This window comes from Dermacentor andersoni, chromosome 3 (assembly GCF_023375885.2).
Source record: "Dermacentor andersoni chromosome 3, qqDerAnde1_hic_scaffold, whole genome shotgun sequence".
Classification (NCBI taxonomy): domain Eukaryota; kingdom Metazoa; phylum Arthropoda; class Arachnida; order Ixodida; family Ixodidae; genus Dermacentor; species Dermacentor andersoni.
Genome location: NC_092816.1, coordinates 7,590,358 through 8,029,286, shown reverse-complemented (window position 1 = coordinate 8,029,286; position 438,929 = coordinate 7,590,358). Strand labels below are relative to the sequence as shown.

General features: G+C 45.5%; 7 protein-coding genes and 1 pseudogene across 23 annotated transcripts; 4 read left to right on the top strand and 4 right to left on the bottom strand.

The window, feature by feature from the left end:
* Window positions 1-408: 408 nt before the first annotated feature.
* On the bottom strand, window positions 409-39,353 carry LOC126520610 (cytidine deaminase-like). 5 transcript variants are annotated; one of them, XM_050169406.3, is made up of 6 exons: window positions 38,548-38,659; window positions 37,831-38,013; window positions 37,643-37,765; window positions 5,489-5,600; window positions 4,865-4,919; window positions 409-644 (listed from the first exon to the last, which is right to left on the bottom strand). In XM_050169406.3, exons 1-6 carry the CDS (start codon window positions 38,570-38,572, stop codon window positions 531-533), a joined length of 612 nt encoding a protein of 203 aa, XP_050025363.2. In that variant the 5' UTR covers window positions 38,573-38,659; the 3' UTR covers window positions 409-530. The 5 variants fall into 5 exon arrangements, with proteins under 5 accessions (XP_050025363.2, XP_072143157.1, XP_050025364.1 ...); XM_072287056.1 differs by lacking the exon at window positions 38,548-38,659 and adding an exon at window positions 38,107-38,423 and having other exon boundaries at window positions 37,831-38,028; XM_050169407.2 differs by lacking the exons at window positions 37,831-38,013; window positions 38,548-38,659 and adding an exon at window positions 39,174-39,353.
* LOC129382149 (uncharacterized) lies at window positions 38,870-55,469 on the top strand. Of its 7 annotated transcripts, none has more exons than XM_072287051.1 (3): window positions 40,190-40,604; window positions 45,061-45,200; window positions 45,433-55,469. In XM_072287051.1, exon 3 carries the CDS (start codon window positions 52,569-52,571, stop codon window positions 53,757-53,759), a length of 1,191 nt encoding a protein of 396 aa, XP_072143152.1. In that variant the 5' UTR covers window positions 40,190-40,604; window positions 45,061-45,200; window positions 45,433-52,568; the 3' UTR covers window positions 53,760-55,469. The 7 variants fall into 7 exon arrangements, with proteins under 7 accessions (XP_072143155.1, XP_072143152.1, XP_072143150.1 ...); XM_072287049.1 differs by having other exon boundaries at window positions 40,190-45,200; window positions 45,433-45,718; window positions 47,408-55,469; XM_072287048.1 differs by having other exon boundaries at window positions 40,190-45,200; window positions 45,433-45,718; window positions 47,272-55,469.
* Window positions 55,470-56,764: 1,295 nt separating this feature from the next.
* On the bottom strand, window positions 56,765-75,422 carry Icmt (isoprenylcysteine carboxylmethyltransferase ste14). 2 transcript variants are annotated; one of them, XM_055065645.2, is made up of 4 exons: window positions 75,312-75,422; window positions 71,767-72,028; window positions 67,234-67,451; window positions 56,765-58,550 (listed from the first exon to the last, which is right to left on the bottom strand). In XM_055065645.2, the coding sequence occupies exons 1-4, from the start codon at window positions 75,405-75,407 to the stop codon at window positions 58,368-58,370; spliced, it is 759 nt and encodes a 252-aa protein (XP_054921620.1). In that variant the 5' UTR covers window positions 75,408-75,422; the 3' UTR covers window positions 56,765-58,367. The 2 variants fall into 2 exon arrangements, with proteins under 2 accessions (XP_054921620.1, XP_050025361.1); XM_050169404.3 differs by lacking the exon at window positions 75,312-75,422 and adding an exon at window positions 73,695-73,920.
* Ack-like (activated Cdc42 kinase-like) lies at window positions 74,151-271,748 on the top strand. The gene is made up of 17 exons (XM_050169392.3): window positions 74,151-74,377; window positions 127,634-127,925; window positions 184,425-184,631; window positions 191,714-191,863; window positions 192,419-192,610; window positions 196,826-196,923; window positions 197,039-197,165; window positions 197,532-197,681; window positions 209,477-209,601; window positions 214,770-214,983; window positions 238,200-238,308; window positions 238,837-238,938; window positions 239,385-239,593; window positions 240,181-241,244; window positions 241,962-242,126; window positions 249,195-249,264; window positions 266,609-271,748. The coding sequence occupies exons 2-17, from the start codon at window positions 127,641-127,643 to the stop codon at window positions 266,837-266,839; spliced, it is 3,498 nt and encodes a 1,165-aa protein (XP_050025349.1). The 5' UTR covers window positions 74,151-74,377; window positions 127,634-127,640; the 3' UTR covers window positions 266,840-271,748.
* On the top strand, window positions 186,938-188,894 carry LOC140216260 (uncharacterized; annotated as a pseudogene).
* A 24,268-nt stretch (window positions 271,749-296,016) lies between the features above and the next one.
* On the bottom strand, window positions 296,017-319,219 carry Septin1 (Septin 1). Its single transcript, XM_050169403.3, has 9 exons — window positions 319,079-319,219; window positions 318,656-318,761; window positions 318,490-318,576; window positions 318,096-318,219; window positions 317,729-317,981; window positions 316,567-316,668; window positions 299,334-299,479; window positions 299,114-299,224; window positions 296,017-296,526 (listed from the first exon to the last, which is right to left on the bottom strand). The coding sequence occupies exons 1-9, from the start codon at window positions 319,097-319,099 to the stop codon at window positions 296,376-296,378; spliced, it is 1,101 nt and encodes a 366-aa protein (XP_050025360.1). The 5' UTR covers window positions 319,100-319,219; the 3' UTR covers window positions 296,017-296,375.
* Window positions 319,220-319,240: 21 nt separating this feature from the next.
* On the top strand, window positions 319,241-371,006 carry LOC126520601 (uncharacterized). 4 transcript variants are annotated; one of them, XM_055065650.2, is made up of 11 exons: window positions 319,241-319,395; window positions 319,505-319,649; window positions 319,716-319,898; window positions 320,017-320,115; window positions 330,183-330,286; window positions 330,384-330,462; window positions 330,532-332,451; window positions 333,085-333,158; window positions 334,129-334,324; window positions 336,092-336,217; window positions 370,253-371,006. In XM_055065650.2, exons 1-10 carry the CDS (start codon window positions 319,241-319,243, stop codon window positions 336,206-336,208), a joined length of 3,072 nt encoding a protein of 1,023 aa, XP_054921625.1. In that variant the 3' UTR covers window positions 336,209-336,217; window positions 370,253-371,006. The 4 variants fall into 4 exon arrangements, with proteins under 4 accessions (XP_054921625.1, XP_054921624.1, XP_054921623.1 ...); XM_055065649.2 differs by lacking the exon at window positions 370,253-371,006 and adding an exon at window positions 338,705-340,005; XM_055065648.1 differs by lacking the exon at window positions 370,253-371,006 and having other exon boundaries at window positions 336,092-336,375.
* A 13,864-nt stretch (window positions 371,007-384,870) lies between these two features.
* On the bottom strand, window positions 384,871-424,965 carry PhKgamma (phosphorylase kinase gamma). Of its 3 annotated transcripts, none has more exons than XM_050169401.3 (15): window positions 424,777-424,965; window positions 424,120-424,238; window positions 423,474-423,646; window positions 421,347-421,401; window positions 415,230-415,295; window positions 410,583-410,655; window positions 403,358-403,448; window positions 402,518-402,608; window positions 402,348-402,377; window positions 399,245-399,368; window positions 390,630-390,710; window positions 389,948-389,977; window positions 386,682-386,726; window positions 386,332-386,448; window positions 384,871-386,069 (listed from the first exon to the last, which is right to left on the bottom strand). In XM_050169401.3, the coding sequence occupies exons 2-15, from the start codon at window positions 424,221-424,223 to the stop codon at window positions 385,932-385,934; spliced, it is 1,218 nt and encodes a 405-aa protein (XP_050025358.1). In that variant the 5' UTR covers window positions 424,224-424,238; window positions 424,777-424,965; the 3' UTR covers window positions 384,871-385,931. The 3 variants fall into 3 exon arrangements, with proteins under 3 accessions (XP_050025358.1, XP_050025356.1, XP_050025359.1); XM_050169399.3 differs by having other exon boundaries at window positions 424,120-424,242; window positions 424,777-424,964; XM_050169402.3 differs by lacking the exon at window positions 389,948-389,977 and having other exon boundaries at window positions 424,120-424,242; window positions 424,777-424,964.
* Window positions 424,966-438,929: the final 13,964 nt, after the last annotated feature.

The window sequence follows — 438,929 nt, the reverse complement described above, 5'->3', positions numbered from 1 at the left end:
TGTTTAGACGTTTCTTTCGGCATCTTGTTTAATTTGACCCGCCGGATAATTCGATCAGTCTGGTCGGTCCCGTCAGGGTGGAATTAATGGAAGTTGACTGTACATGGAAGCAAGTGCATTCCAATGTGGAGTTACCCTTTTGTAAGTTCCTTTTGCAAGTTTGATATTTGCTCACTACTCTGTGATATATGCGCACACACACACACACAAAATTTAATGCAGTCATGCCTGCAACATGAGAAACACGATGTTGCGTGATGCAAAGTCGTCCAAGTTGCCAGCCTGTCTGCTTTAACAATATTCAGTGCAGCATAAAATGAGCTGCACAGGAGTAAAGCTAACATTTTCCTCCTGTGCAATGAGGAATACTTTCTTTAAAGAATCACAGATTTTAAAATATGCACATACTTGTCAGGAAAAACAGTGAAGGCAGGTGACTTTTAATTTCATGACAGTTTACACCTGAGCAGCAGTTTCAGATGACTTGATTGTTTTAAATCCATGAAAAGTGCACTGCCATTGGAACGATGTCACTTTGGAGGCAAGTCCGAAGCTCCAAATGACAACGGTAGCAGTTCATCGGCTCTTTTTGACGAAACCCTCCCATCAGCAGCAGCAGAGTGCACAACAATGTTTTTGCCGAACTGTCACAGAGAACAGAAAAGGAAAATTAGCAGCATGTACAAGTAGAGACATGGCAAAAGAAAGTTAACTGCTTGATGCACCCAAATGTCACACTTTTGTATTTGATTTGATTTATTTCAGTTTTCAAGCGCATGAGCTTGGTAAACCAAGGGAGAGGAGGATAAAGGGGGTTATAAACACCTGGCGTACGCCCACCCTCCCATCATAAACAAGCATTGGCGACAATTTACGACAAAAGATACAGCAGCAGTAGGTACCGAATTTACTCGATTGTAACAAGAGTTTTTTTCATGATTTTCATTTATTGAACTCGACCCTCGTGTTACGTTCAAATAATGGCAAAATTTACTATTTTAAACAAGTACTCTAAAATCCACGGATTTGAATGTTGTGTCGGCAACCTGCAGCTTTACATCTCGACTCCAGCCACAGATAAGTCAACCGAAGTCAAAACTTTTTTGTTAGAATCGATGGTATTTTTATTATGCTTGTGACTGGTGTTACATTACCTTTCGGCAATGTTCATTTGCAATGTTATGGCGACGCAGCTCGTTCGGTATGATGGGTGCATCGAGAGACGAGTAAGTTGGATGGCCGAGGAGCTGGGAAACTCCACTGCGGTTCGGCGTCAATGAGTTGACGATTCTCAGATGAGAGCCCTTTTGTAAATGCTTGGCCGGTCGGAAAGGCCATGCAGTGACCTGTTACTGTCCCCAAATGAAATGGTTTTGCAGTCTTTTAAGAAGTACTTAATCTGAACCGAGCTCAACAGCACGGATGACTTGATTCTCGGGCAATTACTTTCGGAAATAGTTTGGCTTTAGCTAGACTTCGGCATCGAACACCTTAAAGTGTACGGCCGACAGCGCTCTTGGCACTGATAATGATCTTGGCACAGTGCCAGAACCACTTGTCAGGACGCTTGCGGTGCTGTGGCACGCGAATTTTCGCTAATTCTCCTAATGTGGTCGCCCGAGAATACCACCCAACGAAAGATCCGTCTCCTTCTCAGACGACGATGACAAGTGAAAACTACTTTCCGCATTGATTCCTTGTGTAAAGGTACCATTTCTCTTTCTGTTCATCTCACGTTAAATTCGCAGTTTTTTCTATTTTCTGGACTGAAAAGGACACTTGTCTTACAATTGTGTTTGTGTTACATTCGAGTAAATTCGGTAACTAAACAAACAGCATAGCAAAAGTACAACAGTGCAATCAATGTAAAACGCAATGACAATAACACAACATTTATTATTAACTAACAGTTTACGGACACCTATAGCAACATTTGACATATTCTGCAATGATAATTCTCATACTTCCGGGCATACAACAATGTGTGATGTATTAGGTATATGTTAGCCTTTTAGGGATGTGTGAATGTCAAATATCACCAAATTGAGGCGAATAGCAAGTGTTCAAACAATTCGATTCACGAATAAAATCTTTATTTCATTTTTCTAATGTTCGATATATTCAGTGTAGAGACCCGTGCAGCAGCACAGGTCGCGTGTGCCGTTGAGCACCTCATGCTCGATGCCGCCCAAGCTAAAATTTCACTCCATTTTTGGTGCAAAAGGGGCACCGAGGGCGCCGGGCACAGCCAGCCCACTGTGGGCTTTCCCCGATGTCGGCCTGAAGCGGGGATCCCACACAGCGCCCAAATGCCGCAATTCACATAACAGCATCGTATTGGCCAGTGCCACCTCTGTCGGTACAAGGTTTGTCCAGGTCGACAACGGGAACGGCAGCGAAAGCATCGCGTGTTTCATAAAGTGCGAAAATCAGGCTGATTAGCCAGCGATAGGCATGCAGATTGCATTGTATACGCGGCTTCGGACTTGACGCCGTTTCAACAGCCGTCAATCTAACCCGCATGAGTGGTTTTCAGCCTGTTACCACATCGGCCCACGGCAAATTTTCATCACTGCTACAACTTAGGCCACACTGCCTAGACCATTAGGCCTAATCGCTGCCAACGCAGCAGCCGCCTGACACTCGGAAAGCCGACAAACCGCCTCGCAGTTGAAAGCAAATCCACGAGATGGCTATTCACGGCCGCCATATTTGAGAACGCACAAAACAGTGGTCACGTTATTAGAGAGTTTTAGTTTAGGGGACACAAGCGGCTTGTGTACGCAAGAACTAGGGGCGATAGTACTGCGCATGAGCAGACCACTATGCCTACTTGTGTCCTTGGGTTGCTGGGGTGGCCAAAAACATTGCTGCCCCTAGGACGTCACGTTACCCACGTGACTCTCACTGTGTACGAGAACTTACGAAAAGCGAGACCAACCGAGACAAGCCGCACATCCCTCCACACAGACATAGAACATGGCTGCACCGGTGAGAACATGTGCATGTGTGCATTTCACGGCCGACATAGTAAAGAAGCTGGCTGCAGAGCACACCGGCATGCTGTCGCCGCAACGGCGGCATGTCAAATTTTGCAGGAGACTCTAAATAAACAAAACACAGACCTCAACGAATTATGCTGCGCGAGACGCCCAACTACAGTTTACCAAACGTATGTTTGGATTGCTTCGGCTCAGCCTCAGTCGTAACTTAGGCGCGTAGATAATCTTGTAAATCTCTTGCCTAGTATCGACAGACATCATTTTTATACGTATTAACTGCTTTTAATGAAAGTAGCTTAATGTACTTCATATGCTTGATTTCAAATTTTGAATAATGATAATGTAGCAACGATCAGACGCTAATGGCGCTGCGAGCGCATGCAACCTCAGTGCGGCTTGCGTTTGGGGCCGCTAACATATAACATGTTTCTGCTTGCATATGCAAACGCACCCAAGCGCTAGAGGTCCCAATGCCTTGCGTCCCCTAAACTAAAACTCTCTATTGACGTTCGTAGACACACATGACATTTGAGGGCTCGCAACATTCTGCGAACGCACGCAAGCTCGCATCTACACCTGCCATACTCGCAAGAAATGGCGCTTTGCATGCACAAGGAACACACAACAGTGCACGCAGTTACTGGGCTCGCTCATAGACGCCTTGGCAGACACCACTTCGTACTTTGTTACTGACAGTGTTTCAGAATGGTTCGATATCTATAAACGTAATTGTTATAGTTTAGAGCTGTTATATCAGCACAAAAAGGAAAGAAAATTCACTCTCTTGCATGATATAAATCTGCTTCACTGAGAGTCGATTGCACAACGTCATAGCTGCGTATCCAGGTGCGCGATCCTGCGTTGAGCGTTGGCCTCGGTGTAACTGGCAAAACGAACGAGTGGAGTGCAGCAAAGGTTGAAAGACCATAGAAAAGCCGGTGATAGCGAACAGAGGCCGAAGAGGAAAGTGGAGGAGGAAGGTTCAGTGGAAGCACAAGGAGCAAAGCGGAATGCCACACGAGACGTGTTCCACCACCCAGGGATGAAAAAAGAGCGAACACAAAGTGCAGCGGAGGATGAAAGAATGATAGCGAAGACAGCACGAGAAAGAAAGCGGAGGAGGGAGTGTTGGGAGGCTAGTTCGTAAGACATAATTTGGGAACTTAAACTGCGCTTTAATCGGTCATTATGTTCTCATTGCTCTTTCTTGCATGCAATAGGAGAAAGTGATAATATTGCCATCATGCTTGCCCTTGCAAAGAGAAGTTTGTGAAGAGGCTTCTACTACCTGAGTGAGATTACAGGGAATGAAGCAGGCACACTGGAGAATTGGAGTGTTTGTCCCAGGGGAGTTCAGTTTTTTAGTCAAATTGGTGATTTGGGCAAGTTGCTTATGCATTTCCATATGCATTATGCATGGTTTTTGTCTTGCGCTAGAAGACGTGGACAAAGATGGACTATAGGACACACGAAGCGCTTCATCTTCGTACCCCCTTTCTCTGTTCGCGTCTTCTAGTGCAAGAAGCATTTAAAAATGTGTAAGGTTTTCAGGCATTTTAAGCTCAAGTGGGTTTCAGAGACAAAGGAAATGGGCAGGGTGTCAGGTGAAGAACGAGAGGGAATGATTTAGTTGGCTGAGTAATTATAGTGGTCTTAAACATGTTCCTGGATCGACTGGACTCGAACAGAGAATTGGGAAGACCTGTGCAGTATGTTCTTCTTACACTGCTTTGCCACCTTACCTGAGCTGCTTCACAGTGCTGAGCGAGTTGGTGGAGGTGTAAACAATGTCAGCATTGGTCAAAGCACTGACAGATTTTATAGTAAAAGGATCACATATGTATGGCATCAGTGACACTCACCTCTATAATGAACTGTCGGCATGCTCCACAAGGCATTGTAAGATCATTCATGTTCCTAAATGAAAGACATCACTGAGCACACACCAAGATTTTGACACACATGAAAGTTTTCCTAGTTGCACATTGTGTTTAGCAACTTCTGCGATCGTTCAGCCATTACACATGCCATTAAATCTGCTCGCCACCCTTAGCATACAAAAATGTTTTTCTCTAACTAGATCTGCTATATTATTTGCTATAAATTCAGTTTTTATTGAAGTTGCACTAACTTCAAATAATATATATATTTTTGCATTTATTTGAACAAATGGCAGACAATAATCACAAAAATTTATCAGCCAATGCCCCTACCAACATTTCAGTGTAGCGGTGTTGATGAGCAAGCATTTCAACTGCCACTAGTAAATGTTGCAAGCTGCTCACATTAAGCACATTCAAGAAAAATATGCATGAATAACAGCCCTGCTGCTTAAAACTTAACCCTGCAAATTTTTATAACTCTCCTGGACTTTTGACTGCTTTTCATACAAAGCAATTGAAGCTATTCTCACAAGAACCACTTGCAGTTGGGAGAAAAAATGAGAGGTTTTGTGCAATCAAGCAAAAGAATGAAGAAGCACTTACGATGCAACAGCTATTGCTTTGAAGGTCCTGTGACCTTCTGACACTGCTTTTACTAGCGCTGTTCTTTCTGCACATATAGTCAGCCCATAGCTTGCGTTCTCCACATTGCATCCTGCACCAAGCAAGAAAAACAGCCTACAAATTTCTGTAAGGCTACTCGGAGCCCTATAAAACATCAACAGTGCCATATGAAAGTGCACGTCGTTGTGTTGGATCCGCTGGCATGTGGGTGCGCTGTTGATCGGGATGTGCAATTTGTCCCTTCTCTGGGTCGCACTGGACTACTAAAACAGCAGTTCATTTGCAGAAGACTGGAGCCATGGCCTACTAATCGCTATATCACAGCAAATATAGGATCTTTCATGGAGCACATCTAAATAGAGCATACTTATTGTTGCCTTTTCTAAATGCCACTGCAGCTGAACATTCTACACAACTTTGGCAAAAGCACAAACGCATACTTAGAATGACAAGTTGAATGACTAATCCTACTTATTGAAACAAATTCGGTCTTGCTGTGTTCTGTTTCTTGTTGAAATTCTTTGGTTTCAATGATTGTCTATCTTTAAACCTAAAATTTTCAAAAAAATCATGTATATGTGACGGCTGTGACAAAAAAGGATGTTCCACATCTGCCGTCAAGGCCGTGAGGTGTGGCACTTGGCTAACACTCCCAGGTTTAGTTCTAGTAGATAAAACATAAATACCCTAGAAAGTGGATGGAAAAAGGGCGTCGCGGTAGCTTAATTGGTAAGAGTATCGCACGCGTAATGCGAGGACGTGTGTTTGTACCCCACCTACGGCCATTTGTTCTGTTGCGATAACAGTTATATGGACAGCCCAGGTGCATTTCCACCATCAGCGTCGCCATGAAGTTGCATATAAAGTCCAAGGGCGATAAAGTCGTCACCGCACGCCATATGCTCAATGTGTGAGTGAAAGTGTGCAAGGGTGAGCCGGCAATCGCGGCTCAATCTATCACGCCGCCTTCCGTCGCATGCAAGGCTTCGAGGGAGGATAGAGAAGGGTGCGCATTCTACTCCGGGCGGCCCGGGCGGCTGCGCGCCTCCGGCCAGGCCATTGTGTCTTGGACACCATCTGCGACGGGCACAGACTCCGTGCTGCGCTGTGTTTTCGCGAATTAGTTCGGGTTGATGGGAGCGGCTCCGCGAAGGTCAATTCACTCACTGCTGCTGCCACATTTCCTCACTGCAGCGTTTTGACAGCGAGTTTCCGCGGTCATCGAGTGAGATGTGTTCATGTTGGCTTGTGTGCGCGACACCATGCTTGTTAATTTAGTTAGTATGCCTATGTTTACAAGTTTATACAGCCGATAAATCTGTTCTTACTTCTTATAGCTAGCTGTCCACTAATTTGCTATCGCAATCGATGCTTCGCATTTCGGGTGAAACTGCGACTTTTGTTTCATCCACTTTTATTTCATTAATCATTTCTTTAATTCAGTTAATAAGTACATGTAATTTCTCATATACTATTTATCGTGTCTGTTGGCTTCTTACAATATGACACAAAAATCTGGCCTTTGAATTCCTTTCTTCTCGTTCATTATATATATATATATATATACACACACACACACACACACACACACACACACACACACTGCACGACTGGCCATTCAAGGCAAGTTGCGTGTATTCACGGGCTTTCACGCTCGCAGTGATGGAAGTGTTGCGCCAAACTGCACCGTGAAGGAAATCCTGCTACATGCTGCACAAAATTGTCGTTAATTGCAGGTATTCCGCCAGGCCTGCGCCGACCTGCACTTGCTTCGAATTGGGAATAGATATATTGCGCGCGCGAGAAGGCACCATGCATCAAGCCACCGTTATTCACGACTCGCTCTCGCACGCTTTCCATCACAGCTACAGCATACAGACCTAACCACGTTTGCAATCAATGTATTCTGTAGTATTCCAGGCCCTATAGCGCCATCGCGTAGGGTTCTGCCCACATTCGCCGGCTCCGCTTGCGCTTTTTTTTAGGGGGGGGGGGGGGGGGGGGGGTGCCAAAGCCACGATTTGATTATGAGGCATGCAGTAGTGTGGAACTCCATATTAATTTTGACTACCTGAGCTTCTTTTATGTGCACCTAATGCACATTCTTGCATTTTGCCCCCATCGAAATACGGCCAAACGAGTCAGTATGGGCCTATGTCACTGACCACCGCAATGACGACGGCGCCTACTACCTGGCCGCAGCTTGTCATAGCGCTCTTATTTCTGACAACACGATTAACGTGGGCTTAAATGATCTGGTTTGGTCAGTGCGAATAGCAAACGAAACAAAATACTTGCAAGCCACCCGAGACGCCTCACTGATCGGTGTTTGCTTTCCGTCTGCGAGACGAAATGCTGTCGGATTGTTGCTGGCGATAACGCCAGTGATTTAGTACCAGGTGCTGCTTTACAAAACAATCGTGCATTTGATCTTATGTTGTTCTATTAAGTACTACTCCACGCGAAAAACAAACTGTACATAGCAGATTTCTATATATGGCGCCGTGAGCGGCAATAGAAGCGATCGCCTTGGCTGGGTGATATGGGACCGGTGACGTGTACTGACCCTATATGGCAATGCCAGTTGTGTATAGGCCCACGCAATATGTACATTTTAATTTGATAACATACACACTGCAATTCACGTAGCTGTGACCGTGCTGCATCTACACTGCAGATGGCTCAATTCCTTGAGATGAAAATAAATTTATAAGATCCTTAATTGAAATGCAGAATTAACTGTGAATTAAGATTAAGCCTGTGCTTATCTTCATCTTATATAACAAGAATAAAATGGAACAGCAAGTTGAACAAAAATACTTGCATCTTGGTATAACACATATTGAATGCAATGTTTAAGAAAGTACTAACTTATACAGAGCTTCCTCTTTGCACCAGTTAGTAGGTTAGTGCTCTAAAGCATTCTTTTCTTGCTCCAAACAGCTACTTTTCCTGCTCCGAAATCATATATTTCTGCTCCAAACTGCGATTTTTTCCGCTCCGAAGGCTGCTTCCATCACTGTGCTTGAAAAAACACTTATATAGCACGTATTGAGCAACAGAAAGCTGTATCAGGAGTTTTTCATGTTGCTCTCAATTTTCTCATAATTATATTTTAGAAGTTAATTAAGAGTGGTTATGTAATTAGGTGGAATGCAATGTATTCACTGATAATTGTGATACTCCCTAATGTGAAATTTGGGCGCAGCTGTGACCGTGTTTTCATTTGGCGCGAACAATCTGTCTCGTGCAGCACGCTGCAAACGAGTGCCGTGTGGCACGACTGCCACGCTAATCAGGAGAACACGAGGCAGCATGGATGACACGTGGGCGCAATTCGGAGCAGTCGCCACAGACAGACCTCCGCTCATCCAGCACTTTGTTTTGACATGCTCGTCACATGCCTTACCGATGGCGTAATCTGTGAACAAACCATGGAGGAAGAAAAAAACTAGGAGGGAGCGTCACGTGATTCTACTAGCCTTGGCAAGCCAACCTCCTCTGAAGCCGCCCCTCCCACTCGCAGGGGCCTTGTGTGCAGTGCTGTTTAGGTAGGAATAGGCCCATATTGTTGCCGGACCATTCGTGTTTATTTGGCACGTGGCACGTTCTTCGCTTCAAATGCGCTGCCTTGAAATGTGGAGAAAGACTGCAGAGTCAGAGCCATGGCAGCATAATTTTCAAAGCATCACTTGCGCTTACCACTGCAGTTAGTTGGCACTCTCACCTTGAACATAGTCCTGAGTATGCCAGCCCGAGCATGGTCTATTGTTTCATCAAATCAGCTGTTGTGTACCTGAAACTCCGGTGCATATTTTCTTGCTAATTTTTGTTCCACTGCTGAGCACCTATATAGGATGAGACAAGATCTTTCGCAAGGTAGCTATTTGTCGCACGTTTGCTTAGTAAAAGGTTGTGTTGTGCATCTTTCGTTGTGAAATAAATAGCATTACCCCGCACTCTAAACACCAAAGTCGTCGCCTTTCCTTGAGATTTATGTGCTCTATTTTGTAAGATTGTGTTAGTGCGACATCGTTACGCTGTTGAGATGTTCCTATTGAGTTCTCACCGGTCTGTTGAGACGCAGAAGGCATTGAGCAGAACGACAGCATCGACTGGGATCGTCTGTCATAACAGTGTGCCTCAAATAGGGTCGGGGTACCCGGCTCGCCATTCTATCATTGGGCACAAGATGGGACAATTTTTTTTCACTTGGAAAAGCAGTCGCTGTGGACCCTGGACACTCGGTTCAGGGCCTGCACATAGTTGCAGGGGCAAAATACAGGATATTGTTTCTCAGAAGATGGCCCCAAACACGACGAATCGCTGTGGGAAGGGCAGCTTGGTTGCCTTCACATGTTTGCAGGGCGAAAGGTTTCCTCGCTTCCCTGAAACCAGCCCGAAACGTGACCAGTCATCCTTTATGTGGTAGTAGCAGGTTGTTGGGCATAATGCCGACGCCTTCGTTCACTACTGCATTGGCACCTGTCTGCTGCTTGCTTAAGCGGCGAGCCACATGGTGGTTCAGTGCTTTACCTGACTGACATAACACAGACTCGACCGCTTCTCACACTTGAATTCCTTCATTCAACCTCAGCATGCGTTCGTCACGCGGACTATGTGCGCATATTCCAAAACCCCCGCAGCAGATGCTACCAAAACGAGCTGACTAAAGCTACCGCTTGCCTGTCACACGAGGGCCTATTTCCCATCATCCCATTCCTCTAAATTTTTTATGAGCAGGCTTCAATCGTCGCTGCTAAAAGCCGTCTTCGCCGTCTTGGCAGGATAAAGAGGTGCATGAGTTTGTTGGCTCATATTGACTTGGAACTGCGTAAAGAAAAAGGGAAAGTGCTGATAGATGGGAACCATTTCTGTGTGTAACTTTTGTCCTTGCATACTCTTTGTTCACAAATGAAGTGCAGGTTCCACTGTGATGTTTTCACTTGAGAGCCAGCGGCACCACTTTGTCATAAAGGCATAGTACTAGTTTCACTACATAAAGAAATGCCAGCGATATGACGTAACGACGAGAATAGCTGAGATGCTCCTTGTTGATCGCGCACGTTTCTACACGACGCTCGAGTCATTCAGGTGAATATGTCACGCGCCTTGCGTTCGGTGATCACGGTACTAAGAAAATTAAATTATGAAGCTGCAAAAGCTGGACACATGGCAGTCGACTAGGTACACGCAGGTACACACGTACGCACTTCGAGAACTGCAAATGCATCCGAGTTGTTGAATCGGCAGCTACATAGTGCTGCACACATGCAAGCGCATCACCTTTGGCGTGTACTGGTGAAATAACGAATCTGATGAATGCAATAGAAATAACTCGCAAAGCAGGTTGATCTGTGCAAGCCGCGACAGTATTGCTGCCTACGAGTAGAATGCATGGCTGTGGATGACATAACTCTGGTATGTATATAAACGTCGTGTACATTACGTATACATTAGTGGCGAGACAAAGAATTCTGATTTTTGTGCTAGTACTCGACACTGAAAGAAATTTGTCCACCAAACTAGCCTCAAAAGCCTTCTACTGGAAGCAGGCAGCCCACCCGAAACCACAAAAGCACACAGTTATGCACCGGAAAAGCACAAAAAACATCTGCTTCCGCCAGTTTCATAGCGTTTCATCATCGCTCCTAGCACAGCAAACAATAATCAAGCCTTAACTCTTTCCCTACCACAGGGAAAATAGGTGTTTTTCATAGGTTACGAGAGATTTTCTTTTTTCAGAAGGAACTACAGCACTTTTCACACATAATGTTTCATTAACGAGATATATGCCGTAAAACAGACATAAATCGCCAGAATCAAGATTAATGAGAAGAAAAAAGGTTAACCGAGGGGCCCGATTTTTATTAGTCATAAGAAGCCAACAAACACTGACACCAAGGACAACATAGGGTAAATTACTTGTGCTTAATAAATGGAATAAAGAAACAATAAATTAATGGAAATGAAAGTGGATGAAAAAACAACTTGCCGCAGGTGGGGAACAAGTGGATGGGGAAATGGCGCCGCGGTAGCTTAATTGGTAGAGCATCACACACAAAATGCGAAGGTTGTGGTATCGTTCCCCACCTGCAGCAAGTTGTCTTTTTCATCCACTTTCACTTCCATTACTTTATCATTTCTTTATTTCATTTATTAAGCACAAGTAATTTCCCCGACGTTTTCCTCGGTGTCAGTGTTTGTTGGCTTCTTACGATATCACAGAATCAAGATTGTGGGCTAAAATTGAACAAAGTTTGTAAAGATACACTTGTATCTACTAAGAAAAATATGTAGCAAAAACTGTGAAACATACAAAATGTCTGATTGTCTAATAGGCACTATGTCCAAAAAATAATTTTTCATTGAACAGGTATTCCACTAGAAAAATTTAACGGCAAGCAATAAAGTTGAGCGTGCCAGGCTGCGACCATGAATGTTCCTGGCTGGTTTGCGTCGTCGCTCTCAGAGTCAAAAGTCTGATGAATAGGCATCATCCCGAAATTCTGCTGCTCGATCCATTGATAAAATCAGCCACAGACGCCGCAGAATCGCGACATCTGCGGTCTTTCGAAGCATGTACACTGCTCGGAGGCAGCCATTCTTGCTTTCTGCTTTTACGATCATGAAATCTTTGGGCGCATTCAAGATTTACCATCTGGCGTGAAAAAAATCGAACTACTTAGAAAACAAAAATGTTGTTCTCTTCCTTCACGTCCAATGGCACAGTGTGTCTGTCCGTGAGCCACAGAGAGGCTGTGCGAGGAGGAATGTTGCTACCTTCTAGTTTTATTCAGGGACCTCTCCTTCTCCGAGCCTTCTCGCAGCTCACTCTTTCTCTCGCTCGCCCTGGCAGTTTGGTCATTCGCTCGGAAGCTGCCCATATATTTACATGAGGTGAGACAATAAAATTGTTGTTGGGTGTTTGCGCATGAATATTTACCTTATTTAAGGCTTCATTACTGTGTGCTAGTGCTAGGAGCGATGATGGGCCTCTATGAAACTGGTAGAAGCAGATGTTTTTTGTACTTTTTCGGCAAGTAACTGCACGCTTGTTTTGTGACTTCTGGTTGGCTACCTGCTTCCAGTTAGAAGGCCTTTTAGGCTAGTTTGGTGGACAATTCCTTTCAGTGTCGAGTACTAGCACAAAAATCAGAATTCTTTCTCTCAACAATATATGCAATGTACATTTATATACATGCCAGAGCATTGTTTGAGTGTTACGTCGTCCACGGCCATGCATTGTACTCGTAGGCAAAAACACTGTCGTGGCTTGCACAAATCAACCCGCCTACCGAGTTATTTCTGTTGCATTGATCAGATTCTTTATTTGGCTTTCTAAAGACGCTTGCCCAGCGTGAAAGAGCTGCGATGAAAGTTTTGCTGGTACACGTCAAAGGCGATGTGCTTGCGTGTGTGCAGTACTATGTAGCTGACGATTCAACAACTCGGATGCATTTGTGCTTCTCGAAGTGCGTACGTGTGTACATCATCTTAGTATCACAATGACCAAACGCAAGGTGGGTGACATATTCACCTGAATAACGCAAGCGTCATGTAGAAACATGTGCAATCAACGCAGAGCATCTCAGCTATTCTCGTCGTTTTGTCATGTCGATGGCATCTCTTTATGCAGTGAAACTGGTACCACGCCTTTATGACAAAGTAGTGCCGCTGGCTCTCAAGCGCAAACATCACAGTGGTACCTGTACTTCATTTGCGAAGAAAGCGTATGCAAGGACGAAAGTTACACACAGAAATGGTTTCCATCAATGAGCACTTTCCCCCTTTTCTTTACACAGTCCCTAGTTAACATGGGCCAACAAACTTGTGCACCACTTTATCCTGCCAAGACGGCGAAGTGGAGAAAGCCTACTCACAATAGTCAGAATCACTTGCACTGGTAGTGAACAGCTTGTCCTGACAAAGCTACACACTCTCAGTACTACAACAATAACACATGTTACGTTTCTAGCATGATATATGACAGAACACAGCCTATGCACTCTATAGCTTCATACAACTGTTGACGATAGCACAATCAGGAAAGCAAATCTGAACGAGCACCAAGAACAGCACCCGTGCCTAAGATTACCCATGCCTCGCCGCGGAAACTTATGATGATGATTATGATGATGATGATGACAATCTATGCGGCTTTCCCCTTTGTATCGAGTGATCAACGAGAGTTCGGACCTGGCACTCATTAGAAGAATCTGGTAAAAAAAATAAGAGTACATAAAAACACAAAACTAACAGGCAAAGAAAAAAAGACACCACCACTTAGCGAGGAGAAAAAAAAAATAATATGTAAAAAGAAGGGGAGGAAGGGGGGGCACAAACGGCTGGTCTTATGTTGACTTCACTCAACAGGCTCACTGCCCCTTGTGGGTTTCACTGGTGCGCCACCAAAATTCTAGTCTCCTCTTAGTCACTTCTACCGCTTCCCGCTGCAGGTCGTGGCGACTCCGAGGCTAGCAAGGCTTGTCGCTACTGGGGGCAGAATCCTAGGACACTCCGTAACAATATGTCTTATTGTTTCTTCGGAGTTGTTACACGGGGGCAGGTTGAATCAAGGCTCGCCGTCAATTTGGAGCGCAGTGACCATGTTCGGAGGACTACACTTCAGTCAACAAGGCCGCTTCCTCTAGAGTTGTCATATATGGACTCCTTCTCTATGGTCATCTTTTGGGCACAGTAGACGGACATTGCCGTTCCTTCAGTTGCCAAATATGGACTCCTCCTCTATGGTCATTTTTGGGCACAGTAGATGGACATTGTCATTTCCCTTAGTGCTTCATCTTGCCAGAGTTCCTTGCTCGACTTCAGCTACCTGCTTCCTTAGTTTCTGCCGCTGGGTTGGCTGGAGCGAATTTGAAGGCCAACTGTCATGGTGACGAGCACGCTGAGACGCGGAAAAGAAGAAAAAATAGAGAAAAGAGCGTGAAAAATATGACGGCGCTCAACCAATTGGGAGACGCAGACCTTCTCCCCTGTCTTCTCGCATGCTCCTCACAGCAGTGGCGGCAGCAAGATAAAAGCATGTTGCTACTTTTTAGTTTTATTCAGGGACCTTATTCAAAACTAAGGCCTCTAGATAAAATAATTGAAGTTATTAAAAACTCCAGCCCGTTAGCCTTCTATAGCACGCGGCACGCACAGGGCACCATGCAGACAAAGCTGAAATGAGAAAGTCCACTTTGCCTCGCTGCATGCGAATACTTACTCAAATAAGGTCAGTAAATAAAAAACAGATTGCCCTGTCATTGCATTGCGTTTTATATGGCTGTGAGCCACTTTTTAAAGATTGTGCCATACTGTCAAACTATATCATGATGAGCGCGCACGACTAATAATTTCTCTCTTACACATCCAGAAGAGCAGTGATCTCTCCCTCAATTTCCCTCCATCCGAAGAAAAATTAATTCCTGTCGGAGTGATTATATTCTTTTTACTTCCATGCAAGCTCTTTTCACGTGTTTTCTGGTTTTTCTTGCAAAGTGGCATGCCTATATGCTGTTTGAAAGACTAAACATTTGGTTGTTTGTTGGCGCTGTTGTCTGTCCCTTTTCCTTGCCCTATTATTTTCCGCTCAAGCCATAGAAGATATATGCTGCATGCGCAAGCGTTTGAGAGATTTTTCTTTCTGTGCGCAGTGGATGATGGACAACACCAGCGGTGACATACTTCGTCGCCTCGCTGTCTGCAAGTTGCGCGCCGAGCAGTGGTTAAGAGAGCGAGCGCAACAAACCGAGTGAAACATTCACCAGTTATATTGAAGAGGTTCTAGACCTCCGCAAATGTGTGGATGCTTATACTACTCCAGCAAGTGAGGGTGTGGATTCCTGCGGCTAACCTATACTGGGGTCTATATATCGTGTAGTTTTGCCCGAACCTGCGTGGTCATTTATTCTGCAAGAACTCCACGACTGCAATCCTTGCTCACACAATGTTTTGGCATCCCGGGTGGGACCATGATAAGCTGATACGAAGCTGCCCACAATGTATACAATGACTGTGCAGGACAGGTTCTGTCAAATTGGCCGAAAACAAACGCTGGTCTCACCTGCGCGTCGACTTTGCAGGCCCTGTTGAGGGATCGACACACCATATTGGTGGTAGGTGTGACGTGGAAATGAAATGGACGGATGCCCTTAAGACAGCGAGGGCATATAGACTACAGATGAGGTAGTACTGCGTAGGACCTTTACACATTTCGGCCTGCCTCACACAGCCATGCCCGACAATGGCCACAATTTGCCAGTTCAGTTACTGAGCGATTCTTCAAATATAACCAGGTGTGTCACGTTATCTCGGCTCCATATTAACTTCAATCAAACAGGTCGACGGAGGGTGCAGTATGCACTGCGGCGAGTAAAGTTTCCCGAGTCATAGTTCTTAAAGGAATTTAGCATTTCCAAATTCTCATTACGTTACAGGGCAACCTCGACCCGAGATGGCCAGTCGCCTGCAGCGATGTGGCTTGGTTTTCAGCCAAGAAACCATCTAAGTGTACATTTTCCAAAGCAAAAGTCGGCACATATGTGATCCCCATGGTGAGCGTGCCCCTGGCGCCTATGCCACAGCTGTTCCCACTGGGAAGCATTTTTACAATTGCTGGTAGGTACAGCGGGACGTGGTGTTTCTCGAAGCGCTCAATGTTTCTGAGCGGGCGCTAGTAAGAGCGGATGCGAGAGAGAGAAAATCTGGGGCCCCTTGCTCCTTGAATGTGTGACTCTGCCTAGGCACTATGGTGCAGAAGTTTCTTTGAGCATATTGCATGCATTTGTCCCTAGGCGTGTCGTCATTACAGAGTGGGGTCGAGTTTGTTTACCCTAGGACGTTTCTTCTTTCCTCCATGGGGAAAGTACATATGTCCGCTATAGGGAGATTAGTAAGAGGCGATTGGAAGGTTGGTGGAAGAAAAGCAGGGAAACAACAAACAACGGAGAGGTACAAAAACAAAGTTCACAATAGGGGTTCATAAACATTGGTTATGGGAATTAATCGTGTTTTTCTTTTCTTTTTTAACATAGCTAGGACATTAGGCAATAAGATAACAAGAGCTTGGTGGCACAACCCACCACCCCGTTCCAAAGGGGACGCTCATGACATCCATCTATCCATCGCGGCCCGTGCAATAGGTCGCGTTTCTACCAGAAAGCCCGCCTTCGTGCATAGCGTTCGCCATGAGCATTTCCCGATAAACATAACAGTTACATATGCTACAGTTGCCGGGAAGCTCGAGAAGGAGTCGGGGATCTTTGAATGCTTTTTTGAGACCGAATCAAATAGTGCTCTAAGTGAGTAGAATCGAATTTAATAGTTTGCAAATAATCTACAGCCTTGTCATCAATAATTTCCATATCCTGGGATTCACTACAGTGGAGTTCCTGTCATTACACTGCACGTTATACTCCATGCACAGCACTTATAGGGGCACCACTGAAAGCCGCCTAGCAACAGCCATTAGAACTGCAGGCGCGCCTCATGCCAAAGATGCCTGCATCCACTGCAGGCATGACTGAAGTGTGTGCGTGCGATTTGCCACCTGTGCGCGTCCCAGGCAGTACTCCTGCGGTGTCAGTGTGCGCAGGGAAATCGCACTGCAAATAGTGGACTTGTGTCCGACTTTACAGCTGTCTGGGATGACATTGTCACCTTACGTGCCAAGTGTTTGCCGCAGATGAGTATCCACAAGCTTGCCTATGAAGGGGAGCTCATCGCCAGTATGCCGCTTTCATTATAACGCCCTGGGGGCTAATGGCTTCATTTGTTGGCCCGTGAACCAACACTCTTTATGAACACGCTTGCTATGTTTACATGCCGTGTATTTTTAATAGCAGGTTGAGGGAGCGCCGTCGTGCCTGTGAATTCATGGTTTGTACAGGCGCGGCCACGTGAGAAGCCAGCGACGGTAAAGCTTGCAACCAGGACGATGAGATTGAGATGAGAAAAATAGCACATATAGGACTCCGGCAATAATTAAGGGTTGATTGTTTTTATGCTTGCGTCTTACCACTGTCTGCACAGCATGGATTTCACATGTTCCATCGTTAAACAAGCAGAGCGTTTCAATGATTTCATGGGATCATTCGAAAGAGATATCAGAAGACACCATAGCTGAAAATTTGCCTCCCTAGGTCAGTCAAGAACATATTCCTTTTATATCTTATGTTGTATTTTAGTGTCACCATTATGTTTACTAGAGTCACCCTAGCACCGAAATGCAAAATGAAGCTGCATGCTGTAACGCCTGTTGTAGTGCCCTGGAGTCTGAATAGCCAAGGCAGTGCTTTTTAATTAGTTAAAAGAGTATGTTCACACAATATTGTCACGTACCAGTTTGTGCCGCTGGGGACACAATGACGTTAGGAGGTGAAGAGGAGGTTGAAGTGTCTCAAAGATCGGTAGATGGTGTTACCCTGGCAACTGAGCTACAACCTTGTAACAGTATATATTGTAAATATATGTTGTAAAAATATATTGGACCGCGAGAAGACGGCCTTCATCATGCCGGATGGCTTATATCAGTTCAAAGTCATGCCCTTTGGCCTATGCAATGCTCGTGCGACATTTGAACGTATGATGCACTCTCTTCTGCGAGGCTACAAATGGACCAACTGTATTTGTTACCTTGACGACGTTATTGTTTTTTTCTCCCACGTTCGGCGGCCACTTTACCCGACTCGCTTCAATTCTTGCAGTCTTCCGAAAAGCCGGCCTCACTGAACCACACGAAGTGTCAATTCGGCCGCCATCAGATTACCGTGTTAGGACACCTCGTTGACACATCCGGTGTCCAACCAGATCCGGAAAATGTACGCGCTGTACACAGTTTCCCGGTACCACGTTCTGCTTCGGACGTGCACTGCTGCGTCGGCCTGTGTTCTTACTTTCGCCGTTTCGTCAAAAAATTTGCCGACGTTGCTTGGCCTTCGACAGATTTTCTAAAGAAGAGCACCCCATTCTCATGATGCCCGGAGCAGGCTCACGCGTTCGCCGCTCTCATCAGGTTTCTGACCACCCCTCCCATACTTGCCCACTTTGATCCATCTGCACCGACCGAAGTCCACACTGACGCAAGCGGCCACGGCATCAGCGCTGTTCTCGCCCAACAACAGAATGGTACAGAGTGCATGATAGCATACGCCAGCCACCTGCTGTAACCTGCCGAGATAAATTTCTACATCACCAAGCGGGAGTGCTTGGCTTTAGTTTGGGCTGTTGCCAAGTTCCGGCCATATTTGTACGGCCACATGTTTTCGGTCATCACAGACCATCACGCACTCTGCTGGCTGTCTTCCCTTCAGCACCCGACTTGACGGCTTAGTCACTGGGCTTTGCGGCTCCAGGAATTTTCATTTAGTGTCCATTACAAGACTGGACACCTCCACAAGGGCGCTGACTGCCTTTCTCGTCACCCCATGGATACTTCCTGCTGCGCATGATCCGGTGACCTGCGTGATGGCTTTGAGTGACATGACCGACATGCGGGCTGAACAACGCAACGCATCCTTACAGTCAATCATCACCGGAGTGCGATCTGGCAGCACCGATGGCACATGCTGCACGACGGCATCCTCTACCGACTCAATATCAACCCTGACGGCCCTGAGTTGCTCCTTGTCGTTCCTCGTCATCTGCGATCCGTCGTTCTCGAACAACTACACAATGCACCGACGGGGGGATACCTTGGTGTTTTGTGTACATACGACTGCATACGACGCTGGTTCTTGTGGCCGGGTCTCTACCGCTCTGTGCGTAGATATGTCACAACTTGCGAATTGTGTCAGCACAGGAAGAAACCTCCCCTGGCACCTGTCGGACGACTCCATCCAATTGACGTTCCCTCTGAACCGTTCTTTCGCTTAGGCCTTGACCTGCTTGGCCCTTTTCCGACAACGACTAGAGGGAATAAGTGGATCGCCGTCGCTACTAATTATGCGACACGCTACGCGATAACAAAGGCGTTGCCAACTAGTTGCGCAACAGACGTCGCCGATTTTCTCCTCCACAACGTCATTCTCCACCACAGTGCATAACAGTTACTTACAGACTGCAGCTGCGCATTCTTATCTTGAGTTGTTGATGACCTCTTCCGCTCTTGTGCCACTGAGCACAAGCTGTCCACCGCCCAGCACCCACAAACAAATGGTGTTACAGAATGTCTCAACTGAACAATCACAGAGATGCTGTCAATGTGCGTCTCCAATGATCCCCGTGACTCAGACGACACGCCAGCTTATGCGACGTTCACGTATAACTCATCCCAACATGACACCCCAGGATATTCACCTTTTTATCTTTTGTATGGTCATGACCCCACATTGCCGTTTGAGACCATCCTCCCTTCTGTGCCGCGTGTTGCAACTGAGTAAGCTAGTGAAGTCATCGATCGCGCTCACATGGCACGTCAAATCACCCGATCTCGTTTATTAGCCTTGCAGCATATACAAAAAGAGCGTTGCGACCGTTGCAATCGCAACTTTAAGTTCACGCCAGGTGCTCCTCTGGTCACCATGTCGTTGGGCTGGCCTCTTCCAGAAGCTTCTCTCTCGCTACACAGGGCCTTATGAAGTCCTACGCCAAGTTAACAACATAAATTACGAGATTTTGCCGCTACACTTTGATGCATCCTCAAGTCAGATGCCTGTTGACGTTGTGCACGTTTCGCGGCTGAAGCCATACTTTGCTCGCAATTCTTCGCCTACCATGCGCCGAGACGGCGCTTCGCCACCCGGGGGTCCTGTTACGGAAGGATGAAAGAAGAGAGAGGACGAAGAAGATCGGAGACGCTAGCAGCTGCATGTTGGTGGTCAGCCATTTTAACTACTCTGACTCAGCGTGTATATATATTGTAAATATAGTCTTTCTGTGCTCGCAACATCCCCATAACAGTATATTTTCTCCCCGTAACATTTTGGTGGAGGTGCAGGGTAATTTCGTCACAAGCTGGCCCTGGATCTTCGCAGCGGGCGTCACATAGGTTCCGCTGTTATGGCCACTGACGCTGTCTCCACCGCTCAGACACCAGCGGAAGTAGTGCTAACCCAGGTACATCACCTGGGAATCTTCATCGGCACTGGCAAGGTCGACGCCGAAGACTGATGTCGTATGATTGCGTTGGTAAGCACAAGTGGGATGCCACACTTTTGTTGGCCAACGTGATCTTTTACTTGGGACGAACCGCGAAGGTATGGTTCGAGAGGCATGAAGCCGACATTAGAAGCTGGGACTCCTGCTAGGAAAAGCTATGCGATCTTTTCGGAAGACCTGCGCGACATCAAATGGAGGCCAAGCAAGAGCTAGCGTCTCATGCCCAGACATCAACCGAATCGTACGTCGCATATATTCAAGACATTCTGGCTCTCTGCTGTAAAGCGGACACGGACATGCTGGAGGCCGATAAGGTTGGACACATCTTGAAGGGCATTGCGGACGATGCGTTCAACCTCCTGCTTTGCAGGAACTGCTCAACGTTTGAGTCCATCATAAAGGAATGCCGGAATTTTGAGAAAGCGAAGAGCAAATGCATTGTACAATGCTTCAACCGACTTCCAAATACAGCTGCCACTTCCTCCTGCAACGACCCTCCAGTGTCACATCCGTCTACAATGCCAAGCTTGACACAGGTCATCCGTCACGAACTTGAGGCTATGGCTCCAAGTTCTCACTGCCCCCATATGCATGACAACATGACCATCTCGCTCATTCAAGCTGTTGTCCACCAAGAAATTGCAAACATAGACATCCAGTCTGCCATCCGCCCACATCCCGCCCTTACCGCTCCTGTCATTGGTTCTGCTGCACCTCCACAGTCGTTCCCGAATCAATATTGGAACCCCTCTGAGTGGCGAACACCGGATGACAGGCCAATTTGCTTTGCTTGCTCACGGGTCGGTCACATCTCCCGCCACTGCCGTGGTAACCGCTGGTACTCCTCACCTCGACCATATGCTGATCGCCACTTCGACCGAGACCCTCAGGCCTCTGTCGCTCCTCTCTGAACCATATCATGCCGCCCTTCCACCTCGGGGACATGCCACTAGCCGCTCGCCCTAGCCGCAACGCCGTCAGTCTCGTCTGCCTACACCTCGACGTCCCTCGTCCCCGTCCTATGCAGGCTGCTTCTCAGGAAACTAAGCAATGCAGCCCCCGGAGGTGCGGCTGCACTGACAACTCGGACTGCAAAATCTCTGCTGACCCCTACTGCTCGACCAAACCTTGTTGAAATTTTTGTTGATGATGTACCCGTTCAAGCCCTCATCGATACTGGTGCTCAGGTGTCGGTTATGCGATCAGATCTTTGTAGCCGTCTCCGTAAAGTCCCGACACCTGCCGAGTTGCCTGCCGTGATGTGAATATGCGCTGCACATGTTACCATTGCCGGCCATCCAGTATTAGTCCTGTTCACTGTACTGGCCAACTGTCCCCACAAAGTGATTCTTGGAATCGACTTTCTGACTGCCCCTTCAGCACTTATTGACTGTGCAACCGGCACCCTTCGCCTTGAACTGCCCCATTACTTTGCCGACCCGACTGATGACTACAAGTCCAGACTTTGTTCTACTGAATTTATTCGACTGCAACCTGATGCTGCGACTTATGTGCTCATGTCGCCTTCTCCACCACTTCGAGATGGTCCCTATGTGCTGTCCCCACTTTGTGACGTCCTCCTGGCCCGTCAAATAGCACTAACAAGCTCAGTTGTAACTCTTGTCAACAATCAAGTGTGGCTTCCTCTTTCGAACTTTGGTTCGTGTCTGCAAGTGCTTTCTAAGGGTGTATCTCTCGCTGTGCTGTCCCTTTTGGAAGACTGTGGAGTAGTTGCTCTTACGCCCGAACTGCAATTTGACACTGCCGCAGCTTCTGCCCCTCCTACTTCACGCAACGACAAATTCACACCAATGATAGCTACTGATTTACGACCTGCTTACGCCAACGCCCTTCGCCGCATTCTGATGTCCTATGAAGACATCTTTGATTTTGGCAGTCGCCCGCTAAGTCAAACCCATGTCTTCACCCATGTCTTAACCCATCCAATCCACACTACTGGTGACGCTCCTCCTATACACCGGTGGCCCTACCGTGTGTCTGCGGCTGAACGCCAGGTGATCTAAACGGAGGTGGACAAAATGCTCTCCAAGGATATTATCGAGCCTTCCTGCAGTCCGTGGGCGTCACTTGTCATTTTGGTTAAAAAGAAGGACAATACCTGTAGATTTTGTATCGATTGCCGTCATCTCCATAAGATTACCAAAAAGGATGTGTATCCACTTCCGCATATTGATGATGCGCTCGAAAGCTCACACGATGCCAATTATTTTTCGTCGATTGATTTGCCCTCTGGTCACTGGCAAATGGCAGTGAATGAACAAGATCACGAAAAGACCGCCTTCATCACCCCAGATGGCCTCTACCAATTTAAAGTGATGCCTTTTGGACTGTGCAATGCCCCTGCTACCTTCGAGCGCATGATTGACACTCTTCTGCGCGGATTCAAATGGCCCGCATGCCTCTGTTACCTTGATGACATCATTATTTTTTCACCGATGTTTGAGAGCCACCTCCACCGACTCTCAGCTATCTTTGCTTTTTGCCGACGAGCTGGCCTACAAATCAATTCTGCAAAGTGCCATTTGGTCACTTGGTTGACGCTGCTGGCATCCAGCCTAATCCTGATAAAGTTCGTGCCGTTGGTGAGTTTCCACTTCCGCATTCTTCTACCGATGTCCGAAGTTTCCTAGGGCTGTGTTCCTATTTTGGGCAATTTATCCAGAACTTTGCCAAAATCGCTCGTCCTTTCACAGAACTCCTCAATAATGTCACTACTTTTCATTGGGGACCCGACCGGGCTGCAGCAATTTCAAACGCTTATCATTCGCCTTATCAATCCACCCGTTTTGGGTCATTTTGATCTGCATGCCTACACAGAAGTTCGCACTGATGCCAGCGGCCATGGCATTGGCGCTATCTTGTACCAACGACAGCGAGACACCAATCGCGTGTGCTAGCCATCTTCTTTCAGCACCAGAGCGCAACTACTCCATAACTGAACATGAATACTTGGCCCTTGTTTGGTCCATTGCTAGGTTCTGCCCTTACCTGTTTGGTCGGCATTTCACTGTCGTGACAGGTCATCATGCCTTATGCTGGCTATCCTCACTCAGAGACCCAACAGGCCATCTTGGCCGCTGGGCTTTACGCCTGCAAGAGTACACCTTTTCCTTGTCCTACAAATCTGGGCAGCTACATAAGGATGCCGACTGCCTCTCCCGCTATCCTGTCGACCCTCCCGATGGCACCGAAACCGATACAGATACCTGCGTTTTGTCTATCTCAGACTTCTCACGTATCGCCAATGAGTAGCGTCGTGACCCATATTCGCGATCCATCATCGAACACCTTACTTCGGAGCAACAAGACGTTTCCCTCTATATGTTTGTTCTCCAGGAAGGGACCTTATACCGACGCAATATGAATCCACATGCTGCTGAACTGCTTCTCGTCATTCCCCAGCATCTGCATTCGACAATTCTCTCTGTTACACGATGTGCCCACCGCTGGTCATTTGGGTGTCTCCCGTACATACGACTGTGGGCACAGGCAATTTTTCGGGCCTGGGCTATATCGCTCTGTTCGAAGTTACGTCGCTGCCTGCGAACTTTGCCAACGCCGCAAGAAGCCTCCGTTGTCTCCTGCTGGGCACCTTCAGCCTATAGATATCCCCAGTGAGCTATTTTACCGTGTCGTCTTGGACCTCCTTGGCCCATTTCCAACTTCATCCTCAGGCAACAAGTGGGTGGCCGTTGTGCCATAATGCTGGCCTTGCTTACGAGCTGTGCAACAGATGTAGCCGATTTCCTCCTTCATGAAGTGATCCTACATCATGGTGCCCCATGTCAGCTACTCACTGATAGAGGCCGCTGTTTTCTTTCTAAGGTTGTCGACGACTTTCTTTGCTCTTGCTCCACGTCCCACAAGTTCATGACGGCTTATCTCCCACAGACAAACGGACATACCGAGCGTCTCAACCATACACTCACGGACATGCTCTCCATGTATGTGTCTGATGATCACCAGGATTGGTACTGCACCTTACCATTCGTGACATTTGTGTACCATTTGTCGCGTCACTATATTACTGGTATTCTCCGTTCTGTCTACTATATGGCCGTGACCCGCTCCTGCCTCTTGGCTCGTTGCTCCCTTCCGATGCCGCCACTACCCACATTCTATGCTCACGACACCATTGTTTTTTTCGCGGCCACAGCACGTCGCATTGCCCGTGACCATCTGCTGGTGTCTCAGACTATCCACAAGCACCGTTACGGCAGTTGTCATCGGGACGCTCATTTCAGCCCTGGGTCACTTGTCCTGCTTTGGTTACCCTCCCGTCGCGTTGGCCTTTGCGAAAAACTGCTGCCACGATACGTCAGGCCATACCGAGTTCTTCGCCAAGTCACTAGCCTCACATATAAGATATCACCTGGGACTTCGGCGTCTTCTACCCCACCAAGAATGTGCACGTTTCGGGACTAAAGCGCTATAGCTCACACACTGATTTGCCACCCTAAGAAGCATTGAGATGATGCTTCTGCCGCCGGAGGTTAATATCACGTACGAGTTTGTGCCACTATGGACACAGGGACGTTGGGAGGTGAAGAGGAGATTGAAGTATCTCGAAGATCGGTAGATGGTGTTATCCTGGCCACTGAGCTACAGCCTTGTAACTGTATATACTGTAAATACATATATTTTCTCCCTGTAACAATATTAACAGTCTGAAAGCAAATGCAAAGCATGACATTAAATCATTCTTGTAAACCACGTGCTACATTGAAATCATTTTCAAAACAGAGACAACTACAGGGAAGCAACATGAACATATATTGATCCATTTCTTGCAAAAGAGAAAGAGAACAAGCACTCGCTACCACCACTAGCAAGAAAAAAAAAAGAGACATGAAGGTTTCTGGGGCCCTATAACGTAAAACTATTCCAATATGTTTTTATTCCAATCTCCCGGCGTCAGATTTGTGTAACCGCCAACGCAAGCATCGGGCGTTCACCCGCAGGGTTGTCTAACAGACCAATCAAATGCTCTCCTCATTCATAGGAGGTCACTTTCGTTTGCTTGAAAAAGGAATAACATTGCCTACACTGAGCGGCTTGTCTTATCTAACTGGCTGACAAGAGACAAGGAGCACGCTCAAGTGGAGAGGGATTCGATGGGGCTGAGTCACTGCACTGAAAATCGATAACCGGATGAAGAGGGTGGTGCCAGCGTCTGCGATTAGCCCGCTTTCCCTTACTTAGCCTGTGGTGGCTGTTCGAAAATGGAGGCGGCATGCAACGAAAGCTTAAGAATGATGCTAAAACGGATCCTCAGCAAAGAAGGATTGGCAGAATGAGGTCGTAAACGTGCCGAAAATGCTCGAAAACATTACACGGCCACGCAAAATGTTTTATTATACGCAAATAAACCCTTGCTCCCCGGCATGTGCGAGTAGCCAGTGCCTGAGCGATCGGCGGCAGCCATCTTTTATTCCTTTCGGAACGGGGCAGCCTGCGGCCATTCAGAAGAAAGCTCAGTTTTGTTCAGCATATTAATGCATCTTTAACGCGTACACGTCACTTTGACGCGGTGGGTTTTTGCAGTTTTGCGACGTCGCGTGAAAACCCGAAAACTCTTGACCAATAGCCGAAGGCTAATGGCGAAAAGGCGCCGAATCAGAAATAACTTTTTATTTTGTTCGGTCAAATCATGCATAATCACTGTGTACACGTCATGTAGTATGGGGAGCTATTGCGGTTTTCATGACGACGCGTGGCAGACAGGTGAAGTGGGGGTGGTCCAAAAACATTTTTGACCAATCGCGGAGGGCTGAGTGTGGAATTGGAATAGAAAAGTTTGGAACAGTTTTACATTATAGCGCCCCTGAATTCACCACAACGCATGCCACAGCTGGGGTAAAATGAATATGCATTAGTAGCAGACAGAGATTCGAAGTTCAGGCGTTTCCCATTACCGCAAAGTGATATAAAGAGGCATTCAAAACGAGATTGAATGCCCTGTCAAAAGCCTTTAATGCTCACAGACGCCAGGTTGTACAGTCAACATGCAAATAGCTGAGGCGAGTGTACGCCGATCGTTACACGCCGCAGGCCGCATTTAGGTGCAGTCGATAAGTAGAGCAACAGTGGATTCCGTGCAATGCATGGGTGATTGCGCGACTTTTTTTTTTTTTTTTTTTTTTTTTTTTTTGAAGGCGCCGTCACTTGCTTTTTAACGCGGAGCCCTTTAATTGTTCAAAGCTTCTAAACACTGTGAGCGCTTCACAGCTTCGTTCCGCATTCTCTGGCTTAGCTTTTCGCATCTTTTCTTTTTTTTTTAAAGGGGGGCATCGCGTCTCATCAGTAACAACTTAGGCGATCAAGTTTAAACTGACCCACCGTGGTTGCTTAGTCGGGCTGCTAAGCACGAGGTCGCGGGATCGAATCCCGGCCACGGCGGCCGCATTTCGATGGAGGCGAAATGAGAAACCACCCGTGTACTTAGATTTAGGTGCACGTTAAAGAACCCCAGGTAGTCCAAATCTCCGGAGCCCCCCACGACGGCGTACCTCATAATCAGATCGTGATTTCGGCACGCGAAACACCATAATCTAATAATCGAAGTTTAAACATGGGAGCGCTCACTAAAGGCGCAGCGACATAAAGCAAAAAATAAAAACACGGCGATTGTTCAAAACCTGCAGTAAACGCTTATCTTCGTCGAACAGCCGCGATCCACCGCCGCCGCCGGTCTTGCTCGAAAAGTAGCGCCGGAAACTAAGTGTGTGCCTGACGAATTTTTGTACATGTTAAAGCACCCAACTACGCAACAGTTATTTCAAGACATTGCTGGAGGCTTATAGAAGCGTTAAATCACGATCAAGAATGCAAACATAACAGCACGCGCATAGGCGCTGACGGGAACAGCAGTTGGTTCTTTATTCTATGGGGAACAGTGCTCGCCCAGCTACCCGAGCCTGTCTACGCCTCGCAGCCTTGGCGACAAGCGGCGATATGCTTTATGAACATATATATGAACATCACAAAAGCATTAGGGAGCGGCTCGCTCGCAAACGCGGGCCTTCGGGCCATAACGCGCTCACGCATTATCGTATAAAATTTATAAAGGTAACGCTGTAGGCCGATTTGTGCACATTCGCTGCCAAACCAGGAATGCGTGTCGTCTGCGGCGATGGCAGAGCGAAGAAAAAAAAGTATCTTTTTTTTTTCTTTAGTTCGAGTGGTCGTGGCAGATGAAGCCACAATTGTATGAAGTTTCTAGTAATGAAAGATATTCGGATTTTGTCTTATGAGAGGACACGAATGTTGAATCTATAAATAGTACCATGCAATATCCACAGCCGATGTGCCGTGTATAAACATTTTATTGCGACTGATATCGTACGTGTCTAGCCAGAAAAGTCTGGCTGGGCGACACAGCGTGCTCGGTATGTCCGCGAGCGTGGGATGAAAAAATATCGCATTTTCACTTCAATTCATGGCTGATCGCGTACAACTGACGACATATGAAGTATCCGAAAGTGTTTAAAATATTCGAATGGTGACTGTTCGATTCGACGACCTAGCTAATCGAAGAGCGACTATTCGACTCGAGAACCGAATGGGACCATATTCGATTCGTTATTCGAAAGTTTTGAAAATTCGCACACATAGTATGTCCCAATGTTCGTGCACCGAGAAGGGAGCGCACACGGCGGCACGTTGATGTGTAATACATCCTTGAGACGTGCTATATAGGATATCCGAAATTGGACGTCCGGTGAATGTCCGATTTGTTTCCGAAATAGGTCATTCACCGGACGTATTTCGGATACCGTCCCAAGGATGTATTACACATGGTCAATGTGCCCGCGGTGTGCTCCCTCTGGCTACGCCAGTTCCTGTGACCAATCAAAACTGCTCAGATGGCGAATTCGACAATTTCCAGTACACGTGGTCCAGTACGCACGTACCACCCCGGGTCTCAATGTGAAATAGCGTTCTCGAAAGGAATGGGACGAGATAAGCCCGAAATGGTGTACATTTTTTTTTAGAAGAGTCAAAAGGCACTGCTTTTTTTGGGGGGGGCAATATTTTTTTTTTTTCCAGGTTCGACTATTTCTTGCTGCGAACCACGGGTATTAAAAGGCAGGCAACAATCGCAGAAGAAAAATACTAGCTTGGTGGCATAAGCCACTACCTTGCTTCAAAGGGTACAACGATTTCTACTGAACCGTTTGCTAGAAGTTAGAATTTATAAGTTAGAAGTTAGCGATCGTGGTTACAGAGGCCGTGGTCAAAATATATTGACGCGTGTATTCTATGCAGAAGACAACGACGATGGGGGCATTAACGGACTCCGTCTAGTAGGTGGCTGAGATTGGGCGAGGACGAAGAAGACGTGCCTCTGTTCCGTTTATTTTTGAACAGGTTGTCCTGTTATTCTTGAAGAACGTCTCCCTGTTTTCTGTCCGCGTTGTACGCGTGCGTCTATTTGTCGTACAAAAATCCCTCACGTGACCTGATCCTAGGTGCCTAGGGACAGCATCGTTTAGGGATTTTTGAGAAGGCGCGATGCTGGCGCCGAGCGACGCCGTGGCGTGTTCGTCCTCGGCGTGATCGTTCTCTAGACCGCGCGTTGTTCAACATTGCTCATGTAATCGTGCGTGCGTTGCTTGGGTAACACTGAACTTAGTGTCACACATTACTTCCCCCCTCTCCTTTGGCTTCTGGATTGGATTGGCGCGGCTTGCTACGTGCTTGCGCGCGCTTTTCCGAGCGCAGATTGATGTGCGCCTGGTTTCTGCACTAGGTATTTACACCATCACTTTTCCGAGCGCAGATTGGTGTGCGTCTGGTTTTTGCACTAGGCTCTTAAACGATCACTTGTCGCTGCTTTCCTTTTCTCTGGTTTGATTCGGCGCGGCTAGGTGCAGGCGCGCATATTTGGTGTGCGCCTGCTTTCTTGCGCTGGTCTTTGAACACATCGCTCGCTGCTCGCGCTTATATGTAAGAAAACGCTGCGCCGCTGGCGTACCGTGTACGTAAGCGAGCAGCAATGCCGGGAAACATTCATACAAAAGCAAAGGGTCAGAACACTGCGCTTTGTTTTTCATTACTTTGTCATGTACCTTCACACTGGGTAGCGCCGAGCGATCGCTTCTAACAAACGCAGAAATGAGTCTTTGCAGCGCGTGTGGCCATTAATTGACTACCCAACACAGCCATGTGAGGTGCGACTCCAGGCGGAGAGGAGGTGGCGCTTCACTTTCTGCATGCCAATAACTTTCCATTTTTTGCGTGTGAACGCCCGTGATCGGGTCCACAAATTTCATGCTGTCTGGTTTAGTTTCCCATTGCAGATTGAGGCTCACTCCGTTAGCATCCACTAAGTTCGGGATGCAGTTGAATGCGGCCCATTCATCACTGTGGATGGTGGTCCCCGGTTCAACGTTGGCTGCAATAATGGGGCCTAGCGTCGCCGCGTCTCGCCTGTCGACCTTGAATAGTCGGAACTGCCCGGTGGTCACGCAGGTCATGCCGAATACCGATGGTCCAAGGTCTGCAATGCCGCCGTGATTTTGCCGGCTCGGCGGAACCTTGTCACCCGTCATCAGGCGGCCCCGATTGTGTTTTCGCTTGCCGCGAAGGAGGCATTCATCAATTTCCGCAATCCTTCGGGGCCACCGAGTGGGTGTCGCGCCAGCAGCTCGTCCCGCACGACTTCACGAGCTATCACGGGCGTTCACACGCAAAAACTAGCAAGTTAATAAACTGAAGCGCCACCTCCTCCGCCGGCTGCAGGGTAACTGCACCGCTGCTGGAGTCGCACCTCACATGGCTGTGGTGGGAGTCAATTAATGGCCACACGCGCTGCAAAGACTCATTTCTGCGTTTTTAGAAGCGATCGCTCGGTGCTACTCAGTGGTAAGGTACATGACAAAGTAATGGAAAACAAGGCGCAGTTTTCTGGCGCGCTTACGTACACGGTACGCCCGCGGCGCAGCACTTCCTTATATATAAGCGCGAGCAGCGAGCGATGTGTTCGAAGACCAGCGCAAAAAAAAAGCAGGCGCACACCAAGTATGTGCGCCTGCACCAAGCCGCACCGAATCAAGCCAGAGAAAAGGAAAGCAGCGACAAGCGATCGTAAAAAAGCGCAGTGCACAAACCAGACGCACACCAATCTGCGCTCGAAAAAGCGACTGTATAAAAGCCTAGTGCAGAAACCAGGCGCACATCAATCTGCGCTCAGAAAAGCGCGCGTAAGCGCGTAGCGAGCCGCGCCAATCCAATCCAGAAGCCAGAGGAGGGGGGGGCAGTAATGTGTGACACTAAGTTCAGTGTTACCCGTTGCTTGTGTGTTGGTTGTAGGTTCTGTGTTACTTGGCGGAAAGCCGTGAGTAGTGGCGGTGCGGCAATGCGGCTTTGGCCTCGATGAGCTCTGACACTACAGAATCTGCGTTGTGTGACCCGTGCTTTCTTGAGAACCCGGCGGTGGTGACAATTGAAATATCGAAGTGGCCTAGCGCCTCGGCAGCGAAGTTCTGCGAACCGCGATGTGGCGTCGCCGTGTCCGACTTTGCTGAACGGACATCGAGGGATGTGCTGCTCGCTGCAAGTCATGTAAATGCAACTGCGTCGACCTCCCACTGTTCAGCGCTGAATGTGTGTTTGGTGTGCTGTGCTTGAAACGAGTGGTGCAGCCGTGCAGCGGGGGTGGCGGAGGAGCAGAGTGGTTTAGGGCTTGCGCGTTCACAGACATGTGCTCCCGTCTTGGTCTCATTAGCGGCTGTCGCGGGATTGTGGTGCGCTAGCTCCTTGCCTAGTATGAAGTTTACGACGCTAACACACAGCATGTTCACGTTTTTCCGCGTTATATGTCATTTGCATGACGGCCGAGTTGAAAACGAGACATATAGTGTTCTTTGCGTTTGTGTGTTGTAAATTACGTTCTATTGTGGAAGTTCTGGGAGTCTTATTACGCAAGGAGTGCGAACGTAAACACAAACACATATGTGTGTCTGAAATTTTGAATTACCCATAATACCCTTTACGACTGATAAGTGGGCTACACGGCCTGTGTGAATCAGCTACCGTATGTTGCGACGCTCTTTCGTGTGGTAGAATGATGCATGGTGCGCGTTTATTTCTGTACTTTGTAAAAACCATTTGTTTATTCACTCAATACAAATGTACGGCTTCTTCGCCGCGGTACAGCTTAGTTGCGCGGTGAAGCATACTAAAAGTGGGAGGGGGCTGCTATCAGCCAGCATAGTATGTCCACTTAGGCGACCTGAGAGGTGCGGGTGCGCGAGTGTATAATTAAAGAACTCTTATTATGTCCAGTGATAGTGCAGATCATTAACTGTAGCACCAAAGTAGTGGACCACTACCAGAACAAAGGCATGTAGTATGCCCATCTCAATTCTTGTGCTTATGCCAGTCTTCTTTTTTACAGCAATAGCTGCTATGGGCTAACTCCCCTGGTTGTTCCGATGTCTACTGGTGTTGTCACTGGAATTCCCGAATTTCTTGCTAGAATATTGCAAATAAAGTTCTCATTGTGCTGCGAGGATTCAAACATACGATCAAAAGAGTGGCAGTCCACAATTCTACATTTCAGCCACTCTGCTGAAGGTACAATCGTGGTGAATACTGATACCGGAGAGCGTGATCTAGCCAACAGGTGCCTAGATTGGCTAACACCTGCTCAATGTCTGCGTACTGTATATAGAGCTCTTACACATCACCTTCCCACTTGTGAAGGCAGTCCTATGTTAAGTTTTCTTCTTGCATGTGATGATAATGATTGGGTGCATCTGCTTCATTAATCTTCTTCTAGTGCTTGGCTTCTCAGATTTACTGGATGGAGCTGTTGGTGTCTTGTTTTCCTCAAGCAAAGCGTGAGACATAGCAATGCGTAGCCCAAATATAGATTTGAGAAAACCAAAACGAATTCAGCAGTAAGAAGCTAAAGGGTTGTTTTGGTGTAGATCAGTGGCTAAGTCCGGGTATGAAAGAGGAGTAAGAAAAGCCAAGTCTTTCCACTTCAACACTGAGGCACAACTGCCACAAATAAATAGGACTCTTACTTATTTTACTTTTTTAAGGAGATTACCGACTTGCATTGACAAGTGTTCACTTCAGCAAACACTGCATGAAGTAAGCTTCCTGTGCATATTTCACCAGCTACTGCATCATTGTTTCACATTATGAGTGAAACTGCAATTTTCTTTATGCCAGAACTTGCCCAATTTTGTGTTTTGCAGTGGGATGTTAGCAGTGCTAATAAGGCACCTAAATACTCATGAACAGTAATACAGAGAAAAAGAAGTAAGAACGCAGTGGCTTTTTGTGCGTAGACTATGCATACACCTGGTGCTCTTATGGTCATTTTTTCCCTATCCGCTCAGCCATTCTAAACAAGAAAAGTTTATACACAATTAGTTTATACACAGACGACAACTAAACCACAGGTATCGTTGGTAAGCAAAGTATATTTATTCGGTGACATTTTCTGCAGCCCTGCTATTGAGCTTTCCTTCCTTCCTTTTCAGCTGTGCAGGTTCATTAAGAAGTGATGATACAGTTTGACAATTTTAATCATTGAAAGACTTGGCGAAACCTTTTTCGGGTTGTTTTTTCTTGGTTTCAGACTCTGCGCATTGCATTTTAAGGCATGTTTTCTGTGTTTGTTGCTTTTTCTTTATGGGTAGGGCATGTCAACATTTTTTACACCATTTCAAGTATGTGGTGCCATAGACTGTTCTTAGATGAAGTCTTGCCCTTTCATTCTGTACAATATGATGTCGGTTTTTTTGTGTCCAAGGCCGTTTTACAGCGCGATTGTAGCGTTTTGCTAAGTTTTGCCTCTATCACCTAAGCTTGAGAGATTGCTACCCACTGGTGGTGGCATGACACATGTCACGTTTCTTTTTCAATAAAAGGAAGTCTGTCACTTATCCTGTGCACTGGTTGCCTTTTGTCTCTTTGAATTGCAATTTGTTGCCTATATTTGCTCTTTTGTTGCATTTCAGATTAGGAATGGCTATTATAATTGACATTTAACCATATTGCACACAATGTGGATGATATGTAATTGCAATATATGGCCACCATAAATATCATAGAAGTAAATAATTCAAGAATAGTGCCTTTGCATGGTGGTGCAGCCATGAATTGTGGCTATAAGGTACCAGCGCTGCAGATAGCACTGCTTGTGCAGAAATAGTGCAGCTCTACTACTTTCAAACATCATTGTTTTTATCTGCATTTGTATAGCTCCAGTTTCTGTGAACAACACATATCTGGTGGAAGGGTGGCTTGCACCTGCAGTTGGGTCCAATGAATAGCCAAATTTCTGCCCGTTTTCATGTTATTACCATATTAGTAAAGGCAGTCGTTCTTATAGTAGCCTGGTTGCCCAGTGTAAAAGCCGCTGCAGGGTGTCAGGATCTCATACACATCTTCAGCTTTGCAGGGGACACAGCATCTGGCACATAGTTTGTCACAGGCCATGTATTCGGGGCAAGTTGAGTTCACTCACTAGCAAAGGGAGAACCAAGCTTGTCGGATATGAAGTAAACGGCCTGTATACTCAGTGGCCTTCATTTCGTGTGACATATGTGGTTATAGCGACCCTTGTTTTAAGTATTTCTTGTCTAGCAGCGGTCGTTTGCTTTTTGAAACACTCAGGATAGCTTTCAGCAAGCTGGACAGGAATAACACTGAAAAACCAGCAGATGTTAATTGTCGCACTTATCATGCGAAGCTTCATACAGTATGATGAGGACGTAAATAAATGAGGGTGTTCCTCAAGGCCTTGTAGCACATGCTACACGAGTTTGGAGCAACATGATGTATAGCACTTTTTTGATCGCATGCTATAGGTTAAGCAGGTGTGGCCATGGTTGAAGTACAGTGCAAGGTCAAGAAAACGGATATCTATGAGCAGCACCCTGGTAAGGAGACTCTGGGAAAACTAGTGGGAAGCCTGTTGAACATCTGATTGACTCACTTGCTGGCTCCACCAGGCAAAGTATGATAAAGAGAAGGAAGTCATCAACACATCAGAAGGTTTTTACATATAAACAATGTGCTAAGGTCATAACATGACAACAAGTCTTAGTGCGCAGGCTATGCACGACCAACTACATATTGTAACTAACAAGGATGGAGTGGACAAAAAAAGAACAGCGGCTCCATTAATTTAGTTTCACTGGTATCGACAGCGTTTTGTAAGCGTACATTGCCATACTCCCCAATGCCTTCTTGGGTGACATCAGCAAAGACCAGCTTGAGGCAAGGGGTAATAGACATCTTTACAAGCTAAAAATGCATGAATGCATGGACAGCACATTGTGTCCAAAAAGTAGGCACTTCACAGGGGCACTGGAGAAGGAACAGGTTATTAACAGTGGGCAAAGACAAGCTACTAAACACCCAACACTGTTGCCATGTAACGACCTCCGAAACAATCCCTCTTAAAGAGGAAATCATCTTTGTGTATCCATAAAGAGGGCAGATGGGCAAAGCCCCTTCAGTAATGCTGCCAGCTTCAAAAGTCTATTTTGCACATCCTGAATGCTTCCTTCTTAAGACTTTGCTGGGTGCAAGCATTCTACTGTCCAAAAGCTGTCATTGAGAGCACTGTTGGTTTGGTGGCAATAAAGTTCAATAGCAATTGCAACAAACCTCCCTTCCAAATTTGCCTGGATGCTCACGGTGCTTATGAAGCAGCACCATGAGGCAAGCAAGGTGAATGGATGCCTCCAAGCCCTTGTTCGTTTATCACACTGTTCTGTTAGTAACAACCATGAGACTTGAAACCAACAAGCTCAAGCTCAGCACTCGCATGGTTACTGCGGAGGATTCATAAACAGCACAAAACAGAAAACTCAAGGGAAAGGATAAAGCACCATTTAACACTTAGTATTGCTACAGCACACCCCCTTCTTTTATTTTGTCTGGTCGTGCTACATCTTTTTACTATATATAGGCATGAACTTAGGTGATGTTCCCAATCAGTGTCCAATATTTATATACACTATCTGCTGGTTCAATGGTGTTCTAAACACTGCAATGGAAGCTTCAAGTAGAAAAGGTGCCTGGAAGAAAAAAAAAAGCTGTGCTGCAACCATCTTGGCAACATCTTGTCCCCTTAATAAAAGTTGTGCTTTCATATCAACTTGAGCCCTCCAGTTTAGAGTAAAGTACCAGTGCGCTTATGAACAATGAATCAATTCTCAAAGAGCATGTGCAGTCCAGCCAAAAGCAGGGGCAAGAATCTGCAATGTGCTCCTGCATTGAAGGTGAATAACACGTGCCATAATGGCAAATGTGCTTTAGTAAGCTTCATTGCAATATTAATTTGTAATGTACAAAGAATTGTCCATGAAGCTTACCACAAGCACAGATGCACTTGCAAATTATGTCATAATTGAAAGTAACGAGCACAGTGTAAACCTATGTGCCCTTTCCACTCTTAGTATGCTTTACTGCACAATGCTTATTTACACCCCTGCATTGCGGTGTAGCAAGCTACAAAAGAACGGTTGCATAATTAGGCTTTTTACGATTATCTTTCTCGCAATACACTATTATTTCGCGGTGAAGCCTAAGCAATGTACTGCAGTGAAGCATACTAAAAGTGAAAAGGGGCCACTTTCACTGGACATAATAAGACTTCTTTAATTATACACTCGCGCACCCGCCGCCTCTCAGGTCACCTAAGTGGACATACTATGCTGGCTGATAGCGGCCCCCTCCCACTTTTAGTATGCTTCACCGCGTAACTAAAATGTACTGCGGCGATGAAGCCGTACATTTGTATTGAGTGAATAAAAAAGTGGTTTTTACAACAGTAAGAAACGCGCACCATGCATCAGTCTACCACACGGAAGAGCGTCGCAATATACGGTAGCTGATTCACACAGGCCGTGTAGCCCACTTATCAGTCGTAAGGGGTATTATGGGTAATTCAAAATTTCAGACACACATATGTGTTTATGTTTAAGTTCGCACTCATTGCGTAATAAGACTCCCAGAACTTCCACAATAGAACGTAATTTACAACACACAAACGCAAAGAACACTATATGTCTCGTTTTCAACTCGGCCGTCATGCAAATGACATATAACGCGGAAAAACGTGAACATGCTGTGTGTTAGCGTCGTAAACTTCATACTAGGCAAGGAGCTAGCGCACCACAATCCCGCGACAGCCGCTAATGAGACCAAGACGGGAGCACATGTCTGTGAACGCGCAAACCCTAAACCACTCTGCTCCTCCGCCACCCCCGCTGCACGGCTGCATCAATCGTTTCAAGCACAGCACACCAAACACACATTCGGTGCTGAACAGTGGGCGGTCGACGCAGTTGCATTTACATGACTTGCAGCGAGCAGCACATGCCTCGATGTCCGTTCAGCAAAGTCGGACACGGCGACGCCACATCGCGGTTCGCAGAACTTCGCTGCCGAGGCGCTAGGCCACTTCGATATTTCAATTGACACCACCGCCGGGTTCTCAAGAAAGCACGGGTCACACAACGCAGATTCTGTAGTGCCAGAGCTCATCGAGGCCAAAGCCGCATTGCCGCACCGCCACTATTCACGGCTTTCCGCCAAGTACACAGAACCTACAACCAACACACAAGCAACGCACGCACGATTACATGAGCAACGTTGAACAACGCGCGGTCCAGAGAACGATCACGCCGAGGACGAACACGCTCGGCGCCAGCATCGCGCCTTCTTAAAAATCCCTAAATGATACTGTCCCTAGGCACCTAGGATCAGGTCACGTGAGGGATTTTTGTACGACAAATAGACGCACGCGCGTTGTACCGCGACAATATATATATATATATATATATATATATATATATATATATATATATATATATATATATATATATATATATATATATATATATATATAGGTCACGAAACACAAACAGGAAACTTATGAGTATGAAGGTCAGTGGTATAATAAACGCCAGCTTGTGAAGTTTAAACGTAGCTTGCTACGAAAGTTCACTGTGTACAGAGAGGGACAACGCTCACCTGTAAAAATTGTCCCATCTTCACATAGGAGGGCCGCGCCAACACGAACCTTGCTATAGTTGCAGTAAGCTCTGGCTCGCATGTCCTGGGCAAGTTTCACAAGTTTCTGCGTTTCCTGATCAGCTGAAAATACGAACAAACAGCGGTATGAAGTTTTATAAAGCCGCAACAGCGGAAAATGTCCGTACCCATGTGTAGTTTATAGAGACGCGATGCCGCGGGGCTCGCGCGACGTCCACGAATGACAGAATTGCAAACGGCTACAATTGCTTTGTCCTTGTCATCGTCAACTGTGCTCGCCCGAGGATGGCATTGGTGGTCTGATGCTTTCGTTTCTCTCTCTCTCATCCTGTTAAAGGCGGCTGCAGCAGCTGCGCGGTAAAGCGCTATTTACAAAAAAAAAAAAATGAAAAGGATAACGTACACTTGTGAAGCGCTCAGCAAAATTCTTTGTCGCTGCGCACCTCACTTACTGCTCCCGGCGAGTCACACATATTGAAAACTTTGCACTCACTGGCTCCAAGTCATTTGAGAAGTTTGCGATTAATATGGGTACCTGGGCACAAAGGCATATATTTATGAATAAGGTGGCACAGACAGCTTGGCCAAGGCTTCTATCAACGGCCCAGTGCTTCCCCTTCTTCCAACGAGGGATCACGTCCGCCAGGTTCAGAAGATACATCCTTTTAACATCACAATCAAACCTTAAATCATCCCTGGAACTACACCACTTACAATTCCCTTGGAGCAGGAAGTTTTGCAAAACAAGACAAACGGAAGTTGCATTATAACGAGACTACGTTGTCGAGTCCCACCTCTAAATTTTTACATGCACCGATCTGGTCTGGCAATATCCCCATTGTGTCATTTTTGCAATGCATTAGAGACGATTGAACACTACTTACTGGAATGCCGGCGTTTCTCCTCCATGAGGAAAATGACATTAGAAATTACAGTGCGACTGCTTGGCCTGCCATTGAACACCCCGGTACTACCGTCTTTCGGAGCGTCTGTGCTTGGGCACTCACACAGGAATGTGTGCTTTGCCTTAGAAAAATTTATTATTCAATCAAACCGATTTCATTGATGACCGTATTATTCTTTTCATTCCTCCTCTATTGCCTCATTTATATATTATAGATAATAATTTTTTCCTCTTCATAGCATGACAGTCTACTGAACCCTTTCGATTTTTCCTCGCCTAAATTCATGTAACAAAATTATAGATTTTTACCTCCATTTTCTGAACACATAAGCAAAGTCTGCCCGACTCTTTGCCAATCCCCGCGAGTGGGTAAGCGCCAAACTCATCAAGGACATCATCATCATCAATCCCCTATGCCTACAGTGGGCATGTAACTCTATGGGGCATGTGTCACATATAGTTTCGAGAAGTGAAGCCTGACAAACAGTTTCGCCCGGTTTTAGCAGTACTGCTAAAACCGTTGTTTCTGACATGTGCAACAATTAACGCTGACAGCTTTTTCCGAAAAAGCTTTGCAAATGAACAAGTCAATGTCAATCATCTTACCGGTACGTAGCCCCATAATATTGTGCCGCTGGTAGTTTTGACACAAGCAGCTGTATCGATCCCGCGATCCCGCTTTCACTACCATGCACGAAGTCGTCTCCCTTATCTCCACTTCCGGCACACGTTGGCTATCTTGATCGCCGTGCAACCCTGCACCGCGGCTCGCGTATCCACAGGCGCCGGCTCTCTGGACGCGACGCGCACTGCGGTGCGAGCGAGTCGCATCACAAGATTTGTTTTCCTATTTTTTTATTCCTAAAGCTATGATTGTTTAACATGAGCAATGATGTGGCACAAATTTAAATAACATTAGCGATTGCTCTTGTGGCTCTACGGAATACCGGGCTCGCTGTGCATTTTATTTTCGCTTAGGAACACATCTTGCAGACGGTAAATTGTTTTCTAGACTCCTTCAAAGTGGATGGAACGTCTGAAAGTATTTTTCTTTTTTGTATTCAGAAAAGTTCTTAACGTACCTTTTTCTCTTTTTTTTTTTTTTTCTGGGAGCGGTGATTCCACAAAGTTTGAAAACTAACCTATGTTGCAGCACAAAATGCTGAGACGTACGACACAGGAGAATGTGCCTATCAGTGCTTTTTGAAATTGACATGAAATATGCATCCAAATTTGCTCAAGGAACTAGGGCAAATAAAATTCAAACCTCATGTTCCAGGAGACTGTACGTACCCATTGGATAACATGGGTAACAGACAACAAATGCACACTCGTTGCAGCACCTGCATTACGCGGGGCTGCATTCATATATTTGATGTTCCTTTAATCAGATTTTTTTTTTACACAGCATATGCTTTGTTAACGGCTACAATGGTTCCCTTTACGTTGATTCTTTTTCTACACTACATATACTTTGCAATTAATGGCTACAATTGTTCTCTTTGTCCTGGAAGTTCAGGCATGCCAAGAAGCTCAATTCTTTCTTGGGCTACTCCATTTTCTCATTTACATAATCGGTTTGCCCAATCATAATTGTTTCGTTACGTCTCGTATAGTGGACGATAGAACACTGGACTTTTGTTAACGGAGGTTAACTGGGTTTATTAAGCATGGAGTACACAGGAATGGGTGTGGTTACATGGAGGTACAAAGAGTGGATCGAGTGTTTTGACATGGGGCGGCGGCCGACCAGCAGGAGAGGAGCGGGAGAGCCAGACGGAACTTGATATGTCGTCAGCTCAGAGTACATGGAGGAGGAGGGCTGCGCAACGGTGGGAGCGGAGGCGGCGGAGGTTTCAGAAGGGGCGCGTGGCCAGCACGTGCAGGATAGTGGCGCCATCTCTTGAGCCTTCTTGTAACATCCTTCCTTTTTTGGTGATAACCTTTCAATCGAGGACAAAATCCTCGAAACTCTTTGGAAGTGTTGTGTTTCTTTGAGGTCTGATGGCGGTGCGGTTTGCCTGATTTGTCGCGCTGGTATCCTCTTCTGGTTGCATTGTAGTGTCGGGCTGTTCATGTTGGCTTTTATCGACAGTCGCGGACGGTCTTGGTGTGATAAATACTCGGTTTCTTCGCAGCACGCTTTCACCAACTTGAACTTCATACGACCCTTCATCAATTATTCTAGTTATTGTCCCTTTGACCCATGTCCTGCCTTTCAGTGGTCGAACTGTGACACTTTGACCTAGGCTCGGCAAATCCTTGGCTTGTCTGTTGTAGTACAACGTTGCTTTTTGCCTTTTCGACTTTCTTTTCTCACTCGCGTCGACTGCTTTAGGTTGCAGTAGCTCCGATGGTGTTGGCAAAGTCGTTCTAGTGCGGCGACTCATGAGTAATTGCACAGGACTAGCGTTGAGACCTTGCGGCGGAGTGTTTCTGTAATCAATAAACGCCAGTTGTGGATTTGAGTGGCTGTCTTCTGCTTTCTTGAGCAGCATTTTTGCCGTTTTTACGGCTGATTCAGCCCTTCCATTGGAACGCGGGTATCCTGGGCTTGACGTTTTATGTTCGAAGTTCCAGCTTTTCGAGAAGTTGTCGAATTCCTCTCTAGTGAATTGTGGTCCGTTGTTGCTTATCAGGATTCTTGGTATTCCATGTCTTGCAAAGTGAGACTTTAGTTTGAGTATTACTTGATTGGAGGTCATTGATTTCAGTTGGTCCACATCCCAAAAGTCGCTGTAGTAATCCACTGTGATCAAGAAGTTATTTCCGTTCAATTCGAAAACGTTGCATCCAACTCGCTCCCATGGATAGCTTGGTTCTGGGTGAGGATAGAGAGTTTCTCGTTGCTGGGAGTGTGTGTGCTTTTGACACACTTCGCACCCTGCGATGAGGTCTTTTAATTCTGCTTTCATTCCTGGCCAAAAGACACATTCACGAGCGCATCTTAGACAGCTCTCAATCCCAAGATGTGATGAGTGAAGCATTGCTTTGATCTCACCTCTCAGAGAAATTGGTACAATTAGACATAATCCCTTGAATATGAGGTTGTCTTCAACTGTAAGCTCATCCTTGTATGTGACATACATGCGCGTGTCTTGGGGTAGTTGACGCTTATCTTGTGGCCAACCTGACAAGATGATGGCTTTCAACCTTTGCAGTGATTCTCTCTCAGTCGCAGACCGAATCTTTTCCACGGTTTCTTTTCTCACAGGAAGGTAGTGCAAGACGATGTTTTCAAGTTCTTGTTCATTGCTTTCGTTGGGAAGGAACGCACATGACATTGTATCAGCCAAATGTAATTCTTTGCCGGGTCTGTGCTTGATGACAATGTTGTATCTTTGCGTCTGAAGAATCATGCCTTGTAGTCGTCTTGGAACTTGATCCAATCGTTTCTTCAGGATCGCTTGTATAGTGGCTTGTGATCGCTGATGATCTTTGTTTCTCTTCCGAATGTGTACTGGTGGAACTTGTTTAGTGCGATGACGATAGCCAACATTTCCTTTTCAATTTGTGCATAGCGGATTTCTGTCGGTGTAAGTGCTCTGCTGGCGAACGAGATTGGCTGCCCGTCTTGAAGAAGAGCTGCTCCGAGTCCAAGATCGCTTGCATCACACTGAATTTCTAACTGCTTTTGTGAGTCGAAGTAGGCCAGAATTCGAGCTCTTTTCGCAGCGTCTTTTGCCTTTTGAATTGCTTCTTCTTGCGGTTTTGCCCAGTGCCATGGTGTATCCTTGACAGTGAGTTTTCTCAATGGCTCTAATACACGCGAAATTTTCGGCAAGAATCTGGAGAGATAGTTGATCATTCCGCAGAAGCGTTGTATTCCTTGGACGTCGACTGGCTTTGGCATTTGTTCAATTGCCTTGACTTTATTTGGATCAACTTTTAGTCCTTCTTTCGTCAGCACGTGTCCCAGGAAGACAGTTGATGAGGCTCTGAGCTGAGTTTTTTGTTTGTTGAGACGAATTCCAATTTGTCGGCATTTCTGGAGTAGACTCTCTAATTTCTTGTCAGGATCTTGGACAGCATCTTTTTAATTTTCGCCCACTCCATAGACAAGAATGTCGTCTGCAACACAGAGAACTCCGCTAAGTCCTTCAAGTGCCACTTGAAGTCTTTTCTGAAAAATTTCGCTGCTTACCGCGAGTCCAAACGGCAGGCGGAGCCATCGATAGCGACCTTTTGGTCTTTGAAATGTGGTCATAAAGCTTGACTCATTATCAAGAGAACGTTGCCAGGAGCCTTCTCGCAAGTCTAATTTTGAGAAAATTTTTGCTTTGGCAAGATCGGGTAGCACATCATCATCGTTGGCTCTGCTACACTTTTAATGATACCTCTTTTTTCCAGGCTTGCCAATGTTTGTTCTAATTGCGGTTTGATGCTGACAGGCACTCGGCAACTTATCGCTTTCGGAAGCGTATCTGGCTTAGTCACCAAGTGTACTTTTCCCGGGAGTGTTCCTAGAGTGTCACCAAAAACATCTGGGTATTTTTCCACTATATGTGACGAGTAAAATTTTCTTCTGGAATTTCGTCGATTCCAGCCACAAGGTTATAGTCTATGGTTATCAGACCCATTTTCTCAGCTGTCGATCTTCCGATGAGAGGAGTGAAGTCATCTTTAACCACTATGAATTCCACAGAATGTCTCTGTCCGTTTGAGGTTGTAACATCTAGTTGCGCCTTGCCTGAACGCCTTGCCTGAACGTGAACTTTGCTTCCATTCCACGTTCGCAGTGTTGTTGTGCACGGTTGTATTTGCTGTTGCATGACGTGTCTAGCCGGGATGATGTCAACAGCTGCATCGCTGTCCGCTTGAAACATTACTTGTGTTCCGTTCACTCTCAGAAACGTGTGAACTGAGCTTAGTTTGTGGCTTTGAACTGCCAGTATGTTTTCATCCTCGCTATCTACTCCCAGGCCAGCAATTACCTTGCTGCTTTTACAAACTGCCGCGAAGTGATTTCGTTTTTTGCACTTGCTGCATGTTTGTTTCCAAGCTGGGCATGTTTCTCTTTTGCGCTCGTGGCTATCACCGCAATACCTGCATTTTGGTACGTTAGGTTGTTGTGGTTTTCCTTTCGCGCTTTTCGAGTTGGCATTGGTGCGATGGACGAATTTCTTCACTGCGTGCACTGCCTCGCTGCTTGATGGAGTACCCTCTTTAAATGCCTTCATTTGAATTTTCGTTGCTTCGTGTGCTGCACACATCTTTTGAACCTTCTCTAGGGTCGGATCTTCTAACTTGAGAATGTCTGCACGGGCTTTTTCGTCATAGATACCACAGACGATCTGATCGCGGAGCATTTTTCTCTTTCGTTTCCGAATCCACAATCGCGCGCTTTGAGCTTCAAATCTGTTACGAAGCTGTCGAACTGCTCTTCCTCCCGTTGGATGCGAGTTCGGGAGACGTATCGCGAGTACAGCTCGTTGTGCTTCGGTAAGAAATGCGTGTCGAGGAGGCTGATGACGTGTGTAGTTAAATTCTGAGTTTGGTCTTTCCTCAGTCGGTCCCCCGAAGTCCAAAGTGTTGTGGACATCAAGCAGTGAAGAACCACCGACGGTCAAAAGAAGTGCTACTTGCCGATCAGATGGTGCTCTCGCTGTGTTATTTCTTTGAGGTACAACGTGAAGCTCTGCTTGAAGGTTCGCCATTGTTTCGCAGCGTTTCCTCTGGAGTCGATCGAATTCGCAGGTGCAGGAATTTTCTCCATTCCTGATTGGCTGACGTTATAACTAGTTCACTTCTGACACCATGTTTACGTCTCGTATAGTGGACGATAGAACACTGGACTTTTGTTAATGGAGGTTAACTGGGTTTATTAGGCATGGGGTACACAGGAATGGGTGTGGTTACATGGAGGTACAGAAAGTAGAGTGTTTTGAGACGGGGCGGCGGCCTACCAGCAGGAGAGGAGCGCAAGAGCCAGACGGAACTAACTGAACTTCAGTTCGATTCGCCTGCACCACTGCGAACCAGTTCACGGTGGTTCACGAGAAGTTCAGAAACTGTGCAGCTCGATTCCGGAAGTGCAGGCCCAGCGAAACACTCGAAACGAATGCAAAGGTGCAGACGCGGTTTAGGCGTTATGCTGTGTCAGACTAATGTATTACACGGAGTGCGTAAGTTTGAGAGGTCCTGAACTGCAGGTATGATCGGTTTCTGGGGCGTAAATACACACCACAGTTTCGTAGATACATCAGACGTGCGTAAGCGGGGTTTTAACGGTGCTCGCGCCCGTGTGCTGCGCCGTCTGCTGCGTCGCTGCTTCGCACCTGTATGCCTGCACCAAGTCGGCACCGACAGTGGAGCGGGTGCAGCAAAATCATGAACCAGCCTTGCACCTTTGCTGCACCTTTTGAAACGAACGTCGTGGTTCTGCGGGCGCCATTGCTGCACCGCTGAAACGAATGGCATGGTGCAGCACCTCGCGAACTGGTTCAAGTGGTGCAGGCGAATCGAATGTACCCTTGATATGTCGTCTGCTCAGAGATCAAGGAAGAGGAGGGCTGCCGCGACGGTGGGAGCAGAGGTTTCAGAAGGGACGCGTGGCCAGCACGTGCAGGATGGTGGCGCCATCTCTTGAGCCTTCTTGTAACAATAACCACTCTCCAATTCGACTCTTCACAGGTGACTGCGTAGTTCGTAGCCCAATTTTTTCCAGCAGTTGAGATATTATTCTAGATTGTCCTTAGGAAGATCACTAGTTGGTATATAACGCATGAAAAATAAGACTTAAGTGTTTGTGAGTGTACTAAGAATATTCTTAAACTTTTTCCCAATGCATGTCACTTAGACACCTCAAAGTCTACATCAGGTCTAACTGCACACTTTTGTATATACATGTGATGTTCCAATGAAGAAGAAGACTGAAGAGACAAGAACAGGAAGAGGAAGAAGAGAACGAAGTGGTCAAGATGGATCCCTGTAAATAAATGAGTGTATTTTAACACGTACTTTATATTTGGCGCAGCCAACCATGTGGCTTGAAGTAACGTTGGTAAGAACAGATGGGCAGGCGACTGTGAGGACCTACCGGCTTTATGGCGAAGACCAAGTGCTTCTTCAGGAATCAGCAACTTCATCGGAACTGCTTCACGTCATCACTGAGAAGTGTCAACTGAGCGAAGCGGCCCTCGTTGAGGAAGGTGCGGTACGAATCGATGCTTCTGTGTTTGAATTTGAGATTATGTTTCTGGGATATTCAGGGATAGATTCCAAGAACGAGACTGAGCACACTAATAACGCCTTCTTACAAGCGTTGTTGCAGCAGCAGACCACGTAGTATGAGCAACAGCGACTGATTCTCGAAGCAGTTTGCGACTTAATAAGAGCACAGAAACCATACTGAGAACAGATTAAGCCTAACAGTTTCGATAGGGCGTACAATGCCATCAACTTGTGGCTCAGATTTTATGAATATGCATGTGCGTAAAACCACTGGACATTATTGGACTACAAAGTGTGTAACATGCGCCATTTTTTACCTGGCAATGCCAGAAAATGGTGGGACATGCGAATCGCAAGCCAATGCCGTGATTCGTGGCACAAATGGAAGGACAGTTTTCTTTCCGCCTTTGAGCGAAATCTGGTTGACAGATGGGACGATGTAATAGCTTTCAGACAAAGAAAAGGGACAGTCATGTATTATTTTTTCGTGACGAGACATTTACTCTACATTGCCGACCGTAGTCTACCGGACTCTGCAATCCTTCCGCTGATAATTCAAGGCATGACTAATGAATTGCAAAGAGAGGTTCGTGTACACCGTACAACCTCCACGGATGACTTACTTGCTTGCCTTAATTGTGTGTCCAGCGATTGTCTGATTGATGGTCCCATCAAAAGGCATAGTACTCTACCACTGAGCATTGACGCACATGGTGAAACGGTAGAATACTTTAATACCGAGTCTGACCATTGTGAAACGATGGAAAAGGTATACCTTTTGAAATCAAATCCTTTATTTGTTAAAAATGATGGTAAATGGAAAAAGTGTGGACTCCCTGGTTGATAGCGGAGCATCCGTAAGCCTGGTAAATCAGGAAGTTGTCCAACCCAGCAAGGTGTATGAAGGAAGAATAGTTAGTGTTCAAAGCTATGATGAAAAAACTAGAAGGTTGCAACATTGGACAGAAGTAGAATTGGATTTGGTGGACATCATGTGAAAGTAGATGCCCTTGTCATGCCGGCTGTTGACTTTGTGTTTATTTTATGTAGACCTTATATGTAGCGATTGAAGATGAATATTTCTTGGAGAGACGAAGTGACCACTGACAGATCATTTACGCCTAATTTGTGTGGAATTGACAATTCACATCAAAGAGTTAGAAATGCTGATGAGATACTGACAAATTTTCCCGAACTTACTTGTGTTGAGACGTACCCGCTAGCAGCACATGTACTCGAGGTACCTTTTAAGCTTCGTGACGTCACAGTAGTGCGTAATAAGTCGTACAGTCTCTCCCACGAGAAAAAAAATCTGGCTAAAGGCCGAATTCCAGCAAATGCTGAATGCCAGTATTGTAAGGCTTTCAACATCCACCTTCGCGTCACCAATCACCATAGTACTAGAAGACGGTGGCTCATTTCACCGTTGCACAGATTACCAGCAGATAAATGACCAGACTGATTTGTTTCCTTTTTCCGTGCCACCGCGTATGCGTCGCTGCTCCCTCGGTACTCCGCCGCGTCCACGTAGATGGCGCCTTCTTCTCTGGCGTGGAGGTCCACGAGAGCCCTGGCCCTCGCCAACCTCCGCTCCTTGTTGTGCTCGGGGTTCACGTTCCTCGGGATCGGGCAGACCCTGAGCTTTCTGTTGATGCTATCCGGTATAGGTACGTCTTTCTGCTGCTCGCCTTCCCTCGGCTCGAGGCCAAGGTGGTACGCGGTGGTGGCTGTCGGGGCATCGACGGGTGCAACGAAGACCGCGGCGAGCGTCCGGACTCGAGAGGCGCACCGGGCGGAGGAGGTGGCCATCGCTTTGGCCATCTCCGACCCCGGATGCACTACAGTGTTGTGTGACTCTAGAACGGCAGTGAAGAACTACGCCAAGGGTAGGGTATGTAGCGAGGCTGCGCGCATACTGCGCAAGGCCGAAGACATCGGACGCACAAGCGCTGTGGTGATCAAGTGGTTTCCGGCCCACATAGGCAGTGACGTGTCGGAACGCGGGAACGTGGGAACGTGAACCACAACGAGACGGCCAACTCGGCCGCGCGAGGACTAACCAACCGTGCAGCTGCAAGCACGGCCGACTCGGAGTGTTGGTCGCGGTGCAGTGCCGAGGACAAGATGACCACCTTCAACGAAATAGGGAAGTGGTACAGACTTAACAGACAGACTATGCCGCCACCTCACCCGGGGCTTACTCGGAAGGAGGCAGTGTTATACAGGCAATTACAGACGGGGTCCCTGCTCACCCCGGTGCTAGCTAAACACGTGTGTCCGAGCGTGTACGCGAGTGACGTGTGTAGACTGTGCGCTAAGGAGAGAGCCACCGCGGCTCACATCCTTTGGGACTGTAGTATAAATCCACGAGAAGCCAGCGAGAAAACGACGATCCCGCCGCAGCTAGAGGCTGCAACGAGGAGATATGACCAAGATGCACAACTCAAGGCCGTCCAGCAGCTCTCGGCAGCTCTAGAGAGGCAGCGACCTCGCGAAACCGAGAAGAAGGGGGGCAGCACCCCGAGGAAAGGGGCGGCGGCCCTCTCGGATCCGCGGAAGTAGCGAGGAACCAAGACCTCGAGGAGCACAATGCACGAGATTGACGTAGTGACCGCGTCGCGGTAAAAGCTTGTCCTCCCTGCGTGGAGGGAGCCTAACCGACTCTGCAGGCATTTTCGCTAAAGTTGTTCTCTCTCTCTCTTTTTCCGTGCCCCGAATAGACGAGATCATCAATGAAACTGGAGAATCAAATTTTTTCTCTCGGATCTACCTCGGTAAAGGATACTGGCAGGTGCCAGTACAAAAGGATTGCAAGCAGTACACTGCTTTTGTAACACCTTTCGATGCGTATGAGTACAACCAGTTACCATTCGGTTGGAAGAATTCTTGAACTTGGTTTCAGAAAATGACGAATGGGATTCTTGACGAGTTCCTGGAAATGTTTTGTAACATATACATTGACGACCTCATCATATACTCACATACAAGAGAAGAACATGAAAAACACCTTTCGTGCGTGTTAGAAGCCCTGAGCAAGTCGTGTTGAAAAGAAAAGAAAGTGCAGCGATTCGGAAAGCTCAGCTTCATCGCGTGAGAGTGTTTTTGAGACAAAGTGCATTGTGCTGAAACATTTAAATGAGAAAATTCCAATATGCAGTGAAGCCCAACTTTGTTGCAGTTTAAGAATTTTTTTTTTCTAGTAGGCTTTGCCATTATGACAAGCCTTTTGCTTGGTATTGCTGTATATAATCAACAGAATCATTTGAAACAACAACAAAAAGGAACTCAATCTATTTGGCAAATTTTATCATTTTTCTTACCATCCTTAAATGGTTAAGTATGTTAGTTTGATTGCACTTTCTTCAGAGAGTGATACCTCGCCAAGTTTTCCAGAAGAAATGAACACCCAGCAAGACAAACTGCAATGCTGCTGACTAAGTTTATAACCTTGTTCATGCTTAGGTGAACACTTATGCAATGTACAGAGCAAATCAGTTCAGATAGAGAATTTGTGTAGTGCGTATGACCTACATATAAGAAATAAAATTTCCATACAGTCAAAACGTTAAAGCACTGCATTTTGAAGAAGTGCTTCAATCTCCTTTTCAAAAGATCATTTTCTTTTTTTACGTCTTTCCTGCAACTGCTCAGTTTGCGGAATGAGTCATTTATATTGCACTACTTAAAGGTAAGCAGCTTGAATAGAAATGTATCTGGCTGGGCGAGAAATATTAGAAGCGAAAACGGCGCCAGCCAAGGTTCAAAGGTTCCATATGTTTCGGGACCAGCTCAGTCCCTTCTTCAGGGGGTGACGAAGTGGCTGAAGAAACAACGTCCGTTAGACTCCTGTATTCTTTTTGTTGCGATTCCTCCTCTCCATAGCATCGCAAAGCCTGTGTGCGTACGTAGGGGGAAGCATTCCCAATGACCGATTGATGGCGCTACGAGTATTTTGAATGCACCATGACTCAACAAGCAAGAGCCTCCTTATTGGGTTGGGTTCGGTGTCGGTCACAAAGGTGCTGTTGAAATCAAGTGCATGATCGTGCTTTTCACAGTGTTTAGCGAGAGTGCTGCACTGGGCTACGAGTTTCCGTATGTAGATCTTGTGCTGGTGGATTCTGTCATAAATGTTATTGGTTCCACCGATGCAAGTGGCGGAGCACTTAGAGCACAATGCTTTGTAAACAATCCCCTGGCATTTTCCAAGGACGGACGGTTCTCCAGCCGTGGGAGCAACTGGGCAAGCGTTGATACTGGCTTGTGCGCAACCTTGACGCCTTCTTTCGGCAGCACCCTCGAAAGGCGTTCGCTAGTTTTGGGAACATATGGAATGCCGATGCAACAGGTTTTCTTCGTTTCCTTTGTCGCTGGCAAAAGGAAGAGCGAAAGGGGCGGACGACCCTGCCAGTGCCAAACCCAGTGGATGAAGCCTTTGGTGTAGCCATTTCTCCTTAGTTCTGCAGTTACGGGGCTTTCTTTTTTCTTCCGGTCCTCTGATGTTCAGATCGTTTTTTCATGGAAGCGTTGAAACCACCAATGCTTTGTGGGCTGCACAATGGTTGGAATTGAACTTCAAAGAGACTTGTACATAATGAATTACATGTAATTATATATGATCAACCACATTTATGGGTAAACTTGTAATTTAATAATTACTTCGTTTACTCTGTAATGCTCACTGTAATTCAATTACTTTTCTGAGTAATCAATTCCATGTAATCAGTTGAACTTTTGATGAAACGAGCTTCGACAGGCAACGCAGCTTTGAGCACTTAAATTTGGTGGGAACAACAGGGCACAAAGGGATGAAAACATGTACATAGGTTACCCCCTTCCCACAATCAGCATCTTGCACCTACGACTGAGTCACCCGAACATGGCAGGCTTACATTTGCACACTTCTCTTGAAAGTTCGACGTGTTATGATAAATTTATCTCCCTCTCTCCTGAAAGCACTTTCAGGCAGTTAGAACTGCTGCTCAATTCTACACTTCGCACAGTCCACGACTCCTCTTGATTTATAGAAAAGTTTTTGGCGGTACAGCTCATATGTGTCTATTGGTTTGACACTATGTGACCCATATACACCTATTTCTCGAATTGCAACACAGGAACGGTATTTCTAGGGCTGAATAATATTGAACATTACAATGAGTTACAGATTCAGTTGATTTTCAAGAAATGTGAACATTTTCTGTCATCCGTTACAATTAGTATTTCAGCCTAAAGGGCTAATGAGTGAAGGGCATTAAGAGGTCCACGAGATGTTGGCAATCAAATTAAAATAGCATTTCAATGGCCACTTGGGACATTCATGATCATCTAATACAATTTTTTCATTTTTCACTGGCCATGTTGGGAGCATTGTGCTTCACAGACAGCCTAATAGACTCGAGCATCGCAGCATTGAGTAACCACAATCTATTGAGCAAGGCGTTTCTACACTACCACACAACCGTTCCCTCCAGCACACACATTGAGAGTTTTCAGTGTCTGTGCAGATGTCCTCCCAAGAAAATGAGGGAAACTTACTGAATAAAATTTTTATAAATAATTCTTTGCAAAGATAAACAATGTGTGAAAGGCTGCAGAGAACACATTGATAGGGCCAGGCTAGCTCGTTCCTTTTGTTGCATTCCTGCTATGGTAATAAAATTAGGGAGGAAAGTACCATTAAAATAATTGATTACATCTTTTAAAGAAGTAATTGTAATCTGTTACTCTTTTTGTGTAAGGTGTACAAGTTTGACTGCAAATACTGGCAGGTGTGCATCAGCTTTCTATGCACAGAAGAAGTCATCCACTCATCATGTCACTGAACCAAAACATCCAGGAAGGACAAGGTGTCATCTTCCCAATCCATGGTGAACTGGATCACCTAGGGCATGGAGTTGAGATGGGCGAGGAAGCTGTCCACTTCTTCATGATGTAAAAGCAATCTTCAACATACCTGACAAATACCTTCGGCTTGTGAACAAAAGATGACAGCGCTGTCCCTTTGATATGCTCCATTGTGAGGTTCGCTGCACCTATCGCAGTTCCACTGGCTTGCTTGTATAACTCGCCCTTGGAGCTGAAGTAGTTTCCATTTAGATATAACACTACCAATCGGCAGTCTGTCGACTTCTTAACCTTGGCTAGAGCAGTTCTCGCTTCTAATATTTGGGTCATAGTGGTTTCCACACTTCTTTCTCGTGTAAAAAATCTCTGCACATCAGAGAAGACCAGGAGAAAAGAAGAAAGCACCATAGCTGCAGCGCTAAGGTGTCATCTGTTGGGTCTGGCATCGACAGGGTCGACCGCCCCTTCCCCTGCAGAATCCCCCTTTTGCTCGCGACAAAGTCAATTGGTTGCCTTGGCATTCCACATGTTTCTGAAATTAGAGAGTAGCTTTCAAGGGTGCTGGCAAAAGAAGGCATGAAGGTTGTGCACAAGCAAGCGTCAACTCTGACCCAGTTGCTACCGTGGCTGAAGGACCGTATATATCCAAGAGTAAATGCCAGGGGATTGTTTACAAAGTGTCACATTTTAACTGCCCCGCTACTTACATTGGTGAAACCAAGAGCTTTTCTGACAGAATCATATTATTACGATATTACCGGTAGATACCCGAGAGACGAGCCGCCGTGAGAACGACGACGAAGTGGGTCGGTGCCCTTGGCGCGAGTGAATGTCGGCCTGGCGCTCTGGCTCCAGTCTAGTGTAAATAGTCTGTAAATAGCCTCTTTTGTCTGTGTCTTTCTACACGTAACATTCTGGTGGAGGTCAGCGATCCCCGTCCTCGCTACGGAACTCCGGAGTGGTCGGTACGTCGAGCTTGTCACCATGCCTCCCGGTGACGAGCCCGCCTCTGCAACGGCTTCGGCTGGTCCGACTGCTCCCGTTGTCACGGTTGCCCAACATCGTGACCCTGGTGTGTTCTCTGGCCTGGAGGGACAGGACGTTGACGAATGGCTCAAGCTATATCAACATGCCAGCGCTAATAACAGGTGGGACCCAACCATTACGCTCGCCAATGTCATCTTTTATCTTGGCGGCACGCCACGCGTGTGGTACCAGACGCATGACGAAGAGATCAGCAGTTGGGACTCTTTCAAAGAAAAGCTACGGGCACTGTTCGGCGACCCCACTGGCCGCAAGGTTGCCGCGAGAAAGGCTCTTGCGTCTCGCGTTCAGACATCTACAGAGCCGTACGTTTCCTACATCTTCGACGTCTTGGCTCTATCCCGCAAAGCTGACGATGCTATGTCTGAATCAGATAAAGTGTCACATGTCCTAAAAGGCATCGCCGACGACGCTTTCAATTTGCTTGTTTTCGGCAATGTCACGACAACTGACGCCATCATTAAAGAATGCCGTCGCCTTGAACAAGCCAAGAGCCGTCGTATCACACACCACATCACGCGGCTACCCAACACCGCTGCTACGTCGACATGTGAGGGTCGATCGCGTCAGGCCACCACCTGTGACAAAGTCACCCGTATTGTTCGCCGCGAGCTTGAGGCCGCCTGTTCGCCAGCTTTCTCCACGACGCCTCCAGATCTGCCAGCAACCACGATTGCCATGATTCAGGCCGTAGTCCGACAAGAATTTGAGAACATGGGTCTGAACTCCATGTGTTCAACATCTCAACCCAGTGTTCCCCAGTTCTCCACTGGCCCTCCTCGTCCCCGACAGTCCTTTTCCGCCACATCTCGCCGCAACCGTCCGATTGGCGTACCCCTGATGACAGACCAATCTGCTTTCACTGCTGTCGCATCGGCCACGTCGCTCGTCACTGCCACAACCGATGGCCTCCGCCTCCTCGGACATACGCCGCCACTTACCACTTACTCCTGCACCTTTGGACCTTCTGTTCCCTATGCCACCCGCCGTGAACCCACTGCCGCTGATGCTCCTGCTCCGAACCTTCGCTACAGCTGCTCGCCCTCACCTCGACGCCGTCAGTCCCGTTCGCCCCAACCCCGCCACTTCTCTTCGCCGCCTATCACCTCCCGGGCCCAGCCAGAAAACTAGGCACTGCAGCTTCTGGAGGTGAAGCTGCGTTGTTGACACTGCCCTCAAATCCTCTGCTCACGTTAAACACGAACCAAAACCTTCTTGACGTTGACGTTGATGGATATCCTGTCACGGCACTCATCGACACAGGGGCACATCTTTCTATTATGAGTGCTGCCTTCCGACGACGACTGAACAAGCTCCTCACCCCAGCGTCGGCACGCGTTGTCCGCGTTGCGGATGGCGGTACTGTGCCTATCATCGGCATGTGTACGGCACGTGTTAGCATCGCCGGCCGCCACACTCCTGTCCTCTTCACCGTGATTGCTCATTGCCCCCACGACCTCATTCTCGGCCTCGATTTTCTCTCCGCGCATTCTGCTCTTATTGACTGCTCTGCCAGTACCCTTCGCCTTGAGTTACCGATTCTTGCAGAACCTTCTGACGCACCCCAGTGCCGCCTATGCCCCACTGGCTTTATTTGCCTGCCGCTAAAATCAATAGCCTTCCCCACCAGTCCCTGATGGCGAGTACCTCGTCACTCCTCTGCGCGACATTCCACTACAGTATGACGTTACCGTGCCTCACAGTATACTTAGTATTACTGCGAACCGCACTTTCATGCCTATCTTTAACTTTGGATTGGCGAAGCAAATTCTACCACAAGGTATTTGCCTTGCCAACGTTGATTGTCTCGACGACCATCACGTGCCAAATTTATCAACCGATCCTTGTTGCGAGCTTAGCAGGCCTCTCTTGCCAGCCTCGGCCGCCGATCCCAAGATACAGAAAATGGTTGCGACGGACCTGTCTTCTGCGCATGCTGAAGACCTTTATCGAGTATTATCGGCCTACAGAGATATTTTCGACTTCGACGATCGCCCTTTAGGCCAGACGCTCGCGGTCAAGCATCGGATTCTTACTGGCGACGCTACTCCTATTCACCGACGACCGTACCGAGTTTCTGCGTCGGAACGCCAAGTTATTCAAAGCGAAGTGAACAAAATGCTAGACAAAAACATCATTGAACCTTCTTCGAGTCCCTGGGCGTCACCTGTAGTGTTGGTTAAGAAGAAGGATGGCACGTGGCGCTTCTGTGTAGACTACCGTCATCTGAACAACATTACTAAGAAGGACGTCTACCCGCGCCCACGTATAGATGACGCCCTTGACTGCCTCCACGGTTCCAGCTATTTCTCTTCTATTGATCTTCGTTCTGGATCCAGGCAGATTGCTGTTGACGATAATGACAAGAATGACATATGGGAAGTTGAAGTCCAGGGCGGAGCTCTCACTGAGCACTGCGAGAAGCATGACCATGCAATTGATTTCGACGGCACCTCTCTGACCGACAACGAGACCTACCCGGGCAGAAGACCGTTGCTTAAGTCGTGGCACATTAAAAGTACTCACAGAAAATTAAATCAGTTGTTGGGGAGACTCCTTTCTGTGTGTGCCCATACTTGTCACGATGCTACGGAGAGGAGCAATCACAACACAAAGAACACAGGAGTTTAAAGGACGCTGTTTCTTCGGCCGCTTCAGTCACAACCCTGAAGAAGAGACCGAGCTGGTGCCGAAAAGCCGAGAACTTTTTAACCTTGGCTGAAGCATTTTTCACTTCTAATCTTATGCTACTGTATTGAAGAAAAAAGCACTTCGGAACTGGGAAAAAAAGGAAGGAAAGCCGACTGACCTGCCACAATTTCCAACAAAAAGTACACCATGCTACTTTGACATACTGTGTCCTCTGAATAATATTTGATTGCCATAACATGTGCTGCTTATGTGATCTTTGCTCTGCCACAAATGAGTACTCACCATTGTGATTAATGTGATTATGCTTTTTTAATACCATAAAGCAATTCTTCATGCTGACATCTGGTAGAGGGATTCAAATATAACTACCGGTACAAAGCCTCACCCTAAGACCTTTATTCCTGTGCTTACAGGAACAGTTTAAAAACTACTTGCGCTTTTATAAGATGTTTTAGTAGTTTTTGCATGTCCTCCATATCTTTGCAAAGCTTCTTCCAGATCTGACTTGCTGCTTTTATAGCCAATCATTTAATTCTCGCAATGCAATTAGCTTTCATCATTTGTTGTTCGTAGACCCTTTTCCTAATTTACAAGTGCACTTCCCTGCACAACTGCCCAACTAATGGGAGCACCAGTCATGTTTCAAACAGAGTGCTAGCTGCCCATGCTGAGACTTCTCTATTGCATGGTTTCATCACAAGAGCTACTACCACAATTTTTCATGCCGCAAAACAAGCAAACTTGGCTTGTATCTGATGGCTGGAAAAGTATCTGCCACGATTAGCTTGGGAAACTTCTTTTTGGGAAAACTAGCATTACGATTTTGATTTACGTTCGTTACTCTACATCTTTGTAACTTCTGCATATGCTACACACTCTGCTGCTTCAACATTCCTTCCCACTCTTCTTGGTTATCTCACAGCAATCGTTGCAAACAAGCCTCTGCATTGGCAATTAGTAAGAATTAAAATTTCCTATAACGCTCCCAATTGACATGACACATTCATACTAATTTGCCCTCCATACTCCACTGAATTTTGTCTTGATCTGTATTTTAGTTACCTTGCACTGGGCACAAATATCTGCTCTGAAAAAATTCTTTTCTCTGGACATTTATGACTTATTCTATTACTCTTAAGCTGCAGCTTTGCTGTTATAAAAAAGAATAAATAAAGAAAAGAAAAAGAAAGAAACACAAAGAAGAGTTGCTAACATGTATAATAGTCCCTCTGCCAAGACATCATAGTCTGTGGAAGGTGAAAAGCTGCACGAAAATGCGTATCAAGCAGGGGTCTCAAGGTGACCCTCTCATATAAAGACTGTCTTTTCTATGGCAAAGGAGACAGTTTTCGCTTCTAATGCACAGTCACTACAGCAGCACAGAAAGAAGCGATAAAGAAGTGATTCCATTAAGCTGACTAAACGACACAAGTGAGAATTCCTTATCAAACGAACTGTACGAGGTCATGAAAAAGAAGACATGGTTCTTTTCAACTGTATAATTATCGCGACTTGACACAGCTTAACAACATGGGGAGAAAAGTGCATGCCTGAGATTCCTCATGTCTGATGTGCAAGCAAGAACACCAGATAGGTTTGGTTTATACACTTTTGCAGTACTATCACTGTACAAGGGGTGCAATCTCATCTGGTCAAAGGCTTATGCTCTCAATGCATATGATGCTGACCCATCTGCTGAATGCTTCAGAGGTAGCAAATAAAAAGTGCACAAGACATACATGGGAGCTTGCAATTCTGCACAGTAAAAATTCCTGTGCTCCTGTGAACACCTTCTGGTACTTATAGTACACGTAAAATCACACACATTCCTAAGTACTTTGACACTCGTTTCCACTTAGAAGTGCTTCAACAGCAGCTAGTTTGCATGACATTACTTTATGGTGTATGGTCATTTCGTCTTTTAGGTTAGTGTTCCTGTGTGTACCACTTTTGCAGTGCAAGCACAACCATATAACATAAGGTCACGTTTCTACTACATCATTCCAAGGTTAGTAATATGGATCAGTTCAGATTCTGGTGTTCTTTTCTTGGTGATATAGCAGTGCTCAGTGTGTCAAAATGGAATAGAAACTAAAATGAAAAATGACAAAAAAAATTTTTTTGACCGGAATGAAAACATAACGAAGTGTTACCATTTTATTTCGAAGTGAAACCGAAATATTTTTTATCGGTTTTCAGTTCAACGGGAAAGTCAGGAATCTGGAACAACCGACATCAGCCAACGTCAGCATTAGCGCGTATCTGAGGCAAGGATAACACGAGCGATAGCCGGTCGAGCGCTTCACTAATCTAAGCCTGCCGCTCGATGCACTAGCAGAGTGGCATTGTAGCAAAACCCAGGGCATGCGTGCTGAAGAGCTCATCGTGTTGTTTTCTATGGTTACAACGCTTTGTTATCGAAGCTTTAACCTTCACCTAGGTTCCTTTTATTGGAACAGGGGTCACGCATTTCGGCGAGTATACTCAATGGTGTACTACTTCTGACAATGATAAAAATGATAACAATGATAAAAACATAGTATTATTTGTTCTCACTAATTGAATTATGATTTCTGAGATCATGCTCAGTGCCTTGACTCATGGCACTGAACATGATCTCAGAATTCGTAATTCAATTTGTGAGAACAATAAATACTATGTTTTTATCATGGCTGTGCTTAGAAAATCTTTGCATGCCAACAAAAACCATTATGAACCATTACAAATCATTCTTTTTTTTCCGTTCTGGACCAGCACTTGTATGGAACTTTTTTCAGTGGAACGAAACTAAAACCAGAACAAGAAACATTTCGTTTCGACACCCTGGTAGTGTTGCAGAGCAGAAAACTAACATAGCTGAAAATGCACCTCCTGAAAAAAAAAAAAGAAATTACAAAGAAAAAATAAATAGAAGAAAATTGAGAATGGGCAATGTGCACTGACCAATGGAACCAGCTATAGGAATCTCAAATAGAAATAGGCCTCAACAGAGAAGTGTCCCCCCCCAAAATAAGAGAACACTTTCACCCGCACATGGCACCATGTTCACACACCACGGACAGGCACCATCACAAACGGTCCCCGACTTCACACTTCAGCACGAAACCCATGGATGAAGGGCAGGCCTGTGCAAGTCCGCTTCTGGTATTGCACATAATCTTCACCAAAGAAGGTCAGAAGGGTGATCTCTTCTTCCTCAACCCTCGTCCTAAAGAACTTCCATGATGCAAGAGTATAGGCCACAGTGCAGACTGGGTTGACCAGGACAACCTAAAAACACGGAAGTAGCAGTTGCAACAGCCTGTTCATCCAGTCAAACATCAAACATTAATAGGCCTCACACGTGCGTGGTGTTGCCAGTTCAACATTATCCAAACAATGCAGAAGACAGGAGAAAAGAAGGTAGAAATAGCATGTTGTTCATACCTCAGTGCCTGTGCTGCACTGCTCATTTCGTCGGGTCTTAAAAAAATATAATTCGTGTTGCTGCAGCATTCATATGGGACGGATTACCAGCGAAGCTGTTTAGGCTGCATACATGGGCTGCACACATTACAAAATCATAATTTATTTTTAAGATGGCACCGCACTGTGCCGACACAAGCACCGCTGCGGTCACCGAACCTCCCATGCATATGCGGCAGCCGTGCCGGCATTTCCAATGCGCATGACGTTATAACTAAAGTGCAGGCTACATGCACAGGCGCCGTCGCCACACTCTTTCCCCCTCTCATTATTCGTCAAACAGGATTTAAAACAAAAAAAAAGTACATGAAGGCCAACTTGCTACACTAAGCGCACTTTCTAATATATATATATATATATATATATATTGCTACGGTGAAGTGAAGGAAGAAGTTGAATTGGACTAGAGGAAGACGAAGTCTGGCAGTTGCCTGAACGCCATATACACCATTTGTAAATATACGTTATTTTACACTCGTGGGCCTGCTTTCTTCCCGCAACAGTATATATATATATATATATATAGAGAGAGAGAAGGAGAGAGAGAGATTTTTTCTCTTCATCATCATCATCAGCCTGGTTACGCCCACTGCAGGGCAAAGGCCTCTCCCATACTTCTCCAACAACCCCGGTCATGTACTAATTCTGGCCATGTCGTCCCTGCAAACTTCTTAATCTCATCCGCCCACCTAACTTTCTGCCGCCCCCTGCTACGCTTCCCTTCCCTTGGAATCCAGTCCGTAACCCTTAATGACCATCGGTTATCTTCCCTCCTCATTACATGTCCTGCCCATGCCCATTTCTTTTTCTTGATTTCAACTAAGATGTCATTAACTCGCGTTTGTTCCCTCACCCAATCTGCTCTTTTCTTATCCCTTAACGTTACACCCATCATTCTTCTTTCCATAGCTCGTTGCGTCGTCCTCAATTTGAGTAGAACCCTTTTCGTAAGCCTCCAGGTTTCTGCCCCGTAGGTGAGTACTGGTAAGACACAGCTATTATACACTTTTCTCTTGAGGGATAATGGCAACCTGCTGTTCATGATCTGAGAATGCCTGCCAAACGCACCCCAGCCCATTCTTATTCTTCTGATTATTTCCGTCTCATGATCCGGATCTGCCGTCACTTCCTGCCCTAAGTAGATGTATTCCCTTACCACTTCCAGTGCCTCGCTACCTACTGTAAATTGCTGTTCTCTTCCGAGACTGTTAAACATTAGTTTTCTGCAGATTAATTTTTAGACCCACTCTTCTGTTTTGCCTCTCCAGGTCAGTGAGCATGCTTTGCAATTGGTCCCCTGAGTTACTAAGCAAGGCAATATGATCAGCGAATCGCAAGTTACTAAGGTACTCTCCATTAACTTTTATCCCCAATTCTTCCCAATCCAGGTCTCTGAATACCTCCTGTAAACACGCTGTGAATAGCATTATTGGAGAGATCGTATCTCCCTGGCTTAGCAGTATTCCTGTAAGGTCTAAATACCAAAATGACACATGCACGCAATTGACTTTTTTTCAGCTGATGCCGTCCGGTGTTGCTTCGTACGGGAACTACTGCTGCTTACCTGGTGCCACAACGTTGGATGAACGCACAAGAAGCCCGGAACGAGCATTTATGCACAGCGAACATTTCCTCATTTACGAGGCATTTTGCGTCTACTTTATGAAATCTCACACGACACAGATTCGATAGAGGCTTGTAGGGATCGTTCGCAATAATTTAATTAAATAAACACTTCCGCACTAAGACCGCAGCAGGAGAAGAAAAACGTGCCGAGCAGCGCAGCCGTCGTATAGCGCGCACCCAAAACCGGTGCGCTACAGCCAATGCGGCCAGTGGGCTGCACAGAGTTTCCTACACATTATTGTACGAAGCTGTATGGCTCGCTCTTGTTGAATGTCTTTCTCTGTGCTGTCACGGCGCAGTTGCAGAAAGTCGCTCCCATGGCGTCGTCCAGTGCGGCTGCGTCGCGAGAAAAGCGTCCCGCTCGAAACTATGCTGCACTCGCACTTTAATTTAGCGACGAGGACCCGAGTTATGATTCCGAAGATGACAGCAAAGCAGATTCAAGCCCTGCCGGCGACGATGTTTCGAGTAAGCATGGGACGTCCGCAGCTGTTCACCGGCGAGCTTCGTTTACGGCCTTGGGCAGTCTCCTTCCTATAGTGCACGCTCATGTGCCGATCTTATTGCACGGCCTGAGAGATTATCTTCGTGGTGCATACTCCGCTTGGTTATGACGTGCTCGGATCGGCAAAGTATATCTCGGGCCAGAACTACGGATCAACGCAAGACAGTTTACAACTGTGCGGGATTTCTTTCTACTGTTCTCTGCAGAGGTGATAAAGACAATCTGCAAAATGCAGACATATATGCTTGGATGCATAATCTTGTAGTCGACCAGCTACGCTGACAGCGATCTGTCCTGGAAGAGGTGCATGATTCTAGACGAACTAGTCAAGTATTGACTAGTTCAAGTGGCGTCCCCTTTCTTATGGATTAGGATTATGTTAGCGTTCTTCCAAGATTCCGGTACGCTCGAGGTCATGAGGCATTGCGTATACAGGGCGGCCAGTTCCTCTAGAACAATCTGCCCACCATCCTTCAACAAATCTGCTGTTACCTGATCCTCCCCAGCTGCCTTCCCCCTTTGCATATCTCCCAAGGCTTTCTTTACTTCTTCCGGCGTTACCTGTGGGATTTCGAATTCCTCTAGACTATTTTCTCTTCTATTATCGTTGTGGGTGCCACTGGTACTGTATAAATCTCTATAGAACTCCTCAGCCACTTGAACTATCTCATCCATATTAGTAATGATATTGCCGGCTTTGTCTCTTAACACACATCTGATTCTTGCCAATTCCTAGTTTCTTCTTCACTGCTTTTAGGCTTCCTCCGTTCCTGAGAGCATGTTCAATTCTATCCATATTATACTTCCTTATGTCAGCTGTCTTACGCTTGTTGATTAAGTTCGAAAGTTCTGCCAGTTCTATTCTAGCTGTAGGGTTAGAGGCTTTCATACATTGGCGTTTCTTGATCAGATCTTTTGTCTCTTGCAATAGTTTACTGGCATCCTGCCTAACGGAGTTACCACCGACTTCCATTGCACACTCCTTAATGATGCACAATGACGAATTTATCTGGATGTATTTGGACCCAAGATATTAAACTTATTTTTGGAAAGTGGCAGAATGCTTGAAGCTTGCTTCACCTCCGCCAAGGATCGGCCAGATATTGCACTATCTCTGAGATCAGCCCACACATTCCTGCCCAGGCGTTGCGATACGGATGTAAGCTGGCCAGGGTACCCCCCTGGGAATGCATTCTCGGTATTGCACTATCTCCAGGATTGATGCACACATTCCTGTTGCTTATACGGACATAAGCCGGCCAGGGTACCCTGGGAACGCATGCGAGGGATGCATACAGGGGCTAGGGGTAAAGAGCTCTGCTGTAAAAAAAATCTCAGTGACTTTCGACAGCGACACAATTAATTACCATTGAAGAAATGTAGCAACAGGCCATATTGCCACCACTGAGACACATCATATATGAGGCATGAAAGCAGCCAGGTTCCTTTCTCATGCTTCCCTATGAACATGCTAGGCGATCTAGTGGCACCACTGAAAAACCTATGCATGGCTTCCGAAATGCATGGTGCAGCTGTGTTGTGCTGCTTTACTTAAGGAACTTGCGTGATGTGGATTCAATTTCGCCCAGCCCCATAAGCATTTACATAAGCTTACGTAAAATTCTGTAAGCTCCTAGAAGTTGGCATACACACATTCACACTGCAATGTGAGTGAATCTCCCAAAGGATGCTAATCGCATCAAAAATTAAATGATAGGGTTTAACGTGCCAAAAGCGACACATGGGCTATGAAAGACGGCGTAGCAGGGTCTCCTGATTAATTTCAGCCACCTGGGGTTCTTTAACATGCACCTAATTGTAAGCGCTATTGCTTGGCACCCCTGCCTGCCATGGCCAGAAATTTAAACCAGCCAGCTGGTGCCCGGCATAGCCACAGAGCCACCACGGTTGGTGTTGTGTTGCATAATGAAGACAAACATCATAGTGCTGGCAAAAACCATGATGCTAACATTCCGCACCACTGCACTTAGCTATTCAACAGACCTCATTTGTGGCAAAGTTGCCTGCAGAATGAAATTCAATATTATCCTTAATGCCTCAATGGTGTTACCTCATTCTCTTTACAACTTTGCTGACTTGAACAAAAGAAAAAGAAAAATACAATGGGGAATCTGTCAAGGTACTTTATGACAACCTAAGAATTGAGTACAAGCTGTGCCTGCAAAACTGCACTGCACTGCACTGGCACTCTGTGGCTCTAAGCTGCTAGACCTGCTAGTTCCCGGGAGACACCAATAATGAAATAAATTTGCCTTCACCATGACATAACGAACATGGGCTAACATAGTGGGCTGGCTCATCTATACAGATTCGCTCAGTTGGCCAATGGTGTGCTTGTCAATGCATTGTTAAGTTGTCAATGATTATAGGCATGCCCTGTGCCTGTAACTATGGCAACGAAGTGAAACTCGTACCAAAGTCATTCCACTGTCATCCCTATGGAATCTGCATTGCTGGTCTCAAGTGCAATACTAACTACGAAGAGGGTGGCAAAAAGAAAAAAAAAATCACTACTGAACTTGCGCTAGCCATAAACTATGTGGCCAAATATTTAAGCATAGTACACACAAGTTTCCAAGCTGAAAATAAAATAAAAACTATTGACTGATTGACTGAATAAGCAAGGATGCAGGGCACATGCAGTGTCGTTATGATCTGATGTTCTATCAACCAAGCACTCAACGGTAAAATATAGCTAATATTATGCAAACAAACTTGTAAAGGCGGCACAGCGAACAGTAAAAGCATGTTAACTTTTCAAAAAGTGATAAAATAAAGCTATGATTAAGTTGCACAAACCTTCCTTTTAAGTACTTTTACTGTGTCAACAATCAGAAATGCTCCGCCCTTTTTTTCTGTCTGAATCTTTGTTCTTTAGCTTTAGTAAGATTAGATGAATATGGTTGTAGTCATGGATAAAATTGAGGAATAGTCTACGTGGTCAATTTTTGTGTGTGTGTACCTGCGTGCGCGTACGTGTGTGTGTGTGTTAAGCTAATTTTTTTTTGTGCAGCAGAAGCTAGAAGTGTGGCATGTCTCACAGCAAACAAGAAGCACGTTAAACATTCTGCTCATATTTTTTTTCCGTCTATAGTTCCCGCGATCGGACATCATCATGGCAAAGCATAAGGGATGTACTTTCAATTAATTGCCTTCGGTAACACTTTCACCTAAAATATTTCATGCGATGCATTGTATGTATTATCAACATTCACATATAGCGAAACCCCACTGATATGATTTTGAGGGGATGTCAGAAAAGAATGCATGATCTGGGTAAATGTAACGCCCAATAACACTTGTGGCTGAACTATTGATTAGACAAAAAGATACTCTCACACACCTTTATTTGAAGTTGAATCGGACGGCAACAAATTATTGACAACCCACTCAGTAGAAGTCATTATTGCAGCCCGGCGGTTAGGCTGAACATTAAACCCATTTTTTAGAGCGGTCATACCTGTGAATCACACTAAATGAAGTTTTATCATAAGAAGCCAACAAACACTGACACTGAGGACAATGTAGGGGAAATTACTTGTGCTTAATAAATGAAATAAAGAAATGATAAATTAATGGAAATGAAAGTGGATGAAAAAACAACTTGCCGCAGGTGGGGAACGATCCCACAACGTTTGCATTTCGCGTGCGATGCTCTACCGATTGAGCTACCGCGGCACCGTTTCCCCATTCACTTTCTTGGGTACTTATGTTTCCTAGTAAAGTCGAAGCCGACTATATCGAACCCGTTTACATCGAATTATTCTATATATCGAACGATTTCTGGTCACGGTATAGTTACAATGAGTATATATAGCAAAAATTACGCTTACATTGAACAAATATTGCAGTGACTCCCGATATATCGAACGTCAAGCGGCGGAAAAGTGCCCCAAGAAGTTGGCTTTCCCTCACAGTAGCGGGGAAACCCAGGCGGCGCGGCTTCATCCAACCGCTCTCCCTACCGTGACCGCGCTGCCTCGGGCTGTTTGGGCGAGCCGTCGACACTCCCCCTGTTGCGCATAGTGAAGTCTATCATCCTCCCTCTTTCTCTATCATCTTTCACTTCCCACTCCCTTTCCCCTGACGACGCTTCGCCGTGCTCCCTCACGGGTTGCAGAATCAAGCGTCCTTCCTTTCTTTGTTGTTGAATCCAATCGACACTCCCCAGCAAAAAATGATCCTGGCCCGCCTACAGCGCTTGTTCAGACAGCCAATCAGAGGCTCTTGTGCGCTCTTCGTGCAAGATGGCGAAAGTGGAAGTTGTCGGGCTGCTTCTCTGGTTTATCGTGTTTGCGCCTTGTGGGCCTTCTCCCGCAGTGTTGCCGTGATGAAGCGGCAGAATTCGCCTTTCGTCGTGAAGATCGAAATCATAAATCGCGTCGAACGCGATGTCCCCGCAGCGTGCAAGATTTCGAGGAGCACTCGGCACGATTAGGGCTAAAGTGGCCAGACTCGCAACCCGGTGCCCATGGCGCCCGACGCGTACGCACGGCCGTGTACGAGGCATTCTTCATACGTGCCGGTTTCCGCGTGCTCGGTGATGACTGTAAATTGTGATGAATGCGACGAAGCCGTTGCCGGTGTTGCCGAAGTCAAAATTTCCGGGACATTCGAATCAACGGTGGACGAGTTTTTGAGTGCAGATGATGGTGTCGCAACCACGGTAGAGCCCGGAAACGAAGACTACATTGCCGACATCGCACTGAGCACAAATGAAAGTAGTCACGTTGAGGAAAGCAACTACGGTCCTTTGCCCACATCCTCCGAAGTGATTGGTGCACTCGCATTAGTCCGGTGCTTCTGCGCGAATGCGGAAGGTTGCGGCCTCAGCTGCTCCGACTCCTTAGACAACGTGGGGAAGTGCGTGCGTCGCAGGCAGCGAAATTGCCCAAGCAGAAGAAAATGCAGGACTAATTTATGCGAAACTAAGCTAGTTTCCTCAATAAAGTGATTTTATAAATGGTATGTGCCTTTATGACATCCAATTATTTAGCAGGCTTATATCGAATTATGCTCTATATCGAACTGATAGGCGTTTTTTTGCGAGTTCGATATAGCCGGGTTTGACTGTAGAACCATGGAAGTGTTAGCCAGCGCAACCACTAACAGGCCTTGGCGGCAAATGTGGAATATCCTTTCTGCCGCAGGCGTCACGAGAACGCGATCTTTGTGGGTGATGGCAACCGGTCAATAAACCCACATATGCTGCCTGAAGGCACCAATGTTGGATTCGAGGCCGTTGTTATGTAATAAACGAGAAGAAAGGGTGTTAACCGAGGGGCCCGATTTTTATTAGTCGTATGATAAGAAGCCAACAAACACTGACACCAAAGACAACATAGGGAAAATTACTTGTGCTTAGGTTGTGGGATCGTTCCCCACCTGCAGCAAGTTGTTTTTTCGTCCACTTTCATTTCCATTAATTTATCGTTTATTTCATTTACTAAGCACAAGTAATTTCCCCTATGTTGTCCTTGGTGTCAGTGTTTGCTGGCTTCTTGTGATACAACTAATAAAAATCAGGCCCCTCGGTTAACGCCCTTTCTTCTCGTTTACTACATGAATTTTGTAATTTCCACATGGTGCTTGGGTAGAATCTTCTATAACAGCCTCTTTTCAAGTACTTGTAGCACTTTTTCAGTTTCTACACAGCATTGCATATTGAAGTTCACGACATAGTATCCGTGAAATTAGGTGTGAGGTGTCCATCTCCTCTCGGCTCTGGCCCTTATGAGCCATGTTGAAATTGTCAACAAGCAACAATTTGAGCATGACAATAGGGATCCTTCTTCACTGCACAGTAGGTTCTGTGAAGGGATTGTTTTCCGTGGCAACATGCAGCGGTGAGTGCACTTGTCACTGATGGTCGATGCTGTGTCAATGGTGCACCATAGCAAGTTTTGGACGTAACAATCATGCAATCAAACTAAATGGAACCTGTGCTTCTGAACATAACAGCAGGAAAAAAGTAACAAACAGGAACATATGATGCTGTATGTGATAGAATTACTGCTTTCCATCCTGTAAATGCACAACATAATTGGAAAGCTTGCCTCTCCAGGATCCATTAAATCTCTCTCCAATACGAAAACAGTGCTAGTCAGACGCGTGTGCATAAGAAAGATTGTTTTGCCATGTCTCCCTCAACTCGTTCATCCAAGTAATGCATGTGAAAGTAAAGCGATCAATCACAAACGTGGCTCCAGTTTCATATCTTGCATGCAGCAATGCAATGCACACCAGGCAACACACTTCTCAAAATCAAACTTGTATCGAAACAGCCTCAGTGTCAATGCATTTGCAAAAACAGATATCACAAGGAAAGGGGAGTACCTGGGTGCCGATGGACCACAGGAACCAGCCGACATAGGATGGGTGCCGACAGAGGGCATACACGCCATGGGTGACCAGCACGTGCCCTTGCTCTCGGTGGTTCTGTATGATGTGGTTGAAGTTGGTGCCTGCTGTCAGCATGGCTGCTTTACGCAATCCTTCACCGAGCACGCACATCGCAAGGCCCATGTAGCTGACCCACCATATCTGCTTCATGCCTAGAACAAAGCAATGAAAAATGGGAACACATGTAACAAATTAGGGACAAAGTGCCAAAACTCGGGAACAAATTTCGCCTCACCATAATACAATGGTTTAACAAGATTAAATGGCTACTGCATAAGAGTTGAAGCTTCTGAGGATGATCTTCCAGCTGTTCTCTACTACTTAAATTATTGGAATTGAACACTTACAGGCCTTCTTTATAACGAAAAAAAGGAAAAAGAGCGATAGCCATAAGATTGCATGTCTGAGGAAGGAGATGCACAATTTTGCCTCAACATTTGTGGCATTTCGTAGAATATTTGCATGACTTGATAAAATAGCTAATTTTGTCATACATGTTGCTGAACTGTTTAAAGGCACCAAATTTTGAGTTTTTATATTTTTATCCTTTAAGCTATGATCAAATAATTTGGTATTGTCCATATATTCCTAGTCTATGTGCTTACTGTGTTTCAGTATGGGGCAATATATATTTTTCACATTTGTTCTTTCTGCAATAGCTATGCAAAGCCAAGTAACTCTACTCATCACAGTGTGTTTCATTCCTTTGCTACAACTCGCTGCATGCACCAGTGATTTCTTCCTTAACACCAGCTGTTTATTCTAAAAATGTTGGTTGTCATCTGCAAACTAATTCACCATATGCACATGTAGAAGGTGTTACCTTTTGCTACCTCCACAACACTAATGTTACCAGATTCTCTCAGCTACAAAATATTCTCCAGAAGGTACCCCATAACTACTGAAAGTTTACTAGTTTGTTTGCTGGCACAGCAGAGTGGAATCCCATACTTCATGAAATTAAGTAATAAAGGAATGCCAAGATATCACAATATTACATATGCTTTCCTCTGCAAAGTATATATTGGTAGGGGCCTTCTAAAGGCAAGAGGGGGGGGTAAGGCGGGTAGGCAGAGCAACGACCCAGGTTGGGTTAGTGGCAAGGGTGTAGAATTGAAAAGAAAGGTGTCTGTTCAATGTTGGTGGAGGAATGTGCGGTAGCGCCATGTCAGCCGGTTGGCGTGTCACCGGGTGACACAAGGCCGGTGAACAGCACACCTTTCTTTTCAATTCTACAACCTCCTAACACACCCCCGGTCATTGCCATGCCCACCCGCATTATCCTCTCTTCCCTTTAGAAGGAGCCACTTATATATACTGTGCCGAGGAAAGCATATGTGATATGTTGGCATTCCTTTATTACTTAATTTCATGAAGTAAGGGATTCCAATGTGCCACGCCAGCAAACACAGCCATGCATTTTTTTATAGAAGGTGCCTGGACGACAGGGTTTTCTCGCCCATCCGCCTTACTCCCTCCCCTTTAGAAGAACCCTACCTATATATACTGCGCCGAGGAAAGCATATGTCACTTTGAGAGAGCCAAGTCCACTTGTCAAAACGTTGGCAAGTGGACTTTGTTCCTTGTTTTGCTCATCATCTTGAATTTCCATCTCCTGCCTTCTCAGTGTTTTTCCAACATATCACATAGAGCTTTTTAAAGATTCATTACTTAGTTTACATGACTCCCTATAATTAGTCTTTTCTCTGAGAGAGAGAGAGACAGAATAAACATTTTTATTTGGTGAATGCAGCTTTGGAGAGGCGTCCTCATTCCAGAATGCCTTGAGCTCGGGCTGTGTCCTGGGCTCTTGCAATCAGCCGTTGCTTATCCTCGAGGTCGGAGCTGGCCAAGGCTCTCTCCCAAAGCTCGTTAGTGGGGTAAGGGTTCGGAGGATTTAATGCTGCCGCTCTGCAACCAGCTACTATGTGCCTGAGGGACCTGGGCTCTGCGCAGAAGCAGCATTGCAGAGAGAATTGTGTAGGGGTTATGAGGTGATTTCTGGTTGGGTGGGGGAATGTATTAACCTGTAGAGCTCGGAGGAATCGCTCCTGCTCTCTAGGTAGTGACTTGTGTGGGGGTGCACATGTTCTGCGGGTTAGCTTGTAGTGTTGTGTGATGTCTTGGTACGAGATTAAAGGGTGCATGCTCTCGGGTTCAGATTCCTCGGCGTCGGATCGGTGGGTCAGATCTCGAGCCAAGTCGTTGGCGACCTCGTTGCCAGGAATGCCGTGATGAGCTGGCGCCCAGATGATCACGACTGATCTCGTTGGCGGCTTTTGATTGATGATCTGGAGTGTAGTGGTATGAATTCTGCCGCTAGCAAAGTTGCAGCACGCCTGTTGGGAGTCGGTCACTATGACTTCAGCCTCTGTTTGGAAGAGCGCGAGGGCTATGGCCGCTTCCTTGGCTTGGAGGGGATTGTTTCGTGTGAGCGAAATGCTGCTCCGATGTTCTTTGTTGACTATGGTGGCTGTTGTGGCTGTGCGTCTGGGATAAGAACCCACGTCCGTGTAGGCTGTAGAGGGTAAAGTCCCGTATCGCTTGTGTATGGCCAGGGCCCGGGCCTCCCTTCGCTCTGCGTGGTGCACTGGGTGCATGTTGCGAGGTAGAGGACGTACGGTGATGTTGCTCCGGATGGCATGGGGTAAGCTCAGTCTGAGGCGGCGGATGGCTCAGAGGGGCAGAGAGCCCCAGGCGTAAGAGAATGGACCTCCCCGCTTTTGTAACCGCCAGCCTTGTTCGCTGAGTAGATAAATGTGCCTCGATCAGCTCCTCGACCGTGTTGTGCACGCCTAATCGTAGTAGGCCTTCTGTGGGCGTACTGATTGGCAGGCCCATTGCCTGCTTATATGTCTTTCTGGTCATTGCGTTGATTTTCTTGAGTTCTGTCGCGTTGAGTAGTGCGTATGGAATAGCGTAAGTTATTCTAGACACAATGAAGGCTTGGACAAGCCGAAGCGTGTCCGCCTCCCCCATGCCTCTTGTCTTGGTTGTTATTCGCCGGATCATGTGGGTAACTTGGGCTGTTGTATTTTTAAGCTTGTGAATTAATATTGTATTGGTGCGATCCAAGTGGACAGCCATTTCCAATATCCTTACACTCTGAGATGGAACGATGGTGTGTCCCTCCAGTTGTATGTTGATAGTGGGCGAGTCGGATGCGTGCTTCTTTCGTGGTGGGAGCAGGAGTAGCTCCAACTTTTATGGTTTTGCAATAGTTTCTTTCTAGTTTAGTTCCGTAGTTTAGGTTTCAGTCTGTCTTCAGTCTGTAGTCGTTTTAGTGCAATTGTTTTGTAATCGTTTGTGTTGTAACGTGTGCACACGATGAATCAATTTTGTTCATGTAACATGTCCTGTTCCATTTTCATTAACCCTGCAAGGCACTTTGCATACAATTGTGTACACCAAGATAGTGCATTAACAACAAAAGCATTGATGAAAGTAATGATATTTAAAATGTGTTGTGTACATTTTGAAACACTTCTGATTGGAATAGTGCTTCAAGTTTGAATAAAAAGTGTGAAATGTTTTATTAAAGTGAGTAGGAAAGTAGATAATTGGGTGGTGTTGCTCAGTGTCAGAATGCCCGTATGTAGCAGGTTCACTTGTTTCATCGTTTTTCACAATGTTTAGAACCAGGCATTATTTTTAAGTGGCTCGATAGGTGCTTTTCAAGTTTCCTGGACATGAAACAGTTAATGCTATTATATTTGAGGTTCCTGTAGCAAGCTTTCGCATGGAGTCCACATTTTGTAAAGTTGACAAAACTCACTAAAGAACTGAAAATTCGTCATATATTCTGTAGCTGTATGCTCTTGATTCTGAAGATGCAAGAAATGTGGTGAAAGTAAGTTTTCAATCAACAGAATTAATCAGTGCCTGAAAGGATTAAGCAGCTTGCATTTTCTATTTCAGTACAGTGGGCACAGCATGAAGCAGACAAGACACATGCAGCACTGCCTGTCTTGTCTACTTCACGCTGTCATCTAACAAGCCCAACTTTCTGCACTTCTATTTCAGTGTTACTTTATCGTTTATCGTTTTTTATAGCGCTCGCTATAGTCTCTAGGCTTAGAATAACTTATACGTGCAGTGCACATGTTAACCACTATTGGCTGCATTTGATCAAATGTTTCCCTATGTGAAACTGCCACCTACAGGGGCATGTAGTTACGATGTGGTAGCAATCCAGACAGCTGTGACTAATGCACTGAAGAGCATCTTGTATGAAGCTTTCTCTGCTTGCTGCCATGGCACTAGAAACAGAAGCAGCTGTGCATAGGTAGCCAAAGGAACTACTTTGACAAAAACCTAGTCATTAGTTTGTAAGCTCGATAAATTACTCTTTACAAGTTCAGCCCTGATAGCATGCATGTTTTTTTTTTTTTTTTTTGTACGGGGAGGCTACTTATGATGGCTAGGGCATTAGTCTCAATGTGTTCGACAAAGGTTACATGGACTTACCAGGAGCAATGTATCTCTCAATGAGAAACTCCAACCAGCTGCATGCTGCTGCTACACCATATTCCCGACTATGGTTGAGCAGAAATGAGTCGAGAGTCAGTGACTTGGGATTCGTGACTGCTGTTACAAAGTACTCAGAGAAGTGGAAGCCGCTAAGCAGTGACAGGTACCAGCCAAATACCCGCCACGAGTCAGATCCATGGACACTAGTGAGGATTCCAAGCCCCGTCCCTGTGCCAAGCAATGCAGCTCTCCAAACAACCTTCAAGAAAAGAGAACAGCCCAGCATCAGAGTAAATTACCAAGAAAGTCGCTAACCTTAGCGAGTTTCTTGGTCATCGTTATTCATCATGCTTTTTTAGAGTCTTGCACGCTAACGATTGTGTTTGCAAAGAAACACATCACTATGCACCGCGGAAAGGTCTGAAATTTCAATGCGAACGCCATTTTCCCTTTCCCTTGTGGTGACTGCGCTCCATGCCGGATGGTGACGTACTGGTGTCCTGCACCTACGTATTGGTGTCCGCAATGTGACGTCGCACGTGGTGACACGCGACTTCAATTATTCAAGGCAACATCTGTTATTCATGTGATCTGTTGCTTGAATTGACGAATGGAAGTTTAGAGAAATAATAAAACACACAAACAGAATGTCTGCATGTTTTCTGTTTTACTTCGCACCGAAGCAAGAGAGATGTGCTTCCGCTTCGTCTGCTTGTTCCCATGGTCATGCAGTCACATGTGCAGATACCAAAACTATGCCATTTTCTACCGCGTTCCAGGGTGTGATCATGGTCTGCAATCTGCTTGTTCTGCCTCAGTATTCATGTAGCACTTAATTATACCACTAGTCATGTGCCCTTGTGCACAGCGCGCTAAATCGTGCGCTGTGGGAAACGAGACCATCACAACAGCCTGCGTGCAACACCATCAGCGGAAGCGCGCAGCGTCGAAAAAAAAAAAAAAGAAGCAAGGAGAAAAAAAATGAATGCGGGGCCCATGACGTATGTGTCACGCGATCCTCGAGGTCCGGTATGGGAGAACACAGGGAAGGAATTTCGCTTGCGGAGGCTAGACGATACTTAGCGACATTTGCGAGTCAGTGCAGATTCAAATTTACGTTGAAAGCAATTCCTACATGGTCATTTTCAAGCAAGTGTGGCTACTATCTTGCTATCTGGGGTTCTACGCACCAAAACCACAACACGATTATGAGGCACGCCGTAGTGGGGGATTCCGGATTAATTTTAGCCACCCGGGGTTCTTTAACGTGCACCCAATGCAAGGTACACGGGCGTTTCTGCATTTCGCTCCTGTCGAAATGCGGCCGCTGCTACCGGGATTCGATGGCACACTTTCGGGCTTAGCAGCGCAATGTCGTTCGGAAATTTCAAAGAACTTCCACGACGACGCAACTGTCCCTGCGACGTGGTCTGCTCCAGTGAGAGTGATGCTATGTTATGCACTTCAAGCAGTGACTGGCTGCTTTTTTTTTTTTTTTTTTTTTTTGAGCTCGAATCGTTCAGCAGAATTTAGCCAAGCATCAACTCTCGTAGTACTTCATGTGCTGTTAGAACATAATTAAATTAAATTGTAGGGGGCTAAGAGGGACGCCGTTGTGGGGGCTCCGCATCAACTTTCACTACCTGGGCACGTGCACCGAAATTTGCGCGGCACACGAGTGCTTTTACATTCCGCCCCCACCGAAATGCGGCTGCCGCTAATCGAACCCAGCGGTGGGTGCTGTCGGAGAAAGCGACAGCAACACACGTGAGACCTCGCAGGCAGAAGAAACCTCGTCGATATTGGGGCTGACTGGTTGCTGCATCAGTGCAATACACATTCGTACAGTGCCATTATCTTTCAGGCGCAACCGAGTGAAAGAATATTGATCCGAAAATGAGTGCGCAAGCGTCCATCCAGCATACCTTGTACGCATTTCCACGGGGTTTGTAAAATATGTACAGGACACCGTGAATACACGTGGAGTACACCGTTGCGAGCAACAGCCAGTAATCTTCGACAACATAGTAGAGCAGCTGACCTAAGGCACCAATAAGGGAGATGAGCACAACACTCGCCGCTAAACAGAAGCAGTAAAGGCTGATCCTCCCATTCGTGCTAAGCGCCATGATTGATGCGTTGCGGCCGCCAACCGCGTCTCCTGCTGCACGCTGGTTCATGAGCAGAAACTTTGAGAAAACCTAGTTAATGTGGTATAAATTAAACCAAAAAGCGTAATATAAGCATGTGTTAAACATGAATGAGATGCAATAACTTATTGCATGAAAAAAGCCGAAAGCGAAACTGCCTTAGCGTTCAGACAAAAAAGTAGGTTTGGCCACACTGAGGGCACGTCATAGGCGGAAATCAGCCGACGCAACTTCCTACATTTGGCATGGAGCAATTGCATGGAGCTTGTGCTTGGTGGCGGGTACTTGCGCTTAAGTTTTGTTTGTTTTTTTCATCGTTGTGGATGTTGTGCGTACGCATACAAAGAGTGCTTAGCGGCATGACTCACAGTTAGGAGCCCTCTTGGCGACACTTTGCACGTTGCTGCGCCCTTCCTGGGTGTCCTATATGGATATTAGCCCGGCGTGACACTTCGAAAGTAAGTTCTACCAAACTTTTTGGAGTCCGTCTGCCTTTCCGTTTGCTGTCCGTTGGCGCTTGTGTGTCTTGGTCCCACAGATAAAGCCCCTTCGCCGCGACTGCTGTGGTTTAGTTATAGTTTGACGCTCTCGCAACCTAATAAGAGCAATACTGAAATATTCATCTCTGCGCTTTCTTTGTTTTGTTACTCATTCGCGTTTGCCGTGGCATGCGCCTTTGCGATACTGAAGGCAGTTCTGCGAGTTTGCGGAGTATATGAGACAGATCCGCGAGCTGTGTGACCAGTTTGGCTTCTAAACAAGAACTAATTGCAGCGTCTGTTTGACCGGTACTCGCTCCTGTCGAAGTATTTTTTTGCTTGGCCGAGTAAACAAATGAGTCGCAGTGCACTGTTCTCGTACCACATTATCGCCGGACGCGTCGAAAAGCGCATATCTTCGCCCTCCTCCGCATTTTTGACCGTTCATAACCGTCAGTTCTACGTTTGAAGCAGTGTAGCGATGTTTTCTAGCCGCAGAAACTTCCGCCAAATACAGCAAGGTTTTCTTCGTAAATGACCAAAGCAGCGAGGCCGTCAATTTCTCCGGAATAATAGCAGCAACAAAGGTACGTGCAAAAAAAAAAAAAAAAAAAAGACACTGACATGTTGCACGCGAGTGGTGCTTTTCAAACTAGTTTGTGCGAACTACACCTCGCCAAGAGTGGTCACGCGGTTCTTGATTTTGCCCGAGCAGTTTGCTAACTTCGTGGGCAGATGCGGGGCGGTGGCCGCTGAAGTGTTGTGCCGTCACTCGACGCCTCATCCTCATCGCGTCGCGGGGCCTATGCTGTAGAGCCGAACACCATCCGATCAGAGGGGCGGGGGGGGGGGGGGGGGGGGGGAAGGCGCCCGCGCCTTGTGTCCCGTGATTTCGCCTGTCGTGTCGTCTTACCGCACTTTCCGGTGCGCAGCGGGCAGGGGCCGCTGTTTCACTTCGTTTCACACGAAACCATCGCCTGGACTCGGTGACCGAGTGTAGCTTTACCATTGTGTCGGAGCGCGGAATTTCGCCGTTCTTCGCCACAGGTGTGGAAGTAAGCGCAGATGGTGTGGCATTCGCCTTTTATGAAGCAGTGCACGTCTCTTCCATTACAGAGCCAACGCGCGAAAAACCCGTACGGAAAAACATTATTTTCTGGCTTATGGCGTGCGTCAAGGAATCTTACATCGTCAGCTGTTTCACCTATGTTATCTAGAAAAACATTTTATATATATATATATATATATATATATATATATATATATATATATATATATATATATATATATATATATATTCTATTGTAAGCCTTTCATCAAATACTTAATCTCGATTATAATCGCTCGTGTCGATTTCAATGCGAGACATGAATTCAGTAAACGCTACATCTTAAAATTACATAATTGTTTGAAATAGGCTTTGGAATGAACTCCAGTAAGGTGTCATTTTAAAAACAAACATTTTCCTGATCACTGCCAGAACTGTAGATGTGTTGCAGTTGCATTCGTAGTTAATACTGAGCTGGACTGTTGAAAGATGCAGTCACAGATTCAAAAAGAGCACTAATCGAATACGCCGCGTATTTTCAAGGCGTATTTCTCGAAAGTGGTGCAAGGCGCGAGATTGCTGGCGAACGATGGGCATGCTTTGCGTGCTGCACGGTTTCAGCTTTGCATTACGACATGCCCCTGAATTGTTGCTTAAAAACCTAATCAGGGAACTTTAGTTAACTACGTGCTTGATGAGTGGAATTGTTCGCGCACGTAATGTCCACCTAGCGTAAAACGAGCAGCATTCGCACAACTGCGCATGTACTCCTGTATGTGAGTGGCGATTTTTTCGTCCGTGGTAAATGTAATTAAAGGGTTACTTTGTGAGCCGTTAGCGTTGCCTGCTCCAGAAAGAATGAATTATGTTGAGACACGTATCATTCACGCCTATTTCGCACGTGATTGAAAACGGCTCGGCTGTAGGAGCTCCTGAAGTCTGCAGTTCTCCGCAAGTCAAAAAACAGAAAGCAGACTTCGGCAACCTTGATGAATAAGACCGATTTCCGGCGAATCATGTGCACCTTAAAGAGCCCCACGTGGTGTCAGAATTGATCCTCAGTCTCCCCACTACGGCGTGCCTTATGATTATTACAGTGCAGCTCCTGCGTTGAGCGTCGTCGGCGTAACCGAGCGAACGCTCACAGCGAGGCTTGTAGAAACAGTCGGAACTGGTTTTGGCGAGGTTTTCCGAATCTGACCGCTGTGATGTGTGCGGTCACTTGCAGAACAGGAAGGACTGGGCCAGAAAGTGATGTCTTTGCCAGTGAACGGGCAGTGTCATTAAAAAACAAACCTTTATGACCGGGTACACAAAACAAATGAACACGTTGCACATGGGCAGGAACTAGCAAGTGAAAAATTTAAGATGGGCGAATCACTACTAGCGCTAAGGGAAAAGCACACAGATAGTGAATACCAGCTGTTGTAATCGTTTGGTCTAATTTACGTCAAGTTAGAACTACTGCTATAAACACCGCCAGAAAAATAGGCACAAAATCAGGCAGCCTTAAAGGGACATTAAAGTACTAAGTCAAGCTAAAGTGATAGATTAGTACATGAGAATCTCTAAGGCTTCAATATTATCGCGAACAGGGCCTTAATAATCGAGAAACTGAGGTAAATGCAGGACATGATTCATGCAGGACAGGATTCAAGCACTTGCCAGATGACGAAAGCACTCCTCAGTTAAATTCTGTCACTAGTACTCAACTAATTGTTGCAAAAAACATCATTGTATTGTAAGACAAAATAAAATGCTACTTATTCAGTTCTATTTCATTTTTAGAAGAAAGAACTATTTGGAATTACACTTTACAAAGACGCGGGTGGTCGAAAGGTTTCGTTTTCGCTCGACTTCGCGCCGCCCATGCTTTCGCGTACCAGCAGTTATCGCGTAGTGCTGCGCTGGGTTTGCTGGCACGCGAAACTCGTACAAACTGCATGTAGCAGACAATTCAACTTCCGCGTGATGTTGCGGGATGCCCGAACGGTCTACGCCACTTGACCAAAAAAAAGCAGGTGCAGCGGCGAATCCGCCTCTCTGTCGTGGCTCGGTGCCGCCGTCTGTCTGGCGCCGTTTTACTCACCGACGGCAGCAAAGGGTGGTGATGGCGTATGCAACGTCACCACTTCCCGGTTGGGTGGCGGGAGATTTGAATGTCAGAAAAAGGTATTCGGACCCTTCAGATGCAATTATCTCGTAAACCAAGTCCATTCTTGGCAAAAGGTTCATACTGAACCTTTTTCATGCTCCCAAGAGTGTTTTCTTGTAAACAATTCCTCACTTCTAAGTTAACTTTTTCCCTTCTGTGGTATTGTTTCCACTTGCGTGTATGCATCATTCACGACGACACCTTGAGTTAATCGTGCATTACAACCAGTAGGATTGTAATAACGATCTTGGGTGCGGGGTGTAAGGTCGTTGTGAATGTTCGGCTTGGTGAAGCTCATTTGTGCATTCTTTTTCTTTGCTTAAGTGCGTGCTTGCTCGACTTCTCTGGGGTCCACTCTGTTTTTGTGTATGCTTTGCATTGTGATGTGCTGTTGGCTCGCAACCGGGCCGCTTCCAGAGAGCGCCTGCTTTGGGAAGGCGGTGGCCGGACGCTGTTCGGCGGAAAAGGGAGCGGCAGGGGTTCTCGCGCACTGGTTCTGGCGAGCGCCATAAATCGCGCAGCGAGCTGCTGTAGCGGCATCTGGAGAAGGGAGTAATTGGGGAGTGTTGGGTCGGGCCAAGGCGGCGCGGGCGGCTCGGGTGGTCCGAGCGGCGGCCGCCGCCGGTGCCAGTTACGCAGCCCGGACACATGGTCCCGCGGCTGGGGGTGAGAATGTGCGCGGCTGAGCGGGCAGTGTGAGCTGAGGCCTGAGAGTCGACGGACCGTTCTCGTCAGGTGCCCGATCGGAGCGACGGACTGCTCCGAGGCCTTGCTCAGCCGCATTCGTAAATGTGAACCCGTTTTCCTTGTTTGCTATATGCTCATTGTAACCGTTACTATGGGCCTGTAAATAAATCAGTTCGAATTATTGACATCCAGCGTCGTTAGTCCCGGGATACCGAAGCAGAGAGCAGGGCATCGACTCGGGAAGAGCCGAGAGCGAACAAAAACCACGAAGACGGAAGAACCCGGCGGAGGAAGGAAGAAACACTTTACTGAAAGCCTAAGCACAAACGTAGCGCCTCTCGTTTTAACTAGCGGCCGAAGCTTGTATGATGGAACACCTGAGAATAAAACACAGCCAAAATCTAAAACCGCATGAACGTACATTTTATATACCATCAAGAGGGATTTTCTTCGCATTCCTGTTCTTCGACTGCTCAACTTGCGCAAAATGCCCATTGTACGAGCTCCTTTTGTCGCAGTATATACAATATGCGGCCGCCAGTTAAGATTTCCGTTATAGATAACTCCAAGGTACTTGAGCGACTCTACTTATGGGATATCTTAGAGATGATATTTAAGCGATATGTTGTCAGGATTGGGGCTCAATGCCGTCGTCCAACTTATCCACGCTGAGGACATTGATGAAGGGAAGGACTGCTTCTCATCGAGAACGAGGAATACGGGTTTATTTACTGTATTTACATGCAGTTCATCAGTCTAGCATGACTGCGAGAGAAAGTACGTCAGTCTAACACGACTGCTTGAGAGAGTGTCTCAGTCCAACATGACTGCTTAAGAAAAGTGTATCGAGCATCCGCACAACAGCCGTTTATAAACACTCGCCCCTCCCCCGATTCCAAGGTGGAGGAAACGTTCGTCCAGTCATCGTAAACACTCCGCGGGACGGTTTACACACACACACACGCGCACGCACACACACGCACACACACACAGGTTCTCGGCCCGAAACTGACATCACACGAATTTTGTAGAACTCGGAGCGGACCGTCGCAGTGCGCCCGGGTAGCCATTGTCTTGCGTCTTGGTCGGCGCGTGGGAAGAGCTCTCCGACGACGTTCCCGCGGCAACTCCCCCACTCATAGATTAGGTCCGCTTTGGTGGGTTCGGTAACATTAGTTGGCCCGCCGAACTCATTTAGTCACAACGGCGACGAGGCTAGAGCGTAACGGTGGCGGTTTCAGAACAAAGCCTGCTTCGTCAAACGCATCCTAGCTGAAGCGACAGTGTGGAGGACGCGCGTATTGTTCCCGACACAAAGTCGACTTAGTCACGCCGTGGCTAGAGGTTGGCGGCGGCGCTCCAGGAAAGTTGCTGCCACTGTCGCAACTGGCCGACAAAACTTGTACTGCAGCTGGCCGTTCTTAGCAATGTATATACAGGGTCTTTAACGGGAAAAACAAGGATAGCACACTTATCAGCATTCAGGCTTAAGTGTAAGCTATCCAGCCAGCGTTCTAGTTCCCTTAGATACGACTGCAGAATTGGCTCAAGGGAAAAAATGGTCACTAGCCATAGCAAGAAAGGTAATGTTGACAACATAAACATAGGTACTGACACCTCGGTGAACGGTGATTCTGCTCAGTAAATTTATTAAACAATACTGGTATAAGTACCGATCCCTGAGGCACACCTCTTGTTTGCTTGTGTTTACTAGAAGAATAGCCGCTTCGAAAACAATAGAATTCCCATTCTACTGACGGCGGCTACCGACAGCGGGGTCAGCTCTGGGATCAAGAGGCGCCTGCTCGGGTAAAGACCGCTGTCGACAAGCATCCTCTCACCTCGGTTTTTTCAGTGAAACCAAAGTGCGGAAGTGAGTGTGTGAACCCTCCCGCTCAAAGGCGGGTCGACCACGATGACTTTGGACGCTCCCATTGGTCAGAAGGTTGAACGGCCGTTTCCCCTCACCTAGAGGTCTAGGAAGGACAGTGTTTTTAAGCAGCCGTTGTGGGCTGTTCACTGTGCTGGTCAGTGAGCAGGGCGGCTGAATTAGCCGAGGAGTACGCAACGCGTAGAAAGCTGAACGCCGAGGACGGAAATTGGCACGGTCGAAATGGACCGTGGAAACCATTTCCGTTCAAAAAGGGTTCGCAGACTAGACGACCGGAGCCTGTAGACGTGGAGGAAAAGTCCTCAGAAAAGAACGAGAAGTCGAACGGGGAAACCGGGCAAAAAGAGCATAAAAGAAAATTCGAATCTTTTAGACCGATCCGCTGCAGTGCCAGAAACTCGGACATATCGCTGTAAACTGTGGGAAGCCTAGCGTAGTTTTCTCGTTCGTGGATGAAAAAGACGAGAATATGGAACTTTTAAGCCCATATCTTCACGACCTGCAAGTTAACGGCAAACCATGCCGCCAGTGATAGTGCTGCCACTATGGACATTGTTTGTACATCCGTCTTACGTGACGGTAGGTGACTTCACGGGTGAAGTATCATGGATCAAACAGGTTGTAGAAGAACACAGCGTGTGTCTCCCCGTGGACAAAGTCAAAATCAGTGGACCGTTCGGGGAGCTCATGACCGAGGCTGCAGTTTCCAAATTTTTGTCGGTGCAGTACCCTTACATTTTTTCGAATCGGTCGGATCAGTTACTGCGTGACAACGGGCTTAAACTGTGAGAGAACGTAGTACAGGCGTTGAAGCGAGACCAAGCTCGTAAAATCGCGTCGATTTCGGCTGAAAATGCTAAAGCTACTCCAGCGGAAGTAGCAAAAGAGGTAACTTCAGTAACCGAATGCGAACTAGGCTTGAGGGACGAAAAAAACTGTTGAGAAAACCCTGTCAGCTGACCAGCTCAATGAGAGCGTATCACTAGGGTGTCAAAGTTCACGCCTGAAGGAAGGGCCAGCTGACGCACTCGCAAGCGACACAGGGTCGCTACTATCGCCGGCCTCAAAGAACTCTGATCAGCTCTTACGTGTGGACAGAGAGTCACTGGTAGCCGAGCAAAAGAATGATGACAGCTTAGCTAAATTGCATCACACAGCTAAAGAAGGTATTGCTAGGTGCAACATGATGATACAAGAGAGAGGAGGATTGTTGTATCGGCACTACACAGACAAAAAGGGTAGGATTCTAGATCAGTTAGTGGTACCTACTAAGTACAGGGAGGACCTTTTGAGTCTCTGTCATGGGAATGGGTAGTCTGGCCCCCTAGGCATAAACAAATGAAAGGAAAGATTGCTTATGGAATACTGCTGGCCTGGCTGTTTCAGAGACGTAGAAAACTTTGTAGGATCATGCGACGCCTGCCAGCGCTCGGGTAAACCAGGAGAAACCTGGAAAGCTCCACTAAAAGTAGTGCCCTTAATTTTAGAACCTATCAGACGACTTGATAGATACGGTAGGGCCTCTACCAAAGACAAAGTCGGGTTACAAGTACTTGTTCACCATTGCTGTGTCCGGCTACAGAGTTTCCGGAAGCAATCCCTCTGAAAGAGCTCAGCTCTATCGAACTAGTAGACGCGCTTTTGACAGTATTCGCACGAGTTGGGTTTCCAGCCGAAATTCAGGCGGGTCAAGGGTCAGTATTCACCAGCTCACTAACTTTCATATTCTTACAAAAGTGGGGGGGTAAAGTTGATACACAGTTCCGTCTATCACCCTCAGTCAAATAGTGTAGAGAGGTGGCATTCAGTGCTTAAGCGAGTTTTGAGGGCGCTATGTTACGAGCACAAGGAGGACTGGAAGGATTGTCTTCCGGCCACTTTACTTTGCGAACGGTTCCTCATGAGGCTACAGGGTTCTCGCCAGCAGAACTAGTGTATGGGAGGACACTCCGTTCTCCACTGAGAATGTTAAGAGAGATGTGGGAGGAAAGAGGAGAGATTCCAACAGTGGTAGAATACGTGCTAAATCTGCTGGAACGGCTAAGCGCAACCCAAGAACTAGTCGGAAAGAACATGGGAGTACCTCAAAAGAACGCCAAGTTCTATTACGACAAGAATGCGAGGCTTCGTACGTTTAACGCCGGAGACCAGGTAATGATCCTCAAACCTTCAAGAAAGAACAAGCTTGAAGTTCACTGGGAAGGACCCGCTAAAGTGTTGCGCAAACTTTCAGATACTAACTATGCTCTGAAAATGCCCGGTCGCAGAAAGGAGGTGGGGATATACCACTGCAATTTGATGAAGCCATACTTTATCTAACTTACTTTAACTTTACCATCAACGAGCAGGATGACACTAGCACCGAGTTTAATGAGTACAAAGGGACTTTCAACTCTGAAATAAGCCTGGAAGAAGTGGTAAAACATTCGATAAGCTCGCACGCTCTCAGACCCGAGCAGCTAGATGAGCTAAGAGGGCTGTTAGGGGAATTTCTCGGCAGATTCAGCGATCAGCCAGGTAAAACCGAACTAATAACGCATGAAATAGAGCTGACATCAAGCGAACCCGTAAGGTTAAAGCCTTACAGGGTGTCTCCACGACAGAGAGGAATTATGGAGGCAGAGATACAGCGCATGCTAGAGTTGGGAGTTATTGAGCTCGCTGAGAGTGACTACACGTCACAGCTAATACTTGTAGAAACCCCTAATAAGGACCCTCGTCCGTGTGTTGACTACAGGAAGTTAAATGCCATCACTAGGGATCAGCTGTACGATACCTAACATTGAGGAACGAATCGAACGAATTAGCGCTGATAAATACATTTCAACTATAGATCTCGTGCGGGGATACTGGCAAGTTTCCCTTTCAGAAAGTGCCAGCCGCTATGCCTTATTATCTCGCCTGTAGGCACTTTTCGCCCTCTCGCACTCAGCTTCGGGCTGAAGAACGCGCCGTTTAGCTTCTCTAAGTTAGTGGATATTGTCCTAAAAGACTTGCAGGAGTTCGCCTTGCCATATCTTTATGATGTAGCAATTTTTTTCGGACAGCTGGGAACAACACGTATCGCACCTCAAACAGGCGTTCTCACGGTTGAGGGAAGCCGGCTTGACGATGAAGGCGGAAAAGTGTAGATTTGGCTGTTCGCAGGTTACTTATCTTGGCCATGTTGTCGGCCAGGGCACGAGACGGCCGGCCGAGCTGAAAATAGCTACGATTGGAGATTTTTCACAGCCGCGCACGAAAACAAACATTCGTTCATTTTTGGGTCTTGTGGGGTACTATCAAAGGTGCATTCCGAGTTACTCAATAGCAAGTCCTTTAACGGACGCCCCCCGCAAGGGAGCACCGAATAGCGTGCACTGGGATAAGGACAAAGAGAACGCTTCCCAAGGTTTGAAAACGCTATTGGTTTCTTGTCCTGTGCTTCACGCCCCGGTCTACACAAAGGAATTCATAGTTGAGTGCGACGCAAGCGACAGGGGTATGGGCGTGGTACTTAGGTCGGCGACGATAATAAGGAACATCCTATCCTCTATGCCAGCCGTACTGTTAGAGAGGAAGCCTACAGCGCTTCAGAGAAGGAATGTGCTTGTTTAGTTTGTGCAGCCCAGAAGTTGTGTTACTTGTACGGAGCGAGGTTCATCTTCGAGACCGACCACTGTCCTCTGACGTGGCTCAATACAATGTCACACAGAAATGGCCGCTTGCTCCGATGGAGCCTCACTCTCCAAGAGTACAACTTCTCCATAAGATATAAGAAGGGAAAGTTGCATAGCAATGCGGATGGTTTGAGCAGGATAATTTAAATTCTGCGTTTAAGGATCCCGCTTAAATTTTGTTGTTGTGATTGTTAATATTGTTAAGCCAATAAAATCCCCTCTCATTTAGCAGGACTCCATCCATGATTGTTCAATTCGTCAGCACGAAATTCCTCCAAAAATTGGCGTAGCGAAATGCAGAATTTTTTTTGTTTCTTCTTTTTTTAATTGCGACAGCGTGCCTTCTGGCATAAAGAAATATTTAAACATGTAGATACACTCCGGATTCGCGGAGGAAGTCCAGCAATGTCCGGTGGTGGGGCCCCAAGATCCAACTTTCTACATCTGGCGGTCGACCTGGGGGTGGTCCACATCGAAGCAGGTGTTTCTGGCGGAGGGCATGTAGAGAAGGGCAAGTCCAGAGGAGGTGCCCAGTGTCCACCTCGCAGACAGGAGCGGGACAGAAGGGGCAGGAATCGCTGATGGAGGCACGGTACTGTGCCGACCACGACCAGGTTATCGCAGGGGTGAGGGCGACACGGAGGCGTAAACTTCGTAACAAGACCTCTTCCCAGCGCGCTAGGCCGCCAGGGAGGTCGGTGCCACACGGTGGGAGAAGTGCTCGCGTGGCGCGCCGAAGGTGTTCTTTTTCTGCGAGGAGCCTTGTCTCCATAGAGGTGGGGGCCAGTTGAAGTGGATGCGAAGGTTTGTTATGGCTCGCTGCATCCACTAAGGCTTGTGTGGGATGCGCATTGCGACGTATCCATTGTACACGTACTGTAACGGAAAATTTCCCCACTGTGTCCTGAATGTCCTGTGCCAAAACGTCGGAATTCAGAACACGCCGCAGAGAACGGATGGCAGCTGAGGAATCGGTGAAGATATCAATGTGTCTACTAGACGGCGGAAGCAGCGGACAGAGGATGGATATTGCTTCTCGGATTGCCAAGAGCTCCGCCTGCGTCGACGGCCAGGCAGGGGAGCAAGCATACGAGCAGGTTACGATTTCTTACAATACTTCAGGACAAGCGATAGCCGTGGTGACGTGATCACTCACACTAGCGTCGACATACGCTGCATGTCTGCACTCGTAGCTGATGAGCTATTTGCTATTATACTCGACTCTCTAAGGTGGCCAATGGATCGTGTATGTATGCGAGTCAGAGGTCGATTGTCCGTAACTTGCTGATAAAGCCATGGTGGTCGTGGCGAGCAGGAATCGCAGGGCATCACTGAACCGTCTGCCATATACTTCTCAAGAGCTGCAGCTTCAGGGATAGTATGGCACTTTGCGGAACGAGCTTGGCGACGCTGGTGGACCAGTTCGTCTAGCGTATTTAATTGCGCTTCGGCCTGGAGTGCGTGGATGGGCCTAATTTGTGGGAGGCCCGTAATAACCCGCATTGCTGCTCGATTGATAGATTCCAAGCGGTCCCACTCTGCTCGTGTCATGTGGTGAAACTGGGCTTGGTATATCAATTTTGGCTGTAGCACAGTACGTATGAGGAGGTGAGCAATGGTGGTTGTGGCACCACCTGAGTTTTGAGAAATCCTACGGATGAGGTGCAGCATTTGGTATGTCTTCTGACGTGCTGTGCGAATCCAGGGGCCGGCGGAGCCGGAATCGTACAAGTCCAGGCCGAGGACTCGGAGTGAGTTGACGATTGGAATTCTGTTTCCGTGCAAGAGAAGGACGATAGGGGTGGTGTTAAACGCACGGCGGCCGCGCGCATTCGCGACCGTAAGCAGAGCCGTCTTTTGAGGCGACAACGTGAGTCCCAGAAAAGAGCACCATTGATCTGTAATTGTAAGAGCGAGCTGCAACCTTGTGGCTTGAATTTGGAGAGACGGGTGGACAGTCCAGACTGTGATGTCATCCGCATAAATGAGTGCGTGCAGGTCAGCAGTGTCGCCCAATCGCCATGCCAAGGGTAGGAGGCTAATGTTGAAAAGTATGGGGGCCAGCCCTGACCCTTGCGGTACACCGCGATGTGGCCGAAAGGATCCCACATTCTCCTTGTTGATGCGTATGGCGAATTCACGAGATGTAAGAAAGGTGTGAATAAACTTGCATATGTGGGCGGGTAAGTGGATCCAGCGTAGCACTTCAACGAGGGCAGCGTGGCTAACGTGGTCGTATGCTTTGTGCACATCCATGCCGAGCACGGACCTCACTCGGGTCGATCGGCCACCAATCAAAACCATAGAGGACAAGTGACCTAGGCCGTCTTCTGCTCTAAGGTGGGGGCGGAAGCCAACTTGCGACGGATGATACCAGTGATGTACGTCTAGCCACCACTGGAGACGGTTAGCCACCGTGCGTTCCAACAATTTCCATAATGTACACATAAGAGAAATTGGTCGAAGATTTGATATGTTGTCATGAGGTTTGCGGGGCTTTGGGATGGCGATTATAGCTGCTTGCAGCCAGTGCTCCGGTACTTCTCCTGACAGCCATGCAGCGTTTAACGAGCTAACATCTTTCAAGGTGGCTCCTTATAGGTTTTTAAACGCCTCATAGGTGAGACGCCGTCAGGACTCGGGGCAGTCTTCAATTTGGCTTGGTCTATTGCAGCGAGAAATTCAGCCACCGTGAACGGAGACTGCATCCCAGCGATAGCGTGAGCTGATGGGAGTGCCCCTGCACTCGGCGTAAGCGTAAATGGGGCGGAGACCACAGGTGGCTGCGTATCATAACCGGGAAATAATGCCTGCGCTATGTCAAATGCAAAGGCGTCTGCGGTTTTGCCAGACGCGAGGCACGCGCTCGAACCCGGGTCAGGAGAGCGTCCACCAACTTCCATTGCTCGGAACGTTCTCCAAATTGAGGCGGCGCTGGTGGTTGGACCTAGCGAAGAACGCCAGGCCAACCAGCGTTGACGTGAGAGGCGGCGTTCGTGGCGTCTAGCTGCAGCTGTCAGCTGACGGATGCGGAGTTGAGCCTCCACGGAATCTGGGTGTCGGCTGGCATGAACCTCTGCTTGGCGACGCTGTGCCCGAAGCCGTAGGAGTCGAAGATCTGGCGCCGGACGAGATTCCTCGACCCATGACGTTAAAGTGGCTGTTTTGACCGCCGATTGTAACATTGGGATGGGGTCGCATAGAGGGGCAAGAGCGTCCCTTGATAACGAAGCACGAAACGTGTCCCATTCGATCACCCTACATTGGCGACGGATGCGGTTGGTTTTCTTAGGGGCTAAGCCGAGCCGAATGGGATGGTGATCACTCCCCCAGCAGTCCGGTTCCCGATGCCAGGTAACTGTCTGATGGCCTAACCACCAGGCCAGGTCCGGTGAATACGGTGGCATTCGTGGGTGGGTGCAACGTCGTGTAGGCATGGATACGTCATTAATCAGATTAAAGTTGTTCTGGGTGAGAGTATCAAGGATGAGACGTCCACGTTCACTAGACACATAGTACCCCCACTCACGGTGAGGAGCATTGAAATCACCGACGATGAGAATAGGACAGCCAGGATCATGCCGACGAAGCCAGGCGATCCACCCTAGACGAAGACGGGGCGCCTGTCCCGAGTGTGAACGCACATAACACGACACAAGCACAACAGCACACTGAGAGAGTTGCACCTTTACAGCCACGACCTCTTGCCACGCAGTGCACCATGTCACCATAGGTATAGCCGTCTGAACGAGGGAGGTACGAACATATATAGCTGCTTTGCCTGGTTTATCACCTGACAGGCACGCACGGCGATCTGGGATGGAAGGTGTTGCGTAGCTAGTAAACCCCGAGATTCGAGGAAGAGAGTTCTGCTCCGGCAGGAGGAACGCCCAAGCTCGAAGTGAGCCCAAGCGTATGCGTTCTCGGAGCTCGCCAACCTTGTTAGCGAGACCCCGACAGTTCCATTGAATTACATATGAAGGCGGGTTGGAGGCCATTGTGGCAGCCATCATAATAAGTGCTCCGCAAGAGTGGCAGTTAGGGCCTGTAACTGTTGCACAACATAACGCAGAAGCGATGCCGGGTCGGAGGCGAGTTTAGGCGCAGGTTCACGCATAGACGCAATACCTGACGCCGGCACTGGTGAATGACATTTATGAGGCGTTTGTGCCGCCGATGACCTATTTGTTGTCGACGAAGTGTTCGCAGTGACAAGGCGGTTGCGGCGAGAATTGAGTTTGGATAGTTCCGTTTGCAATTTTTCGATGTTGCGATCGATGTCACCCAATTCCTTTTGAAGTTCCTCCTGGGCCGTTGTAGACGCACGATACCTGTGACGAGTCCGGCTAGTAACATCGCTGTAAGTTGCCTGAGGAGTAGTACCCCCTTAGATGATGAAGGGTCGTCTTCCTCGATGGCTTCATCCTCTTCTGTTAGCAAAGCGAAGCGGTTGGGAGACACCAACAGGTCCTGGGTTTGTGGAGTAGGGCGAAAAGTGCGGACGCCGCGTTTACTTTTCTGAGCCTTACGTTTCGTTGGGCAAGCGCGATCCGTTATTGAATGGTCATTGGATTTGCATAGACCACATCGGAATGCTTGGGAGGTGATTGGCTCATTTTTCTGCACCGGAGCCGGGTTAGGGCACGATGCACGCATGTGGCCTTGTTGTAGGCACTGGTAACAGTATACTACGCTTGGGCGGTGTCAACGAGGTCGAAGGACGTACCCATTGCAGATAAACCGTTTGGGTGGGGTAGCGGGTCCTGAAACTGTTACCAGGCATGTGCGACCACGTCCTAGGTAGCGGGCTAGCAGCACATGATGAGTGTCAGAAAGTATCACGTAGAGTTTTCGGCGGTTCGTCGGGATCGACCCCTGTTACCACGTAGCGAGAGGTGTCCGTGCCAGAGAGCAGGTATGCTTGAACAGGCAAGACGCGTCCACTGGGAAGGGTGATTGCTGTCAATGTGCACAGGGCACACACTTTCTCTAAGGACGGCACCCACACCGACACCGTGTTGGAGGCCCGGTGATATGTGTAGCCTGAGAAGCCCGTCGCGGTGACGCAAGAAGCGAGCGTTTTCTGAAGGGTCGTCGTAGGGATGTCTTCTATGTTGTAGCCTTCCTTTGGCCGGATGGGAACTTTGTACGATGCAGGGGGGCTGTTAGACGGGGTTCCGGGAGATCGTCTGGATTCAGCAGACACGGACGCTTCTGGGCAGTAGCAACTGACAAGGCAAGCACTGGAGACGCGCCCGGTGATGCAGCGTTGCACAGAGACGCCTGTGTTCGCGGGTCCCCTACCTCGTCTTCCATCGACTCTTCGTTGATGGCGGTAACCGACTCAGCAGCAGGAGTAGTCGCCATGATCTCCACAGCCAACTGCTGCCGCAGCTGCTCTTTCTTGCGCGGCGTTATTGCGCCTTGGCGGGATCGCTGTTCACGCGATGAGGCGGCTAAGCCTAAAGCACTCTGACTCACTTTAGGCGACGCTGTCTTGCCCCCAGGAGTATCCCAGGGGCCGTCGATGGCTCGGCTCGGTGCCACACGTGGACTGGCTACGAGGAGCGTCCAGATGTGGCGGAATTTCACAGTTCCAAAGGGAAAAAAGCTTCAAAAGCCGGAGCTGCAGGAACACACGTCCGACGAAATCAAGCGCTTGCAGCGCCCCCCTTTTTGTTTCTGCACTTATGTGTTTTTTGAAGCACAGCGGGTCTAAAGTGAGATCCAAGATACGTCATCTCGGCGCAGAACCGTGTTGTGGGGTTCGTTTTGCAGTTGCCTGTCCTTGTTGGATGTTTTGGGGCGGTGTCATTTCACAACTAGTCTCTGCAAGCCAAGGCAACCCCCCCCCCCCCCCCTTGCCACCAGCCATTCTCTTCCTGCCCAGCGGTTATCAGCACTGGTCAGTCTAGATATTCCGGGCCATTGAGTAGCTGTTACGTTCGACCTGCGGGGGCTTGCAATCTTCGGGGAAGCGACCGTCGAACTCTGCCCGGCCCGCTGCGATGACTCGCTTTGTGAAAACAAGAATGCGCCTCGTCAACAACCCGTTGGCGCGGGCATGTCTATCGCGGTGCCTCGATTTGTTAGGACGACAATACGCCGCGTCCCCAAGCGAGAGGCGCCGGCATATCTAGACGCAGTCGGCGGACCAAGTATTGTTAGTGGATTCGCCGTCACCGTCACGGTTTTTTTTTTTTTTTTTGGAGCGGGGGGGGGCGGCAACTTTGGAGCGGGGGAACTCCTGGAAGGAGGTGTTTTGCGGCGCCGTCTCATGGGTCTCAAGTCGTCAGTCAATGGACAGACGCGGCTTGCTTGCTTGCTTGCTTGAAAGCTTTTATTCGAAACAGGAAGAGAGGTAGGGCCCTTATGGGGCTCCGCAATGGGTGGAGTCTCTATTCCGGGACCCCATTGGTACGAGCCGCCAGCTTAGCCCTCTGGACCAAGGCCTTTTGGGCCTGAAGGTCCGAGCAACCGAGCAGCGTCGCCTCCCACTCCTCTCGGGTTGGGTTAGGGTTGAGGGGAAGAGCTGGGTTTAGCTGACAAGCCCAAACCATGTGGTAGGTGTCAGCCACCTCCCCACAGTATTGGCACTTGCCAGTGAAGGAACAATCGAAATGTTTCAAGATTGCCGGGCACAATAAAGTGTTAGTGAAAAGTCGAATCAAGATCCGTTCATTAGCCTTGCCAAGCCCTTTTGCGGGAGTTGGGTATTGGCGATGCCTATCTTTGTAAAAGGTCGTGATATCTTTGAATGTTACAAGATAAATGCCTTCGGATTCCAGGTACTCACGGTCTAACTGGGGCGCCCGGTATATGAGTGCTCGGGCCGCCGTGTTCGCGGCTTCATTCCCTGCTAGGCCCTGGTGGCTCGGAGTCCAGACCAGACAATGGGGGGTAGGATCTACTCCCCCGTTGCTGTAGTTCTCCAATATTCGTTCCGCTGGTGGGGTGATCCAACCAGCTTCATAATTTCGACAAGCCCCGCGTGAGTCGGTTATGATATATTGAGACCGGGGGTCAGAGGCAGCCAGGGCAACAGCTACTTCTTCTGCATGTGTTGAGCCCGAGGCTTTGAAAGTGAGCCCATCTACTTGCTTTTCCTCGTGAATGACCGCTGCCGTATACCACCCCCCGCGGCATGGACCGGCCACATCCACGTAGAAGACTCCGCGTTTGTTGCCATAGTGGCGTTGCAAGGCGTCCGCCCTCGCCTGGCGACGACCACTGTGGTCTTCCCTATCCATTTTTGTGGGGAGGGGTCGAACTCTGATGGCGCGTCTCCAGGGTTCGGGTACTCGGATCCGCTCCTGAATGTGAAGGGTGTGTTTCAAGTGGAGCCGGTCCAACAAATGCCGTCCCGAGTTTGTCTGAGATAGACGTGTGTACTGGCTGGTAAGGTGGGCTTCCTTGAGCTCCTGAAAGGTGTTCACTACTCCCAAAGCGAGAAGTCTCGCGTTCGAAGCTGTGACAGGGAGGTCAAGGGCCCTCTTCATCACTTTGCGGAGGATGACTTCGAGTTTGGCTTCATCATGTTTCCGCAGATAGAGATACGGGACCGAATATAGAATTCGGCTTGTTACGAACGCATGAGCTAGCCGCACAGCGTCCCTGCTTCGTAATCCCCCTCTCTTGTTGGACACACGCCGGACCATTCGGCCCACTTGGTCCCCAACCTTGCGGAGCTTTGCTAGTGTTGTGTCGACTCTTCTTTGATTGTGGATAAAGAGTCCGAGAATTCGGAGCTCCTTGGTTTCGTGTATGGGACCACCAGCCAAAAAGAGATGTATTTGTGTAGTGTCCTTAGGTGTTGGTCTAAGGTGCACAAATTCTGATTTGTTTGGTGCACACTGAAGTCCACAGCGCTCTGCGTAGCGATCCACTACGTGGGCGGCTGCTTGCAGGTTTTCCTCTATGTGCCCTATGTTTCCCTCTGTGGCCCAGATGGTGATATCGTCGGCGTACAGCGCATACCGCACGCCTTCAATACCGTTTAGCTGGGCCGGGAGATGCATCATCGCAAGGTTAAAGAGCAGCGGGGAAAGCACAGCGCCTTGTGGCGTCCCCCTATATCCATTTCGTAGGGTCCATATTCCGTGTCTTGGATTTTGACGAGTGCGGCTCGATCCGTAAAGAAATCCTTGATATAATTAAATGTGTTTTTGCCACAGTGGGTCTCACGGAGGTGTGCTAAGATAGTGCTGTGTTTAACGTTGTCGAAAGCTCCCTTTAGATCTAAGGCCAGGACAACTTTGTCGTTGTGAGGGTGCTCCGTTGGCTGTAATATGTCGTGATTGAGTTGCAATAATATGTCCTGTGCCGACTTGTGTGGGCGGAAGCCGAACATGGTGTCTGCAAAAGTGTTATGCTTTTCCAAATATTCTGAGAGCCTATCTCGCACCATCGTCTCCATTAGTTTGCCCACACACGATGTGAGCGAGATAGGTCTCAGGTTGTCCGTATTAATTTCCTTTCCTGCTTTAGGAATGAAGGTGACAAGGGATGTTTTCCAATCGAGGGGTATGGGAGTCTCCCCTTTCCATATGGCATTAATGTAGTCAAGAAGGGCTTCATACGCGCGATCCGGGAGGTTGGCCAGCAGCTTGACTGTGACCTTGTCCCGACCGGGCGCAGTGCCTCTCTTCATTTTGGCTAAGGCTGCCTTGAGGTCGTAGAGTTCGAACGACTGATCCATCTCTGGATTATCTCGGCCTGCATAGAGATATTCCTGACCCCGAGGGTCCTGTTTGGTGCAGAGATACTTGTCCCTTAAGGTTTCTGCCAGTTGTGTTGTTGTGCCCTGGAAATTGTGTAAAACACGTTGTAAGTGTTTCTGTGTTTCTCCTCGAGATTGAGCGGGATCAATCAAGCTGCGGAAGAGCTTCCATGTATTCTTCCCTGACATCTGTCTGGCTGCCGTGTTGCAGCGATCAACCCAGTTGGAATCAGCTAATTGAGAGGCATACTCGGCAGCCCGCTGGGTCAGGTCTGTTATACGTCTTTTCAGTCTTTTGTTGTGTTTCTGTCGTTTCCATCTTTTCGTGAGACTGCGGCGAGCTTCCCAGAGATGGAGTAAATGATTATCCACCGCTGGACAGTCCTCCGCAATCTGTATGCTTTTCACATGTTTCTTGAGTGTTGCCATAAGATTTTGAGCCCACGAGCTGTACCCTTCCTCGAGAAGACTGGCCTGCGGCAGGGACTTACGGAAAGCAGTCCAGTCCGGCAATTTCGCTTGAGTCATGTGCCTTTTTAGGGGCCGGGTATGAATTAAAGTGTTAATGATGCAGTGATCGCTTCCTAGCGTGTCTTCGGTGTTGTACCACTCAACGTGTTGTATATGTTTGGAAAGCGTGAGATCGGGACAAGTGTCCCGAGTCACGGAGTTTCCAACACGTGTTGGTTGTGCTGGGTCGGTCTGAAGGGTTATGCCTAGCGTGGAGATGAGCTCCGCTAGCTTCCTACCGCGCATCTCCTCCTTCTTGTAACCCCACACCTTACTGGGAGCATTGAAGTCGCCCAAAATAAGTAAGGGGTCCCGACCAGCTATCTTCAGTGCCCGGGTGAAGATGTCTGCAAAAGTGATACGTTTTAGCTTGGGCGGACAATATATGTTAAGGATGTGTACCTGTGGGTCAGAGCGTCGCAGAGGTAACACTGTGACCATGGTGTATGAATAAGTTGTCTGTAGGTCGAGGTCTACCTCTTGTGCGGTGTACGCTTTGTGTACAAGGATGCAAGTAGATGGATCTCGCTGAAATGCATTGTACCCTGAAATTTTAGCTGAGGCCCCTGGTTCCTGTAGAGCCACGATGGCTGCTAGCGGTTGCAATGTTTCTAAGTAGAGACGAAAATGAGCGCGTTTAGTCCGATTCTTGAAGCCCCTACAATTCCACTGTACGATTGACAGTGGTTCCTGTCTTGATTTAGCTTGCCTTTTTCTATATCCCTGCGCCATGATTAGCATTAGTAGACTCTGGCTGGCTATGAATAACCGTGCCGGCACTCTGTATGGTATCCAGTGAATCAGCAAATTCTTCATGTTCCTCGTCCTCCGTTACGCGGAGGAATTTGTTCGGACGCCCGGCCTCTCTAATGGGACCGGTGCGGCGGAAGAGTCTTGGGTTAGTTTGGATCCATGTTTTGATGTTTTGAGTCACCTGTTGCGTGACCATTGTGGCTATTTGCTGTGTTTGCAGTTGAATGGCAGACTGGACTGGCTCACTGATTAGATTTGGGAGTTGAGCCACTTGCCCCGTTAAGGCCTTCATTTGCTGCTCCAGGGCGGTAACCCGGACTTCTAGGTTGTTAGTAGGCGACGCGCTTGCCGACTTTACGGCGCTGCCCGAGCACACCGGTGCCGAACCCCCCTCGTCATCCATGGGTCCTCCCGGAATCGGACTGTTCGTCCTGGCATTTTCCAGTGCATGAATTTTGCTAGCTAGCTGAGCGTTTTGTCTCCTGAGAGCTTCTAGCTCTTTCCGCATCTCGAGTTCCATTGGGGAAGATTGGGAGGGGGGAGAGGAGGAATGAGAGGCGACTCCCGCCCAGTTGCTCACCTGTTTTGAAGAGTTACCAAGAGGGGGAAAATCCCCTGCTTTGAAGGAAGGCGGCTTCGGCCCGGTCTCGGATTGTACAGCATTTTGCGTCTTCTGCTCCTTCTGTCCCAGTGGTGCTTGTCCGGACTTGCCTGTCTTCTTTTGTTGTGGTGGTTCTTGTAGTCGCCCCCGTTGCTGCCGCGTTGATGGCGTTGCCGCTCCTCTTGCTGGGGTCGTTGATCCCGGCCGCTTAAGTTTCCGGAATTTTGCTACACACTCTGCGGATCCAGTGAGGTGGGCTCCTCCGCAGATAATGCAGGATGGCGCGCACTCGTGTTCTGCAAGTCCGTCCGTTGTGGAGCCGGCTTGTTTGCCACAGAAGCCGCATCTTCCTTCCTCTGGGTGGGGGCAGTTATGCACCCAGTGGCCCACCGTGCCGCATCTGTAGCACGCGGGTATGGTCTTCTTATACTCCCTCACCGGAACGCATTCATAATTATATTGTATGTAACGGGGGAGTCTTCGGCCTTCAAAGGTTACCACCGCCACGTTAGTAGTTCCCAATTTTCGGACAAAGGCGATCTCGCCCTCCCTCCAGTAGAGCTTGGGCTTGAGAGAGGCGGAGGTTTCATCCTCCCGGACGTTGATCACCCCCTTGCATACCTCTCCATTCAGCTTGAGATGACCGCGGAAGGAATAGGAGCGTTCCCCTACCTGCAGGTCGAAATCTTTGATCAGCTTGTCAGCTATCGGTGTTGTCTGGGTTCCGCACACGATAACGTTCTGTTCCCATACGGGCCACACATTGAGATCCCCGGCGGCTACTTCACCCACGTATTGGGCCACCGCCGATCCCACGTCACCATGCTTGAAGGCCATTTTCAGGTCCAGGGTGTCTCGGGGCTTCAACACCACGATTAGGTCCTCGGAACGGAGTCTGGGCGTCTGTTTCGGGCGCCAGTTGCGAGCCGTCTTCATTTGCAGCAGTGGCGCAGCGCGAGCGCCGTCCGTATTCCCGGCGCGGAGGGAATTCCCCGCCGCCGTTGACGTCGGCGACGCCGCGCCAACGCAGCTTTTGGTAGCCATGTTCGCTTGTTGCTTGCGTTGCCGCAGGCGTACAAGTGCTTGAAGACACTCACTTTCGGTGGGCAGGATGTCCTCATCTCGGGGTTTGTGCTCGATTGCGGTCCAATTCATGGATGTCGGGTCGTACCCGGTGATCTTCTGCATCGCCATGTCCGGAGAACCTCCGACGCCGGCTGCGCCGAGCTAAGCCCTCGTTAGGGTCAGCTCAACCGCGGCATGATGCGATCTTCAGATTGGCGTAAGAGCGTTGAAAATCGGTCCACCTGCCTCAGGTCGGTGTCTGCAGGATCCTTGCGATGTTCGGCGTCGGAGAAGACCAAGATTTCTGGTGTGCCGTGTGTTGACCCGCGGTTCCAGTCTAAAATCGACGGAGCCGATGCGTCGCACGTCCGACCTCACGGAACGCCTCCGAGCGTCCCCCAGACGCGGCGGCCACTGTCTGCGGGGTCAACTCTGCGACCAAGAGGCGCCTGCTCAGGGCAAGACCCGTGCCTGCGAAAGCCCTCTCACCTTAGTGTGGTCAGTGAAACCTGTGCGGAAGTGAGTGTGTAAACCCTCCCCCTCAAAGGCGGGTCGGCTTCGATGAATTTGGACGCTCCGAATTGGTCGACGGTTGAACGGCCGTTTTCCCTCACTTAGGGATCTAGGGAAGACAGTGTTTATAAGCAGCCGTGGCGCGGCTGCTGAGTGTGCATTCTTTTTCAGTCATGCTAGACTGATGAACTGTAACGTTCTCACGTAGATATTTTAAATAATTCCCATATTCCTCGTTCTCGATGAGAACAAGTCTCTCCCTTCCAGAACGTCCTCAGCGTAAATGAGTTGGACGGCGGCATGGGCCAGCTACCATTTATTCCCTGCCCGACCCCAACCCTTACACCCTTAGTTAACGACCTTGGAAGACTAGGCCAGCGCTCTGGGCGAACATTTACTCAACATCATTCCTTAAGTATACACAAGTAGCTGACCCTGAATCACTGGATCGTAAATCCTGACCGAATGAACTCTATGACTGTCCTTTTTAATATTGCCGAGCTGGAGAGCGGCCTTGAGCGTATGTAGGAGCTCTGCACTGGCAGTTGACAGAATCGTGTATGACAGGATTAAAAACCTCTCCACATTGACACACTGGTGACACTCCTTGCAGTTTTCAACTCTGTCTCGGCTGCCGGATGCCTTCCATTGTCATGGAAGGAAGCTATTGCTTTCCAGCCTTGAAGCTGAGTAAGGACTTCCTCGGTGGCAAGTTACCGCCCGTTGGCTCTCACACGTTGCCTTTGTAAGCTTTTTGAAAAACTGATTTATCGTCGGCTTATAAATTTCCTTGGAACTGAATATATGCTTGATCCCTATCAGTGTGGCTTCAGAGAACGGCGGTCCAATACTGGTCATCTTGTGTGCATTGAAGGATATATCCGTGAGGTATTTGTACGTAAACAGTTTTCCTTATTGATATTCCTCGATTTTGGGGAGGCGTACGACACAACGTGGCTTTGCAAAATCTTGCGAGATTTGTCGGGAATAGGCATCCGTGGAAATATGCTTAACATAATAGAAAGCTATTTTTCTAATCGTGCCTTCCGCATGAAAATCGGCACTGTATTGTTGCGACCATTTATACGGGAAACTGGTGTACCCCAAGGAGGCGTGCTCAGCTGCACGCTCTTTATCGTGAAGATGAACACGCTTAGTGCTCCATTACCATCAGCTTTTCTCGCAATTCATGTGCTGCATTTACCCCAACTTCGAAGTTGAGGTAAATGCAGGACATGAATTGCGGCTCACCCGGGACATTCAAGTACTAGCCCTATGTCCAAGGCACTCCTCATTTTATTTCTGTCACTAATACTCCTCTCATAATAGAAAGATAATTGCATTGCATTTTAAGACGGAAGAAAGCGCTACTTATCTAGTTCTATTCGATGTTTGGAAAAAAGTTTGGAAAACGCTTAAAGGAGCACCGACACAAAAAATATCGATCTGATTTTTTCTGGTTTAATAAGTAGCTGATGACCCAGTAATCACGACACGAAACCTCATTTACTTCAGAGCGCGACAGGTAATTATTTGAAGGCTTGTTTGTAGCGAGCAGTCCAAGTTAAGGTTTCTGAGAGCAATGAGATGGGCCAGCAGAGAAGGAATGTAAACGCAGCTGGGCACGTGATCGCAAAAACCTCTGACGTATGCTCTGACGCGCGCGAGCTTCGAGTTGCTAGTTCGTTGGCTACGCCTGCACGTGCTTTGCGATGTCCTCGCCACCATCTTCGTCCAGATGTGACGATTTCCTGCCGGCGGGAGCCGCTGTGTTAGACGTAGCCAATCACTTTCGATTCGACCTACTGGAAAGCAGCGACTCGGATATTGCGGCAGGCGACAGTGAGGACGAACCTCAAGACCCTCGCATCGGCCACGTCCAATGGTGAGACACGACAAATCGGCGTCGAACGACAAACTCCCGCTTAATTCTGCAGTTGCAGTGACACGGAGAGCGTTCCACTACAAGCAACAACTGAGAAGGGCACATGCAAGCAGCATGGCAGCCAACGAAAATTCGTGACGTAGCGTTTTCTCGGTTGTTTACAATTCTTCCTTGATGTCGACATCACGAGGTGCCGCGTTTTGCGGTTGGCTGCGCGGAAGTACTTTAAAATTGATTTTAAATATGTTCTAAGCTATATTCGCCGTTGATATTTTGCAGGCGACGTGTGTATGCCCACATAAATCTACCTCACGCGTTATCTCCACTTGAAAATTGTGTCAGTACTCCTTCAAGCTTTGCCTTTAAGAGTCCAACGCGAGACATTCAAAGATCCCAGACTGCTTCTCACGCTTCCCGGCAATTGCAGCTTATGTAACCGTAAGGTTTACCGGGAAACGCTGGCTGCGAACGCTATGCACGAAGGCGAGCTTTCTGGTAGAAACGCGTCCGCTGGCACTGGCCGCAATGCGGCGGAGGCGAGCGCCATCTGGAGGTGTTGTAAGGAACCGGGTGCGCCTCTGTGGCCTTTGAGATTTTACAAACGCTGGAGAACGGGGTTGTGTTTGTTTCCGCGTAACATAAGTATGTTTTCTCGTGTGTTCAAACTACAGTCCGACACTATCATGTCTGTAGGTTGTGTGTAAGTCGTGCTTTACGATTTTTCTGACGTATTTTATTTAAACTCAATTAGTTCAGTAACTTCTTTGCGCTACACGGGGGGTCTGCGTGGTTGGCAATGATTTTTGCTGAAACGAGGTCGACGCGGGACGCCGCCGCCGGATATTCTGCGACGCGTTGACACAGTGACGTTACCCTTGACAACGACGCGGGCGGTCGAAAGGTTTAGTCTTTTGCTAGACTATGCGCCGCCCGCGTCTTCGCGTTTCAGTGGTTTCGTTATCGCGTAGTGCGGGGCTGGTTCTGCTGGCATCGCGAAACTTCCACAAAATAAGTACCAGAGATTTCACGTCCATGGGATGTCGCGGCATGCCTGAACAGTCCGTGCCACTTGACCAAAAGCAGCTGCAGCGGCGAATCCAATGCTCTCTCTTGGTTCGGTTTCTCCATAGCCGCGTGCTTGCGTTTTGGGCAAAAACCGTTGCGCCGTCTGTCGGGGGCGGTTTTATTCACAGACGGCTGCAAAGGTCAGCTCATGTAACGTCAGCGCTCTTCCGCTCGGGGGTGGGTGATTTGAATTACGCTAAAGGTATGCGGTCCCTCCAGACACGGTTTTCTCTTAAACGAAGTTTGCACGGAACAAGCTGTGCGAGGTTTCTGGAAAGGTATTTTAACAGTATTAGTTTACTTAGAATTTGCCTTCAGTGCCCATTTAAAAGGATTAGAAAAGACGATCCGCGTACATTTTGCGGGGCAAACTAAAATCTGTCGCAATTGATGGGGGCAAAAACACGTCCTGGGTTAACAAAGGACTCGTAGGGCTAATGTATTTTAGTTGCCAAAGCCAATGTTCTGCACTTCATGATTCACGAGCAGGTCTTCTGTGAGAAATACGTAGGCATGTCCTGTTTTCTGAAATCTGTTGTTTCAGCTGCTAATCTTATTAGGTCGAATGGGCTCAATCACCGCCAGTTTCGTACATGTCAATAAACGGCAGAATCTGAGTTAGTAGACGTGATGTACTATGCGGCAGTTCTATGGCTGAGCTTTGGAAAAGCTTTGTCTCGTTTCTTTAACCTTACAGAAAAAGATTGTTTCTTGCGAATTCAGAGTCGTCTCGAGCCAACGCCTCCTAGATAGTGCAAGGCCAGTGGACTTGGATCTATGACGTCATGTTGCCTTGCCCGACTGCCATATAATGTAATGGGGATGCTCCCGAGTAAGCAGCGGTGATTTTGACGTCACCGCTTTCGTCACGCCGGGCTTGACAGTGGAAATTTCAATCCAAGTAGTATGACGTCATAAAGCAGTGCACAGGCCTGCTATCTTGTAGGCGGCACGTGCTCGAGCCATTGCCGTCCAGTTAGGTGTGGCTTTGAAAATCGGCCTTTGTAGAGGCGCCACTATCGCCTCCATAGCCGGCGAAGATGGCTCGAGGACAGTTGGCAAGGTATCAAGTGTACCTGGTAGCGAAGCGTCCATAGAAGCCCATACGTTCAAAACGTGGCGGTCCATTGGCGGTTCATGGCGCTATGGTCCCAGAAAACGTGAAGAATGCAAACATTATACTAATCCACAAAAAGGGAGACGTTAAAGAATCGAAAAATTATAGGCCCATTAGCTTACTCCCGGTATTATATAAAATATTCACCAAAATGATCTCGAATAGAATAAGTGCAATACTGGACTTTAGTCAACCAAGGGAACAGGCTGGCTTCAGGAAGGGATTGGGGGCGAGCTCCACCACTGGAAGAGCTAGCGCCACCGTCAGCGTGACGTGGCATGAGGGATCACGTGGACACAGCGGCCGCGTCGGCTGCTTCGGAAGCGCCGAAGCGAGCCGAAAACAAAAGTTGAAAGTCCCACCTGCGCCGCGGTTCTGATTAAGTTGTGAGGCTTTACCGCCTTGGGTGTCTGCTTGACAACATTTGAAAGTACTATAATAGGTAGTGGCTGCCTTTGGAGGCGTGCAGCATGGTAGGCTCCTGCTCGGTGCCGCAATGCCGGACGTACGCAACGGAGCCCGGTGTCAGCCTTATTCACACGTAGCCGCAGGGCAAGGAGCTGCGTGAAGCTTGGCTAGCGAAACTTAGAACCGGCAGACTGCCATCGGCTACAACTCGGGTATGCAGCAAGCACAGACGCGAGGAACATTTCTGCTACTGCGCCGGGACTGCGCGATCTTCGGCAAGTAGCAGAAAACGCGCACTGAGACGCTCGCCGGCGCCCGCTGCCCGGCTAATTTCATGGCGATTTGGTCTATGAACTTGTTGATGCTAGATACTGGCAAGTTCACTGGAACGGAAAGGAAGCGGTAAGCCGCACATTAAGAAAAGGCATGGCATATGGTCATGTTTGTGTTATGAATTAGTGTACTGGATTACGAAAAACAAGCAGAGGGAAATCGCACGCTGAAAAGACCGATAAACATACAGTGCGACGCAACTTGATAAATAATATTGAAATGTCCGAGAATTTAGAAGGCAAAAAAAGATTGAATCGTCGCGACGGCACATCACAGTCGCCGTAGCTTGGCGTCGAAGTCTCAATAACGGAATTATTTTTGAACAGTTCTGATAGCGTCCACGCAACAATGGTTGCTAGTGTACTGTCAAATACTCATATGCTGCGGCCTAAAGCTCACGGCACGGTGCGAAAACGCGCTCACGGCGAAAGCAAAACATTGTGCGCGGACATGCATGCAGACGCGCAGTCGGTCGCTGCGAACCCGTGCGATCGCTGGATTGAGGCTCCATTCTGTTATGCCCCATTTGGTTATACAGACAGCCCACTATAAGAACATATTTCACATAGTTTACTCTCAGTGCTTGGCTACCTTTCACGCAAGAAGCCGGTTCGGGAAACTCCATCGCGGCGACCGCGCGCATTAGCGTTCACTGTACGTATTTGATAAAGAGATAGCATCTGTAAATGATTCTGTGCTTTCAGTTTGCCCAAGATTATTATATCGACAGTAAAAACTTCCCTCCTTTATAGAGTACCTACATTAATGTTCAGGAGGGCTGCCGCGTGGTGCTTTTATTGAGCGTCGTAAGCGAAACCTATGAGGAGGCGCTACCGACAGATGGCGACTCCGCAACTCCTCGCCGCCAATACTCTACAGTGGATCACATCCATGTCATTAATCAGGTAATCGAGAAATCCACAGAGTACAATAAACCTCTCTATATGGCTTTCATAGATTGCGAAAAGTCATTTATTCAGTAGAGATACCAGCAGTCATAGATGCATTACGTAATCAAGGAGTACAGACCGCTTACATAAATACATTGAAAAATATCTAGAGAGATTCTACAGCCACCTTAATTCTACTCAAGATAAGTAGGAATATGCCTATAAAGAAAGGGGTCGGACAAGGAGACACACAATCTCTCCAATGCTATTCACTGCTTGCTTGGAAGAAGTATTGAAGCTCTTAAACTGGGCATGCTTAGGAGTAAGGATCGACGGCGGATATCTCAGCAACCTTCGGTTTGCTGCCATTTCTGCACTCTTTCTTGCCGAAAACAAGATTGGAACCATCTGCTCCCATCCATTGCGTGCATAGAAGATTCTGTGGCCTTGAAAGGCGCGATGAAAAATTTTCTGCATTTGTACCTTGAACACGTTAGCCTATCTTTGTACTTAGTTTTTTTAAATGTTTTTTTTAAAGCCCTGCACTATGTGCTTTCTGTATGTGCGTGCTTTGTTTTCCTTTTTTTTTTTTCCTGATGTCATCCGCAACTTTAGATTCTGTCGTTGTTCAACCATGCAACCACCCCCGCTGTAACGTCCCAAAGGCCCTGGGGGTAAATAAATAAATAATTATCCGTGACTCCCCTCAGAAGCATTGCAGAAACTGCAGCGCTTCCCTTTCTTTTAACGTGCGAGGCCAGAGGGGACGCAGATAGAACTGCAGAGAGAAGAGAAGAAGAGGCAGTTGCCATACAAGAGAGGGGGGAGGTGACATGAGAAGCCAAGGAAAGCGGTTGCGGGGACACAGGATAAGCTTAAGTTCAAGGTACGGCACAGTACGTTGCTTCTATTTCTGAAAAATAAACCCATGCAAATATGTCAATCGGGCAACTTATGCAGGGCACGCAGAAGCAGAGCCGCATTAATTAAAGCGCACCGCAGGGTCCAGGAAGCACTACGGAAGCGGTCGACCGCCAAATCAACACTTCTGTGCCCGCCGTGTTAGCTTTGCAGCTGTGGCATTGCTAGAGGTCGTGGATTTGATCCCAACCGCGGCAGCCGCAGTTCGACGGGGGCGAAATAGAAAACGCACGTGCATTTAGATTTTGGGTCACGTTAAAGAACATCACGGTGTCAAAAATACTCCGAAGTCCGCCACTACGGCTTGCCTCATAATCCGATTGCGATTTATCCACGTACAGCCCCATAATCCAATTCAAATTTATACTTCTGCCACAATGTGTCATGTGTGGCAATGACAACGCTCAACCCTCTCGGAGGTTATGAAATATGGCGCACAAGGACGCCTCAAGCAAACACCTCTCCCTGTGTGTTCTGTGTACTACGCAGACAAACAGCAGTGGTGCTCGCAAGGTGACGTTTTAACATCAACCCGCCACCCTCGTGTTAGCCTAAACGTTGAAGAAATGAAGCTTTAGCCGTCAACATCACCGCTAATTATCGTCAGCCAAAGCATCCAGCTCGGCGCTTATATCGATTCACACATTTTTCCACCAAGGGAAGCCCGGACAATGAAGCGCGGTTTTCTAGCGCGCCGGCCGCGACTGCTCCCACCGCGCGAGCAGCGCGTTGCTCCCCGGGTCCGTCGAGCCGCTCTTGGCGCACTCGCGGCGCCGAGCCCTTCGCAACTATTTCGGGGCACCAGGAGCCCTCGTTGCCAGAGCCCGCCTGCGCTGCTGGGGTCCCGGGTGCGGAGGGTCCCTCGACAGGGGCCCGCGCTTCCTGTCGCCCGCCAAGCAACCACGGCTGTTGCAGCGCCGATAGGCGACGGGTGCCGCGACTTGGAAAACAATGAAGAACCGCGCAAGCAACAGCGATGGAACGGACAACGGTGGTAGGCCCAACGTTACACAGACGGTGTGATTTTAGGGAGCAAATTGGCAAAGCTGAGATATGTTGAGAATAAGAGCGAGAACGGGGTTCGGAGGATGCGCGGTGCAGATAACTGGATAAAATAATGGGTGTCGATGAAAGGAAAACTGAGCTCACAACAGCAATCCAGAAATTTACCTTCGTCCTCAAGTGGTCATAAACTACGTTGATGACGATCTCCTTTTTGTTTTTGACCGATCGTACTTTTCACTTCTGCACCGCATGACGTCGACCGCGACGCCTCACTCCGTCGATACTCTGGAGTTGTGCGCGATGTCAATAACGTCGTTCGCAGGTGCACCATTCCCGTTATCACATTCTTAAAGGGGTCCTCAGCTAACCCTCGGGCTTGTTAAAAAAAAAAGTCCGCGGATAGCATACGCTGCTCTGAAGATCTCAGCCAAATTTTGCTGCCGTGCTCGGCGCCAGAAGCTGGCAAGCGGAGCGCGAAGTCGTCTTTTCTTTTTGTTTTTCAAACATTCACTTTTTGACAGAAACCTTCTCTTCACTATTTATTTCGTCATATAGCAGTACGACTGTTATTGGGCAATAGCTGACATCAATCAAGAAGTGTGTTTGCATCTGTGCGCTTATTCCTACTGTTACTCTGTATACTTATTGACGCAGTTTATACACGGGTGAGGATCTGCTTTCGAATTTCGATAATTACGTACTTCCGGAAGAAACACTATCGTCTGCTAGCGCTCGGCCGCCTGCGTAGGAATTTGGCCACCCTGCTTGTCGTAGACGTCGGGTCTCGCTAATTTCGACTACTTTTGAACACTCGACTATGTAGCGTCGAACCACGCGAAATTTAAGGTCAGACCACACGCCTGCTTGCCGGCGCGCGCTCACTGATAGCAGCTCCTGGTCAGACACCTTGGCAGACTTCGCTTCATATTGAGCTACGCTATAAAATCTGTCAATTGTATGTGGCTACTATCCGTCGGTTAAGCAGGACAAAGGCGGTCCGCGCTACGTAGCACGGCCAGACTGGGGCATACGAGAGAGCGCGCGCACTCAAGCCGTGTCCTATCAAAAGCAAACCCTGCGCATATGCACTACAGTTGCACCTGGGTGCGGTCTGCTGCATAGCGTAGATACCGCTGGCTGAGCGCACTGCAGCTCGCTGAGGACAACCGCATTTGGCGTGTCGTAGGCGTAGGAGTTGGAGGACAATCTCACCGCTGGCTACCAGTTGTAGGATTTGGGGTCGGGCATGTAATAAGTGAGCCGAAAGTGGACGTGGAAGCCGAAAGTGGACGTGGAGGAGCCCGAATGGTGAGACTAGAAATGAAATCGACTTTATACTCTGCGCGAACCCTGGCATCATACAAGATGTAGACGTGCTCGGCAAGGTGCGCTGCAGTGACCATAGGATGGTAAGAACTCGAATTAGCCTTGACTTGAGGAGGGAACGGAAGAAACTGGTACATAAGAAACCAATCAATGAGTTAGCGGTAAGAGGGAAACTAGAGGAATTCCGGATCAAGCTACAGAACAGGTATTCGGCTTTAACCCAGGAAGAGGACCATAGTGTTGAAGCAATGAACGACAATCTTATGGGCATCATTAAGGAGTGCGCAATAGAAGTCGGTGGTAACGCCGTTAAACAGGAAACCAGTAAGCTATCGCAGGAGACGAAAGATCTGATCAAGAAACGCCAATGTATGAAAGCCTCTAACCCTACAGCTAGAATAGAACTGGCAGAACTTTCTAAGTTGATCAACAAGCGTAAGACAGCGGACATAAGGAACTATAATATGGATAGAATTGAACAGGCTCTCAGGAACGGAGGAAGCCTAAAAGCAGTAAAGAAGAAACTAGGAATAGGCAAGAATCAGATGTGTGCGTTAAGAGACAAAGCCGGCAATATCGTTACTAATATGGATGAGATAGTTCAAGTGGCTGAAGAGTTTTATAGAGATTTATACAGTACCAGTAACACCCACGACGATAAGGTGAGAGAGAATAGTCTAGAGGAACTTGAAATCCCACAAGTAACACCGGAAGAGGTAAAGAACGCCTTGGGAGCTATGCAAAGGGGGAAGGCAGCTGGGGAGGATCAGGTAACAGCAGATTTGTTGAAGGATGGTGGGAACACTGTCCTAGAAAGGTTGGCCGCCCTATATACACAATGCCTCATGACCTCGAACGTACCGGAATCTTGGAAGAACGCTAAGATAATCCTAATCCATAAGAAAGGGGACGCCAAAGACTTGAAAAATTATAGACCGATCAGCTTACTGTCCGTTGCCTACAAAGTATTTACTAAGGTAATCGCAGATAGAATCACGAATACCTTAGACTTCTGTCAACCAAAGGACCAGGCAGGATTCCGTAAAGGCTACTCAACAATAGACCATATTCACACTATCAATCAGGTGATAGAGAAATGTGCGGAATATAACCAACCCTTATATATAGCCTTCATTGATTACGAAAAAGCATTTGATTCAGTCGAAACCTCGGCAGTCATGGAGGCACTACGGAATCAGGGTGTAGATGAGCCATATGTAAAGATACTGGAAGCTATCTATAGCGGTTCCACAGCCACCGTAATCCTCCACAAAGAAAGCAACAAAATCCCAATAAAGAAAGGCGTCAGACAGGGAGATACGATATCTCCAATGCTATTCACAGCATGTTTACAGGAGGTATTCAGAGACCTGGAGTGGGAAGAATTGGGGATAAAAGTTGATGGAGAATACCTTAGCAACTTGCGATTCGCTGATGATATTGCCTTGCTTAGTAACTCAGGAGACCAATTGCAATGCATGCTCACTGACCTGGAGAGGCAAAGCAGAAGGGTGGGTCTGAAAATTAATCTACAGAAAACTAAAGTAATGTTTAACAGTCTCGGGAGAGAACAGCAGTTTACGATAGGTAGCGAGGCACTGGAAGTGGTAAGGGAATACATCTACTTAGGGCAGGTAGTGACCACGGATCCGGATCATGAGACTGAAATAACCAGAAGAATAAGAATAGGCTGGGGTGCGTTTGGCAGGCATTCTCAAATCATGAACAGCAGGTTGCCACTATCCCTCAAGAGGAAAGTGTATAACAGCTGTGTCTTACCAGTACTCACCTACGGGGCAGAAACCTGGAGGCTTACGAAAAGGGTTCTGCTGAAATTGAGGACGACGCAACGAGCCATGGAAAGAAGAATGATAGGTGTAACGTTAAGGGATAAGAAAAGAGCAGATTGGGTGAGGGAACAAACGCGGGTAAATGACATCTTAGTTGAAATCAAGAAAAAGAAATGGGCATGGGCCGGACATGTAATGAGGAGGGAAGATAACCGATGGTCATTAAGGGTTACGGACTGGATTCCAAGGGAAGGGAAGCGTAGTAGGGGGCGGCAGAAAGTTAGGTGGGCGGATGACATTAAGACGTTTGCAGGGACAACATGGCCACAATTCGTGCATGACCGGGGTAGTTGGAGAAGTATGGGAGAGGCCTTTGCCCTGCAGTGGGTGTAACTAGGATGATGATGATGATGATGATGATGTAATAAGTGGTAGTTGGCCCATGCCGTCGTCCAACTCACCCACGCTTGGGACGTGGTTGTATAGGGAGGAACTCGCTCTCATCGAGAACTAGGAGTACGGGATTTATTTACAATATTTACATTACGACAGGAGATACATTTCAACAGTCTAGCATGACTCCCAAATGGAGAACGAAAGACGAAGCACCGAGCACACCGCACTCTGCTTAAAAACCCTCTGTCCTCCCTAGATCCCTAGGTGAGGGAAAACTGCCGTCCAACCTTCGTCCAATCGGACCATCCGCAGTCGTTGGAGGCGTAGTCAACCCGCCTTTGAGGGAGAGGGTTCACACACTCACATCTGCACTTTGGTTTCACAGAACCCACCGAGTGGAGCGGGTCCTCGTAGACAGATTGTCACGCTTGACCCCAGCGGGCGCCTCTTGATTCCAGAGCTGACTTCTCAGGTAGCCGCCGTGACTGTCAGTCGACTGTGACGAATTCTGGGGCCCGTGAAACCGCACCGCAAGACACCCTTTTCCAGGACTTCTCTTGCTGCAAGTAGACCGTGTAGGCGACAGTGAATCAACTAACAATACTCGATCCGCCGAACGTGGCTAGCCTTGTTGGCGTCGCTGGGCTGTCCGAGGAGGCGCATTGTTGGCTTCCCAAAGCTACTCGTCGCAGCGGGCCGGGTAGTTGTCGGTTCTCCGAAGATCGGCACCCCCGCAGGTCGATCGAAACAGCTGCAGTGGACTGGGAAAGGTTTGCAGTTCAGTACCCCTGCAGGCCGATCGTAACAGCTGTATACGTGGGCATCCAAAATCAAATTTGAACTGCGTGCCACTGTGACGTTATGTAGACGGAGCGTTGAGGGCAGGGCCCGCTTAGCCGTAGCCTTCGCAGTGCAAGGCATTGAAGAAGGAGCGCGAGTACCTAAATGGGATCTTTGATTGCCGATAACTCCGCTTCTGCTGAACGCATTGAAGTACTTTTTGAGAAAAGGCATTTCTGAAATCGTCTATTTTAACCTGAGATGCCTTTCTCGACTTCGGTAAAAAGTGGTTCAGGGCTCCTTTAATTCTGTTATCCATATATGGGTCCAGATATACTATTATCCAGATATGGTCCCATGTTGAATTGACAAATGGTCCGGACAGATATGCGCCCGTCATCTGCATACATCATCTGTGTTCAGTGAGCCTCACTTCCTTAACACCTTTGTCATTAGTAAAGACAGGCGCTATACGCTCGGCCACGTTCATGAAGCATCCAAGTGTGCTACAGCCAGACATATGTCCAGGTCCGGTTCTCTTAAAAACGGAAATTCATAGTCGGCGTGTATTTATACCCACTGCGGGACGAAGGCCTCTCCCTGCGACCTCCTTTGTACTTACCTCTCTGTCTTGGGCCAGCAGATTCCAAGTTGTGCCTGCAAATTTTCTGATTTCTTCAAACCACCTAATTCCCTGTCGTCCTCCACTGCGCTTCCCTTCCCTTGGCACCCATTCTTTCACTCTGACAGACCACTGGCTCCTCTACGCATTGCATGGTCTGCCCAGCTCCGTCCCCTCCCACTCTTAATGTCAACTAGAATATCGGCTATCCCCGTTCACTCTCTAATGAAGAAACGATGAAGCTGCAGCTCTGTAACTCGGCAATAAATCGCAATTATGTCAACTACACCTAATAATACATCTAAAGCGCGGACAGAAATGTATTATATACACCACTCTGATATATACCACTAATTTGTGAGTAGGACTTCTTGCGAAACCTTTGTAAACATTGTAACGATTCTGTGTAAGCTGTAAATTAATTGATCAAATTTGCCCGCATTTGGTGCTGTAATGTGTGCAGTTTAAAGAGCTGCTATATCTTTTTCTTTTTTTCTTTTTGTAGAGGTACACATTTATAAGCTCCGTGCTTCAATTTATTGACGCTTTTAAATTTGTGGGGAAATTTTGTTAAAAATTTCAGGCCCCAGCTGAATAGAAATTTCGATTCCTAGGTCACTAGAATTTAACTTTTTCTCTCAAATGCAACAAGCTTCAAGTTGCGCCAGGGATTGTCTCGTAAAAGTACTTCTGCCTTTTGAATTTAGGGCAATAGGGCAATCTGAGTTGGCCCGAGTTGAAGCTTTTATTGCGATAGCACATGTCTGGACACTCCAGGGCCATTTCTGCCGCCAGCGTCGCCGTGAGGTTCCTCTTAAGTCCAAGAGCGATAAAGTCGTCGCCGCGCTCTGTATGTGCGGGTGAGCGGGCGATCGTCCCTCGGTCTCGCGCACGCAACGGCGGAAAGCGGGGAGGAAGCGCGCAGCCTTCCGTCGCGCGCAAGGCTTCGGGAGGAGGGTAGGGAGGGCGGCCCACTAGCACTTGTCGCGGGCCGCCTGGGCGGCCACGCGCGCTGTGCCCGGTCGCGTCCCGGTCGCTGTATCTTGAAAGCCATCTGCGATTGTCTAGAGTGCGCGCTGCGCTGTGTTTTCGCGACGTATACTTCGCGTTGATGCGAGCGGCTACACGAACGTCAATTTGCTCGCTGCTGCCGCCGCGTTTCCTCAGTGCAGCGTTTTAACAGCGAGTTTCTGCGGTCATCAAGTGACGTGTTCATGTTGGCTTGTGTGCGCATGACACCATGCTTGTTAAGTTGGTCATAATGCCTATGTTTACGGCCGATAAAGCTACTATCCTTACTTCGTGTAGCTGTCCACTCATTTGCTATCGCAATCGATGCTTCGCCTTTCGGGGGAAACTGCGACATTTTCTTTTTTTCTTAAAGTCTCGTTTGTGCTTCTCTGATTGTTGCAATAGCGGCAGGCAGCGTTGTTTCCGCGGTTGAGACACCATTCCGCTTAGCGGTTCCACTCGAGAGGTTACTGACATTCACAGCTCCTGGCCTGACACTTTGGTACGTATAAAGGCCGCCCACCATATACGAACTGAGGAGCATCGTTAAACAGCATATGATTTCATACCAGGGGACGCGATGAATTCCTGCCCCTCTTCATGCTATAGCACGCTTGCACACAAATCTGTTGCACCTGGAGCAGGCCACCGCGACGCCACATTTGTGACTCCATTAAAACATATATCTGACTTAACCCAGCAGGCTATTTCCTATCTACAGTCAGAAAGCGACTCGGTCCTGGTGAGACTTCAGCTTAATGTATATAGTCAGGTTAGTCTGTGTGAGTCGCAGCGGGCCTCTAGCCCATGATTACGTGTCAGAAGGATTCGGAAATGTGATCTTTTCTAGGATTACCAGTAGTTCTAAAGATCGTCCATAGTTCTCGCGTGTCGTGGGGAGTCAGGAACCCATATTTGCACTAGTTGAGTTCAATGGAGCAAAGGTCATAGGAGTCTGGGGTTTTAAATGCGATAGCGTTCAAGAGGACACTCGACGATCTTCGCGGTTGGTAACGCCTCAAAGCACGCGGCGGGAGAAGTATAGCCTGCCCGAACAGTGGAAGAGTCACGTGTCTAAGAGGTGCAACAGGCTGCCCCCCCCCCCTTTTTTTTTTCTTTTTGACTAATTTGAGCTCAAGATGCCGCCAGGATATCACCTTCGATACTCGGCGAGGGTCGATGGACTGTTGTCAGGAGATAACGGATTATGGTGTGTGCAGTGTGGCTGGCTAATGGGATACGTGGAGACTTAGAAAACGCCTAGAGGCGCGCCTGGGCCGCCTATTCACTGCCGCACTCTAAAGGAAAGTTTGCACCCTTTGGGGTGTATATCTGCCACACAACAGTAATCATGATCAGCCTTGGTTGCGTTTCCTTTCTTGAAAACGCCTCGCGCGCTACTTTCCTGTCGGCAATGCTATGCCATGCGGATAACGCGCATGTCGTTCGTTACTGGGAAGTACTGGGCTCGCAGCGTTAAAGAAAGGAAATGCGGACAAACCAGATAACGTTTATTGTCGTGTGGCAAGATACGACTCAAAGGGTGTAAACTTTTCTTAGAGTCCGGTGGTATTCCGAGCCTTATTCCGGAGGGCCGCCCGGTTTTTCGTTCCGACTGCTGCCCTGGCATGCAGAGGTTTTGATGCAGGAGCATTACTTGGCTCATTGTCCGATTCCGCCGTCATCAGAAAGCCGTGGCCGTGACGACGGACAAGATGCAACGCGCTTCAGGTAGCTGTCGGACGACGACTACGACATCCTCCTGGAGTATGGAGTGGCCTACGAACCCGGCGATGTGCTGTCAACACCGTGGCGCCGCTCGGAAAAGTACTGCCATCACTCGGCAAAGTGGTGTCATCGAGAAAGAACACTCAACCCAATGTGCGTGAAACACCCAGCGGTGGAACAGCTGCGCCGAAACTGCTTTAGCGTAAAATTGCGCCGAGGCTGCGCCAAAGCATGTATACGAGTGAAACCCTTCTTCCGTCAATGCTTCGCAGCTAGCAAAACTGAAATCAAAATCAACAGCACGTTATCAGCATCATCATAGAAGGAAGCAGCCGCCCGTCCATAGTTTCTCACTATGTAGTGGCCTGCCACATTCGACCTCATTCGTTAATTCCATTATTAACTATGCACCACGTGCGACTCTGATCGCCGCGGTTCTATTGCAAAGCCCCTCTATCACCCATAAACATCGAAAAAGCTTAACTTTAATCCTAAGAATGTGACATATCCTAGGCACATGTTTGACAAGCGAAGCAGTTTATTTTGTGCTTTGAATATACATGACATAGCGGGCGAGAGAAAAGCTGGTCGTTAGCAAGATTGTTCAATACTCAGATTCCGAAGTCACAGATTTGGCGTTGCCTTGTTCTTCACTTTCACTAGTAAAACTTTCAATGTAACAGACAAAAACGCCCACAAAATTCTGATGATGCAAGCCTAGTTGCTATAGAAGGAATGTTTTATATCCAAGGGGTACTTTCTGCATCCCGACATTTACACGTTGTCCCATGTAACACAGTACCCGCAGTGGCCAGGGGCGTAGCCAAGGGGGGGTGGGAGGGTGCTTATGGTGCTTCAGCCCCCCCCCCCCCCTCCAAATTTTTTCGTGCTGTGATACACCGCCAACCAAACAACCCACGGCGCCGGAAATCATTCGGAATTTTCTCTAGAATGTATTTTTCGCGCCCGAAAAAACATTTCGGCGCGAAGATTGTGAACTCGGGCTGGATTTCGTGGCGACGCCCTTGCACCTGGAGTCACATAACGCAAAGATCCCCATCCGAGCACAATGTTCCAAGGGCGCTTTCATGGCGACCGGGCCCGCCGCGGCATCTCGCAGAGGCCGCAGAATCTACGGAGCGCATGGATTTCAATTAAGAAACTTTAGAGGTATAAAGATCACATAATGTTTCGATGCGAACGGTGCATTGGCATTTCCGTGCTTTACATTTTCATTTCCGGATCTTTGTGGGTTTATTGTTCTTATTAACATTTGATGCCAAAGTTGCATTTCGTTTTCTAAAGTCGTACATCGGACCATACAACGAAACAAGCCACATAAATACACTATCAGACAAGTTGGCAAAGCACGCAGCGAGGTCCGATGAGACGAAGCGTTGTGATGGTTCATTCATATTTTCCATCGAGTCACAGAAAACAATATCAACATCTTTTTCACCTGCGCCAAAGCATACATGCATGTCAAGACACTAAAGCCAGCAAAGGTAACTGCGTTCTTATTTATTTTTTCTACTTTGAATTTTATTCGCGAGCACACATTGAGCCTCTCCAATGTTTTGTTCTCGCTACCCGCGGGCTACCCTAGCCAGCCAGAGGTCATGCGTTGTCCTGACAACCGCGCGGCGCACTGCGGTGCGCGTTCGTTTTTCTCCGGCCGAGCGGATTTTGGCCTCGGAGAGTTTTGGACGCTTTCTGGTTAGCAGGTGAGAAAAAGAAGCAATGGTCGCTCGCCGTCACCATTGTGGGGGCTCGACAGATTGCAACGCGTTCGCTTGAGGGCATCACCATCGTTTCTATGTTATCGCAACGTCTACGGAAAGTCTTATCTCGCCAGTGTAGGATAACGAGCAGCATGCATGTGGTTCTCTGTGGACCAAGCGTCTCACGTTTTCTTGGATATTCCTTAGGTAGCTACATTAGGTGCCCCAAGCAGGCATTCGATTGTGGCCAAGATGCTTTCCTTTGCGAAAGATGATTTCCTTCGCAAGAAAGAGGCAGAGAGCTTCAGTCATAATGAGGTTCGCTCCAACGTTCTGTCTTTCATGGCAGCTAATCCACACGCTAGCACGCGCAGCGTGAGTACACAGCTCGGTGTGTCCAACTGCCTCGATGATTTTGAAAACAGCTGGACTGCACCCTTATCACCTGCAGTTGCATCAGTGCCTGGAGTCAAGGGATCTTCAAAAGAGACTCAACTTTGCGAATTGGATCTTGATTCGGGAGGAGCAGGATTCTGACTTTCTCACCAACGCATCCGGACTGACAAGATGAACTTTTCCTGAAATTGCCAAGTAAATATCCACAACGCACACTATAGAAGTGAGCAAAATCCTTGTGGCTAGGAATATCCCGCCACCAATATCAGTGGTCTTCTAACGTTTGGTGCGGAATATATGACAACACAGTCATTGGCCCAATGTTTTTAACGTCACTCTGACCGGCAAGAGGTGAGTTCTTCAAAGGGCAGGTTGAAGACTTCTGCTGCAACATGCCACTAGCCCAGCTTGACGCAATGTGGTGTCAGCACGACGGGGCCAGTCAAGCACGACAGTCAAGCACACGAGCAAGCCTTTCCCAGGGCAATGGATAGGGAGATGCTGTGGCCGGCAATGTCATCCGACCTCAACCCTCTGGACTTTTTCTTCTGGCGCTATATTAAGGATCACGTATACACGACCGAAACGACAACTCCAGAAGCCTTACAGGAGAAGATAATTCAAGTCTGCCACAGCATTTAACCGACGGTGCTCAAGGTAGTGACAGCAAGCGTTCTCAGAAGGTCCCAATGTTGCATCCCCGCAGAAGGTGACCTCTTCGAGCGCTTGCTGTGAAAGCGCATGAAAAATAAACGTAAATTCAGTGAAAGACTGCGTCTGGTGATTAATGATACTCTTCTACCACCATGCATTTCAGCCTTCTGAAAACTGAGTTATTTTTTTATTTAGGGATGTTCAATTTGCTTACAGCTATCGCGAAATGACGGACCTGTTGCTTCCGGCAGCACAAGCGATAACCGCTGCGTCTGCTTATCGCTATAACGAACTTTTGCGAGGGGAGCACATCGCTGGCGTAAACGGCACAGCCGACGCCTACGTGGTTGCCCTGTCGCCTTTGAAGTGGTAGCGCGCCTATGGCTGTTTGTGCGATGAACGTTGGGGAGCAGCGCAATCACGACGCGCAAGCGGGCATGTCACTAGTATTGTAATTCGCGTTCATCATGAGTAAGCTGAAATACACTAATACCTAATATATATATATATATATATATATACACACAGAAAGACAGAAACTGTTTATTCGGACGCTTTGCAAACCGCTCTGCAATTTTCTAAATTGATATTTTTGCCTAACTTCGTTACTTCAGAAGGTGGTTTATTAATCTTGACTAAAAATCTAATTAAGCAAAATACAAAATATAGCGTGACACACTACGTACAAAAGTGAGCAACACGCACTTGGTCGCGTCGTTTTAGAGTACATCGGCATTTTTTAAAACTCTGGCTAAAGTTGGCCGAAACACCTTGCATACAGTCACTTTTGCTTAGATACGTAGATTTATTGGTTACTTGTACGCATGTTTAAATATCTTGTTGCGATGTTTTGTGGATACATGCAATGAACTTTGTTTCAAGAGACACTTTTATTTTTTGCTTTTTAACAATCTTTATCTTGGAATTTGTGTATTCCATTGTACTTGGAATTTCTAATGTATATTTTGCAGAACTGCTGCTTTTTATGTGATCTCTGTTGCGACTACGATTTCGGTGCAATTACAATACGCAACCGGTGACAGCTGCTACTGCGCAGTACATTGGAACGAAGGACAGCGTCACTGAAAATTTTCCCTGGCCGTTGCATATGTACAAAAATGTAAACAAGGCTTTCGAATGACAAAGTATCATTAACATATTTGTCCTCAACTTGTTCATTTCACGGCCTTTACATTTATCATATCAGCGGCATGCACTGCTTTGCTGGTTTCGCACTGATGTAGGTCTAAAGTTCGCGTGGTATTTTATTTCTTAATAAATAGACAAACAACATGCAAGCATTGATATTAGTTATTTATGGCACAATTTTTAGGACATATTAAATACACATTTCACTTGTCTTGACAGGGCGTAGCGTTCAAGAATTTGTTTGCAGCATCTCTGGCAATTGCAGTGCAGTTATTACTCATGTATTTGATCCCTCGACAAATTCTGTGAGGAGGCCAAGCTCCAACGTGAGCCGAACGAAATTTCTGGCCACGCCACTGGCAGTGACGTTTCGTGACTCCAGCGAGCGAGAGGCCGCGCTCGAAAGTAGAATATGAAATAAGAATAGATGGCTGAATAGGCAGCGATTCGTCTCCTGATGTCTACATGCGAGGCATCAGGAGACGAATAGCTATCGATGTCATGCTGACTGACGAACCTGATTAGGCAGATGGATGCCGTTCGCGAATCGTCCGAACAAGTTTTTTTTTTTTTTTTTTTTTTGACAGCACCCTGTCATTGTAGCAACTTCGCTGCACTGAGAAGCACCGCACACTAATCTTGACGCTCCCGGCAACAAGAAGAATGGCCGTCCAAAGTGCACTAAGCAACGCACCAACACGACATATCCAACACTGGCAGAAGCCGCAGAGGCTCGCGACGACAGTGGCGCGGCGGGCGGCAGTGCAGACGCCGCCGGGAAGTGTGCTTGCCCTCAAAAGGATGATTTTTGCCCATCCGACCATTGTGGGCGCGAGCGGCGCGTTCAGTCGGACGCGCAATCTGCTCCCCACGGGGAACGACGGCCGTAGCGAGCTTCGCGGTGTGCAGCAGCGTCCTTTCCCGACCGCGCTTGCATGGTCTCGCGTAAACCCGACTCCGCGACATATCGACCAGTGAATATGATGAGCACACGTGCGTTGGACCGTGCGCCTAAAGTGCTTGCTGTTGCGCCAGGACCGAAAAGCGAGATGGCTGTTCCACCACTGACAGGGGTGGGACAACTGCGCCATTTTGATACAAACGCAAATTCCTGCGCCATACGCAGAAAATTGCCCGGAATCGCGCCACGCTGCGCCAGAACGGCGTGTGTGCTCCGGCAGTGGCGGCGAAGCGGATTCGTTCTCCGGAAAACGTTCCGCGCAGCTGGCGACTGCGTCTCCCGCAGTTTCTCGTAATTTTCGGGCTCGTGCGTCGCCGTTGCTGCTGTGGGGCCGAGCGGCGCTCCCCGGCCGAGGCGCAAAACAACGAAAGTTAGGTTAGGCTGAGGGCACTGCGAGCGAACTAGTGCTAGTCACGGATGTAGTTGGCGTGAGCCGCCGCCTGGTTTACAGGGTTCATCCACACTGGGGAGGCGCGCGCTGCAGCGGGTCGAGCGTCTCTGATCCCGGTGTAGCACGAATCTATTCCAGTCCGTTTTCGTTGTGCCCATGTGGGCGAGGTCTGAGGCAGTTTGACCGATCAGGAAGGGCTAATGGCGGATTTGGAATAGTTCCACGTAATACCAGCCCAGGGTCGATGGCGGCTCTCTGGGTCTGCGATGATATATGCGGCAACGCAGAAATGTTACCGCGTCGGTTGGACCGCATAATCCGCAATTGTCATGAGCGTGGGCGCGGGAATATAGAGTTCTATCGTAGTGCCACCGACGTTTTCGGCTTTACAGGGAAGCATGCTCCGTGCCTCCACTCGTCCCACTCTTCCACATTCCTTTTCCCTTCACTTATGAATCTGCAGCCAATCTCACAGGCACTACTCTTCTCGTCGGCTTTTGGCGAAAATCCGCTCGATGCTGCCTTATTCTTTCGCTCTGTACTACCTACAGAATTCTCAGACAGCCGTTGTCTCTGTGCCATTAACTGATCACAATACTGTATCTCTTTGATCAGTGCTGCCTTCTCTCTCTCGTACTTTTGCTTACGTTCGTGATACTCGCGTTCGCGTTCATTCTCGCGTTCTTGATGCTCACGCCAAAGAAGTTCTTGAAGCTCACGCTTCTGTTCATTCTCGCGCTCTTCACGCTTACGCTTACTCTTACTTTCGCGACGCTCACGCACACTTTCACGACGCTCACGCTCCCGTGGTTCTTGTATCACCTCCCAAGCAATCTTAATGCTTTCATCATCGTTGCCACTATCGTTAATCGCCTTTATGATAGCTGGCGTTTTCATCCGTTCGTCCGCCTCAACTCCCAAATCGTCGCACACCAACAACAAGTCTAACCTCGCCAACGTTCTAAGATCCATGGCAGCTGCCCCGACAGGTGGTTAGAACTGTTTTCCTTAATTTATTTGTGCAAATACACAATGCAACAAACTCCCGATTCCCAGAACTATCAAAATGAACACACAACATTTGAGTCTGGCGAATCAAAAGGAAGAAAACCACGCGCTCACTTACGGTTGCAGCACCCTGCCATCCGGTTCATTTGTCCGCTGTTCCCGGTTCCTCCGGACTCCCTGGGTCGAAGGCTCGCTTTTCTTCGGCACTCCCAGTTTCTTCGGACCTCTTTCGACGAAGGCTCTCTCTTCTTCGCTCTTCCCGGTTCCTTAGGATCTCTCTCGACGAAGGTTGATCCGTAGCGCTGCCACCAGCTGATGCATTCGGAGGCGATCTCACCGCTGCCAACCAGTTGTAGTGGTTGGGGACGGACTTCGGGATGAAAACAAAACTTGGGAGGTTTATTTTACATTATATAGAGAGAGGTGAGAGTCAAGTAACAGTCGTACAGTCATTACGGGCCGGCAGCAACTCGGACGCTGCGGCCCGCGGCAAGAAGTTCGAGAGAGGTGAATCAGGGAATCAGGGAAAGCTCTGGTCTCTCTGGAATGCTTCTTTTAAACCCTTCGAAGACTGGAAGTCGCGTCATGTTCGGCCAATGGGAGGGCCCGCTCCGATGACGCCACCATCGGCCAATGGTAGGCACCCATGCGGTGATGTCACACACCCGGCGGCTCCCCGCGGTCTTGCCTTGCTGTGGTGCAATGCTCTCTTCAAAGGCGGCCGGTGAGGCGCTGCCAGGCCTTCCCGGTACATCACAGCCGTCTTGTTGTCACGGTGCATTACAGCCGTCTTGCTCCGGGACCCAATTTACTTGCAACAATGTCGGGCTATCCCTTCGCTTTTCTGGAAGAGTCAAGCGGTGAATAGCTACCGCGGGGCACACGAAGTGGGGGCCGCCAACTTGTTTGCACCTGTCGTGCCTCAGGAATGTGTCATCCATGCTTCTGCATTCCTTACGTAGCAGTGGCGCGATTCGATGCGGTCTGGGGAACTCGAAGTAGGCTCAGGAAACAGCCCCATATCTAACGATACCGTCAAGAGGGATTTTCTTCGCATTCCTGTTCGATTGCTCAGCTTGCGCAAAATGCCCATTGTACGAGCTCCTTTTGTCGCAATATATACAATATGCGGCCGCCAGTTAAGATTTCCGTTAGAGATAACTCCAAGGTACTTGAGCGACTCTGCTTGCGGGATATCTACGAGATGATAGTTAAGCGATATGTATACTGGTTTTTTAACGGGAAAAACAAGGATGGCACACTTATCAGCATTCAGGTTTAAGTGTAAGCTATCCAGCCAGCGTTCTAGTTCCCTTAGATACGACTGCAGAATTGGGTAAAGGGAGTAAATGTCACTAGCCATAGCAAGAAAGGCAATGTTGTCAGCATAAACATAGGTACTGACACCTCGGTGAACGGTGATTCTGCTCAGTAAATTTATCAAACAATACTGGTAAAAGTACCGATCCCTGAGGCACACCTCTTGCTTGCTTGGGTTTACAGAAGAATAGCCGCTCCGAAAACAATACAATTCCCTTTCTTTTAAATGTACCCATGCTACAATATAGGCTGTAAAGCAATGGCCCTGTAACCTATTTGTTAAAATTGTATGTTCAGTGCTGTCATAGGCTCTACATATATCTAAGCTAACTAAAGCCGCATATTGTTTTTTCTGTCTGGCGATGTTAATGCGACTTTCAAGGTCTACATGCGCGTGCTATATTTAATAGCCAATTCTAAACCCAATTCGACAAGGATTCAACAATTGATTTTCGTCAATAAACTCTATTATATGCCCGGGAAGCACTCTTTCAATAAGTTTCATTATGTTTGATGACAACGCAATTGGTCTGATGTTGTCGATATACCCTGCCCCTTGCTTTTTATGTAACGGAATAATTTTGGCGATCTTCTATTCTTGGGGAATCCGTGCATTACTAATAGAGTAGTTTAGTAACTTCAGAAGCTCACTTGGAGCTTCTTTGAAGAAAATCTTTAACATTGCATTTGTTATTCCGTCCGGGCCAGGCGCTGTAGTTGGCAACCTTAACATGACCTGTGCTACTTCCGAATAGGATATCTTTTTGTAGTCCGAGAATGCAGGATTAAAGACAGAAGTTCGAAGGCGCGTTGTGAACCGGCTCTCCAATCCTTTAGCCAATAGGTCTAAAAACTCCTGCATTTCCTGTGAGGTATTGACGATTGAGTCAACATTAGCGCTCATTAGGAGTCTGTTTCTAAAACGAAGGTAATTAAATAAATGACGTTTGTTTTTGAATTTACGTAGATAAGTTCCGTTATCGCTAAGCGAACGTCTTCTTCTCCCCTCTCTTACCTTCTCCCCTTCTTCTCCCCGTGACCCACTCCTGCTGGCGGCACATACCCCATTCATACAATAATTTCACGCTTGTAACAGTATATAGACCTTTTTATCGGGCGAGGAGGATATATGGCTTGGGCTCTCTGGCTTGGGCGATCCGGCGCGGCGCTGCTTGAAAGTATTGCTGTCGCGTGCTGCGGAACCATTTCCAGATGTTTTAGATGGTACTTTGTGAAATTTACGCCATGTCCGTTCATATAAGGTCGTCAGGGAAGCCTTTTGGTGTATAGGTAACTACAGTAGGCGGAAATATCTTTTGGGGGCGCAAAAATGTGACGCGCTTTATCAGTCGCGGTGTTTGTATGTGTTGTGAACTATTTTGCTTATATCGGTTTTAATTCACCAAAGAAAACCAGTGTCTCTGTATTAGCAGCATGAAATGGTAAGTCTGCTCACTATCTGATCGCTTGGCGTAGGGAGTAAAACATAAAGCATAAGAGCGCATGCTCGTTCACGGCCAACCTAAGGCAACCACGAAACATAAGTGGCATGCGCTATCAAATATTTGTTATGCACCGGCATCGTTCTCGCGCATTTAAAGTCTAGTAGGCTTCAGATTACCATATGTCTACGCTAGCCTTTCCTGCATGAGGCCGATGGCGCTGCTCAACACAGCGATCACTGCGGTTGGTGAACCAGCACGATACAAATGTAAGCTGTGCGCTTCGGCATTGCCTTTTGGGCATGTATACAGCCATAATATATGAGAGGGATCGCATAAAAAGAATGCGATGCCTATTTTTGAGGACAAAAGTTCCGTAATACGTGTGAGTGCGTCGTAGAGAACGGAACGAACACAACCGAAAAAAAATTCGGTTATCATCCTTTTTCTCGGAAAAGCAAGAGAAAACAGGCTAATGCCGCAATACGACCTCGCATAGTCACGCCGCACAACGTCTATAAATATATAACCGCTGATGCCGTATGCTTGGACCATGCGGTATATAGAAGAAATATATCTGTAATCCGGCACCTACCACACTCGCGCAGTTCGTAAACAGTCCATTTGCTTGACAAGCTTAATTCAGACTGTAAGGTATGCTGTTATTACTTGCCAAAACTATTTTATTCAGGGGCGGAAACCTCATCCATCGAACCAAGTAGTCACGCAATGTAACCTGCAGCGAACAGTTCGAACGCTTGTCAAAGTATAACATCACAGCTCCGGCCTATCGTAGCAGAACGGTACCCATGCTGTTACAATCGTCGCGTATGTTTCATGGCTCCTAAACCGCAGCTCAGAAACAGAGGGCAATACTGCAATAAGGTGACATCAGTGATTGGGACATTCATAAATACACAATTGATATCTGAGGCTGATTGTATATAGGCTCAAATATGCGCTCACACATCGCGCTGCGTGTTCCGTCCACCTCAACGCCAGCAGAAATTCCGGCCATGACGCCTTAAACCACTTCAGCACGTCTCACAGAACCGTTTACGCACGTCATACTAAACAGACCGCACGACCGCGAAAACAAACGCCAGAACCTACCGCCGAGCGTATACCTGCCATGCAAAAGACCGCTTTCACCCAAGCCAGTATGGCGCTGCTCATAGGCGGCGCCACTGTGTTCACAATATGGCGGCGCCTACGAAAAAACGGTGTGTGTGAGGGCAAATCAGAAAGTCCTTGCCCCTATTCTTATTAGCCAAAATAAGGTACATACGGGTAATTACAAATATACGTATTATTATACGCACCTTGCACTATTTTTCCATATAGTTCCCACACTGGGTGAGACATTACTATTGCACGTGAATCGCTGTCCGGCGAGGAACTTCTTCAGCGGACCGTAAACGGGGAAATCAATAGTGGCGAGGTCCGGATTGTATGGTGGGTGGTCCAGACTCTCTCATAGAAATGATCAGAGCTTGTGGGCAGTTCTGCTTGCCACACTTCGTTGCTCGTATGCCGTGGACGTGTAATGCACAACCGCCATCTTCAACTTACAGCAGCGCCATGTTTCGGAGCTGCGGCAGATAAGGCCGGGCTGGACAAGAAAGGTACACCGCTGGGAATGGATGTGTTGACTTCGCATTTAAATTCTTAATTTGGCTAAAAAGAAATAGGGGCAAATACTTTCTGATTCGCCATCGTGTATATATTGTCACGTGGTGGTGACGTTAAGAACACAGTAGCAATACTGTGAAAGGCAAAACTAGATTTTATTGTGCGAACCTGTGCCCACAAAACAGGCTACACTTATAGCACAACGAAAGCAGCGAACACAGTCGGCGATCGTCGGAGATCTCATCAGCGGGTCAAGCGCGTCGGCTTTTATAGAGCAGTCATCGAATGTTCCAGACTAATCGTTGGGACCCGCATGCCTTCTACAAAGTTCTACACAATTCGCGTCAAGCGATGAAATGAGATAACGCGAGGTTCGGCGACAACAGACAGCCGGGTAGAAGCATCGATAACTTTCCAGAAACGTCGGATACATGCAGGCGGTCCCCCGCTGTGCGATTACAGTTGTTAAGCGGCGAAACGTGGTCGCCCGATAAAGATAAGTACACGTGTCAATATATATATATAAAGGACATAAGGAAGTATAATGAATAAAGGGAAAATCAGACATCCACCCGTTTGTAGCAATCGCTACAAAGGAAACCCATACGGGTTCCTCGAAAGAGAAGCCTCATAGTTGAAGAAAAATTCGTCCTGGTCCGGGTGCTAGCCGCCTGGTTATCTCAGATGGTAGAGCGGCTGCCCCGGAAAGGCGGTGGTCCCGGCTTCGAGTCCCGGACCAGGACAAATTTTTCTTCAACTATGAGGCTTCTCTTTCAAAGAACCCGTATGTGTTTCCTTTGTAGCGATTGCTACAAACGGGTGGATGGCTGATTTTCCCTTTATTCATTACTTCTCTCCACCTTGCGGGTTTCCGCAGAACTACTACGTCAAACCTTGCCTTTGCTTCGTGTTGTCGACAAATTCGACTTCGCCCTGCCATCTGCTAGCCGCCTGGTTATCTCAGATGGTAGAGCGGCTGCCCCGAAAAGCGGTGGTCCCGGGTTCGAGTCCCGGGCCAGGACGAATTTTTCTTCAACTATGAGGCTTCTCTTTCGAGGAACCCGTAGGGGTTTCCTTTGTAGCGATTGCTACAAACGGGTGGATGTCTGATTTTCTCTTTATTCATTACTTCTCTCCACCTTGCGGGTTTCCGCAGAACTACTACGTCAAGGAAGGAAGTATAATATCGATAGAATTGAACATGCTCTCAGGAACAGAGGAAGCCTAAAATCAGTGAAGAAGAAACTAGGAATTGGCAAGAATCAGATGTATGCGTTAAGAGACAAAGACGGCAATATCATTACTAATATGGATGAGATAGGTCATGTGGCTGAGGAGTTCTATAGAGATCTATACAGAACCAGTGACACCCACGACGATAATGGAAGAGAGAATAGTCTATAGGAATTTGACATCCCACAAGTAACGCCGGAAGAAGTAACGAAAGCCTTGGGAGATATGCAAAGGGGGAAGGCAGCTGGGGAGGATCAGGTAACAGCAGATTTGTTGAAAGATGGTGGGTAGATTGTTCTAGAGAAACTGGCCGCTCTGTATACGCAATGCCCCATGACTTCGAGCGTACCGGAATCTTGGAAAAACGCTAATATAATCCTAATCCATAAGAAGGGGGACGCCAAAGACTTGAAAAATTATAGACCGATTAGCTTACTGTCCGTTGCCTACAAAGTATTTACTAAGGTAATTGCAAATAGAATTAGGATCACCTTAGACTTACGTCAACCAAAGTACAGGCAGAATTCCGTAAAGGCTACTCAACAATGGACCATATTCACACTATCAATAAGGTGATAGAAAAATGTGCGGAATATAACCAACCTTTATATATAGCTTTCATTGATTAGGAGCAAGCGTTTGATTCAGTCGAAGCCTCAGCAGTCATGGAGGCATTGCGGAATCAGGGTGTAGATGAGCCGTATGTAAAAATACTGAAAGATATCTATAGCGGCTCCACAGCCACCGTAGTCCTCCATAAAGAAAGCAACAAAATCCCAATAAAGAAAGGCGTCAGGCAGGGAGATGCGATCTCTCCAATGCTATTCACAGCGTGTTTACAGGAGGTATTGAGAGACCTGGATTGGGAAGAATTGGGGATAAGAGTTAATGGAGAATACCTTAGTAACTTGAGATTCGCTGATGATATTGCCTTGCTTAGTAACTCAGGTGACCAACTGCAATGCATGCTTACTGACCTGGAGAGGCAAAGCCGAATGGTGGGTCTAAAAATTAACCTGCAGAAAACTAAAGTAATGTTTAACAGTCTCGGAAGGGAACAGCAGTTTACGATAGGTAGCGAGGCACTGGAAGTGGTAAGAGAATACATCTACTTAGGACAGGTAGTGACTGCTGATCCAGATCATGAGAGTGAAATAATCAGAAGAATAAGAATGGGCTGGGGTGCGTTTGGCAGGCATTCGCAGATCATGAATAGCAGGTTGCCATTATCCCTCAAGAGAAAAGTGTATAACAGCTGTGTCTTACCAGTACTCACGTACGGGGCAGAAACCTGGAGGCTTGCGAAAAGGGTTCTACTTAAATTGAGGACGACGCAACGAGCTATGGAAAGAAGAATGATAGGTGTAACGTTAAAAGATAAGCAAAGAGCAGATTGGGTGAGGGAACAAACGCGAGTTAATGATATCTTAGTTGAAATCAATAAAAAGAAATGGCCATGGGCAGGAGACGTAATGAGGAGGAAAGATAACCCATGGTCATTAAGAGTTACGGAATGGATTCCAAGGGGAGGGAAGCGTAGCAGAGGGCGAAAGAAAGTTAGGTGGGCGGATGAGATTAAGAAGTTTGCAGAAACAACATGGCCACAATTAGCACATGACCGTGTTAGTTGGGGAAGTATGGTAGAGGCCTTTGCCCTGCAGTGGGCGCAAGCAGGCTGAAGATATATATATATATATATATATATATATATATATATATATATATATATATATATATATATATATATATATATATATATACTTTCGAATATCACTTATTTTCTCCTTGTTGATTAGTTCTGGCAGTTAGCGAATTTTATCTGATATCTTCAGTTCGACACTTTCATTCTTTGTCGATTCTGATTAGGTCCTTTGTTACTTGGGAGAGCTTACCTACTGGTTGCCTTAGGGCCTTACCTCCCACTTCAATTGCTGCTTCTGAAGCCAGCCTAGTTATTGTTTCACTCATTGCCTCTATGTCATCTTCATCTCCCTGTTCTAAGGCTGCAAATTTATTTGAAAGTGCCAACCTGAATTGGTCTGCTTTTACCCTTACTGCGTCTAGGTTGGCCTATTTCTTCTTGACCAATTTATCCTTTCTTTCTTCAAATATATGTGCATCCTAGCCCTCATTAACCTATGATGACTGCACTTTACCCTACCTAACACTTCTACATCCTGCACTATGCTGGGATCCGCAGTATGAAATTTCGTTTCTTGTTTCACCATTAGGGCTTTTGCAGGTCCACTTTTTGTTCCAACGCTTCCCAAAGAAGGTGTTCATTATTCGCAGCTTATTCCTTTCCGCGAATTCTACCAACATCTCTCCTCGAGTGTTCCTGGAGTCCATGCCGTAGTCGCCAATTGCTTGTTCACCAGCCTGCTTTTTCCTCACTTTTGCATTGAAGTCGCCCATGACTACAGTATACCGAGTTCGCACTTCTCGCATCGCTAACTGAACATCTTCAAAAAACTGTTCTATTTCTTCATCATGGCGACTGGAGGTTGAAGAATAGGTTTGTACTACCTTTATTATATACCTCCTATTTAGCTTTATTACTACTGCTACCCTCTCATTAATGCTGTAGAATTGGTCAATGTTGCCTCCTATGTCCTTATCGATTAGGAATCCTACTCTGACCTGCTTCTTATCTGGTAGTCATCTATAGCAGAGGGCGTGGCCATTTGTCAGTACTGTATAAGCCTCACCAGTTCTTCTAACCTCACTAAGGCCAATGATATCCCAAACATTGCCTGACAGTTTTCCTCAAAGAGCCCTGCTATGCTAGCTTCACTTGAGAGGGTTCGGGTGTTAAACGTTGCAAGTGTCAGTTATATTCAATTATATTCTAATTGATAACTGAGTTTCTTCTTTTCTCTTTGAGGTTTGATTTCATACTTTCCGTGCCCATTCAATTACGCAGGGCCGTGCGGGTACCACCGAAGAGGGCGCTAGGCGTCTAAACACATTTCTGGCCATGCGTTTGTTTGGTATTATTAGCAGCAGCATCGCACCTAGTCATCACAGCATGATAATGATTATGGCTTACACTTCGGCTTTTCGAGATGAATGTTAGTAGCAGATCGTTATATTCTATGATACTGAAAGTGGGAACATATTGTTGTGATTGGGGGTTCTATCCCATCGCTCGTGATCCGTTGTCAAGATTGGAGTCGGACATGAATTAGAAGGTAGCTGGCCCATGCCGTCGTCCAACTTATCCACGCTGAGGACGTTGATGAAGGGAAGGACTGCTTCTCATCGAGAACGAGGAATATGGGTTTATTTGCAGTATTTATATCAGTCTAACATGACTGCTTGAGAAAGTACATCAGTCTAACATGACTGCTTGAGAGAGAGTGTCCTGAGCAGCCGCACAACAGCGGTTTATAAACACTCGGTCCTCCCCCGACACCCAGGTGACGGAAACGGCCGTCCAAGCACCGTAGGCGAGTTGACCAGGCACCGTAGGGGCATTTATTCCCCGAGCTGCAGCGCGCCCGCCGACTGCCCATTGTCTGGCGTCTTGGCCGGCGCATGGGAAGGGGTCTCAGTAGACGTTCCCGCGGGCTCAGTAACAGTAGTTGGTCCGCCGAGCCCGTTTAATCACAATGGCGATTTCGTCAAACTCGGCTCCAGCGACGGAGAGTCGAGGACATACGTATTGTTGTTCACACGCAGTCGACTTAGTCACGCCGTGGCTAGAGGTTTGCGGCGACGCTCCAGGAAAGTTGCCGCCGCTGTCGCAACTGGCCGGCAAGACTTGCACTGCAGCTGGCCGTTCTTAACAATACACGGGAAGTGTGTGCAAATGAGTCTCGATGCTCCTATAGCATCCTTGGGCCACTTTACAACTTATTGTAGATTTCATTCAATGTTTTTTTTTTTTCAGAATTCACTTGGAAGCGATAACTCAAAATATTCATTCTGGATATGAAGTCCGGCGAATGTGGAACTGTACAGAAGTGGTTTACACATTCTTGCCATCCGCTTTCGAGAAATGTGACACTAAATTGGTCTAGATCTATGTATTGTTACAAACGGCGAAAAGCAACTCCTTAAAGTGTGTTTCGATTTGTTTGTGTGTTTGTGTGTGTGTGTGTGTGTGTGCGTGCGTGCGTGCGCAGCAGCACGGCAATGTACTACACGCAGTTCCATCTTCATCTCTGCGTTTAAGCAATGAAATACAAATTTTACCATAGCAAACTTGAGGAAATGGTTACTTCTTCCACGTGCTTGGAGATGTGGCTTTTGGCATCTAACCGTGGCAATTAAACTTAAGAAAAAATGTATTTCCAGGTTCTTAACATACCAGTATACAATAAAAAGCTGCTTGAAGGGCGATTATGTCCCATAGCTGTATTTGGGTCTCGGGAGCTAGTGAAGTCCCCCTGCGCACAAATTCGTGGGTGTCGCTCTTCACTGCCGTGCCCCTTTATTTCTACACCAGGGGCGGCATGCCGTTCCCGTCGGCGGCGTCCACCTTCAGCCTGGGCTCATCCTGCTCGTCGTCGGGGGGCCCACCGGGCGGTCCCAGCCTGTACGAATTCTTGCTCGAGGCTGAGCTCTCCTCGTACTACGACGCGCTACGCAACGACCTCAAGGTGTCCTCGGTGGGACAACTCAAGTATGTCGAGGAGGACGACCTTTCGCACCTGGGAATGAGCCGGCCCGAGCAGAGGCGCCTGCGAAAGTACTTCCACAAGTACTTCCCCCAGACCTACCTGCGAAAAATCAAGCAGGTGAGCTTTGCTCGGCGCTTAACTATAGAACTATGGTGGCTAGAGCATAATATAACTGTCGAGTGGTGCGTCGTATATGTTCATGCGAACAGCTGCTTATTCCTTAGAGCCTGGAACTGTCAGCCATGGCAACGGGGAACGACTATAGTTATTTCGGTTTTGGGCAAAATATTATTTATTTGAAGACGGTGTCAGCCTTCGAGAGTTATACCGCTTTTACGTGTCGGGTATGTGTGCTTCTAGCCTCTTTCGTGGGCTGATCCTAAGGTAGTGGTGTCTAAAAATGTGGGCCCATGCCGAAGGTAGTACAGTCTAAAGCCGCTCCCATGGGTACGTGCTGTCTGTAAAAATGCAGACTGATCCCGAAGTAAATGCAAAAAATGTGCTTAGTTCCCGTGGGTGTGTGCACCCTCAAAAAATTCACCTAGGATTACGTACTCCCTAACGCGAAATTTGAGCGTTACGTGTTTTCATCTCGCGATATATTGGCTCCATGACGCGGACAATCTGTCCCGTGCGGCACGGTGCAAACGGAGCGAAGTGTGCCGCGACTGCCTCGCTAAGATCACGAGAGGCTGCGCGTGGGCGTGCGCGCGATTCACAGCAGCCGCCGCCGCAAACAGACGTCCGCTAATGCATGCAGCGCTTTGTTTTCTTATACAGGGTGTCCCGACTGTCATGATATAAGATTTAAAAATATGCAAATGCCACGTAGCTGGGCAGAACCAAAGTAATGTTGTTTGCCGTCGCTTGGAAATGCTCAGAAAAGTTATTGCATTCTGCTTAATTACACAATTAGTCTTAATTAGTTAATTAGCTGCTAAAATATTCTAATTAGATTAAAAGTGTCGATGAGAAAATTGTAGAGCAACATGAAAAACTCCAGATGCAGCTGTATGTTGCTCAGTACGTGCCACATAGAAGTTTTTTCCAAGCGTGAAAGGAGCCCGCAAATGCACGCAATATTGCCACGCAACTGGCCGCTCTAAGCACTCGAGCCGACATACAATCAAGCCAAGGAAAGCATAGCACAAATTAGCCAAGTGGAACGTGAAAGCAGTATGTAAAAGGGAAATGAAAGTGTTTGCGGCTGGTGGAAGCCGCATTACGCGCGCGATTCCCCCCCCCCCTCCCCGTTCACTTTCTCGGGCTTCGAGCATGTATACAAGTGTGGGTGCTAGCTATAGCGCCGTTTACGGCCGTGGCGGCGGATGTGGGACATCCTTTCAGTCACGTGACTTTGTTATGCGTTAACTTAGGGGCGTCCGTTCACCCCCCTCCCCATTTGTTATGTTTCCATTTGAAAACAAAAAGAATGGTTATATTCCGCTATGTAGCGTTTTCCTTTCTTTTTTGCTTCATTGTCACTGGCGTGTTTCACAAGTTAATGCAACAGAGCGAGAAAGGACAGCGGGTGCAAGAAGCGCAAGACTGATGCTATACGAAAGTAATTACTGAGTTTTGTTGCTCGAGAGTCGATAACACATAGGCACGAATTCACGGAGAGCACGGAAAGAAGCATCATCACCACTGCACTGCAAGCGCTCAACCCGACTAGACGACTGCCAAACTCTGTCCGCATTGGGCATTTGTGTTTCAGCGCGTCAATCTCCATGCGCGCGAAAGTTTCCTGCCAACGATTTGCATGCGGTGGTGCCCGGGAACATCCCGTGCAGCGTGCGTATACGACTAATAATAGGCACTTTTAGTTGGACGCCCGCTGCAGCTCTGCATACGTAGGAAACCGGCGACAGTGCGCATGTGCAGTACCCAGGAGCACGCGTGGTCTCTTGCGTGCGCCCGCAGCTTTTCTAAAGATGTCTATCGTCCGCAGCGGGCTTTGCGGGAAGTTCTCGCGTGCCCACGAGAGCGCATTTTTCGATATGGCTCTTGCTGAAGATATGACTCCGGCTTGTGGTTTGACTTCGTGGCGGCTGATATTGCCTAGGCAGTTTCAGGAGCTGGCATATGGACGACCGCACGCCAAGTTTCATCCTAGACGCCAGCGCTCGTTTCTCCCCTGGCGGAACGATTTCATCTCCAACGGGTGTATGGGCCTCTTGCATTGCCCAGGGGACGCTGCGAAAATGGTGCTAAAAAGCGCCCTCTGTCCTCAACTGGGTAGTACCAAGCTCGGCCGTCTGCTTCGGAAAGCACGTTTACAATATGGACCCGCCACTTTCGGTTTTGTTGTACCGCGGCTTGCAGCGAATATCGGCCGCCGAAGATTTTTTTCAGGGGTGGCACGCTGCGTAACGGCGATAACTAATGCAACGCCGAATACGTGTACGCCGTTCAAGAAATAAGCGGCGAAGTTTTAACGCGGTGTCAATCGCAAGTGAAGCGAGTTGCGTACGAAGTTGAACTTTAGGCGCACAAACGCGAGGAAATGCTTGCTATAAATGAATTCACAGCAGCGATAAGCCGGCATCATGTGTACGGAACTGCTCGAGCGCACGATCGTACGCGCCGCGACGGCAGCGGTCTTTCGACATGCCGTGAGACGGCGGGCCTCCTGCAATCTTTGTTGACTGCATGCCGCTACACAAGTATGCCTGCTGCACTGTAGTAGCGGCCATCTGTCCCTTTAGCAATTGATAAATAACTGATGCAATGCTATGAGCTCGCAGTAACGTACGTGCGAATCACGCGAGCTCGTGCGCTGCTCGCTTGATGTAGCTTTTAATGACAGCGCTCGAATATCGATGTGCTGCAATCAATACTACCTTGCTGCGCTGCCTCAACGTGCTGGCTTGAGGTCAAGGATAAGCACATTTAACTCTCTAACCTGTGCTGCTCGTAGTGGGGTAGTGAATTGTCACCGAATCAGCCCGAGCATTTGTGCTCATTTGCACGCACCACTTAGCACGGGTCGAATTGTTAGTTGTCACTGTGGCCGGGTCTCGAATCGTGAATCACCAGCCATGCCTGCTATATGTCGGTCTGCCGTCGGGACTGTGGTTGCAAAAGACCGAATTTTCGAACGCAGATAAGCAAGCTTCAAGACAGGCGAAGCAGTCAGCATGGCGCGAAGTTTCGCTTACCCAGCGCCCATCGCCCCAGCCGCTGGCCCAGCGTGCCATCACCATTTCGAGAACAGAACAAAGGCAGAGAGCTTTGCGCTTGGAGCGAAACCAAAACTGCTAAAGAATACCTGTGGACTAATTCGCCAATCAACAGAATTCCAATCCGTAGCCTGTATTTCCCATCATTCCCATGATAGTTGAATGATCCCAGCACCAGATTTCCCTCTAGTTATAATAATACGAAACTCTGGTATCTAGTATCGGTGGAGGCGCTCGCCGCATGCTTTATTGATGGTGTCATCGGTGAACAGACGCCGGCGCGCTACTCTGGCGCCATCTCGTAGCGGTTGTCGTCACAGAGCCCGTCTTGCGCGGCACTATACAATTCCTTTCATGCTTTCACCATACCACCTCCTTCGCGTTCCGCCTTATTGTTCCGCTACACCCTCCTTCTCCGCTTTCCACCTCGCGCTCTCTTTGCTATCAGCGCCTTTCACCCTCCGCTGAGCTCCGCGTTCGCTCTTTCATCCTTCGCTGTGCCCGTTCGCTTGGTTACGCCGAGGGACGACGCCGAAGGCCGTCGACGCTAAACGCAGGAACGGGCGCCTAATAGATGCGCTCGAAAGTATGCCGACCCGGCGTCGTGGCGTTGTGGATTTGGCGTTGCGTTGCGTTGCTAAGGCCGAGGTCGCAGGATCAAATTCCGGCATCGGCGGCCGCAATTCGATGGGGCCAAAGGCAAAAAACGCTCGTGTCCCGGGCATTTAGTGCAAGTTAACGACCTCTACGTTTATGAAATTGATCCGGAGCACCGCACTACGGCGTACCTCATAATCATGTGGTGGTTTTGGCACGTAAAACCCCAGATTTTTTTTTTTCAAATATGCAACTGCCATGTAGCTGGACACAGAACCAAGGTATTGTTTGCCGTAGCTTGGAGCAGGTCGGATTATTTTTTTATGTCGCCTAAGTACATAATTAGTTATTAATTAACCAACTTCTCAAATATTGTAACCACACCAGAATTGTCAATGAGAAAATTGTAGACCATCCTGTAAAATTGCCGATCCAGCTTTCTGTTGCTCAATACGTAGCGAGCATAAGTTTTTTGCAAGCCTGAGTAAACCTGCGAAAAAATTTTGAGAAATGCATCTTAATTTGAAGCCAATACTTGACATGATCTAAACGACGCCTGTTGCGAACGCGCCAAAGTAAACGTACTGAGCGTCCTGGGCAGGTCCACGCCAGGCGTCATGTAGATTAAGTCAAGCAGGGGCTTCGAATTAAGATGTATCTCTAAATATACGGGAGTTAAGCTTAGCCTTTAAGAGTGGAACGCGGTAGTATTCGAAAATCCCCGATTGCTTCTTATGCTTATGCTCGAAGGAGAGCACAAAGCGATCCCGGAGGTGGTCCACAGCCGCGCCACAAGAATCACATCTGTTACTCTGTCGCACGTTTAATATTTCAATCTGAGAAGATATAACATAAAAGGCGTACTCCGTCGGTGTTTTATTTCTTGACATTTGTTTGTATTCTGTCATTCTCATAATTCGGAAGAGTAACTTTGTCAAGAATGTAAGACAAGGTATAAGTAACTTGAGTGATAGAATGGTGCGGCGGTATAACCCGCATATACCGCGTGTCATATGGCGAGGCGTGACATATACTTATTCCTAAATGTATGCGGAAAGTTTCGCTCGTGGACAAATCCGCCGACGCCGGAATTTCTGTGACACGGGGCACGGTATCGCGCTAATACGGAAAGTGCCACATATTTCACGTGCTTTCTTTCGGGCTTGGAATGTTACACATCTGTCCATCTTGACCCCGAGTGGCGCTGGCTAACACTCCCAGGGATGCATCTATAACCACTGCCGCCGAATAAAAGCACACGCACTGTGTCCTTTTATCCAACGGCCGTGCTTCTATAGACATATCACCACTGCGCCCAAAACAGTGGCCGGATTGATGGCCGTCGCAGTGTCACAATTCGTAATGCAACGGACGCGTGGGTTCGCCTCCCACAAGTTATCTTTCTGTCCACTTTCATTCTCTTCATTATCTAATACATTTGAATTTCAACCGCAGCTAATTAGGTTTCGGCTTTCCTTGGTTTCATTGCCTGTTGGCTTTATACTGCCTTCCTGTCGTAATAAACGTGACAACCGTCGTTATTGTAGATGGAGAAACTAGTGCCCTGCTGAAAAATACACAAGTTGTCCGCCGTTTTGGTCCGGCAGTAGTGTATATCGATTGTTAATGTGGCTTCCTGTTCGTTTTCAGACATGCCTGTCTTCCGCGTAGTCGGAGCTTCAGTATCAACTGTCACTGGAGCTTGGCGACCTGCAGCATTTGAGCGATTCTGAGTAGTTTCACTTTTACAGTATTGATGCGACAATCTGCGTTTCATGTTTGTACCCAACAGAACCACCGAGACTATTCAAAGCACCGCATTTGCACGGTTCTACCGCGTCCCGCATTGTAACGCGTAGTTATTTTACCGCCCAAATATAAAAATAAAAATACTTGTTGCCAATTCTACCGCGCACGTTAGGTAACCAAACCTGAGTCGACGCGTAACGTGTTAAAATCTTACGGAACATACAAGAGCACACAGACATGCACTCAGCTGAATCTTGGAGATGTGATCGGCCGTTCACCCCGCGACAACATCCGGCCACGGCTAGCGCGATTGAGAAGGACGGGCCGACGGCCTCGTCAAAATGGTTCTCAAAACGGATGATTTATGGCCAGCATGGGCGTACCTCGGTCAGGAATAGAGCGTACTGGAATACGGTTGAGTGGGACGAGCGGCGAGGGCGGCGCGTGCTTTGCGGTGAGGCGCGCGAGGACGAAAAATACTGTGGTGGCGCTGCGATAGAAGTGCATTGGGCCGCATCAGGGTCGCGCCGTTGGAAACTGCTGGCGATTCTGCTCGGCGGGGTCGTTCGTGCTGCTCCGCGCGCTGCTGTTTACGAGCAGACCGCCCAAATGGCGTTCGTAATTGGATATGAGATGTATTTATGCCTTAGGAACAGATGCCTTTCGTTCTCTTCTTTATTTCATTCTATTGGATTTTAATGCTGCTCGGTGACTGCGCGTGCATTGTGGCCGCAGTACGTGTCGGCTTTCATTCTGCTATGTGATTGTACGTACGCGGTTCCCTTTGGAGAGCAAGTATTTTTCTTGTTCTTCAAGCAGTATGTATCCCTCGTGTGTATTAGCGCATATAGTTTTTCAATAGGTCTTGCGAAGCGCAGCCGGAAAAGAACATATGTAAACGTCCTGCTTGCCGCTTCAAACAAATAAAACATGTCGGCCCCATCCAGCGCCCTGTACTCAGATTTACGGGAAGTACTCTGATAGAAAAAAGAAGAGGAAAAAAGAACTGCAGTGCGACATACCATTCATGTTTCCGTCCTCCTCGCGTAACAAAACGCGGAGTAATTGGCGCGGTATCTTTTTTTTTTTTTATTGCGGACGCCACTCGGGTGCCGAAAACAGTTTTAGGTAGCGATTACGTGTGCTAATCTTCGGCCCGTAAGTCGTGTGAAATTTTATGTCCAATCCGTGCTTAACAACAACAACAAAACTCGGTGCCCCTCCACTCTGTGAAGAAGGATGACCAGCGAAGCTGTGTATGTGAGCCCCTTAATGGCGAACTGCACCTCCGCCGCCGGTCGGCCCGGTATTGTACTATCTTCGGGATCGGCCCACGTATGGGGAGTGCTTAACGCCTGCGTCACCTCCGCTGCGGGTAGGCCTGTCATTGCACTATCTTCGGGATTTTTTCTACACGCGGACGCGATAGTAGAGAAGGTAGCGCTTAACAGCTTCGCTGTTAAGTGGATATGGCGTTGCGCTGCTAAACTCGAGCTCACGGGTCCAAACCAGGTCGCGGAATTCGATTCGTATATCTGTTTAGGTGCATGTTAAAGAACCCAGGCGGTGAGAAATTAACAGGGTGCCTCATAAGCATATCGCCAGACGTAAGACGCTAGAATTTGTTCTATTAAAGAAGAACAAGAAAAAAAAAAGGTAGCTACATCATTCGGCTTTTTTCTAAGGGTGTAAACGAAAGAAATTATTCTCAAGTATGATTACTGAGAAAAACGTGTTACGCTTATATTATCTTTCATACCTTCAATGGAATGCCGTTCCCGACTGTGCGTCCGCTCAGCTAAGCAGCTCCTGCAATATAAGCGGCTGCTTTCAGTTATCCGGTGCACTATCATAAGAACAATACTGAAACTCGCCGTGGTTGCTCAGTGGCTATGGTGTTGGGCTGCTGAGCACGAGGTCGCGGGATCGAATCCCGGCCACGGCGGCCGCATTTCGATGGGGGCGAAATGCGAAAACACCCGTGTACTTAGATTTAGGTGCACGTTAAAGAACCCCAGGTGGTCAAAATTTCCGGAGTCCTCCACTACGGCGTGCCTCATAATCAGAAAGTGGTTTTGGCACGTAAAACCCCATAATTTAAAAAGAACAATACTGAAGCATTTAAAGGAGCGGCATGCCTCACATACACGTAAACATATTTGTTGATCTGCCGTGTTCATTGAAGAAGATCGCCAGACAAGCCACAGAGATTACTTTCGTAAAGACTTCCCGATCTCTCCGATTGAGTCTGAGTATACATAGGCAATATCTTGTCCCTAACACTGTTGTTCATATTAACGTCCAATAATTGCCTTGATTCGTTTTCTTGGAAAGTCTATTGGTTCACCTGGGGCTGGTGCAGCTTTTAAAAGAAACACGCTTATTCCGGACGGGAGTTCACTTTTTCAGTCAATGTATTTACAATATTTTATAATTTTTCTCTTGCATATATGTCGTGGAGATATATGTCTATGTACTCTTAGATTTACCTACAAGTACACTGGTAATTTGCATCTCTTCGCGCCGCGCAGTTAATGAACCTAGTTTATTTCACTATAATGCTGTTTTCTTTGATCATTGTCCCTGATCATTATTCCACCAACAAGAAGCGTGTGTCAAATGACACGACATCAATAACATTTTCTTACGTAGCTTGATGTTGCAGATAGGCGGCCTCTGTGGCAAAAATTACGTGTCACATTTAGAAAACAATGTTAAAAACAGCAGTTGGCCTGGCTAAAACTACAGTTGGTAGCGGCCGACAAGAATCGCGGGCGCACCAATGCAAGTAAAACCATACAAAATTTTACTGCACGCGCTTTTTGCAAGAAAAACTGGGCGTCCGCCAGCGTCCGCGCAACGAACGCGCGCTCGCTAGCAGACGACGCACTACACAATGACAGCAAAATTGAAGACGTCGTGTTGTATAAGACATGCCTGAAATATAGGTGGCAAAAATTTGTTAATGAAAATTTGCAGTGGCAACAAAGCACTATTATAGGATCGTGCGCGCGCAATCGGTCTCAAAGCCCGCAGCGAAATGGCGTTGAATATGCCGCGAAGCGCGTCCACCCCTGTCCAGTTCGCTCGCAGCGCCCTCGCAAAATGTTTCCACATGCGGTGCCACAGCGAGAGAGCGCCGTTCGGCGCACTTGACCTTAGTCTAGTACACTCTAGTGAGGAAGGGCAGGAAGGGTAGGAAGGGTTTGGGCAATTAGCAAGGATACGGCCCATTACCTGTAAGCCGCCCAAATTGGCACGTCCACGCCGGAAACGGAGACGAAGTCAGTGTACGATCCCCCTTCCCCTGTTGGTGCCCAGTGATGTACGTGTTTCCGACAAAGCTCCCTTTGAGGGAAAGGGCAACAGGCCTCCGGATTGGTGGGACCTGATGTCATCTGTCTCTCGAAGCCGGATTGGGGGAGGTGACTGAACTATGACCACGCAGGGCATGAAAAGAGCAACGGACTTCGGGAGTGATCGGCTGCTGCTACTTGAATTTTGAATTTTTCTGTACTATTTCGATTTTTTTGTAAATGTGTAATATAAACTTGTAAAACCTCCTGGATATCGGGTCCAGCCCCACATTCCCTTACTCCTCCACGAGCAAAGTACATTCGACATCTTCGGGCCCCCAGTCGCAACACTGGATGGCAGCGCTTAGATAGTCTGCGAAGCGCTTCGAGTTCGGCGTGGTGAGTGCACGACATTTTCTCCTTGAGAGTTGCCAGGCTTAATGTGGTTCTTCCTGGTAACAAGGGTGTAGGAAGCCTTTTTCAAAGATACCTTGCTTCTACACTTAATTCCTTGAGAAACTTGCCGGCAAATGAAAGGTAGCCATCGATTGGAGGAAGTTGTGCAGAATGGACCTAAACGCGATATGCGGGGAATTCGGGATTGATTGTGGGAAGCAGCTAAAGAAGGCGGAGGTCATCGATGCGATAGAGGCAAGCGGCAGAGATGACGAGGAGATCGTGGAGGCTTGGGAGGATAATCAGAGACAGAGAAAGCGAGAGCAGTATGAACGCGAACGTGAAAAAGAAGCCGAAATAAAGCGGGACAGAAAACTCGAAAGGGAAGAGTATGAGCGAAGGCGACAACACGGAATACGGATAGAGGAAATTCACAAGGAACGCAAACACGAGCGAGAAGCCGACATAAGGCGGGACAGAGAACGCGAAAAGAAAATAGAGGAAATTGACAGGGAAATACAGCATCTCAGGGCACTGGAGGCACGGTCTAGGCTGCACGTATTCGAGGACGGCGAAAACAAAATTTTATTGAATTTTACGAGAATGCGTGGAGGTACAGCTGGACCGTGGCTTTTGGTCGGTAGTAGTGTTGGGGGTACTTCGCTGTGGCGTGTCCTGTTGCTTAGCTCGCCTTTCTGATGGCGACTTCAAGAGGTACGATCTGGCTAAACAGGCATTGTTGCGCCATTTCGGTATTTCTGTGGAGAGCGAAAAACAGGATCAAGGGGACCGGTGCAAAATTTGTCCTTTCGAAGCGACTGAGGTTGCGCCAGTAAACGGAAGAGCACGAAAAGTGCGAGGTGGCGAAATCTTTAGAGATGGAGCACGTCGAGAGCGAGGCCGTTGCCAGTCTACAGAGAGAGGCCATTCCGGAAGGCGTCCCTTGCGAGGACTAGGCTTGTTCCAGTAGCCTGAGAAGGTTACGGAGGCGCTAGAGACCTTCCTCGTATCAGAGCAGATGGGCGGCTTTCCGGAATCCTCTTGGTTAGACCAGGATACGGTGGCGGCCGAGCCAAGACCGGACGCGACAGAACGGAGTGGAGATTGCTCAGAGCTGCAGCATTGGTGACTGCATGCGCAATGCAGTCGTACACCGAAACTGAGCTAGCGGCCATCTCAGAGAGGCTTATTCCAGCAACCCTATGAGGGTCAGTGTCACTCAAGTGCCTCAGCACTTGAGTCACTCTCTTTCATGGCCGAGAATAAAGAGCGAAGAAGCGACAGTGGCGATTCCGAAAGGCGTTCCTTGCGGTGAGGAGGCTTGTTTCAGTAGTCCAAACAGTGTAAAGGAGGCGCTGAAAACCTTCCTCGTACCACCGCACTTCAGCGACGTTCCGGAATCTCCAAATGGAGAGTATACCAGGGTGGCCAAACGGCAGGAACCCGACGCTTGGGGTTTTCAGGGACACATTCGATGACCACCTTGCAAGGCAAATTTTTTTTCATACTGCACAGGGTCAAAAGAGCTAAGTTTTCGGCGCATCAAAAACTCGTAGAAGACGCCACATTGCCGCGCGTGAGACAGAGGAACAGGCCGTCGCGCAGAGCCGAAAAAGGTTTATTGTGGCGATTCAGGAAACGGAGGCATCTCGTGTCACGATCCACCCGGGTTCGTGAACGAGGGAGGGCTTGAGGCACCCTCTGTTAGACAGACGCTCCGCAGCGTGGTGGTGATGAACGATGACTGACCGCCGAACAGCTGTGCTCGCCGGTGTTTATTGGTGCGGTGACCAATATTGCCTACGGAGCCTGACAGATCACCAAGCCTGGCGGGCGAACGAAGATTTTACCTGAGGGGGCGTCGCATGCTTGTTACCCCCTTATCCCCAGTTCGTTTGTGAACTAAAAGAAACAAACATCCAAGTTCAAAGCATAAGGCTCTGCCGCCGTCCCAGCCAAGTTGACGGTGCCTGCTACACTGGCGAGTAACGGTCCGGTGGCCTCCGCCGTCGAGTACTCTGCCCGGGCCCGGTGTTGACGGGCCGGGTGTGGCAACGCCGGGTGCGGCCTGAGTCAGCCTCACTCCGTTCGGGGGGTACGCAGTGGTCGGCCTTGTGAGTGGTGCCGGACTTGACACCGGCCCAACGGCCGCCGCACCACTGGCAACGCTTGCCGCCTCCGAGGTGGGGGATACTCCGCTGGAAGAGACTGGTGTTGCCACTAGTCCTCCTGCTGGCTGGAACTCTGAAGTGGCAGTCGAGGGTGCTGGCCAGGTCCCGAGGCGAGGCCTTACATGGTCGGCGTGTCTGTGCCACGTGACCCCGTCTGACATGCGGATGAGCAGCGATGAGGCGCTGGCAGGAGACACCACCTGTCCGGCGGACCAGGGTGGGCCAGGACGGAAGTTCTTGGCGAAAACTGGAGCTCCCCACTCCGGCAAAGGCCCGGGATGGCACCCTCGGTCAGCAGCCAGCTTCTGCTTCAGCTGCTTCAGGAGCACTGTGAATCGGAGGTCCGGATGCAAGACGTCCAAGGGTGTCTTGACCATCCAACCCAGCAGGAGCTCACAGGGGGCACGGCCAGTGACATCGTGGGACGTGGTTCGGTACCGAAACAGTATCCGGGGCAATCTGCGTCCGGAAATCCCCAGTCTGTCTCTTCTTGAGCTTGTCCTTGATGGTTTGTACCACCCGCTCGGCTGCACAGCTTGAAGCAGGGTGGTACGGCGAAACCATCATCCGGCGGATTCCGTTTTTCGTCAGCCAGGCCAGGTACCCTGTGCTGGCGAAAGCAGGACCATTGTCGGACACGATGACGTCCGGTGACCTCTAGGCGGCGAAGACCTGTCGTAGCCTTGCAATGCTCGCGCCTGCTGATGTAGTGGTGACAGGTGGAACCTCTACCCACTTCGAAAAGGCGTCCACCACTACCAGGTAGTAATGACCCTGAAGGATCCCCCAAGATGCACATGCATGCGGGACCAGGGTCTCTGTGGGAACGGCCAGGGGGTGATTACCACATGACGTGACGCCCACTGCAGGGCAAAGGCCTCTCCCATACTTCTCCAACAACCCCGGTCATGTACTAACTGTGGCCATGTCGTCCCTGCAAATTTCTTAATCTCATCCGCCCACCTAACTTTCTGCCGCCCCCTGCTACGCTTCCCTTCCCTTGGAATCCAGTCCGTAACCCTTAATGACCATCGGTTATCTTCCCTCCTCATTACATGTCCAGCCCATGCCCATTTCTTTTCCTTAATTTCAACTAAGATGTCATTAACTCGCGTTTGTTCCCTCACCCAATCTGCTCTTTTCTTATCCCTTAACGTTACACCCATCATTCTTCTTTCCATAGCTCGTTGCGTCGTCCTCAATTTGAGTAGAACCCTTTTCGTAAGCCTCCAGGTTTCTGCCCCGTAGGTGAGTACTGGTAAGACACAGCTATTATACACTTTTCTCTTGAGGGATAATGGCAACCTGCTGTTCATAATCTGAGAATGCCTGCCAAACGCACCCCAGCCCATTCTTATTCTTCTGATTATTTCCGTCTCATGATCCGGATCTGCCGTCACTACCTGCCCTAAGTAGATGTATCCCCTTACCACTTCCAGTGCCTCGCTACCTACTGTAAGTTGCTGTTCTCTTCCGAGACTGTTAAACATTAGTTTCCTGCAGATTAATTTTTAGACCCACTCTTCTGCTTTGCCTCTCCAGGTCAGTGAGCATGCTTTGCAATTGGTCCCCTGAGTTTACTAAGCAAGGCAATATGATCAGCGAATCGCAAGTTACTAAGGTATTCTCCATTAACTTTTATCCCCAATTTTTCCCAATCCCGGTCTCTGAATATCTCCTGTAAACACGCTGTAGGTAAACACGTTGTGGGATCACCACCCTGGAACCCCACAGTAGGCAGCCCTGCTGCAAGCTCAGCTCGGCGGCCTTGTGTCTATAGGCCTGCTGAACCAATTCCTCCCCACGAGACACCGCCTTGACCACCTGAGACAGGACTGGGTCCCGGCTTGCGATACCGCAGATCTGGAGAGCACCGCCGGGTACGCGTGCTCCAGCATGAACACTTCAGCAGGTTCTGGAACAGCATCAGACACCTCTAGCAGGGGCAGGCGGCTCAGGGCATCAGCAGGTCCCAGGTCCTTTCCCGGACGGTAAATCAGCTGGTAACTGTAAAATGCAAGCTTCAAGGCCCAGCGTACCACCCGAGGTGAAGCCTGCACGGGAACTGCCTTGTCAGGCCCCAGCAGTCCTAACAGCGGATTGTGGTACGTGACTGCCTCGAACTTCCGGCCCCACAGATACTGGTGGAAGCGTTCGACACCGAACGTGAGGGCCAGGCCTTCCTTGTCCAGCTGGCTGTAGCGTTGCTCTGCAGCATGGAGCCGACGAGAAGCAAACGACACAGGGCGTTCGTGGCCATTTTTGTCCCGGTGCACCAGGACGGCTCCCACGCCGTACGGCGACGCATCTATGGTCGGGACGACAGGCTTGGCACGATCGAAGTGTACTAGCTCTGGAACATTGGTGATTAGCTCCTTCCTGCGCTGGAAGGCCCGGTCCTGCTCCTTCTTCCAGACCCATTGCTGACCATCTCGAAGCAGAAGATGGAGCGGCTGTAGATGCTCCGACAGGTTCGGCAGGAAACTCCTGCAGAAGTTGATGAGGCCGAGGTAGCTCTGAAGCCCCCTTGTTATGGCGCTTAGGCGGCTTGAGCACAGCATCAACTTTGCGTGGGGCCGGGGCTAGGCCAGCCTGGGAAATGACATGTCCCAAGTACTCAACACTTGGGGCCAGGAAAATGCACTTTTCCAGCTTGAGCTTGAGACCGGCGTCCTGCAGTCGTGCTAAAACGTTGTGCAGGTTCTGCAGCTGGTCCCCGTCGTCGCTGCCAGTAACCAGGATGTCATCCAAGTACACCGTCACGTGCCTCATACCCCTGAAAAGGTTGTCCATCTCCCTCTGAAATATGGCTGGGGCTGAGGCCACGCCAAACGGTAAACGCGTGTACTGGAAGAGCCCCAAAGTTGTCGATATTGTGACATACTTCAGAGAGGCATCCTGGAGCACCAGCTGCTGGTAAGCATCTCTGAGGTCGAGCTTGGTAAACTTCTTTCCACCAGACAACGCTGACCAGAGATCTTCGTTCCGAGGCAGCGGGTACTTCTCGAAGGTAGCGACGGGTTGATGGTAACCTTGAAATCCCTGCAGATCCTGAGGCTGTCGTCTCGCTCGAGGACTGGTAGGATGGGAGCGGCCCATTCAGACGACTTGACGGGCACCAGGACGCCCTCTCGCTGTAACCGTTGCAGCTCCTGGGCGACCCCGTCCTTCAGGGCTAGTGGCAGTGGGCGAGGCTTGAAAAAACGTGGCCGTGCTGCCTCAGGTGCATAGATGCCAGCCGTCACGCCGTCAAATGTACCCGACCCCTTGCCGGAACAAGGACTTGAACTCGGTCAGGAGGCTGGGGACGTCTTTTACCACATGCAGGCTGGCTTCCTGATACTCTGACAGACGAACACCCAGTGCATGAATCCAGCAGCCGACGCTGCTAGGCCGAAAGAATATCAAGAGTAACCTCTTGGTTAAGTAAAGGGGAAGGGTGGCCTCCCTGTCGCCAAAGCGAACGCTGACCTGGGCCTGGACCTGGGAGAGCTGCCCGGAGTAGCTGCGCAGCATCACGCCCGAAGCCTCGACGGACACGCCGGGGAAGGTACGCTTGAACAGTTTCCCGGCCCAACCGACGCGCTGGCCCCTGTGTCCAGCACCATGGAAATTGAGTGCCCGCAGATTTCGACGGTCAGCATGTACGGCGGCACAGACGACGGTACAATGCCTGTGTACCACATGTCAAAAATCGGCGGGTCCTCCGCCACAACGAGGAACCTGGCCACGGAAGAACTCGAGCCTGCTGCCGCTTGCCCCTGCCGCGTATTCTGACCGCGGGCTGACCGCGGGCGTACATCCTGGGCTTGAAAGAAGTTGCTGCTACTGCTTTCCGCTGTTCGTCCTCCCCCTTCGGCATACCCGTGCCAGGTGCCCAGTTTTCCCGCACGCGAAGCATTGTGCTTGAGAGAACTGGCACTGAGAAGGGGAGTGGGTACCACCACAGCGACCGCAGTTACCGCCTTTTGTCGCCAACTTGTTGACCGCCGCTTCCGCCGACGGTGAGCCAGTCGCACGGGCAATGTCGCCGGTGTCCTTGATGGCAGTTTCCATTGGCAGCTCAGCCTTCACGGCGTCGTCCAGCGAGGGGTCGGGAAGCTCCTGGAGTCGCGTCTGCATGGCGGTGTTGTTGATGCTGCAGACGAAACGTTCGCGGAGCAGCGAATCCAGTTGGTCCCCGAAAACGCAGGCACTCGTTAACTCTCGTAGAGCAGCGACGAACTGCCCAAGGGTCTCCTTCCCGGCGGCGCCGGTTGTTGAAGCGGAAACGCTCCATTAGTGTAGACGGTGCTGGGTTGAACTGCGAGCAGTATGGCGAGCAGCTCAGCGTCTTAACATGCGGCATGGCTGGCTTGAGAAGGTCGGGCAGGAGACTGAAGACGCGGGTCCCGCAGCTGGCCAGGAAAATGGCCCGCTGTTTGGTCTCGGGTGCGTCGTTTGCCCGGAAGAACACGTGGACTTGTTCCTCGTAAACTGGCCAGGCGGACCCATCTCCCTCGAACGGACCGAGCCTTCCGTACAGCGGCATGGCGGCAGCAATGGGGGGCGGTGTTTAGCCGCTCGCGGAGGCGTTGAACGATCCGTGGGTACTCATCGCCAGTGTCATGATCCGCCCGGGTTCGTGAACGAGGGAGGGCTGGAGGCACCCTCCGTTAGACAGACGCTCCGCAGCGTGGTGGTGATGAACGATGACTTACCGCCGAGCAGCTCTGCTCGGCGGTGTTTATTGGTGAGGTGATCAATGTTGCCTACCGAGCATGACAGACCACCAAGCCTGGCGGGCCAACGAAGATTATGCCCGAGGGGGCGTCACATGCTTGTTACGACAGGAGAGAGCGCATCTCTGCGATTAAGGGTGCGGCTGTAATGTTTAACTTGGCTAAGACATGCGATTCGGAACCGGGTCAGTTGAACAGTCACTGAGGTGGAATGCACCACGAGAGTGAGGGCGAAGGGAGAATTGTTTTCTTTCCGCGTTTACGGCCTCCCACTCAGGGACGAGACAGCAAGCCGCGAGCACACGGAGTGGCAGGACGGCAGATGACAATGTAGGTATGGCACCCCTTGTGCTCAGCGTGGCCCAGAGGTTGTCAGTCGGCGACCCAATCGAGCACGCATTAAGAGTAATTGTAGAATTTGGCCCATCCATAAGTTTTTGTTTTGTTGTTCTTTTTGTAATTATTGCGCAATGCATTTTGTTAGTTATTAGGAACGCATTACTTTTCATTTGAATAGTTTCGCGTTAGCCTAGAATTTCATCGTATTAGCAGAGTCTTTCCATTTTTTTTCTGGTCACGAAACTGCCGCCTCAGTTTCATATAGAGCCAACGCCCGTCGCTAGAGGCGCAACCGTGCGTGAGAGGGCATGCGAACGCCGCTACCGCTGTGGTTGTGTGTGGGGCAGCCTCTCTCAACTTCCTCAACCGTCGCTTTAGTTTCACGTAACTATTTTTAACATTGAATATGCTTAAATTACTGCCTGAGTGCGTCTTCTGCCATGATATGAGCGCCGGGACGAAAAAAAAAAAGCCGCTCATAACATGGAGCTTGCGGCTGTCTCAGACCCAAAAAAAAAAAAAAATTACCAAAACCGCGATACGATTATGAAGCACGCCGTAGTGGGGGACTCGGGATTAATTTTGACCACCTGGGATCCTTTAAAGTGCACCTAAATTTAAATAAACGTAAATAAATGTCTGAATGAGATTTAGGTAGGATTAATGCAACACAAACTTCGCTACTAAGTGTCTTTAAATGCACCTAAAGGTCTGCAAAGCGATGCCATTTCTGAATGAGATTTAGGTAGGAGTAATGCAAGGCAAACTTCGCTACTAAATGTCTTTAAAATGCACCTAAAGTTAAATAAACTGGTGTTTTGCATTTCGCCCCCGTCGAAATGCGTCCGCTGTACACGGCCGGCTGGTCTCGGTTCACATTTCTACATCATTGTGTTCGCCACCAAAGTGTTCGCCTCAACACTTTGGTGGGCTCCGCTTTTTAATATTTGCCTGAGATTAAACACAGCGCATTCGCAACAAAGCGCCAGTGGTCCCACTTATCACCAGATGCAAGCATATGGGCTGTTGCACCCCCGCTTACCAGTAAGTAAGCGCCAACGTTGCGCATAGCGCGAGATTGTTCGCCGAGCACAGCTGTTCACTTTCTGTTAAACTGTGGCAGAAAAGGACTCTGACTGTGGGCAGTATCTTATAATTAAGGAGATCAAAAGAATGAAATTGTTATTGCAAAGGGCTGCTACCGTAGAATACTTAATGACAAAGAAAAGGAAATTGAGCTGCTCTGTGCGCTTAAGATTTCTCTGTAAAGCGATGCCATTTCTGAATGAGATTTAGGTAGGATTAATGCAAGACAAACTTCGCTACTAAATGTCTTCGGTGCGGCTTTTAGCAACAGATTGAGGCGAACGTGAAGTGTTAGGACCTGCGCAGTTGAAACTAGCTGTATTATTATTAGGCAATTGCCTTAGCAAACAGTCGTTTAGAAGCGTCAGTGAGCCCAGAACTTATTCACGCTGCTCGTGGTTTCGACGCAGCAACGACGAGACTAGGTATTTTGGTTCTTAATGCGCAACTATTTACAATATGTTAAAAACTTTATAATTCGATTAAGAAAAGAAATAGAACGTGTTGGTGCAAAAACAACATACAAGCACGATCATTTATTTAATTATCATGTAAAATAAGCGGAGAGAAATACAGACAGCACAGAGGCGTCCGGTCACGAATGGTCCGCCATTCACAATGCAAGAAGTTTGTTGAAAGCATGACACTGCTATAATAAGCATAAAGAAATAACATCAAACGTGAGAGATATACATTGGGGGGCAGGAAACAAACACCAGCAAACGAATGGCAATAAATACAGAATGCATAATCCATTGTTTCTATAAACAAGAAAGTGTAAAGCATAAGCATTTCATAACACATGGCAAAACAACTCTCAAACGAACACAAGTAGCCACATCACAAATACAGCATTTTTTTTTTTTAATGGCTTGTTAGAGATACCACCATTCTACTTCTTCAGCTGTTACTTGCAACACGTGTTCGGCATCGTTGTCCCACCCCGCCACTTCAACTAAACAGCCCAACACTCGAAAAATAGCGCAGCACTTGCACAGAACGCGCCCGATCACTCAGCTCGCCTCGCACTGCGCACGCGTTTCGGTACCCGAATGATGCCCTCTGTGGCACAGTGGCGCTGCGTCGCGGCACCTTTGGGCAGCATATGAACCCCTCCCATAGCGTGACGGCGGAGTTTCGTGACCAGAAAAACATGGAAGGACTCTGGTATTAGACACTAGAGACTTTTAGCGTGTCCGGTATTCGGGCAAGCGCGGGCGGTTTTCCGGTTTAGCGGGGGCGTCAACGTGAGCGGCCAGATTGGTGGCGCCAGCTGGTGGCGCAATGCTCAACCACACAAACACAGAGCTAATTACTCTATTCTGCTTAGCTGCTGGCGTAAATTTTCGACAGTGGCGTAATCGTGTTCACAATTACGCCGCTGCCAAAAATTTGCACGAGTGGCGAAGCAGGATATGGTGAGTTACTGTAGTTTTAGCCATGCGTTTGTCTGGTTGAGCTCTACAACACCAGGCGGCTTCACCGCTCACGTTTACGCCCCGACCATCCGGTAATCCGCCCAAACCGCTCCCATTTACCGGAATAGCGTACAAGCTAAAGGTCTCTACTGTTAGAATAGCGTTTACAACCGAGCGTAAACGCATTACGTACGTAAAGAAATAGAGTCGTCCTCAATGCACATGCTTGGAACGTTATTGGTCTTCTACGGTTCGCGTGCGCTATGATAACATACGTTATTTAGCGAGTTTAAGTTCATGACGTTACGGACGCTAAGAGAGAGAGAGAGAGATAGCAAAGAGAGGAAAGGCAGGGAGGTCAACCAGACGCGCGTCCGGTTTGCTACCCTACACTGGGGGAAGGGAAAGGGGGAACAGAAAGAAAGAAAGCGGGATAGAGGGAACACTGTCTGTGCACGCAGCAAAGTGCTTGGAAATCAGTCATGTCAAAGCAAGTGCTCCGTCCATACGTTAGGCTGCCGTCAATCTTGGTGGTTCATAGCTGGTGATGCACGTTGAAGTTACCAGTGAAGACCAAGGATCCGGTGGGCGTCAGCAGTACGTTGCAGTACGTGGCAGTATATTTTTAAGCTAAACCCCAGCCGTTCTGACTTCAGTGCGAGTATAATGATGCGGGTGAGCCATGATGCTTACTCAAGGGTTGCAAGTAATGAATTGAGACCCTACGGACGCTAAGAAATAGCGTTGTCGAACATGGCGGCACCCATGGCTCCCGCTTCAACGTGAATTCTCGTGATGGCTACGCTCTCACTCACATTGATCGCCACCAACCATTGTAATGAGCTTTCACTTTCTCTAAACTCACCCGAAAGGTTAGTTATGAGCGCATAGCGCATCCATTTTCTGAGATCGTTCGGCAATTCTGACGCCCGTAGGCCTGACTAGACGCGTCCACATAGCAAAAGCATGATTACAGTGTACTAGAACGCTTTGTTATGGGGGGCTCACTGGCCTATCATTTCAATGCTCGCCACTGGCGCGGCCGATGTCGCCTGCCAGTGCGCCTGCTAGAGGCGCTGCAGCAGCTTCCTTTCGGTTAGGTAAAGGGGAAAAAGAATTCACTCGTATGGACCGTTGACCATTACATCAGTAATATACAGGCTAGCAATGCAGGTAATCAAATTAAAGCTGCAACCATGGGCAGAGAATAATAGTATTTTGGGAGAACTTCAGAATGGCTTCAGAATAGGTAGGCATTTGGATGATAACGTATTTGTTCTTACTCAGTGTATTGAAATATCAGGTGTAGAAAGCAGACCGTTGTACGTGGCCTATTTAGACATTACAGGAGCGCATGACAACGTAAACCGCAACATTTTGTGGGATATTCTGGAAGGGTAAGGCTTAGGTGACGATTGTCTACACCTTTTGAGAGGTTTACCTAGAAAACACCGTTTGCGTTGAATGGGAAGGGATGAGGAGCGAGGAGAAAGTTGATATCAACAAGGGACTGAGACAGGGGTACCCTTTATCCCCACTGCTGTTTATGGTGTTCATGGTGAGGATGGAGAGGGCAATAGAAGGAAGTAATATCGGGTTTAATCTTTCGTGCAAACAGGCGAGTACAGTAGTAGAGCAACAGCTGCCAGGTTTATTTTATGCAGATGACATTGTGTGGCTAGCTAACAAGCAAAGTGATCTGCAATGTCTGGCTAATATCTGTGGACAGGAAGACGAGAATTTAGGTTTGAAATTTAGTGTTAGAAAATCAGGTGTTATGGTATAAAATGAAAACAGTGAACAGACAGTGACAATACAGGGCCAGGAAATACCTCGGGTAAAATAATATAAATACCTTGGTATATGGATAAACGAAGGCAATAGATATATGGAAACACAGGACAAAAACAATAACAGTAAAGGGGAAGAGAAATGCAACCATAATGAAGCACAGAGTGCCATGAAGATACAACAAGTACGAGTTGCTTCGAGGTATGTGGAAAGGTGTAATGGTTCCAGGACTTGCTTTTGGAAATGCGGTTGTTTGCTTGAAATAAGGGCTTCAATCAGGCAACCAAAGTTGGTTGATGGTTGGTTTGGTTGATGGCAACCAAAGGCCAGCGGGACGCTTCGCGTTGGGTGTTCACGGGAAGCTGTGCAGGGTGATATGGGCTGGACTAGTATTGAAGTGAGGGAAGCTCACAGTAAAATTGATTATGAAGAACGACTGAGGAATATGGAAGAAAATGAATGGGCTGGGAGAGTGTAGAGGTATTTGTACAGGAAAGAATAATTGATTCACAGTGGAGGAAAAGAACTTCGAAGCTTACCAGCAAGTATGTGGCCTGTAGGGTGAGCAACACATCTACAAAGAACGTCAAGCGGAAAGTCAGAGAGGCCGAAATAATCTAAAAAAGAACCTGCCATGAGTAACTAATTATAGGGCCCCTGAAACGGATCGGACAAATTTTGTAGACGCGTAGGGTACAACTTAAGTAGAACATTCGCACCACAATTTAAGTGAAGCGTTACGTATAATCGAGCGACAAGCGATTACAAGTTACCCTACTCCCTAGCCATGCTTTTCCTCCTCAACTCGTTCGCCGAGCCATCGGGGCTAAGCTCCGCCTTCACTGGTTCTGCGTCACGATGCGACGTCACATCGTCCACTTCCGGCTGTTTTGGAGCCCGCCCCCGCCCGCGCGACACCTCTCCGCTAGCCGCTTGGCGGTCGATCACAAGCGAGAGCTATCGAAACAGCGTGCGTTGCGAGCATTCTGTCGCAGCGCCGAACGTGTCCGGTATTCCGTTAACCACACACTAGCGGAACGTTTCGACTGAACGGAACTTTAGGAACATTAGCGTAGACGTACAGTACGTGAGCTGCCTGATTGGTCTCCACAGTCCAGCCACCCGTTGGCTCAGAACTTAACCAGCCAAAGAAAGAGCTAATATTGCTCTAACCATTAAAACATTTTAAACATTTACAAAAACAACGTGTTAACAATTACACTCCTGCAAAAAGTTTACACCAGCAGCAAAGAAGAATACATTTTCTTACTGCTACTGTGTCTGGTTGAGCTCTATGCCACCAAGTGGCTGCACCGTGCAGACCATTCACATTTGCGCTTCTGTTCATCCCTTGAAACGACATGCAAGGGGACACGGCCACGCCCTGTCCCCTTTGCGCTTGCGTTTGCCCTAATACCGGACTTGCAACACGCTATTGCGTTAGTATTCTTCCGGTGTAAAGTGACGGCCACAATCGCGCAAATTCTGGCGCCGATCGGATAGCGGCAGTCCGATGCGCTGCAGCCAGTCCGCTCGTCTACTGGCTTGCAGAGGGACACGATGTCGCAGCTTGACATATTGCCAGTTGCTACGTTTGCAGTACACAACGCAACAAAGTTGAATCATAGCGCTCGCGAAAAGACAGACCGACACTGACGGCGGAGCTCTCGTCAAAGATGCAGCACGTTGTAACACAAGCAGACGACACTTGCTGTGTGCCGGAAATGCTTAAGTGTACTGAAAATTTTTTTCTTGTGCATTCCCTTTATGTGACTTTCCTTTTATGAAAACAATTTAACTAACATTTCAACTATTACAAACATCATTTGTTTACCATAAAGTTGGAAAAATTATCGATCACGCGCCCTGGTCAGCAAATCGGTTAGCTCGTCCCACTGACGTCATATGGGTAATTTGCGTCATATGGGTAGGGGTGGCTTAAAATTCCGCCGCGCAGTGTGCTACGATCGGCAGCGATGTGAATCTTTAACACCTTATAATAAATTACACGATTTACGCAGAGCACTTAGATGCGTCAATTAATGATCAGAAGGACCTACTCTAACTACTCAGTACGTTTGTAGAAAATCGTCAAAATCGTTTCAGGGTCCCTTTAAAGGCTGTTTCACATGCTGCGACTGCAACGACGAAAATCGGTGCTGTCGCACGCGTCGCAATGCGATTTTTAGAGGGCTCATTTCACATGATTGCGATTTTAACAATGCGACTGGTGCGACGCCCAGGGTTGCTGACTGCCAGGTTTCGTGGCACATGCTGCATAATTCTTTTATTGTAGTGAATAAAATGTTGAAACCATAATATTATTGACTTCTCTTGATAAGAAGCAAATAATATGTACGTTTACTAATTTAGAAACGTTAGTTAAGATTTGTCTTGGAATGCGCGACGGCGGTTTCTGTAGTTCAGTGCGACATCGTGCACGTAAACAGCTGTTCGCAGGTGGTTCAGCGCTGTGTGTTGTCTTATCTACCTTCTATGACCGTTTCGTTCTGCCTGCGCTACAACAATCTAAAAGATGACCTATCGACAAGTTCATATAGCTACCCTCACCGCTTATGCAGTATTCGGAATTCGGCTGCCACGAAGTTCTCGTGTCAGCCCAACAAGATCCTCGCGCTACCCGTGCTCGGCGTCAGCTCCTGGAGAAATGATGCGTGTATATTGCCCGTAATTGCGCTTATGTGGTGCCTGATTCTAGCCATATTCTTGCGCCAAAAGCAACAAGAAGCACCAACCCGAAAGCCCGCGTGTGCCCCTGAACGAAGCCTCAAATGATCTGTGTGATTACTGGACGTGGAATGAAAATTGTGTTGTGAAATTCAACCTTAGCGCTAGCCTGGTTCATCCATCGCCGTGCTTGCGCTGCGAATATATATATGGGAGCCCTCTCTAAACATTTCTAAAGGCGCAAAAGCCGACGCATCAAATGTTTCGAGCAGTTACCGTCACTTTTGTAGAAACCTGTACGTTGTAACACAGCATTATAAAAGACACACTTCTCGTCCACTTTGTGTCTCGCGCTGGTAGTATACTCGGAACTTCTAACAAGAAGACCATATCAATACGCGCTATTCTCATGCAGGATCCTAGGCCGACGGTAGGCGCACTTGCCGTAGAATTTTTCGGCTTTCTGCTCAGCCTCGCACGCCGCTCACGGTTAGCCTGTCTTGTGGAAATAAATATTATTATTATATTATTAATGTTATAAAACATTATAGTTCCTTCGCAGTAATTTATAGCAATCATCCAGATTTCTTAAGCTAGTCATGCATTTAACATGTATTAGATCAACATTGTTAAGACATGCTTATGGGAGTCATTTCAAACTAGGTTGCTCAGCCAGAGAAAGTACAAATGCAAGTCTCAATGTTTATTCCAATTTAATATTCCTAAACAGATTATAGTGGCAGAATTTTATGCCTGCTTGCACTTCTTGCAGTTCAGTGTTCAGAGCTGGAAAAACTGATTCCTTTTCTTGCTGTCGAAAGGCTGATTCAATGTCGATAGCAAGCTATAATTATTCATTTCGAGAGTGTTAAGCAATTACTATATCTCTAAGCTTATCAATGCGTTTTTGTTCCACGAACACAATTAAGTTTTCTCTCTCCCTCTCATTGACAGCCATGGAATGAAACTGTTCACTTTCATAAGTATCAGGATGCAAACATTCTAGAGTTTGTCCTGAGCATTTGTCGGCACCCTATAGTGTGCATGTTTGTATCAAGTTCTGGTGTTACAATCGCAGTGATCTACACATATTGTTATATTGCAACAAACAAATTTATTTAACTTTGTTTTCAAATCTGCAATGTGGCCATGCAGTAACGACCACATTAATAAGCAAAAAAAAAAACTGCAGATGCAGTGTACGTGTTGGAATCTATGCGAAGTGAAGTTTTTGTCAAGTGGTCAATTAAATGCTGTTAAAGTAACTGCAATATATACAATTTGTCTTATTTTCAACATCCAACATGTAATCTTTTGCAAGGTTTGCTTGTGCACCGCATAGGTCACAACCTTAATGTCATGTAATCTTTATGCATTACACTGTTCACAAACCATACCGAAATGCAAACGGCAGTTAAAGTACATGCACGCTGCAAGACATCAACACAGTGACGTTTGTTGAGCAAGGAATGGTGTGAGGTGTATGCAGATGAATGAATCACGTGCTTATGTACTTATTTATTTATATACCTCGCAGGCTGCAAGGTTGGAGTATTATGCAAGGGGGAATAAAAAAGTTGTTACAAAAGGAAGAAGGGCACAACATTAAGACAAAAAACAGCAATAAGAGCAGTACCAATACATTGCACCAACTAGCCCAAAGTGTTTTACTGGCACAACATTATACAATACTTAACAATCAATAACAGAAAAAGTTACTGCCCATGCACCCTGTACAGACGGTAAACCAGCGAAGCTGAAATGTGCGGCCCCGGTGTTTATCACTGGGTTAATTCCAATGGTTTATTCAGGTCTTTCTATATTATTGGTTATGTCTGTGTTTCTTAATGAGGTTATGCACATGTTTGGCTTGGGTTTATCACATTGTTTATTTGGAATGCCACACATTGCACTTTGCAAGATCACCATCATGGAAAGTGCAATGAGTGGTTCATTGTATTAATCCAGCGGGCCCATCAAAGTCTTTCTGAATTATGTTACGCACTTGCGTTTTGTAATGCGTTAATCATAATGTTTATGACTCACTTATGCACTGTAGTTACCAAGTGACACACCGGGGCTGCACATTTAATTTAATTAAATACAGGGACACATTTTCGAACCTATTGGGAAGTCGAAGAGAGACTGCTGCTAGAGAAAAACGACGTCACTATCGGTCTAGCCAATGGCCCACCACACCTTTGCTGCGAGATAATGACATCATGATCTTGTCTTAACCCCATCCCCCTCTGTGTCCCTTCCCTGCAATAATACGCAGATAAATGTATGTTTGAAATGCATAAGCATTTCTATGTCTACCCAACATGAAATTTCTCTGTCCATCATGCAAGGCGAATGCAATGGCTCACACCCCCTTAAACAATGGCTCATACCCCTACAGTAGGGTTTTTGGGATCGGACCACGAGTGTTTCGCCTAGGCATATACAGCTTCACTGTAAAAAGAATGAACACCTTTCTGCTAGAGACGAAGACCATCATGAGGTATATAAACAAATGAAAGTTTATTGAACATGCCGAGTAAATGCTGGTTGACAAGCAATAAATTGAATTTACACAAAAAGCAGAAGCAAGATCTGATGTGTGTCCATACTGATCCCAACAGGAAACGCATCCATCTCTGAAAGTGTACCAGCGGCCATGCTGACAAAAGATTCTCCCAGTGTCTTTGCATCTACAGCTTCCATGATTTCTCTGGGCAGCCGATCTCCACAGAATGCTAGCTTCTTCCTTTACAATGCACTCTCCACATCTGAGCGTGCATTGTAGAGGAAGAAGCTAGCATTCTGTGCAGATCGGCTGCCTAGAGAAATTACGGAAGCTGTAGATCTAAAAATGCTGGGTTAATCTTGTCAGCACGGCCTCCGTTAGAAATGGATGCATTTCCTGTCAGGAAACGCACATGAATTTTTGCTTCTCCTTTTTGTGTATGTTCAGTCTATTGCTTGTCAGCGAGCATTTACTCGGTGTGTACATTAAACTTTTGGTTGTTAGATCATCTCGGTTTTCTTGTTCGTCCTATGTGTTCTCTGGTGCCATTTGCAGCCAGGCTATTCATATTTTTTTTAGACTGCAACAAGTCACTTTAATGGCCCTCATGCTACCTTATAAAATCTTTTATTTGGCCAATGTAGCAAGACTGTACAGTGTGAAGCAGTAAGAACAGGGTACGTTAACTTCTAATTAAAAGGTTTATTGTGAAAATGCAGTGATCTATAAAGGTTACCACAAAGTAGTACAGCAATAAAACCTGATAAAGACTAGTGCTTGATGAAACCAAACATAAAAGCAGGAAAGGGAGAAAATACATATAGATATACAAGTCCAGGGAAAAAAAAACATTGTGATCACCAAGTGTGCATGTGGCTACCTTCCAGGAAACTCATTTTTTTCCCAATGGCATGGAACTGGAAGAATGTGCTTGCATCAGCAAGCTGTCAGTCTGTCTATTGGAATAACAACAGTGTTTCTTGAAAGGTGCTGGCATGCAGGATTGGCAATTGTAATGATTTTTTCCTGCACTTGGAATTTTTCTCTATTTTCTTTCTGTAGCATTTTTATTTATGTTTGGCTGCATCAAGCACCAATCTTTATCTATCCTTCAAAAATGTATTTCTTTTTCTGGGGAAATCTGTTGCGCTTTAGTTAATAATGAATACACACAAACTCGTCTAGTTTTCAGTTATTATGTTGGGCTTATAAGCCCGCTTGTGTCCTGGAATATCTGCATGGCTATGTATCCTGTAATTTAATTTCTGGCCATGTGCTTGCAAGTCGCGTGTCATTCTCCTGATTTTCCTGACAACCTTGTATGATGTGCAGGCCCAGACAGTTTCTGGTGAATCCATACAGGGTGTAATCTGCACTACAAGTGCTGCTTTGAATGCTTTCATTTCAGTTTTTATAGGTGTAGGATGACCTGGAGTGGTACTCACTTATATGGGGTTTAGTTTTATGTAGTGTCATACTACTGTTACACTGCTATTGCCAGATCAGTGTACTATATGTGCCTTATGTTTGCTTGCATCTTCATGATTAGCAACCTCCTCTGTGTGTTTGGCAGTTGCATATAGTCTCCTGGCCTAATTTTTTGCCCCCATATTTCACAATATGGGCCTGTTGTGTTTCAAGTTCAGGTACTCCCGAGGTTGTGTTTCTGAAGGGAGGGGTAGTCATCTTTGCATCTCATATGCTAGTTGGCATAGTATGTTGGGACGAGGTTCTGAGCTCTTGAGGCAAAGAATTTTGCTGCAGGCTGCAACTCTACTCTGTCTAGGTACTTGTTCGTCAGCTCTTTCTCATAGAGGTCTTCAAGCATGGTAAAGTTGGAAAGACCTATTATTACTACCTGATGCCTGTATTCAATCAGTTGTCTTTTTTTGTGTGCTGCTGGTAATTCATACCGTACTATACCTTGGACACAAGCACAGCATCTGTGATTTTCCATAGTATCCACTCGTACACCCCCATTATTTCGAGATTATTCTTTTCACCGGGTGTGGAAGTTGCGTCCAGGCATTGCATAATTGTTTCACCCACGTGCTGGCTCTGCCGTCATGGGCTTACACTAGCTGAGGATTTGTAGATGTTGACTTGCAGGCATATTTGTCCAGCTATGTGGATCACAATGTGTAATCTGGGGCAGTTCTTGATTCTAGTCTTTTTTTTTTTCCGCCGTCGATATGAGCTGACTTATCAGAAAGCGAGAGGCCAGACTGGCCAAGAAAGTCTGCAGTGTTGTTGAGGGCTTGTTGCATCATTCTTGATTTCTGTATAAGATAGCTTTCCCACAGACTGTAATACACCATAGGCTGTAGTGTTTCTTGTAGTATGCCCGCGTTGTTGGTGTGTGTGGGCCAAATGTACCTCCAACTCTCACCTGGAATTTTCTGTCTTTCAGAAATTTACTGTTTAAGTGCTCTACCAGAAATGTTTTTGCTCATCGTTCTTCTTATTAGAGTAGCATGAGGTACTGCTGTTAAAAGCCTCTTCACTCTCTTCATTCCTTCATAAGCGGTATTACACAATGTTCTGCAATAAAGTTTCTGCTGCTTATGGCCCACTCATATCTGCCAGAAGGGACAACTCTTGAAAAAGGTTTTCTTTGTGCTATGTGTGCGACGTAGCATGAGCATTCATGCCTTGACATTTATACATCTGTAGAACCAGCTTCCTACTTGCTATACCTGATCATGCTTATTTGTGCAGTGCTGTTGAACAATACATATCCAATACATATCCAATATCAATATCAATATCCAATACATATCCAATACATGTTGAACAATACATTGATCCAATGAATATTTACACACTAGAATTATCACGAAAGATGGTTGTTTTACAATTCTGCCCTTTGCTTTCTATTGGTGCATAAGCATGCCCCCCTATGCAATAGTATTTTGAAGTGTAAGGGTTCAGTGAAAGGTGAACTAAATCTAAGTGCAAGAGCTTTTTTTTTTTCACCTATGACTCCCATCAAAATGCGACTTCCATGGCTGGCAAATCAACCCCTCGCCTTGTGCTAGCAGCAGAATGCTATAGCCACAGTGGCAGGTGAACAAATTGAAGAACGATATGTCTGTCTATAATTTTTTTTCTTGCCTGTATGTAAGTAAAGTTTGGAATAAGTTTGTCACTGCAAACAAGCCCAGTTTGTGGTCTTTTATTGAATAAACCGCATATTGTGTATAGTTGAAATGCAGAAATTTCTAAAATCCTCGGGTGATATATGTTCTTGCAAGTAGCATGGTATTTCATTACTTATATAGATAGTAATCGCAACGGATATCGTTACATGGGTTTACACACTAATATATGTGATCACAAACTTATTAGAAACTTACTAGAAACATGTAAGGCATGAATGTTTCTGCACACTTGATCAGCTGTGAACGTGCAAGAACTGCTTCTACTGGCTGACTTCACTGCACAGTTTTGATTTACTTTTCTTCAGCGTGTCGTTTTATACTGTTTTATCCCCACAAGAACAGGCTGTTTGCCTGGTTTTCGCATTGTTGCACGAGTTCTACATGATTGTGCAGGAGGGTACGTTGTCACTGTGCCACTATAGCAAGCAATTTACTTAATCTACTAGCTGTACAGTTAATTACGTTGCTGAGCAAGTGTTCATACAGATGCAGTAAGGATACAAAGTCCGCAACATAGTCAATGTTTATTGGTTTCTGTGCAAGGAAAAAAAATTCTCCAGAGAAGAGGTGCAACTTAACGCGCATGTAATATTTTATTCAAGCCACGGACTTAATGCTATCGTAGCAAATTCATTACGACAGCTTACACTTTTGCTCTGTCAAATTTAATAAGAGGCAAGATAAGCTTTCAAGATGCATCGGGAAATTCATGCTTGAAAACCGACAAGAAAATGCAACTGAAGGGTACCGCGTTCAGCGCAACGTTGAAACTTCGGGTACTTTGCTGTCTTATCATTTGCCCTTGCCGAGGTTGAAATAATTCAAGCTGCTCCGTAAGCGCGATTTTTGCATGCTACTCAACAAAAGAAAATTGTGACGACCTCGTCGTCTGCTGGGGATCGAACACCTCCTAGCACTGACAACTCACAAAGGCGTACGAAGCAAACGTGAAAATGCACTTTATTTGCTGCGTACCGTGTCGACAAATGTACATATATGGGAGAATCGAATATGCGGTACAAGTTTTTGTATTCTCCCTTCGCGTACGTACCGAATTCGACAATCCACGTCTCCGCGCATTGCACTTGTAGTGCCAGACGCCATTTTCCAAAACAAACCGGCGAAATAACTCCGTTGACAGCTCTCCGCGCAATTTCGACGGAAAATCGCAGCGATCGGTGCGACGGTGCGACCAACCGGTTGGTCGCAGCCGAAAATCGGGGGGTCGGCACTGCGACTGCGATTTTCATCGCAAACAACGGAAATCGCACTTCCGGTGCGACGAAAATCGCATCATGTGAAACAGGCTTAAGAGGAAAAAACGAAATCAGGAAAGAAGGAATTGAAGATAACGCAAAGGGAAGCTCGTTACTTTTCGAAGCGAGATCGGGATGCCTTAGAACACGCACCTATAAAGTGAGAAATAAGAAGGAAGAAACATGTGCTTGCTGCGGTAAAGCTAGGGAAACAATGGAGCAGGTTTTATTATAATGTGAACACATCTGCCCGGCGGTCGATTTAGGTACCACTGGCCTCCTTGAAACCCTTGGGTTCAGCGAGAACAAGGGGAAAGTAAACATGTCCACAAGAGCGATTAGTAAGAGGTGATTGGAAGATTGGCAGAAGTAGGGAAACGACAAAAAACGGAGACGTACAAAAGCACAGTTCGCAATAGGGGATCAGACAATTTGGTTATGGGAATTCGTCGTTTCTTTTCTCAGTTTCCTTCTTTTCCTTATTTAAACTAGGTAGGGCGTTAGGCAGTATAATAGCAAGAGCTTGGTGGTGCAACCCATCGCCCCGTTCCAAAGTGGTCGCTCACAACATCCATCCATCCATCCTTCCTGAACTCGCCAGGTCCGCCCGCCAGTTTGTCTCGCGTGCGTGTGGTTCTTTGTGCTATGTTGCAGTGGCGGTCGGATGTTTGCGACTTCGTTGCTTGCTGCCGGCTTCTGTTCCCTGTAGCGTCTGTCTCTGCGTGTCACCCACATTACAGACTTGTGTCCCAGGTAGGCGAAAATGCCTTACCGTAGCCGCAATTGGAAGACGCCATCCCGACAGTTCTCCCAAACCTGCCTAACCTCTTCCCATGACCACGACCTGCACATAGAGAAGAACTATTCGCGGTTAACATATTATGTCGCTGGATACGTCGCACGAAAATGTGTGTTAAAAACCAAGTGTGACGTTTGCAAGCACTTTGACAATTCCAGCCAGTGAGGAGTGCTCAGAAGCCACAGATTTCACGCGGCGCAGGGATAAGGGAGTGAGTTTGTGTCCATGTGGGGCACTGTTTCGCTTTGTTGAAGCACTGGATAATTTTTCACGGAATGCTTTAGCAAAAGCAAGCCGCACTTTGAAAGCATCGTGGATGTACTGAGTTTGGCAAAGGCCAAGTGCACGAACACGATTGGTTGTAGCGAACGCGGGGTTGAACTAACAACGAAGGTGGTCAGTTTCTACCTGACTACTCGGCTGCACTTCGTGAAAGAAGAACGCAGAGAAGTGAGGCAACAAGGAGACAATGAAACTCCTCAAGATGAGTAGGTGCGCGTAAGCTAAATATGCAACATGGGGGCGGGGGGAATGTCGTTTGAAATGCTGCTTGGCCTCTGGAAGCTGGTCTGCGATGTTTTTGCAAGATGCGCCTGACCAATGTGTTGCATTTATTACTGTTGTAATGAAGCAGACGCGCCCCTGTGTATGTGCCGACTGACGAGAAAGATGAAGGACCGTGCCTTGATCGCGAGTGAGCCCCGTGCTACGGACAGCCCTAGCTTGCAGTGCCTTTACCTAGCTTTCCACAACGTTGTGAACGACAATACAGCTCGTCGCATTTGGTGGAGGTTGCTGAGATCCTTCGCCTCGTCCTAGAGCTGCGCACTCGAACCCGGCCTACAAGATCGCCCTGCACTATGCCTGATGCCGCCACCTCGTTGCCTGCACCACCAGCTGCCACTGTCATCTGTGCTGGCGTCCCTCGTCAACGCGACCCACCCATCTTCAGTGGGACCGCCGAACACGACGTTGAAGACTGGCTGTCATCGTACGAACGTGTAATTGCCCATAACAAATGGGATGACCAGTCTAAGCTAACCCACGTGCCTTTCTACCTCGCCGACGTAGCCAAACTTTGGTTCAACCACGAATCCGACTTTACAAGCTGGTCCGCGTTTAAAACTCTTTTTGCCGAAGTGTTTGATCGCCCAGCTGTGCGTAAGCTACGCGCTGAACAGCGCCTGCGCCAGCGCGCACAGCAGCCTGGAAAGACATTCCCCAGCTACATCGAGGATGTTCTCGATTTGTGCAAGCGGGTAAATCCCAGCATGTCCGAGGATGACAAGATCAAACATATCCTCAAGGGTATCGAGGACGGCGCATTCCAGATGTTGCTGGCCAAAAGCCCAACTAGCGTATTCGTCCTCATTAACCTCTGCCAGCGCTTTGACGAGCTGCGCCGCCAACGTTCCATCGCCCGCCAGAACATTCAGAACGCCGATTCCGTCTCGAGCATCGCGCTTTCTCCCGACATGAACAACTCGACCCTCTCACAGCATATCAAAGATTTTATTCGTGAAGAGGTGGCCAGGCAGCTCGATCTCGCTTCTGCCTCACAGCGACGCATCTACGGCAGCTTTGCCTCCAATGCTGCAGCACGCCATCCGGACTCAGATATCCGAAGCGCTTCCTGCAGCTCTTACCACCCCCCACCCCCCCCCCCCCCCCGCACCCAATCATGAGTGTGCCGCTGTCCCATACCGACTTTGCCACTCACCCTACGTCGCTCCCGCTCAGTTATGCAGCCGTGGTTGCACGGCCACCTGCGCCGATTGCTTCCTTTTCATCGCCCGTGCATCCGGCTTCATTTCCAGTTGCCCGACCGTCACCACAGTTTTTTCGTCCCACCGAGACGTGGCGCACTATAGACAACCGGCCTATCTGCTTCGCGTGCGGCATTGCTGGCCATGTGGCGCGCTTTTGTCGCCGACGCGCCCCAACTACGCCTACCACCTTTGACACGCCCAGCTACGTGCCACAATACGCCGCCACGCCTCCATTTTCACCGCGACGTCTTGATACTGATCGCCGGACAGAAACTCGGCGTACCCCATCCCCTCGTCGCCGTTCGATTTCACCCCTGTGTCCTCGAGCTCCCACTGAAGGGGGAAACTGATTGGTGCAGTTCCCGAGGCAAGAACTGCAAATACATCGACGTTTTCAAGACCTCATTCATCGCCGCAAAATGTTATTACCGTATTCGTAGAGGGAGTACCCGCAGTGGCACTAGTCGATACCGGAGCAGCCGTTTCCGTCATTCACGAAAACCTTTGTCGCAAATTACGAAAAGTGACTACAGCTCCCTCTGGCCTGGTGCTCGCCACTGCCAGCGCGCAGCGAATTCACCCTTCAGCTATATGCACGGCCCGTGTCGTCATAAACGACGTTCTGTACACAATCGAGTGTTTCGTGCTACCATCGTACTCTCACGAACTCATCCTTGGTTGGGATTTCCTGTCACGTCATCATGCTATCATTGGCTGTTCGCGTGCAGAAGTGTCGCTTTTACCACTATGTGAATCACTGCTGACCAGCTCTCATCACTTTGCCGACAAACTAATTGTTGATGACGACACAACCATACCCGCTTAGTCGTCGATGGCTGTTGTCCTGTCGTCTGGTGCCGCATCTGACGCCACTGTAGTGTTCACGCCGTTCGATTTGTTTGCTCAGCGCAAAGGCATTGTTCTTCCGTTTGCCGTGCTTACTATAACATCTGGGTCAACTGTGATTCTGGTCACCCACTACTACCAGTACCCGATCAGCCTACTGCGTGGAGAGATCGTAGGATACTTCCAGGCGGTCGACTACGTTGACGATCTCGATGTTCCTACCAACTCCCTCCGTCACGTTGACGCCATCGCTTCGGTCTCAGACTTATCACCTTCAGTGGGTTTTGACAACGCCATCAACCCTGCTCTTTCCCCATCTCATCGCCGCCAACTTCTCACTCTCCTTCACAAGTTTCTCTCTTCTTTCGACTGTCATCAGACGTCATTGGGCCGTGCCACCGGTGTTTCTCACACCATCGACACCGGTTCCCACTCCCACTTGCGACAGCGCCCGTATCGTGTCTCCGCTGAAGAGCGCCGAATCATCACAGAGCAAGTGGACGATATGCTCAAAAGTAGAGTCATCCTTCCCTCTCAAAGTCCTTGGTCTTCATATGTCGTATTGGTAAGAAAAAAAGATGGCTCCATTCGCTTTTGTGTAGACTACAGACGCCTAAACAAGATAACGAGAAAAGACGTTTATTCACTGCCTCGGATCGATGACGTTCTCGACTGTTTACAAGGCGCAGAATATTTAAGTTCCTTGGATCTGCCCTCTGGGTACTGGCAAGTTCCTATGGCCGAACCTGACAGTCCGAAAACCGCATTCGTTACACCCGATGGCCTCTACGAGTTTAACTTCATGCCATTCGGGCTGTGTAACGCGCCTGCTACTTTTGAGCGTATGATCGACACTATCCTTCGCGGCCGCAAATGGAAGACCTGTTTATGTTACCTCGACGACATCGTCGTCTTCTCAACCGATTTTCCGACACACCTCGCTCGCCTGCATGAGATTCTGACCTGTCTCGCATCTGCCGGCCTACAGCTTAACCTCAAAAAGTGTCGTTTTGCTGCGAGCAAGCTAACCATCTTGGGTCACGTTATCTCAAAAGACGGCGTCCTCCCGGACCCAGACAAGCTCCGCGCCGTTGCAGACTTCCCAAAGCCCACGTCTATCAGAACCCTGAGAAGTTTTATTGGCTTATGTTCCTGTTTTCGTCGCTTCGTATGCAGTTTCGCATCCATCATGGCGCCCTTGACAAGTTTACTTTCCGCCAGTAACGGCATAGCAGCGTGGTCACCTGATTGTGATGCAGCATTTCAGCAGCTGCGCCACTTGTTGACCTCACCACCGATTCTTCGCCGCTTCGATCCTGATGCTCCCACGGAAGTTCATACTGACGCCAGCGGAGTTGGCCTTGGCGCGGTCTTAGCGGAACGGAAAGCTGGCTATGATGAATACGTCGTCGCTTATGCGAGCCGTATTCTAAAGAAAGCAGAATCACTCCGTCACAGAAAAGGAGTGCCTAGCGATCATCTGGGCACTAAGCAAGTTTCGCCCATACCTTTACGGCCGTTCTTTCGCCGTAGTTATTGACCACCATGCCCTTTGTTGGCTTTCTTCCTTGAAAGACCCGTCGGGACGCTTGGGACGTTGGGCGCTTCGCTTGCAAGAGTACGACATCCGCGTCATGTACCGCTCCGGTCGCAAGCATTCCGACGCCGACGCGCTCTCTCGCTCCCCACTGACGCCCGATATGGCGTCTTTGTCACCTTCCTCGTCCACACTGTCACCGTTGGTCATCAATGACATGCTCACAGAGCAGCGCAAGTACCCAACACTTGTAATGTTACTTGACTACCTTGCCGCTCCGTCTGACGCCCCTTCGACACGAGCACTGCGTCGCCAAGCAACCCACTTTTCCGTGCGGGACAACATTCTATATCGCCGCAACTACATGCCCGACGGTCGCAAATAGCTCCTTGTTATACCTCGTCATATGCGCTCTGACATCCGCGCGTCTTTTCACGCTGATCCCCTAAGCGCTCATGCCGGCGTCCTCAAAACTTACACACGGTTGCGTCAGCGCTATTATTGGCGAGGCATGTACAACTTTGTGCAAAAGTACATTCAGTCTTATACTACATGCCAACAAGGCAAGACACCTACCCAGCGTTTAACAGGACCGTTGCAGCCGCTACCGTGCCCATCTCGTCCGTTCGACCGCGTCGGCATCGACCTCTACGGTCCGCTTCCATGTAGCGGGTGTGGAAATCGGCGGATTATTGTGGGCGTAGACCACCTTACTCGCTACGCTGAGACCTGCAGCTCTGCCAGCAGCGACCGCCCGTGACGCTGGTTTCTTCATCCTTCGCAATTTTGTTCTTCGCCACGGTGCACCCCGAGAACTACTGAGTGATAGAGGCAGTGTTTTCCTGTCGGAGGGCGTCCAAGCCCTCCCCGCGGAGTGCAGGATAATTCACCGCAAATCGACAGCGTACCATCCCCAAACCAACGGTTTGACCGAGCGGTTCAATCGCGCTCTTGGCGATACGTTGCGCATGTACATTTCATCCGATCACTCCAACTGGGACACCGTACTCCGTTTTGTTACGTTCGCATACAACACCGCGACGCAAGCGACCACCGGCTTCTCCCCCTTTTTCCTTGTGTCTGGCCGTGAGCCTTCATGCCCATTGGACACCATACTGCCGTACCAACCTGATGCTACAGAGTATACTCCGCTTTCCGAAGTCGCCAAATATGCTGAAGATTGCCGTCAGCTGGCACGTGCCCTGACTGGTGAGACACAAGCATGTCAAAAGACAAGACATGACCATGCTCATCGACCACCGCACAACTTTGCTCCTGGTTCGCTTGTGTGGCTTTGGATACCAGCCCACGTTCCTGGCATTTCTTCTAAACTCCTGGCGCGTTATCACGCGCCGTACCGTATCATCGAGGCCACTTCACCGGTCAGCTACATTGTCGAGCCGCTCACAGTGTCACCAGACCTGCGTCGTCGTGGCCGAGAGACAGTACATGTCAACCGCCTGAAACCCTATTACGACCCACTCATCTTCTCCGCGCCCCGAGGCACCAGGATGGCTATGCTTCAATCCCGGGGCATTGTAATGAAGCCCCTGTGTATGTGCCGACTGACGAGAAAGACGAAGGACCGTGCCTTGATCGCGAGTGAGCCCCGTGCTACGGACAGCCCTTGCAGTGCCTTTACCTAGCGTTCCACAACGTTGTGAATGACAATACACCTCGTCGCACTGTAAACAAAGTTTATATACATGCTCTGAAAAATGCTTCTTTGTTTTGGCGAATTTGCTCATGCTTTGTATTGTAAGGAAATCGTCCTTAAAGGCGAGTATGCAAGAGTGCCGTAGACAAACCGTTTGAGTTTCTCACTATGCGCCTCGTGCACCTATAGATGCGCCACTGAAAGCCACCTAGCGGACGCTTCCAACAGTACACGCGGGAGCAGTAGCAGACCACAACCCTCTGCAGCAAGGGTGGCTGAAGTTCGCGGCTGCGATTTCTCCTTTGTTAGAGTGCCAGGCTGCTGCTTCTGCGGTGACAGCTGTAGGGAAGATGCTGACCTCTGTTTGAGCGGGTATGAACACGATGTTACCGGTGTTTGGAACAACATGGTCCACATACGTGCATGGTGTGTCCCGCAGACAAACGCCATGACCCCATTTACATGACGTGGAGCTCATGTTCACTAGCCGATAAATTTTGTTGAGTGATGCGATCTCTCGATGCTTTTTTTTATTCTACCCTTGCCGCAATGCTGCTCCTGTACCTGAATAATAAGCACCCAGCTGTCGTTAGTGTAGACTTATATCAAACAAATCCGCACGGTGCAATCTCTGCATATGTCGTTGTGATTTTTCTGCCGATGAATACATGTGACATCGCCGAATAAGTGCAGTCAAAGTCGCCTCAAGAAGAGTAATTGCCAATTTATTGATGGAAACGCGTACACTAGCCAACGAAGTCACCAAACACACGGGTTAATAAAACCGCGTGTTAGTGCTGTACCGCCGATGCAATTCTGCTGCATACGCCGATGAACTACCGTTCCCGCTGCAGTTTGTGCAATTTTAAATTCCCCAAGGGAGCTGCTTGGAAACGCACAATTAAAGCTGTAGACTAACTTTTCAGTACTTTTTATATTACTAGAGAGAGGTGCCACATGATATACTTAAAGGCACAGCAGTGCCAGTCAAAGTGGATGAGCGCTGGTGGTAAGGCCCGGTTCAGTCGTCTGCAGCATAAGTATAAGAAAGAATTCAGTTGAGTACAAAACTCACATGCAAGAAGGGACTACGTTGTGAAACAAACAAATCACTCAGCGTGTTAAGTTTGTTCAGGAAGCATCGACGTGTGATGACTTCCCAAACGGGACGCGAACTTTGCAGCGAGAAATGAAGCAAAAATACCATATGCAGCAGCTATTAGCAATTCTCGCCCTGAACTACCTATTTTCTAAACACATTTCCAAAAACGCAAACAATATCTAAGATGCCCTCGGGCGAAAAGAATAAAGCTGTTTAAAAAGCACTTCCTTGGTATCATTCCGATAAGACACAGCATGATTTATACCCTTTACAAACAAGGCAGGGTGAAACTTCGCAGCTCAAAAAAATCGACAAGAGTTATGCATGGAGCAACTAGCAACAGTTAAACATGTGCGAAGCCACGCATAAAATAGATGTAAAAACATGAAGTGCGCGATAGCTGGTGCGAGGATTTACCGCGCCACATGAAACCAACAATTTCAGTTCTTGCAAACTTCAGTAGCTTTAACGTACAACGCAATGCGCTCGTGCACTCGTGCTGCCTAGCTAGCGCAACGCGGTAAAGAAGCGGAAAACAATATAAGCGGCAAACAACATTCCGAACTTTAGCGAAATGCCTTTAAACCTCATGCTGCACTGCAGACGAACTTCGTTACTCACGTGTCTAACTATATGTGATCGAGTGAAAAAAAAAAAAAAAAAACACCGACGAGACAAAGGAAAGGATGGATGGATGGATAGATGAAAAACTTTATTAGGGTCCTTTACAAAGGACCCTAATAGGGTCCTTTGTAAGGAAAGGATGGGAACAAGAAATTTCCCTTCGAAGCGACGATCCATTTTTGCTACCGTTGCTCCCGCTGATGAGGCTTTGCCAGGAATGATAAGAACCGTATCGCCGGCACGTTTTCACCGGTATTTGAGCCCCCCACCCTGCAACAATTCTTCGACATTCCCTGAAGCTTTGGCCACCCCACACGTGCGAATGGTGTTGCCTATCTTGCTCTGAAAATGTGAATAAGACAGAGAAGCACGATCAACGACACAACAAACTATGGCGCGCGCCAGGCTCCTCTCCCGCGTGTTCTGCGCATGGCCGCCACCAGTGGCGCGTCCGTCGGCGTGCACGGCGTGTATAATATTGTGAGAAACGCTATGTTATAACTAGAGAGAAAAGTGGCGCTGCGATCGTTCAGCCATCTTGGGAATGATAGTACAGGCTACGGATTGACATTCTGTTGACTGGCGAACTAGTCTATAAGTATTTCTTGATAGTTTTGGTTTCGCTACAAGCGCAATTGCTATAACCTGCAGTGGGACAGTGCAACGCAAAGCTCTCTCCTTTTGTTCTGTTGCTCGAAGTGGCGATAGCGCGCTGGGCCAGTGGCTGGGACGCGTTCTGTGCCGCGTTGTGGGGTCGCAGCCCGGACGAGAAAGCGATGGCATCGTAAACGCTGAAAGGACATGTTTTGACCGTTTGGACCTTGGTTTGTAGCGGTACCTGCTTTATGAAACTTCAGAATAGGAAAAAGAAGGCACCACTGATACAAGACATAGACAGTTGTACTTCTAGTGGCTTGACAATCAAATTTTATTGAGGGCTTCATTATGCATTGTTCGTTGATGTGCTCATTGAAATGTGTGTTTTAGGACTTTGAGAACACAAAGTTACTTGTGGTAGGAAAGGTTGCTGCTTGCTGGCTGTAGTCTAGTGTCGCAAAATGTGTAAGAGCAAAGCCACGCCATGACGCTTCGGAAGCGGTGCGTCAATATAAAATAAGATGAAGCATACTCGTAGGAGGCCACAAGCGTCCTAGCTAGCACTGCAGCAGATGTGCTTAAAAGTACTTGAAGACTTTCAGCAATCGTGACAGCCGACGCAGCCTTTCGAAAGAGCGAGAGAGTTCGCAAGTGCCTGTCGTCTGCGACTCGCGTTTGTAGCGAGCAGGCGTCGTAGCAGACGACACATAGCATTCCTCTCCAGGGCGCAACACTTTCTCACAGTGCAACATTTTTATTTCCATAAATACTTGAAGAGTATTTTTATATAAGTACATGTACGCTTCTTATTGCTGTTGTAAAAATAAATATTTTTTGGCGTTGAATTGAGAACAGAATCGCACAAGATTGCAAACCCTGGTGTACGCTGTTGATAAACCATATAACCATGCTTCGATCTCAAACTCATACAAAGTTTATGTAACGTGTTGTACATTATATATTTCAGAAATAAAATTATATTTTATGCGATAATATTTAAGTATAGCATCGTGTACTGCGCCGCAAGCAAATGCCGCTAGCATAAAGATTGAAGTCAATCCGAAGCCTGTACTTCCCATCATTCCCATGTAGATTGAGGCAACGCTCATGAGAACTCCCGTAGACACTAGCGGCACATTTCCCTCTAGGGTATTTATTTATAAACTCTATGACTACAAAGCCTTCTAGTACACTGAGGAGGATTATCAAATCAAATCAAATCAAACATGTTTATTTTGCAGGAAGAATACAAAATTTCCCTGCAGGAGGCAAAGACTAAAGGCGAGAAAGCCTGACGAGGTCTTGGCCCCCTGATGAACAAGACAGTCTACAGCAGTTGACACGACTCAATATACGATTCATTAAGTACAATGCATCTGCTTCTCTACATCGGATCACATACGTATTTGTTTATACATGTATATGCAACACGCTCTACAATACATTATACATTTAAAAAAGATACATTGAAATGGAATCTAACAATTTTGTTTAAATTTTCGCAATTTCCAGCAAAAAAAAAGTAAAAAAAAATTCATCTCAACATATACAAAACATAATTTGACAACATTTATGGATCGACTATGAGGTTAGTAGTCAGAAGGACTGATCTATAATTGCGCTTGAGCTTCTTGGCTTGTAATGTAAGGTCAATATTCGATTCATTGAGGTTTAATAATTGCACTGCTTTATATTCAATGGCCTGTTTGCCATAGTTCGTGCGTATTTTTTTTAGTTTTTCGGCTAGAGCTTCTGAACTCATATTTCGTGGATACAGTTCTTGGGAAGGCATCCTGTAATTTGTGTTTATGTATGTGTTGCATCAACTTTAGATTATATATTTTTTTTGCGGATGGGATTTCATGTTTGAGAAAAAGTGGTTCAGTGGCTAGGTCCTTGGCATGACCTTTATATTTTTCCAGAATACGAAGCACGCGCTTCTGCAGGATTATTAACCTATCATAATTCGTTTTAGTTGTTGTTCCCCACACCAGCATTCCGTATAGTAGTTTCGAGTAAAATAACGTATAGTAGAGTGATTTAGTTAACCACGAAGGGAGAAGGGAAGCAATTTTACTGAGACATCCTACAGAGCGAGCCAGATCAGTTAAGAGATGTTGCACGTGTGGTGTCCATGACAGGTGTTCATGGAACCAGACTCCTAGGAATTTCTGTGTGTTTACTTGTTTGATGCGTTGGTCATTATAATAAATTATTACATTGCCGCGGATGTGCTTGTTAATAGGCCTGAACATAACAAATTTAGTTTTTTGTGTGTTTAGTTTTAGTTTATTTTTTGTTAGCCAACCTGAAAGTTTAGTGAGGTATAGATTTGCTGAAGCTTCTACTTCATGAATAGTAGATCCTGTGAAGAACAGGCTAGTGTCGTCAGCAAACATTGTAATTTCCGGTGTATATTGAACATCCTTAATATCATAGATATATAGAAGGAAAAGCATGGGACCTAATATAGATCCCTGTGGAACTCCTTTTATTACGCTTAAGTACTGGGACTCTACATTTTCTATGCCAACAAATTGATATCTTGATGATAAATAGCTTTTAAACAAGTCCAGGACAACACAACGAATTCCATAGCGGCCTAATTTCAGCAATAGGATATGATGGTCAACTGAATCGAAAGCTTTACGCAGATCAAGGAAGACACCCAAAGTGAACATCTTATTTTCAATATTTTCTATTATGTGGTTTTTTACACTTATTAGAGCCTCTTCCGTCGTTTTGTTTTTTCGAAAACCATGTTGATATGGCGATAATAGGCTGTGTTTGTCGAGATATTTCGTAAGACGGTTGTTTACGCATTTTTCATATATTTTCGAGAAGACTGGTAGCATGGATATCGGTCGATAATTTGTTAATTCAGAAGTAATGCCGCCTTTATGGATTGGAGTAACTTTCGCCACTTTAAGTTTTGTTGGGAAAGTTCCCTCCAGAAACGAAAAATTTATAAGATATGCTTATACCGGGCTAAGTATAGATGCAACAGCCTTAACTGGAGCCACTCTTACGTCATCGTAACCACTTGAAATGTTGGTCCTTAGTTCTGCTATGTATCTGCGGACTTCTTCTGGTGATACCTCGTTCAACACGAGAGAATTCACCTGGTTACCTAGTTCAATTTCATATTGCATTGTATCCTCATCGCTAACAGCCACATTCACGAAGTAATGATTAATTGCATTCGCAAGCTCCCTGCCTTCTAAAATAATATCATTAACTTTTATTTCTTTGGGTGTATTGCATGACACTGTTCTTCCAGTTTAAGAATTAACTTGCTTCCATACTTTTGCAGGATCTGACTTTATGCGCGAGAACATTACTTCATAATAGGCTATTTTTGCTTTTCTAGTGTCACTGTTTAACCTGTTGCGAAATTGTTTGAACTCTCGCAATACTGTAATATCTCTGGTAGCTAGAAATCTGTGAAAAAGTGCGTTCTTTTGCTTGATTCTTTTTAAAAGGTCACTATTTATCCATGGCTTTCGATTTTTACCCTTTCTTATTTTGAACTGTTGTAGCGGAAAAGCAGTGTTGTAACATTGAACGAATATTTCTAAAAAAGTGTCATATGCTTTATCTGGATTTTCTTGCACATACACACGTGACCAGTCAGCTCGTTTAATTAATTCGCTAAACTTAAGAAGAGTTTTGTCATTAATACTTCTATATCATGGGAGATTTGGACGTTTTTCTTTAATGAATAAGTTTTGTGTACAAATATAAATAGGTAGGTGATCACTAAGGCCTGAGCACAATATGCCTGCGTTGTAATCGTTTTTGTTTACGCTTGTTATACAGACATCGATAGATGAGCTGTTGTGAGTAACACGAGTAGGCTCTAAAATAGCATTTTCACATCCATAGGATGCTATAAGGTTTATCAGATCAAGCGCATACAAATCTTGACTCATCATATTAATGTTCACATCACCCATGATGAAATATGGTTTTTTTATGTCATTGAAACAATGCATAAGTTGTTCTAAATGGCTTAGAAAACGGCGCTTGTATCCAGTTGGGGGTCTGTATACTACAGTAAGCAGAAACGAGTTCGTTTCTATTGCTAGACATTCTGTCACCACTACTCATAGAAAGACCATCAAGTACTTGAAAGGAATATTGCTGCTTCATGTATATAGCTAACCCTCCGCCTCTTCCAGCGTGATCCAATCGCACTGCAGAATAATTGGGGAATTCAGGAGACGTGTCAATATTACACAGCCATGTCTCTGTGAACGGTATTGCATCAGGGTCAGCATGAAGAGAACGCAAAAATATATCAAATTCTTCCTTCTTAAGACTTCTTATATTTTGATGTATTAAGGTAAAACCAGATCTAGAACAAGCATCACTACTCATCCGTGCTGTTTTTTCCATTGACAAAGAAAAATAATTTTTGTCCATTTTGTCCTCTTTTTTCACTTGATGAGATCTAAGTCAGCAGTACTTGTTATGCGGATTACATCTGAAGTTTCATCTTTGCGAGCCAGAATTTTTCCTCCACTCGTCCATACATATTTCCATGTTGCGGATTTCTTTTTTGCTATGGCTGCACCAAGGAGCTGCTTGTTCTGTCGTGTCAGGTGCTCGTTAACATAGATAGCACTTTTTGTGCCCTTGTGGCCTAGGTCAGTCGAAACCATCTTCTGTTTCTTTGATTTCGCGAGTAGCGCATTACGTTTTGTGCGTGAAATGAGGCGGACAACAATGTTTCGTTCATTCTTTTTTACCGTGGATACCCTGTGGCAGATGTCAATATCACTATCACAGATTGGCTCGCCTACGAGCTCACCTATCTTTTTAACCACGACAGTTGAGTCAAGCTCCTCGGGTGCACCTTTTATTTCAAGATTGTTACTTCTTTGATATTGCTCAAGTTCTTCAATTTTCTTTTCAAGCCGTTGGTTCTCGGTCTTTAGTTTTTCGTTCTGGGAAACTAGTGTTTTTATTTCGGCTCTGAGTGCCTTACTGTCGGTTCCTATTTCTTTCACATCATCACATGTATCACTGCAGAATTTTAAGCTTTCTTTCAGCAACCTTATCTCAGCACGTATTTTCCGTTGAAAATCAGATATTAGTGTCGAAACATCTTTCTTGTCACCCTTACTCATGGCAAGAAACTTCAGGCAACAAGTTTCAAAGTAAAGTCAAGTCAGTTGTCCGGCAGCAGTGTAAGAAAGCAAGGAAAGTAGCACGGGGATATGTTTTGCTTACCTGCAAAGGATTGCAGATGTACTTTTAGTCGCCCACTCGCTTCGTACACTGCTGCCGGACTGCACAGGAGACCAGAATTCCAGCGCTTATAAAGCCAGCTGTGGATCAGCAGCCAGCCTTAGACACTCCCGTAGACACTAGCGGCACATTTCCCTCTAGGGTATTTATTTATAAACTCTATGACTACAAAGCCTTCTAGTACACTGAGGAGGATTATGGTAGCAACTTCTAGCCACCCATGGAGGAAGGAAACTGAGGAGAGGCCCTACCCCCTCCGCGCACTAGGAGAAAAGTGTGGAGGAAATGACGTGGTAGGTTCTCCAGTGTTTTGCTGTTTTTTTTTTATTTCTTTGCTGTCGTGGCCCCGCCTTTCCGGCCACAATGGAGGCTTCGTTATTGTTCTGTGCGATCACACGTGTTGCTCCGTAGGTTTCGTACCGTGGCAAAGGCGCCGTGCGGGCAGGTTTGCGTTGGTCTCCGTGTTTTGTTGCGCTGCGTTATCTGGACCGTGCTCTACCGGATGTTGCTGTGGCCAGGTGGGACAGGAGGAACTAAAGTTCATGAAATTAACCCGCATGCAACGCTGTACGCAATGTACCGCGCCACGGCAATGGCAACGGACGAAGGAATATTCGCGGGAAATTTTGCCCTCGTTCGCGGAATCATGCTAACGTGCTAACGATTGTTTAGTATTGCTGCGGGGCGCGCGGGTCCGAGCAGCACGGGTGCGCGCAGCGCGGCGTGGTTTCGCGAGAAATGTAGAGAGGAGAGCTTGCCCGATAGGCGGAGCAACGCCATGTTCACTTTAGCTTCACAAAGAGTGACGTCAGGGCTTCTCCTGAGTTTCCTTCCTCCGTGTAGCCACCACGACCTACTGAACTCCAGACCTGCACAGATCTCCCTCCTCCAGCACGCCTGGTCTAGTTCGCCCCTTTTGCCGCTAGGGAAAGAACATACGAGCAGAGTGGCGCTAGTTATGACCTGTTCGCTGTCGTCTGCTTTTGCGATCTGTTCAGCGCTTGTCTTGCCATTTCGGCAGGCACAAAGCGCTTGTATTGGCGGTAAATGACTAAATTCACAAATATACAAAAAAAAAGACATATTTGCGAATGCTTTGCGTTTGAATAGTGAAACTAGAAGAGGAGGAGCGGTGCAAGAAATGTAAACAACTAGCATAGGTAGCCGCTGCAATGCTAGATCGACGGCATAAATTTCCCTTTCCTAGCCTCCTTAAGAGACTGGAAAAATTGTTTTGAAAGATTCATAATAATCTAGCTTTTTTTAGTTGATTACAGACAGCCTAATGTCGTAGATGACACTAGGATTTACTGCTGTGCGCCGTAGTGAAAGGCAGATGATCTGGTAAAGGTATAGTAAAAGTATTCACGAGTAGGTCCTCCGCCCGATATGTGCTGATCGATTCTGTATCAAGGGAAGGTGAGCATATCTTGTTTATAATATCGTTGGATGTCTAGCTCAGTAGAAAGCTTGCAAAAAATTAAGCGATCCCAGTGCTTTAAAACGTGCGCTGCACTGCAGGCCTTAAAAATCGTGTCACGGAACTGTTTTCAAACTGTAAAGCTAGCTTTTCTTCGTGGTACGGCGGCAGCATAACGGTGGTGCTTAAGATACGTACGCAGTGAAGCTGTGTACGTAATTCACTTTTTGAACTCGCGACGCATTCACAGACAACTTTTAAGAGTTAAAATGAGTGGTAATCGTTCTGTCGTCGAACATTACGGTGGCTTCAAGTTTCTAAAGAGCGCAGACGCGAATTTTACAACGTGTACAATGAAACTGATCTGTACGTTGCGAACTCTATACACAATGTGATTTATAATAATCTGCTTGAAAAAGGCAATAGGAGCGGCTATTTAACGCTATTTTAGAGAGCAGCGGACTACACGCTCCGACATTTTTTAGGTTCGGGCAGTCAACTTTTGGAGCCAAGTGACCGATCAAAGCCTTGACATCACTGTCACTGTGTTAGCAAAAATCATCAACTAGAGAAGCAGGTCGTCACAACACAACAGTTGCCGTACTAATTACAACGCCGCATAGCCGCCCACCGCGTAGCAGACGAACAGGTTATAAAAGCGCCACCTACGGCCGTCGGTTGAACGAAAGTGGGCGCAAGCTGCTCCCATAGAAGCCGGATATCTGTGCAGGTCTGGAGTTCCAGTAGGTCGTGGTAGCCACCATAGCAGGATGGTTGGATCGTCTTGGCTTGGATACGTTTGGCACGAGGCACCAAACGGCGCCCTGTTTTATAACGTCTTTACGTTTGCGTTTCCGCACGGTAAACTAAAAGACTTTAAAGGACGCGCACAGTAACGTCCCGAAAAGGTGATTACGTTTAACGTACGTAAGGCGACAAACGATATTCTAAAACTGTCTATTGTTTTGTGTACGAGCCTGTTATGTGGATTAAAGTGCGAAGCAGGTTTGGCGACAGTGGTGACTCGTAGTTGCAGCGAAATTGTAGATAAGCATTGCAATTGGATGTTTGTAAAGACAAAGCGTTGGTGGGTAATTCTATGCTTATAGGGTAGGTGCGCGTTAAGAAAACATTTTTTTTACAGATTTCTTTACGCGCACATAGCGTGTAGCTTTCTTTATGTTTTAAATGCGACTCTACGAATTAATTTAGTTTAGAGTAAAGCGGTCAGCAGAGCCCAGTACGTTCGCATTAGAGGCGCTGGTACTGGCAGATGGCACTGACCGAACGAGCATCTCAGTACGCGGCATTGATCTCTTTGACCATCTCAATCGCTGTGACGAATCCCGTAGTCCAAAAGGTCGCATTTTTCTTTCGCTTTGGCGACCCACGTTCCCTCACTCCTCCACGAGCAGAGTACATTCGACATCTTCGGACCCCCCGTCGCAACAGAGGCTAGTCACTGTCGGAAGTTTGACGACACCTTCTTTTCGCTGTCTGCCGACCAGAGAAAGTCATCTTCAGTTCTATATAATGCATTACAAATTCCTTTGTCGCTACCAATTGCCGACGCATGACTCGGGTACGCCGAACACACGCTACCCGGCCCGGCTACCCTGTTGTTCTGCCAGAACGATCACCTTACGCTTGAAGGATGCCTCGTAGAGAATGAAAGCTTTTTTTTTTTTTTGTCATCCTGCCGCTGGACTACCTCCACACAAGGCGGTTGAGCAGAAGCGCTACAACAGGCGTAAGGCAAACTGAAAAATGACGATTTCAAACCAAGGCGTAAAACAACGTCTGTTCGATGGCAGTGTGGCTAGCTACCTTGTAATAGTGATGGTGATAACAACTTTATTGAACATCTGGCAAATTCGTGGCCTGGGCCTAGGGCGCCCCCGAGGAGGTCCGGAGATCCTGTCTCCTCGCCGCCTCACGGGCTTGCCGGATTGATCTTGGAGGTTTGAGCTGCGCAGCGCGGCCGTCCACCGCGCCGCAGCTTCATCTGGGGAGACTGCATTTTCTCCGCCTATAACCTCACATTCCCAGAAAATGTGTCGGATGCGTGAGCCTTGCCGCTGAGTTTGCAGTTATCGTCTGAATAGATGTCTGGCTATAACCTCCCGAGATGAACGGGGTTAGGGAAGGTCTTGGTTTGTAACACCCTTCAGTCCACCGCTCTGGCCCTGTCGAGCTTGGGGTTAGGGGGTGGATAAACACGTCTGGAGTTTTGATAAAATTTTGTAATGTCACAGTACCTGGTCATTCTGTCCCTCTCTACCAATCCCTCCGTTGGATTTCCTTCCCCAAGAAAGGATCCACGCGTGCGCGGAATTCCTTGTAATGAGCTTTTTTTTGTGAGTATGGGTATTGTTTTTTACTTTGAGTAGAAACACTTAGGATTGTAACGTGCACGTGAATTTGAACGCACTTTTTATTACGCGTTAGAAGCAAATACGGTACTTGAAACTATTCGTCTGCAAGAAGTTGGTCCCGTGACCGAAGAAGCTGGGCTCTGGGTCATCGTTGTGATGGTTTGTTCGATAGCGTAATTTTATCGTTTACTTCATCAGCTTGAAAATTGCCTTCTTTTTATCGTTTAGTCCAAAAATAACGGCGAAATGTTCCTCGAAAACGGGAACAGACATCCCTGGTGTGTCGCGACCGTCAGCGCATAACTGCGCGGTGGTCGAGATTGCGTATGTATATATAGCGATTACGGGCTTCGCGAGCTGGAACGAGGCCAGTTGCTTGCGCAAGACGAACCAGGCGCAGGAGTTCTTACGCAAAGCAAATAACTCGTCACGAACTCCACGAGGGGAAATTGTCGCGTTGCATAGTACGCTCGCAATCGTGTCAGATGGCATGCCCACATCCAGCCCCCCCCCCCCCCCCCCCTCTAAGCCTCGGTTTATCACAACGCATGTTTTCTGCTCCCATGTCAGCATCAGCTTTCTCTTAAAGGGCCCCTGAAACGGTTCGAACAAATTTTGTGGACGGGTAGGGTACAGCTAAAGTTCATCATTCGCACCACAATTTGTGTCAAACGTCTCATATTAGAGAGCTACGTACGATTACAAGTTATCTTCCTCCACAGTCATGCATTTTCTCCTCAAGTCGTTCGCCGAGTGATCGCGGCTAAGCTCCGCCTTCACTGGCTATGCGTCATGATGGCACGTCGTGTAGTCGACTTCCGGTTCTCTAGGAGCGAGCGCGCGAAGCCTTTTCAACCTCTCCGCCAGCTGCTTCGCAGTCGACCCCAAGCGAGAGCTATCAAAGCAGCGTGCATTGCGAGTATTCTGTCGAAGCGCCGAACGTGTCTGGTATTCCGGTAACCATAGGCAAACTGGGCGTTTCCGCAGATGGCTGGAGGCATAAACTCAAGCTGATGAAGGAACTTTAGCGTAGACGTACGTGAACGGCCTGATCGGTCTGCACGGTATAGCTTAACCAGCCAAACAAAGCTCTAATATTTCTCTAACCAAGTGTAAAACATTTTAAACGTTTACAAAAACAACGTGTTGATGATTACACTCCTGCGAAAAATTTACCCAGTAGCAAAGAAGAATACATTTCGTTACTGCTATTGTGTTGTGGGGGATTATTTAATCATTTCCGTGTATCGCCCCCCCCCGACCCCCCACCTGAGACAATTCCCCGATATTGCAGTATTGAAAATAAAGAGAAACCTATGTCCCATATGGGGATTATTTTGGACATGCACCGTATATATGATACATGGGAGCATACGGGTTAGAGTTACTGTATATGCTACCGCAGGTAGCTACCTTTGGTAGCATATACAGTAACTCTAATACGGGTTTTTATACGGCGCCCCCGTGTGTTTGTATGGGATTATTGGATATGGGTTTTTTCGATAGCGTCAAGCTACGAGTGATTTTGTAAATGAACAGCCAGCCGGCTTTCGTTATGCTTCTAGTTCCCCGACACCTGGCTTATGTTCTTCTGCGATGTTCCTGTAGGGATTCGCACTGGTCCTCTGACGTGTACGAGACTGCCTATATGGCTGAACTAGAATGTACTATAGGCTGAACCATGCGGAGCGTCGCCACTGGTATGATGGATGCCCCCGCGAACAAGGCTTAACGTTATGCGGCTGCAAAAAAATAAAAATAAAAAAAGCTGCTTTTCTAACGCGGAGCTGCGTCGTCGGGCTCGCTCCGCCCACGCGTGGACTGTCAGCGAGCTTCCAGTTTCTTCGTTTGCTCGCTGCGCGTCTCTCTGGGTTGATTGTCAGTCGCCACTAATTAAGGCCGATGGCATGAGTGTGCGTGAAATATTTAGGGCACGCCGCTGACGGTGGCTTGGCGTCAGCCTGGAGCGCGCCCTTGTACGCTGTGTCGACGAACTCGCCCCGACGGCCGGCCTACCGTGCCAGTAGCTGTCAACCGAGCCACGCCGTCCGATGACCTGGATAACGCCAGAGACCGATTGGTCGAATATCACGAGATCACCCTCCACTACCGCGAAATGCGGTTGAGATATCCTCCCCCAGATAAATCCTTAACAAAATTCCAACAAAATACCTGGTGCCAGCTTTAGGCACCAACTTTTATTTCTCCAGCTTTTCTCGCCCTGGTTCATCCATGCCTATAGACGACCGCACGCCAAGTTTCATCCTAGACGCCAGCGCTCGTTTCTCCCCTGGCGGAACGATTTCTTCTCCAACGGGTGTAGGTTTCCGCCGCCGCTTCAGCGGTCGCGCCCGCGTTCAATTCGCGCTGCGCGCCAAACGTCTCTTGTTTGCGACGGCGCCTCTTCGGATGACCGGAAATTATTATTTTGTTGTTAACTGTCACGACAGCAATGTAAACACGAAAGGGTTGATGCCACCAGTGAAATTCTGCCGATTCACAAGAAAATGGTACGAAAAAAGCAGACGACACACATGGATTACTGCGGTGCGCCGAGCGAAGTAAATAACTGGCAAACGAAGCGAGCTCGTTCATGGATCACTCCTGAGTGTATGACGGTTTTTATATGTAACCCACATGAATTTAATAATTACTCGGTACATAATCCTTTTATTCATATAAAAACTAAGTTTTTCGACGAGCGCTTGTCCTGTCTTCTTTCTCGTGTTTCGTTTATGTGTGCGCTGCCCAAGAATGCAAACCACTTCTGTTGTACGCGCTAGCAGTGGCCGAAGTTCACGCGTGCCGAGAAATTGAATATGTGCACGATGCATTGAACATGACCGGAGTTAATTCTCCCTTCACCACTGCACCGATCGATCGAGTTACTGGTCGATGCACGCCCGCGTCTTGGCCGCGCCGGCATTGCTGAAGCAGGAATGATTACTAATACTTTCAACTTCCGTCTCTTGAGCACTGTTAAAAAATGGCCAAGCTGTCTACATTGCTGCTTCTATTCCATATTGGAAGGGACGCACTAGTTAAAGTTGTGTGCGCATGTCGTACTTGTGCTATGCAGCGATATATTTTGTTTATTTCCGCACAGTGTCGATGGAAGACCGTTGTCGCCATCAGAGACAACACGGATTTGTAGCAAACATATTGTGAGAAACTGCAAAAATGACTTTAGCTCGTATGTGCCGTATGTATGTGCCGCATCGTATGTGCTGACGATTTTTCCGGCGGTACATACGATGTCGTTTCCAATCACCTGCTCAGCGTCACTTACATGGTTAAGCAGACGCTGCCCTTTCGCCGCATTGCAGCCATAAAATAATCGTCAAGCGTACCGATCTTCTTAAAGGCAAATAGAAGCGTGTACAGTCTGTTTCACACTTAGGGGAAAACTGGGAACGTATTGCATCGCGATGCAGCAAGCAATGCAGTCGTGCGGTGGCAGCAGCTCGAGCAGGCGCAGACGCTCGAGGGGCGGAGTCGTGATCTGCGTCGTCTGCTACGGCGGCGCGCGCTGGCCGCATTTGTCGGGAAGCGTGCTGCTGTCAGGGGCAGTGCACGTATATTTCTTCACTGTGTGTGCTACCGTAATAAGCAGCGACAAGACGCACCAAGATGTGCGCGCAACGTGTTCAGTCTTTGTTTGACTCGAAAGGAAAACAAAGCACTCAACAATGATAACTATGGGAGGCGAACACGATGGAACAAACGGATACGATTAAATGAATGTTTTAGGTTCAGACAATGAGCTGGAAATGATTTTTCTCGACAATCATTCGCTACACCAGACAGACTCTGCCCGCCGGCGGGGAATTGGACACGTCACGCTCGGAACTTCAGTTAGTATCTCGTCATGTCCCCAGCGGCAGCGATGACAGCGCTCATCCTGGAAGGCAGTGAAGTGCAGAATGACTTGATCAGGGATGTGTTCATTCGCAGCACGTCTCAGTCGCTGACGATGGTGGATCGAAGCCTATCCTCGGGCGACTGATAGAGGGGATGGTGCGCCAGCGATACTTTCAACGAGCCCCAGACATTTTAAATGATGTTGGCGCCCGGGGATTGAGGCGGCCAGTCCAAGAGAGTGACTGGCGCGCTCTTCTAGCTGTTGTTGCACCACACGTGCAGTGCGGATCGGCGACCTATCGCGTTAGAATATATAGTCGCCTTCCAGAAACGGGCCGTCAATAATGTATGGAATCAGTACGTCGTCTATGACTGCCCTGCAGCGATGAACTTACCTTCGAGGCGTATCAGTTCGCGTAGCACAACGCATAGTAAAGAATACCGGCTCATTTCACGCCGTAACGATGAGATGAGTAGAACGCCGTTCTACAGATAGTAGAACGTTTCCCGACAATGCGGCCAGCGCGCGCCGCCGTAGCAGACGACGCCGTTCAAGATCCCGCCCCTCGAGCACCTGCGCGAGCTGCTGCCGCCGCCTGACTCAAGCGCTCGCCACATCGCGATGCAATGCGCTCCGAGTTTTCCCCTAAATGAAACAGACTGTACACCGCCCTTCGAACGAAATCTCCACGCGCACACACGTAGGCACACACCGCGCGCGGCGCGAAACGTGCCCAAACACGCGCAGTGCAGGAGGCAATCAAGGCGGCGCGAACGAGAGATGGGAGAGGGGTACCACCCGCTATTAGAATTTTGCGTCGCATGCGGCGCTCTCAACGCCGGCGCAGCAGCGCCGCTCTCGGTGCCGTTCTTGTCCATATCGACAGGAATGTGCGCTCTGCGGCGTGCCTAGAGTAGCTTCCATCACAAAATGTTCCTATGCCCTGAGCTCCAGCCACCCTCTGAGTGGCATATCACCGACGTCGAGGGATGGGAGACCGCCGTGTCTAGCTCCAACCCAGCCGACCAAATACGGCTGGTGGACTGGGCTGTGAGGGTCGCCGAGGGCCACAAACTCCCGGACGCCCTCCGCGCTCCTGAGCCCCTTCAGAAGTAATGTTGTAAAAAGGCTCAAGTAATAAATGTTTACCACCACCACCACCAAGAATGGTTCTTCGTAGTAGCGGCAAGCACGCCTGGCACGTTCAGTCGAACCTTTTCGACATCTCTTCAGAGACCCACTCTGTGTAGTTTGGCTTGCGCCATCCAACCTGGAAGAAGCACCAGAAAAAAGTTGTTCTGCCGCCGTTTTTCTTCCGCCCGACGTCGGACGAGCTTTATTTTGAATCGGCTTGTGTACGCTTTTTCTTTTTCTGTTGAGCTTTCCTCGCTAGCCGATTTTGTCAAATCCATAAGTACATAGTTAAAGTGTCACAATTATGGGGTTTTATGTGCCAAAACTACGATATGATTATGAGGCATGCCGTAGTAAGACTCCGTATTAATTTCGACCACCTGGGCTTCTTCAACGTGCACCCAGTGCATGGTACACTGGAGTTCTTGCATTTCGTCCCCATTAAAATGCGGCCGCCGTGGCCGGGATGCCACGAAGCATCATCATTTGTAAGCTTATTTGCGGACCTTATCCCCGATAGGTGCGGCATATATGGAGGAGCGTATTGACGCACCCTAAGCTCCGCCAACCGTTGGTATGTAATAAGTTTGCGAGAGAACCAAAGCTATCTGGTAACATCAGTTGGAGGTGTCGGGGCCGAGATGTGTAGATTGCGGGAAGCTTGAAACGCGAAATTTCATTGAGCAAACTTGCGCCCCTCAGCCCCCCCCCCACCCAATTCCACACCCGCGCACGCTCGCACGCTCGCACACCCTAGTTGCAGCGCTGAAGTTTCAACAAGCACTATCTTTAATTACACTTCTGCCTCGCGGTTTTCGGTGTGGCTGGCCATGTGAGCTGGCATGGTGGAGCTACTGGATGGATGGATGTTATGAGCGTCCCCTTCGGAACGGGGCGGCGGGTTGCGCCACCAAGCTCTTGCTATTATACTGCCTAATGCCCTACCTAGGTTAAAAAAAAAGAACATGAAAAAAAGAAACAGCGAATTCCCATAATCAAATATTCTGACCCCCTATTGCGAACTTTGTTTTTGTACGTCTCCGTCTTTTGTCGTTTCCCTACTTCTACCAATCTTCCAATTGCCTCTTACTAATTTCTTTTGCAGACATGCTTACTTTCCCCTTGTTCTCGCTGAACCCTGTGGGGATGCGCGACTCTCGCGCGTCCCCTGATATGCTGTTTTCCCGCGTAGCTCCCGTCTCCTGTAATCCGGCTTCGCCGCGTGGCCCCATGCCCGCCCGCGGCAGTCGGTCTGGTTGAAGCGTAGCGCGAGTGTGGCTCTGCTGACGCCGCCTAACGGCAGGTTACTTGGGCGCGTAAAGGAGAAGGCGCTTCCTCTTTGGTTCGGCGACGGAAAGCAGCGCGGACATGCCGCGCGTGCGCCGATCCATGCTTCTGCGAGCCCGTCTCGCGAGGCCTCATGCGAACGTGCCACCGTTCGCGTGACCGTACGCGCGAACGACCAGGCGTTGGGATCCAGCATGGAGCGAACATATTCGCTCGCTATCCGGTCGCGGTGAGTCCTACTTCCGCGATTTGTCGTGCGCCAATCGGCATGTTTTGTGGATAGCAGCTCAGCTAACAGGCATTATCTATGAAAGGTGCAATAAATGCCGTTGTGATTGTTTGCACTACTGTGTTGTCGTTCCTTTGTCCCAAGAGCACGGGTGAGAATCCCGCAACCCAAGGGCTTCAAGGAGGCCAGTGGTACCTAAATCGACCGCTGGGCAGATGTCTTCACATTCTAATAAAACATGCTCCATCATTTCCCTAGCTTTACCGCAGCAAGCACATGATTCTTCCATCTTATTTCTCACTTTATAGGTGCGTTTTCTAAGGCTTCCTGATCTTGCTTCGAAAAGTAACGAGCTTTCCTTTCAGTTATCATAAATTGTTTCTTTCCTGATTTAGTTTTTTTTCTCTTAAGTAGTTACTTATGGCAGGTTTCTTTTCCATTTCGGCAACCCATGAGATTATTTCAGCCTCTCTGACTTTCCGCTTGACGTTCTTTGTTGCTGTGTTGCTCACAATACAAGCCACATACTTGCTGGTAAGCTTCCTAGTTCTTTTCCTCCACTGTGAATCAGCGTTTTTCCTGTACAAATACCTTAACACCACCCCAGCCCATTCATTTTGTTCCATATTTCTCAGTCGTTCTTTATAATCAATTTTACTGTAGGCTTTTCTCACTTCAAATCTTGTCCAGCCCATATCACCCTGTACAGCTTCATTTGTAGTCTTCCCGTGAACACCCAATGCGAAGCGTCCCACTGACCTTTGGTTGCCATCAATTCCTGATTGGTCCCCTTATTTCAAGCAAACAACTGCATTTCCAAATGTAAGTCCTGGAACCATTACACCTTTCCACGTACCCCGGAGCACCTCTTATCTATTGTATCCCCATAGCACTCCGTGTTTCATTATGACGGCATTTCTCTTCTCCTTTACCGTAATTGTTTCTTCCTGTGTTTCCATATATCTATTGCCTTCGTTTATCCATATACCAAGGTATTTATATTCTGCTACCCGAGGTATTTCTTGGTCCTGTATTTTCACTGTTTTCATTGAATACTATACACTCACCTGATTGTTTAATGCTAAATTTCAAACCTAAATTCTCACCCTCCTACTCACAGATATGAGGCTAAATGAGGCTATGAGGCTAAATGAGGCTATGCAGTTGGCAATGAGAATGCAACTGGCAGCACTTCTTAAACAACTTCTTGTCTCATTGCTAACTCCTCAAGCTTTCAGTTCTCACATTGATTTTTTTTTGTCGTGTAAACTCACACACAGATAAATAACTGTTCCTGATATATCTTTTTACAGAAAATGGTAGCAATAACAGAGATGCTTACCTTCTTTCTTCCTTCTTTGACATCATGTGCTTCTTTGTTTCTTGTTTTCTTGTTCCTTGCTGATGTGTTTGCACTGTGTTGGTTTCCATTTCTGAAGTAAAGTAAATTTTGAAGAACTGATAGCCATAGATGAAAAGCAAAAGATTTTTGCTTCAGGAAAGTCTGGTCTCCAAGCACTGCCAAGGTTGTCTTGAGAACCAAACAGAGAAAAGTCCACAGGTAAATGCAAGAGAAGAAAAGCAGAATAAAAGACATTCAAAAAACAAAGATGCTGCTGTCTCGAATAGTTCCAATTGTTTGTGCTTGAATGCAGCTCATTCCCCTGCTTGCCATATGGTTTCCATTGCTCATTGCAGTTGTGTAGAACTCGTGTTTGTGCACAAATCAAATATAATAAAACACATGATTTCTTATGTTGTGCAGATGATTCTCCCCAAAGCCAAAGATGACATGGACCAGTCGTCAGTGCTGTTGCTTGACACTAGCACGGACAAGGGTTCCTCGTCACAGGTTCGGGTTCCCAGCAAGCATATAATCCCTGCAGACAGCATTGTCATCAACAAGGAGCTCGGTGTCGGCGAGTTTGGTGTCGTCCAGCAAGGGGTCTGGACCAACGAAGATGGAGACAGGGTGAGTTAGATTGGTGTCCATTAATGGCCATTTAGAAATAGCTAGGCACCAGGCATGCACGTTATTTTCTTCATCTGCCCTTCAGAATATCTCAAGCAGGGACAATGCGCTAGGTCAGCCAGCTTGTCTTCAGTTTGGATGAATGGCCTCACATGGATAATGTCTGTCCCTTTGGTCCCGGCCACATACCCTGAGGTGTGCAGTTCTGCGCTTAAAGTTCAGGGCAACAGGTGGCTCGTTGTACGAAGAGCGTCTGATAAGCCTAGCTTTTCAGTGAAGAAACACTGCAAGAGGAACCTTTCTTTTAAGCAGTATGCATGTAATTTCTGGCTCATTTCACATTTCAATTTTTTGTTGCCTAGTAATGTGTGGTGTTTAACCCATTTCGAGGTGTGCCACAAGGACGACTGTCATCTGCAACTCAAATTTTTGGAGATTGGGTAGAGAGACTGTTTGCTAGTCTCCAGGGCATGTGAGGTCTGTCCTAAAAGTTTGTGCACTACATTTTAAAAAGTGCATATTACGAACTTTCTGATATATATCAATGTGTTCACTTAGTACTCCCCATTAGCCACAATATACTGGTCTCGCCTCTTTTTCCGTTGCTGAAAACACCCTTGGAAGTCTTCTGTTGAGTGCTTCAGCCATGATGTATTTCTTTTTGAATTGATATCACATCTCTGAAATGCCAGCCCCGTAGCACCAATTTGCATTTGAGAATAAAAAAAAAAAATTGTGGATCCCCACACATTGTGGGAATGACGTAAGCAAAGCTTTCTGTGCTGTTTGCTTTGATTGATGATAATTAGCAGTGATGTTGACGGCGAATGTTTCATTTCTTCAGCATTTAGTGAAATACAAGAGTGGCAAGTTGATGATAAATGTTACCTTGCATGCACCACTGCTGTTTGTCTTAATAGTACACAGAACACACAGCGAGACGTGTTTGCTTGAGGCGTCGTTGTGCACCATTGTTCATAGCCTCCGAGGAAGTTAGTATTCTCATTGGCTCACACATCACATTGCATCGAGGCAAAAGTGTTAAACTTCACTTGAATTATGGCACTGTACACACCAAAACTACAATTGGCTTTTGAGGCACGCCATAGTGGCATACTACGGATTAATTTTGACCCCATGGGGTTCCTTAGCAAGCAGCTAAACCTAAATACACGCTCATTTTTGTACTATTTCGTCCCTTTCAAAATGTGGCTGCTGCGGTCAGGATCGAGCGTGCAACCTCGAGCAATGTCATAGCTGCAAAGCTACCACGGCAGGCACAGAAGTGTTGAATTGAAGTGCGATGCCTAGACTATACGCTGCTGTGATGTTGCCTAGATGCTACGGTGCCTTAAGGGGGGACGCGGCCTTTGAAAACCGACAAATTTCAAAAAAGTCGATTTCGGAAAACCACATATTCGGACAGTATGTCTTATAAACTACCATTTCTGTAAATATCAACATCTAATTCATCGCGAAACTATTTCAAATAAAGTTTATAACGAGCCGCGGCAGCCGTCGAGTGGTGAGCGAGCACTCAAAATACCCTGCTTGGCGCGAACACCATCTCTCCACCGCTCCCCCAAGCGCTGCCATTTTTGTGTTGTTTTGCTCATGCTTGTGCTCTTTCTTCTCTGCCAACCGCGGTAGCGGTGGTAGCGCGGGAGAGGCGTAAATCGCTCATGATTGGAGAGCTTGTCAGAGCTTTCATGTTTTCAGAGGCTGAGACGGGAAGCTGAGATTGTGCGAAGCACGTGCTCCGCAAGGACGCGGGAAAGCCCGCGACTCCCATTGGCTGCTGTGTGTGATGACGTAGTGGTCTCCTGCATAATGCGTCCGGCTGTCGTCTGCTTCGGCTCCTCCATCGCTGGCGCCCTTAGTGTGTTCTGCTTGCCGTCGTCTATCTTTGCAGCCATTCACATATTCTCCAAGTTTCTGCTGTCTTTATGAGACGATTTTCAACCGTCTTTACAAGGCCATGGTTGCCGATTGTTGTGCGGTCGGCCACAATGCGCCCAAAGAAACTCAAGATGCTACATGCTTTCAGTGCAAGGAAGCGTTCTATGAAGCTCGCCCGCATAACGAAGCTCGCCGCTCGCTCGCGCGCTGACGATTATCGCACCGATGATTCCTGTGGGGCAGCTTCTGCTGCATCTACGCAAGAGCGTGGTTGCATCGACGCTTCTAGCAACGCGACTCCTGCTCCACTGGCGCAAGAATTTGTCGTGACGAGTGCGCCTGGTGTCTCGTGCTCATCGACAGCGGCTTCCACATCCTCTCTTTCATCTGCATCGGACAGTGCGATCATGTCATCCACTGTGCACTTGAAAACAAGTTTCCTGATGTGTGAGGATAAAGAGACAGCGGATAAAAAACATGCTGCTGTGCAACGAGGACTTGGCGCTATTTCAGCGATGGAGCGAAAATTTCAAGCAATAGAGCGTGATCCTGAAGCTGCCACTGCTAGAAGTGAAGGCACAAAATTTATCCTCGTGCAAATGGATGCCCTAGGTGACTTGCTATCCGGGACCCCGTGCCAGCAGTGCTTTGTGACTGGGATGAAGGTTCAAGGAAGCACCTAACTTGGACTTTCAACAAAGCTTGAGCTGCTATGTTTACATTGTGAAGTAGTTGCAAGCTCGTGGAGCTCTGCTCGTCAGGATGACTCGATGGCCTTTGACATGAATTTAAGAGCCATTGTGGCAACAAAACAGATAGGGAAGGGACAAACAGCCCTCAGTGACTTTCGGGCAGCAATGAATGTGTCCCATCGTGACCTGCATCATAAAGCTTTTCAGAAGCACTTGAAGAAATTCAAGGAACCGCAGACACAGTGCATAGACAAGCTCTATGCAGAATCTGCTTCTGCTGTGAAAACCACCTACAAAATGTAGATCCATATTTCAGCTGGGATATCACAGTAATCTTTGATGGAACGTGGCACAAGCATGGCCACACATCCCATGTTGGAGTTGGTGCAATAATTTAATGTCATATGGGCCTCATCTTGGATGACATTGTTTTATCGAACCAGTGCCTTGGTTGCCAAGTAGGACCAAAGCCTGGAGGTCCAGGCTACGCAAGCTGGCAGGAGGATCATGTGTGCCAGAAGAACAGCGACTCCAAGTCTGGGAGGATGGGGGTTGAGGCAGCTGTCATCCTTTTCTCTCGTTCCGTGCCAAAGCACAGCTTCCGTTACACAACGCTCGTGTCTGACGGAGATAGTGCCACCTTCTCTGCCCTTGTACAAGAAAATGTTTATGGACTGGTCCCCATTTTGATAGAGGAATGCCTGAACCATGTCCAGAAGAGGATGGGGACAGTACTGCGCAACCTTGTACAGAAAAGGGACAAGGCTTTAGGAGGGAAGGGCAGGCTGACGAAGGCCCTCATTGACAAGTTGACTGACTATTATGGCTGGGCCCGATGGAACAATTCCAACGATGTAGCTGCAATGCAGCTTGCAGTGATGGCATTGTACCACCACGTGACATCAACGGAAGAGGATCCTCACCATGGCTTGTGCCCTGAGGATGCAGACTCGTGGTGTCGTCATAACGCCAGCAAGAGTGATGGTGTGCCACCTCCGAAGCCTAGGTACAATCTTCCAGGCTATGTTGCAAAAGCACTGCTACCTGTTTATGAGCACCTCTCACAGGCTTCTCTTCTGCACCGCTGCCTGGGAGCAAAGACGCAGAATGCATCAGAATTATTTCACTCTGTGCTGTGGTCCCTGATGCCCAAAGAGCAGCATGTGTCGCTGATTGCTGTGGAGACAACACTGCATGAGGCAGTTTAAAATGTAATGCTGGCTGCCACAGGGCCACCCAAGAGCTATGTTCATCAGTGGGGCTAACACCTGGCCACCTGGCCATTTAATGGGCAGCCAATATGATATGAAGTGCTGTGCCACACGTGTCAGACATGATTCGTTCTTTTTATGTTACGTCATAGGCAAGCAGCCTATATATATAGTTCGCTGTCACTGAAATAAAACAGTGCGGTACGTGCTCTTGGATCGTCTCCGTCACTCTGCCACCCGCTACAACAGTGGCGACGAGGGTGACCTCGTCGACGAGGGTGACCGACGAGTGGTTCATCAGTGGGGCTAACACCTGGCCACCTGGCCATTTAATGGGCAGCCAATAAAGATTCTCTGCGCTTGAAAAAGGCCAAGAAGCGTTCGCAAGAGAAGGTGGAAAGGCAGCAAAAGAAGAGAGTGCCTCTAAGGACATCTCCACTTACGCTGCAGGGTCATTTTAGACCAATATATGTGCTCAAAACTTTTCAAAGCCCATTTTCTCAAAATCACTTTGTTGGTTGGTGAGGCTGCTTGTTCCAGTCATATCTCTGTAACCGCTCATCAGATTTCCAGAAGTTTTTTGTTGTGTATCTGAATAAATTTCTGAGGGCAAGGCAAGCCCTCATATATTGTGTTTGTGATTTGGGATATTTAATCAAAATTTGATTGATAAAATCTTAGTCGCCAACACTAAATTCGGTGGTCTAAAATTTTTCAGCAAGGAAATTTTAAATCTTGCCCTGAGGTATCCATCTGGGAATCGTCATAGTGAATTTCACATTTCCAACACCTTTTGAAAATTCTCCAGGCCTGGAATGAGAAAACTATGTGCACCAGTCTGACTTTTGCTACGAGTCTCTCCTGAAAATTTCATTAAGATATCTCAATAAACAAAAAATTTGGTATGCAAGGGTAGCCTCCCCCCTTAATGTGGCTTGGAGTCTGCACACCATGTATCATTTGTCCACTTGACAAATTCGCATGGTGTTTATTTTTCAGAAATATCAGAAACATACTCTACCGTACCTTGAACATGAATTTATCCAATTTGTCCACAACCACTGTCACATCTAGTAGTAGCTAGGGTGCTTCAGGGGCACTTGCATTGCACAGCATTTCCTCGCCTTCTCAGGTCGCCTTTTCCCTCTCCCCCCACCCCAATATATGTATTTGAGTGCTAAGAGTTTCGTGGCTGCATTGGTTCTACCTATTCTCTGCCTTTTCTCCCCACTCCTCTCTGCCATTCTATATACTACTTCCCCTCTGGACGGTTCCACGTTAGTAAAAGGGTAAGCACTACAGTTTCTGCAATGCTTTTGAAAGGGGTCGCGCATAATTACAGCTGTCAAGAAGGCATTGGGGCGATGCCCAGGGAGCTCCATAGGGCATTGTGGATATGCCACACAGTGCAGAGGTTCAAACAAGTTTCTCATGTCGCCTATCCTCTCTGCCATGCTCCAGCAATTATATACACGCTATGAACCCCCCCCCCTACATGTCATGCAAAGCAGCAGCAGCGGCAGCAGCAGTGGCGGAAGAGGCAAAGAAAGCTTTGCTTGAAGAAGTTTCAGGGGGCTAAATCTAGCAAGTGGGGAGGGTGTTCCAGCACAAGGACGAAATTACATGGGAAAAACTTGCCTAATATCAATACAGAGTGTGCATGGGCATTATCGTGGTTCAGATCTGCATATTCCAACAACCCTCTGCCAACATCTTTGGGCACATACATTGCACACAATCTCTGTCACTTCAAGACCTCCAAATAGAAAGCTGCATCGACATTTTGACCTTCAGGCACAAAATGAATGGTGCACAATTATTCCATGGTAGTCTAAAAACACACTCAACATGACCAATTTTTGTTTTCTTTGTCCAGGCTTTTTTGGTCTCGGCTCATCTAACTTTTTCCACACCTTGCTCTGCGACTTCAGCTGGATTTTGCATTCATAAATCCAAGTTTTGTTGCATGTGACGACCCTTCGCTAAAATTTATCGCTGTCATCTGAAGTTTTCTAATCGATGCAAACCTCCACGAAAAATGAAACGGGAAGAGATATAAGGTTAAATGGGAACTTGTTTACTCTGCAGAAGATATGGCCGGTACAATCAGCATGGCCGAACATTAGGTTAGCCCCACTACTTTGTCTCTGTCATCTTGTTGGTGATTGTCGTCTTTGTCCCTCTCGTGGCACCGTGACAATATATTTTGTTGCAACTTCTGCTCAGGAGTCGGCAGTTTTAGCACCATCTTGGCAGAACCAGTTTTCATTTTCAAATTTTCAGTAAATATCCAGTGAACATGTGACTTTCCTAAACCAAGCACTTCTGATATCATACTAACACTTGTTCGGCTCTCACTGGGCACAAGAGAATGCACATAATCAATGTTTTCATCTTTGCATGAGGTGGAGGGGTGTCCTAATGCTGTATCATTTTTGGGGTATTCACAACCCTCCTGAAAATGGACCCACTTTAATGCAGTAATTTCTTTAGTGCATCCTCTCCATAGGCCCTTTACAATATTTGATGAATTTCTGCACTATTCCTCACAAGAAATTTTATAACAATCCTTTTTATGTCTGTCGGTCTCCACTTTGACAAAGGCTAAAAATATGTTGCATAAAAGTGCATCCATAAAATTATGCCTTGTCACAGCAATCCAGTTCTTACTAGAGGTCAACTGAGCCCCTTCGAGTGGAGAGAGTGGTCCCGATACACCCTCTCCAACTTTTTTGCAGACTCATTGCGTGAGATTGTGGGACAGAGCTCCTACATTTAAATCCAGGTCTTATTCATTTTGTCAATTTGGGACAAAAGTCTGAGTATTACAAGAAATTCTCCAATATAGCCTTTGAAGCAACAACACGCTCCCACTTTTTGTGATTCTTCAGTTGTTCCAGCAGCCACGTCAATGACAGTTTTTGCATATCTGGAACGTCATTGCTGATATAGCTGACATGTTGCAGTGATAATTCAGCATCTTGTGCTATCTTTTGCACAGAAATTTACTTTTAGGTTGCATAAGACAGGCAGTAGTCATCTTAGACAGGCACCATGGCAAAATAAATCCCCTTGGTTGCTTTACCCTCTATTGGTGGTTTCACTGCTGAAACGCTGATCACAAGGACAGACACCTGTAGCATTGGTAATGTACCTCCCATGAACTGCACTGGTCCTTTCTTGTGTTTGTGCCAAGATGGCCTTCCGTCAGTTTATCCTGAGCAGCTGCAGCAGTCCGTATTGCAGTCACACACTGACAGCGTGTACTTCTTATCTGCAGATCCAAGTGGCCATAAAGTGTCTGAGCAAGGATCAAATGCAAAACAACCCCATGGAGTTCCTCAAAGAAGCTGTCATTATGCACACCATTGACCACGAACACATTGTCCGGCTCTATGGGGTTGTTTTGGACACCGTGTCTCTCATGCTGGTGAGTGGAATGCTTGCAGATGTCCTAGTATTGTGACACTAATTTGGTACCTGGTTGGTTCATAATTTTCAAGCACTCATTCAGGTGCAGGATCAATGTAGGTGTGCTCTGATGGTCCATGGTTATGCATAATTATTGATCAAGCAGCTGGTGTTTCTCCTTTTACTATTGTTTTGCTTAACTGTCTTTTGGCCTCATATGGTTGTTACTGAAGGTTCATTTTGAAGTTACAACAAAAACAATGACACTAAGCATAAAAATACAAGGGTCTTTCCATGCTGGTGTCCCAATCCTTAATATGCCTTTCTCAAAATGAATCTAGTCCAACTTGCCCTGTTTGCAGTTTTTTTTTTTTCTTATTCCGGACATTGAAATTTTGAAATATTATTTAATTTTCATACTGATCCTGTGCGATAACCATTCAATTAGTTGTTAAAAAACATCTGGCTGCAGTTTATTTGCTTTACATTTCTTGGTGAGCAAGATTCCTTACGTGTTGCTGAGTGACAACAGACACAATTTGTGTAACTGCGACTTGCGGGTGATGGAATGCAGGTGACCGAGTTGGCACCTCTGCGATCACTGCTGGAGTGCCTGAAGGAGGCTTCTCTGCGGCCCAGCTTCCCGGTGATGGCACTCTGTGACTTTGCCATGCAGATCTGTGATGGCATGCAGTACCTGGAGAGCAAGCGCCTCATCCACAGGGACCTGGCTGCACGGAACATCCTAGTCTTTGCCAAGAACAAGGTTTCTAACAATTCATTCAGAAGAGCAACAAGGCATGCTTAAGTGAAACTCTTAGTGAGTGTATGAGGTGTGTTCATTAAACATTACCCCTGACCCACCTTCTGTGGACTGAGAGCAATGAAACTAGGCAGTTACTAGTTGTTCCCTACATAAGTGCCACCTAGGCACACACAATTCTCCTATCTCTTTTTGCAACATTAAACACTATGCTTGTAGAAGTCAACAGGTTGCTCCAAAATCATTGTTGTAAGTTCCGAAATTGGTCGCATCAAAATGCTTGCACCTAAAAGAAAGTTGCAGTTTCACCCAAAAGGCGAAGCATTGATTGTGATAGCAAATTCGTAGACAGTTATACGAAGTAAGGATAATAGTTTTATCGGCCGTATAAACTTGGAAACATTTGCTTACAAACTGAATTAACAAGCATGGTGGCAGCATGCACAGGAAAACATGAACACATCACACTCAATGACTGCAGACACTCGCTGTCAAAATGCCGGCATTAGCAAGTGCAGCAGCAGCAGCAAGCAAAGTGGCCTCCGTGCTGTCTATTGCTTCAACGTAAACAGTGGCAAGAAAATTTCATGCACAAAGGTATGAGCCATCTGCAGATCGCTTTCAAGATACAGCGCGCACTACCGTGCGCCACCATGGAAAGTACGCAGTTGCTAGTGGAGTAGAAGCTGCGCCCTCGCCCCCCCCCCCCCCCCCCCCTTGTGCGCTGCCTCCCCAGTTTCCTCCCTTTCGTGCGCAAGATTGAGCCGCGATCGTCAGTTGCTCTTGCACCTGGTCACGAAATACGCAGTTGCTGCCGGAGCCCAACCCCCCCCCCCCCCCCCCTCCCTTCCTCCGATCCCCCCACAGCCTGTCATGCAACAGGAAACTGCATGTTTGCCCTCCACCTTCCTACCTCGCGCTGCCAGATTGAGTGGCGGTTATTGACTCCGCTTGCGTGCTTTCACTCATACACACAGCATGTGGTGCGCGGCAATATCGCCTTTGGACCATTTCTATTGCAATAAAATTGCTGCACTGTTGAAAAGAGGTAGAAGTCTGATCATGCAAGGTTGAGTGAATATGTGGATGCGATAGAATTTCAAACACACAGCAGAGTGCTTCCATCTAGGTAAAATGCGAGTTGTGGACTTGGGCATCGTCTTGCAGAAGGCAGACACTTTTGGTAAATGTGCCATGTCTCTTGGTTTTGATGGCCTCCAGCAATTTTTACAGCAGTGAGGCATAGTATGCCCCAGTAATTGTGGTACCCTTTGCGGGGAAATCCATCAAGACTACGCCATGCTGGTCCCAAATGACTGAGCATAACCTCGCCTGCCAAGGGTTGGGCACGTACCTTCTTTGGAGTTGGTGAGCCTGGATGCTTCCATTATATTGATTTGACTCTGGATTACAGTGATGGACCCAGCTTTCATCCTTTGTAACCAGTCTTTCTAAAAATTTCTCCTGGTTTCCATGGCACTTCGTTAAAAGAGCGTAAGAGTATTCGACTCGTTCCTGCTACTGGATAGGTGTGAGTAGCCATTGAACTTAGTGAGCGGATAATTTATACACATGAAGATGGTCTTGAATGATTTTTTCCACAGACCCCATATTAATTTTGCAATTTTGTGCTATGCATCGAATGGTTACGAGACGATTTTTTAAAGTGGTGGCCTCTGCTTGCTGGATCGTGTGTTGATCGATAGTGGAGTAGAGTCGCTTTGCAATTAGAGCCGTTTCTACCAAAGTCCAACCACATTTCAATTCATGATAACAGTTCTTGACTACAGCATCATATGTTGGGGAATCATCCCCATAAGCCTCTTTCATCTTATCGCACATCTCTCTTGGTGTGCGACCTTTGAAGTAAAGGCACTTCATGACTGCTCTGTATTTCACTAGGTCCGTTATCACACCTCGCACCACTTCACCACTTGCAAAAGAAAGGCCTTTATCAGTTCCGAGTTGCAAATTGGCACATTACCAGTAGAGACATATCATTACACATGCACAGACTCAGCTTCTTGTGATAAATAGAAATGGGTCAGGGGAAATCTTTAACGAATGCCCCTTGTACTTTAGGCACTTATATTGTCTGTTGTGTGCAAGGAGGATACTGGCAATTGAGAGTTTATTATGTGTATGCGAAGTAAACATGCTAAGAAGCAACTGATAGGGTAAATGTGGCACATAGAAACATTGGTTAAATGCTTTTTTGGGGGGACTGCAGACAAAGTAAATGAGAGTAAAATAAGAGGCAACATGTCGGCTGTTGAACTTGATTGAGTATAAAGCAAGAAAGTGAGAAACTATGGTTGCGGACCAGGCTGGGTTTTGTTTTCACTGGTAGCCTGTTGCCCATGGCCTTCATTCTAAAGAATAGGTATAATGATAATTTCCCTGTAAGCACCATACTTTTCCTTTTCTTTTTTAAGTATTCCATGACTTTTAGCTTTTTTGTTTTTGAGAGAGGGTCATTTGAAAACAAGTTGCAGCTGTATGTGTCAAAGAAATGCAATTGTGTTGTACAGTAAAGCCTCGATAATTCAAAGGCCGCCGGAGACTGAAAATTTTTTGAACTAAGTAGATATTCAAGGTAACCGAAAAAAAAAAGAAAAAAAAAACATGAAAAGCATGAACTTACCGCGAAAAAGAATCGCATTTGTATTTCCATATCCACAAAAGATTACCTGAAGTAATCACTGATGCAGAATTGCTTGGCATGGTAGTTCTTCGCTGCCAAAAGTGCCATGTTCTCCAGTTTGCTCACAACATGTAGCATATCAATATCACCACCGCTGCACTCAACAAAGCTGCGGATGATGTTCACGGAATGGATAGCCGCTGCTAAAGCAGGTGCGTGGGTCGGTTTGTTATCATCATTATCATCGCCAACTGGCACACTGTCAATGATTTCATCTTCCACAGCAGCATACATTGTTTGAACATCTGCTTCTATGTTCGAATATTCCGCGAAGCCTAGTTCGCCGCCATCTTCTTTGCCGGAGTTGGTGATCAGAGTACACATCGAGTCTCTCTTATCATCTAAGCAGGAAGAGCTGTAAGCGTCACGCTGGTCCTGCCCATGTTGTTCACAACATGTAGCGTGTTCAAAACAGCGCCTTATGATATTTGCCTTGAGCTCTTTCCAGGTGCAGACAATCGGGAAAATTGCACTGAGGAGATCTATTGAATACTGCTTGTGGTTGTCATAGCAGAGCAGAATCCGCTTCAACAGGTGGTGGCAATAATTCTTCCTCGTCTGCAGTATCACTCCCTGGTCCATCGGCTGAGATATGGCAGTTGTGTTTACAGGGAGGAAGGCAATCTTGATGGCTTCCAGGTTCTTGATGCCATCGTAAGCTGGGCAGTTATCGATAACAAAAACTTTCCACCCTCTGGTGGTGAAATTATGGCCGAGGAATCGCGCATACTCCTAGAATATTGCAGCTGTCATCCAGGACTTCTTATGTTTGCAGATGACAGCATCTCTAGGAGGGAGATGCTCGTCCTTGAAGCATCAGGGCTTTTCTGCTCTGCCGACCACAAGCAATGGAAGCTTGCTGCTTCCAGACATGTTCGCAACGAATAGGATGGTAATTATGTCCTTGGGCTGCTTTCTCCCCGAAACAACGGTCTCCTTGGCAGCAAATGTTTTAGTAGGAATCGTCTGATAAAATAAGGCTGCTTCATGTAAATTGTGCACATTGGCATCTCCATACTCCTGAAGCAGCGGAGCCAATGTGTACTTCCGCCAGTCTTCAACAACGTTTGCGCCCGTGCTGCCGCTTTCTCCACACCATTGGGTAGGAAAAGTGGTTTCGTTTAAAACGGGTGAATCAGCCTTTCACGGGAACGTCAGTGCCACTCGCGGGAAGATGAGTAACATTTGCATTTTGTAGCCACTTCATTTAAGCGGCTTCGACAACCGGGTATGTTGGGAAATGGATCCTTGATCGCTTTGATGAATGCGTCTTCCCGTATGCCTCAATAACCTTTGCCCTCTTTCCTGCCGTTGCAGCCGGCTGGAAACTTCAAGTTGTCCGGATAGATCTACACGGGCTGTTCAAATTATCCAGTAGAATTTGCATTGAAAATGGTGGGACAGTTCAAACTCTTCAAATTAACTGAAATTTCGAATGAAAAATTATTGAGGTTTTACTGTACTAGTCGTAGGGCTGCATTAATGAAATCACTAATTTTGTTCTTCCTCTTCAGGTAAAGATTAGTGACTTTGGCCTCTCTCGAGCACTTGGTGTAGGCAAAGACTACTACCAGACAAACTTCAATGTTAATCTCAAGCTCCCAATTGCATGGTAAGCATAAACCCTTTGCTGGCCGATTGGTAACTTCATTGCGGAGTATGCTGCAAATTCCAAATAGTTTTTGTACGTTCATTTCCATATGGCTTCTCATGCAATCTCTCAACAGGTGTGCTCCAGAATGTATTAACTTCCTGCGATTCACATCAGCATCTGATGTGTGGGCATATGGTGTAACCTTGTGGGAAATGTTCAGCTACGGATTTCAGCCCTGGGCTGCGTTGACTGGCCAACAGGTGAGCACATTGTCACTTCAGGTACTGGCCAACGTCAAACAGCTACATTGTGCTAAAGAGTTTGACTCATACAGCTGGAGGTAATGCTTTCATTTTTCTAGTAGCAGTAGTGCTGCTGCTTGTTCCACCAAAGGGTGTATGTTTATCACAGTGTTTATATAGTAGGAGCTGCCATATAATTAGCACCTAGTGACTCGCTCTTTGCACCTTCCACTTCATGTTATTTCTTCCCCAGCTTTTGTACCTAGCTATTCTCAAACATTCATGACAAAAAGTCTTTTGGTTATTATCAGAACATAAGAACCTATTCCCGACTCCTATCTTTGTCAGAGTCAGTGCAGTCATTAGTGTTTTGTGTGTTGACAGATATTGGAAGCGATAGACGAGCCAAATCTGCAGAGGCTGGAGCAGCCTGACTGCTGTCCTAAGGATTACTACACACTGATGCTAAAATGCTGGCAGCACGACCCAAACAAGCGGCCAAGGTTTTCTGAAATACTTCAAATGTTGCCTGATGTAAGTGACCCCTACAAAAGTCATCACTACAACCCAAATTACTTTCTTACCTATTCAGTTGTTATTTTTTTTCACTGATGTGGTTCTCTGTGGAAGTCTTGAATTTAGAAATGCACTGTAAGCATCTCTGCCTCAGCTCGAAATTTTGTTTATGCTGCCTTTTTTTAGAACCTCCTTAATAAATGTTCATATGATTTCCTAGTGACATTGTTCGGTATCAAGAACACAAAAGAATACCCAATACAGTTACACTTCTTTCTTGCCGGTTCGTACATTCTTGGAAAACACAATATTTCCACACCAGTGTTCAGTACGTCGCCAGACTGCGATCGTATCATACGTTTTCCAGCCACGAGATCCCATGCAAATAAGAAAAGGAGCAAGGCACACGCGATCGAGAACAGTAACTGCCTTTTGCCACAGCATACCCACAAAACTCACCCACCTTTCTCACATGAAAATGTGAACACAGTATTGGCTGTGTTCACAGCCAATGCTGTGAACTGTATTGCGATAAGCGTCTTCACCTGTCTGTTTCACACCGCATGGGGTGTAGTGCCGTTGAAAGCATACTGTGCACTTTTAGTAGGCAATAACTAGCGGTGAGCTAATATCTGAAATTTCGAATACGAATCGAATATTACACACAAATTCTTTGTATTCGAAAGTGAACTATTCGGTACGTACAAATATCAAAGCTAACCAAATCTTTTGCTGCTACTGACTGTTAAAGTGTGGTTACTGCTCTCCGTCTGCTAAACAAAGTACCACAGATTATTAGGACGACAAAAGCTTTTCATGCAGTGTAGGAACAAAAGGGGTAATGCAAATGGTGTTGCCGGTATCGCGACGATGTCGTACTGGGTGTACGAGGTATTTAGAGGACATAATGATGACTCCACAATAGCAGCCTTTATAGAGTTTTTATTATTGTGTGGCTGCTTGTTAGTCTTGTTCTCAGTGATGCCTGTCATGCATAGCAGTGTACAGGTTTAGATATTCGGAACTAGGAAGCTACATTAAGGGCGACGTGCCTGTAGAAGCTCATAACCAGACATCCTCGTGTCACGTAAGACAGTCTGATACCTTGGAGTGGCGCCTAATGAAATCGTGCATAGAGTGCTTGAATATTAACTCTGCCACCTAAAGCCGCTTCGCAGTGCCCATAATCAATTTCTCAGCGTTCTCACTCATCATGACCTCCATGTGCTGGAGAATCTCAACCACCTGAATGGCATCTGGCCACTGGCAGCGCCTATTTATCTTTTTCACAGATTTTATTGACCAAAATCTCTGGTCTCGCACCAAAAACAAAGGATTTCTCAACATTCAAGAAAGCGGCCATCTCCAAGTCGATGTGGTCGGCGTGGGAGAAGACTACGCGAACTTACGGAGTCATCTCCCACGTCAGACTGAAAGCTGGTACCCTGGAATATATGGGCTGGATGGATGACAGAGCAGTTGGTGTGGATGAAGCAAAGTACTTAGAAAGATAGAATGAGAATGGTAATGTTTATGGCGATTGAAAGTAGTGTCCTCAAATACCTTATGCACCTGATACATGAAAACCAGTGATTTGTGCTTGTAGTCTGTAATTTAGTGTTTCTTGCAGTCTAGTCATGTGGCATTTTTATCTTTTATGCTACAATTAGTGATGTTCTTTTTGGAACGAGCCCTTTTACATGCATCTAGGGCACACAATTTCTGCAGCAGCTCTTTTTTTTTCTCCTTTTTTCAGAAATTTGGATCTTCTTTTAACAACTAGTTATCTAGCGTTTTTGTAATGATAATCATACAGCCGCCATTCATTCTTGAAAAGCTCATTTGCAACCATGCTCTAAAGACGCTGACAGACTATTTGTGCACTTGTGTTATTGACAATTTGTGATCTTGTGTTTAAAACTGATGCTTATTATCTGCGATAGAAAGCTGCTCTTTTCTCACTAGTCGGTACAAGTGTGATACCTAATTTTACTGAAATAATTATTCCTGTTATAAATATGTACACCTGCGTTTGACTATTCGATATTCTATTTGATATTTGATGCTTACTATTCATATTTGATTCGTATTTGAAAATATCATATTCTCCAACCTTTATCGATAGCCTGAACATGGTGCTGTTCCGTGCTGCAGGGGGCACGAAATGAGCATTATGATCCACTCTGGCCCACCAGCTCAATTTCATTTCAGTTGCCATCTTAAAATACTATGCAATAGTAAAACAACAGCACGCATCTTGGGTTGCTCGGGCCCCTTCAGCACCATAACGCTTCCTGCTGAGTGGGTGCGTCAAAATTTTCCGCTAATTTACTGTATTTAATCGAATATGACGCGACCACAATTGTAGCACGAGGGTCGATTTTTCAGCCTGCAAGATAAAAAAAACATAAAACCACAAATGTAACGCGAGATGAATGGAAAGAGAAATGGCACCTTTATTCAAGGAATCTATTCGGTAACACATTCTCTTCACTTATCGTCATCTCCTGAGGAGGAGACGGAGCTTTCCTTGGGTGGTATTCTCGGGCAATCAATTTTGCGTGACTCGGCATCAAAAACAGCCCCGACAACTGTTTCTGGCTCTGTGTCAAGCTTGTTATTAGTGCCAATTATGAGCGGTGCTGAAGCGAGTCAAGTCTCAAAAACTATTTTCGAAAGTGATCACCTGAGAATCAAGTGGTCGTGCCATCAGGCTCCTTTGAGATGAAATATTTCTTAAAGGGCCCCTTACCAGGTCTGGCCATATTGAGCTGACAATCACAGAGCATACATTGCGTGATAATGATCGTGTTTGCAAAGTATTATATCGCTACGTGCCGCGGAAAGATCTGAAATTTCAAATCGAATGCCGTTTTCCCTTCTTCTCGAGGCTGCCGTACTCCAAGCTAGAGGATGATGTACATGTGCTAGTGCGCCTACATAAATGTGTTTGTGCTGTGACGTCGGTCGTGGTGACACATGACTTCGAGAATTATTGAAGGCAACATCTGTTATTTATGTAATATGCTGGTTGAATAGATGAATTAAAGCTTAGAGAAATAATAAAACACACAAAACGAACGTCTGCCTCTTTTTGTTTTACTACACACTGCAGCAAGAGAAATGTACTTCCGTTTCGTCTGCTTGTTCCCACGACATCCAGTCGCACGCACAGATAACTAAACTATGTCATTTTCTACCGTGTTCCAGCGCGGGATCATGCTCTGTGATTTGCTTGTGTCTGCCTCAGTATTCGTGTAACACAGACTTATACCGCTAGTCAGGTGTCCTCGTGCACAGCGTGCAAAATCGTTCGCTGCGCAAAACAAGACAATCGCAACAGCTCGCACGCAACGCTGTTAGCGGAAGTGTGCCGCGCCGAAAAAAGCGCCGAGAAAAAAAAAATTAAGGCGGGGCTCGTGATGTGTGCATCACATGATCCTCGAGGTCCAGTATGGGAGAACGCAGGGAAGGAATTTCGCTTGCGGAGGCTAGACAGGGTAAGTGGATAGAGCATCTATGTTTGTGGTGAAGCTCACCTCCTGGAATCATGTAAAAGGCCGCACAATTATTTCATTCTAGCACAGTACCAGGCCACTATGAGGCCCTTCCGACCAGCTCTGCATTTATAAAGGCCTCCCGTTGGTGCCACCATTTGAAAATCGTTCTCATTGACACCAACCTGCCAAGCCACGGCAGCGTTTCCCAGCTGCTCAGCCATCGAAATTACTTGTCTCTCGAAGCGGCCGTCATGCCGAACGCTTAATGTCGCCATAACATTCCGAATGAATGTAGTCGTAGCATGAAAGGACGCAGGGTAATGCCGCACCGTAACCCTAACACCATTCGAAAATGGAGTCTATTCCAACAAAAAATAAGTACAGTCGAACCTCGATGTATTGAACAGTGCGGTTATCGCGAAATAATTTGATATAGCCAAGTTCAATACATAAAATCACGTAAAAGACGTGTCCAAACCTTCTGCAAATCAATCAATGCACCAAAGGCATGATCGGGGATCATTGTTCAGAGCACTATTCGATTGCGCCACGCGTAATTGGCCTAGGCCGCGCCGTCTTTGTTAGCCGTGAGCGCGTGGTGAATTGCACCGCACACAATTAGCCTAAGCAGCGCCGACTTCATCAGCCACACCAAGTCGGGGCAGCCTAGGCCAAACACGAGCTCCGAACAACGATCTCCAATCGCGCCCCAATCGTGGCATTGCACAGGTAATACGCACTTGAAGCTTCACACAAAGTATTTATTTATTTGGCTGAAAGTACTGCAGCAGTGTAGCCTGCGTCTCACTGGCAGCCGCGTGCTTAAACACGGAGTCCTCAACATAGTATAAACAATCCACAAGCGATTGGCGGGTGCCCTCCATTGCACCACAGCAGCGGTGTAGAAGGGCCAAAGTAGTTACAGCCTCAGTTGAAGTCGGGAGCGGAGCAACATCAGCGTTTGCGAGATCAACCTCGTCAGCGTCTTCATTTGGCTGCTACTTGTGCTGCGATCTCAAAGTCCGTCGATCGAAGCATTTTGAAACACTGTCAATAACAAACGAGAAGAAAGGGGGTTAACCGAGGGACTTGATTTTTATTAATCATATCATGAGAAGCCAACCAACAAGGACGCCAAGGACAACATAGCGCAAATTACTTGTACTTATTAATTGAATTAAAGAAATGATAAATTAATGGCTATGAAAGTGGGTGAGAAAACAGCTTGCCTCAGGTGGGGAACGATCCCACGTGCTCACATTACACGTGCGAGCAGTAATTTCCGATATGTCGTCCTTGGCGTCTTTGTTTGTTGGCTTCGCATGATATGATTGTCAATAACAAAATATTAAGTGGCATCTGCTAAGGTGTCTGTGAGTGAGCCTAGTGAGTGCACACTGTTGCGCGTCTTTGCGGATGCAAACCACCAGTCCTCACGAGGTGGCAGGCGCATGTGAGGCGGAGGCAGTGTTGAACTAGCTAAGCCACTTTCGCATGCCACTACGTTCAAGCAGTCGGGAACGTCCATCACCCCACCGCTATCTTCGAGGGTGTTGCGGGAAAGTTCACCGCCTGTCAACAGAGCGCATGTGGTCTGGGGTGGCGGAGTTTGATATATCCATTTTACGTCCAACCCTGTTCGAAATAAAAAATTAAAAATGCATGCAATTTTCCAGATGATATAGAAAGTGTTCGATATGTGCAATAATTCCATATACAGGGTCCATTATGAAAGTAATGTGCATGGTTTTATTATGACATGACTATCCATGGCAGCGCAGTAAAACCGGCCAGGAAATGTGGCGAGGGTTCTCCCCTGCCAACGCAGTCGGTCGCCAGTTTACTCCAAGCAGTGTGAGGTCTGCACAAAGCTTGCGTCGAAAGTGTTGACAGAAAATCAGAAAGAACTTTGAGTTTCTGCTGTCAAGAATTGTTGTACTTGATTCAAAATGAGTCAGACTTTCTTACCTCTGTCGTAACCGACGAAGAATCCTGGATGTTCAAGTACGACCCAGAATCAAAAAGGCAGAGCAGCGAATGGCACACAAAATCATCCCCCCGCCCCAAGAAAGCGCAAATGAGCAAGTCTCACATCAAAACGATGCTCATTGTCTTCTTTGATGCCCTAGAAATCTTCTATTTTGAGTTTGTACTTCAGGGAGAAACTGTCAACTCCGCCTTTTACCTGGAGGTGCTCAAGAGATTGAAACGCCGGTGGCATGCATGGGGGCTGACATCAAAGACACGGTCAAGCTCCACCATGACAATGCTCCCAGCCACACATACTTCATCGTTACCACCTAGCCTGGAGCAACACCCCGGTGGTCTCCCATCCCCCTTACAATCCCGACTTGGCTCCGTGCGACTTTTTTTTTGTTTCCCCGACTGAAGAGAGCGCTGAAAGGAAACATTAGGAGACAGTGGAAAACATCCAAAGGCATGTTACAGCATTCCTGAGAGACATTCCCGTCGAGGATTTTCAGGGTGCCTTCCAGGCATGGCAGACGCGTCTCCGCAAGTGTATTGATGCAGAAAGGGAGTATTTTGAAAAATTTTAACCATTTGTACAGGTCCGGCTACTTTTCCCAGAAAATGCGCATTACTTTCAGAATAGACCCTTTATGCTTGCTCGATATATCGAGGTTTGACTGTATTGGTTTCAGTCGACTTGTCGATGGATTGAACGTAATGTTAAAATACGCGAAATTTAGAAAATGTTTTAAAATATATTCTTGCGGTATTCGAATGTAACACGAGGGTCTAGTTCAAGCAATGAAAATCATGAAAAAAACTCTCATTACAATCGAGTAAATACGGTACCTTTCTCAAAGAACCACCCTACCCAGGCTGAATTCAAGGAGTGCAAATGTAAGGGAGGGCTTGTGTGTATCGGGTGTGTATCGGGCCACTCAAATGTGTGCATCAGGCCACTCAAACCCCACCAGCCCGGTGCACGTCGGCGTCTTGTGCTGCAACGATTCATGCAACGCTTCGCATTATGTAGATATCAACTACAGTTGAGTCTGTCAAATTTTTTAGTGACTTCAAATTGTATGTTTTCCCAGTTAGTATGGTTTATGTTGTTTTTTTCCATAACATGAACAATTTTCTACTGCATTATCTAAATGCCATTATTCTTCCTGGCCAGAGTGATTCGAGGGTCCTTGTACACAATTTTGACATTTTTACTATACGCCCAGTCTGTTGTAGCACAACTTGAAACTGTTTAGAATGGGACATGCATTGCAGAGCATTAACTGTTTCATTTCAGAGAGTTTGGCGGTGTGTCAATGGATTTATAGACATGTCATAACCTTTATGATTGTCAAAAGAAAGAGTATAACAACATGTGCATTCTCTCTCTGGCTTGAAACACGTATTAAGGGCTGAATGCTTATGCATGCACAAAACTATTACTGTTTTTGATAATTCCATTACCATTTTGGATGCTTCAGCAAGCTTTCAGAAGTCAACTCTTGTTAGTTTGTTCTCTTTTATATATCCCTTTTGAAGTCATTTCCTTTTTGTTTTGTGCTTCAAGAGAGTTCATTTATACTGAACCATATAAAGCCAGAAGCACAAATTGCAGCCTTGCTTGTTTCAATTGTTTTCTCTTATGTGATCAGGTAAGATAATCGTAGCATTGTAATTGTTAAACCAGCATGGGAATGATGGGAAATGCAGTTTTTGGAATGTCATACGTTGACTTGCAGGCTATCAATCATACAAATTCACTTCTCCCGACTCTTACTTTTAATCTCGTCTATGCTGACTTCACCTTCCATTTACCTGTATTTTGGCAATTTATGCTATTGCTACAAAGCTGTGCAAAATCTCACGTATTTAGTAAATTTTGTATACTTCTTTATGCGACATTCTCACACAAGTGTGGTGGCACTGCCATTGGTAGTAGTTAGCTATATTGAGTTAGCAGATAGTAAGAGTTCACAATGCAAAACTTCCAACCTTGCAACCTTGCGGCAGTTCAGAGCATCTTAGCATGTTGCTTCAGAGTGGAAAAGAAAGCACTCATGCATACGCATACATACAAACACCCACACGAACAGTGCTTATGTGAAAAAGTGGGGGGTGTCCTTTCATGGGGTGTTTATGTGGGTGTTAGTGTGTGTGAGTAGAGCACACTAAAATGGAGGAGTTGGTCCAGCGGACACCACGGCAAGCACCAAGAGTGATGCAAAAAATGCTGAAATGGTGGCGGTGCTGCCACCGCCTTATCCTGAAGCTCTGGCTGTTTCGGATGTGCCCATTGGCTGCAGTGAGCTCATGGGCCAGGTCACTGTCGTCTGCTCGGTGTGCTGTTCTTGGGTCGCTTGCATTGTTTCCGTCACTCTTTCATCATTTTCTTTAGAACATGTCGGGGGGGAGCGAAATAAGTCTTTCTACCACCGAATAACAAAACTAGATAGAGCAGAGTGAAACACCTGCCCACACTCCATGCAACTGTTGCAGGGCTTCTGACAAGACATGCGTCCGGCCGGCATGTGGGCCAGACGCATGAAAATGCCTCTAGTGAGTGCATGCGTACATCAGAGTGTGTTCTTTTGTGCTCTGAAGCAGTGTTGCCATAATTTTTTGCAATGTGTCACTAAAGTAAGATGAAAAAGTAGAAAAAGAAATTTATATGAAGAAATTTTACATAAAATAGGCATTTTGGCAAATAGGCTATAAAATACGCTAGCGTTGTGCTTATCATTTATTAAAAGGTCTCATGTTCGCCTAGGATCCATGTGAATAAGAAATTAACAGCGAATTTACAAGCAATACTTGGATAATAACAGTTGATGACAGCCAAAATTCAAGCATTTGCCTTCAGATTGTCAGGTTTGAAATGCCACACAATGCAAATGAATGCAACCAACTTGATTTCCCTAGAACGCAAAGGCACTTGGTCAACATAATCTCTGAAAGTTTTCTCGTTCTCGGCGCTTCTGAAAGAATAGCAAAATTCTGCGAGACGTTCAAGGTTGCACGTTAATACGGAAATGACAATTATGGGACCTGTATGCAGGTCAACTACCATTCCTCTGCCCCTTTTTATACCCGAAGGCTCTTTGCAGTACTGATTTGTCCACAATCTATGCAATAAAGAAGCAGTGTGTTCCGTCTTGCATAAACAAACCCGGTTGCTCTTGCGTATAAGCCTTGTTAAAGTCGATCTATCTTGTTATTCAGCTGCTGTGTTCTAAATCTCACAATAAAATTTTTAAATGTTCACGAGTCGAAAATATTTAGTAGGGGTCTGCAATTACCGAATTGTAGATACTATTTAATTCTATATTGAATCGAATCAAGAAATAAAAGATGAATATAAAATCAAATGTAGAATATTGCAAGATTATCGCAAAAGTGAATGCTTACGCATCTTGTGTAAGAAAAGACAGTGCTGCACATCTCTGGAGTCTCCTAGCATATTGCATAACAAGAATGCAATAATTAAGCTATCAGTAACTTGGCTATACAGAAATCAAGATAATACAGTATGGTCTACTCTTATTTAATGGAACTACAAATAGTATGCAGGCACTGATTACAGGTCAGTTCTAGTACATGAGGGTTAGGAAAATATTTTATTTATCAATAGAACGTCTGTTGAATAGAATCAAGTGCTTTTTTCCCTCTGTCGTTATGTTCTACTGAAGACGAATAGGGTTCTCAGTTCAATGACGTATATACAGTATTTACGATGCCGTTCGTACGTTTAAAAAGCATGCCAATTTCCTAACTTTTTCTTTCCTGGCATACGTTGCCACTATGTGGGAATACAGCTAATTTTTTTCTCGCACCTCCCTCTCTCAGTTTTCGTTGCATGGTTTGCTTTAGAGCTAGTTTGCTCCGGCACGTCTATGTACTACCACTCACGCATTGGTGCGCGCGCGCTGACGGGCATCAGTTTGGGTTTTATTCCGCGTGCACCATACCAACGCAAAATATTTTTTTCTCTCCGTACGGTCGCCCTGGAAAAATTACGGTAAATTTTTTTCGAAATAGGTCCCTCAGAAGAATTGGATTCTGCAATAAAAAAAATCGACCCAAGGCGGTTGCATATGGTGAAAAAAAATCAACCCTGAAAGGGTTAATAGTGGACCTGTGTTTTATGGCAATCTTTTATTGCATAGGAGGTATTGCTCTTCAATTTTTCTCCAAAATACAGAAGGGATTTTTTATCATTGTGGCAGGTGGGTTATCGTAAGGCCAATCTGCACAACAGAATTAAGAAAGGGCAGACCGTGCATCAGGTGACTCGGTCACTGTTTCACGCGTAGCCATTGTTGGCACTGTGCAAGTCGGCCACGGTCAGTGCAATTGGTAGAGAGCAGGTGACTTTTCATTGTTAGGTTTGGCTTAATTTGCCGCTGAAATAGGGAGGGTCACAGCAAAATTGTATGCTGCCCCCCCCCCCTCCCTCTTCTCTGTCTCCGCAAATGTATGCAGCCAGGCAGTTAAGGCACCAGTCACATTACACTTTAATGCCCACCATGTAAATCCAAAGGTAGTCTTGTGACTGGTTGCTTGATGCTACAGAACGATACTGATGTGCGTCTACAAATGGCTTCAGAAATGAGAGGCCGCCGTATGGCGCATTGCAAAGGTGGCAGCCATAAACAACTTTGTTGCCAAACCGTACACGCTTTCATTTGTGAGGTGGTTTGTTGGCTTTCAGAGTGTCATGCAGCTGCTCTGAACAGAACTGTGTCGATTCGGCACCAAATTGGAGCTTTAGCTGGTGACGCAAGATGGAGCAGCATCGGTTAGGCCTAATGGCCTAGGCAGCGTGGCTGTGGTGAAAATTTGTCGCTGCTGAGGTGGGAATGGGCCACAAGCCCTCTCGGAAAGGTTGCTGCTAATATGTTTGTATGGGTGGCTCATCAGTAATGAGTCCCTAGATCATGCGTTTGCATTTGACTGACAGCTGCGAAAAGGGTGTTAAGTTTGTCGCTGGGTATACAGTATGATTTGCATGCCCTTTGGCGGCTAATTGGCCCAATCCCTGTGCATGTTTCTGCACTTTCCGAAATATGTGCTGCTTGTATTGCTGTTCCGTGTCGCATTATTGTTTCGATTGGCCCTGATGACCTGGAAAAAAATTGTACCAAGACAGGGGGAACAGGCCAATGCCGCTCCATTCTGCCGATTGTGGCATTTGGGCAGAAGCACTTGTAGAGACAAAATGCGCTGCCGCATCAGCCAGTACGGCCCATCCGCGGTGCACTTGGCGTTCATTTTGTGCTGAAAACAATGAAGTGAGATGCTTGCTTGCTTGCCATCGATCCCAAGGGGCTCCACAATACACGCAGCATGCGGCATGGTGCACGTTTCTGTACCGAATATTCTAAATATTGAACAGTAGATGCTTGAATTGCTAATCAAATGATTTTAATGCTCACTATTCGAGTATTTGCACCCCCCTAGTATTTAGTGAAAGTGGAGAACCCAGATCATTGAGACCCATTCAAATCGGTTTTGTAAAGAATAAAAAACACAAGAACATGCACTTGTGAGCACACTGTGGATACTCACTTCATCATGATCATAGAGCCTACATGGCGTATAGCCAATTTCGGTTGCTTTGCCCAGCACAGAGTAGCCAGCCAGTGCTTGCACTGGCTAACCTAACTATATTCCCTGTACTTTTTTGCCCTCGTCAGCCACTCACATGTAGTTTTTAGATAACCAAGTGCATTCTAGAAGCATAAAGCAAAATGCCTAACTTCAAAGTCGCTGAAATGTTGTCAGCTGTTCTGCAACATCACTAAAAAAAAGGTCGCTGGTTGCTAAATTTAAGAATTTGTCGCTGAGCAGACAAGAAAGTCTGTAAATCTATTGTTAAAATGGCTATACTGCTCAGAATCAACATACTAAGATGAATTTCCAGCTAGCCCAGCTACAAGTTCTAGGTTCAGAGCATGCTCCTCACTTGTAGTTCTGAACTGTGTACAAAAGGTATAGCCATGGAATGTTATAGTGGTGTGTTGTGGCATTATTGTCACTAGAAAGGGCATTTACACAGCAGTACTTACAATGTATGCTAAGCCATCAGGTGAGCAGCACTGTTACTTCCCATGCTAGCACTTTCCATGCTGTTATGCTAGTTGAGTCATGCTACTCAAGAAACCTGTACAGGTGCTAGTGCCGCGTTCCTCTCTAGAACAAGCTTTATAAACTGAATGCTTGCAGTTAGCAAAAAGAAACATGCTGACCCTCAAGCTACTTCCTTGCTTGTTTCCTGCAAAAATGCTCTTGAATAAGTGCAGGGCACCTGTTGTTGTGTTTTTACTCTTCGTTTCTTCTCAGTGTAAGCCGGAGCAAGTGCAGGCTATCACCGACTGCCCAGACACTTCTATGGGAGGCTCAGTCAAACTGAAGAAAGATGCCTTGCACTACCGAACAGGCGATGTGATTACAGTGCTGGACAAAAGGTGAGACAACCTGATTGTCTCAAACTTCTTTTTTAATTAATTCACAGCATGTCAGATGTGCAAGTACCATTTGTAATCTGCAATATTTTTTAGTCTTTTTTTTTTTTCTTGAAACTAACCTTTTTAAGCAGCGCTGTATGTTTCCCCAGTATTGTGTATCTCTGGCTTCTACTTCACGGCTACACTGACAGTGTGGGGTATCCGCTATGAGGGCTAAGTGGCTATGGTGTTGCGCTGATAAGCACGAGGTGGGGAGATCAAACCCCGGCCGCAGCGACCGCATTTCAATGGGGGCGAAATGTAAGAATGCCCGTGTTTCGCGCATTGGGGGTACATTAAGGATCCCCTGGTGGTCAAAATTAATCCAGAGTCCCCCACTACGATGTGCCTCGTAATCAAATCGTGGTTTGGGCACATAAAGCCCCAGAATTCAGTTCACTGACAGTGCTGCAGAGGTAAGGACAAAGGCTAGTTATGCAAGTGCTGAGCTGTCAACTACAGATTTATTCGAGAGAAGAGTTTAATATATACATCATACTGCACATGTGCCTGCAAGGCAACGAAGCAAACGTGCCAACTTAATACAGTTTCTATCGATTTTTCTGAAAAAGAAAATAATAAAGATTACTAAACCAGTGAGAAACATGACTAAAACTGGCATATTATAAAAGTGATGTTTTTTTGGAGATCTATTTAAGGGGCCCTGAAACACTGATCTAACTAATCATAAAATGGCCTCACTATTGGAGGATGTCACCTTATGAATCTCCTGCTGCAAAAATTTTTTTTTCGAGTCCAACTATAAGTGGAAGTTATCACAGTGATACCTGCCTTGTGTGTCACAGTATCTATGTTGAAAGCTGATCTTCTACCCGCCATGGTAGCATAGTGGCTTCGGTGTTGCGCTGCTAAGCCCAAGCAAACTGTATCAAATCCCTCCTGTGGCCGCTGCATTTCAATGGGGGTAAAATTTAACATGGTAATGGTAAAATAAATCCGGAGTCCCATACTATGGCATGCCTCATAATCGTACCGTGGTTTTAGCACATAAAACGCCAGTAAAAGGAAAGAAAAGAAAACTGACTTTCTGCAAAACGTGTGGTAGCAGCACTACCTTCAATCTTTAATACTATTACCAAAATTCAGCTCTGCCCATTCAATGGTCATTAAAAAAGAATGGAATCGCAGCTTTGTACTTTACATTTTTGATGGTCAAGTCATGTGACTACAGGATGGCTGGCAGCGAATGAGAATAACTTGACATACTCGGAGATACTAAGTACCCAGACTGTGTGCTGCCTTTGATGCGTGAAAAGCTTATGCGAGAATTGAAAGTTGCTGTAAAGGGGTACGATAAAGTTGCAATAATGGCAAAGGACAAAAAATGGTAGTGGTTGCACCATGAGTCCCATCTGTGATTGCATAGGTTGAAGCAGGTGCGGTCCCAGAGTGTTGTTGTCATTGTTTTTTCAGCCAGGAACAAAGAAAATGGCACATGCACAGCAGGCTGCAACTGCATTGAGCAAGCAGCACAGGTGAAGGTATCCTGCGCTGTAAATGCCTGGCACCAAGCTCGTGCCTTGCATTGCCGCTGTTGCCTACAGCAACCCTCTGCTGTGCCCGGGGTGTGTAGAGGATGAGGAGGGTGCCGTACGAGCATGCAATGCATTGCCTTGACTGTGGATGTATTGCATAATTTGTGCGGACAAAAGGTGAAGCTTATCATATAGTACTGAAGGCATGCCTATCACTTAGCTTTCGATAACTTTTTGACAAAAGAAAGCATCAGATTGTGCCATTACACGATACTCATCTGCCTTGCTGTTGTACTAAAGGTTTTAGTTTAGTTACCTTTCTTTTTTTCTATAAAATTGATCACAACTGTGCTGAGTTGTCATATTTGCTTTGTTGCTTTGCAGGCACACATAGAGTGCAGTACACATATTAAACCGGTTTCCAGGATAGATCTGTAGCTGACCATTCGCTTGTGTTGTCACTTGCCTTTGTCTATTAGCCACGTGGGTGACCGATGGCAGTGCTTCAAATGGCACTGCGAACAATGCTCCAGTGATGTTTGCCGGGGTATTTGCCTTTGTCGTCTGCTATGCTCCGGTTTGATTAGCTTCATTTTCATGCATTTGCTACCGTTCTGACTTTGTGCATGCCTTGTATGGCGCTCACGAATTACCATCTGTGTTTTTTCTTATTGTTAATGTTATAAATGCCAGTATTAAGTGGACAACTAATGTTATATATTTAATGTACCTTCCGTATAACCATCGCACGAGCTAGCCCTGTGGCTATGGCATTGTGCTGCTAAGCTCGAGGTCGCTGATTCAACCCCAGCTGCGGTAGCTGCATTTTGATGGGGGCACAAACAATCGCGTGTACTTAAATTTAAGTACACGTTGAAGAACCCCAGATGGTCAAAGTTAATCTATAGTCATCCATTACACTGTGCCTGATAATCATATAATGGTTTTGGCTCGTAACATCTCAGAATTGAATGTTGTTATAATAAAAAAAAAACTTTATTTTTTTCATATAATCACATGCCTCCCGGGCAAAGACACAATCTCGGGACTCAGTCATAAAACATTGCACCGAGCGAATGAATGAGTCCATGCAGCTTTAGAAATGAAGCATGATCGCAGGGCTAATTTGCAAAATTTTTCGTCGACTAAGCATCATTGTAATTAAATATAAATTTTACATTTCGCTCATAATCCTAGTAACTTGGTGGCGCATGTATAAAACTTTTTCTGGCAAGAAAAATCACATTATTTTGCTGACATGTAGTTTCTCTTGAACATTAGTTGCACCATGCTCTATGATGTTTCGCAATCATCACGCATGCTCTGCACCGCTTTCTTGCAAGTAAATATTATTACCACTTTCTAAGGTAAAAATTTTGTTTGTTTTGGTTAGCATTACACTATTTCTGTTCAGTGCACTTTCAGACTATGTTATGTTATATTATGTTATATTATGTTATATTATGTTATATTATGTTATGTTATGTTATGTTATATATTAAAAAAAAAAGTATGAGAGACTGTGAAAATTTTATTGTGCCATTGTATGGTTCCCTTTTTTTTTCTTGTGTATTTAGCGTTCCAACTATAATTATTCAGTCAAGGTTTAGGTACGTATGACATGCTTACAGAACAAAGTACATTGAAATGGTCATCTGAGCTATGGTTGTTGCCTGTTTTTGTTATGTGATAGCATAAATTCCCATTGCTGGACAAACGTTGCCTGCGAAATGTGCTTGCAACCAATGGCAGAAGCAATGAAAGGGCTAAGCTGAGTCAACTAACATGCAGGGTAGTGCTGTGTCATGGTCGAAGTAATCAAGTTTCATTAATATTATCTTGCGAAGGTCAGCACTACAGCACAAGGCTATGCAATTTCGTTTTGCCTATGAATTTTGTCCACCCTTCTATCAGACATTCCAGACCGTGTTTTGCTGCAACGCCGTTAAAGGAGTGCATGCATTAACGCACTATAGCAACCACCTAGTTTCCTAAAAATGGCATCAAATGTCTTTCATGATATGCTCAACTCGCTGAGCAGCAACAAAATTTGAATGTCTATGGCAAACCGAGCGGGCGACCAATCACACGGCACATTCTGTACAGACAAACACAGTATTACAGCACAGATACAGTAGCTGGAGGTCAGATGCTGCAGTTAATCTTCAAAAAAGGGCCGACAAATCATTGAATACGCCACAACAACGTAGCAGCAATGACTAGAAACCAATGCCGTACACGTACGTGTATAAACTGACGACTAGCATGCGACACCATGAGCAATCCACACTAAGCATGGTGATGACTGAGACTTCCCTTGATATCAGGAAATAATGTTCTGGAACATTCAGTATAGACTTTTCTACACACCTGCAGACTCTCATTTCAGAAACAACTCAAACAGAGCAGGTTTGTCAAAAGCGTCAAGTTGCCTTGCCTTCTCATAGTGAGTGTGTGCGCAACATGGCAGCTTGTCATGTGCAAGAGGGCAAGGGAAAACACGAGTAAGGCAGGGGTGGAAATTCAAGACAACGAGCAAAACGAGAACAAGGTAAAAGCAGGAGCTAACATTTTGACAAGCGGACTTGTCTTTTTCATCGTAAGAGGGCGGGCACCACTCAAAAATCTTGTGGCTAATATCTTCATAGCACCTTTAGTGCTGCCACAAACCTGTCCCAACTTGCCCTGTTTTCTCTCCTCTTTGGCTTCTATTAACACAACATATTTTGCTATCAGAGGTCCTAGTTGCTGCAACCATCAAGGAAACTTTATTGTACTCTGAAGCATAAAGACATTATTGAGGGGAGTGACGAGGTTGCAACATGAATCAAGAACAACAAATGTGGCAAGAATTTGCCCTTGTTATTTATTTATGTGGTGAATTAAGCTTATTTGGCACCATGTGATGATATTGAATAAACTAATTTGAACTCAAGAATAAAAAATGCGAATATAAAAAAATACAATCGAGTATCTGTAGGTGGAAGGCATGTGAATACCATATGTGATTTTACAATAAGAAAGAAGTGCATTATAATTACCTGGCACAGTCACTGTAGTTTTTACAGACAATATCACTGTAATTTATACAGTTGTTAGTGCAGTTAGTTCTTGAGTGGCATTCTTCAACTGCTGTGAATGCAGCATCAATGATGTGAGCTGTTTACAGGCACTCTGATTGCATGGTCACATAGATATTGAGACTCGTTCTTTGCTGAAGGTGGTGACCCCACATTATTGGTGTTAAACAGCAAAATGTGAATTCCTTCCCAATTGCATTGCACAGAAAGACCCCTTTGTTTCATGCTCACTGCATCTCGGGAACTGTGATGGGTTGCCGCTGGATTTGCGCGCAGGGACACATGGATAGAGTGCAGATTTCCAACTATATTCTTTAAAGAACTCAATTTGTGGAACTAAATAATATAGGCTCCTTGGAAGGACATAGTTGGAAGCCCTATGCTCAATCTTTCAGTAATAATAGTTGGTGCAGGTTAACATAAAAAAATTAATATGATGTTGCAGCACACACTGTGTACAAAAACTCATGAGCACATGGAAAGGGCCAACCACCATGCATGCCTTTTGCAACCGTGAGAACCACTCCACAAAGCAGTACTTGCGGTGTTCCAGGCCTGATGCATGGTCCCTGTGGAAAGGTGTCACAGCTTCGGGAAAGACTGGTTTCTTCAATCCGGCTGCTACAATTGCATATCTGGGCCACAATCTGCCTTCAAGTCGTTCTAGTGGCAGCTTCATCCGATGGGATCCTCGTTCGGGTGCTGGTGTAGCCTACGCCAGTGGTCGGCGCAGTCGATTGCGGCCGGAAATGATTTCAGGCCCCCAGGTTTGTTCACCACACTTGCTTTAATTGCATGCTACTCTAATCCATGCTGCCTGACTAGTTGAAGCTTGTGAGTTTGTGGGTGTCAGACCTCATTATCATGTAAGGGGTATGACAAAATCATTCTAATTTCCCTTAATTTTAATTTAAACGCAGGCATATAAAATTTCACAATAGTAATGCAAAAAGTTCTTATATATATATATTTATATGTATGTATGTATGTATGTATGTATGTATGTATGTGCTTCGCCTCAGTGTATTTAGTTGTTATGGAGAGTGCGAAAGAGACGCAACAACGACAGAACGAAGCGAGCAAAAGACAACGCACTCAAAAGACGCCAGAAGAACGCGCCGCACAGCTCGAGAAGCGTCATAACGAAGAGGCGGCTAGAAGTCGTGCCACATCCCAGAGTGACTCTTCAACTGTGGAAGAGAGCGCTTTGAGTTCTCGAGAGCATCGGAATTGAGACGCTGCGTAGACGTTACCTAGCCTAGTCGTTACCTGAACAGTGTGTCTTGTCGTGTCTATAAAATAGAGCTAAACCAAACGCTTAACCACAAGCTAACACCACAAGCGTAGCCATGCAGCTCTTGCTTTCGCACTTCAACTAGGGTTAACCAGAGCTAAACCACAGGCAATTTTTTGCAGTGCTGACCAATTGTCCCCATGACCTAATCCTCGGACTCGGCTTTCTTACGGTGCATTCGACTTTGATCGACTGTTCTGTCGGTACCCTTTGCCTCAAACATCCTCTACTCGCACCTATTTGTGCTGAACTGCCGTGCAACTTTAGTACAACCGCCTTCGTCCACCTGCCGCCTAAAGCCTCGACTTTCGTCGATTTGCTATCACGTTTTCCTGTGCCCGATGGTAATTACATTGCCACACCTGTTCCTGATGTCTTTTTGATGCGCAATATCGCTGTGCCCCGCTTTGACGTCTCTGTCGCCGATAACCGGACATGCCTCCCTGTCGTCAATTATGGCCTGACAAAGGAAGTTCTACCCCGAGGCATATCGGTTGCAACGCTGCGTGCTATAGGAGATGACCACATCATGACGTTTTCAGTAGACGTCTGCTCAGATTCTTCACCATGTCTACAGGATGCCATTTGCCCTGATGCAACATTTCGTCCCATGATTGCTGCGGACCTATTGCCTGTACAAGCTGCAGCTGTGTGTCGCCTTTTGGTTTCCTACCACGACATCTTCGACCTCAACAATCGCCACTTGGGCCAGACTTTTATCCGCCTTTTGCGATGCATTGTGGTGCCATTGCGCGGTGGCCACGAGAAACAATTTGGCAGGCGCCGCGACAGCCGCCCCACGCGAGACTCGCGACCAAACAAGCAGCATGTGAGACAAGACCGAAGCAGTGTGTACGCGCTGTCATATTTTTGTCATCGTCAGCTAGCCATGGAGCCCACTGGTGAATGCTTTGTACTCAGAGGTTTCTTCAGCGTGACGAATGGCCGGAAGAAGAGCTTCGGCCACGCTTTACAAACTCCCCTTGGCCTGAAACCGCTGCATCTGTGGCGTAAAGTGAAGAAGTAATAGAACAGTATGAGTGCGCACAAAAAACACATGACTCAAATAGGGCGTGAGGTGTAGTTCTTAAGGCGAGTATCACGTTTCACCACTGCATGTATTGCTTTATGGTGTGCCATATTGCTAGGCGTACATACATACACAGCCAGTGGGGAGGCAAACAGAATGCCAAGTTGCATATGTTAATTACCCACATAAAGTGTGTGTACATCTACAAAAATGATAAAAAATGGTCAGAATCATCAAAATCGGTGATACCTGTCGCTGATGCCTGTCTTCCTCTTAGAATGCGCTGCTGTACGAACAAAGCAATTGACCGCGTCCTTTTCTTTTCTTTTTTTTGAACTGGTGCGTGTAAACAAACAGCGTCGGTATTGTCACGTAGTAGTGAATGCAAAGAACACAGTAGAAGTACTGTGCATGACGAAATTAACTTTTATTGGCTGAACCTGTGCCCACAAAAACAGGCTACACTTAAAGCACAACGATAGCGGCAAACACAGTCGGCAATCGTCGAAATCTGATCAGCGAGTCAAGCACATCAGCGGGGTCAGCTTTTATACATGAGCCATCGAACGTTCGGGAGTAATCGCTGGTGCCCACGTGTCTTCCAGAAAGTTCTACAACATTCGTGTTGCGCATACATGCAATAAGATTACACAAGGTTTGGTGACAACAGACAGCAGATAGAACGATCCATAACATTAGAGAAACTTCCGCTATGTGCGGGCGCGTCCCACGCTAAGCGATAACATTTGTTTGACGGTGACAAGCGGCCACCCAAAAAAGATCAAGTACATATTTCAGTATGAAGTCCAGATGTCTGAGCGACAGCGAATGTGCCCCTGAAATGTGTCTGTTACACAATAAGACGTACCACTCGACCCCAGAACATGCCGCACAGGAAAATGAGCCTTCTACAAGTAAATATTATGTAGTGCCGACAAGAATGACGCAACGACAGCTAGCAACGATTGCTAACTAGCGCTATCAGCTACTTCCACAGTGCGCGCTGTTCCCCACGTCAGCCCGGCAGTGCAGGTGAGCTTGGCTCCTACAGATAACTGCGCCGACATCACGAGCATTTGCTGAGCGTTTATAAAGCTGCAAGTGTGCACGGCGTGAAGTTCCGAAATGACAGTGTTCTAGCGACAGACACACGGAGACGATAGGGAAAAAAAAAACAAAAAAACACTTCGCGTTTCACTCAACCAGATTGCGTGAGCTCAGAGATCGTTTGTTCCGCTAGCTCAAACATACATTTGCATCTTCGTCGAGATTACTCGTATGAGTCAGTAATGACAAAAACAGGTAAACTGCATATGCCAGTGCATGCCTGTCACAAAGTGCAGCCCTAATCCAGGCTTCATGGCGCTGTCGATCGCATTTTACTGACGGAAATCGGAAAATCCGCATTGCCCTGCAGGGATGGTCACGGGAGGTGCAGCCGTAAACGAGATACGACATTGGCATTGCGCCAAATTTCGATGACAATAATGGTGTAATGGCAAGGATGACAAGTGAAATAACTATTGGAGGTCTGGCGAGGACGCAAACTCGTCGCGCCCCCAGCTAGTCCCACGTCGGGACTGGCAGGTCTAGCCCACAGGCCTGGTCATGAGCATGCTGGACAGCCAGGATTTGCTTGTCTAGAGCGGAGCTACGCAGACGCAAGTCCCAGTTCTCCTTCCTGAACTTGGGGTAACTCGACTCGCACTCCCGGAGCACGCATGCTAGAGTGGAAGTCTGCCCACTGGATGGGCAGGCGTCATCGCGATAGACGTCGGGGTAAACCGTGTAGAATGGCAAGAGACTGGTATATGCCAGTCCGTAAGAGTCTAAGAGAAATGGCGGTTGCCCTATTCCACTGACAAGTGCAGCACCTGCCTCTGCCGTACTCCACTCACTCGGTGTTGAGATTCGAGTCCGGCCATGCGCCTGCCAAATTACTTCGGTCCTCAGCCGCTAGGGCGCTGCGTATGCGCAGTTCTGCGTCGCAAAAAGCAGATTGTTAAGCATCACATAAATACTGGGGTGCCAGCCCTATTCATCGCTGGCCATATGGAGTTTCTGCTTCAGAGCGTAAGGTTATTTAAGATGAACTGAACAAGATGCTTGTTAAAGGCATTGTTGAACCTTCGTCGAGCCCTTGGGTGTCGTATGTGATACTTGTTAAAAAGAAAGATGGCACATGGCGCTTCTGCATAGATTATCGTCATCTAAACTGCATTACCGTGAAAGACGTCTACCCCTTGCCTCGCATTGATGACGCCCTCGATTCTCTCCACGGTGCCAAATACTTTTTATCAATAGACCTTCGGTCTGGTTATTGGCAAATTTTTGTGGATGAAAAGGACCAAGAGAAGACCGCATTCGTCACCCCTGACGGTCTATATCAATTCAAAATTACGCCATTTGGTCTATGCACCGCCCCAGCGAGTTCAAACGTATGATGGACTCCTTGCTTCAAGGGTTGAAATGGTCAACATGCCTCTGCTACCTAGACGACGTTCTCATATTTTCACCCATGTGATGGTTGGAGTCGGGCATTAAATAGATGGTAGTTGGCCCATGCCGTCGTCCAACTTATCCACGCTGAGCACTTTTTTCAAGGGAGAGACTTGTTCTCATCGAGAACGAGGAATATTGGATTTATTTGCAGTATCTACATGAGAATGTTACAGTTCATCAGTCTAGCGTGACTAAAAGAGTAATTTACCCTGAGGAGCCGCCAACGGCTCCTTAAATGCACACTGTCCTCCTTAGATCCTTAGGTGAGGGAAAACGGCCGTTCGACCAAACGGAGCGTCCAACGTCATCGTAGCCAGACCTGCCTTTGAGGGGGAGGGTTTACGCACTCATTTTCGCACAGGTTGCACTGACCATGCCGAGGTAAGTGGGTTCTCGCAGACACTGTGCTGCCCCGAGCAGGCGCCTTTTTATCCCAGAGTCGACTCCACAGACAACAGACAATAAACAACGGCCGCCGCGTCTGTCTATTGGCTGACGACTTCTAAGCTGCGTGAGACGGCACCGCAAATCATCTTTCCGGAGCTCCCCTGCTCCAAACAGACCGTGACGGTGTCAGCGTACGCACTAACAATACTTGCTCCGCCGACTGCGTCTAGACATCTCGGCACCTCGTGGCAAGGGAAGCGGCACATTGTCCTTCCTACAAAACGAGTCGCCGCCGCAGCCATGGTGGCGCTCACGGGCTGGGGACTGACGTATTGTCCTTTCAAAGCGAGTCATCGCAGCAGACATGGTCGCGCCTTTCCGTCGGTCGCTTCCCCGAAGATCACTAGCCCCCGCTGGTCGAATGTAACACCCACATTTGAGACACTCCTCAATGGTTTATCAGCTGTTCAAGTCTTCCGTGAGGCTGGGCTGCCACTAAATTCATCGAAGTGTCACTTCGGTCGTCGGCAGATTACGCTTTTGGGCCACCTCGCTGACACTTCCGGTATTCAACTAGACCCAGAGAAAATTCGTGCTGTCATGTCTCTTCCTGTACCTCAGTCCGTCAAAGATGTCCGAAGTTTTGTAGGACTCTGCTCCTACTTCCGACGCTTCGTTAAAGACTTCACAGTCAACCGTTTACTGATCTTCTGAAGAAGGACACGCCATTTACGTGGGGCCCCGCTCAAACTGCTGCACTTGCCCAGCTCACCAACATTCTCACCACGCCACCTATAATGGCCCACTTTGACCCGTCCTCTCCTACAGAGGTGCGTACTGATGCCAGTGGTCACGGTATCAGAGCCGTCTTAGCCCAGCGCCAACAGGGTCAAGATCGTGTTATCACCAACACTAGCCACTTCCTCACAGCAGCGGAGTGCAAGTATTCGATTACAGATCTTAAATGCCTGGCTCTCGTCTGGGTAGTTTCCAAATTCTGCTCGTACTTGTATGGCATGCACTTCTCTGTAATCACGGACCACCACGCGCTCTACGGCTGCAAGGATATTCCTATGCAGTTGTGTACAAGTCGGGCCGACTACATCGACGCAGACTGTTTATCAAGCTATCCAGTGGACGAACCACCCGCCGACCCTCACCCTGATGCCGACGCTTGCATTTTCTTTGTTTCTCAGCTGCTACACGTTGCCGACGAGCAACGCCATGATGCTACCTTGCGTGCCATCATTGATGGCTTGGAATCTTCATCTTCTGATTCGTCCCTGCACCTGTTTGTTCTCCGGGATGGTGTATTATACCGCCACAATGTACGCCCCGACGATCCTGCCCTACTCTTCGTCATTCCTAAGCACCTCCGGTCAGCTGTTCTCCAAGAACTTCACGATTCATCAACGGCAGGTCACCTTGGTGTCTCCCGCACCTATGACCAGATTTGCTGACGCTTCTTTTAGCCAGGCCTTGCCCGCTCCATCCGGAAATATGTTGCGGTGTGTGAGAAATGCCAGCTCCCTCAACGCTCCCTGCCAGGAGCCTTCAACCGCTCGATATTTTTTCGGAGCTGTTCTTTCATGTTGGCTAGGACTTACTTGGCCCTTTCTCTCAATCCATGTCTGGCAACAAGTGCGTCGCTGTGGCGACTGATTACGCACGCGCTATGGCATCACCAGAGCTCTTCCATCAAGCTGCGCCACAGATGTCGATTTTCTTTTACACGACATGATTCTGCAGTATGGCGCTCCACACCAACTGCTCACTGACCGTGGTCGAATATTTCTTTCTAAAGTCATCGCCGGCATCCTGCACTCCTGCTCAACCAATCACAAGCTTACTACTTCTTACCATTCACAGATTAATGGTTTCACGGAGCGTATGAATCGTCCCCTAACAGACATGCCTGCAAAGTGTGTCCCGTCCGACCATACTGATTGGGACCTTGCCCTGCCCTATGTCACTTTTGCACATATTTCTTCACATCACAACACTGCCGGTTATTCCCCGTTCTTTCTCTTGTTCGGCTGAGAACCCGTGTTGCCACTGGACGCATCCCTTCCATCTGCTGCAGCAGAGACCAGCGAGTATGCACTTGACGCCATCAACAGCGCAGGCCAAGCGTGCGAAATTGCCCGCTCTCGCCTCCTGACCTCGCAAGAGAAGCAACTGCGTTTGTAGGATCGCCAACACAGAGACGCCAAGTTTTTGCCTGGATCTCTGGCACACCTGTGGTCCCCGACTCGTCACATTGGCCTGTCAGAAAAACTCCTGTCTCGGTACACAGGCCCATATCGAATGCTGTGTGCCATGACTCCAGTTACATATGAAATTGCCCCAGTCAGCACGAGTGCCTCATCTGCCCCGAATTCTACTGACGTTGTGCATGTCGCACGCCTCAAACCATATTACTCTCCTGTTATTAGCGGTATTTAGATACACCGGGACGGTGCTTGTGCCGCCGGGGATAATGATACAGGCATATTGCGTGTTTCTTGTGGTCGATGCATGCGGGCGCCCCGACGAAGATGACAAACGCTCTCTGGCTCTCAACCTGTTGGCGGAACTGGCCAGCGCTGCATTATCCTTTGTAAATATACTTTGTAAATAGTCTCTAGTCCTTAATCCTTTGTTCGTGTAACAATATTGAACAAGTGATAAATAAAGCCCTTGCAATAGCATGTACCGATGATACTACACTTGTTCCTGATAAGTGTGAACTAAGCGTAGTAAGAATGAATGAAACGCTTGTAAAAGTAGAAACATGGGTATAAGCAAATTGCTTAAAGGGGTCCTGAACCACCCCTCAGGCTGTAGGAGTCGGGAGTTGTTGCCTTGGAGTCTGATAGCATACACTGCTATGAACATCTTAACCAAATTTTGCAGTCGTGCACGGCATGTGGATCTCGCAAGCACAGTGCAAAGTCACCTTTTTCTCAAACGCTCTTTTCAACAGAAGCTTTTTCCTAACTCTTTTCAGGCTGCTATATTTTATAATATAGCAGATTCCTATACGTTGCTGCTATTGGCCACTAGCTGACACCAAGAAGGAGTGCACTGCGGCTCACCAAGGACAACTGCATTTGGCGCGCTGTAGGCACCAAAATTGGAAAATAGTGGCATCTATCAAATTTGAACTGTGCACCACAGTGTTATTTAGTGGACGGAGTGTTGTGGGCATGCCCCGCTCAGCCGTAGCCTTCTCAGTGCAAGGCATTGAAGAAGGTGCAGGAACACTGCGAAGGGAATCATAGACGGCCTTTGATTGCCAATAACTCCGCTTCTGTAGAACGCATTGAAGTACTGTTTGCAGCAATGTATTTCTGAAATAGTCTGTTTTAACTTCGTATGCATTTCTTGATTTCAATAAAAAGAGGTTCAGAGCTCTGTTAAAAATAAACTCGGGAAAATTCAAAGCGGTGTTATAGACACTAAGAAAAATTAAAATACTCTTCAACAGCTGAATGTTTATTTGTGGAAGGAAACTATAGGGTTAGTGGACTCGGTAAAGACACTGGGTGCGATTTTCTCAAGCCAGCCAACATGAGATGAACAGGTTGAACACCTGCAGTCCAAAATGTCTTTTGCTTTTATGCATGATTGCCCCAGACATTATATGCCTGGTAAAGTCAAGCTTATACTTTATTATGCATTAGTGGCTTCCCATCTTGAATATTGCAGTCTTGTGTGGCTAATACCAGGGTCACTAACTTGACAAAATTATACCTGCTTGAGAAAAGAATAGTTCGCTATGTATCAAATGTCTCATATGTTCACTCTACTTCCAGCTTTTTCATTCAGTACGAAATACTTCCTCTGTTTCATTTGTACAGATATAGGCTGACACTACCATACAAATCAAGGTTGAGTTATGATGGTATAATTTGTTTGGCTGGCCTTCAAGAAAACTACAGTAAAAGCTTGTTAATCGAAATTTTAGATAATTCGAAGTAGCCTCCGCGATTTGTCCAGCAATGCATTGAAACAATATGTAACACACCCCGCTAATTCACACTAAAATCTGCACCGCCACCGATAATTTGAACTCTGCACCATCGTGGATGGGGAGAGTGCTAGTGTGCGGGAGCACGTTGGCAATGTTGGCGTCACTGCACGGGCCGCGCAGCTTTGCTTTTTCCATCTGTGGCCCTTTGTTTGGCCTGACTGGAGAGAGATGCATTTGCGCCTGGCCAGGCATGGCCAACACCTCTGTTGCATGTTGCTTCTCTCCCATGAGGTTCCGTATAAAGCTCAAGGGCGATAAAATCATCGCCATGCGCCGTATGCTGTATGTGGGAGTGAAAGCGTGCAGGGGTGAGCAGGCAAATGCGGTTTAATCTCACATGCACTAGTGAAGAAGGCGGGGCGGGTGCGCACCCTGTCCTATCGCACATGAGGCACAGGGGTGAGGTGGAAGGAGGGAGGGAGGGAGGGGGGACATACTTCTCCGGCGGCTGCTGCTTACAGCATGGCCATGCGGCCACTGTATCTTGAAAGCGATCTGCGACGTGGCCAAAGTGCGCGCCTGCTTTGGCCTCATCTTCAAAGGGATCTGTGATCTTTGCAGTTTGCGTGTAGTGCCGGTAGCTTCGTACGCAATGTGCCTTCTATGTTTCATTCACGTTGAGGCGAGAGCTTTACAAAGGTCAATTCGCTCGCTGCTACTGCCACGATTCCTCACTCCAGCGTTTTTGAGGGAGTTTTCGCGCTCGTCGAGCGAGATGTGTTCATGTTTACCTGTGGGCGCGTGACACTGTACTTGTTAATTTAGTTAGTAAGTGAACGTTTACAAATTTATACGGCTGATAAAACTACTATCCTTACTTTGTATAGTTATCTACTAATTTGCGATCGCAATCGATGCTTCGCTTTTCGGGCGAAGCGACATGCGCCAGTCGGTGCGACGAACGTGCGGATGGAGCAAGAGCCATCTCGACATCGGGTACGTCGGACTGCGTTGGCCACGTCGGGCTGCGTTGGCCACGTCCGGCTACGTTTACTGTGCCAGTGCTTCAAAGTATAGATGTTGTTGTACACGGCAACGTGACATAGTATGTGTGCGCACGCGCTCACACCACGCTGGACTATATACGTGCCTTAGCAGTTTTTTTTCTCTGACTTTCATTAGTTCGAATTTTGTATAATTCGAATTTTCGTAGCATCCCCGTGGAATTCAAATTAACGCGCTTTTACTGTACAGCATCAAATACACCAGACATAGAGAGCCATGGAAAATTCCTGCCCCTAGAATCAATTGCTGCGATGTATTCTCTGTTAAACAACATATCCAAGTCCCCAAATGTTGATCTTCTACATAGTCCAATCTCGGTTATTAGAAGGGTTTGTTGGTATCAACTACCCCCTGAATAAATTTTACCATTTTCCACAGTGAATTCGTTTTCTTTAATGTTTAGTTGCTTTCTTCATCTTTAATGCGTCTACTGTATGTTCAATTATCAGAGTGTTCTGCTTACAGTCTTTGCCGTCACTGAATGTGGATTTTTTTACTTGCTTAGCATTACAGTGCTACTATGTCATGCCAGTAGGATGTCACCTGCACATGCATGGCGTGGTGCCATGCAATTTCTTCCCATGAAACGGGCGACTTAAGAAAGTCAACACTGCCTGTCGCGCCAACGGCATTCGGGGAACATTGAGGGTCAATTCCGGTTTTGGAGGTCGTGTTACAATGAACTTGGACAACTTGGACAAAGTTCTTGGACAACTACTTGGACAACTGATTGGTCTCTGTGAGTGAGTGTGGCAACGTGAGACAGGAGATCTCCGAGTAGTTATCTGTCCCCGAAATATACCAAAGGCTTGTAAACATTGACGGAGCTCTTAATGATAAAAAACACTCACAGGAACCTTGTAGCTGTTGCCAGTATGTACCAAGGCGTATTTTCCAGCATAAGCTTCGAAGTATGCGCCAGTGGCATGTGCATTCAGTCGGTGGACCCCAGCGTCTTGTCAAAATGCTTTGAAAGACACCTTCCGTTCAAAAAACATTTTCGGCATTGTAACCAGCATGAAGCATATTCTAATGCATAATACACACGCCGAAGAGCCCTGCAAAAAGACTGTTCATGCGTTGAATTGCCTTAAATGTTATTCCAGTTGGAATGCCTCCACACATACGGACAGCCGAAATGCAACGAAGTACTAGTAGTGTAGAAAAAAACTTAATGTTCAAATGACATGCCACTGTCTTCTCAGCAGTGTGTCGTGGCTGTGCATTTCGTGTATTTAGTAGCAAAAGCAGGTCGTGGAACTTCACTGCATGTACCCAGCATGTAAAAGGTGGGTGCTAGAGCATGGATACACTCAATACACTCACACAGTAGAAAAAGGCCAACTTGTTCTTTTTTCTTTCTTTTTTGCTCTTTTCCTTTTTCTGTTACATATGTCTAGCACAAGAGCACCTATTATTCTTGTCATAAATGAGTGCAGAAATACACCCACTTGCTTGGTCTTTATAGACTGCAGTACGTACAAGTAAATAAATAAATAAAATAAACTCGACATACCAAATGTGTGGAGACGTCATGGCTGCAGTACCCACACAACATTTTATGGCCACTTGGGTTGTGTTTATTTTTGTTGTGATATGTAACCTGTTGTACTCTGGTTAGCTAAGATGGTAGAAGGAAGGGTTGACTCCAGTTCAATTGTCCATTCAATTTTGGAAGTGTCTCTCGCACAGTCTTTGCCATCATTTTATGTGAATTCTTTTTACTCTTATTTTTGCTGGTGAGGTGACCTGTACAAGTGTGGCTTGGTTGGGCATGTGCTGCTGGTGTCTTCCCTCGTGATGACGGTGGCACCAGGCACTAACATTTTTAGTGTAATACAATGAGGCATTTGTCATTATGAAGAACAGATGTGAAAATATTCATGGAATCGTTTTCATGCTGCTTTTGCTATGGCCATTCTGAACAAGTCTGTACTCTCTGTCACTGCAATTTTCATGCACTGTGTATGTCATGCATAACATGCATTTCATGCATTGCTGTGTGCATTAATATATGTCAGCATTAATTGTATGTACCCATGTTTTATTTATTATAATTGTTATTATATTTATTTATTTATTTATTTATTTATTTATTTATTTATTTATTTATTTATTTATGATATTGCTACTCTCATTTGAGAGCGTGGCAGTTGGGCGATACAGTATACATATGTGTATCAGTATGCATCTAGGCAGAACGATTAATTGAAAAAAAAAGGAAAATAAAAAGAAAACGATTGCCCAAGGATGGCAATAGAAGAAGGAAGTTGAGTTTAGGAACAAAAATGCACCCCACAGGGGCGTCTGCATAAGCAGGTGTTTGGTGTGTTGCGACACCACGTACCCGAGCACATGAGGGTTGGACCCTCCTGCGTGTAGCCGTGCGCGGCTTAGCCGTGTCTGGGGAAAGGGGGATCCTGGAGGTTGAGCCGATGCTGGGTGTTTGGACCTTTAAGGCCCCCCAGCGGAGGCAACACACCTCTTCGACCTCGGCTTCACATAGACGGCACCTCCAGACTGACCCACCTGGAGGAAACCGGCAGTCGCCTTTTCCTGTCCTCCTCTCCATTCTTTGTCTTTCTCTCCCACTTTTCCATCTTTCCTGTCTTCTGTTCATTTCTTTTAACTTCCTATTTCCTGGCGGCAAGGGTTAACCTTGTGTTATATATCCAGTCTTGGGTATACAGTGGAACCCCGTTCATACGTTTTTCACCGGACCGAGGAAAAAAAACATAACAGCCGGGAAAACGCAACAGTGAGGAAAGCTCCGAAAATTAATGAAAAAAGTGCAGCTTATTTCCACAGAGTGCGCTTAGAACTTAAAAAAGTCTAGAATGGTGGCTTGCCATTTCTTTCGCTCGCTAGAAATCGCCACACGTTTCTCAATAGCCTGGAAGGCCGCATTGCTGTCAGCGTCGCTGTGAGGTGCGACGTACCTGCAGAAGAGGTCCAGAGCCGCGAACGCTTCTCCAAAGCTAGGATTTGGCAACTCCCCGGCATCATGCGGCTCATGCTCCTCGTCGTCACCGCGCCACGGCAATGGCAACGGACGAAGGAATATCCGCGGGAAATTTTGCCCTCTTTGGCATAATCATGCTAACGTGCTAACGATTGTTTAGTAGTATTGCTGCGGAGCGCGCGCATCCAAGCAGCCCGGTTGCGCGCAGCGCGGCGTGGTTTCGCGAGAAATGTAAACAAGGGAGAACAGCTGGCTCGATAGGCGGAGCAACGCCATGAGCAACGCCAACTTCCGGCTTCCCTTTAGCTATAGCTTCACAAAGAGTGACGTCAGGGCCTCTCCTGAGTTTCCTTCCTCCGTGAGTCGACCCGTCCAACAACCATTCGGTGACCGTAATCACAGTGATGATAGTGAAAGCATTTTTCACGAATGGCCACCTAGTGGCGGCCTCTCGAACTGGCCTGCGGCTTCTTGCAGCCAGTTCCATAGCCAAGCCCGGCCAAGCCCGGTCAAAACTCGTCAAAAGCCAAAATGGCGGTTGGAGCGCGTTGCCTACTTTAGCCCAGGCGGGTTCGGGTTGTGACGCATCATGCGGGAACGTTTTCACAGCTACTACGTAACAGCGGGGTTCCTTATACATTGGATCCTATGGAAGCTATGCCGGGACCGGATAAAAACGACGTAGTAGCCGGGAAAACGCAGCAGTGAGGAACGTAACAGCGGGGTTATACTGTATATATATTAGGTTATAGTGGGAACGTACCGCTGGCGTACGCAGAATAGAATCTTTCTAATCCTGTGACGTCCCCAGGTTGGGCTCCGAGGTGGGCGGCGGGCATTCCTGCCGAATGCAGTAATCCTATATATGGCTTCAAATTTCCCCTCACTCCCTGATCGCTCCCTGAAGAGGGGGCGCACCGATGAAACCTTCAACTTTCTCTTCAAACCAAAAGAAATATTTCCCAAGTACCACGTAATACATAGTCAACACGAAACCAAGACAGTCCGTACAATATCCCCATTTGTGGTCGGAAAATGCCTGACAGAAGCAATCGGTTCTGGTTACAAAGTAACTAAGATGGGAAGCGGCGACCTTCTTCTGGAAGTGCGTGACAAGCTCCAATACAGCAAACTGACGAAACTTGTTGCGTTTGGTGACATTCCTGTATCTGTGGGCCCCCACCGGTCTATGAACACTGTGCGTGGTGTCATTTCTGATGACGACCTCCTTGATCTTAGTGAGAGCGAGCTGTTGGAAGGATGGCAAGACCAAAACGTGGTAAAGGTGCAACGAATTAAGTTAAGGCGTGACGACAAGAAAATTCCAACAAAGCATCTAATAATAACATTTGGAACAAGTGAACTACCTGATTCATTAGAGACGGGATATTGTAAACTACACCTACCACCGTACATTCCCAATCCACGCCGATGCTTCAAGTGTCAGCGTTTTGGGCATGGGTCTCAGAGCTGCCGAGGGCGTGCCACTTGTGCAAAATGTGCATCTAAAGAACACGCTTCAGACAACTGTTCTTCCACAACCCACTGCGCTAACTGTGACGGAGACCACCCCGCCTATTCGCGATCGTGCCCATCATGGAAGAAAGAAAAACAAATAATCGAACTGAAGGTAAAACTAAACATCTCTTTTCCAGAAGCGCGCAAGCGTTTTAGTGTCCACAACCAATCGAATCCATCCTACAGTGATATGACGCGCCGGGGGGCAGCGCCACATCTTCTGGCGGCCGCGCAAGTCACACGGAGTGTGACGGCGGTTACGCCATCAGCCCCCCTGGCGGGAGCAGCCCCTGCTCTTCCGCCCCCTACCACGAAGGGCCAGCAGACTTCCGAGCCTGCCGGTCCCAGGGCCACTGCTCGTGCGGACAGGCCCACAAACCCCCGCGCGTGCCCGCTGAGTGGGCGTCATCCAGCGCCTCTGACGAGGCGATGGATGTAACAAAAATTTTTCCGGCGTCTCCGACGCTGAAGGAACGGCGTTGCTCCCTGGAACGTGCCAAGAAAAAAGAAATACCCCGCATCAAGGGGCCTGGAAAGGTCCCTTGAGCCAACCTAATCCATATCTCTTGACACACACCATAAAACACTTTCAATATGGCCACACAGGTAATGCATTGGAATGTGAGAGGTCTAATACACAATCTTGATGACATTAAGGAACTCCTTCGCAAGTTTAATCCAAGGGTGCTGTGTGTGCAAGAGACACACCTCAATCTTTCACATACTAACTTTCTCAGACAGTATGCCATTTACCGCAAAGATCGCAGTGACGCCTACGCCTCGTCAGGCGGTCTTGCTATTATAGTTGATAAATGCCTATAAGCATTTACATCTGCAAACGCCCTTTGAGGCAGTGGCAATCAGAGCCGTGCTATTTGATAAGCTAGTTACTGTTTGCTCTCTCTACATTCCTCCGAGCCATCAACTTTCCAGAACAGAATTCGAGAGCTTTATCGCAGAACTCCCCGAACCTTACATTGTTGTAGGCGATTTAAATGCACACAACACCCTCTAGAGAGGTTCTCGTTGTGATAGGAGAGGGCGCTTATTAGAAAACTTCCTTTTATCTTCCAGTGCATGCATACTAAACAAGAAAGAACCGACATTCTACAGCGTGCCAAATAAAACGTTCTCATCTATTGACTTAAGCATAACATCAAGTACACTAGTGCCATACCTGGAGTGGAACGTGATCAAAAACCCATATGGGAGTGACCATTTCCCAATTGTCTTAAAATTAACAAAAAGCAATAAGTTTTCTCCACATCTGCCCCGTTGGAAGGTCGACTGTGCTGACTGGAAACGATACAGAGAGCTGACACATTTGACCTTGGATGACATCTGTACTCTCTCAATCGATGATAGAGTGTCATATTGACGGCGTTTATAACAGATGCTGCATCAATATGTATCCCTTAAACGAATGGATCACCGTCTAAACGACATATTCCTTGGTGGAATGAGCAGTGTAAGGAAGCCCGCAAAAATCAAAATAAGGCTTGGAGTTGCCTTCACGACTGCCCAACTACCGAGAACTTGATCAGCTTCAAGAAAATAAAATCGGAAGGTAGAAGAACTCGCTGCCTTGCCGAAAGGGAAAGCTGGCAGAAATACATCTCTAGTATTAATTCATATACAGACGAAAGAAAAGCCTGGAACAGAGTAAACAAAATAAAAGGCCGCGAGACTCATCCTCTACCATTAGTAAACACGCAAACAGATACTCTTGAGGACCAGGCTGACTGTCTAGGAGCACATTTCGAGCACATTTCCAGTACATCTCATTACACAGATACATTCCTAAAATTCCGGCGACAAGCATAACAGGTGACTCTGGGTGGGAAAGGCACATCCAATAAAGTGTACAATCGTCCATTTGGAATGGCTAAGTTCCAAGCCTCACTGAACTGTTGCTACAAGTCCGCTCGGGGAAGTGACAGAATAATGTATGAGATGATCAGACACTTACACCCTGAAACCCAAAAAACACTACTGTCACTCTTCAATTCCATGTTCTCTGTCGGATACATTCCTTCTGTCTGGAAAAAAGCAGTCGTAATCCCTATTCTCAAAGAGGGCACGGACCCTTCCTCACCCAACAGTTATAGACCTATAGCTCTCACTCTATGCAAATTATTTGAGAAGATGATTAACCGTTGCCTCATCCATTTTCTTGAAAGCAACAAAATACTTGATCCCTTTCAGTGCGGTTTTAGGGAGCGTAGATCCACAACAGATCACCCTGTCCGCATCGAGACAAATATCCGTGATGCCTTTGTCCGCAAACAGTTCTTCCTGTCAGTATTTTTAGGTATGGAAAAGGCATACGACACAACCTGGTGCTTTGGAATCCTCCGTGACCTGTCTGAAATGGGAGTTCGAGGCAACTTGCTGAACGTGATTCAGAGTTACCTCTCCAATCGGACGTTCCGTGTTAGAGTTGGTAACGTTCTGTCTCATCCATTTACGCAAAAGGCTGGTGTTCCACAAGGTGGTGTGCTGAGCTGCACTCTTTTTATTGTCAAAATGAACGCGATCCAGACTGCCATACCACCCCCCATACTATGTTTTATTGCGTATATGTGAATGACATCCAGATAGGTTTCAAATCATGTAACCTAAGTATCTGCAAGCGACAAGTACGGCTTTGCATAAATAAATCATCTAAGTGGGCGGACCAAAACGGTTTCAAACTAAACCCACAAAAAAGTACATGCATCCTATTTTCTAACAAGAGAGGCATAATGGCGGACCCCGCAATAGATCTTAATGGAGAATGGCTATCTGTGAGCCATGAACACAAATTTTTAGGAATCCTTTTAGACAGTAAGCTGACTTTTATACCACACTTGAAGTATCTGAAATCAAAGTGCCTCAAGTGTATGAACTTGCTGAAGCTCTTGTCACGTACATCTTGGGGAAGCAACAGGCGGTGCCTTTTAAAGCTCTACAAAAGTCTAATATTAACACACCTTGACCACGGAGCAATAGTCTATAATTCTGCCGGACCTAGTGCTCTGAAAATGCTTGATCCTATTCACCACTTAGGTATCCGCCTTGCTACAGGCGCCTTTAGGACTAGCCCTGTGCAAAGCCTCTACGTCGAATCAAACGAATGGTCATTGCACTACCAAAGGACATATTTAACTTTCTCCTATGCCCTTAAAGTTAGCTCAGATGTTAAACATCCTTGTTATTCCACTATATGCGACTTGTCCACTGCTAGGCTGTTTCGTAACCGCCCAGCTACTAGGCCTCCTCTGTCCCTCCGGTTGGAAGCACTACAGAAAAAACAGGGGTCCCTCTTTTACACAATGTCCTAAAGGCTCCTACACTGCTTCCACCGCTTTGGGAGTGGCAGGCTATCCAATGCGACATCTCTTTCTTAGAAATATCGAAACGAGCCCTGGAGGCACACATATATTGGCATTTTCTGGAACTCACGGAGAAGTACTCATGTGATGAATTTTACACAGATGCTTCGAAGTCTCCAGCTGGTGTTGCTTAGGCAGCTCTGGGACCCTCACTTTCAACATCTGGACCACTAAACCCATACACCAGTATCTTTACAGCGGAAGCATACGCCATTGTTAAGGCTATTCAACACATACAGCTCACAAATATTGCTAAGGCTATTGTCTTCACAGACTCATTAAGTGTAGTGAGAGCCCTAATTAGCTTACGAAAGCATAAGAACTCTGTTTTTAATGAGCTGTATAGCTTGTTATGCTCCGCATGTATGTGCAACCAAGCGATTATACTATGCTGGGTACCTGGCCATAAAGGCATAAAAGGCAACGCAGCTGCTGATGAAAACGCTACGTCAGTGAGTTTTAGCAACACAGATGGAAATATCCCCATTCCTGCCACAGACCTAAAGCCCTTTCTGCGCCGTAAATTGAGGAATCATTGGCAAGAAGAGTGGGATACACAAACATTGAATAAGTTACACGTTGTAAAACCAAAATTGCGGAATTGGATAAGTGACAAAACAGCACGGTACAAGGAAGTACTTCTTTGCCAATTAAGAATAGGACACACTTACAGTACTCACTCCTACCTCTTGACTGACGGGGATCCTCCTACTTGTAGTAGGTGCGGCGATAGTCGGACTGTCCTCCATGTTCTTATCCAGTGCCCTGCAATAGAAACAAAGAGGAAAAAGTATTTCCCTTCTGCGTATCAGGAAAATATACCTCTCCATCCTGCATTTTTTCTTAGTGACGAACCATTTTTTAAACTGCAAATAGTCTTAGATTTTTTAGCCGAAACCGACACCCTGAAAATCATTTGGCCAGGCAATTTTTAGCACATGACTAACAGCCCTGCATCCAAGGGCTTGCTTGAAACTCTGGTATCAGTGTTATGTTTTATTGCATAATGTTTTAACGAAAGCCATAGCCCACATCACTGCCTAGTCACCGTCATTATTTTAGCAGCTATATATTCTACATCACTTACAGCTACAGGTTTTAGGCCCTTTTACAGCCATGTGACATCTACCACGAGGAATTCATTGTGCACGCCATCAATAATACATCATCAACATTACCACTTGTCATGGCGCTCTTTGGCCAAACCTGGCCCTTGCGCCATAAAACACCACACATCATCAGGAACAAAAATACATGTTTTCACATGACAGTTAATTAACATGATACTAGCAGTGAAGAACATGTAAGTAACCAGTTATACATGAAATAGGAGCGAACTGAAAGATAACACTTAATGCGTCAAGAAATTTTAAAGTTATGTGAAGAGATGCACTTAAAACATATACACTTCGAAAGCGAGAAGACATGAATTGAAGGAAAAAGAAAAATGGGAAGTTGAAAGCAACACAATGCAAAGTTTGTGACGATGATTCATGCGATGATAAATGATTTTATTTACGCACTGCAGCTTCTACTTGTGAGGTAAATTCGGACAATGATTCGATGGTGATTATAGCAGGATCAAGTCAGTTCCATTCAGCTACTGTAAGGGGGAAGAATGAATACTTAAATGTCTCATTGTTGCATGTGTATTCTGTTAAAGTGTATGCATGTTTGTTACGTGTTTTTCGAGCCTGAGAAAATGAAATGTACCTGGACACATCTATCTTATAGTTATTTTTTAGAAGCTGAAACAAGAACTTCAGGCGAGCGTGTTTTGCTTTGGTAGATAGCATTTGCAATCCAGACTGCGTTAGAAGATTAGTCTGTGAGTCAGCGCATTTATATTTGTTGTGGATGAACCTTATAGCCTTTCTTTGTACTGCCTCTAATTTTGTTATGTTAGTCGTTGTATGAGGAAACCAGACTGTATTTGCATATTCGAGAACTGGCCTAACGAACGTTGTGTAGGCCAGTAGCTTCGTTGATGTCATAGAGAGTGCAAGGCTTCTTTTGAGGAAGAATAATTTGTGTAATGCTCCTGTGGTGATATTCGAAATATGTTTATCCTACCTGAGGTCTGAGGCTAATGTAACTCCCAGGTATTTGTTGTTCAACTTCAGTTAGTGGTATACCGTTAATCTCATATATAAAGCTAGATGGTCTTGTTTTCCTTGTTACGGTCATGGCCACAGACTTTTTTATGTTAATTGACATCTGCCAATTAGAGCTCCAAATAGCTAAAGTGTTAAAAGATGTATTAAGTGTGATGTGGTCGCTATAATTAGTGATTTTGCTGTAAATAATTCAGTCGTCAGCGAACAGTTTTATATTACAACCAATGTTAGCTGTGATGTAATTAATATGGATTAGGAAGAGTAATGGCCCAAGAACTGAGCCTTGAGAAACTCCAGAAGTAATGGTGACAGTGTTAGATAGCATTTTTTCGTAGATTAAAAATTGTGAATGATTGGCTAGAAATTATTTTATCCAGGCTGAAGGGGCCCTTTCCCACCAACACTTTCAACTTTAGTGATTAAATTGTTATGGCATACACAATAAAATGCCTTAGATAGGTCAAGTAAAATCATGTCAGTCTGGTCGCGGTATTGACAGTAAATGCAAGATTGTGGACTAGTTCTGTTAGTTGGGTTACTGTTGATAAACTACTGCGAAAGCCATGTTGGTAATGAGACAAGAAGCCAATGCTCTCTAGAAAAACGTTATGTGCTTTAAGATTATGTGCTCTAGAAGCTTACAGGATGTACTAGTTAATGGAATGGGTGTAAAATTTGAAATTTCTGCTGTGTCGCCTGATTTATGTATAGGTATTATCTTTGCAATTTTCCAATCGTTTGGTAGTTGTGAAGTTGTGAGTGATTTACGAAAAATTATGCCGTGGTATCTACTGCACCATTCCGCATACCGTTTCAGAAAGTCGTTAGGTATGTTGTCAGGACCGCTGCCTTCTTTAGGGTCAAGATTAAGCAGAAGACTAGGTATGCCAGCATTTGTAATGTCTAATTTGCCAATGCTTACACCCTGTCTGATTAGAATGAGGGGAATAATGTTATTGTCTGTGGTAAATACTGATTGAAAGAAAATGTTATATGTGTTAGCTTTCGCAGTTTCTTCCTCTGTGTGTAAGCGGGACGCTTCTTTATCATTGGTGCGAAAGTGCCTCCAGAACCTTCCGGGATTATTAGTAAGAAAGCTCAGTAACGTTACATTAAAATAATATTCTTTTGCATGTTTGACTGTAAGCTTGAATTTTGCAATGGCATTAGGCAGTTTCGTCACCCTGGATTCGTCTCCTCCTTTAATTTTTATTGTTCTACGCAATGTTTTCAGACGGCACTTTGCCTGAATTACTTCTCGGGTTATCCAGGGATTATTTTTTGGCGACCGCTTGGTTTTAGTAGGCACGTAGTTCGTAACGCAGTAGAGGACGATAGATTTGAGCATAAGCCAAAGGGAATTTATGTCAACAGAGGCATCGGAACCCATTTGGGAAGAAAGCTGGAACTCGTGATCAAGGTATGTTAGTATGCTACTGTCATCAGCGTTTTCGAAGTCGGTTACTATGGACACAGGAAAGTGGGCAGTAATACCAAGTGGTAACACGCGTACTTGTATGTCATGATCTGATATGCCACGAATTACTTCAGTTCGTACATGGTTAATATTGCAATGATGGCTGATAAGCATTAGGTCAAGAATGCTGTGAGTAGTTCCCTGCGAATGCGTTGGACATGAGACGACCTGATGAAGATTGAAGGTTAACATGAGATCAAATAGTGCATCCGAGGCTGCTGATGGGAGTACATGTCTTTCCACTTAATGTCAGAAAGATTAAAACCACCCATAAGGGTGATCCGTGAACCATGGGCGTGACATTGCATGCAGTCGTGAATGGCACTGATACACTCGTCACCCGAGTTCGGGCTCTGATAAACACACCCTAAGACAACATTTCTACATTTGCAAAGCAATTTACAAAATACTACCTCAGCATCTTTTATCTCAGACAGAACAGTAAAAGCAAAACATTTTTTTATTAATAACGCCACTCTGCCACCACGTGTGGGATGGTTTTTTGGATGACGGAATAATTTGGCGGTGCGAACTCTTGATCAAGAATGTCAGGCATAAGCCATGTTTCTGTTATAGCTGCTACATCAGGTTCATAATCAATCAAGTTTTCAAATACCTGGGGTTTATTGACGACGCTTCTAGCATTTACTGTGAAAAATTAGTTCGCTGATTTTGCACCTTGGCGAATTACAACTCCGCTTTTGTCTCTTCTGGTGATGTTCGCCGCTTTGTCGGCACGGTGATTTTCTGACCCCCTTTCTGAATAGTTTTTTTTTCAAGCAGCACTTTGTGATCCTGCTCGTCACTCCAAACATATGGGCGATTGCTAATGCATAGTTTGTCGAAAACAAGCGAAACCTTTTCATCCTTTTGCCAGTTTACCTTCGCGCTGTTCCAAAGTTTTCTTCTGATATCCCACATGCGTTTTGAAGTCTGCTGCAGTAGCTAGTTGAGTGTCCTTATGTTTATACCCCCTTTTCAGTATTGTGTACTTATTTCTTGAATCTAGTAATATGAAGATTACAGGCCGAATATTGTTAGGTTCTGCTCTCCCTATCTGATGTATGCGTTCGATAGCTACTGCTTTTAATTCCAGAGGGCCTTCGATAATCTCTTTATTCGCTGTGCGTTCCAGTGTCAAGGGTGTCTCTCCACTGGCTTCTGGTAGTCCATATATTATCAAATTAGAGCATCTGCTATGATTCTCTAGATCATCGATTCTATTTTGCATTGATATTATTGCTGAATTCATGCTTGCTTTTTGCTCTTGACAAGAATCGACTTTTCGTTCTAGGCTTGTCAATGTGTTCAATTTCTTATCTATTTCAGCTAGATGATTTTTCTTAATGTCTTTTATATCTGCGGCTATTTCCTTTAATTGTTGACTTATTTTGGGGCCGGGATTAGTTTCCACATCTCCGCCAAGTAATAGAAGCTTTAGTATAAGCACAGCGTGTTCAAACACGATACCACACAGCCTTGGGCACGGCAGCACTAACAAGAATTGGTCACTAAAGTGAATACATTTTCCGTATCGCTTTCTCACCTGAAGAATGAAGACAAACGGATTGTTAGGTGGCTGTATTCCCTGAGCGCTGTCGTGCCCAATGATCTCGACTTGCGTGTGATCGGCTTTTATAGGCGGGCTGCAGGGTGGTGCTGAGCACCGGTTGTGCACCCAGCGACCTGCGCAGGTTGCCGCCAAACGGTGCAGCACAGAACCCCATGACTTTATTAGCATGACATCCGGCACGTGGCAGTTGGTCACATTGAAGATCCCTGTTATTCCAGTCACTCCTGGTGGTTCAAGGCCCGGACTGGCGTAAAGCACCAGTCCGAGAACAAGCTGAAGAATGAAGACAAACGGATTGTTAGGCGGCTGCATTCCCTGAGTGCTGTCGCACCCATGTATATTATTATTATTAGTATTATTAGTATTAGTATTATTATTATTATTATTATTATTATTATTATTAATCTGCGCTGCCACATGTCACCATGTAGACCATCTACATGGTGACAAAATACTGCCTACAGGTTGGGACCTTAGTCAAGCCACTACAGCTTTTAGTCCTGGCCCCTCCTGTCAAAGCAAAAGTAAACTTATGATTGATTGGAAATTAAAATTGTGGCAGCCATTTACTTTTTCATTTATATGTAACCTTGTGCTTATGAGTATCTTTTGCTTTTGGATCAGATGTGCTCTGGGGTGATCTAAAGAAACACTTGCTCTTTACTTGCACGCGAAGGCTCTTCTTTGATGAGTCCTTTTCTTTTTCTCGCTCTCTCTCTCTATCTGCAGGGTGACTTGAAGCATACTGGCCATGTAGGTCTTGATGGAGCATTTTTTGGAGATGTAGCTTTCCTTGGTGATAAATATGGGCAGCTGCCGAAGCAAGTTGTGAATCCTTGTGAGTGAACTTGTTTTTTCTTTCTGCCTGCTGTAGATGAAATATCACTTGGGCTTTTTGGATCTTGAAATATCCCTTGCCAAGCACCTGGTATAAAAGGGTGAAAAAAGCACGTTTGGGTGATTCTTTCTGCGCAGCCAATTACAGTCCTCTTACAATTGCTTCTCTTAATTTACTGAGCAAGTGAAGAAAACATACCGGCTATCATCAAGCTCTGTTCCGCATGTGAATTAGAAGTTGGTGCCTGTGCCTTATAATAATTCTGACACGTTTGTGCAATCTAAGGTTGAATGTTCCTAATTTTCAACCTGGTTTTATTGATATTGAGCTTTAATACTAAAGGTTGAGACATTACTCTGGAAGGTGTGAGCGCCGCTATTCAACAAAATTTTTACTAAATTTGAGCTTGATATTGGCAAATAGCCCAGCTAAAGCAAGTTCTTGAGCAAGCTGTTGTTCTTTGGACACAGAAGAAGCAAAAAGAAACCCACACACTAGGACCTTTTTTCTTTTCTGTGGCATTTCCAGATAAGCCTCAAGAAGATAAGGACTCCTCAGACTCTTCAGATATGACACCTCTCCTAAACGGCTCCAGTTCCACCGTAGATGGCAAAAGTGGCCCTGCTTTGGGTGTGTCAATTTGTCTTGGGTCTGAAAGCCTTGACCATTATGGCACTATTTTCGTGGTTTCTGTTTTCTCATAATGTCAACTGAGGTGAACTGAGTTTATTTTCATTTTATTTTAACCATTATTTTTGCTATGTATTGGCTTGTTTAAAAGGGCATAAACAGTCTAGCAGTTTAGTTTCATTAGCTGAAGTGTCTCAACTGCACAGCTTTTGTCATCTGCATCACAGTCCACAAGGTAAAGTCACCAAATGGCGTTCCCATTTTACAAGTGACTGCACTTTGATGATATTTTTAACTGTAATATTTGAAACAATCAGAGATAAAGGCGGAGTGGTGCAACATCCTTTGCCTTTTCTTTTATGGTTGCTCTGTAGCTATGCTCTAACAAATTATTTCATGTGTGTGTTCAAAGCACTGACAAATTTTGTAAACACGTATGTTTGCAGAAACTTGGTCTGACACTAGTAGTGAGAAAGACCTGGCAAAGGAGTACATTCTTGAAAAAGAAATCTGTGCCAAGCCACTGGATCAGAAGCTTTCCAAGCCACTTGACCTGAAGAGCATGTCAGCAAAAGATAGCCAAAAACCTGATCATGAATATCATGAAATAAGCGATGAGGAACAGATGGATGCTACTGAGAGTCCCAAATTTGAGGCGAGTGTTTCTTTGCAAGATTTAATCAACTATTATTGGAATCTTCAGTGATGTTTGCTTACCAAGACAGAAACCTGTATTTCCTATGCATTAACTAAACAGACGTGAGCCCGGGTCATTAAATTTTGCTGGATTTAAAATATAGTTGTTTCCATCCATTAAATAAACAGCATATGCATTAATTGATCTGACTGTGCTTGCATGCAAGTAATTGAAAGTTAACATTGTGAAATGGCTCACTTAAGGACTAAACTTAGGGGTTTTTGAGTAAGGAAATGTTACTTAATTACTTTCGGCACATTTTCTTTTTGGCTAATTGACTCATCATAACGATATCTGTGTGTCCTATGTGTGACTTTGTGTGTTGTATCTTGAAAGTCTTTTGAAAAAATTAATGTGATGTTTAAATTCTTACTTGTTAAAAGTTTCTGCACTCTGCATTTCTGCACTCTATTGCGTAACTCACTCTTTTGTTGCTATGTAAGTGTTGCTGCAAATATTACGTGCAGAAAGTAATTTGCACCATCATTGGCTCGAAGCCAGTTCATACAATGTTCCACAATTTACTTGCTTCTACCCACTTGCAGACTCTGGACTTGGGCCCCTCATTGATGGACGAGGTGTTTCGAGCTCTTGAGACAACTCAACTCAACTTTGACTTTGACAAAGTGCCCAAAGACAGCTGTTTCGCTAAAAGTGAGCCTCCAAAGGAAACCCTAATGCCCAAACCTTCCTCTGCAAGCGGAACCTTCAAGAAGAAGCAGCTTGCAGCAGTCAAGCCCATTTCGGCTGCTGAGGAACAGACACTTGAAACGGCCATTGCAATAGCTAAAGAGGCTGCTGCACAGAGCATGCAGGAAATGGATGGTCCCTCAGAATCTGATGCCACACAGGACAGCCCGCGCACCCCCAGTTCGCCAAACAAGCGGAAATTCTCCTTCAAGTTTAAGTCAAGCCCCAAATTGGGAAGGCGCACTTTCTCAGAGGAAGCAGAAGCAATTCCTGACATCCAAGACTCTCTCTCAGAAGAGGCCAAAGAAGCGTACAATAGTCTTGTCGACAAGGTACCAGAAAAACTAGTGGCAGTTGAACCAACACCGGAAGTAGCACCAGCACCCGCAACGGCAGCTGTTAGTGAATCCCCCCTGGACACAGGTGCCGACATGAACCCACTAAGGCGAATTAGGAGTGGCATCCAAATTCAGCCTCGCATTAGAGGCAACCGTCATGGCATCCCAAGCAGTTGCAGGCCCACCACACCACACACGGCTGCGCTTGCACGCTTGGCTGCCAATGCTGTCAGCTCTGGCAGCACACCAAGAAATGGGCTGGGAGCTCCACCACCACCACCACTCTTGCAGCAGGCAGAAGCGAACCCTCTTCCACTGCCGCCAAGGGACCGTACTAAGCCTGCGCAAGTCCTGAAGCATCACCAACGGAAGCACCCGCTGCTGCTGCTTCCCGGTACTGTTTCAGCGGAGACTGCGGATACCTGTAAGGACTCTGGCAGTGAGTCGCCTCCTGTGAAAGAATCTGTGACAGTGCCGAGGCAGGCTTCTGTAAATGAGCGGATAGCGGCTGTTGAAGCAAGGACAAGCAGAAGTGAGGCTGAGCCACGGTTTCCCCCACCAAAGCCAGTGCGAACATGCAGGTTTGGTAGCGCTTGTTTAGCAGCAACCATGAATATTCTGGAGTTTTATGTCCCAAAAGCACAATCTGATTATGAGGCGCACCATAGCAAGTGACTCTGGATCAATTTTGACCACTCTGGTTTTTTAACGTGCACCTAAATCTAAAGTACATGAGCGTTCTTGCACTTCGCCTCCATCGAGGCGCAAGATTGTGTCTGCAATTCCTGTGTTTTAGGGCATCTTGCATGGCAGTTCGAAGCAGAAAATTTCTAACTCTATTGTTGCAGCATGAAGCAGAACTTCTCTGATATTGCCTATGCATTCCTGCGTGAGTTAATAGGCGAAAATGGGAATTTCTTTTTGTGCAAAAAAGTTGTTTCGAGTGTTCTTTCTTAGTGCATTTTGTTGCTAAATTCTACCTGCCATGGTGGCTTATTGGCTATGGCATTGTGCTGCTAAGTACGAGGCTCAGAATGAAATTCCAGCCGCAGCGGCCACATTTCGATGGCGAAGTGCAAGAACACCCATGTGCCTAGCAATGCATGCATGTTAGATACCCAGGTGGCCAATTTTTGCAGAGTCCCCCACTATGGCGTGCCTCATAATCATATTGTGGTTTTGGCATACAAAACTCCATAATTGAATTGCTAAATTCACATTTATGAGATGCTCTTCTGCATTCGGATATTGCAGCACAAAGGTTGCTGTTACAAATTTAGGTATTGATTTCTTTTCAGTAACCCAGATGATTCGTTTGAGAACCAGATTCAGGAAGAAATTGACAGCCTAGACCATCTCACAACAGCTGAAGCTCCATCACCACCAACCATCTATAAGAACAGTGACCACGTCAGTTGTGAAGATCTCCTCGAGTTTGCCATGGACAGGCCTAATGCAAAAAGGTTGGACTTCTCGGAACATAATTTTGTGTGTTATGTGAAACTTTCACATATCTAAATGTTTGGAGCACCGTACACTTAACTTCGTATGGCTTTTTATGCATTCACTAATAGTTAATAAAGGGAAAATCAGACATCCACCCATTCGTAGCAATTGCTACAAAGGAAACCCATACGGGTTCCTCGAAAGAAAAGCCTCGCAGTTGAAGAATAATTCGTCCTGGTCCGGGACTCGAACCCAGGACCACCGCCTTTCCGGGGCAGCCGCTCTACCATGTGAGCTAACCAGGCCACTAGCACATGGTAGGGCTAAGTCGAATTTGTCAACCACTTGAAGCAAAGGCAGGAGTTTCACGTAATAGTTCTGCGGAAACCCACAAGGTGGAGAGAAGTAATTAATAAAGGGAAAATCAGACATCCACCCATTCGTAGCAGTTGCTACAAAGGAAACCCATGCGGGTTCCTCGAAAGAAAAGCCTCGCAGTTGAAAAAAAATTCGTCCTGGTCCAGGACTCGAATCCGGGACCACTGCCTTTCCGGGGCAGCCGCTCTACCATCTGAGCTAACCAGGCAGCTAGCAGATGGTAGGGCGAAGTCGAATTTGTCAACAACTTTATTAATTACTTCTCTCCACCTTGTGGGTTTCCGGAGAACTATTACGTCATTCACTAATAGTGTTGCAGAATGCAGCCAGCCCTTGGACATAATTTCTTTTTTGTCTCACGCACTTTCTCAAGTTTTTGCTGTGAGCAGCAGTTATGAGCTAAGAAATAGGATAAATCTGTTCAGATGTTCATTTAAACAATTCTCATACCTTTTAGTTACTTATGTTAACGAAATTGGGCTACAAGACATATTTGCAAAAGAGGAAATATATTGTGTTCTGTATGTATCAAAGCCTCTCGCATTTCCTTATTTCTTTGAAATGTAACAGATTATTTTTGCAATTAACATGTGGTTACCATTGTTAAATTTTTCTGTATATCCGCCTCTTGTGCAACATCCCCTAGAGGGGTCCTTAAGGTAATAAAAGTGAAATGAGACATTTTCTTTTTCAAAGATAACATACAAACTTGAGCAACAATGATGGTTTTGCAAGATTGAGCAATTGAAGCTGGGAGGATGAATTTTCAAGCTGATAGAAACATTAGGATGTTGCAGCAGCTTGAATAGAAGTGGAGAGGGAAAGGGAAAGAGTCACTAGAATTGCACTGTCTCCAGGATCATCCCTCTTTTCATTAAGCATCTCCAAGATTAGCCCAATTTACTATTGCACTATCGTCAGGACCAGCCCACCTTACTTGGCTAGAAGCAAAAAGAGCAGATGTGCCATACCCCAAGGAAGAAGGCACCAAAAGCTTCACTTTAATACAGCAAATAATCCGCTGGTGTGTATTAGGAATACTGGGGATATTTAGGTACCATTCGTTCTTTCACTGCCTGATTCCATAGAGAACAGCTGTCACATCTGTAGAGGTAGTTCAGACATATCAGCTGGTTCATTAAGTGCTATCCTGTGAATGAGATATCTGACAAGACAGCTGCAGCAGCAGCTGTGGTCAGCAATGTCTTGGAGGGATTCATGTTTAAAGCAAAGAAACCTTTGCTTTAAAATGCAATGCAAAAAGCTGTGGAAGCTTGAAAAGGTGCAATGTATGCCATTGCTTGTGGTCCCAGAAGTTTATTGAGGAGGCCTATATGCATACCGTAATTTAGTTGCTTTGGGAGAAGAGTCTAGCAGTTTCTTCCCTCTCTATGCATAGTGCAGCAGTGATGGTAGCAGTAAAACTGACCGTTAACAAACAGCATGACCTAAATACCTGGTGGTCTGAGTGGTTGGCGCCTATTTGGATCAGCTTCCAAACATTGCTTTAACTGCAGTATTCAGATCTGACAGACCCACTTTGGTCTTCATCTCAACGAAGGCACATTAGGCTACTAATGTGATTAACTACGTTAGTGCCGATGTGCGGCACTGTTTAGGGTCGCTTTGCAAACAACATTTATTTCATTTCATTTCATTTATTTATTTTCTGAACGTGCCCAAGGACAGCCTTACACCTTAATATTGGTGCACTTGTGTTAGGCATAGAGCATAAAACCGAAAGCAAAACAGAATATCTCAAATAGCACTGGTACACAATGTAACAAAAATTGAATTAATCAAAGACAGAAGTCAGATAATGAGCAAATAGTAGAGCTGAATATATCAAGATCATAATGCAGGGTATTTTGTTATGTGACAAAACGTGTTGTAGCGTTAGAGATGCTAGAGGAATTCACATAGAAAATGCTAGCATTGCACGAGTTAGGGCAAGGCACGCAGAACGTTACAGCTGACAGTAACCGTGGGCAGGAGAAGTGGTTGTGGATAAGTTTATACAAGAATAAGTAATCACAGTATTTCCGCCTTATTTTTCGAGCCCTAAATAGTAAACATGCATAGTCATTAATCAAGGGGCACCAAAGGGCTCAATACTTAGTCCTTTATTGTTTTGTGTCTACATTAATGATTTACCTAATTGCATTAATGTTCGTAATGTTGTCCTTTATGCTAATGATACCACCATTTCCATGTCATGCAAGTTGTTCACAAGCGCTAATCACTAAAATGAACAACGAATTGACCAAAGTTATTCAATGGTGTTCTTTAAACAACCTACTCTTGAACCCGCTTAAAACTCCATTCATGATTTTTAAACAATCTCAAAGTTCTCCCTTATTTACCGCAAGTGTCCATAGGCCATCATTTAATCCCAGCAGCCGATTGTGTAACTTTCCTTGGCATAAAATTACACCCTAACTTGAAGTTTAATAATCATATTGCTTATGTTTGGCAAAAAACTGCTTTTGGTATAAGAACTCTCCTTAAATCTTGACCATTTTTTTTCTGTCCACGCCTTATTGTCTTTATATTTTGCCTTCATACATAGTCACTTTACATATCGCATTACTACGTGGGGAAATACATATAACTGTCACCTTTCGTCCATACAGCACATTCAGAACCAGGCCATTCGCTTTATTACCAACAGTTCTTCTTACTCTAATGCTGCTCTGCACCTTCAGGCTAACTTCATTCTTCCTATATCTGGCTTGTTTAATTTTCATTTACTTATCACTCTATTTAAATTACTTAAAAGGCCCCTGAAACAGTTCGGACAAATTTTGTAGATGCAGGGTACAGCTGAAGTAAATCATTCACACCGCAATTTATGTGAAACGTCTCACATAGAGACCTACGGACGCTTACAAGTTACCCTCCTCCACAGTGATGCATTTTCTCCTCAACTTGTTCGCGCGGCTAAGCTCTGCCTTCACAGGCTCTGTGTCATGATGCCACATCGTGTTGTCGACTTCCGGTTCTCTAGGAGCGAGCACGCGAAGTCTCTCCAAACTCTCCGCCAGCTGCTTGGCAGTCGACCCCAAGCAAGAGCTATCGAAGCAGCGTGCGTTGCGAGCATTCTGTCGCAGCACTGCACGTGTCTGGTATTGTAGTAACCACAGGCTAGGCGGCCGTTTTGACGGAACGGTGGAGGCATAAACTTAAGCTGATGAAGGAACTTTAGCATAGACGTACATGAGCGGCCTGATCGGTCTCCACAATCCAGCCACCCATTGGCGCAGAGCTTACCCAGCCAAACAAAGAGCTAATATTGCTCTAACCAATTGTAAAATATTTTAAACATTTACAAAAACGTGTTAACAATTACACTCCTGCGAAAAATTTACACCAGCAGCAAAGAATACATTTGTTACTGTGTGTGGTTGAGCTGTGTGCTACTAGGTGGCTGCACCGTGCAGACCATTCACATTTTCACTTCTGCTCATCTCGTGAAACGACATGTAAGGAGACACAGCCAGGCCCTGTCCCCTTGCACTTGCGTGTTTACCCTAATACTGGACTCGTGAAATGCTATTGCGTTAGTAATCTTCCGGTGTAAAGTGATGGCCGCAAACATACAAATCTTGGTGCCTATCGGATAGCTGCAGTCCGATGCGCTGCAGCCAGTCCGCTCGTCTGCTGCCTTGCAGAGGGACATGATGTCGCAGCTTGACATAATGCCAGTCGCTACGTTTGCAGTTCACAATGCAATAAAGTCGAATCATAGTGCTCGCAAAAAGACTGAGACCGACTCTGATCGTAGAGCTCTCGTCAAAATGGAGCACGTTGTAACACAAGCAGACGACACTTGCTGTGTGCTGGAAGTGCTTAAGTGTAGTGAGAAATCGTTCTTGTGCGTTCTCTTTCTGTTACTTTATTTTTATAGAAACAAACTAACATTACAATTATTATGAACATCATTTGTTCACCATAAAGGCGGAAAAATTAGCGATGACGTGCCCTGGGCACCCAATCGGATAACTCGCCCACATGACGTCAATTGGGTGATTATGTCATATGGGTTAGGGCAGCTGAAAATTCTGTCGAGCAGTCTGCTACGATCAGCAGCAATGTACATTTTTAAAACCTTGTAAAAAATTACACGCTTTACGCGGAGCACTTAGATGCATCAATTAATGATCAGAAGGACCTACTCTAACGACTCAGTACGTTCGTAGAAAATTGTCAAAATCATTTCAGGGTCCTTTTAACAAACAGCTCGCATTTCAAATAGATTCTAGGTTGCTGACAAGTACCAATAGCACTAGGTTTGCCCGTAATCATAACTTTCTATTACCTAAATGCAACAAGAATTATGGCAAAATGACTTCCTCCCTCTCAGCGATTCAACTGTGGAATGACTTACCCCGTCCTTTTAAATCATTGTCCTTGCATGCATTCAAATATGAACTTAAAAATTTCATTTTGTATAACTAGTTCTCCTGATTAACTTACTTTGTATATAAAGTGTGTACTTCATTTGTTAAATAAGTTATAACAATTTAGGTTGGTAATGTGCAAATTTTTTTTTCATGTATGACTTCTTGTGTAAAAATCAAATGTATTCCTTTTCATTACTTCGTTCACTTTTTATTTACTTAAGTATTGCATAATTTTACACTGTATTAATTCATATTTTTGTACCAATATTGTTATCCGAGGGTCCCGCTGCAATCGTTTGACTTTGGGACCCTCGCCTGCATACTATTAACAACCAACTATGTATCTTTAGAGAATAATAAACTTAAACCGAAACACGCTCATAGGCATAAGATACACGGTGTCCCTAAATCGATTGTACAGCATACGAATGAAACGGCACTGAACACAATCAATTGCAACATTTGTCAAATTAATACAGTACGATACAAGAGAACTAAACTCTTAACTTCGAGCGGACAAAAGAAGAATACAAAAGAATAACGCAGTTGACATTTGTAAACTTTTCAGTCATTTTTGATATGAGGCCTAACTTTCTGTAGGATGCATTAACGGTGTTTTAAACATGTTCTTCGAAAGTTAGCTGGGAGTCAAGTAATATTTCTAAGTCGCATGTGCCACCCGCTTATTTCAAATGAATGTTATCAGGTATTCAAGTATATCAAGTATTCGTATAGTAAAGTGTAAATTTTGCAATTAAAGGAAACAGCAAGTGTCTTAGGCGGATTAATGCGCAACATGTTGGAAGCGCACCACTCCACTACAGAATTCGCACATCTTCCTCTAATAATTCACAATACTGCTCTGATTCTATTTCACGGTAAAGTTCAATATCGTCAGCGTTAAAAGGAGATGCAAATAACGCAAACATTCTTCAAGGTTATTAACAAAGATATTGAAAAATAATGGGCCTAAAATAGACCCTTGAGGAACACTGGAAGTTGATTCATAAGGCAAAGAGTACTTAGCAACACCACAAAAATAATTTAACCGAGTTGTCAGGTAGTTTTTAATCAGCGTGCACAGGCTAGTACTAAAACTGTGACTCAAAAGAGTTTATGGATAAGATCATGAGAAACCACATCAAGTGCTTTTGACAAATTAAAGTATACAGCGTCTGTCTTCGGTTAGCAACACCGCTGTTGCTAACCTGTTGCGTCCTGCAGCATCAAGAAAAAGAAACAAGGTCTGTTTCCACAGACCTACCATGAACAAAACCATGTTGGTAGTATATATACTGATCTTATGCTTAAAGAAAAATGACAGATGTGTAAACCTAGCTATTTCAAAGTCTTTTGCAAACAGACACAGGAGGGACATGGGGCAATAATTTTTTCTCTTTCATGCTGGCACAACTATTGCATTCTTCCAACAAGAAGGAAGGACACTTGTATGCAAAGCAAGATTAAAGATGTGCGTAAGGAGAGGAACAAAAATAGAAGAACAGCCTTTGATAACAAAACTTGGTATGCAATCGTAAGCAAGAGAATGTTTTATTTTCAACTTACTTATGGCCACCGCAATATTGTGTTGTGTAAAACATGAAATGTTGAAATGGTCACTGAAGTTATACCGCCAGTCACCAGAACTAAAAGCATACGCTGTATTTGAAAAACTGAGGAAAAATGTTCAGTAAATGCGTTGGCGATATTGTCGCAATTTGTAAGAATGCCATGAGATGGATGATTTGTGACTTTAATCTGAGCCCGCTCAGAAGTTGAATCTTTTACATAGAACCAGAAACATTTTGGATTGCATTTTACACGCTCTTTGACAAACTTAATGGATGCATCACTGTCTCTATGCATTACACATTTCACCTGGCTTCGCAAGATGCTAAAATTTTTCGTACCACTCCAATGATTCTGTTGTCTTGAACTTCCTATGGTACCTCAGTTCTTTACGAAGTAAATCACGTAATTAGAAAACCACATAGGATAGCAAGCAGGATGAAACTCTTTGCAGGAAATGAAGGCTTCCAAAGCACATTTTACATTATCAGTAAGGATGCTAACTGCTTTGTTGATATCTGTGCCACAGTACGATTCATACCAGTACACCGAAGTGCATAGTTGTGCAGGTTCAGATAGCATTGCACAACTTTAATTTTGAACCAACACCTGAAACATTCGAAAATTGCTTGCCCATGGAAGGTGCTTCTACGAGTTGTAGTATCATTTATTGACGGCATGTATGGCATCAGTGACTGCCAATAGGCGGTGTTTTTTGAACATTTTTCTTAACAGGACTCAAGGCCCTGCACGAGGCGTTGATTCTGATGAGGTCCGAATCATGCAGAAAGTTCTCGCAAAAGAGGTAAGCACACACACTTGCTGCCTAGGTCATATTGCTGTTGAAGTGCTAACAGTTTTATTTTGTTTTTAAGTTGACTAACCCTACGGAGAGTGGGGGCTATTCTGTAAGTGTCCACCTATGGATGGTCCATTTCGGGCACTGCTGACTGGATGGAGCTGTGCCAGTTAGGATACTGGCTGTGCCTACCTCCTTCTCACTGGTGTCGCAGTCCAGCCAATCAGCCCTTTAGCTGCAGCCATATTGAATAGTCTACTTGAGGGACACTTACAGACTGCCCTCCAGGCTCCACTTAGAGCAGTGAACCTGTGATCACATCTCCTATCTGTAGCACATGCTATTGAGCCTTAAAATTTTCACATTTATTACATATTGAAGTGCAAGCTTTAGCTTGAAGCCATCTTTGATTTCTCTATTCAAATTCACATGAAATGCAGAAATGTCAGATTATGTCTTATTTATTTATATGTATATTTGTTGAAACAGCTTCAAGGCTCATGGGGCGTTACAGAAGGTAGTTTGGCAATATGGACAGATAAAACAGGAAATACAGCAATTATGCAAGAACAAAAATAAAATTCACCAATGATTACGATACTCCCTAATTCAAAATTTGAGCACAGCTCTATACGTGCTTTCATTTCGCGATATATTGGCTTGTGTGGACAATCTGTCTTGTGTGGCACGTTACAAACTGAGCCAAGTGTGGCACCACTGCCTCGATAATTTGGAGATCACACGAGCCAGCACTTGGGTGACCCATAAGCACGATTCACCGCCGACAGAGCTCCCAGATGGTGTGCTGCTCTAGCGCCATCTCTTAGCCATCGTTGCCACACTACGCTTTTCGCCTCACCCTCCTCCTCTGTTTTCCTCCTCGCATCTTTCATCCCCCGCTCGTTCACTCGGTTACACCGACGCTGACACACGCTGCAGGAACGGGCGCCTAAGAGCTGCGCTCTAAAACATATACATTTCAACATGTACATTCAATGCATGAGTAAAAATGCATTGCAACATACACCCGTTCATGTCCAGTATTAAATAGCTAGCAATGATTAAACATATATTACAAAAATTATTCATCAAGTGCAATTTTAAATGCATCAAGCTGGTTTGCTGACACAGTGTAGGTGGATAAAGAGTTCCAATCTCAACTTGTCTGAGGAACAAATGATTAAAAAGACTAGTGCATCTTACAAAAGGGATTACCAACTTTGTATTGATCTGCATAGAAGTATAAAATAGCTCAGAAAGAAGTACAGTTTTCAATTCCTTATTCTGATTATATTTATTTATTTTATTTTATTTATTTATTTCATACTGCAGACCTAGTTCAGGTCCAAACAGGGTGGTAAGACACAACAGTAGTACAATGCATCAATCAATTGAAACAGGCAACGAGGTATTCCAGTCTGTTATAGTTTGGGGAAAAAAAGAATACTTGAATACATCCGTCTGTACAAAATAAATTGTTAGTGAATTCGGATGATGGTGTTAAGTAAGCCTATATGTTGAATTAGACAAATGGGATGCAGGAATTATTGATAAATCTCCATAAAAAGCATGAAAAGAAATCAAATTCTTCAGTTTTCCCTTCACTGCTCAAGGATTTCAATGCCATTATTATGCGTTATTTGGGAGGGGGGAATCATATCCAGAGAATTTTGAATTATGAATGACACAGTTTTCTTCTGTACTCTTTCGAGACATTTAATATTTTGTTTAGTAAACGGGTCTTAAACAGCACATGCATATTCAAGTTTCGGTCTAATTAATGAATAATAAGCAAGCAGTTTTACATTAGGTGAAGAATTTTTAAGTTTGTGCTGCAAAAAAATACAATTTACGCAAGGCCAAGGAACAGATATTATCAATATGTAAATTCCATGATAAACTGTTATAATTGTGACACTCAAATACTTATATTTTGTTTCTTCCTGTAAAGGCAACGAACCTAACGTCTAACTAAAGGTTAGTGGAGCTTTCTGACGAGTGAAGTGAAGAAAGACCGTCTTTTCAGCGTTAAGCCGCATTCCCCACATTTTGCACCAATCGATTGTAACAGCAAGAGAAGTATTTAAATCAATTTGATCATTTGTTGAAGTGATTTCTCTAAAAAGCACACAATCGTCCCCAAACAACCTAATTTGCACACTGGAATGAATTGCAGTAGTAATATCATTTATGTAAAGTAAGAAGAGCAGTGGTCCTAGAACACTTCCTTGAGAAACTCCTGAGTTTACCGGAAGAGAGCCAGACTGTTGCTTATTAATTGCCACAAACTGATGGCGATTTGTTAGATAGTTTGTTGTCCATGTGATCAGTATTTCTGGAATCTCAAGATGTCTCAGTTTTAGTGTTAATTTGTCATGTGTAACTGTATCGAAGGCTTTGCTAAAATCAAGAAATACAGCATCAATTTGACTATTTTTATAAAGGTATGAGGAGAGTGAATGAATTACAGTGACAAGCTGCGTAACTGTTGAATAGCCTCTTCTAAATCTGTGTTGAAAATTAGACAGTATTGAATGTTTATCTAAAAATTCGTTAATGTTATTTATTGGCAACAATATGTTCGATTAGCGTACAACATGAGGTTGTCAATGATATTGGACAGTAATTTTCTAACAATGAACAGTCATCCTTCTTGAATACGGGTACAACTCTGGTTATCCTCCAGTTATCCGGTAATTTTCCAGCAAGTAATGAAGCATGAAATATAATAAGAAAGAACCTTGCAATAGTTTCAGCATAGCGTTTCAAAAAAATGTTTGGAAGGTTGTCAGGACCACATGAAGATTTAGTTTTTAACTATTTTAAAGAATGAGGATAGGCGCGGAGCTTTTCTGCGAAGTGAGAGCAGTGGAAGGTTTAGGCTTATTTTCATAGTTGAGACACTTGATGTGTGGTGGTAGTTTGCAAATATAAAGTGAGCACCACGATCCTGAACTGATTCAAGACTTGGTGAGATAATCATGATGTGGATCCCATACATGCATACTCCAACTTGGAGTGAACCAGTTTTATTTACATATTAATAGCTTTAGCTTAGATGGTGTCTTAGAGAAGTTCTGTCTGATATAACCAAGAGCTTGATTAGCATTATTTACAATTTAATTAATATGCTCAATGTAAATAATTTTATTAATTTTTCAAGGCCTTGAAAAAGACAAGCTTACTTGCCAAAATGTTGGCTCCCACTTTTACCTTGTTGTTTTGCTCATCGTCTTACATTTAGGCATAACTTTTTCATTTGAATTTAAGCTCCCTGTATTATCAACTATGTTGCTCATGTGTTCTGAAGCTTGGATTGTAGCACTATTTTTTGTTTTTTGAAAGTGAATGTTTATTTTCTTTTCAACAAAAAGAGGGTGCCAAGACAAAAGGCAAGAGCCTGACAAGGTCCTGGTCACCCGTAGAACACCTGGCATTGTGTACGAGCACTTCACAACAAATTCACGCTAAATTTCTGAAGCGTTGTAGAAAGCATGACACAGTAAGTTAACATGCATGAAATTTGTACTATAAAAGAATAAATCGCACACACAACTTATCGTATGAGTGGTAAAAAGATGCATACTTTTTTTACAGACATAAAAATGTCAGTCCTAAAACATAGAAATAATATCACAAAGCTTACAACATGTGCATTATAGAAAATACATTTGAAAGGTAGTAAAATAAATACAAATAAATACAAAGTCTGTCGACTAAATAAGTATCTCATTCCGTTTGTTCCAATAGGTATCTTTTAATTGTAGATTTAAAATGTTCTTGTGGAAGGTAATATTCAGTTTCAAAGGGAAATTGATTTATTGCCGTGGGAATTTGGGAGCTGAGTGCTTGCTTGCCGTAATTGGTGCGTGTGATTGGAAAAAGCTTACGTTTCGTCCAAAAAGCACATTGGCTGCTGGAATTATCTGGACAAGAAAAGAACAATTTATGATGATGGATGTACTTAAGTAGACAGAAATTATATACTTCTTTTACTTTAAGGATGCCATGTTTCTGAAATAGCGGTGACGTAGGTAAATTTGAAGGTCTGCCATGAAACTCCTTAATAGCATGCAAAGCGAGTTTCTGAATTGAAATTAGTTTAAGGTAATTGCTGGACGTCGTAGTTCCCCAAACAAGGATACAGTATGATAACCTTGAGTACAGAAGTGCGTAATACATGGATATCTTTAACCAGGGGAGCAACATATGAGGTTCGAGCTTAAGGTTTCTTTTCCTTCAAAGATGAAAGAGGGAACTGCAACAAAAGGTGGTAAAGCCTGACGAGATCAGTTTCCCAAAACAGTCAATACAGCAGTGAGCAACACAGAAATAAATATTAACATGGTATGATAGTGAACAAAATACATTGCATCAAACGACAGTATTACCGTGAGAAATATTACTTACTTAAATATTTATTACGTGAGAATCTGAGATATGTTATACAAACAAGCGGCTGTTTTACTTAGATCAGACATTAATTTGGTGGTGTGAAAATTCCAAGAAAGATTCTCATTGAACCAAACACCAAGAAATTTCTGGTTTGAAACTCGCTTTAAAGCAATTCAGTATGCTCGTACAAAATTTTCAGAGTGATACTTTCTACTGTAATAATAGGATGAAAAATAATGTAGTTTGTCTTTGATAAATTAAGGCTTAGCCTATTGGTCAACAACCATTTATGTAGCTATCTTAAATATGCATTTGCCATAGCTCCCATTTGGGACAAGGAGTGGGATGAAAAAAATATATTCGTATCGTCAGCGTACATGACCAGATAAGGCGATTCGGATAGTCTAGCGATATCATTTACGTATACTAAAAACAATAACGGTCCTAATATTGATCTAATATTGATCCTTGAGGAACACCATGCTGAATTGCCAATTTCTCTGAGGGTACGCCATTAACTTAAACATACTGTGATCTGTTATTTAAATAGCTTTTTAGCAAGTCAGATGCAATACCACATATGCCATAACTGTTAAGCTTGCGTAGCAGGGTGTTGTGATGAACGCAATCGAATGCCTTTCGGAAATCTAAGAAAAGACCAAGAGTGTACTGTTTCATTTCGATATTCCTAATAATTTTTTTCTTTTACTGTTAACAGCGCCTGCTCTGTTGATTTGTTTTTCAGAATTCTATACTGCGAGGAAGTAATAACATTGAACTTATGGAAACAATTTTTGAGACGAGTATTAATGACACCTTCAAAGACTTCTAATAAAATGGGTAGCACAGAAATAGGTCTATAATTGGATATGTCATTCTTTCCCCCACTTTTGTAAACTGGACATACACTTGCTATCTTCAGCTGATCTGGGCTTTCGCCGCTTTCTAACATACGATTTGCGATGTAACGCAAGACATCAGATATTAAAGAATATACATGCTTCAAAGGTACTGCTAGTACTATACCATCATGCCCTGGTGAAACATGCTTTTTTACCTTATGTATTAATGAAGCTATTTCATGAGTAGTAGTTGGCATAAGCGCAATAGAATTTCGTAAGGGAGTGATTAAATTAGAAAGTGCATCCGGTACTGATGTGGTCACCGACGTACATATAGAATCTGCTACATTAATGAAAAAACAATTGAAAGTGGTTGCGAGATCAGAGCCTGTAAGTTCACCATTGACTGTCATAATAGTAAGGGGCGGGTCTGGATTACATTTATTAGTTAAAAGGTAATTTCACGCCAAACTTTCCTACTTTCAGAATGTACTTTGGTAAACCGATCAATATAGTAAGTAGATTTAGTTACTTTAACATCCTGGTTAAGTTTATTTCTGTATTTTTTAAATTCAATAGCTGTTGGCATCAAAGCTCTTAATAAGCTTGTGGTACAAATGGTTTTTCGTTTTAATTCTTTTGTATAGTTCCCGAGTCATCCAAGGCTTTTTAAACTTTTTGCAAGTTTTAGTTTCTTTTAGTAGAAAGGCATTGTTGTAGCACCAAAGAAACTGTTTATTAAATGTGTTTGACGTAGTCAAATGCATTATGTGCTTTGTTTACATCAGTTGTATTGTACACATTATCCCAATGAGAACTTTCAACTAATGTTTTGAACATACTCATCGTGTTAGCATTAATTACTCTGTATAACCATGGGACCTTCACATCTATATCGTGCATGACAGGCAGGAAGCAAAAGATTGGCAAATGATCGCTGATGTCATGGGACAGGGCACCAGAGAGAATGTTATTAGACACCAGATTTGTAATACGTATGTCTAGTAGACTACTTGTTTCAACAGCTACCCTTGTGGGTAAAGATATGCGATTCCGGCAGGCAAAGGATGCAACGGTATTATTGAATTGTGTTGCACATGAATCGTTCAGCAATAACTTAATATTTATGTCACCCATAATAATAAATACGCATCTGGTAGAAGTCAAATACACCAGTAAATTTTCTAGGAAGTCGCAGAAGTGCCATTTGTTACCGGTGGGAGGTCTCTATATTGCAACCACCACTACATCTTTAGTAGGTACAGTAATGCATACCACATTAGAATCTATTATGCAAAATTCCTCTATTACAGAATGTTTGTACAATTTATTTAGATACACAGCGAGACCACCACCCTTGCAGTGAAGTCTTAATAATCCATTATAAGTATAATTGTCAAAGTGGGGATGATCCTCATGGGATGTTGGCCATGTTTCTGTGAACGCCAAAAAAAATCAAATTCATGCTTTATGGACGCAAAAAACAAGTTCAGATGGTCACCCTTGTGTTTGATACTTCGAGCATTAAAATGAATAGCACTGAGCCCTTTCTCTAGAGAGCCGAGCTTCGTTCTGAAATCTTCAACATTATAGCCAGCACAAGTTGGCTCGCAGTTCATGGCAGTGCGACAGTCCATCTTAGGAAATGGACCTTACCTAGTCATTTTTTCCAGATCGCCATGATCAGTGATCCTCAGAGTGTCAGTCAGTTCACTTTGACGTGCGAACACCTTACCCCCTATAGTCCAGACCTATATCCATGACACTAATTTCTTACGTGCAATGGCGGCACCTAACAACTGCTTATTAAACTGAGATAGATGCTCATTAGTGTAGACAGCCCCTCCATCCGAAGAACCAAGCATACCGTTATTAAGTCTCTGTTTTCCTTGCCTTAGAAAGGAACATGTTCCTTTTTTCTCGGCGAACAAAACAAACTATAATGTTCATCTTGTCCGAGTTCTGAGTGGGAGTGCGGTGACATGTATTGATGTCTAATTCACTGACTGGTTCTCCAACAACTTAACCAATTTGTTTTATTACATCAACAGGCTCTACATTCGCCTTGACACCCTTTACTTACAAATTGTTGAGCCTCGTGTACTGCTGTAGCTCTTCAACTTGTCATGTCAACCACTTGTTCTCACTCCTAAAACCTTCATTACACCTAGCAAGTTCGCTGATTTCCTTTCTCAGTGCCCTTAACCTCGGAGGTGATCTTCTTCGTCTCATCGCAAGTGTCGCTGCAGAATTTTATGCTCTTTTTCACAGAACGAAGTTCTAATCTCATTTAACGCTTAAAACCATCGAAAGCTTTTGCGAAATCCTTAGACATATTAGAAGAAAAAGAAGAATGACAAATTGAACAACAAAAAGTGGGAACTGTAAGAGGTGTGGCAGCAGTGTGCAGCGCGCAAGAAAAACAAGAAATTGCTCCCTGTGGGTGCTTACCTGCAAAAGCAGATACCTGTAGTAGATGATTGCGCAGCCTGCGCACTGCTACCAACTAAGAGGACAGGTGAGGGTGCGTCCGCTTTTAAAGACCCAGGGCGACAGCTGGCCCACGCCGATTGGTTGATCGATGCTAGTCACACCAATCAGTTGGCATGCGCTGAACAGAGGGTGCTCCTTGCAGCGCTCTACGGCGCTAGCTTCGTGACAGCATAGTCTCAGTCCTAGATACACTAGGTTCCCTGGATCAGCTGCAGCTCGAGATATGGCTTCTTTCGTTGTCACTGCAAAAGCAGATACTTTTAATAGATGATGGCGCGGCCTGCACACTGCTGCCAACTGAGTGAGAGATTGCGTTGTATGGGCTGAATGTGTAGTATTATTATGGGCAGTGCCTGTAAGCATGCATTTTTTTTTCATGGCTCTTTCATTATAATTTTGCTTCTGAAGATCTGCTCTTTCTGTACTCAATAATCTTTCTTGCAGAAATAGTTTTAACTCTTTCATTAGCGCGAGAAAATGGTAGTTTTTTATAGGTCTCGTAAAAAAATTATTTGCCACCGCAAATAATATTCCAGCACACATTGCAGCATAGCGTACGGTATTGTGCATAATGGAATGCTGTTTCCAAGAACATGTGGTGCCAAACAAAAAAATTTATTAGGTAAAACATAAAAATTCTAGGAAGTTTCATTTTTGCTGCCAGTTGAGAAAAAGAACAGTAAAAGAACATGATATTTACAAAAACATCAATATCAAAGGAAATTCAGAATATACATTTCAAAGACAAATAGCCCAGGAATGGTGTCTGAAAAAATAAATGCTCAGTAGACCGCCATTCTTCGGATGCAAAAGAGAAACCAGGACCGGTTCATTGCTCATGCCATGCGGTGAAGAAGTTTCTAGATATCGTGAAGCATAGGTGCACTCCGCACTTTTCCCACAATACGTCTGGTTTTTGTTCAACTTTGCAGTCCTCGTAACACATTTTGCAGTTCTGCCTTTTCGGCATCTTCTGAGGATGGTTCGATGAGAAGACCAAGGAACGTACTTCACCAGTTCGTCTAGAGTCATGCGCCTCTTCCAGGATCGTTTGCTCTCAGCGTAGCTGGGCAACTACTACAAGACTATGCATCCAAGCATATCTGTTTGCATTTTTGCAGATTGTCTTTATCGCCTCTTAGAGAAGAGTAGAAAGAAATCCCACGCCGGTTGTAAACTGCCTTGCGCAGATCTGTAGTGCTGGGCCGAGATGTGCTATGGGCAGCCTTCTTTCATTTCATTCATTTCATTTTATTACCTTAAAGACCCACGAGGGGTATTACATAAGGGGTGGGTACATATATTTTGGTTAGCGAGTGTTAACACGATGAAACATGATTGGTAACATTATCGGCAAAGTTGGATGAGCACGTGATGGCTGCGATGTCGTTGGGTAGGTCGTTCCAGTCTGCTGCAGTACGGGAGAAAAATGATGCGGCAAAAGTGGTAGTTCGGGCACGAGGTCGGGAAACTTGAAGCGGATGACGAGTGCGATGAGATATGCGGGCTGGAGGGACGATGTAGGGTGGGCGACCTAGTGAACTATGGAAAAATTTATGAAACAAGCAAAGGCTGGCATTGCGGCGACGAAGTGATAAGGGCAATAAGTCGGATTCAGCTTTCAAAGCTGACACACTGATGTCGTAAGAATATGATGAATGGATGAATCTGGCTGCTCTGTTTTGGACTGATTCGAGTGCATCTATAAGGTAAGCTTGGTGCGGGTTCCAAATGGGTGAGGCATATTCTAATTTTGGTCTGACAAGGGATTTGTATGCTAATAATTTCACATGTTTAGGGGCTTGGCAGAGATGACGTCTTAAAAATCCAAGTGTTCTATTAGCGGATGAAATGATGTTCGTAACGTGTGTACTCCAGGACAAGTCGCCACACAAGGTAATGCCTAAGTACTTGTATGATAGAACCGGTTGTACAGGGACGTTAGCTATGACGTATGGGAAATGAAGTGGGTTACGGCGACGCGTGAAGGACAAGATATTGCATTTTTGAGGGTTAAGTTCCATTAACCAATTGGCACACCATTCCTGAATGCGGTTAAGGTCGTCTTGAAGAGATGTTTGGTCAGAAGCGTTATTAACCTTGCGATAAATTACACAATCATCGGCGAACATGCGAATATTACTAGAGACATGTGTTGGTAAATCGTTAATATAAATTAGAAACAGAAGCGGACCGAGGACAGACCCTTGCGGGACACCTGACGTTACTGGGATAGGATTGGAGTTGTGGTTGTTAACGGTGACGTACTGTGAACGGTTAGTCAAGAATTCTTCAATCCATTTAAAGATATTAGAGGGAAGGTTCAAATATGAAAGTTTTAGTAGTAGGCGTTTGTGAGGAACCTTGTCAAACGCTTTTGCATAGTCTAGAAAGATAGCATCGGTCTGTACGTTCGAATCAAGATTAGCCTGCAAATCATGAATAAAAATGGCCAGCTGTGTTTCACATGAGAAGCCTTTTCGAAAACCGTGTTGCGCAGAATGAAAAAAGTTGTGACAATCGAGAAAGCTCATGACATTGGAGTAGATGACGTGTTCCATGAGTTTGCAGGGTACGCTGGTAAGGGAAATGGGACGGTAGTTAAGGGGTGAATTTTTTTTACCCGATTTGAAGACTGGAACGACCTTACCGCTTTTCCACTCGCGTGGTAGTTGACCTGTTAACAGTGACTGTGAAAAAAGTAAGCATAAAAATTGCGCACAAATATCCTTGTTATTCTTCAAAAGCTTTGGGTTAATATTGTCGATACCGGATGAAGATGAAATTTTCATGGTTTCGATTAGGGACGAAATGCCAGATGACGTAAAGACAACTGGTGGCATAGCATAATTTATCACTGAGGGTGGTGCTGAAAATGATGGCGGTATTTCAGTTTCTTTCGTAAATACGGATGAGAAGGCAGAGTTAAACATAGTAGCGCACTCAGCATCAGTGAAGACTGTGCCTGACTCATCTGTGAGGGTTATTTCTGGTGCGTGATGCGGATTGATGACTTGCCAGAACTTTCTGGGGTTACTAGTTAGCATATTGGGCAAGTCCGAGTGAAAAAAGGTATGCTTGGCATCAGAAATAGCGGCGAGATATGATCGTTCAGCTTCGTGATATTTCGCCCATGCGCTATGCGTCCCCTGAGACCTGGCTGAACGGTAAAGACGCTTCTTTTTGTTCTCCAAACGTTTCAGTGTTTTAGTAAACCATGGCTTTTGTGAATTAGAGTGAAAACTAATTTGGGGGATGAATCTATTAGTTAGACTTTCGAGTTTGTCTTTGAACAGTAACCAATTATCTTGAACACTGCGGGAATAAAAACGTGACGAGAAGACTTGAAAAAACGCGTTAAGTTCATTATTTATGGCGTTATAATTTCCTTTGTTATAAAGACGGATGGTTTTATGGTATTTGCGGCGCCGGTTTGGCGTAAGGAGAAGGTTAGCGTGAATTACTTTGTGGTCGCTTATTTCAGGTAGGTATGTAATGGGCTGAACGCTGTCTGGGTGATTGGTTAATAAGAGATCTAAAATATTTGCACAGTTCTGTGTTACACGGGTAGGTTCAAATATTACCTGAGTAAGGTTGATGTTATTGCAAAAATCTAGGAATTCCCTTGTCTCTCCATTGTTAGCTATAGGTGCGGGCTGGGTATGCCAGTCAATATTCGGAAAGTTAAAATCGCCGAAGAGGAAGATGTGTGAATTCGGATGCTTTGCGGACAGTTGACTTAGTACGTTATTAAGCTGACGGGAAAAATCCTGGCTACTATGTGGCGGTCTATAACAAACGCCTAGTAAAACTGTGTTAGGTGCTGCGTGAAAAATTAGCCACAACATTTCGAGGTCAGATGAATCTTGTATTAGGGAACATGATAAATCTTGGCTAACGGCAATGAGTACGCCCCCTCCTCGTGAATCTTTACGGTCTTTCCGAAAAACTTGAAAGTTTGGTAGGTCAGTCAGTATTTCGTTGTCTGTCATGTCACTGTTCAGCCAAGTCTCAGTTAGTATAAGCAGGTTGCTGCTTGATGACGAAACAAGGCTAGAAATAATTTCACGCTTAGGAATAAAACTACGAATGTTAGTGTATATAACGGCGAGCGAGAGGTTAGATAAAGAAGCGTTCTTGGCGCGGTTCCCAGAGGATTCACGACGAGGTGATTGCTAATCTGATTGTGAGGGCCGAGTTGCTATTTCCTTGACTGTTTGCGTGGTTTCGTCGAACATGTAGCGCTTGAGACCAATATGCAGTGTCTTAAAATTCAGAGCAAACTTTGTTCTCTTTTCTTTAGCGAACGCGACTAGATGCTTTCGCGCATTTCGTATTTTTAGGGAAAAGTCCTCGCCGACGCTGAAGTTAGTTTCCTTAAACTTATGCCCATTCGATAATATGGTGTCTTTAATCTTAGATGAAGTAAACTTGACGATGATTGGACGAGTGTGGTTAGATTTGTAACGCCCAAGGCGATGGGCGCGTTCAATGTTCTCAGGGTTAATTGTTATACTCAAGTTCTGACAGCAATGGTTGATGACTGTTTCCTCAGAGCCTGCAAAATTTTCGGATGGGTTAGTATCGGGAATGCCATAGAATATAAGATTATTGCGGCGCGAGCGATTTTCTGCATCCTCAATTCGCGCATCTAGAATGTTTAAATGTCGAGCAAACCCAGCACTCTCAGATTTCATTGCTTCGAAGTCGGTTTTTAGATGTGAAAAAGCTTGGAAATGGGCCTCCAGATTGGTCATTCGCTTAGTCAAGCCGGCTATCGCAACTTCAGTGGAATTGATCTTAGTTTTGAGGTCTTGTATTTCGAAAATGAGCTTGGTTTGACCGGCGGATACATTTTTTAGTTCAGCGAGCACATGGTCGATAGCGTGAATGGAAGTTTCTTTGCTGCCAATGGCAGCACATCATAGCCAAGCAAAGTATGCACGCTGAAGATAATCAGTAGAGCTCTCGGGTCGTGCCAAAAGATCGGCAGATAAGTGCGGACAGGAAGGAGACTGCTTAAAGCCGTAAAGGAAACTGGCCAGTGAACAGCTGCAGATGTCCCATGCTGACTCAAAACATTGTCACTGTCTGAGCTTGAATCTGCTTTGCTGTCATCTTCAGAATCATAACTCGAGTCCTCATCACTAAATTGAATTGCGAGTGAAGCATAGTTTCGAGCACGACCCTTTTCTCGCGATGCAGCCGCGCGGGACGACCCTGTGGGAGTGACATTCGATAACTGCGCAGTGACACTGGCAGCGCCCCTTGCCTGGATTTTACAAGAGAAGCAAAAGGGAAACTCTTGGAAACTGGTTGAAAATGCCAGGTCCACATGTTGGATATGCGGTGGACCTTCAGAAATACACTTCCATGGAATAAAACGACTTGGACCCCGAACCAAAGCTTACTAGTGAACAGCTGGCATCATTCGCGGTTAATTATCACTGCTCAGCACTGTCGGATGGCAAAGCCGGTGATATAATGTAATTCTTGACTTGCTGGGAGTCATTTGATTAGAAAATTTTTATGCTAGTGCAGCGTAATTGTGAGTGGCATGCTTTTTGTCTCGAGCGCCACAGAAGGTGACAGTCATGCCTCTTTTCGCTGCAACACACGCACATTAGTTTGCAAAAAGGCCTGTCAAAAATCACAGGATCGCCGGAGCATGAAAATTTAAACTGATTCTGAAAAAATGGAAAAGAAACGGTTGCAACATGTCAAAATCGGCGATCTGGTGCATCAATCACCCGTGATCGGTTTGCATAGGCATGGTAGCGAAAGAGTTAAGTTAATAAATAGATCAGCGATTGCTGTGAGCCGTTTTTGACTATTCTTTCAGTTCTTTCGAGATACCTTTTAAAGGCAGTGAGGTATTTTGTTAAATATTGTTCCATTTCAATAATAATCCAAGAAGCAATGTACCAAGGATATATCTGACCTTAATCCTAAGACTACTGGGACACTTCCTTTGTTTAGTGTAATTAGTGTACATTTTAAGGTGCAATCTTTATTTTATTTGTTTTGCAGTGACTTTACAGGATTAAATGAAGGAGCAAAAGTTGTGGCTTCTCATATTACAGTTATTGCATGTTACTTGCATTTGTTTTGAGCAAACCTCCGCAGGTAGTGCATTCAAGTGGTTTGTTTAAGTAAGCTTTGTTTGGGTGGCGAAGCCTTTGCTGATGTCTGTTTATTAGTATATACATGATGTCTGAATGAAAGCCATTTGAGGATTTGTGGTGTGGCATGTGTTGGTTTCAGATGATGTTGATTCCACGCATATTGTCTGCTTGGACCATTCTTTCGTCTTGGCATTGGTGGAATGAGTGCTGCAGCTAGCTTAAGTTTCTGTGATGTCATGTTTGTCTTGTTGGAACGATGAACTTAGTTATGTTGTAGGCTGCACCATCTTAAAGGTAGTAGGGTCAGGGCTGGGACTGCCAAAAGGCATTTTGGAGCACGTAAAGTAGCATTTCGGAGCAGTTTGAAGCAGACAAAATTGAATTTGGAGCAGTTTGGAGCACACTAAATTGCTTTTTGCAGCAATTTGGAGCAGGCCAACCTGAATTTTGGCAAAATAATAGAATATGAAATATGGCAGCACACTTTGAAACCGTGACAGAACACAGAATGGTTAAACTAACATGAGCAGTGTACTGCAGCTGTCTTAAGCAACATCTTAAGTTGAATGTTGAACCAGATTACCCTGATACTGAAACAGTCTAGTGCATGCAAATTTCGGTAATAGTGCCTGTAGATTTTCACTTAGCAGTAGCAGTCACAAAAACGTACATTCTGCAATAGCGAGTCCAAAATTTCCAAAAGTAACCCTAGACATCTTTTATAAATACATTTTTCTTTAATATCTCTACAATGGGGGTGAAGTGCCCAGGAATGCGCTTTACCAGCAGATGGTATGGAGAAGCCAGAGTTATGAAATACTGTGGTTTACTGAAAGCCATATCTATATAATCCAAATAGTTTTGCCTTGCTGCAAGCCAATCACAACATGGGGTGATAGAAACGAGCTTTGTGGCTATAGCGTACTAGAATATGGAAAAGTGGGTAGGGCGGTGGCATGATGTATGCTTTTTTGTAAAGCCAAAAACATCAGTGGCACTATGATTTTCTAGATCGGGAAGAACATGCCATTCCTGTGCCGATGCTCATGATGATAGCTAAAAAGGTTCTCAAATTATGCAGTTCAGTCAACACGGTAACATAATTTCTGGGTCACAATGTGTCACCACAGACTCTGAGAACTGCAGTCGAACCTGGGCCGGTATAACGTAAAACTATACCAATCTGTCTTTATTCCAAATCCGCCGTTGGCCTTTCGTGATAGGTCAAAATGGCTCGGCCCTTTCCCATATGGGCCCAAAAACAGATTAAAATAGTTTTAAGTTATACCAGCCCTGGGGACAGAGACACTCACCTGGTGAACTCTCTGCAGCGCCGCCTCCCTAATGCAGGATTCTTTTGCATTCCACAAGGTCAAAGCTTTGGCCAGCACTTCATTTCCATAATGTAATTACAGCTACACCTCTGTATGTAAGCAGATGTACCATCACAAACAAATAAAATGTGAATAAGAAATAACAAAGTAGAACACCTTTCTTAAGTAATAACTCGCTAGCATGATCTCACGCCACTACTTATCCAATTGACAAAGGTGGCATAAGGCTCAGACTAAGCTTGAAGCCAAAATTTTGCTGACATTGCATATTGGTGAATACATATAGGAAAGAATCTGTTCTAGTTAGCTCCAACTTGTTTAACTACCATATAGACACATACATCATCATTCTCTTTCTAGGTATGGTTTTATGAGGTGGTTTCACTCTACGTAGGAAATAATCACATGGAGGCACTAGCAGCATAAATTCAGATGCAAACCATTTCAAGACTACTCCAATGCATTATTTCGTTTTCATTTTGCGTGAGACAGAGAACATTTGTAACAGTGGCTTAATTCAGACTCTGAAAGGTACACATGGCACTACTCCATGCTTAAAAACTAGCTACCAGTTAATGTCCAATTTTTTTGGACTCTCTAAGGGCCACGAAAACATAAAAAAAAAGATTAATGCATCCCCAAAAGGTTAAATTGTCACAGGCATGCCTGAAATAGCTCTGAAGCCCTGCCAGTACACTTATGCGTATCGTAGCTCACACTTCAACAGGAGATGGCGGGTGCCTGTGTGTATAATTAAGGGATACATACCATGTACCGTGACAGTTGCCCCTTGACACTTTTGGTATGCTTCACCGCAATACATTTTGTATGCTTGACCGCGTACATTTCTGTATTGCGGCGAAGCTGACTTTCAAGTAGCATATGCAACACGACATGCTTTGTACGCTTCGAAGCCATTGGTGAGGATTACAAAGGTGGAGTCGGTGCAACTGATGACAGCGGCCAATTCTTTCAATGAAAATAATGCCACCGAACAGTGAGAAGCTTGGCAGCGAACGTCTGCAGCAGCTAGGCCTAGCGTTCCCACGGTGGTGGCTGCCAGCGAATTGGCGTGCAAAAGTGCTGGCTCAAGGCACTGATATGATCCAAATGGTAGTGGCTTTGATTAATGCTGTTTCAGACCTGCAGTCACGGTGAAAAGGTCTGTGAAAATTCAGACGACAACATTTTTTCCATCCAAAATTTTAGAGGTTCTTATACATTCACTCTATGGGGTATGTGGCAGCTCAGCGAACATGTCCGAATTATCGGGCACGTCCACAAAATCAGTCGTTTACTGTGATTACACGTAAAAAGTGTTCATTACGGTAAGCATTTCTATTCATGCCAATGGTACAAGAGCAAAACCAGAGGCCACAGTGACAAGATAATGAAGCACTGGATGTGAGGAAAAAACAGGTAAAAAAGGTTCTAGTTTGCTCACAGTGCCCTCAGCTTACTTTTCATTGTTTTGCACCTCAGCTAGGGAGTGCCATGCTGTTTGGCCCACTGAACCATATTCTAGTACACTTTAAATACAGCCGCCCTGGCCATTCCAACAGCAGCGACGACAGCCAGAAGTGGCTACGTGCGTACCGGCCACTTGCCGGAATCACCAAAAGGTCCATTGTTATAAGTTCGAAAATCGTGAGAAACTGTATAGGAGGCACCGTTGCGTGGTGTGTGTGGAATGTGAACAGCTGCACTCTTTTTCCAAGAACGAATCCCCTCATTGATCACAACCACTTCCGGAGCACACATGCCGAAGGCGATCTGGCGCAGCTTGGGGCAATTGGCGCTGGAGTCCCACCCCTGTAAGGTAGACAGCTGGGCTAGTTGGAACAGCATTTGTCCCATGTCCCTCTTTTTGTGTTGCTGGCACTTTTCACATTGGTTTCAATTACATACCTAAGAGTACTTGTGATTCTGTACTGTTGTTTGAAATCACTGCAATGCCAGAAAAGAAACCTGGCAAAGTCGTTTTTCCAAAATGTTGGCTCCAGGCAGAGGCTTCTGTCATTTCACCATTGCTGATCCCTTCAAGCTTCCTGTAATCACTTTGTCTTGTAAGGTGAAGCCACACCAGCTGATCTGGGTTGTGGAGGAAAGATAGGGCAGCCTTACTTCTAGGTTCAGTAACCATTCTGTTTCTCGTACACAGCGTGTTGGCGTAGAAGAGTGCCTTGTGGCCCTAAATGAAGTGGACTGGGATGTGCACAAAGGAATCAAGTGGCTGCGGCTTCAGCAGCAGCTGCAGCAGCGGCATGGCTTGACTTTCCCAGCTGATGCTTGCTCCCACGCCCTGGAGCAGAGTGGGTGGAATGTCTTGCAGGCCACCAACCTCCTCAGAGCTACACAGGCAAGCACCTTGGATGACACCACCGAAGTCTGATGTTTGAACCTGGTAGTGAATTTACTTGGGAGCTGTGGGGGAAGAAGGGAGTGTGTATGGGTGTACACATATTCTGCTGCATAAACTAGTAGCCCCAAACGATGAATTTCATTAGTGAAGCACACTCCATACATTATTATTCACTACCACAACATACATAGCAGAATAGCACCTCTGTTCTACTGTTGGCTGCAGGATTCATGAATTATGCACACAAAATGCCATACAAGTTTACCAGAAGTATATTTAGCTGTTGTGAAGACCTAGGAAGAACGCAGTAGTAGCAGAAACTGCAAATAGGTGGATGCTTAGCTGCTGAACAATGCCATATTTGTCACTGATTTTGGAAATATTGGCCTCTAATTTTACTTGTATGGATCCATCTAAGTGAAGCAATGGAAAAATCAGAACTAATCAGTTGTATTCCATTTACTACAGAAAGAAAACTGCAGCTTGAAATACATTGTAGCATGCATACTACAAGGAACGGTTTTGCGAACATTGTGCTCACCCTTCTCGGCTCAGGTAACACTGATAGCATGAGTGAGTGCAGGCCCTTTACAGTGTCGAGTCCACAGTATCGCATCATGCCTGGTGAGCAGACAGAATGGGCCACAAATTCCACTACTTCCATTGTTTGCACGTAGCATAATAAAGAACATGTAGTAATCAAACAGGGAAACAAAAGACGCTGATTTAAGTCATGCAGTTCACCATAGTGTTCTTATATATTGAGCAGTACCATGTGCTGCTGCTTTTTATGCTTGTCATTTTTCACATCTGAGCTGCTGCTGGATTTTTCATGGAAGCCTGTGTAGTGAAGACTGTGAAGTTCATAAAAAAGATTGTAAGTGTCCTGGTTTTACGTTAGTTGTTCATTACATCTGTGGAGCCAGCTGAGATAGTTGGCACGGGTGCCTTGTGCTTTTGTATGTTGTTTGTAGATTCTCGAGCATTTAAGTACTACTGCCTGTGGCTATAGATGTTTCACAGTGTTTTTTGTGCCTACTACTTCGTGGTTGTCTTCTGTAACAGATGGTAGGCAGGCTGATGTGTGTGTGTGCCTGCCTGAACAGTGTCATAACTGTCTGCTTTGCACTTTAGGAAAGCAGTGAAAAAGGTGCCTTCAGAATTTGGTGACGCTCTCACGCAATTTTATTTTCTGTGTGCAGTTGTAGTGGCAAATGTTTTGTGTCTAACATGTGCTTCGAAACAAGAGCGTGTTTTCCTTATACTGTATGCTTTACTTACTTGGGCCCTGGGTATGGCAAGTGTTCTTTAGTTAACAGCTCTGCACAAATAAGTGCTCTAGGCATTGTATATGCGATAAGAGAAATTTGTGAAGAAGTAAATTGGCTGTGAAACAGGTGCAAAGCAACTAGCTGTTGAAGGAATCCGTAGTCTGGTTTCGGTGCAATACAGATAGGTTATTATTGCTTAACCCTTTCGCTGTCGGACCTTTCTGGCCGTGACGCACCCCCAGTGTCGGCTTGGTTTCAGGGAACGAGCATAACAGGGAATGAACATAGCAATTTATTTTTGATTATGATTGGTATACAAATAACATAGTCAATGCAATATGCACATTTCAATGTTCTGCAGCTGTTATTAGTAAACATCATCATCATCAGCCTGACTATAACATCCGTTCAACATCCGAATCTGATGATGCGGAACTCATCTCTTCGTCGCGTTAGACGCTGTCCGAGTCCAAATCCGAGCTCGGCTCGTATTCTGAATCATAAGAGCCACCGCTCCAATGAACAGACGAAGGTCTCGCGCCGCTCAGCTATCCGAAAGTAACCGCGCGCAGGGAGAATGCGCTTTCAGTCGCCCGCGCAACGGAGATAAATGGGACGTTGTGTGATCAAGAAGAGGGAGATGGAAAAACGCTAAAACAAAGTTCGAAGGGCTTTACGTTTACTGCTGCAAGTCGGAAGCGAGGGTGCGGCGAGAGAGCGAAAGCAGCAATCGAGTCACCCTTTTCGGAGAGGCAACGGCGACGCGTGCGCCTGAACTTGACACGCCGTAGCAGACGCGCCAACAGAAGAAAAATAAAAACCTTCAAACAGGCAGAGATGGCAGAACAACCCTGAACCCATAACCACACGCGCGCGACGCATGATCCAGCGAACGCGGAGCCACCGCGCCACTCAGCAAAAAGAGAGGGGGGCGTGGCAGTCGCACCGTACTCTTCAATACATGTACTAACACAGGTCGGGGCGAAAATACGAACTTGTAGGAAGAGCCAACAGATGGCGTGGCCAAGTCCGGGAGCGCCAGCTTTGCGCTCAGGCGCAAAATTTTGAACGCGCGATAGAGAACGTGCCGGTATGTCAGTGACACTGTGGGGGGGAAGCACGATGACGTACCGGTACGTCCGTGACAGCGAAAGGGTTAAAAGAACTGTCCATGTTGCTTCAGTAAAAGGGATAATCAAAAGCAGTTAACTGTTTGCTTTTTCACATCGTGCATGGAGTGAGCCACAAAAAACCCAGAACCATTAGAAATGTCAGTTCTGGGAAAAAGTTGAGGCATATACATTGCACACACATTCTAGTCAGCATGGAGGTTTATGCTGACATACTGCCACTGATGCGTGCTACTATTGGAAAATACATCAAGTGCGGGACGTTCACAAATTCAAGCAGCTCTATGAATTGCTGCACCAAGTGTGTATTTAGGAATCTCCTGTATGCACAGAAGAATTCTATATCTCAGCTGATAATGTGCATTTTTTTACTCTGCCTCCACTCTTCTCTTTATGCCATTCAGAGACTTACCATACAGGCATGCTACGACTATGATCAACTTGCACACAAGATTGTCAAAAAAAAAAGCATTGCATAGCTACTGTGGAATTGCACCTACTTAAGTGCATCTGTGTTTGCAGTGCAATGTATTATGGCACCACATAGGAGATAGTCTCTAAAATACATTTTAAAAACTGGCAGGTGTTTGTGGCTTACCATATATACATATATATGAGCATCAAATGCATGCTACTTGCCTAGCAGTAGTTACCTAAATTGCAATTCCTATGGCTGTATATCATAACTGGTTTTCCGAGCACTGCAAGATCTTAATTTCTTTTTGTACTTTGTTGCAGTGATATTAACTTTACTGAAAGTGTACAGTAATGAGTCCAGTAGTTAGGCCTATGAACCTATAAATGCCATAAAAGCTTGTCAAAAAATTACCTTTCTCATGTCTCGCCTTACTGAGCTTGTTTGTTGTGCTGTATAGTGTTGCGTGGCTGCAAGCTTTCTCTTCTGCATCTAATTTCTTTTTTCATAGACCTCAGTGCCTCAGATAGAAGCTGTTTTGTTTGTGCCAAGCACAGTCTGTGCACTTTTTAACAAGGCCATCTATGATTTAGATCATGGATGCATGATTGAGCTCATTTCTAAATGTTAAAAAAGAGAATGCAGGTAGTCAGTATTTTAAGTCAGACACAGTATCTACTCATTGTGCATGTTCTTCACTGCTTAAGCATATTGTAGAATTTAAGATCTTCCTTGCAAAGCATGTGCCATCCTCGTCATATATAATTGGTTCTCATTTCAAAGTTGCCTGTTTTGTTCCATTTCCTCAACACACAGCTTCATTCGAATCCTCCTTTGCACATGCATGTTGCCAAGGGTGCTGGCAGAAAACCAATTGTAAAGTATGCTTCTCTGTGACATTTGCACACCACAGGAAATGTGTTTTCCGCACAGATATAAACATGTGTAGCTTTCGTCATAAGTAGGTTTTAGTTTTGTGCTCCTGATAGTGAACCAGTGAAGCATGAGCACTTGAAGTGTCTTAAAGTTCTCAACACTGATTTCAACCTAGCTTTCTTAGAGCAATAGGCAGTGCTTTATTTTCTCTGTTAGTGCTGCCAAGGAAAAGAGCCCGTTAGTGTAAATATATTTATGAATAGGCTTTTCTAAGCGTTAGGTTTGCCTTGTGCAAGTTTGTATATGTTCGATGTATGCTTGAACCTGTGTGTTCAGTGAGCAGTGTTGTGGCAGGCTGCATGTCATTGCAGAATTTATTTCACACAGTTAGCCATGCACTGTAGCTGCCACATACATAGTCCTTGTGCTTGGCTGTTTGCTTATAGGTCCTGTTTTGTCATGGACGAACTCCTAGTACTATTTCGTAATTGACAAACAGCTATATTCAGGCAATCTTCATTGACTGATTGGTAATAACTTCATCTTTTGAAACGTCTTGTATCTGTCTAAGCTTCTGGAGGTGCCAATTATTAATAGCTTTATATGCTAACCTTTTACACTGCAACAGAAGCAAGCTGAACAACTAAACTTGCATTCCTGTGTTACACGCCAGCTTTGTTTGACCGCTGAAGTGAAATCTTGGCAGCTGTATGTTCAGCATGCCTTCCATACATATGCAAGTGTGTTTTTTGACGTTGCGCGAGTTGCCCTTCTGAGAAACCATGAAAACCATGTGGGTTCAAATGCAGAACATGCTTTCAACCTGGCTATGCATGATTGCTAATCATGCGGAAAATATTTTGGCTTGCTGATGCTTTCTCATCTGGCTTTTAAGAATCTCAGTGGTCCGTTTTTTCCCCATCTCACTTTGCACCTAAAAATAATATTCCCCTGGTTCTATTCTGCAAGTTTAAGTGCGGCGCTACAATGGAGATATTTCATTGAAATTACTAACAGAAGCATCTGTCCCTATTTGGTATTGAAATGGTTTAGCTACCAGTGTTCTTCTGTTAAATTTTAAACTAATTTAACTTGTAACTAAAAACCTTGAGACAAGACAGGGTTTTTGTGTAATTCGCAAATGTACAAGTGTCTGGAATGATCTGAATGCTATTTTGCTGCTGTACGCAGAAACTCTGTAACAGTTCTACTTAGCATTGCATGCTGTCAATAAAATGTTTGATGAATGCATGTTTCTGTGTTATCAAAGCAAGTATCTATTCACACAACATCGTTAGTATTCATAGGCTAATTTTGTATGTACAGTGAAATCTTTTTCCGCCATTGGGAAAATGTTTTTAGAATTAATAGACAGTTTCAGAATAAACGGGGTGTCTACAGACTTGCATACGAACATGCTGCCAAGGGTTACAAAATTCACCTTATTTAAGTATGTGCAAGGGTCCCATTGCAGTCTTTGACTTTGGGACCCTCGTCTGCATATTGTCTCTTACCCATTTACTGTATTTAAAGAATAATAAACTGAAACTGAACATAATAAAAGTATCCGGCAAATAAAAATCGATCTAAAATAGCCTGAAAGTACATACGAGGAAGCTGTTGTATATACAGGGTGTCCCAGCTAATTAGCCAGAGTTTAAAAATATGTGAATACCATGTAGCTGGACAGAACCAGGGTAATGTTGTTTCTCGTTGCTTGGAGGTACTTAGATTTTTTAATTCTACGTAATTACATAATTAGTCGTAATTGATTAACTTATCAGATATTATGATTAGATGAAAAGTGTCAATGAGAAAATTGTAGAGCAACATGAAGAACTCCTGATACAGCTTTCTGTTGCTCAATACGTGCTACATAAAAGTGTTTGCCGAGCGTGAAAGAAGCTCGCGAATACATTCAAAGTGCCTCGAGCGGCCAGTCGCGTAACAATTTAGCGTGCATTTGCAGACTTCTTTCGCACTCAGAAAAACACTTTTGTAGCACGTATTGAGCAACAGAAAGCTGTATTGGGAGTTTTTCATGTCGCTCTACAATTTGATCATTGACACTTGTCATCTAATTATGATATTTGAGAAGTTGATTAGTTAATGAAGACTAATTATCTGATTAGGCATAATGAAAAACGTAATTTGAGTATCTCTAAGCGATGGCAAACAGCATTACTTTGGTTCTGTTCAGATATATGGCATTCGCATATTTTAAACTCTGGTTAAAGTTAGCTGTGACACTCTGCAAATGTAGACAAATACAGGATGCATTTCCACACAAGTGGCAGGAAAATAGTACGATGGCATGAAATGTAACACGAACAAGTACACCATACACACTTTGCATACTGAATTTACTGCAGTGTACTCTCTTCAAGTGGAACCTCAGGGGACCAGGGAAATTGGTTCCATTTATAATTATGATGTCAAACACCGTGAATGAATGATTTATAAATGATTATATGTCAAACACCGTGACAGGTTGGTTCACTGTGGAAAGGGTGTAGTGTATCGCATTTTCCTGTCCTGCAGGAAATAGTACATCAGCCAAACAGGACGGTGTTTGAATAACCGATTAATGGACCACAGGGCTTCCTTGAAGGGGCTGCCGTCGTCTAATCTGTGCCTACATTGCAAAGAATGTAAGTGCAAACCGTTGCTTAAAGAAACCAAGGTGTTGTCAAGACACAAACATAGGATAGCGAGGGCGATTCTTTATTCAGAAGTCCGGTGACGTGCGTAGCGAGGCCATCAGTGAGTCTGCACAAACTAGAAATTGATTATTTATCTGCTAATCTTTAAGGTACTACACATGTTTATGCCAGCGTATATATTTTGTGTTTTTCAAAGTGAACCCTTGTTGCAAGTCTGCGCTTGTCCGTGTTTTCTATCTTGTCTCTGTTCATTCGCGCCATTCTTCTTTGAGTATGGATTACCAACATGCCCAACAGTTAGTGCTTGTAAATCACTGGAAGCAGCACCTACCAAATACCAAAGCCCTCGCTGAAGTTTCTGTAGATAAGTTTTTCCTTGTACTTCTAACCAAATATGCCTAAATGCCTGTTGCCTTCCACCGCTGATGATAGCTATTAAGTTCCGCAGTTGAAGAATAAAATGCACTCACCTCTACCACCCTCCTTCATCGTTCCACTTGCAGCATAACCATCAATGTGTGGTATAGTACATAATGAAAAGTGGTGCATAATCTACCATATCGTAACACAAAGCTGCATTGTTGTCATGGCCAAGTCCTGAATGTGGCGGCCTCAACTTCGAGGCACTGGCTTTGCAGTCCAGTCACCACCACATATAACTGTTCCTTTAATCCTCTTTGTCTTTTTTATGGATTACCCACGGCAGATAGCAAACATCCATGAAAATGATACATCTTCGGGTAGTTGATTAACAAAGCTTTGCTAGTTAACTAATGCACCATACAGCCACATTGCAACTGCTGAAAGGAAGCCTGGTGATGACGAAATCTTATGCCGTTAGCACATATGTGAAGACTAGCTCATGATATGTCTTCAAAATCTGACAAAAGATACATTAGAGCTCCAGCTAGTTTCTTCCTGCGAGTGAGGCTTTGGGAAAGCTATTAACTGGAATGGCACTATTTCATGGCACATTCCAAAATTTATAGGAAAACTGGTGCTAATCTTGGAATTTTTACTAATTGGATATGGTTACCAGCCCTCGTTTTCAAATTCCAACAGGTCTTTTTTCTAAATTGCAAGTGCAATTTGCCACATAGCACACCTTCCCTATAAACAGCGACACCGTTCACCATTCAAGTGAAAATGATGCTCAAGCTGGGCATGCTGTACTATCTTTAGTGGGCATAATAGCTAGCTCAGTTGTGGCTCGAGGCTTCATAATGGGAGCCACAACTACAAACCTATTTCAGTCAGTCAGCGGTCGGTCAGTTTTTATTTGCAGGAAAATCACATCATCCTGCAGGTGGCAGAGACTAAAAGCATGGTTGTCTGGCGAGGTCTCTGCCACGTTGTAAAATGTATTAACTGAGCACATCGATTAACATAATTAGGCAAAGAGTCTAATTTGCGCTAAAGTGAATGGTCAGAACTTTATAAGGTTAATTTTTAACTACATTATTATTTGTTGTGCCAACATGCCTGCCTCTTCCAAAATGATATGAAGCTGAATTGCCCATGTGCCCGAGGCGAGTATAAAAAGAAAGTGTTCAATATGTGTGCATGGTAGGTAATATTTTCATGTAATCCATGTCCACATTTCCCACATAGATGTCTAAAATCATCTAATACTCATCAACACACTTTGCAGCCTTATAATGCCATGGCCTTATTGAGCCCTCCTTTATACAACCATGGCCTTCGGGATGCCCAGCACCACCTGGTTTCGCTTTAGCCGTCCCATTTGCTGTGCTTTCAAGCAAAAAAGTGTAATGCTGCTCATGCCCGGCTACCCCGAGAAGGCGCTGATTAGCCGAGGGGTACGGCACCAGCGGAGACAGTGTGAGATCTCAGCTTGCACATTGGCTCTTTTTTCGCATATTGCGGAGCATTTTCACAGTCAAGGTGAAGAAGCAGCACCCAGGTCCTTCACACACACCCACACAAGAGCGTTACGTACCCGCCTGTAGCTACAGTCCGGAGCCGTCGCATTGCCTGCTACGCTCAGACTTGCGTATGACCACTACTTCACCCCCCTCCCTGCCCCGTGCTTCCAAGTGTGTGTTCACTCTTCGTGCCTCTGCGGTATGACGGAGAGAGCTTAAAAGGGAAACTGGGGAAGCTTTGCGTGCGAGTGCAAAGCATTGTGTGCTATGCGAGCATAGCTCTCGCTTTCTCCTTCACTGCCGGTATCTCCAGATGCGGTGGCACCAGCGACATCGCAAGAAGTAAGCATGATCGATGCCAAGTGCCAGTTGGTCGGCTCAGTTAGCGTGCTTTTCAGCATGTGCTTGACCTTCTTTCTTTGTAAACTTCATATGCTGCTTAAACCGAGTGTTTGCACTGTTTCCTTTATCAAATGTGGCGCTGCCTTTCAGTGCAACTGAGAGGAAGTCTCGATGTCACCACTTGGAGTGTCAATATAATTGCTATTGCAATAGAAAATTTTGGGTGTACGGGCCAAGAACAACATGATTATGAGGCATGCCGTAGTGGGGCACTCAGAATAGCTTAGGCCACCTGAGGTTTTCTAACATGCACCTAAATCTAAGTACATGGGCGATTGCAGCAGATTTCTGTGGGCAAGTCATACTATGTCTTGCTTCGCACCTTATCATGACAGCGAAATGCACAGACAAAAAAGCAAGCGCCGACACTAGCAGCCAAAACTGCTTGGAAACTGGCTGCTTTGGTAAGCCAGCTTTGAAACTGGCTCACTAAACGATAATCATATCTACATAGCCCGCAAATTTCAAAGTATTGTGCGTTTCCCGTACATGATGGTCTTTTGCATAGATGTTCCCATAGGCACCGACTATGGGGTGTACCGAGGCCGGAGCCCCCTCTGAAGTTTTCCAGGGAAAGAGCAGCGCTCTCCCCAGCAATGCCGGTGCCTATACCCCCCAAAAGTGTCCTTACCAGGGTTCTGTTACCCACATCATTTAAGGTTGGTTTTATTGTAGCTAAAAGCTTGCTGCATCATTGCTGGCACGGACATGCGTGGCTTTTAATTCATACTTTTGCTTTATTTCTGCAAATCATGACAATAGGAGGACAAGCGCATTAGAAGCACCAGCGGCAGCTACCTCATCCGTATTGTCACGTGGTGGTGACGTTAAGAACACAGTGGCAATACTGTGAAAGGCAAAACTAGATTTTATTGGGCGAACCTGTGCCCACAAAACAGGCTACACTTATAGCACAACGAAAGCGGCGAACACAGTCGGCGATCGTCGAAAATCTCATCAGCGGGTCAAGCGCGTCGGCTTTTATAGAGCAGTCATCGAATGTTCCAGACTAAACGTTGGGACCCGCATGCCTTCTACAAAGATCTACACCATTCGCGTCAAGCGATGAAATCAGATAACATAAGGTTCGGCGACAACAGACAACGGATAGAAGCATCGATAACTTTCCAGAAACGTCGGATACATGCAGGCACGTCCGTCGCTGTGCGATTACAGTTGTTAAGCGGCGAAACGTGGTCTCCCGATAACGATAAGTACACGTGTCAATACCCCCCTCTTAAAAAGCATCGAACAAACAAACGAAGTTAATAAACAAAAGCACTCGTAGCAAAGAAAAGAACAAAAATGACGAAGTGCGTCAGCGTCCGTAAAAGGGTTTAAGGCGCACCACGTGGACCACTTCAGATCGTGCGCGGCGCCGCTGTGAATGCGAAATGCCGTCTGGCACGACCTCATAGTCCAGTGCGCCAATACGTCGGATAACCTTGTAGGGTCCGAAATAGCGTCGGAGTAGTTTCTCACTGAGTCCTCGTCGGCGTATCGGTGTCCAGACCCAAACACGGTCGCCAGGCTGGTACTCGACGAAGCGTCGTCGGAGGTTGTAGTGTCGGCTGTCGGTCCTCTGCTGGCTCTTGATTCGCAGGCGGGCGAGCTGTCGGGCTTCTTCGGCGCGCTGGAGATACCTAGCGACGTCAACATTCTCTTCGTCAGTTACGTGCGGCAGCATGGCGTCAAGCGTCGTCGTCGGGTTCCTGCCGTAGACCAGCTTGAACGGCGTGATCTGTGTTGTTTCTTGCACCGCCGTGTTGTACGCGAAGGTTACGTACGGCAGGACCGCGTCCCACGTCTTGTGTTCGACGTCGACGTACATTGCTAGCATGTCGGCGAGGGTCTTGTTCAGGCGCTCCGTGAGACCATTCGTCTGCGGATGGTAGGCAGTTGTCCTCCTGTGGCTTGTCTGGCTGTACTGCAGAATGGCTTGGGTGAGCTCTGCTGTAAAAGCCGTTCCTCTGTCGGTGATGAGGACTTCTGGGGCACCATGTCGCAGCAGGATGTTTTCGACGAAAAATTTCGCCACTTCGGCTGCGCTGCCTTTTGGTAGAGCTTTAGTTTCAGCAAAGCGGGTGAGATAGTCCGTCGCCACGACGATCCACTTATTCTCGGATGTTGACATCGGAAACGGCCCCAACAAATCCATCCCAATCTGCTGGAATGGTCGGCGAGGAGGTTCGATCGGCTGTAGTAATCCTGCTGGCCTTGTCGGTGGTGTCTTGCGTCGTTGACAATCTCGGCATGTCTTGACGTAACGGGCGACGTCGGCGGTCAGACGCGGCTAGTAATACCTTTCCTGTATTCTCGACAGCGTCCGGGAGAATCCGAGGTGCCCAGCGGTTGGATCGTCGTGTAGGGCGTGCAGTATCTCTGGACGCAGCGCTGACGGTACAACAAGAAGGTAGCTGGCGCGGACTGGCGAGAAGTTCTTCTTCACGAGTAGGTTGTTTTGAAGCGTGAACGAAGATAATCCACGCTTAAATGCCCTAGGGACAACGTCGTTGTGCCCTTCCAAATACTCGACTAGGGCTTTTAGCTCCGGGTCCCCTCGTTGTTGTTCGGCGAAGTCTTCCGCGCTTATTATGCCAAGGAAGGCGTCGTCATCCTCGTCATCTTGCGGTGGTGGGTCAATGGGGGCGCGTGATAGGCAATCGGCATCTGAGTGTTTTCTTCCGGACTTGTATGTTACAGTGATGTCGTATTCTTGTAGTCTGAGGCTCCACCGCGCCAGCCGTCCTGAAGGGTCCTTTAAGTTAGCTAGCCAACACAACGCGTGATGGTCGCTGACCACTTTGAATGGCCTGCCATAGAGGTAAGGGCGAAATTTCGCCGTAGCCCAAACGATGGCGAGGCATTCCTTTTCGGTTGTCGAATAATTGCCTTCCGCTTTTGACAACGACCGGCTAGCGTAAGCTATCACGTGTTCATGTCCATCTTTTCTCTGGACTAGGACGGCACCGAGGCCTAGGCTACTGGCGTCAGTGTGTATTTCGGTATCGGCGTGCTCGTCGAAGTGCGCAAGTACGGGCGGCGACTGCATGCGTCGTTTGAGTTCTTGAAATGCGTCGGCCTGCGGCGTTTCCCACTTGAATTCGACGTCACATTTAGTTAGCTTTGTCAACGGCTCAGCGATGCGGGAAAAGTCCTTGACAAAGCGCCTATAGTAGGCACACATGCCAAGGAATCTGCGCACTGCCTTCTTGTCGGTTGGCTGCGGGAACTTTGCGATGGCAGCTGTCTTCTGTGGGTCGGGGCGTACTCCTGATTTGCTGATCACGTGGCCTAGGAACAAAAGTTCATCGTAAGCGAAACGGCACTTTTCCGGCTTCAGAGTGAGCCCTGATGATTTGATGGCTTCTAACACTGTCGCAAGCCGCCTAAGGTGATCGTCGAAATTTCCGGCGAAGACAACGACGTCATCCAGGTAAACAAGACACGTCTGCCACTTCAGTCCGGCTAACACCGTGTCCATGACGCGCTGAAACGTTGCAGGCGCCGAGCACAGTCCGAATGGCATGACCTTGAACTCGTAGAGGCCGTCTGGCGTGATGAAGGCAGTCTTTTCGCGATCTCTCTCGTCGACTTCTATTTGCCAGTAGCCAGACTTGAGGTCCATCGACGAGAAGTATTTAGCGTTGCAGAGCCGATCCAATGCGTCGTCTATCCGTGGAAGGGGGTACACATCCTTCTTCGTGATCTTGTTCAGTCGACGATAATCGACGCAGAAGCGTAGGGTTCCGTCCTTTTTCTTTACCAGGACTACAGGAGAGGCCCACGGGCTTTTCGACGGCTGGATGATGTCGTCGCGCAGCATTTCGTCGACTTGTTGCCTAATAGCTTCACGTTCTCGCGTCGAAACTCGGTAAGGGCTCTGGCGTAGTGGTCGAGCGCACTCTTCGGTTATTATGCGATGCTTTGCGACTGGTGTTTGTCGAATCCTCGATGACGTCGAAAAGCAGTCTTTGTATCGTCGAAGCAGACTTCTGAGCTGTTGCTGCTTAATCACGGGGAGACTTGGATTTATGTCGAAGTCTGGCTCGGGAACTACGGTCGTCGGGGTAGATGCAACAGAATCCGAGAGGACAAAGGCATCGCTGGTTTCCTGAATTTCCTCGATGTATGCGATCGTCGTGCCCTTGTTGATGTGCTTGAACTCCTGGCTGAAGTTTGTCAGCAACACTTTCGTGTTTCCTCCGTGCAGTCGAGCGATTCCTCTTGCGACGCAAATTTCACGGTCGAACAGCAAACGTTGGTCGCCTTCGATGACGCCTTCTACGTCAGCGGGTGTTTCAGTGCCGACGAAAATAATAATGCTGGAGCGCGGCGGGATGCTCACTTGATCTTCGAGCACACTCAAGGCGTGGTGACTACGAGGGCTCTCCGGCGGCATCGCTTTATCTTCCGACAGCGTTATTGACTTCGACTTCAGGTCGATGATTGCGCCGTGTTGGTCCAGGAAGTCCATACCGAGAATGACGTCTCGTGAACACTGTTGGAGGATAACGAAGGTGGCAGGATAAGTCCGGTCATGAATGGTTATTCTTGCCGTGCAGATTCCAGTCGGCATGATGAGGTGTCCTCCAGCGGTCCGAATTTGAGGGCCTTCCCATGCGGTCTTAACTTTCTTCAACTGGGCGGCGATGTGTCCACTCAATACGGAGTAATCAGCCCCTGTGTCCACTAAGGCGGTAACTGCGTGGCCGTCCAGAAGCACCTCGAGGTCGGTGGTTCTTTGTCTGGCGTTGCAGTTAGGTCTTGGCGTCGGATCACGGCTGCGTCGCGTTGACCTGTGGCTGGTATGTGACGTCGTCAGGTCGTCTTTCGTCGTCGCATTCTTTCTTTCCAGACTTCGTCGGGACGGCGGCGTGTCGTTATGTCGTCGAGGTAGTTTCTTCGGCGTCTTCGTCGGCGGCGGAGGGTCTTCGTCAGTTCGACGGACAGCAACCGCACCTCCATCGGTTGCTGCTTTTAGTTTTCCGGATATGGGCTCGCTGACCGGCCCCGGGCTGGGCCAGTGAATGGTCGGCGCTGCTGTGACAGGTAGCGGCCTGGTGATGGCGAACGCGACGGTCGTCGAGAGCTCCACTGAGTAGCCGCGAGGTAATCAGCGATATCGCGAGGGCGTTCACCTTGCTGCGGGCGCGGAGCGTTGACGGCGAAACCTCGCAGTCCCATCTCCCGGTATGGACATCGTCGGTAGACGTGACCCGCTTCTCCGCAGTGGTAGCACAGCGGGCGGTGGTCAGGAGCGCGCCATACGTCTGTCTTCCTCGGGTAGCTGCGCTGGGCGACGGGTGGGCGTGCTGGCGGCGGGGGTGGTCGACGGAATTGCGGCGTTACAGGGCCCTGTCGCGGTCGCGGAGGAGGACCTTGACGGCGTGCGACGGCGGCGTAGGTCATCGCTTCTGGCTGGGGATGCGGTAATTGAGGTTGCACCTCCGGAACCCCAAGCGACCGCTGAACCTCATCTTTGACGATGTCAGCGATCGAGGCCACTTGAGGCTGCGACGACGGGAAGATCTTCTGGAGCTCCTCTCGTACGACTGCCCTGATAGCCTCGCGCAGGTCGTCGGAGGCCAGCGATTGAACGCCGGCATAGTTTGTAGAGTTGGTGCGGCGGTCGAATTGCCGGTTTCGCATCTCGAGTGTCTTCTCGATGCTAGTGGCCTCGCGAAGAAACTCGTCGACGGTCTTCGGTGGGCTTCGTACCATCCCGGCGAAAAGTTCCTCCTTTACACCACGCATCAGTAGCCGGACTTTCTTTTCCTCGGACATTTCCGGGTCGGCGTGGCGGAATAGGCGGCTCATTTCTTCCGTAAAGATGGCAACGTTCTCGTTTGGTAGCTGCACTCGGGCGTCCAGCATAGCTTCAGCCCTTTCCTTGCGCACGACGCTTGTAAAGGTGCGCAGGAAGCCGCTACGGAACAGGTCCCATGTTGTCAAAGTCGATTCCCTGTTCTCAAACCAAGTTCTGGCGGCGTCTTCTAAGGCGAAGTAGACATGCCGCAGCTTGTCGTCGGAGTCCCAGTTGTTGAACGTCGCGATGCGTTCGTAGGTCTCCAGCCATGATTCCGGGTCTTCAGTCGCTGCTCCATGGAAGGTTGGTGGGTCCCGAGGTTGTTGTAGGATAACGGGGGACGTTGGGGCAGCCATTGGGGTTGTTTTGACCACGATCTTCTTTGTCGACTCAGGTAGAAGTCCGTGCTCTGGGGGCAGTCCTTGAAGTCTGCGGCTAGCACGCTGGTCTTGGGCGATGTTGGTTTGGTCCTCGGGCTTCGGGCTTGGATCGCGGCTTTGCGGGGGCGTTCGGTACATGAACGCACTAGCACCTCCACCAGATGTCACGTGGTGGTGACGTTAAGAACACAGTGGCAATACTGTGAAAGGCAAAACTAGATTTTATTGGGCGAACCTGTGCCCACAAAACAGGCTACACTTATAGCACAACGAAAGCGGCGAACACAGTCGGCGATCGTCGAAAATCTCATCAGCGGGTCAAGCGCGTCGGCTTTTATAGAGCAGTCATCGAATGTTCCAGACTAAACGTTGGGACCCGCATGCCTTCTACAAAGATCTACACCATTCGCGTCAAGCGATGAAATCAGATAACATAAGGTTCGGCGACAACAGAAACGGATAGAAGCATCGATAACTTTCCAGAAACGTCGGATACATGCAGGCACGTCCGTCGCTGTGCGATTACAGTTGTTAAGCGGCGAAACGTGGTCTCCCGATAACGATAAGTACACGTGTCAGTATTGTTTCACTTCACCATTATCTTTAATTTCCTCTGTGAACACCATGCACAGACACAATATAAATATATACACAGTACAAAGTTCATTATATTTTTTAAAGAGAAGGACGTAGCCAATTAAATATTATTTTTAATGGCACGGACAACCTATGCCTAGAGGATGAGTATGTTGTTGTATGTTCACCTCGCTTCAAATTGCGTTGTGTGCTTTTTTGACCAGAAAAAAAAAAAAAAAACCTGCAGACTTCAGAGACCCCTTTGGCCAAGTCTTTTTATGTACAACATGTGCAGTGCGTGTTAATTATATGTGTCCCAGTATTGTTTCTCTTTACACCAGGCAACGCTAAAGACTCATAAAAATAACTCTTCTAACAATTTACAACATTTATTAGGGATTGAATTAAACATCACCACTTGCATGCAGAGGTCAGAAATATGTCTAACTCATTCAGCAACCGAAATGAGGCCAAGCTGAAGTCACTCGAAATCATAATCAATAGTAGTCATGCATGGCAGCGCTTATACTCGGATTCGCAGTAAAAAAGAAAGAAGGCTGCAGTTTTTCAGAAAGGCGAAGTAGTATTAGTCATGGTGAAGTATAAGACAATTACACAAAGGAAGATTCGTACAGTATAAATGTGTGTAACGGACGCACCCGTGTAAAGGCCACAGCCCCAGCTTAACAGCCAATATTTTTTTTAAATCCAACCAAGAAGCAATCGTGTTTGCGCTCAACAGAGAATTTTCGCGTGTCACTAAGAGGTGGCGATGGCAGAAGTTTACGGCGGATTTCATACTCGTTGGCAAAATTAGATTAAGTGACCTGCTCCCATGTAAGGTTTGCCAAAATCACAAGAAAATAGTGCGGCCCTTACATGAGTCTATATGTTAGTTATATCGACCGCATAAATTTTAGCAACCACTTACTAAGTCAAATAACAAGCATAGTGTAATGCACGGACTATGTAAACCTGTAAATATCTTACTGGAAGACCACAAGCGCTCACTGTCGCAACGCTGGCATAATGAAGAACGTCAGCAGTGGGGGCGAACGGTTCCTACAGCTGCGAGATTCACCGCAACTCCGAAAATTAGATTCGTCATCGTCATCTGCTTATTCTTATGTCCAGTACAGGACAGTCTCTGTCAGCGATATCTCTACTACTGTTAGACTACGCGATCTGCAACGCTAGGGGCACGGAAAAACGGCCCAGGAAGGAAGACAGCCTGCATGAAGTTAGGAGCGATCCCTGCTTACCCTTTATCATTGCAAACACCGATTACCAACAATTAGATATGGCACGCAAGCCACGTAAGCATCAGCCACACACAGTAATTCACAGCTACGGCATGGCGACTTAACACACATATCTCCCTAACGTGTTTAATGGAATCCGCTTGTTGCATGGCTTATCTGAGAGACGTCAGTCTCTTGCTGCAGCGAGGGGACTCGGGCTGTGAAATCGAACTGTCTCCGACTACAAGGTCTTGTAAATACTCATATAAGGTCGTCACTTCAGTGAACGATTCTTCACACACACACACACACACACACTGACGATGAGCCAAATACTCACGAATGTCCCGGCTGCCGAATGCTGCGCGGTCCCGACAGCATGTCACATATATATTTTTGGGGTTGTCTACAAGTCTATACAATTGTCTACGAGCCGTACAAGTCGGCGCAGCCACGATCAAGGAATATATGCGAAAGCCGTGTACCACCTATTCCCCCTTTCCCTCACCCCCAGTGTAGGGTAGGGTAGGGTAGGGCTCGTCTGGTTCATCTCCCTGCCTCCAATCTTTGCTCACTCCACGCACGCACGCACACACACACCGACAGACAGACAGACAGACAGTCATATCATAAGAAGCCAACAAACACTGACACCAAGGACAACACAGGGGAAATTACTTGTGCTTAATAAATGAAATAAAGAAATGATAAATTAATGGAAATGAAAGTGGATGAAACAACTAATAAAAATCGGGCCCCTCGGTTAGGTTTATATGGTCGAACCCGACTATATCGAACCCGTTTACATCGAATTATTCCATATATCGAACAATTTCTGGTCACGGTATAGTTACAATGAGTATATATAGCAAAAATTACGCTTACATCGAACAAATATTGCAGTGACTCCCGATATATCGAACGTCAAGCGGCGGAAAAGTGCCCCCAGAAGTTGGCTTTCCCTCGCGGTGGCGGGGAAACCCGGTGGCGCGGCTCCATCCAACCGCTCTCCCTACCGTGACCGCGCTGCCTCGGGCTGTTCGGGCGAGCCGTCGACACTCCCCCTGTCGCGCATAGTGAAGTCTATAGACCTCAGACTCTGCCCAGGCGGCGCTGCGGAAAAACCCGTCATCAGCGCCCCCATCGCAGCCTTGGCGCTAACTGAGTAGTGCAAGGAGAGCTGTCCGCAAGCGAAGGTGCATAGGCCACAATAGACCCTTCTCTTTCGTTTGTGTTGAGGCACGGTTTCCTAAAACTCAAGGACCTGGAAAGCTTCTGCCCATCCAGGCTTCGGAAAGGAAGCGCAGCAGGACGAAGTACGTGTACAATATAAAATAAAGTCTCAAGTGTCATTTCGGCGTGCTGCAACTCGCAAGTACAGAGAGCATCAGGTTTGTCTATAGGCATATCAGCATAAAAATTTAAGCATTTCAAATTGGTTCATATTGAATATGTCCTGAACACAAGACTTAAGTGTCTCCTATATTTTTATGTATTTTATCGTAATGTTTTATGTCGCAATTATTTACAGAGAGTGAATTCCTTTCATAGCCTTTTCCAGGGCAGCAAACAAAGTTTTCCAAGGCAGCAAACAGCGTGCCATCATAACGAAAGTAAGCTTCCTACAGTGCCTACGCGCTGCATCTTTCTTTCTCGCAGGAGCTACAGCATCGCTCAGTACCTTAATTTGAACTTTTCGCAGACGCTTCGAGCAACAAGCGCGCACAAATGAATGTAAATAAACGCGACATTTTTTTCTTTCCACTCGTGCGTTACTTCGCAATTACTCATCCAGTGCTCCTACAGCAACTTTATTGCTCACATTTGAAAAACGCAGTCGAGCAGGCTCAGCACATCGCGAAGCGTGCTTGTTGTATCGGCGCAGGACATACAATATACGGAAAGTAGAAATGATCTCGCGATACAATGATGCTCTAGAACAGGATTTTGAATTCATAAACGAACCAAAATGTTTTGTTAAGCTGACCTGCCAAATCTCTCCGTTCCACTTGTTGAGTCAAGCGGAGGCGGACGTTTGTTTAAAGGTGGAGATATCGATGTCACATAAGCAGGATGGTTCGCAACGTTGTTTTTTCTGTTACCAACGAATTCGCGGCTGCAGATTCTTGAGTTTTCGCTTGGTTACCACGGTCCTCCGTCAGGGCTACGCAACACAATTACAGAAGAACAATATTGTCGCACTTTCTCATGCGAGCCGCTGTGTTGTGGGGAATGCAAGTAATACGATTACCGAACAGGTTGAACAGCCCGTATCCAGCGCTCTCTCCTTTCCCCTTCATACGATCGCGATGCAAATCGGTGAAACTGAACGTTGTTTTTCCGCCCTTCACGTTCACGGCAATTTACAACACAACAGTAGCGTCTATTGAAGCGTTTTTTCGTAGCGCGGCGAGCTATTGCGGTTGCCGTCATTTCCACCATCAGTCTGAAGAGCGAGCCAGCAAGCGCTTTATGGCAGTTCAGCGGCGCGTCCGACTAGCGTAGAAATTCATAGCTCTCTGTCTGGCGTGCGTCTATTTGTGGTACAAAAATCCCTCACGTGACCTGATCCTAGGTGCCTAGGGACAGCATCGTTTAGGGATTTTTGAGAAGGCGCGATGCTGGCGCTGAGCGACACCGTGGCGTGTTCGTCCTCTGCGTGATCGTTCTCTGGACCGCGCGTTGTTCAACATTGCTCATGTAATCGTGCGTGCGTTGCTTGTTGTGTTGGTTGCAGGTTCTGTGTTACTTGGCGGAAAGCCGTGAGTAGTGGCGGTGCGGCAATGCGGCTTTGGCCTCGATGAGCTCTGGCACTACAGAATCTGCGTTGTGTGACCCGTGCTGTCTTGAGAACCCGGCGGTGGTGACAATTGAAATATCGAAGTGGCCTATCGCCTCGGCAGCGAAGTTCTGCGAACCGCGATGTGGCGTCGCCGTGTCCGACTTTGCTTAACGGACATCGAGTCATTTAAATGCAACTGCGTCGACCGCCCACTGTTCAGCGCTGAATGTGCGTTTCGTGTACTGTGCTTGAAACGAGTGATGCAGCCATGCAGTGGGGGTGGCGGAGGAGCAGAGTGGCTCCGTTTGGGTGTCCACAGACATGTGCTCCCGTCTTGGTCTCATTAGCGGCTGTCGCGGGACTGTGGTGTGCTAGCTCCTTGCCTAATATGAAGTTTACGACGCTAACACACAGCATGTTCACGTTTGTCCGCGCTATATGTCATTTGCATGACGGCCGAGTTGAAAACGAGACATATAGTGTTCTTCGCGTTTGTGTGTTGTAAATTACTTTCTATTGTGGAAGTTCTGGGAGTCTTATTACGCAAGGAGTGCGAACGTAAACATAAACACATATGTGTGTAAAATTTTGAATTACCCATAATACCCTTTACGACTGATAAGTGGGCTACACGGCCTGTGTGAATCAGCTACCGTATGTTGCGATGCTCTTCCGTGTGGTAGACTGATGCATGGTGCGCGTTTATTTCTGTATTGTTGTAAAAACCATTTCTTTATTCACTCAATACAAATGTACGGCTTCTTCGCCGCAGTACGTTTTAGTTACGCGGTGAAGCATACTAAAAGTGGGAGGGGGCCACTATCAGCCAGAATTAGTATGTCCTCTTAGTTGACCTGAGAGGCGGCGGGTGCGCGAGTGTATAATTTAAGAACTCTTATTATGTCCAGTGACAGTGGCCCCTTTTCACTTTTAGTGTGCTTCACCGCAGTACATTGTTTAGGCTTCACCGCGAAATAATAGTGAATTGCGAGAAAGATAATCGTAAAAAGCCTAATTATGCAACGTTTCTTTTGTAGCTTGCTACAAGTGCATCTGTGCTCGTGGTAAGCTTCATTGACAATTCTTTGTGCATTACAAATTAATATTGCAATGAAGCTTACTAAAGCACATTCGCCATTATGGTAGGTGTTATTCACTTTCAATGCAGGAGCACAATGCAGATTCTTGCCCCTGCTTTTGGCTGGACTGCACATGCTTTTTGAGAATTGATTCATTGTTCATAAGTGCACTGGTACTTTACTCTAAACTGGAGGGCTCAAGTTAATATGGAAGCACAATTTTTATTAAAGGGACAAGATGTTGCCGAGATCGTTGCAGCACAGCTTTTTTTTTTCTTCCAGGCACCTTTTCTACTTGAAGCTTCCATTGCAGTGTTTCGAACCTCATTGAACCAGCACATAGCGTATATAAATATTGGACACCGATTGGGAACATCACCTAAGTTCATGCCTATATATAGTAAAAAGATGTAGCACGACCAGACAAAATAAAAGTAGGGGGTGGGCTGTAGCAATACTAAGTGTTAAATGGTGCTTTATCCTTTCCCTTGAGTTTTCTCTTTTTGTGCTTTTTATGCATCCTCCGCAGTAACCATGCGAGTGCTGAGCTTGAGCTTGTTGGTTTCAAGTCTCATGGTTGTTACTAACAGAACAGTGTGATAAACGAACAAGGGCTTGGAGGCATCCATTCACCTTGCTTGCCTCATGGTGCTGCTTCATAAGCACCGTGAGCATCCAGGCCAACTAGGAAGGGAGGTTTGTTGCAATTGCTTCCGAACTTCATTGCCACCAAACCAACAGGGCTCTCAATGACAGCTTTTGGACAGTAGAATGCTTGCACCCAGCAAAGTCTTAAAAAGGAAGCATTCAGGATGTGCAAAATAGGCTTTTGAAGCTGGCAGCATTACTGAAGGGGCTTTGCCCATCTGCCCTCTTTATGGATACACAAAGATGATTTCCTCTTTAAGAGGGATTGTTTCAGAGGTCGTTACATGGCAACAGTGTTGGGTGTTTAGTAGCTTGTCTTTGCCCACTGTTAATAACCTGTTCCTTCTCCAGTGCCCCTGTGAAGTGCCTACTTTTTGGACACAATGTGCTCTCCATGCATGCATGCATTTTTAGCTTGTAAAGACGTCTATTACCCCTTGCCTCAAGCTGGTCCTTGCCGATATCACCCATGAAGGCATTCGGGAGTATGGCAATGTACGCTTACTGTCGATACCAGTGAAACTAAATTAATGGAGCTTCTGTTCTTTTTTTGTCCACTCCATCCTTGTTAGTTACAATGAGCAATGTCCGAACAGAAGGCATATGTAGTTGGTTGTGCATAGCCTGCGCAATAAGACTTGTTGGCATGTTATGACCTTAGCACAGTGTTTATATGTAAAAACCTTCTGATGTGTTGATGACTTCCTTCTCTTTATCATACTTTGTCTGGTGGAGCCAGCAAGTGGGTCAACCAGATGTTCAACAGGCTTCCCACTGGTTTTCCCAGAGTCTCCTTACCAGGGTGCTGCTCATAGATATCTGTTTTCTTGACCTTGCACTGCACTTCAACCATGGCCACACCTGCTAAACCTATAGCATGCGATCAAAAAAGTGCTATATATCATATTGCTCCAAACTCGTAACATGTGCTACAAGGCCTTGAGGAACGCCCTCATTTATTTACGCCCTCATCATACTGTATGAAGCTTCACATGATAAGTGCAACAATTAACATCTGCTGGTTTTTCAGTGTTCCTGTCCAACTTGCTGAAAGCTATCCTGAGTGTTTCAAAAGCAAACCACCGCTGCTGGACAAGAAGTGCTTAAAACAAGGGTCGCTATAACCACATATGTCACACGAAATGAAGGCGACTGAGTATACAGGCGGTTTACTTCATATCCGACAAGCTTGGTTCTCCCTTTGCTAGTGAGTGAACTCAACTTGCCCCGAATACATGGCCTGTGACAAACTATGTGCCAGATGCTGTGTCCCCTGCAAAGCTGAAGATGTGTATGAGATCCTGACACCCTGCAGCGGCTTCTACACTGGGCAAACAGGCTACTATAAAAACGACTGCCTTTACTAATATGCTAATAACATGAAAACGGGCAGAAATTTGGCTATTCATTGGACCCAACTGCAGGTGCAAGCCACCCTTCCACCAGATGTGTGTTGTTCACAGAAACTGGAGCTATACAGATGCAGATAAAAACGATGTTTGAAAGTAGTAGAGCTGCACTATATTCTGCACAAGCAGTGCTATCTGCAGCGCTGGTACCTTATAGCCACAATTCATGGCTGCACCACCATGCAAAAGCACTATTCTTGAATGATTAACTTCTATTATATTTATGGTGGCCATATATTGCAATTCCATATCATCCACATTGTGTGCAATATGGTTAAATGTCAATTATGATAGCCATTCCTGATCTGAAATGCAACAAAAGAGCAAATATAAGCAACAAATTACAATTTAAAGAGACAAAACGCAACCAGTGCACAGGATAAGTGACAGACTTCCTTTTATTGAAAAAGAAACGTGACATGTGTCATGCCACCACCAGTGGGTAGCAATCTTTCAAGCTTGGGTGACAGAGGCAAAACTTAGCAAAATGCTACAATCACGCTGTAAAACGGCCTTGGACACAAAAAACCGACATCATATTGTACAGAATGAAAGGGCAAGACTTCATCTAAGAACAGTCTATGGCACCACATACTTGAAATGGTGTAAAAAATGTTGACATGCCCTACCCATAAAGAAAAAGCAACAAACACGCCTTAAAATGCAATGTGCAGAGTCTGAAACCAAGAAAAAACAACCTGAAAAAGGTTTCGCTAAGTCTTTCAATGATTAAAATTGTATATGTATCATCACTTCTTAATGAACCTGCACAGCTGAAAAGGAAGGAAGGAAAGCTCAATAGCAGGGCTGCAGAAAATGTCACCGAATAAATATACTTTGCTTACCAACGATACCTGTGGTTTAGTTGTGGTCTGTGTATAAACTAATTGTGTATAAACTATTCTTGTTTAGAATGGCTGAGCAGATAGGGAAAAAATGACCATAAGAGCACCAGGTGTATGCATAGTCTACGCATAAAAAGCCACTGCTTTCTTACTTTTTTTTCTCTGTATTACTATTCATGGGAGTATTTAGGTGCCTTATTAGCACTGCTAACATCCCACTGCAAAACACAAAATTGGGCAAGTTGTGGCATAAAGAAAATTGCAGTTTCACTCATAATGTGAAACAATGATGCAGTAGCTGGTGAAATATGCACAGGAAGCTTACTTCATGCAGTGTTTGCTGAAGTGAACACTTGCCAATGCAAGTCGGTAATCTCCTTAAAAAAGTAAAATAAGTAAGAGTCCTATTTATTTGTGGGAGTTGTGCCTCAGTGTTGAAGTGGAAAGACTCGGCTTTTCTTCCTCCTCTTTCATATCCGGACTTAGCCACTGATCTACACCAAAACAACCCTTCAGCTTCTTACTGCTGAATTCGTTTTGGTTTTCTCAAATCTATATTTGGGCTACGCATTGCTATGTCTCGCGCTTTGCTTGAGGAAAACAAGACACCAACAGCTCCATCCAGTAAATCTGAGAAGCCAAGCACTAGAAGAAGATTAATGAAGCAGATGCACCCAATCATTGTCATCACATGCAAGAAGAAAACTTAACATAGGACTGCCTTCACAAGAGGGAAGGTGATGTGCAAGAACTTGAAGGTGTGGATGCCAGCTCTATATACAGTATGCAGACATTGAGCAGGTGTTAGCCAATCTAGGCACCTGTTGGCTAGATCACGCTCTCCGGGATCAGTATTCACCACGACTGTACCTTCAGCAGAGTGGCTGAAATGTAGAATTGTGGACTGCCACTCTTTTGATCGCATGTTTAAATCCTCGCAGCACAATGAGAACTTTATTTGCAATACTCTAGCAAGAAATTCGGGAATTCCAGTGACAACACCAGTAGACATCAGAACAACCAGGGGAGTTAGCCCATAGCAGCTATTGATGTAAAAAATAAGACTGGCATAAGCACAAGAATTGAGATGGGCATACTACATGCCTTTGTTCTGGTAGTGGTCCACTACTTTGGTGCTACAGTTAATGATCTCCACTGTCACTGGACATAATAAGAGTTCTTAAATTATACACTCGCGCACCCGCCGCCTCTCAGGTCAACTAAGAGGACATACTAATTCTGGCTGATAGTGGCCCCCTCCCACTTTTAGTATGCTTCACCGCGTAACTAAAACGTACTGCGGCGAAGAAGCCGTACATTTGTATTGAGTGAATAAAGAAATGGTTTTTACAACAATACAGAAATAAACGCGCACCATGCATCAGTCTACCACACGGAAGAGCGTCGCAACATACGGTAGCTGATTCACACAGGCCGTGTAGCCCACTTATCAGTCGTAAAGGGTATTATGGGTAATTCAAAATTTTACACACATATGTGTTTATGTTTACGTTCGCACTCCTTGCGTAATAAGACTCCCAGAACTTCCACAATAGAAAGTAATTTACAACACACAAACGCGAAGAACACCATACGTCTCGTTTTCAACTCGGCCGTCATGCAAATGACATATAGCGCGGACAAACGTGAACATGCTGTGTGTTAGCGTCGTAAACTTCATATTAGGCAAGGAGCTAGCACACCACAGTCCCGCGACAGCCGCTAATAAGACCAAGACGGGAGCACATGTCTGTGGGCACCCAAACGGAGCCACTCTGCTCCTCCGCCACCCCCACTGCATGGCTGCATCACTCGTTTCAAGCACAGTACACCAAACGCACATTCAGCGCTGAACAGTGGGCGGTCGACGCAGTTGCATTTACATGACTCGATGTCCGTTAAGCAAAGTCGGACACGGCGACGCCACATCGCGGTTCGCAGAACTTCGCTGCCGAGGCGCTAGGCCACTTCGATATTTCAATTGTCACCACCGCCGGGTTCTCAAGACAGCACGGGTCACACAACGCAGATTCTGTAGTGCCAGAGCTCATCGAGGCCAAAGCCGCATTGCCGCACCGCCACTACTCACGGCTTTCCGCCAAGTAACACAGAACCTGCAACCAACACAACAAGCAACGCACGCACGATTACATGAGCAATGTTGAACAACGCGCGGTCCAGAGAACGATCACGCAGAGGACGAACACGCCACGGTGTCGCTCAGCGCCAGCATCGCGCCTTCTCAAAAATCCCTAAACGATGCTGTCCCTAGGCACCTAGGATCAGGTCACGTGAGGGATTTTTGTACGACAAATAGACGCACGCCTCTGTCTGGGTGTTAAATGCGCAAAACACTCGCAATATGTACCAGAATCTAGTTAAATCGTCGTTTCGCAGTCGCTAGCTGCATAGGCAACTTAGCAAGGGAGTCGGGCTTCGCACTACTCAATTACTGCCTCTTCGCAACGGCAGGTGGCGCCACGCGTCTTGCAAAACTCCAGTCTGACGTCCATTATATCCTCCCTCCTTCTCTATCTTTCACTTCCCACTCCCTTTCCCCTGACGACGCTTCGCCGTGCTCCCTCACGGGTTGCAGAATCAAGCGTCCTTCCTTTCTTTAGATCACTATCTATCGACACTCCCCAGCAAAAAATGATCCTGGCCCGCCTACAGTGCTTGCTCAGACAGCCAATCAGAGGCTCTTGTGCGCTCTTCGTGCAAGATGGCGAAAGTGCGAGTTATCTGGCTGCTTCTCTGGTTTATCGTGTTTGCGCCTTGTGGGCCTTCTCCCGCAGTGTGGCCGTGAAGAAGCGGCAGAATTCGCCTTTCGTCGTGAAGATCGAAATCATAAATCGCGTCGAACGCGATATCCCCGCAGCGTGCAAGATTCCGAGGAGCACTCTCAGCACGATTAGGGCTAAAGTGGCCAGACTCGCAACCCGGTGCCCATGGCGCCCGACGCGTACGCACGGCCGTGTACGAGGCGTTCTTCATACGTGCCGGTTTCCGCGTGCTCGGTGATAACTGTAAATTCTGATGAATGCGACGAAGCCGTTGGCGGTGTTGCCGAAGTTTGGAGCGAGCTGTCAAAATTTCCGGGACATTCGAATCAACGGTGGACGAGTTTGTGAGTGCAGATGATGGTGTCGCGACGACGGTAGATCCCGAAACGAAGACTACATCGCCGACATCGTACCGAGCACAAATGAAAGTAGGCACGTTGAGGAAAGCAACTACGGTCCTTTGCCCACATCCTCCGAAGTGATTGGTGCACTCGCATTAGTCCGGTGCTTCTGCGCGAATGCGGAAGGTTGCGCCTTCAGCTGCTCGGACTCCTTAGACAACGTGGGGAAGTGCGTGCGTCGCAGGCAGCGAAATTGCCCAAGCAGAAGAAAATGCAGGACTAATTTATGCGAAACTAAGCTAGTTTCGTCAATAAAGTGATCTTATAAATGGGATGTGCTTTTATGACATCCAATTATTTAGCAAGCTTATATCGAATTATGCTCTATATCGAACTGATAGGCGTTTTCTTGCGAGTTCGATATAGCCGGGTTTGACTGTATATATATATAGGTGTGTTTCAACTAACTTGGGCCGAGTATTAAAAAAAAAGAAACATAGGCACCAAAAGTGTGTCGAATTGCCACAGTATCGTCCTGTGCCATGCGGAGCACGTCATGTTATTTTTTTCAATCCATCAAGGTGAGTAATGAACAAAGATTGCTTAATTAACCTTCCAAATACTACTCTGGCGAGACATCTTCAATACAAAAGTTGTAGCACTTGTTCAGAAACATCGGATTACTTCTTCTATGCTAAGATAACTGCCCTGTTTTAATTTTTTCCCAGCCTTTCCTTAATGTGTGCAAAATTTAGAAAATACCACGTTACACATGTAGCACCTATGCTTGTTTCTTAAGGTGAAAGCCTTTCTAGGCTCATGGTGAAGTTTGTGTCAGCAGACCTGGCCGCCATAGTGTCTACCAAAGTGTCATCACGCCATGTGAAGACAGAATAAAGAATGAAAAATTATTGATAGTGACAGTTAGTGAATGATAACGTTATAATAGAGATTGATAGAGGTTAATAATGACTACTAATGACTTGCAGTGACTACTAATGACTAGGAAATGAGCAATATGTCTAACGGTGGCTTGTAATGACCGCAATGGATTAGAAATGACTAGAAATATCTAGTAATGACGTAATGACTACGAAATTATCAATATGTCTAATGACAGCTTGTAATGACCACAATTGATTACAAATTATTAAAGTGCTTACTAGTGAGCAGTATTGACTATGAAATGACCAATATGTCTAATGACTTGTAATGACTAATAATGGCTGAAATTACTTGTAATGACTATTAATGACCACGAAATTGCTAATATGTCTAATGAAAACTTGTAATGGCTACAATTTAATAGAAATGACTAAAAATGCTTAGTAATGACTGATATGACCAACATGTCTAACGACGGCTTGTAATGACCACAATTGATTACAAACGACTAAAAATGCTTAGTAGTGAGCAGTAATGACTAAATGAAAAGAGAAAGAGGCACAAAGAAAGATGTGAATGATAAGAGGAGGAAGAGTAGGCTTTCGCCATTCACCTCTTAAATAGAAATCGTAATAGACTCTGTAATTTTTGAATACTTGGTCCAAGTTAACTGAAACACCATGTATATGGGAGGGGTTCGAAAAGCTGGTACAGCCCAGAAAAATGAAAACTTTCTGCCTATGGATATTCCCATTCTACACACCGACATAAATGTAGCAGGAGTATGTCTGCAGAAAAAAAAATTTAATGCATTTGAGAATAAATGGGCAGGAGCATGCACTTTGCCCTGCCATTTTTTAATCGGTAAAAGATCATATACCAGCAGAAAAGCATTCTTCTCTTGCCTAATCCAAGCCGCAGCAACAGTATCCAAGCGCCTGAAAGCCTCCCGGATGCAGGAATTGCCCTCGGCCACAGACCCGCCGTTGCTTAGTGGCTATGCACGAGGTCGCAGGATCGAATCCTGGCCACGGCGGCCACATTTTGAGGGGGCGAAATGTGAGAACACCTGTGTACTTAGATTTAGGTGCATGTTAAAGAAACCCAGGTGGTCTAAATTTCCAGAGTCCCCCATTACGGTGTCCCCCATAATCAGATTGTAGTTTTCACACATAAAGCCCCATAATTTAATTTTCTTAGCCCTTGATTGTGAACGCCACAGTCCAGAGCCGGCCACGCCACCTCAGAAAGTACGCTTTGTGCAAATGGGATGGCCAAAAGAAAGGAGGCCATGATACAACTCTCTCTTGCCTCCCAATGAAAAGTCCCATGTTTACACTCATGTAAGCCAATTAAAAAAAAACTTACAAATGCAGAGCTCACGAGTCTAAATCTAGTGATGCATCTAGAGTGTTTCAGAAGTATATTTTGCAATTGGTCCATGCCATCTTCGCAGACACTACGTTTAAGTAGCCAATTGTTTATATGTGCCAGCCAATCCCAAGTGGTCACACGAGCCATTTCAGGTGCCCCGAATGAAGGCACATTGTGCATGCAAGGAAGCAATAAGAAATCAAGTGTAGTCAGTGTGGACTACCAAGCATCAGACACAAGATGACCTTTTGATTTTCCATGCAATTACAAAAAATTTGGAGCTGATATCAGAGATATTTTCTCCCAAGCCTGCTTACATTTAAGCTTTTTACTTTTCTGCCTTCAGATTTGTGGGTATCTGGTTACTATTAGAGTAAACAGAGTATGTGTGCATTTTTATCCAACAGAAGTATAAAGTGTTACGAACACCATTTATTCATACAAAAATCTCGCCTTCAGGAATTCAAAACAAGACTGTAAAAGGTTTATAAAAAAAGCATATATGGTAAAAAATAACATATAGTGGTACATCCTGGTTGGCAATCTATAAAAGAACAAGGCACTCATGTAATACAATAGCCTGAGAGGTTTTCTTTCTTTTTTCTCTTGAAAGATGCACGTTGGTTGCAACAGTGACAAACTGGCACTCAGAAAGGGGCATGCAGCTCCCAATTTTGGCAGATGGAGCAATCCCTATAAACAGGCAGTAAATACAAAACGTTTCAGTGCATCAGCATGTATAGAAATGCAAGAGTGGCACATGACCACTGCCTAGACTTTGGTCTGGTGCTCTGTGCCATTTGTTGTTCCTTGCTGCATTTGTTCCTGCATTTTTTTCAGCATCTCCTGCATTCTCTTGAGCTCAGCTTCTTTCTCCTGTAGAATTCTGTCTTTCTCTGAAAGCTTCTCATCAGATGCAAGTCTGTTCAAAACAGAAAGAAAAGATTCCTGTGAGACTTCAGATGATGAAAGAGCAAGAAGCTGTTAAGTCTAAACTACATGTATGCTTGCCAGCACACTCCTAAGTATGCACAGATGGTGCGGGACACTGAAGTGCTGAAGCGCGGTGCAAGCACAGTTATCTTCTCCAGACAAACATCGGTGCTCTGGCTGCCTCACAAAAATACGCAACAATGTCTACCAAGGGGAAAATAGTGAAGCACGTGGGCACACACCACCATTTCTCGCAGTGCGGGAGCTTTCGCGCACAAGCAGTTTTGCCTTTACAGTTCCCACCCCTCTGATTACCATGTGTAATAAAGTATTTCCAATTTTGTAAGGCGATTTTCGATGTCCACGTAAGCTCATAGGTGGATAGCTCAAAATGTTTATTCTGCTGCTAATCACTCTGATCCAACTTGCAATTTTTCCAGATAAGGAAATTACAGATTTGGGTGTTAGTATACCACATATATCACTAATGCATCATTTCCATGGAATGCAAAACAGGAGATGAATGGCAGCTCCACTGGTGCTAGCATGGACTGCTGTGAACCACAAGTTTCTATATTTTTACTGTTAAGCATTCAAGAAAATGCAAAAATAAACAAGTTGTGGCACCTTTCCTCCAACGTAGTATGGCGATCAATGGCTTTATGCAACACTCAGCCTGGGATCCTTTCTCTACCATCCAGAACACCAGGAAGCAAATTTGAAACCATGCGACAAGCTCTGGTGTGGAGGGGATGCGCAGGAATCAACGCTCATATGCACTAATATAATGATAGTTTTTTTCGGGGGGAGAGGCATTCAGAAACAACAGTTCAAATCAAACACGGACCTCCGTGGATGCAAGTATCTCCTATTCTACCTCCATTTTTGCCGATGCTATCAAGCTAAGCCAACGTAATGAAGCCATTGTGTGGTTCAGTAACACCTATTGATAAATACCAATACGTACCACTTATATTTACATTACGTGCGCAGCACACAATAAAAGTAGTTGACGATCAGCGCTTTGTTGTTTGTGTTCTTGCTGGTCCCGTCCTTTGCACTGTATAGACTGGACCTGCTTTTTCACCCAACTCGTTCCAAGACTAAAATGATTATATTTAGTGGCAACCCAAGTTCTGCCAACAAAATTGATTTTTTTTTTTCTTTAAGGTACTCCAGGTATCTGCAGTCAGGTTTCAGAAGCTGACGGAGGTGCACCCTTGCCATTGTCTACTCCCAATTTCTTAGGATAATTGTTGTATAACAACTTCCATTCACTGGAAACTTACACCCAGCTGTTCACAGTTCTTATCACAAAAATAACTGCAGTGTTGCAATACTACACGAAGTGAGAAACAGCAGTCAATCGAGGGATGTCTCAAGCTTCAGCCAACATTTTGAGAAGGGAACTTGTCTTCATCAAGTTGAAGTAAGTTCTCTTATCTGACAAAACATTGGCTCTAGGCATCCCTTGTTGAACCAGTGTTGATCATGACAGCACAAGATATTGTAACATGCTGGCAACAGCAACAAGTGAAAAAATACATTTTAGAGTGATGCTCTAGATAAGCAGATTCAAAAATTTTTGTGTGCAGCTCCGCTTTATAAATTAATATGTTCAGTTCTTAAGCATGAAATGCTTTCTCCGACTGTTAGCCCTGTCTAGTGGAAAGTCGGAAGCAACTGAAATTTATAAACTATTCAATATCTTGATCAATACTGAACAGAAACTGCGTACACGCTACCTGAATTTTTGTGACCATGAATATTCCCACTCATACCTTTCACTTTCATTGACAAGCCAATTTGGTTATACTTTCGAGTGCCATTCAACAACAAAGCCAAAGTAAAAAAAAAATCTGTGACATGGCTCAAGCTATAAACTTTTGACCATTGACTTGCCACCTAGATAGCAGTACATTAGCATAGTTTTTAGAGCCAAGTCTTAAAGAAAGAAGAAGGTGTTTTTTTTTTTTTCTACGACGAAGATGAGCAGGAATGCAAGCTTGACTGATGACATGGGCTGCATGTCACAATATGGAAACTGAAATAAAAAGGTGTACCCTATGTGAAGTGAGAACAGAAAATCACTTTGACACCATATCCTGCCTCAGCAGAAATTCATCAGCTTATGAAAGGTTAAACACGGCACACAACATGATCCCCATTTGCGTTTTTACTTCGAAACGTCAACTGTTTCACAAGCTATGGAATATTTTTGTACACCGGTTTGCTTATGTGAATGGATGCTGGAGTGCAAGTTCCTTAGAGTGTTCACTTCCATTAGAAATTTCTACAATTCTGCTTACGAAATCAGAATCCAAGCTAAAGTATCATATCTGTTTAGGAGCTTACCCTCATATTCAGAAATGCGCCACTGCTAGACTTTGTCAAGTTCGGCTCAAGATAGCGCCTGATGTGAATGTCCCTAATATGCTCATGTTTCCTTGAGCACCTCAGGCGTTACCCTGAGCTGGACTTGACTAAAGGTGGCTTCAAGTTAAGGTGCGTTTCTGAATACAAGGGTTACAACCAGTAAACGGAGACAGTTGGCTAGAATAAATGGGGATACGCACACTGTGGGCTTCTTGGCTGTTGCTGGAGGAGCCTTACCAGCCAAACGTTCTGAGCGGTAGTTCTCATAGTGCAGTTCCTGTGTCACTTCCTGCAAGTCTTGCATGTGCGTTCTGTTAAGAGGAGGCACAGGTAGGTGAAAGCTTTAATCCATCAACAAGTGCCAGTTTGCAAAGGGCATGCATGCAGCTGGGAATAGGTGAGGATCATGCTCCAACGTACATAAGCATGGTCCTGAGCTTGATAAAATCTCCATGTTCTGGGTTCTCCACTTCTACAACACCCCAAGGGTAAAGACGTCCTCTGACTTTTCGGCCTTTGACTTCTATCAACTGCACAGAGGAACTGACTGCAAAAGGTACTGACTCCTAAAAGCAGAAAAAACAGAGGAAGCAATCTAATGTGAGGAACTGGCTCTTGTACGGATTTCACACTTGGAATATGACTAGGAATTTGACTGCCTTGTTTAGTGTGTATAGCTTGTGCAAGTTTTTACAACTGTGCTCACCGACTCCACCATACTGCTTTGGAAGCCCTTACTCCTGAAGGTGCATAAGGAATGCTAGCAAAAACCAAAACATACAATCTAAAAATAAGGCTGGGCAGCAGTTTCTTTAAGTGTTTTCTGCTGTTCCCATAATCAACATTTGTGGACCTTGTTGACACGAAATGCTCATTTTCACCTACGTCTAGCTCACACACTGACCAATCCAGCCCATGATTTTCAAATGGGAGTTGAGTTTACTGAAAAATACAGTATTGTACAAACAGAGAGATACACGAAAACGTTCGGTATGAACTGCAACATAAACCTGGTGAGGCTGCACTCTGGCACATGATGAGCTTTGCCGACATACAATGCAACTGAGCAAATTGGCCTCTGTTATTCTGAACAAATATATCAACCCATAAGTTTTGCTCACTGCTTGCGTTAAAGGCACTGCAACATTAAGCATATTGAAAAGTACACCAGCTTGTTATGCAAAGCAAGACACATTGTCTGCAGCCTTATTTAATACAGCTGCCTTCTGTTAATTCAACCCTGACGGGGCTAATGAAATTGGTCTACTTAAACTAGGTACAGATAAAATGCCAAAACGCACCATCAATTTATTTGGCAGTATTCGCCTGATTCTATCATGCCCCCGAATAAAAATACCTGTTTTCTATGTGTCTGAAGTAGAGAACTAACGTGGAAATGACATTAAAAGTACTAACAAAAGTATAAAAATAATGTGCACCCTTTTTTAGCATGAAAAATGGGCAAAGGTCTATTATATGTTGCACAATGGCAACCAATTTCCTTAAAGGGAAGCTGAAAGCTTTTCCAGAAAAAATGAGTGAAGAGCAGTACGTCGTGGTTTTCAACCCTCTGAATTCGAATATCGCATCGAAATTGAGCAAAAGAAAGTGCAAACATATTTTATTTCGACGAAAAGTGCAGCAGCAGACACGTCCAGCTCGTGCGCCTCGTTTCCGCCTGTGATTAGTCGGGCGCCTTGTGACATCAACAATGGTGTTCGTCCGGACCAACTGCTGTCGCTACACACGAAGCACGGTGCAAGGTAGTTTGGTGCTGTTTTGCCGAGACGGTCATGGAAAATTTCAAGAGCTTGCGTTTCTCTGAGGAGTTCGGTGTTAAGTCCAAACTCCACGAGAGCGATGTTGCGCGCGACGGTGACGGGCGACGGCTTCGAGCGACAAAACAGGCCGTCGCTTGAACAGATCGCTCGGTGTTGTCGCTCAATCGCTCGTTTCTAGAAATCTAGAACTCGTCGCTCGTCGCCCGGAAGTGCTATGAGCGACTAGCCAATAGTGCGAAGTCGAAACTGGATGTACATAACTCAAATACTACTGTTTGTCGCACGGAACGCGCAAACTATTGAATTTTACTCTTGCAAGAATAAGAACCTAGTGCAAGACGTTCAGAAATATTTTATTCTCCCTTTTCAGTAAAATACATAAACTTAAATTGATAAAGCATGCATCACGCTAGTTTCGGCGCGTATATTGCTGCCCTCGTACCGGGAAGTCGTCGCTCAAAGCCGTCGCAGGCGTGGAGTTCGGCTTGCAGGCGACAAGTGAACGCGACAGCTATCGCCTCGCTTGTCATGCTGTCACTATTGCATGCAAGATCACTTGTAAGGGGTTTATACTTTACTCCCTACATGTACGAACCGATTGCGAAGAGCCGGCCTCTCCAAGAAGCAAAAAATGCTGGTGCAAGCACTGCTTTCCACGCGAACGAAGGCGAAATGCTAGCATCTTCTTGTGTTGGAAACGTTCTTTGGCGAGTATGTTTTTTGCTAAGCTGCATGCAGCGTTCCAGTGAGTATGTTTCCGGGCAAACAACTGTAGTGTTATGTTCCTGCATGCCTCCTCGTAGAACGTAAGCGGTGATGCGATCTTCAGCATTTGTGCGCTGCGCCAAAGCTGTCGGCAATCTACAGGGACGGCTTAAACGCGGGAGAAGTTTACAGGCTGTTGTAGCACGTGTAGTATAGAACCTTCATCAGCGCACCATCCGCACGCTACTCGTAACCGACGAATTCCGTCGGCTACATGAGATGGTCGGTTTGTCTATGTGTGCGAGAGAAGGGGGAGCGCAGCGTCCTGGCGTGAGCAGGCTTTCCAACACATACGCTTGCACTGCGTTATGGTAGCTTCATGCAGGCTGTTTCACAACACACGTGAGAATTGAAAATTCGCGGCACTTGGCGATGAAACCTGCGTCAAGGGTGGGAGATAAACATGCGCCATCCGTTCAGCGTGCTAACATGAAGGAAAACCCAAAGCACGCATTATTGACAAATTCCGGTAGTAATCATCACAGAAGCGGCTAGAGCACAACACTTGTTCTTGAACGCTTGAAGTTGTTTCGCTTCACAGCAGCCTCCCACTTAGCTGAAAGCTTCTTGTCTTGCAGGAACTAATGGAACATCGGGACATCGTCGCGGCCGCTGGTGTTCGTGCAAGCGTAGGCTGCACAGAACGCCGGCATGGTCAGCCTACAAGTTAAATTGATGCTGCGCACGTCAACTACCACTCCTATATACACACAAACAAAGGAATGTAGGGTCGAGCGAAGCCCGGTCAGACACGGTCGCGGAGACTGCGAAGGACCGGAACACCGGTGCTCACGTCACTACGCCGCGGTTTCCAGTCACCGCTCGCATCATCAGCGTCAGCAGCAGCGCGCGGTGCTCGACGGGGGGCAGAGCTACAGCGCAATTTTAACCGACGATTGCATCACTCCTAAGTGAAAAATCCCCCCCAAAATTTTACCTGCATGGTTTATAAGGTTCCCGCATCCGTATATGGGCATCTTATTGAATTCGACAGACTCTTCAGTTTCCCTTTAAGTCAGCTTTGCCTCAGTGTTTTTTAAGTAAGCTTTGCCGCAACCCACTTTTGTTGCACTGTAAACCTTACGAATGCCACTAACGTGGTTTTGGTTTTGTATCCGATTGAATTTTCAGCCCACTTTTCTGGGAAAAAATAAAGTGCTCGTTAGAATCGGTTATATACCGTAATCAGACATTATGAGCTACCATTATTGCTTGAATATTGCTGCATTGCTTACTACTGCAGCAAATCTTCTGTCTGTGAGTACAAGGAGAAGTGTAATTGGCGTTAAAATAATGGCGTACGTGTCCAAGTACTCGTCGACACTCAAGCCCACGTATCTGTGATGAGTGCTAGCCTATGTAGACGTTTAAAAAAGTCCTCACCCCTGCCGCTGGCCGAGTGCTTCCTGTGGCCGACAGTGGCGTGCTGGTTGTTCTTGGAATGTATGCTGCGCGCTTAAATATAGCCGGCCGCCCTACTTCTGTTCTCTTTGCTGTGATCAGCAACTGCCCTCACGACGTTATCCTTGGATTGGACTTTTTATCCATTTATTCTGCTCTCATCGACTGCGCGACCGCCGTTCTTCAGTTAGAACTGCCTCAACACGTCGACGGTCCAAGCACCGCCCTACCGCACTTGTGCTCGCTTCACGATGTGCGTCTGTCACTCGAGGCAGTCAAGTCACTTTGACTGCCCAGTCACAGGTTCCTGACGGTGAATATGTGCTTCGCCCCATCATCGACGTGCTTTTAAACCGGAACGTTGCTGTTCCACATATGCTGATCATGGTTACTAATAACGTCATTCTACCACTTCAGAATTTCAGCCTGTGCCCTCAAGTGATTCCTGTCAGCATGTTCTCAGCCAGTGTTCCCATTGGTTCCGAATTTTGACACTGAGAGTCTGAATGCTGAGAGTGGTTTATTAGCACCAATTGCAGCTCACAGCTCAGGTTCCTTAAGGGATGGCTTCCCGAAAATGATTGCACCTGACCTCACCTCTGCACAGGCCACGGACATGCATCTCCTGCATGAATCGTACAGTGACATCTGATTTCGGCGACAGGTCTTTAGGCCAAACATCTGTTGTTCAGCAATGTATAAACACTGGAGACACGAATCCTATTCGTCGGCATCCCTATCGTGCATCGCATGCGGAACGTCAAGTCATCCAATCAAAAGTGGCCAAAATGCTCCACAAACGGGTCACCGAGCCATGAGCCAGTCCTTGGGCTTCACCTGTCGTCCTTGTGAAAAAGAAAGATGGTACTTGGCGTTTTTGCGTCGATTATCGCCACTTAAACAAGATCACGCGATAGGATGTCTACCCACTACCACACATCGATGAGACCTTAGACAGCTTGCATGGAGCTAAATACTTCTCGTCCATCGATCTTCGATCCGGCTACTGGCAAATTTCAGTTGATGAAATTAACCTCGAGAAGACGGCTTGCATCACGCCGGATGGCTTATAGCAGTTCAAAGTTGTGCCCTTTGGCCTATGCAATGCTTCTGCGACATTTGAACGTATGATGGACTCTCTTCTGCAAGGCTACAAATGGACAACCTGTCTTACAGTCTTACGGTCTCAATCGAACAATCACCGAGATGCTGTCAATGTACGCCTCCAACGATCACCGCAACTGGGATGCCACGCTGGCCTAGGTGACATTCGCGTATAACTCGTCGCGACATGACGCCACAGGGTATGCACCTTTTTATCTTTTGTATGGTCTCGCACCCCACATTGCCGTTTGGCGCCATCTTCCCTTCTGTGCAACGTGTTGCAACTGAGTATGCTCGTGAAGTCATCGATTGCGCTCACATGGCACGTCAAATTGTCTGATCTCATTTATTAGCCTCGCAGCATCTGCAAGAAGAGCGCTACGACCAGTGCCATCGCGATGTTCAGTCCGCCCCAGGTGCTTGGGTGCTTCTTTGGTCACCATGTCATTGGGTTGGCCTTTCCCAGAAGCTTCTCTCTCGCTACACAGGGCCTTATGAAGTCCTACGTCAAGTTAACAACGTAAATCAGGAGATTTCGCCGCCACAGTTTCATGCATCCTCAAGTATGATGCCTGTTGACATCGTCCACGTTTCGCGGCTCAAGCCATGCTTTGCTCGCAATTCTTCGCCTACCATGCGCCGAGATGGTGCTTCATCATCCGCGAGTCCTGTTACGGAAGGATTAAAGAAGAGAGGAAGAAGAAAAAAAGATCGCAGGACGCTGGCTGCTGCATGTTGTTGGTGATCAGCCATCTTAACTACTCTGACTCATTTTGTATATATATTGTAAATACAATCTTCTATACTCCCAACATCCCCGTAACAATATGTTCCTAGGGCAGGCTGGAAATAAGTGTTTTTGACAGGAGATGATGTGTGTTCAATGCATCCAGTGTGCCCTAAGCTCCGCCAATACGGACGCTACCGCTAAAAGGATCACTGTTGAGGTCACCTCAGTTCTCAGGCGCATCTGTGCCGACCAGTCAAGTTTGAATAGCACGTAGCCGCTTCATTGTCCATTTTACGTGAAAAGATCAACGGCGATTGAAGAGATGACTCTCGAGCCAGCCTTTGAACTATGGGACTTGTCTTCATCGAGGCAACAACTGCCATGGATGCTAGATGGAAACATTCACTCGTGAAATTGCTAAATAAAATTAAAAACCTTAAAAAGAAGTAAAGACCTGACCTTATCCTAACGATTATCTACGTGGAAAATTACTGTATCAGAACATATTTTACTCTAGAGACATGTTAAATTGGCTCAGACAGTGCAGGCACAAAAATCCGAAGAGAACAATTCACTGTAAGGGTTGAGGAGGACTTCTGGATGAAACTTGGGAGGTTTATTTACATTATTTACAGTGAGAGTCAATTAACAGTCTTAAAGTCATTACGAGCCGGCAGCAACTCGGACGCTGCGGCATGTGGCAAGAAGCTCGAAAGAGATGAATCAACGAATGCTCCAGGAATCTCTAGGAATGCTCCCGGTCTGCGTCTTTTAAACCCTTCGATGTCTCGAAGACACGTCACGTTCGGCCAATGGGAGAGCCCGCTCAGGTGACGCCATTTTCGGCCAATCGGCGAGCCCGCTCAGGTGTCGTCGTTTTCGGCCAATGGTAGGCGCCCGTGCGATGGAGTCGCACCCGGTGAAGAGAGTCACTGCTCGTGTGTTTGTCCGAGGGCTTTCTTCTCCCTGCGGTCTTGCCTTGCTGACTTGCAAGGCGCCGTCACAACAGGCGGATGGGGGGGCGACGCCGCCAGGTTGTCACGGCGCATTACAGCCGTCTTGCTTCAGGACCCACTTTACCCGCCACAGTGCCAGGCTCTTGCTTCACTTTCGGGAAGAGTCAAGCAGTGAATAGCTCCACCGGCTGCACTCGAAGTGGGGTCCGCCAACTTGTTTGCACGTGCCGTGCCTCAGGAATGTGGTATCCGTGCTTCTGAGCTCCCTTAATCAGCTGTGGTGCGATTCGATGTGGTCTGGGGAACTCGAAGTAGGCTCAGGAAACGGTCCCGTATCTAACATCACCGACAATTACGATACTCCCTAGTGTGAAATTTGAGTGCAGCTCTATACGTGTTTCCATTTCAAAATATATTGGCTGGTGCAGACAATCTGTCTCGTGCAGCACGTTGCAAACAGAGCGAAGTGTGGTGCAACTGCCTCACTAATCTGGAGATCGCGTGGGCATGATTCACAGCAGCTGGCGCAGACAGACCTCCCAGACAATGCACTGGCGCCATCTCATAGCCACCATCACCACACTACGCTTTTCTTCTCAAGATTTTGCCATACCCTACTCCTCCGCTTCCCTCCTCACGCCTTTCATCTCCCGCTGCGCTCCGCATTTGCTCAGTTACGCTGCTGCTTGCCGTAGGAACGGGTGCCTAAGAGCTGGGGTCGAAAAAATAGCTCGACACAGATGTACATTTCCTTTGCACAAACACTTAACGCCCCATTATATTTCGGTCTTTGTGTGAATCGAACTCGGGCCTCGGGGGTGCGAGAGGAGCACGCTTCCCCAATGCCATGGCAGCTCCACACACATCACGTCACAGCCAATGACTAAAGCTACGGCCTAGAGCGTGCGTCATTGGGCACATGATGGCACAGCCAACGGGGAGGAGATGACGCCATGTCACGGGTCTATAAAATGAGCATGGTCATGGCATTCTGAGTTCTACAAATGGTGTAATGCTTTTGCATTTCCACACATAAGCAGTCTTAGTGTCTCGGCAAAAATTTTTATTTGCTTTATTTCACGATTTGCTCCATGCCATTGACGTAACGGTGCAGTGTTAGTTGTGCTTTCATGACGTTTGAATGGATAAAGTAATTGTTTGAGCTTGATTAAGATCAGATGGTGGAGATGTCCTTCGACATGAAGCATTTGTGGCAAACCGTCGCCATAATATTTATGCACAAATCCCAGCATGTGCAGAAAATCATGCTTCGACTGTGCAGCAAAACAGAGGACCACGTGCTGCACACTCCTGGCCATTGCAAATATTTTGCTGTAAGTGGTGTTCGTGACTGGCACCACGGTGCCCCCACACAGTGCTGTGGCCAGAATGAACTGCAACATCGCCACCAAATTGCTACGGCACTCATTTTCACACAGATTGTCTGTGGCTGTCCATTTTCCTATAGTTGTAAGCTGTTTGAACGGTGAAGTGCAAAAGACTGCAAGGTCCTCCAAACCAAACAGTTTTCTGCCCTCACAAGAAGAAAGTAGTACTTGTATAATGTATCAGGGCTAAATCCATCTGACCCACTGACAACGCGATGACCGAGGAGAGAAAAATAGACTGCACAAACAGATGTAAAAAAGAAAGCAGCTGCAAAATTGAGTTGGCACTACCATGCTCCGTATTGTTCAAGTAACCCCCATACACTCACATGCAGGCCATATTATAGCCTGTTAGTTATCCCTCGATTTAAAGGAATACTGACACAAAGGTTCCTTTGTAGCAACATACCTTCAATGATTTATAAATAAAGGCACCTAAAGCATGTTTTAATGCAACTTTAAGGACTGTGTGCATGGCCAAATTCAAACCATAGCACTTCATTGCATAGGCAAGTTTTGATGGTGTTCGGAAGCACAGATTGCAATCCAGTAGGCAAGCACTCAAGCCCAATCTTTTAGCGAGTCTGCACTGTTGTGTAAAATGTGGGTAACCTGCAGAAAGGTTTGATGTGCCTAAAGGCCAACTGCAATCAAATTTCACTTTGCCGAAATTGGCAATAAACATACAACTGAAGCCGCTGTGCTGGCAATTGTCTCATGTTTTTGTTATGAGCTTTTAATAGCACCTAAGGAAATGTGTGCACCTGGCAATTAGCACATATGATACAAGTCCCAGCACGTTGCCTCCAAGATTTTTCAAAGTGCCCCGGACCACGGTGGTAGACTAGGCGTCGGAACGAGGCTGTCACGCAGACTATTTTTTTCAGTCGTGGTTTACATCTCTCTTGTCAGATGGCATGGCACACGGGTCTCTTCAAACATGCGCACGCGTAAAGGAATTGCTAGTAAATTGTCCCATATGTGCCTATGTACCAGTCTAAGAGTCTGGCGAGGCTTTAGGAAGCAAGCTTAGGTATATTCTCTTAAATACAAGGGCTATTTTTTTAAAGATCCGATCGGTCGCGAAACGAAAGCCACAGTGAAAATCAAGACTGTCTTATTTTGAACATTTAGATACACTTTCCAGCTATTTCTCTACATTGTCGCCACTCAGATTGGGACATTTGTCATAGCGTGGTACAAACTTTCCTATACCCTAGAAATAGAAGGCAGCCGGCTGTGCTTTCAGCCAATTTTTTACGCTGGTCTGCAGCTCATTGTCCGAGTCCCTTCCTCCTAGCCAGCATTTCATCTGAGCAAAGAGATGGTAATCAGAGGCAGCCAAGTCTAGACTGCACGGTGGGTGATCAAACACTTGTTTTTCAAACACAAGTTGTTTTTTCATTCACTTTCATTTCCAATAATTTATAGTTTCTTTATTTCATTTATTAAGCACAAGTAATTTCCCAAAGCACAAGTAATTTCCCCTATGTTGTCCTTGGTGTCAGTGTTTGTTGGCTTCTTTATGATATTACCACAGTTGTGTCACCCACATCATTTGAGGTTTCTTCTCCCTTGCCTTTACCTTCTCACTTAAAATTTTCTTGCGGCTAATAGCTTACTGCATCATAGTTGGCGCGGACATGCACTACATTTAATTCATAATTTTGCTTTACTTCTGCAAATCCTGACAATAGGAGGCCAAGTGCATTATAAGCACCAGCAGTGGCTGCCTCATCCATAATTTCTCACTTCAACATTGTTTCAAATTTCCACTGCAAACACCATGCACGTACACAATAAATTGAAATATTTACACTGAACAAATTTCATATTTTTGAAAGAGGAGGTAGCCAATTAACAATTATTTTTAAAGGTATGGATAGCCTATGCCTAGAGAATGAACATGTTGCTGTATGTTCACCTCGCTTCAAATTGTTTTGCGTACTTTTATGACTCCCCCAAAATACCTATAGACTTCAGTGACCCCTTCGACAGAGTCTTAACAATGGCGTGTGAAATGCATGTGGATGATGTGTGTCTCAGTATTGCTTAAATGGAAACTGACCCTTGCAACTTTTAAGACCTGAAATCTCTCAAGGGAGGAAAACTTAGCAGGACTCTGAGGAACTATCAGGTATTGTTTGGGATATCATTAGCCTTAGTGAGGTTAAAAGAACTGGTTAGGCTTATACAGTGCTGACTAACGGCCACGGCCTCTTCTATAGAGGACTCCCTGATAGGAAGTTATACGGAGTAGGATTCCTAATACATAAGGACATAACAGGCTAATGACAGAGCTGCAGTAGTCACAATAAGACTTAATATGAGGTATAGATTAAAAGTGGTACAAGCCTATGCTCCAACCTCCAGTCATGATGAGTAGATCAGTCAAATGAGTAGATCCAGTCAAACTGAGTAGATCAGTTTTATGAAGACGTGGAATTAGCCATGAGAAAAGTGCAAACTCACTATACTGTAGTGATGGGCAACTTCAATGCAAAAGTGGGGAAATAGCAGGCTGGTGAACAAGCAATTAGCAACTACAGTGTCGGTTCTACAAACACTAGAGGAGAGATGTTGGTAGAATTTGCAGAAAGGAATAAGCTACGAATAACGAACACCTTCTTCAAAAAGCGTAGCAACAGAAAGTGGACCTGGAAACGCCCTAATGGTGAAACAAGGAATGAAATTGATTAACACTTTCTGCCAATTTCAGCGTAGTGCAAGATGGAGAAGTGCTAGGTAGCGTAAAGTGCAGTGATCATAGGTTAGTGAGGTCCAGGATTCACCTGAATTTGAAGAGAGGAGAAGTAAAATTGGTCGAGAAGAAACAGGCCAACCTAAACGCAGTAAGGATAAAAGCGGACCAATTCAGGCTGGTACTTGCAAACAAATATACAGCCTTAGAACGTAGAGGTAATGAATGAAACCGTAACTAGGCTGGCTTCAAAAACAGAAATTGAAGTGGCAGGCAACACACCAAGGCAACCAGCAAGTTGCCTTGGTACGTTGCCAAGCAACGACAAGAAACGACAAGCAATGACAAAGAATGAAACAGACCAACTCAAGAGATCAGATAGAATTTATGGAATTGTAAAACAGATCACAAAGGAGAAAATAAAGGATATTCAAAATGATAATTCAAGTAAGACTGAGGAAGCAGTAATAAATGGACACATCACGAAACCAGAAGAAAACTTGTCTTAGGACAAGCCCCAAGATGTATGCACTGGAAGATAAGCAGGGTGATATCATCAGCAATATTGAAGATGTAGTAAAAGCAGCTGAAGAATTCCATACTGACCTGTACAATACCCAGAACAGCCAGGATACCTCCTTTGAAACTAGTAATGAACAGGTTAGAGGCTTCTTATACACCTTGCGATGAGGTTAGAAGGGCCTTAGAAGAAACGAAACGAGGAAAGGCGGTAGGAGGAGACGGAATAACAGTTGATTTAATCAAAGATGGAGGAGACATCATGCTTGAAAAGCTTTCGGCCCTTCATACGAACTGTCTATCGACATCAAGGGTCCCAGAGAATTGGAAGAATGACAACATTATACTAATCCACGAAAAGGGAGACATTAAAGAATAAAAACATTATAGGCCCATTAACTTACGTCCAGTATTGTATAAAATATTCACCAGGATAATTCCCAATAGAATAAGGTCAACACGTGACATCAGTCAACCAAGGAAAGAGGCTGGCCTCAGGAAGGGATACTCTACAATGTATCACATCCATGTCGTTAATTAGGTAATCAAGAAATCTGCAGAGCACAATCAGCCTCTCTACATGGCTTTCATAGATTACGAAAAGGCATTTGATTCAGTAGTGATACCAGCAGCCATAGAGGCATTACGTAATCAAGGAGTACAGGAGGCTTATGTAAATACCGTGGAAAATATCTACAGAGATTCCACAGCTACCTTAACTCTACACAAGTAAAGTAGGAAGATACCTATGAAGAAAGGGGTCGGACAAGGAGACACAATCTCTCCAATGCTATTCACTACGTGCTTGGAAGAAGTATTCAAGCTATTAAATTGTGACGGCTTAGGAGTAAGGATCAATGACGAGTATCTCAGCGACCTTCGGTTTGCAGATGACATTCTCCTGTTCAGCAACACTGGGGACGAGTTTCAACAAATGATTGAGGACCATAACAGAGAGAGTATAAGAGTGGGGTTGAAGATTAATATACAGAAAACAAAGATAATGATCAATAGCCTAGCAAGAGAACAAGAGTTCAGCATTGCCAGTCAGCCTCTAGAGTCTGCAAAGGAATACGTTTCCCTAGGTCAATTACTCACAGGGGATCCTGATCATGAGAAGAAAATTTACAGCAGAATAAAATTGGGTTGGAGCGCATACAGCAGAAACTTGGAGATTGACTGACAAAGAAGCTAGAAAACAAGTTAATGACCACACAAAGAGCGATAGAATGAAGAATGATAGGCGTAACGTTAAGTGACGGGAAGAGAGCAGTGCAGGTCAGAAAACAAACGGGCACAGCTGATATTCTAATTGACATTAAGAGAAAGAAATTGAGCTGGGCAGGTCATGTAATGTGTAGGTTAGATAACTGGTGGACCATTAGGGTTACAGAGTGGGTGCCAAGAGAAGAGAAATGCAGTCAAGGACGGCAAAAGACTAGGTGGGGTGATGAACTTAAGAAATTCGCAGGCACAAGGTGGAATCGATTAGCACAGCACAGAGGTAATTGGAGATCGGAGGGAGAGGCCTTCGTCCTGCAGTGGGCATAAAATAGGCTGATGATGATGATGATGATTGCTTCTCTTCCCAGTAAGCAATGATGACTCATGAAAAAAAAACTCTTCTAATAATTTACATTTATTATTATCATTAAACATTGTCACTTGCATGCAGAGGTCATAAATACATACATGGTGTCCCAAATAACTATCATTCACCAAGACTTAAGAAAAGAGCAATTGCGATACTCAAAGGAAACCCATTGCATATTGTTTCCAGTACAGTGGAGTAGCCGCCAGTAACTTTGTGTTACGGAGATTTAATTAGGTAACGTTAATTAATTATCTAACTTGAGACATACTATCGTAACTATCAAAGTGTCAATGAGGCATTTGTAGGCACAGCCAATGGACATCCAGGTGCGATATTTTTAACGATGTACTAATTGCACAGCAATTTTTTGCGACTGATAAATAAACCCCGCAAGATATGAAAAATACCATGCGACTGCGCTCCTAGCTGCATAATAAAGCAGCGCTCTCAAACACGCTTCCTCCGAGTTAACCAGAAAGAAATAAAGGAAATAAAGAAAAATATTGTGAACGAGCTAGTGCCTTATCTGCCGCACCCAGTCTGAAGCAACACGGTGCACTTTGTGTTAGTTCAAAATAAGCTGTTATAGCTGTTGTCTTAGCATAAAGTGCACGGATCTTTTTATTTATTTTTTTGTCGCCAAGCCTAACACCCCAAAAGAGAATTGACGTGAGTGCAAAGGTATAAAGTTGCATTTTGTTTCTTCCCAATTGCCACGTCTTTCTCTAATGAGCAGAAGGATAACATGATTCTTGGCTTGGGAGCTACAAATGGCAATATGAGGAATGTCGCAATGATATATCAGTCACGGAAGTGTGGCAGTAGACCAAACGCTCACCAGAAATTATAACAACCCGAGACAAACTAGCAGCTTCCAGAAACAGCGGCGAAGGACTCCATCTTTCGAGTCCTAGCCTACACACAGATGTTCTAGCATTTATGGCCTCAAACCCTCATGCTAGGGTGCGGGACTTGGCCACGCAGGTACCAATTTCTAAGTCATTAGTTTGGAGGATCCTAAATTACTCGGCCTTTCACCCGTACCACCCTAACCAGCACCATTGCTTGGAAGATACGTACCCACAGAATCGTTCAGATTTGTCGAACAGGGTCCTCACAAAAGCCAATGAGTCAAGGGAGTTTTTGAGCTCGTCAAGTGCACAGACGAAACCAATTTTTGCAGAAACGTCCATGTAAATTCGCATAATGCACACTGTTGGAGCGACTCCAATTCACACTGGGTAAAGCACACTTGGCACCAGTACCAGTAGTCATACTATGTGTGGTGCGGAATTTACGCTGGTGCTAGAATCGGTCCCACCTTCTTCGATCACACACTGACTGGACAGCGTTACGTGGACGAAATCCTTGAAGGATTGGTGGATGAGTTTCTCAGCAAAGTCCCGCTGTCATTTCTTGCATTCTGTGGTATCAGCAAGATGGGGCACCCACACACAGCAGTAACCGAGCAAGAAACTGGCTGGGTGTGACTTTTCATGCTCAATAGATTTGAAGGCATCGGCCTGTAAATTGGCTGGCTAGGTCACCTGTCCTCTCTCCACTCGATTTTTTTCTTTGGGGTTATATGAAAGATTGTGTTTACATGATCGAGACGACGATGCCAAATGAGCTCAAGGCAAGGATAATGGATGCCTGCCATAAAATTCCAGTGTCGGTCATCAAGAAAGTCACTAAAGATGCGATAAAACGGACTCAGTACTGCGTAGCTGCAGAAGAGGACCTATTCAAGCACATTGTCTAGGCGGCAGGTAGTGTTCAGCAGCACTTAAGAATTCACAGATAATAAGCGCACACTAATATCTAATTTCTCTTTTTTTTGTGCAAACGTATCGATTGCCAATTTGGCTCATTTAGAAGTGGTACATTTACTTTCTTTAAATGCATTGGTTTTGCCTTTTCATTACACATGGCTGACTTCTCGTTCTGCTTATTTCGCTTTTATTTTTTGCCACGTGAAGCTGTTTTTGCAGCATGCATAGACTCTCATGAAAAATAAAATTATGCAGATCCTACGTACTGAGGGAATCTATGTAAGCGAAGCTTTCCGTGCTGGATGCTTTGATTGACGGTAATTAGTGGCAATGTTAACAGCTAAAGCTTCACTTCTTCAACGTTTAGGCTAACACGAGAGTGGTGAGTTGATGTTAAACGTTATCTCGCATGCACCACTGCTGTTTGTCTGTGTATTACACAGAATACACAGGGAGAGGTGTTTTCTTGAGGCGTTGCTGTGCGCAATATTTTATGACCTGTGAGAGGGTCGAGCGTTGTCATTGCCTCGCATGGCACATCGCATTGTGACAGAAGTATTAAACTCAAATTGGATTACGGGGCTGTACGTGCCAAAACCACACTCGGAAGCGGTGGGGTGAAAACGAGTTTCTCCAGTCGCCTTTCCTCTATTACTCGCCTGTCATCTATGTGCACGCTGTGAACCCCCCCCCCCCCCCCCCCCCGACGCAGTGTGCGCAGCAGCAGTGGGAAAGTCGAAGGCAAAGAAAGCTTCGCTTTAAAACCGTCACTTTAATTTGGCTTTGGTCCAAAGGAAGTTTCTGGTGCGAAATATAGTTGCGCACGCACTCTTTCGATGCGATGGTCAGAGTGGCGCATCAGCCGCATTATCAAGGGGATTTGTTATCAATTTGATCAATCGGCTTTGAGAGACGGATAACAAGTGTGAGAAACGAGAGGAAAGAATAGCTGCGAAGGTGCAAAACCTGATGTTGGTGATCTTTCCGTACCATTACCTAGGTGACGCGCTGTATCTTCGGGTTTGCAACAGGCAAAGCAGTTGCTTTCAGTCAGCTTATTTGAGGGTGCTGCTTTATGATGTGGGTGGGATCGCAGTCACATGATATTTTTCATATTTCGCTGGTTTTTTTTACCAGTTGGAAAAAATTGCATGCAATTAGTACGTTGCCGAAAAAATAACAGATTTCATTTGGGGGTGCCTACAAATGCTTCATTGACACTTTGATAATTAGGACAGTATGTACTTTTCGAGTTAAATTCATTGCAATTACCTAATTAAATCCCAGTAATTAAAGAATTACTGGCGGATACTTCACTGTACTGGAAACAATATGCACTAGGTTTTTCGAGTAACACAACTGCTATATTTAAAGTTTGGTGCATGATAGTTGGGGCACCCTGTCCAATTCACTCAGTAACCGAAATTACGCCAAGCCAGATTCACTCGAAATCAGAATCAACAGCGTCATGTGCGGCAGCACTTATACTCAGACTCACAGAAAAAAAAGAATAGAGAGAGAGAGAGAGAGAGGCTGCAGTTTTGCCAGAAAGGCGAAGCAGTGTTAGTGATAGCAAAGTATATGGCAATTACATGGAGGAAGACTGTACCACCGAGAGACGCCAGATTCTTGGTGGTGCAAGAGGACTGAGGTTGGGAAACTGAACTGTTTCCTACCATGAGGTCTCATAAATACTCATATAAGGCCGTCACTTCAATGAACCATTATTCCAGGTCACACTAAGTTTCTTCAAGCGCGACTGTTATTAAAGGCTATATATATATATACATATATATATATATATATATCTGGTCCGCACAGGAAAATTTAAAACTTTACACCTAGGCCTGCCCATTCATCCAACGAGCCCTGGACAGCCACAAGCAGCACTTAACCTCGGAGGTTCTGCTGCAGAACTGCACATTCCGAGTCAAGCATCACTTCTGGTCAGCAGTAATGGCAGCAGTTGTCCAGTTTCAATTTCAGCACATCTACTTTTGCAAGCCTTTCACATTATTTCAAATGAAAGATTTTACATGGAAGTTGCTCTATATCTACACTATCTAAAACTCTGCTTTTGCATGGCCCGACATTTTGGTGCAGTTGGCCAATAGGCTTACTTGCGGGACCTGTAAGCACTGTTATGTTTTCTGTGACCATCAGTGGTTAGTGCATTAACAAGGTGTTCCACAATGCCGCACCATTCTTGGCACTCCTCAAAAACAAAAAGTACTGGCCACTGTATAGGTTTTACTTAATTCATCAAGTGCACGAGAAAAGGGTTGCATGCTATATCTACTGAGTCAGTAGCTACTGGCCAAAACATTAAACTTCTGTGTCAGTACGCCTAATGCACATCTGTCGATGTTTACGATTTCATCTTAAAAGGCCATGCATTTAGCGCTCGGTTACTATGCTGTAGTGACACGAATATTTTACAATTTTTCATAGAATATAGTTAAGGATAAAGAAACTTAAAAAGAAAAGAATAACGCAGTTGGTGAGTGAATTTTTATTGCTCAATTTCTTGGACCCATTGATTACATGGGTGCACCTTTGTGGCAGCAACTGATAGAACCAATATATCATGGCAACTGAATCTTCGATGGTCGTTATGCGACTATTGCGTTAATAAACTTCATAAACATTTCTGTTTGTTTGTGGCACAGTTCATTGTTGCTGCGACTATATAGTGACGAGTGCCTATTCACACCATCTCTACAGAACAAAGGCTGTGAAACTTTAATAAACATTAAATATTCAATAATCAAATAATTTTTTGTATGTTTAAATGTTTTGGTTCTTTTTCTCCTCCACTGTAGTGTCTTTCGAATTCTGAGGTTGGCAAGTCTGCTAATGCAAGACATGTTCAGGAAATGGTTTACTCGCAGCTTCAAATGCAGAAGGCTGCATTGAGAAGTGAATAAAAAGAAATCACCTACTTTGAGTTGCTTGACTTGCTCTTTGTATTCTTCATCTTCGTCAGAATCGCAGTCCGGAAGAGGGTACAGACGAATTCCATTTTCATGAATCTCGTGCATTATCTAAATACATGCAAAACTGTATGTATTACATACAAAAGACTTATCAGTGTAGTAATTCAAGTTGTAAGCACCTAATTGTTTCCCAAACTTGGACCCTCTAAATGCTTGGCACGTGTTTAGAATGGAAGTCTTCACATTTGTTAATCTGTTGCTTTTATCCTTTTCTTTCTGAACTGCAGTTTTCAAAAGACAGAAAGGTGCTTAGAATAATGGAAAGTTTAACTTTTCATGAATACGGTACATGCACAATGATACTATGCATAATTTGCACATCAGCATCAGCCTTTATATAACAGTGTATGATGATAAGCTGCTTTGGTTCTTCTTAAAGTGCACCATTAATAAGCACAGAGCCAATAGTTCTTTCGACATCTCTGACAATACTTCTAGGCACCATTTTAGGATAAGGCTAAAATACTGCTGTTACACACTGTTAACAAAGGCAGTTTTCAAACTAAGTAATGACCAGTGCACACTACCACTTTATGTTTTGGGGGAATCAAAATGTTCGCAGATATACATCTGAAATTTTATTAATGTGTCACTTTGATGTTGCTGTATTTTGCATCAGAAACTAAGGTGGCAACACCCATGTGCTTAAAATCAAATCACCCAGAAAAAACCTGGGAAAGCGGAAGATGGAAATTCAAGACAATGAGCAAAACGAGAACAAGGTAAAAGTGGGAGCCAACGTTTTGACAAGTGAACTTGTCTTTTTCAAGACTTTTACCCGCTTTTATTTTGTTCTCATTTTGCTCATGGTCACAGAAAACCTGTATGCATGAAAAGAGAAGAGTACAGCCACACACACTGTAGGCAAAAAAATAGCAGATGAATAAAATGATACCCTTTTCTTTATCTGCTGTTTTGAATATTAATTGCTGCAAGAAAAATTTGCAAGATTGCTCTCAAGGTTAATTTTATGTTCAGAGGAAACTTATGTAGCTAGAGTTTGTCATATATGTTTCATGTGTACAGTAAGGCTGAAAGCACTGTCGCTGCATCTTTGTGACATGGTACTCAAGAGCTTGTCGGAATTATATGGCACAGGCATACTGACCCTCCTCTTGAGATTCATCACTTCTTTCTTAGTCAAGGCATCTGCTTTGGCAATTACAGGAACTATGTTGACCTTATTGTGAAGCATCTTCATAAACTGGACGTCCAATGGCTTCAGACCATGGCCAAAGGGTGAAATGAAGTAGAAACAACAATGGACACGGTTGTCCGTAATGTTTCGCCTGTTGAGTCCACTCTCGTCGCACAAGAACCGTTCAAATTGGTCTTCAATGTACTGAATGATTGACTTGAAGCTGGAATGAGAACCGGGGGCACACCGACATTCTTATGAAACAAGTTCGAATGTCAATACTCTGCTCTTGGAAATGAACAGTATGAACAGTCTGGGAAAAGGTAGGCATGCTCACCAGTCTGTATTGTCAATGGCATCTCCAAAACCTGGTGTGTCGACTACTGTGAGCCGCAATTTTACACCACGCTCTTCGATTTCAACAGTTGATGCATCAAGGGTCACCGTCTGCTTCACTTTTGCTGTATGGAAAAGATGGCACAAGAACTGACAGCGTTAATCGTCACAATCGTACAAACTGTCAAATGGAGCATAATGATCGTGGACCAGTCATTTAAGTGTATGAGGACTCGTGCGTTAACAATGCTACAAACGCTGTCTATGGTTGGGGTCTGTTCTTAAAACTTTACCATCCTTCAATTCTTACTAAGGTTACCAACGTTTTTATTTTCCGTGTCATGCAAAAAGGTTTATCGATTCTGTTAAGCTTGTGCGAGCATGGTAATGCTCACCGCTGGCATCAGGAACATTCCTTTCAGGGTACAGATCCGTTAGGAAAAGGCTGTTGACTAGTGTAGATTTGCCGAGGCCAGACTCTCCTACAAAAAAAAGTGTTATTCAAGCTTTGGTATTACGAACGAAATAGCAGCAGCGATGAGCAACACATTCGAAGCTTACCGACAACCATCAAAGTGAACTCGAATCCTTTTTTTACAGACTTCCGGTGAACTTGGTTTGGAAGGTTCGCAAAACCGACGTAGCCAGGCGTCTCTGGGTTGGAGAACTGGAAGTACGAAACGCACAAGGAAATCGGTTCGTAAACCAGAAAAATAAAGCGAGGTGACAAAGGATTCTGCCTGGGTAATATTGGCGACTTGCAAAATAGTAAGTCAATGTAAACACGCGTAGCAGGAAAACGAAGAACATAGGATGCATTTCAACGCGGTGCAAGAAAGATAGTTACAGTCTATGTTAACAGGACAATGGAGCATTTACGAATTAATGCGTGTTGCCGAACGCAGTTTCATCACTTGGCAAAGGAAACAGCGATGACTCGACCGAGTCGCCTTCATATGAAAATGGAAGGCGTTCATCATTTACCGTTTTTGTGTCCGACGACATACTTGATGTTAGGGTAAGCGAAGGATCTCGCTGATGATACAATTCTCGTCAAATAAATGGCTCTTATTGAAGGAGAAACCTTGAAACCCGTGAAGTCTGGTCACACGAACCGGAAGATGTTTATAGAGAGCGCCATGACAGATGGGTGGAGGCTGTGCATCATATCCGCGAGCTCACGCTGCGCGCGCTGCAGTCGCCACAGCCAGGCGGCGAGAGCGACATTTGAATTCGGTTTCGCGAAATTCGTGGTTTCTCTGCACGACATCTACGATGTATCGCCGATCAAAATCATGCAGGTAAGAAAACGATCGTGCATTGAGCCTCCTGTAACATATTGCCAGTTCCTAAGAATAATTTTGTTGCGAAAATTGATGGTACAGCCAGTACAGCGTTTCACTTTTACAGGGAAGTGCCAGAACGCACGATGACAAGAAGCGACATATTTAAACTTGTACAGGGTATTCGAACTAGAAAGCACAGAGAAACAGCAGCTGCAGATGAATTATCTGACAAGTCGGAAGAATCGCGGTCGCAAGACCCTTCCAGCGAGGTTGGTAGCCTCATGGTCAAGTTTCGTGTGTTGTATATGCAAGTGTTCCTTTTCTTTGCCTTTCAGCACCTTGAGAGTAAAGAGACGAGGAGCGGCGTGAATGTATGCATATTCCCTTGCAACAATCCAATCGAACACGTCATTGCAGAATGTTATAGACACGTCAAACATGGCCGGCGTTTATCAACAGAAAATTCGCGCTCAGCTCGGAGTGAAGAATTAAGCTTGTCCACGTGCGAAAATCTCTTGGTAGGTTCCGCCCTCGCATGTCACTTGTCCACACTGGGACACTACTCGCAGGATGAACATGTGCCAAAGTATGCTTCTTTTCTCTTTCTTTCTTTCTTTCTTTCTTTCTTTCTTTCAGAGCCAGGTAGCGAAAAAAATAGAGGAGCTGCAAAACGAGATGAAACTTTATCAGTCTCATAACGAACACCTTAAGAATCTGCAACAGCAGTACCACCAGGTGAGCATCATTAAGTGAGTCAGTACTCTTGTAGCAAATTTAATGCGGTTATTGGATATAGAATTGTCTTACAGGCAGGTTTGTCATAAGCATGCGTGCCAACTGAAAACAAATTTCATCTTTCAGACACCCTCGGTGAGGTAATGGGATGTGAAAGCAATGTAATATTCTACCTCGTTACTGCATGAAGTAAATGGTGATAGTTTCTCTGTGGACATATTGAAAATTATTGCAGTTAATAGGTAATGTTGGCACAGGTCACATGTGTTTTATCATACTTTGCTCAGCATTTTCAATTGTAGAACTTTTAATGAAAAGATAGCATGGCCTGGGGAGGGATCCGAGGTGGCCGTATTCTTTAACCTCATATTATTTGTTTCATAGTTTACATGCATGGCTTCCTTGAAATAATTCTTCTGGCGTGTTTTATTGTTAAATGAATCAGTGACCTAACAGGATAACCTTAAGACAGTAAAGTGGCTACGTAGTCTAAGCAACAAATGTCTTTTTCTGCAAGCCAATCGATACCCAGTTGTTGGATAAAAGAAGTCAGTTTGCCAATTTAACATTGTGGCCATGGAAAATTATACTTGTGAGAGATTGAGAGATTTTATACGCAAGATTGCAAAGGCGCAGAGTTATAAAAAAGTGCAAGTCAGACATTTTGTTTCTGTAAGAAAATCTGCACTTTTATCTGTGATACAATGTGCAGCTGTGTGAGCAGTAAACTGTCACTCTTATTAATTTGTTTCCTCTGTTAATTAAACGGTCTGTGAAAGTGCAGGACTTTCCTTACATTTATATCAAGGAAAGAAGTATTGCTTAAAGCTTAAAACATTGAATAACTTGAACTCAATGAGCAAATAGTGAACATTACGAGTTATGCTAGAGGTGCTATCAGTGATGCTTGTGCAGTTGTGCCCTTGACACTCAGAGAAGTGTAAGAAAGCCCACATCTTAGTAGTGGATGAGCTCTAGAATATAGTGCTGGAAAGGAGCTATGGAACAGTGCAAAAATGCATGCATCAGAGGCATGCCAATGGGCATACTGCTTTGTAAGCAAGCTTCTATAGAACGCAACAGTTTGTATATTGTACCCTCTTTTAATCTGTTTGACACCCATATGATCATGGCAGATTCAGCTGTACTGAAAGAATGGCGCTTTATAATGTAGCCTCAAGACCAAAAGTTTCGAGGTCGTGGTGTCATAAAAAATTTTAAATATCTTGTGGCACAGCCATGCCTAGGCTACGTGGAATTGTCAGTGCATTTCATTGGCCAAACACACAGTTGTGGGCTATACTGCTTCACTTCTAAAAAAAAATGTTACAATTTTCACAATCTCTCTGGTTTCGACTTTTACTTACAACTGCACACTTTTGAGCTACTCGGTGCAAACTGATAAACATGTAATAGATGTACAAAAGAAACACCAAAGGGACTGCGACATGACAAGTGTGAACTCACAATTGGCTTTATTGGACGTTGATGTGAAAGTTGAGCAGGGAGTACAATGTGCAGAAACAACATGAAAAAAAACAAAAACATGAGGCTGTTGTCTGGGTTCAAAGAAGCTGTTCAAATGACAGTATTTGCCACTTCATAAACTAAGTAATGCTGTAATGTCACCGAGGTTGCAAAGCAATTGATGGTCTAACATAGGTTAAGGTCGCTGTCCAAGTGCATTGGTTCCTGACAACTGCTTTTCTTCAATGATATGTTTCACATATCCCAAAGCTCTTATAAGCTTGAGTGGTCTTTCAGCTTATAGGTTTGAGTGGCTGTATATTCAAACCCTCCAATAACATATGGATGCGCAAAGATACATTTTGTACATTTAGTTCATTGTAGGTTAGTCAGATCATAGGTTAGTGAGGTCTAGGATTCACCTCAATTTGAAGAGAGAAAGAGTAAAATTGGTCAGGAAGAAACAGGCCAGCCTAGATGCAGTAAGGGTAAAAGTTGATTAATTCAGGCTGGTACTTTACAAACAAATATGCAGCCTTAGAACAGAGAGATGAAGATTACAGAGAGGTAATAAATGAAACCGTAACTAGGCTGGCTTCAGAAGCAGCGATTGAAATGGGAGGTAAGGCACCAAGGCAAGCAGTAGGCAAGCTCTCCCAAGTAACAAAGGACCTGATAAAGAAACAACAAAGAATGAAAGTGTCCAACTCAAGAGCTAAGATAGAATTCGCGGAACTGTCAAAACTGATCAACAAGCAGAAAATAAGGGATATTCGAAAATATAATGTAAGAAAAACTGAGGAAGCAGTAAAAAAATTATGCGTGGCTCTGCTCTCGCAGACACCAGAGACTAGTGGAGCTGGGGAAAGACCAGTAAAATAGTGTCAAACCACACACGAGTGCCGGCAACGCTTCCCTACGGTGTCTGCCAAAGGCATCTACTACGGCATCCGTGATTTGCATGACCAACAGTGTAGTAGACGCCGCGGTTGCCTCCACTCTGTACGGAGTGGCGAGCGAGGAGATTGAGGCACCCAAGCAGCCACCGGAGAAGAAAGCCCCTCCTCCCTCGCCTGACCCCCCTGCCTCACGCGCCACAGGAGAGGGCACGCATCCGCGCCGCGTTTCTCGCTTGTGTGTGCGACACTCCTTCTCCCCTGCTAGGCTCCACCCACCCTTGCCGCATCGCTTTGCTGCGCGATGATATCTTTATGCTCTGCTTTCACTCTCTCTCAGCTCTCTCTCCCCCAGCTCGGCAAAGCTGCAGACGCGATGAGAAGCCCAGCGAAGTTCTAACAGCTCCACTGTAAAATGGATGCAGCATTAAATCAGTCAGAAGGAAGCTTGGCATAGGACAAACCAAGATGTGCACACTGAAAGATAAGCAGGGTAATGTCATCAGCAACCTCGAAGGTATAGTAAAGCAGTGACAGAATTTTATACTGACCTATCCAGTACCCAGAGTAGCCACGATACCTCCATTCGAAATAGCAATGAACAGGTTGCAGAGACTTTCTATAACTAGCGATGTGGCTAGAAAGGCCTTGCAAGATATGAAAAGGGGAAAAGTGGCAGGAGAAGATGGAATAACAGTCGATTTAATCGAAGATGAAGGAGACATAATGCTTGAAAAACTGGCGGCCCTCTATACGAACTGTCTATCAACATGAAAGGTCCCAGAGAATTGGAAGAATGCCAAAATTATACTAATCCACAAAAAGGGAGACGTCAAAGAATTTAAAAATTATAGGCCCATTAGCCTGCTCCCATTGTTATATAAAATATTCACCAAGATAAATTGCAATAGAATAAGGGCAACACTGGACTTGAGCCAACCAAGGGAACAGGCTGGTTTTAGAAAGGGATACTCTACAATGGACCACATTCATGTCATTAATCAGGTAATAGAAAAATTCGCAGAGTACAATCAGCCTCTTTATATAGCTTTCATAGATTACGAAAAGGCATTTGATTCAGTAGAGATACCAGCAGTCATAGAGGCATTACGTAATCAAGGAGTACAGACTGCCTACATAAATATATTGTAAAATATCTACAGAGATTCCACAGCCACCTTAATTCTGCACGAGCAAAGTAGGAAGATACATATAAAAAAAGGGGTCAGACAAGGAGACACAATCGCTCCAATGCTATTCACTGCATGCTTGGAAGAAGCATTCAAGCTATTAAACTGGGAAGACTTAGGAGTAAGGATTGACGGTGAATACCTCAGCAACCTTCAGTTTGCCGATGACATTGTTCTATTCAGCAATACTGCAGATGAGTTACAACAAATGATTGAGGACCTTAACAAAGAGAGTGCAAGAGTGGGGTTGAAAATTAATATGCAGAAGACATAGATAATGATGAATAGCCAGGCAAGGGAACAAAAGTTCAGGATCACCAGTCACCGTCTAGACCATCAAGATGGCCAGTTGGTTGGGATTCATAGTAAGGTTCGTTACAGTGCTGCAGTGCTGTAACGAACGTCACAGCGTTACAACGTTACAGCGTTCAAGGTGTGTTTCGGAGTGTGTAGATGCCATTGCTAGGACAGGAAAAGGGAGGGGCCGCAAGGACGTGCTTAGGCCCTTAGTTGACTTTCTGTGTGAAAAGAATTTACATGTGTTTGTAGCAGACAAAGAAGGGCACTTCATTGTCATGAATTATGATGTGTAATCACAAAAGTCTGATGATGCAATTCGGAAAAATTTAAAAGGTGTAAAGGTTAAGTTTGTGAAAGTCTAGCGGCAAGCACTAATTCTGTTGGAAGGAATGAATCTACAACATTTAGCGGCCACTGTAAAGAAAGCAAAAATTCTGGAACTACAGGTTTTCTTTACTGTGAAATCGCACAAGGATGACATGCTGTTCCGGGCCATAGTCTTGGAAAGGGACAACTGGCAGTTAAGCGTGTCACGATTTCTATAGAGGAATCTTGTGAGCTTAACAATAGTTAATCCTTTCAGGATAGCCAATTTGGATAATGTGTGCAAGTACTACCTGGAAGACAGTTCGTTAACATTCGGTGCGCTTTCAGCGTAGATGTGGAAAACTTATATTACTCCCTTCCACATGCCCAGGTTATGAAATGTGTTAAAGACTGCATAGTGTGTGACAATGATGAAGCAGCCTTCATCAGTGGTTGCGATATCTCAGTAGAAGCCTTTCTTGAACTTCTTTCCTTTTATTTGAGATCTACCTTTGTTTCATGGAGAGGGGGTGTGTATATACAAAAATAGGGGGTATGCATTGGCTCGTGTGTAGCTCCTATCATTAGTGACATATTTCTAAATTATGTTGATAGGCAACTAGAGAGCCACCTTGCTAAGCTTTCCAATAGGGTTTTTCGCTGTGTTGATGATTTCGTTATATTTTTTACCAGTGACATTCACGCCGAAGGTGTTAATGAAATTTTAACATTATTCAGGCAGCACGACATGGGCCTTAATTTTACTTTCAAAGTCCCTAAGGGCCATCAACTGCAGTTTCTAGCCCCAGATTAATCTGTGGTAAAAATCATGTGTGCTGGAAATATGATCCCAGGTCGGTTACGCCCATTTTTAACTACAAATCTGGTCATTCTAAAGTAGTGAAGCGGGCTATAGTGAAGACTATCCTAAATGCTGCATTAAAGAAGTCATGTTTTCATATGTCAAAGGCTGCTTTTTTTGATCAGGTAAATCATTTACTGGATGCTGGTTACGCCGAAGCGATTATTTCATCTGTGAGTGAAAGTATGGTTCGCAGCGTCAAGAGCATAAATGACCAAGGTATGAAAACTAAATTAGAAGAAAAAAGAAAAACGCAGTAGTACCGTATGTGCACAAGTTAGTGCATGGGCTTAAGAACGTTGCTTCAAGGTACAGCATTGATGTCCGTTTTTCTGCGAAACATAAGATAGGTCGCATATGACCGTTTGTTCATAATTTGCTGAAGGATAAGCAAGTGAAGGGAAAATGCACTGTCAAATATGTGAACAGGTACATCACTTGTGCTAAGCAGGTTGTGTATGCCATTCCATTGTGGTAGAGAGTACGTGGGACAAATGAAACGATGTTTGAATGTTTCACTTATGGAGCGTGAGCTATCTCTTCAAGGGTTTGCACCACTTCATCTCTTGGAGCATTGCAAGTCGTGTGGTTGTCTCCCTGAATCTAAAAAAACTAGTGTCATTTTTAAACACGCGAGCCAATTGACAAGGGCAATCGGCAAGGCTTACTAAAGATTAGGGACAAAGAATGTATCAGCGAACCGTCTATCACTCTTCATGACGAGGAACTCCGTTACCTATGTCAATTTTGATTATGCGTCAGTTTGTTATAGTTGCCTCAATGCATCTCTGTGTCTCGTGCATGTCATGGTTATCAACGGGCACCTATATATACGTTAGACATATCTTCAATAAAATATCAGTTGAGAGTGAGCGTCATGTCGTCATTTTATACCTTCTTTTGTCCTTGTCTTGTGTTGCGCTGTAACGAACCTTACTAGGAGCCTCTAGAGTCTGCCACAGAGTATGTATACCTAGGTCAATAAATCACAGGGAACCCTGATTATGAGGAGAAAATTCATAGAAGAATAAAAATAGGTTGGAGCGCATACAACAGACACTGTCAGCCGCTGACTGGAAGCTTACTATTATCATTGAAAAGAAAGGTGTACAACAAGCGCATTTTACCGGTGCTGACATATGGGGCAGAAACTTGAACACTGACAAAGAAGCTTGAGAACAAGTTAAAGACCATGCAAAGAGCAATAGAACGAAGAATGTTAGGCATAATGTTAAGGGGGAGAAAGAAGGAGTGGTTTGGATCAGAGAGCAAATGACTGATATTCTAATTGACATTAAGAGAAAAAAAATGAAGCTGGGCAGGCCATACAATGCATAGGTTAGATAACCGGTAGACCATTAGGGTTACAGAATGGGTGTCAAGAGAAGGGAAGCGCAGTTGAGGACAGCAGAAGACTAGGTGGGGCAATGAAATTAGGAAATATGCAGGCCCTAGTTGGAATCAGTTGGCGCAGGACAGAGGTAATTGGAGATTGCAGGAGGAGGCCCTCATCCTGCAGTGGGCATAAAATATGCTGACGATAGTGATGACTAGGGCGAATCAAACACAGGTACAAAAAGCACTCTGTCCAGTACTCACAGGTTCACCCCAATGCAAAACAAAAAATGCTTTCTGCAAATTTTGGTAGTGAAGTCAGGCACTCCAAGTTCAGTAGACCTTGTATCGAATTTAACATTCATGTGTGGACCAGCTTACATCAACTGTACAAAGTGCTATGGAATAATGCATACAAAAATGCTGTAGAAGTAATAGGAAATCCCCTGACTGGTTTTTGCACGAGCTGAAATATTATTGTGCAGGAAGCAATGGTTCCATAAACTTTGTAAGGAAACGAACGATGAATATTGGTACCAAAGTTTCGCTATTTGCCAAACAGCGGTCAAATGGATATTATGTCACGATGCAGTGTGTTACCATCAAAATCTCGAAGTTAACTTCAAAACTGACCCTGATTGTTTCTGGCGCCATGCAAGGTTGCAAGGAAAAGATAAAGTAAGTTTAACTGGTTTTAAAATGCTGGTATGATGTGCTTTCAGCCAGAAGATATCAGCAATCTGTCCGCTGAGCACTTTGGCTCCTGTTTTTCTTCATCATTAGCCCCAATAGATGACGCCATGCTGGCAGACGGTTCAGACTCTTTATCTTTTTCGTCACTGAGCTCAAGGTTTGCTGTTGCATCAGAAAGCTGAAATTTTCGGCAGAGTGTGATGGGATTTCTAACTTTATAATTAAAGGATGCGCAGAAATCTTTGTTTTTATTTTGACTTGCATGTTTAATCTTTCTTTACGAAGTGGGTTTTTTCAGTCGGAATGGAAAAAAACAGTTGTAGTCCCTGTGTTTAAGGCTGGCGATCCTTGTGACGTGAAAAACTTCCAGCCTGTTTCTCTGTTTTCAGGGTTTTCAAAGATTTTTGAAATGGTAATACATGAACAATTGTACACATATTTAAGGGCAAGATTTCTCCTCTTCAATATGGGTTAGTGCAAGGCAGATCAGTAGAAACCAACAGAAACACTTTTCTCGGTTACACCGCACCGCCCATATTTAACTGCAGTCAAGTGGATACAGTGTACCTTCATAGTAAAATATACAGCGCACACAATTGACAAGGACGCAGTGAAGGGGGACACACGAGTGCTTACTCACAACTATTTTATTTTCGGAAAGACGCAGAACATATATGTACACCCCAGCTATCAGCGCTGAGCATGTGCAACAAGAGTGGTCAGTAAAACAGAAACAGATTAAGAAGGTTCAACCAGTATTTAAAAAAGCAAATTCATTTTCAGTGATTGCAACCGATGGTTGGCCTATGCATTTTTCAGCGCACTTTTTGATATGAAATGCTACTGTGATTTCACGTGTCTATTTTTATCTGAAAACAAAATGTCAGTGTCAAAAAATACCGGATCACAATGACATAGATTACAGTAGTTCGACAAATGCGAATAGTTTTCTTTACCGAGAGAATGTTCATGTTCTTTTAGACGGGTGTTTATGCACCGACCGGTTTGTCCTATGTACGTGTTGCCGATAGGTTAACAGAAGGCGGTACACAACACCTATTCTGCATTTTGGGAATTCTTGATCTTCTTTTAGACCGCAGCTGCATTTTTTTACCCTATTGCCAAACTTATTGGAAATAGCTTGGCACAGTTTTTTCACCTTGTTAGGAGCGCTGAAAACCACTTCAACGCCATACCGGCTGGCAACATTCTTTAGCCCATGGGCCACTTCAGGGCCACTTTTGTTTTTGTGTTTGTTAATCATTTGCTCTGTTCTGAAATTGAGTCCCAAGCTTTGATGTTTGCTGCTGATTTAAAATTGTTTAGAAGAATAGGGTGCTTAAATGACTGCTATAAATTGCAGAAGGCCTTGCCTTTATTCATCAGTGGTGTGTTACTACAAGACTTGAAGTTAATGTGAAGAAAATGAGTGTGCTGTCATTTCCAGAAAGCATGTGCAGAGAAATTTTAATTACACTTTGTCGGGTGATAGTAGTAATCATGTGGTTGATGTCTGTGACCTTGGGGTTCATGTAACTTCAAGGCCTGGTTTTTGCATTCAAGTATCCTGTATTGTGAGTCATGCCATGAGGCATTTAGGTTTTATATCTAGAGTTATAAAGAAGTTTTGGTGTCCCGAATGTTTCAAAACATTGTTCTGTGCACTAGTCAGACCGTGATTAGAGTTTGCTTCTACTGTGTGGAATTCTATCAGTACCCATCAAAGTAACTTAATAGATGTCATCCACCATTGATTTTTTTCGCACTTATACTACGACAGATATATTCGTCGGCACCGATACTATGACTACTCAAGCCTGTTAGTGGACTTAAGTATGCTTTCTTTGTGTGACAGGAGACTCATGCGTGATGTAAAGTTCTTGCGACGAGGGATGTGTGGGCTGATTGATTGTCATGTGTTACTAGCATTGTTGCAGTTTCGGGTTCCATCACTGAAAACCAGCAGGTATTTTGATGTGTTTTACCCTAATCTTTCTCTAACTTGCCCCATGACATGGCTGCAGCAGGTGTACATGTTCGATGCCAATTCATCTGACATGGATATTAACACGATAGCGTTAAGGGCCCAGTGTCACAGAAAATCCGGCATCGGCGTCCAGCGTCCCATGTCCAACATCTCGAGAATAATTATTCCTACTATGCATACCCGACCATGCATACCCAACCACGCAGGCACTCCATGTAGTGCAAAGAAGTTACTGAACTAATTTAATTTCTCAAAGTAAAATGCGTCAGAAACATTGTACAGTATGACTTAAAGCAACCTACAGAAAATATAGCATCGAATTGTAATTTGAATATATGAGCAAACATCATTCTGTTACATTGAAACTCAAACACAAACCTTTTTTAACGTGATAGTGTTTTCCAGCTGCGGTCTGTCTTAGTAGGAGCAGCCCTCGGTTGCTTGCACACCATTAAAAAAAGAACCACAAAGCATGCCTTCGTGTATAGCGTTTGCTGCCAGCGTTTCCCAGTAAACATTATGGTTACATAAACTGCATTTACAGGGAAGTAATTGAGTGTCTGTGCTATGTTGTCACACAGGATGCTTGACGTAATTAAGTTCAGCAAGCACATCTTCTCAAGTTTCTTATACAATCTCATGCCTTGTATATTTGCTTTAGCCTACAATATTGCTGGAAATCCTGTTCTGTTTTCATGTTTTATTTTTGTTCATGCTCTTGTATTTGCTAGTGACCTGTTGCCAAGGCTTTACAGCTGTTGGCAGCCACTGAAATAAACAATAATATGCCCCTGCATTGATATTAGCAGTTCTGTGTGCCATATGATGTTTCTTATTATTTGCTGTTATTCAGTTATATTGTGAAGGAACCATTGTCAACTGATGCAGTAAAACTAAGAAAACAGCACATAGAATTCACAATTATTGATAATAATGCACTGGCATGTTGCTACTATTAGCATTTCTAGATCTGTAGAAAAACTGTGATAGCTTCTCCCCCTCACCTTGTATTTGTTTTAACATCGGTACAGATGTTGAGCAAGCTCCAGAAAGACAAAGACGACTTTGAGGCACATAAGGAAAAAGAAACAAACAAGCTCAAAAGTGAGCTTGAAGAAGAAAAGCGAAAAATTAGGTGAGCTTTTCTTGCATGTTTGTGATCACTCGTGACATGATAGAGCAGCAATAACTTGCTTGAGCAATACCAAAGGAATTTCTTCCCTCATGTCCAGGACACAGAGGCGAAGGCAAAACCTCAGCACAGTCACTAAGGCAGAAATGAAATCCTCTGCTTCAGCTGCTAAAGATAAGGTACACCTTTAAAAGCAAGCTTTCATAAATGTGACTCTGTATGCAATCAAGTTGTGTCTTGATTTTCAGAATGTGAATAAGGAAGCACAGAGCCAGATCCAACGAAAAGTCAATCTACTGGCGAGTGAGAATGGGCGCCTGAAAGACAAGCTCCAAGTTGCAGACCAGGAGAAAGATTCCTTGAAAGCTATGGTGAAAGAACTGGAGGAGCAAAGAATCGCTCTTCTTGAAAAGCTTGAAAAAATGTATGAGTTAAAGCGATATCCAAGCCTAAATGAGCTGGCACTGTCACCGGCATCACACTTTGTCATGCCTATGCTTATACCTGCACCTAGTTCTCCTTTTCAGTCTGATGGGGCACAGTTGGCATTGGAAAGTGCACACGGAGATAGCTTATGCATGGAGGCCAAGAACTGCAAGGAAACTGCATTTGACTTTGGTAGCACACTGAACCTGAGTGGCAAACCTGCAAAATCAAGAGAACAGACATCCGAGCCATCGGTTGTCATTTCTGCTACTGCTGTCACCCGCCTCTCCCTTGACAGCACAGTAGCAACCAGTTCTTTAGGGGTTTGCAACAAGGAAAATTACACCCCTGCATTGCGCAGAAACGATAGCCTTCAGAAAGAAAAGCTTGCCCACAGCCAGTCCTCCAAAACAGTAAGATTTGCTGCAGACATACAGACAAGTCAAAGTGATAGCAGTGTATTGGACAGCATTGGCAGAACTACTGTGGTGGGCTTGCAAGGTGAACATGTACAAAGTGCCTCAGATGAGTCTGCAGGGCAAAGAATGGGAGAGCTATGCATAAGTTACAGAGAAATCAGTTCAGACCAGAAGCTATGTGAAGTACCTTTGACAGAAATGCCCGTAAAAAATGACAACCTTTTAGATCGTATCTCAAAGGTGACAAAAGTTGGATTGATCATGAAGGAAGTACTGACCAGCACATCATTCAAAAGGCCCTCAGCTGATGTTCTCCACTGGAATGGAGCATCTCAGATGAGTCTGCACTCTGATAAGTCTAGTTCAGTAAATATTACCACTGAAGATAGTAAAAAAAATGCTAATCAAGGTCTGCGTCTGGTTTCCAGTTTGGTCAGGGAATGTGAAGTTGCAAGAACAGAGTGTAATGAAGGATCTGAAAGTGACAGATGCACAAGTGCTGACATTCAGGCCACAAGGTGCGACCAAACAGACTTGGAATCCTGCCATGGGTCTGAGCAAAGCCAGTCATGCCGTAATGAGGAGCAAATTGCTGAAGGAACTGAAAAGACATATTGGAAACTAGTTAAAGAATTGCAACACAATGAACACCCTAGCAGTGATATCAATGTCTCAAAAAATGGGGATCACTCAGATTGGGAGTCTTATGAAGAACCCGAGCAGGGCCCACTTGTATGCGGTGCTCAGTGTGCAAAGGACACAGAATGTTCAGAGGTTAAAAGTGCTGAACCTGGTAACGAATGTGCAAGTGACATCAGTGAAGGGGGTACTCGTCATGGAAGCCCAAATGCAGAGGAAGCCGGAAACAGCCTCCGTGAGAGTCTCCAGGAGCTAGGAGGCCACTGCTCCTTGCAGGCTCCAAAGGCAATGTCGCAGTGTTTTCTCCAGGACTGCCAAGCATCTCATTCGGCTAATCGTTGGAAAAGGCCAGCTGATTTAGCCGTGGTGTCGCACCTTTGCGCAGACAGGAAGGTTAGCTCGCTTATCAAGAAATATTCTCAAGTATGCACTTCGAGTGAAGACACTAGTGCCTTGCCCAAGACCACGAGAGCACGCAAATCTCAGTCTGCACAAATTCAGTCATCTAGCCTTATGCGAGACCACAGCCTTGATAAGCACAACAGCCGCACATGGGCACTAGATTCCAATGGTCACAAGATGTTACTCACTGTTGTGTCCAAGGAGATAGACCCGTTTACTCAGGTCATTATCTACAAGTTTCAGAATGGAGACCAAAAAGATCTGCATCCTGATGGGAAAGTGGTAAGAACCTTGAAAGCTTGTGCATTATGTAACATTTGTTTGCATGTAGTTAGCAAAAATGTGTCTCATGCAGATTTGTCCAAACATCAAAGTTATGATAATTTTGAAGCTTCATTGGGAGCTGCCATCATTTCTCAGTCTTGAGCTGCACTCATAATGCTCGTAAAATGAGCAGTGTAAGCAGATCCTGTACACATTGTTGTGTGGTGCACTCAACTTAGCACGCACAGAAAAATAATTACTTGCAGCCTGCTTTATTTCACTTCAATGTAAACACTATCAAAAACAAGAGCAAAATGTTAAAACATATATCCTTAAAAGTGAGATGCTAATGTCAACACTGATGTTGAAAGTTGGTACTGTGGATAGCTGTGCAATGTGGAATTCGTGCTATGATCACTGGCTTGCTCTACAGATAAAATATGCCATGTTGTGACAAACCCTTAACTAAGACAGGCCTCTGTTGTGAAACTTATGCTTCAGTTGCTACCAACTGCCAGCTCTGCACCCCAAAATTAAATTGGCCTCTTCAGTCATTACCCTTTTATTTTATAATATTACAGTGCACCATAATGACTATGAATCGGTGAGTGCAATGCAGCTGATGCTCATTGCTTTGTTTTTCTTGTTTAGGTCTATCACTATGCAAAGAGTCAAACTGTTCACACAGTTTACCCTTGTGGCCAGAAAGAAATCAAATTTGTCAAGTAAGTCTAGGTGCATTATTTAGCATCATGTTTCTCTCTTCCCAGAAGGGAATCGAACAGCGCTTCAGACAGGATAAAATAAAGACAATAGACACATCGCTGACTAACAACAAGTGTTTTTTGCGATTGAATGGTAATATATAGGAATGAGGATCAGTGCAGAAAATAAAAAGACAATCACCTCAAGCCACCATTGTCAGCAGCCAGTTACACCTTCGATAGATATCTTGGTTCACTGCTGTGCACAGATATAGAAGGCACGCTGATACAAGAATCATTGCGTTGGTATATCTGAAAAGCTTCGCTTATCTCTTGGGCACGTTGCTGTTTATAGCATTCTAAAAATGGGCACTTTTCAAGAATTGTTTTACAAACACATTTTTACAATGTTCAGCCAAATGGCTGTCAGTAGGTCACTTCATATTTGTGACCTGCATAACAACTACATCATACTGTTCTGAAAAAGCAGGCTCATTGCTGCACTTCATTTTTTCTTCTTTGAATGATATCCGCGCCTGATTACACACTAAGTTGCACCATAAATGTAATTCTTAGATTATAGGAGCCCATAGTTCTTCCATTGAAGATGTTCAAACAAAACCTGAAAATCTGAGATGTCCCGCCATATTGAAATGTATCATTACACAAACGTTCTTACACAAGAAATTCTTTAATTTGCCCCTTTTGTTGGACAAATATATGGGTGAAAGTTGGTAAGCAAATTTAAATTATAGTAACTGAGGCCTGAAAATGTTTATTGAACAACATTTAGAGTTCTAAAGTTGCCAAGAAATGAAACCAAAACTGGCTTTTGGAATACTTATAGTAAATTATTTAGAATGCTCCAAGGCTTGCCAGTATTTTTTAACCCCAAGAAAATCAAGTTGAAAATGTCTTGTCAGCATCACATTATGACTGATTTGTATGAGCCCGGACTCAATATAACATGCAGCACTTTTCGTTGAACCAGTGGTCAAGTCGAAACACACAGTGGGGATGGAAATGTTGAGGTGACGTACCCAGATGGCACGGTTCGTCGAATTTTCTCTACCGGGGAAGAAGAACAGAAGACACCAGATGGCATCGTGGCTCGGAGACTTAGAGATGGCACAGAAACTATTGACTACCCAAATGGCCAGAAGGAGGTTCGCAGTGAACTGTACAGGGTAATGATAACTTTTCCTGAGTGACCTTGCATGCTTAAGTAGATGTTACGACTGCAGTTGACTTCAGTTAATTCAATCCGGACGGGACCGGCAAAACTGATCGAATTACCCGGCGGGTCGAATTAAAAGGCAGAAAAAACGCCGAAGCACGCCGTTACTTCACTTAGCAAAATGTGCCTTTAAAGGTGGCTTCGCCGCAATACAACCGTGTTGTGCGGTGAAGAATACAACACGGGGACGGTGTCGTTGATACTGGACATAGCACGTATTCCTTAATTTACACACGCACATGCGCCGTCTCTGGTCATAGTACGATCATCGAGACGCCTATTAAGTTTACTGGCAAGCCTTCATAGTTTTATATAGACCCCCGCTCATTTGTTGGCTTCAAACGTCCTCTCGACTTTCGGCGGTTTTTCCCCATCTTACCGCCTTAATTCCTTTTCGCTAGCTTTCCAGAAACCCAGCTGGTTTTTCTCCTCTTGTTACACGGCGCATGCGCGCCCCGTTAACGGCCTCATATACAAGGCACGCATGGCGGGCGAAACAAGGGCTCAAATCGCCGTAGCAACAGCAGAAACAGCTCTGAGTAGCCTCCAGTTTGTTTATTAGGCTTCTAGGTACTCTTACAGTGACCGGAGACAGCGCGTGCGCACCTGTACGCGTACTATATGTCCCGTGACGGTGGCCCCTTTCAATTCTTGATAAGCTTCACTGCAATAACTTGCATATGTTTGACCGCGTAACATGGCTGTATTGCGGCGAAGTTGACCAGTCAAGTACAAATTATTTGGCAAAGGCCAATTTTGAGATCGAAATAAATGAATTTTGGGCCTACATTAATGTGCGGGCGCCGGCCGGGACCTTCGGTCGGGATCGACTTAACCAAAAAATTGAATAAGCCAGAGTCAAATTAACGGAAGTCTACTCTGTTATCCAAAAATCACTCCCAAACACTTTGCTAAAGTGTACCCACACTTTTGAGGCTTTCTGCATATAGCTTACTAATGTGTTTCTTTTTTTTAGTCTTATGCCAATTTGTTTCATGCTTTCAAGGAAACAAGAGACAGTTGCAACAAGGCTGGCTGATTCTATTCGTTTGATGCTAGCAAGTGATCATTAAATATAATCTGTTGCAACAAACACTACTTACTTTATCAGTGCTCTTCATCATGGGCAGCCTTTAGCGCAGATGCTCACCCACCAGGGTAGCCTAGAGACTGGAATTTCGCTGCTGAACTTGTGGGTTCAGTCCCGGCCACAGCGGGCACATTTCGACGGGGGCAAAATACAGAAATGTACTTAGATTTAGGTGCATGTTAAAGAACCCCAGATGGTCAAAAGTAATACAGAGCCTGCACTACGGTGTGCCTCATAATCAGATTGTGGTTTTGGCACATAAAACCCCAGAATATAATTTAGTTTAATTTAGTTCAGGTGATAGTTCAGATGGCAAAGCTCTCTGATAAAAATGAAGTGACAATGGTTAGTCACTGAATGAAATTGAAATATGAAATATTGGAGGCATGTAGCTTATATTTCAATGTGCTTACAGGTGGGCATTGTGCAATCAACTTGTTAGTTTGACCATGAGAGGAATGGTGTGGAATATTTGTTTTAATTATACAGTCCAAGTCGAAAGAAATGTTAAAAGCGTGATTGCTTATAAAGCTTTTGACCACGGTCCCATTACAAGGTTAAATTAATGAAACGCGACTATTACACAAGATTAAGTGTTTATACCAGTGATGTCAATCTTTGTTCCAGAGTCGATACTACCCAAATGGCACTGTCAAGACAGTTTACGTTGATGGGAAGCAAGTTACCAGGTATCCCAATGGACGAGTTAGAGTCAAAGAAGCTGACGGCACCGTCAGAGGCTAATAGAAATGAGTTGGTACTCTCCTTCTTCCTTACCACACTATTTTTCCACATATTGCCTGCTGTATTGCCAGGACATTGCCTCTTGAAGGTTTTAGTGATATTTATTACATGCACGGTCCTATAATATTTCCAAAACCAATAAATACGGTGTAAACGTAGCAATATAATATGAAATCCAGTACTTTTTATCCTCTAGAGGAAGCTTTAACTTAGGGCCTCCTGTCTAATTACATGGAAAAAAAGAAATTGTTTTTCTCGGCAACTACTGCACCAAATTTGATTGTTTTTTGCCTGGAAAAGAAATAGTTAAAATCTAGTGACTGTTGGTTGCGAATTTTTTTATTTAGGTTGTGAATGTTTTAATAAAAATTGGCAGAAATCACTGATTCTCAGAAAACGAAACTATAAAGTCTGCAACTCTAACACAGCAATGAGAAAGGATATCACAATTCTGTAAATTGCACCTAATAGTACATCTAAAGCAGACAAAGTTTATATATTGTCATGTAGTAGTGATGAGGAAAAGCACAGCTGCAAAACTGTGAATAACTTGACTAACGTTTGAATGGGCAAACCTGCGCCCACCAAAGCAAGTTACACTGAAAGCACCACGATAGTGGTGAACATAGTCGGCAGTTGTCAGAATCTGATCAGCGGATCAAGCGCGTTGGCTTTTATATATTACTCGTCGAGGGTTCTAGTGTAATCGCTGGTGGCCGCATGGTTTCCAGAAACTACTACACAATTCGTGTTGCTCATACAATCTGATTATACGAAGTTCAGCAAGGACATACAGAACAGATAGAATGAACAATAGCATTCACCCAAGTTTAAAATCATGCAGGTGCGTCTTAGGCTGAGTGATAACGTTCAATCCTTTGAAGGTTAATGCCGTAAATATATAGCACTGTGAAAAAGTCCAAAATGGTTGATGCTGTATATTTGTGGTGCCGTCTGTACGCTTAAAACGCGCGCCAATTTCCTAACTTGTTCTTTTCTGGCATGTGCTGGCTCTATGAGAGAATACAGGGAACATTTTTCTCGCACCTCCCTTTCTCGGTTTTCGTTGTACGCTTTGTTTTAGAGCTAGTTTGCTCCGGCGCACCTATATACTACAGGGCGGGCGGGCGGCGGTTTTGGTTTTGTTTGGGTTTCGGCTTCTTGCACTCGCAAAACTGATGGCTGTCTCATTATTAATCCCTCAAAGGGCGACCGCCTGTTTCTCGCTCGTTTAGTGCTCACAGGGGTGAGCTTAGGAAGTATGCCGCCGTGCATGGGTTTCCTTTTGTTTTCTTCTTTTGTAGACTCATGAAAACTAATTGCCTCTCGTTGGCGATAAGATGAAGATTAGCGGAAGTTTGTCACACATTTTGCTTTTTTGACGGGCGCACAACCACAGTTTTCTTGAGTGCGCTCACCTATGTAGTTCGATTAGCTATGGGCGTAAATATTAGTGTAAGAACAAGAACATTTGACACTTGCGAAATATTCTCTTGTGCGCATTTTCTAAGCCTTATGTGTATAAAAATGCCCCAAGTTTTTAATTCTTATAAGTTTATTTCCTTTTTTTATTGTTGTTATAGGTGAACAAACAGTACATATGTACCAACGCAAAATATTTTTTTCTCACTTTACAGTCACCCTAGAAAAATTACGGTAAATTTTTTTTGAAATAGGTCCCTCAGAAGAATTGGAATCTGCAATAAAAAAAAAAACCGACCCTGGGAGCTCACATATGGCAAAAAAAAAATGACCCTCAAAGGGTTAACATTTGTTAGTCGGGGAACAGCGGTCACCGGAGAAAGATAAAAAAGCACACCTGTCAACATTGTACATTGCTCTCCAATAGACCATTAATTCGTGAGTGGAACCTTTGCAAAACCCTTGTAGCTAATTTAACAAATTCATGCAAAATATAAATTGACATATCAAATTTGTTTGCTTTGGAAGCTGTAACATATGTAATTTACAGAACTGCGATATCTGATCTAGGTGCAGAACTGCAAATTTGTAAACTTCATGCTTCTATGTTTTTCAAGCTTGCCAACTTTGGAAATTCCTTTCAAAATATCAGTCACTAAATCGAAATTTCGCTTCCAACAGTCACTATAATTTACCTTTCTCTCTCAGATGCAACAGATTTCATTAAATTCGGCCAAGTGGTTATCTCAGAAAATTGTTTCTGCGTTTCACGTGTATTTGAATAGGCACCATCGGAGTTGGGCTCGAGCTAAAGCTCCCTCTTAAGTGGGGATGTGACTTTCGAATCAGCTTCTTTATTTCTTCATGGACTTTGATGAAAATTGGCAGAGGTAGCGGTAATGTTTCTGTGATGTCACCATAGAGGTTTCAAATTTTATCTCACCAACTTCTTTATCTACAAATTCTTTTCCCGTATGGGCTTGTAAAGCTTACAAAATGTAACAGAAGACTCATTCAAAGCGCTGTGCATTCCAATATGAATGGTTGATGGCACACCATTCTTTGAATTTTTAGAGTGCAGCTTTTAGGTGCCCGTTCCTGCGGCGAGCGTCGGCGTCCTACCTCGTAAACGAACAAACGACCGCAGCGGGAGATGAAAAAGTGGTGAGAGCGAAGACAGTGCGAAGAAAAGATGTGTAGTGCCGCTCACGAGGGGCTTTGCAGCGACGATGGCTATGAGATGGCACCAGAGTAGCGCACGTCATCTGTATAGAAACAAAGTACCAAATGAATGGAGATTGTCTGCGGTGGCTGCAGTGAATGACATCCACATGTCGCCCATGTGGTTCGTCTCGCGATCTCCCGAATAGCAAGGCAGTTGCGCCACACTTCGTTCCATTTGCAACATGCCGCACGAGACAGATTGTCTGCACCAGCCAATATATCGCAAAATGAAATTACATTTAGAGCTGCACTCAAATTTCACATTAGAGAGTACGATAATCATCTCTTAATTTTTTTATATACATGATTTTTTTAGTTCTTATTTTTTATGAGGTGGTGACTGTACAACAGGCATCTAGACTGTGAGCAACTAGTTCAATCACTAATTCAGAAAAAGTCACACTGGAAAAGAATGAATGTCACGCCTTGAATTGCGCTTCAAAGAACATAATAAAAAAGCGGAATTGAAATATACCTAGCAGGTTGCGAAGAAATCGACGGGACAAGCTGAGCAGGAGCCAAAAAAAAAAAAAAGAGAGTTTTGAGAAAGTGCCTTTCAAAGTTGTACCTTAGATTTTAAGTTATCAAAAGGTACCAGAGCTGTAGTCATTGATGTGCCGTCAAATGCTGGACTTCTGGAGTGTTCTGCTTTTAGTCTAAAGGGCCTTGCCTGCCTTTCTAGAGTGCAGCTTTTAGGCGCCCATTGCTGCATTAGGCATCTGAGCAACCGAGCCAATGAGCACAGCAAAGGATGAAAAAGTAAATGCGTAGCACAGCAGGCGATGAAAGCAAATGGCGACAGCGAAGAGAGCACAATGAGGAAAGCGGAGGAGGAGGGTGCAGCGAAACCATAAGGCAGTGGAGGAGGTTATGGTGAAAGTGCGAGAAATGTAGTGCCAAGCAAGACAGGCTCCGCAGTGGCGACTACTGCAAGATGGTGCCAGAGTAGGGTGCTGTCGTCGGCTCATCAATAACACCATCGATAAGGCATGCGACGAGTGTGTCCACCGATGCCATATATGGAAACAAAGCGTTGCATGAGCGAAGGTCTGTCTGCAGTGGCTGCTGTGAATCGCTCTCACACATCACTCACACGCTGCCTCTCACGATCTTCCGATTAGCGAGGCAGTCGCATCAACCATGCTCTTCACAGCATTCTCTTCCTAATATAAACTGTGTACCTATATAATCATAGTACAAAATATTGACATGCATACCTCTTTTAGTACAGAGCTTCGCTGTAATTTCGCATTTTTCCCTGAGACATCCTTTTCTGCTGCTCAATGAAGAGCATGCTGGCCAGGTTTCAGACCAAATGTTGCACAATATCCCACAAAAGCACAGTGGGTCCCAGAATTATGTTTGCATACTGCCTTGTTCACAGCTGTCTCTAGTGGAGCAGAGAGGCCTACCCATTAGCATCACTCACATAATGTCTGTCACATCAAATGGCACTTTTTTTTGGTAGCAATGACCAGATGGTTAAACAAAGGCTTTCAGCAGCATTTTGAATTTCGTTTTAGACAATGGCTGTGGAGCTAGCTGCACATTAGAAAGGCACTGGTACATGGACAGCAATGCAGCTGAAACTTGCATGCCTTGCAAGCCAGCACTTATGTTGAGGTTTACCCCGTGTTTTTCTGGCCTAATGTTTGCACCAGCTACCATATTTTTGGGAAGATTGTATTGTACAAACTGTTTTTCCTTTGAATCTTTTGAGTGTGTGGAGAGCTTACAGAATGCAGTGGAAGGTTTGTTGAATATTGTGAGCATAGCTAAATACCCAGACAACACACAGGCATCCTAAGGATGCATGATGGATGTCTCTGTAAGGATGTTGAAGAGATCCTAGGGATGTTCCTAAGATGTCTTACACTAATCAAGAAAACCTCCCAGGTGAAACACCGAAAGATGTTCCATGAAGGCCCCAGCCAGGTCTTTTTCGGACGTTATCTGGATGCGGGATGGAGGTTATATCCCAGGCTCAGGATGTAAAATAGATATTATTTGTCATGCTTGTTCTAGGCACATGGTGTCCTTTGCATGCAAATAAGTGGAGCAACCTTATAAAACTTGCACAGCTTTATTGCAACTTGTCATCGGGCTGCCTAAGTGAATGAATTTTGTAAACAATCAGACATCAGGCCCCTGAGAGAAGGAAACAAACAAATTGAAAAAAAAAAAGTTGAGAAGCAAAACCAAAGTACATTAAACAGGCACTGTTGGAAATTAGTTTCGAACAATGAAAGCTTCACATGATGAAATGTAGGCCAGCATGTCGGTGAACAAACTCTCTCTTATGTACAAAGCAATCTCTTATGTGCAAAAAATGCCAAGTGTTTTTTCTTTGACCAAGCAAAATTAAAAAGGAATCATCTTTGGCAGCTAACACAATTGTAGTAGTAGTGCTAGATTACTGAAAGCAGCGGGCATTACTTACATGGAAAATCTAAATGCATAATTGACAAATAAAGAAAAATTTGCTAATTACACTTGTAAGTCACATCACACGTTGCAATTTCCTAATTATAATCAGCGAGGTCACAAGGTATATCCACTTGGAATTAATTTTGAGGTTAACACTAGAACACATTGGCCTCCCGTTACTTTTGTACTTCAGTGCACAAAAAACACATTTTCTTAAGAAAGTGGAACAGTGCATTTTTACCTTAGGTTTTATAGTGCATATCTCAAAACCAGTGCCATCCTCACTATTTGCTCCTTGTAGGTATGCCTTGCACACTTGATGGCTACAATTTCCAAATTGCAGTATGTACCGTAAAGTAATTAGTTTAAGAGTTAGTAATCTTGCTAATTAATTGGCTATGCATTTCAATTTATTGGGTAAGTAATGTGCACCGCTTCGAACAACCCTGATCAAGGACTGCACACTATTTGCCACGGACAATTTTTACAAATTGTGTTCTGGAACAAGAAAACACACACCCTGTATAGTTATTCAGTTAAGTTAAGAAGCAAGATACTTAAGAAGAGAATAAAGAAGTCTGAGAGAGCATATGTACTACCAGTTTTTCACAATACGGCTATGGTGGCTCGATTTCAAGTGTCTTGCAATCCAGGAATTAAGAGAGAATTCAGCCTCTGTTTGACTGTGTTACATTACATTACATATCACACAAAACAGTGCATACTCATGAAGTTCAGGTTGTTTGCCGATTTTCAAGGTCACCATCAGCAATGCATCAAGAAAAGGGCACTTTAAGACCAAGAAAGGCCCTGGGGAGGTATCAGAAATTGGATGAATGAGAGTACATGAGAATCAGAATTGGTTTATTCATGACAGGAATGGGGATAGTTGCATAATAAGTATATGCAGAAGGAGGTCCCATAGTTAGAAACTGAAATGGGACCTCGTGTGCATGATGACAAGAATTAATAATACAAGCGAAGGCAACTTGTAAAATTTACAATAAAAAAACTTTTAGGCAACAAGGCATAAATGAACAGAAAAGCAGCAGTTGAATGCATTAAACAATAATAAGGCTTCAGATTTGTCAATAATAGGGAAAACTATAAAGGCAGCTTTTTAAAAAAAAAGTGAAAAAAAATGCTAGAGACAAATATAGAAACAAAGTTAACGTTAAAAATACAACACATACTACACTCAAAAAGGGAAGTCGGAGGAATCTAAAAGAAAGTGCTTAAGTTCTCTGAAATCTGTGAGCAGGGTAAAATGAAGTTCATATTGCCTGCAAATCTAGTATTGCTTATATTAATAAGGGATGTCTTTGGTATGATTGTTACTGGAATATTATTGTTTAATGCCCTAAAAATAAAAATGGCCAGGTTATATTTAGCAAGACCAGTCACATTCAAAATATTATGTGCATGTAATAATTGATTTGCACTAATGCTACGAGGTGAAAATGTTATTAGGCAAAAAGCTTGATTTTGAATGACTTGCGATGAAGTTAGGTGACTGTTATAAGTGTTTCCCCATGATTCAATGTTATAGTTAATATGAGGATGAACAAATGCATAATAAAGCGACATCAGAGTAGAAAATGAGAAATATCATCGTGCTTTGATTAGAATGCATATTCCATATGCCATTTTCTTTTTTACGTTAGCTATGTGAAGGTGAAATTTAAGATGGCGATCAAATGCCACACCTAAATAGGTGCAATGATCAACTGCAGTGATTAGGTGGTTGTTGATGGAAATGGATTGAAGGAGCTCAGGCAATTAAATGCCACACCTAAATAGGTGCAATGATCAACTGCAGTGATTAGGTGGTTGTTGATGGAAATGGATTGAAGGAGCTCAGGCAATTGCTGATGCAAGGCAAAGACTACAAAATTGGTCTTGTTATGGTTAATCTGCAGCTTATTAAGTTCACACCATGTGGAAATTTTCATGACATCTTCGTTTAGCTTACTTGTTCGCATTAATACACAATTGTTAGAATTAAATATAGTAGTGTCGTCAGCATACAGAATGCACTTCGATGAGGAGAGGCAACTTGGCGGATTATTAACATATATTACACCTATGTTAGTACGAGAAGGAAGGGGGCTAACCAAGGGGCCCAATTTTTTATTAATCATATCATGAGAAGCCAAAAAACACTGGCACCAAGGACAACATAGGGGAGATTACTTGTACTTACTTATTGAATTAAAGAAATGATAAATTAGTGGCAATGAAAGTGGATGAAAAAACGCAGGCGTCACAAGTACATGACGCCTATGTTACTATGTTAGTACATGCAACCTTTGTTAGTAGTAGCTTCTAGTAGTAGCTAGTACCCAGAAATGCTTACTTGTTTTCTATCTTGTAACTGGAGATTAGAAGTAGTGGCAGACCAGTTATTCCAAAGGCTTCAAGTTTAGTGCAAAGAGTTGTGTGATTTATTGTGTCAAAGGCCTTGGATAGGTCAACAAATATTGAGGCTGCAAATTTACTTTCATCAATCGCTTTCTTAAGATAATCAGTAAGTGATACACTAAGCGCTAGATTAGTTGAAAAGCCAGAACGAAAGCCAAACTGATAGGGGGAAAGGATACTAAATTTATCTAAATATTTTAGGCACTTTTCAATAAGTGTTTCAGTAACATTATTAAGAAAATGGAAGAATGCAAATGGGTGCATAATTCTGCATAAGCGTGCGGTCACCTTTTTTGAAAGCAGGAATGACTCGACCGTGTTTGAGATCACATGGGAAAACACCGGTTTTAAAAATCAGGTTAATGATAGCTGAAAGAATGTTAGCAGTATGTTATGCGATCATTTTAATATGGCAACCATTAATGTGGCTAGTGGCTTTAATATGGCAACCATTAACTAGTGGCTTTAAGCGTCCTAATTATTGAAATTACTTCATCAGGCGTTGTTGGAAAAAGGAAAAATGAACGAAGTAGGCGGTTGAAGGACACGTTACAGCATGAATCAGAATCAGAAGTGTTATTGAAGAAAGCATCACAAAGGCATATGCAATATCAAGCGGATTAAAGTATACCTTGCCATTGTGAATGATTCTCGAAATGACGTTCTGAGAGTTACAGTTTAAAAAGTAGCTAACTATTTGCCACTTTTTCCTAGTGTTATTGCCACATTCTATAATTTTTTTGTTTGTTATTGTACCTCTTCGCACTTCTCAGCTGAGCAGAAAGTGAGTTAGAAAATTTTTTGTAATGGGCAAGTAGTTCAGTATTGAAAGGTTGTTTCTTAGTTTTCTTATACAAAATTTTCACTAGACCACATTTGTTTCAGGAGGTTATTTGTAAGCCGTGGATATTGCGGCAATGCTACCTTTTTTCTGCCCTTAAGTTTATGTGAGTGGGAGTTAAAATGCAATGAAAGTGTCATCAGAAACTGTGAAAAAGCTTTTTGAGGATCACTAGATGATACAAGTTCCGACCAGTCAGTTTTAGTTAGGCTAGTAAGGAGCATTTGTTTGTCAAGTACATCTCTGCAGAATTAAGTGTTTGTTAAGGTTGAGTGATTATGCAAGTTTAGAACGATAAGGTAGTGATTTGGTATATCGGTCGTAGCAATGCAAGCATCCGATGGGTCTGTTAAGTTGGATAATGCGTGATAAATCAAGGTGCCATCAGCAATGTTAGGATAGCAAGTAGGAAAAATAATTAAACATTCATACCCAAAACTATGGGAGGTACTTGAATAACTAGAAGAATTAGATGAAGTGGTATCCAAGAGGTTAACGTTGATATCGCCCATGATTATAACATTAAAATTAGTGCACAATATATTTTACATAGCTTGATCAAGCACACTACAGAAGTCAGTAACTAAAGAAGAAGGTGAGCAATAAATGCAGCCACACATTAAGTTCTTGTCTATACAGAAGATGGGGGAATCAAATTCAACAAATGCTGATTCACAGTTAGAAATATTCAACTCTAAGTCATGCCGGCATTTGTATGGAATGTTAGATGAGACAAATATAGCTGCATCACTGTGATTACTCATCTCTCTGTGAGAATACTCAGAAGTGTATGAGTTAATGCTGAATAGGTCCTTGTCATCATTACTAACCCAGGTTTCAGACACACATATTATTTAAAAGGTGTTGTTAATTGTCGAAAACAGATGCTGAAAATCATCAAAATGCTTGCGGAGACTTCCAGCATTCAAGTAAATGATTGAATGTCAGTCATGCGACATGAACTTATCCAGTGCAGATGTTGACAAGTAAGAATCCATGGTGGATGGTAATGACATTTAAGGGTTAGAATGGAGGCAGGTAGTTGAAAACACAAAGGTCAGACTCATCAGCAATGCGACAAACACACCTCTCATTTGTCTTTCTAGCCTTAGTCTGACAATTATCCGTCCAGAAGTGCTTCCAGTTATCTTTTTTTAGCCCCAGTGCTTTGGAAAAGAATTCCTTATTTTGTGGTGTCAAGTGGTTGTTAACAAATACAGGGCAGTTGTCATATTTGCCGATGTCACTCAGGCAGAACCTTGCCTTTCATGCCTTGCAGATAAAAATTATTCTTTTTCATTCGAGAACAGAATCTAGCAATGAAGGTTTTTTTACCCTTATCTTTAGTGGAGACTCGATGAACGACATCGATATCAGAGGAAATCACGGAACATCCAATTTTCCTGCCAACTGTGTCCAATACAGCAACACAGTCCTCGCCCTCAATACAGGGGATACCCCTGATCTCGATGTTAATGCAAGAGTACTGCTCGAGCTCGGAGACCTTGCGGGAAAGTGAACAGTTTTCACTTTCCAGGGCTTTGTTTTCTACCACAAGTGAGGCCTTCTCAATGTGCATCTTGTCAACCAGATTATTCAGAAATTCTAAACTGGACTCAGGGCTGTCCACGTGTTTCTTTAGCTCCAGCATGTCAAAACCTCAGAGGTCTTTATGTTCACGATAATCTTGTCAACAATGCGATCAGTCATACGATCAGATTCATTAAGAAGTCTTGACTCTAGTTCATCAAGTCTCTTAGCGAGCTCAGCACAGGTGGGCATATCTAACAGCACTCAACCATAAAAAAACACTAAAAACTAAATGAAAGAACACAAGTAGCTTAAAAACGGTTTGTGGCAGCAGCGACAGTAACAGGATAACAAAGAAAACAACAGAAGCTGTCGTAACCAACCTGTACAAACAGAAAGGAATGCGTGAGCTAATGCACAAGCACAGCCAATGCTGCCAAGAACGGTCGACGGTAGATGAAGACGGCCTTTAAGTAGCGATGCCAGGACAAGCGAGCACCACCTGATGGTCTTCTGTGAAGATCTTGCTTGACAACATAGCCTCCTTGATGACACGTATGATTGACCCAGCGATATTCTGGTGGTCTTCTGAGAAGACCTTGCTTAACAAGATAGGCAAACAAGTTAACCTTAGCCTGCAGCTAAGGTAAACCTCCACCTAAAATGCAACACCTACAGTTACATCAAAAGCTGGACGTAACCAAACTGTAGGAAACCACACAATCGTAGCTGAATAAACAGCAGCCACTTCTTTCTTCTCCAATGCAGCTGCTCGCTCCGATGCATGACGAAACCACGGCATTACACATTTTTCTATTTCTTTGATAGTTGCGATTGCTTGAGACGACACCTGTGAGCACGGCTGCAAGTAAAAAAAAAAAAAAAAAAAGCAAACGAATTTGTGATAACTTCATCACAGGAACAAAAACAGCTTTAGTTATAAAGATACTAAGAAAAGTTCAAGGCAAGGCAAACCTTACAAATTACTAGACATGCAGCTTTGAGTTAGTAGAAAAGTTGTGAGCCATGTGGCCTTAATTTTGTTTGAACGATGAGGTTATTCAATTAGCAAACAAGACAAGTACCAATATAAACCACTCGAACTGACGTGTTGCACATTGTTAGGTATATGTGATTTATCTAAATGCTTGGGCAGTATGTTTACCCACCATATTACTTTCCATGGCGACCGCATTCTGATGGCAGCAGAATTCAAAATGCTTTTGTTCACGTTAAAGGTCACCAGGTGGTCAAAATTATTCTACAGTTTCCCACTACTATGTGCCTCGTAATCAGATTGTTCTCTGGCACGTAAAGCTACAGAATTTTATTCTAATTCTCTTATTTACTGCTACTTTGAACTATAATATTGTGCACTACACAACAAACAATGCTTCGACAGCAACAATACTTCTACTGGTGAAAAATTAGAATGCCACACCATGACCCATTTCCAGGGGACCTTTTCGTCCTTTTTGAATGTGTATTTATCTACAAGCCAAATAATAATGGTTCTTAAGATGACTTCTCTCCAGATAAAAAAAAGGTGTTTTTTAATCTACAGAAACAAGAAGAAATAAACTCTAGGAGTCATCTCAGCTTCTAGTTTCTGATAACTTGCACTAAAATTTTGAAGTGTTGTCAACTTCATTTTGTTTACTCTGCTAAAGTTGGTTAGACATTGTTGCATTCTGTTGCTGGCTATGACATCACAGGCATGACTCAAGGTCACAAGTAATTCCAATTTACACATTCAAACAACAGAGACACCTAGTAAAAATTATTGTGAAGGCTTCGTACTACTGCACAGTTCACAACTCAAGGGTCTGCATTCAAGAGTACCTTCAGTTATTGTCTTAAGAGGAGCAAGTTGCACGCATACATAAGTGGCACCTACTGCACACGAGCTTGCAGAAGTTGGTGACCACAAATTTCTTTTTACAGCGGAGCTGTTACACGCTAGGTTCTCGCAGTTTGTATACGTAGGCAAAAAAGATGGCGACCGCCCCAGAGCTAAAAGAGCTAAAGCATAAAGCAAAAGTGTATCACCGGGTATGCCCCAGCTGCGTTTAATTGCGAGAAGTGTCAAAACGTATTGTGGTAAAAAAATATCGTAATAAATAAAGTAAAACCAGAATAGACACTGCTGCTTAGTATGGAATGTGGTTTGACATCACGGGCTCTATAGGCAAACCACATAACCTTATCTCAGTTCCCTTCCACCAGTGCAATGGGTAGGCCATGTGCAGTGAGGGCTGCAAAAGAACAGCATGCCTACAAAGAATACCGTTGTGAACAGAAGTGGGATTGTGCGCAGCGATGGCGGTTGGCACGTAATATGGATTAAGATCTTGCCACAAATGCCAAGCATATGTAGTCAAGAGTTCGACGAAAGTTCGTCTGGTCAGGTAACATGATGATGAAGAAATTGTGCCCACTGACCAAGTCAAGGTGAAAAAACACACAGACGTTTCTTGATCACACCGACCAGTCTGATCAAGGAACCCGTACGGGTCCCGAAACGTCTCTGTCTGTTTTTTCACCTTGACTTGGTCAGTGGCCGCAATTTCTTCATCAAATGCCAAGCATATGTACCTTTGGTTGGATCGGCCCTACCGAGTCCACTCCCATTGTAAATTGTGGGTGATTTCAACGTAGACGTGTCTTGGGCAGATGGAAATTAGTTTGCGGCATTTCTCTTGGAAAGGTTTGGCGTTCAGTGTTACACAAGCATCATTGTGCCCATGACGCATCATCGGTCGTGTATAGACCTCACATTGGTAAAGAGCCTTTCCAGTATCGCCACAGAGCCACTGGCCACATACCATAATCATAGCACAACCCTTGTCTTAAGCAAGGATTACTTCCCCACTCTTCATTTATATCATCTCGTATTGACCATCGTTATAAAGTGTTTGTTCCTTGTTGTCACACTAACCGACACTTTCATTCTTTCGTTTCTCAAACTTGTAATGATTAGAACCACTTGCCCACCTCCAATGTATCTATTACGGACCCCAGTGACTTTAAAAATTCGCTGGAATATGTTACCTGATGTTTGCTTTGTGCTTTTTTATATTCATTGTTATCACTCCCTTCTGTAACGCCCTATGGGCCTTGAAGGTATTGGAATAAATTAAATAAATAAATAAATCATAGCGATCATAAAGTGATAGTCGCCTTGGTGACCAAATAATAAACCCAAAAAAGCGAACAAAAGAAGGTTAACACTCAAAAAGCATTGAATATGCAATTTAATAGAACAACAAGAACATCGTGAAAAAATAAAATTCATTGTGGTATGTGTCTTTCATTTTCAATCAACATATTTATTATCAACATATTTATCATCATATATACAGCTCCGCTGGTCATCCACCTTCACAGAGTGGAATGACTCTGAATTTTCTTTTTCCTTTTGCCCCGAACCAACACAACTCCGCCACCACTGCTGGCACAAGAATGCTGCGCGAGATATATCATGTTTTTTTTTTTCCTTTGCTGTGTCCCCTCCTTGAACCACTCCTTGCTTTCTCTAGAAGAAAGCAAAAAAGTGGTGTGCACTTAAAGAGAAGGAACAATGAAGCATATAAAACTGACTACTGATTTTGATACCTCACCCCCTTGGTAGAGCAAAAAGATCACAGGGACTACGAGCACTGGCAATTTTCTGACACAATGATGAAATCATTCATGAATTAACATTTTCAGAGATCAGCAAGCTTTTCTTGAAATCTGTGAAACTATATGACTGTTTAGTGCAATAAGTACTGTGTGTAACTAATGACATCAAAATTCTGTTAGTCAGCTAGACATGAAACTGGTAACCGAGACAGCATAGGAGCACAGTTTGTGCAGAAAGACAGCCTTAGGGTGGTGGCTCATTTCAGTGTAGACTTGTTAAAGCTTTTGCTCAGCCCTACACCTACAAAACAATTGCAGCAAAACAAAGCAAAAATAAATTAACGTCAAGAAGGAAACAGCCTATAAAACAAGCGCAAACAATCACTTGTTGTTATTGTGAGACGACATTGTTTCTCATTTTTCGTGGTAGCCATCACTCGATAGCAGCATCCGCTTCCCACTCCACAGAGCCAAACTAAAGAAGCTGAATAGTGAACATGAGCACATTGACTCATAAGAAACTATGCATGTGTACAAAAAGAAACGAAAATGTCTGCAAAAGTATAGCAGTAACATTTATAGTCATCAATGCAGAATCCGAAAGTTTACGCGATACTTCTTACAACAAAAAAAACGCACACTTTGTTGCTCAGCCTGGCTCAGCTTGGATGAGTTTCGACGACAAAAATGATGGCGAAGACATCTTTAGTGAAAAGTAGATGTGAAAATATTAGTATATATATTTATTTATTTATTTAACATATACTGTGGACATGAAGTCCATGCAGGGTGGATAAAATAAAAAGGTAGGGCACAAGTAAAACAATGCTGATACAACTTCCATAAAAGCAAGTCAATCCAGTCATTAATGGTGCCTGGAAAGAAAGAATGTTTAAATAAGTTGGTTCGGGCAAAATACGGGGTAAGAACATTTTGATGATGATGGCGAGTAGGCCTCATTATTAGTGGATTTGCATACATTGCCGGCTCGAGTGCCAGTTTGTTATTAAGTAACTGAGAAAGTCGAGCCGTAATTTTTTTCGGTGCAATTCTAGTGTAGAAATACTATATTAGACCTCACTAGTTGAGTTGGAGAGTCAAATGTCAGAAATTTATTGTAAACAAACCGGATAGCCTGTCTTTGGATTCGTTCAAGTTTCTTTATGTTACATTCAGCACAGAGATCTCAGATAATATGGGCGTAATCGAGCTTCGGTCGAATTATGTAGCAATAAGCAAGTAATTTAACAGAGGATGTCTGTTAGTAGTAAACCTTGGAACTAGTTTTTATTACTGCTTTTATTAGTTATTGTGTCATATTGTTACGTAGAAAATACGCTGCGCTTGGCCAAGAGGCAACAGCCCGCGCTAGCTTCTAATCGTCGTTGTCGTCTTCTTCCTGCTCGGCTCTTCGTCATTGGAAATACTATCCCGTAGCACTACCCCCGGCGGCAAAAGCGCTGTCCCGGACCGACTAAAGGCCGGAGTCTGAAGCAGTGTAGTAGGTCTTGAGTCTACTGACGTGCACATCACTAAATGCCAGAGTAGATGACGAGGTTGAGCTCACAGGAGCAATTTCGTAAGTCACAGGCGTCACCTGGCGCAGCACGCGGTAGGGCCCTGTGTATCGCGAAAGGAGCTTTTCTGAAAGTCCGACGTGACGAGAGGGCGACCAGAGGAGCACGAGTGCACCAGGCGAAAACTGTACATCATGGTGGCGGGCGTTGTACCGATGCTGCTGCGTGGTTTGCGAGTCCGTCAGTCGAGCACGGGCAAGCTGGCGTGCATGGTCGGCGAGAGCGATGGCGTCGCGTGCATACTCGGTTGTTGAGATCGGAGCAGGAGGAAGTACCGTGTCAAGGGGCAAAGTCGGTTCGCAACTGTAGAGTAGATAAAATGGAGAAAATTCGGCGGTGTCGTGCCGGGAAGAATTATAAGCAAATGTGACGTACGGAAGGGCGACGTCCCAGTCGTGGTGGTCCTTTGAAACGTACTTGGACAGCATATCGGTAAGAGTACGGTTTAACCGCTCTGTCAGGCCATTGGTTTGAGGATGGTATGAGGTAGTCAGCTTGTGTTGAATAGAGCAGGAACGCACAATGTCGGCGATAACTTTCGAGAGGAAGTTACGACCACGGTCAGTAAGCAGCTGTCGCGGGGCGCCATGCACCAACATAATGTCACGCAAGAGAAAGTCCGTGACGTCAGTGGCGCAACTGGTAGGGAGAGCCCGCGTGATAGCGTATCGGGTGGCGTAATCAGTTGCGACGGCTACGCATTTGTTCCCAGAGGATGACGTGGGAAAGGGACCGAGGAGGTCTAATCCAACACGAAAGAACGGTTCCACAGGGACGGTGATCGGCTGGAGATGACCGGAAGGTAGCACCTGAGGTGTTTTCCGACGCTGGCAGGGATCACAGGCAGCAACATAGCTTCGGACGGAGCGAGCGAGACCAGGCCAATAGAAGCGGCGGCGGACTCGGTCGTACGTGCGGGTCACCCCAAGATGTCCTGCAGTGGGTACGTCATGCATCTCAAAGAGCACAGTCTGTCGTAGATGTTTTGGCACGACAAGAAGAAGATCAGGGCCATCAGGGAGGAAGTTCCTTCGGTACAGAATGCCGCCCTGTAGGACATATCGGCGAACGGATGCGTCGGTAGGTGTAGAGCGCAGACGCTCGATGAGTACTCGCAGCGATAGGTCTCGGTACTGCTCATCGACGATGTTAGCGAAGGCAGATACAGAGACAATGCCGTTGGCGGTACTACTGTCGGCGTCGTCAGGCTCGTCTACCGGGCAGCGAGACAGGCAGTCAGAGAATGAATATTCTTGGAGGCGCAAGGCCCAGCAACCGAGTCTTCCTGTAGGGTCTTTCACTGAGTATAACCAGCAAAGCGCGTGATGGTCTGTGACAACGGAAAAGGGTCGGCCATATAAGTATGGGCGGAACTTCGCAACCGCCCAAACTAGGGCCAGACACTCACGCTCAGTGATGAAATAGTTGCGCTCCACGGGTGAGAGGAGCCTGCTGGCGTAAGCAATAACACGGTCGTGGCCACGCTGGCGTTGTGCCAGTACTGCGCCAATTCCGTGACCGCTGGCATCAGTACGGACTTCGGTAGGCGCAGAAGGATCGAAATGGGCCAGAACGGGAGGCGTTGTGAGAAGGTCGATTAGAAGCGAGAATGCAGAGGCCTCGTTATCGGGCGTCTTTTTTCACAAGCTCGGTTAGTGGTCGTGCTATGGCCGCGAAATTTTTCACGAAACGGCGGAAGTACGAGCAAAGGCCGATGAAGCTGCGCACATCCTTGACACACTTTGGAACAGGGAAGTGCGTAACAGCATGAATCTTGCCTGGGTCCGGTTGCACTCCGTTTGCGTCAACGAGATGTCCAAGGACGGTAATCTGGCGACGGCCGAATTGGCACTTCGATGCGTTGAGTTGCAGACCGGCTCGCCGAAAAACGTCCAGGACTGCTGAGAGGCGCTCGAGGTGCGTAGCGAATGTTGGGGAGAATACTATAACGTCGTCCAAGTAGCACAGGCACGTGGACCATTTGAAACCGTGAAGAAGGGAGTCCATCATGCGTTCAAAAGTGGCAGGAGCGTTACATAGACCGAACGGCATCACTTTGAATTGATAAAGACCGTCGGGTGTTACAAAGGCAGTCTTCTCGCGGTCGAGATCGTCCACGGCAATCTGCCAATAGCCGGAGCGAAGGTCAATAGAGGAGAAATAGCGAGCACCGTGGAGGCAGTCAAGGGCGTCATCAATCCGAGGTAGGGGATGCACGTCCTTTTTGGTAACCCTGTTAAGGTGCCGATAATCCACGCAAAAGCGCCATGAGCCATCCTTCTTTTTTACCAGCACAACAGGTGACGCCCATGGACTACACGACGGTTCAATAATGTTCTTGGCAAGCATTTTGCGAACTTCGGTGTGAATAACTTGACGCTCAGCCGGTGATACTCAATACGGGCGGCGATGAAAAGAAGGGGCATCGCCGGTATTAATGCGATGTTTGACAGCTGTTGTTTGGGCCAAAGGACGATCGTTAAAGTAAAAAATATCTTGGTAGGAAATGAGAACGCGATAGAGCGCACGAGCGTGCTCGGAAGGCATGTCGGGTCCAATCATTTTTTGTAAGTTGGCGATGGTACAAGTTGCCGACTGCGACGATAGAGGAGGATCGGCTGAATTGTCGTCTACGGAAATCGATGCTACAGAGTGATCCTCGAATGAGCAAAGTTGGGCCAGAGACATCCCGCGTGGCAGCACTTGTGTCGTCAAGCCAAAATTGACCACTGGCAGGCAGACGCAATTCGCCGTAATAGATAAAACTGTGTGAGGTACTGTGATCCCGTGTGTAAGGAGGACGTCTTGCATAGGAGCCGCGATGTAGTGACCGTCGGGGACTGGTGGGGATGACACGAAGTCAACGTAAGTCAGTGCCGAAGGTGGCAAGCGAACGAAGTCGACGGAACTGAGGCGAGTAGGGTGTTGTTCAGCGGGATCCAGAACAGGCAGGTCGAGGCGGAGAGTACTGGCGGAGCAATCGATGAGAGCAGAATGTGCGGAGAGGGAGTCTAAGCCGAGGATGATGTCGTGGGGACAGTGAGCGATGACTGTGAATAGCACGATTGTTGAGCGATCGGCGAAGGAGACGCGGGCGGTACACATACCAATTACGTGGGCTATTCCACCATCGGCGACACGGACAACAGGCGTCGTGGCGGGCGTGATAATTTTCTTTAGCCGGTTACGAAGGTCAGCGCTCATTACGGACAAATGCGCCCCAGTGTCTATGCGCCCCAAATGCGCCCCAGCAACATCAGTAGAGGATTTGGCGGCGTAGGGAGCAATGCAACGTCACCTCGAGGCGCTGCATCGTCTAGTTTTCCAGCTGGGAGCAGCATCCGAAGGGTGTCGGCGAATAGGAGCGACAGGGCTGGGGAGAGCGAGATTGTCATCGTTGGGGTGAAGGCGAACGAGAATAGGAGCGGTTCGGTGCAGGAGAATCAGCGGCGGCGTTATCGGAGCGTGCGACATAGGGACGAGATAGGCCACCTGGGGGGCAAGAGTAGGCAGTATAAGTAGGCCGGGTCGGGGAACTCCAGCGACTGCGACAGTGCCGAGAAATGTGCCCGATTCGATGGCAGTGGAAACAAATTGGCTTGTCGTCAGCAGAGCGCCATTCAGATGGGTTGCGGGAACGTGGTGGGTAAGAAGATGCGGGACGGGGCGGAAACGAAGAAGCCGGGCGGGTATCAGGACAATGGGCCGAGCAGATGGTGTGAAGACCCATGTTTTCGAACTCTTGGCGGACAACTGCTTGGATCAGTGAGACCGTGACTGCAGATGTGTTGGTGGGACTGGAGTCGAAGGCAGCCGAACAGGCGGCCTCGATCTCACGCCGGACGATCCTGGTAACATCGGCAGTGTTGCTGGGACGAGGAGTGTCGGCACAGGAAGATGACGCTGGGGTGTTGGGCAGACGGGCAAAATGCTGGTCAATACGTTGGCTTTTAGCCAGTTCCAGGCGTCAGCACTCTTTTATAACAGCATCCACCGTCGCTACGTTGTTGCAAACGAGCAAGTTGAAGGCGTCATCGGCAATGCCTTTGAGGATGTGGGCAACCTTGTCGGACTCAGTCATGTGGGTGTCAACTTTGCGGCACAGAGCCAAGACGTCCTGAATGTACGTGACATAGGGCTCTGTTGACGTCTGCACACGGTCGGAAAGCGCCTTCTGCGCGGCAAGTTGGTGACCGTAGGGGTTGCCGAACAAGTCTCGAAGCTGTGCCTTAAGTGAATCCCAACTGGTGAGCTCATCTTCGTGCGTGCGATACCAAACTCTAGGTGTGCCACCGAGGTAAAAGACTACGTTGGCGAGCATAATAGTAGGGTCCCACCGGTTATTGCGGCTGACGTGTTCATACAGGCTGATCCAGTCATCAATGTCTTCCCCATCTTTGCCCGAGAATACGCCAGGATCACGGGGAGCGGGGAGAGTAATGTAGGTCGTCGAGGTGGCACCAGGTGTCGGAGCCGGCGGAGTCGGGTTGTCGTCGCCGGGAGCCACGAAGGAAGGCTCAACGTACCGTCCACTGCGAAGCTCCGTGACGAGGTACAGGGAACGTCCACCTCCACCAGATATGTTACGTAGGAAGACGCAGACGAAAAGCTATGTACAGGTATATTTACAAGAAAATACACTGTGCTTGGCCAAGAGCCAACAGCTCGCGCTAGCTTCTAATCGTCGTCGTCGTCTTCTTCCTGCTAGGCTCTTCGTCATTGGAAATACTATCCCGTAGCAATATATTACAACCAGCGACTGCTGCTTACGCTACAAAAACAACTCTCGGGGGCTATGCTTATGCTATGCTAGGCTATGCTTATATCAAGCCTATGCTAGGCCTGATATAGGCGGTGTCCAAATTCTTCAAATGTTTTTCCAAATAATGTTCCTCCATGGCCCAAATCCACGCAGTGATGATGACGCTCTCTGTTACAACAAATACAGATCTTACAGGCCATGATTTTGTCTGTTGACTGTGACGAAACTGAATTTCAGGGCTGCAAATACTTCATGACGGCCAGTTTTATACACCAGCTATTCCAAGCGTTATTTATTAAGTTACCATAGAGTGCCTAACGTGATCACATGTGTCGCTTGAGTATGCTTTAGTGGTGGCTATGGTAATGGTACAAGGTGGTCCATGTTTATTTCTTTTCAAAGGAAATTTAAGCATCGTACCATCGGAAGTGCCAGTAAGGTGAGAATGAGAAAATATTCGGTACAATCCGGCAAAATTTGTATGTTACATTACTGACAGGAAGGAAATGTGATATGTATAATTTGTACAGGAATAATTGGCCCTCAAGGTGTGCATAAACTCCATGTTACTATTATATGGCCCGTCAACGTTTTTGGTTTAGTCGCGAAATTAACAATGAAGTGCACACCCTTATTGGGCCATTTTGTGCACGTTTCAAATGCGCGGATGGCCAATTATGCCAGCACTTCCCAATAATGCCTGCAACTGTTCATTATTGGGACTTTGCTGAATCCTGTGTCCTAGAGATGCCTGCAGGATGTCTTTCATAGGATCTGGGATGTCAGGATGTTTCTCGGACGTCCATGGGATGTGCATTCTCTGGGATGTGACATCTTGGTTGAGCTTCGACTGAATTAGACGCTAGCTCGTAATCAATGAAAGCTATATATAAAGGTTGGTTATATTCCGCACATTTTTCTATCACCTGATTGATGGTGTGAATATGGTCTATTGTTGAGTAGCCTTTACGGAATCCTGCCTGGTCCTTTGGTTGATGGAAGTCTAAGGTGTTCCTGATTCTATTTGATATTACCTTAGTAAATACTTTGTAGGCAATGGACAGTAAGCTGATCGGTCTATAATTTTTCAAGTCTTTGGCGTCCCCTTTCTTATGGATTAGGATTATGTTAGCGTTTTCCCAAGATTCCGGTACGCTCGAAGTCATGAGGCATTTCGTATACAGGGTGGCCAGTTTCTCTAGAACAATCTGTGCACCATCTTTCAACAAATATGCTGTTACCTGATCCTCCCCAGCTGCCTTCCCCCTTTGCATAGCTCCCAAGGCTTTCTTTACTTCTTCCAGCGTTACCTGTGGGATTTCGAATTCCTCTAGAGTATTTCTAGATTTTGATGCATCAGCTGTAATCTTCGTGATGTGCTCGGACCAGGTGAGTTCCCTGGTGATGTGAATTCCAAGGAAACGGTGAGATTCAACTTGGGAAAGGGCAGTTGAGTACAATGAATATGTGTAGCTGAGGTTAGTGCGCTTGCATGTTACCTGCATGTATTTGCACTTAAATACATTCAGCTTCATTAGCCATGTCAAACACCAGTCTTCAATTCTAAGTCATTTTGAAGCAACAACTGATCATTCATTGTATGTGGTTATGCGGCGGTACAAGACGCAGTCATCTGCGAAAAGGCGAATGCACGATTAAATGCTGGAAGGAAGATCATTCATGGAGATTAAAAACAAAAGTGGGCCGAGCACCAAGCCTTGCTGGACACCAGAAAGAACTTCAATTGTGGGCGAATTATCATTATCAATAACAGTGAATTGACAACGACCGGATAGAAAACAATGAATCCATGTTAATATCAGCGGATCAAGACACAAGCTTGAAAGTTTGGCTAAAAGGTGCTGATGGGGTACACGATCGAAAGCTTTTGAGAAGTCGAGATATATGACGTCCGTCTGAAATAAGGAATCTAAATTGAGGTGAAGATCGGTTGTGAAATGGAAAAGTTGAGTTTCGCATGAGTAACCGGATCTGAAGCCGTGCTGGTTGGGAAAAAAAAAGCTGTTGGAATCAAGGTGAGATGCAACTTGTGAATATATTATATGCTCTAGTAGTTCGCAAGCAATGCATGTTAGTGAAACCGATCGGTAGTTAGAAGGATCAGAATGGTTACCTGCGTTAAAAACCGGTACTACCTTGCTCAGCTTCCAGTCGTCTGGAATTCAGCCGGTAGCAATCGATTGCACGAATATTATTTGCAGAAACTGGCTTGATATGTCCTTGGTGCATTTCAGTATCTTAGATGATGTATTATCCGGGCCCCGGATGGTTGACACTTCAAGCCTTTCAATAAGATTTATGATACCATGTGTAGTGATGATAATGGGCGGCATCTTCGTAAACGGAAATTTAGATAGGGGAAGGATATTTAAGGTCGGTTCATTCGTAAAAATAGGAACAGTAAGAATTCATTACATCACTGCGTTTGTCTGGTGGAACTTCAGAACCGTTATTGCTAACCAATGGGATGTTATGTGATGACCTAATGCCAGGAGTTAAAAGCTTCCAGAATTTTTTTGGATTGGAGCAAATCGTGTCCTGTAGATCCCGATGATAAAATTTTCTTTTTGAGCATCGCAAAAGTTTTGTGTAATCGCGAAGACAAGAGAAATACCTTTCCCAATGCAAAGCGCTAGCCGAACGTTTTGCTGCCCGGAAGAGTTGTTTCTTTTTATTTGAAAGTTTTCTGAGGGCATTAAAAAACCAGGGTCTGCTGGCATCGCCTCGAATGCAAACAAGGGGTACATATCGGTCAACGAGTGACAACAATTCTTGTTTGAAAAGCAGCCGATTTTCATTTACTGTTCTGGAAGTGGAGGACATGTGGAAGTAATGAAGAAACTTGTCCAGCTGGGGGATGATACTCTAAATGTCAGCCTTCTTATAGTCTCGGATATATTTGACAGATGGTTGACGAGTAGGAATGGGTACGGGCAGTTTGAACAATAAGGAGCAATGATCGCTGAAACCGGGAATGCATGATAATGACTGAATGGATTCAGGGTTCAAAGCAAGAACAAGGTCAAGAGTATTGTTTTAGCGTGTTGGCATATCAACTGTTTGTATAAGATTGAAGGTAAGAACTAAATTAATAAACTCCTTCAATCGGCCACTGTGCACCGATAAGTCAAGCCAGTTAATGTCAGGCAAGTTGAAATCGCCACAAAGTAAGCACCTCGCACGGGGATAGCGGGCCTGAAGATCCAGAAGGATTGAATACAGTTGGTTAACATATGAAATGGCGGCGTCCGGGGCACTATAGCATGCAATTAAAATGATTGTACTGGAAGGAAGTGTTAATTTCAGAGCAACAATCTCATGATTACTCATTGGTAAGACACAGAAAGAGGGCACACTTGACCTCACGAAAACAAGCACACCGCCACCCCTCCGCCCCGCTCTGTCGCACCTGTACACCATGAAAGATCGCACATAGTGTAGCAACTCATCATTCGAGATACCAAAAGTTAGCCAGGACTCAGTAAATATTGCTATGTCTGTACTGCTATCATTTAGAAAGGCTTCAACAGCGTCTTTCTTCGGCAGATAGCTGCGAATATTGGCTAGAAGAACCGCCAAAGTTTGATAAGTCGATGCGAAGTATCTCACGCAGGGTGACTGTGGCCGGGGGTGTGGCGGCGACCCGTAATGGGGTGGTGATTGCTATAATTGCACTTCCTCGACAGAATTTGTTTTGGAATTGTATATGAATTGTCTGTCACTCATGGTGAGCTTGTCGAATCGGATCTTAAAATTAGTGCTCCTTTCTTGGGCGTAAGTGAAAAGCATTTTTCTGGCTGTTCGCACGCGTGTTGAATAATCACGAATTGCGTAAGACGTATATTTAAGCTTGGGTCCCACTGATAGAATCTTCGATTTAACTTTGAACCCCCTAATTTTACAACTATAGGGCGCTTTTTGTCTCCCTGAAATCGCCCCAGCCGGTGCGCTCGCTCAATGTTGTCAGGATTTACGGTAACGCCAAGCTTCTCTGAGCAAAAGCAAATAATCTGGGTCTCAGACTCTGCCCAAGTGTCGCCTTTATTATTCTTTATTCCGAAAAAAATCAAATTTGAGCAGCGAAGGCGATTCACGGCGTAATCACATTTGTTTGTTAGAGCTTGGATTTCCATGGAGAATTTCTCTATGCTTCTTTTCTAGGCACAAGAAGACGAGTCATTCGGTTTATTATTCTCGACAACTTTTTCCAGTGCGTCAACACGCGAAGACAGGCAGTCGACCAGACCTTCTGTATTAGTTTGGGCAGCGCGGATTAGCGAAAGTTCTACGAGAATAATGGTTTGGGACTGTTCCAGGTGAGACAGTATGTGTGAAATAGATACAAGCTATACAGGTTCGTCACCGTTCGAAGGTCCGGGATTCAGTTCTACATCCCCTGACATGACAAGCAAGAGAGATACCAAATGGACATTGAGGCAAAAATAACATGAGAAACAACATGCTACGGTAACAATCAAGCAGGTCAGGGGGGCACGACACTGTGACCAAAAAAGCGAGAGGGAGGTAACTAACCTGCGCAAAAAGGAGCCGTCAAATGAGAAGAGGACTTGGCGCCTTTGAAGGTGCCGTGTCCACGAGCTTACATGTACTCATCAACCCAGCATCATTTGATACATAGACCCTGGTTCTCGCCCTCAACCCGGGTTGACTGGGCGGGGGGCTTTGGTTCGGGCCAACGGTCCTTCCTGGACAAGGGGGCTGTTGTGGTGCAGTGCCACTGAGTTACTGCACTCAACACACAAACAGCCATGTCGGTCTTATAGGACACAAGCCTGACTGACCCTCGGACTGCCTTGACGCAAAAGAGGCCAAGGCATACAACCATGGAGAGCACCAAAACCGTCCACGGAGCAGCGCAACCACAGAAGGGTGCGCCACCACCGGTTCCAGCTCTAGGTTCCACTGAGCCAAACAAAACCCCGTAGATCGACTGGCACACACGGCCGAGTTGAGCGACCTTAGGAGCATGCATTATAACTTAATGGATAGCTTTCCACCTGACTCACCAAAAATCACGGCAGGACGAGCCCACACTTCGAGAAACTTCTCGCCCAAGCGGTGCCACTCCTGGGTGAGATGAAACCAGACCTTCTTCCATGCTTTCGCAAGCACTTCGTGAAGGCCCAGCGCCCGACCCCCGAAAACTGCATTGCGGCGTGCCAACCAAACTTGGTCTGAGCACTCGGCGAGAAGGAGCATGAACTGGTTGACCGCCTGATTAGGCAAAGGGTGCAAAAATCGAACTGTCTGATGAGGAATGCCTGGGAGATTAAAAAGACTAGCAATCCTTTGGAGAAGAGCTGCAGGAAGCAAACATTGCATAAAGGTATGAACCGAGTCCTCACAAGCGCCACAGAACGGGCACACCCCATGAGCCGGGACGGCTGTGAAGGGCCTGTAGCTCAACAGCAGGCACCCTTGCGCCAGGCGGTACATGAACGTAGCTCGCCTAGCATCGAGGAAACTGGCCGTGATGAGCTTCCAGTTTGGCCTGTGAATGGACAGGTCATACATTTGGCAATGGGCAATGATTATTTCAACAAATTGAAATAATCAAGCCAAAAAAGCGAGGAAGGCCCGACCTGCACTGTAGCACAATAAGAAACCGTGACCAAGAAAAATAAATAAATAAAAATTTGGAGGACGCTTAAGCTTCGCCTTTAAGAGTGGAATGCGATAGCATTCAAAGATACCTGACTGCTTCTCATGCTTCCCGGCAACTGCAGCTTATGTAACCATAATGTTTACCAGGAAATTCTGACAGCAAATGCTATGCACGAAGGCGAGCTTTCTGGTAGAATCTCGATGCGGCGGAGGTGAGCGCCATCTGGAGGTGTCGAAAGGAACTGGGCGCGCCGCTTTATGGCTTTTGAGATTTGCGTGCACAAATCTCAGAGGCCATGGCCGCTCTATGAATGGTAGAAATGCTGGAAAAGGGGTTTATGTTTTGAGTTTCCGTGTAACAGAATTTACTATTTTTCTGGCATATTTTACCTTGAGAGAAATTCAATTAGTTCAGTAACTTCATTGCTCTACATGGAGGGCCTACGTCGTTGGGTACGCGTGGTTCAAAATTATCTTTGCGGAAATGAATATTAACACTGGACACCTGATGCTGACGCCGGATTTTCTGCTTCACACCGAATCATCACCTTTGTCTACTTCAACTGATAATCATGCTGCGACCGCTGCTTTAACAGCCTTGATAAATCTTGATGTGACTGCAGCCCAGAAAGAAGACCTTTTGGCCCTACTGCAAAAACACAATGCATTATTTGACGTTCATTCCTAGCTTGGGGGGCGCATCTCCGTCGCAGTCACACCGAAGCCGAAACAGTTCGATTGTACACCACCGCCCATACCGTGTGTCTTCCGCTGAATGGAAAATCATTGCAGACAACGTTGATGACATGCTCAAAAGAGACATTATCAGCCGTCATCGCGTTCTTGGTAATCTCCTGTTGTGTTGGTCTGGAAGAAAGATGGCTCTGTATGATTTTGCATCGATTATCGAGCACTTAATAAGATGACATGCAAAGACGTATACCCATTGTCTACAAACGACGATGCCTTGACTACCTCCAGGCCACTAAATATTTCTCGAGTCTAGACCTCCGACCTGGGTATTGGCAAATACCTATGCACGAGGCAGACAAGACAGCCTTTGCAGCACCCGACAGACTTTACGAGTTCAACGTAGTGCCCTTCGGTTTATGTAACGCTCCTGCAACCACTTTTCGTCAACACCTTGAGCGTTTGTGTGAAGCTTTAACACGCATCTCTAGCGCTGGGCTCTAATTCAACAACAAAAAAATTCAATTTCGCCAGAAAGAACATCAAAGTGTGGAGCCACCTTATCAGTAAAGATGACGTTCGACTAGATCTTGACAAGGTTGCTGCCGTGATTCGGTTTCCTCACCCCAAAAATCAAAAATAAGAAGTTTCTTGGGCCTGGCATCCTACTTCCACCACTTCATCACTCATTTTGCTGCCATGGCATTGCCACTGCACAAGTTTCTGACGTCAGATACTGCTTTCACTTGGACAGACAACTGCAAACTTTCTTTCAAAGCCCTCAAGCAAGCCTTGACATCCGGCCCCGTCCTCTGTCACTTCGATGAGAATGCACCAACTTCTTTGTACACCGATGCTAGTGGCCGTGAGATCGGTGCTGTCCTTCTACAGCATAATACCACTACACCAGAGAGGGTTGTTGCTTATGCCAATCATGCATTAACAGCTATTGAAGAGAACTGCTCGATAACAGAGTAGGAATGCCTCGCAGTAGTTTGGGCCATGCAAAAATTTCGGCCATCACTTTATGGATGCCACTTCACTGTCATAATCAACCATCACGCCTTATGCTGGTTGTCGTCACTGAAAAATTTGTCTGGGCGCCTTCGTCGCTGGCTGCTCCAATTGCAAGAGTACGATTTTGACGTTGTGTACAAGTCTGGGGGAAAACGTCAGGATGCCGACGCTCTGTCTCGCTGCCTCTTGCCACTATTATCTTCGAGCACGTCTCTTCATTGCTCACCACTTGATGAGACTATGTCTCCACTTATGCTATCACCACTAGCGGTTACTCACAGGCTATCTTCCGATCACAGCACTCAATTCACCTCATGTCAATGTTCTGATCCATACTGACACCGCATGCGGAACTTCTCCTGCACCGAATGCCAGATTATGTCGACAACTGCGACTATTTAAACTTGAAAACGATGTGCTGCACTGCTACATTTATGATACCAACGGACACTGCTCGGTACCTGTTCTTCCACGTTGACCCGCCGTGGTTGCTTAGTGGCTATGGCGTTGGGCTGCTAAGCACGAGGTCGTGGGATCAAATCCCTGCCACGGTGGCTGCATTTCAATGGGGGCGAAATGCAAAAGCACCCGTGTACTTAGATTTAGGTGCACATCAGAGAACCCCAGGTGGTCCAAATTTCTGGAGTCCTCCACTACGGCATATCTCATAAACAGAAAGTGTTTTTGGTTTTGTTTTTTTGTACGTAAAACCCAATAATTTAGTTTTCGTTTTCCTTTCGCATTCGCTGTGCACACAAGTCCTTGAGGCCTTTCACGACGACCCATCTGCTGGCCACTTGAGTTTCCACAAAACATACAACCGCATTAGGAGCCGTTTCTTTTGGCCAGTCATGTCTACCTCTGTGGCCAAGTGCGTTGCCTCTTGCGTCCAATGTCAACGGTGGAAACGACTGACTTCGCTTCCTGCTGGCCTTTTGCAGCCTATCCCATGTCCCAAGACACCTTTTGCAATCGTTGGGATAAACCTGGTCGGGCCTTTGCCCATAATGCCAGCAAGTCATTGATGGATTGTGAAAGTTGTCGACCATCTCACATGGTACGCAGAGACCGCTCCTCTGAGCTCTAATTCGGCCTCACACGTTTCCATGTTATTCTTGGACACCATTGTGCTGCATCATGGGGCACCTCGTGTTCTGTTGAGTAACCGTGGCAAGACTTTCATGTCAGCTATAATCGAAGAAGTACTCGGAGCTTGTGGCACAGTTCATGAGACATCTGCATACCAGCCTCAAATGAATGGCTTAACAGAGCGATTTCATTGCACACTAACGGATATGATATCAATGTATATCAGGCCAAACCCCGACAACCTGGACAAATTTTGTGACGTTTTTCACAACACCGCTATCGAACGAACTACGGGGTACTCACCTTTCTGCCTCGTTTACGGCCATTCGCCGACATTCACTATCGACTCCACTTTCTTAAATGCCCCAATCTGACACCCCAGTCAGTATACCCGAACAGTTCGTCTCGAGACTTGAATGTCGCCAACGTGCTTGCCTCAACGCAGGAGTCAGTCAACTAGATCGCAAGAAATGTTGCATCTCTCGTCGAAATGTCTCCTTTCGTCCTGGAGAGGAAGTGCTCCTTTGGACGCCCATACATACACCCGGATTGTGTGAGAAATTTTAATCACACTTCCTTGGATCCTACATTATTACTGAACAAACATCCCCAGTGAACCATCGTGTTGCTCCCGTTGAGCTTTCTTAGGATCGTTGTTACCGTGGTTCAGAGATCGTTCACGTTTCGTGCCTCAAGCGATTCGTTCTGCGTCTTCTTCCTGTCTAATGGCAAATTTCACTGGTCGATTTTTAATATTTTATTGAAATTTATCATTTCTTTAATTCATTTACTAAGTACAAGTAATTTCCCCTATGTTGTCCTCGGTGTCATTGTTTGTTGGCTCCTTATATGATTAATAAAAATTATGCAGGTCCCACACACAGTGCGAATTGATGTAAGCGAAGCTTTCTGTGCTGGTTGCTTTGATGATAGCGGTAATGTTGACGGCGAAAGCTTAATTTCTTCAAAATTTAGTCTAACACGATAGTGGTGATTAGATGTTAAATGCTACCTTGCGTGCACCACTGCTGTTTGTCTGCGTAGTACACATAACACACAGGGAGAGGTGTTTTCTTGAGGTATTATTGTGCACCATACTTCATAACCTCTGAGAGGGTTGAGCATTTTAATTGCCTCACTTGGCACATCGCATCGTGCCAAAACCACTCCGGAATAATTTTGACACCGCGATGTTCTTTAATGTGTCCCAAAATCTAAGTGCTCATGCATTTTCTATTTCAGCCCCGTCGCAATGCGGATACCACGGAAAAGTTTAAATCCGCGATCTCTAGCAATGCTATAGCTGCAAAGCTACAGCAGCGGGCACAGAACTGTTGATTTTACGGTCGAACGCTTCCATAGTGTCGCCTGGACTGTGCCTTGCGCTTCAATTAATCCAGTTCTGCTTCTGCACGCCCTGCGTAATTTGACATGTTTGACATAATTTGACATATTTGCATGGTGTTTATTTTTCAGAAATAGCAGGAATGTGCTGTACCGTACCTTGAACTTAAGCTTATCCAGTTTCTCTACAACCACTGTCATATAGTAGTAGGCTATGCAAATGTGGGTAGGGTACTTATACTAGCTTAAAGGCCAACCTAGTCGAGTGGTTCAAAAGCGCAGAAGCATACGGGAGCAGAGACATGATTATTGAATGCAGGTGTCTAGAGCAGTTTTACAGAAGCATCCCACAATCTGTGAAGCTGTGGGTGCAAGACAGAGGAAATGTAAACACTGTGGAAAGGGCGGCTGAATTAGCCGAAGAGTACGCAACACGTAGAAAGCTCAACACCGAGGACAGAAATTGGGACGGCCAAAATGGACCACGGAAACCATTTTCATTCAAAAAGGGTTCGCAGACTAGACGACCGGAGCCTGTAGATGTGGAGGAAAAGCCCTCAGAAAAGAGTGAGGAGAAATCAAATGAAGAAACCTTGCAAAAAGAGCAGAAAAGAAAATTCGAATCTTTTAGACCGATTCGCTGCTATAAGTGCCACAAACTAGGACATATCGCGGTAAACTGCGGGAAGCCTAGCGTAGTTTTCTCCTATGTGGATGAAAAAGACGAACTTTTAAGCCCATATCTTCACAACCTGCAAGTTAATGGCAAACCATGCCGGGTGCTGCGAGACAGTGCCGCCACTATGGACATGGTCCAGCCGTCTTACGTGACGGTAGATCACTTCACTGGAGAAGTAGCATGGATCAAACAGGTTGTAGAAGAACACAGCGTGTGTCTGCCCATGGCAAAAGTCAAAATCAGTGGGCCGTTCAGGGAGCTCGTGATCGAGACTGCAGTTCCCAAATTTTGTCGCTGCAGTACCCTTAAATTTTTTCGAATCGGTCGAATCAGTTACCGTGTAAAAAAGTGCTTAAACTGGGAGAAGGCGTAGTACAGGCGTTGACGCGAGGCCAAGCTCAGAAAATCGCGTCGCTTTCAGCTGAAAATGCGAAAGCTGCTCCAGCGGAAGTAGCAAAAGAGGTAACTTCAGTAACCGAATCCGAGCTAAGCTCAGCGGACGAAAAAACTGTTGAGGAAAGCCTGCCAGCTGACCAGCTCAGTGAGAGCGTATCACTAAGGTGTCAAAGTTCACGCCTGCAGGAAGAGCCAGCTGACGCACTCGCAAGCGAGACAGGGTCATTACTATCACTGGCCTCAAAGAACTTTGATCAGCTCTTACGTGTGAACACAGAACCACTGGCAGCTGAGCAAAAGAATGATGACAGCTTAGCTAAACTACATCACACAGCTAAAGCAGGCATTGCTAGGTGCAAGATGATGATACAAGAGAGAGGAGGATTGTTGTATCGGCACTACACAGACAAAAAGGGTAGGATTCTAGATCAGTTAGTGGTACCTACTAAGTACAGGGAGGACCTTTTGAGTCTCTGTCATGGGAATGGGTAGTCTGGCCCCCTAGGCATAAACAAATGAAAGGAAAGATTGCTTATGGAATACTGCTGGCCTGGCTGTTTCAGAGACGTAGAGAACTTTGTAGGATCATGAGACGCCTGCCAGCGCTCGGGTAAACCAGGAGAAACCTGGAAAGCTCCACTAAAGGTAGTACCCTTAACTTCAGAACCTTTCAGATGACTTGTGATAGACACGATAGGGCCTCTACCAAAGACAAAGTCAGGTTACAGATACTTGTTTACCATGCTGTGTCTGGCTACAACGTTTCCAGAAGCAGTCCCACTGAAAGAGCTCAGCTCCACCGAAGTAGTAGACGCACTTTTGACAGTATTCACACGAGTTGGGTTTCCAGCCGAAATTCAGGCGGATCAAGGTTCAGTATTCACCAGCTCACTGACTTAACATTCTTACAAAAATGCGGGGTAAAGTTAATACACAGTTCCGGCTATCACCCTCAGTCAAAGAGTGTAGAGAGGTGGCACTCAGTGCTTAAGCGAGTTTTGTGGGCGCTATGTTACGAGCACAAGGACGACTGGGAGAATTGCCTTCCCGCCACTTTGCTTTGCAAACAGTTCCTCATGAGGCTACAGGGTTTTCGCCTGCAGAACTAGTGCATGGGAGGACACTCCGTTCTCCACTGAGAATGTTAAGAGAGATGTAGGAGGAAAGAGGAGAGAGTCCAACAGTGGTAGAGTACGTGCTAAATCTGCTGGAACGGCTAAGTGCAACCCAAGAACTAGTTGAAAATAACATGGGAGTAGCTCAAAAGAATGCCAAGTTCTATTACGAAGAATGCGAGGCTTCGTACATATAACGCCGGAGACCAGGTAATGATCCTCAAACCTTTAAGAAAGGACAAGCTTGAAGTTAACTGGGATGGGCCTATTAAAGTGTTGCACAAGCTTTCAGATACTAACTATGCTCTGAAAATGCCTGGTCGCAGGAAGGAGGTGAGGATATACCACTGAAATTTGATGAAGCCGTATGTAGAGCGGAGCGGAGTCGTTAACTGTACCATCAAAGAGCAGTATGACACTAGTACCAAGTTTAATGAGCACTATAAGGTGACCGCCAACTCTGAAATCAGCCTAGAAGTAGTAAAACATTCGGTAAGCTCTCACGCTCTTATGCCCGAGCAGCTAGATGAGCTAAGAGGGCAGTTTGGAGAATATCTCAACAGATTCAGCGATTGGCCAGGTAGAACCAAACTAATAACGCATGAAATAGAGCTGACATCAACCGAACCCGTAAGATCAAAGCCTTACAGGGTGTCTCCACAACAGAGAGAAATTATGGAGGCAGAGATACAGAACATGCTAAAGTTCGGAGTTATTGAGCCTGCTGAGAGTGACTACATGTCACCGCTAATACTTGTAGAAACCCCTAACAAAGAACCTCGTCTGTGTGTTGACTACAGGAAGTTAAATGCCATCACTAGGGATCAGCTGTACCCGATACCCAACATTGAGGAACAAACTGAAAGAGTTAGCACTGCTAAATACATTTCAACTATATATTTCGTGCGGGGATACTGGCAAGTTTCCCTTTCAGAAAGTGCCAGCCGCTATGCTTTATTATCTCGCCTGTAGGCACTTTTCAGCTTCTCGCCCTCAGCTTCGGGCTGAAGAACGTGCCGTTTAGCTTCTCTAAGTTAATGGATATTGTCCTAAAATACTTGCAGGAGTTCGCCTTGCCATATCTTCATGACGTAGCAATTCTTTCGGACAGCTGGGAACAGCACGTATCGCACCTAAAACAGGTGTTCTCACAGTTGAGGGATGCCGGCTTAACGATGAAGGCGGAAAAGCATAGGTTTGGCTGCTCGCAGGTTACTTATCTGGGCCATGTTGTCGGCCAGGGCACTAGGGGGCCAGCCGAGCTGAAAACAGCTACGATTGGAGAATTTTCACAGCCGCGCACGAAAACAGACATTCGTTCATTTTTGAGACTTGTGGGGTACTACCAATGGTACATTCCGAATTACTCACAAATAGCAACTCCTTTAACGGATGCCCTCCGAAAGGGTGCACTGAATAGCGTGCACTGGGATAAGGACAAAGAAATGCTTTCCAAGGTTTGAAAACGCTATTGGTTTCTCGTCCTGTGCTTCATGCGCCAGACTACACAAAGGAATTCATAGTTCAGTGCAACGCAAGCGACAGGGGTATGGGCGTGGTACTTAGGTCAGCAACGATAATGAGGAACATCTTATCCTCTATGCCAGCCGAACAATAACTGTAAAAGAGGAAGCCTACAGCGCTTCAGAGAAGAAATGTGCTTGTTTGGTTTGGGCAGCCCAGAAGTTGCGTTACTTGTACGGAGCAAGGTTCATCTTCGAGACCGACCACTATCCTCTGACGTGGCTCAATCAAATGTCGCACAAAAATGGCCACTTGCTTCGATGGAGCCTCACTCTCCCAAGAGTGCTTCTCCGTTAGATATAAGAAGGGAAAGTTGCATAGCAATGCGGATGGTTTGAGCAGGCTAATTTGAATTCTGCGTTTAGGGATTCTGCCTAAATTTTAAGGTTGTTACTGTTAATTTTGTTAAGCCAAGAAAATCCCCTCTCATTTAGCAGGACTTCCTCCATGATTGCTCAAGTTGTCAGCACGAAATTCCTTCAAAAATTGGTGTAGCAAAATACAGCATTTGTTGTTTCTGCACTTATGTTTTTTTTTTAAGCCTAGCGGGTCTAAAGTGAGATCCAAGATACATCTCGGCGCAGAGCCGTGTTGTGGGGTTCGTTTTGGAGTTGCCTGTCCTTGTTGGATGTTTTGGGCGGTGTCATCATTTCACAGCTGGTCGCTCCAAGCCAAGGCATCCCCTCCTTGCCACCAGCCATTCTCTTTCTGCCCAGCGGTTATCAGCACTGGCCAGTCAAGATTTTCTGGGCCATGGAGGAGCTGTTACGTTCGACCGGTGGGGACTGGTGATCTTCGGGGAAGCGACCGTCATAAAGGCGCCACCATGTCTACTGCGACAACTCGCTTTGAAGGGACGACAATACGTCACTTCCCAGCCCATCGGCACCACCATGGCTGCAGCGGAGACTCGTTTTGTAAGGAGGACAATGTGCCGCGTCCCCAACGGAGTGGCGCCGAGATGTCTAGACGCAGTCGGTTGAGCAAGTATTGTTAGTGTGTACGCCTACACCGTCACAGTCTGTTTGTAGTAGGAGAGCTCCAGGAAGATGTTTTTCGGTGCCATCTCACGCAGCTTAAAAGTCGTCAGTCAATGGACATACTCGGCGGCCACTGTCTGCAGAGTCGACTCAGGCATAAAGAGGCACCTGCTCGCGGCAGCACTGTGTGTGCAAGAACCCTCTTACCTCGGTGTGGTCAGTGAAACCTGTGCGGAAGTGAGTGTGTAAACCCTCCCCTTCAAAGGCAGGTCGGCGACAATGACTTTGGACACTCCCATCGGTCGAAAGTTGAACGACCGTTTTCCTTCACCTAGGGATCTGGGAAGGACAGAGTGTTTATAAGCAGCTGTGGCGCGGCTGCTGAGTGTGCATTCCTCTTTCAGTCATGCTAGACTGATGATCTGTAACGTTCTCTTGTAGATACTGTAAATAAATCCCATATTCCTCGTTCTCGATGAGAACAAGCCTATCCCTTCAACAACATCCTCAGCGTGGATAAGTTGGACGACAGCATGGGCCAGCTAGCATCTATTTCATGCCTGACCCCAACCATCACAGTGGCCACCAGTCCCATACAACCGCATAGGCACAGGATGCCGCGGCTCTAGACGTATTGCGCCGACTGCGGAAGGTTAGAAAAATATCCACATTAGCACAGCAGAGAACGGTGGCTACGTCAGGTGGCTCGACTGATAACTGTAGAAACGTCATTTAAAACATAAGGAATTATTCTCTACTTCCTTTTTAAATAAAAAGATGTTGATCTATAAACATTTTCACAAAAAAGAACAGTTAAATTTGTTACTTTTCGCTTTTCCTTCCTGTTTGGCTGCTGCTTTGGCTCTCTCCCTTAGTAGATCGCTTAATTTCTCTACTCCTTGCAACTCTTGTTCCCAGTTGCCAATTTTGCGCGAAAAGTGCTGTACAATTAGGGAAAAACCAGTAGAGGTAACGGGTGACAGTCATATCGCATTTGGGTTTAACGGTTATTGCAGGGTTTGATGATGGACCCTGCTTCGCATTATTTTATTTTCCACCTTGTCTAACCCATATCGCAGGTGTATGATTTCGAGGATATGCTAGCGTCACGGCGAGCCATCGCTCGGGGAAATAATGAAGCAAAGAAATGTTAGACACAACTGGCATTTGCTTCGGCCACGACTTGTTCCACGAGCATACAGGCCAGCTTACTACAAACCGAATCCCTTCCCTGGTCCCTGGATCAGTCTAAACAAAGGTTGAACTAATGAAGCAACAGCAATGCACATGACCGTTGAATAGATGTTGACAATTGAACGCATCTTGAGTTCATTGCGGGCGCACCGAATCGATGAGAGAACTGGCCTTCACATCCCGGAGATGCCGATAACTACCACCATCCAAAAGGAGTGAAAAAGGCAACAAAATGTTGACTGCAGAATAGCTGTCAAGTCTCAAGATTGATTTGGCAGCGCTTTAGAAATGTGTGTGAGGAGTGGTGGCATGGGTGGGGAGGGAGGGGGGTATGCCGCTTAATTAAAAAAAAAATTTGGGGGGGGAGGGGGGCCCTTAGGTAGGGGTTTCCTGGTAGTAGGGTTTCCTTTGCCTTCGCACGTCATGTATTCTCATGTCCCCATATTTTGCAAGTTTCCTATCACTCAGTCACACTTTCGGCATTGTGGGCGTGCTATATTGCCACCTGCAGTAGGGGGCACAGTGAAAGAGGCAGGTTGTCCACTGTTAGGGTTATCCACTGGGTTATCCACTGTTACACAACTAGTTACAACTGTGCATGAATTTTCACGAGTGCTTGATGCATCAGGACAAATAGATGTTCTCTTTCTAGATTTCTGTAAAGCCTTTGATAAAGTGCCACATGGGAAATTGCTGTACAAATTACAGTGCTTGGGGTTACCAGGAAAAATAGTTCGATGGTTTGGGGCTTATCTTCACAACAGACAACAGTAGGTGGTAAATAATGATTCATCATCTGCTATTCTTCATGTCACGTCTGGAGTACCACAGGGAAGTGTACTGGGACCACTTTTGTATTTAATTTATGTTAATGACTTGGTTGATGTTATCCCCGAAAATGTGTCTGTACGTTTGTTCGCAGATGATTGTACAATTTTTAAACAAATTGTGTCACCCAGAGATCACATTGAATTGCAACATGCACTGAATGCAAAAGTGCAACATGCACTTTTGACGACTGGTGTCAAAAATGGGGCATGCAACTAAATACTCAGAAAACAGTACTACTGCGTATCACCAGGAAACTAAATCCTAGCCAGTTCTGTTATACCCTTAGAAACAATAGTATCTCGATTGTAGGCAAATATAAGTACTTAGGTGTCATCCTCACAAGCAACTTAACTTGGTCAACCCACATTTCTGATATCTGCACATCTGCACTACGTAAGTTATGGTTCCTTAAAAGAAAGCTGAAATTCGCACCCTCGCAAACAAAGCTTTTAGCTTTTAATACGTGTGTTCGTTCTAAGCTTGAGTATGCTTCTATCATTTGGGATCCCTATTTAAAAAAGATATCATGCAACTTGAACGTATTAACAGAAACGCTGTTAGGTTTATATTTGGCAAATATCGTAGACTTGATTCCCCATCCAACCTAATGCAATTAAACTATTTCTACTCTAGAAGCCCGCAGAAAGTTTAGTCGCCTTTCATTTCTTTATAATTGTATGTTTGGTAACACAAAAATAGATCTGCCTGACAGTATAAAACCCCTAACAACACGACGCACACGCCATGGCCATGAATTTGCACTAACCCCAATCTTTGCCCGATCAAAGTCTTTCAAATTCAGTTATTTACCAAGAACTGTGGAAGAATTGAATTCTTTGCCGTCTGATATTTTTGGTTCCAATAATTTTCTCGCTGAGTTGGAGTGTCACCTTCTCTCTTAAGCTTTATTTTTTTTTCTTTTTGCTTTTTCTTTCTTGCTTGCTTTTTGTTGTCTTTTGTTTTGTACATTCATGTTGGATGTAACCCACACCTGCTTGGGCCACCACATTGGCCTGCAGTATTTTGAAATAAAACAAAGGACAAGAAGGACAAAGCGCGCATGCTACCCCCGCCCGCTCGATAGCCAGGTCCCACCGCCGTGTTTCTTGGGAGCCAGCTGTCTTCATTAAACATAGTGAGTCCTCTTTGAAGACACGTGACAAAGTGGTGGAGGTGCTGGGTGTGCCAATAGAGACTCGATCCTGTCTATCAGGATCAGGATCAGGATACAATACACAAAGAAAGCCTCCAATGTTTCCCCCTGCCGCGCCTCCTGTTGTGCTTCAGCCAACAATAATAAAGAAACTTCAACTTTGTGAGCACTATTTGAAAGCTATGATGACCACTGTGCTGTGAAGCACAATCGCAATGTGAAGGCTACCCAAGTGAAGGCAACCATTGGTTCATCATGGTCATGGTGCCTACGCATCATACAGCTAGTTTCGGCTACTTGCATGTAGCTTTTGAATATTAAGCCGTCTTCTAGAAGGCGCTTTTTCAAACAACGTTTCTAACTTATGAGTCGTTCAAATATCGCCAACTGTTTATTCAAGTCACTAAAAAAGTAGCAGATTGCTGAATAGCTAACTTTGCCGTAAACAAAGAAGTCACTAAATCTAGCGTTAAATCGCTAAAATGGCAACACGTATTAAATACCGGTAAATTATAAAATCAAATGTGATTTTGTGTTTTCAAAGATGGTTAGGTTAGACAGCCGCAACAAACACTGGATGATGCAAGTGACAGTAGATTAAACTTGTTTTGGACAGCTTAGCAACAGCTTTCTCAGCAAAGCAGGCTTGTAAGGCACATCCCGCAGGTGTATTGCACTGCAAAGTACGGGGTAACCCTTAGCTGTTTAGTGCGGCCGGCCAAGCATCATATGGGACAGCACATGGCATCGAGGCTTGAAAGACAATCCTATCTGCCCAAGCAGGGGATATGTAATAAATTAATCATACCTATGTGGGTGCGATTCTGAGAGAAAACTTGGCCTCAGCTGTTGTTTTGTTGTACTTGTGCAGCGTGAAGCTGACAGTGCCTGCTTTTACAAGTGTGTGTGTGTGTAGGGGGGGGGGGGGGGGAGCAAACGGCCTACTTTTCCCTTTCACTCCCGATTGTGTACCGTGACTTGGAAGTACCGGGCTCGCAGCGTTAAAGAAAGGAAATGCGGGAAAAGACTGATAACAATTATTGTTGTGGGACAAGATACGCCTCAAAGGGCGTAAAATTTTTTAAAGAATGTAAATCGAAGCAGTCTTGAAAGTACTGGGAACCTCAATTGCACTACTGAGGTTCCTAATATGATAGACCAAGTAGCCCGAATCAATGCCTATATCAAGTCTTGAAAGACAACCGCAGACTTGTGGAGGTGGGTAAATTTACCAACTGGAACCAAGTAGAACCTGTGTGCTATATACCAGTGTGTTGGAATGGAATGAAAACAAAATGAAAAGAAAAATGATATTTTTGACCGGAACGAGAACGTAATCGAAACATTAGTTATTTTGTTTCGGAGGGAAACCGGAATATTTTTGATCGGTTTTCAGTTCAAGGGGGAAGTTGGCAATTCGAAATAACTGACATCAGGCAACATCAGAATTAGCACGCATCTCAGGGGTCCGCATAAGTGCATGTCTCAGGCAGGGATAGTGTGAGCGACAGCTGCGGTCTAGTGCTGCACTAATCTAGGCCTACCACTTGGTGCACTAGCAGACAGTAGTGTAGCAAAACCCAGGACATGGGCACTGAAGTGCTTATCGTTTTGTTTTCTCAGGGTGCAAATTGCTTTGTTACCGAAGCTTTATAGTTAGTTTATGTTCGTTTAAGTTCGTTTTATCGTAACAGTGGCCTCGCATTTTGGCAAATACACTCAATGACATGCTTCTGAGGTCATAGAAATCATAGGTCACTTATTGAGAAAGATAAATACTATGCGTTTATCGTTATGTTGCTTTGAAAATTTTAGCATGTGAGCCAAAACTGTTATGAACCATGACAGATCATTTTTTTTCCATTCTGGAGCAGAACAGAAACGAAGCTTTTTTAAGTCGAACGAAACTAAAACTATAACAAAAAACATTTCATTCAGACACCCTGGTATATAAATACGGGTGACGACTGCCCTGGAGAACCAATGTGGCCAAGACTCCACATGCAGCTGGTGGAGAGGCCAGAACCCATTATCAGGGCTTCAAGCAGCTTTCTGCAGACTCAAGTGATCTTGGTTGGGACCGAGGCACCGTATACTGGGCTTTCAAAAACGGGGGCAAATGGCCTATTTTGCCCCGGCCCCTCCAGTCCCGACAGTAGGGAGGCAAGTGCCCTCTTCCCCCCCCCCCCCCCCCCCCTTGGTAAATATACCTATAGCTTTATCTACGACGTATTTTATTGCCAAGAGACGCACACTTTAACGCTATGCAGCTTGTGTTTGGTGTGTGCCCAGTGAACCATACAGCCATCGCACATGGAACATGTCAATGTGTTAAAAAGCTCCTCACCAGGCCCCATAGCAAATTTCGGTTATACGCTGGAAGTTGTTACGTGTCCTGTAGGGAGCGTTCTGCCGCAAAAATTTTTCAAATCGGCTCATTAATAGCTGAGATAGAAATATTTTAGTGCCGTGAACTCATGATTTCAGCAGGCGGGCTCCACTGCCAAGCAAGACGCTCTCTCCACTCACCCCGTCTAGCCTTCGGAAGCGAAATTCCTTCCCTGCGTTCTCCCATACCAGCCCTCAAGGATTGCGTGACGCATACGTCACAGGCCCCGCCTTCATTTTCTTTCCTCCTTGTTTTTTTTTTTTTCCCTGCGCTACACATTTCTGCTGACCACGCTGCGCGCCAGCTGTTTTCTCGTTCGTGCAGCGCATGATGTTGCGCGCTGTGCACACGGAAACATGAATAGCAGTATAATTCAGTGCTACACGAATACTGAGTCAGAAGAAGCTGATCACAGAGCGTGATCACGCGCTGGAACATGGTAGAAAATGGCATATTTTCAGTACCTGCGCACATGACCGCACGACTGTGGGAACAAGCAGACGAAGCAGAACTACGTCTCTCTTGTTTCGGTGCGAAGTAAAACAAAAAACGCGAAGACATACCATTTATGTGTTTTATTATTTCTCTAAACTTCAATTCGTCAATGCAAGAAGCAGATTGCACAGATAACAGATGTTGTCTTGAATAATTCTCGAAGTCACATGTCACCACAAGTGATGTCACACTGTGGGCCCGATTATGTAGGTGCAGGAGCCCGACTACGTCACCATCCCCTTCCGGGCGGATTCGCCGCAAGTGAAGAGGGAACGGTATTCGGATTGAAATTTCAGGCCTTTCTGCGGCGCGTAACGATGCAATTCTTTCCAAACACGATCGTTGGCGCGCACTGTACGCTCTGCGCTTGTCAGCTCAAACAGACCTGGTGAGGGGCCCTTTAAATGTCAGGAAGACCTGCAGAGTTAAAGGGTATTTCCTGCAGTTGATAAAAAGAAATATTTTCACTTAAATAGTGAGTAAATATAGAAAGAATATCGTTCACACGAAGCATTTGACAAGACATGTTGCATTGCAGTACAGTGCAACATATCAACCTGCATTACGACATGCAATGCAGTTCGATATACAAGGAGCAGGACACTATGTGTCCTGTTTCGTGGAACCCGAAGACTGTCAAAGACGATGCAAGTCGGAAACACCTTCATAATTACAACAGAAATCTTATATGAGCGTGAATAAATACTGCTGATGTTCCACTTTATCACCGTTTGACAGCCTAGCTGAACATGCTCAGCTATAAAATTCATGTGCGCCTTGTTCAGGATGACGTCCTCAGACGTGGTTGACGTCCACTTTTAGCATTCATGGAAAGAAAAAATACAAGTCGCCACTGCGGTGCTTGTCTTCGTATTAATTTTAAAAAAAGGCCAGTTTGAAGAGTTTCTTGGACTCATTTTAAAAATAATCTCTCCTAGCTTGATGGCAAAATTTCATATATTTATGCTGTCTACGCGAGCCGCGTACGAACATTTAAAAAAATTATTTTTCGTGTTTAAGAAGTACCTTTTTGTAACTTCTTATATGTATAGCGAACATATAGAGCTATCTAATGATGTATCGCGAATATTTTTAGGCAAACCACCAAAGCAACTTTTTTGATCTTGAACATGAAGCTTTTTGCAAGCAGTTGCAACTTTACAGTTTGTTTTCGGCGATTTGCTGAACCTTCAAAGCTTAAAATATTTTTCGGCTATACTATGTTAACCAGGCTACCATTCTATGTTTGTTTGCCACCTTCTGAATTTTCCTGCACTCAGATAAAAAAGTTCAAACTTTGCAATTTTACCGGCTTTTGCTGGTGCCTAAAGCACTCAAGTGGTCAAATATTTGAAGTATTAGATATTTTTGCAGTCACATCACTAGTGTCTTGCCATACACACCATTTGAACAACTGGATTATACAATGTGCCTTTAAAAAAATTTTTTATTGATGCTTTCTGGCTCAACTGGGCAAGAACAATAAATCTTCGCCAAAATACTACAGAACTTTGGAGATAAAAGTAAATGGGAAGAATGAGTTTTGAAGTTCAAAAAACATGTGGAAATTTTTTTCAGCTTTATCTGTGATGGTCGAGAAAACGCTGGCTGATTTGGCATGGAATGACCCATTAGGGAATATCGTAATCGCCAGTGAATTCTTTATTTCCATTTGATGTTTGATCGCATAAATTGACAATGTACAGTATTCACATTTGGACATCTTTATCACTTTCGGCGAGTAATGCATCATCCTCCGTGACACCTACCAAAGTTATTGGGAAAAAATCACTTCGCTGTAACCACATTGATGTGGTACTAACAGCATTCTAAATCAGGAGAAGAAAGACAGTGCCTAATGCGCAGGTAACTCTCACTTCGCAATCCGCGTTGATGGCGCGCAGCAACCGACTTCATTCACAAAGTGCCAAATGGGGGTGGGGAATGTACAAAAAACTAAGTATATTATTTTTAAAAGCCGTAATAAGCCTGATGACTATAGTACTTGTATTAGATTTAAAAATTGTGCTATCAAATGTGTTTGTTCCTTCTTATAAATTTCTAGGTGTCGTCATTCAAGAGAATTTGAGCTGGATGCCGCGTGTAAACAAGATCCATGCAAATATGTGCAGGTCAATTTCTATATTCCATACCAGAACTTTGGTGCAAAAATGGTTAAAACTACAATTATACTATGCCCTTGTTCATTCACATATACACTGCTGTCTACTAATCTGGGGTACAACTACTAAGACAAATTTATATAGGTTAGTAATCCTACAAAAAAGCTGTGCATCGCATAGAGAACCTTAATCAAAGTGACCACACAGCACCATACTTTTCCAAGCTAAACATACTCACAATAGATAATCTATTCCACTTAAGGCTTGCTATGTGTACACATAGGGAAATCCTGCATGACTCAAATACCCTGTCCACATCTTCGTCATCTGACAACTCACAATATCACCTTAGGCATAACCGACTTGGAACACCTTTGTTTAGAACCAAATATGGTACTCAGACACTTGCCTCTTTCCTAAATAATAGAGAAACTGCTATGATTCAGGAATGCAGGTCTGCCTACAGTTTGAAGAAAAAGTTTAGGAATTATCATTTGCTAAGCTCCTGGTGGTACTAGCCCTCCTTGTGGTCTCTATATTTTTTCTTTTTATTGTAGTATTCTTTTCTCTTAAATTTTTTCTCCTATTTGCTGCATGTTCTGTAACATTGATCAGTATTATTTGCTTGTTTAAATATTTCCTTGTTTTCTCGCATTACTAACGATATACTATGTATAGTGTAACAACCTTACTTTTTCGTATGCTTGATTGCTTGCCGCATACATTTTGTTCTTCCTTTTCTTGTTTCTACACTGTTGCACTGCATTTTCGTAATTTTCCACCACCTAAGCAATGTATGGGTAGGGGGGCCTCTGTCAGGCAGTTGCATGTGCCTTTAGCCCCTACATCCTAGACAATGTATTGTCTAAATAAAGCATTCAAACCAACCAACAAACAAACAAAAAGAATAAAGAAAAAATGTGCATAGCAACTAGCAAGCAAGAGAGAGAGAGAGAGAGTGGTTTCAAAGAGGGAAAAGTGCTATTTCTACTGTGCAGACAGTACAGATCAGAGAGAAGGGCAACACGTCGAAAGTACAGTGAGGAAACCAGGACACACCAACCAGCGCGAACATCGCATAGGAAAGCACGAGAAACAAGCAATCCATTTAGAGCCCAGTGCAAAAGCCAAGGTGCACACCAAGCGGTGCTGGAAGTACAAGCAGCGACAATCTAATCCAAACGAAGGAGGAAGAGGGGGCGCCGCCAAGTTACGACACCAAGCTTGGTGCTACCGGACATCCTTCATTCAATGCTTCACTGTGCTCCCTCAGGGGTTGCAGAATCAAGCATTGTTTCCTTTCTTTTTTTTAATCACTATCATCATCATCCTTCGTTCATGCTCTACCCACGACAAGCACACAACCATTTATCACCCACTGACGAATGGACTCACAGAGCGCCTGAATCGAACTCTGACCAATATGCTTTCAATGTGCATTTCTGCCGACCACCACAATTGGCACGGCTCTCTCCAAGCTCATCGGCTATGTACACTTGGCCACGAAATTTCATGGACCACAGGATCTAAGAAAAAGCTTAATATCTCAGCAGCCTCAGAACGGAGCCTGGTCTTTGCATTTAGAGTCGCTGCTAGTATGTGCAATCAACATAATGATGCACTGTTTTACTGGCTGCTTTTACAGGCTGCTCTGAAATTCGTTTTACAAGGTCCCATGGTCTATAAAATTGTGTGGCCGGGTGTGTGTATGCAATGCCATAGCTTGTGCCGATACAGCTCGCCAGATCGCTCATGAACGGCTGACAGTGTCCCAGGCTTCCCGAAAAGCCTTGTATGACCGTCATCACTGAGATGTTTGTCATTCCCAAGGTTCCCTTCTGCTACTGTGGTCTCCGTCCCACCATTATCCGACTACGGCAGTCCACATAGGGCGTTACGTCAAATCACCGACGTTACATATGAAAGTGGGCACTGTTCTGACTGGTATAGGAGGCTGTAGAAGTTGCGGGGTGCTTTTTTCCTTGCTGGGTGCTCTTTCTGTCGTGACGATAGACTAGATTGTTTACAAGTACTGCTCCAGGAGGGCACATGTAACTGGCAAACGGAGGCCTCAGGAGAGCACCTGAGATTATAATAAAGGAGGCGGGCGCAGGATCTCCAGGGCAATCAAGGGACAGCGAGGGGTCAAAGCTGGAAGCAGGGCAGTGGGTTGGGCCCCCCCCCCCGAGGTCGAAGCGTGCCAGAGGTGTATAAGATCGGCTGTCTGCGGGCAGGCCACGGCGAGCCCCAACCCATGGACCAGACCAGGGCCTAGCTTTGGAGGTGCCGCCAATAACACGAAACAATGGCACATTGTTACAACAAGTAAAAAACACGATTGAAGAACTGTAATCACACCCAGTTGCTAACTTGTGACACTAAGTTCAGCACTACCACGTCCCGCAACTTCTACAACACCTGTCGGAACCTTTCCTTATATGGAACCAGTGGTCGAGCCAGAGCCTAACAAGCGCTTGCATCCATCGCCGCTGCTTATGGCTGTTGTAATAGTAATAATTTGTAAATACAGGCTATTCCCAATACACTATACATGTTCAGATGGCGTAAGAGATGCTTTCTTTAGGTTTCCATGCAGAGATTGTGTGCATAAATAATTAAATGCATGGCATCAAACTTGTGTACTGTCAAGTGGCACATGTAGCCATCAGGCTATAAGTGCTTGCTTGAGATATGCTAACAAATTATTGGAAAGACTTCTATGCTTAACCCTTTAAGGGTCGATTTTTTTCGCCATATGCGACCACCCGAGGTGCATTTTTTTTTTTCATTCCAATTCTTCCGAGGGACCTATTTCGAAAAAAATTTACCATAATATTTCTAGGGTGACCGTAAAGTGAGAAAAAAATATTTTTCGTTGGTATATATGTACTGTTTATTCATGAATAACAGCAATAAAAATAGGAAATAAACTTATAAGAATTACAAATTTGATGCATTGTTATGCACATAGTCCAAGGCTTAGAAAATGCACACACGAAAATATTTCGCAAGTGTCAAATGTTCCTGCTCTTACACTAATATTTACGTCCATAGCATAATCGGACTGCGTAGGTGAGCGCACTCAGGAAAACTGTGGTTGTGTGCCCGTCAAAAACTAAAACGTGTGACAAACTTCAGCTAATCTTCATCTTATCGCCAACCAGAGGCGATAAGAACCAGAGGTTCTCGCTAGTCTCAATAAAAAAAAGGGGGGAAGAAAAGGAAAGACATGCATGGCGGCATCCTATGCGCACCCCTGTGAGCACTAAACGAGCGAGAAACAGGCGGTCGCCCTTTGAGCGATTAGTAACGAGATAGCCATCAGTTTTGCGAGCACAAGAAGCCAAAACCGCCCATGGAACAAAACCCAAACCGCCGCCCACCCGTGCACGCGCCAATGTGCGAATGGTAGTATACAGACACGCCGTAGCAAAGCAAACTAGCTCTAAAACATACCATGCAACGAAAACTGAGAGAGGGAGGCGTGAGAAAAAAATGCCTTGTACTCCCACATAGTAGCAGCACATGCCAGAAAAGCAAAAGTTAAGAAATTGGCACGCTTTTTAAACGTACATACAGACAGCGTCGTAAATATACGACATCGACCGTTTTGGACTTGTTCGGGGTGCCATATATTTACGTCATGGACCCTCTGAAAGGGTTAACCCAAATCCATTTCTTCATGGTGACAAGATCTCCGGCATATGTTCGGTGGTAAATTAGAGTGGAACATCTTTGCAACGTTTTCCTGGCTCTTACGCTCTAAAACTCTGGTCCTGTTTATTTTTCATGGGGTCATGTGTACTAGCTTCCCATTTGTTATGTTTCCATTCATAGTTTTTATGTCTAAAAACGGGGACGGCGCACCTCCGGCACATGTAACCTCTGAAAATACACCGAGCACCTACAAGACATCGAAAATGCCGGGTCAGAGAAAGAGGTGCAAAATCTTGAGGATGTTATGGCACAGATAGGAGTACATATCACCTATTGTGAATGTCTTGGGATGTTGGCGCTGAAATCCTGGAACTGTTATATAATCGCCGATCTCAGCACAGCTCATGTCGAATGCAGAGGTGAATGAAAGCACAAGCCTTTGCCCTGCACCCCTGTTTGTGGACGTTTTCGTGGCTCTCATTGCCTTCAATGTACACAGCTGTGTGGAAGCTGAAAAAGGGCTGTGAGTGCTCTATAAAAGGCTGGCATTATTGAAGATTCTACCAAAGCAGTAGATGGAACCCACAAGTGTTATTTACTGTGATTCACGGCTACGACTTCTCCACAAAGTGTTGAACGTTCGATCTAATTGCCAGGTAGCAACAGCACGTCCTATTTACCTAGCTCAAAATAATTTCATTGCTTTTTATCCAACTTCAATTACAGTTGCATGAGAGTAGCTTTTTGCTTCATCTGTAGTGCTGCTGCATGTGTTATTAGATTTTACTTCTCCAAGATCATGCATTCGTTTTCTGCAGCAGTGGGCCTTTAAAAACGTATCAACAGGGTTCCACTGCATTCTAGAAAGCAAGGGTTCCGAGAAGACAAGCTGCACGCTCTGCAAGACTACTGCTAGTAAAGAAGCGAAGGCATATGAATGCCACTTATTAACATAGTTAAAACACATAATATTAGAAGACTGAAGTTAGGCCAGTTAATTGAGCAAGATTCTGATAGTACAGGTAAACCTCGATATAATGAAGCAGGTAAAATCGGCAATTTGCTTTACTATATTGAAATTCTGTTGTATTGAAATTTGACCTATTATGCAAATAAGTACAATCGCCGATCAATTTTTCTTACAAGGGGCCGCAAAATTTTCCAAATTATCGAGCAACCGAAAATTTGCAGATTTGAATGCGAAAGCAATTCATTTTGAATCATTTGGGATTCGGCGATGAATGATATGGTTTCATGCCATATCGACATCACATGGGCGGTACAAATTAAGTGAAGTCAGCCACGCCTTCAAGTGCACTCCGCCCCCGTGGCTGATAGCGTTGCCCGCACTGGGACGACGCTATCATGAAAAGCAGCGACAGTGGGGAGCGAATGCTTCGTCTACCTCTCGCTCCAATGAGTCACTGAAACTCGAGATTATGCAACCTCCAATACTAAATGTGCAGGAGGACGGCTTACATGATGCCACGCCGTCTCAACACTTTTTGCACACGCGGCAGATTACCACTAAAGTAGGGTGCACGGCTGTGTATGTGCTCAGCCGCGCTTACAGCCATGTGCAGCCACAGCTGAAACGCGTGCCAGAAATCTCGACGCACCCACTAACCCCCTGCCTCTCGCGCGCGCTTGATCGCATTACCGTGAGCGAGCTCCCCTCCCCTTTCCCTTTGCTCACACGGGAAGGCGGCACTCACCCTTGCACACTTTCACTCGCACCTAAAGCACAAAGTAGAACTATTGCATCAAACCCTTGCCTTTGCTTCGGGTTGTCGACAAATTCGACTTCACCCTGCCATCTGGTAGCCGCCCGGTTAGTTCAGATGGTAGAGCCGCTGCCCTGGAAAGGCAGTGGTCCCGGGTTTGAGTCTCAGACCAGGACATATTTTTCTTCATCTGCGAGGCTTTTCTTTCGAGGAATCCGTATGGTCTTCCTTTGTAGCAATTGCTACGAACGGGTGGATCTCTGATTTCCCCTTTATTAACTGCTTCTCTCCACCTTGCGGGTTTCTGCAGAACTATTGTGTCAATCAATTTTTCAGATTTCGCTGAACAGGTTATCAATGGCTTCTGCATGATTCAAGGGACGCCCTAAGACCAACCTTATCACTCTGCCTACCTAGAAGAGTTTGAAGTTGTAACTAGAGAGAGAGTTCTGTTGTTCTTGATCACAAAAGCAGCTGCCATGTTGCCACATTTAACAGTGCTTTTCTGACAACTTATTGTATGCAGTGTTAACAGTGGTCTTGTGTGCACCACAGAGCAACCGTCTTGGAGACCACAGCGTTTTTTTTTTTTTATGCTGTTGGTGGTTCACACAGGCCACACTTATTGAAGTTCGCAACTGTGCAGAAAATTTGCACTGACCAAGAAGCACACTTCAGTGTGACTAGTTTGTTATGAAGTGGAGTGTTGCACCTGCTTGTAGCTGCCGAAAACTTGAGTACAGCACCAATTTTAATAATGATATGATTACATGACCAAATAGACCCGATTGCATTAACACATATTTATTCAGTCTGCTTTCAAACACACAAAGGACCTGCATGTCCGATATAGATATCTTGTTAACTTTCCAAAGCATAGGCATCTCAAATGTAAGAAAACCTGCACAGTTTTGGTTCACTTTGGTTGTTCTCTATACACATGCAACAATGAATCCTTTCACTATGCCTTCTAGTCTAAGCATCAGGTTGTTTTATGCTCGCCAGTATATATCCGGGCCTAAATCTACTTAAGCCATATTGCGCATAGGTAAAAAATAAATTTTGTCATGCTGGGACCTGCCAGATATTTTTGGCTTTGGACTTGGCCAAGAGCACAAGTTAGTGACAACAGAATCATTATTGCAACACTTAATGAAATTTTAATTCAGGATGCTTAATGAAGTTTGCTAAACATGCCCTTCTGGTGCCATCTATCCATAGACATGAAAGTCATTAGTGGAAAATAAATTCTGAGATTCTTTGAATTGTGACATTATAGCTACCGACACATATTTTAAAAATACTTTTGCCAAAGACAAATGCTCCAAAAGCTTTTATATTTTAGCAACTGATAAAGTGCAGATTCATTCCATGCTAAAACTGTCGCCTACCTAGTCCACCTTTCCCATGGATGGAACAGCTCATTTTGTGTATGATCTTACACAAGAAAATTGGGCATTTACACTTGGTGAAATGGCTTTTCAATGGAACATGCACTACCAGACTGATTGTTGTCAATTCAAAATGAAAAAATTTGACATTAAGCTTTCATTTGACTAGGAAAGCAGGTGCATACCTGCCAACATATGCAAACCGTCCTAAGAGCATCCTTGAAAACAAAAGGAACATGGGCAACAACTGTTGCAACACTTGGTGGGCAATGTCAAATCTCCTTTCCAGAGGCATTGACCTATGCACAGTGGCCCAGAACGGGGGACAGAGTGTAGCGGGCACAATTGACACACAGCGCCACAAAGGCGGCTACACAACTGCACTGCGTGGAGAGGTACTTGTAGCACCTTGATGCTTGGACAATGGCCAGCGCCAGTAAATGGGATCCTCCTCCTGCTCAGGCAGCCACTTGTGTCTCTTCATACATCTGTCGCAGCTCAATCTTGGGGTGATTCTCGAACAAGGCAGCACGGTTCTGCATTTCTCCTTTCTTGACCCAGTGGCAGTAAACTCTGAAGGCACAACCATCGATCACCTGCAGAGAATGTACAGTGCCATCTGGTGTGAAAAGCAGGAAGCGAAAGGAGAAAAGGTGACAAAAGCAAGGCATCAACAAGGCTATGGTACTGAACATACATATGCAAGCACTTTTTTTATTATTTGTGTACACAATGCTCACAAATGGTAGATGACCCCCGACTGCACCTTGCACACCGTTCTAACCCAGTTCCACACTTTATTTCATTACTCAAGCCAGACTTGCACTGATCCTCTATGCACACAAAGCTTACTGATACCTTTCGCAATGTCTTGATGCGATATGGGTTGGTCCGTGCGATGTTCAGAGAGAGTGGCTCAGGGGTGTATCGTAGCCGTCGAATGCGCACCAGTGCTCTGACACAAAGAATGCCAAACTGCAATATACAACAAGAGTCTGCAGTGACAACACTCGGCAGAGGACAAAAGTTAGAGCAACACTAATCAGGCAGCACATCAACCTGCTGCATTTTTTTTTTTCTTGTAACAGAAATGAATATTATGGCCAACTCACATTCTAGCCTCAAAGTCTAGAGCCACTTAGGCCTTCTTGATTCCTGTGCTGTACATGCAAAAACACAATCCACCCACATACAATGTGCTCACATACCTGAAAAGTTTTCTTTGCATTGAAGGTGCGCTTTTGTATTCCCACCTACAAATGCGTAGAAAAAGAGTGTATGTAATATGGCTACAAACGAAGCATTAGTGGCATGATTCTACATCTCTGGCAACATTCACGTGTTGGTTTAAATTTTGCAACTTCTATGATGAGTTTTCAACTCCTGCAATCACTTCCACTGCATGCAACCAGCAAAAGCATAGCTTTCAAGACCTGCATTTGTTTATCGGGAGGGCACCACCACTGGGGCATGGATGTGGACATCACCTATAGCAACTCTGAAAGGTAACTACATCAAGAACTTCTTAGGAACTGAGTGACTCAAAACGTTTACAGTAATTTTCAGTAATTTACATACGATAGAGAAACAGTAATGTGAAGCAAAGAAGCAGCTTTCTAGTATACTTCTCCAGGACACAATGCACATTTTTTTGTAGGCCACATCACTGAATGTTGCACTAAACATCAGTAATTTCACGCACCTGAATAATTTTTGTGGACGAAAAGTCTATAGAAGTTACTAATCCACCAATCCAGTTAAACTTATTATAGTTTTCATTTTTACAACATTCTACATAATGGAAAAAGATGGCTCATTAGTGGAGAAAATCAAGGCCGAGCGAACTTGAATTTCACACCCAAATCGGAGACCACATCTGTCACTTCCCACATCAGTGGAAAGCAGTGCTGCCAACTCTAAGATAAGTTTCATAGACCCACGAAAATTTTGCGCTAAGACGTGAAGAAAAGAAAAACGCTGCGACTTGAGAAACTACTGCAATGCCTTGATGACCAAATCCGGGAGTTGCTGATGTGTCGCTGCATTTTGACTTCTGTCACCGCAAATTACTCTGCATTTGCATGCCAAGTGTGGCTTATGATCATACTGCAGCACAGTTTATGCATCTATTAAAGTAAATGACAAGGTGTGAATGTCCTGCATATAGGCTCACTGACAAAGCACTGCTACTGCGCTTTTGTCATTCTTATTTCTAGCTGTGCTGAACTGTGCTGTCGATTTCTGGGCACTTTGAATAAAATATTTGTATTTAACCAGCGAGACAAGCATATGCTGCAACACTCGCAAAGCAGCACAGGCAAATCTCAGCTTAAATAGATACATATGTAATGCTGAGCATGACAATGAGCAGCCGACTACGCATGTGCGTGCTAAAATTTACCAGCAGCCACCCATACGTGGAACAACCTTGGACGGAATCCCAGTGGTTAAGAGTTTGGGTAAGTTTTGGAATAAAGGAAAAAGAAAGACTGACCACGTATCTGCATGCTTCGCTGCAAATGACATGTGAGCATGGTGGTGCTAAGTCTGTATATTGCATAGGAGAAAAATTTATTACACATTGTTTACACTGGTCTCGTGAAATGGCATACTGTTCCAACTCTATTACATGATGCAAGGTAGTTCCACTGCCCATCTTCCTTACAATTCGAATGAAATTCCCTGTCAATCTTGGCACTTTGTCGTTGTTCAAACTTGTTTTGCATGTGCAGAAAAGTAATATAAGCAGGCTGATGTGTTCTGTGAATGTGGCTTCAAGCAGGAAAATATGTTAACAAAACTTGCACTGTAACAGCTTTCAGCTCGACTGCAGCTTAACATTTTAAAATGAGCTTCGAAATAAATATAAACTATAAAATTTGCAGTCTAATTGCATAACACAAAAATAATCATTACTACAGAGAACCATGTTGATAAACTGAACAACCACATCTTGCAAAGATATAGGGGATCTTTAAATCAGATTTATAGGAAAACTAGCTTTGGAGGTCAGCAGCAGTGGTGGGAAGTCGTATGGCATCCTCGCGAAACCACACCTCACCAGCTGCTGCAACAATCCCTAGCAGTTTCTCCAGAATAAAACATGGGAAGCTGGCACCACAATGCCAAGGCGTAATAGCAGCCAGTTTTTTACCTCAATTAAATTGTTTTCGACCACATACAGCTCCTACTTAAGTTATAAGTAAAAAATCTAAATTAAGTTAGTATATTATTTTCATGTCCCTTATATAAACAAGAAGCCCTTTTATTTTTAAAATTCTAGCAGGCTTTGGGGGGTTCCTAGCTTAGACAAGGACCAGATTAGAATGCAATGCAATATCCCTGAAATCCCAACGGAATGATTGGATGTAGGTAGCCTTTTAAGTACTGTGTCAGTGGTTAGCCTCACAAGACCCACTGCTGATGCATTGTTGCTTGCCGTGCATAATCTTCGCAGCACGTATACTGTGCCAATTCTGCACCTTTTATGCCGCCCTGACTTCCTTGAGAATTCTCAGTGCGACGAGCCACCAATAACTTCAAGCGTCACACATGCTGCACCATAGTTCCAAACCTGCACGCTGTTCAATTTCTAGCCACTGGCATCACGCTTTCTCTCCAGTGCAACGATTGCACGGAGGCCCACCAGCACATGCCATCTAATTACAATTTCTGCTTTTGATTCGGTACTTCTAATCACAGAGAGCGCTTTTTGAGACCCACATCTGATTAATGTACAGGAATTCGATTGAGTGTGCTTAAGTTTTAACTTAGTAATGTTACTGCCTTGTCATCTCAAGCAATTGTTTAAAACTTGTCTATATGCTTTGATGCATGTGGGCCACTCATTAGGTGATCACATGATCTTTAGTAATAATCTGCGCTCTGAGGCACTTTGTCTGCCCACACCGTACACTGTCTGTGCAGAGCATCAGTTCACTATGCCTATTGCACTGCCTGTAGCAATAAATTAAATAATTGAGCAATATATGCCGACTATCTACAGAACAGACATGAACAAGAATGCAGCAGATAAATTGTAAAGCTTGCATCAACAACGAAACATTCCATGGTTTTCTCAGCTTCATATTGAACGAATAACAGCGCATACTGACGAGGACGAGATGAGTAGGCAACACGTAAGATTTCTCATCTTGGTATTTTAGCACTATAATAACCAACTAATGCTTGTTGCCATCTGCTTCACTAGTGTATGTATCCTACAAGCAGTACTGCAAATATGACTACATGTACTAGTTGCTAGAGGAACAGCCTCTGGGATATTTAATAATATCGCTTGAGTGTGTGGCAAAATCTGCAAGGGTCGTATGTGCAAGTGCACAAAGCACTCTACAGTTTGCTACAGTTTCACTTGCAGGTCGTGTGCTTGTTACTTGCTCAATACTATTAAAGAAAGAGGAGGCTGTGCAAGCTTCTTCAAACTCAACTAAGGCGGCTCACTAATGGTACTTACGTCTTCGGTGACGAAAACGGATGCACGTTTCTACATGAGTCACAAGACGGAGAGAAACAAGCAGAACAGATATGCATAAAACACAAGGATTCAAAGCAAGAGCACATGATCCATGCAAAGACAATTTTCATGCAGAAAGTAGCGCACATGTAGCCCAAAACAAGGACTGAATTAAAGATCATGCATGGTTCATGCGTTTACATCAACATGACGGCAGATATGAATTCCATCACTTTATCATACTGTGTGCAGTTTTTCAGAGCTGAGCCTTGCACACTTGCACCTATTTTTAAATAAATAAGGACATCTCGGAAAAACCAAGTATTCTTTCTTGCTCTTGAAGAGCAAGCACGCAGTACAATCTGTTCACTATGCAGCCAGAAGTGTCTGGCTTAATTCATGCGAGCAAGCTAGGTATGGGTGCACACTTGTGAATGCATACAAGTTTTGCAGATTGTAGTGCAAGTGGCAAGTGGAAGTGCTTGCTTGTGTCATACCGAGAAGTGACACAATTAACCAGGGTTACATGCAAGCCAAGAAGCCCTTTGAGAGCAGTACAGCACACCTGAAACACCGACACAAGCACCAGCAGCAACAAAACATTGGCACCTTCTGTACACGAAACAGTGCTGTCCTTGAACTTCAGTGAAACTACCACACTGGAAAAATCTCTGAAACTTACAACAGCCTTGAAGAAGCAATGATCCAATGCTTGAGAGGCAGTGAGACGTTTCTTCGGATCAACAACCAGCAGTTTACTGATCTAAGAGAAAGACACCAAGGCATGTTATTAGTCCAAGAGATGGCAAAGGCGTGATAAAAGATGACATGGTATCTTCTGTAGAACAGCTTTTGCTTTATTGCAGTTGTGTTGCTATAATAACGTGCTGAAAGCAAAGTACAGAGATTGTCATCATCAAGGTGTTGAACCGTAACTGGCATTGATACGCCTGGTATCTGCCGAAATGGAACTGAACTCGAACCATAGCACTATGATGGAACGGTTTCAAATCAGTTTGGCCAGCAGTTCACAATGGTTTGGAACAAACAGAGGTACCATTCAAAACCAGTTTCATGGGTGGTTGTGAATGTTTCAAAACAAATTGCATTTTTCCTAGCCAACCTGTATTTTCGCCTGCTGAAATTGCCAGGTAGAGAAGCATTCCGTTAGCCACTGCAAAATTGTCAAAAGGACTTCTGCCAAGCATACTTTACTTTTTAAGGATACTTCATGAACTATGTTCTAGAAACAATGTGCAAACTTTGCTTCCAATAAGATGTTTAATAACCAGGCTTCACAATCGAGTGCAACTGCATGCTAATTAGCGCATCAAAGCATGGTGTTCAAATGCTGTTTAGTGAACATATATGTAACCTCATCATCATCGTCATCATCAGCTTATCTATGTCCACTGCAGGACGAAGGACTCTCCCTGCAATCTCCAATTACCCCTGTCCTGTGCCAACCGATACCAACTAGCACCCGCAAATTTCCTAATTTCGTCGCACCACCTAGTCTTCCGCCGTCCTCTACTGCGCTTCCCTTCTCTTGGTACCCATTCTGTCACCCTAATGGACCAACGGTTATCTAATCTGCACATTACATGACCTGCTCAGCCATTTTTTTCTCTTAATGTCTATTAGAATATAGTCTGTACTCGTTTGCTCTCTGATCCAAACTGCTCTCTTGCTGTCCCTTAAAGTTATGCCTAGCATTCTTCGTTCCATCGCTCTTTGCGCGGCCCTTAACTTGTTCTAAGCTTCTTTGTCAGTCTCCAAGTCTCTGCGCCGTATGTCAGCACCGGTAAAATGCACTGATTGTATACTTTCCTTTTCAATGATAACGGTAGGCTCCCAGTCAGGAGCTCACAATGTCTGCCGTATGCGATCCAACACATTTTTATTCATCTGTGAATTTCCTTCTCATGGTCAGGGTTCCCTGTGATTAGTTGACCTAAGTAAACGTACTCCTTCCCATACTTTAGAGGCTGACTTACGATCTTGAACTCTTGTTTCCTTGCCCGGTTATTTATCATTATCTTTGTCTTCTGCAAATTAATCTTCAGCCCCACTCTTACACTCTCCCCGTTAAGATCCTGAATCATTTGTTGTAACTCGTCCGCAGTGTTGGTCCGCAGTGTTGCTGAATAGAACAATGTCATCGGCAAACCGAAGGTTGTTGAGGTATTCGCCGTCAATGCTTACTCCTAAACCTTCCCAGTTTAATAGCTTGAATACTTCTTCCAAGCATGCAGTGAATAGCATTGGAGAGATTGTGTCTCCTTGTCTGATGCCTTTCTTCATAGGTATCTTCCTACTTTTCTTGTGTAGAATTATGGTGGCTGTGGAATCTCTGTAGATATTTTTCACAGTATTTATGTAAGCGGTCTGTACTCCTTGACTATGCAATGCCTCTATGACTGCTGGTATCCCTACTGAATCAAATGCTTTTATTGCGAAGCAATACTACTTTAGGTCGCACTTCAGCCCGTTCCGTGGCGAGGCGGTGGTAGGCACCATTGACCTTTAGCGTGACCTCGCTGCGTGACGTCGCACCACGTGACCTAGAGTGACGTCACACCAGCTGTGTAAAAACGGGGCCCCATCTCACGCCGTTGCGAGGTGAGGCGGTAGCCACCAACGGCGGCCTTAACTCCCGCTCCTCTCACCAGGGGCGCTATGGTCGGTGTGACGTCACACCAGCTGTGCAAGAACGGGGCCCCATCTCACGCCGTCGCGAGGCGAGGCGGTAGCCACCAACGGCGGCCTAACTCCCGCTCCTCTCAGGCATTACTGAGTATATTTACTCAATTACTACCAGCTGATCCGAGAATAACACACTATTGCTTCGCAATCACCAGGCTTAACCAAGCTAAGCCACGGCCGTTTTTCATAATCTATGAAAGCCATATAGAGAGGCTTATTGTACTCTGTGGATTTCTCGATAACCTGATTAATGAGATGGATGTGATCCATTGTAGAGTATCCCTTCCTGAAGCCAGCCTGTTCCCTTGGTTGACTAAAGTCCACTGTTGCCCTTATTCTATTGGAGATTATTTCGGTACATATTTTATATAATACTGGGAGTAAGCTAATGGGCCTATAATTTTTCAATTATTTAACATCTCCCTTTTTGTGGATTAGTATAATATTTGCACTCTTCCAGTTCTCTGGGACCCTTGAAATCGACAGACAGTTCATATAAAGGGCCACTAGTTTTTCAAGCATTATGACTCCACCATCTTTGATTTAATCGACCGGTAGTCCGTCCTCTCCCGCCACTTTTCCCCGTTTCAGGCCTTGCAAGGCCCTTCTGACCTCCTCTCTAGCTATTGGAGTTTCTGTATACTGTTCATTATTGTTTCGAATAGAGTACTCCTGGCTCATCTGGGCACTGTACAGGTCAGTATAGAATTCTTACGTTGCTTTTAATATATTTTCAAGATTGCTGACGATATTACCCTGCTTATCTTTCAATGCATACATCTTGGTTTGTCCTATGCCAAGTTCCCTTCTCATTGATTTCAGGCTGCGTCCATTTTTTACGGCTTCTTCAGTCTTTCTCACGTTATAAATTCTAATATCACTTATTTTCGCTGTGTTGATCAGTTTTGACAGTTCCGCGAATTCCATCTCATCTCTCGAGTTGGGACACCTTCATTCTTTGTCGTTTCTTTTTTAGGTCCTTTGTTACTTGGGAGAGCTTGCCTACTGGTTGCCTTGGTGCGTTGCCTCCCACTTCATTTGCTGCCTCTGAAGCCAGCCTCATTACGGTTTCATTCATTAGAGAGTTTTAGAAAAGGGCCCCAATAGTTTGGGGCCCCAATAGTTTGGGGCCCCAAAGAGCTTTGTGGATGTTAGTGTTGGGGCACGCAGGAGTGAAGAGTTTTAGAATAGGGCTTTGCGCTTGCGGATAGCGTCTTGCACTGACAGCGCCACGACGGCATCAAAGAAAAGCTATTAGAAATAATTAAATAAAATACACCATTTTATGATTGGAATAGTAATTTTGACCTGCGTGTATTCGCGTTTAATTACAATTTAGAAGTTATTCTGTAAGCAGCAAACAATTAGTTGCACTTAGTTTTAAGCAAACCAACTTTACGTGCCTTCACCAGCCAAGCTTAGCCACGTCAGGCCTACGAGCCATAAAATCCACAATCAAATTCAGAATCAGTGGCGCATAATGAATCAATCTTCATAACACACGCTAGTTGAGAGAAAGCGATAACCGCAGTCACTTCTCCTAGCTTGCGAACTTCATGCGTTACCATGAGTAGAACCCAGTTTGGTGCTGGGTTAGAGCCGTCGCTTCGATGAGTGCCACCATGTTTGCCAACGCAAAGCTTTTGGGGCTGCTATTTGGGCTCCCGCTAAATCGGTGAAATAGCGTTCCCAACGCGAAACCCAAACGTAGTTTGCATCTCGTGCATGCACAGTGGCTTCAACACTATTTCTTTGGGGCCCCTACTCTAAAACTCTCTATTACCTCTATGTCATCATCATCATCTTTCTGTTCTAAGGCTGCATATCTGTTCTCAAGTACCAGCCTAAATTTGTCTGCATTTACCCTTACTGCCTCTAAGTTGACCTGTTCTTTCTTGACCAATTTTACTCTTGTTCTGTTCAAATTTATGTTAATCCTGGCTCTCACTAACCTATGATCACTGCGCTTTACCCTACCTATCACTTCTATATCCTGCACTATGCCAGGATAGGCAGAAAATATGAAATAATTTCATTTCTTGTTTCACCATTAGGGCTTATCCAGGTCCATTTTCTGTTGCTACGTTTCTTGAAAAAGGTGTTCATTATTCTCAGCTTATTCCTTTCTGTGAATTCTACCAGCATCTCTCCTCTAGCGTTTCTAGAAGCGACACCGTAGTTGCCAATTGCCTGTTCACCCGCCTGCTTTTTCCCCACTTTTGCATTGAAGTCACCCATTACTACTATATACCGCGTTTGCACTTTTCTTATAGCTAATTCAACATCTTCATAAAACTGATCTACTTCCTCATCTTCGTGACTGGACGTTGGAGCATAGGTTTGTACTACCTTTAATCTATACCTCTCATTGAGTTTGATTACGACTACTGCTACCTTCTCGTTGATGCTGTAGAATTCGTCAATGTTACCTGCTATGTCCTTATGGATTAGAAATCCTACCCCGTATTGCTTCTTATCTGGGAGACCTCTATAGCAGAGGACATGCAAGCCTGTGCAATGTGCAAGCCTCACCAGTTCTTCTAATCTCACTAAGGCCAATAATATCCCAAACAATGTCTGATGGTTCTTCGAAGAGTCCTGCTAAGCTAGCCTCACTCAAGAGGGTTCTGGTGCTAAACGTTGCAAGGGTCAGTTTCCATTGGTGGCCTGTCCAGACCCAGATATTCTTAGCACCCTGTGCTGCATTGCAAGTCTGACCACTGCCTTGGTCAGGTGCTCCGCAGCTGCTGGGGACTGAGGGCCATTGGTTAATTGAAGACATCATTAAAGAAAATACAAACAGGGATATACCAAACACAGCATAACAATAGAGAACAAATACAGTTTAGCAAAGTACAATGTTCAACTAGTTGGTGCATAGCTGCCGACATTTGTAGCACAAAATGTTAGCAAAGGAAAGAATAAATGGACAAAAAAATTCAGGGACATTTACAATACTCCCCAACACAAAATTTGAGTGCAACTCTACACGTTTTCATTTCGAAATGTCAATATTGTATATTATGACTATATAAGTACACGGTTTACATTAGGAAGAGAATGCTGTGAGTAACGTGCTTTGTTTCCATACAGACGACGCGCACTATCTGGCATCATATCGTAGCCATCGTCGTTGCACAGCCCGTCTTGCACGACACTATGCTTTTCTTCACACGGTTTAGTTTCACCACCGACGAGAGCAGCCCTTTGTCGCGGGGAAATCGTGCCACCAGTGTTAGCTGTGACAACACCCAAGGGAGCATCACAACGAGCCTTACTCGTGCCCTCTCGCCATCACCCCTTGCAGGAACAGTGATACACATCAAACACGCTGGTACCGCACGCAGGCTGACCTCAGCAGCTGATGCCGCGGATGAGCGTAGCCCTCCCTACCTCACACCACTCTGCCCCCACCCCGCAAGCGCAGATGAGATCGTCCACATGGCGGCGGATGCCATGGCCGCCGGCAACTCAGCGCATGTGCAGGCTCCTCCACTCCTCCTCCACTTTCCTCCTCACGCACTCTTCTTTCGTCTACCGCTGCACTCTGCATTTGCTTTCACCTTTTGTCTGTGCTCGTTTGCTCAATTGCAAGGTATAACACTGCCAAAACAAGCCGACACTCAACGCAGGAATGGGCGCTTAAGAGCTGCACTCAAAAAGAGCTCTTTCTGTCCATTTCCTTTTTCCTTCACTGAAGTTTTGCACCACAAACATTGACAGCATGAATGCAGTCACTGCCTTTAGTTATGCTAGTTACCATAAACTATGGATCTCCAGTAATTTGCTGTCACTTGTGGGAGGCAATCCTCAACAAGCTTGGGATGTTTGAAAGGCCATGTTGAGCACCTTAACATATCCCTGCTAACCTCCACCAAACTGGCTGAGCAATGAGTTGAGGCACAATTGGCGTCTTTGACCTCCATTCGTGCGCATCGCATTCCTCACAGTAGAGCTAAGTTACTCAGATGGTAGTGCAGGGTTAGTTAATGGCTCCAACAACCAATACCATTGTAGCTCCTTTCTTCTTTCTTTTTTTTTTGAGTATTTGGGGAATCTTGCACTAGATTTGGAATATATGCCATACGTACAGCATTGCGGCACTAAACTGTTATGCTGGACAAGTTCTATCATAACTTGAAATGTCTAAATACACAAACAATTAACTATGTCAAGTAGTAAAAACACAGTAACAGTAAAATTTTACAGCAGGGAATTTTTCCAGCTTGTGCTGCTCGCAAGAGAAGCGGCACAGCATTTTCACATGATCCTGCCAAGAATCTCATGCTGCCAGAATCTCCAATGGAGCACCTCAAGGTGAATAATGTTTTACAAAACCAGGCAGCAGCGAAGGATGACTGACTTGAAATTGTATTAGTTGAACACAACAGCAACTGAAATGTTGGTCAGTGGAACTATTACAGAGTTGTCTAATCAATTTCATTTGCTGTAAATTACATGTCCTCATTGTATGTAACCAAGCTGGAAATACATGATTAGTACATCTGCAACAGGCAAACAAATCTTGGACTAAAAATACAAATAGGCTTAAACTGGCTCCAAAACACTCTCAGCATAGTAGGAAAACATTGCCAATCTGTAGAAGAGGCTCTCGTGAACAGGTGAGCCAAATATTATTGCAGTGCACGCAGCAGGGAAATTACAATATTGTGTCAAAAATACTGAAATATTGCTTGCTCTCTCTTTCACAATGTTGCCATGCAGATACATAGCAAGCAGCCAAGCCTACAAACAGTTATTGGCTGATTTTGTGATCACGAGAATATTCTCAGTAATACCATCAATGCTAATTTTTAGTTAAACAAATGGAGAATACCCCGGTCTGCCATTTCATAGCGATAAAAAATTGCATTTCATTTTGCACTTCCGGTCAATACACGCCAGTTGCGTGCTGCATAGCATAGATACTGCAACCACAACGGTGTGCCGCGATGAGCCCTCTCACCAATGAAACGCTCAACTTTTGGGTGCGGCCTTGCTCTCTCACCATCTGCTCTGTATAGCTTCCAGCACGCTAGTGGAGATGAAAGGAGAAAGCCACTCATCGGTGCGATAACTACATTTAACGCTGCCTATACTTGAAGGATTGAAAAAATTTTTCATCCAAGAGATTCGTGAGGTGGCATTCTTTAATAGTGAGGCCATTCTGTGATTAGCTAGGAAAGTGTTTCAGGGCCCCTTTAATGCACAGGAGTCAAAAAAATAGAATTAAGGGCAATTCAAATTTCTGTAATAAATTATTAACATTTCTGTACTGGTAAACAAAAAAAAAAGAATTTTAATGCCACATTTTTATAACAGTAAAACCTCGTTAATATGTGGTCGGTGGGGAATGGGGATCAGGTGTGCACTAAGTGATGTACTAATTAACCGACAACGGCAGATGAGCGTCTATAGATTTACTGGCCAAAAAAACTTGTTAATTCTCAATAAAACACACATGCAGACAAGCTTTATTTGTGAGCAGGCAGCAAAAAATCTGTGATTTTCACCTGCCGCCGTGGCAGCCTTGCAGCGACAACAGCATCCTCAAGCTCAGCAAGGCCATGAGCTAGTTTCTCCATCAGGCCCCACTTCTCTGCGAACACCCTAATGAATGGCAACGAGCTAGCCGCGTCGCATACGGAAGGGCCATCATCCACATCGTCATCTATGTTGACAATGTGGAAGTGCTAGAAGCTATGGAAGCAGGAAACATATCACGGCTACCATGTTTTGATGTCACTATCGGTGGCGACTGCAGTCGGGGAAATGTCCGTGTGCCGCAATTTCGCTACCTATAGTCTGCACGCATGACATTTCGCTGATTCCACGCTTGTGCGCGCTGAAAAATGAAGTAAACACTACACACTAACCGTTTGGTATGCGTTAAGCAACCACAGCTTAGGCTGTCAGCCAATGCACTAGGTTCAATGGTGACAGGTTGGGGCATTTACTGCAACTATGCTTAAACAAGAATTATTTATTAAGCGGGTATGTATTAAGAGGTTTTAGTGTATGTACATCTTTGCCATGTGCACCAAGTGATCGCAAAAAAATGAAAGAATGTGATTTTTACTGAACCGTAATGAATCAGTTCAAATGGTTTTAACAATATTATCTTTTGTTCCCGAGCTGAACACAAACTGCACCAAAATGTCGGAACTGTAAACAAAAAGGAAAACATACTTTTGATTTGACACTCTGGCCATCAATGATCACATAACAGCGAAACTTCCACATCAGAGACAATTTACTCAGAGTGACTGATTAAAACTCTGGCAATCTCTCTGAACTTTCCATGATGAAAACTGAGCATTTCAACTTTGTGAAAAGAAGTGCTGTCCCGGTACATGCACATTTGCCGATCCCTTTATTTATGGGAAAACATACAAAGCCTGACAATGGTGCAGCACATTGTATCCAAAGGTCTCTCCTGCACTGCCTGTTTCATATCTCCCCCTTTCCAAAAAAGGAACAAAAAGAGACCAACTTTAACAATAGAGAAGAAAGTCTAGTGACAGTTCATGAGCTAGTACGTCACTTAGGAGCAAATTTAAGCAACTCCAGCAGAGAAAATAAATTTCTCACCAGGTCCTTAGGGGCTTCAGTGATATCATCCCATTCTGGGCTACAAAACTCATACTTTCCTTCCATGATGTTGCGAAGCATCACCATTTGCTTTCTGTGCCAGAATGGTGGGAAGCCCACCAGCCTGGGTACACAAAATAAAGCACATGTGTCTCTTTAACGGCATTTTACTGCGTTAGCATCATTACTTGAAAAGATTAGTGTTGATTAAGCACCAAGGGCAACATTGAAGTTCATAGCATTCTTCAGGTGTGCATTCAGGCAAAACATGCAACACACAGAGCAGATAGAGTGTATTAGTATATGTAGCTCTGAGACAGGATAGAAACTAATGAGTTAATCAGAGTAGGGGCAATAGCAGAGCATTGGGTGAGACCTTTGCTTAGCAGTGGACCTAATTAGGTTATTGCAAATAATAATGATGAATGACAAGCAGCATGTGAAAGCCAGAGAGGGCAGTGGCTGCAGATTTCTGATTACCTATAGGTTTGTTTGATTCAACGAAGTTTCTCTGCACTTATTAATGGTGCACTGCACCTAGGCCTTCAATTCCCCCAACGTGCAGCGATGCACCCCCGTGCTCGACTGAAGGGAAGGGTGCAGTGTACCCTCGAACCTTGCACTGAGAGAGTGCAGCCCATAACTGGCACCAGCTGCTCCTTTTTGTATTGAACAAATCTTTTATTAGTGGCTCACATGACCACTCTGCTGAGTCAACTAATACCAACAGAAGCAGTTGCTGTAGCTCACAAATGTTCCCAACTGTGTTTCTGGCAACCTAAAGCGTTACTAAATGCAAGCAAATCTTTCTAATTTGTACATCATCTCTCAAGAAGCCTCACAACATTTGTTGTGTGCTAAGTAACGACACAGTCGCACAGAAAAAAATGCGATGGAATTGCATCCTTTTCCCACGACAGATTCGTTGATGTGTGTCAGTATAAGAGACACAGAAGGGCTGCTGGAATAATGTAATGATTCTATATTACAACTCTTTCCCTTTTTGTGCTTCGTCAGAAATCAGTCTGAAATTCCGTCTATGTTAACACTAAGGCTGGCTCACTGTGAGCAGTAGATGATAACGAAAGAACCGACAAGCGACACAAAGGAATCATGTGGCCCAGCAGATTTTTCAGGCGGCCTTGCATTGCCACAAGAAAGCTCCTGCCAGGCAAGGGGATTTGAGTGCCTTTTGGAGGCAAGTCATGCAAACCTGGTACAAGCTACTGGATCTAAAGACTGAATCTCCTAACACCAATAAGGAGAGCATCAAAATACATTTTGCCCTCAATGCAATTTCACAGGATATAGTACTGAGGTTATTCTTATTTATAAAATAAGAATTTAAACATGGTTGCGAGACATTCCTTCACAGCTAGCACAAGTACTAGGAGAAGGCACTGCCACCACAGACATTCGGAGCAAGGAAAGGAGCAGAAGAAATAATGGGTGGTGTCCAAAACATGCAAACAGGTTTTGCCAAGTGAAACATGTGTTTCTGGCTCCTATAATCACTTCCGACGCCTGCAGTACACAACAGCATGGCCTTGGAGATTGGCTTCCGTTAGTCTGAGGAAGTTGTTGCTTGGGATGAGATTTCGACACCACCTACTGCAATTCTCAGTGCAAGCACAAACACACGTTGCCAGGGTAACAGGACTTTGTAGAGATGGTACAGAAGGGGCTGCACTACCTCTGCCATGAATAATAAGGCTTCCGTTAAGAAGGTGCACCATTGAATTTCGAGTTAACTGAGCCATATGAATTGTTTGTGTCTCTCAAATATCTTCTTTCTCATCAGGAGCGCACATTCACTGCTGCACCCTTTGGTCGAGGAGAGGAACTAGTAAAGGTGTGCTTACCGAAGCACTATAACATGTGACTACAAGTGCCAATGTCACACTATGTAGTGAAAGCAGGCAGTACAGCTTCATTGGCAAAACGAATTGTAGCTTATATCGGCAATGCAGCAGGAGACAAAATATCTGAGAGCACAATAAAAAATTATGCTTGCATCAGTCTGAAAAAGTAAAAGCTGAACTGCCTCAACAGCATGGCAACACCAGAGATAGGAAACATGCATGAAATCTAGCATTATACAGGATTGCATCTGGTTGAGGCAATTTGCTGTACAGTAGACTTCCGTTAGTTTCAACTTTGGTTAATTCAATTTTTTTTTTAAATTTAATCCCGACCAAAGGCCCATGCAATTCTCCGGGCCCAACCTTTCGCTATTTCGATCCTAAAATTGGCCTTTGCCAGATAATTTGAACTTGACCAGTCAGTACGCAGGTGCTCGACTCCATGGCAACTCAACTAGCAAGCCCTTTATGGCATCATCTACCTTGGCAGAGCTCGGAAGACGGTGAATGTGGTGAACACAGGTCACCTCCCATTTAAATTCCTACCTTCGACGCGCCCTAGGAAGATTCTTAAGCAATAATCGTAGCTCACAATGTCTGATTGCTGTATGCGATCCTAATGCACACCTTTTCTTTATTTCATGAACATCTGGCCGGAAAGTGCCTGTGCAGTGCAGTCGGGTCCCAAGCCAAAACCGCCTTCGCGGCGTTTCTTTTCTTGCTAAAAAATTTGGGTGTGCGTCAGATTTTTACTTCGTTTAGGAGGTTTATTGTCATTTTTTTGTTAGTTTTCTACTTTGGAAACATAGAAAGTGGTGGCACGCGTTTGATTCGGGGACATGTTAGACTTGGGCAAAGGCTGCCAAATGAATAGGCATCGTGTTTCAGCGTTCTTTATGTATCTTGTTTAATTTGGCTCGCCGGATAATTCTATCAATTTTTTCGTTCCTGTCAAAGTCAAACTAATGGAACTTGACTGCAGTAATTCAGAATAGTTTTGCAAGATGGCGATTTCTCTCTGCACTTTATCTGGTTTGCATCACCTACTCCTGTTTGGCAATGCATGCATTAGCTACCCTATAATGACCTGGAAAAGGTCAATTTGCATGGGCCAAATCTATTATTTTTCTCAGTAGCAAGAAGCTGCTCAAATGCCAAATTCATGGCTGCTACCATTGCACTGCGGCCGTTAAGAATTGTGACACCAAAGACAATGGCAATAACTGGCCTGTGATACTTACAGCGTGTACATGATGACTCCACAAGCCCAGCTGAAAACAGAAGAGACTGCTAATAAGATGTGTTCTTAATGGGCTGAAACTGCCATTATGTAGATTGAAATATTTGAGAATTAACAATATTACATGGTGCACCACAACAAAAAGGATGTGTAATGTCCTTCAATACATACATGTCAACTTGCTTGTCGTACCCCTCCGAGCTTTCATACATTGATGCCTTCAGCAGCTCAGGTGCCAAGTAACCAGGGGTACCACAGAGTTCTGCAACATCAGCAGGTCCAAGTTTTAATAGCAAATTATCTGGCATCCTTTAGTGCAACGACGGTATTACGGCTCATCCAACACTTTCGGCCTGGCTGCTCTGGTGAACACACCCTCCCCTCGGCTCGAAAATGATCTTCCTTGCCACTGCCAGAGTCCTCTGGCATCCTTTGCAACTGCCACGTTCGATCTCTGTTCATGTGCTGGGCTTACACTCACAGCTTGTAAATTCTGCAGAGTACCTCTTCTCTGATGACACTACAGTACGACACAGACCAATTCTGAGCATCTGCACGCCCTCATGATAAGGCAGCTGCTACAGGCCGCCTGCCTGCAATACAGCACCTATGCAGTTGGATTGGTGTCCGCCGCCACACTGCTGCCACACATCTGCATGTAGCTTCCAGTAAAACTAAGCTGAGCAGAATGTGTCGAAACCGTTTCACTAAGGCTTCCTGTGCATGTTGGATCTGCATAATTTATTGTCTTACACTTGTCCTTGCCATGGTATTCCCCACAATTTGACTCTTTCTTTTAAGTGACACATGAAACAATGTATACTTTGTCACTTCATTTTCCCAGACTGCTCGTACCGTTCTTGCTTCACACATTTGTGCAAATTCGTCCAAATTAACGAGTGTCTGATGCTATTTTTTTAAATATACATTTGCTGGGACCAGGAAACAAGCCCGAATGATCCAAATTTTGAAATTAACAAGAGCACAATTAATGATCTACTTAATGCATACCTGTTAATGTTTCACCTTCTGCTAGCTGAGTAGCAAAACCAAAGTCAGTGACCTTGACATTTAAGTCATCATCCAAGAGGATGTTTTCCGGCTGAAAGGAAAGCTTAAGCATCAGAAAAACACAGTAGCAAGCAATATTACATGAAAAACTGAAATTAAATAAATTAGCAAAGACTGAAACAAGTCCTGCCACAAACACAGTATTCCAAAATGTTTCTGTCTTTGGCTATAGTACCTCAAAAAGCAAAATATTTTTTTTTTTTACATTTATGAATACAGTTCTCAACATTCAAATTTGCATTCTCAGCAGCACTTAACAAATCTACTGGTAAATGCAATCAATCTCCTAAGCTTTAAACAATCAAGGAATATATCTTCAAGTGGTCTGCCAAAGGTGCGAGCGCAACATGCTGCGTACAATTTGCACAATGTTCTGTTTCAATGCTGGTGTCATGTTGCAGATACAGTAACACATGACACAAATGGAGAGAACTCGCAGAAGTTGCATTAGCACTGTGTACAGAAGTGCGCCCATGCTGAACCTTGTTATAACGGTCGCATTTGACATGAAAATAACTTTGTTACATCTGATGTTCATCATAAGCACATAGTATTTGTTACATTCTGATATCTTTGACAAAAATTTTACATTTGCTTCATTACATGTATATCCAATAATTGGTTATATCCATGCTTGTTATATCGAAGGTCGACCAAATCTCAATCTATTTGAATTCTGCATGAGCCAAGAAGCACACTGTGACTACGCATGGCAAAGTGGGCATAGGAGCTGCATGTGCAAGTGCAGTGACCCGCACATTTATTTTGGCAACTTTAAAAGCTTACTGTTGGTTTGTTTGCTCTCATACCACCACTACAAGATTGCACATTCGGGTCACCATCTTCCATTACAACACTTGCCTGCGTCATTCGCAGGAAAAAATAAAATGGGCACAAGCAGGTTGTCACATAGTTGTACTGGACTAGCCTTGCTGCCCGTCTGAAACCAAAGCGTGGTTAATGCACGCAGTAAGGTGGCTTCACCGGCATATTTTCTAAGTGTCAACCTTGCCTAAATAATGTGAAAGTGGTCTGTGATCTCTGCCAAAGCGAAACAATGAAACAGAACAGAGTTTTCGCATCCACCAAGATTCTATAGTAACTCTTCTGCATTCCACACATTTTCCTTGGTTGCCAACAAGCTGCAACACCAGTCCACACCTGCCCATGCAGTAGCTTGCTTGTGCATATGTGATGGTAGTGCTTTATTTTTTACAGATGAACTAGGCAAGTAATGGTCCAAAGTGTTATATTCAGCAGTGAACAACCCAAAAGACCTGTTCTTGCAGCCAGATTTCAGTGCAAACAAAGCACCATTAAGTATAAAATCTTTTCTTTATGTGGTTGACTTAAATATACAAGGAGACATGCCACACACCGTGCGGCTTCACACTGACACAATACTCCAGCTTGATCAACAAATGTGGCTGTTCTAGTGATATCAGCGGTGACATCGGAAATAATGCTGCTTTCAATTAAATATGTTTTCATGCTAACTGCACCATCATTTCCCAGTAAATTTTGATTGCCAAGATTAAAGCTTGTGCCTGTTCAGCAACATGAGTGCTGTCTAGGAGTGTGTGAATATTCGAATAAGAATGGAAAAGTATATTGCTATACGATTTGAGAATTTGCTGTTTGAAGTTGTTGGAAAGTCATTCCATTTGAATACCATAAGAGAGAGAGAGAGAGAAAAAACTTTATTGCTCAGTTAATCGGAGTTATGGCATGTCTGGGTGGGGCCCTCAGTGCAGGGCTCTACTGGCTTTTGCGGCTCACTGAGCTTGGTCCAGGAGGGCCAATTGGCTCCCCTGATCCTCGCTTGCGAGTAATATATTATGGAATTCAGTCTCCGAAGCGGTTAGCCTGTCTTGGAAACTAAATTCCATAATATACTTACTCGCAAGCGAGGATCAGGGGAGCCAATTGGCCCTCCTGGACCAAGCTCAGCGAGCTGCAAGAGCCAGTGGAGCCTAAATTCCATAATATATTTACTGCAATTGAAAAAATAAATACAGATTACACAGCCAGGAACGAAAAGCTCGACAAATTTATTGAATTCGTACAAGCACACATCCAACAAACTACAAATTGGATAGCTGGAGTCACCGCGAATCATCCTAACATAGTTGCACCTGCTCAATCCGCCTCCCCACCAGCTCCGCTTAACAATGGCCAATAACCCGACACGCTCCGAGTTTGAAGTGTGGCAGTGGAACTGTAGGGGGTTTCGAAAAAAGAAAGCACACCTCGAGCAGTTCCTAGCCTCCTCTTCTAATCTCCCAGCTGTCATTGCGCTTCAGGAAACTCACGGACTAATCAGCTTCCCAGGTTATAATGTCTATCAGAACAATAAGGTCTCCCGGCCCGATACGGCAATTCTTATGCAAAAGCACCTCACTGCCAATCACTCCCAATTCGACAGTGTCGATATAGGCCATGATTTTCTAGAAATTATTCCTCGCAAAAATAATGCATCTGGCCTTTACATTCTGAATATCTATAGTCGTCCACAAGACAAACATCACCGCTTTGACTCCCTTTTCGCTCAAGCTATTGCCGCTGCCACCCACCACCCCCTCCTAATTCTTGAAGATTTCAACGGACCCAACCATTTGTGGGGTCACCCCGTTTCTACTCCTAAGCGCAGCGCCCTATGGATCCACATACAAGACCACAGACTCACATTACATAACGACATTGATGCACCAACCAGGCTAGGCAATAGCGTAGCTAAGGACACCTCCCCCGATCTTACGCTTACACACAGAATCCAACACGTCACATGGCACAACTCACAAGTTAACCTCGGTAGCGACCATTACATCATTACCATCACGCTACAATTCAAACACAAACCCTTTGCACACAAATGCCTCAGCCTTACCAATTGGGACAATTTTCGAGAGGCCCGCCAGATATCAGCTCCCACAAATTTTCAAGACATTTCAGAATGGGTTCAGCAACTACACTCAGACGCCCAGACGCACACTACCACTCTGCCCCCTGAAACTGCTCTCACTATGGTTCATTCCAAGCTTCTACACATGTGGGAAGCCAAACAGTCTCTTCTAAAATGGTGGAAGAGGCAACGATTCAACTGAAAACTAAGACTCAGAATTGCCAAATTAGACCTCCAGATCCAGGAGTATGCCACACAACTGGCCTGCCAGCAGTGGGGCCAGGTATGTGAAAGCATGCATGACAACCTCGATAACAAGCGCACATGGCAACTCTTGCGACACTTATTATACCCTGCCACATCGCGCACGCACCACAACCATAGCATAACCAAACTGCTACATGCACCCAAAAACAATCTCAACGGATTCTTCGACGACCTCCGCCATAAACATCTGCCTCCCGCTCAGAAGTATGACATGCCAAAATATACTGGCGAACCCAACGAGCTACTTAGCGCTGCTATCACGGAAGCAGAGGTTCGCCATGCCCTCACCACCCTGCGCACAATGTCAGCACCAGGCCCCAACCTTATTAACAATAAGATACTCTGCAATCAAGATGACAACTCTGTCACAGCCATGACAGCGTACTTCAATCACTGCTTTGACACTGCCACCCTCCCTAGTCCGTGGAAAGATGCCAGGGAAATTTTTATCCCAAAGCCAAACAAACCACTCAACACTTCTAATCTCAGGCCTATATCACTAACCTCTTGTATAGGTAAAAAACTCGAACACGTCATCCTCAACCGACTCAGTAAATACATGGAAGACAACAATCTTTATCCATCAGAAATGGTAGGTTTTCGAACATCTCTCTCATGCCAAGATATCATGCTTCGAATGAAGCATGACATCATCACACCCAATAGCAGTCTAGATACGCAAGCAATTCTCAGTCTGGACCTCCACGGAGCCTTCAATAACGTTTCACATTCCACCATCCTCCGAGAGCTTAATCTCATTGGGGTTGGCGGAAAGACATATGACTACATATGTACCTTTTTATCCAACCGTACCGCAGTGATACATGTAGGCACAGAGCAATCCCTTTCATACGCTTTAGGTAGCTACGGCACGCCCCAAGGCTCAGTGCTGTCCCCTTTTCTTTTTAATCTTTCTATGATGCCGATGGCGCAAGCATTGCGGTCTATTCCCGATCTTAAGTTTTCACTCTCCGCCGATGACATCACTCTTTGGACGACTGGCGGCTCCGATGGAGAGATTCAAGACACTCTACAGGCTGCAGCAGATGCCGTCGTGGCTCATGCCAGGGCTATGAATCTCACATGCTCCCCTCAAAAATCCGAGCTACTTCTTCTGCCATCCCACCGGGGGGCCGGAAAACACATGTCTAGTATACAGGTCATCCTAAACCACATCCCCGTTACTAGAGTGAACAGGCTCCGGGTGCTCGGTTTACACATTCAAAGCAACCGGCTCAACACATATACCCTACATACACTCCACACCACAGTCGATCACACCCTGCGCCTTCTAGGGCGAGTCTCCAATAAACATGGCGGACTAAAGGAGGCCGAACTTCTCCGCTTGATTCAGGCCTTTGTTATCAGTAAGATTACATTCGCAACACCATATCTACATTTCCTTAAATCAGAATCAGATAAGATCGACACTCTTTTACGCAAAATATATAAATTCGCTCTGGGGGTCCCCATACGAACCTCCACTGAAAGGCTAATGCTTACTGGAACTTTCAACACATTTACTGAACTCACAGAAGCCCACCTCACATCCCAATATAGCAGACTTTCTAACACCGCAACAGGTCGACACATTCTACAAACTCTTTCTATCACTCTGGCACCCATCATCAAGACTAAACACACCATTCCACATCACATACACGAGAACCTCTGCATCCCCCCACTTCCTAAAAACATGCACCCTGTGCATCACAAACAGCGCAGGAGGCAGCAAGCAAAGGCTCTCCAAAAACAATTCTCCACCTCTAAAGACGTGCTCTATGTTGATGCCGCTGAATATGGGAACAGAAATCATTACGCAATATCAGTCATTAACTCTCACGGCCAGGTCGCTGCGGCTGCCACCATTCCTGGCTCTTCCTCGGAGGAGGCGGAGGAAGCGGCCATAGCCCTGGCCCTCACAATCCCAAATTCATCAGTTATCGTTAGCCACTCCAAAGCAGCCATACATAACTTCGGAGCCGGTAGGGTCTCTAAGCCAGCCCTTCCTCTCCTCTTGGCCCATCCTTTCCATCAAACTGTGGCATTAATCTGGACTCCCGCGCATGCGGGCCTTGCCGGAAACGAGGCGGCTCATGCCAGTGCCCGAGGATTTACAGTCCGGGCTCAGGCATCAAATGTGTCGGACCTTGCCACGGAGGAGGAGCCGTTTACAGCGCAGGATCAACTTAATACTTACCACGACATCTGCACACACTACCGATTAGACCGCTTAACCTTTCCGCCACTCACGGGCAAATCCCCGCGTAGGTGTGAAGTTCTGTGGCGACAGCTGCAGACTCGCACCTTTCCGTCCCCTTACCTCCTCCACCGCATTCATCCTGCCATTTACCTTTCTCCCTCTTCTAAATTCTGAGTCTCTCCCAAAGCAGACTTAAACCACATCATGTGGGGGGGCCCTAGCACCCCCTTCCCTCTTTCCTCAAGCAATTAATATCTAGTGAGGAGCAGTGGGAGGCTGCCTTGCGCAGCTCCAGGCCCGATCTTCAGGAGGCCATAGAGGGATAAAGTTTTTCATCATCATCATCGCTTGCGAGTAGTGCCCCCCACTGCCGTACGAAGTCTGTGACGCTTAGAAAAGGTAAATTGACCTTGCTTGGCCGAGCCGTACATTTGGGTTTTGCGCCGCACCACGGGCAGGTGTCGGTGTAATATGTCGGGTGCTTCTTATGTAAGAGGTTTAGGTGCGGGTATGCATTGGTTTGTATGCAACGCCAGTCTTGGGCTTGTCTTCTATTTAGTTTGCAGTGCGGAGGGCCGTAGGTCCGTCTCTCCCTCCTCTGCACAATAGCTTCCAGTTGTGAAATAAGCATGTCTCGCCTTAGGCAGCCTACAAGTTTGCTGTCTTGATTTATGCAAAACAATTTTCGTTTATTTGGCCAATCTTATCATTTTACATTCCGTAAAAATAATCTGCAGTGCTGTAGTACTGTACTTTGGTGACTTGCTGTTGCACTTCCGTCACCATATGCACTTATTAGCTATACCAAGTGCACACCTGCTGATGTGCTGCTCCTTTGCTCCTTTATTGTTGTGGTCAAGATGCACCAGATATGACAACCTTTCTTTCGCTTCTCATTTACAGGCTTATCAGTTGACTTATAACTGTATTAGATGTATCAAATGACTCAAATAAGCCTTTCTTTTTCCAAACGAACTTCACAGATTCTTTATATTTTATGATCAAACTTCTTAGCGTGGAAACAATGGACGAGACCGAAGGGATACAACATATGCAAGCACTATCCCCTCAGTGTTTCCAGGATAAGAAGTTTGCTCATAAAATCCCAAGTAGCCTCATCTCTTACAGTGCTTTATATATTAGTTTGTTGGGAAATTGGGAAAATTCAATTAAATTGGAAAATTTTGCTACTGAAACACCCCTATAGTTGTACCAATGTATTGTGCAGAGCAGAAAACAGGATGAACAAGCAAAATGCTGTTTTGTCACTGTCATCCCTCTGCCTGATGTCCTGCATTTTTCGTGCCATGTGGTGAATTATGACATACCAATGAGCCCATGTATTTGCCCTCGTGCTGTTCTAATTTTGACACTAATTTAAGAACGGCCAGTGTAACAGGAGAATGCAGAAGCACATGCGTCTCTGTGCTGTCCTCAGCCTGCTGCATCACTTACTGTTTAATGAGAACCAACAAACCCAAAGAAAGCTTCTCATCATGCTATCCCAAGCAAGAATCGTTATGTGGCATCACGCAACTCCAGGCATATAATTATTACAGCATAAGATACGGTTTAAAAACATCGTGCAGATGTTGGAGTACAGCACAATCAATGCCGGATATGACTATCACAGGAGAATACACCTTGAAACCCAAAAACCTGTCAGTTGAAATCGCTCTAGGTTTAATGCAACGTGGATCACCTGCATGTGGCTTTCAGCGCTGTGTAGAAAATAAATACTACGACCTGCTTTCATATTAAGCACATGCACCTACACAGCAAATGTGACTCACTTTCAGGTCTCGATGGACAATGCCTTTTGAGTGTATGAACTCGACAGCTTCAAACAGTTGCTTCATGATACTCCTACGGACAAGAAAAAAATATACATGTAAGCATAGTGACATCCTCAACACAAGAATGCACACTCTGAAGCAAGCAACATTAGGCAGAAATAAAGACTACTCCAAGGTGTATTGAAATAACAAAGCACCTACACTTTACACTTTATCATCAGTGAGGAGGAATACATTAAAATAAATTGAGTTTTATTGCTCTGACAGGCATGCTAATCACAGCTCTGCTGCTATGTGACCGCAGAAGGCTGCATCTGGCGGTTGTCAAAGAACCAAAAGGTTGAGTAGTGAAGGCTTAAAAATAGAATTCTGAAATGAGTCACATGGAGATGCTTCAAGGTACAACAAAAACTACTGTAGCCACATTCCTCCATCACTCTTTTCCTATGCACTCAGACAGCATTCAGGCACTCGGGAAGCACACAACCTCAAAGTAGCTGCCAGCTCTGCATATGTATTGTGTATATACACAGTCTGTGCCACAGTGCTTAAAGGGGTCCTGAACCAGTCTTTGGGCTTGGTGAATAAACATAGCCTGCAGATAGCATACGCTGCTGCGAACATCTCAGTCAAGTTTTGCAGTCATGCGAAGTGCATGGAATTTGAAGCGGAGCATGAAGCCACATTTCTCTTGAACGCTGTTCTTTAGAAGCCTGCTCCTCACTCTCTTCTGGACGCTTTAGTAATTTAGCAGATTCCCATACGTGGCTGCTATTGGCCCATAGCTGGCATCAATCAAGAAGGGTGTATGGATAAGTGCGCTTCTTCCTACTGTTCCTGTGGATATTTATCGACGAAGTTTAATAAACAGGCTGCATTCGAATTTCGATAATAATTACGTACTTCTGGAGGAAGCTGTCTACCGTCTGTTCATGCTCGGCTGTGGCCGCCCACATAGGAATTAAACTTCGTCCATCCTGCTTATCAGTGTCCCGCTAATTGTGTCACTCTGCCGTCGGGTCTCACTAATTTTGACAAGTTTTTAACTCTCAATTAGCCTCTAACCTCGTGAAACTTGAGGTCAGGCTACATGCCCACTTGCCAGTGCACGGTCACTCCTGGCCACTCCTGGCTAATTAGACGCCTTGGCAGACTTATTCATGGTGCTGCAAAAATGCACAAGTTGGATGCGGCTACCATCCGTCGATAAAGCTGGTGAAGGACAAAGCCGTTCCATACCACATAGCACCGTTAGACTGGAGCATATAAGCGTGAGCATGCACTCAAGCCCCGTCATGCACAAAGCAAACGCTGCACATACGCTGCACATACGCACTACAAATGCATGTAGCTGCGGTCTGCTCTATAGCACAGATACCGAGTCCACTGACTAAGTGCACTGCGGCTCGCTGAGAACAACCGTGTTTGGCTTATGTTTGGTACATCGTGGGTGCCAAAATCAGAAGTAGTGGCATCTACATTAACCTTCAAAATCAAATTTGAACTGTGCTCCTCAGTGACGTTCTGTAAACAGAGTGTTGTAGTCATGCCATACTCTGCCACAGCCTTTGCAGTGCAAGGCATTGAAGAAGGAGCAGAAGCACCGCGAAGGGCATGTCTGATTGCCAGCAACTATACTTCTGCTGAATGCATTGAAGTAGATTTTGCAGCAAAGTATTTCTGAAATAGCCTATTTTAACTTAAATGCCTTTCTCCACTTCAATACAAACTGGTTCAGGGCCCCTTTAACTGTGCACGGAATGAACACACATAATGAAAAATTAGTTGTGCTTATCTTAAAGTACAAACAAACTTACCACTTTCATCCACAAAAAGCACACACCATTAAAAGCATAACTATAATCAAATTTTGATATGACAAAGTCACATTCAGGTGTAAATCCCTCATCCCTCCCCCCCACTATATTCTATCGTTATAAATGTAGCACTTGCAAGCATCGGTACACACAAACAAATTCACAGTTGGGCCTGGGCAAATGAAGCACAGATGTAAATAACGCTGATGAAATTAAAATTAGATTATGGGGTTTTACGTGCCAAAACCACAATCTGATTATGAGGCACGCTGTAGTGGGGGACTCTGGATTAATTTTGACCACCTGGGGTTCCTTAATGTGCACCTAAATCTAAGTACAGGGGTGTTTTCGCATTATGCCCCCATTGAAATGCAGCCACCGTGCCTGGGATTTGATCCCGCGACGTCGTGCTTAGCAGCAAACAACACTGATATAATATATAGTAGAGCCTCGTTCATACGTAATGAAGCCATCATAGCGCAAAGAAACAAAGACAAAGGGGACAGCATACCTAGTGCCCGTAGTGTCTTGCCTTCTTCATTGTCCATATTTCTTTGTGCTACAATGGCTTCATTATGCATCAACCAACTTGCCCAAGCAGTTTTACTTGGTCGTACCTTTTGGAATAAAACGCAAGAAAGGATGTACTAACTAAGAAAACGTATGATGTCAACTGTAGTTGACATCTATGTAATGCAAAGCGTTGCACGAATCGTTACGCACGAGGCGCGAGACGTTGACGCGTGTCAAGCTGGTGGGGCTTCGGCGGCCGGAGACACGTTTTGTTGTTCTCCTTTTAAGATTGCGAAGGGAAATGTAAATGAAACCGAGCTGGTGGGTGACGCTGGATGCCGCCGAAACAAAACGTGACGCTCACATCGCGCCTCCTGCACCAGGGAATGGTGGCACGTTTGGATAATCACCTAATAAAAGCGGGCAGTAGGCTGCCAATGGCACTACGCTTCATGCACTGTATAACAAATAGGCAAAGATGCTTATCACAATAGGTTTAGTGGCGATTGTTGTGAATGCAGTGTGTGCGTGGCACCAGAATAAGGAACTGAGTGCGCACCAGCGTTTTCATGCTAGACGGGCGGGAGAGTGTTGCGGGGAAGCTGATGCGGCGAGCGGCTATTGTTCTCAATCGTGCTTGTCTTGTGCCTTTTAACGCGAAAGCGTTAGGGGCACCGTGAGCAAAAATCCCCCTATATATTTAGGTGTATGTATATGCTACACCTTGCTATAAGACATGCGGTATATGCAGGCTATATTGCCACACCATTCTATCACTAAAGTTGCTCATACCTTGTCGTACATTTTTGACAAAAGTTATTCCTCAATATTCTGAGAATGACAGCCCACAAACAAATATCATGAAACAGAACACTGCCAGCTGATGCTTTTTGTGTTAACTCTTCTCAGACTGAAATTTTAAAAGTGCGAAGCAATAACAGAAACCTGAAAATGATGTAACTTTTTTGGCGCAGCTGTGCACTACCTCTGCGTTTCAACCAAAAAGCTCGCCTTCGTGGATAACGTTCTCCACCATCAAACATTAGGGTTACATAAGATGCAGTTGCCGGGAGGCGTAGGAAGCAGTTGGGGATCTTTGAATGCTATCTCGTTCCACTCTTAAAGGCGAAGCTTCAGCGTCCTGCAAATTTTTCTAGTTTACATGGAATCTAGCAACCGGAAAACATATCATACGAGTGCAGTCTGCAGCTGGGAATGACAGCGCACTTGGGTTATCGCCTAATAAAAGCATGCAGTACACTTCCAATGGCCCCATGTGCACGTGCTGTGAAACAGATAGGCAAAGATGCTTATCACAATAGGGTTGGCGGCGATAGCTCTAAATGCAGTGCGATGACCCTGGAGAAGATTTGCTGGTACCGAAATAACAAACTGAGTGTGCGCCAGCATTTCCACCTGAGACAGGCAGGGAAGTATTGCGGTGACGCTGTTGTGGCAGGCGGCTATGTACTGTTCTCAAACATGTGCACGTCACACATTTTTTTGTTTACATGGAATCTAGCGTCCGGAAAACGTGTCATACAATCGTAGTTTCACGATATACTGAATGTTGGTGCCGAAAAAGCGTGTTTACCTGTAACGTATGACCCGGTAAAAAATAAGCTTAACTCTATTGGCTCATCTTTTCGTGTTCTCGATCATGAACGTTGTTGCAGGAAAATGGTATCTAACGGCATCGTATCAACGAACTTCTACTGTATACACATTTGCAAAAATTGCTTCCTATGTACACAGATGCCTGTATACTTAGCTCTCCTGCGAATTTCACGTTTAGAACAAAAAGCGCAAAGCAAAATCATTCAATCTCACAGGGTAGATTGTTTGGAGATCTCAAGACTCTTTTTGTTCGTGCACATACACAAAAGGAATATGCCTGTACAATGGATCTCACAAACATATGAAGGAGTGCAATTACCTCTGCATATAGACTTCCTTAAAATTTTTACTGTTAGCATACATAATTTGAACTGTGTGTCCACACAAAATTTGCTTCTCTAGTAATGTATGGCACATATGGCTGTGTTTTTGCTTTTGTTATAGTAATAGGGCACTCATTAAAACAAAGCCTGACCAACCAAACTTCAGATTTACTTGGCTGTACTCAACCCAGAACTAAACCGTTTATATCAGTGTTAGTTGTGCCGTTCACCTGCATTACAAAAACTGCACTTTTAGGTCCATTAACCTCTGTCTGACATATAACAATTCCTTCTGTGCTGTGCAACAGAAACATTATTACAGGTCAACTTTCAACTACAACATGTAATCACAGAAATAGCCAAAATGTATTTACTTTGTTTTTTTTTCTGAAAGGGCAACAACACTTGTGAGGTAGTCGAAGAGTTCCCCATGCCGACACCTAGAACAAGTAAACAACAAGTTGAGACATGCGAACTTGCACCGTCAGGAGCACCTAGCATTCTCTGCTGAATACGGAAGCAAAAAAGAAAAAGATCGAATAATTTAGATTAATGTTCTTTGCTATCTATAAGTATAGTTTATACACAGAGGTTTAAAGACTATTCTCCTACTCAGGGTATTAATTCGAGGGGAAAAAAGAAAAGAAAAGTAAAAGAAGAAGTTGCAATAACTGGAACTGAATCGAAAAGGTAAATGACTTTTTCGCTTTGGGGGAAAGCCAATATGAAACAATAATGATTTTCAGTTCAGGTGGGCCACCTTCTCTGGCAGTTTATATCTATGCATTGCCTGAGGTAGCATGGTAGGTAGCATGGCTCAGCCATGCTACCTCATTTGTAAACACACACGAGATTCCTGTGATTTTAGAAATGACAGCAGCGTTAGTGCTGTTTTCATGTGCCATGTTGGGAGGCAGGCACTTCAATAATACACTCGTGAATGCTCAAAAGTGGCGAGTCAATTAGTTCTCCGTTAAAAAGCACTCCCTAGCTAGATGGTTGTTTTTGATCAGACTGGTATTAAACTGAAGCAGTTGCAAAAGAAGTGATGTAGCGCTCCTGAGATGTGGTTACACACGATTTTTAAAGCAAAGCCTTATTTGCCTACTCTCTATGGTAAAGCAATTTAGAGCACAAAATAACACACACACACACATGCACGTACGTACCCACACATGCAATCACTCAAAAAAAAAAAAAAAGAATGAAACGCCCAGACACAGAGGGCCTGTCTCTTAGAGGGAGCTTTAGCTTGGGTGCTCCTATTTAAATACATGCAAAAGGAGAATTCGTTTTTCTCGGCAACCACTGCACCAAATTTGATGACGAAAGAAAAACTTAAAATCTAGTGACTGTTGGTTTTGAATTTTCGAATTAGGTCGTCAATATTTTATTAAAATTGGCAAAAATCGCTAAGTTTTCTGAAAACTAAACTATCAAGTTTACAATTCTAACTCAGCAATGAAAAATGATATCACAATTCTGTGAATTGCACCTGATAGTACATCCAAAGCAGACAAAATTGATATGTCACACAATTCTCAAAAAATTTAGTAATATGGAAATACAGCTTCTGCAGAACCCTTGTACACAACGTAATTACTTCATGTAAGGTATAAATTGACACATCTAATTTGTCTGCTCTGAATGATCTAATGGGTGCCATTTACAGAACCACGATATCTATTCTTGATGCAGAGCTATTAATTTGTAAACTTTGTGCTTCTATTTTTTTCTAACTTTTGAATTTTTGAAAATTCTTTCTACAAAATTAAGGCCCTAAATCGAAATTCTGCTTCCAACAGTCACTAGCATTTACCTTCTCTCTCAAATGCAACAAAGTTCATTAAAATCAGTCCAGGGGTTATCTCAGAAAAGTGTTTTTGCGTGCAGACGAGAAGAATCGAAAGGTGCCTTTTTTGTTGTTGTTGTTGACCACAACCATTATAAAGCCTACACATAATAAAGGCAAGTTTGCTTGTAGCTTTTCTTTTGTCATGGAAGTGCGGAAAGCGATGCAAGGAATGAAATGGAGCATTTGCTTAAAGGTCTATTCAATTCAGCCAAGTTTCTCTGCACCTTCTGTACCTATTCACGGTGCACTGCACCTAGGCCTTCGATTCCCCGAGGTGGGGCAGTGCACCCTGGACTCCCGTGCTCGATTGAACGGGGTGCAAGGCAAGGTGCCGCCACGGTGCACTGCACCCTTGAACCTTGCAGCGAGTGGGAGCAGGCCTGCACACCATAACTGGCACCCCCTGCACCTTTTTCTGAATCGAACAAACCTTAAGAATGTTTGGTGCGTGCAGACCACTTGGTTTGTCTTGAAGAGTAGTTTGCGTAGCAATCGACAGACGGTAAGCACGATCATTATTAGCTAGACTTGGCACACAACATATCGCTGCGGCAAGTTTGGGGTGCGATCATTACACAGGAAATTTTAAAAAATCTAATTTTGACGACAAAATTCAGGGGTGCGATCTTTACGCGAGCGCGATCATTATGCAAGTAAATACAGTATATTGTGCATCCTTCCAGGAGAGTATGGGCATTCCCATAATATGTGGTCGAGGGTCCCTCTCGCCCAACAAAGATTACACCTATCGCTCCTAGCCTCGGGGAACATGTGGTTCGCCATAACCGGATGCAGATACGTATAAGTTTGCAGTAGTCACCACACGACTGCTTGTCTGTTGTTTAATTTCGGGTCTGGCAGGGATACCAGTCTACGATCCAATCTATAATGCTGTGTGATCTCCCCATATTTTAGCATGTGTTCCCCACTCTCTCGGTCATCGAGGGACCCCGTAGCGGCTCGGCGGTAGAGATCTCGAGCCAGCTCGTGGGCTACCTTGTTGTTGGGGACAGCTTCGTGCGCCGGAGTCCAAATTATGTAAATTTTTCTATTTAACTTTCTCTGGCCTAGAATTCTGGCCGCTTCCCTTGCTCAAATTTTGTATGGCAGTTTTGCTGTCGCTGATCACAAATTTTGCATCCATTCCAGCGCCAGCTAACGCGATCGAAATTTCCTCGGCCACTTCTATGCTCCGTCCGCACAGAGTGGCAGCTGTCACCAGATTACCCTAGCCGCTGACGGCCGTTGTCACCGTAAAACCGCCGCCACCTCCCGCCACGTCTACATAGGCCACCTCATGTTTCGAAATTTCACCAAACCTAATTTGTAATGCTTCGGCTCGGTTTTGCCTCCTGTCTTTGTTATGCTCCAGGTGCATGTTTTTTGGCAGGGGGTGACAGTCAGATCTTTTCTGACTTTCCCATCTACCTCCACCTTTTGGGTGGGGCCTCTCTCCGAATTTATTCCAACTTTGGTCAATATGACTCTTCCTGTCCTCGTGGTGGTGCTAAGTCTCTCGATTTGAGGGGTTTGCACCGCTTCCGACAGTTCTGCCTATGTGTTTTTGGAAAGATTGGATGCAGTTTGTAGACGATCACAAGGAAGAAGACGGGACAGCGCCTTGTGATCGTCTACAAAGCGCATCCAATCTTTCCAAATACAATGAACCAACTTGCCCAACAACGCATTGTGCTGCCCATGTGTTGTGCGCCCCTAGAGCCATCAGTCTCTCTGTGGATGTGCACATGGGCAGCCCCAGCGCTTTCCTTATGCATCTTCTCATTAAAGAATCAATCTTCTCTTTCCACCGCTTTCAAATTGAGATATGGCGTTGCGTAGCTCACTCGGCTGAAGATGTACACCTGTATTAGTTTAATTAAATTTTTCTCATTTAACCCTCGGCCTTTGCTGGCCACCCGCCTAATTAGGCTCAGGGTTAAGGTGGAGGGCGGCGGGGGTGACTTCGAGAGTAAGAATTCTGATAAAAAAACCTCGCCTTATATTAGAATAAATATGGTAGTTAATTCTACAAACTGCCCACAAATAGTTAGTACTTGATGATGGTTTGTTTGAAAACGATGATGGTTTGTTTGAGGTACAGCAAAATTAAAAAGTGTGTGACATTACATATCTGCCCACACTAAAGGTCATTAGCAGTTGTTGACAGCTCTTGTCTTAAAAAGCTATCTTGCAAGACGTTGCGCATACTATATGACAAATGGCTTACAAGAACAAAACCCACAAAGCCAAAGAATACAACGAAACACGTAGATGTGTACACTCGGCCACAAGAAATTGCGGGCCGCGCGAGCGCATGGCGAAATGGTCCTCTGTGCCTTCTAGCGGCGCACCGCTGTTGTCGAGACTGACGCCTGCACACACGCATGTCGCTCCAGGACTGCAAGCGTACATGTTTCCGCGCTTCCTCCTTGCACGCCGGTGAAATCCAAATGTAGCCGCGAGGTGGCCCTCTCACGATTGGCGCTGTGACGGCTTCGACAGGCAAAACTTCATTTATATAACGGAAATCAAGAGTCCATTTTCGTCTAGCCTGTCCCCTTCTATGGAGCGCGTTTTCTGCCGCGCTGTTCTGCGGGAGAATGCCCCATTCGTAAAAAGAAAGAAACAATGAAGATTGGCCATGAAAAGGCGCAGTGCAGAAAAAAAAATTACTTGTTGAATTCGCTACTGGGCCTGCGTACGTGCTCATGACTCGACAAAAAGCGGCCGCAGCAGCACGCGCAAGCTCACGCTTCACATAGTTTTGCCCATCAAAGCCGCCACAGCGCCAATCGCAAGAGGGGCACCTCACGGCTGCACTCGGTTATCACTGGTGTGCAAGGAGAAAGCTGTGGAGACATGCACACTTGCAGACTCGGAGGGACGCGCATGTGCGCAGGCATTGATCTCAACAACAGAGGTGCGCTGCTAGAAGGCGCGGAGGGCCGTTTCGCCATGCCCTCATGGGCCCTGCAACGCTTTGTGGGCGAGTGTACATGCATATATCTTCTGTGTCCCAGTCTCACGCTGGGCGATTGCGCGAGAGATCAAACATGCGTGTCTGCTTGGTATTTTTGTTTTGTCTGTTTTGTTTTTATTTCATGTAGAAATATTTAAAATGCACAGAACCGAAAATTTTATTACCAAAAAGCATTCCCAGCAAGCTAAAAAAATATTTGAAGGTGGCAGCGTGAGCGTCCTCCTATTGCTTACCACAGTATTTTCCGATTTTGCCGTCGAATTAAATGCAAACTAAAGACTTTGTGTTGAAAAAGCTTTTCGCTCATCTGAATACACTTCACAGTAAATTAGTTCCATGCGTTTTTTTTATGCTGTCCACAAACAAAAAACATGTAAAAGAATTCCAAACGTGGCCTAAATCAGAAAAAGTTCGTAACTTTGATGTGTCTTGGCACATTTTGTATTTCACACAGAAACTTGAAAAAGGTGTCAAACAGAACATTTTTGCAACATTTATGCGAAATATTGTCTTCCTATATGAAACACAAGAAGAAAGCAGTGAAATAATCAAGTTTTTTCAAAAAGCTTAATTTAAAAAAATAAAATGAGAAGCTCTGGTTCCAAATTTTGAAAGAAGTTTGGATGGAAGTATGCTTATGTTGGGCAAAATGTGGGCGCGATAATATTTTATAATGCTATCTTGTTTCTGTGTTATAAGCAGATACCTTCTTAAAGGACTTTGTATTTTGTAGAAGAGTAAAAGAAATTGCAAATAATACAGCATCCAATACTTTTTTGTGCCAATAGCTACATGTATTCAAATATGTGTCAGGGTGTTTAGGATGTGTGCCTTCAATTACAGGGCAGTTCAATTACTGTTCATGGCATGGTGACATTTTCTTTCTTAATAATTTCATGTTTGCAATGTCGTTGAGTAATTCCTCAATTTTTCCAGTTTTATAATTTTATATGTCACATCTGCTGCTTGTCAATCAATTTTTCTTAATTCAGCCAATTCAACTTAATCTTTAGGATTAAACAATTTCATACTTTGGTATTTATTTGGTCCTTCATTGCTCAGGACAGCTTGTATCTTTCCTGTCTTGGTATCTGATGCAGTCAGCTATCAAAATTGTAAGAAATGAAAGGAGCTGTGCTACAGCTATCACGATGGAATGAAACGTGAACAGCACTGCACTCGGTGCATGCTGCACGACCTGTGAGGTACTCCTCGTGGTTGGGCTACGTGGCTTCACATCCTGCTCTCATCTTTTTGAATGTTGCTTGACCTCACCTCATCAAATCCGTAGCTTAACTGCACATGTGCAGCAGATTTTCATGGGTGCTGTTAGACAGTGCAGCACGCACTGAAAGCAACATGCTTCTCTGTTCGCATTTCTGTTGTGATAGCACACGATGCTTTGCCACTGCCTAAGGCCTGGACAATGCAATGCTGCTAGATTTGACTAGTTGGTATTCCTTTCAAGATTCCTTGGGCGTGCAAGAAAACAAAAAAACAAACAATGGATGCAGAAGGTGTGAAACATAAGCAAGTGTTTTGTTTGTGTGCCTCTCACATTTTCTACACTGTTCTTCTACTTTCCTCTAAAAAATTAAAAGAAATAAAGCTTAGTGCCAAGAACAACTGATTCACAGAATAAAGTAATGTACTCACAGCTCCAGCACCAGGAAAATAAATGTTGTCGATTCAAACACATCATGCAGCTCAACTGCAAACAAAGTGGAAGTTAATGCAGGCTTTTAAAATAATAATTGTAAAAGGTGATTACACACAACAATTTGGCATGCAAACTTGGAGAACATCCTTAAAGGGGCCCTGAACCACTTGTTATTGAAGTGTATAAAGGCATTTGAAGTGAAAATAGGCTATTTCAAAAATACTTTGCTGCAAAAAGTAGAACAATGCGTTCCGCAGAAGTGGAGTTATTGGCAATCAAACATGGCATTTGCTATGCTACCGTTCCTTCTTCAATGCCTTGCACTGCGAAGACTACGGCGGAGTGGGGCGTGCGCACAATGCTCCGCTTTCTAAATATCATCATCGTGCACAGTTCAAGCTTCATTTTAGATGTTAATGTAGACACCAATGTAGTCTTTGCCTAACACAATGTTGAGGAGATGGTCACTTCTATAGCCATACTATAGTTCAACAAACGCTTTGAAGAGTTCCTATACAGGAGCTGGGTGCATTCCAATTTGGGAGTTGGTCATTCTGAGCAACCAAAGAAAATCAGTGAAAAATCAAAAGGATCTCTGGAACGCAGCCAGCTGAAGCTAAAGCTCGTCTGCACTGCAGCAAAGCAAGCCCGGCTGGAGGAAGAAGCTTGCAAAGGTTCTGAGGGCACCAACTATACAGTAGGAGAATTTTGAAATTTTATAGTTCTGGCAAAATTTCATACAAATTGATCATATGCAATACTAATACACATGTTTAGAATATTTCACTTTTATTTTACTCTTTTTTCAATCTTTTGTTGTTTTTACAACCTATGCACAAAAATACTTTTACTTAATTTAACTCAATCATGGCAGAAGTTTGCATCCAAAAGCGCAAAAATGCATAGAATGCAAGTATCTAGGCTTTGCCATTATTTGAAGCAATTGCAGTCAGGTACATTTTAGTAAATCAATCAAGGTTCTCTATAACTATAGTCATGATTAAAGATTTTGTCCTTGAATAAAAAAGTTTAAGAAAAAAAGTTCTGAGCTTATTCGCAATTATTTTTTTATAAGGAGCAATTGAGGCTACTTTATAACAATCTCCAAAACCCACTATGAAGTCCAAACCTTGCACAGGAGATCCCACTTTTTCTGCTTCCAAGGAGCACTTCAAAGGCATTGAGAAACAAGAACCATATTCAAAAATAGAACTCTATATTGTGCACGATTCCATCGAATTAGCTTCATTGTTAACAAAAATAATGGGAAGCTAGATAGAAAAACGATTTGAACTGTATTTGTTAACTAAGCTTTACAATAGTAATAATTAATAAGACTAATTAAAAAAAAGAACACTGCTATCGTGAGAAGCAGCTTCGCTAGCAAGATGGAAAAATGAAAGACGGGTGGCCCTGCTGTCTCGAAGTTCCCGCACTAGCTCGCTGTGATGTCATGGATATTGACAGCATCCGCCCGGGCCCAGTTCAATTCTTCATTGGTACAGGTGGACTGCATTGTATTTCACATGTCTCAGCTTAGCAGGTGTTGACTTTTGCTGTGCTACAACAGCTCATAGGCTTAGACCTAAAAGGCATTTTCTGAGAATCAACCTATTACCATACAGTTTATGCACGTAGAAGGTTTGAAAGGATACTCAATCAGTCTAGGCTGACACGGTGTTGCCTTTTAGCATCTCTTTTCAACATGCACCCCTTTGCATTCCGCCCTAATCGGAATGCAGCCATCATGGCCAGAAATCAAATCCGTGACCCCCACACTCAACAGCACAATGCCATAGTCACCGAGTCACAGTGGTTTCTAGAAATTGTATATTTAAGAATTACGCAGTTATATATATGATCACAAAATATGGAGAAGACCAGTTGGGCCAGTGATAAAGCACAAAGAAAGGAAATAGGACAGTTCATTAACCTAGCCTGCAAATTATTTGCTTTTATCTCATTCTAGATTACTGCAAGTGTAGAGATGAGACTAATTTTGTAAACAAGCTTTATGGAGTAGGGGATTGCATGTTTTTGATACAACAAATCTGAGCTAAATGAATACATGAATTCGTTGTTCAAATACTTGCCAGATAAGGTGACGGTATGATGGCACTTACTAATATAGGGATGACCAGCCACTCTCTTCAGCACTTCGATTTCCCTTTTCGTTGCCTGGTAGAGACTTGTTGGTCCTGACCCATCAGTATCTGAGCTGATATCTATTATCTTTGCAGCAAACTCCTCACCAGTCTCCTTGTCAATGCACCGTCTTACTGTACTACTTATCCCCCTGTAACAAGATATCAGGTTTTAATGGCACAGCATATGTAAAATGTCTAAATGTGATAGATACAGTGCTGTGACTGTCAATTTGTACATTGTGCTGGCTACAATGGTAACTACAGTAGCCACAAAATGTTACATGTTACTTCAAGAACAAACCCACAGCACATTTGTTAATATAAAAAGGGCACCAAAAAGGTGGCGGTAAAGTTAGAGATACAGAAATAGCACCACATTTCTTGTGATTTGTCAGCATCCTTTGCACGATACACGTGAAACAGCGGCCATGCAAAACGTCAGGGTACTCTGCACTGCGTGGCCGCGGCAGGCACAATAGGAGGCAACATTTTTGTGGTCTGCATTAATGAACTTCAACCATGTCATGCTAGATCAGATTCGCATGCGTACAGTACAGTTGTCCAGACGTCGCCGTCAACTATTCCACCAGCCTAGTTAAAAAAAAAAAAGGCAACCTGTTACCTTCCCAGGATCTCTTTTGGCTCATACTTGGCGTAGAATTCTTTAGCGACATCCTTGTCAGGAAGATCATCCTCTTGACGCTCTTGCAACTTCGGTGCAACCATCACATTGGCTTTGACCTACCTGAAACACACGTGCGACAGTCTTACAAAGGAAAATATGACACCGAGCGCGCTTTTCATTGCAGAAGGGTTGAAAATTTAGCTTGTTGGTACACTTCGAAACTTGCTTGGAGGAGAGCTAAACGACGGCACAAGGAAAGACAACACAAGGGCATACAAGCTTTTCATACAAGCTACCCAACTCTTCATATTTCGTACGCAAGCTTCTTATATTAGGTCGAACTGTTACTTCTACAAAATTAATGAGCACAGCATTGATTTCTTTCTTTTTCTAAGCGATCCGCTCTGGATTTAAGGTCACAGAAACAACGCTTTAATGACAGTAGAACGCGGTTTCCTAGCCCATGCCACACATCAAGAGAACCGACCTCTACTATGACCGTGAAAATATCACGCCAAGATGCTGTTTAATCGGTTTCTAAATTAGTAGCGAGGTTGGGCACAAGGCTCCGATTGCTGCCAGAGGACAATAGGTATTTTCTCCGCTGCTTTGTATAGTCACACGTGAGTTTCCAAATTTCGTTCCTTCGCTCACCACGAACAATCGAAGCTAAATTCCGTCCATGCTATTTTCGAGGCTTCATTCTACGAGAAGCGGGGGACGCCAAGTCGCTCGACTTCAGTTCCGTCCCTGAACGCCTGTGTAACTAGGGTATAATCTGAAAGCAACCCCGGTGCTGTGCCCGGTGCAGTCAAAGGAAAACAAACCTCCGACCCCCGTTGCTAATGTTCGTAAGTAGATGGCGCAGCGGGCGCGCACTAGGACCTCTGATAGCCTCTGGTTCTTTTATGGGTTCTTTATCACTATATTACGCCTTCTTTTATTCCCCAACTAGAGTGTACCATATTATGGTACCATACTGTACCATATTATGCATAGAGTTTCTCACTACATTACATTATAGTGAAAAACTCTATGATATTATGGTACCACGACCTATACTGAACTCCAGACCTGTACAGACGTCGCTTGTCCAGCACGCCTGGTCTAGTTCAACTGTTTTACCGCTTGGAACAGAACGTATTGGAGGCGAGGAGTTACGGAGTCGCCATCTATCGGAAGCGCCTCGCTGGCGTATTATGAGGGATCACGTGGCGCACTCCTCATAGGTTTTGCTGTCAGCGCTCACTGAAAACACCACGCGCGAGCTCTCCCGGACATTTCTGTAAGTACTTTCGAAACGAGAGAAGTTTATTACTGTCTAAATAATAATCTTGGACAAACTGAAAGCACACAATCGCTTACAGACGCTACCTCTTTACCGAATACGTACAGTGGACGCCACTGCGCGCGGTCGCCGCGATGGAGTCTCCCGAACCGGCTTCTTGCGTGAAAAGTAGGTAAACGCTGAGAGCAAACTATGTGAAATATGTTCTTATAGTGTTTGTATAACTAAAAGGAGTGTAATAGAACGAAGCCTCAATGCAGCGATCGCGCAGACTCGCAGCGACCGACTGCGCGTCTGCATGCTTGTCCGCGCACTGTTTCGTTTTCATCGCGCGCGCGTTTTCGCACCGTGCCATGAGCTTTAGGCCGCAGAATATGAGCATTTGACAGTATACAAGCAACCATTGTTGCGTGGGCGCTATGACAGCTGTTCAAAAATAATTTCATTGTAGAGACTTCGACGCCTACGGGGACTGTGATGTGCCGTCGCGACGTTTCAATCTTTTTTTTTCTTCTAAATTCTTTGACCTTTCAATACTATTTCTCGAGTTGCGTCGCATTGTATGTTTATCGGTGTTCTCAGCGTGCAATTTCCCACTGCTCCTTTTTTGTAATTTAGCGCATTAATTCATAACACAAACATGACCATATGCCATGCTTTCTTTAAATGTGCTTCTTACCGCTGTCTTTCTACTCCACTGAACTTGCCAGTATCTATCGCATCGACAAGTTCATAGACCAAACCGTCACGACATTAGTCGGGCAGCGGACTCGGGCGAGCGTCTCAGTGCGCGTTTTCAGAACATCGCAGACCGGGCGCCGTAGCAGAAATCTTCCTCGCGTTTGTGCTTGCTGCATACCTGAGTTGTAGCCGATGACTGTTTGCCGGTTTTATGTTTCGCGAGCCAAGCATTACGCAGCTTGTCCTGCGGCTACGTGTGAATAAGGCTGACACCGGCCTCCGTTACGTGCGTCCGGCCCTGCGGCACCGAGCAGTAGCCTACCATGTTGCGCGCCTTCAAAGGCAGCCCGTACAAAGGCAGCCCGCGCCTTCAAAGGCAGCCCACAGGTGCCTTATATGCTTGTAGTGCTTTCAAGCGTTGTAAAGGAGACACTCGAAGCGGGAAAATTTCGCCACTAAATGAGGACCGCAGCGTACGAGGGAATTTAAACTCGTTTTCAGCTCGCTTCGGCGCAGCCGACGCGGCCGCTATGTCCACGTGATCCCTCCTAGCACGTCACGCCGACAGTGGCGCCAGCTTTTCCAGTGGTGGAGCTCGAGGCCAATAGGCATAGAACCATAGAGTTTCTCACTACACGTGTTATAGTGAGAAACTCTATGGACAAGAACGGCACCGAGAGCGGCGCTGCTCCGCCGGCGTTGAGAGCGCCGCATGCGAAGCAAAATTCTTTTAGCAGGTGGTACCCCTCTCCCATCTCTCGTTCGCACCGCCTTGATTGCCTCCTGCACTGCGCGTGTTTGGGCACGTTTCGTGCCGCGCGCGGTGTGTGCCTACGGGTGTGCGCGTGGACATTTCATTCGAAGGGCGATGTACAGTCTGTTTCACATTTAGGGGGAAACTCGGAGCACATTGCATCGCGATGCGGCGAGCGCTTGAGTCAGGCGGAGGCAGCAGCTCGCGCAGGTGCTCGAGGGGCGGGATCTTGAACGGCGTCGTCTGCTACGGCGGCGCGCGCTGGCCGCACTGTCGGGAAACCGTCTACTGTCAGTTGCAGGGCGCCCATCCCATCGTTACTGCGTGAAATGAGCCGGTGTTCTTTACTAAGCGTTGTGCGACGTCCACTGATACGCCTGGAAGGTAAGTTCATCGCTGCAGGGCAGTCATAGACGACGTACTGATTCCATACATTCTTGACGGCCCGTTTCTGGAAGGCGACTATATATTCTAACGCGATAGGTCGCCGATCCACACTGCTCGCGTTGTGCAACAACTGCTGGAAGAGCGCGCAGTCACTCTCTTGGAGTGGTCGCCTCAATCCCCGGGCGCCAACATCATTTAAAATGTCTGGGGCCCGTTGAAAGTATCGCTGCCGCACCATCCCCTCTATCAGTCGCCCGAAGATAGGCTTCGATCCACCATCGTCAGCGACTGAGACGTGCTGCGAATGAACACATCCCTGATCAAGTCATTCTACACTTCACTGCCTTCAGGATGAGCGCTGTCATCGCTACCGCTGGGGACATGACGAGATACTAACCGAAGTTCCGAGCGTGACGTGTCCAATTCCCCGCCGGCGGGCAGGGTCTCTCTGGTGTAGTGATTGATTGTCTAGAAAAATCACTTCCAGCTCATTGCTTTAACCTAAAACATTCCTTTAATCGTACCCGTTTGTTTCATCGTGTTCGACCCCCATAGTAATCATTGTTGAGTGCTTTGTTTTCCTTTCGAGTCAAACAAAGACTGAGCACGTTGCACGCACATCTTGGTGCGTCTTGTCGCTGCTTATTACGGTAGCACACACAGTGAACAAATATACGTGCACGCGCTCAGTACCCCACCCTTTCGAAAGAACAAACGCAGCATGCTGTTAAAAGAAGTTTGTGGAACTCCATTATCGCTAATGAAGGCTCAGAGTATGGCGCCGCACAACGTTTAGTAAAGAATATCAGCTCAGCTCCCGCAGTGCCGATGAAATCGGTACTCTGCCCCTGACAGAGCACGCTTCCCGACAATGCGGCCAACGCGCGCCGCCGTTGCAGACGACGCAGATCACGACTCCGCCCCTCGAGCGTCTGCGCCTGCTCGAGCTGCTGCCGCCGCACGACTCCATTGCTTGCCGCATCGCAATGCAATACGTTCCGAGTTTTCCCCTAAGTGTGAAACAGACTGTACACGCTTCTATTTGCCTTTAAGAAGATCGGTACGCTTGACGATTATTTTTATGGCTGCACTGCGGCGAAAGGGCAGCGTCTGCTTAACCATGTAAGTGACGCTGAGCAGGTAACTGGAAACGACATCGTATGTGCCACCGGAAAAATCGTCAGCACATACGATGCGGCACATGCATACGGCACATACGAGCTAAAGTCATTTTTGCAGTTTCTCACAATATGTTTGCTACAAATCCGTGTTGTCTCTGATGGCGACAACGGATTTCCATCGACACTGTGCGGAAATAAACAAAATATATCGCTGCATAGCACAAGTACGACATGCGCACACAACTTCAACTACTACGTCCCCTACAATATGGAATAGAGGCAGCAATGTAGACAGCTTGGCCATTTTTTAACAGTGCTCAAGAGGCGGAAGTTGAAAGTATTAGTAATCATTCCCGCTTCAGCAATGCCGGCGCGACCAAGACGCGGGCGTGTATCGTCCAGTAACTCGATCGATCGGTGCAGTGGTGAAGCGGGAATGAACTCCGGTCATGTTCAATGCATCGTGCACATATTCAATTCCTCGGCACGCGTGAACTTCGGCCACTGGTAGCGCACGCAACAAAAGTGGTTTTCATTCTTGGGCAGCGCACACACAAACGAAACACGAGAAAGAAAACAGGATACAGCGCTCGTCGAACAACTGAAAATTTTTATATGAATAAAAGGATTATGTACCGAGTAATTCTTAAATTCATGTGGGTTACATGTAAAAACCGTCATACATTTAGGAGTGATCAATGAAGGAGCACGCTTCGTTTGCCAGTTGTTTACTTCGCTCGGCGCACCGCAGTAATCCATGTCTGTCGTCTGCTTTTTTCGTACCATTTTCTTGTGAATCGGCAGAATTTCACTGGTGGCATCAACCCTTTCATGTTTACATTGCTGTCGTGACAGTTAACAACACAATAATAATTTCCGATCATCCGAAGAGGCGCCGTCGCAAACAAGAGACGTTTCGCCCGCAGCGCGAACTGAACGCGGGCGCGATCGTGAAGGGAAGCGGCGGCGGAAACCTACCCCCGTTGGAGGTGAAATCGTTCCGCCAGGGGAGAAACGAGCGCTGGCGTCTAGGATGAAACTTGGCGTGCGGTCGTCCATGCAGAGAACGGACTGAAGAGGAAGCTGGCCCAACTCCGACGCGGTAATATTCAAATACATTAAAACGCAAAAACGTTTTTCTGAGATAACCCCTGGACCGATTTTAATGAAATTTGTTGCATCTTAGAGAGAAAGTTAAATTCTAGTGACTGTTGGAAGCGGAATTTCGATTTAGGGCCTGAATATTGTTAAAAAGATTTTCAAATATTCGACCGTTTGAAAAATATAGAAGCACAAAGTTTACAAATTCATAGCTCTGCATCAAGAACAGATATCGCGGTTCTCTGAACGGTATCCGTTAGATCATTCAAAGCGGACAAATTTGATATCTTATTTTGCATCCTACGTGAATTTTTTACGTTGGTTACAAGGGTTTTGCAAAAGCTGTATTTACATATTACTAATTTTTTTTATATTCATGTGTAACATATTAGTTTTGTCCGCATTAGATGCACTATTAGATGCAATTCACAGCATTGTATTATCCTTCCTCGTTGTTGACTTACAGAGTTGTAAACTTGATAGTTTCATTTTTTGAAAATTTTTGATTTTTGCCGATTTTTAATAAACAATTGACGACCTAACTCAAAAATTCAAAACCAACAGTCACTAGAGTTTAAGTTTTTCTTTTAAATGCAACAAACCGCGTGAAATTTGGTGCAGTGGTTGCAGAGAAAAACGAATTTTCCTTGTACATGTACACATGTAACTTTCTAAGCAACTAGAAATTATTCAGGCGTCGTCTTTCATTTTTAAATTTAGATCGAAAGGAAATAATGTTCAACACATTATCTATCATTAGTAAGTAAACATTTTTCTGGTATCAGTGCACTACCGTTAGAATCCAGGCCTGCGAAAATCGGCCCCATTGGTCTTATGGTACAGTCATCGAGTTTCTCACTGCATTACATTATAGTGAGAAACTCTATGGGTACAGTGTACTAGAATAGGTGTGTCATGGAATGTCACGGGCTTGGCCGCGGAGGCGCCGGTCGGCAGCGTCAGAGCGTGCCGAACAGAAGCACGGCCGCGGTCGAGCTCAGCGTTGCAGTTGCGTTCGAGGATGACCGTGCCTATATTAGCCGGAGCCACGCAATCAGATGGATCGCGTTTGCAGTTTGCTTTCCGTTCCCCATAATCTCAAGAATTAAGGTGGCGGGCCGGTACGATGTACCCATTGCCTTTTCTGCCCCCGTCAAACTGGGTCGACTCTGTTCGAGAACCACTCGCGAGGAGACCGGTCGCAAGGCTGTGGCAAAAAACATGGCATGTCCTACGGGAAATGCGCTACGGGCGTGGTGTATGAAATTCCCCTTGAGTGCGGCAAGTCCTACATAGGACAGACTGAACGCTGCATAAATGAATGAGCCAGGGAACACGAACTAAATCTAATGAAAGATGGGACGTACGTGGCACATTTGCCAACGCACTGCAAGGCCTGCATGTGCAAACCACGTTTTTCTGAGATTAGGATTCTTGGCAGAAGTAGAAATCAAACAGCACGTGAGCTAATGGAAGCTTACTATATAAAAAAGAAAGGTTCAAATTGCATTAGCGATACATCTATAGTGCTCTACAAATCGGAAACAAGATTGTTTGACCGCTGGTTAACGTCGACTTGTGAACGGCCTGCGCATGCGTGTGTGTGTATATATATTCATGGATCACAGCCCAAATTAAACCATTTGAAGTGCCACCCGTGTTGTCTTTATGTGTCTTCATTTTGTGTGTGTTAACTTGCGGCAAAAACATGCCTTTTCAATGTACATGAGATAACTAAATGCAGAGCTCATATTCCGAAGAAATGGGGATCATGTGCAGTAATGGGATATGAGGTACAGGAATAAACGAACTGTGTGGCATAATTAGGGGTTAAATAAAAATTGGTAAACCTTTGTTTTCTTCCTTTATCAAGGCGATATACTGAATGCTAACAAAATTTCCACGATGCCCTAATAACAGCAGCGATTTCACATTTAGTGAGAATGTTGGTCACATTGTAGGTCGGCATCATAGTGCGGCATCATAGTTCTCGCAGCCATAGAGTTTCCTACAAGAGTTTTGTAGGAAACTCTATGGGCGTCTTGCGCTGGAGTTTGAGGTATAGTAGCGGCGCCTGGTGGCGGCGCGGGAAACGACATCTGGGTCGTACCAGCTTGGGTCGTATTGAGCCCTGGCTGTGGCGAAGCACGTTTCTAGGCCGAGTTTTGCGTCGATTCGCACTTTTTTCTGCCCTGTTGCGAGTGCGAAAAGGCTCGTCACTTCTCACAGACCACGTCGACCACGCTGCGAGCTGGTCGCAGCCTATAGTTTAACGAAAACGGACTCTCCGTGTGCCGTGGGACGTAATGCTGGAAGCAGAAGGAATCGGCGACGCCGATCCGGAGAGACCTAGCTCAGCATCGAAAAAGCGTCACCGTCGATACTGATGCGTCGTGGGCTCCCATATGAACAAGAAGGCCTGAATCCCAACATCCGATTCTATCGTTTCCCTTCAAGGCCTCACGAAGCGGAGCGTCGGGCGCGCTGTATAACTGCAGTTCGTCGCGCTGGGTAAGCGAAACTTCGCGCCATGCTGACTGCTTCACCTGTCTTGAAGCTTGCTTGATTATAGATCTGCGTTCTAAAATTCGGTCTTTTGCACCTACAGTCCCGACGGCAGACCGACATAGCAGCAGGCATGGCTGGTGATTCACGATTCGAAACCCGGCCACAGCGACAATTAAAATTCGACCGGTGCGAAGTGGTGAAGTGCCCAGGTGTGTGCAAATGACCACAAATGGCCGGGTTGATTCGGTGATAATTCACTACCCCACTACGAGCAGCACAGGTTAGAGAGTTAAATGTGCTCATACTTGACCTCAAACCAGCATGTTGAGGCAGCGCAGCAAGATAGTATTGATTACAGCAGATCGATTTTCGAGCGTTGTCATTAAAAGCTACATCAAGCGAGCAGCGCACGAGCTCGCGCTGCGCGATTCGCACGTACGTGCGAGCTCATATATGCATTGCATCAGTTATTACCAGTTACTAAAAGGGGCAGATGACCGCTACTACAACGCAGGCCTAACTACTTGTTTAGCGGCATGCAGTCAACAAAGATTGCAGGAGACCCGCCGTTTCGCGGCATGTCGAAAGACCGCTGCCGTCGCAGCGCGTACGATCGTGCGCTCGAGCAGTTCGTACATCGCGGCATGCTGAAAGACCGCTGCCGTCGCGGCGCGTACCGTCGTGTGCTCGAGCAGTTCCGTACACATGATGTCTGCTTATCGCTGCTGTGGATTCATTTATAGCAAGCATTTCCTCGCGTTTGTGCGCCTGAATCTAGCAGCGTGCAAACCTTACCTGAAGTTCCACTTCGTACGCGACTCGCTTCACTTCCGATTGACACCGCGCTAAAACTTCGCCGCTTAATTCTTGAACGGCATACACGTATTCGGCACTGCATAATTTCTTGCCTTTACGCAGCGTGCCACTCCTGAAAAAATCTTCGGCGCCCGATATTCGCTGCAGGCCGTGATACAACACAACCGAAAGTGGCGGGTCCATATTGTAAACGTGCTTTCCGAAGCAGACGACCGAGCTTGGTACGACCCATTTTAGGACAGAGGGCGCTTTTTAGCACCTTTTTCGCAGCGCCCCCTGGGCAATGCAAGAGCCCCATGCTCGCAGCAGCTCGGAGCAAGCTCTACGGCTTGGAGCACGACCTACTGGAACTCCAGACCTGCACAGATATCCGGCTTCTATGGGAGCAGCTTGCGCCCGCTTTCGTTCAACCGACGGCCGTAAGTGGCGCTTTTATAAACTGTCGCCGTGGTGGTTGGTCGTGGCTCACGGACGCTCCTGTGGACGAGGCTTCAGCGACTTCGTTCGTAGCTAAGTACTCTTTTATCTTTATTAGCTAGTGTTTTGAAGTGTTTTCTTTTGCATGGAGTAGGGGCGCGAATTTTGAATTTTTGGTAGGAGTAGGAAACGTACCGGCTTTGTCTAGGTCTGGCGGCTCCCCCGTTAGGCCTAGGGGGTATTTCTTTCAGCTAGCCCTTCGGATTCTTACATGGAGTAGGGAGTGATAATTCTTTGTTTTTGTTTGGGATAGCGGTCGAGGTCGGGTTTGCGTGAGTGATTTGGCGAACTTGCTCGTTGTGCCTAGGGACGTAGGCCTAGCGATGAAATCGAACAACGTGAAGGCCGCGGGGGACGGGGAGCAGGTGCAGTGCGACGAGTGCCTGCGCTGGTGCTTCCTCGACGAGACTAAATTCCAGAATTTAGCAGACGCGGTGGGGTCTAGCTTCACGTGCAGGTCGTGCGAGGGCGTCAGGGAAGCTGTCCAAAAACTGGAAGGGAATTGGGCGGCTAAGTTTGAAGAGCTTAAGGCGAACCTGAGGGAGGAGCAGGAGAAGCGGGTAGCACTGCAGGCGAAGGTTGAAAATTTCGTCAAGGTGGAGGCGGCCCAGGCCGCGCAGTTGGTGAGGACTGTGGCCGAGCTTGGCGAGGCGAAAGAAAGGAGCGTCGAACTGCAAAGGCGGCTCGACGCTCTTGAGGCTCGGGCAGCGGATAATGTCGGGTCAGGACACCAAAGCGAGGGCGAAGTGGGAGACAGGGAGCCTAAGCAAGCGGTCGCCGGTGAATCGGCGTAGCTATAGCGATGCAGCGCAACACGCCCCGAGTGAGGCGACGCTGCAGCCACAGGAAGCCGGGAAGCAGGGAGAGGTAGGAGAGAATGAAAGGGTGATTATCGCTGGCGACTCAAACATGGCTGGGTGCTCAAAAGCAATTGTGGAGAGGGTGAAAGGCGACAAAAGAGTGGCGGTAGGGACATTTCCAGGGCAGACACTGGGTTCTGTCATGGAGCGAGCAAAAGAAAAGCTCACGGAAAATGCCCACGTGCGCAACCTTGTCGTAGTAGCAGGTGGGCTAAATGACGTCCTGAACAGGAAAGGGCCAGGACTAGCCCAGCGCTTGGCGAAGGGGGTGGACGACTTGCGCGAGCTATCCCCTCAGGTGCAGATCGTGGTTTGCACGGTGCCGGAGGTGCCTGTGCGTGACAGTCACGTACAAAGAGCCGCAATGGCTGCCAATGAGGCAATATGGAAAATGAGCCGAGAGAAGGGCTTCGAGGTTGTCGAAGTAAACAGGGAAGTGAGAAGTTGTGGTGGTTTTAAACGAGATGGGATCCACTTCAATTACAGGCTAGCACGAGAAGTGGGCTGGCGACTTGGGGGTCGCGCTGTTGCTTTTTTAGGGGGCCCGCGGGCGCTCAGGAGGTCAGAGTAGGTAGTAATAAAGAAGGTCCCCTAGGGGTACATCAGAAGAGCATCGCCGTCGATAACAGGAAAAGGAGGATAGCAAGAACAAGAGCTCGCCATGCAATAGGCTACATAAACATGCAGGGCGGCAGAAGAAAGGAAAAGTGGGCAGAGATTGAGGAGCAGTTACATAAAGAACAAATAGGGGTGTATGCGGTTACAGAAACGCACCTTAGAGACTCAGAAGAGCCGCCAGTTATTGAGAATTATGTATGGGAAGGGTGCAACAGAACTAAGTCGGAAAGAAAGGGAGGGGGAGTCGGAATGCTCATCCATCAGGGAGCCAAATGGAAAAGAGTAAATCCACAATGTCAAGAGCATCTTTGGTTATCAGGTACAATGAGTGGGAAAGAAACTTGGCTTGGAGTTACGTATTTGTGGACCGGAATAAATTGCACAGAGAAGAATAAAGAGTTAGTGGAATGCATAAGCGCTGATATTAGGGGTTTCGGGAATGGTGCTGAGATAGTCCTATTAGGTGACATGAATGCCCACATACAGGATTTAGATGGCTATACCGACAATAACGGGAAGTCAATGCTAGACCTTTGCGAGCAACATAATCTCGTGATCGTGAATACAGGGCCTAAGTGTGAAGGACAGATCACGTGGGAAGTGGGAAACCGGCAATCGACCATTGATTACTGTCTGATGACAGAAGGAATTCATGATAAGTTGAGAGAAATGGTCATCGATGAGGAAGGGTTTAGCAGCATAGGGAGTGACCATAAACGCATCATTTTGAAAATGGGATATGTAGTTGGGAAAGAGAGCAACGAAAGCAAAATGGCCAGTCCAAATTTGAACGCTGAACAAATAGCAAATATAGTCACTAGAGTGGAGGAAGAAATTGGCAAGTCGCCAAGTAAGGGGTGGGAATATGGTGAGCTTCTAAGTGTAGTAACGACAGAAATACGGAAAGAGAAACAACATGTTCATTGGAAAGGAAAACGGAAACCGAAAAGCTGGTGGAACAAGGAGATACGAGAAGCCATCGCCGAACGACAGAAAGCATCTCGAGAGCACAGGCAGGCAAAGAAGGCGCAGTTGCCACAGGATGAAGTAACCAGTAAATGGGAAATATACCGGGAGAAAAAGTCTATGGTTCAAATACTGGTGCAAGCAAAATTAAAAGGTGAAAGTGAACGTTGGTTGTCAGAAATACGTGAGAAAAAGAAGGCCGCACCTAGAATATTTTGGAATCACATAAAATTGTTAGGCAGGAAGGCAACAACAATACAACAACATATCCTAGACGAAGATGAAAACAGACTGGAAGAAGAAGCAGCAATAAATTACATCCAAAAAGTAACAGCCGAATCTTTCCAAGGCAAGGACAAGGTTGTATTTGAAGAAAAAAAGAGCATGAAAGAGACCCAAGGGGGAAATGAGCTAGTGCTTACAAATTTAAACTGGAAGAAAGCGGAAGAGAAAATTCCTAAGCGCACAGCCACAGGGCTAGACGAGGTTCCCGTTAGGCTGATAAATGAACTGGGACCAAAAAGTAAGGAAGCTCTCGTGAAAGCAGTTGAAAAAACTTTAAAAGATAGACGAATACCAGACAGTTGGCGACAAAGTAGAATGAATTTAATTTATAAAGGTAAGGGGGAGAAAGACAGAATTCACTCGTATAGACCGTTGACCATTACATCGGTAATATACAGGCTAGCAATGCAGGCAATCAAATTAAAGCTTCAAGCATGGGCAGAAAATAATGGCATTTTGGGAGAGCTTCAGAATGGCTTTAGAATAGGTAGGCGTTTGGATGATAACTTGTTTGTTCTTACTCAGTGTATTGAAATATCAAAGGCAGAAAGCAGACCGTTGTATGTGGCCTTTTTGGACATTACAGGAGCATACGACAACGTAGACCGCAGCATTTTGTGGGATATTCTGGAAGGGGAAGGCTTAGGTAACGATTGTATACAGCTTTTGAGAGAGATTTACCTAGAAAATACTGTTTGCGTTGAATGGGAAGGGATGAGGAGCGCGGAGAAAGTTCATATCAAAAAGGGACTGAGGCAGGGGTGCCCTTTATCCCCGCTGCTGTTTATGATGTACATGGTGAGGATGGAGAGGGCGCTAGAAGGAAGTAATATCGGGTTTAATCTCTCGTACAAACAGGCAGGTACAGTAATAGAGCAGCAACTCGCAGGTTTATTTTATGCGGACGACATTGTGTTGCTTGCAAACAAGCAAAGTGATTTGCAACGTCTGGCTAATATCTGTGGACAGGAAGGCAACAATTTAGGTTTGAAATTTAGTGTTAGAAAATCAGGTGTTATTGTATTCAATGAAAACAGTGAACAGACAGTGGAGATACAGGGCCAAGAAATACCTCGGGTAACAGAATATAAATACCTTGGTATATGGATAAACGAAGGCAACGGATATATGGAAACACAGGAAAAAACCATAACAGTCAAGGGGAAAAGAAATGCAGCCATAATGAAGCACAGAGCGCTATGGGGATACAATAGGTACGAGGTCCTCCGAGGTATGTGGAAAGGGGTAATGGTTCCAGGACTTACTTTTGGAAATGCGGTTGTTTGCTTTAAATCAAGGGTACAATCAGGACTCGACGGGAACCAAGGGTCAGTGGGTCGCCTAGCATTGGGCGCTCACGGGAAGACTACAAATGAAGCTGTGCAAGGGGATATGGGCTGGACTAGTTTTGAAGTGATCAGGGAAGCTCGCAGTAAAATTGAGTATGAAGAACGGCTGAGGAATATGGAGGAAAGTAAATGGGCTGGGAGAGTGTTCAGGTATCTGTACAGGCAAAACATTGATTCACAGTGGAGGAAAAGAACTAGGAAGCTTACCAGCAAGTATGCGGCCTGTGGGGTGGGCAACACAGCAACAAAGAAGGTCAAGCGGAAAGTCAGAGAGGCTGAATTAATCTCATGGGTGGCGGCAATGGAAAAGAAACCTGCCATGAGTAACTACTTAAGGGGAAAAAACGAAATTAGGAAAGAAACCATTTATGATAACTCAAAGGGAAGCTCATTACTTTTCGAAGCGAGATTGGGATGCCTTAGAACACGCACCTATAAAGCGAGATACAAGAAGGAAGAAGAAACATGTGCTTGCTGCGGTAAAGCTAGGGAAACGACGGAGCATATTTTATTAGAATGTGAAGACGTCTGTCCAGCGGTCGATTTAGGCACCACTGGCCTCCTTGAAGCCCTTGGGTTCAGCGGGAGCAGTGGTAAAGCAAACAGGTCCGCAATAGACATCAGTAAGAGGCGATTGGAGGATTGGTGGAGGAAAAGTAGGGAAACGGCAAAAGACGGAGACGTACAAAAGCACAGTTCGCAATAGGGTATCAGAAAATTTGGACGTGGTAGTTCATAGTGTTTTTTTTTTTTTCCATTGGTGAACCTAGGTAGGATATTAGGCAGCATAGTAGCAAGAGCTTGGTGGCGCAAGCCACCGCCCCGTTCCAAAGGGGACGCTCATAACATCCATCCACCCATCCATCGTCTGCTACGCGGTGGGCGGCTGTGCGGTGTTGTAATTACTACGGCAGCTGTTGTGTTGTGACGAACTGCTTGTCTAGTTGATGATTTTTGCTAACACAGTGACAGTGATGTCACAAGGCTTTGATCGGTCACTTGGCTACAAAAGTTGAGTGCCCGAACCTAAAAAATGTCCGAGCGTGTAGTCCGCTGCTCTCTAAAATAGCGTTGAATAGCCGCTCCTATTTCCTTTTTCAAGCAGATTATTATAAATCACATTGTGTATACAGTTCGCAATGTAGACAACAGTTTCATTGTACACGTTGTAAAATTCGCGTCTGCGCTCTTTAGAAACTTGAAGCCACGTACCGTAATTAATGTTCGACGACAGAACGCGTTTACCACTCATTTTAACTCCGTGAATGCGTCGCGAGTTCAAAAAGGGAATTACGTACACAGCTTCACTGCGTACGTATCTTAAGCACCACGGTTATGCTGCCGCCGTACCACGCAGAAAAGCTAGCTTTACAGTTTGAAAAGGGTTCCGTGACACGATTTAAGGCCTGCAGTGCAGCACGTTTTAAAGCACTGGGATCGCTTAATTTTTTGCAAGCTTTCTACTGAGCTAGACATCCAACGACATTAAAAACAAGATATGCTCACCTTCCCTTGAAACAGAATCGATCAGCCTATTGCACATATCGGGCGGAGGACTTAGTAGTGAATAGTTTTCCTATACTTTTATCAGATCGT

Coding starts and splice junctions, on each gene's coding strand:
- LOC129382149 (XM_072287054.1), top strand. CDS start 52,569: ATGCCTCCCGGTGACGAGCCCGCCTCTGCAACGGCTTCGGCTGGTCCG.
- Icmt (XM_050169404.3), bottom strand. CDS start 73,898: ATGGCGCTTAGCACGAATGGGAGGATCAGCCTTTACTGCTTCTGTTTA. Junction 67,452..71,766: donor TGAGAGATACATTGCTCCTG/GTAAGTCCATGT, acceptor GCTTTGTTCTAG/GCATGAAGCAGATATGGTGG. Junction 58,551..67,233: donor TGTGGTCCATCGGCACCCAG/GTACTCCCCTTT, acceptor CCGTGTTTTTAG/GTTGTCCTGGTCAACCCAGT.
- Ack-like (XM_050169392.3), top strand. CDS start 127,641: ATGCCGTTCCCGTCGGCGGCGTCCACCTTCAGCCTGGGCTCATCCTGC. Junction 192,611..196,825: donor TAGTCTTTGCCAAGAACAAG/GTTTCTAACAAT, acceptor CTTCCTCTTCAG/GTAAAGATTAGTGACTTTGG. Junction 238,939..239,384: donor CAAAAGTGGCCCTGCTTTGG/GTGTGTCAATTT, acceptor GTATGTTTGCAG/AAACTTGGTCTGACACTAGT.
- LOC126520601 (XM_055065650.2), top strand. CDS start 319,241: ATGGGTGGAGGCTGTGCATCATATCCGCGAGCTCACGCTGCGCGCGCT. Junction 319,650..319,715: donor CGCAAGACCCTTCCAGCGAG/GTTGGTAGCCTC, acceptor TTTGCCTTTCAG/CACCTTGAGAGTAAAGAGAC. Junction 334,325..336,091: donor TTCGCAGTGAACTGTACAGG/GTAATGATAACT, acceptor TCTTTGTTCCAG/AGTCGATACTACCCAAATGG.
- PhKgamma (XM_050169401.3), bottom strand. CDS start 424,223: ATGGTTGCACCGAAGTTGCAAGAGCGTCAAGAGGATGATCTTCCTGAC. Junction 415,296..421,346: donor ATTTTCCTGGTGCTGGAGCT/GTGAGTACATTA, acceptor TACTTGTTCTAG/GTGTCGGCATGGGGAACTCT. Junction 399,369..402,347: donor GGAGTCATCATGTACACGCT/GTAAGTATCACA, acceptor TTGTGTACCCAG/GCTGGTGGGCTTCCCACCAT.
- LOC126520610 (XM_050169406.3), bottom strand. CDS start 38,572: ATGGAGGAGAAACGCCGGCATTCCA. Junction 37,766..37,830: donor TCTCTATAAACTACACATGG/GTACGGACATTT, acceptor TCGTATTTTCAG/CTGATCAGGAAACGCAGAAA. Junction 645..4,864: donor GCCGACAGTTCATTATAGAG/GTGAGTGTCACT, acceptor TCTCTGTGACAG/TTCGGCAAAAACATTGTTGT.
- Septin1 (XM_050169403.3), bottom strand. CDS start 319,099: ATGTCGTCGGACACAAAAACG. Junction 318,762..319,078: donor TGTCGTCGGACACAAAAACG/GTAAATGATGAA, acceptor TCGTACTTCCAG/TTCTCCAACCCAGAGACGCC. Junction 316,669..317,728: donor TGATGAATCTCAAGAGGAGG/GTCAGTATGCCT, acceptor GCATGTATTTAG/ATAATGCACGAGATTCATGA.